This window comes from Chelonia mydas, chromosome 4 (assembly GCF_015237465.2).
Source record: "Chelonia mydas isolate rCheMyd1 chromosome 4, rCheMyd1.pri.v2, whole genome shotgun sequence".
Lineage (NCBI taxonomy): Eukaryota > Metazoa > Chordata > Testudines > Cheloniidae > Chelonia > Chelonia mydas.
In genome coordinates this window covers 9218153-9794868 of record NC_057852.1, presented here as the reverse complement: position 1 = coordinate 9794868, position 576716 = coordinate 9218153, and the positions used below count along the sequence as shown (strand labels likewise).

Below are 576716 nucleotides of genomic sequence, written 5' to 3'. Positions count from 1 at the left end.
TGCACTACAGATTTTATGGTTAGCGTTTGGTTCGATGAATTTTCTGAGGAACAGCCTGGGCCACCATTCCCTTCCATCTGAGTCTAGACCTTATTTTTATGATGTGGTCAGCTCCTAAGTGTATTTACATTCCAACATGTTCTAGAAAAACAATCAATTCCAATTAGATTACCCTGTATTAGGATGTAAAAGTTCCCAATCTCGTCATTTTGTGATTCGGTGCAGTGATGGGAACGCTGAGGGGGTGACATTAAAGAAAAATGACTTTGAGCTCTCCTAATCTATAGCGTAATGATCACATTACCACTAATAAGATTAATGCTCACTTTTAGATCTGTATCCATATAAACAGGTCCTTAAATTGTCCCAGCCACACACAAAGAATCCTCCAAGGCGAGGAGAAAGGTGGAATGCATCCTACAAAAATTCTATTACGATCTCCTGTACCTTTTAGGGTTTCTTTTTAAAAATGCTTTCATCTCCCCCCTGCAGAGTTTGCCAAAATAGCTGTGTAAATAGCATGCACCTCTAAAATTAGCTTCCGCCTCCGTGATTTATTCAGGGATAATGTAAGCCAGACACTGCCACAACTTGATCGCCTCAGAGGTACTAAATCGTGGCACGAGTGAAAAGTCTGGTCTGGGGCTGAAGGAAGGGACTAATTATAGGGAAAGCTGCTTGGTGAGGAAGGACGGTGCAGTGGTTAAGCCACTAACCTAGGACTGGGAGATTCAGCTTCAGCCTGCGTAACGTTGGCCAAGGCACTTAGGACCAGATTTTTTAAGCTAAATAGGTGCCTAAAGAAGCAGTCAGCCCCCTCCTTCCCCCCCCCCCCCCCGGGGAAATCAGAAAGTCAGCACCTTTGAGAGGAAGGACTAAAAGGCTGTGACACTCCAGACTGGGGAGAAACCCTGCAGGAACAGGGATAGGATGGAGAAGGTCTAGAGGCCTGCGAGGGACAGCCCGGACTAAAAGGGGGCCGAGACGGTTACAAGCTCTCCAGGCAACGAGGCCTGAGAGAAGACCTGAAGAAATCAGGCACGAGACTGAGAAACTCCCCAGGCCTGGGAGAGACCCTGCTCAAGCAGGGGACAGAGAACCCAGGAAGGTGATGGGACAGAGTGGGAAGCAGTCCAGGGAAATCGGCAGCAGCAGCTATTAAAGAAAGCCGCACATGGCGGCTACCTGCTGTTGGGTCCCTGGGTGGGGACCCGGAGTACTGGGCGGGCTGCTGGGGAAGAGGCCTAAGCCCCAAGAAGAGGATAAGAGTCCACACTGAAAGCCTGAGAAAGGGGCTAGAATTGAAATAGGCCCAGAGACGGGGCTGAAGACCCGGGCGAGGGCTGACCATTTGTTGGACTTTTTGTTCCCCCGAAAGGGGCTCATCCATTTTAGATTTTGTGAGACTCAGCGGGTGGGCTGAGCCACTGAAGTCCTGCCTGATGAGGGCAACAGCCGACAGGGGGCACCGCAGAGAGAGAGAGAGTGTGCAGGTTTGCACCCACCCAACAGGAGGCGCTCACGAGAGGTGAGTGCGCACCGTCACCCTGCATCTTTAGGTGCCTCAATATCTTTTAAAATCTGGCTCTTAGCCTCTCTGGGCCTCAGTTTTCCATCTGTACAATGGGGAAAATAGCACTGCCCTACCTCAGAGGAGTGTTGTGAGGATAAATACAATAAAGCCTGTGAGGTGTGCAGATCCTACAGCACTGGGGGCCATGCAAGTATGTTAGATCACTGTTCTGCAGAGAACATTCATGAGAAGAGCAAACTGGGCACACTGCGTTGTGAAAAGCTAGGGTGTTCTCCAGAGAGCGATACGAAGGTCCCCGGAGGCCTTGTCTGGCGCAACCAAGCTTTTCATTAACGGTGGCCTTTTGGAGGAGGGAGCAGGCCCATTGCTGCAGGGAGGCATGTAGTGATGCCATCGGCTTCCTGCCTCCCCTGTCAGGTGGCTGCTCTGCCCTTTAGCAGCACCACTCTGAGACTGAAAGACTGCAGTAAAGTGGCCATTTTTCTGGATTTCTCTGGAAATCTGTGTGTACAGACCTTGGCTTTATTCCCATCTCTACCACTGCAGAGTGACCATAGATAACTCACTTCCCCTCTGTGTCTCTCTCTCCCCTAGCTGTTGGGCTACAGGGGTGAAGTTTTATGGCTTGTGCTCTATAGGAGGCTAGGGCAGATGATTCAAATGGCCTCTTCTGCCCTGCAATGGGGTGTACAAATCCTTCACTGGAAAAGAAGGGGTTAAAGAGCGAGTTTGGGCTCACCTGCAAAGCATGTAGGGCTGGAGGAGGAGCATAAAAGAACAGAACAGCTCAGCCAGAGGTGGAGATAAATAGACCTTATGCTCTTAGCTCCTTAGAAGGAAGCACCGCTAGGGGTCCGGTTGCCCGGGACCTTTGGCTATTGGGACTCTACCAGACCTGTTGAAGGAAAAATGGACACTTAACAGTCCGAAAGTCTGAGATTAACCTTGGCCTCATTTTGTTTAATGTCTTCACTTTGCCCTTTGGGAGCAGGGGGCTGGTGGGAAGTAACTCAGGGAAGCAACACTTCTGGGGAGCAGACCTTTGTTGCCTCTCCCATGGCCCTTGATTGGAACCTGGTGGAGAGGACAAGCTGGGTTCCCTTACCCACAACGAAAGCTGTGAGCCTACCCTGGTACAAGAGAATCTGAATGGGGGAAAAGGCCCCCAAACCAAGGAAGTAGGAACCTTGAGACACAGACTCAGAGGGGGCTCGAAGACCCCTTGACTGATTCAGGCTATCCACTGCAGCAAACTTTGCATATCCCAAGAGAGGTAAGGCGCTACGTGACTCGCTTGTCAAGCCTCTAAAGCTAGCATTCTCCGCATGAGGCCCGAACCCGACAGCAGACGACCAACTCGGGGCAGACTCATCACAATGCTGCTTCCAGACTTCAGGGGGTGTGGCACACTGGTTGTGATTGGCCTACTACATGCCCTTAAAATCTAAGATTAAATATTCACAGTGCACCCCCGCAAACTCAACATTGCAGCTGGTGTTCTTGGCGGGATTCTCTGCTGGGAGCTCAGGAGATGAGTGGATATGTGGAATGAAATGCCTTCTTCTTTCCAGGTTAGAACTGAGAGATACTTCACTCCTTCTTCCCATATTGCACTGATTCTGTGGATTATCTGAAGACTTCTTTCTCCAGGGCTCTTAATTCAGCACCTACAAACTTTACATTCAAATACTACCCATGCTGGAGGTATGTTGCTAATTATTTAATTGTGAATCATTTAAAATATACATTGCTTACAGGTTCTGTTCAGTCCTCAGTCTGTGGCTGGTGTCTCTTCACCACTTTATCTAAGAGATGTTTTTAAATGTTCTAGCATGGGTTTTGGGGGGGGGGGGGGAGTTTGCTGTAATATTTACATTTTTTCTGCCCTTGAGCCACAGACAGAAAGAGATCCCTGCAGCTAAAAGTTTTTTCTTTTTTTTTTTTTTTTGTGGTGTCAGTTTTCTATAAATAGTACTCGAGTAACTTTTGGAGACTGCAATTTATATCTGTGTGTGTGTGCGCGCATCACACACAATCTGCTAATGAGGTCTCAATATGGATTGTGAATTTAAATAGCTGGAAGGTGTACACATTTTCAAATGTGGTTGATCTAAAAATTGTGCATGCAATATGGAGCCATTTGCTCTGACGTAAATTGGGTGTTAGTGTTTCCACACACGTATTCAACTATTCCTTTTCCATGTGTGCATTTGCACCGCAGCAAATATAAGTTACCTTGCATACCTCAGAATTGCTTTTTTGCATTAGCAGCAGAGCACACTCTGCTGAGACTGTTCCATGGTAGCGTTTACTCCACCAGAGTGTGTATTGTACTGGATTTAAGGGCACAATATGAGGGATGTTTATTTGTTGCTACAGAAGGAAAAGATGCGGAGTGTCTCTTTCATGGACTTTTTTGAGTCTACGCAGCAGTAAGCCTCTACCCAATGGGTAGCTCTACTGTGTGGAGACTGGCTTAGTTTTTTTAAACCATTTTGAAGTGCAAAGACAGTTCTGCAAGAAGCAGAGAAGTGGACAAGAGGGATGGGCCAACATAAGAGACATGAGCAGATCTGCAGGGAGAGGCAGAACTGTGAAGGGCCTTGAAGGTGAGCTCTGGAAGCTTGAACTTCACGCAGTGGAGAAGGGGGAGCCAGTGGAAAGGTTCAATGAAATGATGAGCAAGGAAGACTCCTTTAATTTTTGGAGCCCACACTCCCTTTACACCCTGACACAGACAACTGTCAAAATTGATTCCAAAGGCTAGGCTGGCTAGGGATTGCCTGGGAGTGCTACCAACGGTGTCATGCTAAATTTTATAGTGCCAGAGTCCTGTAGACATGCATCCAGCATGCACGCGCTCTTCCTCCCTCTCTGTTCTCTTCACCTACACGTACTGCACATACGCCCACCCTTCCGTCCTGCAGGGCAGAGTCGAGGCTGTTCTTTCTGTTGCTACCCACTGGGATGTGATGCATCACAGTGCTCTATCCTTCCAATCAGAAGCACTGCTCCAGGGCTGGAAAGTGGAAGTGGATGTTGCAAATTGCTCCTTGAGCTGTGAGGAGCGGCATGGCCGCACCCACGTCATCTAACCCTGACTCTACTCCACTGCTGGCCTGGCCCGGTGCCTGGGTACTGCTCCCCGCCACAGGCCAGGGCTACTGCAGCGAGATGGGAGGCAGTGGGGAAAGCAGGAGTGGCGGCACGACTGGGGAGGGGAGCAACAAGCGATGGCCTGGGGGAGCAGGGGAAGGATGATGGTGTGGGGGTGGGGCTCATGCTGGCACACTAAAAATAGCAGCGTGGATGTCATAGCACATGCTAGCCAGCCGAGTCCAAGCCTGTCCAATCCCCTGGGCCGGCTTGAGCCACTGCCCATGTTGCAACGTCCACACTATTAGTTTTAGCATGCTCCCTGGAGCTGAACTAGGGCGAGTCTGTCGACTGGTGCTGGGGATCACACCTTCCCGCTGCAGGGCGTAGACGTACCCTGAGCCTCAGCAAACAACAAGGCAGAGCTGCCCGAGCATAGCTCTCTGAAGGGCTAGAGCGTAGCTCAATCCCGGAATTTAGGCGCTTGAGTGGTGGTCCGGACGGCTCTGGCAACACTGGATGTGATTCCAATGAAGCCATGCTGTAAGGGACCCAGAGCGGTCCCAGAACCAAGGCAGAGGGCAAAGGCCTTTGCTATTCTGAGAGAAGCAAGGTGTCGTTAATACAGCTCCTTGGAATCCAATGGCAGCTGGGTGCCCAACTCCTTTCCGTGCCTTGAAAAAGCCGATAGGTCTTTATCCGTACGTAAGGCTGAAAGCAGTGCTCCACAGGCCACTTGCTGAGTGGCTAGGTGTGTCAGGAACAAACCTTGCGATGTAAAGTGTCTCATTTTGTGTAAGAGTTGGATTCATTCTGCCGTTCTGGTTTTGGAAGCAGCAGCATGGGGTTTGTGCAGGTCATTGGAGTTGAGCTTGGTCAATAATTTGGTAAATTATGTCTGTATATAGGGACACCTGCAACGACTAATGGATCAGGAACTTTAGGGGCATTTACAGCATGACTGAAGAGCCATAAAGATTGTCAGGAGAAGTGACAACAAATCCACAGCCTATATGTATGTTTGCACATATGGGGGACACTTCTCCCATTGCACCCCATCTCTGCAGTCCTGCTACAGAGCATAGGCACAGCTCCCATCTCGTGCTCCGGTGGCCACTAGTCCCATGAGGGAGGGCCAGCTACACCACAGCACCTTCTGCATCCAGGCAAAGGATGGCAGAGCTGTGACAAGAGCATGCCCACCCTGCTCCCCCCGCGCAGATCTTAAAACATGCAGAGGGAGATTTTCTCAAAAACACCTATGAGATTTAGGTACATAAGTCCCATTCAAAGTCCGTGGGATTTGTGCTCCTAAATCCTTCTGGGTGCTTTTAAAAATCTGAAACACCAGCAATGCACAAAGGATTCAGACTGTCATGAGGGCAGAGGGATGCATGGAGACTGATCAAGAAAGGCAGTTGATTGTTGCCATTGTTCCATACACGCGCAGAGCACTGACGGGCCCAATGCAACATCCAGTGAAGTCAAGGAAAGATTCCCTTTGACTTGAATGGACGTGGATCAGGCCCTAAAAGTGTAATAAAATGCTGAAGATGGATGTCATTGTGGGACCGGTGGGGGGTAGAATTTCTAAGGCAGCTAATAAAAAGCTCAGTTACGTGCTCGGTAGGGCACCAGAAGAAGGCCATCCTTGTGTCTGTGTCTTTAATTTCCCTCTGAGGACTCTCTGCTCAGCAGATCACCCATAAGCCTAAACTCTCATGTACTACTCCCTCTCTTCCAGCACAGGACTAAATAGGACTTCCCAGAATCAGACCGCTGCTTTCGTTCCTTTCTCTCACGTACAAAATTTAGGCTTAGCAAAGTCAATTTTTTTCTTCCTGGACTATTTCTCTTTTGAAAACATTCTGGGCTTTCTATGGAAAGTACGTTTCATCCTTCTGCTAAACCAATCAAAACCCTAGTATTCCACTGAGAAGCCTCCTCCCAGGTCAATACTGCTCCAAACAATGATTTGTATTGGTTAGTAAGAGTATTATAGAAGCGCCTAAAGGCCAGGGCCAAGTTCAGGGCCCCAGTTTTGCTGGCCACTGTCCGTACACACAGTACGAGAAAATTCTTGTCGTGAAGAGCTTACAATCTAAATAGAAAATGGGTATGAAAAAAGGGGAGTATTGTTGTCCCCTTTTTTCAAATGGGAAACTGAGGCACAAAGAAACTAAGGCCCAGGTCCTCCAGTGGGCGTTAGGCGTTCATGGGGATTCTGGGTCTAAGTGACTTGCCTCAGGTCAGACAGGAAGGCTGTGGCTAGAGCCAGGAAATGAATCAGATCTCAGAGTATCTTTCCCGTGCCTTGATCCATCCTTTTTCTCTGCATAGTACTGAGTGCGTGCCAGGCATTAGTTAAAAATGAAGACAGTGCCTTCACCAAAGAGTTTAGGATGAGGTTTTAAAAGAGACAATTGCAATGGGCTCTACGTGGGGCTCCACCAAAAAACCATTGACAGGCTGAAGCTGGTGCGGAGTGCTGCAGCTCGCTAATGGAGCCTGGAGGACACCGAATACTGAATCTAGTTCTGCGGTTCCCATTTTTAAAGGATGTTGAAGAACTAGAGGAAAGAGTCACAAATGATTTGATGGCTGGAGAAAATGCCTTACAGGGAGAGCCCTGAAGAGCTCAATCTGTTTAGCTTATCAAAAAGAGATTGAGAGGTGACTTGATTACAGTGTATAAGAACTGTCCTGGGGAGAAAGTAGCAGGGGACTAAAGGTCTCTTTAATCTAGCGGGGAAAGGCATAACAAGCCCCTGTGGCTGGATGCTGAAGCCAGACAAATTCAAATGAGAAATAAGGCAAACATTTTTAACAGCAAAGGTGATTAACCGTTGGTACTAACTAACAAGGAAAGTGGTAGATTCTCCATCTCTTTTTAGATCTTCAAATCAAGGCTGCTGATGAAAGAATATCTTCAAGAAAAGCCCCCAAACACAAGTTATTGGGCTGTAGCCATGTTGGTCCTAGTGTACGTCATGAATATAGGGGGAAGGGTAGCAACCTTTGTGTATGCTTGGCAGCTGTACTGGATTGCCTTACCTGTAAAGGGTTTTAAGCAGATCAAATAACCTAGTTGGCACCTGACCAGAAGGACCACTGAGAAAAGAAGATTCTTTCAAATCTGGGATGGGGGGAGGATTTGTTTGTTGTTCTGTGTGTTGTTCCCTCTCCGGACGGAGTGAGAAGCCAAGCAGGTACAATATTTCCTGAAAAATATACCTGGAACAATCCATATAAAACCACAGAAACTGTGCGTAGGGCAAGGAAATGCATTAGGTTACCTCTTGTTTTGGCTTGTGAATTTTCCTATGCTACAGAGGTAGTTTCATTCCTGTTTTTGTAAACTGTAAATCTGAGCGCAGAGGAGAAACCTCTGTGTTTTAAAATCATTTTATTATCCTGTAAAGTTACCTTCCATCCTGATTTTGCAGGGGTGATTCTTTTACTTTTTTCTTTATAAAGTTCTTCTTTTAAGAACCTGATTGATTTCAGTGTCCTGAAGACAAAGGGTCTGGTCTGTGCTCACATTGCTAAGGCAACTGGTTGGTACTTTATTCTCAAGCCTCACCAGGAAAGGGGGTGAAGGGGCTTGGGGGGATATTTTGGGGGATAGGGATTCCAAGTGACCCTTCCCTGAATATTTTGGGTAAATCACTTCATGGTGGCAGCTATATCAGTGCCTTAGAGAAGTTTTAACCTAAGCGGGTAAAATATACACTTGGGGGTCTTTCATGTGGGTCCCCACATCTGTACCCCAGAGTTCAAAGTGTGTGGGGGATCGCTGACAGCATATTAGAGAGATAAGGTGGGTGAGGTAAATCTTTTATTGGACCAACTTCTGCTGGTGAGAGAAACAAGCTTTTGGGCTTACACATAGCTCTCCTTCAGGTCTGGGAAGGGCACTCAGTGTGTCACAAGGTGGAACAGATTATTTAGCATAAGTAGTTAACATGTATTGTAAGAGACCATTCAAGTTGAAGTGGCCTGTGATATACAAGAGGCCAAACTAGATAATGTAACGATACCTTCTGGCCTTAAAATCTAGGGATCAGTGGGCATCCTAGGTCTCCTTGAGGTGTTGATTATGATCTATGATCTTCTCCTTGGGCTGCCACCTTGGTATGGTGGAAAAGCTTGTGTATACTTAAGATCCTAAGAATGATGCCATCAGGAATCCGGTACTTCCTGTAGGGTCATCCATGGTGGTAAGGTCGAAGGTGAAGTACCAGACAAAGCATGGCCCAACGCAACCCAGTATCAGACCTCAATAGCAGATGAAGCAGGATCACCTCTCAACGACTGAAGGTGGACGAAGGCTGCAACGGAGGAGAAACCCTCGGTCGTCTCGGACCTCCTTGCCACCGGACACCAAGATTTTTATGGCTGTTGGTGCGCAACGGCTCCCCAGCATTAAACTACTCACATGTGGGGCTTCTCTCACAGGAAGAACTTTTTACCCACCCCTACCCATAAAACTCTTGCGGCGATGGGTGAGTGGTGACGGGGACAGGTGAAGTGATCACCAGGAGTCTCTAGTCCCAGACCCACATGCAGGCGGTGACAGGAAGATGGTCATCGTGTGCCCCTAAACTGGGATGGGGAGCATTTTTGGCAGCAGCGGTCATGACTGAGCAGGCCTTTTTAGGAACCACTCTGCTCACCCCAGATGAGGAAGGGGCTAGAAAAGGTGTCTCAAATATAGACTATCCCACCATACTTGACTGGATAACCACATCCAGAGGGATCACTCCCAATGCAGCCGAAAACCAAAAATGTCTCTTGCAACATGGTATCTCCATACCCTATTAGACGACTCAAAAAGTGAAAGACCCAAAGGCAGAAGAGCAATTGTCGCCCGAGAACTCTCAAAGTACAATACTGACATCGCTAGTCTCAGCGAGACAAGACATGCCAATGAAGGCCACTTGAGGGAAGAAGGCAGTGATTACACTTTCTTCTATCGTGGCCTAACCCTGACTTCTAACACCACCTGCAACATCTGCCATCGAGCCTGCGGCTCAAGGTTCGGACTCTTCAGTCACCAAAGGACCCATAAAAAATAAAACCCATGAGAGAGATTGTCCTCGGTCTGGAGGGATTGCCGATGGTGATCTATGAATTCCTGGGGTTGGCCTATCCAAGGGATCACCTTGCTCCCTGTGCCGTACTGACCCAGCTGTGGTCAGCAGGGGAGATCATGCTGGATCCCACTCATTATTATACAAGAGGGTGTGGAGGCCACCTGGTAGGGTGTTCTCTGTTAGACTCAGACTCTGGCACTTGCTCCACCACCCCTTGGGCCAAAATAGCCTGAATACAGTGATCTTCCGAGCACACTGCCATAACATCTGTTCTGTAGAGAGCATCGAGGGTACGCGAACCACAACAACGACAGGGTTGAAAGGAGTCTCTGGAGGTGGCTGGCTGGCTGCGTTCCTACTGAAATGATTACTTCAGTGCTGCTGGGATTATACTGCATTAATAATGTAGAGGCACCTAGTGCATTGGATAGGTGTGTCTTTAAATCATTCCAAATCTAAATGTATAAGTAAACTTGGCTGGCCAAATGTAGGCCCTTTTGCAAATCCCAAGTCCTGTTGACTTCCATGAAAGCCGCCGCTGGGCACGCAATGGCTAAATTTAGCTTACCACTAAGATTCCAGCATTGGATGGCCACTCTTCCCACACCAGCTGAATAATAGCTATATTGAATAATAGTTATATGTGATTCAGTAATGCTGATTTTTTCCCTTTAAACTGATATGAATAGAAAGAGATTAACCACCCTGGAGCACAATTAATCTTGGCAGCCAAACATCTTGTCTTTCTTTTTTAAACTTCAGTTTATAAAGGCTTAAAATTGTGATGAACGGCTTCCAAACAATAACGCTAATTTATAGCTTGTCTGCATCTCTGCTTCTATTATACCACATAATGAGGACATCTTATTAAAGTGATTTAAGTAACATACCCAAATGCAATGTGGTGGTATGTAAGTGCCTTACGCGTTACCATATATTTCTCTCGCACACCACTCAACCTGATAGGGTGTCAGTTTAAAAAAAACAACAGGGTTTGCAGTGGTTTTTCATCTCTAATGTTTATACACTGCACATAGACAAATGGCACAATTCCACTAAAGATGGTTTTTAAATGATTCTAGTGGATGGAAAACATTGAGTGAAAGCCTTGTAAACAATTTAACTTCATCACGTTAACCTTTTGGAGTAGCAGGAAATCATCTGCATGTGCTTACAGTTAAGCATGTATTTAAGTGCTTTGCTGGATAAGGACAGACTGCTGAATCAAGGCTATAATGAATCTGTCTCTTTAAGGCGGCTACATTCCAGCTGTTCCAGCATTCCATTACCATATGGGTACTAGCTGCTGAGTTTCAATATTAGATCTCTCTCCAGTAATGTGTCACTGTTTCCTCAGTGGAATATGGGAATGTTCACCACTATCAGACGGACCTTCAGAGATACTTAGGTGCCTAGAGATGCAGATCAGTGCCTAGGCCCAGATCCTCAAAGGGAGTTAGGAACCTAAATAACTTTGAGGATCTTGGCCCCCATGGAATTTTAACCTGATTAGGTGCCTACCTCCCATTGAAACTCATGGGAACCAGTGCCTAACTCTTTGTAACTCCCACCAGGCACCTATCTGCATCTTTAAGTGCCTAAATACTTTTGAAAATCTGGCCCTAGATCTCTATCTTACTGGGTATCCATGAAGCTTTCGAATAGCAAACAGTAAGGGATAAATACTCAGCACATGCTACTCCCATTAATGATGACGATCTATCCAGACAAAATGCCTGACTGTGAATTAAGTACATCAGCTGAGGTTGTGAAACAGGCATTCAGGGGTGAAAGTAAGTTAGAGGACTTACCGGTACACCGGAGTCCCGAGCAGGGGGCGTGGCCCCAACCGGAAGAGGTGTGGCCTTAACTGGAAGAGGCAGGGCCTTAAATCCCCAGGCCCTTTAAATCTTGATTTAAAGGGCCAGGGCTCCAGCTGTGGTAGTGGTGGCTGGGAGCCTGGGGCCCTTTAAATCACCCCCGAGCTACCAGCTGCAGAGGCAGCTGGGAACCCTGGGCCTCAGGGGTGATTTAAAGGGCCCAGGGCTCCAGCTGCCGCTACCGCAGCAGAGCCCCGGGCCCTTTAAATCACCGAGGAGCCCTGGAGGCTCCCGGCTGCCACCACTACCCCGGGGCTCTGGGCTCTGGCAGAGCTTTAAAGGGCCTGGGGCTCCGCTGTGGTAGTGGCTGCCGGAGCCCCAGGCCCTCTAAATCCCCGCCTGAGCCCTGCTGCCCGAGCCCTGGGGTAGCGGCGGCGGGGATTTAAAGGGCCGGGGTGGTAGAGGGGGCTGGAGCTCGGGGGCCCTTTAAATCCCCGCCCGGGCTTCAGCAGCAGGGCTCAGGTGGAGATTTAAAGAGCCAGGGCAGTAGCAGCGGCTGGAGCTCCAGGGCCCTTTAGATCCCGCTGCAGCCCCACCGCTGCTACCCCAGGGCTTTAAATTGCCCTCTGGGAAAGCCGGTCCTGGTACGGCGCACTGGCTCTTACCGGTACGCCGTACCGGGGCGCACCAGCTTACTTTCACCTCTGCAGGGATTCCACAGTGTAAACCCATTTTAATAAAGCTAAACTTTCCTCTTTGATGCCTGCCAAAGTAAGATCAGCAATTGTGTGGTGCAATTTTTCCCACCATAAAAGGCCTAACTACAAATAGAGAATCCCCAAGCAATAAGCACAATTGCATGGGACCTCATAAACTCACTAACACTGCCATTGGGAGACAATGTGGTCTACTGGTTTAAGCACAGCCTTATGAGCCAGCTGACGTGAGTTCAAATCCTGACTCAGCCATGCACAGTCTAGTAGAAAGGGTGCTGAAGCTGGAACTGTAAGACATGGGCTCTAGCTCTGCTATTATCCTGCTGCAAGACCTTGGACAACTATCTTCACCTCCCACCCTTTGTCTGTCCAGTCTATTGAGACTGTAAGCTCTTTGGGGACTGTCTTACCATGTGGATGTACGGCACCATGGGGTGTTGATCTTGGCTGGGGTTTACAGGTGCTTCTGTAATAGCCTAGGATATGAGTGATCCAAGCCCCCTGTGGACTTCGATAGATGTCTTTCCATTTCTTACCACGGCTATGGATGAGGCCTTTCAGTGCTATGAAATAGGTGAGGGACATTCCGGGATCACTTCACCTAGCACTAGGGTGAAACATGACTGGTAGTAATTAGAGCTGTGCAAATAATTCACAACTGAGAATTTATTTGAACAATTTAGTCATTTCGCCACCTATTTGTGAATTGTCCAGAGTAAGAGTGATTTTTCTTATTTATACATTCAACATGACTCACTGATTAACCTCTGCAAATAATTCTTGGGCTGTAGTTTGGTTTTGATCAAAATCTGCTGCCAGTGCTGTATTTGATATTAAAAATGCAAGCAGTGCAATTGATTGCCAAAGTCATGGGGTACATCTTTGTTCCCTGTTTGGATTAGTGTCACTTTTGTAATCAGATTGATAGTGGGAATGCTCAGAGTAAGCAAATTTAACATGAAATTTCCCCATATATTCTCCAATGCAACCCCCTATTTCTGTGGCTGTTCCTCAGTTAATTTATCCTCTAAAGTTTTGTGGAATGTGAATATGAAGGGGGCGTGATACAATCCAAGCTCCTGTATTCACAAACTGGAACAGATATTTGAAAAACACTTTTTGTACTACATATTACAGAAGTCATAGCCAAGATCAGGGCCCTAAAGTATTAACCATTGCACAGCACATAGTAAGAGACAGTGCTGGGCCCAGATAGCTTACAATCTAAAAGGATGAAAGGTGGAGAAAATAAATATTATGAAACCCATTTTACAGAAGGAAAACTGAGGCACACAGATTAAGAGGTTTCAGAGTAGCAGCCGTGTTAGTCTGTATCCGCAAAAAGAAAAGGAGGACTTGTGGCACCTTAGAGACTTCATGCATCCGATGAAGTGGGCTGTAGCTCACGAAAGCTTACGCTCAAATAACTTTGTTAGTCTCTAAGGTGCCACAAGTCCTCCTGTTCTTTTTACAGATTAAGAAGTTTGCCCAACGAACTGAATCCAGATTTTCCGAGTTTAAGCCCAAGACCAGTGTCTTAACTTGAATGATTAATTAACTGGTAGCTGAAAGCCCATGCTGCCAGGGAGATGTGGCAGTTGCACCAAGGAATCCGCCAGCTGGGCAGTCTTCGTACAACCAATTAAAGTGGTGCATGTAAATCAGCTGCCAAGCAAGGGTTGTGACTGGTTACCTGACATCACAATAGCCTCGGACTCTAGGCGTGCAACAGATACATGCCTTACATATCTGTTCACCACACAGGTGTAATTCATGAAGTCAAAATGGCTGAAAACTTAAAAATTGGATGGCCACAGACCACGAAACCCAGAAATGATTCAACCTGGTAATACTCTAAACAAAGAGATCTGTCAACCATTCTTGTAGCTGTTTCCATCACTTCACACGGACTCAGACATTTTAGGCTACAGTGTGACAATCCTGGAATCTTATTCTGTAGATTTGTTTGCAGTATTTGTCAAGTAAAATACCAGTAAAATAGTAGGTTTCAGAGTAGCAGCCGTGTTCATCTGTATCCGCAAAAAGAACAGGAGGACTTGTGGCACCTTAGAGACGAACAAGTAAATTTGTTCGTCTCTAAGGTGCCACAAGTCCTCCTTTTCTTTTAGTAAACTAATAGTCCACATTCTCCGCCTCGAGAACTTTCTATCGCCTAAAGAAATGTGCTGCATTCTCAGTCGGTTGTTATCAGTGGCATTTGAGCTATTTAAACATGATGATTTTGCTTTCTCCATTCCTCATCTCTTTCAGCTTCAAACACAGAGGTGAAAGGCAGCGCTTCCTGTTTCTAAACTGGTGCCCAGAAACCACTGCAAAATATTTCTTTCCATTTGGTGAGCCATCTCGTGGGACTAATCTAAATGTTATGCCATTTAGTTATCCTAGAGATCAATGTTGTATTGAGAAACCAGTGAGGGATAGGAATAACCCTTCGGATGCAGTGAAGTGGGGACCTTCCTGGTTAAGAAGGCCTCCCGTTACCTAAGCTTCCAAGTGTATCTTTGGACCTTCGTTGAAGTCATGAGCCAGTTGTTGTAAAAGGCATGACTCCAGATCAAGCCCATGCACTGGACTAACTCTAGGCATAAGAGCTATTCATATTCTTTTGGAAGAGACATAATTGCCAGCAGAGAGAGAGAAAGACGTTGTACTGTGTTAATGGTCAGCTTGGCTGTTTTTGGTGAGAACATAAACCATTCATTGTAGAAAGGAAGAAATGAAGGTCAGACTAGATGATTATAATGGCCCTCTTCTGGCCTTAAAATCTATTTAAAAAAAATTCAAAACATATGATTCTGCTTATTTAAAGTTTTGCAAAAATATAGAGGCTGGCTAGTTTTTGTTGTGGGCGTGAGCCAGGTTTCCTTTTCAGAAGGAAAGGGTTATTCAGGATATTATATTTTGGTGTAATTTGCTAACAAAAAAATGGATACATATTTTTTCATTTATTCCATTAATACCAGAATCATAGAATCATAGAATATCAGGGTTGGAAGGGACCTCAGGAGGTCATCTAGTCCAACCCCCTACTCAAAGCAGGACCAATCACTGAGAAGGGGTCTGAAGAACCCTGCGAAAACAACAATAATTGAGCTATTATTTTGAAAATAGCTCCACATTCCAATTCCACTTGGACTTTTGACTTTAAAAGAAAAAAAAAAAGGAAGTCAGTTGCCAATAAGCCCAAGGAAACCATGAGACCCAGTTGTCGTGCTCTGTTAATATCAGGGTGCTGCTAACCAGCTGGCAGCTTTCAGCACTTTGGCTGTTTTATGAGCGTCATTCACAATGTAGTCCGACAAATGCCGTGCATGCTAGGTTGGGGGAAGTAAGTGATGTAATGGAATATAAAGCCGCATAGTCTCGACTTTAAACTTTTCCTCTTAGTATCTGGTATGCACTATGGCCCAGTGGTTAGGACAATAGCCTGGAATTCAGACCCAACGTCAAGTCCCTGCTTTGTCAGACTCCTGATGTCGACTTGGGTGTCAGGCTCAGATCCACAAAGGGATGTAGCGTTGTGCCTGCAAAAATCACAGGAACAACAGCGAGATCCAAGAAGCCTGAGTTAGGTGCCTTGGCTCTTGTACAATGGATGCAGAAAGATGGGCACCTTGCAATGGGATCCACAAAAGCCAGCATGCTTTTCAAGTCATTGGGCCAGAGAGAGAGAGTGGGAATAACCCTGTGGCCTGGTGGTTAGAGCACCCACCGGGGAGATGCAAGGTCCAGTGCCTCTGCGCCAGTGACTTTATTTCTGAAAAGCAGAAGAGCTTCAATAGGAGATAACGAGGGAGCTGTGCATCATGGTGTCCCATAGCCCAGGGGCTCTCTTCTGAGAGGATTTGAATGGGCGTCTCCCCTCTTTCTCCCCCTCTCTATGTCTCCCACTCCAAGATAAGCGAGGCACTCCAATACTGTGCTGATGGGGGTTGGAAAAATTTGTATCTAGCTAGATATGAATGGGAAGGTGACCCTGCTCTCATGTTTCTTGGAGTTCTGCTACTTGAGATGTGGAGAAAGGGTAGAGATGAAATTAACACTTAATTTCAAGTAACCAGGAAGCACCAAGCCCCCTTCTTTGTGCAAGAGCTATTGGGTGGGGATGAATGGAGGGGAAGGGCGAATGAGAAAAAGTCTCAGAAGCGAATGAGAATAATGCAGAAGTTACGGGGTGAGGTTCTGTCGCTTGTGTTTTGCAGGAGTCAGATCAGATTCGATCCCACCTCTTGGGGTCTCAGAACCCAGGCTCCAGCCTGAGCCCAAACGTCTACACTGCAATGTTACAGGCCCACAATCCGAGCCCCATGAGCCCAAATCAGCACACCCGGGCCAGCCGCGGCCATGCTGCGGGTCTTTTAACGCAGTCTAGATGTGCCCTTAGGGGTCTCTTCCGGCCTTAAATCTATGAATAATGGATACATGCATATAAGGAAAAGCTGTGCTGACAGTATTCAGTTTGGGGTCACAGGCTATCACCTTGATTTGCACCACGCTGCACGAGAAGTCAGAGTAAGACACTACTCAAGCTGAGCGAGTGTACGAGTGTCTGGCCATAACAGTATGGAATAAAGAATTTGTTCACCCTTACGGGGGGAGGGGAGTGGTCTATCCTACTTATTGCCCGTACCAGAAGTCTGTAAAAACTGTTCATAGTATCAAACAAAAAGGAAAGCAGTGGGAGAAAAACTCATGAAACAGATGAAGACTCTTCATTTGTTTAGAAAAAACGATCTGTCTGCTGTTCAGATGATATACTATGGACCAACTTCTGGCCTTATGCAACCAAGGCAACCATTGAAGTCTAAATTCAATGGACTTGCATGTCTTAAAATGAAGAGAACGTTTAGATTAACCCTGTGTGTGTAGATAAAATGAACTGGATTCTACATTCATTGAAAACACAGTCCAAGATTTTTTTTTAAAGATGGGGGTCTAAAGTCAGCCTGTTAAGACTATGCTGAGACACCTGAATAAGTGGCCTGACTTTCAAAAGTGTTAACTCTCACCGACTTGGGTAGGAGCTGCTGGGTTCTCAGCACTTTTGAAAATCACCCACTTAGTTTAGGTTTCAGAGTAGCAGCTGTGTTAGTCTGTATCCGCAAAAGGAACAGGAGGACTTGTGGCACCTTAGAGACTAACAAATTTATTTGAGCATAAGCTTTCGTGAGCTACAGCTCACTTCATCGGATGCATGCAGTGGAAAATACAGTGGGGAGATTTTATATACACAGAGAACATGAAACAATGGGTGTTACCATACACACTGTAACCAGAGTGATCACTTAAGGTGAGCTATTACCAGCAGGAGAGCGGGGGCGGGGGGTGGGGGGGGGACCTTTTGTAGTGATAATCAAGGTGGGCCATTTTCAGCAGTTGACAAGAATGTCTGAAGAACAGCCGGGGAGGGGAGGGGGGCGAATAAAATAGAGGAAATAGTTTTACTTTGTGTAATGACCCATCCACTCCCAGTCTCTCTTCAAGCCAAAGTTAATTGTATCCAGTTTGCAAATTGGAATTGGAATTAATTTGCAAACTGGACACCATTAACTTAGGCTTGAATAGAGACTGGGAGTGCAGTTTATTCCCCTGCCCATTCCTTACGTGATCACTCTGGTTACAGTGTGTATGGTAACACCCATTGTTTCATGTTCTCTGTGTATATAAAATCTCCCCACTGTATTTTCCACTGAATGCATCCGATGAAGTGAGTTGTAGCTCACGAAAGCTTATGCTCAAATAAATTTGTTAGTCTCTAAGGTGCCACAAGTCCTTCTTTTCCACTTAGTTTAGGCACCTGACTATTAGACTTAGGCAGGAAAAAAAAAATATCTGCCAAACAGTCCAATGAGAACACTTCCGTAGGAATTTTTCAGATTTTTTTTTTTAAAAGAAACTTTTTTGGCAAGTGGCAACCAAGAATTTTTTTAAGCCACAGCAGCTTAAGTTTTGGTTGCCAAAAGCTGAACCTTTTCCAGTTTTTCTACAGCAACAGATCTGGGGCTGGCGATGGGACTCATTTATCTCAAATGTCATTTTCTGTGAAAAAAAGTTTAAATGGGAAAATTTTAACCAGTTCTATAGTGAGCTTAGGAATCTATTTTTAGACACCTATTATTACAATACTGGCCATAGAAAACGGCCAGTCGCATCCAGGTGGGATTTTAAAAAGCACACAGCATTGGCCAAATTCTGCTCCCATTGAAATCAACAAGAGCTTTACCACTGATTTCACTGGGAGCTGATTTAGGCCAGTGTTGGACGCTTTTAAAATTCCCACCCCCATTAGGTACATAATTAGTAGCAGACTAGCCAAGGATGCAGTCTACATTTTTTTAAAAAGCAAGACAAAGGATAAAGAGCAATATTTCTTCACTACCACATTAACGCCAAGGATTCATTCCAGCCTCGGATTTCATAACAGGCCTATTAAATAGGAATGTGAACTGCTGTGTGAGCCGTTGCAGGATCTCATGAAATGTGTGAAGTGATCCCTTGCCTCCAGTGAACCACCGACCAACAGCAACGAAAACCAGGGAGAAGGAATACACAATAGCTGGGTTGAAGCCCTTGGCAAAAGATCTTTGATTGCCCGTTCTTTAGGCTTATTACGAAAGTATGTTCCTTGGTGAACATGCACTATTATCGCTGGGGCTATGCCAGCAATATACGGTCACTCTGACATTAGCTATGATGTGCTCTCCAGTCTTCCTGGAGAGCTACAGCACGTTGCATTGAAAAAAATGCTTGTTTGAGCAACTGAAAAAGCATTATCTGAGACATGAAAATCGCTGGCCCAGTCAAAAGACCTGGTGCGGTAAAACTAACATAACCTGATCTTCCTTGGCATTAAAAAAAAAATTATACTAATTTGTACCAACCAGTGGCTTGGTTTCCCTTCGCTACTCGCGAGCAATGCATCTGGGAAGTTATAAATGTCACATTGTCCATGGATTTAATTTTTCATGCAAGATCATGTTCTGTTCTCTGTTTATAGAGCACTAGCCATTCCAGAGTAAAGTGCTCCCGCCAAAAGCAGCATTTTTATCCCTATTTAATGATACAGGAGGGATTTACACTACTTCTGTGGGTGGACTGCACTTCACTGTTTAGAAGAAGTTGTGTGGGGGATTAAGCCATTACAGACCAAGAATGTTAATTAGTTACAAAGAAATAAAAGGAGAGGCTGAGATAGTGGTATGGTATAATTCTGCTATACATGCCCTGTCTCTGGGAGGGCTGGCCGGAAGACAAGAAATTGTCATGAAATGGAACGGAGGTTTCAGAATTTGTTTTTGTTCTGATGCAGAATGAAACTGATTTGCTGTACAAACGGCTGAGGGGCAGCCTGACCACCTCAGAATAGCACTGGCCTTAGAGAAATCCACCTTCAAGTCCCTGCTCTAAATCAGACCCTGAGTCTCCAGTGTTCTAGGCCAGCTGCCTAACCACTGGGGTACAGAGTCAGTCTTTATTTCATGATTTAGACAAAGTGGAACAGTGCTAGCAGGAGAAGGTGACTGTGTCATGTGATGACTAGGGCTCTGGCTTGGCATGTGGGAGACATCTGGTCAAGTCCCTAATCTGGAGCAGGGACTCGAACCTGCATTGCTATTGTCCTAACACTGTCTTATTGGCTAGTCTGGGTTGAGTGTCTGAAATTGAAACTTCATCGAAACTAGTACACTTCCACGAAATGGCATTTTCCCAAGGAAAACAGCTTTGTCTACAAGTTTTTGACGCACTCTACTCTCTCGGACCGATCGTGGCAGTTAGGCAGAGCCATGCCTGATGGGAGCTGTGCAGCAGAAGTAGAGCTGGTTGACATATTTTCATCACTTATATTTTAATAGAGATTTGTCACCAAAACAACTTTTGCTCCCCAAAACATTAATTTTAGTCAACATTTTCCAGTTTATGTTTCCCCCCCCCAGTTTTTTCAATGGAAAACCATTTTTTTCCAGCAAATATTTTCAGTTAAAATTCAAGTGTTTGTTTTCTAAAGCAAGTTGCTAGTAAAAGGTCTTGAATTTTTACTGAAACATTTCCCAGAATGGAACTTCTTAGCAAAAGCCAGCTTCTTAAAAGTGAAAGCAGGTTTTGGAAACCAAACACTTTGGGGTTTTTGTCCAAAAAACCCTGCATTTTTCGTCTGAATTCTTTTTAAAAATGACAGGTTTCAGAGTAGCAGCCGTGTTAGTCTGTATCCGCAAAAAGAACAGGAGTACTTGTGGCACCTTAGAGACTAACAAATTTATTTGAGCATAAGCTTTCGTGAGCTACAGCTCACTTCATCGGATGCATGCAGTGGAAAATACAGTGGGGAGATTTTATATACACAGAGAACATGAAACAATGGGTGTTACCATACAGACTGTAACAAGAGTGATCAGGTAAGGTGAGCTATTACCAGCAGGAGAGAAAAAAAACCTTCTTCTCATAACTAACATATTATAACATTCAAAAACCAGTCGGAGAACACTTCAATCTCTCTGGTCACTCGATTACAGACCTAAAAGTGGCAATTCTTCAACAAAAAAAACTTCAAAAACAGACTCCAACGAGAGACTGCTGAATTGGAATTAATTTGCAAACTGGACACCATTAACTTAGGCTTGAATAAAGACTGGGAGTGGATGGGTCATTACACAAAGTAAAACTATTTCCCCATGTTTATCCCCCCCACCACTGTTCCTCACATGTTCTTGTCAACTGCTAGAAATGACCCACCTTGATTATCACTACAAAAGGTTTTTTTTCTCTCCTGCTGGTAATAGCTCACCTTACCGGATCACTCTCGTTACAGTGTGTATGGTAACACCCATTGTTTCATGTTCTCTGTGTATATAACATCTCCCCACTGTATTTTCTACTGCATGCATCCGATGAAGTGAGCTGTAGCTCACGAAAGCTTATGCTCAAATAAATTTGTTAGTCTCTAAGGTGCCACAAGTACTCCTGTTCTTTGTAAAAAACGAAGTTTTCAAAATTCCCCATGTAAAATACATGCCACTTTTTGACCATCTCTTAGCAGGAGGCATTCTGCCTCGGACACAGAAAGTCTCCCACAGCTCACCAATCTGCAGGAGTCCTCTCAGCAATATACCCCTTTAAGCGATGCAGCACTCCACCCTGTTAGGTCTGCCAATCCAATTGGCTTCACCTATTCTCTTTCCTTCTCAGCCCCACCCTGGCCACTTTGGAGTGTCAATGGGGAAACCTTTTTGTGTTCCTTTAGTTTGTTTTGCCATAAAGATTTTCTACATAAAAACTTCCAGTGAGTTTCCACCTAGCTTTTACAGGTTCTGATTGCGTCAAAACCATCCTGAAAATGCAGCGTGGTCAATTCTTGCCATTTTATTGCAAGTCTTGAAATATTTCTTCGATTTTTTTTTTTGGTTAGTCTCAGATTCTGGCATGTAGTTATTAGCTGACACTCTCAGCTTTCGGTTAAAGCAAAGTTTCTACCCTCATTGTTGCAGAGAAAGTTTCAAAGCTGACCCTTCAACTCTGCAACACTAGAAGGCAACGGCAAAGAACCATATGTGTATTACTTTTATAAATCTCACAGATTTTAACCCGGTATCCTGCTTTTCATGGCGTCTCAAATCTCTATTCTGCAATTTTATAGCCCCAGAGGCCAAACCCTGTGAGCACAGGTGCTGGAACTAGGGGTATAGAGGGTGCTACCACACCCCCTGCCTTGAAGTGGTTTCTATTATACACAGGGTTTACAGTTTGGTTCCATGACTCTCAGCACCCCTATTACACAAATTGTTCCAGCATCCCTGCCTGTGAGCCCAAATCAGCTGACCTGGGCCAGCTGTGGTTCTTTTATCACAGTGTTGACTCACCTGTGTGACTGAAATCAGTCACCTAGTTGCTTGATCTGATTCCAGTCCAGCATAGCACTTAAGGCCTTTACTTAAGAGAAAGCACATGGGTAGCCTCCTTTCAGCCAATGGGAACACTCACATGCTTACGCGATGGTCGCCATCTTGGCCGACACCCAGGAATGAATTGTGGTTCTCCAGAGCTAAAAGCATGGAGCTGTTCTCGCCTGAGCTAAAGAGCAAGGCTTGCTAGCTGAGAGATGTCGCCCATTCGTGTCCTCTGTGGAGTGGGCACAGAGGGTGGCACGTTGTACACACTGACCAGTGGGTTACATTTACAGTTAAGAAAGTGCTTTGCAGGATATGGTGGGGGCTCTGGTCCACAAACACAATGCGAACGTTTTTACTGACAAGGAAAATGAAATAGTCAAACTTGGTCCAGGGCTCAACCATTTTTTGAACCTGTGTGTGAGGTGACTCGCGGCGTGCTTTGCAAAAGAGCATCTAGCCCCACTCCAATACAAAAGGTCATGAAACATGGGCTTAGTTCTGTTCTGAGAGGTACTGGCAATGAGGTGGTAGTGGTGGGGATTTTCCAAAGCACTCAGAGTTGGTCCAACGTGGCTCCCACTGAAATCAATGGTAAGGCTCCCACTGACTTCAATGGGAGCAGAGTTAGACCAATGCTGAGTGGTGCTGCAAATTCCCATTACATGTTCAAACCTCCCTGTGGCACTTCAGAAGACTCACTGCTTCTGGGCCCTGTTTCCAGCTACTGGATGCCCAACGCATGCTATTGCAGCTCTAGTAGAAAGGAATTCCACTCATAAAAGTAGCACAAAAGCAGAAGGTTTGGTTTCCGAGGGATCACAAGGTATCCCCAGGGCAGCCCCTGTCCTTCTCCACCCAAGGGTGATCTTCCAGTAATCTGGCCACCCCTAGAGAACAGAGTAAAGATCCACCCTTGAAATGCTAAAGGAGATTTGATGAAGCAAAGCCATGCTTGCTGTCTGTCCCACTGATTTGTATTCTGTAGGCAGCAGGAGGTTTTTTCCTTCAACCTTTCTAAAATAGCAAGTTATCTGACAAGATCTTTTATATCAGCTGTTGAATAGAGTTCTAAATACCAGCCTGAATTACAAACACAAACATTGCCCCTTCAGGAATAGTTGGTGTAGTTGTACTTCTTCATGATATACCTTCTGCACACATCTCTACCCTGTCTTATCTCTGGCCCTCATCTGTTTCTCATTTCATTCTCCTCCCCTCTGCTTCTCTAAGTGTTTCCGGGGGCGGGGGGGGGGGGGAGGAGGGGGTGGAAATGAACAGAGAGGTCATAACTGGAACAAAGTTTCACACACCAATGCATGCAGACTGGGGCACTTAGGCACCAATTCAGTGTCTGAGACTTCCAGGCTTCCTTTTGAATACACATGATTGTCACCTGTCACTGTCTCCACAGAGACTTCATTTCTGGGTGTAGGTGTGACACCTATATTGAGAAATAGCTTGCTGAGAGTTAGTTTTCTTGATAATTCTGTAATTCTGCAAACCTTGGGCAATTGCTTTAAATGATTCCTTTAGGGTTCCCAGTGCAATTTCATTCATGCTGTCTTTAAAGACTGACCACTCACAATCTTTGCTGGTGCTTGGTCACTGAGGACAAGGTTCACTGTCTTGTCAAGGATGGATAAGAATAATCAGTCCTCATGTAAAGCGACCCACTGCTTGTTGGGATGATGGCTATATTTCAGCCCAGCAGTGTTACACGGCACACTTCATTTCCCATGCCCTTAACTGCTAAATACTAAATGCTATTCACACTCAAATGTGTGTATATTGACCAATGTGAATCAAGGTGAGGAGAACCCCATTGAGACTCCCGCTTCATAGATTTAAGGCCTGAAGACCCATTATGATCATCTAGTAGTCTGACCTCCTGTATAAAGGAGGCCGTGGCCATGAAAAACGCATCACAGACCGTGAAATCTGGTCTTTTGTGTGCTTTTACCCTATACTATACAGATTTCATGGAGGAGGCCGCCATTTCTCAAATTGGGGGTCCTGACCCCAAAGGGAGTTGCAGGGAGGTCACAAGGTTATTGGGGGGGAGGGGGTTGTGGTATTGCCACCCTTACTTCTGTGCCCCACCAGCAGCAGCGCCGAAGGAAGGGTGGCGATACCATACCAGGCCATCCTAGCTTCTGCGCCACTGCTGGGGGCGGCTCTGCCTTCAGAGCTGGGCTCCTGGCCAGCGGCCGCCGCTCTCCAGCTGCCCAGCTCTGAAGGCCGCGCCGCCGCCAGCAGCCGCCCCCCCCCCACAATAACCGTGCGACCCTCCTCCCCCCCGACACGGCTCCTTTTTGGGTTAGGACCCCTCCAAGTACAACACCAGGAAATTTCAGATTTAAATAGCTGAAATCGTGAAATTTTAAAAAATCCTATGACTGTGAAATTGACCAAAATGGACCGTGAATTTGGTAGGGCCCTATGTATAACACAGGTCAGAGAAACTTGCCCACTGATTCCAGCAACAAGCCCACAACTTTGCGGGGAGCTAGAGCATCTCTGTTAGAAAAATATCGGGTCCAGTTCCACAGACTACCCGTGACGGAGACACCATCACATTCTGAGTTAAGTTGCCCCAAGGGTGAAGGGCTCTCACAGTTAGTGACTTTTTTTGTCCATCTTCAGCTTCCAACCCCAAGATCTCATTACAGAATCATAGAAATGTATGGCTGGAAGGGACCCCAGGAGCTCTTTGATGGGACCAAGTCCACCTAGACCATCCCTGACAGGTGTTTGTCTAACCTGTTCTTAAAAACCTCTAACGATGGGGATTCCACAATCTCCCTTGGAAGTCTATTACAGTATTTAACTATCCTTATAGTTAGTTTGTCCTAATATCTAACTTACATTTCCCTTACTGCTGATTGAGCCCATTACTGCTTGTCCTACCCTCAGTAGACATAGACAACAATCGATCGCTGTCCTCTTTATAACAGCCCTTAACATATTTGTAGATTGAAATCAGCTTGCCACTTGGTCTTCTTTTCTCAAGACTAACTATGCTTCTTTCTGCTAATTAAAAAGCCTTCTACTACCAGAAATCTCTTTCCCATGTAGATAATTGTAGATCATGATCATGTCAGCCTTCAACCTTTTCTTGAATAAACTGAATAGACTGAGCTTCCTAAATGTCTCATTATAAGGCACATTTTCCAGGCCTGGATTGATTGGTGTAGTTCTTTTCTGCACTATTTTCAATTTTTCAACATCCTTGCTTATGAAGAGAGTTAATATTTCAGTTATGGGGGCCAGGGAGGGGGCAGAAGTGAGGAGAAAACAGGACATATCTGGCCTTCAATGCAGCTTCAAAGCAGCAGGAAGAGAGGGCTGGTGGATCGTCTTTTGATCTCTGAACTCTTGGGTTGCTGTCCCGGGATGGGAGCTCTTCAGAGCAGCCAGCACCATTGGCCTTAAGCTTGTGCTTTGGGAATGACTTCTAAGGTCCCATTCCAAAGTTCACTGAAAGAGTCCCATTGACTTCAATGGTATCTGGGGATCAGGCCCTCCGCCTGTGGGACCCTTAAAACATGGAGCCCTGTGGGGTAGAAAATGCCACACAGCCCTGCTTCTCAGATATTATAGCATTCTTGCCTCAGCACTAGCATTCATGTCTGAGCAGTTCCCATTCTTACTTAGCCCTTTCATTGCTTGTCCATGGTGTGCTCAGTAATGACATGACTGATTTCCTACCCTCTGCAAAGTTACAATCAAAAAGCAGGTAGGCAAGGGCCATACTGAAGTGTGACTGTCCACAGCTCTTCTGGTGTTGAATTTACGATGTTTATAAATTAAGTAAATTTAATGCTGGAGGAAAGGCCTATTTATCTTCAGGCAGGGGAAAGCAGGCAGGGCTCCTGAAAGAGGCCCCACCCAGAAGTAACTGGTGCCATCCCTTAATTAGAGGGACCAAAATGGGTTAGACCAAACAAGTGAGGAGGCAAAAGAATGAAAGGGGCGACCGTGCAAAGTTAGGGGTGTGCCAGCCTGGAAACCTTGGAGACTAAGGAGTCTTCCAGCTGAGCACAGCAATGATGCAAACCCTGCCAACATGCCTCAGACTTGACCTTCAGAGGCTACTCCATTTCCATGCTGGTAGAGTCTTTGGCTTCCCTGCTGGCAGTGTCAACATGGGCAGTTCCTGTAGAGGAGAACCCCTGGTCACCAGAAACTGACATGAGTTTACCACCTCAGGGCACGTATCCAGACCACCAGTGAGGCTTGTGGTTACTACCAGGCTTGATGTTTGTGAAGCCTATTGCCAGTCCTCTGAGCCATCCTGTCCCTCTGAAGAAGCATTTGAGGGCCCTTATGGAACCACTTTCATCTACGCAATGTATACGACTCAAACTTGCCTAGCTCCTCAGAAGCCACATTGCACGGCAGCTCTTTTCCAGTGTTTTATTTGTGTATCCCAGCTAAATAACAAGATGTTTCCTTGGATGAGAAGAAATAATACATTGTCCTAACAATAAATATGGGTTGGTTACTTGAGTAGTAAATAGACTACAGGGAGGAAACAAGACAGATCAGCTCCATCTCAGCAAGCCCATGCTGGTAATTGGCAATCTCCATTGACTTCAGTGGAGCTATGCTGATTTACAGCAGCCAAGGACCCATGCTTGGAGCTATCGAGAGTCTCTTCTGATTGGCTGCTTATGTTTTGCATTAATCCCTGTACATTGTAACTGTTACACCGCGCCTGTGATAGGGAAGGGGGACAGGAGGTATGCAAGGAAGGGAATGTTGTAGTGTAGAAGAAGGGATCGGGGATGCAACAGGGAGCAAATTAAAGAGAAAGGAAGGGAAAAAAAAGAAAACCTGTAACTAACAACACTTGAGTCAAATTTCTCTTTGGTGACTTTATTTGTATTCTGCATGCTTTCCCCCTGTCTTCTGTCTGGCTTTGTGTATTTATACTGAAAGCTCTTTGGATCAAAGACCACCCTTGTAAAATTGTAGCATACTGCGATTACTCAGGAGGCTTTTGGCCACTTGACAAAGAGCAAATATGCATCATAATGATTGCATCCATCTACTACTCTAGTGACTTAAAAATAGAGCTGGGCAGGGAATAGTTTTCCCGGCCGAGAAAAATTGGAGACTTAAAAAAATCAGGACAAAATGTCTCTCAATTTTTTGCAGACCAAGAAAACCCTTCAATTCATATAAATGGAATCATTGCGTTCTGGTCATTTCAAAGCCTTTTGATTTTGACCTCTACATTTTTACTACAATTTAAGTTAAAGTTTGAAACAAAATTGTGTCAAACAACAACAAGAAGCAGCTTTTCATTTCAAGGATGTCAAAACAGGACATTTCAACAGTTTCAAAAGTTTTCTAAACAGGAAATTCATCAAATCTGATCCTTTTCTGCAAAAAAAATTTGGACTCAACAAATCAATCCCTTGGACAAACATTTTCTCAAAGTTCCCAACACCCTCCACTTAAGATACCCTAACACCATAACTGCAGGTTAAGGACTGCAAAAATAGAAGGCTGTAATTAGGCTTCTAAAGCCTTATTTAGATGTGTGAATTCAAGCCCAGATTTGAGGTCAATTGGACCTGCTGAATGATGAGTATGTTCTAAAATCAGGGCTGTTTTAAGTGTAGAGCTAGATGAAATTTTGGGGCAAATAATGCAGGTTCATTGACACAAACATTTCACTAATGAATGTAGATTTCACTGCATTGTTTTGATTGGGTGCAGGGGCAGTGCTGAGGAGGAGCCAGTGGTCATGGTAGATGTAAGTACCAGTGACATAGGGAAAGGTAAATGAAAAGTCCTGGAGGCCAAATTTAGACTGCCAGGTAAAAGATTAGAATCCAAGACCTCCATGGTAGCATTCTCTGAAAGGCTTCCAGTTCCACCCACAGGGCCAGTTGGACAACCAGAACTGCAGGGTCTCAATGCATGGATGAGACGATGGTGTTTGGAGGAAGGTTTGGGTTTTTTTTTAGGAACTGGGGAACCTTTTGGGAAAGGAAGAGACTCTACGGGAAGGATGGGCTCTACCTAAACCAAAACAGAACCAGATTGCTGGCACGTAAAATTAAAAGGGTCATAAAGGAGTTTTTAAACTAAGGACTGTGGGAAAGCTGATGGATGCAGAGGAGCAAGCAGCTTGGACAGAGACATGCCTAAGGAGAGATTCTATTAATGGGGATTCTCTATAGCCTAGTAAAGAGGAGAGGATAGAAGTTGAGAAAGTACCGGTAGGAGCTGAAGAGAAACAGTCAAATGGAAAAGTCCCATTCAAGGCCATCACCTGAAGGAAGACAAATAATATTGACCAATTTTATAACAGCTTGTATACAAATGCTAGGAGTCTAATTCCAAAGATGAGTGAACTTGAATGCCTGATATTATAAGACCATATTGATACAATAGGCATCACAGAAACTTGGATGAACAATGAGAATCAGTGAGACATGGTAATACCAGGGCATAATATATATACAAATGATTGTAGATTGCCCTTGTGTGGGAGTGGAACAGTATGTGAAAGAAAGCACAAAGTCAAATATATTAACAATCTTAAATGAATCAAACTATACCACAGAAATTCTATGGATAGAAATTCCATGCTTGAAAAATAAGAGTATAGCAATAGGGATATACTGCCAACCACCTGACCAGGATGGTGACTGCCATTATGAAATGCTTAGGGAGATCAGAGAGGCTACAAAAACAGAAATTAAATGTATACCCCAAATTACAGAAAAACATAAGAGGACCAATAAAATGTTGCCATGGCTAAACAGAGTAAAAGAGGTGATTAGAGGCAAAAAGGCATCCTTTACAAATTGGAAGTCAAATCCTACTGAGGAAAATATAAAGGATAAACTCTGGCAAGTCAAGTTTAGAAGTATAATTAGGCAGGCCAAAAAAGAATTTGAATAGCAAAAAAGACACAAATCTAACAGTAAAACAGTTTAAGTACATCAGAAACAGGAAGCCTGCCAAACAATCAGTGTGGCCACTGGATGATCGAGGTCCTAAAGAAGCACTCAAGGAAGACAAGGCTGTTGCAGAGAAGCTAAATTGATTCTTTGCATCAGTCTTCACTGAAGAGGATGTGAGGGAGATCTCCACACCTGAGCCATTTTTGGGTGACAAATCTGAGGAACTATCCCAGACTGAGGTGTCAATAGAGGTCATTTTAGAACAAAACAATAAATTAAACGGTAATAAGTCACCAGGACCAGATGTTATTCACTCAAGAGATCTGAAGGAACTCAAGTATGAAATTGAAGAACTACCATCTGTGGTATGTAACCTGTCACTTAAATCAGGCTCTGTACCCAATGACTGGCAGATAGCTAATGTAATGCCGATTTTTAAAAAAAGCTCCAGAGGTGATCCTGGCAATTATAGGCCAGGAAGCCTAACTTCAGTAGCAGGCAAATAGGTTGAAACTATAGTATAGAACAGAATTACCAGAAAACTAGATGAATACTATATGTTGGGGAAGAGTCAACAAGGCTTTTGTAAAGGGAAATCACATCTTTGGAATCTATTAGAATTCTTTTAGGGGATCAACAAACATATGGGCATGGTGATCCAGTGGATATAGTGTTCTTGTACTTTCAGAAAGCCTTTGACAAGGTTCCTCATCAAAGGCTCTTAAGCAAAGTAAGCAGTCATGGGATAAGAGGGAAGGTGCTCTCAGGGATCAGTAACTGGTTAAAAGCCAGGAAACAAAGGGTAGAAATAAATGGTCAGTTTTCACATGGAGAAAAGTTCACAGAAGGGTCCCCCAAGGATTTGCACTGGGACCAGTGCTGTTCAACATATTCATAAATGATCTGGAAAAGGGGATAAACAGTGAGGTGTCAAAGTTTGCAGAGTATACTAAAATACTCAAGGATAGCCAAATACAAAGCAGACTGCAAAGAGTTACAAAGGGACCTCACAGAACTGGGTGACAAAGTGGCAGATGAAACTCAAAGTTGATCAATGAAAAGCAATGCATATTGGAAAACATAGTCCCAACTATACATACAAAATGATGGGGGTCTAAATTAGCTATTACTACCCCCCTCTCCTGCCCCCAAAAAGGAAAACTTGGCATCATTGTGGATAGTTCTCTGAAAATATCTGCTCAATGTGCAGCAGCAGTCAAAAAACAAACAAACAAAAGCTAATGTTCGGAACCATTAGGAAAGGAATAGATAATAAGACAGAAAATATCATAATGTCACTATAGAAACCCCTGGTGTACCCACCCCTGGAATACTGCATTCATTTCTGGTTACCCCATCTGAAAAAAGAGTTATTAGAATTAGATATACAGAAAAGACAACAAAAATGATTCAGAGTATGGAACAGTTTTCATATGAGGAGAGATTAAAAAGACGGGACTTTTCAGCTTGGAAAAAAGATGACTAAAGGGAGATATGGTAGAGGTCTGTAAAACCATGAATGGTGTTGAGAAAGTGAATAAGGAAATGTTATTTTCTTCTTTACATAACACAAGAACCATGAGTCTCCCAGTTAAATTAACAGCCAGCGGGTTTAAAACAAACAAAAGAAAGTACTTCTTCACACAATGCACAGTCAACCTATGGCAACTCATTGCCAGGGGATGCTGTGAAGGCCAAAAGTATAACTGGGTTCAGAAAATAATGAGGTTCCTGGAGGACAGGTCCATTAATGGCGATTAGCCAAGATTGTCAGAGATGAAACTCCATGCTCCAGTTGTCCCTAAGCCTCTGATTGCCAGAAGCTGGCATGGTTGATAGGGGATGGGTCACTCAATGATTGCCTTTCTTGTTCATTCCCTCTGAAGCATCTAGCACTGGCCACTATTGGAAGACAGGATTCTGGGCTACATGGGTCATTGGTCTGACCCAGTATGGCCCTTCCTATGTTCTTAAAACAAAATTCAGAAAAAAACCCCCATAAATGGTTTGGTTTGATACTTTCTAAACATGGTATTTCAATTTCTTCAGTTTAAAATGACATTTAATTTCAAATTTTCATCTTAATAATGACATTGTACAAATTTAAAATGTTTTAATTGAGCAAAAAAAATTTTTCGTTTTTGATTTTTCAGAATTGCCAGTGAAGTGAAAAATTAGTTATTCACACAGCTCTATTTAGGAGCCTAAAGAAGGATTTAGGGCCCCAACTTTAGACTACTATTATGGACAATCTTGGCCTCGAAGGTCCCTTTGCAGGAATCCGTACCTTCAGCTCTGTAATTCTCTAAGCTCTTCCCTGATTAAAGGTCCTAGGAGACTTGCTACCACCCGAGGCCAGACCTCTACAGATTCTTTTGAAGAGGGAAAAAAATGAAATTCCAAAGATTTTTCTTCAACCCCTCCTTCCAGATTATATTTAAGTCAATCTCCATTACCCTCCTTTATTTGGCTGCCAGACAATCCAACTTTGTTTCTATATTCCGGGGGGAAGTGGGGTGGAATTTTGACATGTTCTCAACTCACTGTCTTGTAAAGTTCTCAGTGTTCAAGGACAGCTCTATTTAAAAAGAAAAAAGTGATGTAACTCACCCCGTCCCCATTCCCATTTCCAGTCTACACAGTGGACAGGTGCCTGCTACCACAGTTTAACATGAAAACAAAAAAGGAGCAGAAAAAAACAAAAAAAGTAAAGCCCACCTTGAAGAATTCATTGGCCAAATATCTAGCCTAAGACTGTTATCTTCCATCCCTTACAAGCTCATCCTGGCTTGAAATCAAGTTAACTGGTCTGCAAATCTAATTTGAACTCAAACACAACTCTAATTTATCATATTCCTTACTAAGGTCAGATCTCTTCTGTATTTTTTCCCCCAATGTTTTCCAGCACAGTAAGTATTGTAGCTGCACAGAAAAAAGAGATTTGTTTTTTTTTAGTTTATGGAAGACATCTTCATAAAGGCAAAATAACTGTGTGGTTGTGGGTATTATGAATTTGAGTCTTTGTACTGGCCATTGATATTTTCATCTGTTCTCACAAAAGTTGGCAAAACATTGTATTCCCAGTATGTCAGACATTGCTTGCATGATCTTGTTTTGAATGTTCTCAGATGACAAAACTCTGTTCAGTCCATGACAAGTTGCAGCAAACAAGAGAACTATAATTTAATATTTTAACACTTTCCTAAATCTTGAAGATACTTGGAACATTAGTTGGCGTATTTGGTGGGACCAGTGTGTTGATCAGTGCACTATTTCTGCAGTAGTCTGAATGATGTTTGTCTCATTGTGGCTGACAGCCAAAAAGCAAAGCAGGAGAGGACCCAGGACATATGCCTCAGATGCTGCAACCTGTGAAATCAATTTTAATGCATCATAAATAGCCCTATTGCTCTTAGCGTGCAGATGTTTTAGATCATGGGGCTCTGTCTCAGCCAATAGTTAGCTGCTCAGTACATTGTCTTAATGTTTTCAAAAGGCCTTAGAGGTTCATGGGATCCAGAATGTCTTTGGGGTACTTGTGCATTTGGATAGACATAGGGAATACGTGACGGAGTGGTGTGTTATATAAAGATTTTGTGTGGGATTTCCAAAAGTCTGAGTGAGTTGGGTGCCCTATTCCCATTGAATTTCAGTGGGATTTTGGTGCCTAACTCCACTACTCCCTTTGGAAATCCCAGCCTGTATTAACACTGGACAGTGCTGTGAGTTGCCTGAGGTGCGGTTCTGGTACCTGGTACTCACTCTTGAGTCACTTCATCCACTCATTGCACTGGTCTGGTGCCAGCTAGTGCCAGCTTCTTTGCTATTTGCCAGTATGCATAGCCATTCCTGGTACTCTTACTGAAGTCTGCTTTGCTGGCCTTGCACCAGAGATTTACCGAATATCAGGCTCTACTCCGATGACTAGGAAGCAGCATGCTTTGCAAAAGGCTTGTTCTGTTCCGTCTCCATTGCAAACACAGAAGGCTCCCTGATGGTGTGTTTGCAACTCAGTGGTCAGAAGATAACAGAAGGCCTAATGCTGACTCACTGAGCTGCTGCAGTACACTGAGAGTAGATTTAAGACTCTTGGGATAGAGAGGACAAAGGTGTGACACCCGGTAGCCATGTTCACCGCATTATATGGTTTTGATATATTTTGTACAAAGTATGCCGTGAGATGAAGGATCCAAGGCAGAAATTTGGGCAAGAACTGCACAAACAACAGTGGCAAAGCTAAAGCCAATTTGGAGGAATAAGAACATCTCCTTGGAATCCAAACACACTGCTGCACGCATTGGTCATCTCCATTTTTCCGTGTTCGTGTGAGACATGGATCTTTATGGCAGAACTTGAATGGAAAACACAGGTAGTAGAGATGAGATGCTTCCGTAAAATCCTGGCCACCTCCTACTTCGACCATGTCACTAATGAAGAGGTCCGCAACATCATCACCCAATGCGCTGGATCATATGAAGACCTCCTGATGACTGTGAAGAAGCGCAAGCTGAAGTGGTATGGCCATGTAACAAGATCATCTGGCCTATCCCAGATTATCCTCCAATGGACAGTACAGGGAAAGAGAAGAAGAGGTAGACAGAAGAAGAGAACATAAAAGAGTGGACAGGAATGGACTTCGCGGAGACTCAAGCACTGACACACAATCTTCAGGGGTGGAGACAATTAGTTGATTGCTCATCAGTGATGGTGCCCCAATGACCAATGCAGTTATGGGAGTGATGAGGATGATGATGATGCCATGAGATATCATTTAAAAACTTGTAATCTGCTGAACATCATTGTCCCATTAGATGTGTATAATGACACTGGGTAAAGCTATGAGATTTTACTGTATGATTGTTACTGAAATTGTGTAAGTCTGGGTGACACCCACAAACCAGATTCCAGACACAAAGAACACTGGCAAACCCAGACAGGTATCAACAAAAAGTCAAGTGGGGTATCACTTACTTAATCGGACATTTTCCAATTGGGGGGTTTGGGGGGGGTTATTAACAAGAAATTGACAATTCATCCGAAGAACAGTTTGGAGCTCATGTACACAATGGAACTGCCTGCCCCCATGATCCAGCAAGGATTTTTTCTAGCTCAAAGTATGAGTATAAGAAAGGGGGAGGGGTAAATGTCTCTAGACACATCTCTCTCTCCTCCTTTCATCTCTCTGCTCATGACAACAAGGACTCTAAAAGAACTCAACTAAGGAGGGAGTGGTCCCAGGATGGAATGGGACACAGCCCGTGAAATGTATTGCAGCTCTTGGTGAGACAAACCTTTTGCTTTTAAGCCTATTATCTTGGTCAAGTTAGGAATTAGCTTGCATTTTTACCTTTATTTCTTTTGTAACCAATTCTGACTTTTATGCTTTACCACGTATAAACACTAAAAATCTTTCTCTCTAGTTAAAGATGTGTTATTGTTTTATCTAAACCAGGGTGTTTTGATGTATTTGGGAAACCTCTACTTAGGTCAACAAGCCTGGTGCCTAATCATTACTCATTGTTGGAATGACAAACTATATATGAGCTGTCCAGTGGATTACTGAGCAGTACAAGAAGCACGTTTCTGGGGAGCAAAGCTGGGGTTGAGAGATAGGCAGGTGCCACCCTGTATCTATTCATGGATGGCTGGGCATGGCCTTCAAGTATTCCTGTAGGAGTGACTTTGCATGCTGGTGGCTGTGAATGAGCGGAGCCTGGAGGGGCTGCTATTCATCAGCCAAGCAGTGTAAAGCATTCCCGGATGGAGAGCTAAGGGGACACAGCAGTCCTGCTTGCACCCTGAAGTATGTCACAAAAGGAAATTGGCCCATGGAGTTCTGGGACACTTTTTGAAAGACTCCCAGAACCTGAGTCAAGCAGGGTTGTGTCTACATTGTAAAGCAATAGGGCTCACCCCTGAGTGAAGGATTGACCTGGGTTCCGAAGCTGCAGCCCCACAGGGTCCTGGGGCAGCACAATTTGTGTGTGGAAAGAGAGTTAGGCTTGAGCCTGAGCCCAGGCTTACATTGCAGCGTAGGCATACCTAGAGAGGCTAAGCAAATTGCTCAAGGTCATACAGGAAGTTTGTAGCAGAGCAGGGAGTTGAACCTGGGTCTTGAGTCCTAGGCTAGTACCCTAACCATTAAACAATCCTGCCTGACTAGTATTGACTACTGAAATAAATATAACCTCAGATCATTGTAAGGATGACAGCATTTTTCGATCAAAAGATGATGTCAGAAAAATAGACAAATAATTTGTCCTTCAATAGCTAAATTATGAATTGCTGATTGTTTCAGTGCTTAATATTTTTTAGTCAAAGCATTTCCCTTTGCCCAGTCTTTAAAATTTGGAACAAATGTGGAGAAATTGCATCTTGCAGTCCTATAACTAGGAGTTCCAAACTAGGGAAATGCAACCTAGATGGGTGCATAGCTGGTTGGAAAACCGTTTCCAGATAATAGTTATCAGTGGTTCAGTCATGCTGGAAGGGCATAATGAGTGGGATCCCGCAGGGATCAGTTCTGGGTCCAGTTCTGTTCAATATCTTCATCAATGATTTAGATAATGGCATAGAGAGCACACTTATAAAGTTTGCGGACGATACCAAACTGGGAGGGGTTGCAAGTGCTTTGGAGGATAGGATTAAAATTCAAAATGATCTGGACAAACTAGAGAAATGGTGTGAAATAAATAGGATGAAATTCAATAATGATAAATGCAAAGTGTTCCACTTAGGAAGTAACAATCAGTTGCAAACATACAAAATGGGAAGTGACTGCCGAGGAAGGAGGGCTGCAGAAAGGATCTTGGGGTCATAGCAGATCACAAGCTAAATATGAGTCAACAATGTAACACAGTTGCAAAAAAGTGAACATCATTCTGGGATGCACTAGCAGGAGTGTTGTGATCAAGACACAAGAAGTAATTCTTCTGCTCTACTCTGTGCTGAAGTACTGGAGTATTGTGTCCAGTTTGGGGCACCATATTTCAGGAAAGATGTGGACAAATTGGAGAAAATCCAGAGAAGAGCAACAAAAATGATTAAAGGCCTATAAAACAAACCTATGAGGGAAGATTGAAAAAATTGGGTTTGTTTAGTCTGGAAAAGAGAAGACAGAGAGGGGACATGGTAACAGTTTTCAAGTACATAAAAGGTTGTTACAAGGAGGAGGGAGAAAAATTGTTCTTCTTAACCTCTGAAGATAGGGCAAGAAGCAATGGGCTTAAATTGCAGCAAGGGAGGTTTAGGTTGGACATTAGGGAAAACTTCCTAACAGTTAGAGTGGTTAAGCACTGGAATAAATTGCCTAGAGAGGTTGTGGAATCTCCATCACGGGAGATTTTTAAGAGCAGGTTAGACAAACACCTGTCAGGAATGGTCTAGATGATACTTAGCCCTGCCATGAGTTCAGGAGACTGGACTAGATGACCTCTTGAGGTCCCTTCCGGTCCTATGATTCTATAATCAACTGCATTTCAGAGGGACAATAAGTAGGAAAGATAGGATGAGAGGCTGTTCTCCTGGTTTGTTGATCAGTGTGTCTTAGCTACTTATTGTATAGTTAAAATAATACTCTATTTTAAATATTTTCAGAATGAATAAAATGCCTGTTTCCAAGCAAATTGTACTGCAGAAGTAGATGATCCTGCAAAGATTAGGGAGAGAGCTGATGCTTAAATAGAAAAGTAATTTATCCCACTCAGTCCAGGCAGGGACCTCTTCCTTCAAAAGAAATGAGTGATTGCTCAGGGGACCACTACGAGGGTATCAGAATAAGTGATGTGAAACTGTAAATAATCTAGTCTCCCAAGCAGTGTGCAGTTCCAGCACAAGCCTCTGTTAGTGCAGCCGAGGGAGGAGTAACCCTTGTAGACTGCAGGGTGGAGAATTGGAAGAGTAAAGGGACCTTCTTATAGCACATCATAAAGTCTTGTTCCCACTCTGGCTGAGTCTCAGTATCCCTGCTTGCCGGCTCCCCTGTTTGCCCTCAGTGAGCGGTAGCGTGCGGCTGCCCCAGAAGCAGAGTAGTGAATGAAATGTGGCTTGGTGTCCGGGGGAGGGGAGAAGGGAAGTCAGTTACTTCACGGAGCAACTGGCCCCTTACTACATGCTCAAAACAGTTACGCTGGTGGGTGAGAGGGGTGAAGGCAGAGATGGAGCTCCTGCCACCATCTACGTGCCCACTTGCTCCCAGCAAGGAGAATCAGATGGGTACCCCTTGATCTTCACCTTACTGAGCAGAGGAGTGAGCTCTAAGACCCAGATTCAAAAGGGTAGTTAGGCTCCTACCGACCACTGATTTCAGTGGAAGTTAGAAGTTTAAATACCTTTGTGAATCTGGGCCCAACTGACTTCATGCAAAATCAGACTAGATATTTAGGTGTCTAACTTAAGGCTTCTGCTTTTGAAAATGTTGGCCTAAATGTGTTGCAATAAACTCTCTCCCTTCGATGCGGGGGTATGGGCAGGACTGACTGAAAACGCCAAGCCAACATTAGTCATCAATAAGCCCCTTTTATAAGAATTCCTTCTGGGAAGTTATTAAAGCCAGATGCCTAAAATTTCCTGAAAGAGACATTCTGCTCAAAAACAAACAAAACCTTAGCGGGTGTAGATCAGTGTAGCTTGGTGAACTTTAGAGGAGTGAGCCAGTATAGAGTAGCTGAAGATCTGGTCTCATATAACAAAGCTATATCCCAATAATATGAACGTTAATCCTACCTATGTCACTTATGTGGCCCGCATTCCTGTAGTGACACAGCACCTAACACTTAATGTATCCATACCCCCCCACCCCTCATGAGGTAGGGGGGTGTCACGGAGTGTGGGGGAGTCCAGGCCCTGCACCCCTCTTCCTGGGATTCACTGAGACTCTCAGCCAGCCAGTAAAACAGAAGGTTTATTGGACAACAGGAACACAGTCCAAAACAGAGCTTGTGGGTATACCCAGGACCCCTCAGTCAAGTCCTTCTGGGGGAGCAGGGAGCTTAGACCCCAGCCCTGGGGTTCCCTGTGTTCCTCCACCCAGCCCCCAAACTGAAAACAAAACCCACCCAGCAGGTTCCCTGCTGCAACCTCCGTCCACATTCCTGGCAGAGGTGTTACCTCCCCCTCTCCCTCCTGGCTCAGGTTACAGGCTCCCAGGTCTCCCATCCCCAGGGCACATTCCCAGGTCAACACTCCCCCCTCCCTGCGGCGTCACATCGTCACAGGGGGCGCTGTTATCCCCATTTTAAAGATGGGGAGCTGAGGCATAGAGACTAAATGACTTGCCCATGGTCACATAGGGAGTCTGGCGAAGCAGGAACTTGAATGCAGGTCTGAGTCCTAGACGAGTGCCCTAACCAGGGGGCAATCCTTCACCGCATAAGAAAAGAAGTTATTTTAGTTAGCCTGTCTGAGGAGGAGTGTAGGCTTAGCTCCCTTTGGGAGCTGGGGGGAAATGCACCAAGAAAGGCAACAAGACCCCTTTGGAACTTTGCATACAAGCTTGTTTAAAATGCCATGTTTCATATCGTTTTGGAACGCAGTTAAAAGGTCGACAAAAGACTGATGGATCATGTTGCATGCTTGTGCAGCCACCATGATCTGCATGCAGATCATGGGTTTTGACTGCAGATGTGAGAGTGCACCATTCCTAACAGATGTATAATCTGATTAAATATGCAAGGCAATGATATTGTCAAAACCCATTAATCACTCTTTCAGGATACATTAGTGTAGGCTTTACTGACAGCTGTGCTGATTATATTGGCCATGCAGGTACTGCTGCTCTTCAAAGTTACCAACCGGGTCTCAAAGAGAAAGATCTACAGTATGGAAAATGTACTTAAAATGCATGGTGCAGATATTTGTCAGAGAGCCTACATAGGACATACTTCTGCAGCGTTCACTGGGCCATCAGTCTGATTTTATTTTAACCCTCTACTTCATAGTCCTTTGTGTAGATATGTTGGAGCCAGTCCAAGTGTATGGGTTTGGAGATGATCCAAAAACACAGCTGCATAATACATTAGAATACAGTTCCATGAGTGACAGGTTTCAGAGTAGCAGCCATGTTGGTCTGTATTCGCAAAAAGAAAAGGAGAACTTGTGGCACCTTAGAAACTAACTAATAAATTTGTTAGTCTCTAAGGTGCCACAAGTACTCCTTTTCTAGTTCCATGAGTGACAACCGTAGGAACTCCCCAAAGAGCTGTAGCACTGCCCTTCTTTCACTGAATGAAAACCGGTATTTACCTGAGCCTGCGCACCTCCCATCTATTGAATGCAAGGGGAACTGAGGGTTCTGATCAGCACGTCACAGCATTAGGTCTTCAACACATGGGCCAAGAGTTTTAAGAAAAATACCTAAAAGGTTGGACTCCTGCAGTCATATATCTAAATAAGTATTGAGCCCTTTCAACAGTGTTGAGAATCCATTGGCATTTATGGAAGCTGATAGGTGCTCAGGATCTCTTGCGGGGGTGGGGAGGAGGGTGTGTCAGACCACTTAGATCTGACTGACTGCCAGAAGGGGAAGGTGGAGTGGATCTCTCCAAAGCTACCTTGTTCTGTACGCTCCCTCAGAAGCTCTGGTCCTGGCCACTGCTGGAGACAGGACACTGGGCTAGATGGATCATTGGTCTGATGCAGATGGAAGTTCTCATCTAGGGACCTAAATATGGGCTCCGGAAGAGCCTAGTTATAGGTACCCATTTTTGAAACTCTTTGGCCATAGCACAATTGAGGCAGGAATTTTCAAAAAAGTGTCCAAATGATTTAGGAGCACAAGTCCCACTGAAAGTCAGTGTTCTAGAAACTGAAATGTCACCCAACTCAGAGTTGGAGCTCTGGAGGGATCGTTGAGAGCTTGCAAAGATCTGCAGAACAACACAACACTGTCAGTAGTTGTTGATGGAGAAACAACTGTAAAGAGACATTGACGACAACAACAATACATTATTTCTAGACAATGTTATTTCCTATAGTTATAAGCAAGACCTATGAGACTAAATACGTATTTTTCCATTTTTTCCCCAATGTTGTCAATTTGTTGACACTATGCGTATCGTTACTTCCTATTTCTTCTCAGTGGCCACTTACTGTTGATAAGTTAGTTTCTCCTCTGATGAAAAGACTTCTAAATTAGAGTTGGGCAAAGTTTTTTCATCTGTAATTTCTTCAGCAAACCATGTTTCTTCTGAGACACCAAAATGTTTTGCACATTCAAAGGTTTCACTCAACTGTTGATTTTGAAAACAAAACACCAGTCTGAAGATGCAAATATTGTTTTGACATTTTCTTAAGTGAAATATTTTGATTTGTTTGATGTGACTTTTCAGTTTGAAATGTCCTTCAATTTATTAAAAACCAGAAGCGTTCCATGCTCTGTTAAAATGAATAATTCCAGATGGAATTAAACACTTCATTTGACCTGAAATATTTTTTCATCTTTTCAATTCACTGAAAATGTTAAAGAAATTATTTTCAGAAAACCCAGAACTGATTTCTGAAAATATGGGAATCACCAGTGAATCAAAAAAAATCCACTATTTGCTCATCTCTATTCTACTTATTAGATGATTAGAAAACCTTAATACCTAAGGGCATATCTACGCGTACTAGGGGTGACCAGACAGCAAATGTGAAAAATTGGGACAGGAGATGGGGGATAATAGGAGCCTATATAAGAGAAAGACCCCAAAATTGGGACTGTCCCTATAAAATCGGGACATCTGGTCACCCTAACGCGTACAGGGCTGCAGCGACACACCTGCAGTGCATCTGGTGAAGATGCTGTATGCCACCGGGAGAGAGCTCTCCCACCAACATAGCGCTCTCCCCACCGGCACTTATCTCGGTGTAATGTATGCTGCTCTGGGGGAGGTTTATTCACACCTCTGAGTGACATAGTTCTGCTGACATAGCCTTAGGCTAAGCAAAACACATCTTTTGTATCCTGGAACAAACATTTGGGAAGTTTTATTTTTACAAGTGTATTTGCTATCTGGAGTTAACAGGCAATCAGTTCATTCAAGGTAAAGTCGAGTGTAGACAAATCCTTACCATAGTACAGTGTTACTCCAAGTGTGGGAGGTGCCACCCTAGGAGGGCTTGACTACTCGATTGGCTTGCAGACAGACCAATTGCTCTTCAGAATCTCATAGAATATCAGGGTTGGAAGGGACCTCAGGAGGTCATCTAGTCCTGCTCAAGCCTCAGTTTTTGCCCCAGATCCCTAAATGGCCCCCTCAAGGACTGAACTCACAACCATGGGGTTTAGCAGGCCAATGCTCAAACCACTGAGCTATCCCTCCCCCTCAGCTTTCATTAAAGTCTCTAGGTCAGTGGATTTCAACCTATGGTCCACAGACCCCTGGGGGTCCACAGACTAGATCTAAGATTTCCAAGGGGGTCCACAACTCCATTTGAAAAAATTTTTAGGGATCCACAGGTGAAAAAAGATTGAAAACCACTGCTCCGGGTGCTAGGACTGCAAAGAAACATTCAGGTCACATTTTGAAGGTTAACTGATGCAGCGATGTCTGTGTTTGCAGAAAGCCTGAAACACAGAGGTGTGAGCTGCCCCACTTACACAATGGGTGCTAACTCAGTTGCCAGTGATACTTTGAATGTCAACATGGTTAGCTATTTCACCAACATGTGGAAGGAAGAGGAAGAATCCTATTATGAAGCTCTTCAGCAGCTTTTCCCAGAGGGGAGAAATAAAGGACTAAGGACCAGGTGGGGAGACATAGGAGCTGGAACAGGTGAGATGTGTAGGCCTTTAATGCCACATGGCAGGGATGCAGTTTCATTATGATGAAGGAGGGGCCTCACCTTTCAGGAGCGTGAGAAACCCTGCTGTTAATATCAGAGCATCCCTTCAGAGTGCTCAACCCTGCTGTTTCCACAACATCGAGGGTAAAATCCTGGCCCCGCTGAAGTCAGTGGGAGCTTTGCCATTGACTTCAGTGTGGCCAGGATTTCACCTCGACTGTATTACTCTGGCATCCTCTCCCAACAGCTAACGTAATGCCCACCCATCACTCCCAGGGAGGGCAGCAATAGCTTTTGAGATTTATAGGAGAATGTGTGTCAACCTAGACTCGATCTAGGCTCCTTTTGATTCCCACTAGCTGGACAGTAACTTGTGATCCTTGTGCACCATCCCCTCTGATTCTGTTCCACTCAGTTTAAACTACTGTTGTTCATGCATCAAATCCAGAAGAGAAGAGGATAGCAGGAAAAGGAATTAACAGGAGAAGGAAAAGGAATTGACAGGAGAAGGTATGAATGTGTAAATTAAAGTGTCCTCCCTAGCTGCTCATACACCCTCCCGCCGCTCCTTGGCATATAAATGACACAACATAGGCACCCTTACGTTGTGTACATACCTCTAAGAGTATGTCTACATTGCAATCAAAAAGGTGCGACTTGCAGCTCATGTAGACATACCTGAACTTGCTTTAGTCCAGCTAGCTCGGGTCCTCGAGCAATGAAGCTGCATGTGATGGGTATACAAACCCCACACTGGGTACCACAGGGTTAATGAGCTAATGTAGGCTTAGGTAGCACTGCCCCATCACACCTGTGAGAAGGCAGAATTGGAGGAAGGAGCTTAAAAGGGAGAAACTGGCTTAGTTGATGGCAGACCTTCAGTCGTCAGCTCCTGGAGAGAGGACCTGCTGAAGGGAGGAGCTCCTTGGACAACTGCTGCCCCGCAGCCCCTACCAGGAGGGAGAGAGGGCCAGTGCTGACTCGCCTTGAGAGGAGACTGTTCCTCCGGAGTTGTGAGCTCAGCTTATGGCCATAGCCTGATGCATGCCCCCTGAAGGAGGAGAGCCTTAACCCAGAGTGGGGATGATTCCTGGGTGTTACATTCTGTTCAGCCACCCTGACGGGGCAGCTGTCCTGTAGTAGGTAACTTCTGGGTACTCTTCTGGCTCTGTCAGTCTGTTTCTTCACTTCAGCAGGTGGGTATTGTAATTGTAAGAACACTTGATAGAGATCTTGTAGGTGTTTGTCTCTGTCTGAGGGGTTGGAGCAAATGTGGTTGTATCGTAGAGCTTGGCTGTAGTCAATGGATCGTGTGGTGTGATCTGGATGAAAGCTGGAGGCATGTAGGTAAGTATAGCCGTCAGTAGGTTTCTGGTATAAGGTAGTGTTTATGTGACCATCGCTTATTAGCACTGTAGTGCTAAACCATCTGCTTAAGAAACTCCCTGAAAAAGCACAAGAACAAATCCGCACAGACATACCCTAGAACCCCGACCAGAGGTATTCTATCGGCTACCCAAGATCTATAAATCTGGAAATCCTGGATGCCCCATCATCTCAGGCATTGGCACCTTGACAGCAGGATTGTCTGGCTATGTAGACTCCCTCCTCAGGCCCTACGTTACCAGCAGTCCCAGCAATCTTTGAGACACCACTGACTTCCTGAGGAATCTACAATCCATCAGTGATCTTCCTGAAAACACCATCCTGGCCACTATGGATGTAGAAGCCCTCTACACCAACATTCCACACAAAGATGGACTACAAGCTGTCAGGAACAGTATCCCCGATAATGTCACGGCAAACCTGGTGGCTGAACTTTGTGACTTTGTCCTCACCCATAACTATTTCACATTTGGGGACAATGTATACCTTCAAATCAGCGGCACTGCTATGGGTACCCGCATGGCCCCACAGTATGCCAACATTTTTACGGCTGACTTAGAACAACACTTCCTCAGCTCTCGTCCCCTAATGCCCCTGTCAAGATTCCTTCCCCACTCTGAATTCTAGGGTACAGATGTGGGGACCTGCATGAAAACCCCCTAAGCTTATTTTTACCAGCTTAGGTTAAAACTTCCCCAAGGTACAAACTATTTTACCTTTTGCCCTTGTACTTTATCACTGCCACCACCAAACGTCTAACAGATATATAACTGGGAAAGAGCCCGCTTGGAAACATCTTTCCCCCCAAAATCCTCCCAAACCCTACACCCCCTTTCCTGAGGAAGGTTTGATAAAAATCCTCACCAATTTGCATAGGGGAACACAGACCCAAACCCTTGGATCTTAAGAACAATGAAAAAGCAATCAGGTTCTTAAAAGAAGAATTTTAATAGAAGTAAAAGAATCACCTCTATAAAATCAGGATGGTAAATACCTTACAGGGTAATTAGATTCAAAACATAGAGAATCCCTCTAGACAAAACCTTAAGTTACAAAAAGACACAAAAACAGGAATCTACATTCCATTCAGCACAGCTTATTTTCTCAGCCATTTAAAGAAAACAGAATCTAACACATCTCTAGCTAGATTACTTACTAAGTTCTAAGACTCCATTACTGTTCTGTTCCCAGCAAAAGCATCACCCCGACAGAGAGAGCTTTTGCTTCTCCCCCCTCCAGCTTTTGAAAGTATCTTGTCTCCTCATTGGTCATTTTGGTCAGGTGCCAGTGAGGTTATCCTAGCTTCTTAACCCTTTACAGGTGAAAGGGTTTTTCCTCTAGCCAGGAGGGATTTTAAAGGTGTTTACCCTTCCCTTTATATTTATGACAGCCCCTACTCTACTTGCACTACGTTGATGACATCTTCATCATCTGGACCCATGGAAAAGAAGCCCTTGATGAATTCCACCATGATTTCAACAATTTCCATCCCACCATCAACCTCAGCCTGGACCAGTCGACACAAGAGATCCACTTCCTGGACACTGCAGTGCTAATAAGCGCTGGTCACATAAACACCACCCTATACTGGAAAGCTGCTGGCCGCTATACTTACCTACATGCCTCCAGCTTTCATCCAGACCACACCACACGATCCATTGTCTACAGCCAAGCTCTATGATAACAACCACATTTGCTCCAACCCCTCAGACAGAGACAAACACCTACAAGATCTCTATCAAGCGTTCTTACAACTACAGTACCCGCCTGCTGAAGTGAAGAAACAGATTGACAGAGCCAGAAGAGTACCCTGAAGTTACCTACTACAGGACAGGCCCAACAAAGAAAATAACAGAACGCCACTAGCCATCACCTTCAGCCCCCAACTAAAACCTCTCCAACGCATCATCAAGGATCTACAACCTATCGTGAAGGACGACCCATCGCTCTCACAGATCTTGGGAGACAGGCCAGTCTTTGCTTACAGACAGCCCCCCAACCTGAAGCAAATACTCACCAGCAACCACACACCACACAACAAAAACACTAACCCAGGAATCTATCCTTGCAACAAAGCACGTTGCCAACTGTGTCCACATATCTATTCAGGGGACACCATCATAGGACCTAATCACATCAGCCACACTATCAGAGGTTCGTTCACCTGCACATCTACCAATGTGATATATGCCATCATGTGCCAGCAATGCCCCTCTGCCATGTACATTGGCCAAACCGGACAGTCTCTACGTAAAAGAATAAATGGACACAAATCAGATGTTAAGAATTATAACATTCAAAAACCAGTCGGAGAACACTTCAATCTCTCTGGTCACTCGATTACAGACCTAAAAGTGGCAATTATTCAACAAAAAAACTTCAAAAACAGACTCCAACGAGAGACTGCTGAATTGGAATTAATTTGCAAACTGGACACCATTAACTTAGGCTTGAATAAAGTCTGGGAGCGGATGTGTCATTACACAAAGTAAAATTATTTCCTATGTTTATTCCCCCCCACACTGTTCCTTACATGTTCTTGTCAATTGCTGGAAATGGCCCACCTTGATTATCACCACAAAAGGTTTTTTTCTCTCCTGCTAGTAATAGCTCACCTTACCATACACACTGTAACGAGAGTGATCAGGTAACACCCATTGTTTCATGTTCTCTGTGTATATAAAATCTTCCCACTGTATTTTCCACTGCATGCATCCGATGAAGTGAGCTGTAGCTCACGAAAGCTTATGCTCAAATAAATTTGTTAGTCGCTAAGGTGCTACAAGTACTCCTTTCCTTTCCTTTTTTTAATAGTATTCTTAGCTAACTTCTGCCAAAGATCTCTCCTTTATGGTGCATTATTTACCAGGGTGTACTTCTCAATCTGCCCATAATTTCCTTGAGAGAATTTAGTTGCTTTCAACCATGTTATACAGCTTCCTGAACCTTAATTTACCTTGGCTCAAGTATAAGATGAATAGCTGCTCTCAGATCCAGTAGGAATAGCAACTGGAGGCATCCACGGGTAATGCTTCCAGCAGAGAAAGAGGGAAAGCTCCCGTTGATGGAGGCAGAAGGGAATGCCTGAAACTGTCAGCACATGCTTCAGAGTTGTGGAGAGTTTGAGGGTGATTAGGTGCAAGAGAGAGAAAACAATCGGAAAGGAAACATTCTTTCCTGTGAAGAGAGTGGAATGGGGGTGTGGGGGGGGCGGGGAAGGGGGAAGATTAGTTGCTGGTTAGCACAAAGAATGGCATATCTGATCTTTGAGGATACGGACATTGTATAGGTAAGGTATGCTGTAATGAATGGCAAACTGATACCAGACTCTGCTATTGCTGTGGTTAAGTGTTCACGGGAAACTAAAGTGCACTAGGAAAAGGATAAGAGTGTAGTATTTCTCCCACCCTTTGTCTTGGCTGCTTGGGGCCCTCTAGCTGCTACAATTCAAATAATAAATAACCAGAAGGGAGAAAAAAAAGTGTTTATTAAAAAAAAAAAGTCAGAGATATATGCATGTGCTAAAACAAGTGTGAAAAATACTAGAATGGCTTTTGGGTGAAGGGAAGGATGTGATAAGATGTTCAAGTGTATTCTAGAAAGTGTGCTGGAGAATTGGCTTTTATTATTGACACGGGTATGAGAGTTGTACAAAAAAGCAGCATCTGTATCTGCTAAAAGTTAGTATATATGAAGTCATGATATAGAGGCATAAGAATAATTTGTAGGCAGAATAAAGGTATTATGCAGGGCAAGTGGCTTCCTGGGTACAGCTCTTAACAAGAGGGGCTGAGAACGAAAGGGACACTCCATCACATAATACGTGGTGGTGGAGGACTGGCTATATGGAGATGATCTCGCGTAGCACAGAGGAGAGATTGTTCAGCGTGGAAAGCACCGATGGGTTGTCACCTCCATTTAAAGCCCTGTCCAGGCATGGAGATTTCTATGGGAATCTCAATAATAGGAAGATTGGAGTCCGGGGCATTAAACCCGCCTTTCTGAAAGAGTGAGCTAAACTGTGCTTTTTTCACACACTTGCTGATCTTTGCAGAGATCAGGTTTTTGTTCTGGGGGTGGGGGGGAGGGTTGTTGTTGAAAATCTGGCAGGTAAAATGACACCGCCACATAATGGGTGACCCCTTCCACATGCAGACCTATGCAATTACTGCACCACAATTCCCAAACCATGGGACAGTCCAATGGGGATGCTGCTAACAAACCTCCAATGGGATAAACCTTAACATCCATTTTGTGCTAAACTCGTTTGATTTTTAAGTTCCTGTTTCCCTATGTTGTTAGGAATATTTTTTGGACTGCAGTTGGAAAAAAAAAAATCACCATAGAAACCGCTCCACAACATACTGTAGCCTGAGGAATTTATGAAGTGCCCTTCCTAGTAAACTCTGCAAAGATGCTTTATAAAAACAAACTGAAATACAGATACAGCAAGCAGCATCCGGAACAAAATCATTGAACAATAGAGCAGGCTGAAGAAATGGGAACAAAACATTTTCCTTTGGAAAAAGAGGCTTTGTTGAACTTTTTGGGGGAAAGATCAATTTATGTGAATTTTACATTGGGGAAAATTGAAACAAATGATTTCATTTTGGCTTGGGCTATTAATCTGCCTGCATGAGCTGCCACAGTGCCTCATGGGAGTTGTAGTTTGGGTCCTTGTACTGCCATCCTACCACTGGGCTACATCTCCCATGATGCACAATCACAACCCTGTACATTGTGGAGGTGGGGGGAGAGAGAGAAACATGCTTTTCTGTGCTACTAATCATTTAGATTATTAAATCTGGGGTCCAAATTCTGCTTCTAATACTACTGATTTAAGTAAGTACTGAAGAGGATGATGCATCTGCTATCAAGAGGGAAAGTTCTCCAGAGTCCTGGGCTGCATTAAATTCCAGTTCAATAAAACATATCAACGCTGAATTCCATGAGAGAGATGCTGTTCACCAACAAAGTATTTAAAAAAAAAAAACAAAACCCCAACTACTTCTGATTGATTGAATACCTGTTTTTAGAACTTCCAAAAAATCAATACAAATACATCCCAAAAGCTAATGTTACTCAGTCTTGGGGCATTTATAATGGGTATTAATAAAGTCAGGTAGCTGCATTTTGAATTAACTAGAGACTGTAAACAGAGGTCTGCAAAAGACGTTTTCAAAAGGAATGGTAGTAATTTAGCTTGGAGCTGAGAATATAAGGTAGGTGCAGGTGTCAAAACATCTTATGGCAAAATAACAATCAAGCAATATTTCATATAGTGAAAAACTTTGCATTGATAGAAATCTGGAACTTCTGTGCCAGCTAGGAATTCAAATCAACATTGGTGGTGTAAAGCAGGATGGGGAGTGGTGCTATGAGCTTGTGTCAAGAGATTCAGATCAGCGAATTTGACAAGGTTGCTTTTACAGCTAGTAAGTGCTTTCACCTCAGCACACGGGATGGAAGCCAGATCATTATCATTGTGTGTAGACAAAGAACAAACAGGCAGAATGGGGTGACACCATGCTGGTGCTGACTTGGACAAAAGAAAATATGAGGCCAGATTTTCAAGAGCGCGCAGTACCCATGACTCGGGATAGATTTTCAGAAATTCTCACTTAGGCACTTAAATGATGTGGCCACATCTTCAGCCATGCTCAGCATGCCTTGGAGATGCTAAATACTTCACCTTTCTGAAAGTTTGGCCCCTTATATTTAGCCAATGCCCAGAAGAGGTTCTACTTCATGTGGAACGTAGGTGATGGTCTTCATTTCTTTCTGGTATCTAGATTCTGTTGTAAAACTACTGCTCTACTGTTTGGACTGACTGAGAACTGGTGTTTAGGGAAAATGTTTCTTCCGAGCTTAATAAAGCTGTTTTAAGTGGAAAACTTTTTACTTTGATGAAAAAAAGTGGCTTGGGGACTAAATGGAAGTTTCTATTTTTGTAGATTGTGGGGGGATGTTGTAGAGCAAAAAAACTTGACAAATTCAGTGAAAATGTTGACAAAAAACCCCAAGTGTTTCCTTTATTCTTCATGGGAAAAATATTTCTCAACCAGCTCTACATGACAGTAACTGGAAGTAAAATTTCCCCTTGTGTATTGGGCAGAACATGTGTTTGATTCGTGTTTTGAATGCACATGGCAATATATGAAACACTCATATGCAGTGTTGTAGCCATGTTGGTCCCTAGCTATTAGCCAGACAAGGTGGGTGAGGTAACATCTTTTATTGGACCAACTTCTGTTGAAAAGAGAAGCTTTTGCGCTTACACAGAGCTCTTGCAGAGGTCAGAGGTAGTAGGGAATCAGTAGAATAGCCTACTGGATAGAGCACTGCACTAAGACTCCGAAAACCTGCATTCTAGTCCCAGCATTGCAACTGGCTTTCTGGGTGACCTTGGGCAAATCATTTGCTTCTGTGCCTCAGTTTCCCCTTCTGTACAGCAGGGATAGTAATATTGACCTCATTTTGCAGAGCACTTTGAGAGCTAAAGATAAGACCTAGGTCTTACTACAAGCTCAAATACCTGCTGTGTCTCTCCATACTAAGGATTCACAGTGGGGCAGCAAAAGGATGGTGAACCCAGGGCACATCCCCCATGTAGACAAGGCGAATAGCTTGGAGCAAACAGAGCCCAGAGAAGATTGACACACAAGAGGAAAGTGTGGGCACCAAGTCACCAGAAAGTTTCCCCTCTAAGCACAACTATTATCAGCAGCTATTCAGAGCATTGGTCTTAAACTGGTTCCATGAGAAGTTTCCCGAAGGAGTGGATTTCCTAATGTACAGTATCACAATTAAATAGGATTTACTGTATTTTTTTACCATGATACCAAAAAACCAAAACAGTTTCCATGATGGGATATGGCAATGCAGTCAGTGCATGGAAAATATGAGATTGGGGCAGGCCTTATCGAAAGCCCATTGAAGTCAATGAAAAGATCCCCATTGACTTCAATAGACTTTGGATCAGGATCAGAGGGAAGAGGAGGAATCTTTACACCAAGTTTGCCTTCATGGCAGTGTCAAAAAATATTGACTTCTCAATGTAATTTGTACAGTCTGAGACTAGATTCAGGAGAGTAATGGGAAATTTATGCCATTCTCCAGGAAATAAATCACTTTACCTTTTTGTTATAATACAAAAGGAAATTTTATGTAACATACTTTGTTCTTACTGTATTGAAGCAGAGATGTTCTAGTCCTTTTCTAAAGAAGCTGCAGCAAAGAGTGGGTCAGCTCCAAGAGGACAAGTCATGCATTAAGTGATCCAAAGCCGATGAAGTGTTAAAGTTATGGAAAGTCCTTCAATCCAAACAGGCATTTCATTGTAATATATATATATATCTCCAAGTCAATTCAAGATATAAAGCCGTACAAACACTGCCAAATAGAACACCATGGTATTCATGGTAAATAGGCCCAATGGCCTGTGATGGGATGTAAGATGGGGTGGGATCTGAGTTACTACAGAGAATTCTTTTTTGGGTATCTGGCTGGTGAATCTTACCCACATGCTCAGGGTTCAACTGATCGCCATATTTGGGGGCGGGAAGGAAATTTTCCTCCAGGGCAGTTTGGAAGAGGCCCTGGGGGTTTTTCGCCTTCTTCTGCAGCACGGGTCACTTGCTGGAGGATTCTCTGCACCTTGAAGTCTTTAACCCATGATTTGAGGACTTCCATAGCTCAGACATAGGTGAGGGGTTTATCGCAGGAGTGGGCGGGTGAGATTCTGTGGCCTGCGTTGTGCAGGAGGTCAGACTAGATGATCATAATGGTCCCTTCTGACTTAATATCTATGAGTCTATGAAATAGACCACCACATTTTTCATGCTTTCAATAAGATTTCTGTACACTTTTTTTTAAATTGAAGTTCCAAGATTAAATATCACCAAATAATGAAATGGTTTGTTTAAGTAGCCTCATTTCATTCATCTCTAAGAGCAAGAGACCCAAAAAAACCAAGTAGCTACAGCTGAAAGTCAGTCTAAAATACTGAGGTACCTAAATATACTCATCAAGAAAGTTGGCTTTACTGTTAATTTTAATACTATATTTTGCCCATGGCATAAGAGATTTGCATTGGGGAAAAGAGTCAATTGCCTGGTTTCAGTCAAAAAGTTTGGTACCAGGGAGTTTGGAAAGTACTGTTCCTCATTCAGAGCCCTCTGAAGTGAATGGAAGCCTTTTCATTCGCATCAGAAATACCCATTGACTACATTAGCCTCTGGATCAGGCTCTGTCAAAGCCATTTATTCAAATGGATCTCTGAGTTTCTCATTCCTCTGAGAGTTCTAGTCGTATGTCAACTTCCCCTCTATCTGCAATTCTGCAGCAGATACTTACTGTATAGAAATCCAGGGAAACAAAACCACTCTGGAGAGCCAATGTTTCCTTCAGGCCTGTGTAAGATCAAGAAAAAACAGGTTCTCTCCCTCCCCATCCCAAAAATATTTCTTTATCTTTTCACAGTCTAATGGTGCTGAGATTATTATAGTACAAGAATGGAGGAGACATGACAGACTGAACTGAGGTAATGAGCCTTTTTCTTAGGCATCCTAAAGAGTTCAATATGTGGAGGGGAAGATGACCTGAAAGAGGATATAAAGAAAACTTTGATCCTCATTTCCCTTCTCCTCCAGATCTCCTTGGAGAGCTCCACATCCTATCAGCAGCTTTTGACTAGTTTCCCCCCCACAAAATTTTTTTTTTCTATGTAGAAGTGTGTTGTCCTTTAAGGCTTTATCTGGTTTGAGCCAACACACTCTCCTCCATTCCCCAATCTCAGCCGGACCATGGGAAAGGGCAACATCTGAATTAGAGACCGGAGGATCAAGGTGTGTCTCATCTGCTTAGGGAAGACACCACAAGCCATGCTTCCTCAGTGCCCCACACCAGCCAAGAGGGAAGATGGAACTCCACAGCGGAGCACCATGGGGGAAGTGGAGTAATTTCCCAACACTGCTGTCTGGAAACTCTCAGATAGTAACAAAGCCACTTGACAGCAGTGCCATCCCGCCCACAAGGTCTAAGCCCCACAGCATTTAAGTCAACCGATAGTTTAACAATATCAGTACAGATGCTCTGATCTATCTCTTGGAGGAGATCAACCAGTGCAACTGCAGTACCCAGGCTGACAAGGAATAAGGGAATCCAAGTCATATAGATACAGCACTGTATCATACATCATTAAAACAAAAAATAACAGGATGTAAGGGGGTTTTCACTCCCTGTGCCCCATGAAGTATTGCTTCCAGACACTGTGTCCCCTGGAAGCAGGGACAGGTGGTGTGGGGTAAGAAAGCCACGTATTCGGGCTGAGACACTCATGTTTATTAATTCAAAACATTATGGGAACCAAAAGCATGCATTGCCATCACAGCTATTGAAGAAGGAAACAGACGTACAGAAAAAGAAAGTGGCCAGTTACTGTTCATAGGTGGATCATGATGGATTTCTCCTGTGAAGCTCTATCCCCTCACATTAAGACATATATACACATCCAATTTATTAGTAGTCTTCCAATCACCATTAAGTTTCCTGAATATTATGCATCTTGTGCAATTCCTACAAAAGGCATGTGTGGGCTTCGGTTTACACAACTTCTGCTGTCCAAGTTATTTTCATATTCTCTCCTTTTCTCGTTGGTTTATTAGCAACAACACACTGATTGTGCATTCTTGGCCAAATCACTTTTGCCACATAGAGAAAAAAGAAGGAAAGTCCCTAGTTTCCCCTTTGCAACACATTGTGTATCTGTCGTCCTCCAATTGAAGCCCATCCTGTGGTCAAAACCTGCCCATTGTCTTATACAGCATCAACAACAAGCAAGTTTATTTAATGCAACACTACATATGTCAAAGCTGAAGCCAGTCAAGTCAGTGTCCTCTTAATCGGTCCACACATTTGTTCTGAATGGCCCATACTGACAGTTCCCAATAGTGGGGAGATATAGAAAGGTTGGCCTGGTACGTTGGGGCCAGCTGTGGCCCCTGCAAGGGGCAGGGCCTAGGGCGGAAGGGGCGGGGCCTAGGGGGGGTCAGAGCCAGCCCCTGCCCACCCTGTAAGGTAAGTGCCTCCCCCTTCTCCTCCTCCTTCCTCCCCTCCCCCACCGGGGTAGTAGCAGCAGCCCAGGGCTCTCCTGCTTCTACTGCCCCAGTCCTTTAATTAGCTGGCAGAGCCCTGGGGAAGCAGTGGGGCTCCAGCGGCTATTTAAAGGACCGGGGCGGCAGAGGCAGCTGGAGCCCCGGCCCTTTAGATAGCCCCTGGAGCCCCTGCTACCCCAGGGCTCTGAGGGCTATTTAAAGGGCCTGCGGCTCCCCTGCTTCTACCGCCCCGGTCCTTTAAATAGCCCCCGGAGCCCTGGAGTAGCGGCAGCGGGGCTCCGGCGGCTATTTAAAGGGCCGGGGCGGTAAAAGCAGGGGAGCCCTGGGCCCTTTAAATAGCTGGCGGAGCCCCGCAGCCACTACCCCAGGGCTCCAGCAGCGGGGCTCTGGAAGCAATTTAAAGGGCCTGGGGCTCCGGCCACTGCTCGGAGCTCCAGGTCCTTTAAATTGCCCCCTGGGGAAGCCGGGCTGCCCCAGTACGGTGCACTGGCTCTTGCCGGTACGCTGTACCGGGGCGTACCGGCTTACTTTCACCTCTGGGTCTCTCTCCCCCCGTCTTCTTTTCTCAAGACTAAAGAAGTCTAGGGGTTTGGTTTTTTTTAAACCTTTCCTCATAGGTCAAGTTTTCTAAAACATTATCATTTTTGTTGCTGTCCTCTAGAGAGGCTTACATTTGTCCCCTTCTTTCCTAAAGTGTATCACCCTGAACTGGACACAGTACTGCAGCTCAGGGCCCACCAGTGCCAAGTAGAGCAGGAAAATTACTCCCTGTGTCTTACATACAACCCTCCTGTTAATACAGCCCGGAATTATATTAGCTCTTTTTTTTTTTTTTTGCAACTGCATCACACTGATGACTCATTCAATTTGTGACCCCTTATAATCCATAGATCCCTTTCAGTAAGACTATCACCTAGCCAGTTACTCCCCATTTTGTAGTTCTGCATTTGATTTTTCCTTCTTAAATGAAGTACTTTGCACTTCTCCGTATTGAATTTCATCCTGCTGAATTCAGACCAGTTCTCTAATTTGCCAAGGAAGTTTCTAATTCTAATCCTGTCCTGCAAAGTGCTTGCAACCCCTCCTGGTTTGGCATCACCCCCTACAAAAGTTTTATAAGCATACTTTCTATTCCATTATTCAGTGTTATTAATGACAGTATTGACTAGTACTGGACCCAGGATTGAACCCTGTAGGGTCCTACTGGATACACACTGCCAAACTGGGAGGGAACTATTGGTAACCACGCCGAGTATGGTCTTGCAACCAGGTGTGCACTTGCCTTATAGTAGTTTAATCTAGACTGCATTTCCCTAGTTTGTGACAATGTCATATGGGCCTGTCAAAAACCTTACTTAAAAAGCTGTCTGTTTTCCCCTGTCCACTAGGCCAGTAATCCTGTCAAAGAGAGAAATTAGGATGATTTCACATGATTTGGCCTTGACAAATCTATGCTGGCTATTCGTTATAATCCTATTATCCTCTAGACGCTTACAAAATTGATTCTTGATACCTAGAAAGACACTAGAACAAGTTATTAAACTTAGGCTGACTGGTCTATATTTCCCCAGGTCCTCTTGCTACTTGTCTTTTAGAAAAGGGAAACAATGTTTCCCCTTCTCCGATCCTCACCAGTCCTCATGAGTTCTCAAAGCAATTGCTTCTGCAAAGTACCCTACGATGACTTTCCTCAGGTCCTGATGACTTGGATTCATCCAGCCCCATTTCAATATTCTTTCACCTGTTTTCCCTCTTTTGGAATGTGTTCTTTCCCGCTTGCAATCATGTTGAGTTGCTTGGCACCATGAACCTTTTCAGTGAAGGCAGAAGCACAATAAGCATTAACACACCTCCGTCTTCTTGATGTCATCACTTATTAGCTCTCCTTCCCTGCTAAGTAGGCAACCTGTATCTTCTCTGGATCCGAAGATGGATGGATCGGGGAAACAGTCAGGGGGATCTGCTACCCCAGACCAATGGCAAAAGTTCTCCCTCGAGCCTGGTGGTGGCTGCATCTCCCAGGGAGCTCAGAACAGCCGTACTGCTAGCCTTCAGGCAGAGGTGGGAATTCTGACCCTTCTCCCCACCCAGGCCCTGACTGGAACTCCGCAGCTGCTCCCATGCAGAGTTGTAGAATTTTAAGCCAGCTATTATACTGCTGTAGTTTGTCTGACTTGAAATTTTCATTTTAATGTCGCATTTAGGGGATTGTGAGAACCATAATGATAAGGCATTCAAGAGAAAATATTCCTCAGTTACCCCCTCCCTGTCAACATGAATTATAAACCCCACTTTATTAGTTTAGAATTCAAACTTCAGCACTTCGCCCAGAAGCGTCGCTAAGAGCTAAATATTCCACGCTCCATACTCGTGTCCCTTGTGATATAGTTAAAAATTACAGAAAAGCAGTGCAAGAGTTGGAACAAAATGCATGTCAAGCGTTGGCACTGGTGGGATACTGCTTCCTGGAATAGCATGGCAGAAGCAGAATTACTCACAAAGGATAACATGGTTTGAATTGTCACTGAGACGAAAGCCACTGAATTGCATAGCTTGGAGACAAGAAATCAGGCCCTGTGTGTGTGACTTTCAACGGCATCAGGTCCACACCTCCATAGAAGGAGCGTCATTTATAATTAGAAGCCAACTATCAAGCATGCCGACACAGAATCTTAGCGCTTCGGCAGCACTTAGTCAAAGATTGGAAAAAATGATCCGGTGATCCAGAGTGAATGCACTCCGCTGGTGTCAAGAGGCTAATTGTGTGCCTCAAGCACAGGCCTATCTTAGAACAGGAAGACCTTAATCTGCACTTGTGGGTGCTGTCAGCAATGGCACTTCAAGTATTTTGTGTTGCCTTATTTGCTACATATCCACCTGATTTCCCGGTTTCATGCCACTGCCCCCATCTCATCACCACATGAATTAGCTAGAGGACCTCTCTTAGCCCGCTTGAAATGGAAATTGCCGTTTGAAGGAGAAAATAGCTGCTCTGAATATCGGCAAGGAGTGGAGGGACTGATAGCGCCTGTATGTTTTCCTCCAGCATAAAGATTCGTATGTCAGAAGTTAGCTTTGTCTTATATTTATCATGGGCCACAGATGAGTCTTCCCATGAAAAGAGGGCATTAATATCCCCAGGGTTTTTTTATGCTTGCATTTAATTGTTTATGAACATACTACAGACACAAACTCTGAATCTCATTCAGGAGAAAGGTATTGCTGAAACAGAGCTGAAATCAACATTTTTTCACAGGATCCATGCCCCTAGATCAGTGTGACGGGGTGTGTTTAGATAAAAATGTAGTTTAGATTTATAGTGGCTGTATCAATGCTTCTTTGCTCCTACGAGCAATTGTTCTAAGAATGCATTAAGCCTAAGGCAGAATGCACAGCATACCTTGGGAGTGGTAAATTCAACACAAACTTGGAACAAGGGAGCTATTGAAAGAAGGAATATTACTGAAATGAGGACACGGCCGGTGAAAGAATTAGGAGTTTAATAGACCAGTCGGTAGGTCACAAATACAGAAAAGCCGTTCTCTTGCTTCTGATAGATGTGAGCCCCCTGAAAAGGTTAGTTTAGGAAAGACAGCTTCCAGTCACCACTAGAAAGAGTGCTTTGCCCTCATGATAGCAATATATTGGTCAAAATGTAGCCTTTGTTCTGAAATAAAGTTTTGTGGGTAGCTATGTTTTTTGGCTTGTCAACAAAAACTGGGAAAGGGCTGGAAACATTTCAGCTTTTGGAAACATCAAAGCCGTGTTTCTTTTGAAAATTTTCAAATAGAATGCTATTTTCTGACCACCAAATGCATTTGTTCTGAGGCTGCGGTGCTTCTGTGAGTAACTTGGATGTTCATTATACGGGGGCACTGTTAATACCGAGGGTGGATCACAGCTTAATGAAGAGGCTGTCCTATGGATGCATCCCATCCCATTTATTATTACCCGGGCCACTTCCCTTGTCATCCAGTCACACACAACTCTCCTGTGGGAACTGTTTTTTTCATTTATGCAATTGCTGTACCACAAAGGTCTGAATTTTTGCATGAGATAGGGGGTAACAGGGCTGTGATGTCTCAGGCATTTCCTTGCTTCTCACTGGATGACCAGTATGTCCATCAACCCAAGTGTTACTCCTTTGAATGTTAATATTGCATAACCCCGCCAGCTTCCTTTTCAGGTTAGGATTAGAAGAGAGAAGAAAGTTAACATTTCAGACAACAGAATCCTGAAGAGGAAAAAAGAGGATCAGAGAGGGAATTATGGGCATTGGGACATTGTCTGAGCTAAGGTCCTTGGAGGACCAGTGAAGAGAAAAGCAGAACGGTAGGAGAGTCTAGGCTAGAAAGTCTGTCAGCTAAGGGCCAATTTCATTTGCACCTGCAGTTGATGGGAGCAGCACAAGTGTTTGACCCTAATAATAATAAAGATGAAAAAGCTTCAAGGCAAAGAAATGAGACTAAACTGTATCTGAGGTGTCTACTGGAGGATTAAACACCCCCCACGTGTAGCACTTAAGGGCACTCCTCTTCTGGAAGAGTGGCATTACGGGAGCCTACTGTCTGAGTGACTCACTATCACGCCTGCTCACCTTACACACAAGATTCTGAGAGATTTGCATTACAGTAACAACTAAAAAGCCCCACCTGAGGTCAGGGCCCTATTGTGCTTGTGCCGTACAAATCCCTGCCCTGAGGAGCTAAATAGACAAGGCAGACAGAGTGTGGGATGGAAAAACAGAAGTGAAGTGACTTGCCACGGGCTGAACTGGGAATAGAACATGTCTCTCCAGAACCCTAATACAGTGGCCATGCCACTGGCATGCATTCCTCTCAAGCTACAGCCAAGGTCAATTCTTTTCTTCATGCCCCATCACAAGTAATGAAGTTTCAGGTCGGCCAATTTAATCCCTCAGTCACACACCTGAGCAATGCTATTGTCCTCATGGGGTTGCCCAGGGGTAGCTCATTGGAAGCTAGGAGCCTCTCTCATTGATGAAGCGTGTGACCACATCACTGCTTGCACTCCAGTAGTGGGGCAAGCCAACAAAGGTTTATCCTTGGCAGCCACCCCCCTTCAGGGGAGGCTATGGCCTGTGTGGCAGTCCCATTCAGACCATAAGCAGGTCCCGTGTGGAAGGCTAAAGCCCATATTGGGCTCACCTTCACTCAGGGGGATTTGGGGCTTTAGCTCTCTGGTGGAAGCCAGGTCCCAGCCAGCCCATCCTTCCGGAAGCTCGCGCTCTGCCTCCCAACTGAGCTAACTGTTTCAACTGCTCCCCTCCCCCAAAGCCTGACAGCTCTTGCAGGTGTAGCGGGGTGGGGTTGATTGTGTTCAGAGCAGCTTTTTAGCCCTTCCTGGACCAGGGTGAGGTTTCTACACCCCACCCCCCTCACAAAGCACAAGAATAGGACTTTGGCTTATTCCCAGCATTGCAGAGCAAACTCAGCTAGTGGGAGTCAAGGGCAGCAAGTCATGTGAGCAGCTAGAAAGGATTAGCTCTGTTGGGTAAGAAGCAGCCATTTGTGCAAAGACATTTGTCGGAGTAGAACCACGCTTCAAAGTTAATTGAAACAAGGGGGGGGGCTGATTTTCAATTGCCTTGTGCAGTCACCGACACCTGTGGACACTCACCCTCCAGGGCTTGCAATGAGCTCAAACTCATTTCACGTACACCTCTGAGAAGCCATCAGAAAGCAATGACTTTCCTCGCTGCTGATGTGACCTGGATTTGAACCAACCACCTTGACGCTCTTCACAGATTCCCAGGCACCAGAACAGATTCATATTCGGAGCAAGCGGAACAGCAGGCTCGGCAAAGCACTGTGAAACGGAAGGAGGAAAGAGTGAGGTCAGTAAGTATATTGCAGTAGAGTAGACAATTCAGTTTTGGTGGCTGAATCCAGGTGATCGGCAGTGTGCAGAGCCTCAGAGGGGAGAGGTTAGCAAGCAAAGAGAATGAATTGGAGAAGCTCTGAGAAACTTTTGGAAAATTCACAAATTGCAAAAATCCATTTCTTCATCCAGCTTCTTCCCCGTTCTGATTAGAACGGTTGTTTCTATTTGCTGGAGAGGGGAACCACACAGCAGACTGCCAGACACAGGGTTTTCCCCTCAAGTCCCCATCACCAATTGGAGGCGCTCCCCATCCAAGCCCAGGAGAGGGGGTGGATCGCCCAGCACATCCAATCTGAGGACAGAGGGTGTTCTAGCCTCTCACATGCCGGGCAAGTTTTAGATACTGATCCCATAGCTAAGGTTAAGATTTTGTACCGGATATTTTTAGTAAAAGTCACGGACAGGTCACGGGCCAAAAAAAAAGAAAAATTCACAGAAGCCGTGACCTTTACTAAAAATGTCCAGGACAAAATGGGGATTTGCAGGTCCCCACACTGCCTGAAGCGGGGCAGCTTCGCAGGGGATAGGAGCTGCCTGCAGCAACTGGGAGCTGCTGGGTACCCCTGCCACTTGACGCTCTGGGGGTCCCCGCACTGCCTGTGGGGGTCGGGAGCTCATGGCTTTCCATGGCAGCCAGGAGCTCAGGGTTAAAGCAGAGGCTGGAGTGGCAACCTCTAAAATGCTATTACCCAGAGCAACTTTGTGGGAAAGCACACAAAAAAATAAATCCTAAGGACAGACGTCAGGACAGGAGCATCTTTTTGTTGCATTTCTACAGCACTAGTCCCATTGTGCTGGGTGCGTCCAGGTCGTTCTCCAGTGTCCATCCTACTAGATATCACCAGACTGTGTCAAAGTATGTAAAAGTACTAGAACCAAAAGAACTGAAAATGCTTCTCCAGGAAGGTGTGTTTATCATCTAAAGCTCTGATTCGGGAAAGCACTTCAGCATATGTTTAGGTCTATCCCATATTCAGAAAAGCCCTTAAACACTGAGGCCCAGATCCTCAAAAAAGGTATTTTTTTGCTCCTAGCTTGGATGGATTTCAGTGCAAATTAGAAGCCTAATACCTTTGAGGATCTGGGCCTAAGCATGTGCTTAAAGTCAAGCACATGTTTAAACTCTTTCCCAAGTAGGAATGACTACTTAGACTGCAGCCTGAGAAAGAAAGAAAGACACAATAACTAGTTGCAGTGTTAGTCCTGCCCTGACTCCTTACACGACTCCCATCTCCATCAATATCTTTATGGTGGAGCCCATGCTCTTAAATTCCTTGGGCACTTCTAAAAACCTCCCCCTGAAAGCAATGGGGTCATTTTGCACATAGTTCAGACTAGGGAAACCATCTGCTGGAGGAATCTGGAAAGAGCCCTGGGACAGGGCAAAGTGAATCCTGCTTTTCTGTGATGAAGCAGCCAGATATCAGAAAAGTTTGTTTCACCTGGCTGGAACAACCAGGTCAACTCAGTCATGAGGCAGTAGATTAAATTCAGCTGAACTGGCAAATAGAGGGGCAAATAGGCTTTTCTCTAGACTTCAAACCATTGGCAAACAGCTCACAGCAGGCCTACAAAGAGGAAAGGTGTGAGAGCTGAAGCAGAATTTCTAACCTCTTAGGAGATATCACAGAGGATGTAAAAAGATATTTCATTACTACAATTTTTTTTCTCAGCTGTTATCCCATTTGGGGGATATTGCTTGAACGCCTATAGTCCCTCTGCGTTTGCCAATTCTGTTTATTAGCGCCCCATGTGTATTCAAAGATGTAAAATGTAGACGCTAAACTGTCCAGGTTTCAAATTGAATAGGGAGAATCCAACTGACCAAATATCCTGCATTTATCACCCCTTCAGAAATGGATTTTTCATCATGCAGATGGTAACATTTCTCTTTGGCGGCGGGGGGGGGGGGGGGGGTGCCAAAAGATAGAAGAGGAGAGGAGCCCAGTATGCCAGACTTATACTGTGCAAGGTGGCAAGATGTAATTTAGATAAGAACAGTTCATGGTCCAAAGCTGAATGTATTTTCCTACTAAACGTAGGAAGCTAATGCTAGTTATTCCTTTTCATACAGTATAAGTTATTACTTTATATAACTGGTGCATTTATTCTCACTGGAAAGTTTTTTTTCCCCAATCAGAGTTTCTGATTTAGTCCTGGTATTTAGATACTCCCCAGCTCTAATGAGTGTGCATTGATAAATACAGGCATAAATTTAACCATGAGTGACTCTGTAAGACACTAGACTCATCCAACTGAGGGGAGCAAATATGTTAAGGGCATATGGAATTTTTTAAAAAAGAAATTAGGGGCTTAAAATATCGTCATCTCAATAAAATGCAATTCTGTCATTTAGACACCTTCCCACTGAATTTACACATACAAAATGTACAAAAATAAGGAAGTTCCACTTTTTGGTATTAAACCAAAGCTCTTTCCCTTACTTGCTCAAACGGTTAGCACTTCATTTTACCTAGGGGTATGTGCATGCTTAGCAAGTGTATGTTCTTCACCAACATCTATTTTCAGTCAAGACTCTTGTATCTCTGATGTTACATGCAGTCCAGTAGATTGTTGTAAGCACCTCCAAATGTGATTCAGGATCAAATGGGTTCCTCTTATGGTTGAGGACATGGTTGGTAAGAGCTGTAACATGCTCTTCATCCCTCTACAGTGCAGAGGCAAGGATTTGTTTGTGGAGTTCATCTTCACTACTTTTTGTGAACCACTTCTCTCATAGCTTTTGCAAATTCATAGTATGAAGCTGTGTATTGTCATCTAACACTAATGCGGATCTATGCATAAGTGTCACTAAATCAGAAAGCTAGTTTTAGAATTTCAAGGGCTAGTACTGCATGCATAGAGAATAGAAATGAAAACCTTCTACCGGTAGACGGGACGCTACACTGTAAGCTTTTATACCTATAAATAGAGAAGTGTTGCATAGCCAGTAGATATAAAAGGTATGTGAATTCTGAATGTAGTACAATGGATAGATGTGCAATCTCTGGCTAACGGTGTACAACCTTCACTGAGAGACTGTCCCGGTCAGCTAATTTCAACTGAAAAATATAGGAAACTATCACTTGATACATTGCATATTCTTAATGGTTGAGGTGAAAAGATTTCATGTTCGTATATTGCGAAGTGCTCATATCTGCCATTTTTGCCACCCGCTAAACAGCTTCATCATTTCTAAAAATGATACTTGAGCATTCAAAAATATAAAAATAAAAAAAGAGGCAATAGAAATCTGTTAGCTTTGACCAATGAACACCACACTGAGGTGTTAAATTAACTTAAACAGTAAGAACTATGGTCAGTGATGTTGCAGTGTTTCTGGAACTGTAAAAAAAAAAAAAAAAAGAGACTCATTTTGGGTACCATTGATTCACCTCTCCTACAGGTTTATGGCACCATTTGACAGATCCACATCATTCCTCGTCTAAACATACATAAAATAAGGTTTCAAATGCTGTCTGACGTGGAGGCGGGTGTAGCGTAGCTACATTAAACTGCAAAGATGTGGCCCTTTTTGGAGAATTGCCACACACCTATAAGTGTTAGAGTAGCGACATGATGCAAGCACATTGAAGCAAACATGAAGCAAACATTGAAGCAAACTTCTGTCCGAAGTGCAGGACTCTGCACTTGTCCTTGTTGAACCTCAGATTTCTTTTGGCCCAAACCTCTAGTTTGTCTAGGGCCCTCTATATCCTATCCCTACCCTCCAGTGTATCTACCTCTCCTCCCAGTTTAGTGTCATCTGCAAACTTGCTGACGGTGCAATCCATGCCATTCTCCAGATTAAAGATATTGAACAAAACCGGCCCGAGGACCAACCCTTGGGGCACTCCACTTGATACCAGCTGCCAACTAGACATGGAGCCATTGATCACTACCCATTGAGCCCGACAATCTAGCCAGCTTTCTATCCACCTTATAGTCCATTCATCCAGCCCATAATTCTTTAACTTGCTGGCAAGAATACTGTGGGAGACCGTGTCAAAAGCTTTGCTAAAGTCAAGGAAGAACACGTCCACTGCTTTCCCTTCATCCACAGAACCAGTTATCCTGTCACAGAAGGCAATTAGATTAGTCAGGCATGACTTGCCCTTGATGAATCCATGCTGACTGTTCCTGATCACTTTCCTGTCCTCTAAGTGCTTCAGAATGGATTCCTTGAGGACCTGCTCCATGATTTTTCCAGGGACTGGCCTGTAGTTCCCAGGATCCTCCTTCTTCCCTTTAAGGATGGGCACTACATTAGCCTTTTTCCAGTCGTCCGGGACCTCCCCCAATCGCCATGAGTTTTCAAAGATAATGGTCAATGGCTCTGCAATCACATCCGCCAACTCCTTTAGCACTCTCGGATGCAGCTCATCCAGCCCCATGGACTTGTGCTCTTCCAGCTTTTCTAAATAGTCCCAAACCACTTCTTTCTCCACAGAGGGCTGATCACCTCCTCCCCATGCTGTGCTGCCCAGTGCAGTAGTCTGGGAGCTGACCTGGTTCGTTAAGACAGAGGCAAAAAAAAGCATTAAGTACATTAGCTTTTTCCACATCCTCTGTCACTAAGTTGCCTCCCTCACTTAGTAAGGGGCTTACACTTTCCTTGACTTTCTTCTTGATGCTAACATACCTGAAGAAACCCTTCTTGTTACTCTTAACATCTCTTGCTAGCTGCAACTCCAGGTGTTATTTGGCCTTCCTGATTTCACTCCTGCATGCCCGAGCAATATTTTTATACTCTTCCCTGGTCATTTGTCCAATCTTCCACTTCTTGTAAGCTTCTTTATTGTGTTTAAGATCAGCAAGGATTTCACTGTTAAGCCAAGCTGGTCACCTGCCATATTTACTATTCTTTCTACACATTGGGATGGTTTGTCCCTGTAACCTCAATAAGGATTCTTTAAAATGCAGCCATCTTCTGTGAAGTCATTTAAGGAGACTTATTTTCTTCCCATGGCTAGTGCTGATTTTTTAAAATCAAATACAGCCACTATCCCAACCTCTGTGAGAATGCATGAATAGCCAGACTATTCCTTAGACTAATCTTGACTTGGATGAATCGGATGAACCTCTCAGATCTCTTGGTGAGGAATAGGTGGTAGTATTTGGGTATAATGCCCCTCCCTCCCCCACACACTTTCAATAACCCATGAAGAGCATGTTACATGGGGATTTTCCATATGCTGAACACTTGTTGTTCCCATAATATAGTTATTTTGTAGGGATCTAAAGGCATTATATGTGATCAGAATTCTTGTACAGAGCCTCTGCATGCTTTATGCCATTGCAGTGCCTTAAAAAAAATGGCCCAGCCTAGCCCTTGATTTGAGGCTTTATTTTATGCACTATGTATTGTATTCTTGGTATCAATCACAGCATTGATGCTGGGAAAGTTAATTAAATTAAAAGGAAAGAAGACAGCAAATATTGCTCACTTAATCAAAAGACTGGGGAGAGTGCAGAAAACATTGTTAGAATACGAGATGTAGAGTGCAGATAACTTCATAAAATGTCTTTGGGATAGGCAGGGAAAATTGTTATATAGGACTTTTTACATCATTTATGACTTTGTGGAAGCACCAAAAATGCAAAATCAGGATCATGTATCATTTTGATGCTCTAGCACAATTGGGCCAAGTGACATCAGAAGTGAGCAAGTATGAAACATAGGCATTGGTGGAGGAAGGAGGAATTTTCCAGAGCACCTAAGGCCTTTAGTGCACCAGTCCCACTGACAGTCTGAGGGACTGGTGCTCCTGAATCCCCTGGGCATTATTGGAAGTCTCCCCTTTTGTGTGAAAATATTAGGCCTTCAATGGAGCTATGCCAATTTACACCAGCTAGGGATCTGGCCCATTGGATCTTAAGCTTGAAATATGATGCCCCTAAATGTCAGACTCAGTCATTTCTGCCAGCATTCTCCATTACTCATTCTGGGATTTAGATTTAACATGGGTGCAGCTAGGGTTCACAGTGTGCTCTGTTTCCTTGATTTGTTTTGCATTTAGTTACAGTAATGAGATTGTTCCATTGATTTTAGCAACCATTAAGTAATGATCAGTTTTTAGCATTGTATCGAATACGTACTATTGGTGGGATGGGTTGTCTCTTTGCGGAGTTAACAGAACATTGAATAAAGGATTAGTGGGGAAGTAGATTACATGGATCATGAATAACCCTTCGTCATCGGGGCAGCAGGCCAGAGCAACGGCAATTGAGAGACAAAGTCAACCTACCTGTGGTATTTCTCTATTACTATAGTATCTTGGTGTTGAAAATGCAGTTTTAAAAGGAAGACTGGGGGGGGGGGGGAGGGAATAAGGAGCCAAGAGGGTGGAACGCAGGATTTGGTAAGTGAGGAGACAGGGACTGAGACAAGTAGGATGAACTAGGACTGGGCTGGGGACAGGACAGAAGGGGTGAGGCTTAGGGAAGAACAGGAGCAAAAGGGTCTGTGCCCACTGAAATATACTCCCCTCCAGTGCCTGGAATGGAACTCAAGATTCCTATGTGACCCTCTTCATCGGCCAGCCAAGGTCTGTGAAACCCATGGGCAAAGCGTGCGTCTCATCCCTCTCCAGTGGCTGGTGCACATAGAGGACAAGAGCCTATCATTGTTGTCAGGGACTCCATTAACTCAAGTGGCAGGTAACCATTCTGTGGAGCTCAAGCTTCCAACTCTTCTGGTGAGCCCCACAGTGGGATGTGTTTTTTCAGTTTGCTTGTTTTAAAAAAGCTAGCAAATTATACATGGAACTACGCTGAAAGAACATGAAGGTTGCAAAGTCAGGCACTCAAGTTAAGGAGTGCCAGAATTAAGGCCACCCAGGCAATCTTAGTTCCACTCCCTTTTGGGTCTGCATTGTGATATGGTCTTTATTTGCATAATTACATATACAGCTCCCCCTGCCTCCAGTTACAGCAGGGAGTGCTCAGCATTTCTGCAAATCAGAGCCCATCTTACATCCCCACCCCCAAATCTTTGATGCCTTTAGACACTACTGCAAATGTAATTTCTATTCTTCAGGAAAGACACAAATGCAAGAAAATATTATGCTTTACTACACTTTTGAGAAAAAGTGTTATATTTACCTTATATGTAAAATTGCTAGCGGCTGCCACTCTACCAGCATAACAGAAATTTATCTGTGTCACAGCCACATTGTTTCTTTCTTGCATGTTACATATTTGCCATGCAGATTGGAGCCCAGAATCAAGTCCTTAAAATTTAGCTCTCTCCTTTTAATCCTGAGATCTGTAGGAATTGCATACACTATGCAGCAAGCCAGGATTCAGTCCCTTTGACTCTGCCTAAAGTAATTATTCTTACTTAGATGCAAAATCCACTGCTAAAGGAAAGAATGCCTGCAGGGATATATAGTAAAATGCACTACAGTTAGGGTACACCCTATCTGATCCCAATCTTGCCCGCTCAATGGGAGCCGAGTCAGAAACCAAGTGCCTGTCTCCTTACCTCTGGCCATGTGGTTGTGTGATGTATTTAGGAATTAAACAGGCACTGTTATAGCTATGCTGTAGTTTAGGTAAGGACCATTGTGCTTCCAAGCGGGCAAAGCTTCTTGTTTTTCAAGCCAATAAGCACCTTCTGAGTGCACTCATTGCCCACTGCATTGCCGGTCAATAACCCACAGTTTACACCATTATGTAATATCCAGAGACTATGGATTCTGCTGTTATGTCAATAATTCACAGATTAAGCATCCTACTCTTAATACACATCTTGACATGATCGTTTGAAGGAACCATTAGAGTTTATTGTGTCAGTATGATGAGATAACAGGTTGATCGGAGGTTTAACTCCGACATGTATTCCATGAGGTTGTGAAGCGCTCAGATATTATGGTGGTGGTGGGGGGGGGGGGGTCCACATAATCCCTGAATAGACAGAAGGAAGTGGTTAGAGTTTCAAGAGGTATCTGAACCCAGCGGCTGCTGTTAGTCTCAGGCCTGACTGTGGGGGTTGAGCACTTTTAAAAATCTGACCCCCTAGGATTTAAATCTTGGGGCATCTAGGACTACTATTCCCCCCCACCGGAAGGCAGTAACAGCAGCAGGGACTCTTCTAAAGCTGGAAGGAGTAGCGGCTAGTACAGGACAGCAAAGCCCAGACTCAAACAATAGCCAATACAAGGGGGCTAGCACATAACACTGCATAATGGTTGTTGATTGAAAGACATGATGCTAGAATAGGGTGACCAGACAGCAAGTGTGAAAAATTGGGATGGGGGAGGGGGTAATAGGAGCCTATATAAGAAAAAGCCCCAAATATCGGGACTGTCCCTATAAAATTGGGACATCTGGTCACCCTATGCTAGAAGTGCCCAGTCAGTTGCTCCTCCTGAGAGCATCGGCATTCGGACACAGCTCCCTGTTGGATGGTACAGTCCTGGCAGCTGCCCTCTAAACAGGACAGAGCCCACGCAGCCAGCAAGCAGTAAAATATACAACTGAGCAGGAAGAAGCTATTTTTATAGGGTCATTTTTCCACGGCAGAGCCAGTGAGGAGTGGCCACATCCTCTCTATCTGAAGAGACCATGGGTGAAATCCTGGTCCCATCAGAGCCAGTGACAAAACTCCCATTGACTTCTATGAGGCCAAGACTTCACCCCATAGGGGTCAGTATTGTTGCACAGTCCTGGTTTTCCATATGAGGAAGTGGGATCCCAGGAACTTTGGAGAACTCTTGGTGTTCTGGTTTTTAACTGAATCAATTCAAATAACTCAGTGTTATACACAGAACAAACAGACTGCAGTTATAATTGCAAGATGTAATGCTACATCCAGTAGAAGCTGCTGTGTGTTTACTAGCAACAAATTGTCCAGTGGCACAAGCATTCAATGTGATAAACAGTGTTTTGAGTAAGAAATTGGACACTCAGCTGTTTTGCTAGGAGGGAAAGTTAAGATTCTCAGGCAGTGTTTTATGATCACCTCATTCAGGACATAGAATATCAGGGTTGGAAGGGACCTCAGGAGGTCATCTAGTCCAACCCCCTACTCAAAGCAGGGCAGGCCCCAATTTTTGCCCCAGATCCCTAAATAGCCCCCTCAAGGGCTGAACTCACAACCCTGGGTTTAGCAGGCTAATGCTCAAACTACTGAGCTATCCCTTGCCCCCTAACATATACCTCTTTAGGTGGCTAAAGTGAGCATCCCAACTCACTGCTAAGCACTTACAGAGGCTGGAATTCAAAAAGAGTGAGGTGTTAACTCTCAGGGACAACGCCCAGCCCATGTCTCTGCCAGGGACAGGGGTCAGAAAGTGAAAACACTCCGCCAAAGCGGAAGCAGTGTTGGAACGTGGTCCTGGTCTGCCCAGCCACTCTTTTCATGCCAAGACCAAGGACAGTTCCTCTCACACCATGGCAAGGCTTACCCTGCAGATACTGGAGAGCTGACAACATTTGTTCTGCAGCTCCTTGCTCTCCCACCAATGCTGGAGGACACTAGCTTTGGGGTATAAGTGCACTTTCTATGCCTGAATCTGAGAACCCCTTAATATCTGCTTTTCTAAGAGAGGCGCACGGTGCTCCCCAGAGGGTTGGAGAGGGAACTAACAAGGAGACTGCTAACAGTGGGTGACATTCACAGCAGACATGATCTCTGGGCCATTCCCTACAGGCCCCTCCGATTTGCCAATGTTTCTGCAACCTACCCCTCTTTCTGGAAGTGTTAGGCCAGCACTACTGCAGGGCCAATGCATGGTCCTGTTTTAATATGTGCCCCCCACCTCAAAGGGTGAGATCATGGCACTTGGGCCACTGCCCCACTGAGGTATGGGGAGACAGAAGGTATTTGCCTTCAGTGGTTTCTCCAGGCCTCTGTGGCCCCAGCAACACAAGCCAACAATGGCCTTTCTGCTTCTAATGTCACTGTTCCCCTTGTTCAGTCTGTGTGAAGTAGTGTGAAGTGTGGGGTGACAGCACCACCATGAGCAGAGGTTGGTCCAGTTGGGATAGAAAAACCCTTAGACACCTCAGCATCCAGACTTAACCCACTACCCCATTACTTCACCTCCTGGCTGTCCCAGGCTCCCTGGGCATGGAGGTAAGTACCATGGAGAGCAATTGAGGGCTGGAACCAGAGGACTACCAAGGGCAAGGACAGTTGTGAAGAGCAAAACTACAATTTCCCCCTCCCCCAGAAGTAGCAGCGAGCCATGCAGCCCTTTAATAAAAAATAGGGCTCCAACAACTGTCACTTGAGCCCCTCAGAACTTGGCAGCTGTGTAAATAGCAAATACTACTTCCTTACTCCCAGCCTTTGTCTTAGATGGAGTGCTTCATCCACCATGCCTCTGCAGCACCCACCACAGCTGTGGTTGTGGCCAAGGGCCGCAACCATAACAGCTAACAAATGGAAGTCCACAGGAATTTGGACTGAGAAAGAATACAGGATTTGGCCCTGAATAGGCAATCAAATTAGAGGTCTTGTGTTTAAATTTTCTATGCTGAGATGAAACACGGTTGTACTATTTGATAAAATACTTGTAGAGGAAATCAGTGGCTCCCAGAACAGACACAAGATGAGCGATGCTGTAGGATTCCAGCCTGCCTACTACAGCTGTAGATCTAAAGCAAAGTTAATATATTGATTATTTTTCATTAGTGTAGCCATCTGCAGGCTGCTGCTTGAAATAAGCCTGTTGCTGGGATGATTATGGAAGGTAATTGCAGTCACACAGGCAAAGCATAACGGGCCAAGCTTTTCAGAAGTGATTTTGGTTATTTGGATTCCTAAACTGAGACTGTTTCAAGAGGCCTGACTTTCAGCACTTCTTGGAAAAAAAAAAAAAAAACAACAAACAACCCCAAACAAACAGCCCTTTATCTAATATGGACTCGGTTACAGTTCTATTACAACATTTGTGAGGTGGGGTTATGCGATTATCCCCATTTTAGAGAAGGGAAACTGAGGCACAGAGAGGCTAAATGACTTGTCCAAGGTCACACAGGAAGTCTGTGGCAGAGCAGAGACATGAGCCCAGGCCACCGGAGTCAGTGAAGTCTTCTAGTCCTTGGACAATCTTTCCTCCCTACCTGAAAGGCAGAGATTTTGGGTGTGTCAGTCTCAAGAATCTCAGCCAGAGCTTGAGTATTTGTCTTTCCAAATCCTTTAATAGGATCACAACCATAGGCGCTGACTCCGTGGGTGCTCCAGGGCTGGAGCACCCATGGGGAAAAAAATGGTGGGTGCTGAGCACCCACTGACAGCTCCCTTATCAGTTCCCCCCCCTCAGTGCCTCCTGCCAGGCCCCACTGATCAGCCCCTCCCCCACATGCCTCCTGCCTGCCGCAATCAGCTGTTTAGCCAAAGGCAGGAGGCTCTGGGGTGGTGGGGGAGAGGGAGCGAGGACACACCATACTCAGGGGAGGGTGTGGAACTGGGCAGGAAGAGGCGGGGCAGGGGTGGACCTTGGGCAGGCAAGGGGTGGATTGGGGTGGAGCCTGGGGCAGAGCTGGGGGTCGAGCACCCTAGCACCTTGGAAAGTCGGCGCCTGTGATCACAGCCACATTCAGGATATCCTATGTACCTTAGTCCTCTGCAAGGCTCAGAGTGCAAGTGTATTGTTATGTACAGGTTTGCCCTTTTGGGGTTTTACCTTGCAATCCTTCACTTCCAGTTCAGCCCATAACTCACGTTCAGCCACTCTCAAAGAAATGCCCCCAAGGTCCTGCTCACTTTGTGCCTAACTCTACATGGACACTGCACTAAGCGGTCAAAGGTTATATTCTCACCCCCCCCCCCCCCCCCCCCGCAGCTGTTTTATGTGGAGTAAAAAGGCCTGGGATGGAATAGGGAGAGTCTGAAAGCCCTGGACTGGGCCAGGAGAGGATGCACCCAGCTCAGGGACTGTGGAAGGACCCCACAGGACCCCAGGCCTAGAGGGCATGCTAGAGGTGGTCCTGCAGAGCACGCTGCTGGGCGTATTCCAGGCAGCAGTATTGCTCAGCAGCATCTAGGCACAGGCTGATGTAACTTAAGCCCCCTCAAGGACTGAACCTAAAAAGGTATCCGGACCTGCTTGCCCCAGCTGTCTTTTGTACAGGCTTTGATCCCTGTCCTCTAAGCACAGCCATGAACTGGGCCCTGCTGGGATTCTTCAACTCGCATTCCCCCCCACCAGGGCTGGGACTTGAGCTCAGGCTCCAAGCAGCTTGTTAGCTGCGAGGCATCACCAAGACTTAACCCACTCTGCACATTCCCCACAGAGTGCCGGAGATTCCACCAGTGGGCATTAGGCACCTACAGGATCAGGTTTTGAGAGAGTGTCCATTGCAGCTAAAGGGACTTAGAGGCTGTCCCAAAATAAATTGGTTAGTCTCTAAGGTGCCACAAGTCCTCCTTTTCTTTTTGTCCCAACATTGTGACACCTTTTCAGTGACTTTTGAGACCCACCAACCTCTTAACACTGACACACAGTTAAGGACCTACCCACCCCCTCATACGTTACATAATTTATGGACAGCCCTTTTGGTGCTGAAGTCTGCTGTTTGTGGCTCGAGCTCTGTGTCCCTGCAGGGAGAGATCTGTTTGCTGTACCAGTACTCAAACTACACAGAACGAGGAGGAATGGTCTCAAGTTGCAGTGGGGGAGGTTTAGGTTGGATGTTAGGGAAAAAAATTTCACTAGGAGGGTGGTGAAGCCCTGGAATGGGTTACCTAGGGAGGTGGTGGAATCTCCATCCTTAGAGGTTTTTAAGGCCTGGCTTGACAAAGCCCTGGCTGGGGTGATTTAGTGGGGGATTGGTCCTGCTTTGAGCAGGGGGTTGGACTAGTTGACCTCCTGAGGTCCCTTCCAACCCTGATATTCTATGTGTCTACCCTGGAGCAAAGGGAAGAGAGGCCTGTTCAGTGTCACAAGTACATGGGTAAAATCCCAGCCACATTGAAGTCAATAGCAAAACTCCCACTGACTTCAATAAGGGCAATATTTTATCCCTTTATTTCCTCCCAGGTTAGTCCCATTTAAAGAGAGGATTGGCAGGTAAGAGGTTTGTAGCACTCCTTCCTCCAGAGGGATGGGTAAGTAGCATGGATTTGGTTCTGTGCCAAGCATTTCTGGTCACCCTTAATATTAAGGTTCCATTCATATGGAGCCTATAAAGGGTTAATAAGTCAATAGATCTTAAGAGTTATTGAGGTCAACAGGTTGCTTTTAAACTATGGTTTATAGCCACCTATATCACCTTCTATAACAGCTACGACTCCTGTCCAACAGGCTTATACCATCTATTAATTAATCGATCTTTAACTATTCATGGTAAATAGGCCCAATGGCCTTTAATGGGGTGTTAGATGGCGTGGGATCCGAGTTACTACAGAGAATTCTTTCCTACGTATCTGGCTGGTGAATCTTGCCCACATGCTCAGGGTTTCAGCTGATTGCCATATTTGGGGTTGGGAAGGAATTTTCCTCCAGGGCAGTTTGGAAGAGGCCCTGGGGGTTTTTCGCCTTCCTCTGCAGCATGGGGCACAGGTCACTTGCTGGAGGATTCTCTGCACCTTGAAGTCTTTAAACCATGATTTGAGGACTTCAATAGCTCAGACATAGGTGAGAGGTTTATTGCAGGAGTGGGTGGGTAAGATTCCGTGGCCTGCATTGTACAGGAGGTCAGACGAGATGATCATCATGGTCCCTTCTGACCTTAATATCTATGAGTCTATCTATGATTCTATTAACCCTTTAAATGGTTAATATAAAAGTTTCATTTATAAAAGCATGATTGGGTTTCCCCTGAAGAAACCCACTGAATGCTTTAGGAGTGCCTTTGGCACATCATTAGAATTGTAGAAGTTAAATCAATAGTATTGTTCCTAGATTTCATGTAGTCTATGGGAAAATAGAAAAGACGGAGAATAATGTTCAGTGATTAACCCTAACTCCAAAACTCAGAATGAGATGGAAGATATTAACAGTTTCCATCACAGGAGAAAGTCTCTAATCTTTGAAAACTGGTTTTAGTTGGAACTACAGAAGAGAACTGATCTTACTCTAGTCTCATACCCGTATTGAAGAGGGGACTGAAATTAAGAGATCCTATTCTGAAAGATGACCGGGTTTTCCAAGTCCTTCCAGGTTAGTGCTTATGCTAGTTCTGTGTGTATTAGCTGGCTTTAGTTTTTACATGAAGAAAGAGTTTGGTAAGGTTTATACATCCTATTTTCAGGCTAGGGAAAGAAACAGCTATTTTATCCTAATGAAAAATTCTTGATACACTGAGGCTGGATGTAAAATGTGATTTTTTTTAAAAAAACTAACATCTGGGTGCTACCATAATGCTGAATGAAGATGCAGTCAAGGTTGCAGCCCCATTGATATAGGCCTGGTGCCACACCTAGTAAGAGATGGTCCCTGGTTCAAAGAAAGGATGGGAAAGGAAATAGGCATGGGGAAGTGGTTTGTCCCAGGTCACACAGTGACGTCTGTGGCAGAGCTAGGCACAGATCCTTAGACAGCTTGGTGTAAGTTGACTCCCGTGAAGTTATGACTATTTACAGGACTCAAGTTCTAGGGGAGTGTCCTATGAACTGAACCTACTGCCTCTCAGTTATATCTACCATGAAGGTCTCAGGCATGAGGAGACCTACCCGCCCTAGCTTTGATTGAGCTCTCCCACAAGGGCACGAGTGATGAGGTACATACTAGGGCAGCTATCCCCTCCCATGGCTCATGTTGCCATGGTTATATTCTAATTTTTAGCATGATCCTTTGACTCGAGTTAGCATGGGTATGTCTCCTTGAGCTAGGAATTCCTACACATGCAACGTAGACAACCATAGCTGGTTAACCGCTTCCTGCTCAGTAATTACTACTACCAGGGTAGACCAGTTGGATAGGAAAATAGCTTGATGAGCTGGCAAGAGATTTAGTTAGATTTTCACAGCTCCCAACTCATCCTCAGGGATTCTGCTCCTTTTATCTAGCTCTCTACCTTTCTGGCACTGAAAACAACTTCTTCTAGAAAGAGCAATGACGGTATCAAGACCATAAAGGGGCTCTTACCTGGCACCTGAGTCACTACCTCTTGGTGTAAAGTGAACACATCACATCTATTGGTCATACATTCAGGATCCTGATTCCATGCACAAACACAACTCATTTATCTTGCATAACAGTGCGGTGTGTTTTCCAGTTTGCCAACAGTCCCGCACATTTGGAGTTGTGGTACATAGTAATGTCTGCATTTTTATTGGCTAATTGTTACAGAGTGGCATCTGCCATCTCCTTCAGATATACTCACCACTGCTACAGCATCTGTTCCATCATTGTTCCTGATTCTGTATCTCACTCTGAACTAGCGAGGAACAGATCTGTTCTATTTTAAAAGAAAGATCTCAGTGTTTCAGAATGAGAGCTGTGTAATTAAGAGGCTCACAGCTTCTGCACACATTTATTTTAAGGCGAGGTCTTTAAAATGGGACTATTTTATAGAAGTCCAAGGATATAGATTTTTAGTGCCAGAAGAGACTACTCTAGCCAACAAGTTCTGTGTTACGTATGAGGTCAGACCTCACCCAATAACATCAAGCACATTGTGATGGGCTGGACCCCCTGGGATGTCACCTAATGTGCTGGGACACCACTGAGGCAGACTATTCTGCCAGCTTGGGCCCCCTTTTACCTGGCCTTGCAGGGCTAAGCTCCCCTGCCTTTTCCAGCCAAGCACACAGGCAGGGCCCCACCCAGCTGCACAGAGAGACACAGATCTGCTCTGGAAAGGCTCAGCTTAAGGGGCTTGCCACAGCACCCAGATGTCCATCCCCCACTTGGAGTACAAACCCAAAATTATATGAAATTCACCTCTTCCCTCCATGTGGAGGAGGGTGTACACAATTTCTTGCCCCCCAGTTAGAAATCACATCAGCTGGGTTATATTGTAAACCAGAAATAAAAACTAACTATACCAAGGTATTTTAAGCAGTTAAGGAGGTAGCAGACAGAACAAGAAAATAAAACAGAGCATGCAATCTAAGATTAATACACTAAAGAAACTGGTTACATGCAAGTTCTCACCCTAAATGTGGTTCTAATCTTCTTCACAGGCCAGACACCCTTCCAGCCTGGGTCCAGTTCTTTCCCCCAGTTCAGTCTTTGTTTCCACCAGTCACCTTGGGTTGAGTAGCAGGAGAATTCACAACCTGGGATTACCTCACTCCCCACCTTTAAATCGGATTTGCATAAGGCAGGAGTCCTTTGTTTCCTAGTTTGACCCTCCTTCCCTTACAATGGAAAGTTACAAGAAGTCCCAGGTAACATTTTAGTATCAGGTGACAAGACAACCTGACTGTAGGGCATCCACAGGAAGGCCAAGCTTTTCACAGTCTATTGTCCTTGCTGATGGGACATCTGCCCTGTCTGGCTTTTCCATTGTTGTACCTGAAGTGTTAGCAGTGGGAGTCACCCAAAGCAAGCATAGTTGAAATACAGCTACGTAGTCAATATTCCTAACTTTAGATACAGAAATGATACAGGCATACAAATAGGATAATCACATTCAGAAAATCATAACCTTTCCAATGATCTCACGAGCCCTCTTGTGTAAAGCATCTCAGTTATGTCATATTCATATCATAAGCATATTTTCATAAATATGGAATGACATGTCACACCCATCCCTATGGAAACCCAAAGGGGTCATGTTTCATAATGCATTTTTTAGACTCCATTCAGAGCAGAGCATCAAGTTTTAGTCATCCTATTTGAGGCAAGGCATTAAGATGAACAGTGTAAGGACACAGAAATGATAAACAGAATGGAGGGGATTATGAGAGGTCAATGGGAAACAAGTTTGTTTTGTTAACAGAGAAGACAATTAAGAGGCAACAAGACTGAAGTATGAGCTCAAAGTTATTGCAAAAATTAAGACTGACCTAGTGGAGTGGTGCATTTGTGCTGTGTCAGAAGGGACCCGACACATAGAATAGAGGCCTCAGTGAAGAACTGGGTCCCAGTGTGCTATGTGCTAAGACCATCCATGCCCTGAAGACTCAATAGACAGAAAAATTACTATCCCTAGTTTACACATGGAGAACTGAACCCCAAGAGATTGAGAAACCTGCTCAAGATCAGAGAGGGCACGCCTGTGGAAGAGTAAGGAACTGAATGTAGGTCACCCATTCACAGGCCAATGGAAGAGCAGAGTGAGGTCCAGGCAAAAAAATTTGGATAATTACATGGAATTTGCTACATTAAGGGCCACATTTTCCTCAGTGGAAGCCTGGCTGCTTTGTTTAGGTGCCTAATCTACTCTATATAGGTTTTTACCACACTCATCTGAGCACCTGCAGGAATGCAGTAAGCAATGTGACTAACATCCATCATGTTTGTTCTCTCATCCTCTCCCTGGGGGAGCAGTGTGCAGTGGAGTGTTTTGGAATATTTTTATAATACGTACATGTTGCTCCCTTTTCATGTAGGAGAAGGCAAGGCCAAAGAAATGCACCCTGCCCTTACGGCGGAAGGTGGGAAGGTTTGTGATAGTTCTTCATTCCGGTCATGGCCCAGCTTCCCAAAAACACTTTCTCCTGCCTAGATGTGAGTAGCTCTTTTGAAGAGCCCAATTCAGAGGTAATGGACAGCTTTTTGTGGGAGTAGCAATTCTATGGTGGCCCAAAGGGATATTTTGTTGCCTGTAGATTTCCCCCTCAAAATTAGCAATTGGGGGGGGGGGGGGGGCAGAGGTACTAGAGTATGTTTGCCAGCTTCTGGCAAACAAATGGCCTTTTAAATTTTTTTTTATTATATATGTCTTGAAAGAGGTTCAGAAGCTTGAAGAGTTAATAGTTTTAAATGTTAGATAGGCTAGAGATGTCATTTCCTGGAATCATTTGACAAGACAGCCTACCCCAACACCACTGTGGCTAAATGCAGGCCTGAAAGCAAAACTGCAGCAATGTCACTACCCTGACTGGATAGGTAAGTCCCACTGTGGATGCGGAAGTGTTGATCCTGAAGCCTAGTGATGGTAGTTTGTCACTGTTAACTATTTCACTGCTGGTTATTTGAGCAGAAACCACCAACAGACCCAAACCAATTCCTATATCTTTCCAGGCACCAAAAGCCCCATGCATCGACACACCTACCCCTTCCAGTTCTGCAATGCAGCTATGTAGAATCACTAAGATCTGTGACATGAAAGTTAAAAGTTTAAGGACAGCAGAAAATTGAGTTTCCTGTCTAAACACAAGGATGTAGAACAGATTGGGTTATTCTTCTGCATAGTTTAATAGTCTGTTTCAGTGAAATGCCACAGAATTTAGGTCAAGTTTGCTGTAGGCTATAAGGTCTTTTCTGGTAATGATGTGAAAAATATACAGTGTTTCTTTTCCCAGGAAAGGAATGGGTGGTTCACTTTCTGCATCCCCATGGAGGTCTCACAGCTTTACCCTTTCCCTTCCCAGTTACACCTGTGTTTTACCCACCATCTTTCTAGCTTCTTCTACTGTCTGTGCCCCCCCGTTCATGAGCACATTAAGCCTGTACTCCAGTTCCTGCCTGGTTCCCCATTCATCTGCTGCCCATTTAAACCTGTGACCTGTTGCATCCAAGTCCCAGCTACATTAAGGGCCAGCATCCTTTCAGTCCATGAACCACTCGGACAGTCGTGCTCTACACTTGTTAATGCAGATCACAAAGCTCAGGGTAGAGTGTGTGAAATCCTTTTCAGTCAAAAGGATCTGGCTATGGAACGAGTTTTCAGAGGTTAGAATACTCCAGAGTCTGACCATCTTCAGGAAACACCTAAACACTTTGGTAAAGCTTTTCTTGCATAGCCAGAATGACACCTGCAATACCACCCCACCTACTCCTGCACTTCAAAAAAACATAGAAAAAACCCATCCCCCAAGCAAGGTTTCTATAATTTCAGTTTATTATTTACCAAGGAATGTCGCTACATGGCAACAGTCACATGGTCATGAAAAGCTTCCATGGCACCACAAGATTGCCACTGATGGACAAACAGAATATTCCACCACGTCGTCTTAAACTGCTAGCTAGAGATTGATCTGGGTCGTGTTCAATCTGCAAGAAGGCTGTCACCCTTTGGGATTTGCCATGATGTTACATAAGAGGCCACTTATTCTACGTGTCCACACACTGAGTTATAGCAGTATAACTTTAGTGGTATAATTATGCTGGTATAGGAATGCTAGTTATTTCCCCACAAAGACAAGATCAAAGGCCTAGATTTTGAAACGGAGTTAGGTATTGCTCTGCCTAGCCCCAGCTTATTGCACAATAACTTCTCATGAAGCCCTCAAGTGTTTAAATAGAGAGACTCAGGTTTGAGAATTTCGGCTATTAACTGGATGACTCTGCTAAGATGATCTGCAACGAAATAGTAAACAATGACACAAATTGTCATTAGATTTCAGAATCACCACCCCGGCCTTGAAATTGAATGGAGGGATTCATACTTCCTATGCAGCTATTGTCTGAAGCTGTTTGCACATTCAAGATAACAATATGGCATTGGTTTACATCTGGCAAATCATCAGGGCTAAGTATTTAGGATGAAATCCTGGTCCCATTAAATAGCAATAGTCCCATTGCATCAGTGGAGCCAGGATTTCACCCTTTGTTTTAAATACCAAGCTTAGATATTATGGCAATATAGGAAAGGATGAACTCTGCAGCCAGTTTTCTAGCGGGGTGAATCCCATAGCATTTTAAGTGTCATACACTAACAGCTTGTGAATCCTTCATTTTGAATCTTTCACACATGTCCCAGATTTAAGTTCTTGGAAGGTTGCGTTAGCTACCTGTGCCACTGAGGGCTAAATTTAAAGTATTTTCTTTAGTTTTGTTAATTGATACAGTGATCTACATAGCACATCATGTATTTCTAATAATGGCTAACCTTTTCGAACAGTTAAAAAAAAACAACTTTAAAAAGGTTATTCCGTCAGGTTTTGGAACTGGCTAGAGTAGAATGATGTTGAGAAAAATACTTAGGGCATCTATTCAATATGTAAATGGACTAACTGTGTTGTTTGAAAAGACGGTTATTTTAAACAAGTTTCACACAGAAAGGATCTGTACAAGTCAGTGGACCCAAAATGGAGTTAAGATAAACATTTTAAAGGTCATTGCATCACTACCTCACTCTGGGCAGAATGTCTGATGTGACCTAGACCAGAGACCCATTACAGATATAGCCTAGAGCAGGATATTTTGTAATCTGATTGCCACTTCTTCCATTTATTGTGCTCGTTCCCCCATCTCCTTCACCTCTTGTTTGAGTGAAATTGTAATCACCCACTCTTCTGTTTAGCTGGGGGCAGAATTTTGAAAGGCAGGAAACAGGATCAGCCAGAGCTGAAAGGTGTCTGTGTTTGTATGGGAAGAAGAGATGTACAAAGAGGAGGAGCTGAAGGAGGGACGCAGCCAGAGACTGAAGTGACGTTTGGATGGCAAAGAAAAGCCAGACAGAAACTATAGGAAGGGAGTTCAACCATTTAGATCATCCAGATCATGTGCTTTACATTTCACTGTGATTTAGTGCACAAAGTAGTATTTCACTGATGTCAAATGGCCAGTGTTATTTCTCTAGTACCTGGGAAGTCCTATGCAGAGTCTGTATCAGAAGGGCAGGGGAGTTGGTGCTTTTTAATAACTTTGGCTATATCTACACTACAGGCACAGTTGTACTGCTCTCCCACTGGCATAATTAAGCCACCCTCAATGAGTGGCAGTGTCTCACCAACATAGGTCTGTCCACACCAGTGCTTCTGTTGGTGAAACTTATGTCCGTCGGGGACCCCCCCCACACACACACACCCCGACTGACAAAAGTTTTACCGACAAGAGTGCTAGTGTAGACATAGCCTTTGTTTCCCTTCCAAACTTTGTCTCCATCTTTGAAACCCCAGGTGGTTAATACCACTCAAGGGAAACAAAAAAAATAGACTAACTCCGCAGGGTTCTCATTTAATCATGGAATGCTTCTGTGCCAAGATTTACCCCTGGGCAGTTTGTCCCAGGACATTTGGCCCAGATGTTAGCTTGTTAAATAACCAAATGGCGGAGGGTGACAATGCGTAGAGAACCTAAATACTTCATTCCCAGAGCACTTTCTACATGAGTAGACATTGGAGTCACACAAGTTAAGCACGTCCTTAAGTGTTTGGAAGACTGGGCCTAGCTAATGGTGTAATTTGAGCACTGCAGAGGAAGGAGAAAAGTTAAACATGCAACTGTCTTCAAAATGCAGGAGCTGTCGATGGGATGGAAGTGACTCAAGAGCTATTGCAGTAACCCAGATGTCACTTCACAACAGCAAAGAAGAATGTGTGTTAGCAAATGCTTGGCAATTTCAGCTGCAAGTATTTGAGATATGAATGACTGAGTTACATGATTCAGTTAAGAAAGCACCGTAGGATGAATGACAGGCGAACATCAGACATGCCCCCCGAATGTGCTGGGAGAAATCACACTGGAGTGCGGTCCACCACACATAAGGCATAGAAACTGGTGGGCCCAGAGTAGCAGTTGGTGGTTCCTATAATAAAATAAGGCAGACAGACTGCTCTTCGCCTTATTGACCTCAGCAGGAGACGTTCAAAAGGGAGCATTGACAGCAGAGAGGTCATTGTGAAGTTATGATTGCATTGGCATCTTAAGAGGAAGTAAATGTAAGGAGTCAAGGACCAGAACTGACTGCTGACTCGCATCAGAAACTGCAACTTAAGTACACTAAAAGCTTGAGCTACCGTGTGGAAAGGGTTACTGGAAAGAGCAGAAAAAAAGATTGTCCAGTGATCCTGGCACTAGCCAACAGCTTGCGAGACCTGGTTCAATTTTCAGCTCTGCCACTGATTCCATGTACAACTTTGGGAAAGTCACTTAGTCTCCGCACCTGACTTCTCCATCTGTAAAATGGGAGATAATCGCACGTCCCTGCCTCACAGGGCTGCGAGGATAAATACACCGATCATCAGATACTAGAGACTGGGCCAGTGAGAAATCCAGATTAGCCTCATTACTACACATGGACACATTTAGCCTGCACACTGTCTGTCATGCTGCTCCTTATGCCTGAGGAGCTCCCCAAATTCACCTCATTGCCTTGCTTAAAACGCTCCTCTGCTAGGATGCCTACAAAAATCTTACCAATAATCAGGCAGCTGGTGTTCTGAGAGTGCTGCTTATCATACTGACAAGTGATGTCTCATTGTTGCTTTGTGCTCCCTACATAAGTTTGCTGATCCACCTGTTGTCGTCATCTAGTCTCTCAATCCAAGTACGAGAGTAATCTAGATTTTTTTAAAATGGAAGCGACTGTGTGCTGAACTCTTTGGGGTGGGGACTGTCATGTTTCTACAATGCCTAGCACTGTGAGGTCCTGGACTTGAAGTGCTACCATAATACAAACAGAATATTTGCAAATGTGAGAATGCTGCCAACACCAAGTTGCCGTAGGGAATAAACTATCACCAGGACCGATGAGGGTGACAACATGGTCCATAGCAAGAGGTGCCAGGCTGAAGAGTCACCCTACCTTCAAAGCATTCTCATTGAAACAGTTGTTTTCTACACAGTGGGCCAAGTTTCCAAGAGAGCTTGGCTCTCAGTGAAGATCCTAAATTACATGGTCATGTTTTCAAAGTGTTTCAGCACCCACCAACTCCTATTACAAATGCTAGCAGCTCATGTTCTCACAGGAATGCAACTATTTCCCACCTGTGCATTTCCCCTAGGTACCCTTGTTTCTGTTCACAAGCATTGTTTACTTGTATCCTCTGCAGTCTTTGCCATCCTGAGTATTAAATATGTTGTACTCAGAAATGATTGACAGGGGTGATCATTGCTATGCCTTGTCAGGCCAGAAGGGGGCAAAACTGCACTTGACAACTCCTTCCTCCTCAGTAGTTTTATGCTGGTGAAGATTTTCTCTAGCAGTTTGGGAGGATGAAGGTTTTAAGATCATTTCAGTTTCCATTGGCCTAAGTGGATTTCCATTCTTTCTGAAGCCAACTACCTACCAGAGATATTTGTGTTAAAACTAGAGATTGCATTTTTGGAAGCTGACTGGAAAGAGACATTACAAGAACAAATACAATCATGCCTTCAAATTATTGATATGTACTGTGCAAGTGTGATCAAGTACATCAGACCTCCTTTAGAAACAGCAGATGGAAGCGGGGATCAGACAAGGGTCTTCATTCAATTTTAATATGCACTTGGCTCCTGCCTAGAAGGTAATGACCGTTTTGGGGTGGTTGGGGCCCTTAAGGAGGAACAAGAAAAGTAGGGTAATTAATAAGCTAGAGAAGGCAGTTTCTTGGGGGTCCCTAGTTTGTGTAATATTGTGAAGGTTTAAGAAAAAGTTACAGATGGCAGGTTTGGAACTACTTATGTGATTCGTTTATGGCATGCTTACCTATGATACGGGAGTGGAAGATGGAAGCCTCCACAGGGCCCACTCTGTTAAGTGAGAATTCACAACGAATGCCATCAACTCGGCAACCAAACATCGCTCAGCGATCTCCTGGTCATCAGAGCAACTCAACAAATCCTGATGTTCCTCCTCTGGGCCATACAATGTGACTCCTGATGTAGGCATTTATCTCAATCAACTTCAGGTGAAATTGTGGTGGCTGCTTTATACCAGCCATATGAAAGAAGGGCCTCTCTCCCGTAAATGCAATGAGAACGTGACTTCAATGGGAATAATCTGGTTAAATTTAAGTATGTGCTTAATTATTTTGCTGCTCAGGACCTTAGTGGATGGGGGAGAGATGCTATGTCATTTAGATTTTAGTAAGGAATAATGGTAAAGGGCAATGCATCTAGTTGCAGAAGGCAGGTTACTGAAGGAATCTGCTGGGGCTAATCTTATTTAACATCCTAATCTATCATCCTCTGGATGGTGGAATAAACACACTAATGAAATTAACAGATGATACTGAAGAGTTAGGAGGAGTTGCTAATACCACCCAGGACAGAGAAATAAAACACAGGCAACTAGAGAAGAGATAGCATGTGCAGAGAAAAAGTATAATTCAGCTTGGAAAAAAAATCCAAGCATGCTAACATAGCTAAGAAAAATGAACTGAATCATCAACTCAATCAGAAGGAGACACTTGGTAAGTAGCAATACTGAAAGATCGATGAGGTTACAGAGAGCATGAGAGAGAAGAGTTGGCAGTGGCCCAGGGTGCAAAAAAAAGCCAATCCAATTTCAGGCCTCATAAACAAAGGTATTGTGACAGAGCTGGGATGGGTCTGAGGCAACAGTAGGTGGAAATTCCTGCTCCATTCTGGTCAATCGTTACCAGAAAGACATTGGCAAGCAGGCGGGAGCTTAGAGAACAGCAATAAATATAATCAAAGTCTGGAGGATTGACTTGTGAGAAAAGAGCTAAAGATACTTAATTTGGCTAAGCAGTGACTAAGTGAGGATGTGATACTCTGCAAATATTTCGGGGGGGCGTAAACACCAAGGAAGGAGAGGAATCTGTGTGTGTGATGTGCAGGACATATCTAGGAGTAATGGGAGGAAATTGAGAAAATAAAACAGGTGAATATCAGGAGATGTGCCATGACAGTGAGATGAATTAGATGCATCAGTAGCATCAAGGGGAATTTTATAGCTAATCCAGACAATACATTACAAAATATACTCCCTGGTTTGGCAGGGAGATGGAGTCCCTCCCTCACCCTGCTCCCCATCGGATTTCTCTGCCTTCTGTGATCCACAGTCTGTTGAATTCTTCTCTGCAGAGTTGTATGTTTCTTTTGAGATCCGTGTTCATTCCTCATGTCAGGCTTTGGGACACTGCTATGCCTCGGGCAAGGGCAGCACTAAGTCATAGCAGGCACCAATTGTTGCTGTCTCGATAAAGTAGCATCTAGAAGGTGGCCAGGACCAGAGACCCATTATGCTAAACATTGCCCAAGCACATAGTGAGAGAGTCCCTGCCCCAAAGAACTTACCATCTAAGGGCTGGTCAGTCTAGAGAGATCAACCTAGCTACATTCCTCTGGGTGTGAAAATCCACACCCCAGAGCAGTAGAGCTGTGCAGACTTAAGTCCCCAAACAGACAGTTCTAGGTCAATTAAAGACTTCTTCTGTCAACCTAGCTACTACCTCCCAGGGAACTGGATTACCGACACCAGTGGGAGAACCTGACCAACCTGATTGCCTTCTACGAGGAGATAACTGGCTCTGTGGATACGGGGAAAGTGGTAGACGTGATATATCTTGACTTTAGCAAAGCTTTTGATATGGTCTCCCACAGTATTCTTGCCATCAAGTTAAAAAAGTATGGATTGGATGAATGGACCATAAGGTGAATAGAAAGTTGGCTAGATTGTCAGGCTCAACGGGTAGCGATCAATGGCTCAATGTCAGATGGTATCAAGCGGAGTGTCCCTGGGGTCAGTCCTGGGGCCGGTTTTGTTCAACATCTTTATTAATGATCTGGATGATGGGATGGATTGCACCCTCAGCAAGTTCGCAGGTGACACTAAGCTGAGGGGAGTGGTAGATATGCTGGAGGGAAGGGATAGGGTCCAGAGTGACCAACACAAATTGGAGGATTGGGCCAAAAGAAATCTGATGAGGTTCAACAAGGACGAGTGCAGAGTCCTGCACTTAGGACAGAAGAATCCCATGGACTGCTACAGGCTGGGGACTGACTGGCTAAGCAGCAGTTCTGCAGAAAAGGACCTGGGGATTACAGTGGAGGAGAAGCTGGATGTGAGTCAGGAGTGTGCCCTTGTTGCCAAGAAGGCTAACGGCATATTGGGCTGCATTAGTAGGAGCATTGCCAGACGATCGAGGGAAGTGATTATTCCCCTCTATTTGGTACTGGTGAAGCCACATCTGGAGTATTGCATCTAGTTTTGCCCCCTCCCCCCCGCCGCCCAGAAAGGATGTGGACAAATTGGAGAGAATCCAGTGGAGAGCAACAAAAATGATTAGGGGGCTGGGGCACATAACTTACAAGGAGAGGCTGAAGGAACTGTGTTTGTTTAGTCTGCAGAAGAGTGAGGGGGGATTTGATAGCAGCCTTCAACTACCTGAAGGGGGGTTCCAAAGAGGATGGAGCTCGGCTGTTCTCAGTGGTACCGGATGACAGAACAAGGAGCAATGGTCTCAAGTTTCAGTGGGGGAGGTCTAGGTTGGATATTAGGAAACACTATTTTGCTAGGAGGGTGGTGAAGCACTGGAATGTGTTACCTAGGGCGGTGGTGGAATCTCCATCGTTGGAGGTTTTTAAGGCCCAGCTTGACAAAGCCATGGCTGGGATGATTTCACTGGGGTTGGTCCTGCTTTGAGCAGGAGATTGGACTAGATGACCTCCTGAGGTCTCTTCCAACCCTAATCTGTTATGATTCTTCTAACCCCCTGCCCCTGAAGCATTGGTAGTGTCTACACTTGAAATGCTATAGTGCTTCAAGTGTAGACAAGCCCTTAATTCACAAGGTGGACAGTGGGAGATGTAGCTAGCTTTACTGAGCAGATCAATGGCAAGTCTTTCAGTAGAACTGTCGGAGTCTCCTAAGTCCAAGTCTAGCACCCTTTCTACTAGGCCCCACTGCCTCTCAACTGAGCACTCTGTGCAATAAGGGTGTGACTCCTCAGACTTGTCACGGATGGGCTTTTTCTGAACACCATGCAGTGAGGGTCAGTGCCAGCCTGAGAGAGGTGACTGGAATCACTTTTCAAGTTTGGTCTGACGGAGTATGTCTGCACTGCAGTTAAAAACCCACAGCTGGCCTATGTCAGCAGGCACAGGCTCTTGGGGCTCAGGTGAAGGGGCTGTTTAATCGCATTGTTGATATTTGGGCTGACGTGGGAGCCCAGGCTCTAGGACCCTGTGAGGTGGGAAGAGTCCCAAAGCTCAGGCTGCAGCCTGAGCCCAAACATCTACACTGCAATTCAACAGCTGGCACGGGCCAGCCATAGCTCTTTAACTGCAATGGAGACATACCACAGTGAAAGAGCTGGTTTTGCTGTAGTTTGGCTAAGCCTGTTTATACTGTTCACTCACTTTCAAGTGTCATTTGGGATAAATACTTACAGCCAAGTTAAGGTAATTTAACAGGTATCTTTCTGAACACCTCTCTCAACTCCTATGTCTGGCAGCACAGATACCCTCTAGGAGCCTTTTTCTTAAACAGTATCTTATTAAATATAGCAGCCAGTACCTAGGTCACAAGCAGGCCTAACGAGAGTGTCTGATGAAGTGACAAATATACACAGTGATAGAATCTGGACCTTTGTTGCGGTTCTTAACTAGCTCACGAAATATACAAAAAAAAACCCCTCATCTGTTTCTCTTAGAAAATTAAGGTATCCCTAGTATATCAGCTGTAGTTTCTCCAATTTACAAATAAACCAGCCCACATAGACATCCAACCATCAAATATTAGACGAAAACTAAACTTTTTGTACCATCAATTTCTATGAAGGAGAATCACCTGTCCAACCACACCAGTTCCTGTCTCTCAGTAGATGGAAGCCTCAGACCAGCTGGACTGTTTTTCCACATAAGCTATCCTCTGTATCATGAGGGAATGGTAGCAAGGTGCTGCTTGACCAGGTTTTCTTTCTGGCTTCTCACACCTTTCTGGAGCTCTAAGGGATGACTCACTAGTGCCTCTTCAGAGACAGAGCAACCATGAAAGTGAATAACCTTAAAGGGCTACTGACCTACCTTCCCAGTCTAGGAAGGACTAACACCATTTCCAAAGTCTGGTCCAGCCCTTCCATGAGGACACAGTTCATTCTTCAAATCCCAGACTCACAAAGTAACGATATGCTATGCATCCGATGAAGTGAGCTGTAGCTCACGAAAGCTCATGCTCAAATAAACTGGTTAGTCTCTAAGGTGCCACAAGTACTCCTTTTCTTTTTACGAATACAGACTAACACGGCTGTTACTCTGAAACTAAAATAAAGCTTACCTGATCAAAGCAGAAACCCAGGAGCAAGTTCTGTCCTAGTGCAGAACAAGCTACAAAACCCTTCCTATGACTTTTCTTTCAAGCTGTGCTCTCTTCCCCCATTTATAGAATCCCCAGACCCTTTCCCAGCTGGGTCAGACAATCCCTTCCCGCTAGGACAAACCACCTGTTCAACAAAAGGCTCTATCTCCAAACAGGGCTGGCTTGGGGCTTAAAGGTACAGACCAGCACACTCTGTTACAACCCTTCATTGTACTGTCCTCAGTCTAGATCAATGTGATCCAGAGACTGGGGGGGAGAATTGTAATGTAAATACGTGGGTGAAATCCTGGCCCACATAGAAGTCAGTGACAAAACTCCCATTAACTTCACTAGGGCCAGCATTTCACCCATTGAAATCAACGGGTTTTGCATTATTGATTTAACTTGGAGTAGAGTTAGGCCAATGCTGAGAGCATGTGAAAATCCGACCCACAGTATACAGAGGGTGTGTGACATGCAGGCAGAATCATGTTAATAAAAGAACCATTTTTTTCCCCCTCTTACTTTTGTTTAGTGTCAGGCTAGTGTACCTACAAGGCTTACGGGGCTTTATTTTGTTATATTATTTTATTTATTAAACTTTTGTTGGTCTAATTGGGATATATAGTCAAACCTTTGATCTCTTTATGGGCTTTTTGCCAAAGCAAAGTACTGCCATAGGTGAGTAAACCTGGGGATCAATTGCTGATGCTCTGTTGCAGAAATGTAAAATGTTACACATGGGTAGGGGCCGGGGCTGTGTCATTAAGTGAATGAAAAAGTGGAAAAATAAATATTTGAATGAAACAAACAGTAGGAGCTGAAATCAAAGCTGTGCTCCTGGTGCCAATATCTTGGGAAGATTAAAAAACATAATCTGGGCATTCATCTTCAGTATCTTTGTCAAATTAGTAGCCACACCTCTTTTTCCCTATTAACCATTAAAATTGAAGGCAAAGGTAATGTGACGGGGTTGGGACTCACCACCGCAGCACTTCCTGCTGTTCACTCTGGGAATTAGCTCAGTTCATGCAGAGCGCCCTCTGCCAGTCGTGTCCCATCAGCCTCTCGCCCTAGATTGGCATCTCAACCCACATTGCTCCCAGCTCACGGAGTCCTCTTTGGGACACTGCCCTCCGGCAGTGCCCTCTACTCCGGTCTCACCCCCTTCCAGGGGTTTGGTGTTATCAGCAGTCCTTCTCTTCGCCCCAGCCACAATGGCCAACCTCACCCCACAGTCTAACCCCTTTTGGCAGGGGTCTGGTGCAGTCCGTGATGGCCACTCCTAACGGCCATGTGGAAGTGCAAGGGGGGGGACCCAGGCCCACCCTCTACTCTAGGTCCCGACCAAGGGACCCTTTGGCCGCAGCCTTCCTGCCTGCCCTCCTTCTCTCCGTTTGTCCATCTCTCTCCCTGGGCCATGTCCCCTTTGGCCCCTTTTTCTCAGGGCTCACAACACAGCAGGTACTGGGCAGGAGTTCCCTTCTACTCCCCCACACCTGCCCAGCACTGCTCTGTCCCTGGTACTAGTCTCCTCACACAGGAGACAGACCTTCACCCTCCTGGGCAGCCTTTATATAGGGCCTAGCCTAGCCCTGATTGGCTGGCTGTAATACTGGCCCTGTTTGGCTCTCTAACAGGCCCTCCCTGATTGGCTGCCGCCTTCCGCAGCCGCTCTGGCCTGTTGAAGCCCAATCTGGCATGGGGGTGGGGCACCGACCCACCACAGGTAAATATAGTGCAGGAAGTCAGATGAGACGATCACAATGGTCCCTTCTGGACTTATAATTCACAAAGCTTTATTAAATGCATCAGAATTAGACATAGTATCTGATGTTTATCATCATGACTGGGATGATTTTGGATATGACCAATGGGTAACAAATGTACCTTTGAAAATCAAACCCAGATCCTCCATGTAGTTATTTTGTATTTCAGGCTGTCAGAGGGAGGCCTGCCCCTTTAAGGGCCAGTCAGCCCACCTGTGCCATAATTAGCTGCATCTTAGTCAGAGGAGGCAGGAGACAGCTTGTGAGACACCTGGGCTGTGTGAAAGGGCTGAGAAGAGTAAATTTGAGGGGGGGGTACTAGGGTGGTGGTAGGGCCTGAGAGGATTATAGGAGATTATTCTAGAGCTACTGAGTGATTTAAATGAAGGCAAGAAGGGGTGGGGAAATGAGCCTGGGGGATTGGTTGAAAAGCCCAAACAGGATGCGAGAATCTCTTATTTGTGTGAATTTTTGTTACCCTAGAAGGGAAACTAGACTAGATGTGACTTCACAGTTTAGTCCTCGAGTTGACAGAAAGAGCAACTGTAGGGCCAAAGGTTTCAGAGTGGTAGCCGTGTTCGTCTGTATCAACGAGGAGTCCTTGTGGCACCTTAGGGACTTAACAAATTTATCTGGGCAAAAGCTTATGCTCAAATAAATTTGTTAGTCTCTAAGGTGCTACAAGTACTCCTTGTTATTTTTGTAGGGCCAAAGGTGCTCAACAAGGGGTGCTCGAGGCAAAGACCTGCCTGCAATGCCATGGCTTGAGGATAGGGTGGGGAGTGGAACTGCTTATACAGGCCCGCCTAAGCTTTTTGTCATAGCAACACTGACCAGGGTTTAATAACAGCGTCTCCTGGGCCTACCATCTCATCCCTTTGCAATTGTGTGCCTCTCCTTTCTTCTCACCTGTGTTCATATAACACCTCTGTAGCAAGGGCACTAATCAATTACATGCAAAAGGGATGTTAGGGAAGTATTTGATCCATCCTCTGTTGTCTTTAATGCAATTTGTTAGCTAATAATGGGGCCACGTAAGTTACCAACACTCCTGCTTTTACTGCAAGTCTTGTGATATTTCATGTTTCACGTAAAGCCCCAGATTGTGCAGACAAGTGATTGTGCGAGACAATTAGCCTTTTAATAGTTGCAGGTTTCTAGTCCTCACTGTTGTGGAAAAAAGCTTGAAAATGTGACCCGGGTGCACCTGAAAGGTTCAAAGGAAAAGAACCCCAAATGTATCATTTTAAAAGCATCATGTTACGCCAATCTTTTGACTGGGGGGACTAGTCTTGTGACTCTTGAGTGTCGTCGTCATATTGGGTTGGTAAAACTGCCATCTAGCTTGCTACAGCCCACCATCAAGTGCTCTGTGGACCATGAGTGTGTGCCATAGGCAATGTTTTGAGAACCACTGACGTATTTGACTTCAGTGATACCCTTTTATTTTAAACCCCTCACTGTTGCAGCCACCTCTGGTTCCAGTCACCACCAGTGCCAGCGTGAGCTTGGGAGATGAAGCTTCATGACATAGTGGAGGTGGGGGAAGGAAGGAGAAGAAATGTGAGAGGAGAACATGTTTCAGAGTAACAGCCGTTTCAGTCTGTATTCGCAAAAAGAAAAGGAGTACTTGTGGCACCTTAGAGACTAACCAATTTATTTGAGCATAAGATCTTCTGTATTTTCCACAGTATGCATCCGATGAAATGAGCTGTAGCTCACGAAAGCTTATGCTCAAATAAATTGGTTAGTCTCTAAGGTGCCACAAGTACTCCTTTTCTTTTAGAGGAGAACATGAGTCAGAGGGATAGAGTGAGGGGAGACTGATGGGCCAGAAAGCCCTGATGGCATTCTTTGTTACAGGAATTTCCAGTGGGGGAAAAGAGTGTGATATAAGCAGTTGGTCTGGTGCCAAAAGGGCCTGGCCAATTTGGCCAACTATATCCACTGAGTCAGGCTTTCTGGACTCCAGCAGAGCTCTTGTGAAATGCTGCAAGAAGTTAAAGTACGAACCCTTCCTTTTGAAAATCCATGGAGGGCAGTGGCAAATATCCTGCCGTGTGCAAAGCTGAATCTCCCTGGGGTGCAAGGAGCTCTGCTAGCAAAACGAGGCACACAGCTCCTTGCACTAGGTTTGCTGAACTTGTCTCAGTGGTTTTAAGTATTTTTTATTTCAACCGTACCTAGAGACTCCAGCTGAGAGTCCATTAGGTGCTGTCTGTAAGTACATGGTCCCTACCTAGAAAAGCTTCAATTTAAGGCAGAGAGGATGTGAGAAATAATGATTTATTATCCCCATTTTACAGGGGGAGGTTCCTTAATCTCCGGGGTCACAGAGGAAAAGCCAGTGATGGAACCCAGATCTCCTGAGTCCTAAGCTAGTTCCTTAACTTCAACACCATCCTCCCTCTTCACCTGTAGGCATCTGATGACTTCCATGTTATTACCCTTTGGCTACCAGTTTAAGAATTTGGGGGCTGAACCTGCAAATCCTTACTCAGCTGAGTCACCTGTACTTGAAGACAATGCCATTGCTGGCATGAGGAGGGAGAAGCCACTTGCCTAAAGGTTACTCTGAACACCCAGGGTGAAACCCCCCTCCCACTGGAGTCAGGGACCACACTCTTATTCACTTCCATAGGATCAGGCTTTTCGCCCATACTGTACACTTATTTCACGTAGACCAGCTAGCCAACTCTCTCCAGTCCTTTTGTGAAGGTGATTACTCCTGCCGTACCTTGGCATGACACAAACTAATAAGCTGAACACCGAATACAGTGACACGAACAAGCAATCGATAAAAGGTACTTTAAATACCAAATAGATCCACGCCAGCAAAGCCTATCCCCGACTCCCCACTTCTCAGAAATCCAGGCACACAGCCCGTGGGGGGCTCTACAGGGAGTCCCGTTCTCCCAGCTCAACAATCCCAGGGAGGGGAAAGGTGCAGGGTGAGGAGAGGGGGTCCCAGGCACTTGCCTCCTCCCTGCGGTGTGTGCGCGGAAGGGAGTTGCTTGGGAGGATGGGCTGTGGGCATCGGGCACCCTTCCAGCTCCAAGGCTCAGAGGCACAGAGCGGAGGCACGCGCTGTGTGGCGTCTTAGCCGGCCCCTCACTCTCCTTCCTGCGTCTCCCTGGCGCTCCGGGAGAGGGCCGAGCCCCAGTTCGCGGCTGGCGCTGCTAGGTGGCTGGCTGCTCCCAGCAGCCGGGCAGGGAAGCTCCGTGGCGCGGCTCATCCCCGCTCGCACGTAGAGCGGAGCGGGTCGGGCGAGGACGGGGGCGGATTCACACACACACACGCAGCAGCGGCAGTTTCAGGCGCTCCGTCCATCTAGGGCGCACATCTTCCATCTCCCTCCTCTTCCAGCGGCTGCTCTGGCGGTGCCTCCCCCTCGCCAAGCCTCCATCTCCGGCCGGGGCTGCCCCCCTCCTCCCCAGCGCGCGTTGCTGGGCTCCGGAGCGCCGCCCGAGGCGGGCAGAGCGCGGCTGCCCCAGCTCCGGAGCGGCGAGCGCGGAGAGCCCTGGCCCGCCAGCGCGCACCCATGCGCTAGGGGAGCGGAGCGCACAGCGGGGAGGCAGGCGACGGCACCGGCTGCGGAGGAGGATGCGGGGCTCGGGCGCCCGGGCAGGGGCAGCGGGGCTCGGCTGCAGCGGCGGCGGCTCCCCGGCTCCCCTCTGGACGTGTCTCCTGCTGTGCGGGGCGCTGCGGAGCCTGCTGGCCAGCCCCAGCAACGAAGGTGAGAGGCGCGGGGGGGACGGACCCTGCCCCGGGGCTGCTCGCCGCCGCGGGAGCCGGGGAGTGACTCGGGCTCTCTCGCGCTGGGTTGGTGGGAAGGGACTGGAGCATCCCGCCGGTGCCCGTGTCCGCGCCCTGCGCCTGGGGGAGCACCTGGTCCGCTCCCGGGGGGCAGGCGACTGCGCCCCCTTCGTGCTCTCCAGCCCCCTGGTCCCGCTGGCCAGCCCCCGTGCCCCTCACAGCCTCCTGGCCACGGCTCCCTACCCTGCCCCTCGCCGTCTCCGGGTCCCCTCCGCCCCGTGCCCACAACTCGCCCTGACCCTCCATTCCCCGGGTACCCCCAGAGCTCCCTTTCCCCAGCCCTCCACCGCCCCCCAGACACAGCGCCCTGCCGCGTGCCCACAACCCGCCCTGCCCCTCCGCTCCCCGGGTCCTCCCAGAGCTCCCCCCTACCGCCCCCCACATAGCGCCCTGCCCCGTGCCCACAACCCGCCCTGCCTCTCCGCTCCCCGGGTCCCCCCATAGCTCCCCCTACCTCCCCCCACATAGCGCCCTGCCCCGTGCCCACAACCCGCCCTGCCTCTCCACTCCCCGGGTCCCCCCATAGCTCCCCCTACCTCCCCCCACATAGCGCCCTGCCCCGTGCCCACAACCCGCCCTGCCTCTCCGCTCCCCGGGTCCCCCCATAGCTCCCCCTACCTCCCCCCACATAGCGCCCTGCCCCGTGCCCACAACCCGCCCTGCCCCTCCGCTCCCCGGGTCCCCCCATAGCTCCCCCCTACCTCCTCCCAGACACAGCGCCCTGCCCCGTGCCCACAACCCGCCCTGCCTCTCCGCTCCCCGGGTCCCCCCATAGCTCCCCCCTTCCGCCCCCCACATAGCGCCCTGCCCCGTGCCCACAACCCGCCCTGCCCCTCCGCTCCCCGGGTCCCCCCATAGCTCCCCCCTACCTCCTCCCAGACACAGCGCCCTGCCCCGTGCCCACAACCCGCCCTGCCTCTCCGCTCCCCGGGTCCCCCCATAGCTCCCCCCTTCCGCCCCCCACATAGCGCCCTGCCCCGTGCCCACAACCCGCCCTGCCTCTCCGCTCCCCGGGTCCTCCATAGCTCCCCCCTACCGCCCCCCACATAGCGCCCTGCCCCGTGCCCACAACCCGCCCTGCCTCTCCGCTCCCCGGGTCCTCCATAGCTCCCCCCCTACCGCCCCCCACATAGCGCCCTGCCCCGTGCCCACAACCCGCCCTGCCTCTCCGCTCCCCGGGTCCCCCCATAGCTCCCCCCTATCGCCCCCCACATAGCGCCCTGCCCAGTGCCCACAACCCGCCCTGCCTCTCCGCTCCCCGGATCCCCCATAGCTCCCCCCTGCCGCCCCCCACATAGTGCCCTGTCCCCTGCGCACAACCCGCCCTGCCCCTCCGCTCCCCGGGTCCCCCCATAGCTCCCTTCCCCAGCCCCCCTACCTTCCGCCCCCAGAGCCCTGCCCCGTGCCCACAACCCCCCCTGCCCCTCAGCTGCCCGGGTCCCCCCATAGCTCCCCTTCTCTAGCCTCCAAGACACACACAGCGCCCTGCCCCGTACCCATAACCTGCCCTGCCTCTCCGCTCCCCGGGTGCCCCCATAGCTCCCCCCTACCGCCCCCCACATAGCGCCCTGCCCCGTGCCCACAACCCGCCCTGCCTCTCCACTCCCCGGGTCCCCCCATAGCTCCCTTCCCCAGCCCCCCTACCGCCCCCCCCCAGCGCCCTGCTCCGTGCTCACAACCCCCCCTGCCCCTCCGCTCCCCGGGTCCCCCCATAGCTCCCCCTACCTCCCCCCACATAGCGCCCTGCCCCGTGCCCACAACCCGCCCTGCTCTCCGCTCCCCGGGTCCCCCCATAGCTCCCCCCTACCGCTGCTTCCCCCCCCCCCCCCACCCCCAGCGCCCTGCCCCGTGCCCACAACCCGCTCTGCCCCTCCTCTCCCCGGGTCCCCCCATAGCTCCCTTCCCCCAGCCCCCCTACCGCTCTGCCCCGTGCCCCCCAGCCCCGTGTCCTCCCCCCCCCGGCCCGCAGCTCCCCGAGGCTCGCTCCGCTCTTCCCGGCAGCAGGCTCCCGGGGCCGGCAGCCCCCTTCCCCGCTGAGCGGCTGCGGGCGGCGCGGCCGGCTGTGGCCGGGAGTCGCGGGGCGCCCCGCGGGGCTGCGGGGCTCTGGGCGGCTCAGGCAGGCGGCTAAACCCTGGCGCCCCTGTGCGCGGTGCGGCGTGTGCTGTGGGGCTGGGGGTGCAAGTCCGGGGTGGTGTGTCTGTGTCCCGCTGCGGTGGCGTGTGTGTTTGTGTTCCACGGCGTGTGTGGGGTTGTGTGTATGTTTTGTCTTTTGTGTGACGCTGTCTGGGTGTTTTGTGTTTGCTTGTGTGCGTACGTGTGTCGGGCTGCATGCTGTGCGTTGTGTATGTGTGTGTTTTGTGTTGCGCGGTGCCTGTGTTTGGGCTGGGCTGTGCTCTGTGTGTGTGCGTTGTGCTGTGTTAGGCTTGTGTGGTTGTACTGTATGTTTTGTGTCGTGGGGCTGGACTGGATTGTATGTTTCCAGCCAGACGCTTACAGTCTCTCTTTAGTGTCGCATCGAAATTACCCCAGCTCCAGAGCCCAGGAATTAGCCCCCGGAGTAAGGCTCTGAGACCCCAGCGCCTAAACAGAGCTGCCAGAGCAGTACAACAAAAATCCAAACCCAAATTAGAGCTAAACAGGCCCACGAGGAGAGAGGATGGGAGTAGGAAATACCTTTCCCCCCTAAAGATATTCATTTATTTCTGGCGCATTTCAAATGCTGTCCAAAGTTTATTTACTTTTTTTAAAAAGGTGCGTTGTGCAAGAAGGAAAAAAAAAAAAAACCCACCTCGGGGAAATGAGAATATAAGAATTGTTACCCCATAATACTGCAGCAAGCGGAATGGATACTTGTGCTGATTATTGCTGACAATTTAAAAGTTTCATCTGCTTGAAGTCAATATGTAAAGACATATGACATGGTTTTCCGATTGGCAGGGATGCTTTCCAGTTTTTCTTTAAACCTGTTTTTCGATTTTTGGTTTTTGTTTTTTTTTTAATCCGCAAGGTAGATCATATTGAGGTTTTTTGTTGTTTTTTGGATCCACATGCAGGTTGTAATACACAAACTTTCGGGCCAAGAAGCCTGCTTATAAACCAAGCTTATTACACACAGTGATTTATTAGTGAAATTCCTACAAGGGGGGAGGAGGGGAAAAGGCACAGCGAGGTTTCAGAGCTGTGGCCTGAGGTAAATAGCTTGTCATAATATATTTTAGAAAATGGGATTAATGCAAATCACAGAAAAATATACAGAGGAAGGGACAAATGCATTGTGGTGGCTGTGAAGTTATGGAGTGCTCAGGGCTAGAGAATGCATAGATTAGGGGAGGGTGAATGTTTCCTTAGATTTCTCTTCGACAAATCAATCATTATGGATCCAGTCTGCAAACATACCCATGCTTGTGAATAACTTCATTGGGACTACTCACTCCAGTAAAGTCAGTTGGATTGCTCTCAAGAGTAAGCTACTCACTGGGTGTTTATATGAACGGTTTCTAAGTTGGGAGTATGTTGTTTTGTTCTGGTTTATCATGATTTGCACTGATCTATTAATAAACAGAGAGACAGACACTTTGCACCTGCAATCTCTTACTCACACATGGTCCTTACGCATGTGCGTATGTCCCACTGGAGTCAAAGGGATGGCTGCAAGTGAGTAAAGGCCACTTGTGAACAAAAACTTGCAGGATCGGGCCTCTGTTGTATGATAGAATACTGGAATTTTTTAAAGGAAATTGCCTTGTTACATGGTTTAGTGAGATCTTTAGAGAAAGAAGAGATGGGGGAATATTGCAATAAGTATTGACAGCACATGGGTTGGCTTTATACTGTCTCACTCTCTTCCCCCTTTTATTCACAATCTTCAACTTTTATGCTTTTCATAAGCCCAGGGCAGGAAGTGAAGTCTAGAGGTGGACCTGAACTTATTCAGCAAACAGCCACTCTACCATTTGTAGATTTATTTGTAAACAAGCATTATCTGACAAGTGCTTTTCACAGCATGGCTTCTTGGCCAATTACTGCTGAACAGTTCTACTTTGAAAATGATTCACCCTGCAGTGAATCAAGGCTAATTCATTAGAGCCTCCGTTGCTAAAGTCCCTGTGCCATATGCTGTTGACACTTGTCAACAGTTTGGTTTTGAAAAGTTCAGTGTTGTTTCTCTCAGCATTCAAGGTGCATTCTGGGGGACAGAACCTCAGCTGGTGTGAATTGCCATCCCTAGCTCAGTTGACTTCAATCGAGATTTGAAAATTTACACTAGCTGAGAGATCATAGGTTTATTTGTAGCCAACTGTGGGGAGGAGGGGTTGGACTTCTTGAAGATGGGAGGATAAAAAAGTCAGTCAAGTTTTCCTTGTTTTGTTTTTTGTTTTGTTTCCTTTGTAATTTTGTTTCTGCTGTGCCTAAAAAAGAACTTGGTCAGCAAAGAATGTGTACCACTTGGCTGTGTTAGCGTAATCGCTTTTATTTTCCAGTAACAATTGTGAGAACTTTATTTCCACATATCTTATGAATCAAATGTTAGTACTGAGTTAATCTTAAACTGAACTTTTGTTTTAACTGCGGTGGTATTGCTAGGTAGGAGATGTGAAATCCATACCATGCACTGTGGATTGTGTTTAGGCATCACAATAGAGGTGGAAGGGTTTGTGAAAATTTTGTTTGAAATATAGGCCAATTAAAAAAAAATAATAATTAGGCTCCTAAATCCATATTTGAGCAAAATAGCTGAGCAGCCAACAACTTCCATTGTTTTCAACAGGAGCTGTCTGGGGGCTAAACACACTTTCTAATATGCCTAAATATGGGTTTAGGAGGATAAAAGTAGACACCTGATTTAAAAAATTTGGCCACAGTTTCTGTTATAAGGAGAGGTTTCAGAGTAGCAGCCGTGTTAGTCTGTATTCGCAAAAAGAAAAGGAGGACTTGTGGCACCTTTAGTCTCTTAGGTTAGTCTCTAAGGTGCCACAAGTACTCCTTTTCTTTTTGTTATAAGGAGAAAACCATTTTAGTAGCTGTCATCCTATATCTTAATCTATAACATGTAGTAAAGGAAGAGGGCTCAGTACAATGGCATCTATGAGTCATCGTGTAACTATTACTATTGAACTCCTTTGCAAATTTCACGAGTTAAAATCCTATTATTTGTATTTTTTCCCCTTCTAATAATATGCAATCAGAAATTCAACTCTATTGAGACTATTCAAAGGCCACTATTTCAAAAGCAGTCCTTTACATTAAATGCATTACCCGTGACATATCCTTAGAGAAATGACTTCCCCTGAGTTACAGTCATGCATGTTTTATTTTTATTGACTGAATGAATATACTGGGCTGGAGTTATTTTGCACAGCGAAGAATACTGATAGCAATTAATCAGAAATATGTTGCCTGAGGCTGTAAGACAACAATGTTAACACAGTAATTGCCTGAGTTATGTTTTTCTGGAAGCTGCTTGATGCCAGAGTTGCTACATGATTGAGATACCATGTTGAGAGGCACAGAATATGAACCCAAATAGATACAGCCCACACAGGAACATAATCTCCTCTTTTTTTCCCTTGGCAGTAACTTCTGAACCATTACGTGACGTTAGGGACTGCATTGTATTCGACTTTATTTTTTGCACATCCTTAATGGTAAAAGTGCCCACAATTTAAATTCTGTCATAAGCTTTAAGGTTTTTGGAAGTGACTTGGCTATTTTTTTTTTTTTTTTTTTTTTAAGGAATGGTTTGGTTCATGTTTTCTGTAAATCTGGATTGATTTTCAGCTCTCATTTGGAAGTAACCCAGATGACATTAAAGTGTTTTATGGGCAGATTTTCAAAAGACTTGTGTACATTTTCTGATTTTTTTTAATAATATATCACAGCTATCTTATTTGCATAATGACCACTAAAAATAAAGAATACATTAGAACTACTCAGCAGAAATAAGTGATGATCAGACAGTACTGTGACAACTGCTAAGTAGATTGTTAAATGAATGAAAAGAAAAAAACCCAAAACCATTTCTTTGAAATAATGACAATGTGGCTTAAACAGACAAAAGTAGAAAATTCAAGATTAAGGTCAACTCTTCATCCTTAACTTATCTCCGTCTGTTATTTCAGTAATTTTAGAACAGAGTAATAGGGTTAACTTGGAATTTCCAGGGATTTGTCCGTTTTACATAATTATAGTTTGGAGGATTTATCTGGCTGGATTTATTTAATTGATTCATTTATAGTTTAATTTTATTTATTTATTTATTTATTTATTTATAGGGACAGCGGGAGCAGGCAGAGTTAGATGAAGGTTATAAAATGCACATTGTTTACTCCAGAGACTGGAATGGTTCTAGCTGTTCTAAGGTCTTAATGGAGTATGTATTATCTGATAGTGGCAGAACTCCCACTGACCTGGCCCATTGGGTAAATATATATTTGGGTATGTTATCAAAACGTATATATTTAACCAGTTAGAACTGTCTTTTAATGAGCGTTGAAAAGCAACCGAAATCTGTATTATATACTTCCATTTGAAGCTATTCCAATCTATTTGGTAAAAAAATGGATGTAACCAGGTTTCTTAAAAAGGTATTACTTACATAACCAGTACAGTCTCCGCTTCATAAATCACATAGTCAGACAGCTCTTACATTATTTTAACAATGCTATAGACTGGGAAACTATGCAAGCTGGTGATATTTTAATGTGTGTTGTGTAAAAATAGATATCTAACTTTGGAGCCATTCCAGTCTATTAATAAAGTACATATTACCAGCTTTTAAAAGTTATATACTCTTCAGTGGATGGCATTGGAACCGGGTTTTTTTTATTTCTTTCCACAAGAAAAAAATTGGGCCCAATCCTGTGCATTGATTTACAAGAATAATCTTTGTTCATGCAAGTAATCCTGTCGATTTTAAATTGAGTTCAATGGGACCGCTGATTTGAGTAAGGAGTAGTCAGAGGAAAAAAGGTTTTCAGAATCAGGTCTTTAAACATCTCTGTCAGTTTTAGCTTTTTCTTTTCAAAATATTCAAAGCAATTATACCTTGTTCAGTAAGAATCAAATACCAGTTTCAGTTTTAAATCAAATCTTTTTTTGCTTTAAATATACAAAAAGCAATTGAAACATAGCTTTTAAGTATGACTTTCAAATGAGGCAACTTATGAATGATGTATTATGTATTTTTCAAAATACATAACAGTTGACCCCAAGATTGCATCTAAACCAAGTTACATCTTAAAGCATGTTATCACAATGACTATAAATATATGTAAATAGGCAAAGCATCTTATAATAGAAACATTGACAGACCTTCCTCCTATAGTATCATACATGTTGACACCATGATTTGATGTATAAAGCAGCTATTTGTGAATCAAGTTACAGTTGGATAAACTGACAGGTATTCCCAGTAGGAAACTGCAGAGTTAGTATGGTTGGCCCTCATCCCCTCTTATGTAACATTTAAAACCATAATATTGTATTCATCTGCATGCCTTCAATTTCCTTTGTGTGGTGCAAATAATAAAATTAAATTTTAGGTCAGCCAAGGAAGTGTTTCTGTAATTATATTTTGCATGGATTGCAAAATGCTTTTACAAATATTTTAATTCTCTGAAAAAAAGAACAACTTTCAAGAAGTGTTCAAGAAGATGCAAACAACCAGATCAGTTTATTTTATGCCATGAGCCATGTCATGTTAATTTTTATTGTGCAGCCAAATAAACTTGTGTAAGTAAAATCAAAAACCGGTGCCCAATGTTTGATATGATTCGTTCATATGATGTGTTTCTGTGACATTAGTTAATGAATTAAATCTTAGGGCCGCATTCTCCTCTTGCAGCAGTTTTCCACCAGTGTAACTCCAATGGCTTTAGACTGAAGGGACTCCACTGAAGCCCTAATCCTGCAACGTGGTTTGCTAGCACAGAGCCCCTGCACGTGAGTTGTTGGGAGTCTACAAAGGCACAGAAAGGGGTCTATGCTAGTGTACCACAATACAGAATTTGGACAGAAGTGACCTGAGAATCAGGCCCCTCAAAGTCAATATATGTGGTTTTTGAATTGAAGCTTGAAGAGTTTACTTCTTTTCTCAAAGTTCAAGACATTTGAGGCCTGATTCCCTTCTTTACACCAGGATAAATCCGTTAACCTCTGTGAGGATTTATTCCTGAATTAGACCATGTCTACATACAGACTTGCACCAATTTAATTAAACTGGTTTAATTAAATTGGTGTAACTTCTGTGTGGACAGTCTTTCTTTGATTTAAGAGTGGCTTAGTTTGGTTTAGCTTAAATTTGCTCCTGATTGATTTAAGCTAAACCAAACTAAGCCACTCTTAAACCTAAATAAGAGTGTCCACACGGATTTATGGAATCAGTTTACATTCCCACATCTAGCTTAATTGGTGCAACTCTCCACTATAGGAGGCCCTGATTCAGCAGTTCATCCCTGTACAGCAAAGCACGTAAGTACATGCTTAATGTTAAAGTTTGTACCTGCTTGAGTGCTTCACTGAATAGGGAGGGAGTTAAACGTGTGCTTAGGTGCTTTATTGAAATAAAGCCTCACTCTGCTGTGAGAGGAAAATCAGCCCTTCTTGCAATCGGGGTTCTTTTGTCCCTCGTTTACAAAACCTAAAATCAAATTTCCCTGCATAAGGCAAAGGAAAAACGAGTGTACGAACCCCAGGTAACGTTTCCTTAGGGTGTTGAGTCCTGAACGTTTTCTTAACCATACTACAGGGCTCTGTTTCAGGGCAAGAGTGCTGTTTAGAATTCCTTTTCAATCAATGCTTCACCTTTGTAACCCTTATCAGCAGGCTTGGAAGGATTTGATTTTTATTGGTAAGTGTCGATTTCACCACACCCACACAAACTGATGACTGAAATTTACAGACAGGCAAAGTAAGAAATATGCTGCTTGAGAACTTAGAGTTGGATGTGTGGATATTTACTCTGTATATTTTGATATGTAATGTTGACAATTTGTGTTTCAATGGTTATAAAGCTTTAACGTTTTGAATCTCAGCATCTACTGTCATTAAATAATTGTCTGACCCCAGTGTAAACATTTCCTGCCAGCGTGAAAATTTACATTGATAAAAATAGAGAAAAATGCTTACAAATAAATTATAAAATTAAATAAAATGTTATCCAGTGAAATTATATATAAAAATAAAATTCTGTCAAGCCTACTTATTGGGTAAACAAGGAATTCACAAACCTGACAATTTCCTGTGCTTACCCCAAATTCATTTTTTGAAATCATTTTTTAATCCGAGGCCGGCTATCTCATTAGCAATGTGTGCCTGATCCTGGTTTAGCGAGCGCCGGAGTTGACTCAGACACAGGAGAACTTGACCAGCAAGCCATTGTCTGGATTCAAATTGTTACTTTTTTTTCCTCCTCAAAAATGAAACATTCCGTTGTTATAATTAGCGTCATGCTACTTTCATTGCATTAGTTACGTCTGTTTTTCTTGTGAAACTGGATAAGCAATTTGACTGTCAACGTAAATGTAAGAGAAACATGCAAAAGTACCCGTCTAATTGAATTCAGCTAAAAACCTGGGAGAGGTTGAGGTGTTCTTCATTTGCTCATACCACTCTTGTCCTCATCCTTCCCTCTTGTTTGTGTGCCCAGCTGAACCATTGGATGGCAAGCTTTGCAGAAGAGAAAGCGCTTGGCTTTTCTGCAGCTTTCGCAAGCGGTTGTATTGGCAGACTTAAGGGCTGGCCCTTCAGTAGCTAAGATCTCTAGTTCTCCTGGTTGTTGGCTTTCTTTGACTAACTTTTGACTTAGCCATTTATTTTCTGTGCATGCGGGGCGAATGAAATAGTGAAATAATTGTGGGATGTAAGCCAGAAATTAGCAGCGCTATTTGTTTCTTAAACAAATCACAGCTGAGGGTAATCACTGATCTGAAGTAATTACATGACCCCCTTACTGCAGAATCTGAGCACCTTACAATCCTGTGGAATATTTACCCTCACCTCACCCCTCTGGGGTAGGGCAGGGCTGAGTTCCCCATTGTACAGATGAAGAACTGAGGGATAGAGAGAATAAGTGACTTGCCCCAGGTCACACATGGAGCTGGTAGCAGAGCGGGGAATTGAACCCAGGTCTCTTGAGTTGAAGGCTAGTCCCCTAAACACTAGACTTTCCTTCCTCACTGTAAGTCTAAACATTTAAATTCTCAAGGGACTAGAGAGCGGCACAAGCCACCCACCCTTAAAGCTAGTCTGGTGACGTCACTGGGTTTGATGTTCTGTGCTAATCTTTCCTGGGTTATGCGATAAGTTCAGAAACACAGCCAAGCTATGACAGCTTTGTACCTCTTGCTGCCACAAAGCGACGATACATTTGGTGCATCAGGGCAGTGGAGAATGTCCCTCTGTGTAGGGAATGCTCTAGTGGCCTCGGGGTGCTGTAGCCGCTACTTCTCCTGGCAGCTGGCACGGGGCTGTGGCCAGGCAAGAAGGGGTGTGGCTGAGACACTGTTGCATCTGTCTGATCCAGGGCTGCCAGAACATCCTCTTGGTGCCCCCAGCCTGCTCTAACTTCCACCAGGGACAGGACCGGGTCCCTGGTAGTCCCAGGATTGTGTGCGTCTGTGTAGGGGGAAAGGAGTGGGACACAAAAGAGTTTTAGAGCCACCTTTACCGCCTTCTCACTGGGCCTGTGCTAGGTCTGATAACCTGGCCTTTGCATTTTGTTTTTCCTTCAAAGAACTGAGTTGTTTCCTTTAACTGGGATGATGCTCTCAGTTGTTATTCCCACATCCAGTAGGCATCCACTTTATTATCCCAATCTGCATCAAGGCCCTCTGCAGCCATGCCGAGCCCCATAGAGCAGTCTAGACCCCACTCTCAGGTATGCCTACACTGCAATAAAAGCGCTGGGACTGGCCTGTGTCAACTGTTTCAGGCTGGGGCTTTGGGGCTATAAAATTGCAGCATAGACGTTCGGGCTCATGCTATTCCCCCAAGAAAAATTGTCTGAATGATATAATGTTCACTGGGATCAATTTTCTTCTATGTTGCACATGCAAAATGGGTAGAATTACTGGCTGTCTTCTACGTCGCTCTTCTTTACATGCCGTGAGTTGAACGGTCAAGCAACTTATGCTTCTATTATCATTCCTGGCTTTTCCTGTGTTATTTTTTATGTGTTTCCCTACTAATAGTGTATTTTCAGACGGCAATAGGAGAAAAATATTTTTGTTTTCCCACTGCGCACACACAGAAAGAGAGAGAGAGAGAGAAAGGTATAAGCTGTCAAACATTAGAAAAGCCAATAAATCATCCTAACCATTCTTTGCTCCCAAGAGCCATCCAAACATAATGTCAGTTACTCTTTTCTACTTGAATGAATTCAAAGGCAGCAAAATGGTCATTAGTGTGGATTGGAAGGCTCTGTTGGTGGTGGACAGGCTGGACAGCTGAAATCTTGTGAGTCTACTGAAAATGAGATCTGTCAGGGTAATTTGACAACTATAGTTATGTCTGTGCTGTGTCTCTTTATTTCTGTCCAGTTTAATAGTATGTGTAACATAATTTGATATTCACATTCTAGGGGGAAAAATGCCTGGAAAAGGATATTTGATAGGTGGACCTTTTAGGAGAAGTCTCTCCCCCACCCCCTGTTTGGGATCATAGGTATTTTAAAAGCAGAAATGGGATTTCTTTTTAGTCACTAAGGCCCCGATTCAGGAAAGCACCGAAGTACATGCTGAACTTTAATCATGCGGTTAAATTCCATCGACTTCACTGGGATTTAAGCACATGCTTATAGTCAATCTCCGAACAGGGATGCTCTGTTGATTCAGGGCCTCAAGTTTATATACAGCTCTCAGTTTGCCATGGAACTCTCAATGTTGCAAGTGGACAGACAGCACTAATGAAATTATTGGGTGAAATTCTATTATTTGTGTTCTGGTCATAGTCATAGCAATGTCAGGCTGGAGAGGACCTTGAGAAGCCGTCAAGTACCACCCTCTGTGCTGAGGCAGGACCAAGTAAACATAGACAACCTCTGACAGGCATTTGTCCAGCCTGTTCTTAAAAACTTCCAGTGATGAGGATTCCACAACCTACCTTGGATGCCTGTAACTATCCTTACCACTAGAAAGATTAAGTTTCTTTCTTCTTGTCCCACTTTCAGTAGACATGGAGAACAACTGATCACCATCCTCTTTTATAACAGCCCTTAATATATTTAAAGACTATTTTCAAGTCCCCCCTCAGTCGTCTTTTATCAAAACTAACCCTTCCTCATGGGTCAGGTTTTCTAAACCTGTTGTCACTTTTGTTACTCTCCTCTGGACACTCTCCAATTTGTCCATAACTTTCCTAAAGAGTGGTGCCCAGAACTGGACACAGTACTGCAGCTGAGGCCTAACCAGTGCTGAGTAGAGCAGGACAGTTACCTCCAGTCCTTTACATATGACACTCCTGGTAATGCACCCCAGAATATTCGCTGTTCTTTTGGAATGGTACCACATTGTTTATTTATATTCAATTTGTGATCCACCGTAAACCTCAGATCCTTTTCAGCAATACTACCAGCTAGCCAGTTGTTCCCAGTTTTCTAGTTATGCATTTAATTTTTCCTTTCTCGGTGAAGTAATTTGCATTTATTTGTATTGAATTTCATTTTGTTGAATTCAGATCAATTCTCCAATTTCTCAAGGTTGTTTTGAATTCTAGCCCTGTCTTCCAAGTTGCTTGCAATACCTCCCAGTTTGGTGTCATCTGCCGATTTTGTAAGCATACTGTTCACTCCATTATCCAAGTCATTAATTGAAGAGTAAGGGATCTAGGATTGACCCCTGCAGCACCCCATTAGATATGCTCTCCCAGTATGACAGCAAACAATTGATAACTACTTTTTGAGTCTGGTCTGTCAACCAGTTCTGCACCCACCTTATAGTAATTTCATCTGACCAAGTTTCCCTAGTTTGCTTATGACAATGGCACATGGGTCTATGTCAGAAGCTTTACTAATATCAAGATATAGCACATCTACTGCTTCTCCCCAATCCACTAGGCCAGTAACCCTGTCAAAGAAGGACATTAGGTTGATTTGCTATGATTTCTTGTTGATAAATCCATGCTGGCTATTCCTTACAACCCTATTATCTTCTAGATGCTCGCAAGCTGATTGTTTAATAATTTGTTTCAGTATCTTTCCAGGTATTGAAGTAAGATTGACTGGTCTATAATTCCTTGGGTGCTGGTACTGTGTTTGCTCTTCTCCAGTCCTCTGGCACCTCACCCGTTCTCCAGGAGTTCTCAAAGATAATTGTTAATGGTCCCGAGATTGCTTCAGCCAGTTCCTTAAGTGTCCTAGGGTGAATTTCATCAGGCCCTGCTGACTTGAATACATCCAACTTATCTAAATATTCTTTATGGTCCCTTCTGGCCTTAAAATCTATGATGCAGACTCCAGCATCTTGGGGCTTGCTATAAAGGAGATTATAGAAAACCTACAGCAGAAGTGAGTCATCATAATAAAATATCAATCTGTAGCTAATATCATTTTGTAGGTTCATTAAATTGTGTGTATTTTCTTCCTCTATTGGCCTATAAATAATAGGTGCTCTGCATAACTTATGTTTCTCTGGAGTTGGTCTCCACTAGCATATAAATTGATATTTCCCAGTTTTTGCATGGTCTTTTTTTGGTCTTAACTCAAGGCAAATAATAAAAAACATCTGCTCCATAATGGCTTTGATTTCTTTTGGGGGTTTAATCTTTCATTTGTTTTTGATTTCCTGGATTATTTTTGACTGTCGCTTACTTTTAGGAGCACTTTTAGATTTACAACTTTGTAGAACTATTTAGCACAACCGGGAAAACAGCAGGAAAATGAATAGCGGCGGTGGTGCAATAAAACTGACAGCGATTGGTGGGGAAGAAAAAGTTTTGACTGTGACGATGGAGGGGTCTTGCTGTTCAGAATGTCTTGTAGTGCTGTGAACTCCCATAAGAGGGAGGTGGGACTGTGGTGTAACTCTGGTTTCTTGCTATGCAGTGTATTATTTATCACATGCTTTGCCAATATCTTCCCCACCTTGCGCTCAGGGAGACTGGAGGAGAGAATGGAATACTTCTTACCGGCTGATTCACAGAGTGGCGTTGTCCCCATTGTTGCTGCAGGCTTCAGCGGCTGGAGGAATTGCACCTCCCTCAGAGCTATTGGGGGACAAAATGTTGGTTCCTGTAAAAAAAAAATTGGGGGACCCTGACAACTATTTCTATCATATCAAACTTGGGCTTGCACATCACCTTTTCAGTTGCTTGGAAACTCGGAGAATGATGGAAGCGTATAATCCCATTCAAACAAACTCCCCAGGAGGGTTCAAAGGAAAGTATTGTAACTCAGTACTTTCCTTTTTATTTTTTCCTCCATGTCCTCAGTCAGGGCTCGATCCTGCAAAGTGCTGAGCACTCTAGCCCCAGTCCAACAAAGCACTTAATTAACCACGTGCTTCATTTCACGCATGGGAATATTCCTGTTGCCTTCTGTGAGATTTCTCACATGCTTCAATGGAAGCATTTGCTTATGTGTTCTGCTGGATTTGAGTCAGAGTGCTCAGCACCATGCAAGACCCAGCCAGTCCTGGAGGAGGGGAAGCTAGATCAGAGTGCTTTCAAGGGAGGCTGAGAATCCTGGTGGGTGGAGCCCTCAAAATGTGGGGAGACTTAATACAGGGACAACAGAGAAGAAGCAGAATGGAAGAAAATAACTTCCTGAGGAGCGTCACACTGTTAAAGTTAGAGCCTTATTGTAGCTTGGCATGCTAGAGGAAAGAAAAAAAGGGGTGAGCTGACTGGAAGATTTCTTGACAAATTGCGGATTGATGGGTCTCATATCTTAGACAGGAGGTCAGTTAGAGAGGGGCTTGTATATGTCACCCACAAGCTCCTCCATCTCTCTAGTGAGCGCCCGTCACCGTGGTATCAGTGGTTGGTCTCACTTTGCCCGCAATGCATGTATTGATGTGAGCTGGTATGCCGCCCCACATCCCGTTTATCCGAAAATGCTCCTTCAAAATCCACTTTCTCTGACTGTCTCTACAATGCTGGCCCATGCTCCTCCACCAAAGTAATTAGACCATTAAAATATTAATTATACATTAAAAAGCAGAGCTTACACGGCGGGTGGGTAACCATTGATTTCAATGAGAGCAGAGTTAAGTCAAGGCTGAGCACTCTTCAAAATCCAGCCATATAAAACCATGACTGTATTTCTCATGACTGTATTTGGCATAATCCTCATCATCTTTCCCTAACACAGCCTTCTTGTCTCCTGTCCTAGCTCTCTGTAGTGTTGCAAACTCTTCAGGGTAGTGACTGTCTCGCCTTTTTGTCTGTAAATTGCCAATCACACTTTATGCCCCCTCATGAATAATAATTATTATGTTAGAATATCCATAACAGAGGGAGTGGCAGCAGGATCTGTGAGTGGTATTTTCAAAAGTGGCAGCATGGGGTAGAGGGTAAGATTGTGACTGTGTCACAGACTCACAGATCGTGCCCACTCTTGGCCCCATGCGGTCTGTGGGGGGGTGCCCCTTTCAGAGAGACAGCCCTTTTCCCCGGGGGTCCACTCTCTCTTGGGGTTAAGCCCCCCCACCTCCTGGAGCTGCCCCTCTCTGAGCCTTAGTGCACCTGTTTCTCGCCATGGGCTCCCTCAGGGAGTCCAGTCACTCTGGACCCCCAGGGCCTCCAAAGGGGATGATGCCACTCTGTTCTCTCGACTGGAGTGACTCTCAGCCTGCGTAAAACAGGAGGGTTTATTGAGCATTGAACACAGCACAGGAAACTCTCAGGGCCTTCCTCAGCACAGCCCATCCAAGTCTCTCCTGCATCCAGGTGGGCTCTGCCTGCTCCCTCTCTCCAGCACAGAGCCCCCTGCTTCCCAGCTGGGCAGCTGAGATCCCCAGCCCCAAGTCCTGCCTCTGTCTATTGTCTTCTTTCCAGGCAAACAGGGTCCTCTAGCTGGAACCGGTTTGTCAGGGCCCCAGGGGTCCTCGCAGCCCATTGTTTCCCCACCGGCCAGAACTGGCTGTGACTCCTGAGTTGGGCCTCCGAGTCACCAGGTCATTGGCTGCGGTTCCACGCTGGTCTTCTGGAACAACAAACTCCCTCTCCCATCACCTTGTTAAACCGGTAACCCCTAGGGAAGTTGAGTCCCACTCCCTCTGCATGCAAACCATAGGAAAACCAAGGGAAAAAAACCCCCATAAACAAGGAAACCAGGAATCTCCCCCACTTTGTCACAGACTGGGACTCAGGAGACTGGAATTCTATTCCCAGGTGTATCGTGGTCCTGCTGGGTGATTATTTCACTGCCCCATGTCTCAATTTCCCATTTGTGAAAAATGGGAATAATGATGGGTCTAAAATAGCTGTTCGCACTCAAGAAAGATCTTGCAGTCATCGTGGACAGTTCTCTGAAAACAGCTGCTCAGTGTGCAGCAGCCGTCAACAAAGCAAACAGAATGTTAGGAACCATTGGGAAAGAGATAGAAAGAAGACAGTAAATATCACAGTGCCACTACATAAATCCATGGTACGCCCACCCTTGAATACTCTGTTCAGTTTTGGTTGCCCCATCTCAAAAAAAGATATATTAGAATTGGGAAAAGTACAGCGGAGGGCAACAAAAATAATTTGAGGTATGGAACCTCTTCCAGATGAGGAGAGATTAAAAAGACTGACTGTTCACTTTAGAAAAGAGATGAGTAAAGGGGAGATATGATGAAGGTCAATAAAATCATGACTGGTGTGGAGAAAGTGAATAAGGAAGTGTTATTTACCCCTTCACGTAACACAAGAACCAGGTGTCACCCAATGAAATTAATAGGCTTAAAACAAACAAAAGAAAATACTTCTTCACACAATGCACAGTCAACCTGTGGAATTCATTGCCAGGGGATGTTGTGAAGGCCAAAAGTATAAGTGGCATCAAAGAAGAATTAGATAAGTTCCTGGAGGACAGGTCCATCAATAGCTATTACTCAAGATGGTCACGGGCACAACCCCATGCTCAGAGTGTCCCTAAAGCTCTGCCAGAAGCTGGGAATGGGTGACAGGGGATGGATCACTTGATAAATTGCCCTGTTCTGTTCATTCCCCCTGAAGCACCGGGCATTGACCACTGTTGGAAGACAGGATACTGGGCTAGATGGACCTTTGGTCTGACTCTGTATGGCCGTTCTTATGATACTGACCTCCTTTGCATAGAACTTTGAGATGTATTGATGAAAAGGACTGCAGAAGAGCTGGGTATTATTAGGTGCTCAGTTCTGGTCCAGTTCTGTTCCCCTGAAGTCAATGGTTAAACTCCTATTGCTGTCAATAGACTGTTGAAAAATCCCATCTTGTGTCTCTTGTGTCAGTGCTTACTTCCAGCAATGGTCTCTACATTGTCATATTGATGAGATTGGGAGAGGCCAGTCTATGTGGGGATTCAAGACTTTGGAGTAGAGCACCTGGTCCAGTCTCCGTCTATGGGATACAGTTTGTGTTCAGGGAAAATATTTGCATCACTTCTCATTTGGTCCAAACCGGATGACTCATCACGAGTAAATAGAGCCCATCTGAGAATGTGCAGTTTGAGCATATGCAAACCTCCCCCTGTGTGTTGTCCTAAAAAAATAACAGGCTCTGGTGTGAGTTTAGACTTAATCATCATTTATCCTACCCGGAAGGCATGAAAGCTAATGATTATATAGATCCTGTGCAGTTTGGTATGTTTCTTTCGATCGAGCATTAGAGATAATTAGGGCTTGCGGGAAGGGGTGCGCGTAGGGTGAAGATGAGAAGTTTTGCATTTATTTGCTCTTTCATGTTATCTATTTTTAAGTTGGTTGGCAAAAATGTCTGAGAGTAAGTGTGTATGCCTATGGGCTGTTGGGTTCTTGCTGCTTCTTTGAGACACTCAGCACATTCTTCTAGCTGATGCTGAGTAGCAGTGGTATGAATAAATCACTCCTATGTAAATGCTGTTAGGCTTATGGAGGAACCAGTACCTCTACACATCAGGCATTAGTGATGGTCGCAAGTGATTTCTGGGAGTTCTATCAGTAGGAAGAATTCCCCAAGTTGCACAAAATCTACAAGGCACAAACGTGGGCATCAGATTTCTGAGCACTGAATTAGAGTGTAGGACCCTCATTCAGGAAATCTTCCCTGCTAAGCACAGTAGTTGTGCCTAAAGTTAAGCATGTGCATATGATTAACCGTGGACTGAAATGCTTTTGACTTCAGCGGGAAAGTCAAACACATGACAAAGTGCTGTCCTGAACAGGGATGCATTTAAGTACATTTTAGGAGCATTCCTAAATGGGGGCCTAATTTGGGATCATTCCTCCCATGTGAACTCCTAAGTTTGATTTTAATTGTTTCTGATGAAAGCCTGGCTAAATGAGCATTGCTGGTTATTATGAATAATATGTGGGATGTTGCCAAATTGAGGCCTGGAGTGATGTGTGTAATGTGTTGGTTAAAAGGTGTGTTGCACTGATGATGATTGTAGGATGGAATGTCATACCTGCTCAGGTGTGTGTCATGAGACAAGCCCCAGGACTGCTGTATCTAAAGGAGAGTTCCCTTTAGTTAAAGCAGCAGGAGAATCTGGTTTTTTGGAGCAAAAGGATGAGCTCTCTATCCTGGCTTCTGACTATGAAACAGGGTAGTAAGAAGGTCTGATGCTTATATAGGTAGGAGGGAGCAAGCAAAACCAATTGAAAATGGACACAAGGCGAAAATAAGTGCATTTATTTCACATCTGCATGGAGTGGTTATAATCAGTGCTTACATAAGCCATTCTGTTTGCAGTATTTTTGCCTTTTCAGGCAATGTAGACTGATTATTAGTTAAAAATACACTGATTTACTTCAAAGAATATCACAGCATTTTGGAAGGTATACAGTGAAAGTGACGCCATAGGAATCAGTATTAGATAAGTAGCCCTCTTCATGCAGGGTTTGTCTGCCACACAATTTTTCTGCTAGTTTATACAAAACTCGGGCGGAAATCCTTACCCCCAGGCCGACTCTTTTATGCTGGGTAAAAGAGCCATAGCCCCATAAAGGAGCCCTAAAATCCTGGGTGTGGCCAGGGGATGATCCCCCACAGTGCTGGCACTGCAGAAGACTGCCCTAAGGCTGTGAGGACCCCATCACAAGCCTTGGTGTAGATAATGTGCTGGGGGCCACAGTGTGCACAGCTGCAGAGATCTGGGGCAGTTCCCGAAAGCAGAGTCTGGGATAATTTAGATAGGCCGGGAGCCTATCCATCCCCTGAAGCAGCCCAGAATCAGGAGGGCACAAAAAGGTAGCTGAAAGCCACCATACCCCCCAGTTGTGCATTCTGCACTGTGCCATAATTTCAGTGGAATCATGGGCCAAATTCTGGAGAGTTTGCTCATTTTTTACTTCAGTGGGAGTTGTACCTGAGGAAGGACTGAGTAGAGTTTTAAGATTTGGTTCCATTCATTTACCTCTCTTGAAGAAAGATTCACATTGCCTTCAGTGAGCTCTTGGTGTCATTCTGTATGGAAACTTCTTTTTTTATTGCAGTTGATAACTGCCTAGAAGGTTATTACTGCAGTTAGGTGTATCGCGTGCTTCTTAGAAATTGATGTTGGATTAAAAACACCTTTTCGTCCCATTTTTTTGATATTTAATTAATGTCTTACAAAGCAAACTGTGTGGTGTCAAACATTCCATCTAATTACACTCATTAGTGGCGTCGCCAGGACAAGTAAGTTTTAATTAAGTTGTACAATGTAAATCAATAGTCATTGTGCCTCCATTGCAATTTACAACAAGAATATACTGTTCTGCACAATTTAATTACAGCAATTGCGGTAGTGGGAATTATTGGTGACTCTGCCATTTTGTTTCAGCAATCCTCTTCGACAATTTGCAGCCATACAATTGGGAGAGTTACTTAAAATGTTCATATTTATGTATATTCTTCGTGTAAGCTGTCCTGGTGCTGCCCGTGAGAGCCAGCTGAGATCACTCAGTCAGGGTGAACTGCAAACAAAACGGGGCAGACAAACCCCAAACGCTGGTGGATTTTCCAATACTTAGATTTACCCAGCCAGCCCAAAACAGCTCCAGTATTACCTCCCTGGTTACTCAGAAGTCCAAACAATGCAGTTCCCTTAAAATGCCCAGCCTCAGGCCTCCCTCCAGACACACATGTCAGATATGACGATGATTACAGAAAATCTTATCATAGAAAAGAAAAGGTTCTTCCAACCCCAAAGGGTCAGCCACACACCCAGGTCCAATTATAATGTAGATCCGCTTATAGCCAATTCTTATTAACTAAACTAAAATGTATTAAAAAAGAAAAGAGAGAGATCAATATACATACAGACTTGAGTTCAGTTCTTGAGGTTCAGATACATAGCAGAGATGAGCTTGTGGTTGCCAAAAATGCTTTTAGAAATAGTCCATAGGTTATAGTCCAATGTCCATATTCAGGGTGACTCCAGTCAGTGACTGGGGATCTCAATCCTTATGGCTCAAGGTTTCCCCTTCTTGAAACCCAAAGCAGCTCTGAGATGAGGAAGGATTGTGTCCCAGGGTTTTTAAACATTTCCTGCAGCCTTTTGGCCTGAGAAAACAATAGGCTTGAGTTTCCTTCTTCCAAACATCGCGGCAATTAGCACAGGATAATTTATCCATTAAACAGTTCAGACACAGATTACCACAACTTTCAAAGAGACATATAGACAATAATACAATTTCCCTCAAGTGTCTTCCTAAATACTAATACTCCTTTTTTGATCTTTGAATTAAAGCTATAGCAACAGACAAGACTTGTTTGCTTACATCACAAGACCTGAGCAAACATCCACCCTTCTATCTCTAACAATGCAGGCTTGCATTTCAAAGCTCTATTCATTTACATATCTTCTTAACCAGTTTTTTAAAGTTCGGCCATGGGCCAGGTCAGTCTGTGAGTTAATTAACTCTTTCTGGCCCTGTCACCTTTCAGTGAGAAATTATATTACACTCATGACATCACATAAGCTTGCTGTGTATTAGAGCGCAGAAGCTGCGCCATTGTATAATAGTCCCTGGGTACTGGACTTTCTGTTCCAGGTATATCATGCTTCCACTGAAGTCAATGGGAGGATTTTTCCCATTGAATTCAGTGGCAGCAAAATCTGACTCTTACACAATAACATCCATAGCATTGGAGAATAATGGGGTTAAATCATGTGGTTGGTTAAACAGGCAGCCGAGGGGGGCTGGATCCTAAAGATATGTTTCTTGTGACTATACCCCAGCATCCTCCAGGAAGCCATTCCTGGTCTTATGGCACTCCAGACTGGCAGCATAGCAAAGTCCCAATTTTGCCTTTGTTTAACCGGAAGGAATAAACTTGGAAGCAGCCCAGCCACACAGCAGCTGAGCTGCTGAAAGGGGCTAGAGAATTCTTGCTACACTCTCATGGAAATGTATTCGCTTAGACACCATCTAGGTGCCTCCTCTTGTGAGAAGTCACCCAGCTACCATGGTGATGAGCATTGTATAAATGTCTAGATAAGCGGATAGTTTATAGGTCTTAACTGTGACTCCAGAGTTAAGGTTGGGGTAATTTTTTCACTTCAAGTAGGGGAATTTAAGCTTCTTGTTTAACAAAAGCCGTAGTGGGCCTCTCCCCAGTTTACAGCACATAATCTCTGAGCAAAGACTGAATTTGCTGAGGATTTGTTTCAGTTAAATCTGTAGTTTAGTCGTTTAAAAAAGTCTCCTCTGAGATTTTTTTAATTGCTTTTTATTTTAATCTCATCTTTTTTGCACCCTTCTAGTTAACAAATGGCTTGTTACTAAACCTTCAAGTTTCCCATAACTGTAAATCTCATTGACTGATCTGTGAATAATAGGCATATTTGAAAAAAAATTCTTAATGATAGGACGTAAACAATCGCAATTCCTGACAAGACAAGTACAACTAATCAGGTCATTTGCAAGTAGTGACATTGTGACATCAAAGGTACTCAGCCAATCATCAGTAGTCCTCTCGCGTTAATTTGCACACTGCAGTCCAATTGGCTGAATTGAGTATGGGGGGGCAGGGGCTGTACACATGCCAAGAGTTTTCATTGGTCCATTACTTGATTGTCTGTGTGCAGACAGAAAGCACAATGGATTGATGGGAGAGCTATGGAGATAATGTAGCATATTATGACATGCTTAATGTTACATACCCATCTTGTTAGTTCCCCTTCGGAGTGAATGTTTAGACTCCAAATAAGTGGCCTAATTTTCAAAGGGTGCTGAGAGCACAGCTGTTCCCATTGTCTGCAAGAGGTTCTTTGGAGTGCTCAGTACCTTTTGAAAATCAGCCTTGTTTATTTAAATGCCTACCCAATGACTTAGGGTCCTAATTTTAGGTACCCGGTTTTGGAAATTGCGGTCTGAGTTTATTTTTATAATCAGTGTGGTGGTCAGAAATTAAAGGCTGACTGAAAGAAGTGGCTTTGAGGAGGGATTTGAATGAGGAAAGTGAGGTCGTGTGGCATAAATATAAAATCTATTGTGAAAAGGACATCTGTTCCTGGAAGAGAAGTGATTCTCTCTTCCATTAAGAGAGAAGTTTCCTCTTTGTCTGCAACTTTGTATGACAAGTTTCAGTCCCGAGACCATTTGTATCCTGCAGTTTTACAGCTCTAAAAACAGAGCTAATAATGCAAAGCACAACAGACTCTTAACTACAGAGACAGCACCAAGAGCTGCTGCAATTTTTCTTAGCTTGGCTAAGTGTGTGAAGATTTATTTTTTAATTACACTCACTATTTGGACTACAGATTTTAGGTAATTCATGAAAAAATGTTATAAGCTTGGGAATAGTTTATTGCTGTTTAATGTAAATTGTTTTTTTAATTGCTTGTGTGGCTTGCCAGGGCAAAATTCAGTGAATTTAGCCACAGTCAAGCAGCCTGCAATTTACCCCGGAGATGTCCAGTCTTTAGTGAAGAAATAGGCTGGAACGGTTTCCGACAGCATTGTGTGAGGACTGATTCCTGCCCACCACCATTTCTACAAAATAATAAAGGGGCTCGCTCATTCATTTTTAAAGTGAGCTGCAACTTTATATAAACAGAATAACTTGTACTCTTTGTTCCATTTATAAATGACTGGTTGTTTTTTATTGGCATAATCCCATTTGGGCATCAAGGCTCCACCACGCTAGGGATTGTACACACGTCATCAAAAAGACTGACTTGTGCCCCAAAGAACTTAATCTGAAGCCCCAATCTTGCAAATAGTTACATGGACATGTCTGGGTTTGTACAGCGCCTAGCACAATAGGATCCTGGACCAGAGCTGGGACTCCCAGGTGCTATGGTAATACAAGTAATTGAACTGCTTACCTGAGTAACGTTAGGCATCTGTTTAAATGCCTGCAGGGTTCTATTCTTAACACTGCAATAACTTGTCTTGATTGTATCCTATTTTAACAGCAATCAGATTCCCTTTCTGTTAATTGCCAAGTGCCTTTACCAGGGCCAGCAAAGCCTCATGTATTTACTGATGCTTGTATCCATGCAGCCTCATTAAGGCTTTCTTCTTCTTGTTTCTTTTTAGTGAATTTACTGGACTCCCGCACAGTCATGGGGGATCTGGGATGGATAGCCTACCCGAAAAATGGGGTAAGTCTCATACATTTGCTTTCTCAAGCTGAGAGCAGCACTAATAGTTTCCATTTCGAAGGCAGAGTTCTGTGTTGAAAATTCCCCTGGGGGAATTGTTGGCAATAGAAGGGGAAAAAACCAAAACAAAACAACAAGCTGCGACTGGAAAAAATGGAGCTGGGGGGGGGGGTGAGGAATTGATTTATTTCTGCAGCATTGCCAGCCCCACGAGTTCAAATATCATGAGTCAGACTCCCCACCCCAAATCATGACATTTTAAAAAAGTGATAAACTCTGAGTTCTTTTTCCTTCTGTTTTTAGAGCCACGAGGATGTACTTGGGTCATGTTTACATGCTTTTCTCTGCAATTGTGGTGGGTCAGAAACTTACTCTTTGTTTTAAATGAAAACTGAGGGTCTCACATGACTCCAGGAGCTGGCACTTCAAAAAACCAAAGCGTTGGCAACACTGTAATGTCTTTATTTATATTTGGCCTAATTCTGCATCTTGTGAGTAGTGATAGTGAAAACAATGGGCTCACCCTTGAGAGTGAGGAATGAAAGTAAGGGCTTTTTTTGTGATTCTAAGAGACCCATCATCCCCGAGGGTTGTTCTTTGTTGTGGTTTTGGCTTGTATGGATGGGGTTGATACTGCGACTGCACAGAGAATTTTGATGAAACAATGGGGGCTTAATCCTGCAAGGGGCTGAGCGTTTCTGTGAGTTGCTGGGAATCCCCAGCTCCCACACCCGTCGCTGAGCGGGACTGATCAGAGCTCAGCATGCCGCAGGACCGGGTCTTGAGTCAGGAGAGGGTTCCAAAATACCATACCTGGAGTTGTAGACAGTCAGCAGCTGTAAATGACTGCAGTGCCATCTTGGAATCTAATTTTGATTGGCTACTGATTGTCATGCAAATGACAATAATTTATATATATATATGGAAACAGAGGCCTAATTTGGCTTGGTTGTATACCAGCAGTCACTGATAGCCAAAAGGCGACTGTAGTTGTCTTTGACTTCAGACATATAAGAGATTGTAGAGAACTGAGAGTTTCTCCTGAACTGCACTAGGGGCCAGATCCAATTCTGTCCATTGATGTTAATGGAAATTGGATCAGGCCGTAAAGGCAGAGTTGCCCTCTGAGATGCGCCTGGAGGAATTTGACTGTCCTACTGTGCTCTCCCTATGTGGGGATAATGACACTGACCTCCTTTGTGGATCACTTGGAGATAGACAGATGAAAAGCGCGATATTTGAGCTAGGTATTATTATTACATGGGTGGGCATCTTAATGATCCCATGCCGGCAAAACAGCATATCGAGTTAAGATCAGCTGTGAAGGTCCGAGGGGAGAGTATCCCCCTAACTAGAAGATTTTATAGGTACTGGATGAAATATTATTTTCTATAGTGGCAGCCCTTTCTAGTATTTTCCCCGCAGCATAAGAAAGCAGTATTGTATTGTCAGCAATGCTAAAACGCTGTTACAGACATGAGTGCAGAAATCATAGGAGCCTAAATGTCCCATAGAGTTGTATGTGCGTGTGCAGACAAGAGCAGGGAAGACACTAACTGCTCTAAGCATAGACCTCAACTTTCTTTTTCCATGACCCAGAGAAGCTTTATATATTTACAGATTTACTTTCCAACTACCACCCTGGGTTTAAAAACATAAGCTAGACCCATGAATACCAAATCAACTTGTAATTGAGTCAGGAGAGAAGGATTTGTTTCTTTAATTAACTTGCCCAAATCAATAAAAAGTGAAGCAGGCAGTCAGAATTGGTTTTTGAATTGCCAGAAGTCCCTAAATTTCCTTCGTTTTCATGGGGCTTCATAAAAATTCATGATGTCCAATTAGCCCAATTGTCTGTTTGGCCTAATATATTGGCAGTATTTTTCAAGTGGCGAGAAGTATCTTTCTGATCTACCCCCCCAACCCATTTATCACCTCTACAATCAGCAAAGCTCCAACCCTCTCGTTTATATAGTATTTCTTCTAAAGATCAGCCTGGTGTAAATATTTAAAATAACTCTCAGCTTGGCATACAGATTTAGAAGTGGGGAGCTTTAATTTTAAAATAAGATCCGAGAAAGGTGGGCTATTCTTTGGGAAGCCAGGTTTCCCAAGACAAAGGTAAATGACTGCAGTGTCATCTTGGAATCTAATTTTGATTGGCCACTGATTGTCATGCAAAGGTTCAGGGAATGGACACATACAAATCTCTGCAGGAAGCAAAGGAGAAACCTTCCCGCATGCAACACTTCCTGTCAGTGAAAACAATGTCTGGATATAGTATATGTACTGGAATAACCCCTTTGCATCATATTTATCCCCCTATCTAATACTATCCTTCAGTTTCTATTCACTTCAAGTATTTTATGGCTACATTTATTATACCACTGTTGCAGGGATACCACAGTTACTATTATGATAATATATCCTCTTTAAACTCCTGCTTTCAGTAACTCATGCAGTGTTGCCAATTCTCATGATTTCATCATGAGTCTCGTGAAATTTAGTATTTTGTTAAAGCTACAGCTGTTAGAATGAAGAGATTGCACGAGAATCTCATCTTTCCTAAAAAAGTAAGCTTCTAGTCCTCATGGTTGCATAGGAAAGCTTGGAAATGTTAAGTAAATGCACCCTAAAAGCCATTTCAGATACCAGAAGGCAAATAAAAATAGGACCCAAATGTACTGGTTTAGAAAAACCCCAAAACCTCATGGTATTTAAGCTGATTTCATGATTTTGGGGCTGAACGTGATTTTTATGAACACTTATGATTTTCTGGACAGCATTAGACTCAGATTGAAATTCTCAACACTTGTCTTCAGTACAAAGATGAATGATTTTAGGGTGGTTTAGCAAAATATTATGCAACCATTATTAAGTTATCCTGAGAACGACAAATGGTAAATTTTCATGTTTGAAATCAGTTGGGGTCCATGGGGTGGTCAGTATGGGCAATCATTTTGTCTACATCCTGTTACAGACTCTCCCAGGGTTACGCAAGACCCGACTTACGCAAATTCGCACTTACGGAAAAAGTTCCATAATCTAGAAGCAGAACGATTGCCTAAGTCAGGGGGTGTCTGTACTGCAAACGATGCTAACTTATTATTTATATTGTGGTAGCATCCTCAGTTTTGCTAAGCTGTTTCCAAATATACAGGAAGAAAATTCCTGCTTGGCCTTAATTCAGTCTGCTCCTGGTCTCATTGACACCAGTGAGATGCAGAGTAGCGACATTGGTGAAAACCACACCACCTGCATGCAGCTTGAGAAATGAAATCTATGAAGGTGGAGGGCCAATCCAATCCAACCTGGAGCCAGGGCTCAGGGCTGTGCATGCCCTTCCCACAGCTATGTCTCCAGGTACAAATTAGCCATTTTGGGCGTTTCTTAATTCGTTACAGTGGGTCAGACCCACAGCTGGTGTCAATCAGTGGAACTTCATTAAAGCTAAGCCAAATTACCCCAGCTCAGGTTCTGGCCCATTGACTTTGTGGTTCTTGGGGAAAGCACTGTAGGTTAGAGCTGTCTGTCCAGTGGCTCAGTCTATTTAGGTACTTACCTGTGGTAGCCAGACACAGAAGCCAAAAACTGGACTGTGTTGGTAAAACCTGGACGGGTAGCAACCCAATCTGGCCCACATCACTGGGGCACCTGGCAATCATGGATGGATTTTATTCTCTGAACACCCTGGAAGGTAAGGAAGTTTTATCTTCATTTTACAGATGGGAAACGAGGCCCAGAGTAGATTAAGGGACGTACCCAAGGCTACATAGACAGTCTGTGGCAGAGCTGGGAATTGGCCCCACATCTCCAGACTCATAATCCAGTGCCTATCTCCTGGACTGTCCTTCCTGCTATGTATGGTCCTATATTCTCCCCCTGGCTTTCCTGCTCTGCTCCTGGTTCCTGGTAGCATTGCTCTCCCTCTGTCCACTATCCCTGGAGCCCCCTCCCCGACAGAGCGCAGGGCCTGTGCGGAGCATTTCCCGTGCTTGTGTCTGTTAAAATCCTCACAAAGTTGCGGAGGGGTAAAGCACAGGAAGTACCATCTGCGACCTGCCATCTGCTGAACTCTGGATCCCAGGGGGCCATGTGCAGAGCATGGGTTAAAGTGCTGATGATGCCTCAGAGGCCCCTTTATGCAGCACCTGGGCAAGGTTTTTATCCTGTCATCACTAGTGGCAGAGGGGACGGTTTTGCCTCTCAGATATGCTGTAGATGTGGTTTCACTTCACTGAAGTCAATGGAATTACCCTAGATTCACCTGAGAGTAGAATTATGCACACAGTTGCGATCACGAGCTAAAAGACCTCCAGATAAACAAAAACACCTCAGCATCTGTGGGTGGGCTTTCTTGATTAAAAATGGGGCATGTCTAGCGTGCTTGCACTTTATACCCTTCCTGGCACATTTCCGAGGGTACTTTGTAGATTTCAATGAAGCGAGCCACATTAGATATTTATGCAGATGTGGCTGTGACAATGATTAAGCCTGACATGCGGTAACTGCACTTGCTTTTACTAAACAGTCCCTTTTATCACATATAAAACTCACAGAGATCGAAACAATGGGAAATGGTGTAAGAGAAATATTTATACCAGATCCAGACAGGATTTCTAAACTAAGCAGCCATATTTCCTCTTTTCTTTTTATTTCCTAGAGAGGGGCAGAAGCAGGGTAGGAGACACCCTGCACGGCTCCTAGGTCTGGGTACACTCCACCCAGAGACTCCCTGCAGACACATGTTTTACATCTTGTTTGATTTGGCCCTGCAGAAATGCATGTGCTTGCAATTACATCCGGCTAATTGCAACAATTGCCTTTGAAAATAAATACTCAGGTTGAGTTGGCTGTATTTGTTCAGCAATTAGGTCTGATATTTTTGTTTCGATAGTAACAATAAGTAGGGTGCATGTTTTTAGAACTTTCCCTCTTGTGGGTTTTTTTTAAACTTCCTTGCAAACACCTCTTAGGACTTTTTATTTTTTTTCCAAATTAGAGCATGACACACCTGCTGTACTTTTGTATAACCAGGCTTTTTTGTTCCCTGTTGATTTCTCTGAACTTCCTGTAGCATACAGCAGGAAACCCTCTATGGTCCTTTGAGACATGGCTGTTTGCTGGGGCTGGGGCTCACTGCACAGCTACACGTATTGGGTTTTTTTAAGCTCAGAGAGGAAAACAAACATACACTAAGGAACCTTGTCTTGTGGAGATGTTGAGGATACTGGTTTTGCTCATAATTGTATATTCATTGCAGCAGATACCAAAGAGTTGACTAATTAATTACATTTGTACCGAAAGAGAGAAAACAGTTGCCCCGCCGATGAAAGCAAATCAGGGCAAAAAGCATATGTCAGTGGGGAAATTCAGCAGAGTTGACCTTGCAGATGTCTGTTGTTTGGGTGGGGGGGAGTGCTTGGTTTTTGATGAGCAGTGTTTCTGGTTTGTTCTTCTGAGAGAGCTCCCCTTATGTGTGTGCCTTTTGAAGTTAAAAATAACTAAGGGTTAGATTAGTCAGCATGGTTCATGAATATATTATGCATCCGATGAAGTGAGCTGTAGCTCACGAAAGCTTATGCTCAAATAAATTTGTTAGTCTCTAAGGTGCCACAAGTCCTCCTGTTCTTTTTGCGAATATATTAGTGTTGCTCTCTCTCCTTCTGAGTGTAGCCTGAGATTTTGCTTTGAAATCCCTGCACTGTTGACTGATTTTGGGGTAGAAATAATAACAATAATAATAATTAATAATTTTTTTAAAAGGAGGGATGGAAGAACAAGGCGGATTTTGGCACCGTTGAGCCATGTCATGTAGCTTTGATTGTAACTGGCATATTTAGGGCACCACAGTTGGAAACCTGTGTTGTTTCCAGTGAATGCGGCTGTTCAGTTGTGAACAATGTTGAAGGCAGAGCAGAGAGAGACACTACAGGGATGAGGCTAGAATTCATACCAGCAGTGGGGAGCCTAATAAAGATGAAAATAATACTGAAATAGGTTAAAAATATACATTAGCAGTTCTCTGCCCTTAATTTGGCTGGGAATGCAAAAAGAATTACGCTACAAGGGGAACAAATATGACAAGTTGTACACATCTTTGGAGGAAAATTGAGGCAATCTGAAGCAACATTTTAATAATTTAAAAGGAATATTTTAAGGGACTATGTCAAGTTTAATAGGGACAAAATATGACCTACCACTTTCACAAGATTACATGTTGTATCCTTTGGGAACTATAGCCCTGATCTTTTACATACTTACTCGCTTAACTTTACACACTTGATTGGTTCCATTGACGTCAGCTGGGCTACACATATGTGGTAAGTTAGACTCGTATTTAAGTGTTTCCAGCATTGGGTCCTGGTGCCGTACTTAGAGATGGAAGAGATCGTATAGCCAACTTCTGTCATCCCATTCTCTTGCCTAAAGGCCATGGTCCCATGGTAGCATAATTTTCTTTTGGGCATCACCTTTTTTAAAGGACCAGTGTGCTTGGTCTACACAGGTCCAGCACTATCTTTTAGCAACAAAGTTTGCAATCTTGTATTGCATGATAATGATGACAAACATTAATCACATGTTTGTTAGGCGACACCATTGTAACCATTTAAATAAACTGCTGGGCCCATTGTGTGTGTGTGTGTGTGTGGTTTCTCTCTCTCTCTCTCTCTGTGTATATGTGTGTGTGTGTGTGCATGTGTATGTTTATAAGCTTTCTTTGGCAAGGTAACAAGCCTTGTGGATGGGGGGAAGCGGTAGATGTGGTATATCTTGACTTTAGTAAGGCTTTTGATACTGTCTCACATGACCGTCTCTTAAACAAACTAGGGAAATACAACCCGTTCCCAGAGAGTAGTTATCAGTGGTTCGCAGTCAAGCTGGAAGGGCATATTGAATGAGGTCCCTCAGGGATCAGTTCTGGGCCCGATTCTGTTCAATACCTTCATCAATGATTTAGATAATGGCATAGAGAGTACTCTTATAAAGTTTTCTGATGATACCGAGGATTGCAAGTGCATTGGAGAATAGGATTAAAATTCAAAATGATCTGGACAAACTGAAGAAATGGTCTGAAGTAAATAGGATGAAATTCAATAAAGAGAAATGCAAAGTACTCCACTAAGGAAGGAACGACTAGTTGCACACATACAAAATGGGAAATGGCTGCCTAGAAAGGAGTACTGTGGAAAGGGATCTTGTAACACTGTTGCAAAAAAGCAAACATCATTCTGGGATGTATTAGCAGGAGTGTTGTAAGCATGACACAAGAAATAATTCTTCCGTTCTACTCTGCATTGATACAGCCTCACCTGGAGTATTGTGTCCAGTTCTGGTCGCCACATTTCAGGAAGGATGGAACAAATTGGAGAAAGTCCAGAGAAGAGCAACAAATATGATTAAAGATCTAGCAAACACGACCTATGAGGAAAGATTGAAAAGAATTAGGTTTGTTTCATCTGGAGAAGAGAAGACTGAGAGGGGGCATGTATTCAAATACATAAAAGGTTGTTACAAGGAGGAGGGAGAAAAAATGTTCTTCTTAACTTCTGAGAATAGGACAAGAAGCAATGGGCTTAAATTGCAGCAAGGGAGGTTTAAGTTGAACATTAGGAAAAATGTCCTAACTGTCAGGATAGTTAAGCACTGGAATAAATTGCCTAGGGAGGTGGTGGAATCTCCATCATTGGAGATTTTTAAGAGCAGGTTGGACAAACACCTGTCAGGGGTGGTCTAGATAATATTTAGTCCTGCCATGAGTGCAGGGGACTGGACTAGATGGCCTCTCGAGGTCCCTTCCAGTCCTACGATTCTATGATATACCAGTGTACTTCAGAGTAACTGTGTGAAGTCTACAGCTGCAGAGGTGTAAGTGAGATCAGAATCAGTGTGTTGTTATAGGCTGAATCTTTGCCCCACCTAAATACACATGCCTTGTGTGAGATGTCCCCCCTCCAAACTTATTTATTCTGAGTTTGTTCAAAAAGCCACTTTCTCCTCATTAGAAATCCCTCCTCAAGACCCATTTCTTCTGTGATGCCTACAAGAAATTAGCCCACCTTAGACTTTTATTTAATTTCTATTCGCCATTGTTTAAAAAATAATCATTTCTACATCATGCTACAGAGCACTCCTCACTATGTAGCCTTATAATGTTATTGAAGACCTTCCTCGCTAGCCCCTTCTTTCCGTCTGGTTATCACAATTAATTGCATGCTGCCTGAAATTAGGCCCCGATCCTTCCCCATGCTTGGGGACCCCTGAAGCTGTGTGGCATCATTGACATCAGTGGGCTGTCACTCAAGCAGAACAGCTTGTAGGGTGATGCCTTAGGCCTTGGTCTTGCCAAGGCTTATGGGCGTGGACTGTGGTCCTGATCCAAAGCCCGTTGAAGTAACTGAAAAGGCTTCTGTGTTTTCAGTGGACATTGGATCTCGTCTGTGAATAGCTGAGTTCAATGGGACTGTTCACGGTGTGTAAAGTTAAGCAGATGTGTGAGTCCCTGTAGCTTTGGGCCTTAGTCTGTTGGCAGCTTGGGGCAAGGATCGTAACTTGTTAACTGTGTGTGAAGTGCTGAGCATGCTCTGAGGTGCCATAAAATAAATTACTATTAATAGTAATGTGAAAATAAATATTTTTCTTTTCTAGCCCTATATATTAATTTCTTGAGCCGATATCACAGAAGAACTTGATGCATCTCAGTAAGTGGAGTTGTCAGAATTAGGTTCCTCTGTATGGGCACATTGAATAAACAATCTCATATCATGCTGAAACACATTCCTTTTTCTCCAAAATCCAGGAATTAAAATTCAGGAATCAAAGGGCTTCAAATGACTTTCTCTTCGAAGAGCGTTGTGTTCTCTTTGTCTCATGTACAACTTCAGGCATTTTTGAATCTAATGTTTTTTAGTAATGACGTTCTACAAATATATATAGTTAGTGAGATCCTGAATCATATTAAATCTTGCTGGATTAAGCATCACATGAGAAAATGCAGGTCTTTAAAACCTGAATTAGCGTTTATAGCTTGTGTTGCTCAGTTTAAAGCATGTACCCATCTCTTCGATACCGGGCATTCCCCGTAACGTGTATATCACTTAACCACATAATCCGTTTATATGGCTAAGAAACGCATAGTCCTGGTCTTGCTCCATTAGCTTGCCTGTTATTTTACTTTGGATACCTGCACTGTGGCTAACAACTAATTCAAGATTGCAGTAACTTTTCTTTTTTTATAATGGAGGAAATCGGTGGTGTTTTGTTTTGTTTTGTTTTTGGTGACTAGCTCTGAAAGGCTCTGATCCAAAGCCCACTGAAGTCAATCAGAGTCCTTCCACTGACTTCACCGAGCTTTGGATCAAGACCAAAAACCAGCTGGGCTATTTTTTTGCTCACATTTAAAACCCTGACCACTGCAGGCAGGGATAAACCCTGTAAAGTTCAGTCTGGAAGGTCAAAGTTCTGGAATATTATAAACTTTTGAAAAAAGGTGTTAGAATAGAAACCATGAGAGGTGGGATTTTCTGAAGCTCTGATCATTAGCCTAACGCTGCTCCCCTTCAAGTCAGTGGGAGCTGGGGTGACCAGATAGCAAGTGTGAAAACTCGGGACGGGGTGGGGGGTAATAGGCACCTGTATAAGGCAAAGTCCCAAATATCGGGACTGTCCCTATAAAATCGGGACATCTGGTCACTCTGGTGGGAGCAGAGTTAGCTCAATGCTTCGTGTTTCTGAACCCCCTTTCCCACATGTAAGAGGAGTGAGCCCTTTGAGAGATGTCTTTGAATAACTGCAAATTCCAGCTATGTGAATGATCAGGCAGGGGATGTCCCTGTCATTAAGTATCTAAGTGTGCCTCTAATAAACTTCGTGCTTCAGCTTCATATTGCTTAGCAGAGCTGGTCACAGGATGGATTGATTTAAATCAGCGATTTAAGTAATGATTTTATTCACTAAGTGGAAATCCTTGATTTAAATCATTTATTTTAATCAACTTTTCTATTTGTACTTCAGTTATTTCCTAAAGAAAGATGGATTCTCATTGGTTGATATAACCATTAAAACTTGTTGATTTGCAACTAAATAGAAGCTTTAGACTAGATTTGATACATATTTTTGCTACGTATATACATTTATTTAAGCAATTATATACCTTAATAGTTTCATTTTCTTATTAATTGTACATTTTATTATGTTAGAAAGTAGTCAAAGCATTTCTTATTTACTAGATAACTTTTTGCTCATTTGCATCAAGATGCATTGGATGATAACTGGAATTTAATTAAAACAACCATAAACGTTTTGGATACATAAACTTCTCTTATCAAAACATGTTTCACATTTACAACTAAATTATAATAAGTTTAGGCCTTGCCATATTTTTTCACAAATTCAGATTTCATTTTAAACAGGTTCATTTTTAAAAAGAAAAACTTATTATAAACGTATTATAATTTCAAATAACGAAATTAAAATAACTCCAATTCAAATAAAAAACTGAAAACTGAAGGTTTTTGTTTCAAATGCTGAAATCCAACAATCTCTTGGGTTTGGGGTTTCTTTCAATGAAAACTCAAATAGCTTAGTTGAAAACACTTATTTCCCTCCCCAAAATTTTGTTTGCAACAAAACCTCATTTTTGTTTGAAAAAAAAAAACCCGATGGCTCAGCTCTGTTATCTAGTGTATGGCCTCCATCTTCCACTGGGACAAAAAGTTATATGAAGTGGTACAAGATTATTGTTTCTTATTACCATTCAAGGTATAGAAACAGTCTGACATGAAATACAAGTAACACAAGGGATAACAAATAGCCACTTTTGGTGGTCCTATGTGTTTGTTTATTTCAAAGCACCCACCAGGGCTATAGGCTCCCATCACTTCCAGTGCCACAAAGAAAATTGTTACGGCTACTAACTAGTATTTAGATGGATCCAAATTTGCACAGAGAGGTATGGCTGTAGCAACATCAGTGACACCACTGCTGTCAATCATCTCTGCTTGTACTGCTGTGCCATCCCATGCTGAGAGGCCCCTGTGATTTATTGTAAGCCTCCCATGGGCTGTATGGTGAGTATAAAAGCATTAAAGAGCACCATGGGGCTCAGGTTGCTGCTGCAGCTTGCTTTGCCCTGTCAGGTAACAGTGTGCTTTAAAAAAAAACTCCTGCTGCAGACCTGGAAGAGTTATAAGCATTTGCTGGAAGAGAGACTACAGACTTTCCTACGTATAATTAAGCTTGAAATTACTCTTCTATTGTTATTTAAAATAGAAATACATTTAAGTGAACATGTCCCCTGTGGCTGAGCTCAAGGTTAGATTCAGAAGTGAATGAGAGCTAGCGATATGAGAGAGCGTTCTTTTTTCAGTCTGGGTGAAGTTCATGGCTGCCTTTTTGCCAGTGTTACCCCAGTTACGTAGGAGCTATGGGGAAGTTTTGCTATAGCCTGATGCTGAATTTTGTGGGTACATGTACTGGCAGGTATTGGAAAAATGGAGTAAGCAAGCTGTGTCTCCTTTGTGTCTTTCCATGCCTATGGCAGAGCAAGGCAAGCCCGCGTAGGTACTGCTTTCGGACGTGTGCTTAGTATAAATAACTGCTTTCCTGCAGTCTCAAAGATGAGGCTTTCACAACCGAAATACTTTGGGACATGTTTATTTATTTTTTTAAAAAACGCTTGGGTAAGGGCCTGGTGTAAATAAATGGCAAGACTCCCATTTGCCTTGGAGGAGAGCAGGGTTGAGCCATTGGCTTGTAACAGAGGTCTTGAGCCGAAGCCCATCAGTACTGATGGTCTGTCTTCTGTTGCCATTAATGGGCCCCGGGTGAGCCCCTCAGTGCATTGCCATGTGGAATATCCAAGAGCTGGGGATGATGAGTGATACCCATTCCACAGAACAGGATCTCTGTTGGTACGATTTGTCACATGTGGCATGCTGGTCCGTATTGATACATGAATTAGTATAGTTGTGGCAGCTACTCCTGCCGTCCAGGGAGGGCAGCTGCTACCTAAGGATTCAAGCCCGCTCTCATGGTATGAATGAATGGCCGTTCTGCCTCAACCTTTGGATCAAGCCCCAAAAGTGAGGGCGTGAGAATGCGGGAGTAGGGAGGAAATACCGTCATGTCACCTGACTTGCCATAATCTAATTTTTCACTGCTTAAGGGTCCAATCCTTCAAATGCTTGAGCCTGTTGGTAGCATTACTCAAGTGAGTAGCACGAATGAACTCAATGGGACTGCTCACCTGGATACAGTTACTCGCGTGTGCGTCTGCAGGATCGGACCAAAAAGATAGTGAAATCCCTAAGCCTTACCTTTGTTGTCTGACTGTTAAGTGGGGCAATAGAGGGGTCTGGAGCTTTTGTTCTCCTGCAGATGGAACTGAGTTTCTTTGTTTAGTCTGTGTCTCATCCTCATGCTGTGAGCCAACTCTTCATTCTGTGATGGCAACTTCCTCCCACGCTGGGCCTGGTTCTCTCTCCTTTTCTGAAGCCCCTTGTGGTGTGTGCCTGCAGACAGCAGTTTGGGGTGCTAATTACATGACACTAACATGTCTACACTGCTGCTGCAGGTATAATTTCCAGCTCGAGGAGACATACATGCAAGAGCTCTGATCAAGCTAGCATGCGAAAAATAGCAGAGTAGCCACAGCATTGTGAGACCAGAGAGACGTGCTTGGGGCAGCTAGCTGCTTGCGACCTGCGGCTAGGCTGCTATTTTGGCCACACTTTCTCAATCAGAGCTAATGCGGATATGTCTCCTGCAACTAGAAATTACATTTCTAAGCTCCAGTGCAGACATGCCCCGACTCTGTTACATCCGGGTCGCTCCTGACTTCTCCTCGCCTGACGTGTGAACATCTCAAGATCATTCTGGAAGCAGGGCCATCAGTTCAGTAACTTGCTACCTTGCCAGGGGGCTAGCAGAATGGGCCCTGGAGACAGAGCACTTGGTCTGTTTGCTCCCATATGGAATTATTAGTCTCCACTTAATCACAGCAAAAATTCAGTCCTGGGTGTTTTGTTCAATATACACATTGTTGTTCAGTTTTATTTCATTAGCTTTATTTTCTTGAGGAGCGGAAACCATGCACACTTCAGGTTTCAAACCTCCAAGCTGTTTATGGTTGGCCAGCTGTCAAAGCTCATTGCAAGATGTATAATTTTAAGTGTTGTTATGAATTGTAGGGCGTGCACTGCCTATTCTAGCTGATTATAACATGCAAATGTATAATAACCCAGTAAATCATAGCCAGTGCTATGATTACAAATCATTACAATAACGCAAGATTAGTCAGTTTATGTCACAAATCCTTCTAGACTGTACAATTAAAGTCATAGCCACAAGTATAATCCGGTGAGATAAAGTCACTTCATTACCAAACCTTCTCCTGGTTTACTGTTTGCTTTATTCTGATGCCAGATTGAATAACTGAATGGGTCTGTGCAATTAACCTTAATGGTGGCAGATCTGCTTTTTGTCTCTCCACTAATTCTGGAGTGTATTTTACATCTTAAAAAATATGGATTATAGTTAAGATAATAATCAGGCAAAGCCCTGATGATTTCAATCCCGGCAGCAGGGAAAATCAATACAAATGATTTTTAAGGAAAGTATAAGGGAGCATAATTAGTCATTGGTGCCCATCAAAATAAATGTATTGTCAGGTGATTTTAAAAAAACGACTTGCAATTTTCTGTACATAATACTAATGTGGTAGGATGCGTGACTGGACAGCTCAATGCTTTCGTGAGAGAGGGGGAGGATGTATAATTCGGGCTCGGCAAACTACTCCAGATAAATCAGGACCAACCCTCTTCACTCCAGACTTCACCTGATCCCAAACTAAACCTTTTCAGGCTTGGAAATACTTGAGTAATCCCCATCCCCATGGCCTCCTTGTATTTTTCACTGTTGCATAACTCTGGACTTCCTAGTCCCATGTGAGAACAGAAGCCAGAGATCCAAAGCAGTGTGAGAAGAGTTATTCCCCTGTAAGGTCCAGCCCACGCTGGGTGATAATAGGGGTGTGAGTGCATCTCACAAACATCCAGAGTGGGATAATCCAAATTGCCTAGGGGATTTGAATAAAACAAGGTGGGTGAGGGAATATCTGTTGGTCAGAGAGACAAGCTCTCTTACACTGAGCTCTTCTTCAGGGCTGGGAAACGTATTCAGAGAATCACAGCTAAATACATATCCCGAGACCGACACAGCTACAACCATACTGCATACAATAGGGGACTTGGATGTCTAATTCCTGTTAACTTTAATGGGATTTGAGCAACCAAATCCATGAGGTAGGAAAGCTCACAGCTCCTAGTCTACAAGGCCATGTGACAATCTGCCAATAACAGCTCCTGGTGTTTCAGCCACCTTGGGACAAATATAAATCAAAGTTTCCACCTGCCAGACATATACATTTATTTAAGAATGTTTTGTTTACTCGGAACACAGGGAATAATTTCGTATTCTTTGGGAATGCTCGTATTTACTTGTGTTGATGTGACATTTTCAATTATTTTTAGAGAATGCTAGGACCCAGCTAAGTGTATGTGTTTTAAACCAGAGAAGGTATGCAGCTCTTAAAGAATTTGTTTATGATGCTGAATATATAAAGGCTGTAAAAGGCCAGCACTGTCCAGAGTACTGAAGAGAGACCAGGTTCTCCAGCGTCTGACAAGTATAAATGGCCCTAGCTGATGTTCAATTGACAGAGCAAAATACTCTTTGCATGACCTCAGCATTCACCCTGTTTTACTCTCAGCTAGACCAGTTCTAACAGCTGACTGGAACTCTGTACCCCAGCAGGAAACAATAACTGGCTCCAGAAAATCTGGAACGCACATGTTACAGAAAAACAGCCTTTTCTTAAGAGAAGAAACCTGCAGTGTTACCATGAGAATTGGCAACACTTTTTGGACTCTACTAAAAACGTCCAGCTTAAAAAATAAAAAAAAAACAAATTTGCTGGCCTTGGTTTTGCCAATGTAGAACTCTCTTTCTGTATCATGTAGTAGATTTTCTTTATACAGAGAGCAGTGAGAGTGATGGCCCTATGCCACACCCTCCTTTTGTCTTAAAGAGTAGACCAAGAATAAATTATAAGACACTTTCTGTTTACATATTGTTTGAAAACTTCACTGCTACCACATCCTTATGCTAGGCTGCTAATGGTGGGGGAACTGTTGTGTTTTATTGTTTTTATTTACTGTAGTACCTATGAGAGTTGAGTAGTGATCAGTATCCCAGCGTGTCAGGCGCAGTACAGACAGAACATCAGACAGCCCGCGCCCCAACAAGCTAACAATGTAAACAGACAAGACAGGAAAAGGAAGTGAGTGTGATTACACCTATTTTGTAGACGGGGAACTAAGACACGGCCATGGGAATTGACTTACCGAGATCACACAGGGAATCTGTGGCAAAGCCAGGAATTAAGCCTTAATCTTCTGAGACCTGGTTTCAGTCCCATAAACACAAGATTGTCCTCCCTACATTCTTCTCTCTGAGTTCTATTTTTAGTCTTTTGAAATTACTTTCTTGTTCTTTGCTTTTATCTGTTCTTCAAAACCAAAATCAACATTCCTACTAATAGAGAAAGAGTCTGATTCAGTCACTGCTGACACATTTCCTTCCACTGTAGCACTGTCCTCCCCTGCCAGGCATACATCTTTACATTTCTAAGCCCCTCACTATTTCGTTGCTCTAATTGTGTTTTTTTCCCCTTCGTTATGAATGAAATCAAGAAAAGTGTAATCAAAATAATAATAACAAAGAAGAAACTCAGCAACTCCACACTGTTTAAAATTGTTAATTAAAAATCATTGTTAATTAAAAATCAACGTTCTTGATGTGCTGTTTCGTTCTGAATTATAATTCTATGTTCCTACTTGAGTAAATCAGAAAAATAAAATAAAAATAATAGTTTGTTAGCAACAGCATGTGTCTGGTTTTTATTTCCATTTCAAAGTGAGGGCTGGGTTGAAGGTTGCTTCTTTCACAGATTCGTAGGTTTTAAGGCCGGAAGGCACTATTGTAATTATCCTCCCGCATTACACACTGAGTGGTTCTACGATAAAACCAGTCACTTCTGTTTGAGCTATAGTCATCATTTAGATATAATAATGACACGAAGGTCATGCTTTTCATCAGTAGATCTCAAAGTGCTTTACAAAGAAAGTTTAGTATCATTACCATTGGAAAGACATCCCATTTTGGTTTAAAGATCCCAGAGAATGGGGAATCCCTCACATCCCTAGGGATTCCAGAGTTTAACGACCCTCCACTGGAAGAAGTCTGCACCTTACTTCTAGTCTGAATATGTCTAGCTTCAGCTTCCAGCCGCTGGTTCTTATTATGCCTTTTCCCTGCTAGATGAAAGAGACCTCAACTGTCAGTATCCTCCTCCCCACGTAGATACTTGTAGACTATAATGAAGCTACCTCAGAACCCTCTCTTTGTTAAGCTAAGTAGAGGGAGCTTCTTTAGTTTCACGGCCAGTCAGGTTTTCCAAATCTTGAATCATTGCAGCTCTTTTCTGAACCCTTTTCAATTTTCAATATCCTTTTAGAAATACAGACACCTCAACTGGACACAGCGTTCCAGCGATCTTTGCAAAGGATTGCCTTTGCTCTCTTAGCCGCCACATCGTTCTCCAAGCTCATGTTGATTTGGTTCTTCCAATAATGTTAGAGAAACCAAAGGGGAGCTGTGGACACAAAAAAGGGAGCAGAACATTTCCATTGCAGTGGAAACCAGCTAGAAGGTTTAGGGTACTTCTGAAGTAACAAGGTAATAAATGAATGCATTGGAAAGAGAGGCATGCATATTGCTGTTGTGTAAGAAGATAGGGAGCCATTCACTACTTGGGCATGTAAGGGAAGAGAAACAACATCACGGGCCTATGGGTGAGTGTGGAGGAGAGAAGAGAACTGAGGGTATGTCTACATCGTTTTAAAAGAAACCATGGCAGCCAGTCTCAGAGCCTGGATCAACTGACTTGAGTTTGTGGGACTCATGCTATGGGGCTAAAAATAGCAGTGTAGACGTTCCTCCTTGGGCTGGAGCCCAGGCTCTGAAACCCGGCCAAGGGGGTGGGTCTCAGAGTCTGGGCTCCAGCCTGAGTGGGAACATCTAACACTGCTAGACCATAGCGTGAGCCCCAGTCACGTGACCTGGCTCTGCCAGTTGCTGCCATGTTTGTTTGGGGTTTTTTTGCAGTTTTGACGTACCCTGACATTGCTCACGGGGAGAACGGTGAAGGAGAAGAGCAACTGTGAGGGGAGACTACTCACGGTTCAGAAAAGCTGATCCACCCTCTGTACTGAGTGGTCAAACACAGAGGCACAGACTTCCCAAGTGGTGCAGCAAGGACTGGAATCCTTCTGTCCTGCGGGGAGCACCTCACCCCGCTCTCTCAGCCCAGGAACAGTGCTGTACTCTCCAGAGACAGCCACTGCCCTCCTTAGCTGGGAGAATGGAGCAGCCTGATGCGGTGAGAGGGGCAAATAATGGAGGGAAATGGATAGGTATCCTGGAGGGCCCTTCCTTGATGCTCACATCCGCCTAAAGCCCAGGAATGGCAATGTTCATTACTGGGCCAGCAACTGCTTTATAATAGATATAAAAGCATCATGTTTGTAAAGTCATTACAGACATGATGCTTTTTACTCCTGGGGGAATTCTGCGCCACCACGGGGGCACAGAATGCATACCTTCTGCAGATTTCTTGGCTCCCCCGCAGAAAAATGGGGGAGCAAAGAAATCTGTGGGGAACACATGCCCCTTCCCCAGAAGCCCGGGCGCGTGCGCTGGGAGCAGCCGCCAGCAGAGAGCAGATCACCGAAGGAGGGAGGCTGGGCGTGCCTGCGTCCGTGTGGAGACGGACATTAAGGGGGTGGGGCTGCGTGCGAATGTTGCTGCATCCGGTGGGGGCTTGGAGGCTTAGGGCTGTGTGAAGCAGGCTCTGTCCCTGAGGCAGAGCAGAAATGTAACAATTATGCAGGCAGGCTGCTGATGTTCCCATTGTTAGTTAATTGTTCCAATTCTTAGTCAACTAATGACAGGTTTCAGAGTAGCAGCCCTGTTAGTCTGTATTCGCAAAAAGAACAGGAGTACTTGTGGCACCTTAGAGACTAACAACTAAGGCTCCTTTACCTTGCCAGAGTGGGGTAAAGAAACCTTATTGTAAATGACAGTAACAGAATCCTCAGCTAGGAAGGTCTATGTACTTTCTCCCTTTTTTTCCTGTGCCAGGGAGGCAAAATGGGGTTATATTACAGTTTAGGGTCTATTTTACTCATCCATTTTAAAAAAATGCAGGACAATGATTAGCAAAGCTGTATAACTTTCACGTAGGAAAGTTTGAGCAATTTAAAGCGACATTCTACCTTATAGGACACCAAACACCAAAATAAAAGTAATGTAATTTCAGTGAAAATCCAGGATTATAACTGGAATACGGGGTATTGGTTACCAAGTATTTGTAACTTAACTTTCATGTGTTTAGGAAATGCTGAACAGTTATTATGATTTTTATTATGATTATTATGATTATGACTGTTTAAGGGCCTGATCCTGCAAAGGATTTGTATGGGAAAACAGTTATGCTCTCATGGAGTCCCATCTTTGTCTGTGGAACTCTGTGCAGGCATCTGTGTCCATCCATGCAGGTCTTGCAGGATTGAGACCTAAGAACCTGATCCAGAACTCATTGAAGTCAGTGGAAAGACTTCCATTGACGTCAACAGGCTTTGGATCAGGCCCTAAGTGAGCAAGCAGCTGAGGAAGGGTTTGAAGATTTGGGCTCACAGGGCTTGTGTACAGCTAAATAAAACCAACATGAGTGGACAACGCAGGTGGCTCAAATTAGCGCAAATGTCAAATTGTGAAGTTGGAGTGATTATCTTCAATGTACCGTCTGTATCATATCGTCCACCTAGCTGATGTGGGCTTGCAGATAGACAGCTTGGGAATAGATCTGGGAACATAATTACTGTAGAAAAGAATTAGCGACGAGATAACTACTGTTAGAATAAATCAATGGATTAATTACTGTCTACTTAAAATTGTGCAAAAGGTACCTATAGATGTATATACGTTCACACAGACACACGCTGCACCAAGGTCAAGTGACAGCTTTAAAAAGTGTGATGTGATAAACAGGCAATTTGAGGGGGAAAAACTAGACAGATGCAGCAACAGGGTTTTCTTTGTGTGGCTTTCTCCTGAGCAGTTTATTGTTTTATTTAGTATGAAATTTCTTCCACAGCTTAGCACTTTAAGTTCCCTTTGTGTTCAATAATTTATGGATGAGAGCACACATTATTAGAAAGCTTTATGTATTATACACTATGGAGGCAACTTTTCAACATCTGAATACCATGTCTTTAGTTCTCTAATCTAAATTTTCATTGGATATGTATTTTAGTAAGAAGAATGTCAATTAAATAACATAATCGGCAGTGCTGGTATTGCCTATTTTAATTAGTTCTTTCTACCAGAACGGCATTTTTTATATTTAAATTTTCCCCAGTATGTTTATACACCTCCTCTGATAACAAAGTAAACATTTCGGCATTTTACTGTGATCACTTTGGTGGAAAGATCTGAAGTTTGAACAGACATCAAAGATTGATTTCCTAGGGGTAAATATGCTGCTTAATAATAATAAACCCAACTTCTGACTTCATGTGTATTCAGCAAATTGGCAATCCATCTGTTCATTTCTGTAGTGAATCAGAAAAGAATATGGTCTGGTAAATGATACATTTCATTTTTATGCTGTAGTGCCTTTCCTACAACAGACTCCTGCAGATTTTAAAATCTTAATCTGAGATACAAACTAAAGATAGGGATCGCCTTACCCACCAATGAAATGCTGCCATATCGATGTTGAGATGATGCAACTGTAGCAAAGAGCTACACAAGATGGCTTAGATTCTGTACTGAGACCCTTTCTCCACGTACAGTTACAAAATCACATTGGAATTCTGCATGGCTGGGGTGGTCATGCTGGTGGATCCCAGCACAAGATCAAGCCCAGTATAGGAGAGGAAATGAAGAGTCCAGATGGAACTCCATCTGGAAGTGAAGTAGATGGAGGGATTAATTAAGCTGGAGCTCTGCCAGAGGTTAACACCCCTTCTTTTCTGAGTCTTGTGGCCAGTACTAGGAAGTTCTTAATTACCACATGTGGTCAGGAGCAAGGTATCACGTCTTCTCTGAAAGGTGGCACATTCTGCAGCCCGGTGCTTATTGCTATGCTGGCGAATTGGTTTAATATTGTTTCATGAGGACAAATTCTTTCTCGTGAATCACCAGCGCCATTCGCCTGCCACACCTATGTGCTTCTTGGATCCAACCACTGATCCAGACTAGCTTGTGAGATCTCCTCAGATCACAACACAAAGTGGCAGGGCTCTTAACCTCAAAAGGTTCAGATAGGCCTTGAGAAGATTCTCCCTTCACTGCTCAACCCAACCAGATTCTTCTTCTTTCCCCTTGACCCATCATCCCTTTTTTCTGCTGGCTGAACTCCTCCGCACTCCCAAAGAAACACCGACACTGAGCTCCTGCAGTTCTTTTTCTTAAACACCCACTTCCAAGCTGCTGCTCTAGTCACCGGCCCAGTGTCGGTCCAGGTGGAATGGAATCTTTGACCTATTTCATCCCTGGAGTTACCACAGCCCCCTGATATTCCTCGTCCAGTATGTTAGCCTCTTGATCGTGGTGCAGGCACCTACAGATGGCTCATTATTAGAGAGGAGAATATAGGGTTCTGTTATATCTTAGTCAACATTGACACTCTGGGTGCAGATACACTGCTGTAGTACCATAGAGTAGACACTTCCTATGGTGATGAAAGGGGCTTTTCTGTCTCTGCAGTTAATCCACCTCTCCAAGCAGAAGCATTCTTCTGTTGTCCTTTCCACATCTACACCAGGGGTTAGAGTGGCTTAACGATGATTCCTTGGTGGTGTGAATTGTCCACACTGCTGAGTGACATCACTAGGTCAATCCAAATTTGAAGTGTAAACTAGGCCTAAGGTTCTTCTCCATCATTATTTTGTTAGCCCAGCAGGAGAGTGGCCAGGTAGAGAGAGAATTGTCAGTGTGACTCAAATGCCACTGAAAATAAGAGTGTATAGTAATAAAAAACTGGAGTCTTTAATAAACTACTTTGGACACCACTCTGACAAGATCGGGGGGAGGAAGCAGAGAGGAGTGGTAAAAGAAACTGAAATACAAAAATGAATGAAGTTAAAATTGTCAGAAATTGGCAGCAGCAGGCATGTGTCGATTTAAAGGTAACAAACACATACGAGCATGATCATCCCTCCCTCTGATAATCATACCAGCTGGAGGTGTAGGGAAAAGGTTAGTATGTCAGGGTTTTCCCACAATTGTTTTGTAGGTGCGTGGGTTGTTTCCACTTCTCCTGTACACAACAAACAGAGAGCAGCCCTCTTCCATGCAAAAATTCACAGGCCCTTGGCAGGGAGCACACACACACACACACACAGACACACACACACTGTAAAAGGTTAAGAGAGCAGTGCTGTACGAGTGGAAGTGACTCATGTAACGTATGGCCTCTATTCATATGTTCCCATCTCCAAGAAACAAATGTGTAGGACTTTAGATAGCCATTTTAGATCAAATAAATAAAAGGATATACGATTAATAGATTTATGGTTTTTAAGGCCAGAAGAGGGACCATTATATTGTCTGGTCTGACCTCCTGTATACCAGAGAATTTCACCCAGTGATTTCTTCATGAAGTTCAGTATCTTGCAATTGGTTAGAGCATCTCTGTTGGAGACATCCAATCTTCATGTAAAGATTTCAAGTGGTAGAGAATGCATCACATCCCTAGGGAAGTTGTTCCAATGGTTAGTTACCCTCTCTAAAAATCTGCACCTTATTTCCTGTTTGAATTGGTCTTGCTTCAGCTTCTTGCCACTGGATCTCGTTATGTCTTTGTCCGCTAGATTAAAGAGCCACCTATTATCAGTAAGGTTATGACTCTGTCCCAGGTGTTTTTAGTAAAAGTCCAGGACAGGTCGCGAGCAGTAAACAAAAATTCCTGGAAACAAAAAACCTGTCCCCGATGTTTACTAAAAATACCTTGCGAGGAGGGCACGACTGTCAGAGCACTGCTGGGAGCCTGCAGTTGCTCCTGAAGCAGGGGCTGACCCAACCCTGGCCGCTGCTCCGCAGTTCTGGTGGCCCGGGGATCTCAGTTCTGGTGGCCTGGGACCACTGCTCCGGTGGCCCTGGGGCAGGCCACTCCTCTGGTGACTCTTCGGGACCCACTGCTCCTGCTCCAGCGGCAACCAGGGCTGACTGTCAGAAGCTGCTCCAGTCCTGCCGCTGCTCCTGCAGGAAGGGCTGACCACTGCTGCTCCAGCCCGAGGGGTGCTGACCCACCCCTAGCTGGTGCTCCAGTGGCCATGGGGCTGCTGCCCCAGAAGAAGTCCTGGAAGTCCCTGAAAGTCACAGAATCGTATCCTTAATTATCTTCTCCCCATGTAGGTACTTATAGACTGTGATCAAGTCACCCCTCAACCTACTCTTCGCTTAGCTAAATAGATTGAGCTTCTTTAGTATCTCCCTGCAAGCCAGGTTTCCCAGACCTTGAATCACTGTAGATCTTTTCTGAACCCTTTCTAAAATGTGGACACCTGACCTGGACTTAGCATTCCAGTAACAATGTTAGCAAAGGATTGTTCTTTTAGCCACTGCATCACACAGAGAGCTCATGTTCAGTTGGTTCTTTAAATAACATTTTAGACCGAAGCGGGTCAGAGGAGATTGTATTCAACTGCAGGTCAGGAAAAATAACTGTTATGATATAAAACATCTCATAAATACATGCTTACTCTGATGGGTTAGTGGATAAAGTGTCCATCATCAAATAAAATAGCCCAGTGTTTCTTCACATCCAGATTTAGAGAGACATTTAAGGCCAGATTCACAACTGCATCACTTCTTTTACACCAGTGTAACTCCACGGGTTTCAGTGGCATTAAACTGGTGCAGTGCAAGGGGGGAATTAGGCTTCAAATAATACAAAAGTAACTAGATTGTGGAATAACAGTAATACATACTCATATATAATTTATCACCTGCACTGGGTAAATACTTAACAGCAGTCATAACAAACTCATTCATTTTCAGATGTTATTCAGTACAGTGAATCAACTCTTTACTGAAAGAGAATGTACAATCACTGTGAGGCCTTTTATATCAGTTAAATAATATAAGATTACTGAGGATCTTTTAATTAAATAATTGCTCTTTGTTCTATCAAGATGGATTGCTTCATTATTGGAATCACAGGAAAGAACATGCAAAACCCATCTTGAACTATTCATGCTTTAGCTACATATGACCTTTGGGATGTGGTAATCTCCTCTGTCACACCTATGAAGTGAAGGCAATCCAGAAAGGAAGTGCAGAGTTAGCCATTAAAAATATAATACCCTGCACTAAGCTGATCAAAGAAAGCCACGTGGGACCAGATTCAAAGGTGGTGTGAACAAGTTACAGCTGCCTGACGGGTTTTGAGGCCAGCTTTTCCAAAGAGCTACGCACCCAACAGTTGCCATTGTTCTCAATAGCAGCTGCTGGGTGTGGAGCCCTTTTGAAAACATGCCCTCCTCATTTAGCTGCCTCAGTGGGAGCTGAGCTCTTCAGAAAATCCAGCCCTTGCTTTTCTTCTGACGTCCTCCGGTGGTAAAGATGTGGCACTCAGGACAGCTAGAAAGAGACGGAACTTCATTTCTGCGTCTGTACAGCACCTAGCACCTGATCCATGAGCAGGGCCCCTCGGCGCACGGTGGTAACACTAATACTAATTACTTCAACGTTTCTGTTTCTGCCCACAGTTGTGTGACATTGGCAAGTTACTAAAGGTCAAGATCCCTGTACCATTGCAAGGGTCATTCTCTACTGTCTGAGTAATTTTACAGGTGCACCCCTAAAGGGAGGCAGAGGGATACGCGAGAGCCCCCTTCCAAAACACCGATCGCCCTGGCAAGGGGAGTAGGAACAGGCACACATTTCAGTACCCGCTGGAGGTGGGCATGGTTCTGCCCTACTCCCAACACAGGGCTGTGTCGATGGGTATATCTATGCTGTGGTCACGGGGGTAATTGCAGCTCGAGCTGACATACCCGAGCTAGCTTTAAGGGTGCTGGCTTGGTGAGCTAGCAGTGTGAGCTTCAGCTGCCCAGGACCCTGGGTAGCTGGTTGTGAGGCTGGTCTGCACTGACGGTCACACTGCCACGGCTTTACTTTTCCAGGCCCCATCCAAACTGCAATCACACTCCATGATTGCACTATAGAGACATCCTCTATCAAGTAGCTACACCAGTGCAAACCCCTAGAGTCGGTGTATTACACTTGTGTAAAACGCTGCTTGCACTAGTGTGAATTACTGCCAGTAAATCAGTGGATTAAACCGCAGAGCCCATTTTTGCACTTGTGTCTACACTGGGGGGGGGCATCATGTATTGAGATTGCAAATTTCCCTTATCTATGCAGGCCCTTATTGGCACAATATAGCCCTGAATGTTTGCTGCCACGTGCATGCACAACACACAGGCACAGACCCACACAAGTGCGCATGTGCCCATGCACACGTACACAGCTGCGTACTGTCCTCTTCCTGCCGTCTGGGAATATCAGAGAAGTCATACTGTGGCTTGCTCTGGAGGCACCTGGTACTGGCTGCACACAATGCCGCCTTTCCAGGGCCTCTGCTTCTGCCGAATGTCGTTAATGCAGCTCACGGCGAGCGGACGAAGAGGACTTCACCGTTTATTAGGGGAGTATAATCATTTAAGCCTGAATAAGCTTCGAAGCCTAATGTGGCTGTTTGGCCAACAGAAATGAGATGTAAATTTGTGCTGAATAGCCACTGATTACAGGAAGATGATTAATGCAAGATTTGAAATTGATTTATGGGTGCAGTTGTTAAGGCCTAAGCCATGAATGTAATATTGTGTGTGTGAAAAGCTTCGGACAGATTAGAGAGCAGGGGTAAAATAGTACATTCTCTGCAAGGTCTGATACATTGTATAGGCTTGCTGTAATCTGGCCCTGCAGATTGTATGCTGTGACATTTGGTTTGGCCAGGGTATGTATAACTGTATCTGTCTTGCCTGCAACATAAGGAGAGCTACAAGGTTAATAATCTGTTTTATTTTCATTAAATGCACTCTTCGGTTAACTAATTTTTCTCACTGGAAACTTTAAAACCATTTTTTTTAATTTCACTCTCAGAAAATATGAGGTAGCTGGTGATAATTATTTAGAATTTGAGTTGATCTGATTAGTGATTTCACCACTTTGCAAGAGCTAAAGCATGGAGAAGTAAGGTTTGTTCTTGGGGGAAAAGTATCTTTCTCAACATAAGCTTTACAAAGACCCCCATAGAGTTAATATTAAAAAATTCAAATACAGATTTATTTACTCAAATGTCAGAATATATATTAGAAAAATAGATTTATTTGCTAAATGTCACTTTTTGTGCATTATGGACCAGATTTTCAAAAGTGCTCAACACCCACCAATCAGGAAGCAGATTTTTAAGAGCACAGCTCCCATGTAGGTATGTAAGTGAAATGGCTGATTTTCAAAATGCCCAGTATTCAGCAGCTTCCCTTATTTCCAGTAGGAGCTGATGGGTGCTGAGCACTTTTGAAAATCTGGCCATTTTAGATTTTCAGAGCCTAAGGGAGTTACATGCTTCAATCCCATTGAATTTTGATGAGCTTTTCAAAGACACAGCCGGGAGTTAGGTACCTATCCTGCTGAAATACTTTTCAAAATCCCACTAGGCACCTATTTGCATCTTTAGGGATATTTGAAAATCTGGCCCTGAGACCTTTTGAAAATCCAGGCACATGTATAGATGCCAAAAATGGGCACTGCTGTGTGGCTGAGCTCTTTTGAAAATCTGGTCCTAGAGTTTTTGTGTATTAATCTAACAGGTGTATGCAACACATTCACTATGTCATGTATTTAATTGTTCTGCAATGATCTTTATAATAAGCAAGGAAATGTAATGTGCTTGGACTGTCTTTCCGACTGTGTGTCTCGTGCTGATCACCATGGTATTTGAGCTCTGGTGCTGAATTGTTGTTAGGATCGTACCTTTAATCCAAAGAAGGTGCACATGGGTTTTCAAACCTTTTCTCTTTTTTTAAAGCTTGGGTTGACAATAATGTACTCAGCATGCTTTGTTCTTGGTCTAGGTCAGAGCCTTCTCTGATTAGAGATCCGGCACTTCTTCTGATTTGATTACAGTAACCTCCAGCCGGATTCACCTCCCATTTGGATTATGGTTCTGACAACCTTGATTGCACATATAAATAAGCAAAGTGTGAGAGCAAAGCTTTCGGTCTCAGGACTAAAGCACCAGAAGAAACCTTCCTGGAAAAACTGCATTGTTAACACCTGGGTGTAATGTTACTGAGCATGTATCTCCCAGATGTTATAGTTTAGGGTGAAGGTGCCTTAAAAAAACATTGAGGTTGCACACCTATCCTTTCTTATTGTGGGTTTTCTTTTGGCAAATTATTATAGTTTGTTATCTACATTGGACATATAGAATCTGCATGTATTTGCATTGCTTGTTATCTATTCCAGGGGTGGCCAAACCATGGCTCGTGAGCCACATTCGGCTCTTTTACAGTTAAAGCGCAGCTCGCAGGGCCCCCCGCACCTCCACTCCACCCCATTCTCCACCTACCAGACTGGGGCACGGGTAGCTCAGTGCTTCTGCCCTGCAGCACTGTGGTGGGGTAGGAGCTTCTGCCAGGTGTGGAGGGGGGTCTTGGGGCCTCAGCCCCGTGGGAGCTGCCTGCTGGGACTTGGGGCTTCAGCAGGAACAAGGCTGAAGCCCCGAGCCCCGGAAGGCATGCTCAACTCTCGAACTTCTGAAGATTATTGTATGCGGCTCAGAGGGGCAGTAAGTTTGGCCACCCCGATCTATTCAATGACACTAACTAGATTCAGTAGCTGTCAACATTTCTGCTCCATTCTACATGTCTTACTTTCACCCTCAGTAGTATTCACATGAGAAGAACCTCTGACTTCAATGGAAATACTTGCATGAGCAAGTGCTACTCACTGTGAATAGGTATTGCAAGATCATCGTGAGTCGGTAATCTCTGTGTGCCAGTTTTAGAGCCACATTAGTTAATCATGTCTTTGCTGGTCTTGTGGCTCTTGAGTTACTCAGTTGGCATCGCTACAGATACGTATGATTTGCTGTAACATTTTCCCTTGGTTCATGCGTTTGATCAGATTTTGTGACAGAAGGGTTGTAAGACAGTCCCCGAAATGGGAAACTTGGCAGCTACGGAGAGGAACAAAAGAATCAGAACTACTGGCTCCCTGCTCATCCCAACCAGCAACCAACAAGGCCAACGATGAAGAGAGAAAGGAAACATCTCTTGGAGAAGCCAGGAAGAGGGCAAGGAAGGAGAAGGAAAAGAAATCTCTCCTGCTCCCTTCCAGCAGTCAGAATGAGGGGAAGGACAAAGATTTTGGCCTGGATTCTTTACTGTTCCATTTCAGTGTGTAGTTGAGGAATGGAGGGGAGTGGGCACAAGGAAATAAATGTCCATAATTGCATTTAAAAAAAACATCCACCACAACCCAGTGTATTCGAAGAATATTTAGGTTATAAAATCAAGCACTCAGTGGCTAGATTTACAGTTGCCCGTGTAATCTTAATGCTTCCATCCTGTGGACTGAGTAACGTAGAGGCAGTGTTGCCAATTCTTGCAATTTTTTTGTGTGAATTTTGTGATGTTTTGTATTTTTTAAACTCCCAGCTCCTGGTGTCATGTGATTATGAGAAATTCCCATCTTACATTACAAAGAAGTAAGTGTCTAGTCCTCATGGTTGTGGAGAAAAGCTTTAAAAAATGTGACCCCAGTGCATCATAAAGACTCAAAAACCAGAAGGCAAAGAAAAAGAACCCCACATTTCAGGGTGTGTGTGCGGGAGGGACGTTAATCTCATGATTTTTAAGCTAAAGTCATGATTTTTGTGGGAACCTGATTCACAATACTTGAACATTTGGGGATGGCGATATTGTAAAGGTCTTGTGGAAAAATTAACAAGTGGCCATGTAATTAAAGACTGTGTAAAGCACGTGCCCAGAGAGGGGCGAGTTGGTTGGGTACCATCCAACCCACGTACAACGTGGTTCCATGTTGTAGTGGAAATGGGACATGAACCATTCCCCCAGCCTGTGCTAAATTTGGTTTGTCCAAAAGTTCAGCATCATGTAGGGACATAAAAGAAGGTCTCTAGTTAAAACCTGTCTTGATAAATCTCAGCGTGGAGTTGGGTAGCCTTTAACGTGGATTAAATCTTGTTTTCTCAGTCAGCTACTTTGACACCCTTATATTGCAGATGTCTTTTCAGATGCACTTATGTACAGTTAGAGCCCCTGAAAGCAGCCGCAGTGAGAATTTACTCGGGAACTTGAATATATTCCTCTCTTTATTTATTTAAGTCTGCTCTCCACCAGGCAAGCCTTTTCCCTTTGAAACCTAGCACACAAAAGATGGCAGGGAATATGTGAGCATTCGTTAGTTAATATAGATATCAGCTCTGAGGCTGACAAACTGAATCTGAGGGAATGGTGAAACCCAAGGCACTGTCATCTGGCAGTAGCGTTGGCTCTCTTTGTAGCTGCAACTTTGTCTTTCCTGTGGTGCAACTGCCTGCAGGATCCCGTGCCCAGCCTTTAAATCATGTTGTGTGCATCTCCTCGTCAGAACGTGCAAAAGAAATAGTGTGTTGGTGTTAGCCGTGACCTTTTTATCCACACTGGTCTAGAAGAAGCAGCTTGGGAGCAAAGGACAAGCGTACCACCAAGGTGGCTGCCGAAATGCCAGGCATGTCTGAAGGTGTCAGTCTTGGGGGAGTGTTGGTAATTGCTGAAGTGATTACACAAAAATAGGAATCTCCTGCTGAAAGAGCAGTGTTACTGAGAAATGTGGGGGATGGCAGTGGAAGGGTAATGAGAATTCTAAGCTGCAGGCTGTTTTCAGCATCCTTCTGAGTCCTGACTGAAATGCTAAACTCCTTCCCTGGGTGATTTTTGATATGCCATGAAATTATAAACGGAACACAAGTTTTATCAGGCACTTAGGATCGGTTCTTACTTACCAGATTTTTTAAAAAAAAACATTTTGGGGAAGATTAATCCATATTTAAATAAAAACCATGGTCTGAGCTTTTGCAATCTTTTTATTTAATTTAAATTGTATATATTGCAACTGTTTAATATTTTATAAAGTTGTTTGTTATGACTCTCAGTGTGCTGGATGTGAAAATATTACGTGACCCAATTCGAGTGGTATTTCAAGCTAGGTGTTTTGGATTCCAAATTCATTATCACCCCCCCTTCCCCCCACCCTTTTCAATTTAAAGATTTTGTGTCCGATTTCTTTCTTTAGGAAAAATAATCTTTTGGGGGCCTGATCCAAGCCACAGTGAAGTTAATGGAAAGCTTCCCATTGACTTCTGTGGGCTATGGATTAGGTCCTACCTTGTTTTGAGTACAGTATGTACTACCCATGCTTTGTTTCTTTGACTATAAACAGAGTGGCTCTAATGAAAGCCATCAGAGAAGTGCAACCAGGCAGAAAAGGGTTAGGAAAATAGCTCAATTTTTGATATTCTCTTCTTTTAAACTAGAGAACTTGAGGAGAACGAGCCAAACCACCATAAAATATTCTGCTGCTATTTGTCTTTACACACTTTTTTTTTTAATTAGGCCAAATTCTTACCTGAGTGAAGAAATTGATTAGATCCTTTCTTTACTGTATGCCTTTTGTGCATTATGTCCCTTTGCCGTAACTAAGTGTTGTCAGCAAGAAGAGACAAGAAAGTTAATTCCTGAGTTCTAAAGTTTTTTCCTTAATATCAGACCTTGGAAAAAGTGGTTGGAAGCTGTTTGACTTTAGGGTTGAAAGGATTTGATTTTTATCGGTAAACATTGATTTCACTTTGCACACACAAACCGATAATGATGGTGATCGAAATTTACAGTTAGGCAGTGCCAGAAACTCTTTATGTACTTCATATAAACTCCGTAGATATGTTTACATGTGGTTTTGACAAGTGGTGTTTTAATGGTTATAAAGCATTAACTTTGTGGATCTTAGTATCTATTGTCATTCCATATCATAATTTTTCTGCAGCTGTAAAAACTTAAATTGATGATAAAAAAAATCCCCAAATGCTTAATGTAATGTTGTACAGTAATGAAAATTTATACTGATAAATATCTTTAAAAGCTGACAAATAAACATTGATATTGTCCATCAAAATTATAGACATATTAAAAATATATAATTTTGCCATGCCTAAGGATCTTGTATAATTTCTGTAAAATCTTTTACAATTGCTCCTGTTCCCATTGTACTCAAGGGAATTTTGCCACTGGTTTGACGGCTTTTATATACAGGTCCAGGATCAACAAAAGCTCTGTAAGACCCTGTATAGCTTGTGTGTTGTAAAGGAACACATGGATATTGTAAAACATGATGGCACATATCATAGAATCATAGGACTGGAAGGGACCTCAAGAGGTCATCTAGTCTAGTCCCCTGCACTCATGGCAGAACTAAGTATTATCTAGAGTCTAGACCATCCCTGACAGGTGTTTGTCTAACCTGCTCTTAAAAATCTCTGATGATGGATATTCCATAACCTCCCCAGGCAATTTGTTCCAGTGCTTAACCACCCTGACAGTTAGGAAGTTTTTCTTAATGTCCAACCTAAACAGCCCTTGCTGCAATTTAAGCCCATTTCTTTTTCTCCTATCCTCAGAGGTTAAGAAAAACAAAATTTCCCCCTCTTCCTTGTAACTTTTATGTACTTGAAAACTGATCATGTCCTCTCTGTCTTCTCTTTTCCAGGCTAAACAAACCCATTTTTTTCAATCTTCTCTTACAGCTCATTTTTTCTAGACCTTTAATCATTTCTGTTGCTCTTCTCTGGACTTTTTCCAATTCGTCCACATCTTTCCTGAAATGTGGTGCCCAGAACTGGATGCAATATACTCCCCTTCCAGTGCAAAGTTGTGCAGGATTGACTGCAGGCTGCTGTAGATCTATATCTTTAAGGAAGCCACTAGTCCCCATGGCTAGTCCTGTTTAGCAGAACCCTTCCACAGAAGTTTAACTTTAAGCCAAGTAGTCCCATCGGCATAAATGGGAACTATGTGCTTAAAGCTAAGTACATGCCTACGTTGTTCTGAACTGGAACCCGTGACCAGTGAGCGAGTGGTAGCTCTGAAATGGAAGGGAGAGGTGGCCAACATGTTTTCATCTTGCCTGGGGATCTACATTGTTTATCCTGCAGATCTTTAAGCCAACTGCATCTGTGCTCCTTGCAATCCTGTGATTGGCCACCCATGTTTCATCCATCACCTCGGCAGTGCCTAGAAACCATATATGGGGCATTACTGCTATCCAGAGCGTTTGCCGGTTTAAGCAGCACACTTCCTTGGAGAGGGGAAATGGCTCCCAACCCCAGCATTCAAAAATGATGAGCCAGGCCCCCAAAATCATGAGATGTATAAGTAGGATAAATGTCAGGTTCTTTTTATTTGCCACCTCGTTTTTGAGCCTATTTTGAAGTTTTCCTCCAAAACCAGGAGGGATAGAATCTCTCTTTTTATTTTTTATTTTTTTGAAAGCTGAGATTCTCACATAAGCTTATGCTCAAATAAATTGGTTAGTCTCTAAGGTGCCACAAGTCCTCCTTTTCTTTTTGCGGATACAGACTAACACGGCTGCTACTCTGAAACCTGTCACATAATCACGTGACCGAGGAACTGGGGCTTTAAGAATAGCATTAACTCTCCTTAACCTCATGATAAAATGGCAAAACACGGCAGCACTGCGCATTGGTGTCTGCCTGACTAGCAGGGTGGCAAAGCAAGCTCAATGCGTCTATGCCTGTGCATTGCCGCAGTCAATGGGAGCACCCAGAAACAGTTGTGTTATCACTTCCACAGGGTTCTGCAGTGCGGGAGGCTATGTATTATTCTTTTTTTCAATAAAGATTTCCCCTCATCTAACCCCAGTGAGGTTGCACAGGGTATACACCGGAGGAGAATCTGCTTGGACAGATTTCCTGTTTTTTTAACTTTCTAATACGGTAGCTGGAGGCAAGTTTGCAGATGGCTGAAAAGGTACGTTTTTGCTTTTGATTCTGGAAGACTTGGTTAGTGCAAGTGACATTAGAGCTACGTGGCTGGTAGCAGGAATAGGTGGCACACCTGGTAGGGTAACCAAGGTCTAGGCCAATTTCAAATGAGTCTTGAGAGATAGAGCAATGTCAGACTAAGTTGTCTTACAGTGAAGTAACTGAGAACTAATGAAAGAATAATTCGGGGATACCTACACCTTATTTGGAAGACACCGCTTGCCATTTAGCAATAATTGCGACCCGTAGGATTGTCACGCGCCTTCCCTAGTGTGATGTTCTGGAAGTGATGTTCAGTGTCCTCGTAACAGTGTTCACAACTGTCCCAAATTGGAATAACTGCACAGAATAAAAATCCCGATCGCAAAGGCGGGGGGAAAGGAGCAGTTTGCCTGAGAAAAGTTCTGTGCTAGGAAGCAGTGCTTGTGTCTTGCCGGTGTTGAGCTGGAGGCTGTTGATCGGTAGCCAGCTCCTAAGGAAATGACAGAGCTTGCCCTACGTTATCTGCCTAAAAGCGCAGAAGTGTTGTGACGCACCAGGCTGTTCAGCTCCCTGTGGGGAGGGAATGGGTTTTCTGTTTGTTTTCAGTGCAGGAATTCACATGTACCCAAATTCTGCTCTCATTTGCATCAGTGCACTGTGATGCACTCTCTGAAGTCACTGTGGCTGCATTGCTATAACCCAGGGCAGAATTTGCCTCACTCTAGGGTGGGTGTGAACATGTGGGTTATCTCGGCGGCTTTCAAATGTTCAAAGCAAGGGATATGAACCTGGACTGGATCCTCCTTTGCAATGGAGAGAACCTCAGGAATGGCTAAGGGTGCAAGAGTTCCCGTGGAGCTTCCTTTGCCAGCAGCTGTTCCATCTTAGGCAGGAGAAGATGGGGTTGGGTGGGAGAGGTTAGATCCCAGGGATCTGTAGGAAAGGAGAGCGCCAAGCTGGCATGTGCAGAACTGGCCTCTCATTGTCATCTCTATACTCCTTATTCCCCTTTATGAGCTTGATGGATGCAATGCAGCATTAGCTGCAGAGAGTGGAACCACTCCCAACTTGATCATGACTCGGATATCCTCAGGGTCAGCAAGGGACAATGGGGAGAGGAATGTCTGGTGCCCTGCTCCAACCCACCCTGCATCCTAAGTCCCATGGGGCTCCAACCCCACAGATCTCTGGTGGAGGCGAGGCCCCTCACTTTCCATGGATGACCAAGATCTGCTGCAGGACTGCTGCTGGCACAGTTGACTGAGTATACAGTGCCGCATAAGGGAGCCTAGGAACATAGTAATTGCTTTACCAGATAAGAGCAGTGGTCCATGTAGGCCAATATCTGAGACTGATGGAAGTGGTCCAGCTGCAGCTGCTTGGTTATAATTTAACCGGGCACGCTCTGTTTGTTAGCCTTCCAAGCAGGCTGCAAGGCCCAGAGGGAGTTGGAGGTTGGTTTCAGGTAGGAATCTGATGGGTTATGTGGAATGCCTTTGGTTTCTATGGGGGGAGTATATGATTGGGAAAATACATAACTGGATGGCTGAGAATATTCTCCTGATAAATGTGAGGTTTTCTCATGGTGTGGGTTACAGTTTGGGAGGAAACTGTAGCTCTGGGTATGTACCAAACATGTGGAAAAAAATAATTTATTAGCCCTTTTCCTATTTAAGGCCGGCTGCACTCAGGGCCTGTAACTGAGGGCCAGAGGCATGGGGTGTGAGTGGAAGCAGACCCGTCCATGGAAACGGAATGCCCCGGCGGGGAGGGGACCATGCATCAGGGAAGGATGTGGGGGAGGGGAGAAGGACCAAGTGACAAAGTAATGTGTGCAAAGGAGTAGGGTGAGCGAGAGACGGATAGAATAGATGGGAGAGGGAGAGAAAAGGAAGTGGGAATAGAGACAATGTGATGAATTATTTTTCCAAATGGACTAAACCCTGGTCTCATAAGACTCAGTTTAAAATACATCAGTACTTTCCTAATGTTACGTTTCCATGTAAGCAAGTCACTGGGCGGCCACATGAATGTGGCATAATCACCACATGGGAACTCAGGTGGTCCATGAGGCAGCCCATGGGAGGGGAGGTGCCTACTGGGATGTGGTTCACACTCTGAAAAAGTTTGAGATCCCCTGTCCCATCTTACTGTCCTTGATCTTGTATGGCAGCCCTCCCCCGACAGCGGTAACATGTTTTCAGGTTCTTCTTTTAGCTTCTTACTTCTCACCGTCAAGCAATATGGAGTCTTGCCATGTGCCCCTTGACAGCTTTAAATGAAGGACCTAAGAGACCAGTGTCTAAGTTTCTCATGATACTTTTCTTCTTACAACTGAAATTTTGAACCCTTTTCTCACTCTGTAATTTTTTTTTTTTAAAAGTAGCAACCCATAGCCGTACATCATCAAGCGGTTACTCCTGAAACGGCACAGATTGAAAGAGGCATTGCCTGTTTCTGTACGTACTTTAAAATTAGCGTTTGAACATGCGGCTGAACTGTCATGAGCTCTTTGGCTTGTATTTTGACTTGGATCCATGGTATCTTTTGGCCTTTCCCTTGGCAGTCTGTGTGAACTGAATGCCCTCGTATTGATGGAGGAAAGGGCATCTCTAGCTTCTGTTAACTCATGAGCTGAAGCCTACTGAAAATCTCTCATTCAGAAACAGGTCTTCTATAAATGATTTACCATGAGGCCATTGCAATGTGTTTGTGTTGTTCTTCTTAAGGCTATTAAAGACTTAGAAGAAACATTTAGCACCAAATTAATGTTGCGTTTTTGTTTTACTCCTGCAGATAGCATTGATTTATATCTCAAAAGTGTGTACTGCGGAGAGGAATTAAAATGTGTAATGCAATTTTTCGGTTCTGCTGTACTTAATTTTTTCATGCAAATACGTTCAGCTAGATGTTGTCATATTAATGTGCCAGGCTTTCTTTTTCATGAACCATTATGGCACATATTTCATCAGCTAGGACTTCTAGTTTGTTTTTATTCCTGTGCTGTTTGAAGTGCTTTGTATAATGTCTAAAATATTAATCAAGAAAGTCAAGACCAGGCTGAAAAGATGGTGATTAGCCCCTGATGCTTTTTCAGGGATGGATGTAAGAACCAGAACGGTAACAGAATGATTACAGTCTCCAGAGTAACAACAACAACAACAAAAGTGGTTCACCTAATCAGAGGAGAAATAAAGGGTCCTCTCCTACCTGAAGATAGGAAGAAAGAAGATCAGATTAAATGGCAGGACAGAGCCTAGTGTGAAAGGTGGGAGGCCTTGATAAGATCTGGATGCTTTTCCCTTGTGAATGTACAGAGATAAGCAGCCTTAACTCATTAGCACCTCCTTTTCCTTTCCATCTCTGATGACAGCTCTATTTTTGATGGCAGGTGGGACTGATGCCACAGATTCTCATCTCAGCTACAGTGCTGTAAATTGGCATATCCTGACCGCAGTCAGTGGAGTTATGCTCCATTTACTTGCTGCAACTGAGATCCGAATCTGGCTCAATTAATCTATATCTGCGTGTATCTACTCTCTTATGTTTTTTTTTTTTAGCACTTGGAGGAAACAGGAAATATTGCTGGATTTAATTTTTATATCTAAACAAACGAGCCTTCTGTTTCTGTATATTCCCACAACCACAAATCCTAGATTTGCTTTTATGAAAATCAGCTTAATTTCACAGTGGTGGAGAGCCTGAGACTTGGGTGTTCTGAACACCCGTCTTGTGCAGATAGACAATAAGCAACATCATTCTGCAAATTTTCCACACTCCTTTAAGTAGAGCAATTGTTAGAAATTGTCAGATGGTATAATGGTCAACTGTAGCAAAGTGTAATTACTTGGAAATGGAGCAAATTATATGGAGGGTCAGCTGCTCTCTAAATATCATATTTGGGCCTCTACCATGCATCCACTGAAGTAAAATGCCTTGCTCTTCTATACCACTTTTCATCAGTAGTTTTCAAAGTTCACAAAGGAGGTCAGAACTAGTGCACCTTTGTGAAATGGGCATCTTGAGGCACAAAGAGGCTTATCCAGGGTCACTGGCAGAGCTGCGAATAGAACTTGGGTTTTCTAAGTCCCAGTCTAGGGTGATAGCCGCTAGGCCACACTGCCTCCCTAACTTCAATGAGCATTGTCTTCACAAAGTGTAAGGTCAGCCCTTTACAACTCTTGCTCCCGGTCAAGGGAACAGTAAAACTTCCACTGATTTCATTGGTGCAGGAGCTGACTCACCAGCACCGTGCATTCTCATACATTCTCGCATGGGCATGCACCCTTGATCAGACAATTCCCACATAGTAACTGTTCGTTGTCATTCACGGTCTTTTCTAACTCTGTATAAACTCAAAACCAGATTCAATGAAAGGGACATCATCAACTCGAAACTCGCACTTTTATCGGCTGCAGTGCCAAGTCACATCTGATTTACTAATGCCGAGAAAAGGTGGTGAAAAATCTCATTTTAATTATATGTCATGCATGTGTAAGGCTTTGTCAGATAGGGGCCTTATTTAGGGGGACTGCTTACAGAGTGAGGTGCCACTCACTGAGAGAAAAGGGGCGGACTCTGACCCTGTAAGTGTAGATTTGATTGTGTCGTGACAGCCACACCCTCACCAGGACAGGAGGCCCCAGTTTGCAGCTCCATGTGCCGAGGAGGGTGAAGCAAGCCCTTCATTCATGTTGCCAGCGTTCCAGCCTTTCCTCCCAGATCGGTTTTGACACACAGTGTAACCAGAAATAAATTGCCCTGATTCTAAGGGAGACTGTCAACCTGTAGGGAGGGGAGTGGGGCCAGGAGGTGAGGGGAAGGCTAGAGAGAACCGAACAAGAAGAGAAAATGCAGCGGGAGTGGGTATGTCTACAACTGCAGTTGGGAGGTGTGACTGCACATGGGCAGAGGCCACTCAGGTAAGTACCCAGGGCCCCAGGTGGCCAGTGCAGCCTCTCACGCAGCTGCGGCTTCGTTGCTGTTATTACCCAACCCAACTTTCCTCTAGCTGGATGAAAGCCGGCTCGGGTATAGCCACACCTGCTGCACTCGCCCACCGGACTGCCACGTAGGCACAGCCAGTGAGGGAGTGGTGGGAGGAGGGGACAAAAGGCTCTGCTTACTGTGGCTTTACGGCTTCTCCTTTCAGCAGCCCGGCAGCCCGTTGTGTTTTCCTGTCATTTATTTCCTTCTCTTTCACTTAAAATGTGTGTCAAAAATTTCATTAAAACAATTAGCCTGGTGATTCTAACTTGAGGGCGGTTTCTGTCACCTCTGCCCTGAGCTAATACCCTGATGCTGAAGGCTTCAGACAATATTTGTTAGAAACAGGCCTTTAGCCTTCGAGTGTATTCAGCCCACGATGTGGCTATTACTTTGTTACCAGGGTCTGCCTCATGTTCACATTATACTCTATGTACTTAGAGTTCTCGCAATGATGCATTGGCCAATATAATCAGAAGCAAACATCAAAACTGAACAACCCCAAGAGTAGATGAAAGAGATCTTAGGAATTAGATCCTTACAGGTGAACAGATCAAGAGTAGGAGAAATGAGCAACACTGAAAACCTGTTAGTTCTTCCAAGGCTGCTGTCTGCAACACTGTACCACTTAGTGGGGTGATTGGGTCTTTAAAAGTGACACTTCAGTTGTGAAAAGCAGAGAGAACTTGGATGCTAGCGGAAAGCAGACTTCAGCGCTGTGGGGTGTTATTCTAGGTGATATCTCTGTGATTCTTGCAGCTGTGCAGTTGACTAACATTCCTTCAAAGTGGTACATTTAAAAATAATTTGAAATCAGAAATGTTGCTAGACAATCCTCATCAATGGCTTGATTGTGACTATACCTGGTACCCTGCATAAGAAGCAATGTGTAGTGCACAATCCCTGGAGTAGTCCAGGGGTCACAATTCATCCAGTTTTGCTCTAGGGGAAGTAATCTGCTATGGATTTATATTGATAGCAGAGTACTTCTCTCTTTGCTCTGACTTGCCAAAGCTCCACATATTCCATGCCCCTCTCTGCCCATTCCCTGCCCACCTGTATGGAGGGGAAGAGAGGCCCTGAGGAATCTGCTTTTCCTCCTGTGCGCTGTTCAGTGATGCTGTGGAGTCATGCAGTGAATAAATGGGGGACCCTTATACAACTTCACTCCACTGCCTGGCTGCATAGACTAGGCCACAGTCTTGCCTTAAATAATGCCTCTCTTTTAATGCGATTGCTTAACAAACCAATAATTAACAAAAGCAACAATAAAAAAGAATTTTGGATCTGTTCTCACTTGTTTCCAAACAAAAGGGCTTACTCAGTGGCCTTTATATTCAGTAGGAATCTTTGCTCTTTCTTTGTGGGGCATTGGGTCAGGCCTAGGGTATGGAAATCACTGTCATTTTAACATTCTCATTTCTTCCAGCGGTGCAGCTCTCTTGCAAGAAAGTTAAGATTTTTAGGGATTTGTGGCTTGCTTGCTTTTTTTGTTCGTTTTTTTAAGTAATCCTCTCTCTTTTTGCACAGTGGGAAGAAATTGGTGAGGTGGATGAAAATTATGCACCAATACACACATATCAAGTGTGCAAAGTAATGGAACAGAATCAGAACAACTGGCTTCTGACTAGTTGGATCTCCAATGAAGGAGCCTCCCGGATCTTCATCGAACTCAAGTTCACTCTGAGGGACTGTAACAGTCTTCCAGGAGGACTCGGGACTTGCAAAGAGACTTTCAATGTGTATTACTTTGAATCAGATGATGAAGATGGGAGGAACGTCAAAGAAAACCAGTACGTCAAGATTGACACCATTGCCGCCGATGAGAGCTTCACTGAGCTCGACCTTGGAGACCGGGTCATGAAGCTGAACACTGAGGTCAGAGATGTTGGGCCTCTGACCAAAAAGGGATTTTACTTGGCTTTCCAGGATGTAGGTGCCTGCATCGCCCTGGTTTCCGTGCGGGTGTATTACAAAAAGTGCCCTTCCATTATCCGTAACCTGGCCCTCTTTCCTGACACCATCACTGGGGCAGATTCCTCCCAGCTGCTGGAAGTGTCAGGCTCGTGTGTGAACCACTCTGTGACCGATGAGCCTCCAAAGATGCATTGCAGTGCCGAAGGGGAATGGCTGGTGCCCATTGGAAAATGCATGTGTAAGGCAGGGTACGAGGAGAAGAACAGCACCTGTCACGGTAAGAATTTGCAAGGGAAATTGACGCTCTGGTTTTTCATTGCACACATCTTGGGTCATATTCGAGTACGCTCGTTCATGCTGCAGAGTACCATGTGTCATAGATAGTCTCACTGAAGTCAGTGGACCTGGTTCTCATTTACCAGAGCTCTGGAAAGAGGCTGTAATCAACTCCTCGTTAAAGGACTCTTTCCACTGCCAGAGTGCTGAGAGTGTTCAGAATCTGGCCCAGTGGCGGATTAATGATTTTGCCACCCCTAGGCCCAGAAATAATTGCTGCCCCCCGCCAGCTCACCTCTGCTCTGCTTCCGCCTCCTCCCCTGAGCGCGCCGCCGGGACCTGCTTCTCCTCGCTCCCTTCCGGTGCTTGTGCGTGAAACGGACTGGAGAAGGGGGGGAACGCGGCGCGCTCAGGAGAGGAGGCAGGGCCGGGGCGGGGATTTGGGGAAGGGGACCAATAGGGGCAGGGAGGGGGCGGGGAAGGGGTGGAGTTGGGGCGGGCCCAGGGGCGGATGGCGCGAACCGGCACCGGGGGAAGCAGCCTCTGGCTGCTATTATAAATTTGCCGCCCCTGCAAATTTGCTGCCCTAGGCCTAGGCCTTGTCAGCCTAGGCGTTAATACACTGCTGATCTGGCCCAGTGCTACTTCTTGTGGCGTAACATCCTATTCAGTGTGAATGAGGAATCAGAATCTGGCCCATTATAATGGTTATATATATTTTTTGAACTTGGGCGTTTTCGGATGATAAAATGTTTAAAGGTTTGTTTTCTCCCTTGTGGACTATTGCTTGGAAGCCTTACAGTTTGTTTTCAAAATCAAGACATAATTTATTATATGTAAATTAATAGAAATGTATCTCTCTCCTTTTAGTTCTCGGTAAAAAGCAAGAAAAGGGAAGTTTCATATCATGGGAATTGTCTGCTTTGTCTTGCAGTTGCTTTGCTACCGCGGTGCTCAGCTGTTCAAAGTTAAACTATTATCTTAGACTCTGATCTGGAAAAAACTTCCGCATGTGCAGAACTTTGCACTTGTGAGCAGCCCATTGAGCTCACTGCAAGCATAAATACATCGCAGGGTCAGGGCCTTAGCTAAGACATATATTTAATGGCAAGCAAGTACCCTAAAAGAGGACTTCTAAATAAATCCAGTATAAAACAATTTTGAATTTGCTGGAACATTGTTGTATTATAACACGCTTGTTTTTTAAAATTACACTTCAATTTTACGTGTATAATAGGTGGTTTATTAGAAAACTATTTGCTGATAACACAGACAAAAGGCCATTTCAAGGCAATTTGTGTTTACTAGTGGCTTTTTTGCATTTTTATTTGTAAATTGTAATTTGAATGCGCATATTCCCTTGTAACTTGAAGACATTTTCTCATGCTGGCTTGTGGGCCGCTGGCTGTATGTTGTTAATGGTTTGTTGGTGTGTAGGGTAGTCTCCCTTTGAGTGTACAGACCATGTTGAGTTCGCTTTCCTCCTGCCTGAAATAAGTGTGAGTTTGTGATGAGTAAGGAGAGCAGGACATGTGCCCATGGGGGGTTCTCGTTGGGTATGTCTCAAACTAGGGTCCTGATCATGTGATCACACAAAACTCCACTGAAGTCTTTGGGAGAAAACCAGAGATAGCCGTTGTCCCTTTTACAAGTCTCCTAGGAGGGAGGGAGTAGGGAAGCTGACTTTTTGGGGAGAGGTCTTTCGTTATAAAAACTCTGCTTTTACTAGGATGTTCCTCTCTCTGAACACACTGCAGATACTGACGGACCTAGCCTCCCTTGTTCCTCCCTTGCCCTGATAATGAATTCCCCACCTGTGGGGGAGGTGCGTCTGGCTTAGCATTTGACACAAGAGGAACCAAGCAGCACCAGCCAAAACGGAGGAAATCTTGATTGCTGCAGGCAAGGGAATGTAGCCAGACGTACTGGCAAGAACCTGCCTGCCTGCTAAACATAAATTGCCCCAAAACAGCAAATGTAAGGGGACTGTCCTTACTAACATTCAGGGGGGTGTTTTGGTTGGCTAGCTCCCAGTACCAAAAGGGGAAGGGTCAATGGGAAATCCGGACCCTGAGACCGGCAGTCCCCGGGGCAATGGGGAGAGGCCAATGCTCCAGGTCAGCCTGATTGACGGGGCGGGCAGCTAATCAGGGAGTCAGGAGGCCGGGGGGGCTCGTCCTCCGTGTGAGCTGGAATTGCCTGGGTCAGACAGTGGGGCTGAGCTAAGGAGAAAGCAGGGGCCCGAGCTGAGCTATGGAGCAGGGTCGTGCCAGATCCAGAGGGGCCAGAGACACAGCCCAGGGAGAGCAGATCCTGTGCTGGGCGCAGGGCTGCAGCCACAGAGCCAGAGGGGCCAGAGAAGCAGCCCAGGGGGCTGGAGGCAGAGCAGCAGCATTAGTGCTGAGGCAGAGTGGAGCCGGAGCTGGAGCAGTCTGGAGCCGGGTGTGGTGAGCAACGGGGGCCAGCTAAGGGGGGGCCCTGGGCAAAGGGCCTAGCGCAGAGAGACACTCCCAGCCGAGGGTCCTTGCAGGCCAGACTGGGAAGGGGATCTTAAACCGACGGGGGGCTGACGCTGGGAGGAAGGGTCCCACCGCCCAAAGCCCGGAGGTGTGTGGCCACCACCAGAGCAAGTGTCCAACCCGCAGCATCCCTGCAGCACAGCCAGGGCCGGAGAAGGAGGCCTGGGACTTACAAGGAACAGTCCGTGAACTGCCCGGACAGTCCAGAGACGCTGTTTGTGATGTTCCCTGCCACAGAGCGGGGTGATGTGTTTCCTTTCACCTTTCCCGTTTTTCCTTATTCTTTTTTAAATTAATTGTTGATTAAATAACTTGCATGTGCTTTAAATTGTATGTAACAATCAGTGGGTCAGGGAAGTGCCCAGTGCAGAGAGAGCACCCTGGAGTGGGGACACCCTAGCCCCTGTCCTAGGTGACCACAGCAGGGTTGGGGGTCGAGCCCCCCAGGAATCCTGGGCCCAGCCTTGTCGGGGTTACAAGGACTCTGCCAGACAGGAGAGTGGAAGGGGAGTCCTCGAGGGCAGGGAGGCCACTGGGTAAAGGAAGTGGGAGCGAGGACTCAGATCCTTTCGCTAGCCCACTTCACCGGGGTCGTGCAGAAGCCAGGAAAGTTCCCCACAATAGTGGGACCATTTCCCCGCTTACACAAGCATTGATTGGGCGCCACGTGATGGTAACCCAGAGCAGTTGGGCACTTCCGCTGGTTACCGAGCCACTGATTTCCCTCCCCTCCCGCACTCACTGCTCCGTTGGCTACCAGAGCTGCTGCTCTATTCTGCTTTGGCTTTAGTGGATCTTTCTGGGCTGCCGTCGTCAGCAGCTCCCATGAAGATTATCCAGACTAACAGCTACCGACTTTAAATAAACCACAAACTTGTCGCGGCCCTTGAAAAGCTGGCCACGGCCACAGAGAAGCTGTAGACCAGAGTAACCTCTTGTGTGGGTGCAGTACAACAGTGTTAGTATTATAGTGCCCCTTCCTGTAGGAGAATAGCTATGCCAGGATGAACACTTTTATGCCAGTGTAACTGGGTCACACTGAGGAGGTACTGCTTTCACTATACTGGTGTAATTAAGCAGTGCAGCTCTTGGGTGTAGTGCTAAATCCTTAATTTGCTTGCAAGTCAGAGGCATTTAGGATCCTTGGGCCCAGATCCTCAAAGGTATTTAGGTGCTCAACTCCTGTTGAAACCAAGGGGAGTTGGGTGTCTAAATATCTCTGAGGAGCTGGGCCCTAAGTACTTAAGAAAATTTCCCCCCTGAGCTTTAATTTTGGCTTGAGCCACGTAATGCGGATTATTTTGCAGCTATACTCGGCCCTGGAACAATACCCTGCTGTGTTTCTACCACAAAAGAACCTGAATTTGTTTATTGGCATTTCCCTTCCAAAGATAATGTTCACTGAGTCATAACATCTTGTCTGGACAATAGCAGACTACATTCTTTTATTAGAGATGATGCAAATGTCACTCACCCTCACAAACATAAGGGAACAATTGAAATCCCTTCTGTCTAAAAATCATTAATTGGCAATGATATCTTCAATTCATCATCTTGTCATCAGGATGCTTTATGAAGGAGGCACCGACAGCAGCAGCCGAGCAATTTGTATCACTTGGGACATTCAGGCGACAGATATGACATGGCTTAATCTCATTATATAGTTCAGTTGTTATTTCAAATAACATGGGCAGTCAAATTGTATTTATCTAACAAACAAAACTTCTTGTATTTTATACCTCTTTCTGCAACTCGGCCAATTTATCATCAACTGTCATGAGAGAACCTGTGATAAATTGTGACCATGTGGGAAAATGCTCGTGAAAAGCCCTGTGCACAAGGTTCATTATTCACGTGAATAAATTGCTGCACATGCTAATAATAAAAATTAAAGGTAGCACTCCCCATGTAGGTACATTTGTTTCCGCAGTATTGATTGGGCACAGTATCCTATTATTTTTGGCTCGGTTATATTTGCCCTGGTTCAATGGGTTCTTAAAAGCATCTCTGACAATATTCACTTGCCTGTCGTATCATGTTTCAGTTTTGGTTGGTGATATTTAGCCACTCTTGTGCAGGCCTCATCAGGGATTGCATTTCAGTTGGCAAACGCCCAGATCCTAAGCTGGTGTAAATTGATGGTAGCTCCACTGAAATCAATGAAGCTTTGCTGATTTACACCATCTTAGGATCTGGCCCAAATGACACTTTCTAATCTTTTTTTTTTCTTATCTGCTTCCTGCATCTGAATATCTGTATTTTTTACTGTGACTGCAATTTTGGATATATTTACTGCATGCATCTGGGCTCCCTATTGGGGAGTTACATAAGGAGCTGATATTCCTTGAAAAGTGATTATGTAAAAATGGCGCCTTCTGGTTCAGCAGATCTGTTCCCTGCGTGTATTGAGCTTTATTGTCCCTTTTTAGTAACAAGCAATATGGTTTTGCTACTTTTTACTGCTTTAAACACTGCAGGACCAACACAGCTAAAAGGGAGGAAGCTTCTTTCCTGTCTTCCTTGTATGCTGTCAGTAGAATTGTCTACCAAGTTCCAGTTATGCATCCTGCCAGTTAAACCTGTGTTATCCTACTGGCAACAATGGGGTTACACAACTGTAATTGAGGACATGGGCCCAAATCCTCAAAGGTAATCTTCCACTGGGGATTGAGTACCTAAATACTTTTGAAAATCTAGGCTTTAATCTGGGCTACAGAACCTTTTTTTCCTGGTACACATGAGGGGGAGAAAACCCAGCTTGACTTTCAGATCCCAGGGTAAAGTTGCGAGGCTGCTAGGTAGAAAAGACATATTTTTTTACCAGTAAACCCTGAGTAACCAGAATGGAAATGATTGGAATGCAGTGAACATAAGCCCTGCAATGCCATTTCTTTACCATCAGTTTTCAGAGTAGAGTCACAAATATTTGAGAATTGAAGAAGTGAAATGAATTAGAAACTGAACTACACCAAGAAATAATAATGAATTCAGAGGAACACAATGACCTCTTTTCCAGTTTCCAGTGTGTACTGCAGCTCTAAGTGGCATGAGACAGTGGTAAAAGTTGGAAGCCAATTTTAGCCAACTTGAAACAGGAATGCACTGTAATTATACAGGATCTTGCAAAATAATGGAAGAAAATTTAAGCCAAATCTTATTTAATGCCAGTCTTTACAAGGGAAGAACTTCTTTGGAAATGAGTTGGGGGACAATGTGTGTGTTTTCAAAAGGAATTGCCAACTGAGGAAATATTTTGTCGTTTAATTTTTTTACAACTAGGAATGTTTAAACAGCTTTATTTTCTTGAAATATGATCTAACCCAATTATTATTTCATTGTTTCTAAATCAACTTTCTGAAGTAATATTTTTTATCCAAATGTTTTCTTTGCTTACTGTTCATTATTTCTGTTGAAATTCATGCTAGTTATTGCCAAGCAAGAAGTGGATTCTTAGTCAGAAACAAAGTCCTCAGCAAAAAAATCCATGTTGACAAATTTCTGCTTTGGATTTAATTAAAAGTCATTGACAAAGGTATCCAAGTTCCCATAGTTCAAAAGTTTACCTGCTGAATCAACTCCCATGTGATTTTGTTGCTGGTTTACTCAGAGGCAAAGCAAAGTTACTAATCTTCAACAGACAGTGCTGCAATTGAGGAGCTGCTTGAAATGACTTCTGTGTGCCTTCCGTATTGAGTAGTGGAAAGACATACAGCCAGAGACTGGTTTCAGAGGGGTAGCCATGTTAGTCTGTATCCGCAAAAACAACAAGGAGTCCTTGTGGCACCTTAGAGATTAACAGATTTATTTGGGCATGAGCTTTCATGGGCTATAACCCACTTCATCAGATGCAGCCACAGACAGTGGCCTTTGCAGCTGTGTTAGAAGGGAATTGGTGCAAAGTGGCGTGGCTGCAGCAGTGGTATCAGAGGGTGCGTGCGGTGCCTGTGGAGGGCTGAGGCAGACAGCACGCATGCAGAGGCAAGTGTGTGCAGTGTGCGTGCTTCTCATTAGGGCTGAAGTTGGATTGCTAACGAGTATGACCCTCTACAGCTGGGTTCTCTTTGGGTGGTAGGCCACCCATGTTGAGCTCAGTGAGTGGAAACAGGATATTCTGGGTAAAATCCTTGCCCCAATAAAATCTGTGGGAATTTTGCCCCAGATCAGATTGGCAGAGATCCTGGGGAGTTTTGCCTTCCTCTGCAGCATGGGGCAGGGTCACCTACTGGTTTAAATTAGTGTAAATGGTGGAGTCTCTGTAACTTGAAGTCTTCAAATCATGTTTTGAGGACTTCAGTCACTCAGCCAGAGGTTAGGTGTCTATTATAGGAGTGGGTGGGTGAGGTTCTGTGGCCTGCGATGTGCAGGAGGTCAGACTAGATGATCATGATGGTCCCTTCTGACCTTACAGTCTATGAGACTTCAACGGGGCTAGGATTTTACCTTCTCGCCACCTCCAGTACAGGAGTGGATAGGGAAGGGAAAGCATTTCCTCTCTCTCCTCTCTTGCACCACCCTTATAGGAGCTGCTACGTTCTGACTTTAAAGTTTAAACTGTGGATCATTGTCAAAGCTAAAAACACTGACGAATGTGGGAGTATTCCCATTTGGGACAACTCACGTGAGAAAGGCAAGCAAGATTTCCCCCTTGAGGTATAATGGATAGCAAGCAAAGTCCAGTGGATTAAAAAAAAACATGTTTTAATTGTTCTACTGGGAGGTGATTGTATAGCAAGGAAAACAGTGATGGAAATACACAGTACATGGAAAATACTGAATTCGGAAAGAGTGCCAAGACTACAGGGAGTTCTGTGCTTATCATTCATACTTCTGGTGCATTTTTGTGATTAAAACAAAATTGGCGGGGAGTGCAGCATATTAGGTGTTCATATAATTATGAGCTGAAGAGCCTAGTTAATTTTAATTAGGCACACTACCAGCCAACATCAAAGTAGATGAGCTTTTGGCTGTGTTGTGTCTTTTCTTTTTTTTTAAACATGAAGAAAATGACATGAATGTTGCTTTTCAGCAAAGTGGCGGTTATCGCTGAAGTGGGAACGGTTTGTTCTGTAGAATTGTGTGCGTTCTGGGGTTGATATATTCAATAAAAGCCGTGGAGTGTTTTTCGGAAATTAAACTCGTATCACAGCAGGATTGATTAAAAATTGCTTCATTCTTTGTTTTATTTTGCACATGAATAGGGCTTAGTTATAGGAAACGTGATTGGAGTACACACACTATACCACAAATGTAGTTAGTAGGGTAATGACTCCTAATGACTTTGAAGATCTCTTTCTCATTCTGTAACAGCACACCCTAGCAGAGGAGATTTGGAACCATTACTTTGTCTCGCTTAACCTTATTGTTCCATGCAATCTGATTACTATGCAACCACCTCCTGGTAGGACAATTAGCCCCCTGCCCCCACCTTGTTGTTAGCCATTGGATTTCGATTGAACAATACGATTACAGTAGGTGAAGTGAAGGATCAAAATTTGCTCGGCAAGTTTGAATTGCAAATGTCATATTTACTTATTAACCAAAAGACAATTTACAGTCCTCAAATTGGGGCAGATTCCAGGTTATGTGTTTGTTTGTTCCCAGATAAACTGCTTATTTTTAGTTGAGTACAGATCTTCGAGAAGACTTGAATGAAGGCCTCCTTGTAGCAAAGCAAAATTCTTTAGAGCGTACTGTGGCATAGGGAGAGGCGATGTGGAAGACAATACGTGTCAGTCATGGTGCCTCCCAGTTCATATGGCTGTGATCTTCCTTGACTTTTCAGCTGCTTTGTCAGTTACAGTATTCAAGAACAATCTGACTCCACAAACTTTACATCAGGTATTAAAATCAGTGGTACTATTGTATGTTGTGTTGATCATAAAGCAGGTTTTCAGTTTTGTGCTTCTTATTATAGTAGCGCTTAGCAGAAGTTAATGACGTGTTGACATTTCAATTATAAAACTTCTTCTTTGCAGGGCTTTATATCTTGGCCATTTTAACGTGCATTGGGCCCACATTGGTGCTGGAATCCTGGCTCTGTTGAAGTCAATCAGAGTTTTGCCATCGACTTCACTGGGGGCAGGATTTTGCCCTGAGTGAGAAATTTTGCGGCTCGCATTTTATTTTGTTTTATTGCAGAAATATTGCTTTTAACAAGTTCCACTGTTTTTATAGGATGACCAAGTAATAGAGAAAACAGACTCCAACGAGAGACTGCTGAATTGGAATCAATTTGCAAATTGGATACAATTAACTTAGGCTTGAATAGAGACTGGGAATGGTTGATTCATTATAAAAAATAACCTATTTCCCCTTGTTTATTCCTTTCCCCCCCCACTGTTCCTCAGACGTTCTTGTTAAACCCTGGATTTGTGCTGGAAATGGCCCACCTTGATTATCATATACATTGTAAGGAGAGTGATCACTTTAGATAAGCTATTGCCAACAGGAGAGTGGGTTTTGTCTGGGGAGAGAAAACCTTTTGTAGTGATAAACACTCATCTTTTTCATGGTCTGTGTGTATAAAAACATCTTCTGTATTTTCCACAGTATGCATCCGATGAAGTGAGCTGTAGCTCACGAAAGCTTATGCTCAAATAAATTGGTTAGTCTCTAAGGTGCCACAAGTACTCCTTTTCTTTTTGCGAATACAGACTAACACGGCTGCTACTCTGAAACATGTAATAGAGACACTCTCAGCACACAATGGAACAAATTGTCTTCTGGTGTAAATAGGCATAATTCCAGCGACTTCACTAGAGTTTTGTCCTTTTTGATCATCAGAGAAGTTATCCCTACATAAACATGGGGGCAGTGCTAGACAATTCAGAGCTAAGGTTTCATTGAGAAACATTTTTACTCACTTTGGCACTGGAAAAATTGAAACACAATTCCCTTATAACCTTGGGCCCAGACCACATTTCTTTGGCTCCCTGTAATTAACGAAAACAGTCGCCACAAATTCTAAACATCATACCTCAGAACACGCTGATCATTTCAAACGTTAAAATTAAACGCAAGAAATGGCATTCCCCTTATTTATTATTATTGTTTTATTTGTATTGCAGTAACGCCTCTGAGCCCCAGTCCTGGGCCAGGACTTCATGGTTGTAGGTGCTATGCAAACACAAAACATATACCTAAAATGGAGTTAAAAAACGAAGTTGACACAACTGCCCAGATCCACAAGCTACTTCCCTTTTCCAATCCCCACCCCCCACCCCGGTCTGCCTCTATAGTCATTTATTCAGGAAAAAAAGAAATTTGAAGGGTTAGGACGTAAGGAGGCCACATCTAGCAGGAAGAAAGTACAGTAGTCAAGACAAGAAGACAATAGTGGGACAAGGTGGGTGAAGAAATATCTTTCATTGGACCAAATAATTGTGTACATAGAGAAGCAGGCACAATAGAATTACAGGTCATATATCAGAGCAGTTAGCAGGCAGATTTCTAGACCAGGGTAATACAGGAGAACATTAAGGGCTGGTAAAGCCAAAGCAAAGATGAGATGTATGTTGAATAGGTGCTAACTGTGGGCCTTGGTTGAAAATGATCTTTGAGCTGTTTAGTAGCATGTTGGCATTTTAGATTAGTGACATTTCAATTTAACTTGAGAAACAGTTAATACAGACTGTTAAAAAAACTTGCTAGTTAACATAAATCAAGGCAAATATACTCTGTATACCACGTGACTGCAATAGGGGGCATTTTCATAATAAGTGCCTAAGAAAGTAAAATGCCTTCAGTGCTGAAACTTGGACTGCAGTTAACCATATCAGAGAGTTTTTTAGCTTTTGAAAGTTTGACTGTTATTTTAATTTTTTTTTAAACTGCATAATCTGTGCTAAAGGGTACAGTCAAACAAAGTGTGACTGAAACACAAGAACTTTTAAAAATAGGAGCCTACAGCTGGGTTCTTAAATCTTTACATAGGGCTTGTCTACACTGCCACTTACAGCGCTGAAACTTTCCTTGCCCGGGGATGTGAAACAACACCACCCCTCCGGAGTGGTGCAAGTTTCAGCGCTGTAAAGTGGCAGGGCAGACAGTGCACCAACGCTGGGAGCTATTCCCCCCACGGGGGTGGTTTTTTTACAGCACTGGGACAGCTCTCTCCCAGCCCTGGAGCCGCGACTACACAGCCACGTTAAAGCGCTTTAACGTCAGCTGTGTAGACATATCCTTAGGTCTAAACTTGGTCTTCCAGGTGTGCCAAACACCCAGTAGCTCTCATTGAAGTCAATGGGAGCTGCTGGGAGCTCGGCACTTCTGAAAATCGAACCATTTATATGCCTGAAATCAGGCTCCTATTTTTGAAATTCTTACCCTAGATGTGCATATTCTAAGACTGCGTCTCATTTATATTGAAGCCCGTTTATAGCACCCTGGCAGTATTGCACGGCCAGAGCAATAGAAAGAGGCCTGAGGGTAACAGAGAGTTAAGTGGTCAGTGTATATATGCAAATATATATCCTAAATCAGAATCGGTTATATCTGCCCACAGGTGGTAAATGACCGATACAGACTGCATGAAATGGGGTGTCCATAGGAAGGCAATGATGAGTTTATTGTACTTGTGAATCAAGGTTACTGTTCACTGAGTGAAGGGCATGCCTGCCGTGTGGTCCTAGGGCCCCTTTGCTATAATGCTAATTCCACGAATGACATATTTGATGTATTACATGGGGTTGGAATGGTCTGTCATCCAGTCACAAGCAATAATGGAGATCACATCATCAAGTTCCAAAGCTGTCTGGAAGGGAAGCATTTTAATTACTGCAGAGGGAGTGGAAAAGCTGGTCCCTAGGACAGAGGCGGGGATGTGACAATTTGGCATTTGGTGAAAGTACCTTGCGGGTCGCAGCTTCCCAGCTGTGAGTGCCTTTGCAGATAGCCGATGGCCCAGATCGCATTAGAGGCATGACTATGGACTTCCTGATAACAGGAGCGCTGTGCCAAATCAATGATCTGTGTTAAAGGGATGCCAAGGAGCCTAGAGCATGGGGCAGAGGCCTTTGTTACATTAGTGGAAATCAGAATCAACCCGTCACATTAATTACTATGAGAAATCCATCCAGTGAGGTGGGAGAGAATTCAAGGTGATGAACGCAACTAAGGATGGGTGGGAATGTGATTATTAATTGTGAGGTCCTTGAACACTGTGACACTGTATCTCTGCATATGTTTGCCCATCGCAGAGCATGCTGTCCACACTGGATAAATAACAAATCAAGAGTAATACTATCTCAGCAAGAGGGAGCATTGCTACGCAACCATGATGAGCAGCAAGCATGTGTAAAAGTTACCAAGAAACTCATCAGTTACCATGACAGAAGTGAAATCAGATTAATTTCCAGTGTACCCTGATGTATATTCCAGGTCTCATGATTGTACATAGGTATATGAAAGTCTGGTGAATGTGTTTTTAATGCAGCACAAGGAGCTCTTTGGACAAAAGATATCTCCTTGAATTCTATGAAAATTGTTAAAATTTTGCTTTTCCCCCACAGACCATTCTATTTTATTTTGATCTGAGCATCGGTGCCATTTCTCTGCTGGAGGGGTGCTAGCAGGGGGCACACACAAGGAGGAATACCTGGGAAAGACTTCAGAGCTCAGCAGAGGAGGATGTGTGTGTAGTTACTGTAGAGACAGTCTCCTTTCCTCTCCCTTTCGGCTTATTCAGTTTCCTATGCGCTCCTTAGATAAAAGCTTTCTCTCTCTCTCTTTTTTTTTTATTTATTTTTTTTTTTTTGGTCTTTTCCTGCCCCTCACAAGGCTGGCCTTTATTATTTATTTATTTTTGTAAGACTTTTTAGAAGAGTTTTTACATTATTTTGTGCCCTCACAGTTCAAGCATGATTTAATATGTCAAAACTAGTTTGCTTAACTGGGCTTGATTGTTTTACACACTTCCACCAAAGCAGGGCGATCGGCTTCCCAGGCATACTCTGCTGCCCAGACAAATGAAGTGTCATGGCTGTTAGGGCTTGCTCTTGTATTGTGACAGCAGTAGCTTCCCTGACAAAGCTGGCAGCAGGGAATTTAAACAGTGGTAATACCAACAGACAGATCTGAGGTCAGTGTAGTGTGCCCCCCCCGACCCACCGTCAATCACCACCAGGTACACAGGCAAGCTTATGCTTGAGAGACTTAATCGATCATTCATGTGAAAAAGGAATTTAGGCCAGGAAGGAGAATTTTGATCGCACCAGAGAAAAAAGAGACTTGCCCATTGGTGGTTGCCCACATATAGCCCCGCAGGAATAACACCGGGAGTTTGTACCTCAGATGCATGCAGCGATAGGCACACCCCAACCCCTGACCCCTCCAAACGTCCCCCTGGAGCATCCGGCCCTTGTTCCACTGGACATTCACAGATTGGGTGCTTCCAAGGAAGTAATATACCCAGCTTGCCAGGAGCACCTCCGCTTAACACCCAGCACCGAGATATGTTTATAGTGAAAACGAGTATAACAAAGGAGAGAGAGACTCTGGTAATGGCAAGTGAAAATACTGGAAACAAATGGCTGTATATAAATAAATTCTAGATCCTAGACTTATTTAACAAGATACTCTTATGTCTGGTAGAGCAATGCTCACCCAAAGCCCTTGTAGTGCTTTACAGACAGACTGGCTTGGACCCCTTCATTCATGAGACAAACACATTGTCTGCTTGGCTCTTCGGTGAATGATCCCAGATGTCTGTTTGGACCCTTAGATAGATCAGATCAATCCATTGTCCTTTTTCATGGACAAGGCACCACCCTGCTGGTTGTTTTTTCCCTGTATAACCTTCTCTTGTAGATTTTGCACTTTCTTGATTAACGCTTGGCTCAGTGTGCAAATAGCGCATATTGCATTGTGAGGCACGCAGTTCATCGTATCCATATGACCAGACAGGGAGATTGGCAATTGTTACCTCAGCAGTGTTCCTTGGAGGCAGGGGGTATGTCATCTCCTGGTGTCCTGCCTTGGTTTCAAGACCTTAAGAACGTAATTTTCAGTATAGACACATAAATCCTTCAATATTAGTCATACACACATTTCACAATTATGGTGATGACCAGTGGACCTCAGGTCCTTGGTAAAATCTCACCTGTCCCCTTTGGTGAGCTATTATTCATACATCTGACCCAGGGGATCCCTGTAAAACCCTATGCAGCCCCTGTGCCCTCTGCCAGTTGTCACCAAGAGATCCCTGCATCACACTCTTCTATGTATGCAGGCATTTAGCATGTAGGCCACGTGCATTTTGTCATTCTGCTCCACAGATGTGGTATGAGAGGTATTTATTCACACTCTGCTCTTAAGCCTGAATACTAAGGGCCAAATCCTGGACCCTGTGCATATCCAGAGTAAGTGGACTAGATGTAGGAGTGCTCTGTAGGGGTTTGAGTCCTTCCCTAGGCTGTGGAGCAGCTGTCTACTCCCCCCTCCCACCCTTGGCATCTGCTTTTCTATTGCGCGCGCGCACACACACACACACACACACACACACACACACACACACACACACACACACACACACACACACACACACACACACACGTTTGTTGGGAGTGATTGGCATAGCTGCAGATCTACTGGCCACATCCCCCAGAATCCACCGCCATAGTGGTAAGGACAGAACACCTGTGTAACATTGCTCTACGACATGGATCTCTTGCACGGGGCTTCCTACTTCCTGCCCCTCGACTATGTAACAGAATCACAAAACTGGCCGGTCTTTCTATTTCTGTGAAGGTGGGCACTGGACAAAGGGATGAGTTTTGTTCCAAGGGCTGAGTTTTTAAAGCAGCCTCCTAAATTTGGATCATGAATATTATTCCATGTGTGTTTCAATGCTCAGAATTCCATATTTTTGGTACCTAAATGCATTTTTACATGTACAAATAGGCACTTATGCTTGTAATTAGCCATTATGCATAACTAGACATATATCTGCAGGAGGAAGAAAGTAGAAAGGAGCACAAGTCAAGTGTAAAAGTATAATTAGGCAGGCCGAAAAAGAATTTGCAGAGCAACTAGCAAAAGACACAGAAACTGAAAGCAATATTTTAAGTAGGTCAGAAGCTGCAAGCCTGCCAAACAATCAGTGGGGCCACTGGACGGTCAAGATGTAAAAGCAGCACTCAAGGAAGATGAGGCCATTGCAGAGAACTTAAATAAATCCTTTGCGTCAGTCTTCACTGCAGAGGATGTGAGGGAGATTCCCACAACTGAACCCCATTCTTTTTAGGTGACAAATCTGAGGTGCCAGTAGAGGAGGTTTTGGAACAAAGTCTTAAATTAAACAGTAATAAGTCACCAGGACCAGATGGTATTCACCCAAGAGTTATGAAGGCGCTCAAATATGAAATTGCAGAACTGCTAACTGTGGTGTGTATTCTATCACTTAAATCAGCCTCCATACCAGACGACTGGAGGATAGCTAGGTAATGCTGATATTTCAAAAAAGGGTCCAGAGGCGATCCTGGCAATTACACGCAGGTAAGCCGAACTTCAGTACTAGGCAAATTGGTTGAAACTATAGTAAAGGACAGAATTATTAGAGACACCGGTGAATACAACACGTTGGGGAAGAGTCAACACAGTCTTTGTAAGTTGAAATGCTTTGAGGGTGGCCAGGACGCGGGCAGTGTGAGTGCCACTGAAAATCAGCTCGCATGCCATAGGTTGCCTACCCCTGATCTAGTGTACTTGGACTTTCAGAAAGCCTTTTCAGAGAGCCTCACATATTTTGTCCCAGGGTTTCATACAGTTGTTTTGATCAGGCAGCTGCAAACATTCTGCCAGTCAGCTCAATGTAAAAGGAAAATGATGTCAGCGGAGGCAGGAGAAAGGCTCCCAGACAGTCCCTTTGTCACCACTGAAAGGACAGATTCTGCCCCCAGACCTGTGTGTGTGACTCCCACTGAAGCTGCATGGCTCCTGGAGTTTGGGTAGACCTGCCACCTCTGAGGGCAGAATCTGGTTCCGTAGCATTCATCGGATCGGAATTCAGCAAACAGTTGAAAATAAAGCAACAGCAATACTGTACGTTGAGGTACTTTGTGGGGTACTAATGGCAGCAGTAGGCTCGGTGCTGCATTTAAAGGATGTTCATGAGAGCAGCTTATGCTTCATCTAGTGGCCACCTCCGATGGCATAAGAGACAGCACGGTAGCATCTTGAGCCAAATCTTGGAAGCTGCCCCAGAGACTGAGAGATGGAGCTGTGGGGAAGGGGCCTTCACTCCTGGAGGATACAGTGGAGTCACTCCATAGCTATACCCAGCACAGCCAGGGCTCGCCCTCTTGGTGTGCGGTCCCCAAAATGTACCATCCCCAGGATCTGCGTTGGATCTACTCGTACAGCATAATAGCCTGGATTTAGTCTGTAATCACAGATGCTTAGACATGGACAGACCAGATCAAAGCAGAGGTCCACCTTGCCCAGTATCCTCTTTGACAGTGGCCAGATGCTTCCTGCAAAGGGTCCCCTTTTGAAAGATACAATCTGACCCCCAAGCAAATATTGGCATGCTTCTCGTTTGCTTAACTCTAAACTTGATTGACTCCAGACACATACACCGGACTCTGTAGAAATGTGGCTGGATTGAGTCAAATGTGCATCTTCTCTGCCTCTGTCTGTGTGTGCACATGACGGCATGTGAAAAGCAGGTCTGACAGTTTTGTTTGTCTCGTAGCTTATGAATTTTCCATATATACATACAGCAAACAATTTGTACAGAACATGTGAGAAATATACCAAAAAGTATGAGCTGCTGAGCAAATCTGCCTTGTTTAACAGACTCACTTTTTCCATATTCCACAGTGTGATTGCCAGATGCCACTGGGAAAAGTGTCGGGACACTTTCAAATTGGCCTTATTGTTCCATAATTTCTTACTGGAGTACAAGGTTAATTAGTACCATAGGCAATATGCATTATTCATCACAGTAATCAAGCTTTTATTCTGCTGGGCCTTTATCTGCAGCAAATGGTTTCACTTTCAATAACAAAACCTTGATATACTATTGTCATATTTAATCCTGCTGAATTGTATTTATGATATACAGTTCACATCGTGTGCTTCCTGTAGTCTGAAAACAGTGTTTCCGATATCAAAAAGGGGCTGTGGTTTTAGGTTAGAATACTGATTTATTTTTCTGGTTGGGGCAAATGCCTCCTAGAGCGTGTAAAATACAAGATTTCTTATTTAAATCAGTACAGCTCCACAGAAGTCAGTGGCTCAATGTCGATTTACACCAGTGGTGGATCTAGTGCTGTGTTTTCAGGAGCATCTTACTGCAGGTGTAAGCTGCAAAGTTCATGCTGTTACTGGTGCATGTTTGCTGCATATGGAATCCCAGCCTGCTTTAAAGCCTCCTTTTCTCTCCAGATGTGTGTGTGTGTATGTGTGTGTGCGCGTGTGCGTGTGTGTGTGAGAAAGGGGGTGGGGGTAAGGAGGATCACACTCACTTTCCCTCTCTTTAGGTAACATAAACATAATCTTAGTTCAGAGGTCTGGTAATTAGCATTCCCTGACACCAGTATAGCATTATGAGTCATCCAGCAGCAGGAGTTTTACTATATTGTGATTCATCTGATCCTTCCTTTCTCCAGAGGAATGGCACTTTACCTCTGTAGTATTCTGTGACCTTCACTGAACCGGTGTCCAAGAATCTGAATCATTTCCTGCCCCCGTAGGGTTCAGTGCTGCAAGATTTGGAGTGCCTGGAACTCCTGTTTGAGTCTGTGGCATCTGAGAGTGCTCCTTGCCGTGCAGAAACAGGTCCTGTGTTTCTAAGCTGCAGCCTGAAGCTCTCTCTCTACCATGAGGCTGGCCTGAAATTGGTTTTTTGTTTGATTTTGTTTTTTAAGGAAAAAACTTGGAAAGTCTTTTGGGAGATGTTTATTTTTCGAGTTATATTTCTGACATTTCCCTTTAAGTTGCTTTCCGGGGGAGACACGAACAGTGCTTTTCTGACTGAAACCTGCACATGGTAAACTATATACAATGTAGTTTATACACTCCCTGGCATTTCCATATGCAAGCAAGTGGCAGGAGGTTACTTCTTATGGGAACTATTATTATTATTATTATTTGTGTTGTGGTAGCACCTAGAGGCTCCAACTGAGATCAGGGCCTCATTGTGCTAGGTGCTGTACATCCAGATAGTGAGTGACCCTCCTTGTCCCAAAGAACTTACAGTCTAAACATACAAAGTTTGTAGGGGTAACTGAGGCATGGAGAGGGTATGTGAGGTGTCCCACATCAGGTCAGTGGAGGAGCTGGGAATAGAACCCAGGTCTCTTACGCGTATGATCTTCACTCCAAACAGAAAGAAGTGCTTCACTAGGCTCCTTTTCTGTTTTCAACAAGACTTTGGTTTTGCAGTCTTTTTGTATCATTTTGAATGCAAAACAGGCATATAGCAGACACTATTGCAAAGCGTTGCCATACCATCAGGGATTTGGGAAGACGTTTGCACTGACGTCTCTGGAAGTTTTGGCAAAGTAAGGACCACAGAATTTGACCGTATGTAGCCTATATTAACTAGCCCTCTTCTGCAAGTCTCTCTGAAATTATTATGGTGGAATTTTCAAGATTTCTGCATATTCAAAGCTGCAAGTAAATATTTTCCAGAAATCTTGACTCATTTCCCTACTGCCTGTCTTGTTTTGCATGTGTATTGTTTCCATTTGCTGAGTTTCCTTCTGATGGAAATTAAGCTCTCCTATGTAGTGAACCGACTGGGTTGGGGACTGGGACTGGGACTGGGAAGTTGCAGTTTTGGGATGTGTGTAAGGGAGGGTGGAATTTCAAACACACTGCCTAATCTAACACACAGCGTAACTTGGGTTTCCCATGTCAGACAATAATAAAAACGCACCGTGATGAAACCTAATATCATGACATGTTTGGAGGCCATCAGAGGATATGGGGATGTTGTCATAACCATACAGCTAAGGGTAGCCTAGAATTCCTCCTTACTTGTAAGGGGTTAAGAAGCTCAAATAACCTGGTTGGCACCTGACCAAAGGGACCAATGGGGAAAGAAGATACTTTCAAATCTGGGGGAGGGGGAGGCTTTGTTGGTGTGTTCTCTGGGGAAAGCAGAGAAGCATCAGGTCAAGAAAACAACTCCTCCTTCTCCTATAAACCATCCTATACAAGTCTCTGATATTACAAAAAGAGTAATTAAATAAGGCAAGGCGCGTTAGATTACCTTTTGTTTTCCACTTGTGAATATTCCCTTTGCTAGAGGGAGGTTTAGCCTGTTTTTTTTTGGTAACTTTAATGTTTTGCCTAGAGGGGAATCCTCTGTGCTTTGAATCTGATTACCCTGTCAAGTATTTACCATCCTGATTTTAGAGAGGTGATTCTTTTACCTTTTCTTTAAATAAAATCCTTCTTTTAAGAACCTGACTGATTTTTTCATTGTTCCAAGACCCAGGGGTTTGGGTCTTTGATCATTTTGTAACCAATTGGTTAGGATATTATTCTCAAGCCTCTCCAGGAAAGGGGGTCTAAGGGCTTGGGGGGATTGCTGGGGGGAAGAGGAACTCCCAAGTGGTCCTTTTCCCTGGTTCTTTGTTAAATCACTTGGTGGTGACAGCGTTACTTAAACCCAAGGTACAAGGGAGAATTTGTGCCTGGGGAGTTTTTAACCTAAGCTGGTAAGAATAAGCTTAGGGGGTCTTTCATGCAGGTCCCCACATCTGTACCCCAGAGTTCAGAGTGGGGAGGGAACCCTGACAGATGTATTCTCAGTGAGTGTGGGGATCAAGCAGAAAGAAAGGATATACTCATTATTTATTGAAGGGGATAGCTAGAATCATAACAACAACAATATATGTAGTCCCAGAAGTATACGTGGTGCGTTGCAGACTGATCAAAGACATGGGGCCAGATTCTGCCTGTAAATACCCAGTGAAGAATGCCCGTGGTGGAAGGGAACTCCCTGCCGGTATAAAGCCAACGAAGCCAGTGCCATGCCATCTATCTCTTTGTAATGGGTGGACCAGGAGAGGGAGAGGACTGCCAGAGATGGGGAAATGAGCATGACAGAGCTCTCTGTTACTCCACTGCTCCTTCCCTGCATAGGGTTGTTAGTGACCATGCACCGAGTGATGTAAATGAGAGCAGCCCCTAGGCTGCTGTAACTTATGCCGAGTCAATGTAGAATCAGAGACTTGTAATTAGCTCCCTGATGACCTGGCCCCCATCTGATGTGCCAAGCAGAATATTGAGAAGTACTGTACCTGATTCCTCCAGCAGTCCAGAAGTGAGTAAGGATATCAGACTCTGTGCTGATAGTTAAGATATAGGGGGCAGGGATCATCTTTTTCTTATATGTGTACCCCCCCGCCTCCTCTTCACTGGCCCAGTATGAGGTTGTTCAGGATAGGGGAAATCTGCCTTGTGACTTTCTACACAACTTTGTGAAACTGGGCCTGGGGCTCCTTTGTGTGCTCTGCGTTGTGTGTCAGTGTGTGTTCACCTCAGACCAGACCCACTCACACAAATCACCAGGAACAAGCATGTAAAATGACTAGCATGACAGGGCCTTGATCTCTGTTGGGAACTTCCAGGGGCTACCACAGAACAAACAATAAATAACAGTAGTGAAAAGCTAGGGGTTTAGTTCCAACAGTGATTCATAACCTTTAAAGTGAGAGCCATACAAAGACCCAACCCTTCAAAGATAATTTTCCAGGCAAACACACAGGTTTGTTGTGGATACAGTGCTCCCCGCTCCTGCTGCCACAGGCAAAAACATAGCAGCGCAGACTCTTCACTTGCAATTGCAAATTATAGCCCTTTTGCTTTTTAAGGGTGCCAAGATTTTAGGAAAAGAAACAAAGATGATTTTTTACATTTGCTGTTATGCACTCAGTTAAAAGAGGTAGTTTAGCTGTCTTTCAGCGGGCCCTGGTGATCCAGTCATACGTTAAATTGTGTTATGGAAGTAATTTAATCTGCTCCAATAAAGAGTAATGGTATACATTCAGGGTTTGCTTCAAAGTTGTTTAAAGGCAGTGGAATAATAAGTAAATTGTACCTAAATTATAACTGTGTAAATGATCAGAAGTGGAATGGGTTTGTCTTCAATGTCTCTAAGCACCTCATCAGTTACTTACGACGCTCAGTAAATGTGCGCTAACCTATTTCATACACTGCTTTGTCTTAAAGCAAGTGTTCTATTCGCTTTGTACATAGAGACGGTGCCATTCAAACTGATGGGCATAAGTAGCAAACTAAAGGTGTCATCTGTTTGCATCAGTCATTGGGTTGCAATATGAATTCCCAGTTCACTCTCTGCACTGGAGTTTATGTACATGTGACCAAGGGGATGTGCTGTTGCTTATTCTCTGAATGGATTCACTTTTAGTAATAAAACTGATGGATCTGTGGCAGGTTGATCCCAGGGGGAAACGTCTCCCTTCCCAGGCTCCAATGCCATAAAAAATAATGATAATTTACTATGTTATAGTACTCAAAAGTGTACTCATAAACATGTAAGCAGGCAGATCCTTGTCTCAAGAGCTTACAGCCTGAATAAACAGAGACGGGTCAGAGCACACACCAGCCAAAAGATTGACGTGATGTTTTGGCAGGCATCTTGTGGACTCCACAATTTTTGTAGCTTTATTCCTTAAGCCTATTGCATAGATTGAGCCAGAAATGAAGGTTGATCATTAATGGCAGGATTTCCAAAATCACCAGGTGCTCAACTCCCGTTGACTTGCAATGAACCAATGAAAATCCCTATCCTTAAACATACCAAATTTTCATACCTGGGTGCAAAAAATAAATGTCTAAAATCCATATTTGGGCACTGAAATACAAGCTTTTATGAGTTTATAAGTCTAGCTTTGGACACCTAGCCTGGAAAATTTTGGTCTGTAAGAATAATGTCAGGGCAGTGACAAAATGTATTTACGAGAGGGATGATTTTACTGTTCCAAAGACCTACCCCTGCTCCTCCTGAAGTTCATGGGAATTTTACTATTGACGTTGAGGGTAGTAGGATCAAGCCCTTACCCTTATCTTGTCACACAGTTGTTATTATTTTTGATTACTTTGATTACTTTGGAGACTGGGAAGGGAGACTTTCCCCTCTTGGATAGATCAGCTTGCCAGAGATCCATCATTTTCATTGCTAAAAGAGAATCCATTTAAGAGAAAAATAAGCAACAGTATATCCCCATGTCACACAGTTCCCTTTTTAGGATGGATTAATTAGACTTGTTCTTATATGATTAGATAGCCCTTTTCATCAGTTGATCTCCATTACTGTACAAAGGAGGTCAGTATCATAGAATCATAGAGATGTCAGGCTGGAAGGGACCTCGAGAGGTTCTCAAGACCAACCCCCTGGGCGAAGACAGGACTAAGTCAACCTAGACCATCCCTGACAGTTGTTTGGTCAACCTGTTCTTCAAAACCTCCCATGATAGGGATTCCGCAGTCTGGAAAACTTTCCCAGACCTGAAGAACAGCTCTGTGTAAACTCGAAAGCTTGTCTCTCTCACCAACAGAAGTTAGTCCATAAAAGATATTACCTCCCCCACCTTGTTTCTCTAATATCCTGGGACCAACACAGCTACAACGACACTGCATATATCAGGTGTTCCCTCCGTTATCTTTTCTCAGGGCTAAATGTGCCCTGCTCCTTCAGCCTTTCCTCATAGGATAGGTTCTCTACATCTTTTATTATTTTTGTTGCTGAGGCTTCAGCAGTGCTGAGCAGAACGGGACAGTCACCTCCCATGCCCTACATACAGGGCTCCTGTTAATACACCCCAGAATGATTTTAGCCTTTTTCACCACTGCATTACACCATTGACTCATATTCAATCTGTGGTCCTTTTCAACAGTATGTTATCCTGATTGTACACATGGGGACATTGAGGCACAGAGAGGGGAAGTGATTTGCCCCTGGTCACTTTGCAGGTCAATGGGAGAACCAGGAATAGACCGCAAGTCTCTCAAGTCCCAGTTTGGTGCTGTATCCACTGGGCCATAACTGCCTCATATATATGATTGCTCTCTATAAATATATCAGAGGGATAAATACCGGAGAGGGAGAGGCGGTATTTAAGCTCAGTACCAATGTGGACACAAGAACAAATGGATATAAACTGGTCATCGGGAAGTTTAGACTTGAAGTTAGACGAAGGTTTCTAACCATCAGAGGAGTGAAGTTTTGGAATAGCCTTCCAAGTGAAGCAGTGGGGGCAAAAGACCTATCTGGCTTCAAGATTAAACTCAATAAGTTTATGGAGGAGATGGTATGATGGGATAACATGATTTTGGCAATTAATTGATCTTTAACTATTCATGGTAAATAGGCCCAATGGCCTGTAATGGGATGTTAGATGGGTTGGGATCTGAGTTACTACAGAGAATTCTTTCGTGGGTATCTGGCTGATGAATCTTGCCCATATGCTCAGGGTTTCAGCTGATCGCCATATTTGGGGTCAGGAAGGGATTTTCCTCCAGGGCAGATTGGCAGAGGCCCTGGGGGGTTTTCGCCTTCCTCTGTGGCATAAGGCATGGGTCACTTGCTGGAGGATTCTCTGCACCTTGAAGTCTTTAAACCATGATTTGAGGACTTCAGTAGCTCAGACGTAGGTGAGAGGTTTATCGCAGGAGTGGGCGGGTGAGATTCTGTGGCCTGCATTGTGCAGGAGGGCAGACTAGATGATCATAATGGTCCCTTCTGACCTTAATATCTATGAATAACACGTGCACACTGGCTATTGTTCTAGCCTCCATGTTCGGGAGTCTACTGGGATGGATCTGCGTATTTGCTCTTCTTAAGTGATTCATTATCCTAAGGTGTAGTTGATTACAATAAGAATAGAAATAATGTAATGTATAGGTGCCTCTCAGCAAATACATATTTTTTATACATAATTGGTGTGTGAATTTAAGGAGGTGGATTTTCAAAGGTACAAATAGTAGTTGGACACCTGACTGTCTTTTGTGCCATTGAAAATCCCTCACTTAATGCTCACGAAAGATGCTGAATTATCAGCCGTGGAGACCAAAGTCCTTTGTTTATCCACAGAACAGGCAGCTGAGCACTTTCCTTGCACTGTCCTATCACAGCACCTCCCTCCTGACCGCCTCTGGGGATGAGACAGCCGTTCAGTGTCTGTGCCCATTAAATCCTCAGTCTCTCAGCTGAATGTGTATGCAAATGGGGTGGTGGGTTTGGCCAGGTGGGCGTCTGTCTACTGGAAGTTGGACTGGGGTCATGTTGTGAGAATAAGCAGAGGCGCATAACGGCTTGGCAATGCCTGCATTTTCTAACATCGTATTTGTAACTGTTTAAGGAAAAAGACTCAATGGCCAGCGTGTCTGATATCATACAAGTCTGAGTACACAGTTCTTCCCTCTGGTCACACAGTGAAATTCTGTGTGACGTTTCTTCTCTACTCCCTACATACACAGAACTCTCGTTAGTGCCAGTGTGGGTTTCTGCACTCATTGGCAAGATAGAATAGCCTTGAAAATATCACCTGGATACACACAGGGACTTAAGTGTTGCAGTGCTCAGCATGATGCAACCCCCAAACCAACACGCCCGCCCTCTCCCCCGTGACCCGCCTGGGCTGTTTGGTGTGAAGTCAGGCATGCTCAGAGCAAACGTACTGAATCAGACGACATGGGTGGTGCGATGCTTATCTCCCCCTGGGTTGTGGGTTGCAGACTGGAGCTCAGAGGTGTGATGGGCGTCCGGGCGGCTGCCTGAGGCACTAGTGCACATGCTCAGAGGCAGAAATGTCGGCATCTAGTGATTTTCTGCAGCAGAAATGTAGGCACTGAGTTAGTTGAACTTACTGTGTGAGTTGGGCCCCTATGGGGTTAGATGGTAACTGAGGGGGGAATCTCAGTAGTGCCTAAATCTGGAACTTAGTGACCTAAGTCCCTTAGTGGATCTGGTCTTTGCCCTTATCTGTCTTTGGTTGGTTTTTCAAATCAGTCATTTTACTCACTGAAAATATTTATGTAATAAAATGGGCTCTTTGCCTCTATGCTCATTCCTTTTGAGGGGGGAGGGATAGCTCAGTGGTTTGAGCATTTGGCCTGCTAAACCCAGGGTTGTGAGTTCAATCCTTGAGGGGGCCATTTAGGGATCTGGGGCAAAACTTGGGGATTGGTCCTGCTTTGAGCAGGGGGTTGGACTAGATGACCTCCTGAGGTCCCTTCCAACCCTGATATTCTGTGATTCTGCTTGATCATGTACAAGGGTAACTAACCTTGCTATGTGCAGCGTATGATCCAGCAAAGAAGACATCAGCAGGGACAATCAAAGTGCCTTCTGCTGTTAAATATTTTACATAATTAGTGACACAGTATGAGCACTGTCAATCTAGAGACAAACAGGAAGTTGTTTGTTTTCAAATTGACCTGCTTTGTGTTTGTCTTCTAAGCCTTTCCAAGTAGTGGGATTCCTCATTTGTTCCCTTGTGATAAGATAATATTCTTATGAACTTCTTAGGACTGACACAGCTATTTGGTTCAGCTACGGTTCAGTTTAGATATGTGCTTAAATATTTTGCTGAATTGGGGCCTTTTGGGAACTGGGAGAAGTCTTGAGCTGAAGGTTGTGAGGGAGAACAGAAGAAATTATTGTGACAATGACAAAGAAATAAATGAGTGAAATTCTGTAGCGTGGAACTGAATGCGTAGAGTGAAATCCTGGCCCTACTGAAGTCAGTGGGAGTTCTGCCATTGCCTTCAATATGGCCAGGATTTCCTGGGTAATTCTTTCATTGAATTTTGTATGGCATGAGGCTGCAGTCCAAGGGACATTTTCTACTGGGTTAGCAAAGCAAGAGGCAGAAGAGTAACCTAGATTTATCACATAGGTATCTCATTTGTAATGTCCTGAGATGTTTGAGAAATACAGTGTATTCAATGTCCTATGTAAATTCCACTGCGAAGGGAGTACACAGTGGTACCGAGTTACAGACTCCATCCTCCACCTTTGAGAAAGGATTGTTAGGCTTTCTCTTCTGTGCTGAGTTCTTAAAAACTAGAAAGGATTATTTGAAACCTGTTTTTCTGTTTTGTTGAACCACCGGTGCTCCATGCTCCAATGTTTGGTTTAAAATAATGTGTTACTGTGGATAAATATGCTATCTATTTAATTCCATCTGATGAAAGAAAAAGAAAGAAATTGGATCAGTCCTTTACAAAACAATAGGCCTCAATCTTTATATCCTGTAGTAAAATGGCTAGACCTTCCCTTTAAAGTTGGGGGGGTGGGGAAGCAGTTAGTACCTTCATGCAAAATGGACAATCTACTGTTTAAACAAAACCTCTCAGACTTACAGCTTGTACAGTCAAAAGATGAAAGAGTTAAGACGTAGCATGACTGTAGTCTGGGTAGAAGCAGTGCAGAAAAGCTGGACGTGCACAAGTCCATGGGGCCGGACGAGTTGCATCCGAGAGTGCTGAAGGAATTGGCGGCTGTGATTGCAGAGCCCTTGGCCATTATCTTTGAAAACTCGTGGCAAACGGGGGAAGTCCCGGATGACTGGAAAAAGGCTAATGTAGTGCCAATCTTTAAAAAAGGGAAGAAGGAGGATCCTGGGAACTACAGGCCAGTCAGCCTCACCTCAGTCCCTGGAAAAATCATGGAGCAGGTCCTCAAAGAATCAATCCTGAAGCACTTACATGAGAGGAAAGTGATCAGGAACAGTCAGCATGGATTCACCAAGGGAAGGTCATGCCTGAGTAATCTAATCGCCTTTTATGATGAGATTACTGGTTCTGTGGATGAAGGGAAAGCAGTGGATGTATTGTTTCTTGACTTTAGCAAAGCTTTTGACACGGTCTCCCACAGTATTCTTGTCAGCAAGTTAAGGAAGTATGGGCTGGATGAATGCACTATAAGGTGGGTAGAAAGCTGGCTAGATTGTCGGGCTCAACGGGTAGAGATCAATGGCTCCATGTCTAGTTGGCAGCCGGTGTCAAGTGGAGTGCCCCAGGGGTCGGTCCTGGGGCCGGTTTTGTTCAATATCTTCATAAATGATCTGGAGGATGGTGTGGATTGCACTCTCAGCAAATTTGCGGATGATACTAAACTGGGAGGAGTGGTAGATACGCTGGAGGGGAGGGATAGGATACAGAAGGACCTAGACAAATTGGAGGATTGGGCCAAAAGAAATCTGATGAGGTTCAATAAGGATAAGTGCAGGGTCCTGCACTTAGGATGGAAGAATCCAATGCACCGCTACAGACTAGGGACCGAATGGCTAGGCAGCAGTTCTGCGGAAAAGGACCTAGGGGTGACAGTGGACGAGAAGCTGGGGATATGAGTTAACAGTGTGCCCTTGTTGCCAAGAAGGCCAATGGCATTTTGGGATGTATAAGTAGGGGCATAGCGAGCAGATCGAGGGACGTGATCGTTCCCCTCTATTCGACACCGGTGAGGCCTCATCTGGAGTACTGTGTCCAGTTTTGGGCCCCACACTACAAGAAGGATGTGGATAAATTGGAGAGAGTCCAGCGAAGGGCAACAAAAATGATTAGGGGTCTGGAACACATGACTTATGAGGAGAGGCTGAGGGAGCTGGGATTGTTTAGTCTGCAGAAGAGAAGAATGAGGGGGGATTTGATAGCTGCTTTCAACTACCTGAAAGGGGGTTCCAAAGAGGATGGCTCTAGACTGTTCTCAATGGTAGCAGATGACAGAACGAGGAGTAATGGTCTCAAGTTTCAATGGGGGAGGTTTAGATTGGATATTAGGAAAAACTTTTTCACTAGGAGGGTGGTGAAACACTGGAATGCGTTACCTAGGGAGGTGGTAGAATCTCCTTCCTTAGAGGTTTTTAAGGTCAGGCTTGACAAAGCCCTGGCTGGGATGATTTAACTGGGACTTGGTCCTGCTTCGAGCAGGGCGTTGGACTAGATGACCTTCTGGGGTCCCTTCCAACCCTGATATTCTATGATTCTATGATTCTATGTCATGAGCTGTCAGTGTTTTGTAGTGTTATGCTACCCAGGAACTTCATTTTGGGAGACAAGAGAATACTAATCAGAAGATGTAGGTAAACATTCACGTCTGCTGGTGGGTTTCTTTAATTTATCAGGCTTCCTGGTGCTGAAACGATCAACAAAATGATCTTCAGTGATTTAATTATGCTCTGACAGAGTTGTGCTTTTTTAAAAACTACAGATTGAATTTATTAGCCATACATGTTGTTAATTTGTTGAAATAAAAATATTGTCACCTTCAATTTGTTTCTTTCTATCCTTTTCTCTTTCTGTTCCTCTTTCATACTAGCCCCCTAGCTTTGGAATAGTCTCCTTCTTCTGCATCAAACAACCACCTCCTTTCCATTCAAATCCCACCTCAAAGTGCCTTCTTTCTGCTAAACCTCTCTGTGATATTACTCCTGGGGGAATTCTGCATCATTGCACGCATGCAGAATTCATGTCCCCCACAGATTTCTTCGATTTCCTGCAGGAAAATGACTTTCTGATGCGGAAGGGTGCCCAAGGGTCAGGGGAAGTGGCTGGAGATGATCCGTCTGGTGCTGGGTCAGACCCACCCTCTGTCTGCCTAACCCCTGTGCATCCGGATCCTGCCCACCAGGCCTCACCCTCCTGCAGCCAGAACCCCCCACTGATAACTAGCCAGCTTGCCAAACCAGACTTTCTAGAAATGACGGTTCATATACTTTGCGGCTGGCACCTTTATAAAAACAAAACACAAACACAATCAATCAAAACAACCATGCACTGATGTATGAAATCAGTTCTTTTGTCTCATTGGCAGAAGAGAGTCACTCTAGAACAAATATGCAAAACTCCTTTTCTATCCTGATCATAATAAAAGTTGTATAAGAGCTAGGGACTATAAACGGTTTTCTTAATCTCTTGGCAAGTTTGTGGAAAGCGAAAGAGAGATTATCTTGTTTGTTAACAGGGCTAAAGAAAACCCACTTGGGAGATTATTTTATCCATTATGGCTGCTTTTCTGCTTAGAAATAAAAGTCTAGCAGAAATAACCAAATGTGCCTGGTACAACGAAAACAAGAGTCATGATACTGGTTTGAATAATACAGTACTGTGAGATTTTGTTGGAGGTGAAATACAATACAGCATGGACAAATCAAGATTGATTTATGAATGCTGAAAACAAGAAGGGAGGCATGGTGAGATGTATAATTGTATAAGAATATTTTTAGTTCATCTTATCAGAAGGCTTCCCTAGATCAGAATCTTGCCTGATCCATTTCTAAAGAGAGTGCTTGTCTCTCTCTTTGTTTTCATGGGAAGTAATGAACTGAACACAAGCTGATTTGTTTCAAGAAGGCTTCTATGCAGTTAACTAGGGACATAAAGAATTTATGCCGAAAATATGTTATGAGCCAGAATTGTATAAAACTCACACTTTTCCTATTAACCCATCCCTCAACTTCAGCTTTTCTCCGGTGCAGTGCATGGGGGAGGGAGGAGAAAGAAGTTTACATCTGTCAAAGGTATATTAGGTATATTAGGAGGAAAATAATAGTCTGTTTGAAAAGCTATTTATTAAAAAGAATGTTATTAGGTGTTGAGTCAGTAAGGCAGTGGTTCATTACCCATCTTGGTATAAGGGAGATAAGAGTGGCAAAATACAGAGAGCATCTAGGGTGTGGGTTGAGTAGTACTAAGGAGAAAGAGGTTTAATTTTTTTGTTAATACAGACAAACCCCAGGAAGAGGATGAGCTTTTGACTTTGTTCATTGGCTGGACTTTGTTTTAGAGCAGGTTGGGAAAGGCACCTCAACAAAATGATGTACACCCTTCTCCCCTATCTTGTCTTGTCTTCTAGAGCTTGTCTTCTAGAAAATGAACTCTGAGACTGAGTGGTTCAGGTGATTGGTGATGTGAAAGTGAGATTTTCCATTCTGGACCGATGAGTTCAATTTATCTCAAGCCAGCAGTGATTAGAAGTTGTTACCATTTGGTGGACTATGTGGAATTATTTTTGTGTGTGAATGGGGTTTCTTAGTTCATTTCCTACTTGACAGATGTCAACATCACAATATTGTCAACCCCAAATGTGCACAAATCATGAGTCAGGCCCTCCAAAATCATGACTGGCTTAAAAATCTCAAAGTTTTAAAAACTAATAAATGTTATATTCTCTTTATTTGCCTTCTGATTTTTGGGCCTTTAAGGCATCACATTTTCAAGTTTTTCTCTGAAACCAGGAGGGCTAGAAACTTATTTTTGTTTTTAAATGAAAGCTGAGAGTCTCTATAATCACATAGTTCCAGGAGCTTGGGCATTCGGAAACACCCCAAATAAGGCAAGACTTGGGAGAATGGGAAACAGTGATAACATTTACCCTCACAGCACCAATTGTTTAACGACAAGTTATGGGCCTTGATGTGAGAATTATTGGTATAAATTCTCTGGCCTGTTTTATGCAGGAGGTCAGACAAGATGACCATAATGGTCCCTTATGGCCTTAAAATCTATAAATAACTGGTATCCTTGATGTCACTCAGAAGACAGGCTATGGAACGGAATGAGCCTGAAGACTAAACTAACTTCCCACTTCTAGAAGTGGTGCCCGGAAGAGTGTTTAGATAGGAGGGCAGGGTTTGGAAATCTGCACTGCCATTACCTATGCTATATATATTCTCCTTGGACAGTGGACTTCAATCTCCAAGGCTGCAGCACTAAATAAATAAGTAAAAATAAGATCTTACCCAGGCTCTGGTAAATTATTTAAGAGCAATACACTGTGCATATTCTTGTTTTGTTAGAGATGCTTAAGATGAAACATTGTACGATGTTACACACAAGCTACTCGTTAAGCTGTGCTTCACAGATGACATACCTACTAACACATTAGTGGGTGTTTGTGTGTAAACAAATCCATAAAGTTCCCAAGACTCAGTGATTATTTTGCCAGGGAAGGGTGACTTATTAAAATAGCAGACCTTCTTTCACAAAGCCAGTCCACAAGTCCTGAAGGAGAAACCAAAGAAAAGGGGAAGCCGGGCACAGAAATAGGTTGCGCTGCAAATGCAGAATTACAAAGGAATTGGGTTACTGTTGGCAAGTGTGTATGGATCTCATAGCACTTTAGATCTAGGCTATGTTTGTGAATTTAATTGATAGCATTAAGTGTCCAAATCACTTAGGCACATACTTAACGCCAGTATGTGAGCAGTGCCATTGACTTCAGTGGAAGTATACATGCTTAATGTTAAACATAGGCTTAAGTGCTTTGCTAAATCAGAGCCTATGTGTGGATGTTAGCCCCTTCACTGTGATTCTCAGGAAGATCCTCATTTGAAAATTTTTTGCAGGGCTTCCCAGTAGCTATTTGCGACTCCGGATTGGCCATTTCAGGGATATTTGCATTGTCACAAGGAAATTCTTGCCCTGAGATGAAGCAGAATTGTCACCTCATAAATGGTTTAGATAATCCAGGGTTTATTAGTCCATTGCATGTGTGGTACTTTGGATTTGCCCGTGTGATCCTATCTCCTTTTGGAGTCTGATTTCAATGAGGATAAGAGCCTGCTTTTTCCTGACAGCAGTAGAGTGGCTCCTTGAACTTGGGTGGTAATGGCTAGGACTTCTGCAGCTGAAGGTCCCAGATCAGATCTCAGTTTACGACTATGGTTTGTGCATGTACATAGCCACAGTTCATTTTACGAGCATTGCTGAGAATAGCTTTCTGAATGTCTGAATGGGATCTTCTACTCAGTCCGATTTGAGTGCTGCTGATGAAATTATGGATCCCCTGGATCGGCATCTGGCATATTCAGTGGGTATTGGTTGGGGGTGGGATGTGTGTGTATCAAACACAAATTCTTCAGCTGGTACTCCCTGTTGTTGAAAGAAACAAAGCTACAGCCTACATGTAGTAGGTGGCTGAATGTTTCATTACGAGGGGGAATGATGAGGGCGTGCCAAATATAATAATCCGGTGTGGCCATTATAATACACGCTTAGAAGAGGACCTTTGTGTGTTCTTTGCAGCAAACTGTGTAGAGGAAGGGTTATGGAAGAAAAAGATCCTACTGATTTTACTAGCGTTATCAACTCTAGCAATGTTATTGTGAATTTTGCAATATTTTGTGGCGGTTTTTTTTAGCCCCAGCTCCTGGAGTCATGTTATTATGTAAGAGTTTCAGTTTTGTTTAAAAAAATTGGTTCTTCTTCGGGTGACTGTCCACACAGATTCCATTCTCTGTGCATATATGCCCCATGTGCATGAGATCGGACTCTTTTACATAGCAGTGTCCGTTGTGGCCTCACCTGCTCGCCACCATGCAGGAAGCCATGTGTCTGTGGGATTAGTGTATCTGTTATCAGGTCACACCGGTGGCCTTTCATTTTTCTGGCCTGCAGAATACCCTGACAGACATAGTCAAGTTAGGTGAGTTCAAAGCTGACTGCGAAGAGTTACAAGGGATCTCATGAAACTGGGTAACTGGGCAACAAAATGGCAGATAAATTCAGTGTTGATAATGCGAAGTAATACACATTGGAAAACATAATTGCAACTAGATCTACAAAACGATGGGGTCTAAATTAGCTGTTACCACTCAAGAAAGAGATCTTGGAGTCATTGTGGATCGTTCGAACAATGTTAGGAATGAGTTAGGAAAGGGATAGATGATCAATAAATGCCATAATGCCACTATATAAATCTGTGGTACGCCCACTCCTTGGATACTACGTGCAGTTCTGGTAGACCCATCTCAAAAATATATATTAGATTTGGAAAAAGTACGGAGAAGGGCAACACAAATGATTAAGGGTATGGAACAGCTTTCCTATGGGGAGAGATTAAAAAGGCTGGCGCTGTTCAGTTTAGAAAAGAGATGACTAACTGGAGGATATGATAGAGGTCTATAAAATCATGACTGGTGTGGAGAAAGTGAATCAGAAAATGTTATTTACTCCTTCACATAACACAAGAACTAGGGGCCACCAAATGAAATTAATAGGCAGCAGGTTCAAAGCAAACAAAAATAAGTGTTTCTTCACACAGCACATAGCAAACCTATGGAACTCCTCGTCAGGGGATGTTGTGCAAGCTAAAAGTATAACTGTTCAAAAAAGAATTAGACAAGTTCATGGAGGATAGGCCCATCAATGGCTATTAGCCGAGATGCTCAGGGAGGCAACCCCATGCTCTGGGTGTCCCTAAACCTCTAACTGCCAGAAGTTGGGAATGGAAAATGGGATGGATCACTTGATAATTGCCCTGTTCTGTACATCCCCTTTGAAGTATCTGGTGCTGGCCATCGGAAGACAGAATATTGGGCTAGATGGACCAATGGTCTGACCCCTTATGGCTATTTTTATGTTCTTACATCTTCAGCAGAGATTTATCCAAAATCATGACTTGGTCCATCCAGATCCCAGTTTTCCACAGCATCTTTTGCAGATGGGGGTTCCCATGCGTAACACGCGTTTGTGACATGTCACAACAACAAATGTTCCAGAGGAGGCATGAGTGCAGGATTCTTCTCAGATGCACCTGGATAAGCCTCCTTGCACCTGACAGCCTGGATGATGGATACAGAGAGAAGCCGTTCTGTAGCAGTTCAGGACTTCCTGATACAGAACAGAAACCTTTGACTAGGCTGGTGTACCAGGCCAAATGAAAAAGGTTTTCTGTCTGGGCAGTTCAGTGACACCTCTAATTTCCACAATACTGTCCTATACTTCCCCTGAAACAAAAGGGCTTGTTCCTCAGCTCCATACAACTGTTCCTCAGGTGGCCTCTACTAATCATCCTCCCATCTAAGGCCATACTATTTCCTTGCATGTGACAGTGGTGGAGTTTCTAAAAAAGCTCACCCATGTTTTCTCACTGGTCAGGGAACCCCCTCCTTCATGGGATCTTCACCAGGTTTTGCCTGAACTGATGGGTTCCCCATTCAAGTCAGTGGCTACCTGTGTTCTTTACCAGCTGCCTATGGAAGTGGCCTTTCTGGTAGCGATCACATCAGGAAGGAGAATAGGGGAGATCCAGGCCCTCATAATGGGCTTCTCTACATGGTGTTTCATGAAAACAAAGTCACCCTTAGCGGTCACCTGAAGTTTCTGCCCTAGGTAACTACTGACTGCCACATCCATCAGTCTATTCACCTCCTGGTTATCTTCCCTAAGCCATACTCTACCCTGAGTGAAGTGAAACTCCACAGGCTGGATGTTAGAGAACCTTGTCTTTTTATTTATAGCTAGGACCACGCCTTTCAGGTGCACGCCTAGACTCTGTGCTGTTTGCTGAGAGAGTTAAGGGACAATCCATATCAGAGGCTGTACAAATGGGCCTAAGGCTGTGTTAAGGCTTGTTATGATTTGGCTAAGAAGGATCTGTCCCAGGACAGATTAGGGCTCATTCCACTAGGGCTCAAACAGCGTGTCTCTGTAGCATCCTCATATCAGAGAGATGCAGGGCAGCATATCAAGACATTTACCACTCACTGTTTCTTGCTTCAAGCATCCAGGTCAGATGCTAGCTTTGCTAGGGTGATCCTGCAATCTCTATTCAAGTTAGACTCCTTTTGCCTCCCTCTAGGTGAATGGGCAATTGCTTGTGAGTTCCCAAGAGTGGAATCTGTGGGGGCAATCACTCGAAGACAAGAGAATGGTTACTTGCCCTACAAAAATTGTCGTTCTTTGAGATGTGTTGTCCACACATTCCACAACCTTCTCTGCCTTCCCTCTAGTCAAAGTCCTGTTCTTGTGGGATACTTATTGACGAAGGAACTGAGTGCAGGTTGAGTGCACCCCACCATTTATGCCTGTGGCTACAGGAAGTGAGCGGGTGGCCATGGTGCAGGTCCCACTGCTATTCATAAGAATCTAATCTTGCATATTTTGGGGGGCATGAGCACGAAGAACGGAATCCATGTGGACACCACATCTCAAAGGACCACGGTTACTGTAGCGTAAGTAACCTTTCTTTCCTAGTTCTCATAGTTGTGGAGGAAAGCTTGAAAATGTGACCTCTAATTGCTCAAATATTAGAAGGCTAATAAAGAGACCTCCCCAAATCTATTGTTTATTAAAACTGATTTTTAAGCCAATATCATTAATTTTGAGGACCTGACTCATGATTTTCCAATGATTGTGATGGCAATACTGTATTACTAAAACTTTGTTTCTTGAGAGAGCCAGCTGCACTTGGTTAGCTCCGTGCAACCATATGAAAAAGTACATAGTGAGAATAGTTATTTTCTGTTTCCGAAGGGCTTGTCTGCATGGGGACACTCACAAAATTTCCCCTGAATTAACTTTCACAATTGATTAGTCAAACCACATTAAACCTCTGTGTGGATACTCTTAGTCAGAATTAAAGCAGCCTTATTTTAGTTTAATTTAATTATGTTTAAATAAACTAAACTAAATTTAAGGTGAAAAGTGGTTATGGGAGTGCTATTTAATCCTTCACATAACACAAGAATCAGAAGTAACCCAATGAAATAAATGGGCAGATGGTTTAAAACAAACAAAAGGAAGTACTTCTTAACACAACACACAGTCAACCTGTAGAACTGGTTATCAGGGGATGTTGTGAAGGCCAAAAGTATAACAGGTTCAAAAAACAATTAGATAAGTTCAGGGAGGATAGGTGCATCAATGGCTATTAGCCAAGCTGATCAGGGATGCAACCCCATGCTCCGGATGTCCTTACACCTCTGACAGAAGATGGGACTGGACACAGGGGATGGATTGCTTGATAATTGCCCTGTTCTGTTCATTCCTGGTGAAGCATCTTACATTGGCAACTGCTGGAAGACAGGATACTGGGCTACATCGACCATTGTTCTGACCCAGTATGGTCATTATTATGTTCTAAGGCCACTTGAATTCTGAATAAGAGCATCCACAAGGGTTTAATGCAGTTGATCAAATCCACTTTAGCTTCACACTTTTAGTTAATTTGGATTAACTTTCCTGAGTGTCCCCATGTAGACAAACCTTAAGAGCGTACTGCAAGCAGTGGAGAATGAAAACTATTAAAAAGCACCTTAATATGTCGAATGAGCCAATTTATTACCTGGGTTAGTCTTTGTGTGTAGAATGATTCACAGTAATTAGTCCTGCTATCAGTTGCAATGGAGTTTGTTCAAGCTATGCGGTAGCAAACAATGCTTCTGCAACTGACAAGACTGGGCACTGCTAACTGGCAGATGTTCCTAGCCACTTCGGTGGCACAGGGCTCCCTACACCCTTCACTGCTGTGAATTAAATTGGAGTAGCACTGCACGATCTATCAAAATTTCAGTGAAAAAAGAAGAGCTGATAATTGTGTTAAATTGATTCTGCAAACATTAAGAAATGCACAAATGTCATTTTCCACATTTTTCCTGTGACTGATGCTTCTGTAACACAGCCTTCTGGACAACTGGGATTCCTGCAGGAAGATTTACTGAAATCCTACGAAATGCTACCTGATGCATTGTAGCTGGAGATGCGGCACGTTTTGTGGAACCTATGATACATCTAAGTAAATCTGCCTGAGAGTATTATATGTTTAACAGTTTAATACACATCGAAGTCTAATGCATTTAGACTGTTGGTATATTGTGACATGTCTGCTTTTTGTCTGCTTGGCGTGAATAGAATGGCCAAACAGATTGTTTTGGATGCTGTGCTGTCATGAGAAAGAGTTGCAGGGCTTGAATGACGACATTGAGCTCTTTTAATAGGTGTTGAAGAGGACACACAGGTCTTTCTATAATGGAAGAGAACCCTTTGAAACATTTTTTTTCCCAGGATAAAGCTAGAAAGGTTTTTAAAGACGCCCCAGGTAAATATAAAAAGTACAGTAAAAGTCAGTGCGCTAGATTCCATTTCAGTTTCATCAGTGGAAATCAGCAGTAACCTCATTAAAGCCAGTGGAGTCACTCTAAATTTACCGTGGTGTAACCGAATTATACAACTAATCTTGAGCACTTTTTGATTTAGTTTGGGAGAGAAAGGAAATATTCCAACTGAAATTGTAAAACTCTAGAAAAATAACACAATTCTCAAAATAAAACCAGCAGCAACTTTGTTTTTCCCTTTATAAAAAGGATCGCATGTAATCAATGTGTTCTTCACATCAAATGTCATCCTCTCACTCTCTGGAACTATAGTATAACAATGCTAAACTGTTCATACGAATAATAATTAATGTGCCAAATTGTACACCAAGATCCGGCCACAGAGAGTGCACTATATATAGATCTCCCCCTCCCACAACGCTTTGGCAGTGTTTCCCTTTCCGGCTGACCCCCTCCCGGGTTTTATTTTGGCACTGATGTTTGGGCCCATTTAATCTAGAAAGGCTAGTCTTCACTGAGGACAACACAACATTATTATTAGTGTCAGTGTTATAATTAGTATTTAACAATAAACATTTATATGGAGACATCCAGGAAGTTTTTGGAAAGTGTAGGGGACAATTTCCTGGTGCACGTGCTGGAGGAACCAACTCGGGACAGAGCTCTTCTTGACCTGCTGCTCACAAACTGGGAAGAATTAGTAGGGGAAGCAAAAGTGGATGGGAACCACTGTCCCTGTAGAAGAAGGTCAGCTCCCAGACTACTGCACTGGGCAGCACAGCATGGGGAGGAGGTGATCAGCCCTCTGTGGAGAAAGAAGTGGTTCGGGACTATTTAGAAAAGCTGGACGAGCTCAAGTCCATTGGGCCGGATGCGCTGCATCCGAGAGTGCTAAAAGAGTTGGCGGATATGATTGCAGAGCCATTGGCCGTTATCTTTGAAAACTCATGGCGATTGGGGAAGGTCCCGGACGACTGGAAAAAGGCTAATGTAGTGCTCATCTTTCAAAAAGGGAAGAAGGAGGATCCTGGGAACTACAGGCCAGTCAGCTTCACCTCAGTCCCTGGAAAAATCATGGAGCATGTCCTCAAGGAATCAATTCTGAAGCACTTAGAGGAGAGGAAAGTGATCAGGAACAGTCAGCATGGATTCACCAAGGGCAAGTCATGCCTGACTAATCTAATTGCCTTCTATGATGAGATAACTGGCTCTGTGGATGAGGGGAAAGCAGTGGCCTTTTTTCCCCTGACTTTAGCAAAGCTTTTGACACAGTCTCCCACAGTATTCCTGCCAGCAAGTTACAGAAGTATGGGCTGGATGAATGGACAAGAAGGTGGATAGAAAGCTGGCTAGATCGTTGGGCTCAGCGGGTAGTGATCAATGGCTCCATGTCTAGTTGGCAGCTGGTATCAAGTGGAGTGCCCCAAGAGTTGGTCCTGGGGCCGGTTTTGTTCAATATCTTCATTACTGATCTGGAGGATGGTGTGGATTGCACCCTTAGCAAGTTTGCAGATGACACTAAACTGGGAGGAGAGGTAGATACGCTGGAGAATAGGGATAGGATACAGAGGGCCCTAGACAAATTAGAGGACTGGGCCAAAAGAAATCTGATGAGGTTCAACGAGGACAAGTGCAGAGTCCTGCACTTAGGATGGAAGAATCCAATGCACCGCTACAGACTAGGGACTGAATGGCTAGGCAGCAGTTCTGCAGAAAAGGATCTAGGGGTTACAGTGGATGAGAAGCTGGGGATATGAGTTAACAGTGTGCCCTTGTTGCCAAGAAGGCCAATGGCATTTTGGGATGTATAAGTAGGGGCATTGCCCGCAGATGGAGGGACGTGATCGTTCCCCTCTATTCGACATTGGTGAGGCCTCATCTGGAGTACTGTGTCCAGTTTTGGGCCCCACACTACAAGAAGGATGTGGAAAAATTGGAGAGAGTCCAGCGGAGGGCAACAAAAATGATTAGGGGACTGGAACACATGACTAATGAGGAGAGGCTGAGGGAACTGGGATTGTTTAGTCTGTGGAAGAGAAGAATGAGGGGGGATTTGATAGCTGCTTTCAACTACGTGAAAGGGGGTTCCAAAGAGGATGGATCTAGACTGTTCTCAGTGGTAGAAGATGACAGAACGAGGAGTAATGGTCTCAAGTTGCAATGGGGGAGGTTTAGATTGGTATTAGAAAAAACATTTTCTCTAGGAGGGTGGTGAAACACTGGAATGCGTTACCTAGGGAGGTGGTGGAATCTCCTTCCTTAGATATTTTTAAGGTCAGGCTTGACAAAGCCCTGGCTGGGATGATTTAGTTGGGGATTGGTCCTGCTTTGAGCAGGGGGTTGGACTAGATGACCTCCTGAGGTTCCTTCCAACCCTGATATTCTATGATTCTATGATTCTATAAATTCACATAAGGATTTACAGAGATTTTTAAAAAAAATAAATAAGTTCCTTGCCAAAAAAGTCTTCAACTTCAATAGCAAACATAGGAAATGGAGGTATCCTAGCAAGGAAGGGGACCAGGGAGGAGATGAAATGTAACGGTAATGCAAGTCATTGTGAATGGAGTTTATACATTCTGGTATTTTGGGGCCTGATGCAGGAATCACTGGGTGAAACTATGGCCTGAATGGAGCAGGAGGTCAGAGTTAAATGGGTGTAGTCGACCTCTCTGGTCTTAAAATCTGTGAATCCATGAACATTTTTAAACAGAGACAGAAGTAGGGTGGAAGGGGCAGGCCAACTGGAGCAGGAATGGGAACGTGAGGTGTAAAGCCAGGGGAGAAATGGGTTTTGAGGAGGGAGTTAGAAGAGTGGGGATCGTCTCAGAGGACTTGATCCAAAGCCCAGAGAACTCAGTCAAAACGCTTCCATGGCATCAGTGATGTTTGGAGCTGGCCTTGGATGGGAATAGAGGACAGAATGAAAAAGCGTGAAGGTGACTGTGTGAGGAGGCGGAGGTAAAAGTCTCCTGGCATTGTGTTAAGGCCTTATGGGGTGTGTGTGGATGTGCATGGCCCCAGTGGGAGCACCAGGAAGCCCAGACTGGATTCATTGTGTGCTTCTCTCAGGGTATGTCTACACTACAGGAGTTTTTCTGTGTGCCTAGGAATACCAGCTCCCCAAGTGACGGCAGCTACATCGATGGACACATTCTTCCATCAACATAGCTGGGTCTACAATGGGGGTGAAGTTGACATCGCTATATAAGTCAGGAGTATATAACTTATATAAATTTATATAAAATTTTTCAGTGGAGACCATATCTCAATGGTCATCTCCACAGGCCAGTGCAAAGTCCTGTCTCCTCCTGGCCCCTGTCAGCATGGCTAGCACTGCCAATGACCATTGCACAGCTGTGGCCATCTCCTGCAGTTGGTGCTAAGTAGAGGAGTGCGTGGTCTAGCCCAGAGCGTGAGCACAGTAGGGCAAGGAGGAACTCTATTAACAAAAATCCTGATGCCTCTATGTAGCAGTAATACAGAAGCTCCCCGACTTATGCAAGCATTCCGTTCCGGAACACCTTTGCATAAGTCGAAATTTGTGAAAGTCGGAAACGTATCTCTGGCCATTATGCAAAAAAAACCCCCAAAACCCAATAACCTCCTATTTCTAGCTTACGGAAGTTTTTCCATAAGCTTGGATTTGTGTAAGTCGGGTTTGCGTAACCCGGGGAGCTTCTGTATTTTTGGGCTCTGTGCGTCTGTGAATGTATCTGTCCAGAATGTATCCTTTGACTAAAGAGCACTTTATGAAGAGGATTTCTGAAAACAAAGAGAACCCACCTTTTATGAGTGAAGTAAGAGGACTCCACCTTGCCCATTAAAACATGCATTGCATTATCTCCTGTTACCTGCATCTCTGGCTTCTCTTTACTGCATTGGTACATTTTAAATTAAAATACAACAACAGACATTAATACAGCTCTGCAAAATTGTCATGACAGTTTACTAGCAAAATCTACTCATGTATTCTTATAATTATAGTGCTGATCATAGTGACAAAAACTAATCTTGTTTTCGGCTGTGTAAAATAATATGCTTGCCCTATATGAGTGGGAAAGTAATATTTTACAAGGCTACATCAGTGCAGTGTTAGGGTTTTGAATGTCAAGTCTGAGAAGTCAGAAAATGAAAAAGTGGAGGTTGAACAAATAACCTTAACTCTACCCCCTTCTGCATAGGTATTTTAATACAGTCTTTAATTACATGGTCATACACTAAATTTTTACATAGTACAGCCTAGTGTCTTACTATTTTTTTTCCACATCCTTACATAGGGAAGGTCATAGTTAAGGTTCCAGAAACAACCTTAACTTTGATCCTGTCTCCATGTTCACCATGTGCTCATCTTGTGGTGCAATATCTGAATCGTATCATGAGACTAAAAATGCTTGTGATATTCTAATCAATGTATACTTTAGAAGGTGGCGGAAGTCTGTGTTTTTTGGCTAATAGTGGAATGGGGACTGTGAGACAGACAGACAGATCTTGGCCACCACTGTGACTGCTTTGTGATGCTCTGTCTGCATAAAGAATCTACAAAGTCGACTTAGGCAACTCTCCATAGATCCCCATCCCAAAGGGAATCCCTGGAGAGCTAGGAGCTGCTTTTGCTTCTTGCCTTATCCATTCTTTCATTGATTCATGGATTCTAAGGCCAGAAGGAGTTATTGGGATCATCTCGTCTGATCTCCTGTATAGCACAGGCCAGAGAATTGCCCCAAAATAATTCCTAGAGAAGATCTTTCAAAAAACCGTCCAATCTTGATTTAAAAATTGCCAGTGATGGAGACACCATTTGGGTAAATTGTTCCAATGGTTAATTATTTTCACTGTTAAAAATGTACATCTTATTTCCACTTTGAATTTGTGCAGCTTCAAATTCCAGCCATTTGATCATGTTGTTCTACCTTTCTCTGCTAAATTAAAGAGACCATTATTAAATATTTGTTCCCTGTGTAGACTCTTAGAGACTGTAATCAAGTCACCCCTTAACTATCTCTTTGTTAAAACAAATAGATTGAGCACGTTGAACCTATCACTGTCAGGCTTTCTAATCTTTTACTCATTCTCTGAACCCGCTCCAATTTGACAACACCCTTCTTGAATTGTGGGCACCAGAACTGGATGCAGTGCGCCAGCAGTGGTCCCACCTGTGCCAACTACAGAAGTAAAATAATCTCTCTACTCCTACTCAAGATTCCCCTGTTGATACATTCCAGAATTGCATTAGCACTTTTTACTGCAGCATTACATTGGGAACTCATGTTTTGCTGATTATCCACCACCGGCTCCAACATTCCCCCATCCTGTAAATATGGCCTGTGTTCTTTGTTCCTTCTTCAGACCCTGCACCAAGTGGAGTTCAGGATCCATCCATCCCAGTGCTGCAGAAGGGTTGTGTACGGCAAGATAGGGGAGATGACATTGGTCTTTCCTGAATTCAGTGGGTGGTTGATCTAGAAGAGATCCGTGTTCATTTGCTAGCCTGCATGTGATGGGAGGCAGTGATATGGAGTTATGTAACTATAGCATGATGATTGATGGTGTTTTCAGTCTGAACTGGAGCCAAAATCAAATAACTCTAGTACTAAGATAATCCCCCTGACTACATTGAATGTGCTTACAGTATGGTAATTGAGTGGGTTTTGCTCTATATTGGAAATTGGTGGCGGGAGGGGGGAAGGAAATGGGTCCCTAACTTGAGAACGCTTAAAAGAAACGTGATTTTCAGAAAGTGCGGAGCAGCCATCCTCTTAAAATCAGGCCTCTTTCAAGCTGGGCACCTGAAAATGCAGCCAATCACTAGTTACCTCTGAAAATCTTGCCCTTCGTTTTTTGAAAGTTCCTTCTAATAAAAGGCTTATAAACCACTACATTTCCCCTGTATTCTCCTCTGGCTACAGCCAACCCGTGCAGAATTGCAGGCAGAAAGCATTCTTTTTCTCCCTGCCCTCTCGGGTGGAAGTTGGCAGAGGAGTGGGTGCCCAAATTAGGGCCCAGATTTTCTAAAGTGCTCAGTGCCCAGTATCTCTGCCCATTGAGAATGAAATTTCATTTCGGGGCCTGAGAGCCGGGGGCCTTTTGAAGATCCAGCCAGTTATTTAGGTGCCTAAACAGAAAATGTTGAGTGCGGAGCGGTTTTGATCCCCTGAATCTAGGTGTATACTGTAACTGTAAAGTACTGTACTTCCATATCAAGGCCCTCTGTCCTTGTGTGTTTCTCCATTGATCTCTGTAGCCGTTGTACGTATGGCTCAAAGGCAAAACATATTCCTTTTTAAGGCCTAAGCATGCCCTCAGATGTGTAGAAGACTCCAGTTGAATTCAGTACAAGCGTGCCTGCTCATCCTGTTTATAAAGGGGTATTTAAAGTCGCTTGTTTCCTGTCAAGGTGCAGCAAATGAAGTCGGGTTAGAAAAGTGAGGACGAAGGGGAGTGGAAAGAAAATGCTTTCTATTCCGGCCATTAAATATGCAGTGTTTCCACACTGCTGAGATCGAAATGGTATTTGAAGAACTAAAAGCTAATTATAGCAGGTGCAAACATTCTCCTCTCTCCCTATCGCTATTATGAGCTATTGATGAAATTGCCAAAATAGTCAGAAGGGATCTTGGTGCAAAGATCAAGGGCAAGAGTTTCAAATGTAGGGGCCCCACATCCATACTGAGGGTCCTCCATAAGTGGCCCAATTTTCAGAAGTGCTGAGCATCCTGCAGCAGCTCCTGGTGAAGTCAGCAGAGGCTGCAGGGTGCTCAGCATTTCTGAAAATCAGGTTACTTACCTGGGTGCTCATATGAGAGTGCAGCAGATTGGCTATAGGCACCGAAGGTGGGATTTTGAAAAGAGCCTAAGGGAGTTAGGTCCCAGTTCCCATTGAAAAACCTAGCCCTAGTTTTTAAATTCCCAAATTTTAAGCCCACATTCCCTAATTGAAAGTAAGAGGGAGTTTTAGGAAGACAGAAAACATTTCATTAGTGAGGCAGAACATGTCCAGTATTTATTAACAGCTGGCCTTCCCTCCCAATACAGTTAAGAAGTCAAATGAAATTTAGAATGAACATTTTTAGGTCTGGAAGTATATTTTGGGTATAAAACAAGACATTATGTGACTCCTGAAGGAGGAGGCATTGCAACAAACCATGAAGGTATATATGTAAACCTATAGTATAGTATAGCATGGAGGCCATGTGGACAAGTGGATAAGGCCCTGGACTGGGATGCAGGAGATTAGAATAATAGAATATCAGGGTTGGAAGGGAACTCAGGGCATCTAGTCCAAACCCCTGCTCAAAGCAGGACCAATCCCCAAATAAATCATCCCAGACAGGGCTTTGTCAAGCCTGACCTTAACAACCTCTAAGGAAGGAGATTCCACCACCTCCCTAGGTAACGCATTCCAGTGCTTCACCACCCTCCTAGTGAAAAAGTTTTTCCTAATATCCAACCTATACCTCCCCCCACTGCAACTTGAGACCATTACTCCTTGTTCTGTCATCTGGTACCCCTGAGAACAGTCTAGATCCATCCTCTTTGGAACCCCCCTTTCAGGTAGTTGAAAGCAGCTATCAAATCCCCCCTCATTCTTCTCTTCTGCAGACTAAATAACCCCAGTTCCCTCAGCCTCTCCTCATAAGTCATGTGCTCCAGCCCCCTAATCATTTTCGTTGCCCTCCACTGGACTCCCTCCAATTTTTCCACATCCTTCTTGTAGTGTGGGGCCCAAAACTGGACTGCCACTGACTTACTATGTGACCTTGGTCAAGTCACTTCCTCCATGCTTTTGTTTCCCTTCTCACCCTTTGTTCATCATGTGTATGTAAAATGTAAGCTCTCGGGGCAGGAGCTTGTGTATGCACAGTCATAGTGGAGTGAGTTCCCAACCTCAGTTGTGGCCTATAAGCACTCCTGTAATGCCCAGAACACTGATAATGGGCATTGGCTTTTCTCCCTTGTGCCCATTCTTCCTGATCAATGTTGATCATTAATCTAGAGGCCAAGTGCGCTTTTGCTGCCATCTGGGCATTCACAACTGTAAAAGATATCAGCAGTACAAAAGAAACCTGTCAACGGTTAGGAAATTGGTTTGTAATTAGTATTTTGTTGCTGTAAGGTCTGGAATTTGCTGAAGCTGCTGGGAGATACACACATGCATACATGGACGCCCGCAGACCGGGGATGCTGCACAGACGGCTCAGATGGCTGCTATTTATTGCAAACGAACAGCCTGTGAAATCACTGTGAAAACAATGCATTGTTGGGGGACCACAGAAGGACCTCAGGGCTGCTGTAAGGACAAGACATCATGGATGCTCCGTTTGAAAGAAATGATTTGCTGCTGAAGAGCAGCAGGCTCATTTGTGGCGTGTGCCCTCCAAGCTACCCAAACAGAAAATCCATTGTGGTCTTTGCCTGTGGTACAGCTGCACAGAGCTGACAAGTTAAGTGTTGCCCGCCGAGTTTTTACAATAGGACTTTCAAATGCTTCCAGGCAATGTAGAGTCGGTGAATTGATGATAATAATGTCCATAATCACCGCATTATGTAACGGTGCATTGCCACCGGTGTATACCCTGATCCTACATTTTGCTGTATTCCTGGACCAGAGGCGGGGAGGGGTTGACCTTTTCTAGGTGGATTGGCTGATTCTAGAGCAATAGTGAGAATTTTGCCAGGGTGAAAAAATAACAAATGCATTCTGGGGGTATATCACAGCTACAATAGAAATAATGTTTTAAGTGTTTTTATGGCTGCGTCTTCCTTGTGTTAATCCCATCAAATGGGGTCCACTGTATAAGTTCTCTCTCTCCAGTGAGTGGGGAGGGTTTCAGGGCCCGGGTCCCAGCCTGAACCCGCATGCTCACACTGCTATTTTTAGCCCCGCAGCGTAAGCCCTGCAAGACCTCGTCAGTTGACCCGGGCTCTGAGTCTCATTGGTGGTTGGTTTTTTTTGCTGTGTAGATGTACCCTGTCACCCCTCATGCTAACCTTTTCCTTTATGACCTCCCACCACTTCGTCTTGTGTTGGCCTCTCTGTCTTTTCCCTTCAGCTATGAGCCAGTGGACTCATAGCTGTCAGGACTGTGCTTTACATGACCAGATCTCTGAGCCTGCACTCACTCATTTTTCTGTTCATGGGTTTTACTTGGAGCATGTCTCTAACATACACTTTCCTTGCGTGGTCTCTTGTGCTGACACCACTCATCCATCTCAGCAGTCGCACTTCTGTGGAGCAGATCATTGATTTCCGGGGGAGCTGGCACCTTTGAGGATCTGAGCACTGAGTTCCTGAGTCACTTTTCCTAATGGGATCCTTAGTCACCTAGGCATTAATGAAAATTATATCCCAAGCATTTGATTGGCCATTGTGGTCTGAATGCTTTGCACTGCTCCCGTGTAGCACAAGCAGACAGAATCTACTGGTGGATCTGGCTCCCAAAGTTTCTTACCCATCATTACTCTTTTTTACTCTGAACCTTAACTCCAGCTTAGTATTATATTTTATCTGGGAATTTTTCAATGCCTAAAATAGAAGAGATACTGGTCTGAGACTAAATAAAAATGTGGATTGTGATAGTTTGTTGCACCTATGGGTGGGTGTAATATGATCTTTAACATCAGGTCAGCTACGGCTAAGAAATATACTACCTCAACTTTTTACTCTGGTAATCCTTTTGGGGACAATAGTGCTTTGTATTCTAATATTACTCATGACAGTGTAAGTGTGACCTGTCCTTGTGAGGCACAAAAAATAATGGGGGGGGGGGTGAGGGAAGGATCCTGTATCTGTAACAAATGGTGGTGACATATATATAGACACCATGGTCATCAGTGGGGATATATCTCAGAACCTTGAGCACCAGGACTTTGCCACATGGATTGAGTAGCTATAAGGATGTCACAAACTTTTATAGTCAGTAGGGCCATCGATCCATTATCCTGTGCATTAAGCAAGAGTACATTGAGAACAGAACATCAGAACACAGCCCTCAAGGTTTAGGCTAACAAGCCAACCAACAGCAGCAGAAAACCCCAACAACAACCCACCACTACCAACGACACCACCATGCTAGAGCCTGCCCCAATGCTCTAGTGAAGGATTAACAATGTATTTGTCTAGGAGGAGATTTTTTCGAAAGCATCTCCAGGATTTAGGAGCACAAGTGCCATTGAGATTACACGGACACTTTAGAAAATCTTCCCCTTAACTTTATAAGGTCTCCGGGACAGAGACGACTTTGCTTTTCCCTTCTGTGTTGTGTACAGTTGTGATCACACCAGCACCTAACAATTATTATTATCAATTCAGGGAGACCTCAGAAACCAGCTTCTGTATCTTTGTGGGGGGTGCGACGTGGTGTGAGCAGAATGAATAGAACCTTTAGTTTCAGAGTGGTAGCCGGGTTAGTCTGTATCAGCAAAAAGAACGAGGAGTACTTGTGGCACCTTAGAGACTAACAAATGTATTAGGGCAAAAGCTTTCGTGGGCTAAACCCCACTTCATTGGATATATGCAGTGGAAAACACAGTAGGAAGATATATATATATATATATATATATATATATATATATGTGTGTGTGTGTGTATATATATATATATATATACAGAGAACATGAAGAAATGGGGGTTGCCATACCAACTTTAATGAGACTCATCAGTTAAGGTGGGCTATTATCAGCAGGAGAAAAAAAACTTTTGGAGTGATAATCAGGATGGCCCATTTCAAACAGTTGACAAGAAGGTGTGAGTAACAGTAGGATAAAAATTAGCATGGGGAAATAGTTTTTAGTTTGTGTAATGACCCATCCGCTCCCAGTCTTTATTCAAGCATCATTTAATGGTGTCCAGTTTGCAAATTAATTCCAGTTCTGAAGTTTCTCATTCGAGTCTGTTTTTGAAGTTTTTTTGTTGCAGGATTGCGAATTTTAGGTCTGTAATTGAGTGTCCAGGGAGCTTGAAGTGTTCTCTGACTGGTTTTTGAATGTTATAATTTTTGACGTCTGATTTGTGTCCACTTATTCTTTTGCATAGAGACTGTCCGGTTTGGTGAATGTACATGGCAGAGGGGCATTAGTGTAAGTCAGGCTTTTCTGTATCTGCCTACCTGCTTATATGGCCTCTCTGACTGCAGCATCTGAGTGTCTTATGTACAAGACTTTTCACTTGCCGGTTTTCTCCTACCAGTCCTGCGTATCACGTCAAGTGATTAAAAAGATTCTGTACTATAAAGCTCGAAGACTTGTGAATTAATATCCTGTTGAATGAAAATGCAGTCCTATGGATCTTTCTCATTTCCTTCCAGCTGTAATGCCTCGGATAGACTTTATACAATTTCATTTTATTTTATTACCTTACTCTTTTTCTATTATTTTTGTTCATAATGAAAATATAGCATACGCAGAGCAAATCGTGATCAAATATATGTCTTACGATAGAGAACTTTTTAACATGAAAAAGGAAATGTCAAGCTATTAATATTAAATTACATGGTGGGGAAGGGAAAGGTTTTTTTTTAAATCATTCTTAATATAAATGTAGGAAATGGACAAGGCTGGGGAAGCTTTCTGATTGGCTGATGGAGGTTTCAGCTCATATCGTCCTGCGACAACATCTGCACCGCTAGGAATTAGCTTTACCCACATTTATCACCACTGTAAAAGTAAATTATCCTGTTTTGTAAGTGGAGTAACACATGGCAGGTCTTGTGATTGTTGAGTCAAGTGCTTGACGAATTTGGCCTTTGGCCTCCTATCTCAACACAAATCCAGGGAGCGAGGTTTTCTCTCAGCAACTGCACAAACTGCTGTATCTCATCCCTTACTCATCAATAATCTCCTAACTGGGATATGGGCTCTACAGAGTTGCATAACACAGCATCAGTTGTTGTTTGGTCTTTAAAGGCGTGCAGGCATCACGTGATCTAATAGTGGAAAGCCATGTTGTGTCACAGTTTGAGTTCCACATTGGATTTTTTTTCCTAATCTGAGCACAACATGCCCATTTCCTGAAGAGCAAAGTTAAAATTTAATTTTTGCAACAGTATTGTTGCTGTCTCATGGCCAGATTGTGTCCAATTTTGAGTGGGTTTGTAGAGAGTCACAGGGAATCTCCCTTCACTCTGCCCTCAAGGCAGAATCTAGGCACATTCCCATTGGGAATTGGTAGGCACTGTGTTCTGTGAATGCCACAGCTCGTGTTAGCCATCCAAAAGGGGATGGAGAGGGACTATGGCTTTTATCCCTTAGCACTGGGCAAAAGAGCTAGCTAAGCACAGGGAAGCATACTCTGCACCTGATGCAAAGAGAGCAGAGCAGCTACTGTGTGTGTCCTTCAGCATCCTGTCCAATGCAAGAGCCAGAACCCGTCCCTTAGGATATAGCAATTCACAATCAGGCCGGAGAGAGAGAGCAGGGGACCGTCTTTTAGTTCTTTGTTTACCCAGCCCATAGCACAACGGGGTCCTGGTCCCGGAGCAGGTCCCTACGTGCTCTAGTGACACTGATGAAAAAAACAGTGAAATGTCAAAGTGAAGATCTTCACAAACACCCACTGAATCAACCCTCTGCTGCAAAGAGATGGATTTCCAGAGGCTTGTTTGTACATTTGTATTTTGTGTTAACTAGAAGCCAGCTCTCTGTGCCATGAGTCTGAAATACTGGGACCATTCAATGTTTCCATGAAACTTGTCTTAATCAAGATACAATGCAGAAAAATAAAGAAGGATCTGAATATTAAGATGGGGTATTTGGGACTTTTGTCCTGAAATCAGGAGTGGTTTTGTGGAGGTGGAGGGGCGGGTGACCATCTGAGGCTGTGACTGGGGATACATTGACTCTACTTATTTCACATCTTGTTGTAGAAAACATGGTGAAGCTGCAGGCACTGTTAACTTTCAAGTTGCTCAGCATGGGAAGGAAATGGATAGCCTTTCCACCACTCTATAGCGTAGGCTGCTGGGTAGAAGAGCAAGGAATTCTTTTTTTCCAAAGGCCTTTACAGCACTTGATCTACAACCCAATGAATGGCATTGTTAATAATCTTCAGAGCTGCATGCAGCTGAGCCATCGTTAACATCAATCTGGGAATCGGTGTTTTTGCAGTAATCTTTTGTCTTGGTTTGCATAAGGTACTTTTCATTTGGATGATCAGTACTGTATGACTGTGGGAGTCTGAATGAATTCCTTGGCTAGTGTCCTGTGGTGGTGCGGGCAGGAACAAGGAATGTACAGAGGCGGGTCTGGTGGTTTCAAGAAGGAAAGGTGTTTGTTAGCAATCCCTTATGGCCACGATACAGCAGAGTCAGCACTAACTTGTTCACTTCTGATCAGCACCATTAGTAGCCATGTCGCTTGACCCTGTGGGGATGGGAGGAGGCATGCAGGGATGGCGGGGGGGTGTGGGCATGGAGCAGCTGCCTTTTTCCTTGCCATGCTCCTTTGAGGATGTCAAAGTAGGGGGATAATCCTTCCTCAAGGACTCAGATTAACGCCTGACCCTGCACCCCACTGTGGAGAGGAAAGTTTTGCAGGTGTGGGCAAAGGAGCCAGTTAAATCACATGTCCTTATGGTTCTGGTGCTTGGGTGTGGGAATTGCAGAACAGTGTAAAAGGGGCACATGGGACCTCTGCGAACCAAGAGGTTAGGAGCAGCATTCCCAGTAGATCCACTGAATCAACCTATTCAGAGGTCCACATCCCTTTCTGGCCTCCCGAGTGCCTGAGGGAAGATGCTGTGGAGTAAGCTCTGATCTCTCTTCCATGGCTGTGTATGTCAGCAGTGATCCACAGAAGTCAGTGGAGTTAGAGCAGTATTGTACCGGGATAAGTGGGAAGGCCTTGTGTGAGGTGAACTTCATGGAATTTCCTGGTCACTCCACTCCCATCCAGGGGGTTTTGTCTTGAGGAGATATGATCCGCCTTTTTGAGGAGAATCTCTGGCTACTCTAGACACAATAGGTTGTCAGTGGAAGATGGTGACTTTATCAGATGACAGTAATACACACCCTTCAAGAGTTCTTAGGGTGTGATCCAAAGCCCACTGAAGTCAATGGGAGCCTTTCCACTGACATCAAGCTGATGCTGGATCAGACCCTTAAAGATTTGATTTTTCACTCCTGTTGAGCTCAGAATTAAACAACTTGTGTGTTTCTTCTTCTTCTTCTTACTTGAATGTGACAAGGTATTATGATTAAACTCCTGCAGGATTTCCGCTTTTAAAATTATTCTGTCTCTTAGGCGCAACTGTTCAAAGTAACGCTTTTTTGGCTGCTGACACCTTAAAATTGGCTAAATTACATTAAGGTATTATTGCAGAAGGGGGGAAATCAGCTCTGGGCCAACAGCTTGTATGTCAAGTCTTGAGTAAAAACAGTTCTGGAAAATATGGCTAATTATGGGAAGGTCTGTTGACCCTGCCCGTTAGCAGGTTGCTAATGGGCACAGAGCCAGTAGGAAATTTCTTTGTTGGGCAGCAAGCTTTTAAAATCTCTGCGGTATGTCGTATTCTGTGTTGCTCATGCTCTTCTTTTTACCAATGTGTTTTTCTCTCCTGAACTTGGTTGGTTTAATTTAAACAGCTCTAATGTACACACTTTACTGAAGCTCTTGAAGTCATTAAGTTGAGTGATCTATGCACAGTGTAGTACCAGCGGAGGATCTGACTGACATCCAGAGGGGTGTTTTTCACAGGCTCCTGTCTCCGCTTTAGTGCTTTACTAGTTTATTTCATTAGCTTGGCACTCCTAGTTGAAATATAAAAGTGCATGCTAAAAAATCGATTACTGTCAATTTCCAGTGCATTCCAATTACACTACCTCTTACATGCCTGGGGATAATTGCTAGTCACTGAAAAGTTAGTAGGATGCCTTGGGCAATCAGATACACTTCACCTTTTGACTCCTTTTCCCATTTATATGGGGTCAGAGGTGCCCATGGTTCTTTGCCATTCCATAACACAGATTCATAGGTCTTGGAGTTCTAGTCCTTTTCTCTTCAAACTTCTCCTGACAGAGTCTTCCCATCATATCCTTGGTCTTCCACATCCTTTCTGGCTGTCCTCTTCCTCCCATGCTTTCTTTGCTGGTTGTGCTTCTTTCTTATCCCATGTCCAGCCCACCTCAAACATGCACTCTCCAGGCTATCTAACACTGAGAGTGCCAAGTGTTATTCCCCTTAATAAGTCTTAATTTCTACCTTCCACTTGCCTGCTGTTCTCAGTATATTATTTTCTACTACCAGTGTCTTCTTTTCTTCAATTTCCATATGACCCACTATTTCCAAACCACAGAGCAGGCAGGGACAAACACATGCAGCATAGGGCATCCAGATAGTCAAAGTGAAGATCTGAGGCTCCTGCCCAGTGGGAGGTGGTGGCAGTGGACAATTTTGGTGGGGTGCCGGAGAGGTGTGTTACAGAAGGGCTTTGGAATGCAGCTGGATAGAGTGAGAGAAGAGTGCCCTTTGCACACCCTTCCATCCTCAGCCAAGCACTCCCTCTTCCCTCTCTTCTCCCATCATCCCTATTCCCTCCCCTCTTTCAGAATAAAAACAAGGAAGGCACACCATTTTCTCTGATTCCAGCTGGGTAAATCCTGTTCTTAAACAGCTCTTAAAGCAACCTCTTGGGCTTTGTTTGGAGAGCTGATCCATGACGCAATTGCACAAGTGATGCCATAACATTTTCTTCAAAGATATATTGGACATTCGAGAAGGAGAGTGTGTGGATATTTCCAGCTGGAGATCCTGCCTTCCTCATCCTTCACTTACTACCTACATGCATGGGCTGTTCTCAGCCTTTGCTCATACTCATCTGTTTCTAGGTAAGTCCTTCACCCTGATATTGCACAATGAACAGTCATTTACAGTAAGCCTTGCCTGGGGCACAATGAGGGTCAAATATATGAACAACCCCCCCAAGAGGTACCAATAAAACAGGGCACCTGTGTTGCCGAGAATGGATGTACTTTCGTCTTGACTGGGGCCTTTGCATCCAGAGATTTGGCTCTAGGAACATGGGTAGGGAGAAGAATTGAAGCTCTGTAGCTTACTTTTGGACTCTCTTGGCCTACTTTGACCTCCCAGTTTACAATATTTTCAAATGGTTGAGATGGTCTCGTTTTGTTTTGGTGCAGTCAGCATTAGATATAACAACCACCAGAAGCATTATTTCAAAAATCTTAGTGTTGGGCACTGTTGATTACCTGCTATTTTGATGTCTATGTAATTCCTGAGTAAATGCTACCAGCATAATAACCAGCATAGATCTCATGAAATCAATGGTCCAGGTTCTGTGGTATCATGAATCAGTGTAGCTCAATCAATGGGCCCATATCCTCAGCAGAAGTAATTCATTGTAGCTGAGTCAATTGTTGCTTTATGCCATCTGAGAATCTGGCTTATTATTATGATTGCAGAATATTAATCATAACATTTAAAAGCAGATTGGACAAACACCTGTCAGGGCTGGTCTAGGTTTACTTCGTTTTATCTCAGTGCAGGGGGCTGGAGTAGATGGCCTCTCAAGGTCCCCTCCAATTTTACATTTTTATGATTCAATAATAATTAATAACTTTATACAGTAGTCTGGATAGACATTGGAAATTCACTCTTTTGAGGTTTGCCCATCGGGTGTTATAAATAATATACAGTTTGGAAACTTTTCTGTTTTTTAACAAACGATTTCAGCAGTGCATACTGCCCTGACATTCTTGGAACATAACGAACTGTATACAGATTATCACAAGTTAAAAGTGAAACAGTCATTTAAACAAGTATAAAAATAATTGCTCTTTAAAGTATTACTTAGATGTCTCTTTTCTGGGCTTAGTTAAAAATGCAAAAAAACACTGCAGTACTTTTATCTTTTGCTAAGTGCAATAGAAAATAGCCAACAATACACAGGGAGAAAAGCTCTTCCATTTTAGCATTGTTTTAAAGAAACAAAACTAATGTCCTGCGCTGACACTGAGAGACACACTAACCATTTACATCTATTTTTGTCTCTCCGTGCAAATTAATTACTAATTGTCATTTATGTGATGTGTTGAAATTAGTTCTTTCTTGCTCGTCATTGCCTTAGACGTCTTGCCTCCCACTTCTTAAGGAGGTCAGGGCTTCGGCCGCCTTTTGAATCCCAAATGAGGTTTGTCAGTCAAGCGTAGCAAAATCTAATCTCTTCCAGAGAAAAAGAAGAAAACAGACCAGAAAATGATCTGATTTTCCAATTTCATGGCCAAGGTTACCCTGGGAAGTGCCGAAAGTGGCATTTAGAGCCCGTAACTAAGGTGGCATGCCAAACTAAGCACTAATAACGGTGCAGCCGTGTGGAAAGATACCGCTTTAACCATTTTACAGTTGCTAAGTGTGAAAATTGTAGTGTGGGCAAGCTGCTGAAATCTGCGGCAATTGGTTCAAAGAGCTGGAACTGATGCTCGACGAGAAAACATTCTCGGGCTCTGTAACTCTTAACCACTGATGAAGCCGGCGTCTGCTTTCGCTGTTCAAACATAAAGCTGAACAGCTTCATTAAAGATAGAGCTCTTTTTGGTGGGAATAAAAAACAAGCCACTGCTGCCCTGCAAGACTCCCCCTAGGTTTTATTTTGATCAGTTTAGCATATGTTAGCACATGTTAGCAAAACACACCCTAACATTGGACCTGATGGACGGGCGTTGTTGATGTGATGCTGGCTTTTCGTACAGCTCTAACACTGGGGGAGAAATAAGTGATTGACGGTGGTTTAGTAATGATACAGTTCCCTTCATAATGAGGAAAAACTAGGAAAATACTTGAGAGTCCTGTACCAGATGAAGAGATACTATGGTGATTAAAAATGTTTTTATAGATCAGCGGAAGGGCCCGCAGGTTCCCAAACAGCCCCCACAACCTGGCCACCACTGGGCAGCTCACCCAGAACTCCTAGAAGAGAAGGGGTAGCAGAACTCTGGCCCCTACCGGAGGTACCATCCACGAGGATCTTGATTGGAAGGATGATGACCAGCCCCAGTGAGTGGCCACACCAGACTGTTTAAGCCAGAAGGAGGCACAGGAAGGTGTCAGAGCAACTGGGAGACTTCCTGCTGTAGCAGATCTGACTCTTGCTGATTCCTGGTTTCTGATTCTGGGTCTTACCGAGGCTTGGTTCCTGGACTCTGATTCTGGCTCTTGCTGTCTTGGACTCTGGCTCTGACCACGAGGGCTGAGCGCCCCTGCGCCGACCACTAGGTCAGACTGTCCACGTACCGGTCCTGACAATCAGTGATTTTCCAGCCTTGTCATGTTGTGGGCTACTCCTTAAGGGAGAGGATTTCTCTCAAAAGCTGCTTTCCCCTTCCACTCAACATCCCTGCACCATACAGGCCCTGATCCTGCAAAGGCTTATGCCTGTGTTTAACATTACACATGGCAAATAGTCCCACTGAAGTGCATATAGTTAAGCGTGTGCATAAGGCTCTGCAGGAAGGAGGGCTTAAAGCACTTGATCACATGACAAAAGCAGTATTAAGGACAGTATTGAAAAACAAGCCAGAGATGAGCGTGTAATTTCTCTCGGCTGCTTTGCGCTAGAGCTGGTGTAAGATTTTTTTTTAAAATTCTGTTTCATTTATTCAATGAATATTATTGTCTTTTGTCAAATAAATTGATGTCTCGTATCCGACCACGTATGGAGCCAGTCGAACCCCACCACAAAGATTAATCAAATAACTTGTTCAATAACCTCCCCATCCCAAAGGGCCAGGTCATCTCCTCCTGTGTTAAAGCCCAGCACAGGGGCTTTTGGTAGGAGGCAATCTCCTTACGCAGATCCCCTTCCTCCCACATTGTTCCATCAATGGGCTGGAGTTTGCTCCGTCCCACAGAAAATACACCGGGCCCATCCCGAAGCCCTGCAGTTGCCACATGATGCCTGGGTCATCTGCTCAGAGGCCCTGTGCCTGCAGAACACCTCAGGCACCCAGTCAGCCCCTGTCCCTGCATGGCCCCATTGAAGCCTGGCATACAGGCCTCCATCATGACTGAAGCAGCATTGCAGAACTCCTGCAAGTTCTGGAGAGACAGGTTTGAGTACTGCTGCCTCAAACTGCAATGGACATATTTTGACTTCAGATGACATGTCCCTGTGCATCTCAGCTGATGCCCCAGGAGAATGCATTTCGTTTCATACTGCTGCTGTTGTAGGTGGTTGATGGGCCAGAGGCAGGGCTCACTGGATACAATTCTGTGGCATGCATTCTGTTGGAGTTCAGCCTAGATGATCATGAGAACCCCTACTGGCTTGAGGAGGGAAAAGAGCTATTGAATCTTGAAAAGCAATGTTGGCGCAAGAACAAATGGAGATAAACTGGCCATGAATAAATGTAGGCTGGCAATTAGAAGTAGGAAGGAGGATTTGAAACAACCTCCCAATAGGAGTACTGGGGACAAACAACCTCACTAGCTTTAAGACGGATTTTGTTTCTGTGTGGGATTATATGATGGGGCTGCCTGCGATAGCAGGGCACTGGAGTCCATGATCCAGGAGGTCCTGCCTAGTGCTATATTCCTTACAGCCTATGCACATATGAAACCTTTGGGCATAAGGCACCATAGGTCTGATCCAAGACCCACTGAAGTCAAGGGTAGTGGCTGCATTTTTTCCAGCAGTTTTTGAAAATCAGATCATTTAAGTGCCTAAGTATGGACTTAAGAGCCTAACTTTACGTACCTATTTTTGAAAATCTTGTCCTGGGTCAATTTGTATTGCTGTGTTTCTTGGTAAATTAGTACTGCAGGTCACGGGTACTGATGAGCCCTAACTGTATTTGAACATTTGTTTCTAACCTCTGGTTTAAAGGAGGGTACTGTGTACCAAGCTCAGCTAGGGAACTCTCAAGAGTTAGTATAATTTTTTTGTTGAGATTTCTATTTATGGATTTTTAATGCATTTCTGCCATCGCATCTTTTCTCCTAACGGCTCAGAGTCTTGCCTTTTAAATGTGAAGATCCGAATGTAATAACTTTAGAGGACAAAATGCTGAGTTGCCAGCAAAGCAATAAATCACATTTGCACAAATTCCTTGCATAGAAATAATCACATGCAATGTCCATGTGTCACGTTTGCAGAAAGAGAAATGTACTGTGTCACCTTCCTTACTGTTGATTTTAACAGAAGAATGAAAACTGGTGTACTCTCACAGAGTCACATGCTCTCCTGTCTCAAGGGAAATCAAAATAGATCTCCCATCATATTGCAACACATGCCAGAGCATCCACCACAAAGCCTGAGTAGAGTCTGGAGCAGGAGGGCAGGTGATGTCCATTTTTGTAGCAGCTGCATCCTTCTGTTCCAGTTGTGAATGGTACTCATACAATTGTGAATGCGATCTTTGTAAACGATCTGACTTAAAATTTGAAAACAGCTGTCCCCCAGAGCAGATGTGCCACCCATTCCCACAAAACAGGTCCAAGGTCTGCGGAAATCTGGGAAGAGTCAAGTCAAAGCCAAAGTACTATGCATGCTGCCCTAGAGGAGCAGCACTGGCCACTTCTGAAGACCTCTAGACAACATTTTTTGCCTTCCTTTGCAGCATGGGTCACTTGCAGGTTTAAATAGTGTAAAAGGTGGATTCTCTGTAACTTGGGGTCTTCAACTCATGTTTTGAGGACTTCAGTAACTTAGCCAGAGGTTGGGCGTCTATTACAGGAGTGAGTGGCTGAGGTTCTGTGGCCTGCAATGTGCAGGAGGTCAGACTAGATGATCATGATCCTTTCTGATCTTAAAGTCTATGGCAATATCAGGATGTCTGCAAAGGCCCATGGGCTGCTTTTGGATTTTGTCTTCCATCACAAGGGGTTTGGAAAGGTTTGCTGCATAAAGAATCATAGAATATCAGGGTTGGAAGGGACCTCAGGAGGTCATCTAGTCCAACCCACTGCTCAAAGCAGGACCAATCCCCAATTTTTGCCCCAGATCCCTAAATGGCCCCCTCAAGGATTGAACTCACAACCCTGGGTTTAGCAGGCCAATGCTCAAACCACTGAACTATCCCTCCCCCCCTAAAAGCTTCTGCACCCGAACAGGGACTTGAACCCTGGACCCTCAGATTAAAAGTCTGATGCTCTGCTGACTGAGCTATCCGGGCACTCTTCCATTCACCATGAGCTCTGTTATTTGTAATGAAGCTTCTACAGGCAGTTTCTAAGACCTAGTCCAAAGTCTGCTGTTGTCAACCGAAAGACTATCACTAGTTCAGTGGGCTTAGTATCAGAGTCATAAGGTTTAGCATGGGTGTTTCTAGCCATGTCCATTGTCAGCTACTGCAAACATTTTTCTCATGTCTAGATAGCGTGATATGTATTAGCTGGCACAGCTCTGTTTTTCTGTCTAGCTTCTTCAAACTACCTGATTTACTTAGTTGATGTCGTTGTGCATTGAATGGGCCATGAGAATCAATCAGGACATGATTTTGACATCCTCACCAATGGACTGTGGCATTCTTACAAGAGGAGCAGGCCAATGACAAGGAGGAGACTTTTCCCTGCATTTGAATATCTTGTGTCCGTCCTTTGAAAAACCCCTGGGGAGGGTGAAACTGAAGTTCAGAAGGGGGTTCAGTGAGTTTCCCGAGGGTGAAGAGGACACAGATTCCACGAGCCAGCTGAACCCCATGGGAAAAGATGCCTCTTGCAGAGAGCCATGGCTCTGCGTGTTCTTCAGAACCCCTCCTCCTGGCAGTTCCCTTGCAAGCCGTGGGGCCGTTGCCTGACCACAGTGTACCTGCACCCTCCATGGGGAGAGGATCAGATGGGACAGAAGTCAATGTTGCTTTGATGAGCGTTCACTGAAGCTGATAATTCTGGTGGAGGCCTCATTGCATTCAGACAGGAGCAAGCAACACAGAGCAGCTGTTCTCCAAATCCGTCTTCCTTCATGCCCAGTGGTAATTGTATCTGTTCTTGGCATGGATTCGATGCCCCACCATGGAATCAGCAGTGTAACTCTTTAAATGACACCCCCGCTCAGGGGTCTCACAGCGCTTGTTCTCCCAGGGTGGAACGTGCTGTGTGTACTTGGGAATATGTTGAGTTTAGCTGTTTGTCCATATTTTATAATGCTCTGGTGGTCAACGCATCTTGTTTTGAAATGCCCAGAATCTTTGCCATCATGAGTCCCAGCTCTAGCAGGGCTAACTCAGCCCTTCATCATTCGGACATAAGTTGATTGGGATCCATGCACTTGATTCTGTGTGTGGAGCCTTCCAATGACAGCTTTACAGAATGAGCTCCTTCCTGTTTGTTCTGGGTAGATGAGAAGGAGGAGATTTTTCAAAAGCTCTCAGCGCTGGCCTCGCACTGCCCCCATTGAAGTCAATTTGCCACTTTTGTCTTTGCAGAGCATCACATCCAGGATACAGTGGAGCATTTTAGGAAAGCACTGGCTTGCTTCGTGCCCTAGGGGAAAAAATCCCCTGCCCTCTGCTGTTGTGTATTCACTGTGCTGGCACTGCTTTGGCTGCTCCCTGCCTTCTGCCCTGGGAAGGTCTGCATGTCAGTAGTGTGTACAGTGTATGCTCTGTAAAATGCTCAGTGAGTCTTGGGGATGACAAATATTCTACACAAGTAAAATGTTACTAGGGCCAGATCCTCAGCGGGTGTAAATCCTTGTGGCTTCACTGAAGTCGGTGGAGCTCAGCTGATTTAGGCTGAGGCACTGATCCTTAGTTCTAATTTTAACATGTGCTAACTGGAATTAAATGCAGGCTGTCAAATGAACCTTTCTGGCAACTTTTTGGGATAAGAGAGAGAGGGATGTTCCATCTCTAATGCCATGACCAGCTCCTCAAATTCTATTTTCTAGAACCTTTCTGAGTTCTATAGTATTCTGTGGAACACAGTCTGGGAAAAGAAATATAAATGTAAGGTGCTGTGTTTTGTTTGGCTGCCTTGCTGTCTCTTTCACAGTGCAGGGAATGAGCAGGTGTAGCCCTAGGTGAAGAGAAGTTGAAGACCAGTATGTGGCTTTTGTACCATGGCTTTTGTACATGTTTGCTGTGTTTTAATTGTGAGTGCAGCATTGGTGGTGCTGGGGAAATCACATCAGCAGCAATGTGATATACACTGTATGCAGAGTTAGATCAGCTGAATGATGTTCTCTTTCCGTCCGGAAATCGCCAGTTCCATGCTCTAAAAATAGTACTCTAGAGCTTTAGATTGTGAAACCTTTTCTTGAGCAGCCACCCCAGAAAAGAGCAAAAATAAATAAGGTGGGATGAAATTGTACGAATCGCTGGGGATACTTTACTTGGCCATATGTTTACAATGTGGGGAAAGTTGCCAAGGGCCATTCTTATTGCAGGTTTCTCTGTGTTATTAGTCTGCAATATTATAATTAATACCATTTCATTTGTATTACCTTAGCACCTATGAGCCCCAGTCATGGGCCAGGGGCCCATTGTGCTAGGGACTGTACAAACAGAGAACAAAGAGACAGGCCCTACCCCAAATAGCTTACAATCTAAATAAGCTTGTTTGTTTAAAAAAATCCTTCTGACACTACAGCTTGCTGAGATTGTCAAAGTAAAATATCACTAAGCGTTGACTTGGTTTTACATTTTCAAAAGTTCATAAGTGTTGTTTAGGGCCTAAATCCCAAGGATTTAGGGACTTAAACTCCTAAGTGAGTTAGGTGCTTTTGAAAATGTTGCCCTAGGTTGGCACAATATTAGAGTAACTCTCTGCAGGGTCAAAAAAAGGCAGTGACAATGTGTTAATAGTACTGATTTTGCAGGGACATATTCACTATTAAAACCCTTCACCCTGCAAAATTTGTATTTGCAGATAAATTAATGAAGGCCTTCTGAAGCCCAGAGGAGAGACCCACCTATCTTGCAGCACTGATCTGGTCCTAGCATGACCCTGATGGACATAGATACAGACTTCAGGAAAGAAGGCGTTTGTCATAGTCTCTTTGTCTGGGTTGACTTCGTGTAACTGTGATCATGCAATGAGCACAGGACACATGAGTAACAACAGCCCTTTAAAAAATATTCGCAAATAATGAGGCGTTAGCTCCTAAACCACCTAGAGAAGCAGCATCTGTTCATTAAGCCTCGTGCACTTGAATTCAATACAACAGCATAAAAAGACAGGGCAAGTACTAATTAAGAAGCCCATTAATAATAAAATTTGACTCCTCTATAGAAATGAAATTGATCCATACTGCAAATAAAGTCTGTTTATTTTTCAGAACAAATTGAGTTCCTCTGAACTTTGGCAGGTTTCAGAGTAGCAGCCGTGTTAGTCTGTATTCACAAAAAGAAAAGGAGGACTTGTGGCACCTTAGAGACTAACAAATTTATTTGAGCATAAGCTTTCATGAGCTACATGAAACCGATGAAGTGAGCTGTAGCTCACCAAAGCTTATGCTCAAATAAATTTGTTAGTCTCTAAGGTGCCACAAGTACTCCTTTTCTTTTTGTAGGTGCTGTATTGACACCTTAGCTTAATTTCAGACGTGCTCACTAAGGTATTGTATGTACTCTCCTGGAGATTTTATCCAGTCAGCAATTAACCTTGTGTTCTGAACAGGGCCGGATTTACACTTTATGCGCCCGTAGGCACAACTTCTTCAGCCCCCCCCGCCTATAGCTGACCTTCATGTTGCACACAGCTTTAGAGCGGTAAGATGCTCCTAGAATGCAGGTGCCCCTACTGTGCCTAACTGGAAATCCGGCCTCGGTTCTGAACCCACTTTGTGAGAGTCCCTTCCCTGGGTAAGAGAGTTCCTGGTTACCAGGAACATTGGACATTTGATTTTGTATTTCTGGACATTTTTCAAACTGATGGAGCACCTCTGGCAGGGAATAAAAAAAGGTTTGATCAGTCTGGGAAAAATATATAAAAATGAAGCCATCTGATATTTAATACATGACACACTTGAATGACCTCTCACTGCTAGGGGATGAGATGAGGGTTAGAATGTATGTATGTGGATGATATAAATAAATACCTCTCATCAAAATGACAGAGCAGCACCATCTGGTTAATACTCTACGTTAGGGAAGGACGGATTTCAGTACTGTGGCATTTTATCCTACTTATTTTACATTTTTCCTTGACGGTGATTGTTAAGTTTCAGGCTTCAAGCATCCCATTGCTCCTTGACATTGTTTCTAAGGGTTTTTAAGGGTTTCTCCTGGTATCTTTTTTGTTAAACTCCGCATGATCGTGGTGTCTTGAAATAAGGGTATGACGAGTGCCTCCATTGGCTACCTTCTGCCCCTTTGCACATTTCTTCATAACCATTTGGCTAGAATCACCCATGGAATAAGCATGATAGGGGTGAATTTAGTCCATTGACTTCAGTGTGAATTCACAAGAGTAACTATTGGCTCGATGTATTACAGTCTGGTGTTCAGGCATTCTAAGATCATTTGTATAACTTCATAATTGCTTGTTAAAGAAAGGTTAACAACAGCTTTCAATTCCGGCACTATCTGAATTTAGTATGTCATTATATTGCTGTACCGTTATTGTTTGACTTTGTTCTGTGTCCTGGGCACAGACATTTCTCTTTCAGACTTCTGACCAAGAGCCAAAGAAGAAGCTGCCCTCAGTTAATCTAAACTAGGTTTTGCACTAAGGTCACTGCATGATGGCACAGGATTTTTGGAGGTTAATGTTGTGAGGATATGAAAAAAGTTCATGCATCATCAGTAACACTCATAGCATGTATGTTGTTACTACAGCAAGTCAGAGAATGAATGAAAGAAACAGACTTATTACATTTCTTTGGTAAAAATTTACCAAAACCCCATTGTATTTTGATAAATGTTTTTGGTGTTTTCACAGGTTGGAAATTTTCAATCAAAATTAACATTTAGGGGAAAAATGTTCATTTAGGAAAAAAAAAATGATGGAAAGTTTTCAGCCAACTGTAGTTATTGCTGAGTCTTGGTGTTTTGATAGAAGGAGATCCAAATAGCCCCTGACCCAAAAGAGACAACAGTTCCACCACCATCAGCAGCTGATGGTTCCTCTTCCTTGTTCCTCGTCTGACATGTAGCATTTCCCATAATTGACTAACATTTGGGGTCACTTTCCTCTTGCAGTGAGGGTATCTCTCTGCTGAGCGGATCCTTATTTCTGTTTGACTTTTCCTGAGTTGCCTCTCCTAGTTTCACCAAGGATAAGATGACAAGGTGAAAGGTGTAGACTCCCACTGCAACCAAATAGAGTGCACCCAACATCATCTTGACAAAAAAGGAATTACAGAGCTGCTGTTATTTTGCTGTTACAGGGAGAAATTTATGTTGGAGATGTTGTGGGTAATGGTTTTCTTGCCTTTCAAGATCTAAAGACCATGAACTAAAATGTAGAGATGACACTTTCTAATGATGATGTAACCGTCATGAGGCATAGATGTGAGAGAAATGTTCTCCCTATCCAGAGACAGTTCAGTTCCTATGGCGACAGGTGAAATCACATCAAATTGCTCACCCAGTACACCAGCACTGAAGGAGGCAGAGAGAAAATTCAAATTCTCTTTCTGTATGCCTCATGCAAATATGTAGTTTCCTCCTATCAGCACAAGGGCACATTACACAGATTGCAGGAGATACTCAGGACTTTTCAGCCCTCACTGCAACAGAATTGCTGATTAGTTCCTTTTCTGTAAGCTCAGATTCAATGTTTCCATCCCTGACAATGCCCACCAGTTGCATCATCTATCCAGAGATAATCTGTTGATGTGAACTGATCATTCAGTCAATTCACATCAGGGTGGCTTGTCCCTAAAATCCCCCCATGTCACTATGGTAAATAGATTACTGGGAGCCCCAGGCTGGAATATAGATGGAAAATGTGGAGGTTCTAGTTTGTTTTCAGATATAGGCACGTCTGCTTGTTCTTGAGTGCTAGACGTGTGTGTCTCACAGTTTCAGTATGCCCAGAAGAGCAGTCCAAAACTGAGGTCTCGAGGTGTTTTGCTGTCTGTGCATCTTACCCAAAGCTCATTCCCCCTCCCCCACCACTCGTGTTCTACTTTGATTAGAGCAGTCCCTCCAGTTCCCAGCCCCAAGAGGATTCAAGGTAACTATTCTTTTTAGGTGAACAGAAGACCCTCTCATGGCTACATGAAAGAGCTGTACCACTGTAAAGACAAAAGACATTCCAAAATGGATTCTAATTGGCCTTTTGTTTTGGCCAGTAGCCAGTGGGTGTCCCTGGTGTCTCTAGACCTGCAGGGCATGTCTCTTATGGGATAATGCACTGACCGCAAAATGAATTCTGGTTGCTGCTTAATCTTTGCTTCTTTCTTAATCTTTCTTTTCTTAATGTGGCCATCTCCATTCTTCTCCTTGTGTCACGCACTCAATACCTGCAAAATGAATGGAGTAAAAGGGTTTCTCATCTCCTTTGTAACAGCAGGTTCACCTCTGGCTCATTATATGATAATTTGCTGGTACTGCATCAAATATATGCTCATGGCAACATACAGAAAGTGCTACAATGGCTATTTACTGCACTGCATATCCCGATCGTAGAGGCTTGCACATTGGATTTTAGTAAGTTTATTTGCTTAAAGAACATCAGGCAAATTTAACTATAAGCAAACTACCGAACGAAGGGACCTTTATCTGCAAGGGGGTCCTCCAGCTTAAGTCCTCCAGCTGCAGGGCTCACAGTTGTTATAGGAGGTCAGGGACATGTTTGGCATTTGCCACCCATGCACACAAAACTTCCACTGAGGGAGGGCTTCAGTATGTTTTTTTTTCTCTTTTGAAGACCTTGTTAGAGACCGTGATTGTCTTGCCACCCAGTAACAGTCCAATAACGAGAAGCTTTTGATGGCTGTCATTCTGTGAGAGAAGTGAATGAAGTTAGATGACAGTGATAAATTGCTTGCCATGTTAGCTGTGGAAAGGGTTAGGACAGGGCAATTGTTTGCCTGAAGCAGTGTGGAGCAGGTGCACATCCACCTTCACGCAGTAATAGGAAGTGTATTATCTTGCTCTTAATCCGTGCGTCTGGGTGGGAGAGCGCGAGCGAGGTGCCAAATATTGCTGGCCAATTCTCATGTAATGGGAAACCTTGGAAGGTGCCATGTTTGTAACATGCAGCAGTATGTTAATTTCTCCAGGAAACCGTGTAGGGCCAGATTCCCAGAATGATGGAAGTCAGCGTCAAAGCAACAGAATTGTGTTTATTTGCCACAGCTGAGTGCCTGGCTCTACATTTCTTTTCCTCTAAACCCAATGTCTCCCCTCAATCCCTTCCCCCTTCCCCTGGTTCTTGCACATGCATACACACACACACACACACACACATACACAGACACACTCTTCCCCTCCCATCTTGCTCTAGCGTTTCCTCATAGTTCTCATGCTCTTTCTGTTCCCTACTCCCACTCTAGTCCTGTCTTTTTTATATTGATAATTTATTCATTTTTTCAGCTACAATAAATATAGCCTAATATAAGATTCACCGTAATACAGAAATTAAGTAGACTAAAGGAAGGGGGAGGGGAAGCGACATATCTACCCTCAGTATCTGTATTACTCATGGACCTCTAAAAAGTCAGCCCTAATTGCTTTGAATTTTTTGATTTGTCCCTTTCCGAAAAATGCCGATCATTCTTAGCTGTGAGGTCAGCCATACCACTGAGCCAGGCATCAATATTTGGTAGGGATAGACTTTTCCAGGATTTTTGCAGGATGAATTTTTTAGTGATCAACGCTGCACATTGGAACCAAGCTGCCTTGCTACTAGGTAACCTCCAGGTGTTAGGAATATGTCCAAGAACAAAACTTAAGAGGGAGGGCTCCAACTTAGCATCCAGTATCAGATTGGTCCTTTGACCCACCTCATTCCAGAAATTCTCGATACAGGGGCACTCCCAAAATAGCTAATGTTTCCAACAGTGGTCAGCATTTATGAGGCCCATTACCATTAGCCTGTGTGGGGACCAGTATATTTGAAAAAGCGTCTTTTGGTGAATTAGTCATAGTCTCGGGACTATAGTTGCTTTTTTAATATTAGATTCAATTGTAATTCCGTTGGGTCAGAGACAGTTGTGTATTCAAATCTGTATTCCAAACGACTCTCAAATTGTCAATCTTTTGGCAGAGTTAGTTGGGCCAGAAAATGGTAAAAGGCTACTGCTGGCCAAGTAAATCCAGGAAGTTTCCTCCAAAATAATAAAAGTTCTGGAGGTTCTGGAACTCGCAGTGCCTCTGGTCCAAATACATTTGTAAGTAAATGCTTCAATTGGAGATATTTCCATGCTCCGGAACCAAATTCTTGCTGAAGATCTACAAATGGTTTATCATTGTCAATTAGCTGCATCCAATCCCTCCAAGTCAAGGGTTTGCTACCAATTTTAAGGAAAGGATTGCTCCATTGAACCACCTCGACATGGGTGAATGGATGGAAATAGAACTTTTTAGATAAGTTTGACCAAGCTTGCCTCACAGTTGTTATTGTGGGAACTCTGGAGCCATTATATCTGTAATAATTTGATCCTACAATGCCTGAAAGTGGGAGAGGGTTTACCAGTTCTCATTCAATCTGAACCCAGGTGGGGTCTGCGTGATCATATCTAACAGTCACAAAGATGCTTGGCTTAACAAAAAGGAGATATGATAACTTCACGTTGGAAAATGAAATCCCTCTAGAGCTAGGGGGAGCTTTAATTTGTTCAGAGATCTTACCTGCGCCCCAAAGGAACATTCTAAAAATATTTTTGAATTTCTTAAAATAATTTTGAGGAATAGAAACAGGGAGATAGATGCCTCAGGACATACAGTAGAACCTCAGAGTTATGAACACCAGTGTTACGAACTGACCTGTCAACCACACACCTCATTTGGAACCAGAAGTACACAATCAAGGCAGCAGCAGACACACACACACACAAAGCAAATACAGTACAGTACTGTGTTAGTGGTTAGGTGGTCTGTAGTAGACCCCTATCATGACATCAGCCTTGTTTTTCACCCCTTTTATCCTTACCCAGAGACTTGCAACAGGTCTGTCTCCTATTTTCATCTCAATCTCAGTGCAAGTGTATACATCTCTGATTTACAAGCCAACACCTGCTCCCTTTTCCCCCTGCCTGTCCTTCCTGACCAAGCTGTACCCTTCTATACCAATATTCTAGTCATGTGCATTATCCCACCAAGTCTCTGTGATGCCAACTATGTCATTGGAATAACTACATCGTTCTAGTTCTTCCTGTTTATTCCCCGTACTTCTTGCATTGGTATTCAGACATCTAAGATACTGGTTTGATTCCCCCTATGTTCCCTCTTGTCTCTCTTCTGTCCCTGCTATAATTCTTCCCCCAGATTCTGACCCTTCACCCAGGTCTCCATGTTTTGGGCTCACCTGTGGGCTTTTGTCTCCTGCCCCCATCAAACCTAGTTTAAAGCCAACCACACTAGGTTAGCAGTCTGTATCCAAAGATGCTCTCCATTTTCCTCGTTAGGTGGATCCCATCTCCACTTAGCATTCCTTCCCAGAACTGCATAATCCAAAGTCTTTCCCAGGTTTAGGAATAACTGAAGTTACAGCTTCCCTTAGAGTAGGCTCATTGTTGGCCTCATTGAACATATTCGATAATCTAGGTGTTAAAATTCCAGAGAACTGTTTATAAAATTCAGTTGGGAACGCATCTGCATGAGGAGTGTTTCTGACCTTTTTGTCTTTTACAGCCTGAGTCAGTTCTGCAATTTCTAGAAGGGCACCTAAAAGTTCCTTCTGAGAGTTAGAGATCCATGGCAGAGACAATCCACTAAAAAGGTTACCTAGGGCATCTTTATGGATGGCCTCTTTAGCTAAATATCATTTTGAATAAAACTGCTGAAATTATTTATTAATATCTGACTGTGCTGTGTATAATTTATCGCTACTGTCATGAATGGCAGCAGTCTTCTTTCTGTTAGCATTTGGCTTAAGCCTGTATGCCAACTGCTTGGCTCTCTCGCCAGATCCCCAGTAGTTTTGCTTCAAACAGAATAAAGCAAACTCAGCCTTTTGGGAAAGAAGCTTGTTGATTTAATAAGTTAGACTGATGAGGGTTATGAGTTTCTCTGGGGAGGGGGTAGAAGCATAGTTTACGTTGAAGGTCTTACTTTCCTTTGCAAGGATATCAATTCTCTGTTCTCTCCATTTCTTTTTTAAAGTTGGAATAAGAGATAATATGGCCTATGACGAAGGCTTTAAAGCTTCCCAAAGTGTGGCAGCTGATGAAACAGTGGGAGCATTTATTTTGTTTATTTTTAAATCTAACTCCTGCAGGACAGAGTTAACAAATGATGTCTCAAACTGCAGAGAAGTATTTAATCTCCACATTTTAGTTGGGGTGCGTACCCTGGGGACTTACATGCCGTATGTATAAGAGCCTGGTCAGATGTAGCACCAGTACCAATGCCTCAATCAGTGACAGAACTGATCAAGTCTTAAGACATTAAGAAATAGTCCCATCTTGAATATGTTGAAAGAGTTGCAGGAGAACAAAACCAAACCAAATCTATAGTCTCTGACCATAGGATCACCTGATTTCCACACACTTTATAAGCCTAAATCAGCCATGTATGTTTGAAGTACTCGATGAGTATTGGTATTTCTTTGTAGAGATGGAGAAGATTGATCAAGGACTGGGTCTAGAGTTTTGTTAATGTCTCCAGCTAACGGCTGCTACTCTGAAACCAATAATTAAGATGGTGGTTCATGTCATTATGATCATTCTGATTTGGTCCCCAGAGATTGGCAACGGTGATTATAAAATTGCCAGTTTCAGCCTGGAGTTCAATAAATCTGCCCTCATTTTCAGACCTTGTGCTCAATATATGAATAATCAGGCTATTATGTAGTAGTCTAGCAATGCCCCTTGCTTTAGACTTAAAGCAACTGGAAACTGGGAGCCCTACCCCATCTCTATTCCAGCTTTAAGTTCTGTCAGACGCGTCTCCCGTAGCATGGTGATGTCAGCATTCTCTCTTTTAAGCACTGGGTACATATTTTTTCCTTTTAATAGCTTTAATAAAACCCTTTTATATTCCAGGAAACACACTGAATTACCTGAGCCATCATTTTAAAAAATATACACTCTATAATAGAAGGTTGCTTTGTCAATAAATGAGAAATGGCAAATTTTCCTGAGCGGCATACGGTCCTTGCATATCTAAGCAGCACAAGTTATATAGTCCAGGGTAGGGTGTTGCTTGCTGATACATACTCTACCCAGTGAGAAGGAAATTCCCAGCGTAGGCAGGCAATGGGAGGGGGGCAGAAAGTGAAGAAACCAAAAGTGAAAAGATAGTGGAGAGAGCAATACCCATTAGTATCATCCAATCAGAAAGAAGAATCTGTTTAAATAGTTCAACCCTGTCCCCCACATTTGACACACGAAGCGGGGCGGGGCGGGGGAATCAGGTGAAACTTGATCCTTATAGTCCCTGGGGCCCCAAACATTTCAACTATAGTTATTCATCTAATACCAATAGACCTCGAGACATTAGTCCATAATGACACACCGTCTAATAAAGCAAGGACTGAAAACATAATTACTAATCAAATGATTGATTTTACATTGATGCTCCTTTCCCATGAGTTAAGGCCATAGGAAGTAATTGATAACCCCTTAACCCTTCAACGCCAATGGGTGGGTGGGGGGTGGGAGAAGAAAAGGAACTAACACATCAGTGTGAACTAGTACCCATCAACTTGTTTGAGGAGCCATATCAGCTCTCCGAAAGCAGTACATAAATTCCGTATGGGTGAATCCTTCCATCGATGTCTCCTCTTGCGAAGGAGGAGTTTGCAGATTTTGGAAGTATATTTCTGCCTCCTGAGAGGAACTGAATGAAACTATGTTCTCACCATTCTTAATAGGGAGTGTTTCCATGTATTTAATAAAATACTTCCAAGTCCATCTTCCTGGCCAATTATTTTGCTTGATTAAATGTTGCCCTCATTGCAACCAGATCACTGGCATGAGCTTGAAAGAGCAGAGTTTTAATTGCTAGCTATCCCCATAACAGCTCCTTTTATTTCCTCTGGATTTCTGCAGTATAAGCTCCTTGAGGGTAAACTTTGGGATCTTCACAAGCAATGCTCTAGGCTGACCTCCTGGAGCTGGCTTGGGGCAAGGACCCATATGCCCACTCTGTATCCAAACAAAGATCTACTAGCAGATCCAACAACTTAGCAGTTTAGAGACAAATTCAGACTGTTTACTTTTCTCTGTTCCCACAGGGACACCCACAACCCTAATGTTACATCTTTGTGAGCAGCTTTCTATATCATTTAGTGGGATCTTAATAGTCTTGATATCATTACAGTTCTTCATAACTTGTAATTTGTTCTCTCTGAGATCGTCTTCCACTTCAGAAAGTGTGTGTTCTGCTTCACTCACCCGTCTGGATAATGCTTGTAGGGCGCTCTGAATCCCAGTCACGGTGGTTTGTAGGGTGGAAACTGTAGACTTCATTTCAGCAATATCTGCAGCCGCCTGCTGCAGTTCAGCCATCAGCTGCATTCCAGCAGACCCGGCCGCCATTTTGTTTGTGGAAGCGGGGAAGCAGATCTCCTCTGGTTCTGTGGTGATTTCAGATTTGGAGAGGAAGATGCAGAGCGAGAGGGCATCTTGGGGGCTCAGTACTCGGGCACAGTAGTTCTCGAGGTTGGCTGGTGGGATGATGTTTGGGGATTGCTCCATCCATCTTCGTTGCAGCGCCCTCTGGTGTCGTCCTGTTCTCGTCCTTCTGCTCTCTCTACTTGCCTTGCCTCTGGGGCGACACCCAAGCTGCCTTTTGCTGTATGCTGCCAAACAAGAGATGCTGATGACTGAGGGGAGAGAATCTGTGATAGGAAGAAGCAGAAGAAGGGTAGAGAACAGAGAGCGGTCCACTCTACAGCTCCCCACAGAGAGATCAGAAAGATGGTGCAATGTTCTGGAGGAGTATGGTATTCCTGGGTAGGGGCGAAGCATACCATGGGCTACAGCTTTAAGAGGTGCAATATTCTGTGGAGTATGGTATTCTTTGGTTTGGGCGGGGCATATCCCATGCTCTGGAATTTTAGGACTTTGACCCATGAAAATATCCTGACATTCCCATTGTGATCGCTCTTTGTGTTAGAAGGCTGGGCTGAATGCATATTGCGTATCATCACAGAATCATGCCAGATATGCAAAACCAAACTTGTTTAACAGAATCTGTTTCTTGTAACCCCGTCGCCTTTACATTTGTCTCTTTCTCTGCTTTCTTCGCTAGCCAATGTGCCGTCACTCCCTTTGATCTTGTAATTGTAACATGTAACCAAGTGACGGGGTTTGAGCTGCATCCATCTACCAACCAAAGACGACGGAGTTAAACATTTTCCCAGTTCCAATCAGCATTTGAAATTTGGAGAATGCTAATGTTTCTTTGTTTTCTGTTCCGTTTTCAACAGAAAGTTAGTGGGCCAAGTACAGTTCTAATACAAGTGTTAGAAAATAGACATCACGTTGAAGCAACGTTCCCTGCCCTCACCCTGACTAGTTAGGAGTGTGTTTTCAGTACAAGGCCTCGCTGTTTAGCTACTTGGTCCAGTGGTTAGGACACTGGCTTAGGGTGTAGCAAACCAAGGTTCAAGTCCCTGCTCTGTCATAGACTTTCCTGTGTGTCCTTGGGCAAGTCATTTAAGGCATGTCTACGCTGCAAGGAAAAACCCATGGCACCGAGTCTCAGAGCCTGGCTCAACTGACTTGGGCTTGTAGGGGTTGGGCTGCAGAGCTAATAATAGCCATGTAGATGTTTTCACTTGGCCTGGAGCCTGGGTTCCAAGACCCTCACCAGGTTTCTGAGCCTGGCTGCAGGCCAAGCTGGAACATCTCCACTGCTATTTTTAGTCCCCCAGGCCCAAGTTAATTGAGCCAGGCTCTGCCATTTGCTGCTGCAGCTTTGTCTTTGCAGTGTTGATATACTTGGTCTCTCTGTGCCTCAGTTCCCCATCTGTAAAATGGGGATGATAATGCATCCCTACCTCACAGGGGCATTGTGAGGATACGTACATTAAAAGATAGTGAAGTGCCTTGAGATCTACTGATAAAAAGTGCGATATAAGAAATAGGCATTGCAGTGATTATTAACTAATGTTGGTTACAAAGCTAAGGCCCCACAAGCTGGGCTATACATTTAAGCCAAGATTTTCAAAGCCAGGAGCCTAAAGTTAGGTTCCTAAATCCACCCTAAGGCACCTGTGTGAAAATCCTGGTCCCACTGAAGTCAATGGCAAAATTTCCAGAGGGCTAGGATTTCACCACTCACTTTTAAAAGTCTTGGCTCCTGGCAGCTCGTATAGAAGTCAGTGGGGGCTGTTGGGTGTTCAGCACTTTTGAAAATCAGGTTACATGTTAAGGGATGGGCTTTTAAAAAGTGTCTCACATTACTTGGGAGCACAGATCCCATTGAAAATCAGTTGGATATATGCTCCTGAGTCACTTAGGACCACCTTTTAAAAGGTATTTAGGTGCCTAACTCCCATTGATTTCAGTGGGAGTTAGACACCAAAATAATTTTAAAAATACCTTTAAAAATACCTTTAAAAATCTGGCTCTTTTCTCACACTCTGTTACTTGCATACTGCCGTAAATATGATGATTTAATTTGGTGCACTTCTGTTATTAGCTAGCTAGCGTTTTCGTTTGACTCTAAAATAAAACCAGCTCAGGTAACAATTCAGAAGCATTCCATTTTGACTAAAAAGAATAATCTTTAGGAACAGATGCTGAGGCTGGTTAGGGAACTAAAGAAATACCTGCTCAGGTGATGTTCTTTACTACATTTGAATTTGTTACATGGGATGAAAAATATATCCCTTTATAAATGATTCCCTTTGTAAATGTCACTTTGGCCATGATGGAGGGTTTTAGGTTTATCATATACTTGGAAATCAGGCATAAGCCTGGGACAAAATTATGCACTGATCGATCCTGTGCCCGACTGCTGGAATTTCGCTATGCCTATATTTCATGAAGACGTGATAGCACCATCTACCTGTATTCCTACAACAGCAGTAAATGTTAGCATGGCAATGAAGTGATCTATATAATCATTCCTACACGTTTACTCTTTAAGGAATATTAATTGTTTCTAAAGTAAAACAAAATAATAGTGGCAGGCGAACAATTCGTCTAAGCAAGGCAGGTTTGTATCATCCGGACAAAGTCTAACACCAGGGGATTGAGCCAGCTACACACAAACCCACAACATTGTGGAGAGGTTGTGCCATGATATCAGGACGTTGTTACTGCAATGTCAGCTGCAAAGAGGGGTAAATAGACTTACCTGTTCTAGGAACATGGTGAGGATGTGTATTTGTAAAGGCTGGTGATGAGAGGTGCTATGAAAAGGCAAGTATATGCTTTGGAACTCCCTGGCCCCTGGGAATGAAGTAGGTCCAGTGCCCCTGTACCAGAACAGGTGCTCCCAGGTTAGCCAGCTCAGAGGGTGTAACCCTGGGGCTGTAAAGGATCAGGGCACCAGGGCCCTAGAGAGAGGACAGAAGAGAGCAGGGTCAGAGGGAGACCCAGCGAGTGGGAGAGACCTGGTGAGCTGGGTAGCCTGGGTCAGTCAGGGAAGAGCAGGAGCTGAGAGCTGCCAAAGCTTGGAGACTATATGGTTCCTGGGAGAGGGCTGAAGGTAGGAGAGCAACAAGATGGGGTTTCTGGCTGCGGTCCCCAAGCTGGAGAGCCAGGGCTGAAGGCCAGGGCGCAGCAGAGGGAGTTGCCTGCTGGCTCTGGGCCAGAGAGGCCTGAAGGCAGGGGAGCTCTAGAGGGGCTTTACCCAATGGTGGCTCCTTCCTGAAGAGCAGGAGCCTGAGGAACAATGAGAGGGCCAGGAGGAGTGAGGGATGCTTTCCTGGTGAGGGTGGTCTCTCAGAAGAGAGGTTGTGGAGGTTCCCGTGCGAAGATCGAGGCTCCTCTTCAGCTGGAAGGGCTGGGGTGGCTATCCTGGCAGAGGGACAGAAAAGTACTGGCAGGGAGCCTGGGTATGGCCGAAGGCGCCAGTGTGGGTATGTGGGACACTGAGGGACAAGATCTCTTGAGTTTTAATGACTGCTTGCACTAGGTGTGGGAAATGGATTATGCTGGGGATTAAATGAACTGTGTTTTTGAATAAACTAGCCCCAGGAAGGGTATTATTCAAGCAGGGGGAGCCTGGTGCGGAGTCCTTGGGGTACTTGAAAGGGGAAACCGAGGCATATGCACCTATCATGCTATGGTCTGCAGCTGGAGAGTGGTCCAATCAGGACTGCCCTCTGAAGCTGCCCCAGAGAAGCACATGTCTGCAAGCTTATTCCTACAGTGTAGGTAGCAGAAAAGAGTTGAATCCTCAAGGAGCAGTCAGCCCTCAAAAGCCCTGCCCTGTGGGAGCCAACTCTGACTGCTTCCTTATGCAGTTGACGATCACTATTGTTAATTATTTGTGTTAGGGTGGCACCTAGATATCACAGCTGAGAGAGGGCCCCATTGTACCAGCCACTGTAAGGACACATAGTGAGAGCCTGTCCCAGCACTAAAGAGCTTAGAAGCTATACAGACATGCTAGACGAAGGGTGGGAGGGAAAGTGACTTGCCCAGAGTCACACAACAGGTCAGCAGCTGATGCAGGAATAGAACCCATTGGTCCTTCTCAAGTGACCATGCTGCCTGGCTTGGCCACCTCCCTTCACCCCAGTCCTGGAGGAACGTCAGGAACACTGCAGTGCGATCACTGCTACAGTCAAAGCTGAGGCCTAGGCCAGATTTTCCAAAGAGTTCAGCAACCAACAGCTCCTATTTCAATTTTACCACCTCAGTAAGTGCTCAATGGACACTTGTAGAGCACTGAGGCCTTCTGAAAATCTGGCCGGTTTATTTTGGCTTCTAAATGGGAGCTGAGCTGTTTTGAAAATCTGGCCCCAACTTTGTGTGCGGAATACGCTGGACAATCTGGTCCCTAAATAATATCCTGTGCAGCTCGAGGTGCCGTGGCAAGATCCTGACTCTGAACCGATGTCTATTTTGGTTCGCACATCCCAGTGGTGCGTAATCTGGGAGCCTGGGCTTGTCTCAGACCTTTCGTGAGCATCACATGGACTCTGTCTTTCTCTTGATTTAAAAACCATCAAATTGAGGATTTGACAGGGGATGGAAGGCAGTGGATGTGATGGAAACAAGCCAATATTTAGGATCTGAAATATTAAATCAGGGGCTGAATGAGAGACTAATAAAGTACAATGTTGATAATTGAAGGTGATCCATAAAGTATGTAATATAGACAGTTTTTGCATAAAACATGGAATATGCTATCTATGGACTTGATCCCACAGACAGCTGGAAATGACTGTACTCACAGGATTACTCCCATTAACACTTCTTGCACTTGTGTTTGTAGCATTGGGTCCTGTAAGACCTGAATGTTTCCTTTGGATTTTACTGTATCTTTTGTGACCATATCTTAAAAATATGCTACTGCTGTAGTAACATTTTAAACAGTCAATACATGTTAATAAATGCTTTGGCATCTGAATGATTGCCTCATATTAAAATTACTATTGCTTAGAACAACTGTTATCAAGAACTACAGATAGGATGCAGGGCTGGTAATGTAAAATCTCTCAACACACACAGACCAATAGCACTTCCTGTGCAGGAACACGCAAAATTAAACAATCATTTTCCCCAATAGACCTTTCTGGTGTCTAGTTTGTTACCTCAAGTGTCTCACAGAATAATAAAGAAAACAATACAATTTTCCTCCACAATCTCATTGACGATTTCTTAGAGTTCAAACTTTGTATTAATAAGTAAACAATGTTTTCATCCTCTAGATTGCCTTATGCTACACAGGCAAAATAAAATGACCAGGGAGAGCAGTTCTAATACATGCTTACTGTTTAAAAAATAAACCCCAAACAAATACTGCCAACTAAACAAAGAAGAGTAGAAGGCAGTTACTGGATATATATGTGTTGTGTTTTGAGGAGTACATTATTGCTGATTCAATGAAATAAGAAAATTGTTTAGGCCTGCCGGAATGAACATTACTTTATCTAATCAACTTTTTCTAAATTGGTCTTAATGTACTTCTATAAATACATGATTTCCAAACTCCAGGTTGCGTGGGCAATGTCACTATTACTCTTTCTGTCTTGGTGCCAAAAAGGTGCCCTTCTAGTTTATCAGGCTTGCAAAGGGTTTATGTTCTTTAAAGAAATTAATATATTCATCCCTCTCAATATGAAGGTGGAATTTATTATTCATGATCAACAACATAGTTGTTTGGTGTTCTAACTGGGGTGTTGAAGTACTGCCCCAGGAAGTCAGTTTAGAGTTGCCCCATTGACCCAATGAAGTCCTTATGTCTTCTTCAGGGGCTAAGCTAATTAGCTGCTCACTCTCACATCCCTACTGTGGTCCTTTATTCCCCATTCTGGATCACTGCGGATCACAACACCCTGTGCTAGGGTCCTGCTGGTCTGGGTTTTAAGTACTGAGAGAACTCTAGAGTATTACAGGGCTCTTCAGAATCCTTGATCTCTTGCAAAGGGAAGATCTGAAGATGGAATGACCAGCAGGTTTCAGGGCCTTCCTCTACCTCATTTTCAAACAAAAAGTGTAAGGATCTGTGGGGAGAAGAGAGTTTGGGGTGGGGGGAGGGGTTGGAGAGGAAGGCTCATGTCATTTGTGGGAAGGATCACACAAAAGGTTAGGATAGCTTAGATCGGGATCATACAGGGCCAGCTCATTGTGACATGGAGAGAGAGACGTGTTTGCAGGATTCCATTTTGTGCTCCAAAATCTGAGCTTCCATTTAAAAGAAATATGAGTATCTAGCCTTTATAGATGCAACAGTAACCTCCAAAACATTAACAAAGGGCAAACCAAGGTGCTGATTTCTGCCCAAGTCTACAGACACTGTGACACATTATCTATGAGCGGTGCAAACTGTCCAGCTTACTAAAAGGGCTTGTTAATAACTCTGATCCTTTCAATGCCAGCCTCGTTAGCTATTTTATTGCTGATCCAAGGGCCGGAGAAAGGAAAGAGGCATAGTCATAATGAGAAGATCTAAAAAGTCTGTTTCAAGTTGAGCCTAGTGTTACAAGTTTCCAGGGGGAGGAGCCTGGATTGATGGCTGGATAGTCCCTCTCCCTGATTGGTAGTTTAAATAATTTTTGGCTAAACATGTGCATGTGGCTGTAAACCACGCCCTGGTTCTCATGGGTGACTTTAATTTTCCTGATATTTGCTGGGAGAGCAATACAGCGGTGCATAGACAATCCAGGAAGTTTTTGGAAAGCGTAGGGGACAATTTCCTGGTGCAAGTGCTAGAAGAGCCAACTAGGGGGGGAGCTTTTCTTGACCTGCTGCTCACAAACAGGGAAGAATTAGTGGGGGAAGCAAAAGTGGACGGGAATCTGGGAGGCAGTGACCATGAGTTGGTTGAGTTCAGGATCCTGACGCAGGGAAGAAAGGTAAGCAGCAGGATACGGACCCTGGACTTCAGGAAAGCAGACTTCGACTCCCTCAGGGAGCGGATGGGTAGGATCCCCTGGGTGACTAACATAAAGGGGAAAGGAGTCCAGGAGAGCTGGCTGTATTTCAAGGAATCCCTGTTGAGGTTACAGGGACAAACCATCCCGATGAGTCGAAAGAATAGTAAATATGGCAGGCGACCAGCTTGGCTTAACGGTGAAATCCTAGCGGATCTTAAACATAAAAAAGAAGCTTACAAGAAGTGGAAGGTTGGACATATGACCAGGGAAGAGTATAAAAATATTGCTCGGGCATGTAGGAATGAAATCAGGAGGGTCAAATCGCACCTGGAGCTGCAGCTAGCAAGAGATGTCAAGAGTAACAAGAAGGGTTTCTTCAGGTATGTTGGCAACAAGAAGAAAGCCAAGGAAAGTGTGGGCCCCTTACTGAATGAGGGAGGCAACCTAGTGACAGAGGATGTGGAAAAAGCTAATGTGCTCAATGCTTTTTTTGCCTGTGTCTTCACTAACAAGGACAGCTCCCAGACTGCTGTGCTGGGCATCACAACATGGGGAGTAGATGGCCAGCCCTCTGTGGAGAAAGAGGTGGTTAGGGACTATTTAGAAAAGCTGGACGTGCACAAGTCTATGGGGCCGGACGAGTTGCATCCGAGAGTGCTAAAGACATTGGCGGATGTGATTGCAGAACAATTGGCCATTATCTTTGAAAACTCGTGGCGAACGGGGGAAGTCCCAGATGACTGGAAAAAGGCTAATGTAGTGCCAATCTTTAAAAAAGGGAAGGAGGATCCTGGGAACTACAGGCCAGTCAGCCTCACCTCAGTCCCCGGAAAAATCATGGAGCAGGTCCTCAAAGAATCAATCCTGAAGCACTTACACGAGAGGAAAGTGATCAGGAACAGTCAGCATGGATTCACCAAGGGTAGGTCATGCCTGACTAATCTAATAGCCTTCTATGATGAGATTACTGATTCTGTGGATGAAGGGAAAGCAGTGGATGTATTGTTTCTTGACTTTAGCAAAGCTTTTGACACGGTCTCCCACAGTATTCTTGTCAGCAAGTTAAAGAAGTATGGGCTGGATGAATGCACTATCAGGTGGGTAGAAAGTTGGCTAGATTGTCGGGCTCAACGGGTAGTGATCAATGGCTCCATGTCTAGTTGGCAGCCGGTATCAAGTGGAGTGCCCCAGGGGTCGGTCCTGGGGCCGGTTTTGTTCAATATCTTCATAAATGATCTGGAGGATGGTGTGGATTGCACTCTCAGCAAATTTGCAGGTGATACTAAACTGTGAGGAGTGGTAGATACGCTGGAGGGCAGGGATAGGATACAGAGGGACCTAGACAAATTGGAGGATTGGGCCAAAAGAAACCTGATGCGGTTCAACAAGGATAAGTGCAAGGTCCTGCACTTAGGACGGAAGAACCCAATGCACAGCTACAGACTAGGGACCGAATGGCTAGGCAGCAGTTCTGCGGAAAAGGACCTAGGGGTTACAGTGGACGAGAAGCTGGATATGAGTCAGCAGTGTGCCCTTGTTGCCAAGAAGGCCAATGGCATTTTGGGATGTATAAGTAGGGGCATAGCGAGCAGATCGAGGGACGTGATCGTTCCCCTCTATTCGACATTGGTGAGGCCTCATCTGGAGTACTGTGTCCAGTTTTGGGCCCCACACTACAAGAAGGACGTGGATAAATTGGAGAGAGTCCAGCGAAGGGCAACAAAAATGATTAGGGGTCTGGAACACATGACTTATGAGGAGAGGCTGAGGGAACTGGGATTGTTTAGTCTGCGGAAGAGAAGAATGAGGGGGGATTTGATAGCTGCTTTCAACTACCTGAGAGGTGGTTCCAGAGAGGATGGTTCTAGACTATTCTCAGTGGTAGAAGAGGACAGGACAAGGAGTAATGGTCTCAAGTTGCAATGGGGGCGGTTTAGGTTGGATATTAGGAAAAACTTTTTCACTAAGAGGGTGGTGAAACACTGGAATGCGTTACCTAGGGAGGTGGTAGAATCTCCTTCCTTGGAAGTTTTTAAGGTCAGGCTTGACAAAGCCTTGGCTGGGATGATTTGATTGGGGATTGGTTCTGCTTTGAGCAGGGGGTTGGACTAGATGACCTCCTGAGGTCCCTTCCAACCCTGATATTCTATGATTCTATGATTCTATGATGTTGGAGGTTTGTCTGAACCAGCCCTCAATGCCGGCTCTTTTGAGCCTTGTCAGTGACGAGCATGAGACCAGGAAAACCCTCCAAACGGTCTGTATTATGGATTAAGCCATTAATAAACTCAGGATTCCCCCCCCCCAGTCATTATTATGTTGTGTTTTGGGGCAAAGAGCTGAAGGTGTTTGTATGTGGACCATGAAAACTCAAAGTAACATTACAGGGTTGTGATGCAACATGTGAAAAAAAACAAGAAGACCCCCCAAAAAAAAAATCCAACTTGTCAGTTTTGCCTTTGAATAACTATTTAGTTGTACCTCAGAATTGGCAGGATCCTCTGTACTTGGCACAGGAAAGTCCTGTGGTATACTGCAAACATCAAAGTAATGCGATTTCGTTTTCTCAGGCAACTGACAAGTTTTTAAGCATGACTACTGCATGGGAATCTAAACTTGCATCCGATGAAGTGAGCTGTAGCTCACGAAAGCTTATGCTCAAATAAATTGGTTAGTCTCTAAGGTGCCACAAGTACTCCTTTTCTTTTTGCGAATACAGACTAACACGGCTGTTTCTCTGTAAACTGCGGAAGAAATTTAATCCAGATATTGTGTAACAGCATGGGCTGATGCGTGGATGTATTACGGAACAGCAAAACAAATGAACAGCAGAATTATTTTAGTTTCTGTTTAGTTAAAAAAGAGGTACTCATGTAGTTTACAGATTTTAATTTTTCATACTTATTCCAGTTAATCAAATACACTGTTGACACAGAACCATGGTATGGTACAAAACTTTGAGTCTCTGTGATTGTTTTTAAATCTCTGTTTGCAAGATAGGGTTCTTTTTAGCTGATAGACATGTCCATTTTTTCCTGGAATCATATTTCTTTGTAAAATGTGCCATTGCTACAATGCTGTGGTTTTAGGATACCTTTGTCGATTTACTATCTTACAAACAGGTTCAAACAGAAGACATGCTGTTTAGAGTACTGTCAGTGGGTTGAGATTATCTCTTTAAAAATGTGGTTTTATGAAAAGAGTCCCTTTTTTTAAACAAATCACTGGAATTTTCCACTAACCTTTTTGATAACATTTGTGATTAAAAAAAAATTACGCTTTTTAAAAGTATTTCAGACCCTGTGAAAGGGAAATAACCAATTCACGCCTCCCTCCAAGCTCTATTTGGGGGCCATATTTTCAAGAGTTTTGCCATAACCACAAAGGCTAGAAACTTTTTTTTAACATAAAAGAACGCAAGCTGAGCATCTCATGTAATCACGTGACTCCAGGAGCTGGGGCTTTAAGAAAAACACTGAATGACCACAAGACTGATGATAAGATTGCCAGAGTCATCAACAGTCACATCATTCGTATTATATGAAAAGGGAAACAATTAAAGCCCAATGAGAGGTTAAAAGAAGGCAAAAGTATAGTTTTCTTCCCTGGTAAAGGTGTGAAAGTTCTTTGTGGCTTCATCTCTGACCTTCTGATGATATCAATATGGAGACATGGATAAGATGAGTTCTGTTTTATAGAAATTATATTACTGTGTGAGAATATGTCCTGTGAGGAAAAGAAGGAATGTGATGGGAGATGTGGGGCTAGATACCAAATCTATTGTGCTTCATTCACACAGTTGACAATGTTTTGCATACTAACATATATTTTTAAGAAGGGCAGGCATGGAATTAGGTTCACAGCTAGTGCTCAGACAGGGTGCTAATCTTCATGGCCAGATCAGGACCTCCGAGAGGAATCTGATCTTGTATTCCTTGTTCTCGCCAAACTCCAAGGATGCATAAAGAAATGTGTGCAGTGGGCAAAGATTAAAATCCAGGTAAAAAGAACAAAACAGTCACAACCTATTTGTACGCACAATATCCATTCCACTCAGGCAATTTGAGACAAGTGAAGCACAAAACTAAGCAAAATTAAATCTATTATAATGTTATAAATTACAGCAGGTAGGCCTGCGACTGTCCATTTTAGCTGTTAAAACACCCGTGGGGTTGGGGATTAGAAGCAGGAGAGGTATTTATGAGGCTCAGGAGGCGAGAGCTCATGGGCTCATGCTGATATGTAGGGAAATAGTCACTATAACATTTTGGATTTTGGAGAAGAGCCAGCTGGAGATAATCTGACAACAAATAGACCATATTGGATTCCTGTAAGAAGATTTGAGAAGTTAAATGTATAGTATCCCTTAAAGGCTAAAACATCATAATTTCTAACCTTTTAAGCAACAACCTCATTGAACAGAACTGATAGATCGCAATCTAGTGATTGATTGATTTGACATGTTTAAAAATTGAGAAGTAGCTTCTCTGTATTTGCTGTCCTTAGAATGACATACCAAGGCAAGAGTAAGCCACATGTGGGTTTCAGAGACCATGATGCCATATTTTGTTTTTAAGAGCTGTCAGTTGAACCCTGTCCCAGAGACTGGTAGATAATTTGCTCAACCTGAAAATGATAAACCTACAGGCATGTGAAAGCCATTCCTTTTTCTACAATTGAAATGGAAAGAAGAGAGGATATGTCATGACTAGAATTCATGAGCAACTTTCCCATAATCAGTCACTTAGAATAAATTGCTTGAATGCAGGAGTTGCATTTATTTGTTTGATGTAATTATTTTTTTTAAAAAGCAAGATGAAACAGGTGTTTGAAATATATGTAGGTACTCATGCATGATGATACAAAATAGTATGTATATATGTTAGTTGTTTTTATGAATATTGGCTAATTGTAATTGTGTTTAGGGTGATTTAGCTAGTAAAATAATTCAGTACGCTCTGTGAACATGTATTACAACACACTGTGGAGGAGGAGCCTAGAGATTTCTTACAGGCCATAAGGATTATGGACCGGATCCCGAGCTGGCGTAAAAGTGTTGTTCTATTGACATCAGTGGGCTGGATCCCCAGATGGTGCAAATCAGCGTAGCTGGAGCAATGCCAGTTTACACCAGCTGAGGATGTGGCCCCAGTTGTCAGTGGGCTCAGTCCTGTATGATATTTTGGGCTCGCTGAAGTGGAGGTGAAAACACTCTGCACTGTGAAGGTGAGCTCGGCAGCTCACAGCACTGATCTTCTCTGGGCAGGATCAAGCGCTTGAGAGGACATGTAAATAAAAGCTTGAGAGGACATGTAAATAAAACTCCCCACTACAAACCTTTGGAGAGGTTTCTGTGGGAAGTGGGTGTCTAGGAAGTGCCCGGTTTGCTTGTAATTGGTGATTGGAATTTGCAATGATGCATATTCAGCTCTTCCAATACCCAGCCAAGTTTTTTGAAAACAGTGCAGTCGTTTCAGGAATGCGACTAATATACCAGCATTTTGAATAGTTACGTAGGACCGCATGGTTTCAGTAACTGTCCATAAGGTTTTGTGGTTTTTTAGGCTGTTGTTTCTTAACATTCTTCCTTGTCAGAGAAAGCCGGTACCCGGAGGCAGCGTTGCTCAAAGCGAAAGTCCCAATAGTTCAGTGAGGATCCCATTAGCTTCCTTTGATTCAATATTTGGGGCTAGCTTGTGCCTCTAAGCACAGCCCTGAGGAAGGGGTGGTCGCCCCAGGGGCTGCTGTAACGCAGAGACGCTCCTTTGGGCCACAGTCCATCTGCTGCTTTCTCCTTGGTGCTACAGCTCCTGCAAAAGCTCAGCTGTGCTGACCAGTGAGCGGGTAGCTGGAACAAAGGCTCCACCTACTGCTTGCCTGCCCCTCACCCACCTTCTCCGGGGAGTGAAAGAGCTGGCGAAGAGCCCCACGTAGTCCTTTTGTATCCAGACCCGAGCTCTGAGTGTGTGTGTGTGTGTGGGGGGGTTCTTACTCCTTTTTATCACCCCAAGCAAGCCCTTGGAGACCAGAGTGTAATCTTCACCTAGAGTCCCAGTGGAGGGTCAGGATCCCGTTGTGTTAGGGGCAGTACAAACACAGAACAAAGAGATGGTCTCTCCCTGCCTTTGTGTAAATCATGATTTCACGGACTGCATGGAAATCACAAAATTAGTCCAATACTGTGATTCTTCCCCCCAGCCCCCGCCAGTGGGGAGGCAGGAGTAAGAATTGGGCTAATTCAGCTGCTAAATCACAATATGGGGCTAATTTGGCTAGTCACAATGTGTGGTGTCGGCCATCTGGTCCAGCCCCGTCCGGGGAGCAGGGATTGGGGCCTGGCTCACTCCCCTGCTACATTCTGCCTGGGCCTTGGGGGTGGCACTGACAAAATATAGTGATTTGGAGCTGAGATCCTGCCCCGGCAGGGAGATCATGGTGTGTGGGGGGAGGAATAGATCCTGGGCTCAACTGGATGCCCTCGTCAGGGCAGGGCCCCCACATACGCCTGCTTGAGCTCCAAGCAAGGGATCCCAGTCTCAGCTCCTTGCCAGCCAGTGCTGCACCATGTCTCTCGGCTCTGCCAGGGGCTGCTGTGGGACACCCTGGGCTGGGCCTGGGTTTCTAATTGCCATGCGCCCCCATCTCCCCACCGGCCGGAACGGAAGCAGCAGCAGCCTGGGCTGGAGCTGGGCCAGACAGTCCATGCATGTGGTGAGACACACCCACCTCCCCGGCCTGCTGCCCCATCCGACACCCTGCTCCCCAGAATGGGACTAGCTCAGAGGTGGGCAAACTACGGCCTGCAGGCCACATCCAGCCTGCGGGACCGTCCTGCCCGGCCCTTGAGCTCCTGGCCGGGGAGGCTAGCCCCCAGCCCCTCCCATGCTGTCCCCCGTCCTGCGTAGTTACGCCGTGGCGCGGGTAGCGTGGCTGGCTCTGGCTGGGCGGTGGGGCTGTGAGCTCCTGCTGCTCTGAGCTGCATGGTAAGGGGGTAGGGGGTTGGATAATGGGTAGGGTGTTCTGGGGGGGCAGTTAGGGGACAGGGGGTGGTTGGATGGGGCAGAGATTCGGGGGGGGGGGCGGTCAGGAGCAGGGGAGGTTGGATAGGCATGGGAGTCCTGGGGGGCCTGTCAGGGGGCAGGGGTGTGGATGGGGGTGAGGGGGCAGTCGGGACAAGGAGCAGGGGGGTAGGAGAGGGGGTGGCATCCCGGAGGGGCGGTTTGGGGCGTCCGGTCCCAGGAGGGGGTGGGTCAGGGGACAAGGAGTGGGGGGGGTTGGATGGGTCAGGAGTTCTGAGGGGGGCGGGAAGTGGGAGGGGGCGGATAGGGAGTGGGGGCCAGGCTGTTTGGGGAGACACAGCCTTCTCTATCCAGCCCTCCATACAGTTTCGCACCCCGATGTGGCCCTCGGGCCAAAAAGGGATCTGGCCTGGCTTGCAGAGACATACGGCCATTTGGAACATTAGGCCCTTTTTGATTACAGCACTCTAGCAGTATGAGACTTTGCAAGGCAACTCACCGAATATTTCAAACGCTGTGCATACATCTCGCTGCTAGGAAGCTGACACTGTGTAGCTGTGCCTCTGTGCTTATTGGCAGGGATTATTAATTTCTTTTGGATACAAAACTAAAATTAGTGTCCCTTGGCTTTTTCCTAACTGGAAATTGCTTTTTAAATATGTAAGAATCAGAAATCATTTCCCTGATACCTGGGTGCTTTACTGAGTCTATCATTCAAATGATCGTTTATCATTAGGCACAGTGGGTAGGAGGTTAATTGTAATTGCACGGTCACCTGGACTATTGTGTGATTGAAGCAGAGTCTCTCTGCTGTGTCAGATCCGACAGTATATTATTTCAAAGCGTTAGTGCCAGGATGCTCTTTAAATCTGCCATGGAACTGAGGAAGAAGTAATTTAAGTGTTTGATTTAGTGCTCCCTTCTTGCTGTCTGCTTCAGGCCACTTTACTAGCAGTAGCAGAATGTGAACTGAATTAAAATACAGACACTTCGGAAAAGAAGCAGAAATCATAAGCCACAAATGGGAACTTAGAAGCCTTCAGCTTTGTAACTCAATACGATGCATCTTTGTTGGTAAGTCTATTGGTAAATCATTAATTATTCTAAACTGTTCATTTCCCCTCAAGGAAATCCAGAATGTAACATTAAAGGCTAGTTATAATGAATGAAAGCTTTAAACAGATTCCCGACAGGTTTTATTAAGCTGCAGAGAAAAGCCGAGGTTCTTTTCCAGCATGAATAAGAGGGATAGAGAGGGACAGAGGGGTCAGTGATTTACCTACAGCCCTGGATTTTATCTGGTTTTGAGAGGTAATAGTAAACACTTTAAGTCTTCAGAGGTAATGAGTTTCCTACTTCTGGAAGAACTAGTTAGAGAGAGAAGTCCTGATTTTGAATGGCCTTAAGGCCTCTTTGCACGACTCTGGCAACGTAAAGGTAAATTATATAGGCCAGAGTAGTGTGAAGAGGTCTTAGTGTAAATGTGAATCACGCCCAATGTTTCTCTCCCTTTGTCTCTGCCTTCTCTTTTCTGAGGTAGTGGCTCATTCTGGAAGCTGCATGGTTCTTGGAAATGGGTTTTAGATGTTCAGCTGTGGTTCAGTCCTCATCTTGGCTTGCCAGAGATTATTTCAAATAACAAGACTTAAAACTCCAAACTCAGGCGTCTCTCTGCATCCCATGGAGCATACCATTCTTTGTCAGGTGAGTCTCTGGTGTCAATTAAACTGAGATCAAGCTTGTTGATGACACCAAAATTGGAGGAGTAACAAACACACAGGAAGATAGAATCTGCCTGGTTCTATCGGGGGGGTTCTGAGACTCGTCTTCTGTGGGATGTCCACATCCAGGTTGGGATTCTGTTGCTACTACAGTAGAAACCCTATTTTACTAACTAATTGGAAATTGAGGAGTTCATAAAATGGAAAACTTCATAAAATTGAACATCTCAAAATTACAGTAGATGAAGAGCATAAATTGCAGCGCGGCGCACTTTGTTGCTTTCTTCTTGTCTTTCAACTCTTGGCAAAGCAATTTCCAATGCACAGAAGGCATCAAAATGTGAAAGGCTGTCAACTTGTTCTTCATCGAAATCACTTTCTTTATGTGATTTTTTCCCCTCCCGCCCAGTCAGGAAAAATGGTTCGTACCACTGGTCATTCGTAAGATTGGTATTCATAAAATCAAGGTTCTACTGTATTTGCTTTATGACCTTTTAGATCAGTACATGGAGCACATTGCTCCATCTTTCTGTGATAGGGCCAGACTCTCATACCTTTACTCGGGTTGAATACTACCCTTTAATTCCATGGTTGGTGCCATTCATGTTAACACGGAATAAGGTGCTATGCAGTGTGGGAAAGGGGATCAGAATCTAGCTCGGAGGGTCTTCATTTCTGTGTTGGCTGCTGCTTATCAGTTATCCTGGTAAGAGTATCTTCCCCCTGACATGGCTTTGTATTTAATCAATTAAATTAGATTAGACTGTATTAGACTGTACAATTTAGACTGTATTTGCATCCAAAACCACCAGTTTCGGGACAGACTACCCCCAGGGGTAGAACATAAAGACATGAGAATGGCCAGACTGGGTCAGACCAAAGGTCCATGTAGCTCTGTATCCTGTCTTCCAACAGTGGCCAATGCCAGGTGTCCCAGAGGGAATGAACAGAACTGGAAATCATCAAGTGATCCATCTCCTATCGCCCATTCCCAGCTTCTGGCAAACAGAGGCTAGGGACACCATCCCTGCCTACCCTGGCTAATAGATTGTGATATGGACTACATGTTCATGCCAAAAGGGAGGAAGACCTCCCCTTATGCTCCTGTATGGGCAGCTGGGGTGCACAGGAACGAGGAGGTGGTAGTGTGAATGGGTGAAGAGTAGCCAAATGGGTGTGATGGGGAGAGGAGTATTGTATTAGCAGCGACAATGCTACAAAGTCTTCTGGGGCTACCTTTGGTGTTGTGTAGTTGACTCACTTCCCCTTGATCAGGGCTGTGCCTAAAGTCACAAAGTAGCCGTGAGAGATGTGTTTGTGACCAAGGTTCATTGGTGCTCAGACTACAAACGTCTTCGCTTGTAGCATGGAGCTATCTAGAGAAGCCACATTTCCTTATTGCAACCAGAGAAGATGCTGCTCCTGCCCCTCACTGTATCTCAGATATGTTCAGTGGATCTCCTTGGAAGGGTTTCACCCTCAGGTGTTTGCTCATCAGCACAGGAATGCTTTTGCAAAACTTCATTGGAAGGCATGCCCCTCTTTTACCCAGCTCCTGCCATGATCATTTGGCTTTCACATTATTGTTACTCTCAATCAACCCCAAAATTCCCAAGAAGCTGTAATGCAAAATTAGTAATGCTGAATTATCCTGGGGGGGTCTTAGTTTTGACTCCTTGGTAAAGGCTGCGGCTTGATTAAAATACCTCTGTTTAACACCTTTGTGACAGAATGTAGTCTCTAAATTTAACGTGAATTATGAGTTTGCGATGCTGGTCCAACTTCAGGACCTTTTCCTTCTGAAAGTATTCTTGCTGAAATTTCAGGAGAAGAGAATTCTTCAGACTGTCAAAATCATAGAAGTGTAGGGCTGGAAGGGACCTTGAGAGGTCATGAAGTCCAGTCCTCTGTGCTGAGGCAGGACCAAGACAACCTAGACAATTCCTGTCAGGTGTTTGTCCAACCTGTTCTTAAAAACCTCCAGTGACTGGGATTCTACAGCCTCCCTTGGAAGCCTGTTCCCTAAAAAAAAGAAGGTAAATCACTAACCTCCCATTATTGTCAGTTACTTAAACACAAGTTTATGTTCTGTTTCATCTCTTCTGCTGCTGAGCTTTGTATTTTACTCCATCTTCCTGGAGGGGAAGCTCTGCATGGTTTTAAGCCATGGTTTCTACAGAGAGGCTCCGTTTGTCATTCCTGCTTCTGCTGGTAAATCCCTCTGCCATCATTTTAATAATTTTCATAGATCCCTGTAGCCCATCTAGCTGGTTGTGAATTAAATCCAGGTTCTTTGAGAGAGAGTTTTGAAGAGCTCAATACCCAGGGCACTCACTTGCATCACTCCTGGGAGAGGAGACTCCGCCATCCTTCCCTTCACTTATCTGAGGCCGTACAAAGTATTCTTTTGAAGGTAGAATCTTGCCTTTGGGCATCTTACATGTATGGATCTCCGTATCTTATTCTTCAGGAGTAAGAGAGAGCTTAAAAAAACCCAGCCATCTCCCTCCCCCCCTCCCCCCCGCAAAAAAAAAAAGTTAAAAAATTTATGCAGGTGAATGTATAGCGAACATTTTTCTGCCTGTTCCACCCACTCTTTATATGGTTCTTGGTCACTTTCCTTTAGGGAGATATTGATTAAAATTTGCAATTCAGGCTGCATTTCAAGCTGTTCTCTTTGTAAGTCATTTAGTATGTGAAGAGCATCTATTTTTGCACTGCACTGCAGCTTTCCCAGATACCTGGTCTTTCTCTCCCCCTTCTCTTTAAATGGACATCTTGTCAAATAGTGTTTGCACAGGCTGACAGGAATAGAGGTCTTGGAGAGAAAGCCAGATCCCTGCGCATACACTCTAACAAACAGAATCAAAATGTCAGACACAAGTGAAACGTATCGCTGCGCTCTCCTGTCAGACTTCGCTAAAATCACCCAGATAAAATGACAATGGAACACCTGCCTGATGTTAACCTATTTTTATCAGAGATTGTTTCACATATTTATAGTAAATTAGAAGCAACTGGCTATCAGAGAGAAAGCTTTCAATTATTAATTTTTTTATGCTGGAATGAAATGCCCACACTTCATCATACAGTAAAAAGTCCAGGGCAGGGAAGTCATTTCCAAATAACAGAGCAATTAATAAAGAAAGAAAAAATAATTTCACAGTCCATTGTTAAATTAGCAGTTCTTCAGAGTGTCTATAATTCCTGGCAGAATTAGTATGCACTTTGAAGCCTTGGGCAGCAGTACGTGTATATATTTCATTTGCTGTATCAGCCTCAAGACTGAAATGTAGGGAAAGAAAAGATCTTGAAATAGCAAAGGAAATAAACCAATTCTTATACATCTGTCATTCAACTGCTACCTAGTTTACAAATTATCAATGAAAATATAAACATTGGCTTTAGATTACAGCTGGGATTCTTTAAAGCTGAAGAAGTGGAGACAGTTGTTGGAAAATGACAAGTATTAAGTAATGCAGGGAAAAAATAGGGCAGCCAGCAATGACAACATAAATTTGTGAACAGGGGAGAAAGTGTACGATAAAAGTGCAGTATATTCTCACCATGCTGAAGGGAAATATTTTACAGAAGCATTTTGTAAATTGAATCCATCTACATAATGTAGCAACAAATTTAATTGCCACTATTTTTGTTTTTAAAGTTGGCGGGATGACAGGAGAATTTGTATTCAAAATAATAAATCCTATGTTTTTTTACCACTTATCTGTGTGCTTTTTTAAAAAGTTATGAAGAACTGAGTTAAGTTGCATGGTCTTAAACATTCCTAGTCAACATTTCAGTCATCTCTCTCTCTCTCTATATATATATATATTTAAAAACAAAAACACCTACATATTTTAGTCATTTGTAAATGTCAAAGAAGCAAATGGATGCAGACTGTGATTAAAGCCCAGGTCTGGGAATCCAGTAAGCTGGTTCTGCTGCAGGCTTGCTATGAGATGAGTGGGACAGAAGGGGGAATAGCAAGGATACAGTAACATGCGAAAGGAGATGAAGAGGGATTGATTCACAGGGGGAAGAGGGAAAAGGAAAAACAGATGCAGGGGAAAGAGACAGGCAGGCATAGGAGCAGGTAGAAAGTTTGGATCCTTCCTATCTTGTGTCCTCTCTTCAGATCCTTGGCACAGTCCCAATCCTTCGTCTTGCTTGAGCACAAGGACCATGCAGGACTAGAGCTACTAGTATTCAGAGGTGCTGAAACCCTGAGGCACAAGAACCCCGTGGGACTAGCCTAGCATCACTAGTGTGGAGAATGCAGAGATGCAAGTAGAGTGGCACAAAGGCTGCACCAATGGGCAGAGTGCAGGTGAGTTAGTCAAATATGCCTCGTAAATGCAATAGATTCCATTGCTCATTCATGTATGTCACGGATATCAAAATCATGTCTGTGGCACGTGTGTGTCTGGGTATGCATGCAGCTTTAAAACCCAGCACTAAGGAACCATAGTGTTGCTTCTGCACCTTCTGTGGCTTTTTATGACATACATTCTACAACATGAGAAATAATTACAAACACCAAAGAAACACATTTCATGAGATTTCTAGAAAACAATACTGCCCATTTCAGTCACTCAAAAATCATGAGGTTGACTCAAAAAAAAAAATCACAAGATTTCGAAGAAAATAAGCAAAGAACCCAACATGTGACTTGTTTTCTGTTATTTGAGCCTTTAGAGTTTGTTTTATCAAGTGCTTCCATAAAACCAGGATGGCTAGAAAGTTACTTTTTTTAAAAAAAAAAGAAAGCTGAGCTCCTCCCAGAAGTTATAGGACTCCAGGGGCTAGAGCTTTAAGAAAAACACACCAGGTACCCATGGGAGTTGTGATCAGATCATGACCATTGGCAACACTGGAGAACATTCATGCATGGGACAGAATTCCCAATGGCGATTTTTTATGTGGGGGAGGAGAAATGCTGGTCGCTGTCCTTTCAAGAGGTTCCCAGAGGTCATTGCTTGCCTCTCTCACCTGGAGTAGTATGCCATTCCCTACTGTTATTCTGACAATTCTACTTTGATGGATTTATGGGCATACTTTGCCTTCAACTTTGTCACAGACCTCTGATTTACTTCAGTGAGTAGTATTCCACACATGCAACAAAGGAAGAAGATGGTCTTTGATTACCAGTGCCTGACTCGGCACATAGATGTTTTGTTTGAAACAGGGAGTCCCTTGCTGTGTAACATGAAGTAATTAATAAGGGGAAGCATTTGTAAGTTAATATAAGGAAGAAGAAAGGAGTGGTAATATTAATAAGATGTTCTGTGTTTCCAACATAAATATGTGCTTGATGACAGTGGTTATTTTTCTGGGTGTAGCTGGGGAACCAATTAAATTTAAGATGAGCAATAGTAATCCCTCCTAATAGTTTGGGAATGAGACTTTCATAAATCAAGCGTTGACAGCTCTAAATCTGACGAACTGCCAGAACCAACAGAACAGCTGCTGCTGAATGTGCTGCAGGCGAGTGCTTGATGATGTGTTGAAGTCTGGCAATGGGAAATGGGTTTGTCAAGGAGGGAAGGATAGTCAGGTTATGTGTATAGGGAAAGAAAAGGAACCTTTGCTTTGCTTCTCTTCTCCTCCAACATTTTGGAACAGCTGCACCTGCTCAGAGACCAATTCCAGAGCAGAGCGAAGTGTATAGCAGGTGAATTCTAATCAACCTTGGACATAGGCAGTAGGAGAACAGTCGCAAACATGACAGCATCTTCAGTGTTTCCATTCCAAATAATACCCACCAGAGTGCCAATCAGAATCTAAAGGCAAAATTCTCTGTGCGGGACTTGTCCCTCGTGTGCCCTGAGGTCTGAGATGCTTGTGACTGAGTACTTGGTATTCCTCATTAACACATAAGCAGGGCCATCAGCCCCAGCCACTCAGAAGTCATGAGCCAGCGCCCTCTAAAATCCGGAGATTGTCTTTAAAATCATGAGTGATTTTTAAAAAGTAAATAATGGGGCTCTTTTTATTGGCCGCCTTGTTTTTGAGTCTTTAGGGTTCATATAGCTAAGCTTTCCCCACCACCATCAGAGCTAGAAACGTTTTTAAAGTGAAAGCTGAGAGTCTCACATAATCACATGACTCCAGGAGATGGGGCTTTGAGAAAAACCCCAAACATTGTGAGACTGTCAGTAACATTGTGAATGTTGCAACACTGCATAATTCCATGTGTTCAGAACTCCATTCATTTTGCGTAGTTCATAAAGGGGGTTTATTTGGTACAGCTCTTTGGGAAGAAAGCTGGGGGGTTCTAGTATTCACTTAATTGTAATGGAATAGGTTAATCAACTTTCCTATATTCTGATACCATGTTAGTTTAACAGAAGGCCCATGAGGGCTGGCAGGAGGGAAAGAGAGGGACTCATCGCTGTTTTTTAAAATATGTGCGTATGCGCGCGGATACACTATCGCTCCTTAGATTGTAGACGTGGTTGCATCCATTAGTGTAAGTGAGTCAATCTGGTTTCCCCCGTCAAGTGTCCTGGGGCACTCGTACTTGCACTCAGGGAGGATCCCCCTCTGTACATTCTTTAATTTGTTTCACCTCACTGAACTGAGTGCAGTTGCATGGGCTGTAAATCAGGGCAGAATCTGGCCCAGTGGGAGTTGCATCAATGGAAGTGAGGGCAGAACTGGACCCAGTTTGTCGTGATATCATGCAAAAGACGCAGGATTTGGGGGGAAAGGAGCATATTCAAAGGGGAGAGCCACACAGTAGATTTGAGTGTTGCTTTAGCGTGACAAGAAGAAAAGGAGTACTTGTGGCACCTTAGAGAATAACCAATTTATTTGAGCATAAGCTTTCGTGAGCTACAGCTCACTTCATCGGATGCAGTCAGTGCCCAGCCTCTCTGATGGGAATGTCACCTGCAGCCGAACTACTGGGGAGCTTCGTTCTCCGGTGGTGTTTCTGGGGTTTAGTAAAATAAGGTCCGGATTTGCAAATGCTTCTGCACTTCACTCTCATGAGTAGCCCACCTGACTTCAGGTTGATTCCTTTGTGTGTGTTTGCACTGAGGGCCCAGAGATTGTGGACTGTACAAGGTGTGTCTGAATCGTCCTCAGAGGGAATTTGAATACAGGTGTTCTGCAGGATGCATATTAATCTATTCCATTTGATTAAACTGATTTAAAATTAAATTACAGCTATTGAGCCAGTTCTACTGAGACAGATGATTGTAAGTCTAAAAACAAAAAGCAAGTGAGATTTAGGTTGGATATTAGGAAACAAACTTTCTAACTGATATGTCTCCTGTTACAGTGTGCTTACCTAGGGAGGTTGTGGAATTCCCATCACTGGAGGTTTTCAGACCAGATTGGACGAATGTCTGTCAGAGATGGCCTAGGTTTACTTAATCCAGCATGATGTGGACTAGATGACCTCTCAAGGTTTCTTCTGGCCCTACATTTGTATGATTCTGTGAAAACAAATCCGTGTGTGTGTGTGTTTAAATCAAGCTTTTAAAAATAATTATTTTTTGATGCCCTAGCCCTCCTTCAGAATGGCTAGTGAAGCTCATTTTGGACCCAGATGCCAAATGACATCAGTGGAGGAGATGCCGATTTAAACTAGCTGAGGATGAGGCCCAAAGGGGTTTAAAGTACAATAATCCGTATTTCTTTATCCCCGAAGGACACTTGTCACTAGAAGTACTCCAGGGCTGGCATGCCCACATCTCCAGTGAATGAAGTCGTACAACATAAGATCATCCAGACTGTGGCATCTCAAGAATATTTAGTTGCTGCTTAAAGGCAACACATGTACAGTGTATTAGTTTAGGCGGAAGCCCTGAAATGCCAGTCGAGCAAACATCCATGACATAAATCATCAACATAAATCCTCCCAAATGTCATATTTCTTAACCACAATTGGCTGCAATTTTCTAAACCACAGGATAATTAGAGAATCTTTCCGTCTTTGCTGGCCAGGATCCAAATCTTTATGGCAGGGTGCATCAGAGAGCTGGATCTTTTTTGCAGTATTGTGCCAGCAAACACCTGGCTTTGGGAAAGTTAGTTCATTTTCCAGTGGATTTTACCAGTTGATTGTTTTTACATGTGTAACCCTTCTGCCCATCAGAGTTGGCAGCAACAAGGGCCGGGTTCAATATCTAGGGGATCCATTCCAATAACACAATGCAAACCGGCTTGAGCCCTCACCCAGTGACCTGGGACAAATATATACCACCCCTGCTGGGCGCCTCCAAGAGGCAATACTTCCCCTCTCACAAGCACCTAGTCTGAGTGTAGCAAAAAGCCTTTTAATAACAGAGAGAAACAATGTGGCATTATGTTGGGGAAACACCACCAACAGGATTCATAACACAACCCATGAGCAAAAACCCACCCCAAGCAAATTGGGGCATGTCCTTTCCCTTTGGTTCTTGAGTCCAGCAACCCCAAATCACCCAAAGTCCCAAAAGTCCAATGACCCAAAAGTCTCTGTCCCTGGTCAGGGCAGCCCCAGAGATCGAAAGTTTATCTGCAGAGCTTTACCTCCCAACCTGGGTGGGGGGGTGGGGAAGAGAGAGGTAAGGGGCACCTTACATGATCTGAAGCTGACTGCCCCACAGCTCCACAGGCCTTCGCTCCGCTCCGCTCAGCTAGCCGCCCCACAAAGTGCTTCGCTCGGCTCCGCTCTACGGCCCACAAGCAGCTCCCCCGTCCCACAAACTGCTCCACCAGCCAGTCCACGAACTGCTCTGCGTCCCACAAGCAGCTCCCGCCGTCCTATGAACTGCTCCACCAGCCTGTCCACAAGGCACTCCAGCCGTCCCGCAAACTGCTCCACAATATATCTTCAGGCTTCCCCACTACTTAACACAATGCTCAGTGATTTCAGCTCTTAGTCAGTTCAGTTCTTTGGTGAATTCAGCTTGTAGTAGGGGAGCCGCAGTGCTGGTGCACCACTAGCCCAAAGTGAGCTCAGCAGCCTGTAACTAGAGTCCTAATAGAATCAAAATTAGCTTTGATATTCCGCAGTGGAGAGAGGAGGAAGTGCAATTAGCATGTAAGGCCCTCACCAAGGGGCCTATGCCACCAAGTATTAATACTTGTCCCCAGCCTCTCTCCCTCCACAGAGTTTTGGAACCCATGACCCTTGCCTAGCGAGTGCTACTTAGTTGATGGTGAGTCCTTCCTTCATAACAAAAGGCCAAGTACAGTTCCAAGCACAGTTCCCATAATCAGGGTAATAACAATTTATTCTTCCTGCCCCAATAACAGAGACACTGGGGATCCCACAGCAGCCAAAGTGACCATTTGGGCAGCTATGGCCTCATTCTAGGCGGGGTGGGCGTGCCTATGCAAATGAGATCGGCCCTTGAAGTTCTTTTCCACAACTTGCTACACCTCACCACCAAGCAATCATGCAAAAACTTGCCACACCTCACCATTCAAGCAATCATGCCTGAAGTTCCCTATATGTTAGCACAGACATCCGTGTCTCTATTCATGTGTAAGCAGTGTCCTTCCTAGAGCTCATCCTGACACTGCTTACACATGAATAGAGACACGGATGTCTGTGCTAACATATAGGGAACTTCAGGCATGATTGCTTGATCCTACTCCCATTAAATTCAGTGAGAGTTGGGACACTGATTTTAATGGGAGTAGAATTGAACCTTTTGGGCTGAATCCTGCTATTCCTATTTAGTTACTATTCAGGCAAAACTCCCACTGAACTCAAGGACTGAAGCAAGGACTGAAGCATTTGGCCTGTTGCTGTTCCTCTTACTTAGCACATAGATTCATAGATTCCCAGGCCGGAAAGGACCATTGTGACCACAGAATTACCCCCAAATAATTCGTACAGCATATCTTTTAGAAAAACATGCAGTCTTGGTTTAAAAATTGTCAGTAATGATGCTGACCTGAAATTTTAAGTCAAAATTATGTAGTAAAGGGAGAATAAAGTAAAACAATAACACCAGAGTATTTGTAGATGCAAATAAATAAATAAATAAATAGGACTACAATCTTGTGGCTGATTTTACTCACACACACATCAGGAAATGTAAAGTTATGCTTTCTGGCACATGTTCCCATGTCATATATTAAGCCATGTTCTGCTCTTAGTTACACCAGCGTATATCCTGTATAACATGAAATGAATGAAATTATTCCAGTTCACTCCTATGAAAGTGAGTGCAAAATTTGGCTAATATTACCTTGTAATAAGTTGTTGGGAATTCTCATGAGTGTCATTACATTTCATGTTTGTTTTTTAAAGGTCCAGCTCCTGGAAGCATGTGATTATATGAAAATCTCAACTTTCTTTTAAAAAATGGTTATGCACAAAAACTTAAAAATGTGACCCAGGTGCATCCTAAAGGCTCAAAAGTCAGAACGCAAATGAAAGAATCCTGCGCTGCTTATTTTTCTTTTTAAAATCTAACTCTCTATAAAAATATCTTACAGCTATATAATGCCTTACTATCAGGACTCCATGTATTCTGCAGCTGTGAAATTCACCCCATGCAGCAGAAATGATCTACAAAATCTCAGCTTTCATTAAATATATGTTTCTAGCCTGCCTGCCTGAATCTGCAGAGAGCCCGTAATAATTGCTCTAAGAGGTGTAAACTGTCTGTTTAATCTCGATGAGGACTCCGTGTAGTCTGTGGCTGCAGAACGTTGCTTTTTTTTCCAACATGCCACAGAATTCAGCATTTTTGCTATGGAATTTGCCCTTTTGCTGCAGCCAAGCACCAGGCATTCTGGGTTCTGTCTCCCTGCCCTGCTGGGACCTGCCTCTTGCTCCCCAGCTTTCCCCACAAGGAGGAGTTGATTGGATTACAGCACATGCTCCCTGCGTTGTTCAATGAAACCAGGCAGCAGGGGGGCTGGGGAGCCAGAGCTGGAGTCCGCCTTGCAGTTGGGGAATGGGGATAGCCAAAAATGTCGGCTGCTGAGCGGGACTGCATGGAAAATGGGGGAGCAGCTGAAGCCTGTAGGAGCTGGGGAGATGAGGCCAGCTAGAGGCTCCCCTTTCTCCGGATGTTTCTGAGCTGGCTCAATGGAACAGTGTAGGAGCTGGACTGTTAATACAGCAGAGCCAAAAGAAACTTCTCAGAGATCCTCAGCTGAAAATAGTCACTGACAAATTGTAGATGAATGAGTACCTGCCGCCAGGGTGGGGGGGATGGGATGATGGAAACGAAGCCTCAGCAATAGCATACATGAAAGCTGATGTGGGACTTATACGCTCATAGATTCCCAGGCCAGATGGGACCACTGTGATCATCTCATCTGAGCTCCTGAATAACAGACCAGAGAACTTCCCCGGGATAAATCCTGTTTGAGCTAGAGCAGATCTTTTAGGGAAAGATCCCATTTGATTTAAACATTTCTAGGGACGGAGACTCCACCACTGCCCTTGGTTAGTTGTTCCAATGGTTAAATACCCTCCCTGTTAAAAATGCCTTATTTTCCGTCTGAATTTGTCTGGCTCTGGACAGTTTAGAGGCTGATACCCTGGCATTTGGTCTCATGGTGCCACGGAGAACATGGGGATCTGGTGACTGTTTGATCGGGGGGTGGTTTGGAGGGGGCGGAGGGTACTCATCCCTCAGTGATGAAGCGGGGGAGAGGTTACAGACTGGCAGAGTCCCTGTTTGATCATTGTAACACAGCTGGGTGGTTTTGGTTGTAATACTAATTACACGGGAGACCCTTGTGTAGGTGTCTTCTTACCGAAATGAAAATAAATAAGTATATGCAATGGGATCAAGCGATAAAAGTTATGGCTCCCACAGCATCTAACACCTTTCTATGTTTAGTATCTCAGCCCATTCATGGAGATCGCAGCTTCCGCTCTTCAAGAAAAAAAAAAAAAGAGAAACCCAACGTGCCGTGGATTGAAACAAGCTTTTGCTTTTCTGAGGCTGTGTACTCCAGTGTGCATGATTAAAATTTCCTGGAGGGTACCACCGTGCTTGGATGGGCACCGTCTAATGCTGTCTGAAAGGGAGTGGGCTCCCAGAGGGTAGGGAATTTGAATTCAGTGTGCAAACAAACAACAGGACTGCCCCATGGCACTCACCCCACGTGGCAACCGTGGCCCACCTGCCCGAAGCCCAGCCTCCATCGCTCACCCTTGGCTGACTGGCAGGCAGAGGCTGTGCTTGAGCCATCTGGCAGGTGTGGTGGGCCTCGCCTCTCTCACTGCCGCTTCTCCCCTCACACGCAGCTGGGAAGGGGCAGTGGGGATGTGGCATCCAGAGGGAGGGGTCTCAGCAAGGTGAGGGGCCCTGCCTCCTTCCCTTCCCCCCCAACCAGCTGCACTAGGTTTTCCAAGGCCACCAGAGCCACCCCCAGCACCCACATTTACCCCAGCACCTAGGCAGCCACCCCAACAGTACTCAGCACCCACCCCAGCCCCCAGTCAGCCACCCAGCCCCCACAGTATGCCACCCACCACAGAGCCCACAGCCTATCATAATTAATAACAGCAATAACACCTCTTAATTAGTGGTTTTCATCAGCAGATCTCCAAGCACGTTACAAAGGAGGTCAGAATCACTATCCCCGTTTTAAAGATGGGGAAACTGAGGCACATGGAGGGGACGCAACTTGCCCAAAGTCACCCAGCAGACCAGTAGCAGAGCCAGAAATAAAGCCCAGCTCTCCTGAGTCCCAGTTAGGTGCTCTCTCCACTAGACCACTCTGCCTTCCTATGTGTTGTATCCCAGATCTTTTTATGGATTGCAGACATAGCTCATTTGGGGATCTGGTGACATGTTCAGAACAATGCCTGTCATGAAGTGTTGATGGGGTTTTATTCTGTTTAGAAGACACTCATTAGTTCATTAATAGTTCTTAATTCTTGGTTTCCCAGATGGTGCACACCTGTCATAAATTGTTGGCTGACAGTTTAGTGATTCACCTGGTGAAGAAGTGATATTTCAGGGGGAGGAAGTGGAAGTGCTAACTTATTTATACTGTAGTTTTCAAGGTTGCTTTCTTATTCAGAAGCGGGAGATGATTTCAATACACAATGCAGAATGACCTTTAAACCTGGATTGAAGAGAGGTTGGACAGATTAGCATAAAAATACATGATATTCACTAAGAACATGCCCTCCGTAAAAGGATGTTCCCATTTTGGATGCACTTACCTTCAAGGTGCAAATCAGTCAGAGGACCCATTTATTCAACAACTACCTAAAAGGCCTGTTCAACAGCTTTTGAGCCTCAGCAAAGGTGCTTGAGCTGCCGGAGAATTCTGGGAAGACTCAGGGCATCAGAGAAACTGACAGCTTTGCATTATAGGGTTTTATTAGTGGATATTTATTTAATTCCCTTTAGATCCCTAAGGTAAGCTGAGAGAGAGAGAGACACACACTAGCACAGATAGCTGAACCAAAAAGGAGACATTATCAGGGAATTCTATATGTTTCCTGTGGCAGTATAGTCTTGGCAGCAGTTTGAGTTACCCTGCAGCTCAAGGACAGTTGTTAGGAAGTACAAGATTAATTCTTAACAACCTGCTTGAAAAAATCCTGCAGGAACGGACTTGATTTTCCTGTGGAGTCCTTTTGCACTATTTAAAAAGGCTTAGAGATCATCTGTTTTATATTTTTGGTTAGAAGACAACCACGGCAATCTGCTTCATCTGTTTTTTTTAAGAAAAAATAATGTCATTATCACAAATCAAGGTTCAGAGCAGCTCGGTTGCTTAAATTGATTCCATACTTTATAGGTTGTTCAAAAACAAAGGCCTAGGCAGGGTTTTTTTGGAGTTCGTGATATAGTGGTTTAAGTGCTTGAAGGCACAGTAGCTCTGGAGATTCAGAATTGGATCTGATTTATTTGTAACTTTTTTACCTAATCTCAAAGCATACTCCCTCTGCTCGAGCAATGTGCTAATGAAGGCAGAGTTGATTAGCAGCTGTTTTCTTACTGCTGAATATAGGCAGCTGAATATAGACAACAGACTCTTTACCTGTGCTTAGGCCTAGCTCCTATTTCTTTGTGGGGCTTAAGGTCATATCCTGTAAGTGGAGGATGTATCGAGTCCAGACAAGCTGGAGTACTTTTGGTAAGAATCATAGATATGTAGGACTGAAAAGGTCATCAAGTCCAGCCTGCTGCGCTGAGGCAGGACCAAATAAACCTAGACCATCCCTAACAGGTGTTTGTCCAACCTGTTCTTAGAAACCTCCAATGGTGGGGATACCACAGCCTCCCTAGGTAACCTGTTCCAGTGCTTCCCACCCTGTGAATTAGCCAGCTTCTCCTAAATCAAACCTAAATCTCCCTGGCTGCAAACAGTTAACTCGTGCTACTGTATTTTGTTTGACTCAACGCTGACATTTAACAGTGAGCCAGTTTGCTGTGGAATGACGGGAGAAGGCTTGTGCCGGTTGCCTTTGCCGTAGGAGAGAGGTGGCGTGGAGCTGCATCATCCCTCCAGAGCACGGGAAGGCGTTGTGCCTCAGAAAGGTTGCACCTAGGAAAGCTCTTCGCACCCCAGGGAGAGCGTGCCTTCTGCACCAGCCTCTAGGAGGGGCTTGCTTGCTTTTTTCTTGGCTGCAGCCAGGTCTGCTTGGTGGTGAGGAAGGAAATGTCTCCCCTCTTCTTTTTCCCTTTTGTGCGCCCAAGGGTGGGCATTGGCTAGGAGCACTGCTGGGAGCACAGAGACTCCTGCTGTACCCAGAGCACAAGGGAGAGAAGGCTCTGTCCGTCTTCTCTTCTAAGTACCCAGGCACGTCTTTCTTTTTTTGCACTAAGCCAGTGGTTCTCAGACTAGGGCCGCCGCTTGTTCAGGGAAAGCCCCTGGTGGGCCGGGCCGGTCTGTTCACCTGCCGCTTCCTGCAGCCCCCATTGGCCTGGAGCGGCGAACCACGGCCAGTGGGAGCCGCGATCGGCCGAACCTGTGGACGCGGCAGGTAAACAAACCGGCCCGGCCCGTCAGGGGCTTTCCCAGAACAAGTGGCGGCCCTAGTTTGAGAACCACTGCACTAAGCGCTCCCACTCACTTCACTGGACCTCGGCTGAGGCCCTGTGGTGGGGCAGATCCCTCCTTGCACTCAAGAAGGGGTTAAGGAGCTCCTCTGGGTACAATCAACCTCAACCCAGCACATGTGTGAGGCTTGTCAAGCCTGGAGAAGGGCAGGTCCTTAAAAGGGGCGCCAGAGAGAGAGAGAGCCTATTGCAGGCCCCTATAAAACATAGAATGGTTGTAGAGGATAAAGGCTCCAAAAAACCTCTGCACAGGGAAAATTCCCAGGTTGCCAGATCAGCCAGCTTCGTGGCCCTTTTGAGCTAGCGGAGTAGCAGAAAGGGATTGTGAGAATTGGGCCCAGGTTGTTTATGATTTCAGTCATGTAATGTTAAGAAAATCCAAGCATCATTCAGCCTCAGTTCAGTAGTTACATGCGTTTGGTATTTGTCTGGTTTGCTTTGCTTCTGTCTTTGGTGTTTGCTACTGTGTTTTGCAGCCTTCGGTACTTACATTGCACAGAAAGTTCAGCCGTGAAACCCTCCCAATGCCTTTCCCCGCCACCCCTGATTTCAGAGACAATTTCCAGCCATGTCTCAGGATCTTGTCTGCTACTTGCAAAGCTTCACTTCCTAATCCAGCTGCCAGTTTGAGGAATCAATGCACAATATTCCCGATCCAATAGGCTCTTCCTGCTGTCCCTCTTCACATTGACCTCCGGTGCTAATCCAGCACTGAATCACATACAGACTAAGCTATAGAGAGCTATTATTAGTCCATGCAGAAGACTTTCCTTTTTTGCCTAAAACTGAAAAATGACAAACTTTGACTTGCTATTAATGGATGTTCTGCTGACAGAAACAAATCCTTGTTTGTGTCTGACTCCACCATATTGGCCTTGGACTCTGGCATATTCGCTGTGTTTAAAAAGTCCTTTTTCTTTAGCAATCATTTGTATTTAAAGAATATTTTCGCACATTGGTGGCTGGTTAACCAGCGAAGTGGGCAGCAATTCTAATTTTAGGAACAAAGAGGTAGGTGTCATTGACAGCTCCAAACTTTATTTGAATTCTTTTAGCTGTCTTGTAGCAAATGAGAGGGAATCCTAGAGCTTATCTCTACTGGTTTTTCTCCTCTCTTGAAATGAGAGGGGCTGCCATGAAAACGAATCTGTATGTCAGCCTGGAGATAACTACCCTTTCAAAAGCTGTTGAATAAGAAATAGTAAGATAAAGTAAAGAGGAATAAGGTAAGATTTTATTAGAAATTAAACCCCAGAGACCTGGGTAATTTTAAGTAAAGTCATCTATACTGCATAAAGTGCTTTTAAGAGGGAATGGCAGCAGAGAACCTATCAAATAACAGACCAGATTCCAAGGTATGTTTAAATACCCATGGGGAGGTTGTGGTAGAGGCCCCCTCTGTGCCCAATCCCTTGAGAAGATGAGTTGTTCCAGCTGCAGCTGTGGCGGTTTGCCTGTTTAGCTCAGGCAACTCGTGCTTTAGCTCCAGAGGTTCCAGGCTCAGTGCCCAGCATGTTGGCCATGATGGCGGCCTTCACGCTTAGTGTTCAGTAATTTATGAATGTTGTTGCATTTATTAATTATGGCTGGGATCTACGTGAGTTAGCTGCCAAACTTCCATTGAAATTCAGTGGGGGGTAGATGCCCAACTCCTTTAGACTCCTTTAAAAATCGCACCCAATGCCTGGATTAAAGAAAACCTGTTCTAGTTAGTTGTGTGGGTGTCTTGTTGTGGTTCCAGTAGGAACAGTCTTTACTTTGCTCATGTTTGGAAGGGAAAAGCTCACATGGTGAGAAGGGCTGGCCTCTGTGGGCCAAATGCTCCTTTACAGCCATGAGAAGTGTGTGTTGTTGGGAGAAGAAGTGGCCTCCTTCCCTCAAAGTTGAGGCAGAACATTCCACTGGGGTTCTGGGCCTTGGTGTCTGTAGCTGGGGAGGTGTGTAACCGGAGTGGCGCTGAGATCACACACACACTGCTTTTCCTCTAGCCACAAGCACTGGTGGCTTCTCTGTAAGACAGCATTTTTGCTTTGCAGCATGCAGCACATCACGTGCAGCTTATTTTAAGTATCCCTTAGAAGACAGTACTTCTCTCCTGGCCATTTTTGCACTGTTCATCCTGGCCCGTGAGTCACTGAGTCCTCAGGACAAGCCCATCTTGGTCATTCCCTATAGCTCTCCTTTCCCATCTCTGTGGCGAATTCCCTCTTTGAACTGGAACACATTACACCCCAACTAGGTGGCTCAGACTCTATTCTGTTGTGAGGCTTTACATGGGCTGAGCTTCATCCTAGGTGTGATGCCCACAATTGTTGCAGTCATGTATGTTCTTCTAATACAGCCCAGACTTCTGCAAAGCCTGTGGACCTATCCTAGTCCATGTGTTTTAGCTCAACCATCAGAACTCAGGCAGGCAGTTCAGTCGGCACATTGCCTGGGATACGTGCGCTTTAAATGACATCCATTGTTCCTTTTCCCCAAAGGGTGGAACTTGTGTAAGACTTGTGCGGACTGTGACATGTTTATAAAGAAAAGGGTTTTAATTAAAACTCCAGTTTCTGAGCTTCCCATTGGTAGCTGCCATCATGCTGAAAGTGGCATAATCAGAATCAAGTGGGAGCTCAGACAGCAGACTAGTGTGCGTTCTGTTACGGTGCTCAGACTGTCCTGTGGGTTCTTCTGACTTGGGCCCCAATTCAGAAACGTGCTTAAAGAAGTGCCTGACTTTAAGCATGTGATTAGTCCCATTGGAGTCCATGGGGTATTTGTAAGCACCTCACTGAATCCAGACTTTGGACCAGAAATTAAGTGGATGGAAACTGGCTTATTGTCCTCAATACCGATTACCGCCGCTGTCACAAACGACATTGCTTGTTAACGAGATGGCCATAAGTAGGTGATTCAGGAATGGCAATCAGATAAGTGGAGGTAGTGTCTTAGAAGGGCATAGCAAGCTCCCATGTGCTGTGCGATGAGTGAGGGAAACTATGGCAAGGTACAACAAGAAAACCTCCGCAACAAACGTCCCTCTTTATGGCGTGATGTCATTGTTCAGCCCCTGACATGGTGTAACGCACAAATTCCCTGATTCATCTATGCAGTGATATGGTGGGACAGTCAAGGGTAAAAATACTTGCATCATAAAATGCCCCTAGATGCATAGGCACAAAAAAGCAATGCATGTTGTCATAAATGTAAAGGGAAGAAGGGTAACCACCTTTCTGTGTACAGTGCTATAAAATCCCTCCTGGCCAGAGGCAAAACCCTTTCACCTTTAACCCTTTAAGAAGCTAAGATAACCTCGCTGGCACCTGACCAAAATGACGAATGAGGAGACAAGATACTTTCAAAGCTGAAGGGTGGGAGGGAACAAAGGGTCTGTCTGTCTGTGTGATGCTTTTGCTGGGAACAGACAGGAATGCAGCTCAGAACTCCTGTAAAAAGTTAGTAAGTAATCTAGCTAGAAATGCGTTAGATTTCTTTTGATTAATGGCTGGTAAAATAGCTGTGCTGAATGGAATGTATATTCCTGTTTTTGTGTCTTTTTGTAACTGAAGGTTTTGCCTAGAGGGATTCTCTGTGTTTTGAATCTGATCACCCTGTAAGATATTTACCATCCTGATTTTACAGAGGTGATGATTCTTTTACCTTTTCTTTAATTAAAATTCTTCTTTTAAGAACCTGATTGATTATTCATTGTTCTTAAGATCCAAGGGTTTGGGTCTGTGTTCACCTATGCAAATTGGTGAGGATTTTTATCAAGCTTTCCCCAGGAAAGGGGGTTTAGGGCTTGGGGGGATATTTCGGGGGAAGATGTCTCCAAGTGGGCTCTTTCCCTGGTCTTTGTTTAAAACTCGTGGTGGTGGCAGCATACGGTTCAAGGACAAGGCAAAATTTGTACGTTGGGGAAGTTTTTAACCTAAGCTGGTAAGAATAAACTTAGGGGGTCTTTCATGCAGGTCCCCACATCTGTACCCTAGAGTTCAGAGTGGGGAAGGAACCTTGACACATGTTAAGGTTGCCAAGTGCAGCATTAACTTACAACAGGCACTTTGTTCCACAGAAGGGTGTCATACAGCCTGAGTGGACATTCCGGTTGCTGTGAAAAAGGATACAACTTTTATTTTCATTTAATGTCTGTTATTAAAATATTATGTGGATATCCTGGGATGCAAGCATCAGGGCATGTTTGTTAGCATTGTGTTTGTTCATGAAAACAAAACATTCAATTCAAGCCGAGCTATATATCACACTGTCATCGGCAAATGGTGCCTTGTTGAAAATCTATCAAAGAAAGCTGACTTATCTTGCATGTGCTGCTTTACAGCAAATAGGACCGCAGTAAACTCTTGTGCCATAATGATTTTCTGTCTTTCTTGATGAGACATAATGAGATAAATTCAAGACCTTTTTGAAGGCTAATTACATATTGTAACTCTAGACATCAGTTGTCCTTGTTAGATGATGTGCATTTTTTGCTTTCATTTCATCTTCTCTGTTGTCTGCGTATGCATGTGAATTTGGCTTAACTTTGAAGTATAAATTGGGATTAGGGTGTATTTTTTTCCCCCAAATCTCTGCAGATATTCTATTGTAACACAATGCATCATTAGAGATAAGGCAAAACTTAGAGGTAGATATGAATTAAATAAAAGGCCTGAATTTCAGGCATGGAGCGGGGGATGGTGCCATAAACCATGCCAGTTCTTGAGTAGTTTATGAACAACCCTCCAGAATAAATTCAAATCTGAGCGTGCTGTCGGGCGATGCATTTTTGTTATTTATAGGGATAGTTATGGCCAGATTTTCAAAAGTTCTCAGCACCCACAACTGGGGGCAGATTTTAAATGCAATTTAGCCCCAGCTTATTTAGGTGCCTGAGTGGAAATAGCTTGGTGCTGAGCTCTTTTGGATATTGGGCCCTTACATTTTCATTTTAAATTTAAAGGTGTAGCCAATGATTTTAGTTTATTGTTCATTTATTGTGTGATGTTTTAACTAACTAACATGTTATGTCATATATAATCACTGTATGCTAAATAGAGTTAAATTATAGGATTATAAAAGTGCAAGATTGATCAGTATGTAGAGGGAATAATCATGTATTAGGTATCTAAGAAAGTAGGGCTGAAACGCAAGACCTGTAGGCTGAGGCTTGTAAGATTTTAGCTTAGCCATACGTAAGCCATAGAGTTAAGGAACGCTGACATAAGTAAGTGACCAAAGAATAACTCGATGCCCTAAGATTACAGGAAAAGATGAACTAATGGGTGATATTGCAAAAAATTAACAGTAAAAGTAATATTTTACTTACAAGATACCTGGTAATCACATTTTTCTAACACATGCCCTAACCACAGAGTGCGCTATGTGCAGAAATGCTAATGACGTATAGTCAGAATCACATTATAAAAAAGGGGGTGCCTAGACTAGGAAAATTGAGCTCCCTATGGGAAACTCCAGCAGGAACCATCCCTCTACTGATGATCAATCCGTGAGAGACCCATCAGACCCTAACACTATTGTTAAGGATGTGAGTAGCGCTATATTTCTAACTTGTGCATAGGTCTGTATAGAATTTCTATATGCTTGGGTAATCATAACTTTAATTGTAACTTTAATAAAACTTGTAGAACAGACTAGACCTTGGACTTGTGAATGTCTGTGTGGTCGCTACCCTTGGTCCTTATGTGTCCCTAAAGACTCTACATCTAAAACAAGTAGCAGAGGTGACTTTCACTCTCTTAAGCTTGAAACTATAGCCACCAAAGTCGAACCCGTGACGGTGTAATACCACGTTACAAAATTCACATTAAATACAATAGAAAGCTACAAAGGTTACCCGTTAGCCTTTTTGAAAAGCTAAAATTTCTTGTCAATATCATGGACCAAGTATAATGACTGCCCTTAAACACTTTCCCGTTGTCTTAAATATATAACATTACCTAAATGTATGCACCAATCCCTTTTCGAAGTGTAAAGAAGGTTAAGAACTACTGCCGCTGCTAAGGTGACCATGTCTAAGGTCACTGTTTGATGGTTGGTCTCTCTCTTGTCTTGTCCACCTTGTAATCATTGTACTCACTCTGTCTCCTCCTCTCCAGAAGCAAGAACTGTCAATCACTCATGGTGTATAGACCATGGAGGGTTTCTATGCACTCTTGACACACTGCCATGTTTCTTGTTTGTTTCTGAATTGCAGCCACATTCGCAGGAGCTGTTGTTTTAATCTAGAGTGCCTTTCCCTATCGGGGGGCGGAGGGAGAACTGAAATCAGAGTAGCTTTTGCATCACCCTGTTGTCATAATAACTTCTTAAGGTGTCGTGCTACAGTGTCCAATCAGAAGAAGCAATATACAGGAGGTGTGATGAGAGAATGAAATCTTTCATATGTGCAGAGACTAGAAATTGGCTAACTGCATAATTTACCCTGACCCATTTAAAAAAAAAAATCCACACTTCATCCAACATGATGGCAAAATTTTGATCTCAGATCCATGCAGTAGATCTTAAAAACTGATTCTGTAGTTGTACATCATGTTGTTGTGGTGGTAGTGAAGATTTTAATAGTTGCCAATACTCTGGATATCAGCTCATTTTCTTCGCACAATATTTGCTATGCAAGAACTTTGAATGGCAGATTGAAAGTCTTTTTAATTTCCATGTACCTTCTGTAAGTATGTCGGAGTGCCTGTGTATCATTAGTAACAGGATGGTCATAATTATTTTACAGTGATTCTCAAGGAATCAGAAAAGTAACAGCATTTTGGAGCTGGCAAACTGGATGTGTGTGTCTATTTTCGATTTCAGAAATGGCAGGAAATCAACTTCCCAAGAGGATCTATCTGAACTTTAATTTTCCTTGTACTGGTGATTGTAGATCCAGCAATTAAAGAGCTAGTTTGTTTTCTTTTAAAGGCCAGAGACACGTGCAAAACCGTACATACATTTATCATGGTTGAGTGTGAAAATGAGGTGAATGAGTGCAGAAAAATGATCTGATTTTTCCAAAGGGCTCAGCACCAATAGCTCCAAGTTACACTTATGTGGACTGGCCAGATTTCTAAAAAAGGCGGAGGACCCAGCCTTTCCCACTGAGCTCAATAGGCACTGCTGTAAACTGAGCTCTTTCGAAAATCTAGCCCTTAATCGCCAAGGATCTGATCCTGCAAGTCGAGGATGCTCAGCACCTTGCAGGAAGAGCAACCAATGAACTTTGAGCCTGTGCTGACAGTTCCTTGAAATCAGACACAATTAATGTATGCACTTCAAAGTACCAAAGGGAGGAAAAGAATCCCCCAACCCAACCTCGTCCGGTATATGGGAAAAAAGAGAACAAAAATAATAGCTTTCAGTCTGTAAGGCCCATCATACAGATACATTACAGCTAGAGGGAATGTATTATACAGTGGGCATGTCTGGTTCAGGGGGTACCCACAGATAGCTGTCTTATAGGGAGCAGTTCAAAATTCTTCACAGGTTTTCTGGAAGAAACCCTAGGGAAATAGTCTTATTAGAATGTCTTAAAGCTGTCTGTACAGATATCACCTCCTCTCCAGGACGGCATGGTTATTTTATTTGCTGAGACATTGATTTCTGGGCATGGGACATCTTAAACGAAAACCACAAAACATATTTTACCGCTCTCCTAAGCTGTGTCTAAGAGTGAGTGAGAAAGCAATACTTTGATGTTTTCCAAACCAGAGATAGAAGCCAGAAGATCTGTTACGTCTGATACATTCAGCAAGGAAAATAAATATCTGACAAAGGCAGCTGCAAGAGAAATCAATGGCCAAAATGGTCTCATTCTCTTCTGCACAAATATTTTAAACATGTACCACATATTAGCATGAAAATCTCCCATCTCCCTCTTGTGTGTTTTAAATAATTCACGAGCAAATAGCTCATGATTGTTTGTTGTTGTCTCTTTCACTAAGGCTATGTCTACACTGCAGCGGGGGTAATTTCCAGCTAGAGGAGCCATACGGGCACTAGTTCTGCTCAAGCTGACATGCTAAAAATAGCAGCGTGGCCAAGGCAGTGTGGGCCGTGGCTCGGGCTACCTGCCCAAGTTCAGTCCCATCTGCAGCCACGGTGACATTGCTGTTTTTAGCATGCTGGCTTGAGCAGAGCTACTCATGAACGTCTATCTGAGCCGGGAATCCCACCTCCCCGCTGCAGTGAAGAGGTCCTCTAAAGAGCTGTGTTAAAAAGAAATGGGACGGGATGAATATTTGCTGGAAGAATTTAGTCTCCGGTTCCTCTCTTACAGTCTGCAGACCTGGATTCTTCAAGGCCTCTCCCCAGAGCCCATCCTGCAGTAAGTGTCCCCCTCACAGCTACACACGCGAGGAAGCATCCACCTCCTGTCTGTGTGAAGAACACTATTTCAGAAGGGAGTCGGACCCACCTACAATGGCCTGTACAAGTAAGCACGCACTGTGTATCTTTTAATCCGTTTGCGCTGTTACGCACAGAGAATGGGCACAATGACAAAAAAGAAGGTGTTTTTACAGGCTTTGGGCCTGATCCTGACCTGGCTTGTGCTAGTTTTACACTGCTGTAATCCACTGGCTTCATCTAAATTACTCCTGATTTACACCACTGTACTTGAGAGTTGAGCATGTGGAACTGGATGTGCAGCGTCTAGAATTGCACGCTGCTGGTGTGCGTCTGTGTGTGTGTTGTAAAATATAAAAGGAGGACTTGTGGCACTTTCAAGACTAACAAATTTATTTGGGCATAAGCTTTTGTGAGCTACAGCTCACTTCATTGGATGCATGCAGTGGAAAATACAGTGGGGAGATTTTATATAGACAGAGAACATGAAACAATGGGTGTTACCATACACACTGTAACGAGAGTGATCAGGTAAGGTGAGCTATTACCAGCAGGAGAGAAAAAAACCCTTTTGTGGTGATAATCCAGGTGGGCCATTTCCAGCAGTTGACAAGAACGTGTGAGGAACAGTTGGAGTGGGGCGGGGGGAATAAACATGGGGACATAGTTTTACTTTGTGTAATGACACATCCACTCCCAGTCTTTATTCAAGCCTAATTTAATGGTGTCCAATGTGCAAATTAATTCCAATTCAGCAGTCTCTCGTTGGAGTCTGTTTCTGAAGTTTTTTTTGTTGAAGAATTGTGACTTTTAGGTCTGTAATCGAGTGACCAGAGAGATTGAAGAGTTCTCCGACTGGTTTTTGAATGGTATCATTCTTCACGTCTGATTTGTGTCCATTTATTCTTTTACATAGGAACTGTCCGGTTTGGCCAATGTACATGGCAGAGGGGCATTGCTGACACATGATGGCATATATCACATTGGTAGATGTGCAGGTGAACAAGCCTCTGATAATGTGGCTGATGTGATTAGGCCCTATGATGGTGTGCCCTGAATAGATATGTGGACACAGTTGGCAACGGGCTTTGTTGCTAGGATAGGTTCCTGGGTTAGTGTTTTTGTTGTGTGGTGTGTGGTTGCTGGTGAGTATTTGCTTCAGGTTGGGGGGCTGTCTGTAAGCAAGGACTGGCCTGTCTCCCAAGATCTGTAGAGTGATGGTTTGTCCTTCAGGATAGGTTGTAGATCCTTGATGTTGCGCTGGAGAGGTTTTAGTTGGGGGCTGAAAGTGACAGCTAGTGGCGTTCTGTTATTTTCTTTGTTGGGCCTGTCCTGTAGTAGGTAACTTCTGGGTACTCTTCTGGCTCTGTCAATCTGTTTCTTCACTTCAGCAGGTGGGTATTGTAGTTGTGAGAATGCTTGATAGAGATCTTGTAGGTGTTTGTCTCTGTCTGAGGGGTTGGAGCAAATGCGGTTGTATCATAGAGCTTGTACGTAGAGCGGTTGTATCGTAGAGTTTCCGTTATAGGGTGGTGTTTATGTGACCATTGCTTATTAGCACTGTAGTGTCCAGGAAGTGGTCATCATCTGGACCCATGGAAGAGAAGCCCTTGAGGAATTCCACCATGATTTCAACAATTTTCATCCCACCACCAACCTCAGCCTGGACCAATCCACACAAGAGAGCCACTTCCTGGACACTATAGTGCTAATAAGTGATGGTCACATAAACACCACCCTATACCGGAAACCTACTGACTGCTATACTTACCTACATGCCTCCAGCTTTCATCCAGACCACACCACACAATCCATTGTCTACAGCCAAGCTCTACGATACAACCGCATTTGCTCCAACCCCTCAGACAGAGACAAACACCTACAAAATCTCTATCAAGCGTTCTTACAAGTACAGTACCTACCTGCTGAAGTGAAGAAACAGATTGACAGAGCCAGAAGAGTACCCAGAAGTTACCTACTGCAGGACAGGCCCAACAAGAAAAATAACAGAACGCCACTAACCGTCACCTTCAGCCCCCAACTAAAACCTCTCCAGCGCATCATCAAGGATCTACAACCTATCCTGAAGGACGACCCATCACTCTCACAGATCTTGGGAGACAGGCCAGTCCTTGCTTACAGACAGCCCCCCAACCTGAAGCAAATACTCACCAACAGCCACACACCACACAACAGAACCACTAACCCAGGAACCTGTCCTTGCAACAAAGCCCATTGCCAACTGTGTCCACATATCTATTCAGGGGACACCATCACCGGGCCTAATCACATCAGCCACATTATCAGAGACTCGTTCACCTGCACATCTACCAATGTGAGATATGCCATCATGTGTCAGCAATGCCCCTCTGCCATGTACATTGGCCAAACCGGACAGTCTCTACGTAAAAGAATAAATGGACACAAATCAGACATGAAGAATTATAACATTCAAAAACCAGTCGGAGAACACTTCAATCTCTCTGGTCACTCGATTACAGACCTAAAAGTCACAATTCTTCAACAAAAAAACTTCAAAAACAGACTCCAACGAGAGACTGCTGAATTGGAATTAATTTGCACACTGGACACCATTAAATTAGGTTTGAATAAAAACTGGGAGTGGATGTGTCATTACACAAAGTAAAACTATTTCCCCATGTTTATTCTCCCCCCCCCCCGCCCCAAACTGTTCCTCACACGTTCTTGTCAACTGCTGGAAATGGCCCACCTTGATTATCGCTACAAAAGGTTCCCCCCCAGCTTCCTGCTGGTAATAGCTCACCTTACCTGATCACTCTTGTTACAGTGTGTGTGGTAACACCCATTGTTTCATGTTCTCTGTCTATATAAAATCTCCCCACTGTATTTTCCACTGCATGCATCCAATGAAGTGAGCTGTAGCTCACGAAAGCTTATGCTCAAATAAATTTGTTAGTCTCTAAGGTGCCACAAGTACTCCTTTTTGCGGATACAGACTAACACGGTTGCCACTCTGAAACTTGTAAAATATAGTTTTTTAGCTATACATCTAGATAGACACAATATATATGAGTGCCACTTAGTGTCACAAGTTATTCTGTGTCCCAATAGTCAGCTTGGGCAACCAGGGAAATAATGAGATGTCTAGCACTCCTAGGTACTTCAGGATAGTGATGTGGGCGGGAGCTACTGACTGTCCAGAGCTACCACAAAGAAAAAAACCATATGTCCATGATGGTCACTGGATGGGGGCTGGGGGGGGCAAATATTATTGGGAGAGAAATAACAATCAGGTTGGTATGTTGTGAGCTGGAGACAGAGGAGAGGGAGAGGGCAAATAATAGTTTTAAATCGCTCTTTTCCCCACAAAGTATGAAGCTACCCTTTCATCTGCAGCTTGTAGACCTGTTGCTGCATCTTGTCCACTTCCTCTTTTAAATACTTAGACCCTGGTCCTACAAAGACTTACACTTACACACATGCATAAGCTCACACTGTCAGAAGTCCCACTGAAGTCAGCTTACCACAGTGGATATGGTTAGGAATGTGCATATATCTTTGCAGGATCAGGGTCTTCACTGGGAACTGTGCAAATTCCAGATAGGATTTTATAGTAAAACGGGAGTTGAAAGGAACTGAAAAAGTAACTGAGCTTCTATGGATGGGAACAGGCAGAAGTGACCCTCAGAGAAGGAAGACAGAAAATAAAGAAAGCTGGGATAAGGTAAAGAAGGAGCTTCTCCTCTCCTTCTACTAGGGACTGTTTTCAGTTGTAGAAGGCCAGATGTCATGATGTCCCTAAAACAGCTGTGCACCAATCAACATCCTACTGATACATACCGTATCATCGTGGTTATTTGACTAGCACCCTCGCTGCAGAAAGCAGGATAGGGCAGCAGTACCTAGTGCAGGTTCTAAGCTAACCTGGACTAATTGACAGAAGCTCCTCGGGAGAGAGGTACTAGGGGCTGTGGGGAGAAGGGGGAATAAGTAAGGGCCCAGGGTGGGGTCACAAAGAGTGACAGCTTCCCACCTGCTCCTCCCAATGAACCCTGCTGCCCTTTCTGGCTACTTCCAATTTGCCCTCCGTTTTGGCCCCGATCCTGTCAGCTGTTGCATGCCGATGAGCCGCTTTGCCTCCAGGGGGCTCCAGGCACTGAAAGGGATGGCTCACGCAGAACAGCCCGAGGATCAGGGCCTAACCTGGGAGCACTGAACGTCTCTCCATTTGGTTTTCACAGTGGAAGGTGACTTGAAACGTGCTGCTCTCTTGAAAGGGCAGTGCGACTCCAGGGAGGGAAGGGGGAGCCTCACACAGTTTGTGATCGGCAATGCTGCGTAAAGGTCATAGACAGGTGGAAGAAGAGTCCAGCTAGTGAAGTCCTGGTGTTGTCGGGAGGGGAGGAAAATTATCTTTTAAAATAAAGACATTCCAAACATAGATAAAAAGTTAGTTATACACGTAGGCCAGTTTGCAAAGGGGCTTCAGGCATATTAGCTGCCCAGCCTCCACTGCAATTCAGTGGCTGGTGAATGGCTAATTCCCTTGGGTGTCTGTGACAATCCCAGCTGTATAGTGGAATAGTACATATGTTAAATAGGTCCCATTCTGCTAGCAGAATAAGGCATTCCAGGATGTTCATTAATAGGGTTTTGGGGTATTTCTTGGGCAGATGAAAGTTACAACATCTGCAACAACCCCCCTACCAAAACACACCAACTTGTGGCTCACTGCTCTGTGTTACCGTAGTGTGAGGACATAGATACAAAGAGCCATGCCTTAAACAGCAGTGAGAGAACTCTGGCACCTGGAAGTTCCCACCTTTTTATTAAGTTCCCTGCTGCAACACATCCTGGTCCTCTCTGGTGAAACTCAATGACCGCTCCACAGTTGCATACAGGGAAAAAAATCCTGCATCATCATTGATTGACAAGAGTCATTTGTTAGAGCCACTAAGTTTCTGTTATTTACTTCTTCAGAAGTTAACAGAATCATCAAAATGTAGGGCTGGAAGAGATCTCGAGAGGTCATCTAGTCCAGCGCTCTGCACTAAGAAATTTCATATACTTGAAATCTAGTAAAAGGGTGTCTTAAAATTAGTTTAAGTATTACATTGCCAAGTCCCCCTGCCAATATTTATGGTTTAATAATTATGTTTTCCTGACTTTTTTCAAAATGCTTGTCAGTTCCATGTTGCTATGTGAAAGACCCACACAAACAGGGGAAACTGATTAACTCACCATAAAAGTGAAACAGAAACTGACCGTATAGGAAGGGCTGTCAAATGCTCAAAAGAACAAGAAAAAAAAGATTGAGAAAGATGTTTTGTTCTTTAATTTCTTTACGTTCTCGTTTCTTAGAACTGGAATTGGTAACAGTAGGTAATATTTTTTTTAAATGTGATTTTAAAATTGATGATGCCCTGTTACATTTTGGAGCAATTTTCTCAGTCAGACTCCGTATCTTTTTCTAAGATAATTTTGTGAAAATTATTATTCACTTCCCAGAAGATAAATAGCTTTTAAAAATAAAATGATAGTTTTCTTTCCTCTTTGGGACATCGAATTTAAAAGGAAATAATTTTTTTAAAAAAATGGATACACTTTTGAAATTTATGGCCAGAGTGGAGAAGTTTTCAAACGGTATAAAATGTAATATACAACAGAAGTTTCTGATGAGAACATTACAGATAATATTTTGCCCTCAGGAAAAAAAATCTCAATTCCCTTTAATGTGAGTTGTGCATAAGTATCAGAGGACAATATTTAAAAAACACACACATTGATTTAATATTTCAGATTTATTGTCCATGAAGGAAAATATGGACTTTGTCTTCTGCCAGTTACCTTCTGAGTCAGTAAATCATGATCTGGGGTGGGTAAATCAGTATCTGCTTAATATACAAATTAGCTATCTTTTTATTATGATTATTTCAGTAAACTAACTTCTTTGTCCTTGACAAAGAGAGGTCAAAAATAAAAATGTACCTTCTGAGCAGATATCAGGTTCCCTGATCCTTGGAAAATAAAATAGCAGTTTGTTCTCACCACTGTGACTTTTTTCAAAGTTTTAGTGGAGCACAGTTTCAAAATTCTTCAAATAGTACTTGTTAGGTTTCTCCAAACTACTAAAGACCATTCATGGAGCCCCTTTGAGAATGCTAATTTTATGGGTTATGGAGTGCCACTGACTTCAAAGCATTGCTATTGAAATTGAAGGTTTTAAGCCTTCGAGAAGAGCAGCTGACTCTTCTGTACAGAGCGAGTAAAAACCTCTGGCAACTTTAGTAAAGTAATAATTTATCTACTGTTAAAGACACATTGTCCAATGAGTGTTTCTTGTGCTTGACTTCCCCCTCCCCCACCCCACACTCCCCCTTAGTTTACTAGTATCTGTAAAGAGTGCATCACATAGTGGAAAGAAAAACTGGTCAGTTTAACTGGTCAAAAGTACTTGTGTGCAATGCATATAACTCAGCACAACTCCAGGCCTGCATTTCTTTAGCTTCCGTTGTATCGATATGACAGGGCTGAAAGTTATTCTAACTATTCATGTGCTATGGTGCCATTGGCTAAATTGGGCTGGATGCCTGTAGGGTGGTTTGTGAGAGTGTGGAATCCGTAAAGATTCTCGGATACTTTTTGGGGAGCCCTCACTGCCAGTTCCCACAGTTTGTGTGAGTTCCTTCTTTGCCTCGGTTTAATTTTTGTTTTCCAGTTTGAATAATTTGCAGTAGTTGTCATTAGAACGTCTGTCGTTCATATGCATGAAAAGCTCCCTTTGGCTACAGTTGGAGTTGCACATATGCTTCAATTCGTTCCTTACGCTTCTGTCCTGCAAAGGCTTGAGCATATTTTAAGCATGCCATTGACTTAAATGGGACCACGCACGTGCTTAAAGCTATGTGTGCATCCATGGTTCATGATTCAGTTCTTACTGGCCTCTTCAACTCCACCTCTTTGGACTCTGAGAGCAGACACCCAAAGACAAATTTTTATCAATGGCTCCCACAGTTGCATGCACAAATAGGTGCTTAGATGCTCAACCACCTGCCTGTGTGTGCAGTTAAGGCAGTTAGTTTTAAAAATGTGATTTTAATATATTTAATATAAAGAATTTAATATATAACTCCGAATAAAGCTGAGTTGCACTTTCCTAAGCCATTCTAGTTCATTCTTTTTGTTTTAATTTTACATCCAGGGTTGATTTTTTTTCCCCTGTGACGGCAGGTTTCTCTTAGGATTGGCTAAAACGTCGTCTCCTAGGAGAATCAGAGCAGCGTCAGTTGACATGGCGCACATGCTGCAAATTGCTACAAGGTTTCACAATGAGTTTTATCAATTTTACAGGTATAAAAAAGAAAATAGGAAAAAGTAGCTAGGGAAAAAGTTTAAGGTTTAAAAAATAATTGCAATTTCACAAAATTGCCTATTTTAAGTATTTCAATAGGTTAATTACAGCCATATGACTAGAATCACACAGAACCAGGAAATGCAGTTAAATAAATGTGCAGGCACTTTCTGGGGAGGGGAGGAAGCACATTGGAGCTGGCTTTCAAGGAGGTATTCATGGATTTTAGCACCTACAGGAATTCTGCAGCCAGTTTCCATTCAGACTGAATTGGAGTTAGGTGCCTAACTCCCGTAGACTTTAGAAAATCCCAGTAACACCATGACTCAAAACCAGCAAAACTCTTTAATAAGTGTCCCTTTCTTCCTCCTGCATCACAATGCAGTCAAGGTACAAAGTGCAGATCCGTTGTTAGGATCACCAGCATGTTGTATACTACTGCCATCCTTCTGTACAAAATTATCCTTTCACATCACATCAGAAGAGAATTTTGTCCTCAGTCTCCAAGGCGAATTTATACAAAAATATTTCCTAAAACACAGTTTGGCTGTTTTTTTCCTCCAAAATCATTATCCGTTGACAACTCAGATTGATGAATAGGATCTGAAAAAGAAAATATGATCTTGCGATTGTTATAATCTGGCCAGAAAGGGGCTCTTTTTCCTGAGACTCACGTGTTGCCCTTAGCCCATGTGTGACAATCCCATTGACTTCACTGGGAGTTCCCAGTGAAGTGAGTGTACCCAAGATTTTCATAAGTAACTAGGGATTTGGGTTTCAGAGTAGCCTCAATTTTCAGATGTCCCACTTGAGCCCCCTGAAAGGGGTCTGATTTTCAGAGGTCACATGCCCAGCGCTTTCTACCGATCAGCACCTCTGAGGGTGTCTCAAGCCGGACACCCCAAAATGGAGGCATCCAGAGTCATTAGTCACTTTTGAAAATCTTGGCTTGAATGTCTAATTTGGCCCATGGCAAAGAAGTACCATTCTTATGGGAGCTGCGGAAAAGCTGCATCAGCACCTTTTAACCCTTGAACACCCTTACCCGGGCTGGGCAGACATCCTAAGTGTGGATACTCGGCAAAATAAGAAACTGGAGAGTAGCCATTCAAACATCTTAACATGACATGCTTTGAAGAGGCGGAGAAAAAGGCTGCAGTTTAGTACGTGGATGCAGTAATATCACTTATAATCTGTGGAGGATATTTCTTCGGTATGTGTTGCTCTTCAGGATCTGGCGTTAAAGCTGCAAAGGGTATGTCTACACTGCAGCTGGACGTGTTCTTCACAGCTCGGCTTGACGTACATGTGCTGGCTTTGGTTGAGCTAGTGCACCAAAATCAGCCATGTGGACATGGAGGCGCGGACAGCGGAATGGACTAGCCGCCCAAGTACAAGCCTGTCCGCGGTCTGCATTCAGGCAGCTAGTCTGAGCCACTTCCCGTACTGTCGCCACCACACTGCTATATTTAGCACGCTCATCAAGCAGAGCTAGCATGTCTGTCTCTCCCGAGCTGGGAATTACAGCTCCCAGCTGCCGTGCAGATGTATCTTTAGGGTGAAACCTTGATCCCACTGAAATCAATGGCAAAACCCTCATTGACTTCAGTGGGGCCAGGATTTCAGCCTTAATGCCTGCTCCCTTGCGCTCTTGGCTGGCCGGGGCTAGCCGCACATCCGAGGGAACACACTTGGTAGGATACTCCTCCCTGTCTTCCTGGATCAGATAGGTGGGTGGGTCCCAACACGCACACTTTGAAGCGAGGAGGGAGAGCTAAGAGTGACCCCCCATTGCCCTGCCAGTCCTTCAGCTGCTGCGGTGCACTGGCTCTGTGCGCTCCATGGTAGGTGAGCAGTGCAGCCCCTCTTTTCAGCCTAGAGAGTAGCACAGAGCAGGATGGACGCGAATGCTATTTTCACCCTGTGTTTTTCTCACTTTACTTTACAAACCAGGACCCCCCTCAGCTCCTCGGAATGCCATCTCAAATGTTAACGAGACTAGTGTCTTCCTGGAATGGATTCCCCCGGCTGACACTGGTGGAAGGAAAGATGTGTCTTATTATATTGCATGCAAGAAGTGCAGCTCCCACTCGGGGCTGTGTGAGGCGTGTGGCAGTCATGTCAGGTACCTCCCCCAGCAAATCGGCCTGAAAAACACCTCTGTCATGATGGTGGACCTGCTTGCTCATACAAACTATACCTTTGAAATTGAGGCAGTGAACGGAGTGTCCGACCAGAGCCCTGCAGCACGGCAATATGTGTCTGTAAATGTAACCACAAATCAGGCAGGTAAGTGGAACTTCAAAAGGGGCTAAGGTTCTGGGGTGGGAGGCCCTGGCCATTCTGTGGGGTAGAACTCCCATTGAAATAAGTGGAAGTAGCAAGACTGGGCCTTGAATCCTTTCCTATGCAGGCGGTTGTTGTCCCCCCTCTGACCCCCATTTCACAGTATAATTACTGCAGCCTTGGAACAGCAGGAATGTTCCCTCTCAGCAGGGTGCATTTTGGTCGGTTTTTTGTTTTTAATTAAACATGCAGAATCTTTCATAGCTTAACGTTTCCATGTCTTCCCGCACTAAAACAAGAGCAACATAGTTGTCTCTCTTATTGGCAGAAGGACATCCTAGCGAGATCCTTTAGATTTCAGGTGTCGTGCAGTTTAAATGGCCTGACTGGTTTAGCAAATGGCTAATTGATCTTGGAGTGGCAGCTGGAGTGGAAATGAAAAGAGAGGCTGTCCCAGTGTCCCTTTAGCGTCGCAGTGAAAAAATGAACGGATTCGGGATGGGGAGGTGTTGCTGGCTCAGCTCAGGGATGTCATTGCTCATTGTCTCATTTCAGTTTTGCATCGTGCAAATGAAGATAGTGGGGAATTTTTCCCCCTTACCCTGGACTAGGCTCTCAGCAGAGGCAGGGTGCAGAGGGAACAAGGAGCCTGACCCACCTTGCACAGCCCATGTAAAGCCCAAGCCGATTTACACAGTTTGCACTCAGGGAGCACAGACACGCCCAGGGGACAAGGCAGCGGGAGCCATGGTCCTGCCCTCTACACGGGATGCAGCACTATGTGTACCCTTCTCTGCCTCTCACACGCGCTGGTAGGCACTGTTCTCAGAGCCCTCAAAGGCCCTATCGTGTTCTGCCTCTCTTAACTCTCCCTCCGTTAATGGTGCTGTATTGCAAATGGCCTTCCTTATTGGAGGGCTGAGCGTGGAACCCATGCTGTCGGCTTCCTGCACCTCCCAGGAACATGAGGTGCTCCTTCCTGCAAAGGCTTAGGACCCTGCTCCTCAAGCACAGCTGGCTAGTGGCATTTGGGAGCATGGGCCCATCTTTAAGATCTAAACTCAGAGCTCTCGCAAATACAGTGCACTGCTCTGCTGCCGGGTTCCCAAGCCAGCCTTTCCTGCTCCTTCTAAAGGAAATGCTCTTAACGGAGAAATCTGGCACAAGCTACCGAGCGACAAACAGATTTCAGAGTCCTGGCTGCAAAACAGAAGGATGCTAGGCTGAGCAGGACTGAATTTCATTCGAACAGCACAGGTACATGTTAGTAGGTTCAGCAGCCACCCGAGAGGGCATTGATGTGTTGTAACGAATCAAGTCCGTGCCCCGGTAATTAATTTGGATTGCTGATGTGTCAGGCAAACCATACGAATGTATCTCGAGGAGAGGAAATAAAAGCACTATTGGGTTACTGCTCAGTGCTGATTGACGTGGCAGGAAGCCTTCAAGAGTAGCACTGGCAGATGTCAGCCTGACACCTGCAAAACCACCTGTTTAATTCAAATAAACAAGTGTCATGGCCCTTAATGAAGTTTACCATTGTCCCCATCATGAAGGCTGCTGCCAGCAGTTCTCTTCTTGGACAAAACAGGTTATTGGGTTGATGTTAGCATTTCATAAACAGCAGTGGATATTTCCCTGATGTGCTGAGCTAAAGGCACATAAAGCTCAATAAAGTAACGGTAGGTGAGAAGATCAGATATGTACGATCACCACTTTCTGTAAGGAAACACTTCCACCTTGTGAGTTATGCCCAAATCTCCCAATAGTTGTATTAGGATTTATATGCATAGCTGACTCTCTGTGCACTGAGATAAGAACGTACCCACTGTACAGTTATTACCAGATCTTTTGTGGGGAAAACTTACCCTGTGGGTTTTGGATGATAAGTGCAGCTCATGTCAAAAAATAATGGACGTTATAGCCCTGATTCACCAGTGTGATATTCTGGACTTACGCCAACATAACTGCATTGCAATCAGTGGAATCACACTGTAGTAGAACTGGAGTAACACAATGGTGAATTGGGCCCAATGTGTTTATTTCATTGCGCAGACTTGAAGCGACATCTTTATGCTTCCTCTGTTTGATTCAGTATGTCATGTTTGCACAATCCATTACGCATCCAGATAGACATCCTACAGCCCTGTCCAAATTGAATAATAGAGCCAGGAGAATGCACTATTTATGGTTCAATCTTCACTCCTTATTCAGAAGATGAGCAAGGTCTATTTGCATGAGCTAAAAGTTGCTGGATCTATATATCAGACATTCCCCTGAAAGAGCTTGGAAGTTTAGGTTGCTCCTTGCTGCTTTAGATACCACTAGATGACAAAGGTTAGAGGATCCTTTGCACTGGGAGTTAGAGCTAGAGGGGGAGATTTTACAAGTGGGAATTACTCACCTTAAGGTGGCATGATTGGGCTCCTCATCACAATGGACACAGTCAGAGATCAAGGGCCTAATTCTCCATTCCATGACACCCATTGCATGCCAGTATGGAACTATGCTTGCATAAAACTTGTGGAGTGGGTTAGAGAATCAGACTCCTACCGGGTTGGCATAAGGACTGAACTGGAGGAGAAAAGAACCGTTGCTATAAGAAATACTGGCCCATGGAAATTAAAAATGGCATGTCATGTTGATAGATACTTACTAAGCAGCATCGCAGATGGAATGCCTGGTTTTTTTCTTTGTCAATCCCAAGACCTTGCTAATTTCAGAACTTTGAAAAATGCACAAACAGCAGGATATTGGCCACACCAGATGTTTTTTATATATGAAACCTTTGGCAACAATCAGTGTATCTGGTTTTGGGTTCCTGTAGGGATTGTTTCCTGAAAAATGTGTTTGTTTCTTAAGTAATTTCTCTCTCTCTCTCTTTTCTTTTCCTTTTTTTTTTTTAAACCGGCACCAGTAGCCAGTCTAGCATTTTCAGACTGATGTAATTTTCCTTTCTGACTGCAAGACATGTGTGAACCGTCTCAATTCAAAATTAGATTTGATAGTACAGCAAGAAAAATAGCTAGTTCTGTGTGCAAGATGAAAAAAATATTACAGTAAGCTGGAAGATGAAATTGATTAGCTAACTGTGGCTGATCAGCGTATGGAATCCAATAATGATTTTCTGCTGAAGAAGTTGAGTGATTAAATGATTAATTTATGACTGTCTATCAGTATTAAAAACACTGTCACAAACACAATGTCATTGGACTCTCTAGGAGGAGGATAATGAAGGATCTTGCTTTCATTAAACTGTTTATAAGAACTGCTGTACTGGGTCAGCCCACTGGTCCATCTAGCCCACTGTTCTGTCTCTGACAGTGGCCAGTACCAGAGCTTCAAGGGGAGTGTACAGAGCAGGGCCGTTGGAGTGATCAGAGGTTTAGGGTCACCCAGAGCATGAGGTTGCATCTCTGATCATCTTAGCTAATAGTAATTGATGGAGCTATTCTGCATAAACTTATCTAGTTCTTTTTTGAACCCTGTTATATTTTTGGCCATCATAACATCCAATGGCAGTAAGTTTCCCAGGTTAATTGTGCGTGGGGTGAAGAAGTACTTCCTCTTGTTTGTATTAAACCTGTTGCCTATTAAGGGTGGGAAAGGATAAATAACACTTCTCCATTCACTCTTTCCACACCCTTCATAATTTTATAGACCTCTATCATATCCCTCCTTTAGCATCTCTTTTCTAAGCTGAACAGTTCTAATCTTTTTAGTCTCTCCTCATATGGAAGCCATTCCATGCCCTTGATCATCTTTGTTGCCTTTCTTTGAACCTTTTCCAGTTCTCCTATATCCTTTTTGAGAGGGGGTGACAAGAACTGGAGACAGTATTCAAGGTGTGAGTGTACGATGGATTTATATAGTGGCATTATGATATTTTCTGACTTATTTTCTATCCCTTTCCTAATAGTTCTTAACATTCGGTTCGCCTTTTTGCCTGCTGCTCTGCATTCAGCTGAAGTTTTCAGAGAACTACCCATAATGACTCCAAGATCTCTTTATTGAGTGGTAACGGCTAATTTAAAATCCACCATTATATATGTGTAGTTGGACTTATTTTTTCCAGTGTGCATCACTTTGCACTTATCAGCATTGAATTTCACCCGCCATTTTATTACTCAAGCACCCAGTTTTGTGAGATCCTCCTATAACTCCTCACAGTCAGCTTTGGACTTGACTATATTGACTAATTTTGCATCATCTGCACACTTTGCCACCTCACTGTTCACTCCCTTTTCCAGATCACTCATGAATACGTTGAACAGCATCGGTTCAAGATATTAAAAAATAGGAGCCTAAAATTAGGTTCCTAAATCCCTTTTTAGAGTCCTGTTACAAAGCCTGGTTTTCCAAAGTGCTGAGCACCCACTGACTCCCTATTCCCTGCTCCTGGGGCAGGCAGCAGAGGAAGAAGGAATGTCGGGGGAAGGAGGTGGCAGAGGACACTAACCCTTCAAAGGGAACACGCAGGGTCCGAGGGGTGGAGGAGAATAATCTTTAAAAAGCAAACTGCGCCCAAAGTTAGTATTGAAACACCTTAGACCCAGACTTTTCATTGCCCTACTTCATCCTGTCTATGCCTTCTAGAGTGGATGAGATCAGGTCCTTCAGCAGGGGTTGGCACCACCATATTGCGCGACGGACACTTGATAAAATGACCGTACTTAGTGATGGACATTGTGGGAGGGGGGTTTGTCGTTCAATTTTTTGAAAAATTGCCACGGACCTTAAAATTTTTACCACGGACACTCGTGTCCATGTACGGACACGTTGTTGACCCCCTGTCCTTCAAAGAACAGTCTTGTTCACTGCATAGCTCAGATCTATTCCTTGGATGAAGCAGGGGTCCAGGGTGGGGCTGGGGAGGAAACTACTTGTGGTCATGTGGTTAAAGGTGGTGTCATAACGCATTTGCCCAAGCGTCTGATTTAAGGTTGCATGGACATATTATGCATCATGTATCTAGGTCAGGCAGGAGTTGTGCAGAAAAGATCTACAATCTACTTTGAGTATTCAGTGTTTTTAGTGAGAACCAAACTAGTATGGAGCCTGTGTGTTTTTACTCATGTTGTGGGATTTTCTGTTGGGAGGGGTGTGTCAGCATGGCTTGCCCATAGGGGCTGGAGCTAGCTAACCCTGATTACAGAATGAGCTATATCTGGGAGAGATCAGGGGGATTGTCCCATAAAGAGCAGCAGAAGGCTATGATTGGGGGAAGAGGGGGGCTCAGGAAATGGTGGAGAGGCTAAAGAGTGTGAAAGGTTCCTGCAGGGAAGACCCTGAGACCAAGGGAGCTGTGACACCGAAGAGCTTCTGTGAGTGAAGGCTTCTGCTAGAGACCCCGCCTGAAAGAAGGCTTTGGGCTTGGAAGTCAGAACCAAACTGTGGAGGAAGCTTCAGCCAGGTAGAGCCTGGGAGTCCTGGGCCTTGCTCCTGCTGGAGACCCAAGGATTTGGGGCCTGGAAACCAGAGGGGCTGAGGAAGGCGGAGCTCCAGCCAGGTAAAGCCGGAAAGACTTTGAGCTGGGACCTAGCTCTGGGAAAAGGGCTGGGGGCTCCTTATCTGAAGCGGGAGAGTGACTGAGCTGGGGTTGGGGCTGGAGGGTCAGTACATAAAGACTCAATAAATGGGACCCCAGGAGGGGAATGTGGTGGTTACCTGTGGACTGTGAGGTATTCAGGGGCCCTGGGAGGAAATGGTAGCAGGCACTGGAGAGGCACCACTCGCCATGACATGGTGCTTGGGAGGTGGCTGGCCCTGTTCCAGAGGGATATTTAAAGATAGGAACATTGCAACTAGAAAAACTAACCTGACTGGACTGGTGTATGAGAATCCCTTTGCAACAATTCAGAGAAATCAGAACCTTTTAACTCACTTTGAACCGGACTGTCCTTGCTCGCCCTGATTGTTTACTATGGCAATCGGACAGTTGCTACAATGCTCTAAAAGCCGAAATGTGCCTGACGAGCACTGCCCTGCAGAGGGACACCACCCCAGTGAGCGTTTGGGGTTTGTTTGTGCCTCAGGGATGATGTGTGGTCTTCCCCCAAACTCCCTGTCGCACAGGCTGCAGGCTGCCCGTCACCAGCTTGCTCGCTGGGCAGGTTGGGAAGGGAGTGGGGCCACAGTCTGCTTTTCCTTTCCCCACTGAGGTGTCTGACACCCCCCCCTTAGAGGAACAGCACCTGTGCTCCCCTGAGCTGTTGTGGCTGCTTGTTATACAAGCTGCACAAGATGAGAAGTTTCCTTGTTCTCCTGGCAGGTCCACGAAAGGGCCAGCCACCATGCAGTGCTAAGGCCCTGAGTGTATCCTACACACCCCCAGATGTGCAGGAGAGTATTTGTCTCTTGGGCTCTTGGGCAGGCCGGGCCAACTCAGATAGAATTCCTCTGGATGGCTCTGGGGAGTCGCTTGCCCTAGAGAGGTTGCCCTGCCATACTTTCCACAGGCTGCTTCTCACTCATATTCCCGTCCCATCCTCTCTTCATTTCTGCCTTCCCCTCTTTCAGCCTGGAAGCAGTGATTCCGCTCCCAGTGAGGCTCTGGGTCCAAGAGCAGGAGGATAGTTTTTGCGCCCTCTCTCCACCAATGCACCAACTCCGGGCTGGCCAAAGTTTGTTCTACAGCGGGCATAGCTGTAAAAGCTGTACCCAGCATGATCTCCCTGTCCACAGATGCTGTGCAGCTACCTGCCCCTCAGTCAGCCAGGGCACCGGAAGGGGCGCTGCACTTGATTATAGGGTACAACTTACGGAAGAATTCAGAGCAAATTACTATTTGCGGAATTTAGCCTCTTCCTTATTCACCAGTGGTCTGTGGGCAGCTTATGATTGTCTCATGAATATTCATTCTGTGAAATGCTTTGGCAAATTGTCCCCACGGTGCATTCCTGGCCTGTAGATGGACCACGAGCAGTTAGTTACCAGTCTTCTATGTATCGCAAAAAGAACAGGAGTACTTGTGGCACCTTAGAGACTAACCAATTTATTTGAGCATAAGCTTTCATGAGCTATAGCTCACTTCATCACTACAGCCTGCAGCTGTAACTCATGAAAGCTTATGCTCAAATAAATTGGTTAGTCTCTAAGGTGCCACAAATACTCCTGTTCTTTTTGCGAATACAGACTAACACTGCTGCTATTCTGAAACTCTTCTATATATAAAATTCAGCTGTGCTGGGGCCTGACCCTGTAAGCTGTTACTCAACCGAGCAGCCCCACTGAAATCAGTTTAACTAATGGTGGGAGTAAGGACTCTGATGAATAAGGTCTGGGAATATTAGGTCCTTTTTGAGTGATGACTGGTCAACTAGGTTATACTGTCTTTGTTCCCTGATGGAACACATATAACTCACGGCATCAGATTTCAGTGTGAATACTCATGTTTGCAAGTTCAAAATTCGCTTTCCAAAAATAGTCTGTGTTGATCCCTGCTTTGGTGCACATTCCTGCCAGGAAACTGGCTTGCTAGAATATTCACAGAACGCAAACCTGAAAAGGGGTTGTGAGCACTGCTGTAATTAATTCATTTTGCTGCCCAAGCAAATATTGGGTGAAATTATTTTGAGTTCTTCACCAAGCTTTATGACTAAATAGCACAGTAACTATTAATCCTGATATCTCAGTCTCCCGAGGTCTTCTGCCTCCTCTGATCTTTGCACAAACAGAGCTATTGCCCTGAATTCTTATTCAGAGACCTATCATTTGGGATATGTATGATCAGGACTCCAGGCAGCTCACAGGATTTGACATACGTACCGGGTGAAAAGCATGCCCACTGTACGTATGTGCATACACATATTGACAGGGATCAACTAAAATGGCTTAAAATCATGCTTGCATTGATCACAGGTGGATTGTTACAAATTTCTAAGCTGTTTTTGTTGTCATGAAAAGTCCTTGTTTTGTGTGGGAAGTTTTAATACCAGTACAATCAGTTTATCCACTGGTAATGACCACTATTCAAGATGTTACTGACCGAAAAAAGGAAAAATGGGAAAATTCCTGCTTGTGTTGGTGGCAGCTTAGATTGACCTGTGACATCTGATTTTAATTGTTGTTCTGATTGTCCACTGTGTAACAATCCTACTTCAGACTGATTAGTTTGCTAACATAAAGTATAAGGCATACAGGATGGAATGTCTTTTTGGTCAGAACATGGAAAAGGTCAGAATCGTCATGGAAGACTAGAAATCCTATGCTCCCCATGTTTCAGCCTTATTTGTTTTTGATTTCCCTTATGTGTAAGAAAGAAATAGAGAGCTTATTTACTCTTCATGTCTAGAAAGCCGGAGGATTTAACACATATTGAAAACTGCTGCTTAGTTACCTATTCAAACAATGAATTGTGTTGGGCTAATGGGTATGACTCAAATGAAAGGTTCTATCTATCTGGCATGGCATTGTAGTTGTTATCACTTCCCAATTAAAGTAAATGAATGTTTTCTGCTTTTTTTTTTTAAGTGTTATCCAGAGTTAAGTGATAAATATCTTTGAAGATGGAGAAATTCTCATTATTATATAAATTAATCCTACAGTTTACCCCCCCGCCCCACTCTTATCTGTGACACTGGCTGTATGTCTCCATGGTTTTTAACCTTTTGGAGACTGCATTGTAAATACTGTACGTCTTCTATCGATACTATGGGAAGGTGCAGGGCATTATAAAGGAGGAATGCCTGTCTGTATAAATATTCTCTATAGCTTCCATAAAACACAGAATCTAAGCACTTTCAGGTAAAGTAGATTTGCTTGGTGAGATCTCTAGTGGGCTTCATGGAGTCTTCTGATCGTCTCCTTTCCCTGGCAGAAGAAAATTCTTCTTAGAAATGTGCCAGCTTGTCATGGTCACACTGTAGTGGATCAGGATTTAACCACAACCAGCTGGATGCAATGTTAACATAACTGGCTCTCCTCATAGACTCATAGATATTAACGTCAGAAGGGATCATTATGGTCATCTAGTCTGACCTCCTGCACAATGCATGCCACCGAGTCTCACCTGCAATAAACCTTTCACCTATGTCTGAGCTATTGAAGTCCTCAAATCATGTTTTAAAGACTTCAAGGTGCAGAGAATCCTCCAGCAAGTGACCCATGCCCCACACTGCAGAGGAAGGCGAAAAACCCCCAGGGCCTCTTCCAGTCTGCCCTGGAGGAAAATTCCTTCCCAACCCCAAATACGGCGATCAGCTGAACCCTGAGCATGTGGGCAAGATTCACCTGCAAGGTCATGGCAGACATCAAGAAATGACTTTTCAAAGTCATGTTGTAACATGACGTGGCTTTGCAGTGACAAGAGATGCTGAAAGGGTTAAATGTACTTTATTGATATTAATGGCTACATTCCTCCACCATTGTTAATGACAGGCAGTGGGCATGCCGGTTTGAACACTTGCAAAGCACATTCTGGAATTCGGTCAGCTGTTCCAAAGCCCATGCTAGTCTTGAGCTTTACAGCACCAAGCTGCACTTGAGGTCAGGCTAATCACAAGTACTTCCTTATGGGGGGAAAATGCATATGGGTGGTGGATTGGTAGGTCCCCACCAGCCTCCTGCTGCAGAAGTGGATGCCGCTCTGAATCCAACTGTTCAGCCTTCATCACTTAGCGTTTTCAGAGCTGTTTTTTCAAGAAAAAGATCTGGATGCTTTTTGTACTTAACAAAAGCAGAGTTTCTCTTTTATGTTTCTAGTAACCCCATATCAGAGGGGCCTGAGACCGTGGGCTTCTTGGCACCCCAGTACTGGCTCTGGCTGCTTAAAGGAGGAGAACAGGGTCACCCCAAGATACAGGAGAATCTGATTTTCTGTGATTTGTTTCTGCCCCTTCAAAGCCAGGATAGTGACGAAAGTGGTGTCCTAGCAGATATGGATGAAAGCCAAGTAGCCACATTAGCTGAGGGATCCGGCAGCTGCCACAACCAATCTGGAAGCCTGGTCAGGTCACTGCTGAGCACTGTGTCTCTCTGTGTCTGCAAAAATATGAGATGTACTATCAACTGGGCTGCTGGCAAGAGTCCTGATCCTCGATCCCAACTCCAACAGACTGGGCAACGTGGCTGGAGAAAGAGGGAGTTGCAGCATGTTTATCCTTAGTTGTTAGGATGTTCTTGGCTCTGAAAACCAACCCAGCACAGGTTGGCAAGGGGGCATCTACAATGTACATCTTGTTATAATCTTATGTCAAAACCTGTGTGTGCTTGGAGTGGGTAGACACCATGTGAGGGCTGCAGCCCTGTGAAAATTATACTACACGGGGAAACATGTTTGAAACGGTGATGAAGGCAGTAGGGGAGAGGCATAGCTCAGTGGTTTGAGCATTGGCCTGCTAAACCCAGGGTTGTGAGTTCAATCCTTGAGGGGGCCATTTAGGGATCTGGGGCAAAAATTGGGGATTGGTCCTGCTTTGAGCAGGGGGTTGGACTAGATGACCTCCTGAAGTCCCTTCCAACCCTGATATTCTATGATCTGTGTCTGTGTGCACACATATGTCTAGTGTGTATGTTTTCTGACTCTGCCACTGAAAAGCATCTAGGCAAAGTCCAGAAAAATTCAAGGATTGTTTTGGTTTGCCTTTTTTTTTTTTGCTCGCCCTGCATACCTGAGTGTCTTCATTCAGCATAGCAGGGAATTTCAAACAGGGAATCTTCTCTAAGTACAGCATACCGCATAAACACTCTACCCAAAGGTCTCAGACAAGAAACAAGACCTGGACTTGCGCCTTGCTGTGTTTTTAAATGCAACCACTCTTGCTCATTTCACCCACCACCAGAAAGTGGCAGTTGTTTCACCAGTGCTAGAATTGGTGGGAAAATGATCTGTCCCCAGTAAAAGGGATGATATTCCCTTCCATTTTCACATCATTTTTGTTTTCATTTTCCCCACTTTCCTTTCATTTTAATAATGAGGCACAGTTATGTGGCATAAACATCTCTAAGCCAACAGTGCTTTACACTCTTTAAAACAAAAGATGTTGAAGAAGGACTTTTCATCCAAATGAAAGCATGCATTTATATTTATGCAGAAACATGTGATGGTTCCCATCGTCTCAGCTGCTGGGTGTCTATCACTACAAAGAGCTGGGACTGAGTCTTATTTACACTAAAGTTCCTTCTCCAGTTCCAGAGTGGGGTAAAAGAGCTTTTCTGGAAATGAGAAACAGCCCCAGCTGTTACATTCAGCGACAGTTTACCTTCTAGCTTTGGCTGCACACTGGATGCAAATTGGTCAGAATTTAGGTGTAAGTAGCACTTCCTTGGTTTGTGACTCTTCATTTTACCAGCTTATTGCTCCCTCCCCCCCCCCCCCCCCCCGTGACACTGAAGAATTGCTATTCTTTCTCTTTAATTGTCTTAGCTATATGAACAGATTATTTATTTAAAAGTAGACTAATGGAGGAAGATAAAATAATTTACACAAAGGTCCTTAAGGATGGAGCTCAGTTGTTGTGTTTTTCCAGCAATAATTTTGTTTTTCTTTTCCAGTGAGAATGATATGGTAATTTACTCTTCGGATGGGATTTTTGGAAGCACTCAGCATTGGCTTAATTGTTCCCATGGAGGTCAGTGGGAGTTTTCCCATTAACTTTAGTGAGAACAGTTACGGCAGCACTGAGTGCTTTTGAAAATAGCCTCCTGTCATCTTTACACTTTGCTTGTGTCTAGATCCAAGCCTCACTGAAGATAATGGAAAGATTCTCATTGATGTCAGTGTTCTTAGGATCAAGCCCTAGTCCTTGTATTTTAAGGGGACGGGGAGGGGTGAGAGGGCAGAAAGATATTTTGATTTATAGGTTGAATTGTGCATGTTGATGTTTAACCTCAATGAAGACAGTTTAAAAATAGACATAAACACATAGAGTCACATATTATTAAGCTGCATACACAAACACATGAACAACAAAAATAGAAAAATACATATTTTATATGTATATGTATATTACATATGAGGTAAAATCCTGACTCCACTGAAGTCAATGGCAAAACTCCCATTGACTTCAATGGGGCCAGGATTTCACCTGTGATTTTTATGAAGGCTTATCATATATAATCAGAGGAATGGAGAAATGGAGGTACCGATTGTGTAAAACAAAGCCTAAAATCTAGCGACACACAAACTGTTATATGGGATCACTTGCAATGACTGTATCCATTCTGCACATAAAATCTTCATCACCAGCCATCCTATTCCTAAGTCGCATGTTTATCCCAGCCCAGATGGCTGGATGTCTGCTACCAAATGAATTATGGATCAGTTGAATATTTTATAGTTTTATTTATAACTCCCTTGTGGGTAATTGTTGCTTTCCCTTAGTTTGTTATCAGGCTTTCTATAATACTCAGAATGGTAGAAACATGTAATGCATTTTAACAGTAAAAGAATTCCTTGGAATGGTGGAACTTTCTCTCTGATCAGAATATTATCATCAGTTTAGATCATTTTTATTCTTACAGTAGGTGATTCTATGCACTCATTGATATACGAACACATTAAAGGATAACATAGAAATGTTGCATATATCTGCAGAAAGACCATTTAATTATGACATGAAATTAAAATGTCTTATTTATATCTATAAATAAACACAGCATGTAACAAACAAAAAAAGACATCAAAGTTCCCATCCTTACAATTAGATGCTAGTGATTAGATTCAATGTATGACTTAAATCCTGTGTTGTGTGATATTATATGAATTTTATTCCCTCTGTCCTGCTAGTTGCTAGTTATATCACACGTTCTGTGAAGGAAGGGGCCTGACCTAAAGCCAAGTGAAGTCAATGACTTCCATTGACTTTTGGGTAAGGCCCTAAATGAAGAGACCCTAATCCTGCAACTTGTTGCACGTGTGCGGACTCCTGTTCCAACATGCTACCCCAGTGAAGTTAGTGAGGCTCTGCCCAGGCCTTAAAACTCTTCTTTTTACCAGCTTATTGCTCCATTCCTCTAACAACCACTCTCTCGCTTTCCCATAGTGCTGTATCGATCTCTGTTGCTGTGTCTTGTTTGAGCCTGGAATCAATCAGGGCACCACAGAAATTAGTAGAGTGGTGGGTGGAAGTGGCAGGTCCAAGAGCAGACTGCAGTTGACTTAGGAAAAATAGAAACGTGCCATGTAACTTTGTGTACCACGTCCGTGAAAAGTACATCCAAAGCCTGATACGTGTGGTATAGCTGTAGCTGCTGTGATTGCTTGTGGAATAGGAGACTAATCACAGCTCCAGTGTCTGTGTGCAGCCTGTGTGAACTCTGTCTCCCTCTGCCGATGATGCTGCTCACAATTTAGCAAACAGAGTATGGTCCTGATTCTGTAAGGTATCTATCTAAGCACAAGTGTAAACTTTCAGCACTTGAGTAACATTGACTTCAGTGCACTACTGACAGGTTTAAAATTATGGATGTGCTTTAGTATCTTGTTGAATCAGGGACTAAATCTCCTGGTCATTATCTACCATTTACTTTTTTCCACCGTGCTACACTTAGTTACTAAGAGTATTTTAGAGTGTTAGAAAAATGATATTGGATGATCCTTTATTTTCCTCCCAACTCTGACATTCCCTTTCTTGGGGAGTCACTTTTCAGCTCGACTGTAAAGGTTTAAAGATGCCTATTCCACAGAAGTACATTGATACTACAGTATACTAAAACCAACCAAACAACAAAACAGAAAAGCAAACCTTTTGAAATACTGTTTGGGCCATTGTTATTTATCTATGAGTTTCCAGCAAAGGGTCAGTTCAGTGGATAACCAGGTGCCAGTTAGTATTTTATTTGAACATGCTGCCCCCCATCTGTTCAACTGGAAGGCCTGAAACAAATAATTTCAAAGTTTGGACAAATGGGAAAGAGTCAGGAAACAAACAAGTATATTTCATTCACAGCTGCATTTCCACAGAGCAGGATTGAGTACTATGTCTAGATCAGCTATGTCTACACCTGTACGCCTGAGAGCAGTGGGAATGCTAATGTGTGTAGCTAAGCAAGAACGTAAGTGCTTTACTGGATCAGGTCAGCGCATGCAACATCTTGCACATTTGAGCCAAATTTTACAGTTGGCTTTAAACAGGGGTACAAGAAGAAGGGTTAAGACAGCCACCTGCTTCCCTTATAGATACACTTGTGTCCTTCCAGAGAGGCAAGACAGCCTGGCTGTGGGAATTACAGAAGGGCTCAGCATTAGCCTCACCCTAGCTTCTGTGGAAGCAATGGTAAAATTCCTGTTGACTTCAATGGGAGCAGAAATCCCATGGCAACCACCAGATTTTCAAAGGTGCCTGCCCACAACTGGGGCCAGATTTTCAGAAGAGCGCAGCACCCAAACAGTGTACCAGTGAGAGCTTCTGGGTGCTGAGACATTTTGAAAATCTGGTCCCAGTTTTGATGCTGAACAGTTGAAAATTTGGCCCTGACCTGTGTGGTGGAGTGGAGTGCAGGCTGCCTGCTCTCCCAGGCAGTTATACACCACAGAAGTATGTACACGTTAGCATGGTTTTGGTTTGCTTTCCTCTGTGCTGCGTAATGCAGAGCCCTGCGTCAGAGAGAACCGAAGCTGCCACTGTGACGCTTCTTGGCTCACCCAGGGCTATGAGTCACCTTGTTGTCACCTCCCTGCAGCGTGATGGGGTCTTGCTCTTGTCAGCTGAGTGTTCGTTCCCTCTCACCACCTGCCTGTCAGCTGCTCAAGCCGCTCTCCTCTGGGCTATACCAGCCCTGCCTCTTGACAATAGATGTGCCCGAGTCCCCACGTCCTTTCAGAGTGTTCCCCTGGATACCCACATCCTCCCTTCCCAAGGGAGCAACGTCCTCAGTTTAACCGTAGCCCCCCGCTCCTTCGTCACACATAGCACTTGAGTTCAAATATAAGAAAACAAAAGACAGTCTGTTTGAGGAAAGAACAATGATTCAAATAGAAACAGGTGAGTGATGGAAACAAATGGTTACATCCAAAACAAAATCATAAACCACAATCTAGGCCCTGCCCTTTCTTAGCTAAGGAAGTAGATTAATATCCAAAAGTTCAGTCTTTTGCAGCGTTTTCTAGCCCCAAGGAGCCAGGGCCCAGTCTTTCCTGGATCCTCCCTGCTCACTAAGGTATCTCCTCAGTAGATGGATGCACAGTGTCTTTTCCCACCCTGTGCCATACTGAATTAGTCTTTTGTCTCATTTCACTGATGGCAATCCCCTCGCTGTCCTGTCATTCCTCTTCACTTCCAAGGGGTTTCGGCGCTCTCAGTTTTATTGACAGTTTTCCACTGACTTCTGTGAGTTGGTGCAAAGGTGGACATGATGTGCTAGCCAGGGAGGGGTGACAACTCCCTCACACTTGAAAGGGGCATCGCTGAGTGATATGATTCGCTAGTGACTCACTTTCACTCCAAGAGCAGAAGGGCATAATTTTCAATATAGTTACTCTATTCCTTCAAAAAGAAAAGGAGGACTTGTGGCACCTTAGAGACTAACCAATTTATTTGAGCATGAGCTTTCGTGAGCTACAGTTCACTTCATCGATGCATCCCATGCATCGATGCATCACTCGATGAAGTGAGCTGTAGCTCACAAAAGCTTAAGCTCAAATAAATTGGTTAGTGTCTAAGACAAGTACTCCTGTTCTTTTTGCGAATACAGACTAACACGGCTGCTACTCTGAAACCTGTCATTATTCCTTCAGTGTTTCCTGCACACACATCTGACAATGATTATGAGTACTGAAAAGTTACATGCTTTCATCAGAGACCTCTCATGCTGCCCTTTCTGAATAAATACCATAAGTGGTGTATTAGGTGTAGGGAATTTGTTATGTCTGAGCTAGGAGTTGCGGGTAAAGAACAGTGAACCCTTTGCCAGTTGGCACCAGTGGCTCTTGCCACAGCCTCAAAAGGAAAATCACATGATTTAGGTGGTTAATACCCTGAAGCTGCAATGAAGGGCACTGGCAATGAAGCTGAAGTCCTCCTCCTCTATAGACACTTGTACCCTTAACAGGAATTTCTTTTCTTGATGTGCCAGGTTGGTATTGGCATTGCTAAGACAGTCAACTTCGCTGTCACTGCCTTCAAGGGAATTTGCATAGCAATTACTCATCTTGCCAGTTAAATATTTGGAAGAATATTCTTGCAAACACTATTGGAATTACATCTCCACTCAGTCAAGCTCATGACTCATTCCAGGAGGTGATAGCAGGGCGACTGCTCTATTCGGTATTCCTGAAAGCGATGAAAGGAGAGAATGTTGAAATAACGTAAAAGAAAGGATCTGGGCTTCCCCTGCCCCTTTGGGTCTCTGTGGCTTTTCAGGGCGCTACGTGAAACTTGTTAATAGTTCACATCTTTCCAACTGTTTTAAACCACGGATAGAAATTTGTGATCGGCTGAGTGGATTATTAATTGCACTGACACCACAGTCATTTTTCATACTGTTAGTTTGAGTTGTTACCGTGGCCACTTCTGCGCTTCCAGCCTCTCTCTCTGTCATGTCCAGGACTATATATTTTCCAAAAATATGCTCCTGCCTTGCGTATTCCAAACATGCCGCTGTGTGTTTGGTTCAGTTCGAGTGTACTTGTGAATGCTTGTAAGGGGTAGCATTTAAGGTCCAGATTTTTGAAGGTATTTAGGCATTGCTGCCCCAACATTGCAATGCCTGATATAGGAGCCTAAATCTCATTTTCAAATGGGGTTTAGGTACTTAGGAGCCAAAATCCCATTGGCAGTTGATGGGATGTAGGCTCCTACATGCATAAATCTTTTTGAAAATGTGAATTGGGCTCCTAAATTAGTGAGGTGTTGCAATGCCAAGCACAGCAATGCCCAAACACTGTCAAAAATCTGGGCCTAAGAGCATAAAACCAGAGAGCAAAACCAGATGCGCAGGCATGGCATCCCAGCCTTCTGATTAAGCAGGCAGGGGCATTGCCAGCATTGAGACCCAAACTCTACTCCGAAACTCCGGTGACATATGCAGCCTCCTCCATAGCACCTCTACTAAAAAAAACCCCACATCACGTAGCCACTGAAGATGTAAATTATAGATCATACAGAAAATGGTGAATCAGGCTGAAAACAGAGCAGACACCATGTTACATATTCCAGCTGTGTGGCATTCACCAAATGTAGGAGTGGTCTCGAGCCACAGCGCAGGGCTGCCCCAGTTACACTACATGGGGAATGGCAGATTCAGAACAGGTGTGTAGGGGCATTTGCAGAGCTCAGCATGTAGGAGGACCTGGGAGAAGGCACGTGGATGGTCACTATCATGGATCCAGGGCCTGGCTTTCCCGGTGAAATTTTCTAACCAGTTTTCAAAGTAGTTCAGGTAAGCTGATTTCAAAGCAGGTTACAGCCACAGCTCAGATCTGGTTTAATGCAGCCGGAGCTGTTTTTACTGAACTGGTTTCAAGGCCACCACAAAGGTAAACATAAAAATGGTATTCTACTAAAAACACAGTCTAGTGGATCAGGCACTGGACTTGGATTCAAGACACCTGGATTCTATTCCCAGCTCTGCTCCTGCTCTGCTGTGTGATCTTAAGCAAGTCACTTCACTTCTCTGTGCCTTGATTTTTCTGTCTGCCTTGTCTGTTCATACTGTAAGCTCTCCAGCTAGGGCTTTCTCTTACTATGGATTTGAACAGTCCCATGCACAAAGGGTCCTCTTGCTGCTACTATAATACAGTTTGTCATGATAGTTTCATTTATCGTATTTGTTGGACTAAAGTAATGTAAATAGATTGTGGAAAAATATTTTACAGGGAACGTTTGTACAGTAGCTCTCTGCAAACTTTTTATTTATGTTTTTTGCGACAGTCACAGCTCCCTACCAGCTCTCTTAACCCTCCCTTTTAAGGCATTGGAATGACAAGAAAGTATTTATTATAAGTAAAGTCTCTGTCCTTGTAACCAGAGTGGAGCGTACTGAATTTCATATGTTTGGTTGATGAACTCTGTCTTGTCTGCAAAAAACAGATCCATTACCTGTTAGAACTGTGTCCATTCCAAGGGCTTGCAAACTCCAGCGCTTTGATGATAAAGTGTAACTACAATCCCAACCATATGATCTCCTATCCAAAGAGAGAGCGTTTTGCTACTGTGTCAATAAATACATTCATTTTATTCAGCCTTTGGCAGTTACAGTCTTTAGAACATCCTGGCAACAGTTCATTGATGAGGGGCCAAAAACAGCACTTAACAAAATCAAAAGATAGCCGTAATGAAGTGCTGAAGACTCTGGCGCTGTTTGCTCTGGAGAGCTTTCCAAAGATTTCAGTTGCTTCTGGTATTTTTTAACTTTTGAACCCTGATAATGGTCTCCGAGACGGTCTGCACTAGGAGAAAGGAGAGGAAGGCTGGTCCAGGGGTTAGAGTGCTCACCTGGAACTTGGGTGACCTAGGATAAATTCATGTAATGGTTGTGAGCTGCTCAGATACGATGGTAATAGGGCCACATACCTTCCATGGGAAGCCTTTTCTACAGTGCACTGATTTCACTCGAGCACTGCTCCCTTTAGCTTTCTTAAAAGGTGAGAGTGAGAGTGACATGACTGGCGACTGTGGTATCATTACCACCAGAAATCATCCCGTGCTTCATAGGCCAGAGTGTGGGTAGCTAAGGTCCTGGCTCCATTGTAGTCTGTCAGTGTGGCATTAAAACTGCAGCGTCAGCATTACTGCCCACACCATTTATTTTGGACTGGACTGTGATTGGGCTGAACAACTATGCAGGGCAGAACGGGAGAGGAAAAACTCCCCTCCTCTCCTTGGATGGGATGCCCAGAGCTGGCACTGTGCACTGATGACGGAGAAGGTTCTGTATTCCCCACCCATCATGCACCAGCTAGTTCAGCTGAGCTGGCACATTGCAGGGTGCCATAACTTGTTGCCGGTCTGTACCAGCAGCAGATTACAATCCCAAAGACTCAAAGAGCAAGACAGGGGGAATGACATCATGACATCTCTGAAGGGAGTCACCAAGTCACAGTGGTCCCCTATAGTTGCCAACTTTCTAATCGCACAAAACTGAACACTCTAGCCCTGCCCCTTCCCTGAGGGAGTTGGGGCTTGGGGCTGGGGCATGGGCTTACCTTGGGCAGCTCCCGGTCAGCGGTGCAGTGTGTGTGTGTGTCGGGGGGGGGGGCTAAGGCACACGTCCTGCCTGTCCTGGCTCTGCGCTGCACCCCGGAAGCGGCCAGCAGGTCCAGCTCCCAGGCAGAGGCATGGCAGGCAGCTCTGCATGCTGCTCTCACCCGCAGGCACTGCCCTCGCAACTCCTATTGACCACAGTTCGTGGCCACTGGGAGTGCAGAGCTGGTGCTTGGGGTGGGGGCAGCCCACAGAGCCCTGTACCCCACCACACACACACACCCCGCCTAGGAGCTGGACCTGCTGGCCGCTTCTGGGGTGCAGCGCGGGGCCAGGACAGGTAGAGATTAGCCTGCCTTATCACTGCAGCACCACCAACTAGACTTTTAATGGCCCGGTCAGTGGAGCTTACCGGAGCTGCCCATGTCCATTTTCGACTGGGCCTTCCCGTCGAAAAACTGGACACGTGATCACCCTATCCCCTGGGGCTATTCCTGGGACGCTGCAGCTCATACAGGGCTGTGCCCGAGGGCACAATGTAGCCATTCATATGAAGGGGTTTTATCACTTGTCTTTATGAGAGCGAGAGAGAGTTAAGCACCCTAAAGTTCATTCCACACCCTGTGGCATCTAAAGGATTGTGAATCTCAGGATGTGCCTCAGTCAAACTTTTCTATTGCTGCCATTTGGCCTAGTCAGGAGCACTTGCCTCACAAAGAGAAGCAGGTACTTCTCACAGACCAAAGCCTGGAGGCCAGCTAGTCTGTTTACTAGGCCTCCTTTCAGTCCCTGGGCACCCCTCCACACCCTCGAGGGCCCATCAAAGTCTTTGAAGTACCGTTAGAGGGTCTTTGGTATGGGGTTGAGTTTCATTGTTCAGGTCTCAGTCATTTACACTGAATGGAAAAGAATTTTTCTCACGTGCACGAATAAGCTCTCTTAAAGGCAGGTAAAGTTGCTCTTATTTCAATACAAGACGGAAGGCGGAAAGAAGCAAAAATGAAACCTGGCAGCTACGATATCGAACTCTACCCAGAACCACACTGACTTTATTTGAGTGCTGAGTTTTGTTCAGTGGTTAGAAAATGAATAAATCAGATGAAAGAAATGAGTAGATTGTGGGAAGAAGTGTAAGGGGGAGGAAGGGGTGACTTTAATTTTGTTGAAGACAGAAAGACAGATTAATTTCTCAATCCTGAACCATGTGCGAATAGATATTTTAGTTCATATTCCATCAAGGTTTGATGAGATCTGCTTGAAGATTTTAATAGTTAGTTGGCGGGGGGAAAGGTGCACTTGCTGGCAATATTTATGAGATCTTTAATTACATTTCACAGGCTGAGTTCCAATTATAAAAAAAATAAAAAAAGATGCACTGCGTGTGTTAAAAGCATAGTGATAAATCTGGGGCTAAGGAGTATGGTAAACAATCTTGCTGCTCATAATGGCATCATTTGCACACTTCTATTTTTAGGTGTTTATTTTCTTTCACCCTCCTCAAGAGCAAGTTGCTCATCAAGGGGTCAGATGCAAGCTTTCTTTATTCATTTTAAAAGAGTCAGGGAAAGATCATTTGCAATCACGGCACTACAATGTTCCTACTTTCTGCCATATCGTTGTAAAATAGCAGTCCAGAAAAGGTAGACACAGACATCACAACATCTGTCTCCCCACTTGCACAGGTGATGTCAATATATTCTCATTATTGGGGTATTTGGTATTCATTAGCACAGTTTTAACACTATGGTTTCCCTATCCTGGACATTGGTTACCTCATTATAGTCTCAGGCAGGAGGTTTCTTACCCATATGGTATGAGAGCTTATTATTTGAATGTCAGGAAGCAACTTTGGGATGGGAGTTTAAAAAAGCATTCAGGGTTTGCGTAACTTTGCTCCCATTGGAATCAAAGTGAGTTTTATTGCTGGCATCAGTGCCGAGTAGTGTTAGGGTAACATCAATTTCTTCTTTTGAAAAATCTACCTTTTGCTTCCTTTCCTGTAGAACTCAGAGACTGACACAAGCTTCGTTATTGCATTTATAATGTACAGTGGCTGCCATTAAAATCTCCATAACTGAGGTGTATAAGTGATTCACTCTGCCTCATTACTTTGGTATTCTGTATATTAGTAATATCCGGCTCATATGTAACACTTCTCAATTCTGTAGACCGCACGGTGCTTTCCAAAGGAGGTCAGTGACATTACCTCCATTTTACAGATGGGGAAACTGAGGCATATATCAGGGATATCACTTGCCCATCATCACTCAGCAGACCAGTGGCAGAACCGGGGTCTCCAGACGCCCAGTCCACTGCTAGGGAATAACCCAAATACTGCAATATCCTTAATAAGAGTAAAGGTAAAACTGGAAACCATTGAATGACACACACTGAAACACTAGCTGTGGGGTAATAGGAATTAGCTATTGAGGTAAAGCAATGTTACTTCTCTTTTAGATAACATCACTCCTTTCAGTAGTTGGGGATCTGGAGGATGTGGTACACTCTAGCATTAATTAAGAGAAGGGGTAGCAGCTTAATTTAATGGCAGTTCAACAGTTGGGGGTGAAATCCTGGCCCCATTGAAATCAATGGGAATTTTTCTATTAACTTCAGTGGAGCCAGGAACTCACCTCTGAAACTTAAGTGAATCTAAGCAGCAACTCCCTTTCCTTTGCTACAGTCAAACCCACCATCTTTGTTTATTGAAAAGAATGTCCATAGTAAGGGAAGATGGAGTATAACTGCCAGATTCTCATCTGGCAATCACTATCATGGAATCATCGTAATGCTATTAACGAAAGAGGCCGAGCTGTGTGTAGGAAGTGTATATTGATCATGGAACCTGGCACTGTAGGTTGTTAAAAACCCATCCCTTTTTGCTGCATGTTGCACATAGATTACTCTAGTTTAGAATATGTATAAATCTGTCAGAATGGTGTTCCTTTCATCGGGGCAGATGTCTGGACAAGCGATAGGAGAGGGTTCACACAGGCAATAAACATCTCCTCTAGCACGGATGAATTTGAAGGCTGCTGGCTCACAAGCTATGGTGTTTATGCAGTTCAGTGGCTTCCCCTCGTTTTGCTGCAGTATTCACTACTGTATGTTTTATAATCAGAAAAATTCAGTCAGGGTTCGGGGGTGGGGGGAGGGAAAGCCAAGTTCACTTTCATTTGAGCTCAGTTGTGCATGATATTCCCACACACCATAATCAGTGGATAGAAATATCGACCGCTGGGCAGGATTTGTGTGTAAGAAACGCACCTATCAAATCATTCAGATCACACAAGAAAGGCATAAAACACCACAGGGTACACATGAAAGGAGAGGATTGAAGATAGGGATTATCTAAATTTTATTGTCAGTGCATCAATCCATGAGTGAAGGAAGCTTATTAGAGAGATAGGCAAGGCTGGAAACTGTGAGCTAGGAGTAAGAGAGGAGCAACTGGACAGTGGCGAGGAATTTCCTATAAAAGAATCTCATCAGTAATTCAGCAGCAGTGAGAGTCTTATTTTTTTTAGAAAGTCTGTTTAATTAATATCTCCGAGAGCTATGGGTTTAGCTCGAGGATGGGAAGGTGACGACAATTGTAACATCCTGTGGTGATAACCTGTGCCTGCCCATGCACATCTGATTCTTTACATCCATAGATTGTGAAGTGCTTTGCAAGGGAAGCAAGTGCTATCATCCACATTTTCTATATGGAGAAACTGAGGCACAGAGCAGTGAAGTGACTTGCCTAAGGCCATTCAACAAAGCAGTGGCAGAGCAGGGAAGAGACCCGAGGTCTACTGACTCCCAGTTTAGTGCTGTACCCACAGGAACCAAAATGCCTATAGAACTAAGTTTCCACATATAGTTACCCCAGTTTCTTTGTCTCCCCACATCTTCCATAACCCATCATGCGCCTGCTGCACCTTGGAAATACCTACCCAACTGCTGGTGGTTTGTTTACATACTTGCACATGTGCACTCACACAGACTCCTGAATATTCTGAAAACAGGCGTTTAATGTGTGGCCACGTCTTCCTACCTCATCAAGGTGAAGAGATGGTCTATGCCTTATTCTGATTGTCCAAGTCTTTCAGGGTTCAGTTCAGAAAGGGAAAGAAAACTACTTGTACACTAATTGAGTCCAGGGAAATTGGTTTTGATGGTCTTTTGTGGACATTTTGTTCATTGTTTAGGCTGATTTACTACCCAGAGGTATATATTACACTACACTTTTTCAAAATGGACGAAATTCTTCTCTCAGTTACATGGTGGCTTCTCCTGCTGAATTTAGTAAGAGTTGCCTCCCATGCAAGAGAGAGGAGGATACAGCCTACTGTCTAAAGTTGATTTAAAATCATTCCTGACATTTTCTCAATGCCAGCATGGCTGTTTGCTCGCATTCCAGTGGTCCTGGAATTTTTTCTTCCATAGTCTTCTTTATTGCTTCTCGTGGACTTTCAGAAACTGCCCCAGCCTGGTTTACCAAAGTATGTTGCTTTTGATTTTCACTCCTTTTTTTAATTTCAATTCCTGTCGTCAGGCTGCTTTTTGCCACAATTCCATGAGAATCCATTTGCATTGTTTTGTTACTTGGATACAGAGAGTGTATTGGCACCTCATCTTGCGGCGAGGGAGAGCAGTGAACTCGGGATACTCAGTCCCTGAAATACTTTTAGTCCCTTTAGCTTAATACAGTAACTATCCTTGGTCTAGTTAGTGAACAGTCAGGTCCAAAGAATTAAAACAGAGAGACAACTATATACCCGTGAGAGAGTCACATTCATTGAATCCTAGAATGTCAGGGTTGGAAGGGACCTCAGGAGGTCATCTAGTCCAACCCCCTGCTCAAAGTAGGACCAATCCCCAATTTTTTGCCCCAGTTCCCTAAATAGCCCCCTCAAGGATTGAACTCACAACCCGAGGTTTAGCAGGCCAATGCTCAAACGACCGAGCTCTCCCTCCCCCCAAGAAAACAATAGGAAAGATATGAAGTGCCACCATCATTTTAAATGCTGCACCCAGACATTAAAAGCCCTGTTCCCAATTCACATGAAAGACACCACCACCTTTTCAGTAGTTCCAGCAGTTTTAAAATGAAAGCAGCACCCAAATGGTGCCACTCGGAAACTCTGCTTTATGGTCCAAATTTACATAGGAGCAGCCATTGGGGAAAAATGCAGCGATTGTAATAGCACTTTCCTTGAAATATACTGCAAGATGTGCCATCTAGTTAGGAGGTGGAGATGTTTTGACAGGATAAATCGGTACTTGAAGTTCGTGACAGATCAATAAACAAGAAGCTTGATAAGCACTAATGGCCTCAGTAATTTTAAATTCTTGCTTGGAGTACAGTAAGCATGGTGCTCCAAATGAAATAATATACAGCTTGGAAAACAATTGTTCGGTAGCTTGTAGGACTGAGTGGAATTTGTTTTGTGCTTGGCTGAGTACTACGCTGAGCTGGAGTCTGAGAGAGGAGGAAAAATATGTATTCAGTGGATCTCACATTTCTTTAACATGTTAATCACCGATAGAAAAGATCCTTGTGAAAAGGATGCACTGTTAGGATGCAGTTTTCAATGCTGCTGAACTAAGAACTACTTAATGTGCTTTTCTTTTGTATAAATGGGTCGGGGGAACTCATCAGTGGGAGCAGAAACTGGATTGCTAAAAGGTGGTAACCTGTGTTTGTTTTTGGCATAGATTAGGAACCGTCAATTGTCACTGTCAGCAGGCAGATATGTGAATATATCCCAGTATCTACAGTTACTGTTGTTTAATCACCCTAGCTGATGAATTGTATTCATTAATCACATTTTTTTAATGCCAGTTAGTGTCAGCATCTCACATTTATACAGGGCAAATTTAGGGGGAAAAGATTAATTCTGATAGAGAAAATCCTGTAGAATTTACTACTGGTGGAACCCATGGAGTTCTATAGAAACTTGAAAGGTTTGTATGAGCAGGTGGCATTCTAGCCATGTTCCAAATAAAGTGTATGTGAGCTGTATAACGTCAGAATGGGCCCTTTACTTGGGTCTGGCTTTTTTGGTAGCTCAGATAATGTTAATATTGCAATTGAAATACAAACCCAGCCAGTCATCTGTCCCCAGCTTTGCAATCCCTGACAGATCTTTACAATCACAGTCCGCCCTGGAGGAGCCACCCAGCATCAAACCTTCTTCCCCCCCACCCAACAAAGCTAAGTTGCCTTGACCAACTAGTAGTTTGAAGTAGCAAAATTCACTCAAACTTTATCGCACCCATATTCTCAACGCTCCACAAAGGCATATCCCACAGGGTGAAATCCTGGCCCCGGTGAAGTCAGGGGGGTTTCACCCATGGTCTTTCCAGTGTGGGCATTTGGGCTATGTTTGAACTAGAGAGAGTGCAAGGACCCAGAGCCAAGAGACCCTTGTGGAGAACATCCTGCCAGCAGCTACCTCTCTTCTACCCTAAAGAAGCTCCAGCATGAGGACCTCAGTTGACCACAGCCACGATAGAATGGTATAGGGGTGTCCCAGGCCTCTGAGAGCTTTGTTGGTCAGAACCAACACCTTAAACTCCAACTGGAGACCAGTAAGCCACCAGAACCAATCAAGGAGCAGACCATTGGTTCCCATGAGATAGTTTGCTTAGTAAAGCAGCTGTTCAGTTTCCAGGTGGGTTTGAGGCGAAGCCCCATGTAGATGCAGCACAATAGTGCTCTCATCATGAACTAACAGACCCGTGGATGACAGTAGCAAGGCCTGCATCCAAGGGGAAAGATTGCAACCTCCTGCCCAGGTGGGGATGGGAACATGTAGGCCACTTTAGAATGGTAGCATGGTGGCCCCAAGTTTTCTGTTATTGCAACAGAGGGAGCCACCTCCCAGCAGAAATGATTGAAGAGATTTCTTGTGATTCTTATTAATTATTGCTTGCAGTGCCTAGAGAGGCCCAAAGCAAAATTGAGGTCCCCTGGTGCCAGGCACTGCACAAACTCCTAGTTAGAGAGTTCCTGCCCCTAGTTAGATAGATAACAGTCTAAATAGGCAAGACAGACAAAGGAAGCATAGCAGAAAGGGGACTAAGTGACTTGCACAACGTCACACTGGAAGTCTCTGGCAGAGCCAGGAAATGAACTGCCACTTCCTGAGTCTGTCTTTTTTCCCAGTGCTTTAACCTTAATACCATCCTTCTTTGATGATGGGGCATCTTCAAGATTCAGGTATGACAGATAAGCTCTTCTTCTTCCACCTGACTCTAACGTAAAGCCTGGTCAACATGGTGAAATGTACTTCTTCCCACCTCCTTGCTTTCAGAAGCCACTTCATTTTTATCCCATCCCTTATGCTGTGCAACCACCATAATAATTACATATGTAGTCTGGTCTGAGGGACATACAGCCCTCTCCAGGGCCTGCTGAGTGCTGCTGAGACTCTGGATTGAGCACTCTTCTCTGGAGAAGAAATGGATAACATCTGCAGTGTGAGGAAGTGCCACAACAGCCCGGGGAGCAAGGGATCTTGAGGGAACTCAAAACTAGACTCATACAGGGTCTAGTCTTACATCATTCAAACCAATGGCAGTTTTACCGTTGATGTCAGTGAGAGAAGGATTGGGACCATAATGAAACATACTGCCATTCATCTAGCAGGCCTGCTGCAATGTCGTTCTTAATCCATACCCCAGACGTTGAAAAGATTAATCTCGACTCCAGATATATGAAATCAAAGTTGCAGAAACTCTTCCTGGCAATTCTGGTTGTCCATTGTTGCTTGAGCACCTGTATTGTATTTTGACCTGCACTTAATTTGCTAATGAGTTACATTTTAACAGCTGGTATTAAAACGTATGCTTGCAAGGGCCACAAGGTACTATGGGAATTGAAAGTCGTTATTGAAAAGCTAAATAATGAATATCCTGTAGGTGGTCTGTCTTATAGAATATCAGGTTTCAAAGGGACCTCAGGAGTCATCTACGCTAACCCTCTCCTCAAAGCAGGACCAATCCCCAATTTTTGTCCTGGATCCCTAAACGGCCCCCTTGAGGGTTGAACTCACAATGCTGGGGTTAGCAGATCAATGCTCAAACCACTGAGCTATCCCTCCTCCCCTCATGCACACATCTTCTCTCCCAGTGCTCTACAGTTCTCTCCCAGCACTCTGCCATGACTACTCAAGCAGTGCAGTGCTTTCACGTTACCCGTGTAGACTAGCCCTATGTCCGGAAGTTGTTCCTCAGACTGAAATGTAAAGACTTTACATGGCTGTCTGAGATTCAGCCAGAGTGTTGAGTAATTTGGTTTTAATGTTAGAATTCACCAACTAGAGTGGTTGGTATCGCACCAAAAGCGGCAGGCTTGGCACTGAAGGAAACTTCCCACACCGTTTAAAAATGGCCCACAAACTTGGCATATTTATTGGGGTTACCATTTAATAACAGCTGAGAGAACAATGCCATGGGTCTTGCTGAAGGAAGGTGTTTGTCTAGAGAGGAAGAATAATATATTTTGTGCGTTTCATTTGTGGGTTTAAGATGTTTTTGTAATAGACCCCGGTTTTTAGAAGCAAGTTTTTGTTTAAATGCAAATGAGATAATTCAGCTACTAAGGATAGATAAGTAATGAGAGGTAGAAGAGGTATTCTTTGGGCGGAAAGATACCTTGATTAGAATCTTTGATAGTATAGGTCTCCGTGCTGCAAGATAATGAGCACTCTGGCCATGATCCAGGAAAGCTCTTAAGCACATTGACTTCAACAGTACTATTCACAGGCTTAAAGTTCAGCACATGCTTAAGCCTGGGCCTAGAGTGCTCTGAAGTTTTACCACAAAACCACTAATGGAATCTAGACCATTTAAGGAAATCACAGGCATTTGCAGGTGTGAAGAAATCAAACTCTGGTTTTAACTATCAAGTGTTCCCCATCTTTTAAAGGAGTTTAACAGCCTGGTTTCCTGAGGTGCTGAGAGTCTGAAACTCCCGTCTAAGGTTATGTCTGCATTTGAGCGGTGAGGTGCAATTCCCAGCTTGCATAGATGGACTGGTACTAGCTCTAAAAAGAGCACTGTCCATGGTGGCACGGGTGGCATCTGAGACTTGCTGCCCAAAGACGTACCCTGGAAGTCGAGCGGGATTGTTCTTGGGGCAGCCAGCCATGGTGCTGTGGCCACCCTCCTATTTTTAGGTGCTAGCTTGAACAGAACTAGTGCCGATACATCACGTCTCCCAGCTCAGATGTAGACAGACCCAAAGCCAGCTGGAGTTGCTGATGCTGAGCAGCTCACAGAATCAGACCACTTATTTAAGTGGCTAATCATGGGTCTAGGTGCCTAATTGCAGACATCCCGGCTGGAAAGCTTTGGCCTAAAGTTATCATTTTACTGTGATACTGGCCCCTCCAGAGTCAATACCTCAAAGGTATCTGGTTTGATATTTGGCCTAGGAAGTAGGCGTGACAGAATTTGATTATTATTATTTTATAATTTTGACAGATAATATTGACGTTTATTTTTAAGCATTTTTTTCAACTTTTCTCCATTTAACTTTTGACGGTTGCGGGAAATTATGGGGGGTTGTCAGACTATAGGAGGGTCAGGCAATAACTCATGGCAGAAGATGTTGAATTTTTACAAGTTAAAGTTTTGTAACTGTTAAAACACAAATGATCAACCACACATATCAAAACCAATATACAAAATAAATACCTTTCCTTCAAACTTTAAGTTCTCAAGCAGAATTTTCTTACTTTGCCTTTCTGTCAGTTTCAATTATTATTGATGGAAATATTTTTTCATTCCTTTGTGTGTGGTGAAATCGACATTTACTGACATTTACTGACAAAAATCTAATCCTTCCAAACCTGGTACTAAGGCAGTAAAATATACCAACCTGTGTTGACTGAATACAGTGGGACAAATCTCGGAGGCTTACTGTGGTTTAAATGTAGTCCTAGCCAAAAGGAGCAGACCTTCCCATGCAAGGGGAGGGGTAACATTCTCAAAGGTGGCTAGGTGACTTAGGAGCTGAAGTCTCACTGAAAGTCAAAGCAGCTTTTGGAAATGGGACTTTGGCTCCTAAGTCACTTAGGGCCTTCTGAGAATGTTACCTGACATGCAGAGTTCCCTTTGCATGCTCCTCTTCTGTTCCTGCACAAGCAGTGAAGAGCCTGCAAGACAACCTGGGCAGAGCTCCTCCCATGTCTTCAGGGTGGCAGGAGGGACTGAGCAGAGGGCAGCAGCTGGTGCTGAATTGTTATGGGAGCTGGCCACTGAAGAGTGGCATGGCAGGAGGATGGGCCAGTGATCTTGGGGAGTGAAAGCCGGGGCCTGAGCAGGCCACGTGGGAAGAGGCCAGCATGGAGTGATGACCTCAGCGGGTGATAGGAGCAGGCAGGAGGTAGGGGGAGGAGAGGAGATTGGTGCCAACCAGTTCAGCTGTCGACCTGAATGCTGCTGATGTGGTAGGGAGAGAGTTGGGGGAAAGGGTCACAGGAGGGGGGGATGAGAGGTCAGAGGTACAGAGGCCAATGCAGGCAGCTGCTTCTAGTCAGAAATGGTGTTGTGGTAGGAGGCCTGCCATACCGTGTGGGCCATGGCAGATCCACTTGTGGCTGATTCATCTTAAAGCAGCATGCCCCACAGGAGATCAGAGTATTACAGTATCTGGGAACGGAAAACAGCCCCACCCACAGCCTTGCCCCAGGACCTCCTCCACATGTGGGTCTTGGGGCACCATCCGGCCGAATGGTACCAGTAAAATGACTCAGGTGTACAAATGGTCATAGTATTGGGCCTTAAGATTTCAGAAAAATATTATACAAAATTGTACTGAATTATCTGAGAAATGCTTTGAGAGCATTCCTTAATTTGTGGCATTCCTGGCTTTACATGCCCTTAAAATTCTGGTAACTCATGCTTTTAATATAATATTGACCATATTTGTTCAGCGTATGTATAATAGCTCCAGTATATAATAGCTCCAGGTAAGGCCTGGGAGAGCTGTGTGTGTAGCCAGCATGTTGGGACTGTTTGCATGAATCCACTGTGGAAATCATCAGTGAAGCCCTCCAGGTAAATCGTAGTAATGGTCTATGTGAGCCATTTCTCTTGGCTGCTGGAGCGCTGGAGAGTGTCTCATTTCCAATCACATTTGGAAGCATGGAAGTACTCAGTGTCATTGGGAATCAGCACCTGGCCCAGTTTCTGTCCAGAGTATGCAGTAAGAATAGATTTCAATGATGTCATTACTAATTCATTAGCCTGTGATATCCAGAGTTAGACACAAAACTCTGAAGCACCTGGCACCGGCCACTGTCGGAAGACAGGATACTGGGCTAGATGGACCATCAGTCTGACCCAGTATGGCTGTTCTTATGTTCTTATGTTAACTCCTGCTCTTGCTGTTATTGTTATTTATTACTGGGATGGTTGGAGCAATGTTGCCAACGCTCACGATTTTATCATGAGTCTCATGATATCTGGTGTTTTTCTTAAAGCCCCAGCACTTGGAGTCATGTGATTGTGAAAACTTCAGCTTTCATTGCTTTTAAAATGTATATTTCTTGCCACCGTGGTTGCAGAATAGAGTTTGAAAACGTGAACCCTAAAGGCTCAGTAACCAGAAGTTAATTTACAGGAACCCAGAATGTGTCATGAGTAAGCCAGTGTTAGGATTTTTGAGAGCCTTACTCAGGATTTTTCAATGACTGGGGCTAGCAAGGCTATAGTAGTAAGGAGTTAAGATTGTTGCCCAGTGTGCTAGGCACAGTACACACACACACACACACACACACACACACATACACACAATGAAAAGATGGCTCTTGCCCAAATGAACTTATAATTTAGGGCCCAGATCCTACAAAGATTTATGCATATGCCTAACTTTATGCATTGTGAACAATCCCATGTCGGGTCATTACGCAGTGCCCAATGCATGTGCCTAAATCCTTGCAGGTTTGAGGCCGAAGTGTATTATTTATAAGTACTTATTAGAAGTAAGTTAAAAAAACGAAGCATTGTCTTGTGAATTTGGAAGCAAGTATGCAGCCAGCCAAGCCAATAGGCCAGTGTGGGGGTTGAGGTGAAGCTATTGCCTCGCCTAACGTTCTCCTCTCCCTATCCCATTGCGGTGCTGTGCAGCGGTTGGCAGTATTTCATGAGCCATGCAATGTGGGGAGCATCTTACTGCTTCCCCAATGCCCATAAACCTCATGTAAGAACTAGGCAGGACCTAGGCCTTCTCCTGCTAAGCTCACTCCTTTAGGGACTCTATGTTGTATTGCTTTGCCATTACTCTTTTACCCGGTGCTGCCTCTGTCTGTCGGCTGTATCCATGTCTCTTGCCATGTGTTTACTGTAAAGGCCAGGATTGTCCTTTCATTTTTTGTGTGTGCACAGCTCCTAGCACAATAGGTATGTCTACACAGCCTCCAACAGTGAGCCTCCCAGGGAGAGGGGTAGGATGCCTGGTGCTGCGGGCTGTGCAGACATACCCGTAGAGCTGCAATCCCTGATGGGTCTCTAGGCACTATCACCACTTAAATAATAATACCATCCTGTGGTTGAACTAGTGCATCAATTTGTGGCCCCATGTTTAAAATTCAGCTTGAACGATGATTTGAATTAAAAAATGTTAGCCAGAGAGAACACATGGACAAAACAGACAGGCTGCAGCCACAGCTCTTCCATATACTGCTTCCCTTCACTCTGATTGTTTAAGGAGAAGCTGTGTGAAATCCTGGCTCCTTTGAAGCCAGTGGCAAAACTCCTGAGGACTTCCAACGGAGCTGGGATTGCACCGGCTATCTTTTAAGATCTGAGGCCTGATCTACACTAGGGGAGGGAATCGATCTAAGATACGCAACTTCAGTTACGAGAATAGCATAGCTGAAGTCGACGTATCTTAGACTGACTTAGAATTACTTCGCGTCCTCATGGCGCGGGATCGATGGCCGCCGCTCTCCTGTCGACTCCGCTTCCGCCTCTCGCCCTGATGGAGTTCCGGAGTCGATGGCAGAGCAATCGGGGATCGATTTATCGTGTCTACACTAGACACGATAAATCGATCCCCGATAGATCGATCACTACCCGCTGATCCGGTGGGTAGTGCAGACATGGCCTAAGTGTCTAGCACTGCTTTAATTCAGATTAGGTCTGTACTTTGATTAGGAGAAAGACAGTGAACTTAAACATTTCAAAGCTATACTTTTTCTAATATCTTAAAAAGAAAAGGAGTACTTGTGGCACCTTAGAGACTAACCAATTTATTGAGCATAAGCTTTCGTGAGTGAGGATGAAGTGAGCTGTAGCTCACGAAAACTTATGCTCAAATAAATCGGTTAGTCTCTAAGGTGCCACAAGTCCTCCTTTTCTTTTTGCGAATACAGACTAACACGGCTGCTACTCTGAAATATAATATCTTAATAATACATACATCAGCAAGTGATGGAAAATCTCAATAAAATGAACATATTTAATGGATGTATTTTTATAACACAAATTAAGGTATTAATGATTTGAGTAGTAATTTTGTACATGCATTAATATGGCTCCCATGTTATTTTGTTTTAGTTTTGCTTTGATAACTAAATATGACCAAACTATTTTATTAAATGGGTAGGGCCCTACCAAATTCATGGTCTATTTTGGTCAATTTCATGGTCATAGAATTTTAAAAATTCGTAAATTTCAGGATTTTGGCTATTTGAATCTGAAATTTCATGGTGTTGTAATTGTAGGGCTCCTGACCCAAAAAGGAGGTGAGCGGGGGGGGGGGGCAGGGGGTCCCAAGATTATTGTATGGGGGTTGCAGGACTGCTGCACATTCTTCTGCGCTGCTGTGGGCGGCGGCCCTGCCTTCAGAGCTGAGCAGCTGGAGAGCGGCAGCTGCTGGCCGGGAGCCCAGCTCTGAGCCGCCGTCAGCAGCAGCGCAGAAGTAAGGATGACATCGTATGGTATTGCCACCCTTCCTTCTGCACTCCTGCCTGCAGGCTGGGCCCTCAGTCAGCAGCCACCACTGTCCGGTCACCGAGCTCTGAAGGCAGCAGCGCAGAAGTAAGGATGGCATATACGGTATCGCCACCCTTACTTCTGCGCTGCTGCTGGCCGGGCGCTGACTTCAGAGCTGGGCGCCTGGCCAACAGCCGCCGCTCTCCATCCACGCAGCTCTGAAGTCAGTGCAGAAGTAAGGGTGGCAATACCACTACCCCCCTAAAATAACCTTGTGACCCCCCCTGCAACTCCCTTTGGGGTCAGGACCCCCAATTTGAGCAGTGCTGGTCTCTCCCATGAAATCTGTATAGTATAGGGCAAAAGCACACAAAAGACCAGATTTCACAGTGGGAGACCAGATTTCATGGTCCGTGATGCGTTTTTCATGAATTTGGTAGCGCCCTATAAATGGGTCTGCAGCAAAAGGCAATTAGATCTTTGTAGATGATTTGGTTCTAGTTTGGTGGTAATCCTACAGTAGAAAATAGCTGGTTTCTATGAAATTATGTGTAGCAAAATATTTATTTTTTTATTTTATTTTAAACGTAGAGCTCAATTGTTCCAGATGGTCATTCCATGCAATCTCATTGGAGTCAGTGGGTTGCGTGGAGTGAAAGTCAGCACAGAATTAGAGGGTGTCTTTACAATGGAGGCATGGTCTTGTTAAAGCACTAGACTGATGTACGTGAGATCTGGCTTCAATTCCTAGCTCAACCACAGGGTTTCTGGGTGACCTACGTCTCTTACGGACAGCTCTTCAGAAGCGCTCAGGGCTGTTGAGAGCATTTGGAGCTGCTGAGAGCTGAGCTTTTTTTGGAAAATCTAGCTCTGAATCTCTCTCTTTGTCAAGAATTATAACATTCATAAACCAGTTGGAGAATACTTCAATTTCTCTGGTCACTCGATTACAGACCTAAAAGTCACAATATTACAACAAAAAGACTTCAAAAACAGACTCCAACGAGAGACTGCTGAATTGGAATTAATTTGCAAACTGGATACAATTAACTTAGGAGTGGATGGGTCATTACACAAAGTAAAACTATTTCCCCATGTTTATCCCCCTCCCCCGCCCCCACTGTTCCTCAGACCTTCTTGTCAAATGCTGGAAATGGCCCACCTTGATTGTCACTACAAAAGGTTTCCTTCCCCCTCCCCGCTCTTCTGCTGGTAATAGCTCATCTTAAGTGATCACTCTCCTTACAGTGTGTATGATAACACCCATTGTTTCATGTTCTCTGTGTATATAAATCTCCCCCCTGTATTTTCCACTGAATGCATCCGATGAAGTGAGCTGTAGCTCACGAAAGCTTATGCTCAGATAAATTTGTTAGTCTCTAAGGTGCCACAAGTACTCCTTTTCTCTTTGTCCTGGTTTCCCATTCCAAGAGAAGACATGGTGGCACAGGCCAGCTGCCCCAGTACAATCCTGCCAGGTATCAGGCCGCTATCCCATGCCATGGTCCATGCTGCTGCATCTTCACTGCCATTATTACAAGTGCTAGCTAGATTAAAGCTGACATACACCTCCATTTGCAATGGAGACATACCCTCAGACTGCAAACTCTTCAGGCAGGGAATGTCTCTTCTTATACATCTGCCCAGCACCTAACACAGTGAGGTCCCAATCTCGACTGGCCCTGAAAGTGCTGCTTTTGTAATATAATAAGAAGAAAAATTAGTCCCATGCTGTCAAATGACTTTGTAAACTGTTATAATTTGAATGAGAGAGTGAATCTTTAATTTTGACTTAAAAAGCCCAAACCTGATCTGTAGGGGATTTGCTGTCACTTAAAAACAAAAGGATGTTGGTGTTCGTAACAGAGTCCTGTCATAGAATCATAGACTATCAGGGTTGGAAGGGACCTCAGGAGGTCATCTTGTCCAACCCCCTGCTCAAAGCAGGACCATTCCCCGACTAAATCATCCCAGCCAGGGCTTTGTCAAGCCTGACCTTAAAAACCTCTAAGGAAGGAGATTCCACCACCTCCCTAGGTAACACTTTCCAGTGCTTCACCACCCTCCTAGTGAAAAATTTTTTCTTAACATCCGACCTAAACCTCCCCCACTGCAACTTGAGACTGTTACTCCTTGTTCTGTCATCTGGTACCATCTGTCATCTGAGAACAGTCTAGTCCTGTGGTCCCAAACTTGTTCTTCCGCTTGTGCAGGGAAAGCCCCTGCCAGGCTGGGCCGGTTTGTTTACCTGCCGCATCCACAGGTTTGGCCACTTGCAGCTCCCAGTGGCCGCGGTTCGCTGCTCCAGGCCGGTGGGAGCTGCTGGAAGTGGCAGCCAGTTCGTCCCTCAGCCCGCGCCGCTTCCAGCAGCTCCGATTGGCCTGGAGCAGCGAACCGCAGCCACTGGGAGCCGCGATCGGCCGAACCTGTGGACACGGCAGGTAAACAAATTGGCCCTGCCCGGCAGGGGCTTTCCCTGCACAAGCGGCAGAACAATTTTGGGAACCACTGGACTAGATTCATCCTCTTTGGAACCCCCTTTCAGGTAGTTGAAAGCAGCTATCAAATCCCCCCTCATTCTTCTCTTCTGCAGACTAAACAATCCTATAAGTCATGTGCTTCAGCCCCCTAATCATTTTTGTTGCCCTCCGCTGGACTCTTTCCAATTTTTCCACATCCTTCTTGTAGTGTGGGGCCCAAAACTGGACACAGTACTCCAGATGAGGCCTCACCAATGTCGAATAGAGGGGAACGATCACGTCCCTCCATCTGCTGGCAATGCCCCTGCTTATACACCCCAAAATGCCGTTAGCCTTCTTGGCAACAAGAGCACACTGTTGACTCATATCCAGCTTCTCATCCACTGTAACCCCTAGGTCCTTTTCTCCAGAACTGCTGCCTAGCCTGTCTGTCGACGTTAACCCATGTAGCTTTTACCAGCCATTTCTGGGATAGCATAGGGGAAGTAAAGTGGTGTGACCTCATGAAAGATAACAGGGATCTCCAACGAAAGAGAGAAGAACCAAACCCCATTTCTCTGTCTCCGTGTGCAATGTGCTTGGATTGATTGATTGATTCAAAAGTCCCATGCTGTCCAGAGGAGCAGATTCCTCTGCGCCCCGTGATCTGAGTTGGCTCCCGCTTCATCTTGCTGTCTGCTTCACGGAGTGTGATGAGCCATTCCTGGGACTGAGCTGGTGAGTGTTCTGAGCCTAATGAGTCATCCCTGCAAGTCCAATGATGCCAACAATGGCCCAGCCAATCCACAACCAAGGTCCTGACCAGGTGCCCCCAAGGCAGGTATACAGGTTCCTAACAGAAGCAGCCTCTCCAGTCTGCTCAGTGATGCTACCTTGTGGGGAGAATTCCCAGCTGCCTGGTGGTTGTGCCAGACTCCTCCAGCCTCTGCTTGTTCCTGCTCCAGACTCAGCCAGCATCCCCATTCTGGCTAACAGCCTGACATGGAGCTGGTTTTAATTGTTAAAGCTCAGAAGAATTGGGGTGGTCACTACTTGAGAGAGAGAGAGAGCCATTCTCCTCAGGAGGGACTACAACAGCTAAGATTAATTGGGCTGCTTTCCTTAGTGATGCCCAGGACTACTAAGATGGGAAGCCCATCTTCAGTGAGGAACTGGCAACTCCCATTGGTTTGACAAAACCTGATTCTGTTGAATTTCAGGGCCTTCTACAAGGGCCTTCTCTGTTTTCTGAGGCTTTCAGAGCTGGCATGGGGGAGGGAAGCTGGAGGTCAGTTTGAGGCCTGGCATTTATTATGAACTCTGGCAGGTAGAAGTTCTAAGGAAATGCCATCGTTTTACAGAGGGCACGTTCATGTTTTAATGTAAAAAGGTGAAGTTTTGCCCCTGTGTAGATAGCTAGTACAAACATCTTAGTCATTCAAGGAGCCCCTTTGACATAGGATGACTCAAATGTTACAGGAGTAGGATCCTATTTTGCATAATGTACAGAATTAAATCATGTGTGGTAATAGTCACCCCCTTATAATGGGCCAGGGCAGGATCTCAAAATAGAGTTGCAGTGGCACCGAAATGGTGTATAGACCAGGTGACTTTCACCTCAAGGACTAGATTCTCAAAAGTGCTTTAAGGCAACAGCTGATTGAGATGCTGGTGGATTCAGAACTCTTTTAAAAGCATGACCCCGGGTGCCTGAGGTAAAAGGATGGGTGTATTATCTAGCAATCCAAAGAGAGAAGACAATAAAGTCACTAACATTTTCCCCACTGTCCTTTTTAACTTCATATTTCTGTTTTTCTAAACCATTATCATTAAAAACAAATAAATCCACTGCTGTTGGAAGCTTACTGTAATTTCCCATTACCTGGGAACGTCGTTTCATTCAAATTGAGCAACACTCATGTAGCTTCCAAATTCGGCAATAACTAAAGACCTTAAGGAAAAAATCCAATAATGTCATTAATTAGAAACAGAATGAAAAATTGCAATAAACTAGGCTTTTGAAGTGTGGCCGGTGTTAACTAGGAAACAAGTAACGTTAATTTACCTGTAGACTCTGCATTCCTTTTCTCTAGTTACAGCCAGATTCCTGTGCTACCCTGTGTTAATGGTACTGTGGTTTTTTGGGTTCTGTGATGACAGTTGATGGATTTGATCTAATCTTAAGCATGAATCTGACTTCTGTGTCATTTGCTGTGATTTCAGACTGCAAGGCAACATTGGCACAAGACCTAGGAAAGAATGCCAAGGGGTTTAGGAGGTTGAAATTTGAGACCCTATCGTGTTTACACATACAGAAATGTAATTGGATTCAGTAAGTTGCCGGCCGATATAAAACACTACTAAAATAGGCTGAGGTCCGTAGCATAGCTGCACATAGGGTACAGACCACTCTGGCTTTCAATACTAAGCCAGCAAGAGCATAATCTTTTCCTTTGCTGATACTTTAATCTTCTTTTAAAAGGAAATTGAAGCCCAAGTAGTTGGAGAGCTGACAACAAGGAGAAGTGGGGCCAGCTCCTCAGCTGGTGTAAATTGGCATGCATCTATTGACTTGAGAGGGGCACGATTGTTTTCTCCAAGTGACAACCTGGCCCCATGGAGATCAGGGGTGGATTGAGGGTCTTGGCTTGGGGAAAATAGCTTGCTTAGTGCAATGAGAATGAGCCGAACTTGTATTTTTCTCCCAGCCTTCCCTACTGGTTAACCTAAAGCTGCACCAGATGTGGGCTTGGGGTTGAGATGAAGGAACATTAGCTGCTGTCTGTGCCAAAGTGAAATACACAAAGGCTAAATTAATTGGGCCAGGGATAGCATTATCTAGAATATGAGTTGTAGAGTCTGGATTAATTATTTTATCTTGATGCAGTGGTCATTTACCTGATAACATTAGTTTGTTTTAAAATACAATTAAGATTTTATTCCCATAAACTTTGTTGTACATTAGATGTTACTAAGGCTCAGTGCAGTACTTCTTGGATACTGTGTTTGGTGCCTCGCTGGCTAATTCAGTGCTAATGTCATTATAAAAGGTTGCAGAGGAAAAATGTTCTAAAAGGTCTTTTTCTGATGAAATCCTGTTCTGTAGTTATTCAGATGTGAATAATGATGGGTAATTGGCAGTGACTTTTATTTATTTAGTCTGGCCACTTAAAGCTATTAAGAAAATGTTACAAACAGCATAAAAAGTAAGACCAATTTTCTGAGATGTTACTTGGTTTATGATTAATTTTAGTGTCAGGAAAGCAAAATGTACATTAGCAATTTCACACCTTGTTTCATTTTCTGTTTGTCTTCATCACGTGCATGATTGTTTTGGTGAACAGTGAACGTAAATGCAGATGATGTAATATCCCACTTTCATTTTGAGAATTTTGTTTGAAGTTAGCGTGAACGTGCAGATTCGCTTGTAAACAGCATCAAAAGGATGTATTATTTACATCCACTCCATTGACATCAAGGCAAAGATTTAAATAATAATTTCCTTCCTACCAATTCACCCCTTTGTGCAACATTTATTATAGTTTCTACACATCCTGAATTTTATACTCTAAATGGAACTTTTCAATGGATGGGCTCCCTTTTATTAAAAGGATATTCCCTTGTAGAACCAGTGACCTTTAAAAAGCAAGTTTCAATGTAATCTTTTTATTTTCCTGAGATCATATAGCACAGTATCCAGTTGCAGGCTTTTAAGATGGAATGATTGCAGACTTTGTCTGGCGGCTCAGATTGAAATTACATTTTGTTTGATAAAGAAAACTCTAAAATACTTAATACTTTCCTTCTTCAGTTCAGAACATTGTAACTTCAATGTGTTGAGGATGCAGAGTAGCTACGGTATCATTCCAGCACCACTGGGATTGATTAAATATACTTAATTGGTCTTTATCTCATGATTACACTTTAACAATTCTTAGGAAGAAGATCCAAAATGGATACAGTTACTGCCTCTCTAATTTACTTTGGGAGTTCACTTACCCATTTTCTTATCTTGCTTCTCTTTCCCGGTAGAGTACAGCATTCTGCTTGGCTGCAGCCAAACATGTGGGATTCTTATGCAGCCAGAAATTAAAGTTTGTAAGCTAACAAAGAAAAGACAAATTGCAAAGTCAGAGCTATGTCGGAAGGCCAATATGGCATTAGAAGTAAGACACTCAAAAAAGTCAAAGTCTGCCCTGAGCCAGGTGGTTCAGCAGGCTGAATCAGTTAGGCATGTCAGTTTCCGCAGCCAATGGTACACAAGAAAGTGATGTGGCTAGCATCAAGGACTACCTCTGTCTTCCCTAACCCCAAAGCCTGGGCCCTACCTTGAAGCTGGACTTTCAGTGTGAGTTTAAGCAAGACTCAAACTCATGCCCTTACGGATTGCAGTTGAGCACATTATCCACTGGGCCACTTAAGATGCTCCTGAAGTTTAATCCTGGCACTTCCACTAGATTGCATGGCCTTGGGCAAGATGCTTCTACTCCACCTTTTTCATATCTATAAAATGGAGCTAACCATACTCCTCCGTCCTAGCACCATGCCGTGGCATGGTGAGGATTAGTGTTTGCACAGTAATCTGAACATGTGTATTACTATATCCAGGCTCTGTTTATTTTTCTCTATCATTGGAGCAGGGATGGTACATTTTCTATTACACATGTTCTCAGAAAGGAGATTGGGGTACTGGATTTCTGTGTTATAGAAGGTGTACTGGACTGCCTTTAAGATCTTAGAGGGAGATTTCCCAAAATGTTGATGGGATTGAAGAGCACAAGCTCCATTGTTTTAATGGGACTTGCACTCCTAAATCTCTTTGACAAATTAGAAAATCTCCCACATAGAAAATGAAAGGTCCTTTATCTGGTAAAGCATTCTTGGTACTAAGTCGCTTCTACTGAGGCCTTGTCTTCTGGGGGAAGGCTTGAGATGCACGGACCCAGAAAGGAAGAGCTGAAATTCAGCCGAGCTGCAGAACATGTACTGTAAAGCTTATGGTCTGATGTTTCCTTGATTCGTTAGGGTTAGGGTACAAACTCGAGAAATAATCTTAGATTTCTCTCTCTTCTACTTTTAAACATATGTTCCACAGCCTGCCTTTTTGTGAAGGTAACTTTGAAAGTGCAAAGCTGCGTAAAGGAACATAAACCCTTCGCAAAGGTTGCAGTCTCTTAAAGATCACATTGGCTACTCCTGATGCCCTTTGAGACTCTGCACACACAGCCCTAGATCCCCAGATCTGGGCAGAGGCCAAGAGAGGAAAAGTAAAGAACGAGTTATGTTTTGGCCTAGTTGTTTCCAAACACACCATTTCCCAAAGGGAGGTGTTGATTTTATGACATGTGACCAGCTCCTCAATGGCTGAGGAGACAGCCTGGCCTCCTTAAGCTATCAATTTCCTGTGGATCATGAGAGGAGCTTACTCTGAGTAACTTCTTCCTATTGTGTGAGAATTCACCACTTCCCCCTCTCTATTGGCTAATATTTCCCCCTAACACACACACACACACACACAACTCACATATCATATACACACATGTCTGACATGTCACACCTCTGTCATACACATGTTGAGGGAGGCGGGAGATCAGTACAAACGGAGATTCCTGTGTGATGATATAAATCCATCAGAAGACTGGCACTAGCCATAATGTGGCTGCATAAGAGATTATGGGGGAGGATTCTTTTCCCCCCTCCCCCTCCATGCCTTGAGCATTTGTGTTGGGGCTGTCCAGATCAGAGCTCCAGGTGCTAGGGGCTGGGCAGGGGCTGCATGCCAGATGGTCTGTCCAGGAAGCAAGTGGATAGAGAGTAGACAAAACCATGGCATCTCCCTCCTCTCTCCCCTTTCCATGCCTGGCTGGTTGCACAAAGACAGGGAGTAGCCTGCACCCTGAAAACAGCTGTAGTAAATTACTTCCCTCCTGTTCCCCGTGCAGCCTGGGTCCTCTGGGAGGTATTGTGCTTCTCGGAGTTCTAGCTCCTGAGGTGCTTTGGTGGGTAATACACAAGCTAACCCCTAAGTGTGAGAGCCAGTGTAGGCCCCACTTGCACAAGCAGAAGAGTCCTGTTGACCTCAAGGGAGGCACTCTCATGTGTCAGAGGTGGGGGGTCTCATCACTTGAATTTTTAAATCAAGATGGGATGTCTTTCTAAACATGTGCTCTAGCTCAATCATCAGATATGGGCTTGATGTAAATGGTGACATTCTATGCCTTGGTTATGCAGGAGGTCAGATTGAATGATGATAGCGGTCCTTTCTGGTCTCAGGATCGATTAAACTGTTTACAGGTTAAAGGCCTTTCACACCTCTCTGGCTTGTACCCCCTCAGCAGTTCAATTCCAGGCACCCTGGAGTGTGTAGATAGAAGGCTGCTGTGACTGTGAACCTGAGGCCTGCTCTTCAGAAAAGACCATGTGGGGGAGAGTAGTACTCTACAGTGTCCTCAGAAAGCCAAAGTGGTGAGAGATTAGCAAACAGCAGGTGAATATGTTTACCTGGAAGATGTTCAGATTTAGGGTCCTGATTTTCCAACACAAGCTTGCCAACGGTGTCCAATCCAGGAATAAACATTTGGAAAATGTCCCGTATTCGTTCTGGCTGAAGCTCGGAGTTGGCAAAATGAGTTTGTTTGTTGTCTTCGTTATTTAACTGGGATTTTTTTTTTGGTAGCATGTTAATTAGTTCCTCTTGCATACAAAAAGTAATATTTTTATGGATCAGTGAAATTTTGGAAGGTAAAATATGTTTGAATTGAGGATTATCATTTTTACACCAAATGCAAAATGCTATTTATTTGATGGGCGGCGGAGAGAGGTACAGAGCTGAACGGAGAAGATACACAATCTCAGCTAGAAAAGAAAGGATGGTATGGTGGGAAGGATGCCAGCTTTAGGTGAAGCGGGGCGGAAAGGTTCAATTCCCTGCCCTGCCTTAGGCAAGTCACATAGTCTTTGCGTATGTTATGCCCTGATGGGTGAAATTGGATAAGTGTCGTCCTCCTACTTCACGAGGGTGTTGTGAGGATAAACGCATTGTCGTGTGAGGTGCTCAAATACTGTGGTAATGGAGTTCATAGAGGTACCTACAAAAACAGGCGTGTGTTGCCCTGATGCTCTCATATCTCCTTGTTGTCATTTTTAGACCTGTGGGTTTTGCTATTGATTTAAAAAACACTGGCATTATTTAGCTTGTGCATCATCATTCTCTGTCTGGCTCCCTTCCGGATTTCTGTGAGTGATCCCTGGAGACCATTACAGCCCCAGTCAGCCCTGCGCAGACGCACCAAGGACTCAGGAGAGCAATAAAAGCACAACGTTTTATTTTCTGTAGGACATTCCGCGATGGAGCTGGTAGCGGTTGTAAAAAGCATAACTTTAACAGTTGTTTAGGTCTCTGAGTTGAAAGTGAGCCATCAAATATATTTGCAATGCATGTGTGCGCTGTAAAGATAGCAAATAGCCTGGGAAGGCTGATTGTAAAATTATATAGTTCCTTTAATTCTGCAGGCTCCCAAAGGCCAGTAGAAAGTTCAATAGACAAACCTGATGCTGGGCTTGCTGCCTAGTGGTCACCATTAAAATCGTTACAATTTCCATTTGCAAGGAATTAAGGATGCCACTGTGGCATCTCAGGTATCATCTCAGCAATGTTAATTAGAAAAACAAGGAACGGGTAAAGATTACGGCAGCCATTGTATTCAGTACTGAAGTTTAGCTGCCCCTGGAGCGACAGATGGAGCTATTTTCATCAGTGCGCAGTAGTGCCTGTCCTAGCACAGGTTTCAGAGTAGCAGCCGTGTTAGTCTGTATTCGCAAAAAAAAAAGGAGGACTTGTGGCACCTTAGAGACTAACCAATTTATTTGAGCATAAGCTTTCGTGAGCTACAGCTCACTTCATTGGATGCATACTGTGGAAAGTATAGAAGATCTTTTTATACACACAAAGCATGAAAAAATGGGTGTTTACCACTACAAAAGATTTTCTCTCCCCCCACCCCACTCTCCTGCTGGTAATAGCTTATCTAAAGTGATCATAGAATCATAGAATATCAGGGTTGGAAGGGACCCCAGAAGGTCATCTAGTCCAACCCCCTGCTCGAAGCAGGACCAAGTCCCAGTTAAATCATCCCAGCCAGGGCTTTGTCAAGCCTGATCTTAAAAACCTCTAAGGAAGGAGATTCTACCACCTCCCTAGGTAACGCATTCCAGTGTTTCACCACCCTCCTAGTGAAAAAGTTTTTCCTAATATCCAATCTAAACCTCCCCCATTGCAACTTGAGACCATTACTCCTCGTTCTGTCATCTGCTACCATTGAGAACAGTCTAGAGCCATCCTCTTTGGAACCCCCTTTCAGGTAGTTGAAAGCAGCTATCAAATCCCGCCTCATTCTTCTCTTCTGCAGACTAAACAATCCCAGCTCCCTCAGCCTCTCCTCATAAGTCATGTGCTCTAGACCCCTAATCATTTTTGTTGCCCTTCGCTGGACTCTCTCCAATTTATCCACATCCTTCTTGTAGTGTGGGGCCCAAAACTGGACACAGTACTCCAGATGAGGCCTCACCAGTGTCGAATAGAGGGGAACGATCACGTCCCTCGATCTGCTCGCTATGCCCCTACTTATACATCCCAAAATGCCATTGGCCTTCTTGGCAACAAGGGCACACTGCTGACTCATATCCAGCTTCTCGTCCACTGTCACCCCTAGGTCCTTTTCCGCAGAACTGCTGCCTAGCTATTCGGTCCCTAGTCTGTAGCGGTGCATTGGATTCTTCCATCCTAAGTGCATTCATCACTCTCCTTACAATGTGTATGATAATCAGGTTGGGCCATTTCCAGCACAAATCCAGGTTTTCTTCCCCCCCCCCCCACAACCCCACTCTCCTGTTGGTAGATAAGCATGGGGAGTAGGTGGCCAGCCCTCTGTGGAGAAAGAAGTGGTTAGGGACTATTTAGAAAAGTTGGACGTGCACAAGTCCATGGGGCCGGATGTGTTGCATCCGAGGGTGCTAAAGGAGTTGGCAGATGTGATTGCAGAGCCATTGGCCATTATCTTTGAAAACTCATGGCGATCGGGGGAAGTCCCGGACGACTGGAAAAAGGCTAATGTAGTGCCCATCTTTAAAAAAGGGAAGAAGGAGGATCCTGGGAACTACAGGCCAGTCAGCCTCACCTCAGTCCCCGGAAAAATCATGGAGCAGGTCCTCAAGGAATCAATCCTGAAGCACTTACACGAGAGGAAAGTGATCAGGAACAGTCAGCATAGATTCACCAAGGGAAGGTCATGCCTGACTAATCTAATCGCCTTCTATGATGAGATTACTGGTTCTGTGGATGAAGGGAAAGCAGTGGATGTGTTGTTTATTGACTTTAGCAAAGCTTTTGACATGGTCTCCCACAGTATTCTTGTCCGCAAGTTAAAGAAGTATGGGCTGGATGAATGCACTATAGGGTGGGTAGAAAGTTGGCTAGGTTGTCGGGCTCAACGGGTAGTGATCAATGGCTCCATAGCTAGATGGCAGCCGGTATCAAGTGGAGTGCCCCAAGGGTCGGTCCTGGGGCCGGTTTTGTTCAATATCTTCATAAATGATCTGGAGGATGGTGTGGATTGCATTCTCAGCAAATTTGCGGATGATACTAAACTAGGAGGAGTGGTAGATATGGTGGCAGGTAGGGATAGGATACAGAGGGACCTAGACAAATTGGAGTATTGGGCCAAAAGAAATCTGATGAGGTTCAACAAGGATAAGTGCAGGGTCCTGCACTTAGGACGGAAGAATCCCATGCACCGCTACAGACTAGGGACCGAATGCCTAGGCAGCAGTTCTGCGGAAAAGGACCTAGGGGTGACAGTGGAAGAGAAGCTGGATATGAGTCAACAGTGTGCCCTTGTTGCCAAGAAGGCCAATGGCATTTTGGGATGTATAAGTAGGGGCATAACGAGCAGATGGAGGGACGTGATCGTTCCCCTCTATTCGACATTGGTGAGGCCTCATCTGGAGTACTGTGTCCAGTTTTGGGCCCCACACTACAAGAAGGATGTGGAAAAATTGGAGAGAGTCCAGCGAAGGGCAACAAAAATGATTAGGGGTCTGGAACACATGACTTATGAGGAGAGGCTGAGGGAACTGGGATTGTTTAGTCTGCAGAAGAGAAGAATGACGGGGGATTTGATAGCTGCTTTCAACTACCCGAGAAGTGGTTCCAAAGAGGATGGTTCTAGACTATTCTCAGTGGTAGAAGATGACAGGACAAGGAGTAATGGTCTCAAGTTGCAGTGGGGGAGGTTTAGGTTGGATATTAAGAAAAACTTTTTCGCTAGGAGGGTGGTGAAACACTGGAATCCGTTACCTAGGGAGGTGGTAGAATCTCCTTCCTTAGAAGTTTTTAAGGTCAGGCTTGACAAAGCCCTGGCTGGGATGATTTAGTTGGGGATTGGTCCTGCTTTGAGCAGGGGGTTGGACTAGATGACCTCCTGAGGTCCCTTCCAACCCTGATATTCTATGATTCTATGATTCTCTCAGTAATCACACTGCAGTAAAGCAGACTCGGATAGAGTGGAGACGGGCGTGTTATAAAGTTTGAGGTTAGCTGGGTACAACACGTGGATCAGCAGACAGATTGATAGAGGTATTCCCTGGCTTGAAATAACACCAATCATTTTGAAAAATAAGGCATCATCGCACCAGGTTGATTTTCCTTCCACATGTGGAGTTGAAATTTAAACGCCAAACAAACGCTGATTTTTAAAGTACTTCAGTGGCCTCCATGGGTGTAAAATGTCCTTGAATCGTTATCTACACTGAACAACACGGCCAACCCCTACCTGCCCCCAGCACCTGCTGCCCCCAGTCCTGATCCCCGCCCTGGTGGGGAGCTCTGGCACAAGTATTGTGCCCACATTGAGCTTGCCCTACTGCAAATTCTCTCTCTCCTCCCCTAGCCCTGCCATCTGCCTGGTCACGCAGCAGTATTCCTCCACTCTCATAGACTCCTGGGCTCACACTCCTAATCCCTGGTGTGTCACTTCTCACTCCCTCTGCGCACCCGCCTCCCCACTCCGGATCTTGCCAATTGCTAGAGCTGGTTAGATAATGGGATGGATTTTCTTTGCAAACATTTTGTGAAAAGAATGACCTCCCTTTTTCTTTTCCTTCGGAAAACACTGAATTTTGACAATCTCTCCTGCTCTGCCTTACCCAGCCTCTTAGCTTGTCAGACCGTCTCACTCTCTTCCTCCTAATGCTTCCAATTGACTCTCCTTCACCTTCCCATCTGATCTGCCACAGCCTTCTTCCTTCCCTTCCTCTAAAGGCTGTAGGTCTTGCGCTGCTCCTCTCCCTGGCATCGCTGACACAGACAAGCATTGCAGACTGACACAGAGACACATCACTTCCCCAGTTCAGGCAACCGAGCAGCTCTGAGATCCTCTTCTGAACGTTTCAGTCCGTTGTAAAGTGAATACCTTTGCTGTGACAGGAAGCTTGCAGTATGTAGCCTCAATGCCACCAGGAGCAGGCTGCGGGTTTGCGGGGGGGACTGCTGCTGTAGCTTACAGCTTAGCATTGTGCTGCAGAGGGGTGCTGGAACAAATTGCATAGTGGGGGTGCTGAGATTCATTGAACCAAACTGTAGATAGTGGAAGCCACTTCAAGACAGGGGGTGCAGCAGCACCCTTAGTTCCAGCACCTATGGTGCTGCGTTGGAGTCTTCTTATATTGGTGGGTTTGGTCCAGATCTTCAGCTGTTGAAAATCAATGTAACTCCATTTGCTTCAACAGAGCTGTGTCAAATCATGCCAGGTGAGGATGTGACTTTTATTTTAAAAGGGTTCCCTGCCCGTGTTTAATTTGATCTCCTCCTGTGCGTTTTGTCAGAAAATATTTATTTAAAGCTTTATGCAAATTACTGCATAACAATTCTTTGGAAACATCACTAAGTTTTTGTAACAGCAGCTGGACTGAGACCACAGTCTTGAGGGGAGGGGTAGCTCAGTGGTTTGAGCATTGGCCTGCTAAACCCAGGGTTGTGAGTTCAATCCTTGAGGGGGCCATTTAGGGATCTGGGGCAAACATTGGGGACTGGTCCTGCTTTGAGCAGGGGGTGGGACTAGATGACCTCCTGAGGTCCCTTCCAACTCAGATATTCTATGATTCACAGTTCAGAAATCATCAATGGGATCAGAGCTTCACCTAGTGAAAATCACAGAGCTCCATTGACCCCAAAGTGCCAGATCCCGAGCTGATATGAATCCACATTGAAGTTAATGTACACTATACTGATTTACATTAGTGGACTATACATAGTAGTATATGCAATGTTGAATTTAAATTAGGAAACAAGATACTGTCCTACTAACTATCATTTTGTTTTGTTTTTCTCTTGTCTTGCAGCACCTTCTCCAATCAGTATTGTGAAAAAAGGAAAGATAGCTAAAAATAGCATCTCCCTTTCCTGGCAGGAGCCCGATCGACCCAATGGCATCATCCTGGAATATGAAATCAAATATTTTGAAAAGGTGTGACTGACTGATTGCAAAGCATCCTAAGTACCTTCTCTTTGCTGTCCTTCTCTTTTAGTTATAATTATCCTACACGTGGAAGGGAATGAAGCAATTTTATGTGTAAATCAATGTCAGATTGATTCTGCAGTAAATGATTAGGAAGACTTGAAATGTGTGTGTTGTTTTCCATTAGTGTGCTACTTCTGTTGAACAAATACATTAAAACTGCGTGTCAGTTTCATCTCCAGTCTTATCACATTAAATTAAAGTATACTAATTTGTTATGAGTCAAAGGAGCTTGGGAACTAGCATCCGTCTTCTCACTCAGAGCATCGGGCAATCCCCAGTCTTTTAATTTTACACTTCAGCTTTGGTTTTAGGGATCAGCTGGCATTTATTCCAGTGTTCGTCGAAACGTCTGCCAGGGCATGTCAGTGTTCTCATTGTATCTCTGCAATAGGTGGTGGTTGTTACGATTTATTTGCATTATGGTAGCACCTAGGAGTTCCAGTCGTGGCCCAGGACCCCATTGTGGTAAACATGGTACAAAGTCAGAACAGAAAGACAGCCCCTACCCCCAGGGACTTCATAGACTATCAGGATTGGAAGGGATTTCAGGAGGTTATCTCGTCCAACCTCCAATTTTTGCCCAAGATCCCTAAATGGCCCCCTCAAGGATTGAACTCACAACCCTGGGTTCAGCAGGCCAATGCTCAAACCACTGAGCTATGGTTTCAATCCATTGACCTCTTGGTTATGGGCCCAGCACAATTCTGCTGCGCCACTCTGCTGGCTCTTCAAAAAAATAAAATAAGACCTTTGGAAGTTTAACAGAGTGAGACACTGGCTCTCTATAGCCTGGCCTGATAGAGACCAGGGACTTGAACCTGGGTTTCCTACATCCTAAACACCACTTCCAGTGTAGGAGGCCACATCCTGAAGCCCTAGGCAGTCTTCCCTCAGCAGAGTTCTTACTGAAGTCCATAGGAGGTTTGTCAGAGTAAGGACATAGGATTGACCTTGGGCAAGTTCCTTCCCCTCTCTCTTCCTCTATCTTGTTGGTTGAGAGAGTGAGCTCTTTGGGGCAGGGACTGTCTCTTGTGTGTGTGTACACAGGGCCTGGCACAATGGAGCCCTGATGTGGTTGGGAACATCTAGGCACTACGGTTATATACAAAATACTTTAAAATGGCGAGTGTCATTGCACCATGTCCCCATCCTTGGGGCAAAGTGGAGCTGCCGTGCTCCAAGGGGAGCACCAAGGAGCTTCCAGTCTCAGAGAGGCAGGATGTCTGCTGATAGAAGCAGCATCCCCACAACCTTGTCTTTCATGGGGTGCAACCTACTACCCTATGCAAGCAGGCCAGCTCAGCTTTCCAACAGAGGGAGTGACCTGGAGCACAGGGCCTTCAAATCTTGACTGGGCCTGAGCAGCACAAGGTGGGGAAGGTTAATTTGTGCTCTGCGCCCACATAAAGGCCACCCAGAATCTGGTCCTGAGCAGGGACATTGGTACCTGCCTGGCCCAAGACATTTGGGGACAAGTTGTGCCCCCGGAAATGCATGCAGTTCCCATTGACTTCAGTTGGGATTGCTTCCCTGGATCCGAGGGCAGAATTTTAGGCCTAGGTCTTCAAAATAAACAATGGCTTAAAGGTGCTAAGAATCAGGACAACTTTCCATGTCATTCAGGACAGGCACATTAGTTTGGGTAAAGTTGACAACCCCTTTCCAGAAAGTTTGGGATGTTTGTTTTCTTTTGGTACTTCTCTTGTTCCAGTGCCTCTGGGCCCTGATAAACCCACTGAGCAAGGCCTTTTTGGTGCTTCTTACCTGGCTGGAACAGGATATATCTTACATCTCCCAAGGATGCTGGGTTTGATGTAACTCCTAGCCCAGTTTTCTAAACACAAAGAATTTGGATAAACTTCAAATGAGCATCTGAACTTATCAGTGTTGAGCCAAATTGGACATTTGGTTCTTTTGATGTTAGCTCTTCACTGCTCACAATACATACATAACACCTTGTGCCCCACGCAGAGTGCCAGTACCAGCCACCCCAAAATGCCATTCATCCAGAACAGCTGGCTTTAGGAAGGATGAAAATATTGTAGGTTCACAGGGCTCAATCCTCAGCTGTGCGAAGTTTACACTCAATGCAGCTCAGGAGTTCTGGCAGGAAAAGAGGGTGGATCTGAGTTTCGGCTGGGGGGAAAAAAAAGAGTCTGGGGCACTGCAAGTGCTAACAGAAACTTGCTTCCAAGAGGAATCCCCCACTGGTTCAGAGGAAGAGGCTTTTTCATCTCGTGATATGGTAGCCTAGGAGGGAGGGAAGTAGCCAGTAATGCTGACAAGCGAATAAGGATGGGTAGGAGCAGATGGGGAGGGGAAGGAGAGGTTTGGAAGGGCACAACCAAGTCCCGATGCCTGAGACAAGGTCATGGAAACCTGTTCATCCATCAGCCAGCCAGCCAGTAGATTTTGGCTCCCAGAAATGTTGACCAGAGAATAGGGTAACAGTGTGGCCTCATGGACCAAGCACTGGATTGGGACTCAGGAGGTCTGAGTTTTGTTTCTGGCTCTGCCACTGGTCTGCTGGGTGACCTTGGTCAAATCACTTCCCCTCTCTGTGCTTCAGTTTCCCCATTTGTAAAATGGGGATAGTAGTACTACCCTCCTTTGTAAAACACTTTGAGATCTACTGGTGAAAAGTGCTATAAAATAGGTATTATTACCATATATTTCATCATCCCACTCACCTGGCTTGACCAATCCAATTACATTTGACCATGAAATGAATAAAATGTTTAACAGATTACTAATATGTGTACATATTTGATTAGTTCATAAGTGTCAAACCTCTTTAACACAATGTTGCTTATTCTTTACTTTTTTAAAAATTAAGACATTACAATACACATTATAACAAATACACTTGTGTGAATAGTGTGTGCAAGTTATGCACCTAAGCCAAGATTTTCAAAAGTGACTAGTGATTTTGGGTGCTTTGATTTTTGGATGCACAACCTGGGACACCTTAAAAGGGTCCGGTTTTCAAAATATGCTGTGCACCCAGACTCTGAAAATCAGGACCTTTAAAAGTGTCTCAAGTTAAGAATCCAAAAAATGAAGCACTCAAAATCACTAGTTACTTTTGTAAATCTTGACCATGCTATATAGTAATTTTCAAGGCTGTGTGAGGTTTACAATTCCTAGAAACAACAACAGAAGTTAATCATATAAAATATAATCCTATGAATTGCTGAATGTCCTCAATTCCCAGTGAAGTCAACAAGTGCTGAGGGTGCATGGCTACCGAGCTGGTTGGAAAATGAGAGAGGGGGGTTTCCCATGGAAAATTCCAACCATTTGGTGAAATAATCTAAAAAAAAAAAAATGTTCTGATTCTGAAATACCCTTTTTGTGGGAGTTTTAGTTCAGGTTCCTCACTCTCCCATTCTCTTCTATAGGCCAGGCTCCTTGGTCAGAATACATTCCCCATGATGCACAGCAATCTCCCCTCCGACACATCAAGGGGAGCCCCTGGTCATGGTGAATCATGGGAGATAAAGTCTGGCTGGGGAGCTCGGCCCATTGAGAAGAAGAGGGGACAAGAGGAAACCAAACTACAACTCCCATGTGGCACCAGGGTAAATAGGCAAATAAAATGTTTCAGTTTGCATCTGAAAAAATGTTTTGGGGCATTTGTTGTTGTTGTTTTTATGAAAAATCAAAACTTTCTACAGAAAGCACTTTTCACCATAAAAATAACTTTAGTTGAAAACCCAGTTTTCTGTTGAAAAAAAAAAATTAACAGAAAAATTTAGATCAGTCCTAGTCCGCTCCTTCCAGGATTGGGTCCTTATTCCCTTGGAAAAGACATGATTCATTTTAGAGCCCTATATGCAAAAGGTATGCCCAGTGCTCAATTTGGATGGTTAGTGAAATAGAACGTAAGAATGTATCACTCAAGAGAAGTCATGTAATTGTGATTATATTTCTCAAATTGCGTAAATTACATTTGATGACTGCAAAAAGGCCTTTAACTGATTGTTCTCCAGCAAACCAGCTGTGCTGCCATTGTCCACAGACTCAGTGCAGTGTGAGGCCATAGCTATACAGTCAGCTGCACAACTGGTCCCCCCTCACTCCCTCCCACGGTAGATATCCCTAGAACATTCAGCAGCAATCAGTCCAGTAGCAGTGAAATATGCCAAAGCTTCTTAAACATATAGGCACAACAGCACACAGCAACAATGTAGTTAGAGTGCTTAGAACATAGTTTTCCCCCAGAAAAGCCCTTGCTGATACTGTTGCCTGCTGCCTCTCTGAAATTCCTTTAACAGAGCTTCAGGTGAACAGATTTTTTGCTCCATTTTTGCAAAAAGACTCAAGTCAGTTGTTCCCATAAAAGGAGGGAACCTTTTTTTATTCTGAAAGGCACCCGGGAGCTAATACACTGCGTTGAAAATAAGTAGGTTAGTTCACAACTGCAATGTAGTTGATGTGCCAAAATGCACATACGCCAAAAGTCATGGTTTCAGTATAAAATAACCCCATTCTTTTATTATCTCCACCCCATCCCCCAATAAACCTCTCAGGGACAGATTTTCTAAAGCTTTCAACATACACAAGTGGGGTCACATTTTCGCTCAGTACCCAGTGCTTCTCAGTGGGAGCTTCTGGGTGCTGAAACCTTTTGAAAAGCTGACTCTCCGTTTAATTTGGCCATACGTGCCAGCCCAGGTTTGTCCCTTTGTCCTGGATTACTTCATAAGGCATGCAATGGGCAGTCGGAACATGGGGCTGGATTGTACTGTAGGGTATAGCTCTCTCCAGGGCAGAGTGGGGCTGGCACATGCTATGGAAAACTCTGGGGAGGGATTGTGTCTCAGCTTTGCAGGGCTGCCAGGGGGTGTGCAGTGCATTTCAGCATGGGACCCAATACCACTGCTACAGTGAGTCCAAGTAACGCTGACATTGCAGCGAGAAAAGACTTTTGGTTGATCAGTTTCTTTTGATTTAGGCATAGTTCCAGGAAAGATTTGCTCTGAAGAATTACTCACCTTCTTATTCTCCATATTCAGTAGATGGAGTGCTTTAAGATTTGTGTGCACATTTGAAGTGTCCCTATTATTTTTTAAGTGTTGATTGAAATTGAACCTTCCTCGGCATTGGAAATGTAGCTATTTCAAAACTTTAATGCTGTGATGAGATATGAAGCAAGGAACTAGAATCTGTCTTTGCTTGAAATAAACAACCATTAATTCTTTTGTTACATTGCTTACAAACGTTACGCTGCAGTACATTTTGCACTTGCCTTTGACTAGATTGGGGTAGATTATCTCTGATGTTTTAGCCTACTATCATTACTATTAATGATGAGCCAATAATTAACAATGAAAAATGTATGATTATTTTTTCTTTTGTTGTGTTTGCAAATTGTCTTTAAATAGATCACAACATTTTTATTCAAATTATTCTCAAATGTCTTCATTAAATAGTTCTTAGTCTGCAACTTGTTCATAAGTAGCTGTTGCAACCATTTGTAATTTACACAGTCTTAATCACTTACATAAGTCATGTGGTATTTTTTCTGTTATCTGATTGGGGCACTGATTCCACAACATACTTAAGCATGTGCTTAGCTTTCCGCATGTGTGTAGTCCCATTGACTTCAAAGGGAGTATGGAGAAGCTTAAAGTTAGGTATGTGTCTAAATGCCTTGCTAAACTGGAGGCTAGGTGTTTCATGTAACTAAACAATATAAATGTAAATTATAAAACTGAATATATAGTTTGAATTTTGCTTTTGGCTAATATTGAAGATTGGTATTTTCAATAATAAAGCTCCTGCACTCAAAAGTTTGCAGAAAGCAAACATTAATTAGTTGTGAATGTAATTGGATTGAAATGCAAGTCAGAATTTGAACTAATATTAACATCCCATTTTCCCTACCATTCATTCCGCTAATTACTATGTCATCCTTAGCACTTCTCGTTTGTCATTAACTTAATTTGCATTCTCTTGCTATACAGCCCTGTACAAAATAATAAATTAAGAAAGCACGTCCCCATGTTATAAGAATGATTTGTCTTAAGAGTCTGAGAAAATTAAGGCTTGAATCACATTCCTTTAAGAGAAATCACTTCTTAAAAGCAAACAAGAACAGCTTTTCCCATTTTTTGTCCAACCCAGACCCATTAGTTGGGCAGGCAAATTTTCCATGCTTTAATTAAAAAATGGAGTACCCTAAATTTGGAGTTTTCTGGTGCTCACTCGGCTGCTTGATCCACAGCTCATTAAAGTCAGCTGGGCTGGTGGCCTGTCTCCCTCAGCCCAGGAAGGACTAATACCATGTCCAAAGTCTGCCCAGCCCTTCTTTCAGGGCACTGTTGGCTTCTTTGAACATAAGACTCAGAAGGTAGTACCAAACACAGCTGTTTCCCGAACAGGCTGCAGGGATCTAGAAGCCATTCCTTAGACATGCCCTACTCCCTCTCTTAGGCCCAGCCTCAGGAGTGCACCTCTTCTTCACACAACTCCCTCATACTTGCTGGCATTTAGACTCACTTGATCAGTCACAGGTAAGGCTCGGACCAGCTCCCCTTAAAGGTCTGCCATCCTGTGACAGACGCCCATTGACGTCAAAAGACTTTGGATCAGACCTTAAAAGATCTGCCTTGAAATCATGTGTTTACCTTAAAATACCATTATGGAGATCTGAAGGGAGATAGTGATTAAAAAACAAAACTGTTTTCAACGTTGTTGCCCTTAATTTACATGATCGGATGCTGATTGTTTAGTAAGTAAATATTTCTAGCAGCAGTTACCAAAAAATTGAGTCTGATGTTAAATCAAAGATGACCACAAACTGCTCATTTACACTAAAGACTTATTTACATGCAGAATTATTTCAGCAAATTTATTTAAAAGGTCCTCACCATACACAAAAAAGTGTGTGTGTAGTTATATCCGTATATAATATGTGTGTGTGTAGATATCTATATCTGTTTGTGTATATTGGATTTTTAGTATTTTTGATTAGTATTTCTAACCAAGCATAAAATCTAGATAATAGCACTGATTTTCGTTTTCACTAAGGCCACTGTCAAGGGACACTGTGTCATATAAAGTGGCTCACTTTAAGGCATCTTTATATTGCCAGAAAGATGTAAAGTGGCCTTAGTGTGAATCAGGGACTGATTTTTCCATCTCCCTACACTTTGGCCCTGGTTCTTATTTACACTGTTCTGGCAGTATAAATATAACCTATGCTCACTTTGCAATCCCTTGGCACAGCCAGAGCAGTGTAAAGTGGCTTGAGTGGAAATGAGGATCAGGCCCTTCATGTCGTGGTTGACGCTTGTGCAACGTGGATTTAAAATGCTATGTCTTGAGTCATTGGGGTTTGACCAGAAAAAAAGACTTCTGTGTCATTAAAAATTGTGAGGTTTTGATTTTTGGTTAAATTCTTCATCAGAATGAAAATTTGATCTTGTGATTTTTTGCGGGGGGGCGGGGGGAGTGAAAACACTTACTAGAGAGAGAGAGTCACCCCATTGGTTAGGGCACTTCCCTGGGACATAGAAGACCCAGATTCAAGTCCCTGCTGTATATAGAAAGTGTCAGTCTCTTTGTCCCACTGGAGGTCTTCCACTTTTGGATAAATAATTAAATATTCATTCAACTTCTGGAACTTGTTGCTAAGGGATGTTGTGAAGGCCAAAACTATAACAGGGTTCAAAAAAGAACTAGATAAGTCCATGGAGGATAGGTCCATCAATGGCTATTAGCCAGGATGGACAGGGATGCAACACCATGCTCTGAATGTCCCTAGCCTCTGAGCGCCAGGAGCTGGGACTTGATGTCAGGGGAGGAATCACTGGATAATTGCCCTTTTCTGTTCATTCCCTCTGAAGCACCTGGCATTGGCCACTGTCAGAAGACAGGACACTGGGCTAGTGGGACCATTCGTCTGACCCAGTTTAGCCATTCTTTTGTTCTTATTGCGCCAGAGTGGGTACCCTAACCACTGGGCCATTGGCCATTCTGTGGGATGGACGTCTCTCGTGTTCTCTGGCCAAAATCAGAAATTCCATCCTGGACCAGAGAAGGATTTGGTTTCAACAAATCAGCATTATCCAATTTAAAAAACCCACCATTTTATGGAAAAATTCCTGACCTGTTATATTTTACATCCACTTCAGTCTAGAGTAAATGACTATATAAAGTGAGGGGCAATAGAGAATTGGACCCCATGTCTTTGCAGTATGTAGGCTTCATATAGATTTTTGTGGCGCAGAGAGTCTCATTAATACATGTTCAATCATTCTTTCTAAATATGTTGGTATAGTCATTATTAGTACTATTGCCACTGTGTTAATTAGCATTTTGTATTTTGCTAGTGTTTTTGTTTACATGCTTGAACTTTGCATTTTTTGGGGGGGGGGAAGGATCAAGAGACCAGCTACACCATCATCAAATCGAAAGAGACGAAGATCACAGCGGATGGCTTGAAACCAGCGTCGACATATATCTTCCAAATCCGAGCGCGCACAGCAGCAGGGTATGGTGGCTTCAGTCGAAGATTCGAGTTTGAAACCAGCCCAGTGTGTAAGTCATTTTAATTACTGTCAGCTCATGTCTCCGAAATGGTTACCAGAAAAGAGTTAGTGGATCAATATCTTTGCAAGGGACTCTGTCAGTCTCTCTGTCATCCTCTTTCTCTCTTTGACCTGATCCATTTAGTGAAGAAGTATCAGTCATGTCATTACAGTGGGTTGGACAGGTGAACATATGTTGGTACCTGTTTCCTCATTTCATTTAGTCTGGAGGGAGATGAAAAATCAGGAAGTCTTTAAACTTAGGGAAATTTACGAAGCTTGCTGGTCGGAAAATTTCTATCTTCTGCTGTCTCCCTTGCACTGAAATGTTGCCATTTACTCATTACTGTCTCTTTGGGGTTTTACTGCATTCTTCTTCCCCTAATCAGGAATTCCCTGTGGAACCCTTGAAAGTTAGTGCCAGGGCTGAAGGGAGGCTGGCATACATTTCACCAGGCCCTTGTACAGTTGTACTCCTCTTAATGTGGTCTGTGGGGGATTCTGCGACATCTTTTAAATATCTTCTGAGTGTGTTGCTAGAAAAAGTTTCTAATAGAAAAACCTCCCAATGTCACTTTTGGTGCATCAATAAGAGAAAGAGCTTTGACATCAAAGAGATCACTGGAACATTAGAACCTTTCTGCAGCAAGCACTATAGTTAAGGTTGCAAAAACAGTTTCCAGCCCCATCCCAGTGCTTCTAATTTTCCCAAAATGTCACGTTTGGATCTGAAAGTTAGCGGAGGGGGGGGTTGGTTAGGAGAGGAGAAATCCTTTCACATGGTTTTGAGTTTACTGAAAGTGAAAAGATGCAGTTTACCACTTACAACAACAACAACATAGAATCATAGAATATCAGGGTTGGAAGGGACCTCAGGAGGTCATCTAGTCCAACCCCCTGCTCAAAGCAGGACCAATCCCCAATTTTTGCCCCAGATCCCTAAATGGCCCCCTCAGGGATTGAACTCACAACCCTAAGTTTAGCAGGCCAATGCTCAAACCACTGAGCTATCAAGCAAAACTTTTTTTTTTTTTTGAAAGGGCTATAACAAAAGGTCTGAAATGTGAGCCTTGACCTGGGACAGGGAAAAGTTTTCCTGGAAGACTATAAAAAATATTTCTGAAGATCTAAAGTTTGAGCATTTGAAGATTATGTCCTGACCGTGAATGACAGCTAATTTCCTTGGGCTATTTCCTGCCCTCTTGTACAGCCCTATTGACTTCAGTGGCGTTTTGTTCTGTCTTTGTACAGCACCTAGCCCAATAGGGTCCTGGTCCATGACTGAGGTTCCCAGGTGGTATCGAAATTCTCAAAATAATAATAGTACAGATATAATAGCGGGCAAAATTTGACCTATTAAGGACTCACTCCTATATACACTTTACACACACACTTAACTTTTTGCTTAACTTCAATGGAGCACCACATGTGCTCAAGGGGACGCACTTGCGTGTCTGCAGGATTGAGACCTAAATCTGTTGGTGCGTATTTAGAGATGCCATTGTGTAAATTCATAGCCAGTTAAATAGACTAATTTAAAGCCATGAAATACCCTTTACCCCCATTCCCCACCCACAAACACACAGCTCATAGTTGAAAATATGCCCTGCTGCCTGGCTCGATGTAATGGTGCAGGAAGCATACCCTGTAGCCCCGTTAGCTCCCTCTTCTAGCTGGAGAGTAAGAGGCAAATGCAGCCAGGTGCAAGTTGGGCAAGGACATAGAAAACAAAGTGCTTGGCATGTGACTCCAGCAAAATGGCAAATTCTCTGAGGAAATGCTTGCTTCTGTGGCACAGTGGACAGATGCTAAATTCCACAGGGGCAAAGTCATCGAGCGACTGATTCAGGCTGCCTGCATGCTCAGGTGGATGACAGTGCATCCGTTTGCACCCAGTTCACGTTTTCAAGCAACCATAAGGGCTGAAAACATTGTTTTTAAATAGAAGCTCAGGTTCCAGAGCATAATTCTGTGGCAGGGTGAATTCCGTGGAATTGCGGAGTGTGTGGGCCCTGATTATATTTAAAGGATCGGTTTTAAGCTGTTTGCCATGTAGACAAAGGCCTAAGCACTTTAATTTAGTGCACAGCTAGCCAGGGGTGGGTTTTTTTCCACCCCGACTGAGAAAAGTGTTACTGACAAAAGTGCAGTGTCTACATAGCCTAAATTGCTGTGTAGAAATACTTCTATAGACTATGATGGAGAAATACTTTTTGTCCCTTGCTTACCTATTCTTTGCAGTGGTGTCAGTGATAATTTTCACTGTCATAAAATATGTACTCTGTGTACCTAGTTCAGTTTGTACAAGTGACATTTATTAATCTTGTGTACTATTTATATGCAAGAGAGGTTTCATGATTATAATATTCTGTTCATTTTATGGTGAATAGCAAGTCATGCTGTATGTTTTCCTTATAAATTTACAGTCATCAGCTGTTTAATTACTGCTTCCTTGGTTCATTTAAAAGTCATCATCAGTTCTTTAAAAAAGATACAATGTTGTCATTTCAATGAGAGTTACCTTTCACATCCCAGCTCTGGAGTCAGTGGCAAAGCTAACATAGTGCAAACAGCATAGTGATGCAAACATTAATGCAATAAGACTTTGCTATTTAATGTATTTCTTATTGCATTAACCACTATAATCATCTCCTATAAGTAGAAACCAAACCATATTATGCTGGCAAATAATTCTGTATTATGATAGGCAAGGTCTGGATGCAGTAGAAAAGTTTCTAATTTAGAGGAGTTCAGTAATAATGTTTCAGAATATTAATAAGTAATATAGTGGCACTTATTGCACAATTGGTCCCTTGCCACCATGACCTAATATCACAAGCCAAAATAATAATAGTTTTGAACGACTTATCATGTAAATCTTGGAAATGCACATGGCAGCTCTCAAAACAATCATAATATTATTTTACAGGGCATTACATCATAATGTTTCAAAGTACTTTACAACCATTAATTAATTAATTGATTTGTGCAAACCCTTCTGTTTGAATATTCCCATTTTGCAGCCTAGAGAAACTGAGGCACAAAGATTAAGGGTCTGATACAAAACTCACTCAAGTCAATGGAATGACTCCAATTCAGCATTGCATCCCTATGCAGCAAAGCACGTCAGCATTGACTTACATGGGACTTAAGCGCATGCTTAACAGCTCTGCAGGAGACGGATGGGTTTTAGGCATGTGCTTAAATGTTTTTCTCAACTGCAGCCCCATTGACCTAAGTGGGCTTTGGAAAAAGCCCTGTGACCCGGGTCCTCAAAGACATTTAGGTCCCTAACTCCCATTGAAATCAGTGGGAGTTAGACACCTACATTCTTTGGAGGACTTGGGCCTAAATGGCTTCCACGTGGTCACACAGGAAGTGTGTGGTACAGCCAGGAATACAATGCAGATTGACAACTCCCAGGCCTGTGTTTTAATCTTGGTCATGCCGTGCAGGACGCAGAGCTCTAGCCGATGCTATATACTTTCTACCGACATGTAAAAGGGAAGCCGTGCTCTTGCTCTGACTGGGGCACATGGGGGGAAGTGCATTGGCAGGCCCTATATTCCACACAATCTTAGCCGCTCTCACACTGAGTTTCTAGTGTCCATCCATCCATAGCACGCAGGAGCACTGGGAGAGACGAGCTGCTACCAACCTGCAGTGTGCATCACATGCTAAAGAGGCTTGATTTGTGTGGGAAAGGAGTACGGCTGGCTGGTTAGAGCACGCCAACAGAAGCTGCCAGCTGTAGTACCGAGCAGTGTGTTCCAGCTGAACGGAGCAGCAACGAATGTCCCACCTGGGGAACGTTAGCCAGCAGTGTGGAATCCTGCCATCTGCCAACAGGGCTCCTTGGAACACACAACATCTGGCAGCTTCTCTGCTTCCCCTCCCGCTGCAACCCTTCGTTTTTACGGACATGATTCTGCCATCGCCATGTAGAGTGCTTCCTGTCAACCTGTCACTCTAGTGACTCTGCTATGCGCCAGTCAAGGGTCTGCGGGATTGGGCCCCACACTGGTCAGTGCAATAAACTCAGCGTGGTTATTTGCAGCTTCTAAGCCAAACGTTGTCAACTTGCAGATATTAGAGACAGTGCAAGAGAGCAGTGGGGCAAGTCCTGGTCTGGATTAATTTTAAACGAGGGTTCTACGCTCAAATCTACTGGTGCTAACTGTCTTGTCTCTCCAGCAGCCTGACTCACTACTACCCAGCTGCTCTCCTTCTCCCTCAGACACCTAGCTCTCCCACCCTCCACTGCGGTTTACCTCTGCCTCTCCCCCACCACGCTGGTCCCCTTCTCTCTGCTACTCATCCCCTTCCTGGCATTTTAGCTCTCCCCTGCTGCCTGGGAGCCCACAACACCTCCCAGCAAGCCTGACCTTATTTCTCCATCCCCTGAACATTATAAAGGCACCAGGGAAAGGAGCTGGCATTCTCTAGATGGTGGTGTAGGTTTTGAGTAGTTAGACAATAAAGATTTAATGTTGTGGCCCAATCATTATGAAATCATTGACTGTACTTTAGCTGGGCCCCACTGTATGTAATGAATTGCCAATCAGAGAGTTACCATATAAAGTGCTACTTGGAAACCCATTGTAAAATCAATGTTTAATACATTATGGGTTTTTTAACATTTAATATTGGGCCATATTCAATTATTTTATAGCTTCCATAAAATTAAGGACTCACTTCTCCTTCCATCTATTAGCTTGACTGTGCAATCAATTTCTGCTGATCCTTTGGGGGGAAAGTGCTAATGTATGGGAAAACCTTCCCCCAGGTCATACCCTGCCTGTGGTTGTAATGAAGCCCATCACCCAAAATAACTGTGGGTCTGACCATACCTCCCCTGAACAGCCATGTCCTGAGGAGACCTCTACATGCCAATATCCTGCGGCCTTGAAATTAAGGGGCATAGTTACCTCTGCTTCAGCGCTTCCCTTCTCCAAGGCACAGCGGGAAGAACTTCTAAGACCCAGTTTGCAGTATTGCCAACCCCACGAGTTCCCAAAAATTATGTGATTGTCTTAAAATTAGACTTGGAAGGTTTAGATTTTTATTGGTAAACATTGATCTCATCAACACAAACGGACACAGCATGTTTCCATCTATGACAAATGAAATCGGAGTCAGGAAAATGCTGCCAGAGAACTTATTAGAATTTGATGTAAGGATGTTTACTTTGTATATTTTGACATATGCTATTGAGAATTTGTGTTTAACGGTTATCAAGCTTTAACTTTTTGAATCTTGGTGTCTACTCTCATGAAATAATGATTGTTTCACACCCCTACCCTCACTGCTTGACCACCCCCATGATTTCCCACAACTGGATAAAAATGTAAAAAAAATTCTCGAACATTTATATTATCCATCAACAGTATGTATAGAAAGCAAATTCTGCCAAGCCCAGTTTTTAAAAATAGCAAATTTTTAAAAATAGCAAATTTGGGCTTATTTTTCTTTGCTTTCTGGTATTGCAGCCCTTGTAGTTCACATTTTCAAGCTTTCCTCTGCAACCGTGAGGGCTAGGAAAGCCAACTTTTCAGCAGTTACCACAGAGATTCTACAGATATCTTCTCTCGCAAGGAGATAGAAGCACTGTGCTAATCTCAAAGAACAGTGCATGTTAAATGCTGTCCATTTTTGATTTTTTTTTAATAGTGACCATTGTCTGTAACATTTATACTAAACTCTGTCTGGGACAGCCTACTGTGGTGCCGTGATTCTGATTATCTATTGCAACCATGACATTTTAGCGAAAATGTAAATATGGTTCAGATAACATTTATCTCTAGTTAAGAAGATGATTAATGTTTTCTAGGCAAGCAGTTCACTAGGAAGTTCATATGATTTAAGGCCAAAATGAGACAGCTTGAATTAATTTTCAGATGCTTACATTTAACCTCAAGTATGAGACTAGCTACTGGTTGAACACTGACACTGTGTTTCTAAAGAGTAGACCTTTTTTTTGGTTATCAATTATAGAAGTGCTGACAGGCCGCAGCCAAGACCAGGGTCTGATGGTGCTAGATTCTATACAAACACATAGGGAGACAGTTCCCGCACCAAAGAGTCGACAATTTAAACAGACAAGGCAGAGATTAAGTGCTATTATAATCTCCATTTTACGGACAGGCACAGACATATTAAGTCTGTTATTAAAGGTCTAACAGGAAGCCGCTGGTAGAGCCAGGTATTGAATGGAGGTCTCCTGAGTCCTGTGTCTTAATCACGCAACAATTCTTCCTCTCAAGCAATCCACAGAGGGGGATTTTTGAAAGGACACAATCTGGAAGCAATTCTGCTTTCCTTACAGTAAACAGACACCAACCAAAATATTAGTCTTTAGCACGACTTTATTCCAAAGAGCACCAGCTGGTCTTACACTGGAGGTGTTACAAAGAGTTAAGTCGTGAGCCTCAGAAGACTCCTGAGGCTGAGGTAATTTTACTCAGTCTTGTCATGGGCATTATATCTGCCTTTTATTTAAGAGATCTTTGTTATGCCGCATCTTCCAGCTAATAGGAATTCAATCCGTGAACTTTGTGTTTAAATATTTTTTTAAAAATAAGAACTTTCTTTGGTGTCCGTCTCCTCCCTGACTGACTTCTATTGCTGCATAACCAGGAAAATAGATTCCAGTTTACCATTTGGAAAGGTAAATTCTGTGACATTTTGATTAGGATGGTAAATTAAAGTTTCCAAAAACTGAACCCTTCCCCGCCCCCTCCATTTTTCTTTCAAAAAAGAACAGATGAGGAAAAACAAACCAACCAACCTGTGAAAGAATTAATGAATTGGTGAAACTGCAATATCTCTGGCAGCCTTGAAATAAAGACTCTTGTGAGTGCTGGCTATAATTTTAACCTTAATCTCCATTTTCTGTTTCTCATCTCAGCAGTAGCTGCATCCAGTGATCAGAGCCAGATTCCTATAATTGCTGTGTCAGTAACAGTGGGAGTTATCCTGTTGGCGGTTGTTATTGGTTTCCTTCTCAGTGGAAGGTAAGAGAAACAGCGTGCATTTATACTTTTTCAACATATATACAGAACTTTGTCCTGACTGATTGAGAAGCACATTTTGGTGGAGGCCAGAAAATGACCGAATGCTGTCATGTAACAGAGTGCAGTACGTGGACATCTTGATTTTATGAATCTAATGAAATCAGAAACCCACATTTTCTGTTCATATATGTAGTTCACTTCCCAGTGATTTTCATCTCTACAAAGATCAATGGTCCCCAGACTTTGGGACACAGAGAAACCTTGGGGGAAGAAGGGGGTAGGGGCAGGGAAGGAGCACCACCCAGACCCACTCTGCCCCCAGTCACAGCTCCACTCCACCCGCTGGTCCATCCCCCGCCCAGCTCCAGGCCCACTGCAATTCTGCTCCGCCCCCAGCTCCGCCCCACCCTCATTCCCTCTAGCCCCAGCTCCCCCCACATCCCCACTTCAGCCCCTAGCTCTCCCTTCAGCCCAAACTCCTTTGCTGAGTAAGCCTTGGTTGTGAAGTAATGGAGAGGGGGGCATGGACAGATTCCATGACTGGTAAAGCGGGAGCACGACAGGAAAAGTTTGGGCACCACCGATACGGATGGACCCTGTTTCATTATTAGGTTTCCTTCGCACAAGACTGTTTTCTCATTTGTTTAAAAATAAGCAGAATTTGTGTGGTACAGAAGGTCCCCTGATGCACTCTGGAATCCAGTATCTTTATACAGAGTCACTCTCATTAGACTTGCTAACAAAGGGTCAAACCCAGATGTTCTTACTCAGCTTACACTCATATTTTGCAAATTGGCCTTTCTCAGGAAAACTCCCTGGGTGGTGGTATAAAACATGAGTAGAGACAAGAAGTGAAATCCTGGCTCAGCGGCAAAGTTGCCACTGACTTCAGTAGGGTCTGGATTTCACCCAAGGTGTTCAGGATTTGAGCCATAAAAAATTAAATATACGCTGAATATGAGTAAATTCAGTAGTTAGCTACCCTCTGATGGAGGGCCATCCTTAGGGCCTGAGTCACCGAGGTTTTTCAGCATGCGCCTAATTTGAACCAAGGGAGTAGTCCATTGACTTCAATTGACTTCAGCAGGACTATTCATGTGATTAAATGTAGGCAGATGCTGGAGTACCTGGCTGGATTGGAGCCATACAGTTCTTGACAACTCCAGCTGAAGTCAACAGAAGTTTTCGATGCAAAATGAACAGCAGGATTGGAAAAATCTATGATTTCTGTCTATATCCATTTTTATTGTGGCACTAATTTTTCATAGATGCCAATATACAGGATATGAAACATTTGTTCATATACTACATATTCCCAATAGAGAATGAAATATCTTTTTAATGAACTCCTATCAAAGCACAATGCAATTTATTTTTTATGGCAACTGTTAAACCAGTCCAGCGTCCTTCATACAAACTAACAGAAAACACTGTGCCAACATCTGTACATTTCACTGTCTCCCCCTATTCCCCCCCACCACCCAAAGGGAAGTAGATTTTTTTCCCCTTGATCTCTACAATTGCAGCAATGTTGTGTGCCTGGTATACTGTATATACCGCACCACAGTATAATGGTGACCGATTGTAGGAAGAATAGCTGTGAGATGGCGACAGAGTAACTGAAAAATTACTGGCTGGATCAGGATATTATTACACAAAGGAGACAGGCTTCTTTTAACTCAAAGCAGTCTGTGCCAAGGCCAGCCAGCCTGAGCAGTATGATTGCAGGCCGAGGGCAGCTCTAAAGTCATGCTGGTTTGTTCCCTATCCACAGAGGTAAGCGTGGCATGCATGGGCATCTCTCCTAAAGGGCAGACTCATGGACACCCTCAAAGCTTCCATTTAATTTAGTTCAGGGGACTTGCTCAGCTAACTGCTGCCAATGGATTCTGGGATAGCTGCAAGGAAATTTGGTTTGCTAGGTAGTAGATGCAAATTCAGCACCCAGATCATAGAATCATAGAATCATAGAATATCAGGGTTGGAAGGGACCCCAGAAGGTCATCTAGTCCAACCCCCTGCTCAAAGCAGGACCAAGTCCCAGTTAAATCATCCCAGCCAGGGCTTTGTCAAGCCTGACCTTAAAAACCTGTAAGGAAGGAGATTCTACCACCTCCCTAGGTAACGCATTCCAGTGTTTCACCACCCTCTTAGTGAAAAAGTTTTTCCTAATATCCAATCTAAACCTCCCCCATTGCAACTTGAGACCATTACTCCTCGTTCTGTCATCTGCTACCATTGAGAACAGTCTAGAGCCATCCTCTTTGGAACCCCCTTTCAGGTAGTTGAAAGCAGCTATCAAATCCCCCCTCATTCTTCTCTTCTGCAGACTAAACAATCCCAGCTCCCTCAGCCTCTCCTCATAAGTCATGTGCTCTAGACCCCTAATCATTTTTGTTGCCCTTCGCTGGACTCTTTCCAATTTATCCACATCCTTCTTGTAGTGTGGGGCCCAAAACTGGACACAGTACTCCAGATGAGGCCTCACCAGTGTCGAATAGAGGGGAACGATCACGTCCCTCGATCTGCTCGCTATGCCCCTACTTATACATCCCAAAATGCCATTGGCCTTCTTGGCAACAAGGGCACACTGCTGACTCATATCCAGCTTCTCGTCCACTGTCACCCCTAGGTCCTTTTCCGCAGAACTGCTGCCTAGCCATTCGGTCCCTAGTCTGTAGCGGTGCATTGGGTTCTTCCGTCCTAAGTGCAGGACCCTGCACTTATCCTTATTGAACCTCATCAGATTTCTTTTGGCCCAATCCTCCAATTTGTCTAGGTCCTTCTGTATCCTATCCCTCCCCTCCAGCGTATCTACCACTCCTCCCAGTTTAGTATCATCCGCAAATTTGCTGAGAGTGCAATCCACACCATCCTCCAGATCATTTATGAAGATATTGAACAAAACCGGCCCCAGGACCGACCCCTGGGGCACTCCACTTGACACCGGCTGCCAACTAGACATGGAGCCATTGATCACTACCCGTTGAGCCCGACAATCTAGCCAGCTTTCTACCCACCTTATAGTGCATTCATCCAGCCCATACTTCCTTAACTTGCTGACAAGAATGCTGTGGGAGACCGTGTCAAAAGCTTTGCTAAAGTCAAGAAACAATACGTCCACTGCTTTCCCTTCATCCACAGAACCAGTAATCTCATCATAAAAGGCGATTAGATTAGTCAGGCATGACCTTCCCTTGGTGAATCCATGCTGACTGTTCCTGATCACTTTCCTCTCCTCTAAGTGCTTCAGGATTGATTCTTTGAGGACCTGCTCCATGATTTTTCCAGGGACTGAGGTGAGGCTGACTGGCCTGTAGTTCCCAGGATCCTCCTTCTTCCCTTTTTTAAAGATGGGCACTACATTAGCCTTTTTCCAGTCATCCGGGACTTCCCCCGTTCGCCACGAGTTTTCAAAGATAATGGCCAAGGGCTCTGCAATCACAGCCGCCAATTCCTTCAGCACTCTCGGATGCAATTCGTCCGGCCCCATGGACTTGTGCACGTCCAGCTTTTCTAAATAGTCCCTAACCCCCTCTATCTCTACAGATCAAGGGAGACCATTCAGTTCCTCAGCTGTGACTGGTGCAGAAGCCTTAAGCAGCTTTGTAACTGTCACGAATTCCCATCCATCATTAGCAAAATAGCTTCGGAATTGCAGGGCTTTTTTAGAAGTTTCTTTTCCTTGCAAATTGTAAGCCTGACTGGTATTTTGAGTGTCTCTTGACAACAGAAAAATAAAACAAAAACACAGAAACCCTAAAGCTGGCGGCCAGTTTTGAAATTAAACAAAGTAAATTAAAAAAAAAGACACCGCTGAAGCAGAAATGCCACAAAATATTTCAGTCGTGCTGTTCTGTCTCGGAGATGATTTCAAGACAATTCCTGGAGTGACTATCATGCTGTGACATTACCAGGATGATAAATGTATGCCAAGTCATGGTGTAATCCCTTTTAGAATCGGTTAACCAGTTTCTGGATCTGAAAGATGCTCCGTCTGTTGAGCATTTACACATTCCAGTGCCTGGCACCAAAGGTCATACATTTCCTTTTCAAATGCTTTCCCGTTCATTATTTCTAGCAAGACAGACAGTTTGAACGCTAGGATCTGATTCAGCTGGACTAAGCCACGACACAAGGCTGAGGTTAGTCTCTTGCTGCTTCAGGCGAACATGGGAAAGATCAACCCACAGCAGCACCAACATTGGAAAAACCCTTTAGGTCGGGGGCTAAAAGCAGCAGAGCAGCCGGAGGGTAGGACAGCTGATGCAGCTGAGCTCCTTGCCTCAGGCTCTGCTATTTCCAATTCATAGTGTTGTCTGGGCTCCCTATCTGTGGCTGTGCAGCCCATGAGAATCACAGTAGACTGGGCTCCCCACGCAGCTGCCAGATGGAGAGTGTTTGTGTCTGGCTTTCAATCAGCCAGGTTAAATCATGAGTGTAAAAGAGCATGTTGGGATATTTGGGGAGGGGAGGGCTGGGGGGAAGGGGGGACAACACCTCCCTCAATTGCTAGGCTGGGAAGGGAGATCTGACTTGAGCATTTCGGGAGAGGGGTCTCAACAAATATCTACTCCCTCAACTGGTACTAGGTGAGGAAGGACAGAGGGTCCATAGGAAATCGCTTCCACAGCTGGAGCAGCCTCTGGAAATTTTGAAGGGCTGTAGAGTCTCTTTTCTTCTGAGTCCCTTAGGGTAGATATGTCCACACCTCCTTTCATTGGCCTTCCAGTGTCTCTGCAGTTCCTCTTGTCTTTCCAGTGAATGTAAATAACAGCTTGGCTCTTCCCATTGGCAGCCAGCCCTGAACCAAAGGTCAGCTGAACCGTTAGTCACTGTGGCATTTCCGCAGGCCAGCATCCATCTGTAGAAACACAGTTTGTTCCTGAAGCGGGAGGTTCCTGGGAATTTGAAACGGTGTGTGCTTTACCCGAAACAATTAAGCTGCATTGCAGACCTGCTCCACTTGCTCAAGGAAACTCTTTGCAACTAATCTGCCCTCTGAACAAGGTCATAGAGTTGCTGAGCAAAATGTCTGATAATTATTTTAATGAACTGCTCTTTTATTTTGATAAAGTGACGTAGCATAATTTATTAGCAATTGCATAACAATCCGACCTGAAAATTAGAAGGGAAGCTCATTAAATTAAACCTTTGTTGTTAATGAGTTAGAAAGAGGGCTGTCTTAGAAAAACCACTGTGAAGCCAGGCATAAGCACTGATTTACACAATATCTAGTTGCTATCCTTATGGGTTTCTTATGGTTACCTGCTCTCCTCAAAAACCTGAGCCATTTTACAATTACCAGTCGTGCTAAATTTTGCTGTCCAAGCAGTGTTTAAATGGCTACTGCATGCATTCTCATTACTGACTGAAATATATGAATTACAAAATAAAAACAACCTCCTCCCTCCCCCCAAACAACCCCCTCTCTCCCCCCAAACAATCAACAATCCCTTTTGGAATTTCCATGTCTCAGGATCCTTTCAAGATTCATGCAGAGCTGCTCACCATGTGTCATTGCCAACCAGGGTGAAGAAGTTACTGAAAACATTGTCTCCCCCCGCCATGGTCTCCTGCAGTACTGTGGTACCAGCCCTTGCCGTCAAGTAATCCCAGGTAGCGTGGCACACTACCCGGGATTATTGACAACAAGGGCTGGTACCACAGCACAAGTGCACCATGGCTGAGGCCAGCTCTTCAAATGCTAAGGCTCCAAGGGTCCTAATACCTGGTGGGTTCCAATACATGTCAGCTGACTTCAAGACTAGGGTCTCCCAGGGCCCCAGACACCCTGGCTGGTCCTATTCCCAGCCCAACTCATTACAACGGGACCTTCCCTTGCTGGCCCCCATCACCCGCCTGAGCAGGAGACAAAGATCGGCAGCAGATTGTCCCTGAGCAGACCCACCGTGCTGCCCTGTGCTACCCCTTTGCTACTCCACTAGTTCATTATGTCTGTTTCCCCACTGGTGCCAAGTGGCAGCAGGAGGGGCAGAAGCCTATCCTTCCACAGCTCTGGGGCCCTCTGCCCTTTTCTGCCCCCCTCACCCTCTCTGATCCCGCCCCCTTCCTTTGGTCATTCAGCCACAGCTGCTACCACCACCTCCTCTCAGTTGCTCCAGGTTGGGCTCAGATCCACCCAGAGAAGCAATGAAAGTAGGATGAGACAGCTTGATGTTTTGCTATCCCTTTGCCCCAGAGACCCCGCTAGCCCAGAGGAAGATCTATAAGAGAATCACAGGAGCCTTGCTGGGTGCATGACATGCCAGCCGTGCTGCAGGAATGCGTTATGACGTAGCCAAATGCAAAAGCATCACGAGAGACAAATGGTACTTTGGTAATTCTGTGGTTCTTTACAGAGCCAAAGACACATAGCATAGACTCAAAGTAATACAATTTTGAGCCTGTTATATATCTCTGGCCCTTAAGGAATTACAGAGCTGCCAAAATAGGCCTCTCACTTGACTAGCATGTGTATGTGTGTGTAGATATAAATAAGTGTATGTAATAATTTATAGCACATGATACTACAAGGCTTGATTCTTATTTACATTAAGGCTCCTTTGTAACACTTTATGAATCTTAAGGTGGGTGTAAAGAGGCATTTGCAAAAATGTTTATAGCGTTATAGCATGAACAAAGGGATGGGATTTTATTGAGTTCAGTGGAAGCAGAGTTAGAACAACACTGAGCGTGTTTGAAAATCCCACTCAAAATAGCTAAAGTGTGGGCTGTAGATGTATCATGTGTGCACCACTGATTATTGACCTTTTCATCTAAAGAGAGCTGCCAAAGAAGCCAAGAGAGTCTGTTATGGACCTTTGGAAAGATACATTTGAAACAATCAAAACTGCCCCTTGCCCTCAGTTGTCCATATATAGAAATTCTCCTTTGGCAAGGAATCAGCCTTCAAAAGGCAAAGCAAAGGCAATTTTGCCACTTGGGTATTGGCAATTGTTGGCTTCTGCAGCTTATCCAACCTTGACCTCAGTTGATTTAGCCTTTTAAATATTAGCCCTCGCAGCTGCAGAGGGCTAGTTTCTGGTCACAAATATACACCTCTTTAAACGACGACTTTTGCAGTGTGGAGAGGTTTGGGGTGAGTAAGTTGTGTACAGGAGGTGCTGAGCCAAGATTTGCAACCTTCTATGATGTGGAAGATCACAACAGATGAGTTTTTCCACTAAGAAAACTACTTTTACAGTATGTGCCGGAGTTTTAAAATAGTTCACTTTACTTGATATTTCTGTAGGAAACATGGGAGACAGTTTGTAGATAATGCTTTTCAGAAGTAGTGACAGATTTTCATGGAATGAGTCATGACTTGTGGTGGCATTTTAAAGGACATATTTATCTGTATATTTCCGCCCGCTTTCCTGTAGGACATCACCTCCAAAGATTTATAGCCGTTTCCTAGTACAGTGCGTTACACCTCACCCCCAAGCTACACTTGATAACAAGAAGGATTTTGTGGGAATAGGCCCCCACTTTTGTCAAGAGTCTCAGCCAATAACAGGGAAATCCTGCTTTCATTTAAGTCAATGGAAGCTGATCCAAGAGCTACAGCATCCTGCCCTACACCTTTAAAAAGCAAGGTCATCACCCCAATGGCCACTCAGCTCTTTGGCAATGCCTTCTCACTCAGAGTGAATTTGGCTACTATCAGTAGAATGAACTTTGATCAGCCGCCCTACTAAAGAAGAGTTCTGGTCACTCTCCCAACTCTTCTGGATGAGATAACGCCTCTCCAAATTCGAGATACCTGGTCTTGCCAGCCTGCAGGTCACGATCATTGTCTCGACTGTACCTTCCAAGAATGGTCTCTCCCTAGAACTAACCTTTCTGGCACCTTGTTGATCAACTTACCCGGTTCTGCCACCCCAACAACCAAAACAAAAACAACCACCCTGCCTTAGAAATACCTCAAGGCTGTGCACAGATGTGCAACGCCCCAAAAGACAGGCAGAAGCTACCTGCTTTCAGGGATTAACTGCCACCTTCTGCCTATTTGCCCTTTTACAGGCCATTGCTCCCAGCTAGGGAAATGGGATATTTAGAGGGTCAGCCAATCCAAGTACTCTTCACTCTGCTCATGTTGCCTGGCTTGGACAGTGAGCTGAGTGCTCCCCACTTGGGCCAGGGCCATTATTAAGCAATAAGACCCAGAGGCCGACCCCTAGAGAGAGTAGTGATTTTAAGGACGTCATTTTGGCAGCAGACAGGGAACTGAACAGGTCTGAGGACCGTGAAGAATGGCTAACAGTTGGCACACATTTAGCAAGTCCAAACCTTGTCGCATATTCATTCAAAGTTCCTAATAAGAGGTTGGGAGGGAAGGATATGGCAAACCATGGTTAGGAGTTGTCACCCATCATGAGGTACATCATGCAGAACTCTTCACTGAAATCAACACGGAAGTTCTGCTTAACAGTTGATGTCACCATATAGTCCTGTGTTAGCTGAGGGGATGCAGTGAATACTGTGATATTCATGCAATAAAGATTTAGGGTAGGAGTGTAAAAAATGTTTTGCGTTAGTCTAACTCTGCTCCCACCGAAGTTAGTGGAGATTCCATTCACCTCGGAGGGAGCAGTGTTAGGCCATTGGTTCACACTGTTGAACATCCCACCCTTAATACTTTGTAGAGTTCACAACGTCTCTTCTTGGCTATAGAATGGATAAAGCATAGGGGACGGAAGAGAACATGGCCATTTATCTCTCAGCGCTTCAAATACTCCAAATATGTTGTTGGGTGCTCTTTGAGAAGATGGAAGATAAACTCCACTGGATATACACCAGGGGTATAGAATTTGGCCTATTGTCTAGGGGAAAAAATATTTGGGGCTTATTTGGATCTCATAGACTTTAAGGCCTTAGGAGACCATTGTGATCATATATTCTGACCTCCTGCACATTGGAAGCCATAGTACGTCACCCACCCACTCCTGTAATAGACCCATAACCTAGGCATAAGATGACATTTTGTTTTCTGTAAGCACATGTTTCCAAGTGGTCTTTTCAAATACAATGCCTTTCCTATAAAGTTGTTCTCTCTCTCTCTCTCTCTGACTGCATACACGTCATCTGCTCAATCTTTTGTTCTTATCAGTTACTGTAAAAAAACCTTGGTGACATGTCTGAACATGTAAACTGGGTAAGCCCTAGCAGGTAGTGCTAAAAGGATCATATATTCCCATAGTAGGAAAGTTAGAAGGATAGCAATACAACTGAGTATTGAAACAAGACAAGCTGGACATATTTTCCCAACAGCTTGCAATATGTAATGTTGTTCCTTTCATGTTTGAGAGAAGTGTATCATCTCAGTGGGAGATAGGTTAGCATGTTGGCCTTCTGCTATACAGATATATGAAATAATCACCCCTCATCTTAGGGCTGGCTACAATATTAGAAAAAAGTCTTCCATTAACATTAGATTCTTGTCTTCTCCAGTTGTAGGCTTCGGAAGAATAGCTTGTTAAAACTAAGAACAGTGCTTTTGATTCTCATGATCAATTCCTTAACTTATAACTCTGAGGGACCTGAACTGTGTACAGCAGACACTCATAGTTGCATCTGTGCTCACCACAAATATTCAAGGTGCAAAACAAACAGGCTTTGTGTTATCTGTCACTTTGCAGGACTCTAGCTGCATTGATTAATAGCTATAACACTCTGGTTGGTAGACGCAATACATGTGCTCATTAATGAAGTAGGCGGACTCACTGGTGCACCTGACACAGAAGTATTCCTTGAGCAATTTTCTTCATTTGGTGCCTAGACAATGCAATTGTTTGTAATATATTGATATGCTGTATGTTGGTAGCACAGCATTTGCTTTTCTGAAACTTGAGGTTCATAACTTTCGCCATCTAATGCACGTAAGAGCTGCTGCTCAACTTAGCCAAGATGGAAGGGATGCTTATTGCCTGGGGGAAGCATCTAGCAACATTAATGGTGGTCTCTGTGTGTGTATGTCCTGCTCCCACCAAAAAGATTCACAGGGCTCTCCCTAGCACATCCATTGTTGCTCCTGGGTTTCCAGACAGCATCAGTGGCAAATACTGCCTTTTACCCTCTGCCTCTAGAGAGGAGGTAATGGCCATTCCTCCAAAGTGGGAGCTTTGGATCATCCACACCTGTGTTACCATCAAGTGGGCCTTACCTCAGCTTCCCCACTTAAGAAAACGTCGCTCTGCACTTGTTTTCCTCAATAACTCTCCCACCTTTTGGAGTCCAGCTTATTAATATCACTTGATCGATCGGTCCATCAGCCCTCACAGCGAGAATGCTGATCAGAACACGTCATTCGTGTTGTTCTAGCCAGTCCTTCAGCCAGACTCTCCGTGGCACCGGACACCTGATCGGCACCATATGGTGCACCATAGCCCAGAACCCCTGAGCAATCTGCCAGCCTCAGCCTTCCATGTTGCTGGGATTACAGGTGCCACTGCGCCTGGTCCTTATTAATATCACATTAAAAAAAACACCCCAGGAACTTCAAACTGACTTTCCTAGCTGGCTCACCACCCTGTCCCCACCAGGGCTTTCTGGCAGTAAGCGCCCCCGCACTCCGACCTTGTAGCTGGCTTCTGCTCTCTGCAGATCTGCACTCCCCAAGGCCCCTGCTTGGAAGCAAAGGGGCGTCTTGCTGTATGGTGTACTCACTGTCACCAGGGGGCCGACACTGTACCCTATCTCCAAGCATGTGATGCCACATCCAGTCCAAGTCAAGGTTTATTCTTTTATAACAGACAAGCAGAAGGCAGTCTTAACTCAATACCTGGCCCCCAGGCTTCGAGTCCACCCCACTCAGGGGTCTCTGGCTCTCCACTCCTGGCAGCTTCCTTGACGACTCCAGCTCTGCTCCCCTCTTGGAGCCACAGGGTTCCTTCCTTGAGCCCCTGGGCCCCCTTGCTCTAGGGACCCACCACAGGAGTTAGCTCTACTCCAGTGTGGTGTCTGCTGACCAGGGCTTAGCCTGTCTTGTTCTTTCTTCCTCAGCTGCCTATTAGCAGCCCTTTATAGGCCCAGGTGTAGCCCCACACTCTTTAATTAGCTGGATTATGCTCACCTCCTCTAGTCCATGGGCGCTGGGCTCAATCTGTTCACAGAGACCAGCAATCCTGTGACATCCACTCAGCCCTTTCCCTCCCTGAGTCTCTTTCTGAATGTTTCTGATGGACCGTGGCTGCCCTTATCTCTCCCAGCAGGCTTGGTTCTTCATTAGATGCTTCCTCTGTGACCCTTGTTTCCAGTCCTTCCATCTGGAGAGGTTGGCAGAGCCCTGTTAAAGGGCCAGCTCAGCCTGTGATGTCAGGCTAGTGTGCTGTAATATGCTCTGCTAAGACAGCCTCTGAAGTCTGGTGAGAAGATCCAGCTAATGGAGAAGACAGCTGCTCTACTATCTGGCTTTCAAGTGCCTCACCACCAAGATGATAGGTACTATAGTAAACATCAGCAATCACGAAACCTGCTTTTGCGTTAACTGCCCTAGTGGAAGCATCTGTGCTCTTTGCCGTCATGAAATTTTGATGTCCAGGACCAAGGGATTAATTCTGTTCTCCCATGAATCAATTTAATTTACATGTAAAACAGATATGGGTGTTCTGCAGGGTATACGTACCATTCTGAGCTGTTGGATTCTCCTATTTTTTTTTAATTGTGTGCAGCACAGATCTAGAAAAAAAAACTGGTTTCAGAGTAGCAGCCGTGTTAGTCTGTATTCCCAAAAAGAAAAAGAGGACTTGTGGCACCTTAGAGACTAGCCAATTTATTTGAGCATAAGCTTTCGTGAGCATCCAATGAAGTGAGCTGTAGCTCACGAAAGCTCATGCTCAAATAAATTGGTTAGTCTCTAAGGTGCCACAAATACTCCTTTTCTTTTTTTGAAAAAAATAACTGTTTAACTTGCCTGTAAATTACAGATTTTAGGTCTATAAAACATTGAGGCACAAATTCTACCTTCACTGACACCTGAGCAACGCCACTGAAATGGGGGGGGGGCAATTTTTCCCAAGAACTCAGGGAGTTACAAGTATTCAGTGTCTGCAGTTGGGGCGATATTTTCAGAAGAGCTCAGGGCCAGATTTTCATAAAAATTGAGCACCTAGCATGCTTGGTTCTTTTGAGAATCTAGGCAGTTTTTTGATGTCTAAAGGTGTGTCTACACCGCAGTGAGACATCCCCTTGTGCCAGCTGACTCGGGATATGGGCTTGTGCTAAGGGGCTCTTTAATTTTAGTGTAGATGTTCAGGTTCAGGGTGCGGCGCAAGCTCTGGGACCCTCCCATTTTGCAGAGTCCTGTAGCCCAGACTTCAGCACTAGCCCAAACGTCTATATTACAACTAAACAGCCTTTAGCTCGAGCCCCAGGAGCCAGAGTGAGTTGTCATGGGCCAGCCGCCAGTTTTTAATTGCAGTGTAGACGTGCCCTAAGAGGGAACTGAACTGATTTGAAAATCTGATCCTGATTCCGGCCAGAGTGACACTATTGTAGAATGATAGTTTTCATTCCTTTGTAGAAGGTGGAATAAGTGTGTGTGTGTGTGTGTGTGAGTGAGAGAGAGACAGAGACAGAGTCATTCAGTTATTACAACCTGGAGTGGGCTACATAGGTCTTATCTAGCCTAGCTTACTCCAAATGTTCAAAAATTGTGAGTCATGACCTAAAAATCATTTAAATATTGGGTTCTTCTTATTAGTTTCTGGTTTTTGAACCCTTAGTGTTTGCATTTTCAAGGTTGTGTCAATAGCCATGACAGGTAGAAATTTATTATTTTAATGAAAAGCTGAGATTCTCACATAATCACCTGACTCCAGGAGCTGGGGATTTAAGAAAAACACCAAATATTGTGAGCGTCATACTAAATTACAAGAGTTGGCAACACTGTATGAAAGTTGTTTTACTGGTAGAAAATTTATAAGAAGTTCTATTAGACTTTACTTTAAAAATCTGGAGAGGGAATAATTTTTTTTAAAATGAAGTGCACATTATGATAATTTTGCTAGAAATATTGGGCATAGCTCTGCTAAAGAAAATGGAACTATACTGACTTACCCCAGCGAACCTCGGACCCATTGTTTATTTCTCCTGCACTGTATTCTTTTCTGCGATACACAACTTTAATATTATGTGAAGTTTGGCAACAAAGGGCATCTTCTGTGCTAGTGAGAGAGTTACATCCTGCTTCTCATAATAGACTGATGCCAGGTGAACCGTTTAGCCTGGAATAATTCCTCACCAATCTTCTTCAAATGAGCTGTGGCTTCACACAGTGTCCTTTGAATACACATTCTGAGCAAATCACTAAGGAGAAGGGATACCCCAGAATATTCACTCATGCAAATAGAGCCCCAATCCTGCAAATACTTCCTGCATGTATATAACTTTGCTCACATGAATAGTCCCATGGAGGTCAATGGGAGTACATAAAGTTATGCATTTGTGTACGGGCTTGTCAACACGGTATGTAAGTGAGCACCAGCTGGGGTATTAATTCTAGTGTGCACCAGCATGCTGTACACTAACTGGCCCATGTGGACCCTGCTGGCATGCACTAACAGTTCCCTAGTGCACATTATTGGAGTCCTGTTTTCAAACAGTACTACAGTACCTCAGTGTGCACCAGGGAAGTTTTAGTGTGTGCCTCCAGGATCTGCACGAACAGCTAGTGCACTGCATGCTGGGACAGACTAGAAGTCTGACCCCCGCTGGGGTGCACAAATGCTCCTTGTACACAGTTCCTAAGTGTCTGCAAAACAAGGACCCAAGTTCATACCCCTTTGAACACGATATTAACAGATAACTGCACGATCAGACTGAACACATTGTTGTGTGATAAAATCACGCAAGCACCTGCATCCCAGGCCCCCATTTAACTTTAAGCACATGGGTAGCCCCACTTAGTCCAGTGGCAGTATTTACATCAGTCAAATAAAGTCCATGCTTAAATGCTTCAAAGGATCAGGGCCCGTACAATATCTCAAGGAAACTATCCCTATTGCATAGCTCTTGCAATGAAAATCTTGAAGCCCACTTGTTCAGGGTCCAAATGCATACAGTGCATATGCAAGTGTTGCAAGTATATTTGCACATTACCAGGGCAGTGGGATTTATGCCTTATCCTGGGCCTTTTTGTTTGCTTTTCAGTTGCTGCGATCATGGCTGTGGGTGGGCTTCTTCCCTGCGTGCTGTTGCGTATCCAAGCCTAATATGGTCAGTGTTCCCACCTGCTCTATTTGATGTCCTACCTCAATGTTTTCTGTGCTTAGCCTGGCTTTATCTTCCTTTCTTGTATTGGCCTGGATTCGCTTTCTCATCTGTGCTCAGCACCCAGCTTGTCTGTCTCAACAACAGGAAATAGCCTCATCTGAAGCATAATAATACGTCTCCAGAAAGAACGGGGTCCCCATGGAGAATCTGACCTATTATTCCATGATGGATTGACCCAGACAGCATATCAAAAATGTCATGTGTCATCCTAAAACCAAAGAACCTATGACTCATGTGCTGGATACTTCCTGCTTATCATCACTAAGGGGTTAGTTTCCAAAAGACAGGGGTAAAGGTTGCAGCGTTTCCTGGCATGTAGCATGCATGACAGTGAAGTGAAGTGTGTGTTGTTTTCCGCGGTGCCATGTCACTGCTAGCAATGATCCGTTGTACTGAGGGCTGGTAGCCTGTCCCACAAGCTGCCCGATCCCTTACCAAGTTGCATAAGCAATGTCCATTCCGATGTGGTCTCTCACACTGCTGACTGATAAAATGAGCGGTGCTTTCACTATGTTTGGATTAGATTTGGATCGTTCGAGAAGCAAAAACTATTTTGTATTTTAGAAAAGGAGGACTTGTGGCACCTTAGAGACTAACCAATTTATTTGAGCATAAGCTTTCGTGAGCTACAGCTCACTTCATCGGATGCATCTCATGAAAGCTTATGCTCAAATAAATTGGTTAGTCTCTAAGGTGCCACAAGTACTCCTTTTCTTTTTGCGAATACAGACTAACACGGCTGTTACTCTGAAACCTTTGTATTTTAGGTTTCTGAATCAGCTGATGGGGGTGCAGGCAGACAGCTCCCAATTGGCTAAGCCTGGACAGCAACTCATAAAATCACACTCAAGAAGTGTCCATCTGAGTTCATAGGATATAAATAACTGAAGCAGAGAGCTAAGACTTCCCACTTTTGCTCATGCCAGGCCTTGCTGTGAAAACACAATGGAAATGCACATAGCTGTCCTGGGGAGCATCGAGATTCTGCAGAGCTACAGTTTAGTCATTGTGTAGTCTTCTGGGTGAGACATAAGATTTGCCAGAGTGGATCAGACACATGGTCCATCTAGCCCAGTATTCTGTCTCTGACCATGGCCACCCCAGATGCTTCAGGGGAAGGTGTAAGAACCCTACAGTAGCATTTATGGGCTAACATTCCTCCAAGAAAGTTTCCATCTGACCTCAGTTGGCTCATGCCCTGTGACAGGAGGGTTTATAGCCCTTCCAAAACTCCTGGATTTTGGTGGGTTCTTTTAATATTTTCCTTAAACACAAATTATTCCAGTTTGTGGCAATACAAATATTCATATCTGAGAAAAGGATCAGGTCTATTGAGTTTACACGGGTACAAGAAACAGAAAACACCTGTGAAGTGTTTTGTTGCCGATTCTCATGAATTTATTGCCAGTCTATCTATGTTGGATGTTTTTCTTAAGGCCCCAGCTCCTGGAGTCATGTGATTACGTGAGGTTTCAGAGTAGCAGCCGTGTTAGTCTGTATCCGCAAAAAGAAAAGGAGGACTTGTGGCACCTTAGAGACTAACCAATTTATTTGAGCATAAGCTTTCGTGAGCTACAGCTCACTTCATCGGATGCAGTAAGCTGCAGCTCATGAAAGCTTATGCTCAAATAAATTGGTTAGTCTCTAAGGTGCCACAAGTCCTCCTTTTCTTTTTGTGATTATGTGAGACTCTTAGCTTTCCTAGCCCTCTTGGTTGCAGTGCAAAGCTTGAAAACATGAGTCTGACAGGCTCAAAAACCAAAAGGGAAATAAAAAGAACCCCAGTTGTATTATTTTTTTAACACATCATAATTTTTGATGAAGCCTTATGATTCTTGAATGCTTGGCAATGAAATACTGGACTCAGCAGCTCAGTCTGAAGTGTTTGGCTGCCACATGTCCTGTGGGTATGTTTAGTTACTGTTTGAACTAGTCCGTTTTGCCATGATGATGTCAAAAGAAAGATTCCAATAGGTTGATGGCCCATCTGTACCAGGTACTGCAGAAATGCAGGCATTATTACTTTATGCTTTGAGCCCTGATTTCCTCAATGAGGCGTAAAATGAAGGGTTGCCAGTGACTGGAAGCTCTGGACATGCCTATTCAGAAGGGTAGAAGGTGCTCAAGAGCCCAGGAAATCAGAATGATCGTGCCCATTTTATTTACCAAAATATATGGGAGGGAGGAAGAAAAGAAAGAAGGGCACGAGATATAGAGGAGAGACTGGCTCAGATGGAAAGTGCTATCTCTAAATCATCCCTAAGTTTACTACTGCACTGTAGGCAGAATAATGTAGCAGCAAAGGGGACAATGGGAGAAGTGGCTTCCAGGCACAGATACTATCAACGGTGCTAAAGGAAGGCAGGGCAGCCTCTTTAAAGAGATTGACAAGAGATCACTTCAGAGTCCGTTTCCTGCCAAGGAGGGGAGGGAAACGGTCTCTTGTTTAAATTATTTTTAGTTGTTCTTGCGGAAGGCAAAGAGCCATCCAAAGCAATGAGAGGGAAAGAATAAAAGCTAAAAATACATCTGCTGTATTTTCAAAACTTCCTTTGTAAGACTTCCCAGTCAATCTGAGGTCAAATACAGAATAGTACGGCACAGAGTGGGCCAATGCAGGTGGGAAAATTGCTGAGAAAGCCCGTGAGTCTGCAGCTGTTCGCAGCAGAGCACAGCACAGACACCCTTTCAGGTATGGTTATTGAAATTTACAAACTGCACCAGGTTGGCGTAGTGAAAACCTGGAGAAATTTGCCCTCTGCTTCAGACAGCCACCACTTTCAGGGAAAGCCGTGTATTTGCTCTGTGAATGAGTTGAGCCACACATCAAACTGTGCCGTTTCTTAGCCCCACAGTCTAGCCACCCTCAAGAACTGAGAAAAAACGAATGTCCTTTTCTGATGCCGCTATCCAGGTGGGAGCACTTCTAGAGCAGTATGCAGGGGGGGTTTCAGAGGACATGTAATGGGCCAGATTCTCAGCTGGCGTGAACGACATCACGTGACACCAGCTGGGAATCTAACCCAGCGGAACAAAAATGACTTCTTGTGGGTGCTCCTCCCAAGGGATGGGGTGAATGCAAGATGGAAAGGAGGAAGGTGGATGGGAAGATGGAGAGCACCTTTCAGTCGGAGGAGCATGCATTTTAGACAAGGATGAATAATAATAATAATAAGAGGGTCCTCTGTGTTTTTAAGGTAATAACTACATCAGGGGCTTCTAAACACCAGGGAGTTTTGCCATTGACCTCAGTGGAGCAAAGATTTTCTCTGGCCTTTCAATCTCTGGGTGTGTTTAGCCCAGCATAAAGTTATTGTCACATAAGCAGGGAAACCCCTCCACTGATCATCTCCATGTACAACCAGAGCTGCCAAGCTGAAGCCAAGTGATTAAAACCAGGCAGAGAAAGCCCTGACTGTTGTGTCAGTGGGTGTGGAATGCATTCGTGCCATGGAACATATACGGCTGGGTTTGTTGCTTAACACCTTATATAAAGATTTTTAATTGAGCGTTACCCCAGTATACACAATAATTCCTTGGTCCTTAATAAAAACCCACTTATAAAATGACAACTCAACATTGCGTAGGCCCTAATCCTACAAAGACTTATGCATTAAGGTCAATGGGACTACTGACAAGGTGAAATTCTAGCCCCGTCCAAGTCAGTGGGAGATGCCATTGACTGCAAGTCAGTGCCTAAAGTTAAGCATGCACATAAGTCTTTGCAAGATCAAGGCCATATATTGTATGCTCTTTGGGACAGGAACTGTCTTTTTATTATAGGTGCCTAGTACCTTCCACAACAGGGTCCCGATCCCTAACTGTCACCTTTAGGCGCTACCACAGTACAAATATTAACTAACAATAATCTGCTCTACAGAGAAAAATACCCCGGACCCTCGCTAGAACGCAGGATTTGGGATCCATGCACAGTACTGCATTAACACGGGGACCACGTTTTAGTGGGGACCGCGTTAAAATGAATTCCAAGTAAAGTATTAAATTTGGGATTCATGGCCGCGACTGGGTTATATGCGAATTTGTGCTATATAGACGTGTGTTCTAGCGAGGGTCCGGTGTCCTTGAAAGATGGTGCAGTCTGAAATAATCTCAACTTTTAAAAGAAAGTGACGCCGTGAATGTTCAAATTGGAGCTAATGTTGCTGTGACCAGGATTCAGTGTCACCCCAAATTCCACTCACAGATCCCCTGCTTGCTGGGGAGAGATGCTTTGGGGGCATTCCTTAGAGGCATAGCACCCACTCTTGTGAACTCCAGGGCCTTCTCCCCCTTCTTCTTGCTCCTTTTCCCCATTTCCATGGTGGGTATGGGCAGCTGCATGAACCCCATGGTGTTTTACACTCCCCTGACTCAGTCTTACAAAACCCTGGAGACAGAGGAACTCGGCACAGGGTGGTTAAGGCTCAGAAAAGCATTTAACCTGAGACATGGGAGTAGTCACATCCCTCTTCTGCCAAATACATAGGCATGGGCTGAAGTGCTTTGCTGAACAGGGATAGCTTTACGTGTGCAAGGACTTTGCTGAACCAGGGCCCACAGCACCCGATCCAGCCCACTGGGAGTCTGTCCATTGACTCCATTATAGGTTGGATTGTGGCCATTGTGGTAGGACCAAGATGACAACAAAAGACTTCCTTCTCCCACACCCATGCTTTGTCACTAGGTGCCTCTCTGGGTGGCTGCAGACCTATGTGGTATCACATAACCAACAACACATGACAAGGTGAAGGTGTGCATGAACCTAAAGGGCAAGGTCAGGGGCCAAGTGTCCCCTTCATCCAAGAAGGACAGGTATTATTCACCTGACATCTCATAAGAACGGCCATACTGGGTCAGACCAAAGGTCCATCTAGCCCAGTATCCTCTCTTCCAACAGTGGCCAATACCAGGTGCCCCAGAGGGAATGAACAGAACAGGTAATCATCAAATGATCCATCCCCTGTTGCCCATTCCCAGCTTCTGGCAAACAGAGGCTAGGGACACCATCCCTGTCCATCCTGGCTAATAGCCATTGATGGACCTAACCTCCAGGAACTTATCTAGTTCTTTTTTTATCCCTGTTATAGACGTGGCCTTCACAACATCCTCTGGCAAGGAGTTCCACAGGTTCACTGGGTGTTGTGTAAAAAAATACTTCTTTTTGTTGGTTTTGAACCTGCTGCCTATTAATTTCATTTGGTAACCCCTAGTTCTTGTGTTATGAGAAGGAGTAAATAACACCTCCTTATTTACTTTCTCCCCACCAATCATGATTTTTTAGACCTCAGTCATATCCCCACATAGTTATTTTTTTTCCAAGCTGAAAAGTCCCAATCTTATTAATCTTCCCTCATATGGCAGCCGTTCCATACTTCTAATCCTTTGTATTGCCCTTTTCTGAACCTTTTCCAACTCCAATATATCTTTTTTGAGATGGGGTGACCTCATCTGCATGCAGTATTCAAGATGTGGGTGGACCATGAATTTATATTATGATATTTTCTGTCTTATTATCTATCCCTTTCTTAATGATTCCCAACATTCTGTTCACTTTTTTGACTGCTGCTGCACATTGAGTGAATGTTTTCAGAGAACTATCCTCAATGACCCCAAGATCTCTTTCTTGAGTGGTAGCAGCTAATTTAGACCCAATCATTTGATATGCATAGTTGGGATTATGTTTTCCAACATGCATTACTTTGCATTTATCAACATTGAATTTCATCTGCCATTTTGTTGCCCAGTCACCTAGTTTTGAGAGATCCTTTTGTAGCTCTTCGCAGTCTGTCTAGGACTTAACTATCTTGAGTAGTTTTGTATCATCTGCAAATTTTGCCACCTCGCTGTTTACCCCTTTTCCAGATTGTTTATGAATATGTTAACTAGGACTGGTCCCAGTACAGACCCCTGGGAGACACCACTATTTACCTCTCTCCATTCTGAAAATTGATCATTTATTCCTAACCTTTGTTTCCTATCTTTTAACCAGTTACCAATCCATGAGAGAATCTTCCCTCTGATCCCATGACAGCTTACTTTGCTTAAGAGCCTTTGGTGAGGGACCTTGTCAAAGGCTTTCTGAAAATCTAAGTACACTATATCCAGTGGATCCCCCTTGTCCACATGCTTGTTGACCCCCTCAAAGAATTCTAGTAGACTAGTGAGGCATGTTTTCCCTTTACAAAAACTATGTTGACTCTTCCCCAATAAATTATGTTCATCTATGTGTCAGACAATTTTGTTCTTTACTATAGTTTCAACCAATTTGCCTGATACTGAAGTCAGGCTTACTGGCCTGTAATTTCCGGGATCACCTCTGGAACTCTTTTTAAAAATTGGCAACACATTAGCTATCCTCCAGTCATTTGGTACAAAAGTCGATTTAAATTATAAGTTACAAACTACAGTTAGTAGTCCTGCAATTTCACATTTGAGTTCCTTGAGAACTTTTGTGTGAATACCATCTGGTCCTGGTGACTTATTACTGTTTATCAGTTTGTTCCAAAAGTGCCTCTAAAGACACCTCAATCTGGGACAGTTCCTCAGATCTGTCACCTAAAAAGAATGGCTCAGGTTTGGGAATCTCCCTCACATCCTCAACCATGAAGACCGATGCTAGAATTCATTTATTTTCTCCGCAATGGCCTTATCATCCTTGAGTGCTCCTTGAGCATCTCGATTGTCCAGTGGCCCCACTGGTTGTTTAGCAGGCTTCCTGCTTCAGATGTACTTAAAAATTTTTTGCTATTACTTTTTGACTCGTTGGCTAGCTGTTCTTCAAATTCTTTTTTGGCCTGCTTAATTATATTTTTACATTTCATTTGCCAGAGTTCATGCTTCCTTCTATTTTCCTCACTAGGATTTAATTTCCACTTTTTAAAGGATGCCTTTTTGCTTCTTCTACCTTGTTGTTTAGCCACATGGCACTTTTTTAGTTCTCTTACTATGTTTTTTAATTTGGGGTATATATTTAAGTTGGACCTATATTATAGTGTCTTTAAATAGTTTCCATGCAGCTTGCAGGGATTTCACTTTTGGCGCTGTACCTTTTAATTTCTGTTTAACTAACCACCTTATTTCTGTGTAGTTCCCCTTTCTGAAATTAAATGCTACAGTGTTGGGCTGCTGTGGTGTTTCCCCCACCACAGGGATGTTACATTTAATTATATTATGGTCACTATTACCAAGCGGTCCAGCTATATTCACCTCTTGGACCAGATCCTGTTCTCCACTGAGGACTAAATCAAGAATTGCCTCTCCTCTTGTGGGTTCCAGGACTAGCTGCTCCAAGGAGTAGTCATTTAAGGTGTCAAGAAACTTTATCTCTGCATCCCGTCCTGAGGTGACATGTTCCCCATCAATATGGGGATAGTTGAAATCCCCCATTATTATTGAGGTTTTTTTATTTTAATAGCCCCTCTAATCTCCCTGAGTATTTCACAGTCACTTTCACCATCCTGGTCACGTGGTAGGTAGTATATCCCTACCGCTATAGTCTTATTATTCTATGGAATTACTATCCATAGAGATTCTATGGTACAGTTTGGTTCATTTAAGATTTTTACTTCATTTGATCTATGCTTTCTTTCACATATAGTGGCTATCCCCCACCAGTATGACCTGTTCTGTCCTTCCGATATATTTGGTACCATGGTGTTACTATGTCCCATTGATTATCCTCATTCCACCAGGTTTTTGTGATGTCTATTATATCAATATCCTCATTTAATACAAGGCACTCTAGATCACCCATCTTATTATTTAGACTTCTATCATTGGTATATAAGCACTTAAAAACCTTGTCACTTTTTAGCTGTCTGCCATTACATGAGGTAATTGAATGGGACTTTTTTTTTTCATTTGACTGTTTCTCATCAGATCCTACCTGTATCTTATCATCTTCCATCCTCTCCTCCTTACTGGGACATAAAGAATTTTCATTAATAGAGCCTCCCTAAAGGGATGTCTCTGTCCGAACCACTTGCTCCTCTGCACCTATCGGTTTTCCCCCAGCCCTTAGCTTAACATTAAAAAGGTCGTAGAGCAGTTTTTTAAGTGCCAGCAATCTGGTTCCATTTTGGTTTAGGTGGAACCCATCCTTCCTGTATATGCTCCCAAAAGTTTCCCCAGTTCCTAATAAATCTAAACCCCCTCCTCCCTACACCATCGTCTCATCCACGCATTGAAACCCCACAGTGCTGCCTGTCTAACTGATCCTGCCTGTGGAACTGGAAGCTTTTAGAGAGTGCAACCATGGAGGTCCTGGACTTCAATTTCTTGCCTAAATTTGTCCTCCAGGACCTCTCTCCTATCCTTCCCTATATTATTGGTACCTACATGTACCACGACCACCGGCTCCTCCCCAGCACTACACATAAGTCTATCTAGATATCTTGAGAGATCTGCAACCTTCGCACCAGGCAGGCAAGTCACCATGCAGTTCTCCCGGTCATCGCAAACCCAGTTATCTATGTTTCTAATCATCAAATCCCTCATAACTGTTATCTGTCTTTTCCTAATAACTGGAGTTCCCTCTCCCGGAGAGAATACCATGACATCATCTGGAAGAAGGGTCCCAACTATGGAATAATTTCCCTCTGCTCCAGTTGGATGTTCTTTTTCCTGAGACTTTCATCCTCCTCAACAGCATAGAGTCTGTCAGACTAGGGGTGGGACCTTTCTAGTGTGTCCCGAAAAGTCTCATCTATGTACCTCTCTGTCTCCCTCAGCTCCTCCAAAGCCTGTACACGGTCTCTGAGGGCCAGGTGCTCCTTGCACCAAATGCACACATATGCCACCTGCCCATAGGGCAGGTAATCATGCATGCTGCATTGGGTACAATAAACTGGATAGCCCCTCCTCTGTTGGTGCATTATCTGTTTACTCCTGCAGCTTGTTCCTTTGTTTTGTTTTTATCAGGGGGTGTTTGGCTTTAAATTTAAAGAATGTTAAGTGTATCTATCCCCGCCCCCTGCCTCTAAACTCTCTTGCGAAACACCCCTGTTACCCGCTTCTGTTTGCTAGTTCCTCTGGTCACTTAGGAGTGGGCTTTTTAAAGCTCTGGTCTTCCTGAGTAGCCCTAGGGTTGATGGGTGCTAAAGGGCTTAGGGATCAAAGCCTCATTAAGAAGCTCTCAGCCTTGCCTAGCAGGCCGCTAGGCTCAGCACACAGAGAGTCGGCACACGGTCCCCCAACGAACAGACCACACAGTATATTTCAGTCAAGCAGCAAGTATACCATAAACACAGACACTACAGACGACAAACAAGTTATCCCAATGAGAGAGATAATCTCTCTGTCTTTGCTCTTGTGAAGTGACTTACATTATGCTAGGTAACGTTCAGTGGTTCAGTCCCACCTTTTCCCAATCATATTCTTCATCTTTCTTCCATTCCACTTTATGTTATAAACCCATATAAGGATCATTTTACAACCTCACTTTTATAATCTGCCCAATAAATATTTTACGAGCTGCTTGCCAGTGTAGAAGTAGGTTTTATATCAGACACGATGCCATAAGAATATTTAAAATCTAAATGTCTTTTTTTCACCTCTTATACTTTTATTAAAAAACACTGCAAGCTATGATTGAGGTCTTACTCTTCCGTGTGATGGGACCTACCGACATAATATTGCAGGGGGGATGTTGCTTTCAAGATACTGAAACAGATCGAGATCCTCAGCAGATGTAAATCAGTGGAGATCCAGGAGCTTTACAGATTTACTGAGTGTCTTGTCCAATTTCTTCAGATCAGTGGGAGAGGAAAGGGGTAACAATGTCTTTATATCTTCACAATATGTGATATAGAAAAGATGTACACAATCTATATTATCTACAGCCGCCATCAAATTACACTGATGAAAGTCCATCAGGCATCTTTGCTTTGCATCTTTTACAATCAATATTAAACATAAATGCACATGTGAAAATCAAATTATACAACAACGTGGTACCATTCCCGTCAGCCCCCCCCCACCCCCCGCCATGTCTTTTAAAAACAGAATATTTGGATACTTTTACTTGTCAATAACAACACATATGTGGGAGAAGATAAATATTGAAAGGCATGCCATGACTGATTATCCTGAAATCACATATTTTTGGATGGAATAGATCAAATGTAGTTTCAATACAAAGGTGGGGAGAAATAAAGAAAGAACACGATGCCTCTTTCTTGTAAAAAAAAAAAAAAACTGTTAAAATTCCAGAAGAGAAGAAGTACAATTTAAGCCAAGAATGGGGGTTTTATTGCTTATTTATCGGACTGGTTAAGACTGCGTATTGGTGACAGATACAGAAGATAACATGTAATGGTCAGGTTTCCTACAACGGGTTGTTAGCAATGCTGAATCATTACTTGAGACCCGGTCATACACCAGCTTCAGTTTTACTTGGTGCCTTTTGTTGAGGCTTGTTTTAATGGTGCTTTCAGGGGTTTCAGAGCCTGTTTTATATGTTCACGTGACATGCTGCTGCATATGTTATAGAACGCCAGAGATGGCCACAACCGAAAATAACTCTCTGAATATCACCCTAGCTAAGTGAAACGTTAGCCACTTTGCACCAATGTATTCTTAGATCACTCTGTGTGAGGGATTAAAGGTTTTATTTCCAATTTTATAGGAGGCATCTCCATACAATTACATTTTCAGGAGAACCGTTTAATGAGAAAGGTAATATTAGGAAAGAGTACTTACAGATGAAGGATTCAGATGAGAGATTTGAGTCTGACAGAGAAACGAGCATGTTTGCTTTTAAAAGGTAAACAGGAGAAGGGTTTACACATGCTTTTCCTGGAAACAAAGCTAGTTGGAAAACAGCCCTTTTTTTGAATGGACAATTGGGGTTTTGATTAACTAAAAATTTCATGAAAATTGCCTGCTTTCCTTGAAATTTTTTTTATCCAAAAACTGAAATCCACAGAACTGAAAAGATTTTATTAGAAAATAAAAAAAATACTTCATTTTGGGGCAATTTTCAGGTGAAAATATTAAACTTTTTGCGCTACCAATATTTCATTTTTTGGTAGTTTCCATCTGAAAATATTTTGGTTTGCCAACACGCAACCAAAACTCAGTTTGGGGGTGTTTCAAGTTTTGACAAGGAATTTAAATTTTCTGTGGGGAAAATACGCAACATTTTCCAGTCAGCTCTGTTCTGGATCTGGTGAACCCAAAACTCCCACTGAAGTATGGCGTTCACCCACTGGGTGGAGTTTGGGGCATGCAAGAAATGCAGGATTTGATTAACTTTCTTATGAAATGGAAGGCTTGTCTACACTAGAAAACTGAACAATTGCTGGTTGAATAGGTGGACAACCACCACTGTAAACCCAAAAGCAAGATTTGCCTTGCGGTTTTGAGCTAAGGACCATTTCAGTTTTGCCTCACGTCCACACTACTCGTGTACTACACCGCGACTGCCTCACATCTCGTGGCACGGTAGCCCTAAGCAGATGATTCTAGGAAATTTCAAAGGGCCTTTTAGGATACTTTGGGGAGCCCAAGGGAACTGCTGGAGACTAAGTCAAACTCCCATAATTCCCTAGCAGAAGCTCAACTAAGCCAGCTAGCCAGAGAATACCCGATGGTGCCATGTGGCTTATGATTGGATGTTAAAATAAACAACTGACAATATGTGGATCTTTAGGAAAATACAAATTGTTAATTTTGATTCGCCTATAAAAGAGGACAAATAAGTTTAGGGTGAGTGTATATTTTAATGAGGCTGGTGCAGCATGCCCAGTGCTTTCCAAAACGACGTCAGCATGTTGTTTACCAGTAGATAGACTGCAGACTTGGGTCTAGGCCTCTCCCTACTGCATACAGCCTAAGGCAGGTTATAAAGACCCACCAACCATCAGGAAAGTGCCTCAGCCCATATCCATTATCAGCAGACCCAGGAGGGAATGCAGAGGCTTCTGGCCCTATCAGAGAGACTAGTCACTTCTGCCCTGGACATACGTAGCCAGGGCTGCCCCAAAACCACCCTACCCCATACACTTCCTAGTGCAAGGTTATAAAGGCCCTTGCCACTGGTACGTGCCTCATGCTGCAACCGCCAGCAGCAGAGCCAAGGCACCAGGAAAAGCAGCTCCCTGCTGCCCAGGACTCCACATCACAGTGACTTCCACCTGGCTACCAAATTACCCTCGGATTTCAGTGCTAGCTGCTCTCTGCTGGTGACAGTTCCCTGACCGTTGCCATGGTGGTGCTCTGCTCTGTGGGCTTCGTTGCTTACTGGAGACTCCACCTGTCACCTGCCAGCCCCACCATCCTCAGCTCACTCCAACCATAGTCTCTCAACATCCCTTTCCCCCAATCCTCTCTATCATTTTCTCTTCTCTGCCTCCCTTTTGTTTCCATGAGCTCCACAGCCTCCTTCCTTCCTTCCCCTGCCTCCCAACCTCCCGGGGGTAACGTGCTTTCCCACTAGCCTCCTTACAATGCTCTTAGGCCCTGATGTGGCCATTGGATCTGTGGGTTGGACCCTTGCAGCCATGTAGATTGACTTTCGTGAGACACCACATGGAGAGCACAGCTGCTGTTTTGCTTGGAGTGCTGGTTTCTTGGCTTGTTCATCTCGCTGTGGGTCTCACTAGACTGACAGCTGCCTCCATGTTTCATGTGTCATGTGCTGGAGGATATCAGGACTCCATGTTTCTAAAGCTAAACTGTTGGTTTATTAAGAACCGTTTACAGAGGTTGTCAAGGCTCAGAACATGGACGGTCTGACCTAGAGGTCAGAGCCTAAAGTAGAGTCAGGGTCATGGTCAGGAGTCATGCCATAGGCCACAGCTAGAGGTAGAGACAGGAGCCATGCCTGAGGGTTAAACTGGAGCCAGAAGTCACGCCAAGGGTCAACGCCAGAGTCAGCAACTGGAGAGCAAGGAAACAGGAGTGAGAACCAGGCAAGCAGGCAGGAACTTGGTCTCAGCAGGCTGGTCGTCATCAGCAGACAAAGCTAGCAACTAGTTGCTCAGACAAGGGGTGGGAAAGGAACAGGAAGCTTTATAGCTGGTGGTGTCCAATCAGCAATCCACTGCTAGTCACCTGACCCTGCTGAGTCAGAGGGTGGAGCCTCTGGAAGTTGGGGTGCTAGCTGCGGTTCCCTCATCAAACCTTGCAGTATGGTGGTACAGAGGGTAAGGCTTTTCTTGGCTCCTACATGGGTTTGAGACCCAGAGGTGCTACGACTGCATGCTAGCCATGTACAGGTAGCCTGCCTTCCTCCTGCAGCCTGTACTCCACCTTACAGGCAGATTTTTATAGGGAGGATCCCACCCACATGGATAAGATCCTTGGTTCATAGGTGAAGAGTTTGAAAAATTCGGGTACCAGCTAGATATTGTATGTTCAGAATACATATTTGCCCTGATCCTGTCATCCACCATGCGCCCTTGTGCCCATGTCGCGCTCCATTGATTCCATCTTCATAACGGCAGCGGCTTAGGTATCCACGTAATCCCAGAGCGCCAGCTCCAGCGAGAGGGAGGGGGAGCCGCACAAGCAAGTGGTGGTCATGCCGAGGCAGAAGCAGCCAAACACTAATCTCAGGATTCGTGCAGGTCAGGTGACTAACACACCAAGAAGGGAAAGCGTGTGTGATGGTGCCCGTGCATAAAGGCTGGAGCTGCCCAGAAAACACACTTAAGTTCTGGGAATGCATGAACAATCTGTGAAGGTGGCGAGGGTCCGCTGGACAAGTCCCATTCACTTTATGCTCCCTCCTTTTGGCCTATCTGTAAGATGGAGATAACAGCAGCTGGTCTCCCTTATAAAGAGTCTGAGATCTAAAAGTGCTGTATAAATGCTAACCATGATTGTTGTGTTTTATCACATTCCTGCCAATTGTCTTTCCTGTTCCTCCTTATCCCTTTCTTTTTAATAATAGCAAAAATTAACAATATTTTCAGGTGGGATTTTTAAAAAACCCCAAAGGATTTAGGGGCACATTTCCAATTGAAAGTCAGCGGGCCTTGTAGATGGAGGCACTGTGGCCTAGTGGCTAGTGCACAGCGTTGGGACTCAGGAGAATAACATTCTATTCCTGGCTCTGCCATTAGCCTGCTGGGTGACCCTGGGCAAATCATTACACTACTCCGTGCCCCAGTTTCCCCATCTGTGAAATGGGGATAGTGATGCTGCTCTCCTTTGTAAAGCATTTTGAGATCTACTGCGGCTAAGCGCAAGGGAGTGTCCCTCTGACAAATTCAAAAAACCTCCTTCTCAATAAATAAAAGACAAAGGGGAATATTTTGATAACATAACACTGGCATACCATTTCTGCAGATAGACTTAGGTATGTTGGCTCCCTGTGAATCTGTTCTGGGTTCTTGTGCTTCATGTGAGTGACTTAATGAAATGGTTTCGGATATCTGATTGATCGAAGCTTATTCTGTTCCAGGCGATGTGGATACAGCAAAGCTAAACAAGATCCAGAAGAAGAAAAGATGCACTTTCATAATGGCCACAGTAAGTGAAGACTTAAAATACATATATGCATTTGTGACTCAGCTCCTATTTCTGGCTTTGCATGGTACTAAGAATAATGAATAACAATCGAGATTTCTTCAGCAAATGGTCAGTTGGTATCCAGTAGAATCAGTTGATTCTGTTATGCAATAAGGCCCCGATCCTGCAAAGACTTAAGAACATGGCTAACTTTATGCATAAAATAGTCCCGATTGACTTCAGTGGGAGTACTCGTGTGTGTAAACTTAAGCATATGCATAAATCTTTGCAGGATTGAGGCCCAAAGGAGTGATTTAATTATAACTTCCCTTTTTAGTCAGTAATATTTCAACAATTTTATTGCTTTCCTCAGTCCTCTACTACATGACACACACAATTTTTAATCTTGCTTGGTTAATCCATTGACGCCCGGCACTTTTGTAGTTTGGAGGAATGAGCACCAGGTTTGGAACCTGAAGGTTTTTCTCTTTGCCAACAATGTGGACATAGCCCACCTCAGCTCTCTGGCCCAGTTTCCCAGCTGTATAATACTTCTCCTTCTGCACTAGGGTGTTGTGAGAATTAATTAGTTAACAATTGTAGGTAGACTTGAACATGTGAAGTACTACTGTAGCCCTTCTATAAATCTAGGGTCAGACTTTACAAAACTTTTGTGAAGTGCTGTGGGATCTATAGATGAAAAGAGGGAGGTGTTACTTATCTAAAGCATTTTTACCTTGTCCGCACTAGAGTATATTCAAATCTCTATCACTGCTATTTAACACAGGCAGCAGGAAGCCAATCAATTCAAGGACTGCACTGTGAACCTCTTACTCAAACTGATGAGTAGTTACTCTGCCAGTAGCTTCAATGCTTCTCAAATAATAATAACAACAATTCTTGTGAAAGTACCTTCCCACTCCTCAGTCCCATGGAAAAAGCCTATTATTGATTTTCTTTATTATTATTATTATTACATAGGAGTGCAACCCTGAAGGTGTGTTGTATTGCAAACATGTGATCTGGGCAGTTTCTAATTCATGATAACACTATTTGAACTAATTTAGTTGATTAGGTAATAGGTGTAAATCATTGCAGCTCCACAGGCTGAGGGTGATGGTTTCTTTGGGCCAGATTTTCAAACGGACTCAGCAACTCCTGTTGTTCTCAATTAGAGAGGAGATTTTCAAAGATTAGGAGCACAAATCACTCAGGGGAAGAAGTCTCCCCCCCATGTGTCTAAATGGGAACTGAGCTCTTTTGAAAATCTGATCCTTCATATTTCTTCCCTTCTGGCCTTTCACATTCAGTCCACCTTTCGCCTGGCTGGGTTGTCCACCTAGGCTGTCTTCTCACTATGGTCCTTATTCCATAGCATTGAGCACCTCACAGAGTTTTAATGTCATAACATACCTGTGAGGTGGGGCAGTATTTTCAAGTTTTATACATGGGGATCTGAGAATAAGATCCAGTTTTGTAAAGGTAATTAAGCATTGCTGTGCTCAACATTGCAATGCCTAATGGATTTAGAAACCTACATCTCATTTTTCAAAAGTGATTTAAGCACTTAGGAGTCTAAATGCCATAGACTGTCAGTGGGATATTGGCTCCTGAAGGTCTAAACCCCTTTTGAAAATGAGAGTTAGGCTCCTAAATCAGTTAGATTTTGCAACACGGAGCACAGCAGGGCCTAAAACCTTCAAAAATCTGTTACATGCAGTGTTACTGTAGCCGGGTTGGTCCCAGGATATTAGCAAGACAAGGAGGGTGAGATAATATCTTTTATTGGACCAACTTCTGTTGGTGAGAGAGACAAGCTTTCGAGCTCACACAGAGCTCTCCTTCAGGGGTGAAAGAAGACCCGAAGAGCTCTGTAAACTTGAAAGCTTGTCTCTCTCACCAACAGAAGTTGGTCCAATAAAAGACATTACCTCACCCACCTTGTCTCTTTAAAAATCTGTCCCTAAATGATTGGCCCGAGTCACACAGGGGGTCTGTGGCGGTGCAAGGGACTGAACCCAGATCTACTAACTCAATTCTAACACTCTAGCCACTGTCTCCAGCCAGCACTTATATAGCCTATAAGTCTGTATATCATTTTAGCTGAACAACACCCCATGGTTTTGAATGTAATAAGGAAAGTTATGTGTGTACCATATTCTTCTTAAATAATGCAATGTAACATTTTTCCGGTAATGCTTACCTGCCTTGCATTTCAAGATACAAAGTATTAAAAAAGTGTTCAGGTATTGATTTTTGCATGAAAATCGGTTTTCTTCGACAGTGTTCTCCAGTGTGAGTAAAGTCAGCACAAGAGACAAACTTAGTGTTATCCTCAACCATCTCTACTTGTGCCATTTACATTTTAATTTATGTTTACAGTTAAATTGCCAGGAGTAAGGACTTATATTGACCCACATACCTATGAAGACCCCAATCAAGCCGTCCATGAATTTGCCAAGGAAATTGAAGCTTCATGCATAACAATTGAAAGAGTTATCGGAGCTGGTATGGAGCTATGTTTAATGACCATCTTCTAACTGCCATTAACATCCTGGAGGAGCTTATCGCATTGCTGTTCAAAATCACAGAACAGGCCGGTCAAATATTTGTATTGTGTGTGCCCATTGTGAGTGGTTACCTTAGTATACTGTACGTGTGAGACCACTACTGGAATACCATGTCCAGTTCTGTGGTCCATGCTTTAAAAAGGTTGTTGAAAAATGGGAACGGGTTCAGAGAAGAACTCTGAGAATGAATTGTGGTGTAGGAAACACACCTTCCAATGTTGTCTGCCGCATTGCTATAGGCATATTGATCCCAGGATATGAGAGAGACAAGACAGGTGAGGTGGTTTTGGGTTTTTTTCCTATCATTTTTTATGTGAGTTCATCTGAGAGCATAGTGATAGAAAAGACAAAGATGCCCTATCACCCGCGGGCAAACACTTTTCACAAAGCTCCATATCTTATATTTCAGTACACATCTTCAAAGGAAACCTGCACAACATCTCAAAAAGACAGTCCTGGGAACTTAATTTCATAACTCTGCTAGACACCAAAGACCACGAACTTAACAAGGACACTGGTTTTATGTCTCTTGACCACAATTTTTAGCACACCAGACTGCCCGCTACCCTTAACTGCCCACTTCAAACCTTTTATATATAACAATCTAACCCTCAATTGTCCACTTCCTTTCAGGTGACCACCTACAGCATGTTACCCCTTATGCTTAACAATCTATTCCACGTTGTATTTAGCTCAGACATTCTGATTTCCTTCCCCAGACCTGAAGATCTCAGTGTAGCACTAAAGCTGTACTTTCCACCAAGAGAAGTTGGTCCATTAAAAGATAGTACCTGACTTCAACTGCCTTGTCACACACCTTATAATGAAGACTAAAGGAGCTCTGTCTATTTAACTTACCAGAGACAGGGTTCAGAGGTGACTTGATCATGGTCTATAATTACCTACATAGGAAGATCATAGAATCATAGGACTGGAAGGGACTTTGAGAGGTCATCTAGTCCAGGCCCCTGCATTCCTGGCAGGACTAAGTATTATCTAGACCATCCCTGACAGGTGTTTGTCTAACCTGCTCTTAAAAATCTTCAGTGATGGAGATTCCACAACCTCCCTAGGCAATTTATTCCAGTGATGTCTGATACTAGAGGGTTCTTTAACAGACAAAGGGATAACCTGATCCGATGGCTGGAAGTTGAAGTTAGGAAAATTCAATCTGGAAATAAGGCAGCTTTTAAAGTGTGCGGGTCATTAACCATTGAAACAACTTACCTAGGAGTACGGTCGATTCTCCATCACTTGGAGTCTGTGAAATGAGGTTGGGTGTCTAAAGAAATACTCTTGTTCAGCCACAAGATTCTGGCCTCTATAACAATCTCTAGTGCATGAAATTCTATGGCTTGTGTTACACAGGAGGTCAGACTAGATAATTGTAGTCGTCCCTTGTAAGTTATCCTTGTTTATCATTAACCGTCATTTATTGTTACTAATATACTGAAATGTCCATCAGTGTGCAAGGTGTTTTTCAGACATACAGTAATTATTTACTTTGTTCTCTTCAGGTGAATTTGGGGAAGTTTGTAGTGGGCGTCTGAAACTGCCTGGAAAACGCGAGTTTCCAGTGGCCATAAAAACCCTCAAAGTGGGCTACACTGAAAAACAAAGACGAGATTTCCTGGGGGAAGCAAGCATCATGGGACAGTTTGACCATCCCAACATCATTCACTTGGAAGGTGTTGTCACAAAAAGTACGTACCCACTGCTGTAAACTTCCGCTCATTGATGAAGCAGATAGGTCAATATTAGCTATAATCCCCGGGAGTCAGGAGAACTTGTTCAACTTTAAAATAAAGGTCGCTAAACTTGTCATCTCTCACAAAAACGGCCAGGAAGGAACATTGTAGTTACTAAAACTACAAACTAAAAAATTCACAGGTACTGTACACACACGATGAAAGGTACTCCCTATCCTGAAGAGTTTACAAGCTATTTAGAGAAGACAAAAGCATAAGGAGGTGAAGTGACTTGCCCAAGGTCATCCAGCCAGTTAGTGACCAGAGCTGGGAAAAGAACCCAGGTCTTCTAAGTTGTAGTATTACAATAAAGTTATCACGATTGGATTGGCCGGGTTACCCAGAACATGAAGGGATGGTGCCATGCTCCGCCTTTCCCTTCCTTCCTCCCACTCTGTTGTGATGCAGTTAAATAATGCAGCAAGTTCCCAGCCTGCAATGCTGTGAGTAAACTTATTTTTGTAGCACTGCATGGCCCCTTTACTGGGGATAAAAGATGCAAGTCGGAGCTCTGGTGGCAGGGGAGTGGGGCAGAAGCACATCTGAACAGGGTAGGACTATGAATAACCTATACTAATGGCCTGTCTACATTATAATCAGAACCGTAGCACTGGAGCTGGGGCAGCATGAGCAGCAGTACAGGCTGGTCACTCCAATACATACCCAGGGTCCCAGGTGGGCTTGTACAATCTGTGCTACGACCTGGCTTCAGTGCTGTTGTTACTCAAGCTAGCTACACAGGTACTGCACTTCAGCCACTGAGTCTCTTGGGCTTCTGGTCTGTTGTGAACTGACTCCACTTGTATTAAGGCCTTAGCGAAGGTCCTTTCTGGATTTGTCTTGTCCTTGCCACTATTCCTGCAACTATTCAGGAGAGAGTGGAATATTTTACAGGCATAGTTTTTGATTCAGTGCCCTTGGCTCACCTGTAATCAAACTTCAAACTAAAAGAACTAGAGTTGCCCTGCCTTAGGTTAACAGTCTGTTTCTTTAAGAAGAGGGAAGGATCCTGAAAGAAGTAGCTCTGAATAACCTAATGAAATTCTGGATCAGCTGTTGCGTTCTACATTCCAAGTCCCCTTTCCCTTGGTAACTTCATACTCACTGTTGGTGTAAGCCTGTTTGTTCACTGCAGTTGAAATTTAATATATATAGTCTCTTCGGGTCCCAAACCCCAACATTTTCAAGGGCTGGAGGAAAAATAATTAAATTTAAATTCAAAATCAAAATGTAATCTAAATTTAAGTAATGTAAAATCGTTTTTACCTTCACTTTCAATAGTCCATCCAAACTTGTAGCCACTGAGCCCTTTCTTGGGTCAGATCTTTATCAGGCTAAAACTCCATTTTTAAAGAAAACCAAATCTCTAAATATAAACAACAAACACCAACAAAGTCCTGGATTATTTACCTAATTAGCACACAGTCAACTGAAAAATAGAGTGAATTCTGGATAATAAATATGGGGAGAGTTTTCAGACATGCCTAAGGGATTTAGGAGCCCGAGCCTTATTGGAAGTCAGTGAGAGGTTTGTGGCCCTGAATCCCATAGGTGCCTAGCTAAATCAATGGAGTGACATTTTACCCTGTGGAAATGCAAGGGAAGCAGGAGGAATGGTTCGGGTGTTAGCCTGGGACTGGGAGGACCTGCATTCCATTCTGTGTTCCATCAAGGCTTTCTGTGTGACCTTGCATAAGTCACTTCGTTTCTCTGAGCCTCCGTTTCTCATCAGTAAAAATTCTCTGAAGGATGTTACATTAGTTCAGAGACTTGGGTTCAATTTCCTACTTTGCCACAGGCTTCTCATTTCGTCTCTCGGTGCCACAAACAGACATGTCTGCTTCACAAAGCTGATCAGGTCCAGAGCTACATTCATGCCCCTTTTCACTGATCTACCAGTCTATGCTTGACGTCTGTGTAAATGACATTCACGCCCACTTCAAGTCCCCTTCCTACTGCCCAAACGGAGCCGTAGTGCAAATAAGAATCAGGCCAGTTGATCAGGAAAGCCAACACTTGTTGAATCTCACTCTGTTTGTAACTTTAGTTTCATGCTGGCTGGTATGATGCTAATTTATTCTTCAGTTTCTCTCAATTTGCAGCAGACTGATAATGAAACATAAGTGCTAGGAAGTCTTCTGATTGAGACTGAAGTTGGGAGCGTGAAGCAGTACTCCTAAGGGTGGTGTCAGATTGAGCTGCCATCCTTCCTCTAACACGGCTTGTTAATGTAAGGGATAAGGGACCCAACTTTACAGTCCCTTGCAATCTGTCCTTAAACGGGGCACACCATAAATGCAGTGATGTCTGCAGAGATTTTATGACCGATGACTGACAAGCCTGTCTTTTACCTTCAATTACTCATTTATGATGCACAGAGACATCTTGGTATAATGCACGCACACACGGGCTTTGGGGAGTTTCAAGGGCTCTTTTTATTTAAAAGACTGGCTTTTTCACATTAAAAACCAACAACCTTTCAAAGAATAGCAGAATGGGAATATACCAAGCCCTGAGCAACCCTTAACTTTTCTGGAAGAAAGAAACCCCAGGCCTGGTCCCGCAAGGTGCTGAGTACTTCCTCTATAGGGGCTGTGCTCTGCCAGCTCTTCCTTGTATGGGAGGAAAGGGCAATCTACACTCTTCTGGGCAAAAAAAGCTGCCCCACTCCTACAGAAGAAGTAGGAGAGCAGTGCAGAAATCCAGTTAAGTTTCTTACAGCTGTTTCCAGCAGATGCTGCTATGTCACCCGTGGTACTGATTTAAAGGAGAACAGGCTCAGATCTACACAGGGACTTATGCATTGTAGAACTTCCCTCATAACCCTTAGCCCAGTGGCTAGGGTACATGCCTGGGATGTAGTGGACCCATTTCAATTCCCCACTCTGCCTGATGAGGAGAAGGGACTTGCACAGACATGCCCGCTCTCTGAGGTGAGTGCTCTGCCTATGGGATATTATGATATGGGACTCCCTCAATCTCTCTTGTTCAAGCTGTCCCACTTTAATGAAATAATAATTGGGCCAGAGGACAATTGAGTACTCACTGAGAGGTAATCATTTATCGTTCTACTTCAGGGAAGGCAGACCTGCCAGGTCAGAGTTTCTCCCCACAAACAGTCTTAGGGCTTTGTAGAGAACTTTGACTTGGGGAAGCCGAACGGGGCCGGTGAATAGGGAGGCACAGAGCTCTGTTCCAAGTTCCATCACAAACTTCCTATGTGATGTTGGGCAAGTCACTTCCCCTATCGATACCTCAGATTCCCCCTCTTGCACATGGAGATTACAATACACGCCCTCCTTCCTGAAGCACCTAAGATTGACAGAGGACAAACACCAAATGTGGTTATAATGGCAATAGCGACATCACTGTTGAGGGAGCGGCGGTGGCAAAGGGTTGATGGTTCAGGTACTAAAATGCTATTAAAAGAGCTGAGTTCTGATCCAAATTTTGCCACTGATCATCCAGTGACCACACCTCTGTTTCCACTCCTGTCCTTATTTGTTTAGATTATAAGATCTTTTGTGGCAGAGACTATGTTTGTACGGGGCCCTGATCTCATGTAGATCTCTGAGCTGCCACAGTAATATGAATAATAATACAGCTGCCAAGTCTTTAACTCGTACAAGGGGGTAACTCCAATGCTCATTAAGAAATTAAAGAAATGCAAACCCACAATGCTCCAGGGTTGTATCTGCACGGCACTCAGTGTTTTGATTGATGAATACACAATTATGTTTATTTACATAGATTATTAAACATAAATTAGTCAAACAATTAACATGACAGGAATGTACAAAGATTAAGATCAACTTAAACAGCAAAATAGGAAATTATTTTAAGAGCAGTTACCTTTATAATCATGTTATGACATGCAGCAGCTTTAGCTGATCATTTCTACGCGAGTCATTGTAATGCAGTTTAGAAATAATTGATGGTTTCTCTTTTGTCTGTGCTTCATGCTAGTTAATGGAAATTGATTTAAATAAAAAATAATGTACATGTTTTTTATAAGATTTCATTGAATTTACAAGGCCTGGAGCAAGCCACACTAATTATTGCTATGTCGTTGTGGCAAGCTAGCGAGAAATTAGATATAAAAACTGAGCAAAAACTATATATAATTACCATTAAAATGACTCGGGCATGAAAATTAATCAAATGGAGTTGGAAAAACATTCTTATTCCTACCAACTGTTGGAGGCCAGTCTTTTTTGAACTTTTGTTTGGATCACCTTTTTTCTTACTCCCTGAATTAGGCCATCTTTTCAGTATACACATCTGGAGAAAATCCTTCCTTTTTCTGTTACCGTATTCAGTAGAGAGTATACTTAATATCCACAGCCAAATTCTGGCTCTAATTGCAACTCCAGCAGGGTTCCTGGGTGTAATTGGGAGCACTTCTTTTTGAACATAGAACCTGGTGTACTGAGTCAGCTTGTCCATCCTCTAGTCTAATGCACATGGTCCATCTACTTCAGTATTTTGTCTTTAACGGTGGGCAGCACCTGGTACTTCAGGGGAAGGTGCAAAAAACAAACAAGCAAACAAAAAACCCTTAGCAGGCAGTTCTGATGATCTGCCTCCACTAGTTAGGGATTGGTTTAAACCCTAAAGCGTAGGGTCTTCACTTCCAAAGTAAATTTTTTAAAATGTGGTTGCTATTTTAACTCTGGATATTGTTGTTATCCACAGCGGTGTCTAATCCTTCTTTGAATCCTAAGTTCCTGGCATCAAAAACATCCTGTGGCAATGAATTCCATAGGCTAAAAATTAAAAAAAAATACTATCTGAAAACAAAGAGCAACGAGCATTCCACATACTCACCAGTCATGTTTTTCCCACTGATTATTGCCTTCACCCAGCGCACTGTTCCACCTGGGCAAAAGGGCTGGACCATAGCACTCAGCTCTCTGAACTCACAACACTCATGATGAAGCACAAATCATCGGGCCAAGTTTGTCCCACCAGCATCACTGGAATTATACCTGGAATGAATATCGCCCGTTTGTACAAGAGGTCACGTCGTTTAGACCCCATGTAGTACATTTTCGCATCGGTGTGTGTGATGACATTCCTTCGCACAGCCCTGTTTTGGAGCTTGAAGAGGGTTTGGGGGTTGTGATTGGAAGTTCTACTTCCTCCCTTTTGTGCCAGTTTTGGTAGGTCTTTGCACAGGTTCTTCATTACCTCATACAGTTCAACATCCGCAAGAGTGGCCACTCTGCTTCCTTCTCCTCCTCCCTCTACTTAGCTCCCCACAATGGTTGGGAAGCTTCATCTGGTGCAATGGAACCTGGGTTCCTTTGGGCACAGCATGTTTCATGGGCTTTCAGCTCACCCAAGGAGAAAAGACAAAGTTGGTGGTTAAGGCCCTGGGCTGGACACATGATCTGGTTCTATTTCTGGCCCTTCTCCTGAATCCCTGTACGGCCGTATCACCTGACCTCCCTGTGACTCAGTTCCCATCTCTAATATGAGGATAACAATATTTCCTTTACCCCACCCATTGCAAGTCTTGCCTATTTAGATTGGAAGCTCTTTGGGGCAGGGACTGTCTCTCGTGTATCTGTACACGTTTGTGGCTGACAGATGGGTTCAACATGGCTGTGTGTGCACATTGCGAACCAGACTGGACAAACTCTGGGGGTTTTCTTTTAGATGAATTGCAGCTAATAAACTTGCGATCTTCCTTTTTTCAGGTAAGCCAGTAATGATAGTGACAGAGTACATGGAGAATGGCTCTCTTGACACATTTTTAAAGGTAAGATTCAAAATACTCAGATGGTTTTTCTTGGAGGACAGTGGGGTCTCCTGTAAAGGTCATTCCCCCGGGAAATACTGTGAAGTGCTGGTGGAGTTACAGCTCCCCAAGTCCTAGCTCCATCTACCACAATACAAATATATAAAATAATAAATAATATACAAAGCATTCTTTTCCTTTCTGTGAGGAGCGCTGCATCAAAAAGCACTGGTTTTCATGCCTTCCTTTACACAACTGCAGTTTGGCATCAAATCTCCAAATGACCCTGCGGAGTAAAGATTTACATGTGTTTTGATGGCACTTTGTCAGTAGTGAGGTTTAGATCACATGGGCAGGACACACGGGGGGGGGGGGTGTTGCATGTGACCAGTGTTGTTTACAACCTTGACTCAGAGGGATAGTTATCCGTGGGGTTTTTACATATGTAACCCTTCTGCCAGGCGAAGCCAGCAGCAAGCAAGGCCGGTTCAATATCTAGGGGCTCCTTTTCAACCATACAACACAGAACCGGCTCGAGCCCCCACCGAGTGACCTGGGAAAATTACACAGCACCCCTGAGTGCCTCTGAGAGGCAATACTTCCCCACTCGCAAGCACAGAATCTATGTGTAGAAAAGAAGCTTTCAGTGAAAGGAGAGAAGTCACCCAACATTAATTAGGGAAAATGCCACAAGCAGAATTCATAAACATATAACTGTGCGCAGGACACCCGCCCCAGAGTGCCTGGGGCAATGCCTTCCGCCTCATGTTCTTGAGTTCTACAACCAAAAGTCCCTTTACTGTGCCCGCCTCTGCTCCCTCACCAGACCCCACTCACAGTGGTTGTCCTTGGTCAGTGAGGACCCAGGGTTCAGAGGTGCATCTGTGTGAGTTCACCTCCCACCCGGGGAAGAGGGCACCTTGCTTGCTCTGCCATCTGAGCACTTGCTCTGCCCGGCTGCCCTGTCAGCCACTCATTCCGCGGGCAACCCTGCCAGCTGCTCATTCCACTGGCCACCTTGGCAGCCACTCACTCCACTGGCCACCATGCCAGCGACTGGCCACCATGCTCGCCGCTCTCGTGGGCTGCTCCTGCCGGCCGCTCCTGCTGCCCGCCCTTCAGTCAGGCAAATTCTGTTGCTACCTGCCTCTCTACTGTGACCTCTGCAGGTTAGTCTCTTAGGACATGTCTTCATTAACAACGGTAAAGTGCTGGCCGTGGCAGTGCTTTAACGTGGCTTGTGTAGTCACGGCGCAGCACTGGGAGAGAGCTCTCCCAGCGCTATAAAAAACCACCTCCACGAGGGACGTAGCTACCAGCGCTGGGAGTGAGACTCCCGGCGCTCGTGCACTGTCTACACTGGCACGTTACAGCGCCGAAACTTGCAGCGCTCAGGGGGGTGTTTTTTCACACCCCTCAGCGAGACAGTTGCAGCGCTGTAAAGTGCCAGTGTAGACAAGCCCTTCATGATTTTCAGCTCTTAGCATGCTGGGCAGACACACAGTCCTACCACAACTGATTTCAGCTCTGATTGAGCATTTAAAATAACAAATTGCTCCTAATGAAGCCTATTTAGCCCTTTCTTTGAACAGTGGGGAGGAACAGGTTAACCGCTTAGTGAGAGTCCACATCTCCTGGCTGGGACACCTGTCCCCATCCCACTTACTTTCACAGGGGTTTGGCATTTGAGCCCCTGGCTTAACGAGGTCTTTTCAGCTAAGGGTAGTCCCCTCATTTGGGACAGGCTAAGCACAGTTCTGCTCCCCTTTATTCATACAGTAATGACAGCACCATTGATAACAGCATTTCCTTACCCCTGCATTCAGTAGTAAAGTGATTTGTAACCCAACACCAGCCAAAGTTGATTACTTTGAGCACCACAGCTGTCTGCTGGATATCTGAGCAGAGTAGGTGTGTTCATGTAAATACAGTTGCTCCTGAAGTCTCTCCCCCTCCTAGCGAGCTGTCAGGGGAGAATTCATTCTGACCCTGCTTACGTCTACATACATATGTGTGTACGCTATAAGTGGTTCATTAGGTAATTCCCTAATCATGAGTTAACAGATCTGTTGTCTCAGCTTAGTCTCTAGAGAACACTGTTCCAAACAATGACACCTTCAGGAGCCTCTGGGCCAGAGCATCATGGTCATTAATTATGAATTCCCCTATTTGCCTTTGCATGAGCCTTGCCCCTGACCCTGTTATTTGTGCATGTGTGTAACTCAGGGTGCGGAGAACGCTGCACACTGTGATTGAAATCCCCCCTTATCTTTGCAGAAGAACGACGGGCAGTTCACTGTCATTCAGCTGGTTGGGATGCTGAGGGGCATCGCATCAGGGATGAAGTACCTATCAGACATGGGTTATGTACATAGAGACCTTGCTGCCAGAAACATCCTCATCAACAGCAATTTAGTGTGCAAAGTGTCTGACTTTGGGCTGTCCAGAGTCCTAGAAGATGACCCTGAAGCAGCATACACAACAAGGGTAGGTTCTGGGGACACTGGACCATTGAATTAAAGGAAATGATGGAGACGGCCAAGTGGCACTTTCAAAAGTGCTCACACTCACAGTTGGAGCCAGATTTTGAAAAGGGCTAAGTGTCTATCAGTTGTCATTTCGCTTAGGTGCCTACATTGGCCCTGAGCGCTTTTGAAATCTGGCAGTATATGTAGGGGCCTAAGCAGGAGCTGTTGGGTGCCGAGCTCTTTTGAAAATGGGGCTCTACGTTGTCAAAAAAACAAAGCTGCACACAGAAGAGGGTGGATGTGGAGAGAATCTGTCTGACAGCTCAATCCTGGGCAGACTTCAGTTGACTTATTCTGTTTTGTAACAGAAAATGCACCCAGTAGCTGGAGGTGGCATAACTTTGCATCGGAGTGAGAAATGAGGTAATGCAGCTGAGATTTTTTTTCAAAATAGAAGTCTAACACTAGGCTCTTAAATCCCTGTTTTGGCAACTAAGTTAACTGCCTGATTTTCAAAAGTACCCAGCACCCCGGTTGTTCCTGTGGTCTTCAGGGTGGACTGCTGGGTGGTCAACACTTGTGAAATATCAGGCTGCTTATTGAGATACCTAAATATGGACTTAGAAGCCTAAAATTAAGCTCCTTTTTGGCCCTTGCCTGTTGAATATAGTTGGAATATAGTCTGACCTGAAAAGGGAAGTGATACAGAGCCAAAAGGGAGTGAAAAAGGGTGTGAACGAAGCCCATCCATATTGCTCCTTTCTCCAGAGTAAAAATCCAAGTTGGGATTCTGTGGTTAAAACATGGGCAGGTCCTAGGCGCAGGAGGCAGGTGGCCAATCCATGTGATTGACAGGCTAAGAGTGCTGCATATCCCACGTTTCGAGGGGTCCAGAGTAGAATTGCTCATTGAGACAGAACTTGTTAGAGGCAGGCAGCTCGAACCCAGGCAACAAAAATCAAGGGCAGACCCTTGCAGACCACCAAAAGAAATCCCACAGAGAGTCATGCAAACAGGCTAGGGCCTCCATAAGCTCTGATACAGGGAGACCTATTTATCATATCTATCATAATATATTAATATGCACAGTCAGTATTGAAAATGTACCGGAAACATTGTGAGAATGAGACCTTTTGTAATAGTGATAGCTGGATGAAATCCTCTTATCATAGGTTCAGTTCATATTTATCAACATATCCGTGTACTTTTTTTTACACATGTGATTAAAGAATCATTTTGTAAGGAACACACATTCACCATCTGTGCTCAGAACCCTCCAGTAACTCAGAGCCACCACCTTATCTGGAGATTTCACCCTGGAAAAATGTTTCAGGAGTTGGCAACTGGAGTCTACCTGTACATTGGAGGATCAGAACCTATTGAGGCATATAAGGGTTTCTTTATTTGGCCAGATCTTCATCTGGGATAAACAGATATGATATGCTGAGTGCTGCTCGCTAAGAATCTGGCCCCCACTGGCTTACGGTTTGAACCAATAATGCTTCACTGAAGAAAACTTGTGAGAATAAGGTTTTCTGAAAATATACCCCAAATTTTACTGTTTTTGCAGAGGTAAAAATTGTTTGGAGGGATTCCCTGAATATCCCCCAGCCTTGCAGGTAGCTCATTCCTGGGAGCAAGGGCCTTCAAAGGGGGGCATATTTTGATAGAATTCAAGGAAAACAATTCTTTAAACCCTGACTAAAATCCTCTTTTTTATCCTGGAAATTTTAGGGATGATTTATATTATTATGATTAAAGTATTATAATTTGCATAAAGTTAAACATCAAAAAATTAGAGAGCAGGGAGAAAACCCTAAATCTGAAATCCCTAGATATATGCAGGGAGATGTTACTTATGCAAGAAATATTACAAAAAATCAATAACAATCAAAGAGAGAAGGAATCGTTGTTGTTTTTGTCACTCATCTGGTCTCCCCATCTCTTGTGTAGGCCTCTGTCCTGCAATCAAGTTTGCATAGGCTGACCTTGCATTCATGTGGAACCTTGTCGATTTCAGTGGCCCACCTACCCAGATCTAACTTCAGGATTGGGGTCAAAGATCTGTAGAATAAAATCCAGCCTCCTGCCCTGTAATTTGCATGAGGTTCACATTACGCCAGAGTCACCTAGAGCTTTTAAGGTGTTTGTTCCTTCCCCATTTGCTGTCAGAGACTCTTGAAAGTTCACTGTATTGATTGCTTGAATGCTTGGCTTTTCCCCCTACCAACCAGCGCAACATAAGGGAGACGTGGATGCTAAACGTGTTCCAGCATTGAAATGGAATTTAAACAACAACTCGTCAGGTCAGCCAGTTTGTAGTCAGCTACAAATGCTTATGGGCTGAGATAATATAGAGAGGGCCCTCATGCTGCCAAACAGATTTACTTTAAAATTCTACATCTCTTTCCAGCATCATTCAGGAACAGGAAAAATCTCCCTTGATGCTCTAAGAAATGTTTTTCTCTCCCCACCCGTTCTTTTGTTTTTTGTTTTTCACACCAGGGAGGGAAAATCCCGATCAGATGGACAGCCCCAGAAGCCATCGCCTTCCGCAAATTCACCTCGGCCAGCGACGTCTGGAGCTATGGGATAGTGATGTGGGAAGTAGTGTCTTATGGAGAGAGACCCTACTGGGAGATGACCAATCAAGATGTAAGTACTTGCCAAAGCCACTGTATGACAAGTCCCTTGCTATCCGAGACAGAACTGGCACAGTGCTTTCAGTCTGAAAGTGACAGCTGCTTTTAAAAAGCCCAGTGAAAGGATTTTCTTTGCCCCTGAAATTTCTTTTATTGAATGCCCTTTTATGCAGCAGCTCAAAACAAGCTTTGCACAAAGAGAAGTAAGTCTGCATGGAGTAAAGACTGTCTCCCTTGACAGATTACTGTAATGCCACTGTTGTGGTTATTATCAGAGTCCATCAGTATTATGTTTAAAGATGAAGGTCTGCCAAAGGATGCATATTGATAAATGACATAATTTCAGCTACACTTACAAACTCATCCAGTCAACCGTAGCTAAAGCCCTTTGCTTTCCATTTTTATTTCATTTAAAATTTACTGGGAATTTATCAGTGTTTATTATAAAAATTAAAAAATGAGTAAAAATCAGTACAAAAAACTAACTTCACAGTTTTCTGGGTAAATACTTGAGGTTAATATTGGGGACAGGAGGAGAGGAAAAAAGCAACAAATAGATAAAAGTAAGAGTATTTGAAATAAAAGCAGTGTAAGCTGTGGTTTATTTCATGAACTGTACATATAGATATGCATATGTATCTTCTACTACCTTGCCTTACTTTGGCAGCCAGCTCACATTGACACTTGGACTAATTTATTAGTAACATAAACACATTTACCTAATGTCATGTATCGGATTTTCTTAACATAATCCATATTTCCATATACTTGAATGGTCCAAAATTTGCGTGAAAAATCAGTAAAAACTTGCTATCTCTTGTAAGACCTGGGGAATTTTCAGTAAAAACTGAAAACAAAGTTACCTAAGTATAGCTTAATTTTCGAGATCCATCTATATTAGTAAGTACTCGCTTCCTTGAGGGAAAGGGAGGTGATGCGGTGTAATGGATAGGGCTCTTAACCTAGATTCTCTTCCTGCCTTTGCCATTGACCGTGAGCATGACACTTCATCTCTCTTTCCCCTTCGACTCTTTGTCTTGTCTGCTTTGAAGAGCTTGCAGTCTAAATAAGGATGGTCTCTTATCATATGTAGGTACAGTGCCTAGTAGAGTGGGGCCAAACACTCTTTGCTAGGGCTATACATGCTATTTAGATTGCAAGCTCTTTGGAGCAGGCCCTGTCTGTGTGTTCAGTTTGTACAGCGCCTAGCACAATAGAGTACTGGTCCATGGCTGGATTCCTAGGCACTAGGGTAATACAAATAAATAATAATAATGGAACAGAGGCTTGGGCCCATCAGGTGCTGAGCATCCACCAAGAATGCTCAGTATCCTGCAAGGTTGTGCTTTAAATCAATGTACCATCAGACTGGCATATTTTAGTCACTGCAGAACATATGCGAGCTGTAGCACCATAAATGTATTCCTGTGGTGAGAGAGATGAATAAAACTAAAGCAAACAAAATGTTTCAGTTAAATGCTGCAAACTCAAGTCCTCTCGTTTTCAGCAAGTTCAAAGAAAAACCCAGAGATATCAATCCAAGGGACCAATCCAACTCTTGTTTAAGTCAAGGAAACTTGAATGAAGGGGAGTTGCATCAGGTCCAAGGGGGTTACCTTGTTTCTCTTTTACCACAATAGTTTGCCTGTGTAATACAGCTTTTTTTTATTCTAAAGTAACTCAAACCACTCTGCAAACTTGGGGCCAGAGTCAGGACCCCTGCCTCCGTCAGGGTGAAGAGAGCCAGAACAAGGCCTGCCTGTCACATCAGTCCCACTGTGAGCGTGTGTATGTATTTCTCTGGCAGCTGGAAGCATGTGTGCTGTCGTGTCAATAAGAACAGCGGGCTTCCACAGGCTGGTCAAAACACAAGGTGCTACCAGGGACTAAGAAGTTTTAAGCAAAATTTGTCCTTTCACCCCATTGGTGCTGGGGTTCGAGCCAGCCCCTCCACCCCTGGAGTGAAGGGTATTCCCTCCCCACCTTCGGGTGGCACAGCTGAAGTGCTGATGAACCCTGTCCCTCCCTGTATCCCAGGTTCCAGTTCCAGCCCCAGCCTCTATACCAGGGATCGGCAACCTTTGGCCCGCGGCCCGCCAGGGTAAGCCCCCTGGCAGGCTGGGACAGTTTGTTTACCTGCTGCGTCCGCCAGTTTGGCCGATCGCAGCTCCCACTGGCCGCGGTTCGCTGCTCCAGGCCAATGGGGGCTGCGGCAAGCGGCGCAAGCCGAGGGACATACTGGCCACCGCTTCCCGCAGCCCCCATTGGCCTAGGACAGCGAACCTGCGGCTGCAGCAGGTAAAGAAACCGTCCCGGCCCGCCAGGGGGCTTAACCTGGCAGGCCGCATGCCAAAGATTGCCGATCCCTCTTCTATACTTACCACCCTGGCTTTCCCACAGAACATTTTTCCCAGCTCCCTTTCAGCTGGGATCCCAGCAACAGGACTTCTCTTGTCCTGCTTGCCTTCACACTCAGCAGCCCACAGACAACAGCAGCAGCTGCTCCCCTCAGCACACAGAGGACTGTATGTAGCCTGCGGCTCCCAAAAGCCCTTGCTTGCTCTCCGCCAGATGCCTTAACTTAGTCAGGTGCTCTCCCTCAGGACTACAAAGCACCCTGAATGCCTGGCCTTAAAGGAGCTCATACCTCACCACAGTAATTCAGGCCAGGTTATACCCTGAAGGGGCCTGCACACCCTGGGTTTTGATTGTGCATTGACTCCATTGAGGCATCTGGCTGGGAGTGAGCAGGGGCTTCTGGGAGAAGCATGAAGATCTCTGTTCTGTGGGGAGCAGCTGCGGTCGGGGGCCTCCTCTGCGTGGGAATGCATTCAGCGTGCAGATCAGACAGTGGGTGAGGTCCCCAGGTGATGCAAATCAGCCTAGCTTTATTGACTTCCTGGGTGCTATGCTGCTATAACACCCCGGAGTTGATCCAGTCCACAGTGAATGGCGGGGGGCAGGGTGGTATTCAGTGAAGATTAAAAAATAATGTAATAAAATATAGTCCTGTGCAATTAATCAATGTGATGGATAGAGAGAATATAAATTTAATTTTCATTGGGGAAATAAATGATTTTATATTGTGAAGTGTCAGCAGCAATTCTGCTGTGTGCTGCTGTCCTCTTCGGCCTCAGTAAGTTGTTGAAGAATAAGTTGGTGCATCCTGCCTCACTCTCTGCACACGCTCCAGACCGCACATTGAACCAAGCCGGGGTTCTGCGTAAGTAAGAGCATGCGGCCAAGCGATTAATGACTGTAGGGTAAGGCATAGGCACTAAGGGGCCTTTCATGTGCTTCACTTAAGCTTCCGTTCTCAAAGGGGCTCAGAACCCCCAAGCGGAGACAGATTTCCACAGGGGCCCAGCTCCCATTTAGGTGTGTAGCTAAAGGGGGGGGGGGGGACGGTTTTTCAAGATGGTTCCACACCCGTCATTATCCTTCAGGGGAGCTGCTTTGGAAAATTTGGCCACGTTACTTAGGTGCCTAACTGAGAGCTGAGCTTTTGTTAAAATCTGGCCCGACGTGACTCTCACTATGGGCAAGACTGAGTAATGACTGGTCACTAGAATACCAGACCATTTCTCATAATTCTGCTGGTGGGCTGCTTTCTTAGGGTTTGAGATTGTCTCACGAGTTAGATGTTTGGCTTTTTTCTGACACGTGATTTTCAGTCAATAGCAAATTCCCATTTCCTTGCATAGAGAGCGGAACGAATAGGGTTCAAAGCTGCCTGCACCGCATTAATTTTAATGGGACTGTATTACTTTTAAGGCCAGTATTGTAAGAAACGCTGGGTCCCATCCTCCCTCCACGCCAGGATAATCGCTGTAGGGGAGAGAGAAGTCCGGGAAACATAATTCATAGAGTTCCTTTTGAATTCTGCCCTGGTCTGAATCCTATAGCCCAGGAAGAAGCTGCACTCCATTCATCCACAGATCCTCCAAGATACACATGGGTCCCAGGGGCCTGCAGGAGGCATTCATTCCAATTCCCCTTGCCTACTCTTTGCTGCCCGGTTCCTACATATCCCTGCACAGTACCGAATGCAAGAGTGAGGCATAAAAGGCAGTCCTAAAGGGGGCTTCACAACGTGGAAGAAAAATACAGCTCCTCTGGCTCTAGGAACTTTGTGAGACAGGTTGGGAAGACTCTAGCAGAGACAAGCAGGCATTTTATCACTGCCCCTTTCTACCGGCTCCACCTCTGCAGAGAGACTTCTGGGATGAAGGGTGCATGTCAGATGGGCAAAACTCCCCTTCTCCATGGCAGCAACCTCCCCCCAGCACAGAGAGGGGAGCAGGAGACCCGATGTTTAAAAGAAAATGGTCTTGTCCATTTGGCGTTAGCAGTTACCTTGACTGTAAAAGTTCCTTTGGAGACTCCTGCTTCTCCCTTATTTTATCTAGTGCCTCTTTCGCCATAAGCAACTGTGTGATCACCTGCTGCACAGAACAATCTTATCTGTCCTCCCTGCTCAGCTGTAACATTCAAGCAAAGAATCACAGTATCTTACCACCACAAATAGCAAAAAGAGCAGAGAAAACATTCAAGTAGGCAGACAGTTGTGTGCTATTTTGCTGACTCAGAGCAACTATGACCCTCAGTCTCTCTATCTCAGTTGCTACCTTACTTAAAAGAGGTTTACTATGAAGAACATAAGAACGGACATAATGGGTCAGACCAAAGGTCCATCTAGCCCAATATCCTGTCTTCCAACAGTGGCCAATGCCAGGTGCCCCAGAGGGAATGAACAGAACAGTAATCATCAAGTGATCCATTCCCTGTCGTTCATTCCCAGCTTCTGGCAAACAGAGGTTAGGGCCACCATCCCTGCCCATCCTGGCTAATAGCCATTGATGGACCTATCCTCCATGAACATATCTAGTTCTTTTTTGAACCCTGTTATAGTGTTGGCTGTGGGGCTGGAGCACCCACGGGGAAAAATTAGTGGGTGCTCTGCACCGACCGACAGCCAAGCTCCCCTCCCCACCTCCTCCTCTGCCTCCTCCTCTGAGCGTGCCACATCCTCGCTCCTCCGCCTACTTCCCAGCGCTGCCCGCCCGGCCGCCGCCAAACAGCTGTTTGGCCACTCCGGGAGGGGAGGGGAGGAGTTGGAACATGGCGCGCTCAGGGGAAGAGGTGGGGTTGGGACAGGGATTTGGGGAAGGAGTCGGAATAGGGTCAGGGAGGGGCAGAGTTGGGGCGGGGAATTTGGGGAAGGGGTTGGAATGGGGGCAGGGCAGGGGTGGGACGGGATGGGACCTCATGGAAGGGGTGGAGTTGGGGCAGGAGCAGAGGAGGATTGAGCACCCACCGGCGGGAGCAGAAGTCGGCCCCTGTGGTTCCATAGGTTTTCTGTGCTCTGTATGAAAAATACTTTGTTTTGTTTGTTTTAAACCTGCTGTGTATTAATTTGGTGACCCCTAGTTCTTGTGTTATGAGAAGGAGTAAATAACACATCCTTATTTACTTTCTCCACATGAGTCATGATTTTATAGACCTCTATCATATCCCCTCTTAGTTGTCTCTTAAGATGCTACATACACCTACCAGGGGATTATCCCAATCTAATACAGAAACTTTCAGCCATGCCCAATGCAGAGAATGCAGAAATTTGGTCCCAAGTTTGTCTCTTCTGCCATTGCAGTAAGCAGATCTAACTGGCTTTAATACAAATGCACTGGGATGACACAGATGTTAGGTAAATGCCAAGGTATGAACTAGGATTCAATATGGAGTCAGCAAGATAACACTCCACCGCCAGAGGAATCCCTCTTGTGGATAGTGAGCATTTCAGACATGGACATTTTCTAGAACCCTTTATTAAAAAAAAGAGAAAATTAATTTAGCTACATCCTTCTGGACATTGAATGAATTTCACAAATGCATCTTGGAAAAGATGTGCGTGAGTCTGGGTCTTCAAAACATTCAGATTAGAGAATTAATAAGAGATTTAGCTCTTGAAATTAGCATTGGTTCCTGTCCAAGCTTTGCTTAGATTACCTCTGCGCCTATATTGCATATACTTGGCAACTGAATGGATCATAGTAAGCAAACAAATTTAACTCAAGGGTGTTTCCCACTGTGGTATGTGACTATTCCCAGAGTGTTTTCTGCCTTCTCTCTTCCATATACTCAACTCCCACCGCTGATGGCCAAAAAGTCAGAGATCGCTGACATTGATGGTAGATGTTATGTGGTAAACCATGGTGCTCTGATTGCATGGATTTCAACTCGTGAAAGCGTTCCCATCATTCTTACTCGGTGTATGACTTATAATTACAGACAGTTAAAACACATTGTTCGAAAATATAGCCAGCGGTTAGCAAAATTGTTCTCCTAATTGTAATTCAGTTTGTTTTTTTCCATGTTCACAGCAATATAGACAGACTCAATATGGACAGTCACTGTTATTCAGAAGGCTACAAATCAAGTGTTTAAATCAAAATTGGATGTCTTTCTAAAAACAATGCTCTAGGTCAACCACAAGATGTGGACTTGATGCACAAATTGTTGGGTGGAATTCTCTGGCCTGTGCTATGCAGGTTGTCAGACTAAATGAGTGTAGTGGTTGCTTCTGGTTTAAAATTAGTGAAACCATTGGGTTAGATATATTACCTGCGTTTACTAGCACAAGCCAGACCACTTCATTCTCCACCAGGCAGCCCTGAGCCAGCTGGCATTGCTCCGTTAATGGACAGCAATGATTACAGGGTGGCTTAGGGCCCTCAAGTCTTCTCCCAGCCCAAATGTTTGGCCCATCAAATCTTCTAAGGGTGAATGTGTTAGTGAACAAAATGGTGTCATGCCACCATACTGTGGTTGCTTCCAGGGCCTTGCTAGCTGCTGCTGCTTCTTTCTCACACTGGATTCCTGAGAACATCTGCACATGAAAAAGACATGCCGCAGCATCTTGGCATCTTGCAGTGTTTTGATACCACTTACATGGTATTGCCAGAATGGACAACGTCCTTTAAATTGCGTTTGCTTTATTGATGTTAGTGCCAGGAATATAAAATGTACCTAGCCTCACTGCAGATGTGGTTCAGAGGTATTCTGTACTGGTTCCAGCTTGTCCGCTACACATCTTGCTGCCATGTTCTTTCTGGTGTATCTTGGAGGAGGAGCCCTCTGTGTTATAAATACACATGCAGGTACAGTACTTAGGCACCACATGATCCTTTGCCCATGCCACATGGGATGATTTTATTCAACGGTTGCAAATTTGGTCTCAAGGAGAGACTAGAAACATGACACAAAAAGCAGAGAATCTGGATAACAGAAGTAGGTCGGGCCTATTTATTGTGCTGTGAACAAAACCATCGTCATAGAACAAGACCACTCGTTAATTCTGGCCTAAATTGGATAGAAGAACCATGGGCTTTCTCCAATGGCTATTAGGTCTTCCCATTGAGATCAGAGGGCTTTGGATGTGGCTTCATTTGGGCTCAAAAGGTCTACTTGACGTAGACACTAGGGCTGGATTTTCAGAAGTGCTCCGTACCCAGCAGCACCCAATGAAAATACAGTGCAATTTCAATGAAAATGAAAAACCATGTAATTTTGTTCACTAGGGCATGTGTTCTTAGAAGACTTGATAGCCCCAAATTTGGGGCTGGTAGAAGCTTTGATGGCCTCATTCCCCTCCTGGGTCAGTGCTGTTAATGAAAGGGGTGATTCCAATTGGTGCAGGACTAGGACTGGCTGGAATACAAGAATTCCATTTCCTGAAACAATCTGAGGTTTCAGATTTGTTTCTGTTCTGATGTGGACCAAATCCAAGACATTTCAAAAATGTTCATGAAATAACAAGAGAGAGAGTCCCAGAATCCCAGTGGTTAGAGCAGGGGTCTCAAACGTGCGATGCGGCCCACGGAGTTATTTCCTGCAGCCTGCCATAGGTGTCAACTCCACCAGCAACCAAGCTCCCCTCCTCCCCCCAGGCATGCCAAGTTACCGCTCCTCCACCTACCTCCCAGCTGTTTGCTGGTGCTTAGGACTTTCCAGGAGGGAGGGGGGAGGAGCGGCGATGCAGTACGCTCAGGGGAGGAGGCAGAGAATAGGTGGGGCCAGGAATTTGGGGAAGGGGTTGGAATAGGGACAGGGAGGGGGCAGAGACTTTGGGAAGGGGCAGGGCAGGGGCGGGAAGAGGCAGGGCAGGAGCGGAGCCTCATGGAAGGGTTGGAGTAGGGGCGGGGCTGGGGGGGTTAACCAAAATAATTCTAAAAGTAAATGTGCGTTTTGTCATTTGAGTGAGGTGCATTACTGAATGTTTATATTTTATTAAACCCCTCTTCGCATTACAGTTTTTAAAAAGTTAATACGTTGACTTTTAATAGCATACTATATTACTCTTCATTTTTTTCATTTTTGACTATACTTTTGTTTTGTTGTACGAAAAGGTGTCAGTGATGCGGCCCTCGGGCCAATGTACTAGTCCTCAGGTGGCCCTCGTGGTGATCCCTGGCTTAGAGCAACTGGAGCGTGGGAGAGCTATGTTCAAGGCCCTGGTCTGGATTAACAAGAGCAGGGACTTGTAGCTGGATCTCTAACATCTAAGCTATTCTGAAAGTCTTTTCCCTTCTCTCTCTGGTTTTACCAGAAATTCCATGCTGGACATGAGAAACCTTCCTGACAAAACTCATGTTGAAATTGATACGTTTCTGCAAAAAGTTTTGGTCTCGACAGCATTTTCCCATGAAAAATCATTTAGTCAAAAAGTTACCAACCAGCTCTAGACAGGACTCCGTGGTGGAGGGTGATGTGAGATGACTTGTATCAGTAAACTCAGGTAGTATATCTGCCCTGCATTTGGTAACCTTCTTAATAATAATGATTGCCTGTAGTGAGTCTGCTTGACTGCCTTTACCATGGATGAACACAATCTGGATTAAGATTACAAGAACAATTTTGCTAACTACTGACTGTATTTGAAAACAATGGTGTTAGATGGCTGTAATTCTAAGTCATGCAGGGGCATTAAAATGACAGAGATTCATTTGCAAGGTATTCTTTGAAATCCACGCCATCAGAGCACCATGGTTTATCACGTAATATTCACCATCAGTGGCAGCAACCTCCAACTGGATTGAGTCAGCAGGACTAGGAGCACAGAGTATGCAGCAAGGGGTGTTAAGACTATCTCGGAATAGTCACATACCGTATGTGCCTAAATAAAAGATGAACTCTTCTGAAAATCCAGTGATTGATTTAGGTACCTAATTAGGAGCTGCTGGGTCTGACCTCTTTTAAAAATCTACCTTACATATTTCAATTAACAAATGCCCCAAAATGATGAAAATTAATTATTTTGTAATCAAAATAGATTATTTTCTGTCTTCAATTAAAAAAAAAAGAAAAGGTCTCTCCTGCAGTCAGTGTGTGTTGTTATCATGTCTTTTCACTCGAAAGGAAACAAGAAAGCACATGTTTGTAACTGTTATTTTAGATACAGAGCCATGTTATGAAAATATCATTTCTTTCTACCTTTGCATTTAAAAATCAATGGATTTTAATCCTACTCTGCTTTTATTGGCCATGTCCCACCATGCAGGCATTTTCATTTCCTGGTAGAAATTTGTACACAATAACAAATGACTAGACCCCAACATTGTTGAATGATGTATGAGATGGCCATGCTGTCTCAGCCTTGAATCCATCCATCATTTAGCATTCAAAGTCTGGTTTGAAATAAAGGTGGACTTTTATTGTTGCAAAACAAATGTGTGGTCCAGCGCATGCCTTGAAATTAAAAATATATATATGTTCTTTTCCGAGAAATTGCTAAAAAGAGCATATGCTGCGGTTCTCAGAATTCAAGGACAGATAAACATGAAGTATTACAGATTCTCAACTGGTGTAAACTGGGGTAGGTCCATTGACTTTGACAATGCTTTTGCCTGACTTCACTGGAATTCTGGCAATGTACACCAGCTGAATCTCAGGCCTATAGACAAACAGAGCTATGGCAATTTATGCTAGCGGAGGATCTGGCCCATTGACTTCAGTGATTCTATGGCAGTTTACACCAGCTGAGGATCTTCATCAAATTTCTTTCAGTTAATGGAAATTATTTTTTCAACCCCTCCTTTCCTGATTATTAAAGATACCGGGGACAGTGACATGTTTGACAGAGATATGCGGTGCGTTTCAGGAAGAAACGATGGATGAATTGATGGGCATGAAGCGTTTTAGTTCAAACGATTTGCAGTTGGCACAAGAAAACCACCCGCCCTCTTGTTTTGTCTCCCCTAGGTGATAAAAGCTGTGGAGGAGGGCTATCGTTTGCCAAGTCCCATGGACTGCCCGGCTGCTCTTTACCAGCTAATGCTCGACTGCTGGCAGAAAGATCGGAACAGCAGGCCCAAGTTTGACGAAATTGTCAGCATGTTGGACAAGCTCATCCGTAACCCGAGCAGCTTGAAGACACTGGTTAATGCGTCGAACAGGTATAAATCCAGGCCAGTTCCATTTCTCCATGCATGATTCATGTCATAATACCCTGATATTGAAATAGCTCTCACTCTCTGATCTGTGCAGACCCTGGAGGATGTACCACAAGCTTCATTGTGTCCAGAATAGTTTTCCCAAATCATCTCTTTCTGTTTAAATTGGCAGATACATGAGCAATTCAGTCACGTTATAAATGCATCCATACTGAAATGATCATGACCTGTCTTGGAGAAGCTTGAGTTGCAGCTATGTTTATAGCTACGCAATGGAGTTACTTGTGATTTACACCCAGGGAAAGGGAGAGCAGGATTTGGCCTGCAAAGTATATAAGAAACATCACTCAAATGATCTCTCTGTTGACTTTATCCTGGTAATATGAATAGGAAAGAAATCCTTTAGGGCAAATTCTGGGGACTAGTAAAACCAGATGCATTCCTACTCTGATATAACCTACCACAATCATTCGGAAGTCCATTAGTGTTTTCCTCCATTTCTAACAGATTTTCTAACATTAACAAATCCATGTGGTTTCCAAAAAAAAGTGCACAATTTTCTAAAATACATTAATAGCCAGTATGCAATATATTAGTATGAAACATGATAAGTGCAAGCCTACAATTAAGGCTGACATGGTCGGAAATAGAAGTATAAATATTTTGGTAAATTCCTGCCAGCCAGTCATCTCAGATAACAACTTTACCACCATGGCAGAAGCCTGGGAAGAATAACTTTTTATTATGGGTGCATAATATTTTTCCTCTGCAGCCTTATATTACTTCTTAATTATACTGCTACACTGATTTACACCAGCTGAGGATTTGGCCCTGGCTTTATAGGAGTTGAATTTTCCTCAGGGGGAGGAAATTATACAAGTATTTGTATTGACGAGACTAACTTTAGCAACAGTCTAGAAATGAGCAACATGTTGGGAATGGTTCAGTTGGCAGTGGAGCCCAGCTCCTAACAGTTAGACACAGAACTCCGGGAGTTAGGTTTCTAAATACGTTTGAGCATATGGACCTATGAGGCAACATTTGTTTATTGGGGTACTGTAGTGAAGCGATGACCCACTGGTGCAGCGCCTCCTGCTGGAGGACTCAGGAATTAGCTCTTCCAGCCCAGAGTGCCCTCTGCAGGCCAGTGTCTCACCTGCAGCTGGCCCCCACGTCCCTCCCAGACCCTGGTGCCCCTTTACCTTGGGGTGCTGCCCCCTGGCAGTGCCCCCACACTCTGGGTCTCACCACCCAGGGGGACCCCAACCCTCTATTCCCACCTTGCCTCAGTGGCTACTGCCAGTCACCATCTAGCCCCCACTCTGGGGCAGACTGCAGTCTGTAATGGCCACTTACCATTAGCAAGGGGGTCAGACCAACTGCCTCTGCCTATTCCCAGGCTGCCCCTCTGCAGCCCCAGTACCTTTGTAGTCCTTCACCAAGGCCTGCAGGCTGGAGGTTTACCAGGCTGGAGCTCCCCAGCTCCCTTGCCCTTCCCCAACACTGCTCTACTTCAGGTACCTTCCTCTCAGACAGCTATCCCTTCCCTCCCTAGGGCTAGAGTGAGACTTCTCTTGCTTCTGGCCCACAGCCCTCTTAAAAGGGCCAGTTGGGCCCTGATTGAAAAGGCCACAGCTGTGGTCAGCTACTCACTCAGCTTCCCCAGCTGTTCTCACACTTCTTCCCCCAGCCGCAGCCCTCTCCAGAGCTGCTTTTACTATTGGCTCCGCAGGGCAGCCCTCTCCCAGGGTTGTTTTAACCCCTTCAGGGCGAGAGCGGGGTGACCACCCCACCTCCGGTACATGCCATTTTGAAATACAAAGTAGGCATGATTCTTCAGGCTACTTTCCATGCATCATTAACTTTCCGAGGAAGCCATTGAAGAATGAATCTTATTAGCAATCAGTTGTAATGTCATTCCTAGCACATCTGCATAAAAAAGGTTTATGGTAGCATAAAATGTGGAACACTTCTCTTTCATTTTCAGTTTGGAATAATCATCTGGGGGCATGTTGTGTAGTGGTTCATGCACTGTCCTATCAGAGTGTACTAAAGAAAGTAAAAATTGTTAGTAAACCATTTCTTTTAGGTGCTAAGCACTTTGCTGATATGTTCATGCATTTACAGTTTCAAGCAATTCCTAATGTCTACTAATGTGAGTATTGCCAAAGAGAATGGCATATCCATAACAGAACATTACTGAATCAACCCTTAGTTAAATTCAATTCAGAATTAAAGGATGTTTTCAAACATAACATATTCTGTATTAAAAATTTCCCATTAATACAAATACCAGAGGACACAGTGACATTACAATGTGTGCACAGCAGTAGATACCTCATGGCATTAGTACTGAGAATCCAGTTTTTTGTTCTGATTAGTAAGGAAGCCTGAATCCCTTCTGTATTTAAAATCTTATGTGAAAGCATTATGCTATTGTTACTGGCAATATTTACATTTTATTGGACCCTTCAGTATAGCCATTAAATAAACAAATAGTACTAATGTGATCATAAAATATATGAAGATTCCTGAAGTGCTAAATAATATAATATCCTGGATGTTCTTCCAGTCAGGTATACCTGAATTAAATGTACATATTCAGGGCTCAACCGTGCAAATGTTTATACCTGTGGATAGCATTCCACACAGATGTATTATTATTAGGTAGTGTGACTTAGTGGATAGATCACTAACCTGCACTTAAAAAGCATGGGTTCCATCCCCAGCTCATCTGCATGACTTTGGGCAAGTCCCTTCACCCCTCTGTGCCTCAGTTTCCCCATCTGTAAAATGGGAATAATGATACTGGCCTCCTTTGGAAAGCACTTTGAGATCTACTGTTGAAAAGTGCTGTATAAGAGCTAGGGATTATCATTTATATTGCAGTAGTACCTAGCGGCCACCCAAGAACGGGACCCCACTGTGACAGGCACAGTACAAATAGTCTGTTCACTTCAGTGGAACAAATCCCATGACCTAAGCTACTTGAATCATAGGCCAAGATTTTTTTTTTTAAATGGGTGCCTAAAGCCAACCTCCTGAGTCCATTTAATCAATTGCTGAAATCACTGGGAGCTGCTGGGTGCTGAGCCCGTTTTGAGAATCTTATCCAAGTTTGCAGGATCAGGCATTTAAATTCTAATCACAGACCAGTGTGTTTTCCTCAGTACTGGGGAATATGATTTGTCTTTGTCTCCCTTCTCCAGACGTGCTTAGAAATAGATTTTGGCTTTCAGGCTCTGGACGCTTTGATTTAGGAGAAGGAAAACAGAGTGGTAGAAACAAAACAGGTCCTGAAGGTATGCAGTCTCTGGCAGTTTACTGCTTGGAGCGGGGGCCACATAGAAAGGCAGCCTCCTCACAAATGAGCAGCACTACGGAAGTGTGCTAAAAGCACTGTTCTGCTGAGGCCTTCTCCTTTGTGCTCTTGAAAGCAGAAGAATGGTGCAAAGAGTAATGCTGCAGTGAATAATGCACACAGATAAAGAGGCAGGTTGTGATTTGTGCAAATTCTTGCTTATCTGGTCCTTTGTGGTACTTTCATCTTTTCTTTTTGCTGGTAAAATAGTTTAAAGGGCAGGATTTTCAAAAGGTGTCAGCGTTGGCCTAACTGCTCACACCAAAGTCAATGGTCAAACTTCCATGGACGGGAGTAGTTAGACCCTTTTGAAAATCCTACCCTTGGTATTTAAAGGCCCAATTCTGCCACCCTTACTCATATTGAGCAATACTTACTCCCATGTGTAAGTAAGCAGACTAATGCAACTGATTCCATGAGTAACTACCTCTCGATGTAATTAAGGGCATGGGTGTCAGGTTTATCTAGGCAAATATAATAAAAGGCTCACCTGTAATATAAACAAATCGTAAGTGAATGATTGGTGTTGGGTACACCTTCCAACTGATCTTTTTTGTTTGTTTTAGAGTGTCAAATTTATTAGTGGAGCATAGCCCCCTGGGAAGTGGCGCCTACAGATCAGTAGGTGAATGGCTGGAAGCCATCAAAATGGGACGGTACACAGAGATCTTCATGGAAAATGGATACAGTTCAATGGAGGCCGTGGCTCAGGTGACCTTGGAGTGAGTAGTTTTCTGATCATTTTCACCTGCTTTGTTGGAGTTGTGGAGAAGACACATTGATTTAAATGTAGTCGAGAGATCTGGGGGAGGGGAAAGAAGAAGGGAAGCAATTAACTGGTTTGCCCAGTCAGCAGTTGCCAAGGAAGCCTCATCTTTTATAGCCTCTGTCGATGATAACAAATGCATGAGAGGGTTGAACTTACGGTCACTGTGCTTGCTGTCAATACCTTGGCTCCTTTACTGAAATAAATTTACACTTGAGTTTGAATAACTGACAAACCATTCTCGGGCATAATAGCAACGGGATTATTATGGGTTGTTTTTTTAAAGAGAGTTCTCTTGCTGGCACGGTTTTATACAAGGAAATACAGCGGGGCCAGAATGTCCTCTCACTGACCGGGCTTTCACACTGGGGTGACTGGCTTCCGTGGAGTTACTCCTCACTTACACCTCTGAGAGTGGGGAGTCAGGCGCAGGAAGTGATGTCATCGTATGTGATTTTTTTTTTTACCTGGAAAAGATAAACATAAATGTAGGTATAGTTGAGATGGCTGATTTGGCAACAGTGACAAACGGAGACACATCAGTCAAATCTAGACCTGTGTAATAAATACCCACAGCTGGATTCTGAGTTCTGAATCCTGGCAGTGTAAAGAGGTCTTAAACTGGCCATAAATTACATGTAAACTGTCAGAGGCCTTAGTGTAAATAGGAATCAGGCCCAAAGTGTGCATGAAAAACATCCAGTCCAAAACAAAGCTGTCAGTAGGAGAATTGGGATCATTTTGATCATTAATTGTACTTCTGTATCGTATATAATGTCGCAAGGACAACTCAGATCCTACACTAGAGCCCAGCCCGAAGCTTAACTCCCGCAGGAGGTGTCAGAGTTCTGCAACTCAGAGGAAGCCATCTCCACCATGCAGAAGTAGGCCCTGGGTGAACAGGTTTGGGGACCCTTTATGTGTACATATGCATACTTCTGAAATCAGCCACAGCACTAAAGTCACGTAGTAAATGCCTTAGGGCCATGGCTGAACTGTGTGCTATTTTTTTTAATGGCGTGTACTGTTTGTGTAACGATGTCTATGCCTTATTCCTGCCACTTATTCAAACTGAGCATAGAGAGTGGTTTCCAGTGGGATTAAACTGAAGTCAGGTTATCACAGATGTTGAATTAGAATGTAAAGGAATATGACCCCTCCTGATCCAGGGGTGCGCGCGTGCACACACACACTCACTCTCTCTCTCTCTCTCTCTCTCTGCTGGCAATATGCCGATTGCATCAATTTAAAATAAAATAAAAACCCTACTCTCCCAGAACCTTAATGTTTTTCCTGCCCTGCAGCAGGGGAGTTGTTTTGTCACAGGACCTCAGTTTTACTCAGTGGAATTCACCCCGCGGGGTAGAAAATCCCCCCCACCCCCCCAATGTAGGTGGGATTTTAAGCCTCCATGAGAGTTAAAATAACATTAAAGAGCAGAGGTCAAAACGTAGCAGCATCTGTCCTCTCATTCAGGCCCTACTTGTCATGTCCACAGTTGTAACATTCCTCACTTATTATCCCTGCAATCTGAAACCCCAGTCCTGCAAGCATGCTCCTCCTTAACTTTGTGCACTGTGAGGTGACATCATCTTATGTATTTGCTTAATTGTATTTCTGTAGCACCCTAGGGACCTCAGTCCAGGATCAGGGGCAGGGAGTGGGACTAGATGATTTCCTGAGGTCCCTTCCAGCCTGACATTTCTGTGATGATTTCGTTGTGCCCAGCACTACACAGACATAGATCAAAGACCACAGTTCCTGCCTCAGAGAGCTCACAATCTACATGGCAGAGGGGACATGCCAAGAGCACCAGACAGAAACAGCGTGGGGGAAGGATTACTGGAGTTGAGCAGAAAAGTGGAAGCTGCTAGGATTATTCCCAGCGCCTAAAGTTAAGCACATACCTAAGACTTCCAGGTGGGGAGGTTTCCCCACTCACTGAACCCACAATCCTGGCTCTCACTGTCCCTGCATTCCGCCACTCCCCATGTTAAGTTCATCCATATTTCCTCAAAATTGTGTCGTGTGAAATGGATGTAAAACCACATCCCACACTAGTTTGTATTTGCACCTAATCAGGGTTTGATTCATCAGAAATATTTGATCACTGCTAAATGATTACGTGGTTATGACCCACCCCAACGTCTATTAAAATGAGAGGGGAGGTAGTTCTCCGCCCAATGGCAATTATTTGTAAATATAAAATCAACAAAGTAAATGAAGCCGGCCTATTTATTTATGTATTTATTTATTTTTTTGATGAGCAGTGAGTCCACTCTATGTCTCTGTCCTCCCCAAGTTCTCTGTGCTGTTTCCCCATGTCTTTTTCTCTTCTCCATGCTGCATGTATGCTGCCAGCTTCTAAGACTGGATTTTGCATCCTTGAAGCCAAAGGGAGTTTTGCCAAAGACGTCACTGAGTGCAGGATCCGCCCCTAGAGCTGATCAGAAGACATATTTCATTGTACATGAAATATGTCAAAGAAAGAGTTCTTTTAAAATTGTTTTGTGGATTTTTTCATCCAAAGCCTGCGACGTTTTCACTCGGGTGGAAATTTCCTCACAAAAATCCCATTGTGCCAAAATGTCATTATTTTCATGGAGAAAAGTTTCAGCAGAACATTTTCACCCTGCTCCACCATTTGCCATCACAGGGTCACCACCTCCTGCATGCTTTCCTCTCTACCCTTTGCTGCAGGTGGTGTTTTCCTGCTTATCCGTTCTTTCTCTTTGTGATTGCTGTCTCTCCTTTGATTTGATCCCTTTTCCTCTCTTCTATTTCCTTTTACCTCTGCTCCGTTGTCCTTTTCCTCCCTTCCTCTTTCACTTCTTTCCCTCTGAGTGTGTTCCCTTCCTTTGCTTCCGTTCTTGTTCGCCACTTACCCCTTCTTCCACTTTTCCTTTCCCCTCCTTCCTGCTTCTGTTTCCTCCTTGTCTCTCTCGACCAATCTCTTGCCTCTTCCCCAGCCTTTCCTCCTCCTGGTTCAGCTCCTCCATTCCTTGCCTCTGCCCTGCTCCACTTCACTGCTGCTGCAAGCAGAGGTGCCAGGAATTCGCAAGATCGATGGAGCGCTGTTGCTTCAATGGATCTCGCAGACACCTTGTTAAATTCATTAGCTGTTCTGCCAGTGCAAGTAGCATAGCAGCGCGGGGCACAGAAGTAGAGGTTAGAAGAAGGTGCCAGGGCATCAGACAGATGCAAACCAGCCCTGTCCGACCCCTGAGTAAAGAGCATCTGATGCTTCATGGATAACTCTGGAAAATGTTCCATTGTGGGCCGCAGCCTTTATCTCTTATATTCCTGTGTTTCTCTCTCTTCTCATTCCTGAAAACGTTTATGTGAAAACAGGCCCTGTGGGTGAAATTCTCTTCTGCACCAGGATTTGCATGGAAGCTGGGGGAAACAATTGTGGCTCCCTGATACACTGACCTGATCTGCCCTGGGAAGTCCCTCACTGAGTTTATAGCAATCTGGGAAATGCTCTAAACTCTGCCCACTGGTAACAGTCTCCTAGGCCCCCGTACCAACACTGTGTTGGGATGGGACAGTGGCAGGGTATGTTGTCCCTTTACTAGCACTGCCACAATGGGTTACTGCTCAGCTGGCAAATCCAGCTGCCTTGAAACCCCTTCACAGCCCCAGAGCAGTGCAAAGGGCCTGGAACCCCTGAGAGTATCGCGGATTTTTTAATTCTGTTTTCCTGTGTTTGACTTTTTAAACTGAAAGGAAAGATCCATGTTATAGTCTGAAGTCGTGTTTTTGTAAATATCAACTATTCGGCCATTCTTCCAAAATGTAATGATATATTTCAAACTATATCCACACTGCTCCTCCATATATTCTTTAAAGGCCCAGTGGTACAGCCCTTAAACCAGAGGTTTTCAAACTGGGGTTCGTGACCCTTCAGGGGGTCACAAGGTTATTACATGGGAGGGTCTTGAGCTGTCAGCCTCTACCCCAAACACCGCTTCACCTCCAGTATTTATAATAGTGTTAAATATTTTTTAAGTGTTTTTAATTTATAAGGGGGGGTCGCACTCAGAGACTTGCTGTGGGAAAGGGGTCATCAGTACAAAAGTGTGAGAACCACTGCCTTAAACAAAACAATAAGCCCTTTCTCATGCATGTAATTCCAATGAAGTCAATGAGACTATGTGCCTGATCGATTGCTAACCAATGTGAACAAGGCTTACACAACTGAGCCCTAAGAAATATCCATATAATGTACTCTTCATTAAAATCAAAATGGGGAGTGTTCTTTAAAATTGAGTGGCATACTATTACTATGCTATAGTGTAGTATGGGCTATATATTTCCATGAATCACATCATCAGTTGGTATAAATCGGTAAAGGTCTGACTTCAGTGTAACTACACCAGTTTATGCCTGCTGAGGATCTGGCCCTATCAATGTATTTTTGTGAGCAAATAAAATGCAGGGAATCTCCCACAGGTCAGGCTGGGTTCTGAGACAGCTTCTGCTATTGTACAATCTCACTTTACAGTTTGAACACAAGCTACCTGGGTTTGGTCAGATAATCTGCACTCAAGTCAAGAGTGTTCTTGAGAAAATTATAACAGGCTAATTGGAAACAAAAACAAAAACAAAGCAAAACTCTCTGATATTCTTTATATATGTTAAAAACACAAATGGCCAGATCCTCAGCTGATGTAAATTAGCAAATCTCCATTGACTTCAGTAGTCCAAAATGAAAATTATCAAAGACCGAGGCTAGATCCTCGGCTGGTGTAAACCAGCATTACTCCTTTGAAGTCAAGAAAGCTAGGCTGAATGACACCAGCTGAGGATCTGAGCCACTGTTTCTCAAATAAGGAAAGAAATGTTTTTCTGGCTACTAATGTGGATCCATCCTATAATTCTATAGCTTCTTTAATTGCTATTAGGAAAAAATTAACTTGGGAACACAGCATTCTTTACTGGTTAAAAAGGTTATTTATTTTTTTCGTAAAAGGGGATAACGAAATATTTTGTACAGTGCAAATAAGAATTCAGGTTAAATGTTTCATGTCATTGTCAATATAGACAACTGTTCAATATATTCCAGAGCTGGGACTTGGGGGGATCAGGTGAAAACAAGAACATTTGAAAGTCATTTTCATTTCCCAAATTGCACCAGTAAAACATCCTTTAAAATATATGAGGTCTTCTCTAAACACTAGGTAAGACTGTAGATGCAAAATTCAACCTGTATGGAGACAGAGGTGGAGGTTAGATAGAAAGAGGCGAGCTGGACCATCCTGGCCCAATAATACAGAATAATATCATTAAAGTGAAATAAAGAGAACTGTTCTACTTTCCACTGAAAAAAATATAAAGCCCCCTCAAAGACTACAGCCAAAATTTTTGAAAGTGACTAGTGAGTTTGGGTGCCCAACTAGTCATCTTAAAAGGGCCTGATTTTCAGAGAGCAGCTGCTCAGAGCTTTCTGAAAACAAGGCCTCATTAAGACATCTCAAGTTGGACACCCCAAAATGGAGGCCCCTGAAATCACTGGTTACTTTTGAAAATCCTGTTCTGTCCTCTCACCAATCAAATAAAAATCCCAACTACCACCAATAGGAGGTTCAAATGAATGCATGTGTCCCAGAAATCACTCCCTGGTAGCAACAAATAGAAAATTAAAAACCAAAGGGTTAATGTGAATATCGCCCCAAGTCCTGAGCTCTGCCTGCTTAAGCAAAGACCTGAAAATGAATGTGTTCAAAGAGTGATGTCTACATTTAGTTCTAATTCTTGCAAAGGGATGAATCACCTTGTGAAAGGTGGAGCCTCACCCACCAGCCCCTGTTTCCGAATGGATATCAGACTTGAAGGAAACTGTGCGGATTGGAGAAGGCCTGCTCTTTAAACTTGTGGACCAGCTAGTGACTTTGAGTGTGTCTGGAGCTCTTTCATTACACAACAAGAATAACCTGACCACGACAACACTCAAGAATAGATAGACATGACTTGACTCTCAATCTGGCACTTGATCGGACCTATTACTAACGAAATGTGGACTACTATCCCGTACCTTTTGAAAAACCTGTATTTACTGAATCTCAGGACACCTGGAGGGTTGTTATTAAGTGAACATCTATGAATATTTGTAATGATATGTGTTGTGTTGCTTTGCATTGTAATTTTTCTTATAAAATAAAATAAAATAAATTATTTATTAATTTTTTAAAAAAAATAATTTGAATGATGACAATTCAAGGATTCACCTGCTCCTGCTACTTATTCTTACCCTAAAACCCCAGTCCTCAGTTTGTGACATCACAATTATTTCCAGAGGAACCAGCTCTGACCTTGTGATGATGCAGGGAGGGAATAATGAACAAGAGCAGACGAACTCTTAAAAAACAAAGATGCTTATTTCATGCACAAGTCTCTAGTAAGTGGGTGCCTAATTCCCTTCGTATCCTCTGAAAATCCCAGCCTAAGGAACCAATTCATCCATTCTCACTCAAGTTGAGTGGTACCTGGAGCAGTCCCATTGATTTCCATAGGACTAAGGTACCACACAGCCTGAGTAAGAGTGGCAGAATCTGGCCCTGAAATGGGAAATGGAAAACAGCTGATCTATGCGGCCAGGTTGTGAGATGCTGAACATTTCTGGAAATCTGCCTGCTTTACTTAGTTGCTTAAATGGAAGCTCTGTTCTTTTAACCTGAATTTGAAAATGTGGTCCGTAGTGTTTAAGCAGAACTGTCTCTAAATAAAGTGTTTTAAAGATTTTTCTTGCCCAATCTTTAAGGATAAGAATTCAGTTAATGGAAGTATAAGCTATAGCACAGTTAAAGAGACCACCATATTGTCCCGAACTATGTTTGGAGCTGGGCTTTCAGGACAGTGCCTATTTCTGCAGCACATGCCATCTGTGGTGCTGTAAGGAGTGAGTTCCATGGAAAGAGCTAAGGACAAAACAGCAATTTTCGCTCTGATTTCCTTGGCTTTGGTCTGTTGAAGTCAGGTCATTAACACGGCTGTAGTACACAGCTTTGAACTCATGTTTATTTTCATTTTCAACTATAGGCCAAAGAAAGGAAATGAAGAAGGAGAGAACTCTTAACAGTGTAGACATAGCAGCTACACTGATACTCCGGAGCACCTATTTTAAGAAGTGGGGGCTCAATGCTTTTGCACTTGCACAGATGCACCCGCAATCCGCAGGATCCTGTGTGCCATTCCTGCACACAAGGTGAATAACTAGACTTGCAAATAGTTAGGCAACCAGTAAATCTTTTACACATGCAATTGCCTGATGCCTGTGCCCAGTGGTGGGCGCCTGGGTGAGTAGGGAAGAAGGTGAGGTGCCTTTTAAAGATTTGGGGTAATATTTTCAAAAATGCCTCAGTCCCATTTTCAAAAGCAACTTAGACCCTTAGGAACTCGGAAGGGCCTAACTCATCTGTGAAAATGGGACTTTTAGGGCATGTCTACACTGCAATAAAAAACCTGTAGCACCGTGTCTCAGAGCCCAGGTCAATTGACTCAGACTCATGGGGCTTGGGCTGCAGGGCTAAAAATGCAATCTAGATGTTCACACTCAGGCTGGAGCCCAGGCTCAGACCCTGCCCCCTCACAAGGTTTCAGATCCCGGACTTCAGCCTGATACTGAACATCTACACTGCAATTTTTAGCCCCCAAGTCAGCTGACCCAGGCCAGACTCAGCTGTGCCACATGTCTTGTATCACACTGTAGAGATACCTCTAGGCTTCTTAGCTACGCCACTGTAGCACTTGAGTGTAGACAAAACCTATGCTAATGGGAGGTGTTCTCCCATTGGCATAGGTAATCCACCTTCCCAAGAGGCAATAGCTAAGTCAATGGAAGAATTCTTCTGTCAACCTAGGGTTGTCTACACTGGAGGTTAGGTCGATATAGATACGTCTCACATGGGTGTGGATTTTTCACATTCCTGAGAGAGGTAACTATGGTGATGTAAATTCCTAATGTAGACGAACCCTTAGGTGCTTTTGAGAATGTCACCACTTGCTTGTAATGTACAAGGCAACATTAAATAAGGCACAGATGTTCTTCTTTGAGGGATGGTCTCTATTGTATTGCACTGAGGATTTACGCATTTGCACCATGCGTCTGGAGCCGGAGAATTTGAAAGTAGTTGTGTCTGTTGGTCCACACACGAGCCCTTGCTTCACGTCATTGTTTTGTCCGAGGTAATAAAGGGCGGGAAGTACAGACTGCGTCTCCAAATCCTTCTCACCGATGCATGGTCCAAGTCGGAGCTGCTAGTGTCCTCTTGTCTCTGACAAACCCAGTTTATAGTTAGTTTTCTTGTTTTTGCTGTTTTTAAAATAGTTTAGTTTTTAGTAGTAGTTTTAATAGAAGGGAGGCCTTTGGGGAATCTGTTTACCGGTTCCCCCTGGGGTTGGAGTTTCTTTTCTCCCCCCACAATTCCTTTCTGGTGCAAGCAGCAATGGAATGGCGCAGACAGCAACATCCGCACTCCACTCCATCAGATAAGGAGGGCAAACGCTTAGACTTTCTGGGACTAAAGGTCTTCCCTCTAGCCTTCAATTTTGATTTTCAAACTACAAGGCCTTGCTGGCCAAATATGACTTCCTCAGCTACAGAAAGTTGGAGGACTTTACTGAAAGCTGCCTCAGCAAGATCAAATGTGTTTCCAATCTATCATGGAGGAGGGCAAACTGGTGGCAAACTGCTGCAGTCGGTGCACTCTATGGTCATGGGCATTGTCATGCAGAGGGAATCTTGGCTGCACTCATCCCATTTTCCTAGAGAGTTGCAAACTACCATTGAGAATTTCCCTTCCAATAAGTCGCACCTGTTTAATCTGAAGACCCATGATTCGCTCCACTCCCTCAAGGATTTCAGAGCCACACTTAGATTGCTGAGTATCCATACACCTGCACCCAAGCAGAAATTCTGCCACATGCCACCTACTCAGTGGTTCAGGACTCCCCAGTTCTTCTACCAAAGGCCATACGCATCTACTCTTAAGAGCCGAAAGACCCAATGATTCTGCCTTCTGGGCTCCCCTTCCCAGTCTTCATCATCTCATATTAAATCCTCTCAGAAACGATACTTCTGAAAGCTGCTAAAAAGCCATCAACCACCATGCAAAAAACACTGCCATGCAACAAACGCATCCCCATTTGAGGATCATCTAGCACTCTTTTTACCAGCTTCAAGGGCAATAACAATGGACAAGTGGGTCCTTGATGTCATCCACTATGGCTAAACAATCAAGTTCACCATACTACATCCACATCTCCTACCCCAATCCCTTTTCAAGGACCACTCTCATGACAACATCTTTGCTCTACAAGTAGATTCCTTACTACAAAGAGGAGCGATAGAGTGTGTTCCTCCAGCTATCAGGGCACAGGGTTCTATTCGACTTACTTCCTGGTACCCAAGAAGAAGGGCAGGTGGAGACCAATCCTGGATCTCCATCACCTCAACCACTTCATGCACAAGCCCAAGTTTCATATAGTCACTCTAAAGGCCATCATACCATCACTAGAAAAAAGGCATATGGTTTATGACTCTCGATATGTGGGCCACCTGTTTTCACATAGACATACATCCAACCCACAAAAGATTCCTGAGGTTCATGGTGGGTCCTTAGGTTTTTCAGTACAGGGTCCGTTTGGACCATTACTGCTCACTGAGTCTTCACCAAAGTTTTCTCTGTAGTGGCAGTCCATCTCAGGCACTCCAGGATACTTATTTCCCCTATCTCGACGACTGGCTACTAGCAGCGTGATCCAGACGAAACTCAAATCTGGACCTCCATGTTGCTCAGATTTCTTTCCTTCCTGGGAGTCAAATGTTGAAAAATCAACTTTGATTCCCAAACAGTCCCTAGACTTCATAGGGGCCTCCATCAATTCAGTCACAGTCTGAGCTTACCTTTCAAGGAACAGATTCCAGACTCTGCAGGAACTCGTTGACCAGGTAGTCAACTGTCTGTCCCAGTCAGGACTTGCTAATCCCTCCTTGACCTCATAGCAGCCTGCACGTACATCACTGCCTTCACTCACTTCCAACTTCACTGCCTACAGATGTGGCTCGAGCGTGTTTACTCACCCACACGATGTGCCATAGGCTTTATGCTGTCAGTCACTCCATGAGGTGCTCTCTTCCCTCCAGTAGTGAACCCCAGCAGGTCTGTACAGGGATTCCCTTCCTCCCATCCTCCCTGGACAGGATGATCCTCATGGATTCACCCCTCAAAGGATGGGGAGCTCACATCCCCATGTGATGCAAGGGACATGGAGCCCTCGGGATTCCAGGATGCGCATCAACATTCTGAAACCTTGGGTGGTCTGAGCGTGTCAAGCATTTCTCCCATCCATTTGCTCCTATCATGTTTTTAGGAAGTTGGACAACAACAACACCATTTATTACATCAACAAACAAGTGGGCACGATGTTGACTACTCTACGTGTGGAAGCAGTCAATCTCTGGGATTGGTGCATTGCCCATAAGATCCTGTTGTCAGCAACCTGTTTTTCAGGGACTCAGAATGTGATTGCAGTCTCTCTCAGCAGAAGATTTTTCGCCAATCAGGAGCTTCATGACTCCATGCTAAATGACCTCTTCAGCTAATGGGGGTCTCCGACCAGAGATCTCTTTGCCTCCCATGTCAACAACAAATGCAGTACATACTGCTAAAGGCAGGGTATCCATTCTCAAGATGATGCCCTCTTCTTCCATTGGTTGGACCAGATCAACTACACCTTCCTACCTCTTCCACTCCCCCCACAAGTCCTCCACAAGAACAGGTGGGAGAGGGCCACAGTTATTCTGATCATACCATTCTGGCCACGCCAGTTTTGGTTTCCCAACCTTCTCCACATGTCAGCCCATCCCTCACTACCCCTACCCGCTTTCCAGGAGCTGCTTATGCAACAGAATGGCAGGATCAGACATCCCAATCCACAGATGCTTCACATCAGAGCTTGGTATTTGGGGGCATCTTCTCTGGAATGGGAGTATTCATCGGCAGTGCAAGACATCCTTTCAAGCAGCAGGAAAGAGACAAGTCAAGAATCCCTGTTGGGCCAAGTGGAAACACTTCACTTCCTGGGCCCAGCAGAAAGGGATTTCCCCTGAGGAAGTGGACATTCCTCTTCTTTTGAACTACCTCCTGTCCTAGAAGACATCAGGGCTCTCCTTCAATTCTCTCAAGCTCCACATAGCAGCCATCAGTGCCTTCCACTCTCCCATGGAAGGACACTCCATATTTACACATCTGTTGACTACCATGTTTTGGAAAGGACTCCTTGGGACTTTCTCACCCATACCACCTATCGCTCCCCAGTGGGACCTCAACCTCGTTCTATCAGCATTAATGAAACTGCCCTTCAAGCCTCTGGCTTCATGCTCAATGTACCTCCTTTCCATGAAAGTCACCTTCCTACTGGCTATTACTTTGGCAAGAAGGGTAGGTGAACTTGGAGCCATGATGGCAGATCCCCCTTTCACCATGTTTCATAAGGACAAAGTGTCCCTGTGCCTACACCCCAAGTTTCTACCAAAGGTCATATCCTGGTTTCATGTCAACCAATCCATACACTTATCTGCTTTCTTTCCAAAGTATCATGCCTCAGCAGAGGAGGAACGCCTCTGTCTACAGGGCCTTGGCCTCCTACCTGGTGAGGACGAGACCAATCAGGAAGTCCCTTGGACTACTGATCACTATTGCTGAGAGGATTAAGAGGCAGGAAATCGCTACACAGAGGATTTCCAAATGGATTTTGGAGTGTATTACACTCTACTTGTTGTCGGGACTGCATCCACCCCTTGGAGTGAGAGCAGAATTCTGCAACAGATGCCTCATTTGGTCTGGCTGTCCTCCATTCAACTGTGTCATCCTCTTCCTCACACTTTTCTCTGAATTAGGTACTGCTTGTCAGTCACCTCAGTGGAATACAATAGGGACCATCATTCGAAGAAGAAGAAGAGGAAGTTACTTTCCTGTAACTGGAGGTTCTTCCAAGATGTGTGGTCCCTATCTGTGGTCCCACCCCCGCTTCCCCTCTGCTGCAGATCTGTTCGATTTGCGTTGGAGAAGGAACCGGAGACGCGGTCAGTCCACCCTGCCCTTTATCGCCTCAGAGGGAACCATGAGGTGAAGAAAGAGTGAGTACGGGGACCAAAGGACACGACTACTTTCAAATTCTCTGGCTCTGGATGCATGACGCACATGCGTAAACCCTCCGTGGAATACAGATAGGGACCACACATCCCTCCAGTTACAAGTAAGTAACCCTTCTCTTCCCCTGTTATGCCTTATTGCTGCCCTTCTTTATAACCTTTCAGATAGCTAGCACCCACTGGGGCACTAGGAAGGAAAACTTCAGTGGAGCTATGGTGCTTTGTAAAGATGAGCATGGACTGCTTTCCCCAGAGGGCTTGTGGCCACACCCTGTGCAGAAGGAGGAGCACCATGACATCTCTCCCCTGCGCAGGCACCACCCACAGTCATGTCCAATGGCTTCATATATCGAAGGATCAGGACCCTTCACTCCAATATTTGATTTATACAGTGGATCCCCTGGTGACAGCTTATACACCGAAACTGGAAACTTCTGTATTTTTCCCAATCTCTCTCTCTCTCTTTTTTTAATCAAGAGGTATATTGGGTTATGGAGCATATGTTATGGCAAGGGAAAAGAGCAGGATAGTAAGTATCAAAAATTCTGGACTGGCTGTGGGAAGAGGAAGCCAACTCCTACTCTAGTTTATGAGGGAGTTTTAATATTGGATTAATAGAATTGCATATGGAATGCAAACACCCCCTCGTGTTTCAGGCTGGCTGGTCTGCATTGCATGGCTAGAGCAGAGCGATCCCATCAGAGAAACACTGAAAGTATTAAATATTTGGGGCCAGGTTTTTAGAAAAGCTCAGCTCCCATTTTAGGTACTTTAACTGAAGGGTCTGGATTTTCAAATGCGCTTGGCACCCAACAGTTCCCACTGGAAAAAAATGTGGGAACGGTCTTGAGCCTTTTTAAAAATCTGACCCTGCTGCCCTATTTTTCGTGTACTTTACCAGCTGTGCGCATTGCAAATATTGCAATGGCATTCCCACCTGTTCCTTCACTGTTAAGATTGCTGTGTCGCTTGCTGAACCGTTTTCACAATTCGGTAGAGGCCGAAATGAAAGGTCTGTCTCAGAAAAAGTTAGACGCTTTTGCAGCCATTAAAATTCCTTGGTTTCAAATAACGAGCATGCGGTTGTGGTTCCCTGACCTCTGTCGCACGCAGGTTGTGACTTCCTTAACGCATCTCATGCACCAGCTGAAAGGGGGCAGCGTAACGAAACAAAGCAGGCTTGTTCCAACTCAAAAGGCTGAAACTGTGTCAGTCTGTGGAGGACAGATCTAGCTTTCCCTTGGACAGGACTACTTGTTACAATGCTCATGTCGGCCCTGTTCGTTTTGTATACAAAACAGTTTTTGAGAAACAGTCTGATTATTGAACACAGAATCCCTAGGGTCAGATTTTCAAAATAACTCAGCTCCCATTTAGGCACCTGAAGGAAGCAGCCAGATTTTGGGACCTGCTGGGTGCCGAGCAATTTGGAGAAACTGCCCCTACAGTGATCAGTATTCTTCTCGAGGGGAGGGATTTTCAGAGTTCCTGAGCACAAGTCCCGATGATTTTCAGTGCTCCTAAATTACTTGGGCACTTTTGAAAATCCCAGCCAGTGTGCTCATGAACTCCCATTGGCATCAATTGGAGTTATGTACATACAGGTAAAAGGAGATTAGAACCCTTATATTGTAAAAATTGCTATATTAATTACTCCAGACCTGATTTAGAAGGCACTTCACAGGTGGAATTCTAGAGTTCCTCATAGGAAGGCTTCAGGACGGGCCCTCATCCCTTCATAATCATTGATAAGTATTCTAACAATCATGTCATCTTATGTCAGAAACATAAATACACATGACTGGATCCTTCCCTCCCAAAACATTAGCATAAATAATAGCCCTAAAGCCATATTATGGCGTAATTTTTACAGCAAAATTCCCCATTCAAATTGTTCTCCTTAAAAAAAATATGAAGTCCTAATAGGCTCTTTAATATTTAATTCACTTTTAGGTAAAAGAGCACTTTCTTCTGCTTAACGCTGGCACCTACTGGTGGAGACAAGCAACAAAATCTTTATACATACTATAGAATTTCCCAAGAATCGAGCATGGTTCATTCAACAGCCTCCAACCCAATACACTGCCAACAGCTTATATTGAGTCTTTTAGTTTGTATCCGCATAACCCATTAAGATAATTACAATGAGCCCCAAAAGTCTGTCATCCAGACTGGGAGGTGTTTCTCAAAGACTGGGAAGTCTGAACTGGACGTCCATAGTGTGCTGAATTGCTCCTGTGGTATAAATGAGCCCACTTGGGGTTTGGCTAATACACGTATCAAGCAAAACATCTTGGTTAAGAGGCTGATTTTCATACGAGTGTAGCCCCCAGCGCTCTCACTGCAACCAAACATTTCTGGATGTGTTTGATAAAAGGAATAAAAGTTTGGCTCTCCAACGTGATGTGAAAATTAAAGCCAAAGGCTATGCCATCATTTTGATATATTCACTTTAATCTGCTCAGAACATCAGCTGAAGGAAATAGTTTCGCCTGGTGCAGCGTTCAAGTCAGATGTTTCACATTTACACAGTTAGCTCCAACATTTTCAAAATGAGGAGACGAAAGTTTGGCTCCTAGCTCCTGATTTAAGCTCTGGCCTGCTCTATGTCCTTGGCAAATTACTTCACTTCTCAGGGCCTGAGATTTCCCCATCTGTTTAAAAAAAAAAAAAAGGGATAATGATACCGCCTTTGTAAAGCAGTCTGAGATCCATGTACGGTAAGCGTGAGGTGTTGGTATCACTATCCATTTACAGCACCTAGAAGTTGTTAAATACTGAGATCTGCCCACAGTAATCTAGAGAACCTACATGTGCTTTCTCCACACAGGGATTTGAGGCGGCTTGGAGTGACACTTGTTGGTCACCAGAAGAAGATAATGAGCAGCCTTCAAGAGATGAAGGTCCAGTTGATGAATGGGATGGTGCCGTTGTAACTTGGTTTTAAAGTCACTTTCTCAAGTGATCGACCCTGCACTTTGTAAACTAGCCCTGAGATTTATTATAACAAAAAGAACAAAAAAAGGGAAAGTTGGTTATTTCTATAACTGAAGGACATTGGCCTCTGCCACATAATTTATAATCAGTGTTTGACTAAAAAATTTCCTTTCCTTCCTATTTGTGTCTTCATATTCATGAAGTAAATGTAACATGCATGGAAATGGATCTACTGTACATGAGGTTAACCATTTTCTTATGCTTCAGCAACAACAACAACAAGAAAAAGCCTTCCCACCACACTTTGTCTGTACATGGAATATATAGAGAGCACCTTTATATACTGAATTATGGCAGCACACGTTAATACTTCCAAGGACTTAACTTGAATGGAAAAGTTTTGTAGCCATTCATGGGCTAACAAAAGCTGCAGTTTCCTGAAGTTTACTTCAAGTCTTAATTGTCTACAGAAGTGTATTGAAGAGCAATATGATTAGATTATTTCTTGATAGATATTTTGTTTTGTAAATTTAAAAAATGCTGTTACACAGCGTTAAGTTATAGAGACTAGTGTAGAAACATGTTGCTTGTCCAGTGGCAAATACAATACAGGGTGTATATTTCCCCCCTCTGTGTTATAAAGTTCCTTTTAATTTGCTCTTCTGTGAGATGAATACATGATTAATATGTATATACTGTACAGTTTGCTACACATCCAGGTACAAGAATTTTTGGTTAGACTTGGTTTTGGTTGTTTTGTGCTACCACTTTGCTTGTATTTTTGCTGCTGTTTGGTCAAACAACATATACAAACAAAGCTTTCAGGAGTTTTACTTACATATGTGAGGTAACAAGAGTGCATTTCAATAAAAGCTGTTTCTCCCTCTGTTTCTATCTGAGCTCTGGATATTACGGGGCAGATTTCAAAAGCATAAATGGGAGTTAGCCATCCAACTCACATTGGCTTTCAGTGGCAGTTGGGTACCTAACTTCTTCTGGACATTTGAAAGTCTCCCCCTAAAATATCCAGCATGGCTCAGCACCCCTGTGTACTGTGACCAGTCTGCTGCAAATAGATTTAATCTCAGGGACCCATGTGCTTCCAAGCCAGCTGGGTCTGGGTAGAGACTAGTCACTGTTTTTAGCTCTGGATCTATAGGGCACACTCCCAGGCTCAGACCTCCTGTTTTGAGCCCTAATTGGCTTGTCAGTCCACCACCCTAGACAATAAAACCAGTGCCTCTGACCTCCCGAGCCACTCAGTTGCTTACACACGCTAGCCCAGAGCTCCACTGAGGCTGTGGGCTCTCTGGGGTACGAGGTTAACTCCTTACATGACAACATGCCAGGGAAGCAGGGAGCGCAGGCTTAGGCAAGGAATCTCTTCACCACAGACACTTTACTCTTCAAATGTGTGGTCTGTTTGTGTTTCAGGCTGGACAAAGTCCCTCCTGCCCTCTTTTTCCACCAAGCCTTCAGTTCTGTGATGATGGCCAGCCCCCCAACTCAGAGCAGCACCCCTTCTTAAGTGCAGTCTCTGTCTCCTTCACCCAGGTGCTCCTCTGGAAAGCTTATCCCTTCCCTCCTTCAGGCCCCAGTGTAGAAAAACCATCGTTCAATTGAGTCAGCAGTTGGGAGACAATCAAAGTGGATGGCCCTAGACTGCCATATTGATGCTTTCTCCTGATGTCCCTTCAATGAGATGTCAAGCAGCTTTCCTAGGTAGGGTGTCTATCTGCAACACAATTCAATAAGCTTACCTTGATTAACGTTAGGCTTGTGTTCGGCACATCATACAAAATGGAGTTCCTAACACAAGATGGAGGTTACAATTTGATTCTTTGCAGGATATGAGAGAGCCAAGGGGGGTGAGGTAATCTATTAATGGACCAACTTCAATTTGTGGAAGAGACCAGCTTTCGAGCTACATAAAGCCAGACCTGAAGAAGAGCTCTGGGTAACTCAATAGCATGTCTCTCTCACCAACAGAAGTTGGTCCATTAAAAAGATATTACCTCACCCTCCTTGTTACAGTTTGATACAGACACTCTGTCACAAAGCACACAGGAGCAGAAGGAGAAATGTGCTGAATTTGATAAATGCGGTGGAATCCTATAGTAGAGATTTAATTTGTTTGAACAACAACATTGCTCTAGCCAGAATTTGACTGTAACCAGTTTCAGTTTGCACATAGTAAAGCACGGGTGCTGGGATTTTCAAAGGAACCTATGGGAATTAGGCACCCAGCTCCCATTGAATTCCATCTTGAAACAATGAGGGACTTTGATTGTATTTTCTGTATAGATGGAATTCTCCAATTGTCCATAATAGGCCCCATAGTTCGTTTTAAGAAAAAAGTCTCTGTTAAAGATAGGGATTGAAAGACTTGCTCAAATGATGGCAAATATTTTTCATTATTCTAGGGAATATTAGTTGTTTATGTGGGTTGGATAGCATCTTGCAGCATTCTTTCTTGAAGATGGTATCAACATATTCTGTTTTCCTTTCTCTTCTTCACCTCTGGAATAAAAGAGCATCTAATCTGTTGCTTAAATTATTCATTCCTCTCACTCAGAAGCAAGTATCTGAATACCACTTTAGTTGTTCTTAAACATCTTTTTATACTTCCTCAAACCCCAAATACAAATAGCAGCTTCTAATAAAACAAAATCTCTCACAAAGAAAGATGGGGCTTGTGCTCCTAAATCCCTTTGGTGCATCTGCAAGTTTCCTGCAAAGATGTTTAAAAAACCTAAAAACCCATCTTCCTTCTAGAACTGTTAGTTACTTCTCAGTGAGATATGGTACCTTTCCAATTGGTGACAGGTCCAGGGGTGAACAGGTGTAGGAAGAAGTCAGATGTATCTGGAAAGGGAGTAAAGAAATGCCTTCTTCCTACATCTGTTCACCCCTGGACCTGCCACCAATTGGAAAGGTACCAAATTCATCTGCAAATGTGAGAAATGGAAAAAAGAGACAACTTATACCAGAAGGGAGAGGTTTGACAAATCTTGATTGTGTGATTTCTTATCTTATCGTTTTATTTTTGTCAGCCACTGGGCCACAAAGAAAAAAAAAACCCAAATCAAGACATAACAATTGCCGCACAAAAGAAGATTTGTCAAATAATAACATTATTAGAGCTGTCAGGGGAACCGTTGTGGGATTCTCTGCCTGCACTGCTTTGTAAAATAATCCGTAGGAAGACAGACACAACAACTTATTTCTTCTGGAGGAATTCTTCAGTTGCCACTTGCATCAATCAGCTGTACTTGGAGAGATTTTTATTAGCAACTTCCAGCTCTTTTCCTCTCCCTTTTCTGCCTGTTCTCTTCTGTCACTGGTTAACTGATGGAGTGAAGTAGCACTCTGTGAAAAATGCAAGGAGGAGTTTGGTTTTGTTCTTTTTTTGTGGGCTTTTAAAATAAAGTTCCCTTGGCCATTTGTGTTTTTCAAATGCATATACAGTGTGTTGGGGATTTACTACATGAAGGTGAGAATTACCTTCTCAGAACAAAAAGAAAAGGAGTACTTGTGGCACCTTAGAGACTAACCAATTTATTTGAGCATAAGCTTTCGTGAGCTACAGCTCACTTCATCGGAAAGCTTATGCTCAAATAAATTGGTTAGTCTCTAAGGTGCCACAAGTACTCCTTTTCTTTTTGCGAATACAGACTAACACGGCTGTTACTCTGAAACTTCTCAGAAAAGTGTAGTCAGTTGACATTTGCTGGACCAGCTTTCAGAATATCTTTATGGTTAACTAGTAGAAAAGGGAATGCCCGTAACCAGATTGCATTTGTAAATAATTTGGGCACTTTTTCTTAATTATTTAAATACCTATACAAACCTTTTTAGATTTAATGCAAGCACGTACGTTGCTACAAATCTGTTTATAATAGACTCTGTATATGAGTGGAAAAAAAACCATGACCAAGATTTTCGAAAACGGGGGGCCTAAATCAGTGCCCTGATTTTCCAAAGTGCAGCCAAGATTCCTGTTGTAGCCAGAGAGGGAGCTGCTGGGTGCTCAGCATATTGGAAAATCAAGCCGTTCATTTAGTTACCTAAATATGGATTTTGGATCCAATCCTTAGGCACCCAGTTTTTAAGCTGGAATTTTCAAAAGAGGCTATGGGACTTAGGTCCAGATCCCCAATGGTATTTAGGCTCCTAACTCCCATTTGATTTCAATGGGAGTTAGGCATCTAAATATCTTTGAGGATCTGGGCCTACGCACCTAACTCCCTTAGGGCCCTCTGACAATTGCAGTCTAAAATCTTAGTCAATGTATCTTTATTTTACCTTAGCAGAGTTGGGATATCATTCAAAGCACAAGAAGAGAAATTTTCTTTTGGAAGGTATTTTTCGTTATTATCCAAGAAAGGGTAGCAAGTAAAAATATGTAGGTTAAAATCAGGTATTAGAAATGGACTATTGTATATATTGTCATGCAGTAGAATTGGGTCACAATGTTTTTCTGGTTTTGTTCTGTCTAAGCACAGAGGGGGAAAAAAGCGAAGTACTATAGTTAGCTATCCTTACTAGTGGTCTACCAGAAATTAAAACCTGAAAGAAAAATGCAAATGTTACCTACATTAAGATGGTGAAGTTTGATAATCAGAAGTAAATTGTTAGGTGTACGTAGAGTATATACCTAGGGTAAGTCAAAGAGGTTTGCTCTTCCAACTCAGTAGCCCAGATGGTTACATAGATTACTTTTTTTCAGTCCATTTTGCTGCTAATTGTAAGGGAATATTTCAAGGGGAACGGGAGCTAAGAACGTTCTTTTTCATCTCTGAAGGAGGAAGTCTTTCGAAGCGCAGTTCTTGTTTAGAGTGACCTCCGTTTATTCTGTGGAGAAGTTATCTTATCATAAAAAAAAGAAGACTGATGAAAAAAAGTCCGCTGTAAACTTTATTTATTCCTTCTATATGTTAACAAAAATATGATGACGGTGCAAAAGCTGTGTCTATTCGGTGTTGAATATAAACATGTAGAAGTCCCAGTGGTCAAGATATTGTGACTCCTAAGACTGCTGCAGTTTTGAAACTAGTCATTAAGAAGTGTGTGAAATACATTGACAGCAGTCTGAGAGTAAGGTGTAGTTTCGAGTCCTTTATTATTAAGTCTTTCTAAACCCCTTAGTGCAGGTGGGTTGGGACTCGGAGCGCCTCTATTAAACAATGCCCCAATTTGCATTAGGTTTGATTCCCTGCATTGGAGTTTTAACTCATAGAAGGCTTAGCATTGCTGTATTTATTTCCTTTTATTTTCATTTTTCCTTTGATGCTTTATGTGCATTTTGTTTGTGTACATGTTTTTGTAGTGTAAGATATAAAATTTTATATTTTTTCATAAAAATAAAAATCTTTGAATAACAGTGACATCCTGATGTGGATCACGCTCACGCTGTTGGTACTTTGTACATAATCCCAACTCATCATTCAAAGTGATGGGGTCTAAATTAGCTGTTACCACTCAAGAAAGAGATTTTGGAGTCATTGTGGATAGTTCTCTGAAATCATCTGCAGTGGCAGTCAAAAAAGCTACCAGAATGTTAGGAACCATTAGGAAAGGGATCCATAATAAGACAGTAAATATCATAATGCCACTATATAAATACATGATATGCCCACCCCTTGAATACTGTGTGCTGTTCTTTAGAACGCGTTGCCAGGGGATGTTGTGAAGGCCAAAAGTATAACTGGGTTCAAAAAAGAATTAAATGAGTTCACGGAGTACAGGTCCATCAATGGCTATTAGCCAAGATGGTCAGGGATATAACCCCATGCTCTGGGTGTCCCTAGCCTCCAAGTGCCAGAAGCTGGGAGTGGACAACAGGGGATGGATCACTCTATAACTGCCCTGTTCTGTTCATTTCCTCTGAAACACCTGGTGTTGGTGACTGTCAGAAGACAAGATATTGGGCTAGGTGGACCATTGAGCTGATCCAATATGGCCATACCTATGTTCTTTTGTTTCTACTCATAAATTCCGATGAGTCCCACAAAACACTAGACTCACCTCTCGCTGACTTGCTTACAGTGTTGTGAATTTATGATATTTATCCCAAGTCTCCTGATAGTTGTTTTTCTCAAAGCTTCAGCTCCTGGAGTCCTGTGATTCCCTGAGAATCTCAGACTTCATTTAAAAGAAAAATAAATCTCTAGCCTTTATGGTTACTGAGAAAAGTCTGAACAGATGAACCCTAGAGGCTCAGAAACCACTAAGCAAATATAAAGAACCACACATTTATTGTTTTCTTTTAAAAAAATCTCATGATTTTCAAGACAATCTCCTTATTTTAAGAGGTACCTGCCTCTTAATTTTTGTAATGTTTTCCTTTAGCAATACTGTGCTGTGTATCTGTCTAGCTATTTATAACACTCCCACCGATCGTATCTTAATTCTCAGTAATTCTGTCTGGAATTTGAACCCACTTCCATTTTAGTCAGCATACTTGATAGTCAAATAAGACCTGAGCCAAAGCCCATAGATGTCAATGGGAGTCTTCAATGAACTCTGAATAGGGCCAATAGCCCTTTTTAGGACACAGCTCGATTAAGCTACTCCAGGAAAAGCATGTAGCATGCATGTGAATTCCTGCCACCCTTCAGGCAGCAAGGGGGCTCCTTTCCCCCCACCTGCAGCTCCAATCATGCAAGGTGATATGAAGTTCACACCACACCCACACCCTACTCAGTCGGCAAGGCTACCAGAAGAGACGGCATGGCATGCAACCATCAGCTACTTTTGAATCAGTAAAACCGAAATGCTATGGAGATAGGCAGCATGTTGTTTTTTCAGGGTAAACCATTGTGGTTGCTGTTGAACACAGGAGAATCAGAGCAATTCTTAGTTTGTGGTACTTAAAGGGCTGGAGACCGTCTGTGTATCATCACTAGCTTGGGACCCAGGTTCAGCTCCTTGCTCTGCTGCACGCTTCCTGTGTGCCTGTGGTCAAGTGATAACAATGGAAGGAGCCTAAATACTTTTGTGGATCTGGGCTGTACCATCTGTGCCTCAACTTCCTGGAGGTAACAGCACTTCCCTTCCTCACACGGGTGTTGGGAGGATAGATACACTAAAGACTGTGAAAGGGGCCAGGTGAGTACCACAGGTATCTAGAGAGAGAGAGATGGGGACTTCCTGGTGGAGAGAGATGCTTTGGCAATGCAAGGAAAAGCAGAAAGCCTCCAGCTAAACACCCTGAAAAGCGAGGGTGCAATCACCATATAGGCTAATGTCACACTATGGCCTGGAAGGGGGAATGCCTTACAAATCTCCTGTGCTCTGAGGGGAGTCACCCCTAGATCCACAGCGTATTGCACCATTGGTGCCTGCATTCTGCTCCTGTGCCCAGCCTTGCAGAGGGTCCTGGCAGCCTACGAATGGATACCGCTGCAGCCAGCCCATGGGGGAGAGAAGAGAGAATCAGTTCCCACGTGCCTGGCAACGGACCCCCAAGCAGCACTGGCTTATGGGTTTGTATCCAATGTGGTTATTCGATTGCAAGAGTAACACACACTGTTGTGTGTGTGGCTGTGTGTGTGAGAACAGCGGCTCGCACAATACTGTGGGTGGGTGTTTGTATAAGAGAGAATGTTGCCTCATACCAGTGTGTGTGTGTGAGAGAGAGAGAGAGAGAGAACAGCAGCTCACACAGTACAGCATGTGTGTATGTGTAGTTGTGAGTGAGAACAGTGGCTCACGAAATTCTGGGGGTGGCTGTCGGTGAATGAGAGCAACAGACGACAGCCAGGATTCACAAGGCGTGGGACAAAACTAAACAGAGATTCCGCCCACCCCAGTTCTGGTGCCCAGCCCCCACCTCTTTCCTAGTCCTTACTTTTCACTTCCCTTGACTCCAGCTTGTTTGTTTAACAGAGACATTTCTTCCCCAGAGTTGGAACCAGTAAAATCATCACAACTGATAAAAAAAAAGAAAAGAAAGAAGTCATGTCAAATTTCAAAGTCATTTTTGTTGTGTCGGTTTTGAAAATGATTATTTTTGTGGGCTTTCTTTTTCAATTTTCTGTGATCAATACAATCTACTGAAAACATACTTTTGCCTCTCCGGATCTCCCCTTTTTTTGCTTTGTTTTGCCACTCTGTAACTTTTGATTGGCTAACTTAGTCACACGGTGAGAGAGATTTTAATTTTTTTTCCAAATCACTGTACATTTCCCATTGTTTCTGAAGTCAACTGTGTCCGTCTCTCCGCTCAGACGTGCAGCAGAAAGACAGTGAGACTCCCTGTCAGAGAAAGCTCATGCCAAATAATCACACAGAGATGAATAAAATGAGGCTCCCTCCCCCTGGGAGCCAGCTCTCTGCTTTGGACAGAGAAACACAGGCATTGCCAGACTGGATCAGGCCGATGGTCCATCTAGCCCAGTATCCTGCCTCCGAGCGCGTTCGGAGCCAGATGCTTCAAAGGAAGGTGAAACAATTCCCAGGCAGGTGGATGTGGGATCTGCCCCCCTCCCTCACATACACACCATTAGCCTAAATGCACCATTGCAGCAGGGCAATATTATTGTTCAGTGCTCCCTCTGCTCTTCCCCAAATGACTGCATTGGCCTCTCTGCTGGTTTTAACATCACCCGTTGCCAGAAGGAAGCCAAATCAGGCTGGGTTTGTGCTCCAGGCTTTAGGGCTCCCACCAGCCAAGCCAGGAGAACCGCATTGAACCTAACTAGAGACATCTGTGTATTTCCCCAGCTTTTTGCGTTCTGTCCCCTCTCCCTTGCTGAGGCAGAGCACGTGAGAATGACTTTCTCCCACACCTGTCTCCCCTCCCCATCGGGACACGCATTCGATAGGGGAAGCTTTCCCCCCCGCTGTTTAAAACCTTCATCTGGTCAGTGTCAATGGCCAAAGCCTCAAAAGCCAAGTTGTTGTCACTAAATCAAAACTGATGCACTTGAAACCTGCTAGGGCTGCGGTGGGCGGCTTAGGGATTCTGGATGACACTGGGCACTCTGCATGTCTGTTGCAGGCTGCAAACTCCATTTTGCTTGTAAGGCAGGTCTTACTAATCTTCTTAATCTTTCTATTCTTGCCTCCCCTTTGGACTAAAATGCCAAGGTGGTAGAGGGCTAACAACAGCAGGCCCTTAAATTTGGATGACCATTCTTGGACAAAGAAATAGCTACCACCCAGCCCAGACCAGTTGTTTAAGTCTGAACTCCAGGGGGTGGCAACTTAGCAGCAGTCACCTGGCAAAGGTTATAAAAGCAGATCTAGCAGCCCCCCCCCCTTTAAAAGAGATCAGAAAGACGGAGTTCTGCAGAAGAAGTCACAGCAGGAGGAGAGGAAGGATCCTCCATTCCTGAGAGGATGCTGCCCAAAGAATGGTGAGGAAACTGAGGCAGAGAAACACAGGTAGGTGTTTCATTGTTTTGCCGGGATCTGTGCTTTTTGCGCGCTGAGTGAATCGTAGCTGTTTAGAAATCTTTGCAAAGTCTGTGAGCCCACTGACCTCACCTCCCCCTAAAGAGTTAAACTGTAAACCCAGGGTGCCCCCAAGGTTGGAGCTCTGGGGAAGTGTGTATTTAAGTTTGTGGGGTAGAGGGGAGTCAATACTCGTTCTGGGGCTTAGGGCATCTGGGCTGTTTGCTCCCTTTTCTGTGAGAGGCTAACAAAATGGGGGCCTCCGCCCAGGAAATGGGGGCAGTAATAACAACACTTACCTGCCTCACCGCTATGTTGTGAGCTTCATTTCAGGCGCTGGTTCATGGCTGTAATGTGCTTGGGGGCCCTTGCCTGCAAGATGCTCTCTGAGGCCTGGATCCTTCATCTTTAAAGTTGACGTGGGGGGGTCCCTATTGTTTTGAATCAGAGCAGGATCAGGCTCCAATTGCACAGTATCTGAAGTGCTCTCCTCCCTGCTCTTGGCTTGCTGAGCAAACAGCAGTGTCAGGGAGGAAGACTTTTCCTGTAACTGAGGAAAATAACTTGGAAGGAATTTTCTGACAGGAATTTCTCCACACTGCTCTGCATAACTCCTCAGTCCTCCCATACTACATAATGGTTTTTACTGAAATGGAAGCAAGTTGAGAAGAAAGGTGAATTTAACAGGGCTACAGAGGTTTTTGTCCCACCACTTCCCTCCCGGTACACTCCTGCACTATGGATCTGAAACAGCCTGGGGCTGAAGGCTAGAGGCCAGATTTTCAAAAGTGCTCAGCGCCCCTTAGCTCCCGCTGTCCTCGCGGACGCTGCTCCTTTTCGAAAATTGGGCCACTTCATTTCGAGCGAGTTACAAAAGCACTCAGGGCCATATTTTCAAGTGCTCAGCACCTACAGCTGGGGGCAGATATTTCACAGGAAAAGAGCTCCCATTTAGGCTCTGAAATCAAGGACTGATTTTTCTAAAGAGCTCAGTGCCCGTTCTGTTGATCCCTTTGAAAGATGGCCTGCATGGGGATGTAAGCCAGTTGTACGGTACATGCTCTGGGCCCTGGGTTTAATTCGTGGCGTCTTTAGTTTTGAGAAAGCAGCATAGTCTAGTGGGTAGGGCACTGGACTGGGCCTCAGTTTCTCTTCCCTCCTACGCCTGTTGGATGTGCTGTAGCACAAACAGGAGTTAATTCAGGGAAGTCCTATGGCCTGTGTTGTACAGGAGGTCAGACTAGGTGATCACAGTGGGCACCTCCTGGCCGTATGATTTATGAAAATTCAGCTGCTTTCTTTGGTGCCTAGACTTTCTCATTAGGTATCCATATATCTAGATGATACTTATAGAATGCAACCTTTTAAAAAAAATTACAGGTCTGTATGTATAATGAATGCCATGAAGATTAAATAGGGGAGGTGAACCTTGGATAAGATGAGAGACGAAGAAAGGAGAAAATAGTTTGCAGAAGGTTGCAGGTTTTTTCTTTTCACGTTACACAGCAACAGCAATCTCATGTGAGTACCCACTGAGAGGGGAAAGAGAGAATTAACAACCGGCGGCAGAAATCAGACATTGTAAAGATAAACTGAAAGATTTAGGGGACGGTTGATTGAGGTTAAGGCACTAGACTGGACTCAGGGCACTGGGCTTCAATTCCCCACATTGCCACACATTTCCTGCGTGAAGCTGCTCAGGTCTGGTTTTTCAAATGTGTTTATGGCCAGATTTGAAAGTGCTCAGCCCCCCCTCTTGAGCTGCGTGGATATAATTGTGGCCTCAAAGTCAGTGGGCCAGAATTTCACCCTCTGGTGCTGTTCTCTGTTTTACAAATGGGAATAAGGATGTTTCCTTTCCCCAGCATTCTCTGTCTTGTCTGTACCGACTGTAAACTCTTGGGGCAGGGTCTGTCTCTTTTGTCCTAGGGCACCTGACACAATGGGGCACTCATCTCCATCAAGGCCTCTCACTGCTACCATAATATAGATTGATTGAAATTGCAGATCTCCGAGTCGAGAGCAAATGAGTAGATCTCGGAGGAGAATTTGTCCCCAGATCTTTCAGACGAACAAATCCTTTATCTGTGGGGAACAAGTCTGGCGCTGCTGTCCTAAGCAATGGTACAACACAATGGCCAGGAAATAATTCTCTTGAATTCACTAGAAACCTTGCTGGAATCTAGGTCTGGATCCAGGTTGACTAAGGGTTGACAGTCCCCCTTTATTATTATTATTCAGCTCATGTTGGCCTGCATCTGGGAGATGTGCATAAGATCAGGAGGCCTTTAACCATCGCTCCCTCATGGCAAATGACATTAAACAAGGAGATCCAGTTGTCTTAGTCTCATTGAGAAATGTGCTTCCTTCTCACCTGTCAGCAAGCTATCATCACCCTTTTTTGGTGTTCATTAAAACCAGAATCTTTTTACCTTCCAAGAAGGGGAGTGTGACTGACTTTATTATCATAGGCCTATAAGGATCAAGTTTGCCACTTGACAGCTTCTTCCTTTAGTTTGTGTCGATTCTAACCACTCATGGAAGTGACCTAAATGTCATTGTGCTCCTTGCACCTTTGCTCCATGCACAGAATCGGTGGATGTTGTTCCCTACATCTTTACACCTGCTTTCCACTGGTGTAACCCCCTTGATTTTAGTGGAATTGGTTGTCTGTAGTTTTCTTTTAATAAACAACTCGAGTGAAATCTTAGCCCCACTGACGTTGATGTCAAAACCCTGTTGACTTCAGTAGGGTTAGGATTTTACCCTTCTCATTTTAGTTGAGCTATTCCATGTATTGCACATTGACTACCTTACTTTGCATGAAGTTGCATTGATTTCTGTGGGACCACTCTCCAAGTAAGGTCGTATTTAACAGGGGTAAGGATGCCAGAATCTGGCCAATAGTGTATACAGACAGATTTTCAGAGAATTCAGCTCCCAGTTAAGCAGCTGACCTTCATGGGAGCTGCTGAGCATTCAGCCCTGCTGCCAATCTGGCCCTGGGCAGAGAATTTTAAAAATAACACGTAGACCATTGAGCAGCACTTGATGTGGATCTACGGTGCTTGGCAAACAAGGAACTAAATTAGATACATTAGCTAGAGAAATAATTTCACAAGTGACAAGTGGACCAATAGCTATTGACTATCCTGATTGGGTTTTGCAGGAAAATGCTTGGTAAAAGTAATGGGTACATTTCTAAACTCATTTGGGGCTTTGTGTGTTCTTCATTGGGAGTGATTGGAACTGCAGGAAGTAGGAACATAAAGCGCTGTGCCAGGGAAGCCGGCTTTCTTCTTTGCAGCAGCCTGATGCAAAGACACTCCACAAAATTGTTACAAGCCTTTTCTAATAGCGATAAAAAAGGAAACTCTACCAGAATTACCAGCCTCTGGAGGGTGCTTCCAAACATGATGTATTGCCAGTCTCTGTGTTAAGAATAATAATAAAAAAAAAAAAACACCCCTAGATATTATAAAAGCTGCTCTGATCCACTTGCTGGCATGCAGGAATAGAATAAGCATTAAAACGGAATTATAATGGCTTTTTAAAACTCCCCTCATTTTCCTTTTTCATTATTTTTAATATCCCATTAAGGGGGAAATTTAGGTTTGAGAGGGGAAAGTAAAGAAGCTGAAAACTTCTATTCCGATGCTGGCAGGTAGATGCAATCCTTCACCATGCATAGGGCAAAGGACTTCTTTCAGGGCCGGATTCTGACACACTCATTCACGTTGAATATCCCGGGAGTGGTTCCTTGGAAGGCAGTGGGAATGTTTGGAGTAAGGTGCTGTCCAGTGGGAGCAACTGGCCCTCTGTCTCTCCCATTCTGCAGGTGTCTCTTTTTGGTCTTTCTCTGCTTTGGGTTGATGGCTTACATAGTCATGTCCTGGATGAGCACAATAAGCCACAGGGTAGATGATATAGTTGGAAGACTGTGTGGCCTAATGGATAGGGTATTGGTGTGGGAGCCAGCAGAGCTGGGTTCTACTCCCGGCCTTATATGTGACCTTGGGCAGTCCACTCCACCTTTCTGTGCCTCTGTTTACCCTCCCCCCATCTGAGAATGAGGCCTGGACTCTCTGTATGTGTATGTACAGCCTGGTCGTGGCTGTGATCTTGGTCTGGCCTCTAACTGCTGCTGTGAATCAAAGGAGGACTCCGGCATCCCAGGGGGTCAGTCCAGTACCTTTCCTGAGCTCTAAACCCACTGTCGATTGTGAAGACTGTCGCGTCTCCATCACCTTGCCTTGCCTATCACTCTGAGGAGATGTTATCTTTACGGCTGACTGACAGCTTTGCGTTTCCGCCTGGGTTGAATATGCCACTATGTCGCCTGCTCCGATGATTAGCTCCCTGTGCGGCTTGACCCCTGTTTAAACACTCGGCTCCGCTTAGATGGCAGGGAGGTGCTCGGGCAGTTCTGCGTGGTGCTCCCAGGGCTCCCATTCTCTGCGTAGTGTGTTTCACTGCCTTGTGCAGGCAAGAGTGAAGGCTGTAGTTACTTAGGACTAGATTGGGACTCGGATTACAGGAAGGAAGGAAGGAGAACACCCCAGCCTTACACCCTACATGGGCTTCTGGGATTGCAGTCTGGCCATGCAGGAGTCAGCAGACGCTGCACCCTGGAGGAACCGTGGGTGGGGAGTGGTAGGGAATAAGCAGAGCCCCACTACTCACCTGCCATTTGGCCAGGAGTTAATTACTACTTCTGTCTTAGAAACAAGGAGAGAGGTGGAATTGTGACTTGCGGGGGTCTGAATCACAGTGCCTCTTGGGGAAGGGCAGTCCATGCCTCCTGTGCCTAAAGGTGTGGTCTAGCCCCGCAGGAAGCAGTCAGTAAAGCAGACCTGAAGAGCTCCGCATGGAGAAGGCCCCCTCTGCCCATGTGGCACCGCTCAGAGAGGCCGCTGCTCCTCACAGTCCTGGATAGTGCTGTTGCTTTATTCAGAGCAGGATGGGGGGTTTTTGGTACAAGTTTCCTCCATTGAGCTCTGCTCCTGTTAATATTGACTGAAAACCAATTTGCCCCCAATTGCGCGAATGTGAATCAATACAGCTGTTGACTTAGGTGAGTGGTACAGGATCTAATAAAAAGCGCACTCATGGCATTTCCCAGACCTGTCACCCAAGTCATTAGCAGGCTGTAAAAGAGTCTATGGAAATTCCTATTCCCGCCTTTATTTATTCTTAAAGACTTCCAGGGGGCTCATTTCCAGTGCCTTCAAAGCTGGCAGCTAGTGCAAATACAGAGGCGAAATCCCTCAGCAGAGTCTTTTGTTTGTTGCCTGATAAATTGGGGGGGTGAGAGGGAGAAAGCTTGGCATTTTTATGATTGCAAATTCAGGGAAACACATTTCAGGTGGTGGGGTTTTTAAATGCTAAATTGTTTACTTTATCTTGAAAAGCAGCATTAATTGAAACAGGCAGGCGGGTCCCACAAGACAAGGTTATCTTTATTTCAGGAATCATCATTCTGAGGTAAAGAAAAGCCTTTTTCTCATTTGCTCTAGCTGGTAATGTGAAGCTTTTGAATGAGAATTAACCCTATGAAGCAGCCAAGCCCTTTGTATCAACTCACGCAGCCGAATAAAAGTCTAGACGGCTCAATGGCAAACGGAGACGTATCTGTGTCCCCATGGTTTTCTATCAGGATTAGTAAAACTATAAGAAACTTACACACAAAGCATTCTCCCATCTTGACTGCATTTTAATGAGCCGCTTATGCTAAGCAAGCCCTTGCCATTGTCCTGTTGTTACAGGGGGCAATCAGGAAGCGCACGGCTACTAAACTGATAAACAGGTGAATCCACTGTGAACCTAGAGCAATTTCCATGTCTTCATGTGGAATGTTTTGCATATCAATATACATAGGAGCCCTGAGATATTCCTATTGACGTGATGAGACAGATCAAAGGGAGAAAGGAGTTGGGGATTTTGAAAGAAAGCTCTGAGATTCCATGAAAGTTGGGCCATGTGGGCTGGGGGATGGAATGGGGATGGAACTAGGAACTCTTAAGTATTTCAAGCTGAGGGGCGTGTAACAATATCTTCAATGAGACAGGAGTCGGAAAGGACAGTGTATTTATTGATGTGAAGAAAGCATATGGCTTGGTTCCATGGGAGCTGATGTTTGGAGTACTGAGGTGGTAGGAGTGGGACTTCTAGAAGTGCGAGGGATAGACGAGTCAAGAGGTAAGGTGGCAACAATATCTGGAGTTCCGTGGAGGTTTGAAGTGATGGTGGCATTGACACAAGGCAGTGTGCTGAGTCCACTTCTTGTCATCCTAGTTATAGAGTGAATTAGTAGGAGAATCAAGCAAAGCAAGTATGGGAGGAAGCGGACAGCAAGAAAGGACATGGAAGACTGAGGATATGATGGAAATCATCTGCCAAGAGAAGTTTTAGGAGAAAAGAACTTGAACTCCAAGACCTATGAATGGGTGCCATGGACAGGAAGGAGTGGCAAAGGATCATGGGTGTGATGATGGCAGACCAGGTGCCAGCTCATGCCAAAGTCACCATGTCTCAATTGAACACTGATAGAAATTTAGCTGGAATCAGTCTGACTCTCCTGTTAATACTGTTAAAATAGGCATTAGACTTATAAGAATGTGTTTAGTGTTTTGACTTTATTGTATGCTTGTGAGTTGCTGCCTGCATTAATCTCACTTGTAACATCTGCATCCCATATTGTGAGGTAATATTTGAGTGGTTGTAATGTGAGCCTCCAATCGTCAGACAGGAGAGAAACATTAAAAAGTGTGAAGTTCAGATCATCAATAGAAGGTGTTACATCCTTCCCAACAGGAAGGGTCCATTGACACAAGACAGACTATTGCAGGATGTTAAAGAGGAAAAAAGACTTCGTTGTTCTGCCCTCACCCCCTTGGTCCCCAAAGATGAGTCATGAAAGTGGATTCCTCCCCACCAGCAAGTTTGCAGCTCAGAGCTCATGGCAGGAGGGGGATAACCCCCCTCCCCGCAAGTTTCCTTTTCCTATTTAATAAATCTTTATATAGTTTCTTATAGGATTGACTCCAGGTGTTGTTGTTTTGGGTGTGAAATCTAAGGTGCAATTGACCTGGGGTAAGTGACTGGTCCTTTGGGACAGGGACTAACCAGAATATTACCATAATCCTTGGTATAAGGGGCCATCTGTCACAAACGGACACTCACCTGGGGTAGCGAGACAGAGAGGAGTACCCAGGGGGACTGTCTGTGTCTCCATGATCAGGCTGCTGCAGGGCCTGAGGAGATGACACTTGAAGACCGGTTGGCTGTGAGTCTTGTCCTTAGATTTCACCAATCACCGCAGCCAGCATAACAGTGGGCTTCTCCGACCCCTTGTATATGGGGAAAAGAGTCAAGAAATGAAAAGTCTAACATAGGTCTCAGGTAACATCTTTTTAATGATCCAACCCTGCTCCCCCCATCAGCTCTGGAACAAGCGAGAGAGAGAGACACCTCCTAACGAATCTGTCCCATGCTTTGTATGAGGACAGGGACGCTTCCGAACAGGACATAGAGTTTGAGCCTGCACCCCAAAAGTCAGCAGCACTTGTGCTTCTGACGTCCGTGAGGAGCAGGCCGAATAGGATGTGTTCAATAAACCTGCTAGACCCGGGACCTCAAAGGATCCCGTGGGAGTTAAAGGATGCTCAATAAGCACCTGAGGGTCTGGACCCTAATTCATGACTCTGATTTTTCAAAGGAGCTTAAGACTTAGGCACCTAGATCCCATTGGTTTTCCACAGGAATTGGGTGCCTAACTCCTTCAGCTCCTTTGACAATCACCCCCCACATTCATGTAGAAGAATTGATACTGACCTCTCTCATGCTGGTGTAAATCAGGAATAACTCCACTGAAGCCAGTGGAGTAACACCAGTTTAAAAACAAACAAACAAACAAAAAAACCCGGTGTGAGCTGAGAATCACGTGCACCATTTTTGTCACTGCAGAATCTAACTCAGACTTCTATGACTGTGGCACGTAACTGATTCGGGGTGAATTTGACCCAATACATTCATTCAGAACACCTGGACAACTGAGCCACTCCATACCTGAATCTGACCTGGTGTATTAATGTCGTGACGAGCGAATCAGTTCTTCCGTGCTGCAATGAAACCATGCTCACCAACCTCCTCCCTGTGGCACTTCAGAACCCCTTTAGATGTAGTCAACTCTGACACCCTGCTTTTAAATCTGTGAGGGAGACTTTTACCACGTTCTTTTACTGGCGTGGTTGGAAAAAGCTTCAGTTTCCAGGAGGCGCTTTACAGCCCAGCAGAATAAACGAGAACCATTTCTGTGCCTCTGCAACATTGGAGTGGAAAATAATTTAACCACCCCTAATGCTGCTCCTCACTGCTCCCCCCTCACCCTCCCCCGAACCCTTGAAGTTTCTCTAATTAGGATACACATGCTTCCAAGTGTGCATTTTTAATAACACATCAAGTGCCAAAGGTCAGGCCTTATTTGCATGAAAATAAGAAGCAAGAAGGAAAGGCGCAATCAGATGTAAATATCAAAGGGGAAATGTTAATAAGAGTGGCCCCCACCAGCAAAAGGGTTTACCCTGGTCCATTGAAAGCTGTTGATTATTCATTTTGTACACTTGTAAGCAAATTCAAATCACAGCTGAAAGTGAAATGCTTTCAGAAGCCTGAAACAGAAGGAAGCAACTGCCCTCAGAGTTTAATGAAAGCCTTGACAAAGATTACATGCGTAGTTACTTAGTTACTGAAATCAGGGATGCCGCTGGGGTTTAGATCCTGTGTTCAAGAACTCCTCAGTGCTCTTGAATTTCATATTGAGAACAATCCTGCTACGGAGAGGAGAAAAAATCCCAGTGCACATCGCGTGGCATCATTCACACGTGGGAGCCGCACAGCGGATGAGGGCACCGAGGGTAATTAGAGATTCAGTGTTTTGTTGTTTTTGTTTTAATTTTGTACATTTTTTTGCGTTCAAGGTTTAAAGAGCCGAAGGAACACAATCTCAGGTCACTACTATTTACCTCTTTGATTGCAAATTAAAATAGCAGCTGTTATTGACAGCAGTTCTGCCCTGGTGAGAACACCTTAATTTAATTCTGTACTGAGCATTATTGGAACACATACCAGACAACTGTATTTATACCCAGCTACCGGGTATGTGTGTGTGAATCTGCAATGTAATGGAGAGCGATGGGTAAGTTTAAAAAAATAAAATACAAAACCAACCAATATTTCGGGGGGCATGCTATTGAGTCCTCTACACCTCCCCCAATAAACTTTCTTGATGACATAGGCCCAGATCCTCAAAGGCATTTAGGTGTCTAACTCATTGATTTCAATACTTAAATATCTTATTGTATCTGGGACCTTTGGGCCTAATCTAATGCCAATTGACTTCAAGCTCAGCGTCTCAGCAGGTGGAAACGGTCCTAGCGCCATTGAAGTCAATGGAGTGAGAACCATTTCCACCAGCTGAGGATCTGCCCTGAGAAGTGTCGCCTGATCTGTTGCAAAGACCATGGTAACTGCTGTGTGCTGTTCTTGTGGGAAAGGGAGTTGCATGATGCTGATGAGTGCCAAGAAAACAAGGCCAGCCCTTCCCTCCATGTGGCGACACTCACCAAGTGAGTGTCCCAGTACAAAGAAGAGTCTTTGAAATTGCAAATTAATGAAGCTCTTAATTTTCAACCACCCACCTAGGTATTGCAGTATTTGAAATGCCTGAGGGAGTTGGATTGATAGATCTGATCCAAGCTCCCAATCAGAAAGGATGGAAGTGGGAGATGAAATGAAGACCATCATTTGACCTTGTCTTCGGTTCAATAGATGCCTTTTCCTTTTTGAAACCGTTAATTGCAACAGAAAATGAATAAATTCATTCCTAATACCACTTTTCCACATACGCTGTTTAGGTCTTCCTACAGGAAAGCATCCCTATTCAAGCAAATATTTAAGCACATGCTTAACTTGTAGCAGTTGCCTACGTGCCATTGACTTCAATGGGATTTAAGCACACTTGTAAGTATTTCTTTGACTCAGGATAACATTTAATCAAATTACAAGTGAGTAAAATGCCATTTCAAGAGACAGACAGACCAGAGGCATGAATTTCTAGCCTACTGGTTGAATGCAAAATTACCATAGGAGAAAGTCCAATACACTGTTTACCCATGTCTGCCTTGGCTAACTTTGCACTCAACTCCTAATTCTGTTATGGGGGAAAAAGGTCAAGTTGTACATTTTGCCCACCAGCCATAACCTCCACCCCTCTCCCACAGACAAAACAATCTCAAATATAATTATCTCTTGCAGATTCAGCAGAATCACTAACCATTAGCTCTGTGGTATAATGAAAGCATTTGAGAAATCCCTGTTCAGAAGCGTATGAGCTATGTGAAGCTGTATAAAACTAAGGGACCAAGGAGATGGCATGATAATAAATATAGGTTTCAGAGTAACAGCTGTGTTAGTCTGTATTCACAAAAAGAAAAGGAGTACTTGTGGCACCTTAGAGACTAACCAATTTATTTGAGCATAAGCTTTTGTGAGCTTTATTGCATCATTTATTGTGAGCATCCGATGAAGTGAGCTGTAGCTCACGAAAGCTTATGCTCAAATAAATTGGTTAGTCTCTAAGGTGCCACAAGTCCTCCTTTTCTTTTATATAGAGCATCAAAAACAAGCTGTCAGCTGTAGAGCTTGACTACATCTCTGATTTTTGGAAGCACGTGAAGACCATGCTAGATTTAATCACACCTATAATTCACAGTGAAAGTCAAGTGGTTTAAGGAAGATACATTGAACAACCCTGTCTCTCGTCATTATGGGATTACAGAGCCCATATGGCATATAGTAGCTAAAGTGATGCTGGTTGTGAGTGTATAGCCTGTATCCTTCCAATAGTGTAGAGGGTTCCTGATGCTTTCTGAATAAATGTCATCAACATATTTTAATTCAAGTGACCTCCAGCTGTGAAAATGGTCCCATGGGGCAGAAAAGACAAATTAACACCAGTTTGTGTCTAGGTTTCCTAATTAACTGATCTATATTGATGCAGGAGAGAAGAGTAAATTGCAGCAGTTCCTTGCTCACTTCCTTTTGGGTTCTGATTAGTCAAGGGGACTTGAATTTTCATCTTCAGCTTTGTTACAAGCACCAGAGTTGCCATCAGAATTAAACTGGAAATCTTGTGCAAGGGGCATCTGATGGAATCTCTGGCTAAAAACAAGTGGGCTAATTGCATGTGAATTATAGATGGAGATTAGAGGTGCATGTTTGGTGGGATGGGGAGGGGCTGAGAATAAGTGATAGACCACTATTCCAATCAAAGGAGAAACCAATGTCCCACCATAAGAAACATTTGAAAAAGTCCTGGGGGATCAGCTGGATTTAAATTTCTCACAGCAAAACCACCGGCAAGTTCTAGGATAATGTTGTGGCTGTCTATACAGTCCGTTGTCAGGAACCCAGCTAATTGTTATGGTAAATGGAGGAGAGCTCTCCTAATGACAAAATAAAACCACCCCCAATGAGGGGCAGTAGCTTCATCAGCAGGAGAGTGTCTCCCACTGATGAAGCAGTGTCCACACCGGCACTTTTCATTGTCAAAACTTTTGTCGTTCAGGATGTGTGGGGTGGTTGGGGTTTTTTTTGTTTTCATACCCCTGAGCGACAAAAGTTTTAACCACAAAAGAGCAGTGTAGACACAGCCTTAGATTAAATCTCAGGACAAACTTCCTAACTTAGAACAGCAGCACAATGGAACAGACAACAGACTGCCTAGGGAGGTTGTGGTCGGAAGCTGGAGGTTTTCAAAAGGAGGCTTGATAGCCATCTTCGATGGTTTAGGCACAACAAATCCTGCATCTTGGCAGGGGTTAGACTAGATGACCCTTGCAGTTCCTTCTAACCCTATGGTTCTATGATTCTATGAATAAGGCTTTCCTTTTAACAACATCCCTTGTTCCATTCATTTTGGCTGGAGAGATTATTTAGAGGGACTCCCCCTCCCCCGAATTTGACAGTCTTTTAGGGGGTATTAAAGATGGTAATAACTGTCCTTTGTGGACAAAAGAGAGGAAGTTAGTTGAGATGGCCTTGGGCTGCCATTGTTGAAGTCCAATCCCGTTTCCTAGAAGACCCAACAAGACGGACACATTCAAAAGGAAGAGAAAAAAGCACAGGAAAGAAAGAAAATGCAGCTTCTTTCTGTGGTGTTGTGTCTCGATTGCAGCCTACCTGCTGGAAAAACAAAAGCATGGCACATGGTCTTATTAGCCCCTCTGGAAAACGTGTACCAGCATTGCACTGACTTAGTATTGCTTTTAGCTCCTTCATTCTAGTCAGAGGCTTACAGCAGTGTTGCTAAATACACAGTCTTGGCCACACTGTTACTAGACAGAAGGAAAAAGGTGAGGGATCGGAAAGAGAAGAAATAAGGTGGGGAAGGAAAGGAACAGAACTGCGGGAGACAATGACTCACATTTCACTTGGTCATTGGGATTCAGCTGAAAGTAGTAATGTCATCTGAGTGCCCCTCTCTCTCTCTGTCCTGGTCTGCTTAGAACATCTCTCAGGATTAGGGTCATGAAGGTCCAACGGTGTAACTGTAGATCTGGGATCCCAGGAGACAGTGGGAGAGGCAACCATAATGGTGAAGCTTACTCCTTTCTGTTTTCCCAGCCATCAGCTAGCCACCATCCACAGCTGTCTGTATTTGCCCCACAAAATGCCCTTTAAGAACCCCCTAAGAGAGTGGTAGGTGGAATAGCCCATCCCCTCATATGGTTCACCAGTTACACGTAATTGCTGACACACCAATTTTGGTGCATTGACTTCTGGTTGCATACTTCTCGTTTAGCAGGCGTGATCTGAACACAGTCCTTGAGTTATAGCAGGAGTCCTTTCTGTTTAGACTAGTTTAGTTCTTTTGTCTCCCTTTTCCCATCAACATTCATTGTTCTAGGTTATTGTGACACCTGTCTACTTCCTGCAGTTAGGCCCGGTTGGTCTACGCAAATTGTGAACCTAACACATTAGGTCACTGCATTACCCATGACACCCCTTCCCCCACATGCCTCTCCCCCCCCATGAGATGCCCAGTTACTAGAAGTCCCCACATATGAAGTCTCAGCCCCCCCGAGTAGTCTGAGGTGACAATTATAGATACTTTCCCTTCGGCCTATGCTTGCAGGTGCACAGGGCTCTGCGAGCACACACTCACATCCCATCTGTGTCACCAATGGCCTGCTGTCCTCCCTACATGTTCTCACCTTCAGTTATCATCTCCAGGCTCAAGTCTATTGAGCTTCTTGAGGTTAGTTATTGTTACATGTAGAGGAGGCTTTTCGCAGGTGGAGGGGATATTGGGTAGGAGGACCCACATCTTAATTCATCTAGGGGCCTGTGAAAGGCAGAACAGGACAGAACTGTCTACCTTAATGGGTCTGGACATACGACCCCCAAGACCCTGACAGAGATAATTAATTTCATATTTCCTAGGGCCAGATTGTGGAACCCTTAATTCCCCCTGCAGAGCACTTACTCCCTGGAACAGTCCTGACGATTTCAGTGAGATTACTCAGGTGAGTAACTGCTCCCTGGGGCATATAATTGATTCAAAATATGCCCCCAAATTAGCTGGAGTAAACAAGAACCAGATTAGAAGATGTGTCTGAGTGGGAGCCGGCCAAACAAGAAACTATGGCACCAATGCAATGGTAGCTGTTTCTCGCCTCTTCTATTGAACCCCTATTGTCCAATTCATTTTCCCATGACACTCAATTAAGAAATAATTGAGAGTAAGAAATGAATTTTGCCGTTGGATAATGATTACATTTATACAGTGTCCTCTTTTGGGCAGTGCAGGGTCAAGTGGGAATGGAGTAGTTATTTATCTGCCAGGGATTAGCATGACTTGCCAGCCTCAATTATAAATTACAATGCACATGTTGCTGAACTCTTGGTGCTCTGCACGAGTTTCATGCTAATCCTGTTCTGTAACTGGCAGCGCTGAGAGCAAGAACCGAACTTGCAAATGCAGGTGGTGGGAGTTTGACCCAAAGCTAAGCCACCAAGGGCAGAGGAGTGGATGGAATAAATACAGCCATCTCACAGTGAACCTAAACGGTAATGAAACTGGATGGTGCTCTGTTAATTCTGGGCCAGATTTTGGCTTTGCCACAAGCCCTGTCTATGGGGCAGGGTGTAGCAGTGCTGGGCTGGAAGAAGACCCTGGGTCAATCAAAATTTGCCTCCTAGTTTCCCCTTGCTCTGCGGGGAATGTACCCGGCACTCACCCATATATATTTCCCTGCATGATAGCACAGCTGTGTTAGTCAGTGCATTGTGGGTAGGAGGAGAGTTGAGTTCCCCCCACCTGAGCAGGAGGGGAAGTGGTAGCTCTGCAGATACAGCTTCCCCACGGTGCTGCTAACCAGGATACGTATTACGTATGCATAGAGGGCACTGTAGTTTTATGGAGGGGAATGCACTCGCCAGGAGGTGCTGCTGTTCGTACCTGTGAGCTGCTGTCTAGGGAGGAAGGGATTTCCTCCTTGCTGCCAGGCAGTGGTCTGTAGTTTTGCTGTTCCTGATGAAACAAAGGAAGAGTTCACTGTTGCCGCTGACTGTGGGTGATTGCAAGTTCCTCACCACACAAATACAATACCTATTTTTTTCTGGCAATGAGGACGGGATCCTGTTGAAGATTAAAAAGAAGCAGTGGGATTCTGGAACCAGCCCAGTAGAAAAACATGATCTCAAGAACGACCAGAAAGCATTCGAGTTTGAAGATACCATCTTGGAATCTGAACCAGAGTTGTTCGCCAGTAACTTGAAATGGCCATCCTGGGACACACTGAGGACTTTGATGTAAGTCAACTTGAACCAGGGGATTCTTATTCAGAAAGATTTTTCTTACTATCTTGAATCCAATAAAACTGATGACTGAACAATAACAGGCAATTGTCTTGGCAGTCTGTGGGGCCAAGAGATTTGATGTTATACGATCATTCGTTGTGTCTGCTTTGCACAAGGCCAATATATACAATGAAACTGTAGCTTTGCTTAAGGCACATTTCTCACCTATGCCAGCTGTCATTGTTCGGAGACTTCAGTTTCATAAACGAAATCAGGGCATTGCCGCCTATATTCTCAAGCTGTGTTGAATCACCTAACATAGTAACTTTTGTAATATTCTTGACATACTGTGAGATCGCCTTGTCTATGGATTTCAGAACAAAGTGCTTCAATGCCGTCTCTTTGCTGAGCCAAATTTGACATTCACCATCATTTAGGAAAAGGCCTTGGCCACCGAAACAGCGTCACTGAACATTAAGGAAATTTGTGTGGAAAGGAAATTCAGTAATTGACAAAAGAAAGGTCACATGGAGTGACTCTGCCGATCGAAGGTCAACAGCATGAAGCAAAAGGACCATGAGAAGCATTCTCTTCCTCAAGCATCAAACAAACTTGACACTTCCTTCAACAATGGTGTAAAGAAGCTTTACCACATTCAGAATGTCCACAAGAAGGAATCTTGAGGTTCTGAAATGTTCACAGCAGTGCTCATCAATGGCCATGAATGAGATATAGAAGTTGATTCTGGTTCTTGAGTGCCAATTATCAATGAAGACACATTCAGACTTTTTTTTTCCACATTGTCCTACCAAGTTGTCAAGTCTGGCCTTTAAGACTACAATGGACAAAATGTCAACCTCGTTGGAAGCTGTGATGTGAATGTTTCTTACGGCTCTTTCTGTGGAAGATTTACTTTTGTGGCAATGAGAGGCAATGTAAAAGTCTTTCTTAGGTAGAAAGAAATTGGTTCACACAATTGGGAATCTATGTCCAAGGCATCCATAACATCAACAAAGAGTAACTAATAAAAATAATTGACAAATACCCTCAAGTGTTTTCTGAAGAATTGGAAGCTTATAAGGGACCACCTGTATCTTACCATCTTGATTCAACAGTTGTGTCAATCCACATGAAGGTCAGGAATGTACCATTTGCCCTGTGTCTGAAGACTGACACAGAGCTAGAGGGTATTGTTGCACAGAAAATCCTTGAGCCAGTTGTACATACAAAATGGGATATCCCAACCATACCTGTACTCAAGCCAAATGGTGATGTGTGAATCTGGAGAGATTATAAGTGCACTGGAACAAGGCACTGAAACATGTCCGCTGTTAACCAAATGCTTACTGTTCTTGCTGGAGGAAAAGTCATTGCAAAATTCGACCTTGTCCAAGTGTATCAACAACTGATTGTTGATGTAGATGTTCAGATGATTATTACTCATTAAGGAGCATTTCTAGTCAAGCGTCTCCAGTTTAGAATTTCCATTGCACCAGGAATGTTACAATGCTTCATGGAAACACAACTTTCCAGAATTCCAGGCTCTGTACCATATTTTGATGACGTCCTGATTATGGGATCAATTGAGGATGAACTTGCCAAGCAAGTTCAAGAAGTCTTGTGCAGATTCGAGAAGTCAGACATTCAAGTCAAGAAGGAAAAATGTGAAATTGGAGTTACAAGTGTCACCTTCTTGGGCCGTCACATCAATGCATCTGGTATCCACCCAACACAAAACAAGTTATGCGCAATCCATGATGCCCTGACCCAAAATCCAAACATGAACTTCAAGTGTTCCTTGGGTTGGTCAACTTCTACCAGTTTTCTTCCAAAAAGGGCAACAGTCACTGAACTTCTTTGTCTTCTTGACAAAGGAGTTCCATGAAAATGGACTTGCCAGCATGCAGAAGCTTTTGAGAATGTCAAGGAGTTACTAATGCCTGACTCCGTCCTCATCCGCTACAATGAACAGAGGCCATTGATAATTACCTGTCATGCATCACCTTATGGTGACAGACTTGTTCTCAGCCATCCCTGAGGTACCTCGTGCCTACTATTCAAGAACCTTAACATCAACAGAGAGAAACTATGCACAAATTGATAAAGACGCACTCCCTATCATTGCTGCAGTCAAGAAATTCTACAATTGCATCTATGGCTCTGCATTTGAGATTCAAACTGACCACAAACCACTTCTAAGAATTCTCTCCCATAACAAGCTAACACCTCTGGTCATGTCACCGTGAGTGCACCAATGGATTGTCATGCTAAGTGCTTACGACTACACACGTGTCTACCCACAAGGAATTTTCATCCTCAATGCCAATACACTGAGCCAAATGCTGCTACAGATGCTGGCTTGTGCCGTTACTCCTTCAAATGAAGTTTTGATGTTGGAATTGTTCCCTGATCTGCATCTTAAGGCCGACCAGGTCACAAAAATGGCTGCCAAGGATCTGATACTGGCATATGTTCTCAACTGGGAGAGGATGTGTGTGGAGAGGATGGCCACCTGGGAAGCTGCCTATGGAGGTCACACAATTTTTAAAATGTCAACATGAGCTTTCCACCCATACAGGATGCCTCTGACAGCAACATTTTAGCACTATAGTTTGATGTAGGGAAATGTACTCACCAGGGGCGCTGTTGTTAGTACCCGTGAGTTGTCTAGAGCGGAAGGAATTTGCTCAGGATTCAGTTCTGCTTCCTCCTTCCTACAAGTTTTGCTGTAGTTTTTGCTATTCCTGTCAAACCAAAATGAAAGAGTTCATTGTTGCCACTGACCGTGAGTGATTACATGAGTTCCTCACCACACAAATACAATACAGGTAGTTTCAGAGTAACAGTCGTGTTAGTCTGTATTCGCAAAAAGAAAAGGAGTACTTGTGGCACCTTAGAGACTAACCAATTTATTTGAGCATAAGCTTTCGTGAGCTACAGCTCACTTCATCAGATGCAGTGAGCTGTAGCTCACAAAAGCTTATGCTCAAATAAATTGGTTAGTCTCTAAGGTGCCACAAGTACTCCTTTTCTTTTTGCGAATACAGGTAGTGAATAAGGACGAATTAGACAGGTGAGAGTCTGACTTTTATTCTTTAATATACATCTGCTCCAACCCTTTATGGGACCAGAAACAGAAATATCAAACTACTGCAAGAAAGGCAGTTCTCCTAGGGCTGCATTGTATGCCATGCAGGGGCAGAAGGGCATGCAACCACCTTACCCCCTTTGCAGGGGTGCTTTAGGGACTGCTGGTCCCTGTCCTCCTCGTGTCCCCTAGGATGTGCTAGTTAGCCAAAAGGGGGCAAGAAAGAGGCAGGGCCATCGTCCCACCCTGACACCCTCTCCTCACCAGCCTGCAGTATATGGCCACGGTGTTACAGGGAGCATTATACGGCAGACGTATGGCTGGCACAAAATTCCCACTCTGCCGCAAGAAAGTCCCAGCAAATTTATCTGGTCTCCATTACTCTAGTATCTCAGCACCTCACAGTCTTAAATGTATTTGCCCTCGAAACATCCCTTTTGGTAGGGAAGTGCAGTTATCCCCATTTCACGGGTGGAGAACTGAGGCCCAGAGACAATAAGGCCAAACTTTTAAGGGTAGTTAGAGGTTCCCCTTCCTACTTTGAACTTGTCAGTGGCCCCTAAACCGTGGACTGGGCCAGCTAAAGAAGCAGATAAGCACCTATGTACCTTTAAGGATCTGGGCCTCAGTGACTTGCCCATGGAGTCGGGGGCAGAACTTGAACTTGGGTCTCTGGGGCTAGTGCCTTAACCGCTGGGCTGTGCTTCCACTCCAAACTGGGCAGCACAGAGAGCGTTCTAAAACCTGTGCCCCCAGCATGAGCGAGGAGAGACAGACAGACCGACCCTTCTACTCCATTGTCCCAAATACAAGGGCGGGCAGGGGGAAATATTTCCTTACACGATCAGGAGCCACGAATACCTTCTCACTGGGAAATGGCCGGCAAACCTGGACTTGGGAGAAAGGAGGATGACTGTGTTATGTGGTAACCTGCGACTGGCTGAGGTATGGACAATAATGACGAATTAACCTCTGGGATCAGACCCCAAATGCTGTGCACGGCCTCTGCTGGGTAGCAGAGATTGCAGCCGGGCAGCTCAAGGATCTGCCTTTTCTTTGCCCTTTGACGATGCGTGGAGAGCTTATCATGCCAATAGCATCTTATTGCCTTGGCCCACACTGGGATGGTGCTGGGCTGAGACTGTCTCACCCATGCTCCTTCTGGTGCCTGCACGCCACCCAGTGAATGCCACTTCCTCCACCTCAGCACACCTTCTCTGGCTAGAAGCAGGAAAAGGCAATAATCTCATGTGAACAATTGTCCTTCTGAGAACTCCAGCCGGATTTTGCAGATCCAAGAAGCGCGGATCCCGCAGCTACAGCTCAGTTAAGCATCAGCCCTGGAAATTCTGGGTGCTTTGTGAAAGCAATCCGCCCCGTCTGATTTTCAGCAAGCAGTTGAGCATTTCTCTAGCGTCTGAAGGAAGCTTATTCGGACCATGGCTAATGAAAAAGATGCTTGCTTAGTGGCTAGAGCACTGGCCTGGGACTTCAGGAACCCTGGCTCTGCCATTGACCTGCTGAGTAATCTTGGGCAAATCACTTCCCCGATCTGTGCCTCAGTTTCCCCATCTGTAAAATGGGGATAATGACACTAACTTCCTTTGTAGAGCACTTTAAGAGCCACTGATAAGTGCTGTATGTGAGCTAGGTGGTGTTATACTCACCTGCTCTTTCAAAATCTGTTGTCAGAGCTAACTATTGGTTTGTTTTGATCACAAGATTCAGCTTTCTTGGAAGCTGTCGACTGACCTATATCTTTTGTTGTAGAGGACTTATTTCCTCAAGGATTATTGTTTAACTATAGAAAAAGCCAGTCTTCCATGATGTAGAGGAACTTTTCTGAGCTTGGCACACTTGACCAAACCAAAAGAAAAAAGCTGATTCTAAGCAGTAGCTATGTAAGTGTGTGCACGGGGGGGAGGAGGAGGAGACAGAGTCCGATTCCTCTGTGGCGTAAACTTGTGTAGTTCTATCAGAACCAGGAGATTTACACCAGCTGAGCATTTGGTCCATCGCAGTGATTCTCATGAGAGAGGACAAAAGGAAAAGCTTACGTTATAGGTTGTGTGGCAGCCCACAAACTGTTAATATAATAATCAGGCAGCGTGCAGGTGGGAAATATCTCTTTAATAACTGTGTGACCGCTCTCCTGACCTAAAATAATGCAGAGTCCAGGGGAGAGGTATTTGTGTCTGCTAGTCAGTTCTGTGATGCATCTGTTGGGTGGGTGGGTGGGAAGAAGAATTAGAAAACACATGAGATGGAATGCCCAGACATATTCTTCTTGAGCTACCAACAAAAGACATATTTATTACAAGAAAATTGAAATCCCATTGATTTGTCTTTTGATCCAATACATTTCAAGCTTGACATTTAAACATGAAACTCTGTACTCCAAAATTTAATCATTTTACTCCCAGAAAAATACATCTGAGAGCAGTGAAATAGTGGGTGATGTAACAATTCCCCCGCCCGATCTCCGTCCAGTCACCCATTGTAAGATGGCAGCAGACCTGCCTCTAGCTCTGCTCTGGCCATCTGGGCAGCACTAGGGCAAGTGATGGTTCTCGTTTAATTCAGAGGCATTTAGTTCGAGCTGTGTCTTAATACCCCAGGGAGAACCCAGGGTTCTGATACTCTCAGTGGGGCCTCCTCCATCTCCAGGGCATAATCTGCCATCCCCTTAAGGAGGGTGCCCTCTCATTAAGGGCCTGGTTGCAGCCACACAAGAGAGTGAGAGTGATGCTAACCTCCGTCTATTCAAAAATCATGTCAGGCCCCAAACCAGCATGAGAGTGACTTAAAAATCCAGGACTATTTTACAAAACAATGCATGTCGCCATGACATAATGTGAACAAGTAACGGTTAAACCCAGCTTTGTAACTGTCCCAGGACAGACTCAGTGCTAGGGCACCACCTCCCGGCTGTTCTAGGGATTATCTCTGCCTGGTCTGATGCCCCATTCCATCTCTCGTCCATGTGCCCTGCACCTCCCCTCTCTCTTTAACTCAGTTGCTCCCTCTTTGTGGCTTGGCCCTCATGACAGGTCACTGTGCATTTTCCCTCTCTTGGGGTATCAAAGTCCCACACAATGAACCATCCCTGGCAATCTTCAGATCACTGTCCTGACTGTGTTATTTCCCCAGTGACAGGAAGGGGAACCTGGGCCTGCCCTCCCCTCTGGATTCTAACACAGGGACCCTCTATCCAGCAACCACGCTCTGCTTCCTCCCAGACCCTTCTGCTATTTCCCTTTACTCGTTCCTACATCCCTTCTCTTTCCCGGTGCTCTGTCCCGCCCATGGGGTCCAACTCCGGTGTCCAGTTCCGAGGGAGTAGTTGCAGCTGCTTCTCTGCAGCCCTTTTCTGCTGCCAACTTCCTGGCTTTATACTAGAACTGCCTATTCCTTCTGAGCTGGGCTCCATCATCAGTCAGGGGTCACTTAGGCCACACCTGAGAGGAATTAGGTTTGCTATCTGCTTACGTGGCCCCTTCTCAGCCTCATTTAACCCTTTCCAGGCTAGTATGGGGTGAACACCCCATCACACAGCCACAAACTGCTCTGCTCCAGCTGAGATGTACAAAACCCAACCTCCCCCCCGCCCCCAGCAATACTTTTGCCATAAAAATCAATCCGCTAGACACACAATCAGATCAGGTGCTTGAATTTTGGCCTGTTTAGTGACTCATAGAATCATAGAATATCAGGGCTGGAAGGGACCTCAGGAGGTCATCTAGTCCAACCCCCTGCTCAAAGCAGGACCAATCCCCAACTAAATCATCCCAGCCAGGGCTTTGTCAAGCCTGACTTTAAAAACCTCTAAGGAAGGAGATTCCACCACCTCCCTAGGTAACCCATTCCAGTGCTTCACCACCCTCCTAGTGAAAATTTTTTTCCTAATATCCAACCTAAACCTCCCCCACTGCAACTTGAGATCATCATTCCTTGTCCTGTCATCTGCTACCACCGAGAACAGTCTAGATCCATCCTCTTTGGAACCCCCCTTTCAGCTAGTTGAAAGCAGCTATCAAATCCCCCCTCATTCTTCTCTTCCACAGACTAAATAATCCCAGTCCCCTCATGGTTCAGGGATTGTGTTTTTATGCTATCCTAGGTACTTTACTGCGCCTCTTTACTTGCTAATGTCTTTTTTCCCCCCTGCATCTCTATTTATCATGCTAACAGGAAAGCAAAACTGGTTTGCTCTAAGTATAAATCTAGTTCCTGCCCTTGCCAACATGCAGCAGGTAGAAAACTGGCATGAAAATGGGATTGTAATTGGTTGTGGTGTGTAATGATTCTGCTTGCTTATTATAAGTTCCTCCTTCTGGTGCACAGAACTAATCTACACTCAGGTATTTTTGATGTGTCATCTTATCGTGGCTCTCAAGAAGTAACAGCACTTTAGGAAGGGCATTTGTATTTCACTGAACAAGTTAGCGGGACCCTAGAAGAGTGAGGGGCATGTGTAATTAATGATTATTATTTATTTGTTTAGAGCACCAGGTTTACTCAGTGCTGTACAAGACACCGAAAAAGATAATCCTGTATTCAAGGAATTTATAGTGTAAGGGCCAGATTCTGGTACCGTCAGTCACTGAGAGGGCATTCAGCATTGATGAGGCCTCATCTGGGGTACTGTGTCCAGTTCTGGGCCCCACACTACAAGAAGGATGTGGAAAAATTGGAAAGAGTCCAGTGGAGGGCAACAAAAATGATTAGGGGGCTGGAGCACGTGATTTATGAGGAAAGACTGAGGGAACTGGGATTGTTTAGTTTGCAGAAGAGAAGAATGAGGGGGGATTTGATAGCTGCTTTCAACTACCTGAAAGGGGGTTCCAAAGAGGATGGATCTAGACTGTTTTCAGTGGTAGCAGATGACAGAACGAGGAGTAATGGTCTCAAGTTGCAGTGGGGGAAGTTTAGGTTGGATATTAGGAAAAACTTTTTCACTAGGAGGGTGGTGAAGCACTGGAATGTGTTACCTAGGGAGGTGGTGGAATCTCCTTCCTTAGAGGTTTTTAAGGTCAGGCTTGACAAAGCCCTGGCTGGGATGATTTAGTTGGGGATTGGTCCTGCTCTGAGGAGGGGGTTGGACTAGGTGACCTCCTGAGGTCACTTCCAACCCTGATAGTCTATGATTCTATGATTTTGAGCAGCATCGTACTCCACAAATTATCCCCACCAACTTCAGTTTGTGGAGTCAGGTAGTCCTTGTGAAGAGTGAATGTAAAGTGTTGCAGAGAGGAAGCCATTTGCAGTGTGCAACCATAAATGCCATTCATCCTACAAAACCCAGGGATTATGCTACATATTCTTGAATACCATCTACTGCCACTTTGGGCAAAATTGTCAAAAACGCTTCAGTGATTTACAAGCCTAACGTTAATATTTCCCAAAGCATTTCAGTGATGTAGGTGCCTAAATCCCATTGATTGTTTTAAGTGAGACTTAGGCTCCTAAGTCTTTTACACTCTTTTGAAAATGTTACACCTTCTCTATTAACTAGTTACATACATACAAATGTAGAACAGTCCTGTAACACTACTCAGCATGGCTAAGGGCACCAGAATCGGGCCCTAAACAACAGACACAGATGCATTGGTACAGCCAGAAGAATATGGTTTTGCACTATTTAGGCAGATTCCATTTCAGGCCTCTAGTTTTGTGCTAAATGTAAGTTGTAGGACAGCATCAATTTAATATCTGTCCCTTCCCACCCAAACGCCAATGTTTAATTTCCCGGAGGCAAAATTTCCTTTGGTTTTTAAATCTTTTGTTGTAAAAAGCCAGCCTTTGATATGAGTTTAAGCTGGGATTTTCAAAGGAGCCTAAGAGAGTTAGGTGCCTAACTCCAATTGAAAGGCAAGGGAAATTGGGCATTCAATTCCCTTGGGCTTCTTTGAAAATCCCAGCATAGTTGTTGTTGTAAGGTGCCAGAATCACAGCCCAAGAGACTGAATGCCTCTTCATTCAGTGATCACATCTATCTGAAAGGGCTACCAACATCTCTGCTTTATTCAATGCCCAGTGCCAGCTGGCTGTGCAAAACAACGAGAACGTCACATCACCCCGCCCCGTTCAGACTGTCTGGGAAGCTCAGCCTTAAAAGGCACAGTCACCATACTGTAGCTAATTCCTCCCTCAAGAGGCACATCCATGCAGGGGAGGAAAAGCATACCCCTTACACAAGCTTTGGTCCCAGCCACATGGGAGTAAGCAAGGCTATGTGGCTGCTTACTGCCTTCATGGAGCTGATAGAAGGGAGAGGAGCGGAGAAGTCTTACGTCACTACCATGCCGAGTCACTGAACTAACTAGGCCAGTGCAGGAGGGTAGGTATTTACGGCTGGTGCATCAGCAATGAGGCCATTGTTGCTGTTACGCAGTGCAAATGGCTTCCTAAGCCCTGCTCTTAACATTAAAATCAATGGTCATTTGGATGCCTAAACGCCTTTGTGAATTGCACCTCTAAGTGACTTAGGCGCTTTTGAAAATGGGACTTAGGTGCCTACGTTCTGTAGGCGCTCTGGGAAATTTGGCTTGACCTTAAAACCCAGCCATAACTCCCTCTGCAAGCGTAGGGTGGACCTGCTGAACAAGTGCCACCCAATGCTTGCAAGCCTTTGCGGCCCTGCATTAGTACGCTGGGAGTCAGTCTGCTGCAGAGTGCCTTGGTAAAGACCGACTTTACCCTGGCGTCACTTCGCTGATGTCAGTGGAGTTGTTCCTGGCTCATGCTGGGGGAAGGGAGACCAGGGAAGAGAAAAAAATCCTTTGGCTAACTAGTGGAAAGAGTCATACCTTGTGGCTATGAAATTATCAGAAATCTGCCATCCCAGCTATGAAATCCCTCTTCTTTATAAGTGGAAACCCCCAGGCAGGAGGACTTTAACTAATAGTGTTGCAGTAGGGAAATGAGCGAACATCTACTGCAAACTGAGTTACCTGCACTGCCATGAAATTCCTACCACCCAACTATGTTTACTATTGTCTTGACCTCAAACTGTATTTTTTTTAAAAAAAGAAAAGGTGTACTTGTGGCACCTTAGAGACTAACCAATTTATTTGAGCATAAGCTAGTCTCTAAGGTGCCACAAGTACTCCTTTTCTTTTTGCGAATACAGACTAACACGGCTGTTACTCTGAAACCTGTATTTTTTTTAAATCTACTTCCCCCCACCCCTTCACATATATCTGGGTAGGGGGTTTTTTCCCTAAGAAAACATTATAAATATATATTATTTCTTTGAATTTTATTTAAAAAAATCAAAGGGCCAGATTTTTATAATTGCTCTGAATCCAGAATTGGAGCTGGGTTTTCAAAAGAGAGAGGCTGCCAGTGAAGGAGTGTACTACCCCTTTAAGAGACAGCCAGATCCCAACCAACACTGCCTGGGTGCAATGAAGGAGGATTCCTGCCCCACCCTGCGGCTGGCCTATTTAAACAGGAACAGGCAGAAGAAGGGGAGAAGGGATTAGAAGCTATTCAGGTAGTGAGCTCTCTCTAACCTGACCAGGTGCAGGGGCTTTGTTTTTGGCCTGAGTTCGGGCCCTCTGAACGGTTATTGCAATGCTCCTGCCATGAAGCTGTGCCAGAGACAGATTTATTTTGCTTAGTTTGTTTGGTTTCTCGTTGTCCTGGTCTGTGAAAGTGAATGTATTGCTGCCCAAGTAGGGAAGGTGAGGTGGGGCTCACTGCAGTGCCACACCTGCCCACTAGGAGGCACGTCACGATGGCTCCCACTGGGTACGTCTACACTGCATGCTGAACCCAAGCTCCCCTACCATAGACACCCAAATCAGTTTGACTTGGGACAGCAAGCACGCAAGACCTGGATCTGAGGGCCCTGCTGTCGGGGGGTGAGTCAGGGTCTGAGCCAGGTCCAATCCTGTCATTTTGCAGGGTGGATGCTGGTCATGCTGCAGACCTGAGCCAGAAGGTCTCACAGGGCATCATGCATTAGTATGCTTGTGAGACCCAGCTTGAGTAAGTGTAAACCAATGTTTACAATGCACTGTGCATGCTCAAGTGCGTAGAAACAGAGTCTAAAGTCTGGGTCCCACAGACCCATGCTGTGCGTGCCGTGTAGACCGTCATACCCACTGTTATAGTCTTAGTTGTACTTTCCCATTGCTCTGGGATTGTAACAAATTTGCTCCAAGCCTGTACTCTCATTGGCTCTTAAAGTGGAGCCCTCGCTCCACCCTCTCCCTACCCTTCCCCACTTGCTGTTCAGAGGTGGGGACTACCAGGGACATAATGCCCACTTATTCTTACTCTACCTTGGCTATGGAGTGTTCTTACTTACTCCCCATTAGGTTTCTGTACGTATGAACAGTCCAAGGGACAGCCGAGACCTTAGCCTGCCTGTGGTTTATTTTGGACAGCTTCCAGTTAGGTAACAGTCCTTTATGCAGCTCATATTTCCTCTTCTTCTCCTCCTCTCAGAACAGGCTTTGGAAATCAGATGATTTCTTTGTTGCTCCCTGAAGTGAAGAACAGGAAAGATAATTAGCATTCAGGTGCTGTTGTTAGCATAATTAGAGGGCCAAAAGGGTGACAATGATAGCTGCAAAGCCAGGTCCTAGGTCATAAATGTAATGGAGAAATAAATTAGGCCAGCATAATGCATTCAGATCCAGAACTCAGACACAGCTGGTATTGCGGGGGGAGGCTTTCTCCTGCTAGTTTATCATTCACACTTCAGTGATCTTTATGGAAATGCCCAATAAGTTGGGCAGAGTACAAATAGGCCCACTGAGGTAGTGTTAATACCCATTCTTATCAAATAGAATCACCATGGAACTAATCTTCTGCAATTTATTTCAGGGAGTTGACATTTTATGCGCACATTAAGGCTTCCTGGAAAAGATCCATTGGTCTGGAAAGAGGCACAGCTGATTTCAGTCAGGTTTTGGCTTGGCATTTATTAAGCTAAATCCGTGGACCTCTCTAAGTACCAAATGGACCTCTCCCTCTTCAAATAGAGCCAGGTGGAGGGTGAGGGGGGAGAGGAGGAGGAGGAGAGAGGGCAAACAAAGAAGTAATGTTGTGCTGAGGGGAAAAAAGAAGACAATACACACCAGGCAGCAGTGCATCCAGCTGTTGTGTCTAGTATGCCTTTGATTTGCCCACAGACTCGGTGTGAAGTGGCAATACACCAAATATGATATGAAAAGACCATTCTGTGAATAGGAAACTCTCAGGAGGTAAATGTCTGGACACTTGTAATATGCTGGAGACCTGCCTACCATGAACGTGGGATGGTCTCGGTTCTCAGACCAACTGCGCTTAAATTGAAGCTACAGAGTGTCCAGCAGGTTTGTAAGACTTCTAGCCTCCCTTTGCCAGAGGCTAGGACTGGACGACAGGGGATGGATCATTTCATGATTGCCCTGTTCTATTCATTCCCTCTGAAGCACCTGGCATTGGCCATTGTCAGAAGACAGGATACTGGGTTAGCCCAGTATGGCCATTCTTACGTCTTAGGTTTAGTGGAGATGAAAAGTTTCTCCCACCCCACCCCCAGTGTGTGACATTAGAGATATAAGGGGCCAGGTCCTCTGCTAATGTAAATCAAGCCAATGCAGCGAGGCTGGCTTACAGAAGCGGAGGATCTGGTGCACAGTTTGTATATCCTTTTCACTCAAGATAAATGGGCCCGATAGAGCTCTGCTGACACCGGTAACAAAACTTCCATTGATTTCAGGCGAACAAGGAGTGAGCTTTTTCATTAGTGGGAAGGGTACATAAATTGTGTGGAGGGGAATTTATTTATTAAATTGTGTGTATTTGGTGAGGGATCTCTAAGCAATAACATACCCTGAACTTCACAATGACTGGTTTTTATCTCTGCTATTGCAATCCTGTTGCCCAGCAATGAGTGGTTCAGAACGGTCCTGAATGCCAACTAAGTCCCAAACCAAAAATCCAACCTGCTGGGCTTTCTTCTCATTGCTCCTGAACATAAGAGTTAGCAGGTTTTTCTGTTGCGCCCTGTATTGGGATAATAAGATTTCCATATCCTTTTCCAAAAGGGATCTGCTTTTGCGGGTTCCATTCTGTTGTCTCCCAGACTAGGCCAGATTGATTGAAGGGATGGAATCAGAAAAGAAGCTTCCTGACACGTTTCGTTAATTACGGCACAAGCGGACGACAGGAAATGTGTCTTTGATGATGGTGAGAAAAAAAGCATGCACTGTATAATCAGCCATTTTAATGTTTTAATCACTGCAGATCTGTCTGCATGCAGAAAGTGAGCAATGCCAGACATCTCCAAAAAACACCCCAGGTCTTTAGAACACATTCCCATTGAGCCACAGCTTGTGTGTGGGAGTGTCACTGAGTGATATCATGATTTCCAAATGAACTATAAGGAAATCTATTGAAACAATATTGAATCATACACAGTTTTATTCACCAGCTGTCCCAACCCCTGGCTACCTTATCTCCAGAGTCCTACAACCATGTGTTTGCTAAAAGATTAACAGCTCTTCGGGACTAATAGATGTTTTATCTCTGTTTGGCAAAAGCTTTGTTAAACAGCCAAATATGTGAATCTTAGGAAGTTCAATCATTTTTCTCAGGCTTGTTTGCCCACTTCGTTTCTAGCTGAATCATTGCACTCTGTCTGGTACCTATTTCATGCGTGATCTGTACTGTCAGTTGTCAGGGACTGATGCATGGTGCTGGGCAAAAGAAATGTGTGTACACCTGTACTTCTTACTTATCTCAAAGAGTTACAGGTTGTTCTTTACTTGGCCGGATCTCCACTACAGCTCAGCAATCACCAGCCCTGATTTCAGCAGTTACTTAAAGAAGTATCTGGATTTTCAGAAAACCTCAGTGCTTGTTTAAACTTCTAAAGGATACAGCCAGATTTTTCAAAAAGAGTTCAGCACCCAGAAGCTCCCATTGTTCTTAAAGGGAAGTGATGGAAATTTGGCCTTAGGTGTGTATTTAATAATACTAAATAATAATAATAATTAATAATAATCCATGTTCTGGTAGGGTCTAGAGACCTCCACTGAGATGAGTCCATAGTGCTATGTATTGTACAAAGCTGTAGTAAGAAACAGTTCCTGTCGCAGAAGCACACCATCTAAACAGACAAAATGTGGTAGAAAGGAAGCATTACTATTCCTATTTGACAGCGAGGAAGATGAGGCACAGGGAGATTGCAGCTTGGCCAAAGTCACATAGGGAGCCTGGCAGGGTCAGGAATTGAACCTAGGCCTCCTGAATTTCAATCCCATGCCTTGATCACATTCTCTTCACACAAGCCATAACTACAATAGGCACAGTAAATACAGCCCATCCTCTAACCAGTCCAGTGGATCAACCTGTTTTACCCTTCGTCCTTGCTGTGTGACCAAGATTCCGTCCATCATCCATTGTATGTGTATTACGTTGTAGTCATTAGTGGGCAAAATGCAGAGCATTCATTTATACGCACACACGCAGGACAGCTTGCATACCTGGTGTCTCAAAGCACGTTTCAAGGAGATGAGTGAAATACTAGGAATGTGGCAGATCATCCACTAGCACTTCACAACAGTTCCTACATTCCCATGGACTACAGAAATCTTCTCACTGAGAGAAGATGTTGATCGTCACACTTAGGGTATATCTGTACTTGGAGACGGGAGTGTGATTCCCAGCTAGAGTAGATGTAGTCGGGTCATCAGACTTTTACCTTGCACATGGACTGTCACCAGGGGGAGGCAGAAGGGATCTGGGTTTAACAGCTCATCTGAAGGTAATTTCCGACAAACTCATTAGTGACGCAAATGTTTAGGTCAAGATTAAAAAAAAATGACTAGAGGATACCTCAGTTTTGTGGATCTCTCTGTTTTTGGACTTGATTTTCAGAATGTGGTTGCACAGGACTTTCTATAAATCAGCCCCCTTCCAGGGGTTTGAAGTTGCACATCCCAGAAATTGAGGAACCAAACTTCACGAGTCACTTACGAAAATCTCCGCTTTAAGATTTTGAAAATACACTTCTGGGCCAAATCCTCAGTTGATGCAGATCCATCTCTCTACACTAAAAACAGAAGCTATGCTGAGTGAGGCCAGATCCTCAGCTGGTGTATGGTCTCTATAGGACAAATCTCTCTTTGTGAAGGTGTAATATACCAGGAGCAATTAGGCAATAGTATTCAATAACCCTAATAGGGACAAAATGAATAGGCTGCTCTTTGTGCATTAATTACTACACAGCCTGCTAGCCCCAGGAAAATGATTGAACGCAAAAGCTGTGATGAATATATTCCAAATGGGTTTCACTTGACGAGGTATCTGCTTCATGAGTGAAAATCCTTTGGCTGGGAAGATCAAATGCCCATACAAAAGCCACTCTTCAGCTTCAAGCAATTTGTGGAAGGCAACTTGAAGGGTGGTTCAGTCCCTACTCGCACTTTGAACATGAAATAGGCAGGGTGGAGTTTTCAAAAGCACTGCAGCCTTGGCCTAACTCGGCTCCCACTGAAACCAATGGGAGTTTTGCTGTTCGCTTCAATGGGAGCCAAGTTAGATCAGCACAGAGTGCTGTTGAAAACCTGCCTTTAGGCCCCTGGTGGAAGGATGCAAGGAGCCGTCCCAGGGGCTAGACACAACAGCCACGTCTCAAGTGCTCCTGGGGAGCATGGCATCCAGGTGAGGATGGGGAGTGAGTGGGACCTTGTCCTGTGCACTTGGGGATGAGCTAGCTAGGCATGCCTTGGGGAACAGGCTGCAGCATCTAAAGGGATCATCTCTGCTGCAACCTCTGCTGGGTCAGTGGGAGCTGTTGGGTGCCCAGCACTTTGGAAAATCAGGCCACTTATTTGGGTGCCAAAGGCTGGGATTCCCAAAGGAACAAAGGGAGTTAGGCACTCAGCTGCCTTTGGCTTTCGTGGGTTTAGCAGTCCAGCTCTGGGAGCCCTCTTTGAAAATGCTGGCCTTTGCCTATGAAGAATTAGGCTGTGGTTGACAAAGGAGATGAAGGGAGTTAGAGACACAGATACCACTGAAATGCCTTTAGGCTCCTTTGAAAATCCTAGCCTGGGTTTCCTGCTGGCCGCAGAGAGATTGGGCTCTCTGTAGTGTTGAACAGTGGCACTAATTTTAGAATCCCATAGAAAAAAAATCCTACTGCCTTTTGAATAAGCAGTGTTGGTATTGTGAACTCCTGCAATTTTTATCAGAGTCTTGTAATATCTGGTGTCTTTCTTAAAGCCCCAGCTCCTGGAGTCAGGTGAATTATTCATTTCCTCCAGACATTTGCTAAGATGGTCGTCGTTGTTGCTGCAGAGTCGTTAATGATGTTTAGAGACTAACAAATTTATTAGAGCATAAGCTTTTGTGAGCTACAGCTCACTTCATCGGATGCATACAGTGGAAAATATAGTGGGGAAATTTTATATACACAGAGAACATGAAACAATGGGTGTTACCATCCTACTGTCCTTGTAAACTGCTGGAAATGGCCCACCTTGATTATTACTACAAAAGGTTCCCCACCATCACCCCCAGCTCTCCTGCTGGTAATAGCTCATCTTACCTGATCACTCTCGTTACAGTGTGTATGGTAACACCCATTGTTTCATGTTCTCTGTGTATATAAATCTCCCCACTCTATTTTCCACTGAATGCATCTGATGAAGTGAGCTGTTGCTCACGAAAGCGTATGCTCTAATAAATTGTTAGTCTCTAAGGTGCCACAAGTCCTCCTTTTCTTTTTATGGATACAGACTAACACGGCTGCTACTCTGACACCTGTTAATGCTGTTCGCACAGCTGTTCTTGGAGCTCCAGTGTTAGCCGGACCAGCAGAGAATGCAGCACGTTGATTCAGCAGGCCTCAAAATGTTGTTCATAAACAGAGACCACAGGCTTGCTTCAGTAGCAAAGGCGCTTGCCCAGGCTTATTGTCGACAAAGCACGGTCCTATTCCCCCATAGGAGCTGCAGAAGTGCTAAGACACATATGCCTGTGACGAGGTACCAGCTCGATCAACGTAACACAGTGGTGTCCCCTAGGCCAGTACAAAGATGCCCCTCCTCCGACTTCTCCTTTTATACATTGATACAAACAAGTTACGCGTTACACTCCAGATGTTGTTAGTTACCACCCTTATACCTTGTACCTGCTAGTTCGAACAAAACATCCTTACCCGTTATCTTGTCATCCTCGCCTAGTGTTATGAGGGGTCAGTGTGTTCCTGTACCATCTCCTGGGAATTTGTTTACATAGTTACTGAAGAATTCTGGGTGTTCTTGTACCATTCTCTCCGGCCAGGAATGTGCTTACTCGATTGACTAATACCTAGTGTGTCACTGTTCTGCCAAGGCCAGGCCTACTTTGGTTCAGCCTCTCAGCTATGCCTGGGGCTCTAACAAGGTCTACATTCATTACTATAGTATCCTAGTACTTCACAAGCGTTAATGAAATTATTTTCACAACACCCCTGTGCTAGGAGGCAGTGTTGTTATCTTCACTGTACACCTGGAGAACTGAGGCACAGAGACGTTGAAGTCAAAAGAATCCAGTCACTTTGGGTACCCAATCTGAAATGCATATGATCTAATTTTTCAGAGTGTATGGCATTATAAAGCGCTTTATTATTCATCTCCACAAGTCTCGACTAGCCATGTGTGAACTGTGATTTGCCAGCGGTTTAGGACTTGGCAAAAGTTGAGAACAAAAGACACATCCTGAGTACCAGGGTGACCTCCTGCCAAATTTCAAACCCTTATTCCAAACTATGGAGGCACTATATATCTGTTGTCATGTGTATACATACTCTGTGTGTGTGTGTGTGTGTGTGCGTAAATTATAAGTGGAGCTGGTAGTGATGCCTATCGCCCTGTGCTTTTGATCACAAGACCTTGTTTTCAGTTATTTATAACTGGCCAAACTTTAACTATTCAGGCTGAAATTTTCCATGACTTTGCCATGTGTCTGTCACAGACTCATAATACATACAAATAAAGGGGCCAAATTAAGGTTGCATGAGCAACATTCATTCTACAATTTCCCCTTTGATTGACTTTGCAACCTTACAATTTATATATATATATATATATATATATATATATATATATATATATATACAGAAATTCAAACGTGTTAGACCATATTGACCCTCAATGTATGTCATCAGCAGGATTGAAACCTATAGGTCCACTGCACAGACCTCTACCACTTGAGCTAATAGAGTAACTTGTAGCAGTAGTAGGCTGTTATCCTTTATGAGGACCAGCCACTGAGGTGGTGGTGGTGGTGGTGGGAATGAGACACACTGTCAGGAGTGAGGCCCTAGCTGTGCTTGTTCAGTACTTCTGAGGCCCTATCAATCCACCTAGGCTGCCTGACGAACCTCCTTATCTGACTGGCTGAGGAAGCCAGCAGGCTGCTTCTTAAACCTAACAGTAGCTCGTTGACTGCTCAACGCCCGCACCCACAAACTCTCTGCCTCTCCGTGCTCGTCTCTCCAAGCAGCTCCTCCACAGCCCCAGCGCAGATCCTGACCAGCACCCAGCCTTGTTCCCATTCTGTCCCAGCCTTGCTCCTGCCTTCCCTGACTCCTGGTAATCTGGTTCTGACCTTCGGCTCTGAGACAGACAGACTCTGTCTCAGCACCTGGTTCTGGAATTTGGACTCCAACCTCTAGGCCCAGCTCCTGCTCCTGCCACTTGGCCTGACCACCTACATCCCAGTTCTCTGACACAGACTTGGTCAGTGGCCTTTCAGTTATTTGTTGCCAGCAGAACAATGTAGATGCTCAAGATGCCAAGATTCAATTCCAGGTTCTAGACCTTTCCGTCCCATGCCCTCAACCTCTCTCTTTCCCCCTCTGCTCCTATCTACCCCATCCTGGCTCCTGTCCTCCTTCATCCTCCATCTTGCTTACTAAATGAGGCAGGAGTTCAGAGGAAAAAAATAGTATTCAGTTATGTAATTAATGACTATGTCACAATGGGCACTCACAAGCTGGCCCTATGAAGGTTGCACACGTAACCATTTCCTAACTTTGGAGCACTCGACAGTGTAAGTTTACGGTTCTTGTACTGTAGGTTTTTTGGCTGTGATGCTAAATCGATTCTGGAAGTTAGGCGTGGGGTGGAACAGAATGTGTTCTTACAAAGCAGAAAGCAGCGAAGAGATGGGAGAGCACGCAGGACATGTGACTAACACAACGAGTGAATGTGTTTATGAGGAGATTCTTCCAATTCTCCACTTCCAGAGAGAACGCTGCGTGGGGGCTGTGGTGTGCTCATTATACCGGTGGTAGGAAGATGCTGGCTGATGCGTATAATTAAAAAAGGCTATGCTCGCTGTACAGAAACCAGCTCTAACACGGAACCCTATTGGCAGAAACTACTGATTTCTACCCTGTCCTAAATGCCTTTTCCCACCACTGTAAGAACAACTTCCGTAATGTGCTGTAAATGCTCATTTGGAACCCACGGTGACAGGTGAAATAAAACAAAATGCACAGAGTCGGCAGGAAACACTGGAAAATTAGAGACTTCTCTGGGGACTGTGACAGTTTCCCTGAGCGCAAAGCAATGAGTGTCATGTGAAAAGGTGTAATCATCTGCGTGTCTGAATCACTTGTCATTTCCCCCGACGTTCCCTATTAGCAGAACTTTCATTCCTCCCTTGACAAAGCCACAGTGGGACAAGTCAAGTCTCGATCACTTTGTTTCGCTCTCAAGTTTTTTTAAAAACAAAAACAAAACAACAAAAATTGTGACACTTTGCAGGAAACATCTGCATTAAAGGAGTTTGAATCTCTTTGCGTTCAGACTTCAAAAAGAAATCCCTCTAACTCTGGTCCGTTAAGAAACTAGTGTGTGTGTGTGTGTGTGTGTGTGTGTGTAACCCCGAGGTAAACAGGGGATCTGTCCAGTGTCTGCGTCTTCTTGGTTCTTAACCAAAGGGGCATTTTGTGTAATCTATATAACTATTTACTAATTGTTTCGACATCCCAGATTAGCAAAGAGGAAATATATGGAGGAAGATTAAATAACCTGACTGAGGCTCTAGAAGGATTGGTGACAGAGCCAGGGTGACAATGCAGGAGTCCCTGGATCTCAGTCATGTGCTTTGTCTGCTGCATGATTTTGATTCTCAGCCACTTAAACTGTAAGGATGGGGATTTCAAAAGTCACTAAGGGAGTTAGGTGCCCAGCTCCGAGTGAAGCATAGTGAGAAGTGGGTGTCTAACTCCACTGGGTGTTCTAGAAAATCCCCTTTCCATCTTATTGGGTGAAGGCAACCAATTGGGAGGAGAACAGGCTAGCTTCAGGCCGAGTGACACGGCCCCTACAACTGTGACTTAATCTAGGGATCGCTCCGAAATCTCTGTGATGCAGGGATTCATAGGTTCACCTGTCCTATAGGATGACCAGGAATAACTCACAGGGTGAGTGAGCGCCCTCTGCAGCCCCTTTATGCCAGGTAAAAGGGCCAGCACAGTGCAGAGGGGCCCAAAAAACCTTGCATCTAGCCGGGACTCTTCCCCTGGCCAGATGCAAGGTTTTTTGGGCCCCTCTGGAAGACAACTATCAGGCTGCCCTCAGAGGACCCCGGTGTAGGGGGTGTGCACGAGGTGGGGCTACCTGGTGGGAGGAGTTTGTTGGCAGTGGGGCTGCAGCATCCTGTGCTACAGAGACCCCAGGCAGCTGTGTGGCCTACCAGGCAGTCTAGGGAGGCTGCCCTAAATTAGACAAGCCCCCAGGGCTGTCCTGGTTATGCAGGGGGCCTCTCCACTCCCAGAGTACACAAAGATGCCTGTGAATTAGGGGTGTAGCACAGAATCTCACGTATGATCTTTCGGAAAATGCTGGCAAACTTTCAGCAGTGGTTTCCTTTTTTAAGGCTGATTGCCCCAGAAGAAGGGCTAGAAATTTGCTTTAAGAAAAGGGAAGAACTCGGATGACCTTTACATGTATAGCGCTCTCAGGGAGGCTTATGCCATGAGTATTGCAGGGCCTCAATGGCTGGCTGTGTCTGTCACTGTACGGCTCATTACCAATGGATTCCAGTCCTGTAGAAGGAGGTAGCAGGAGAATATTTAGTGTGTTCCTCATCCTTAGCACATAACCATGACAAATATATTCCCAGTAGTGATTTGTGAAACCTTGGATTGAAGCTGGAGTTTTCAGAGCAGACAAAGGGAGTTAGGTGCCCAATGATTTTCAAGGGGATTTGGCTGTCTCACCCCTCTCCCCCACTGAGGTGTCTTTGAAATTCTCAGCCACTACGTACAATGGGCACATTTATGAAGAGCCATGCTCTGATACAGGCTCTGCTCCTGGGATAGCGTGACTGCATGCTACCCCCTTATCTAGGCTGGATTGCACGGGGCCAATTGAGCTGTAAGGGTGAGACTCTCAAAGGTATTTAGATGCCTAACTCCTACTGATTTCGGTAGGAGTTAGGTGCTTAAATACCTTTGTGAATCCTCCCCTAATGGAATAGCCTGGGTAAATTCCTGGTGAATTAAGAATCAGATCAAAAGGAAAGAAGGAAGGAGAATATAAAAGTTAAAAATCCAATTGCAGAAAAATCCCCCAATATATTTCCCTAGCTACATCTCCATCACTGGAGGACAACTTTTATAAGCCCTAAAATAGTATCATAAGGGTTTCTGAGAGATGAGGAAGTCTTTTTCCCCCAGATGTAAAAGGTCACATTCTCAGGTGGTGTAAATCAGCATAGCTTCATTGAAGTTGGTTGGCCAGTTCCTCAGCTGGTGTAAATTGCACACGGCTCCAGTGAACCCAGTAGGCCAGACCCTCAGGTGCTGTAAAACGAGCAGGGTTCTACTCCTAGACCCCACGTCGGTGGCATTATTGCTGAGTCTTTGTAGACCTGCCTGGGATGAAATGACCAATTTGTCAAACTCTCCCCTGGCTGAAATCTCGCCATCCATCAAAAATGGCCTCGTGCTGGGGTCTAGTCTCCACAGGCTTGGATGCAATTGTTTTGCCAGTGGATCTCCCATCTCTGTAACAGCCAAGCGAACGAGGAGTTGGTGTCCTAAAGGAAAGAGGCATTTGCTCAGTAGCTACGTTTCGAGCCGAACAGCTACAGACGGTTTGTTTTTATGCTGCATAAACATGCCACTGATTAGTTTTCTGGTTTATTTGAGCCTCAGAACTGGGAGCTGAATTGCGAGTGGCTTTGTGGCTAACCTGGACCCATGTGGATTGGGAAATCATGGCTGATTTGATTTTAGTCCCATTTAAAGCTGACCCTTGGTGGAGATCTAACTCTAAAATGCCTATTCTGTGGTTGGTCTGATGCCTGGGGACCAAGACTGACTGAGGCTGGCTGGCGCGGATGACAGGGATGGAGGAATACTGAGACCATATAAAAGTCTGGGGAAAGCATTGGCCACCGCCCAGTTATGTGACCTTGAAATCGGATGTAGCCAGCTGGCCAGTGTATGGGATCGGATGGAGAGAGTCATATCATTAAGGAGAAAAACACAGACAAGCCTGGTATTATTGGCTACCAATGCAAACAGCAGGCTGTCTGCATCGAAAGTGCAAACTGTTCGACCTTTCCACTGATGAAATAACATGACTGTAGGCAGACGACCAAATGGGGACACAGATCTTCTAGTAAATAGCATCATTTTCAGCCAGACCCTCTGAACAATAACATTATTGCACTTAACAAATGGGAACACTCTGAGCATCAGGGGCCTGATCCTCAGTGGGTGACTTCAGCAGAACGACACTGATTTACACCAGCTGAGGATCTGGCCTTTAAAACGGTGCTTCTGCTACCACAGCAAAAGACACTGTGAACGTGACGGGTGAGCGAGATCCAGTCGGTGCTCAAAATACATGTTCCTACCTTCAGGAAACGGGGGAGACAAAGGAGAAGGGCTGCGTGACTCAGCCATCGGGTTGTACATAGCTTTCTTGCTGCTGTGTCCCATCAGCCTCTGGCTAATCACAGAGCAAGTCAGGAAGTGGTGTATTCTTGACCCTGGTGAAAATTTTCAACAAAAAAGTTTTACATTGAATATTTAGAGATCAAAAAGGATATTTTTTTCCACAAAAATTGTGTTTTCAACAAAACCTCATTTTTGTTAACCAATACATTTTCCTGGACAAGATTCTGAACAGCTCTAGTTCCTAGTCCTGGGCAGACCTTGGAAGGTTTCATTCGATAATGGAGGGGTGGCGATGCCTGCTGGTGCTCCATGAAGGGGATGATTTGCTGTACCAGGCTGTTCTGTCTCCCTAGGCCCCACCATGCCAGCACACAACAGCCAAGGGCCTCCGCAGCTAATTCCCAACCAGGGTTTGGAGGTAGCTGAGGAAGGTGCCATCAGCTGGGAGCAGAGCCTAGTGGAAATGTGATTGGCATTCCAGATCAGACCAGCGGTTCATTTAGCTCAGCATCCTGTTTCTGGTAGCAACCAATACCAGATGCTTCACAGGAAGATGCAAGAAACCCTGGAGTACACGATCATGGAATAACCTGATCATAGGAGAAGTTTCTTCCCAACTCCTGTTGGCTTATGCCCTGAAACATGGTGGTTTATATCCAATCTAAATTTATTTTTAATCCTGTTTAACGCAACTGTGAAAGTTCCCATTATCCATGTAACAGGATCTCCCCAAATCCAGTGTCAGATCCTGTCTGTTTCCTCACTACTTCTTCCTCGTGGGGTTAATAATCTGCAGCTGACCTGTACCAGCAGTAAATTCTGACAACGCCTCCATGGCAGCTCAGCTGTGGTGGCCAGTGAGTCATGGCAAAGAAAAGACTGCGTACTGCCTGCCCCTCTCCGCTCTCCTGCCTCTGGGAGGTAGTAACCAGGAATGCAGCACCTGCTTACTCCACCTTGCACGTGAGTCAATAGGGAGTGCTGGCTTCCTTGTGCAGATCTGCAATCCAAGCCCAGCCTATACAGAAACTTGAAGGGACTTGGGCCCAGATCCCCAAAGGTATTTAGGTACCTAACTCCAGTGGAAATCAATGGGATTTAGGTGCCTAAATATGTTTGAGGATCTGGGCCTTGTTAACTAGCCCTTCAAGACTTTGATCTACCTAGATCTGTACAGCTGCAGAGCCCGGACGTGTGGTCAGAGGAAGAGGGAGCATGTCCCTTTATGACAGGTCCCCAAACAGGTAAATTAGAATGAAAAGAAATAACTCATGGGCTACTCTGGATGGCTTTAGTTTGTTCATTGGAGCATGACGGGTAAAATAAATCACCTGAAAAGGAACCTAATTCCACGAAAACCTGGGGGCATCAGTGTTTATTTCCTGATGCAGTGACACTATCAATCAACCGCAACAGAGCTGATATTTAAAAGACAAGGCAGTAAATATTATATATTGAAATGTTATTTTTATGGGGCTGTGTTTGTTCACTTTTACATTCAGAGGGAATGTTTACTGTATGCCACTAAAATGTCTTCATTGCATGCGAGAGAGAAAATTGACAGTGCAGAGAAAGGCTGTAAAAGTATAGAACAGAAATGAGATGCTTTATCAAATCAAAGTTAAGGCTCTAAAAGTGTGATCTCGTTCATCCATAAATGATGGAGTACAATGTTATCTTTATATGCCAGGCATTCAAGGGAGTTCTTTCCCTCCCCATCAGATAACAGGACAAAACAAGCATCTAGGGCATTGCATCAGGATGTATGTACTCTGATAGGACAATATCAGTGTCTCCCTGTCTGGAGGCGCTCACGACCATCAGTGCCTACCTCAGGGCAGACTGTCAAAACCTGGGCAGATATCACCACGCTGGTGGTATATTCCATAATTAGATTTTGCCAAGCCAGTAACAAATGTGAACTCTTGGATCACTATAACTGTCTTACCATGGAGTCACAGACTGTCCCCTTCGACTCTTTAGTCTATCTTGCCATCCAGGCAAACTGGACTTAGTGATAAATGGTCACTTAAACCAAAGATCACACCACATTCAGGTTGCTTCCAGTCGCAAGAGACCAGTCACTGACCCCAGATCAATTGGTACCCTAGATCTTACACCAAAGACAAAGCCTGTAGTCAGTCCTATAATAAACTATATAACGGGCTGTTAACTAGGAAGAGAAATAAGAAAGTTATTTACAGGCTAAAGCAAGCGAACAGATACACACACAAATGAATGTAATGTAAATCCTAAGAGTGACAGAGTTGTAGTGATCTTGTCAAATCAAGACAGAGGTAGCCAGGAGGTAGCCTCTGGGGGATCTCAGGCTTCAATTTGGGGTCTCTGGTCCTGTGAGAGTTCAAACAGGAAAGTGGATGGAAAATTTTCCTGGTTTTGTTTTGTTTCCTTCATTTATTTTCAAGTCCATAGGAGGAGCTTCCCTGCACGTAGCATTTCCAAAGTGTGATAGGGCCGTTAACCAATCTTTTGTTATTGCACTGTTCCTTGGTGCCCCATCTGCTTTTTATGGTTCTTCTGAATGGGGGAAGGAGGGGGAGGAAACACTCTTCCCATCTGGGTTCACAAGTTTAGAGCAAACATTTTCAAAGTTACAGAGCAAACCTTCCATATTTCCTTTTAGCATGGAATACAGACATGACAAATAAGAGGAATGCATGGAGCAACTTATAAATGTTCTATAGAGTTTAAACACCATATATATTTTCTTATAAGACTAATACCTATTTTGAGCAACACTAACACATAAGTGAACTGGTCTGGTCTCCAGCTATGAGTTTTGTTAGGGAGCTTATTCCTTCACCCACTTACTTCCCTGGTCCTTCTCGCATGAACAGAGAGCAACAATACCCGAAGTCCAAAAGGTGCAAACAATTCGATGTTTATTGGGGTGAACTTCCAGCAAGCATGATTCCAGTTTCCTTCCTTAGTGTCCCCCTTCCCAGCTCTGACACCACAGAGCCTTACCTGTGTCCTTGTTCCCATTCCCCCCCTTAGCAAAACAGGATTCCAATTTCCCCACCCCCATTCCCTGTTCCCATTTCCCCCCCTCCTTACTTCCTGATTGACTGCAGACTATATAGTAAAACTTGAGTTCTGCTTAGCTATACCTTATCCGATCATTTTCCTGAAATTTAACTAACCAATCCTAACATATTGTAACATGATTATGTAACCAATTATATCCCACCACCTTAATTAGTTTACACCCAGCAAAATTAATTATACAGCAGACAGGAACAATCACAGAACCAGACAGAGATTATTCAGACAAACAACAGCAAAGTGGGAACTATAATGACAAAACAATACAGAAGTGAGGATTTCACATCCCAGCTATTGATAAGTGAGTTCTTGCCAGACAGGATGCTATCAAACTAAGTTTCCTTTTACATCTTCTAGGCACTTCCCTTTCTCTGGAGGTGATAGGCACTATCAGGACAGGACTGTATTCCTAACAGCCCAATAGCACCTGATTTCAATGTGACTAGTTTGGAATGTGAGGAGGTGACCGGTCGCTTCCCAGCTTATGGCTGCCTCTGTTGCTTAGCCAAAGGCATTGGCCTAAGAACAGGGCCTCAGACTGTCACAGTAAGAGAAGGCCATTACACCGGCAGACAGGGATTTTGATTCTTTCTTTTATACCTCTATAACTAGCCAAGTGATAAGAATACACCTAAATTCTTAGAGTATAGGGCTTTACAGACAGGCCTGAATATCTATATCCTAACAAGTTTGTCAGTTCTTAGCTAATGCCTGCAACCTTGGCAGGAGCTGGCATCTGGCCTGCCAGCATCAGTCAGAATGCTTATTAAACTAAGCCTGCTCTTTGACAGATCCAGGTGAGTAATGCATCACCGTGGCACCTTTTGCTCTAAAGAAGGATGGCTGTTAAAACATGGGTCGTGTGATGGTGTTCTGATGATGGAGTTTGTGTAATACATCAGCATCAGGTCTTGGTGTATGACTCAAAAGTCAGTGCCCTGTCCTGGGAGACTAGAATGTACAGGACAGAAGTGGATTTCAATTCACCATGCACGGATGGAAGTGATTAGAGAAACCACAGTGTCCCACATGCTGTTCTGTTATTTTAAACAAATAGGGCAATGATAGGTCTGGTCTTTTTTTGTCTTTTTTTTTCCATGGCATGTTTTATAGCATTGAAGAGTGGCAATGTCATAGAAAAGGGATTCTTTGCCATAATATAGGGACTAAATCTGACATCACCGGGGTTTTTTGAGGCTAAGCGAGAGCAGAATTTTTATCTCTTTGTGACTCAGATACTCCTCAGAGTTCATTAAATCCCACTTTCCTCAGGAAGTTGAAAGGAGGCAAGTAAACATGGACAATACAACACCTCTATTTACCAATCTGCGTACTCCATTTTAGTAAGTGACTCCAGGATTCCGGTGTGGACAGCTCATTAACAATCCTTTTTCGCACACTTGGAATTCTGGCACTAGAGGTGGGAATGATGGTGTGACACTGGTGAAAAGGAGAATCTGGAAAAGGCCAGCTAGTAAGAGCATCCTGTTCTCTGAATTAATAAGCGGAATGCAAGTTTCTCCTGATGGCCTAGATGGTTAAGTGTGCTGGGTGACTGATGCACCATGATCTCCATGGGATAGCCCAGGAATTTGTCTCTTAGCTCACAGGGGTGTGGGGAGAATAAAACCATTAAAGATTGTGAAGTGCTTTGAGATCCACTGATGAAAAGTGCTGTACAAGAGTTGTGTTTTTTTATTATTGCATACAGCTCGCTCTTATTGACCTAAGGTATTATTGTTCCTCAGTCATCTCTCACCTTTCTGTCCCTGTTTGCTACTGCATTACTCTAGTTTGTGGTCTCTAGTGAAATTGATAGGGTTACATCTGTGTAAAATGAAAGTATCTCAGTGGTGAATCAGGCACATAATTGCTCTGTTACTCTTAATATTCTTCTGTATTTGTTTGACATTTATATTGCAGAAGCACCTACGAGCCTCAGGCAGATAGAGGAAGTGCTGTACATGTACCTACATAGGAAAGATATTCTGCCCTGAAGAGCTTACATTCTAAACCCCAGCCCTGAAATTTACAATGTTTGGGTGCAAGGGACTGCTGGTGCTTTGTAAATTGCAGGGTCAATGCCTATAAGACATGATGTAACAAGTGAATGAGACACACCCACTTGGTTAAGTGCCCGCTTGTACGTTCATATCCCTGTGGCTTTACGTTTATCCCCAGACTGTAGACCTCCATTCTTCTTTCAGCTCCTTGTTCTCTCATCACAATGTGGGTGAACTCATCGCTATCAAAGTGTTTAATGCTATGACCGAATCATCTATCAGTCAGAACCTAGGAGTAGATAAGGATGACTGGCCAGACCGAGGATGAGCCCCTTTGACTTTCCCTGACTGGACTCTGGAGGAACAAACTATAATTACAGAATAGATTAAATAACCCTTTAAAAGCTATATAAAGTATAATGGGAGAGCTCAGTGCCAACGATTGCTTAATATGCAGGCCTGGCTGAAGAGGGGTTTCAGCAAAACGTGGCCCCAGCCATTCTCTGATTTCAATAACACCATTCACCAGTTTCACCTGTATGGGATTTGGGGGCCCATTGGAAAGCAAAAGCTAAATACATTTTAGTTATCCCCACAAACTATCATCAGAATTAAATGTGAGAGAGTTGCAAGTGTTTGGTTTTTTTAATGGAAAAAAACCAGCCCCTACCTCACTGAACTGCCAAGCATTGTTACACTTCAAACAAGGGCAAGAGACGTAGAAAGGAATCTGGGCTTTCGGTAACAGGCAGATACTTGATATGCCATGATGAGTGGATGCTTTCTCAGTGCTGAGAGCCCATGAAAAGATCCATTTCTCCAGCAATGTGAATTGGAGCAGATTCCTGTTCTGTGAATTTGCCTAAGTACGGAATAAACATTGATTTTTTTTTGTTTAAATTTTCCTTGCTTTCCTTTATAAGGAGTGGCAGACAATTTCACAGCTGGCAGTTAATGTACATAATGACCATCTTGTCAAGGGATGAAAGCATGACGTTGTATTGATATGCAAAATGATAATGCTTAGTTTATTTTTGTTTAAAATGTTGTGTTCCGTCCTAAAACCAGGGAAATTCAGACTTATCAACTCTTTTTTCCTATACTTAGTATTGTAGAGGTCTTAAAACATGACGTGAGTTTTACACACCACCATAAGCCACCACAACCTAAGGGAGGACTTTCAGATATTACCTTAGGCTTAAGTGGTAGTGCTAGACCCTAGAATCCTGGCATTATTTAACCAGCACTCTGTGGGTATGTCTACACTGTAACTAAGCCCCAGTCTCTGGGACCTGGACTTGTGGACTTGGTGTTTCCAAGCCTGCGGTTGAGCGTCCACACTGCATTCTAAACCTGGGTTTTCAACTGCTGGACCCTGGTCTCACCGCCATGCTAACATGTCTAGGCTGTGCTAAACAGACGTTCTGATTTGAGTCTGCAGCTTGACCTGTGTCCACACTGCAAAATGACAGGGCTTGGACCCAAGTCGCAGCAGGACTTGGGCTCCCACCCACCCCCGAGCAGGGTCTTAGGAGCCGAGTCCTGAGTGCTTGGTGACTGGAGTCTAACTGATTTGTGTGTGGACAGAAGGGAGTGGTGGGCTCAGACCTGAGTCAGAGCCTGACCTTAGTGTGCAGTGTAGACATACCATGGGGGAGGGGGAGAAGGTGGCGGAGGGAATGTCCTTAGTACTATTCTCATATCACTAGTAAGAAACAAAAATTTTTCATGAATATGTAACAGGTTTGACCCCATTACATACTGCGGCAATGTCACGCTGTAGTACAGGGATCGGCAACCTTTGGCACGCAGCCCATCAGGGAAATCAGCTGGCAGGTCAGGACAGTTTGTTTACCTGCAGTGTCGGCCGATCACAGCTCCCACTGGCCGCGGTTCGCTGTTCCAGGCCAATGGGGGTTGCGGGAAGCGGCGGCCAGCACATCCGTCAGCCCGTGCCATTTCCCGCAGCCCCCATTGGCCTGGAACAGCAAACCATGGCCAGTGGGAGCTGCGATCGGCCGAACCTGTGGACGCTGCAGGTAAACAAACCGCCCTGGCCCGCCAGCGGATTTCCCTGACGGGCCGTGTGCCAAAGGTTGCCGATCCCTGCTGGAGTATATTGTATTTAGTAGGTATGGGTGAGTCTGGGTTGGGCTGCTGTCCATGACATCCAGTGAGCTTGAACCCAATCTCCTTTGTTAGCTCTCAGCAGAGCTAGTCAAAATATTTCCTTCAAAACGTTATTCCGATAAAAATAAATAACGTGTTCATCAAAATGGAAACTTTGGTGGGAAATGTCCAGTGTTGATGAAAATTTCTGTGGTTTCACCAAAACTACAAAAACCCCAACACTGAAAATTTTGCTACTCATGATACAAGTTTACTCATGCAGTGGAGGAAGGAAACTTTTTATCTCCTCATAGTCCTAAGTGTGGCAGCATAGCCAGGGCCAGAGTCCAGCTTTAAATGACTATTATGTATATTTTTAAAATGTGCACGTAGGACACCCAGACATAGCAGTAGAAGTAGAGCTGATGAAAAATCATCCTATATCCTGAGAAATCATTTTTCCATGAGGTGTCTCTTTTGACTCCTCAGTGTCACAAAGCAGCAATATTCATCTCCAGCAGATTTGTAAGGTTGTCAAGTTTCACTGTCTCTTGGGCTGCTTTTGTCTCAAAGGCCTAGGGAATTTTTTCTTGCTCAGTTTGGAGTTTTATGAGGTTTTAAGTTTAGAAGAAACCACCTCCTCCTGCAATACCAGAATGCATATCAACAGAGAAAAGAGACAATAGATTCCATAAAGAACTAATGATTAGATTGCCACAATCTTTAGAAACTTAAAAACATAAAACAAACGCATATTGATTACAATATGCAGGACAGAGAGTTGCATAGGAGTAGATGCGAATTAAACATTGTTTTTCTATCATAAGCTGTTATAGTCAGTTCTGAGCCTTCTGGTAAAATCTTTTCCAGCAAAGATGTTTTGATTGCTTTTTCGAAGTGAACACCCCCTCCTCTCCCCCCGGGGTACAGGAACAGGCCAGCAATACCCGAGAATAACAGCGTAGAAAGAAAATTCTAATCACTGGAGAGGCTGAAGTCAGCCAATAAATTTCAATCTGTGGAAGCTTTTTTCTGAGGGATAAAAGGTGGTTTTCTAGTCTGAGAAACACAGTTCCCGCAAAGAGAAATACTCCAGAAAATGCCATAAGGCTGAAAGTTCTAACTTCTAATTTGAAACACATACACTGTTGCTCTGTGTAGTTCTACCTGGAGGGACAACAAAGGGAGGATGGAATTGGAAGAGGGGAAACTTGGCAGAAGAACATGAAAGGTCTTCCGGCCTCCCACTGGAGAGATGGAAACTGGAGCAAGCTCAGAGCAAATCCAGCTTATCTTGAATTAAACTGGTATTCTCAAGTGAAAACCAGAGATGTTTATAAGAGTTTCAAGGAGGATGATTAGAAATCTGTAGTCATTTAAATCACCCTTTCCCTATGTCAGACTCAGTTTCCCATATTTCCCCTCTTCTCTCACAAGTTCAGGAGAGATTCCTTCTCAATGAAGCCAAGAAGACAAAGTTCCAAACCCACGAAGCATCTCCTCTCCCTCCTCATCAGTGGTAGCCTCTTTGGTCTCATATGGTTTCGAATGAGACTCTAAGAAGCATCTATATTCTCTTTCAGATGTCCATGCTTAAATAAGGCAGAAAATGGTAACGTAAGCACAGCCAAACTGAAACATGAGGGCTTTGAGGATCACTCAAAATGTTTCATTACAATGAAATCAAAACATTTTAAATCTGAATTTGGCCTTCTTTAAAGGTTTTGAAAAAAAAAGGTTTTAGGTCTTTGATACTAAAAAACAAAAACAAAAAACCACCCACTGAATTTCATTTGGAAAAAAGAAAAGGAGTACTTGTGGCACCTTAGAGACTAACCAATTTATTTGAGCATAAGCTGCAGCTCACGAAAGCTCACGAAAGCTACGTCCTCCTTTCCTTTTTGCGAATACAGACTAACACGGCTGTTACTCTGAAACCTGTCATTTGGAAAAGTTGGTTCAAGAAGAAACATTGAAGCGTTCCCTTTTGAAAATGTTGAAATGGGACGCTTCTCCATCAAACCCCTTTGTTTCAGGTTTCTTCCAAAATGAAATTTAGCTGAAATTGACAATTTCTGTGAAGGTTTTGATTTTTAAGGAATCTTTTCATTAAAAAACAAAATGTTTTGATAAAAATAGCCAATCATTTCTACATATATACAATGCATGTGTATATATACACACATATATATTTCTTCATACTATGATAGAAACTATATCCCTCATACTCTATTAAGAAGAATATCACTAAAGCCTGGATATGCAGGAGAAAAGCATAAATCTGAATGGTAGGTGAAGAAGCTAAGCTATTTAGCAAAATTTGATATTGACCCAGACGAGGTAATTGGCTCCTAAGCTAAGTATCCTGAAATGCTTCTTTAATGAGGATATTTTTCATATCTGCAAATTGTTTGAAGCAAGTTGCAAGACCGAGGATTCTAGGCAGCCACCCGAGAGCTTCCGTGGTATAAAAGTTACCAGACATACCAAAACATAAAAGCACAGATGCTTTTGAAATACTGCCCATGTGTCGGCTTCTTTTAGGATTTACACTGCCATTTTCCCTTTTAAGTGAGGATATACGATATGATAATGGGGGGAAGATCGGGTTGACCATAGCATGGGAAGCATTTTTACCAGTGATTATGAGCTGTGGCACTCCATAGCAAAGGTTTCTCCCACAATGACTTGGGGGGGAGAGAACTTGCGTAAAATCAAAGTATAAAAGGTAATTCCTGAGGATGCTTTCCAATTGAGGGATCCTTCTTGGGAGGAGTTATTGAGAGATCCAGATTGTTAAAAAAAAATCTGGGGGAAAAACCATGCTGGTCCTCTTCTCCCACAGGGGCTGTTAGGAAGAAGGAATGGAACGGCTAGATCTGCAAGTTTAAAAGGTAAAACTTAAACAAAACAGATGCTGGCTACAGATGGCTGCTGACCCGGAGCCAGGTAAGTGCAGTGTATTTTTCTTTAACGTCTGACTGAAATTCAAATATCTCAAGTATTTTTTAATGGTGCCTTTTTATTTAATTTCCCACCCTGCAAACTGTAGTGAGCTTAATACTGTTAGGGTACCAGAGTGCTGGACTGTAATCCTCTCATTGACACCAGTTCAGCCAAGCATTTAAGCATGTGCTTAACTTGAGAGCAGGCTTAAGTCCATCCCTATTAAGAGAAAAGCTACTGCTAACATAGTTGATATTATGGTAGCTCCTTGTGCTAGGTGCTGTAATGGCAGAGAAGAAGAGAGCAGATTGCTGCCCCAAACACTAATGAGACTTAAGCATGTAATGAAATACTTGGCTGAATTGATGCCTCTATCAATTGAACAAGAAGAAGAGCAGACTTCTCTGCACAGCAGGGAATCTACCCCATATTATGTCCAATGGCCTGGCCAATTGTGTGGGGGAGAAGGTAGTCTCTTCACAGAGTGACTGGGTTGCTCTGGGAAGCACTGTGACACACAGGAGGTCAGACTAGAGGATGTGGTGGTCGCTTCTGGCCTTAAACTCTATGAATTTGAGGCAGGATGACACCTGCTGATCCCCATGGGGTGACAAGCCCCCGACCACCCTGGGAGATGGGCTGTGCCTTTCAGGCACAGCCTAGCCTGAGGCAATCAAGGGGCTCAGTTCTTCCCTGTGTGTGAACTGCACTCAGCACATGGGGCGATGGGGAGTGGATTACGCGGACCAGCCCAGCCCCAGCTCCAGTCAGACAAACTAAGGGCTGATATACCTTACAACATTGCAGAATGAATATGGCGGCACTCTGCTCCTCCATCTCCTTGGTCCATCTGTCTCACCTGGCAAATCCCTTATGTTGGGGCTGATGTGGCTGGCACAGGAGTCACTGGTTTCCCCACTCTTCTGCTCTTTTCATGCCCCTTAGCAGACTTGCTCTCAAACCCCAAAAGCCAGTGTGTTTGGGGTGACTGTGCCAATCTCTCATGTATGAATTTCCTCATTTGCATCCGAGTGCCAGCATTGACATGAATTAAAGCTGCTCTCCAGACATTCCTTCAGAGCAGAAAGTTGCCTGAATGTCCCTGCTTGAATTGAATCAGGGGTTGGACTGAGCGAACAGTATTTCCCACTGTGACGTTACCGGATTAAAATATGACGAGGTAGATCATTGTTGCTATCACTGTTATATAATTGCAACAAATCTTGTATAAAGTATGTCAAATAAGGTGTCTGTAGAAAGGTTATGATTTTCTGAATAGGATTATGCTATTTGTATGCCTGTATCATTTTTGTATTTGAAGTTATGAGTATTGGCTCTGTACCTGTATTTCAAATGTTTGCTCCTGTGAAAACACCAACAAGGTGTTTAGCCAGCACATTGTGAAGGAACTATTCAAATTAAATGGCCCATCAAAGAACACTTAACTCACTTAATGAACTTTCCTGTGAATGTTCCATCTGGAGTATAGGTAATGGCTTCTGCTATGACTAAGCGAAATCATGCGTGGACCTGTGACTTGCCCACGTGACTCCAAACACCATCTTGTACCTGTAATTTTCCACAGTGAGAACAACAGGACTCCCTTCACTTGACAGAAGCTATAAAAGGCCCTGGAAACATTTTCATTTTGCCTCTTTCCTGCTCAGACCTCTGGACTATGAACTTATTCTAATGGGAGCATTGTAGCCAAGAGACTGAGGACCTTCCAATGATTCGGAAGCAACTAGAGACTTACCAGGCCAGCAGTTTATTCCATCACTGCTACAAGCCTGAACCAAGAACTTTGCAATTATTGTATGTATTTGATTCCTTTAACCAATTTTAACACACACCTTTCTTTCTTTCATTTTATAAACCTTTACATTTTAAATACTAAAGGATTGGCAACAGTGTGATTTTTGGGTAAGATCTGAGTTGTATATTATCCTGGGTATGTGGCTGGTCCTTTCGGATCAGAAGACCCTTTTGTTTGATGAAACTGGTTTTAAAGAACCACTCATCTTTAAGTCTAGTGTTTTTTGGTGGTGATTACGAGGACTGGAATGCCTAAGGAGACTTGTAGTGGGGCAGCTGCCCCACTCCAGTAAGCAGGGGTTAAAAGCAGCCCTGGAGAGGGCTGCGGCTGGGAAAAGCTAAGTTTATTGGGGAAACAGCCACAGCTGTGACCAGCTCAATTAGGGCCCAGCTGGCCCTGGTAAGGAGGCTGTGGGCCAGAAGCTGGAGAAGTCTCACTCTAGTCCTGGAGTGGGAAGGGCTAGCTGCCTGAGACGAAGGTACCGGAACTGGAGCAGTGCTGGAGAATAGGGCAAGGGAGCTGGGGAGCTCTAGCCTGGTAAAATCCCAGGCTGCAGGCCTTGTTGAACACCTACAGAGGTACTGGGGGTTGCAGAGGTGCAGCCTGGGGATAGGCAGAAGCAGAGGCAGCTGGTCCAACCTCCTTGCCAATGATAAGTGGCCATTACGGACTCTGTAGTTTGCCCCAGTGAGTGGGGCTAGTAGCCACTGAGGCAAGATGGGTTTAGAGGGTTGGGGGTTCCCCTGGGAGGGGAGACCCAAAGCGTGGGGGTACTGCAGGGGCAGAACCCCAGGAAAAGGGGCACCGGCGTCCAAGAGGGACATGGGACCAGGGGCAGGCAAGACACTGGCCTGCAGAGGGCGCGTCGTATGCTGGAAAAGAGCTAATTCACAAATGACCAGCAGGAGGCGCCGTGCCGGTGAGATGTCGCCTCGCTACAAGACGACTTTTCTGAGTTCTTGTTAGCCAGTGGGGTGAAACAAAAGTTTACTTTTGTTGCTGGTTTGGTATATCTTATGGGAGAATAACCACCAATTTTGGGGTATCTGCCCTATTTCTCAGCAGTTTGTCCTGAAATTGGTATTCTCAGTTATGAGCCGCGAAGGCACAGTGACACTCGCCAGTTCTCATTACAACAAAGTTATTGCCGTGTCTTGTCTTGTTCCATTGCTGGCAAATTCTGTAGTACTTGTTATAGGCGCGATCATATGTGGGTTAGATGAATGCTAAGGAGACAGGGTTGGGCAAATCCCCAAAGGTCTGGAGGCTTGATTTGGATGAACTGATATTTTGACTTGCAGTTTTTCAAAGCTGCCACGGGGGTTTGGATGCCCAATTCCCATTAAAATTAATCCAGCCAAATCTCTTATACAGCTTTAAAATGATCAGCCTGAACATTGGTCTGAAGTGTCTCTGAACCTCTTGGGTCTGCAAAATGGGACTGAAGATGCTTTCCTAGGGTATTTCTATTTCTCCAGAATTACTGTCAGAAACCGCCTCTCGTGCAGAATTCAATTATATTTGTTCCCAGTTCTGGCTTAAATCACTAAGTGCAGAAGTGAAAAGCAATGCAACAAAATTAGAGTTAACTCTGTGTGTGTGTGTGTTTTAAAAAAAAAAAAAAAAAACGTGCTGTGGAAAAAGGGTTTTTTTTTTTTTCCAGCCTTAGATAAGAGTTGGGGAAATGCCTTCAGAAGTCTAGTCCTCCCCCCTGCACTGCCCTATTTTGGAGGTCTGCAACTAGAGACCCAAACCAAGACTGAGGAACCGTTCTTCTGGGCAGTGTAGATACACTTAGAGAGTATCCCTGTCCCAAACAGTTTACAATCTCAGCAGACAGCGAAGGAAGAAATGAAGTAATTTTATTCACATTTTAAAATGAGAAACTGAGCCACAGAGAAATAACGCTTAGCTTTTTCCATACTACTCAGCACATGGCAGCTCCCACTGAGAACAATGGAATCTTCTGCATGTGATAGCTTGTAATTTTAAACAGTTTTCAATACATCTTTTAAAGTTTTATAAGGGGTTTCCTGGTCCTGCTTGCAGGCTGCGGGTCTCTGTAAGACAGTGTGCAATCTGGATCTTGTGCAGTCAGAAGGCAAAAAATACAGCCTGGAGCAAGGCAGGATGAATTGTGCCTTTGCTTTAGGGAGCAGCCTGTTTTGTCTCTCTCTGTTTTCAGTTTCTGTATGTGTAGGGTTCTGGATTCTAAGAAATTAAGTAGTGTTACGTCGCAACCTTCCATCAAGAGTATTTTATGTTTTTTAATCAAACTTCCCTCTGTGCTTGTTCTAAACAGAACACTGAACTCTTGAAAATGTGGCTTTGCCCAAGGTCATGAAGAGAGTCTGGCAGAGTAAGGAATTAAACTCAGTTCACCTGAGTCCAGTGTCTTAACCACAAACCTGGGTTGAATGCATAAGCCTGTTTCCCCATCCTTTTGTATTTCTCAGAGTTTAGATGTAATTATTGAGTTTGATACAGCTAAGAACCCTTAGAAGAAGGTAACTGATTAAAGAGAAAGGCAGAAGAATTCTGAGTCTTTATCCAAGGAAGATAAAAGGTTGTGAGATTTTTTTTTCTTTCCTTCCTGGCATCTCAGGATAAATGTTGGCTTCATGGCAATAAGGCAGCAGAGGTCTGTTAAGAGACTCCGGGATTTAGGCTGGTGGTTTGTTTTTTTTTATGTTTAGCCTCACAGCTGGTGTAGGTGCATTTCCAGCCATAATAAGTAATAACGTTCCCAGTGGAAACATTCGACTGCGGTAAAACAGACTGAAATCTATTATACATGGGAATGCAATGTCAATGTTTACAGAGGGAGGTCAAATAACAGAACTCTGTTCCGTAAATGTCAGGACTGGATGAGGAGACAGCATCCACAGCATTTGCATTGGTATCAGAGAGATAGCTGCAAAGTTCATAAATATTAAAGATGTTTTTCAATTTCCATTCTCCCCCCAGCCTGCCCCCCCCCCCCAAATAATTTCTCATTTCATTTGACAAGAACTACTGCAATCCAATCTGTTTCTATAGCTTTTCTCCTCCTTTGACGATGCTGTGGAGTGTGGAACAATGTTTTATAGCTATTCAGAACACCGTTTGGATTCTTTAGTTAACTTCTTTATGCAAAGCTAGCTAATGAGAGCAGGATGGTGCTGATGATTGATTATCATATTTGTTATGTTAGTCTCTAGGGACCAAAGAAGAATGGGACCCCCTGGTGCTAGGCACTGTACAAATAGTTGTAAACTGTCCAGCCCCTCAGAGCTTAGTCAATATAGGCAAGACAGACATGGATGAGAATGTTAAGAGGTGACTTGCTTATGGTCGCTAAGTACCTTCATGGACAACAAATATTTAACAGGCTCTTCAGTCTAGTAGAGAACGGTATAACATGATCCAATGGCTGGAAGTTGAAGCTAGACAAATTCAGACTGTAAATAAGGTGAAAATTTTTGAGAGAGTAATTAACCATTAGATCAATTTACTGGGGGCATGGTGGATTCTCCACTGACCATTTTTAAATCAAGGTTGGATGTTTTTTGTAAATATCTGCTCTAGGAATTATTTTGGGGCAGCTCTCTGGACTGTGTTGTACAGGAGGTCAGATCAGATGACCACAATGGTCCCTTCTAGCTTTGATATTTATGAAGCTCTATCTAAAGGGATGTTTATATGTATGGAGAAGAAGCAGGATACGGACAGTGGAAATGGAGACAATCACAAAATGGTGTCAAATTATCTGATACTGGACAACTGCAAGGTCTTTACCTATGATGCAATTTTAGGTCTGATAGTTTGGTGAGTGTTATTTGCTCTCAGTGTCATAGACAATGAATTGGCTTGTTGCTTGCACTGTCAAAGATGGGGGATCTTTTCTTTTTTGGCTAGAGAAGATGGGATGGTCCCATGCTTAAGTCATTGTACTAGGATTCCTTGCTAACTCTAGGAAGCCCTTTGTATCTTTCTCTAACAGGGGCTCTTGCAAAGCAACCTAGGCAAGAGGTTGTATGAAGGAATAGAAAGTGACTCTGAACAAACCATGCAGGGCCAGATTTTCAAAAGGGCTCACCACCCAATGTAATTTGGTACCTTAATGGGAGCTGAGCTTTTCTGAAAATTTGGCCCATTCTCACATTATGTGGGATCTATCTCAAAAGTGGAAGAATCTAATAATATACCCAGTTCATAGGTAGTAGTTTTCCTCACTAGATTTCAGAGCAATTTACAAATCAGGTCAGTGTCATTATCCCCATTTTACAGCTGGGGAAACTGAGGCACAGAAATGTGCCCAAGGTCACCTAGCAGGCTAGTAGCAGAGCTGGGAATAGAAGTCAGGTCCCTGAATTCTAGTTCTGTGCTCTATCCATTAAAAAGATAGACAAGGCAAGGCAAAATATTGCCTGGGCATGCAGGAGTGAAATCAGGAAGGCCAAATCACACCTGGAGTTGCAGCTAGCAAGGGATGTTAAGAGTAACAAGAAGGGTTTCTTCAGGTATGTTAGCAACAAGAAGAAAGTCAAAGAAAGTGTGGGCCCCTTATTGAATGCAGGAGGCAACCTAGTGACAGAGGATGTGGAAAAAGCTAATGTACTCAATGCTTTTTTTGCCTCTGTCTTCACGAACAAGGTCAGCTCCCAGACTACTGCACTGGGCAGCACAGCATGGGGCAGAGGTGACCAGCCCTCTGTGGAGAAAGAAGTGGTTTGGGACCATTTAGAAAAGCTGGACGAGCACAAGTCCATGGGGCCGGATGCACTGCATCAGAGAGTGCTAAAGGAGTTGGCGGATAACTGGTTCTGTGGATGAAGGGAAAGCAGTGGACGTGTTGTTCCTTGACTTTAGCAAAGCCTTTGACACGGTCTCCCACAGTATTCTTGCCAGCAAGTTAAAGAAGTATGGGCTGGATGAATGGACTGTAAGGTGGATAGAAAGTTGGCTAGATTGTCGGGCTCAAGGGATAGTGATCAATGCCTCCATGTCTAGTTGGCAGCCGGTATCAAGTGGAGTGCCCAAAGGGTCAGTCCTGGGGCCGGTTTTGTTCAGTATCTTCATAAATGATCTGGGGGATTGTGTGGATTGCACCCTCAGCAAGTTTGCAGATGACACTAAACTGGGAGGAGAGGTAGATACGCTGAAGAGTAGGGATAGGATACAGAGAGACCTAGACAAATTAGAGGATTGGGCCAAAAGAAATCTGAGGTTCAACAAGGACAAGTGCAGAGTCCTGCACTTAGGACGGAAGAATCCCATGCACCGCTACAGATTGGGGACCGAATGGCTAGGCAGCAGCTCTGCAGAAAAGGACCTAGGGGTTACAGTGGACGAGAAGCTGGATATGAGTCAACAGCGTGCCCTTGTTGCCAAGAAGGCCAATGGAATTTTGGGCTGTATAAATAGGGGCATTGCCAGCAGATGGAGGGACATGATCGTTCCCCTCTATTCGACACTGGTGAGGCCTCATCTGGAGTACTGTGTCCAGTTTATGGCCCCACACTACAAGAAGGATGTCGAAAAATTGGAGAGAGTCCAGCGGAGGGCAACAAAAATGATTAGGGGACTGGAACACATGACTTATGAGGAGAGGCTGAGGGAACTGGGATTGTTTAGTCTGCGGAAGAGAAGAATGAGGGGGGATTTGATAGCTGCTTTCAACTACGTGAAAGGGGGTTCCAAAGAGGATGGATCTGGACTGTTCTCAGTGGTAGCAGATGACAGAATAAGGAGTAATGGTCTCAAGTTGCAGTGGGGGAGGTTTAGGTTGGATATCAGGAAAAACTTTTTCACTAGGAGGGTGGTGAAGCACTGGAATGTGTTACCTAGGGAGGTGGTGGAATCTCCTTCCTTAGAGGTTTTTAAGGTCAGGCCTGACAAAGCCCTGGCAAGGATGATTTAGTTGGGGATTGGTCCTGCTTTGAGCAGGGGGTTGGACTAGATGACCTCCTGAGGTCCCTTCCAACCCTGATATTCTATGATTCTAAGGCACGAGGCAGATGCTAGAAACAGGGAAGCATGAGCAGAGGAAATGACATCTCCAAGCATGAAGGGGTGTGGGGAGGAGGCAGAAATTCACAAGAATAAGTTAAACCCACATGAGCATAGCCCTCAAAGATCACAGAACCAGAGTGTTTGCATACAGTTATAGCCCCCACTTAAGGACTGAGTGTGAAATCCTGGCCCCATTGAAATTTATGGGAGTTCTACATAGGAGACCTTCATTCTGGCACTTCCCCACACAGCCTGTGGCCACCCAGAGCTGCAACTGCAGAGAAAGGCTTAGTCAGCCTGGGGTGGAGCATGCCCAGTGTGCTGGAATCTTTGGGGAACTTCGCTGCAAAGTGCTAGAAAGTTTCTCATGAGCCTGTGTGAACTGCAATTTTTTTGTCAAGGGCTTAAACTTGGCCACATTTTAGATGCATTTTCACAGGAACAGCAAAAGGCCCACCCTGCCACAGAAGCTGCCTCTATGCCAAATTTCAAGTCCCTTCTCTAAAGCAGGGGGATGCTAGAGCTTCTCAAAGAAAAGGTCCCCGTAATATTTTAACAGGGGCAAAACAGCCATATTGTTCCCTAGCTTCATTCTTGGAAATGGCTGAACTGTTTTTTGGTTGAAACTTTAAAAAAACAAAAAATCCCCCGAAAGCAGATACCCAACATCAAAAATTTCCACCCCAACGGTAAATGAAGGGGCCACTATTCTCCCTCAGCTGTTACTGTCCCATCAATGCATTCCACTTAGTACACAGGAAAAGCTATTGGACCCAGTTAGGTGTTTTTTTTGTTTTTTTTTTTTAAATGTGGATTGTGCTGGTTAATAAAACATGAAGGTCACAAAGTGGTGCATGCAAAAAACAGGACATTACGGTTATGGCCGCTTGTCCTCCTGGGTGCATGCATTATAGGATATTTAACTGTGTAACCACATACAACTGTCCTGCAGGCCCCTGCCTTATTGCTTAAGCTGGATGGTACTCAGTGAATTAAACAGCTGCTCAAAACTTGATTAATCACTGCTCAGTGTTCTAACAGTTATTTATATTACAATAGTTCTTAGAGCCCTCTCAACCAAAATCAAAGTCCCTGTGTGCTAGGCACTGTACAAAGGGAAGAATATAGTAAGAAACAGAGAAGGCATCTTCCAGAAGAGTTTCAGTCTAAAGCGACAAGGACAGAAAACGGAAGTACAAGCAAGGTGAAAGGTAGAATAATGGTTGGAACCTAGGTGTCTGGGCTCCTAGTCCAGTGTCTTATCTGTTGGACAATGGTGCTATTGTGAGTGGGTGCTCTTCCTCCTTATTCCCTGTGCACCATTCATCTTCTATCCTGAATGAGAGGTGTGGTCATTTATACCAAAGTGTGTGTGAGTGATATACACAGAAAGTTACAGGCTCTAATTTTGTTCGGCACCTCTGCTACATTCATCCAGCTCCTCCATTCCTCACTTGAGCACAATTCCCACTGAGTGGAATAATCTGGAATTCTAATAAGGCTGTTCTAATACAATAACTAATGAGCGAGTACAAATTTGCTCACCTGTTTTACAGCACCCTGTGCAAATTAAATGCCAACAAATAATCTTTTACAAATCCAAAGTAAAGGTGAGCAGCCATTTCCTGGTCCTCACGTTCCTTTGGCACCCATCCTATTAGGAGTTGGATTTAGAGGTTGCCCTTGAGAGTTGTCTGTGCTTGTGACAAGCCAGATCCAGACATCCCCGGGGAGAAGAGCAGGTCTGAACCTCAGAGAATAAGCAGTCAAAGCCACTGATTATATACAAGATTAATACACAATGTGTTGATTTAAGGTCTTTTTATAAAAACTTGTAATGTTCTAAACCTAATAATCATAATGAGCTACAGGCTATGGTTATGAATTTACATATTTGTGTATGTAGAGAACTGTGCTAACAAAACTTCCGCTCTACCTCACACCTGGCCAGTGAATGATCAGACAGGGAGAGGCACCTCCCAAGCCCCGTGTTTACACACAACAAGACTCCAGTAACGATCCATTGTATAACCCAGCAAGGGTGCATTAAAGTTAATGGAAAGACACTGAGACAACTGGGGTTTCTCCTCTTTGAATATCGATTTAGTGACTGAGGAGAACGACAGGAAACTGAAAACCACTCCTCAAATGGAAGGGACTTGAAGTGAAAGGCACCCAGAAACCGATGGGCAGCCTTTATGCAGGTAGCTGTCTGTGAAACACTGGACAAGCCCTTCCCCCAAGCCAGGGGTATGGTGGGAAACTGCTCAAAGGCTATAATAACAGGTATTAGAAAAGGGATTTTATCTCCTACAGCATGTAAAGGCTGAGGTAGTGCCGTCCTGGTTTTGGTGTAACGTGTCTGTCTGCGCTGCCATACTAGTTCACTTGTGGATCACTGGTTTTTCTATTAAATAGCCTTTTAATTTTTACCCAAGTAGGTCTCTGTGAAAATTGTGTGGCATGTGTGTGCCAAAGGGAGCTGATATCTGAGGGGCTGGTTTCGCACCTTCCGGGCTGACAAACCAGAGGGGAACTGTCTGAGTGTCTGGTAATTAAGAACTCCGGGAGGACTGATTTGGGGAGACTCAAGACTGGAAGGGCTCTTGGTGTCATCCTGCAAGGAGGAACTAGGTTGGTGGAGGCCAGGGTGAGACCTTGTGCTTGTGGGCAAGGTACTGGTGCCAGGGAGCTGATCCATAGCAGGCATTAAGGCACCCCAAGGTTACAGGGCAGGTAGTGACAGAACCCCTTTCTGCTCTGGGTGATCCCCCAAAACATCACAGTGCTCTAGTGGCTAGGGCCCAGATCCTCAAAGGGATTTAGGTGCCTAACTCCCAATGGCCTAGGGCACTGGACTACGGGACTACAAAGGATTGGCCAGACTACAAAGGACTACAAAGGATTGACCAGAGTTCTATTCTTTGCTGTGAATTTAGGCAAGGTTACTTCTCATCGTTGTTTTCCTTCTCACCCTCACCTTTCCCGCAAACAGTTTCGGTTTCGACAAATCAACATTTTTCTGACAAAAAACCCACTGTTCTTTGGAAAATTCCCAACCAGCTGTAGATAGGAGCCTCTTGTTGACACGTTGGCAGCTTGTCAACGCTGTGTCTGACTCCTGAACATCCTAGACTCGGGGGGGGGGGGGGGGGGGGGGGGGGGGGGGGGCTGGCATTTTTTTGCCTCTGTAAGCATTGAAATATGCCATTGCATAGTTACAAAGAAGTAGGAGCTAGCTTTTAACTGAAAGCAGCAGTGCGATTGTGACTCTGGGGCTTGCTGAACGAGGTAGGCCTCTGTGATGAAGCTCACAACTATGCCTCCTCCAGCTCTCATTGAAGCTTTTCTGTTGACTTCCATGGGAGCTGGATCAGGTCCATGATCCCCAGTGCTGCTGCTCACTTAAATGTCATGAGGCAGAGACCTGACTCCTCTAGACGCTGCCAGCCCATCGCTAAAAATCCTGCCAGCTGATCTGTAATAACAGTGCCGGGATGAAACATGCTAACCTCCTCTTAATGAGGAACAAAGGTGCAACACAAATAGCCGGGGGCCTCTCATAGAGATGTTGATGGGAAACCGAAAAGCTGTTGTATAATAATTAGATTCAGTCTTTTCCCCCCAGTGCATGAAAAGTCACAGCTAACGTCTTCCCTCAGTATATGTTGACAACTACCACTGCCTCCCTGTGCAGAGCTGCCCTTAGACAGCACAATCAGCATATAGTATGATAAATATTTCAGCAGTCTCTTAAAGTGCAGCTTTAATATGCAAAGTGGCTCTGCGCCGTCTTACACAACACATCTACTCCTGGTGAGCGTTAAGAGCCTTATCTGCTGCCGTGAGTACAAAAATACATGTGTTCTGCAGAGCCAACACAACAGACAGCAAGAGAGGGCTGGCTTCTGTTCTTGTGCATCATCAGCCAAGTTGGGTACTAAGTTCCCCTGGGTTTCCGTGATGCAAATTTACTAAAGGGGATGGGTGGCCACAGCAGATTGAAATGAGCGTGGAGGAAGTCACCACTCAGTTTTTGCTGGGTGCCATTATGGATCTCAACATTCTGAGGTGATGTGATGCAGCGAGAAGAGGGAAAGGGCTGCGAGAAGAAACATTCAGGAGGTAATGTCCCCAAGCAGTAGGTCAAGAGCCAGCCAAGCAAGTGTGTGTGTGTGTGTGTGTGTGCGTGCACCCATGCATGCCTGCACAAAAATAAACTGCACACAGGCAAGGCTGCTTCCCATCCCATTTCCCAGCGAGGTCATCAGTTAGACTTGGCCATGGTGGAGACTCAATACTCATCAATAAAATGCAAACAAGGGTTCTTTTCCCACATGTTCCTGCATTTAGAGGATTCGAAGGCATTACCCGTGAGGCTCCATGTAATGCATTATCCAATGCATTTCCATTGCCAGTGAGGTCCTATGCAACTTCTATGCATTCTTTCTCTGTCTTTCTCTCCAGAAGGAAGAGGCAATAAAAGGCTTCTCTCACACTGTGGAGTTGAGGGGGTGGAAGAACTGATCTTCCTTTAGGGAAGAGGAGATATTTAGAAGCCACCTATTCTTCCCTGTCAGGTGCTGCTGTTGAGAGGGAAAGGCTGAGCAGTACCATAAACCCTTCAGCCAGGCACTGGCTTTTTCAGTTGCTCTTCCTTCAGGTTCTTCTGTTTGGTGAATTCTCAGCCAGGGAGGAGGGGGAGATGTGTGGGGAGAGGGAGAAGGGGAGGGAGCTGGACCTCTCAAGGGCAGTGAGAAAGGGCTTGATCCAAACCCAGTTCATCTCAATGAGAGCCTTTCCAAGGGCTCCAATGGGGTCAGAGCCAAGAAGAGGAGGGGGAGCTCTCTAACCAGCTCTCCTAAGCAATGGCTTCATCTAGAGGAAACCGGGCACCAGCATCCTGTAGAAGGCAGTGGCGCATAGAAACTCAAGCCAGTCTGACGCTGGGGATGCCCTTACAGTGCTGAAGATAATGGGTCATGTCCAGAAGCCGCAGCGCCTGATCCTCACTCACACTAAGACCCCTTTACATTTACACCCACGTTAGAGCCTTCTTGAAATGGGAATTCAAGCCATTAAATACTTTGAGTTGCCCACTGTATAACTTGTTGTCCATTGACCACTTTCCTATGGTTCCTGGAGCTGGAGTCTGTGCTGGAGGAGACCCACTGCAGGTAGGAAGGATGGGCTAATGGGTAGGACACTCGCTTGCAATCCAAGAGACCAGCCATGGACTAACTTCGGCAAGTCTCTGCCCTGTGCCTCAGTTTCCCATGTGTAAAATGGGGTAGTATTTCCCTGAGGTGTTGTGTGTGAAGATAAAACCCATTAACAACCATGAAGTGCTTAAACACTGCAGCGATGAGGGCCATGGACGTAAATAATCAGCAGAAACTCTTCCATCTATCGTGTCTATTTTTGCTGGAAGCTCTCCAGTGCAGGAACTATTGTATGCTACTCGGTGGCTGTATGGTCACCAGCACAACTGAGCCATGTTCTTGGTTGGTCTCTAGACAATACTGTATTACGAATTATTAACAATCCCAGCTCTGAGATTAGCCCCGTTTCTGAGCCATGTCTCTGCTCAGCATGTCCATTGTCCTTTGGTCTCCCTGGGGCTGAATGTCACAGGCATTAATTTAAGTTCTACTGGAAGCTGTTTTAGGACAATATGTGGGAAGCTACTTTTGAAACACAGTCTGGCTATTTCTCTTCATAAACCAGTGACAATGAGAACAGCCTCTGCCCTTACTGCCTTGTATTGGGAAGAGGAGTCTTGAGAAAGCCACAGAAAAAGAAAATGTCAGTGTGCCCTAGCAAGAAGCTGTCAGAGTCCTGCCTCTCCCCCTTCAGAACAAAAGAAAGCAACCCCCTGTACAGCTGGAGAGCTTTAATGGGTGTAGTTCTTATGATCTTTATTACAGTAGCTCTTGCAGGTCCCAGCTGAGATCGGGGCCTCATTGCGCCAGGTGCTGTGTACACACATAGTAAGAGAGAGTCTCTGCTCCAAAACATTACAACCTGACTCAGGACCCCAAGGTTCAATGCCCTGCTCCGCCACAACAGCATGTGTATCCTTGGGCAAATCACCTAGCCTCTCTGTGCCTCAGCTTCCTAGGTATAAAATGGGGATAATTGCACTGCCCTACCACACAGGAATGCTGTGACAATAAATGCATTAATTATTGTGAGAAGAACAGGAGGACTTGTGGCACCTTGGAGACTAACAAATTTATTAGAGCATAAGCGTTCGTGAGCTACAGCTCACTTCATCGGCTGCATAGAATGGAACATACAGTAAGATAGATATATATACATACAGAGAAGGTGGAAGTTGCCACACAAACTGTGAGAGGCTAATTAGTTAAGATGAGCTATTATCAGCAGGAGAAAAAAAATTTTTGTAGTGATAATAAATTGGTTAGTCTCTAAGGTGCCACAAGTACTCCTGTTCTTTTTGTGGACACAGACTAACACGGCTGCTACTGTGAAACCTGCAATTATTGTGAGCCACTCAGGGTCTATGGGGGGTGGTGGATATAGGTAAAAGGGTGGGCGAGAAAACCTGTCTATTCAAACTCCGTGTTATTTGCCCAGCTGCCGTTGAAAAACAACCGAGTATTGCAATCTGTGGTTCCCAGTGTAGGAAACAGGGTCTTGTTCGGTGTTCCCTCTAAGGTGTGCGGCTGCGCAAAAGTCCCTCAAGGGCCACACGCCTGATTATTACAGCCTTGCTGGGCCGGTGGCCAAGGGCAGCCCGCCAAAGAGGGCGCCATGTGCAAGGTTTGCCTGAGTCCCACCTGACCTGTCGAGAGCCAGTTGGGCTGACGGAGGTGGCAGCCAGGCTGGCGAGCGGCAGCATCTGGAGAGGGCAGAGGGACCCGAGCTCTAGGGGGGCAGTTGGATGACCATCTGAGTCAGGTGACTTCTCAGGAGTAGGGGTGTCCCTCCTCCCTTCTGCTCCACTGCGGGGTGCAGCAGCTGCTGCTCCTGTCTGAACACCCCCCGCCCACCGCATTCCTCCCCCAGAGCCACCCATGGCCACGCTGCTCTGGACTGGGAGGTCCTCCTGTCTGCTGTGCAGGGAAGGGAGGGGAAGAGGGAGGGAAAGGCTGATGTCAGGGGTGCCCCCCCCCCTCATGTAGCCAGTCTCCACTGAGATCCCACTCTGTCTCCTCACCCCAGCTACGTGAGCTGCTTCCTCTCTGGGGCCGGAGCTGCCGGCTGCTGCTTGTGTCTGAGCAAGCCTTCAGGCTCCTGGCCCCTGCGTGCTTTCTTAGAGAGAGCACACTCATATACTCACTCAGGCACGCACACACTGCCTTCAACACACTACACACTGTCTCTCATACACACACACACACGCTGTCACACACTCCTCCTCTCTCCCACACACGGTCTCCCTTACACCGTCCCCCCAACACACACAACACCAAGGCTCCCTGCATCCAGGTCACTTTCCACACCTGGACTGTGCTGTGGGGTGAGCATCGGCACTTGTTAATTATCCCTTATTTTAATATTCTTTCTTTTTCTTCCATACCTATGGTACCTTTTAAAAAAATATATTATATCTAGGTTTTTGCTTTTTAGTGGTGGCGCACATACGCACATTACCTCAATACTGGTGCACATGACAAAATTCATTCCGCACGGGGATGGAAAAAATGAGAGGGAAGGCGGAGAGGGAAAAAGGACCTGTATCTGAAGCCGATGGACTGTGAAGAGTTAACAAACTAAAGCCACACAGCCTTCCATGAGCAGTGGGGCCGAGCTCCTACAGATGCCCAATATGCCACCGTTGGGCAGGAGACCTATTTGGCCATGGCTTTCTTGTAAACGTGAAAGAAAGCCATACCCACCGTTAACTTCCGAAAGCAATAATCCTCCAGCATAGGAAACATACCAACTTGGCTACTTCTCAGCCTGCTCCGTTCCATAAGTACCCAGCTGTTTAGCAGCTTGGATTCAGAGTGTGGATACCCAGCATCGCTTCTGCCAGGAACAGCTGTCCGAAGTGCTGGCTGATTGCTGATTCTGTTCCATGACCTAGCAAAGGACTCAGCCAATGTTTAATTACATCCGTGTGAAGGCTGGGCCTTCTTTCACATTTCAATATGGCCTACTGGGTCAGGATTCCCTTTGCAAGTGGATAATGCTGGAGACGACGAAAACGCAGGCTGGATGCTGGCGACGCTGCCATTTTAACACGGAGTACACTCGGGGGAATTTAATCATAGAATATCAGGGTTGGAAGGGACCTCAGGAGGTCATCTAGTCCAACCCCCTGCTCAAAGCAGGACCAATCCCCAATTTTTGCCCCAGATCCCAAATGGCCCCCTCAAGGATTGAACTCAAATTTGAGGCAAGATGGAGAGGTACCATACTGAGGATTTCGATTGCACTGAAGTGGTGGTTGGAGCATCCTCCTATTTAAGCCTCCATAGCACTTACATAGTTCACAGAGCTTTTGCACTGAATGTTGCTTTCCTTTGCTCAGAAACTAGCCGCTCAGGAAGAAGCAGAGGGGAAAAGAGGGGCGGGGGAGGGACATTAACTTACAATGAAATGGAGTGATTAATTAGATGTAGTGCTGGACCAGAAATAACATGTGGCAGTAAATGAGACGAACCACAAATTGATAAAGACAAAGCTATGCTTCCTTAATAAAGAAGCCAATAACCTCATAATACTAAGCACTGCTGCAACAGCATATGATGATAAATTCCTGAGCGGATAAGAATATGGTGAGCCATTGTTCATCAATCTGGAGCTCGCTGGATATTCATATTTCAGTGTGAGGCAGCAGGAATGGAGAAGGGTCTGATTTTTCTGGGTTAAGCAGATTCCAGTGTCCTAATTCATACTGAGTAATGGTTTACTCTGTGAGTAGTTCTGTTGATTTCAGCGTGACTTGTCATGGAGCAAGACCTCATTCCAGAAAAACACTTACGCACCTCTGTAATTTTAAGGACTACTAGTGCTTAAAAGTGCACAGACATGTAAACGCCTTGCTGGAGCAAGGTCCCTGGCACTGCTCAGCATAAATTAGGGTGGCAAAATCTGTTCCATAGTCACCGTTTCAGGAGGAGACTGGACGATTCAAAGCCATTGGAACAGATTCCCGACGGATGTGGTAAATTCCCATCACTCGGAGTGTCTGTATCAAAAGTGGATGTCTTCCGGAAAGGTAGGCTCTGGTTCAACCACAAGTTATTGGGCTAGATGGAGGCCCCATTGTGTGAAATGCTATAGCCCGTGTCAGTGATCAAAATGGTCCTTTCTGGCTTTAATCTCTGGGTGAAATCCTGACCCCTGTGAGATCAATGGGCATTTAGTCATTGACTTCAATGTGGATGGGATTTCAAAAACCCTTTGAAACTTCACCTGCAAACAATCACTCAGATTTGCACCTGCAGTTGAATTGTGAGCGCAAAAATGCGGCTGCCAATTTTGCAGGTGCACATTGCATTCTCAAAACCTGGCCATTATCCTGAACATATTTCGACTGCCTATTAAGTGACAGGTCCAGTGATACATTTGAAGCTTGCCTATGTTTAAAGGATATTTTATCAGCTGTACTTCCCCAGCTGCAATTCAGACTTGTTGTTTATTGCAACTGGTAACTCTGTATTCTCAAGAACATCATTTTGATGTTTTCTGTTTCCCTATAGAGTCAGGTTTATTGCATTGGGGGGGAGGGGGGGGAAACACCACCAAAGGTATTTCACAAATGTTTCTTTGCCGGCTACTTCTCCTGCAATAGCTTTATTAATAAAAACGCATTTGGCAAAAATCTTTGATGGTTGACATTTATGAGAAAATGTATCTCTAAAAGTCACGCAATACGGCATTTTTTGAGAACAAATGGATTTTTTTTTTTGCATGATGGTTTAGTTCTTTGGTTTGGCTGTAGCATTAGGCAACATTACTTGATTTGATATTAATAAAGATTAGTAAAATAACAATAAATATATCCCTACCACCTGAGAAAACGAATTAGCTTGTATAACCCTAATTTGTGTGCAAATTGATTTAGTATGGCCAAAGGGAACCGTAAAGCTGATTAATCTGAAAAGGGTGTCATATATTCTGTTAGAAACCACTATTTCCTTCACAATAGCCCCATATTAGGGACTATCACTGCTTTACTCTCTATTCTGATGTTATTGTTCTTGGACAAATGTGGCTCTACATGGCAGAAAAATCATAGTTTGCTGTTGTTTTTCCGAGCTGATATACTTAAGAAAAAACGGTTAAACACTGCAAGCTATTCAATGTGGGTCAAATTCATCCCTGGTAAAGCTCTATTGATTTCATTTACACCAGTGATGTGTTTAGCCCTACATGGGCTTATCTTTGAAGGTTCTGACTTTATACTGGGTTCACATCAGTTAGAGATGGAAGTGAACCACTACGTTATCTAGTTTTTCCCATGGGAACAAGTTCAGGATTGTCCCCACAGTATATTTGCTAGTATTTTGTTCATACTAGTTTCAAGGGCCTTAAAGCAATGGGGCTTTCATGACTTCCCTTGGAACATTATTCCACAGCCACATGGAGTTTACTGTTACGAAGGTTTTTTTTCAGTCTAATTCCTGGATTATTATAATTATTTAGATTACAGTAGCACCTAAAGGCACCAGATGAGATTGGGGACACATTGAGCTAGCTTCTGTATGCCCCAGCTCCTGGAGTCATGTGATTATGGGAAACTCTCAGGTTTTTTTTATTTATTTTTCATTTTATTTTTTAAGTAAGCTTCTAGCCCTTGTGGTTTCAGAGAAAAACTTGAAAACATGAGCCAAATGGAACCTAAAAGCTCAGAAACGAAAAGGCAAGGAAAAGAGTGATAAATTTTTAAGCCAATATGATGATATTTTTGAGGCCTATTTATGATTTTTGAATGCTTTGGTTTGGCAAGACTGGTACATCACCTAGTCAGAGACAGGCCCTGCCTCAAAGACGAGGGAGCCAGTGGGAGCCGCGACTGGCCGAACCTGTGGACGCAGCAGGTAAACAAACTGGCCCGGCGCACCAGGGGCTTTCCCTGAACAAGCGGTGGACCACAGTTCAGAACCACTACCCTAGGAAGTCTGTGGCCAAGTAAACCAAAGTAAACCATGATCTTATGAGTCCAAAGTCAGTGCTTTATTCACCAGACCACCATCCTTCTTGTCAGAACTTCCAGTTGTCTCTTCTTGTGCCCTGTTAAGCAAACCATTCCTCTCTTAGTGGTTTATTTCATACAGATATCAAAATGTGTAGCCACTGCTGCAGTTGTGGGGTGAGTGGAGGTACACAGCTCTAGGGTCCGTGGGGTTTGCGGCAGTTTTGTAGAAGGCTTCTTGCAAAGAATGTCCAGACAGGCCACCTGAGCAGTGCCCAAGTGCATTATGGGACAGCGGAAGGAATACAATGTACACCATTGGGGTGATTATGCCAACACATGTCAGCTTACACTAGAATCTCGAGGCGAGTCTAACCCAAATGGTGGGGTGAATGCCTGTGCACAGAGGAGAGTGATTTTGTGGGTGGCGGCAGTATTGCCAAACCCAAACATTCAAAAACCACAAGTCAGGCCATGAAAAATCATGTGATTAGTTTAAAAAATGAGGGGTTTTTGTTTTTAAAAACGGATATAGGTTGGGCTCTTTTTATTTGCCCTCTGGGTTTTGAGTCTTTAGGGCTCATGTTTTTTAGTTTTTCTCCTCAACCACGAGAGCTAGAAATGTACTTTTAAAAAACCAAGAGTCTCTCACATTCACATGACTCCAGGATCTGGGGCTTTAAGAAAAACACCAACTTGTGCGAGACTTACCATTAAATTGCAAGAGTTAGCAGCACTGTGTTAGGGTTGCAAAAACAGGAGACCTATTCATGCACAGATGACTTTTGCCCATGGTTTCATTTATTTCTTAGTTTCACTGAAACATTTCTCTTCCCTTTTCAGGCGGTATTTCCATAGAGCTGTTGTATGGCTTGTGGCTCCAGTACCTTTCCTCTAGATCCTCCTCTCGCTATTGCTCAGGCTGATGCACGTTCCCTCGGTCCCATTCCCATCTCATCCTTTCTCCCTGTGTGAATCCCTGGATCTCTAGAGAATCCTCTGGGAGTCTAACGGAAGGAAGTATGTTGCTGGTGCTAGTGGAAACATGTAATTATTGTTTTATGCTTCACCACTGAGTTCTGTGGGCCAATACAGCAGTGTTTTGTTTGTGATGTTTTTAAAGGGAAAATTTAGCCCAAATCTGTTCCTTTTATTAGACATGTCATGCAATGCTTACATCTTTTAGACAGACCATGATTTCCCATCAAGCCAGCAATCATGCAAGCCTCTATTATGTCTGCACACAGAATTGGTACTTTGAAGCAACACAAATGATTAAGTAATTCGGAACTGATTAAGTAACATCTCTCCTATTGGGTGTACTGCAGAGCAGTTGGATTTTTCTAAGCCCTGGTCTACACTAGGACTTTAGGTCGAATTTAGCAGCATTAAATCGATGTAAGCCCGTACCTGTCCACACGATGAAGCCATTTATTTCGACTTAAAGGGCTCTTAAAATCGATTTCCTTACTCCACCCCTGACAAGTGGATTAGCGCTTAAATCGGCCTTGCTGGGTCGAATTTGGGGTACTGTGGACACAATTCGACAGTATTGGCCTCCGGGAGCTATCCCAGAGTGCTCCATTTTGACCGCTCTGGACAGCACTCTCAACTCAGATGCACTGGCCAGGTAGACAGGAAAAGAACCGCGAACTTTTGAATCTCATTTCCTGTTTGGCCAGCGTGGCAAGCTGCAGGTGACCATGCAGAGCTCATCAGCAGAGGTGACCATGATGGAGTCTCAGAATCGCAAAAGAGCTCCAGCATGGACCGAACGGGAGGTACGGGATCTGATCGCTGTATGGGGAGAGGAATCCGTGCTATCAGAACTCCGTTCCAGTTTTCGAAATGCCAGAACCTTTGTCAAAATCTCCCAGGGCATGAAGGACAGAGGCCATAACAGGGACCCGAAGCAGTGCCGCGTGAAACTGAAGGAGCTGAGGCAAGCCTACCAGAAAACCAGAGAGGCGAACGGCCGCTCCGGGTCAGAGCCCCAAACATGCCGCTTCTATGATGAGCTGCATGCCATTTTAGGGGGTTCAGCCACCACTACCCCAGCCGTGTTGTTTGACTCCTTCAATGGAGATGGAAGGAATACGGAAGCAGGTTTTGGGGACGAAGAAGATGATGATGAGGAGGAGGTTGTAGATAGCTCACAGCAAGCAAGCGGAGAAACCGGTTTTCCCGACAGCCAGGAACTGTTTCTCACCCTGGACCTGGAGCCAGTACCCCCCGAACCCACCCAAGGCTGCCTCCTGGACCCAGCAGGTGGAGAAGGGACCTCCGGTGAGTGTACCTTTTAAAATACTATACATAGTGTAAAAGCAAGCATGTGAAAGGATTACTTTGCCCTGGCATTCGCGGCTCTCCTGGATATACTCCCAAAGCCTTTGCAAAAGGTTTCTGGGGAGGGCAGACTTATTGCGTCCTTCATGGTAGGACACTTTACCACTCCAGGCCAGTAACATGTACTCGGGAATCATTGTACAACAAAGCATTGCAGTGTATGTTTGCTGGCGTTCAAGCAACATCTGTTCTTTATCTCTCTGTGTTATCCTCAGGAGAGTGAGATATAATCCATGGTCACCTGGTTGAAATAGGGTGCTTTTCTTCAGGGGACACTCAGAGGAGCCCATTCCTGCTGGGCTGTTTGCCTGCGGCTGAACAGAAATGTTCCCTGCTGTTAGCCACAGGGAGGGGGGAGGGTGGAGGGGGTAGCCACGCGGTGGGGGGAGGCAAAATGCGACCTTGTAACGAAAGCACATGTGCTATGTATGTAATGTTAACAGCAAGGTTTACCCTGAAATAGTGTAGACAGTGTTTTATAAAATGTGTCTTTTTAAATACCGCTGTCCCTTTTTTTTTCTCTCCACCAGCTGCATGTGTTTCAACGATCACAGGATCTTCTCCTTCCCAGAGGCTAGTGAAGATTAGAAAGAAAAAAAAACGCACTCGAGATGAAATGTTCTCCGAGCTGATGCTGTCCTCCCACACTGACAGAGCACAGACGAATGCGTGGAGGCAAATAATGTCAGACTGCAGGAAAGCACAAAATGACCGGGAGGAGAGGTGGTGGGCTGAAGAGAGTAAGTGGCGGGCTGAAGAGAGGGCTGAAGCTCGAATGTGGCGGCAGCGTGATAAGAGGAGGCAGGATTCAATGCTGAGGCTGCTGGAGGACCAAACCAGTATGCTCCAGTGTATGGTTGAGCTGCAGCAAAGGCAGCTGGAGAACAGACTGCCACTACAGCCCCTGTGTAACCAACCGCCCTCCTCCCCAAGTTCCATAACCTCCACACCCAGATGCCCAAGAACGCGGTGGGGGGGCCTCCGGCCAACCAGCCACTCCACCACAGAGGATTGCCCAAAAAAAAGAAGGCTGTCATTCAATAAATTTTAAAGTTGTAAACTTTTAAAGTGCTGTGTGGCATTTTCCTTCCCTCCTCCACCACCCCTCCTGGGCTACCTTGGTAGTCATCCCCCTGTTTGTGTGATGAATGAATGAAGAATGCATGAATGTGAAGCAACAATGACTTTATTGCCTCTGCAAGCGGTGATCGAAGGGAGGAGGGGAGGGTGGTTAGCTTACAGGGAAGTAGAGTGAACCAAGGGGCGGGGGGTTTCATCAAGGAGAAACAAACAGAACTTTCACACCGTAGCCTGGCCAGTCACGAAACTGGTTTTCAAAGCCTCTCTGATGCGTACCGCGCCCTCCTGTGCTCTTCTAACCGCCCTGGTGTCTGGCTGCACGTAACCAGCAGCCAGGCGATTTGCCTCAACCTCCCACCCCGCCATAAACGTCTCCCCCTTACTCTCACAGATATTGTGGAGCACACAGCAAGCAGTAATAACAGTGGGAATATTGGTTTCGCTGAGGTCTAAGCGAGTCAGTAAACTGCGCCAGCGCGCCTTTAAACGTCCAAATGCACATTCTACCACCATTCTGCACTTGCTCAGCCTGTAGTTGAACAGCTCCTGACTACTGTCCAGGCTGCCTGTGTATGGCTTCATGAGCCATGGCATTATGGGGTAGGCTGGGTCCCCAAGGATACATATAGGCATTTCAACATCCCCAACAGTTATTTTCTGGTCTGGGAATAAAGTCCCTTCTTCCAGCTTTTGAAACAGACCAGAGTTCCTGAAGATGCGAGCGTCATGTACCTTTCCCGGCCATCCCACGTTGATGTTGGTGAAACGTCCCTTGTGATCCACCAGAGCTTGCAGCACTATTGAAAAGTACCCCTTGCGGTTTATGTACTCGCCGGCTTGGTGCTCCGGTGCCAAGATAGGGATATGGGTTCCGTCTATGGCCCCACCACAGTTAGGGAATCCCATTGCAGCAAAGCCATCCACTATGACCTGCACATTTCCCAGGGTCACTACCCTTGATATCAGCAGATCTTTGATTGCGTGGGCTACTTGCATCACAGCAGCCCCAACAGTAGATTTGCCCACTCCAAATTGATTCCCAACTGACCGGTAGCTGTCTGGCGTTGCAAGCTTCCACAGGGCTATCGCCACTCGCTTCTCAACTGTGAGGGCTGCTCTCATCTTGGTATTCATGCGCTTCAGGGCAGGGGAAAGCAAGTCACAGAGTTCCATGAAAGTGCCCTTACGCATGCGAAAGTTTCGCAGCCACTGGGAATCGTCCCAGACCTGCAACACTATGCGGTCCCACCAGTCTGTGCTTGTTTCCCGAGCCCAGAATCGGCCTTCCACAGCATGAACCTGCCCCATTAGCACCATGATGCATGCATTGTCAGGGCCCATGCTTTCAGAGAAATCTGTGTCCATGTCCTGATCACTCACGTGACCGTGCTGACGTCGCCTCCTCGCCCGGTAGCGCTTTGCCAGGTTCTGGTGCTGCATATACTGCTGGATAATGCGTGTGGTGTTTAATGTGCTCCTAATTGCCAAAGTGAGCTGAGCGGACTCCATGCTTGCCTTGGTATGGCGTCCGCACAGAAAAAAGGCGCGGAATGATTGTCTGCCGTTGCTCTGACGGAGGGAGGGGCGACTGACGACACGGCTTACAGGGTTGGCTTCAGGGAGCTAAAATCCACAAAGGGGGTGGCTTTAAATCAAGGAGTAGTTCAGGCAGGAGTTCATGGAGGGTTCCAATAAGAAATGGTGCACCTAAGTTACTCTTCTTATTGGAACAAGGAGGTTAGCGTGGCCTCTGATTGATACATGGCTAGATTTAGCTCGCTGCACCTTCTCTGTGAGTGACTGCAGTGTGACCTAGAGGAATGAGTCCCCTAGACAGGGGAAGAGGCAAATGAGTACAAAACAAATCTGGTCTATTTCTTGTTTCGATCCACTCCATCTATCTTTTACATCTTTGGCTGGCAGCAGACGGTGCAGAAGGACTGCATGCCATCCACATCTCATGGCTGCTCGGCAGAAGATGGTACAGTACGACTGCTAGCCATCCTCATCTCTTGCCTGCCCGGCAGAAGATGGTACAGTACGATTGCTAGCAATCCGTATTGCCTGCCTGATCACCATAAGACGGTTCAATAGGACTGACTGCAGGACTAAAGAGAATGACCTGGTCAAGTCACCAAAAATTTAGTCCCTGCGCCCATGTCTGCCCAGGCGCTCCCAGCCGACGTGGCCAGGAGCACCTCGGACACGACGAGGACGGGTAACAGTCATACTGCACCGTCTGCTGCCAGAAGGCAATGGGTTGCTGCTACTGTGTAGCAATGCCGTACCACGTCTTCCAGCACCCAGGAGACATACGGTGACGGTTACCTGAGCGGGCTCCATGCTTGCGGTGGTATGGCGTCCGCACAGGTAACTCAGGAAAAAAGGCGCGAAACGATTGTCTGCCCTTGCCTTCACGGAGGGAGGGAGGGAATGGGGGCCGGACAATATGTACCCAGAACCACCCGCGACAATGTTTTAGCCCAATCAGAGTGCTCCATTGTGACTGCTCTGGACAGCACTCTCAACTCAGATGCACGATTGTTTGCCGTTGCTCTGATGCAGGGAGGGGTTACAGGGTTGACTTCATGGAGGGTTCCAATAAGAAATGGTGCACCTAAGTTATTGTTCTTATTGGAACAAGGAGGTTAGCCTGGCCTCTGATTGATACATGGCTAGATTTAGCTCGCTGCACCTTCTCTGTGAGTGACTGCAGTGTGACCTAGAGGAATGAGTCCCATAGACAGGGGAAGAGGCAAATGAGTACAAAACAAATCCGGTTTATTTCTTGTTTTGATCCACTCCATCTATCTTTTACATCTTTGGCTGGCAGCAGACAGTGCAGAAGGACATATTGCCTACCTGTTCACCATAAGATGGTTCAATAGGACTGACTGCCGGACTTAAGAGAATGACCTGGTCAAGTCACCAAAAATTTAGTTCCTGAGCCCATGTCTGCCCAGGCGCTCCCAGCCGACGTGGCCAGAAGCACCTCGGACATGACGAGAACGGCTACCAGTCGTACTGTACCGTCTGCTGCCAGAAGGCAAGGGGTTGCTGCTACTGTGTAGCAATGCCATACCGCGTCTGCCAGCACCCAGGAGACATACGGTGACGGTTACCTGAGCGGGCTCCATGCTTGCAGTGGTATGGCGTCCGCACAGGTAACTCAGGAAAAAAGGCGCGAAACGATTGTCTGCCCTTGCTTTCACGGAGGGAGGGAGGGAAGGGGGGACTGACGATATGTACCCAGAACCACCCGCGACAATGTTTCAGCCCCATCAGGCATTGGGATCTCAACCCAGAATTCCAATGGGCAGCGGAGACTGCGGGAACTGTGGGATAGCTACCCACAGTGCAATGCTCCGGAAGTCGACTCTAGCCTCGGTACTGTGGAAGCACTCCGCCGAGTTAATGCACTTAATGCACTTCTGTGGGGACACACACACTCGAATATATAAAACCGATTTCTAAAAAAACGGCTTCTATAAATTCGACCTTATTCCGTAGTGTAGACATACCCTAAGTAGGGCAATTCTGATGGAAGTTTTGTGACTCCACATCATGGGGTTAAAAATCTAGGTAGAGCCAGATTGACCCAGTTGTGGGTGCTGAACTTTTTTGACAGATTTCCCCAAGCGTCCAACATCCCCACCAGATCCAAACACTTCAGTACTCCTGTTGGAAAATCCAGATCCAGAAATAAATTTTGCAAGTGAGCCTCTGTCCCTATTTGAAATGCTTCTGTAAGAATCCCTCACACACAGCTGCCAGAACCCATCACGTAGGGTGAATTTTATTGACAGAACCCATAATTAATGTAATAGGAGGAAAGTCTGAGCCTGATGGACTACAGATAGTACCTCATTCTCTTTAACAGTCTATTACGTGGCTTACATTTCCTATGCTTCTCCATCCAACCTCCCCCCACCCCCCAAAAAACAACAACTAAAAAGAGAATATAATGCACAAAAAGCAAAATAATGGCCAGTTAAGTTAAAAACAAACACAATAAATGAGTCTGTAGTTGGGTCACAAGTGTATCTCTGAGGAAAAAAAGTCAAAAGCTATTGGCATCTCCTGCTGTTGCTGCAAAAACCCAATTCTCACTTGCCTTTACAGCGAAGGGAAAGGAAAGAACTAAACGTACTGAACTGAACACACTCAGAGTATTAATTGACTTGTGGAAATTAGAAGGATGGAAAATGGTGGGGGGAGGGGTTAGCTTACAGTATGTTCTCAACCCCTCTTTTACTATCATGCATTGAACACTTGGACAGAAACTGAGTGCTGACAGGAGTAATATAAAACTCACCACCAGGCATGATGGGCCAGACTTTGAAAAATATTTATACTTTTGGCTTTCCAAACATCCCATGGCAATGAGTTCTACAGGCAAATTGCGCGTTGTATGGAAAAGTAATTCCTCTTGTTTGTATTAAACCTGCTGTGTATTAATTTCATTGGGTGACGGCAGGCTTTTGTATTGTGGGAAAAGGTAAACAACACTTCTCTATTCATTTTTTCCATACAAGTCATGATTTTATAGACCTCTCTCACCCCCTGCTCCTAATCATCTCTTTTCTAAGCTAGCAGCAGTAATCTTTTTAGTCTCTCCTTGTATGGAAGCTGTTCCATACCCTGGTTCATCTTTGTTGCCCTTCTCTGAACCTTTTCCAGTTCCCCTATATCCTTTTTGAGATGGAGTGACCAAAACTGGATACAATATTTAAGGTGTGAGTGCACCATGGATTTATATAATGACATTTTGATATTTTCTGTCTTATTTTGTACCCCTGTCCTCATAGTTCCTAGCAGTCGGTTAGCCTTTTTGACTGCTGCTGCACATTGAGCTATGTTTTTCAGAGAACTATCCACAGTGACCCCAAGATCTCTTTCTTGAGTGGTAACAGCTCATTTAGAACCCACAATTTTTTCCAGTGTGCATGATTTTGCACTTATCGCTATTGAATTTCATCTGCCATTTACTTATCCAGTCTCAGAGTTTTGTGAGATGCCTTTGTAACTCTTCACAGTCACCGTTGCATTTACCTATCTAGAATAATTTTGTATCATCTGCAAACTTTGCCGCTTCACTGTTCGCTCCCTTTTCCAGATCATGAACACGTTGAACAGCACCAGTCCCAGTACAGATCCTTGGGGGACACTGGTATTTCCTCTCTCCAGGCTGAAAACAGACCATTTCGTCCTACCCTTTGTTTCCTACCTTTTAAAAAGTTACTGATCCATGAGAGGAACCTCCTTCTTATCCATGATGAAGGCTAAGATTTAGTCATGGGTATTTTTAGTAAAAGTCATGCACAGGTTACGGGCAATAAACAAAAAGTCACAGCCCGTGACCTGTGCATGAGTTTTACTAAAAATACCTGTGATTAAATCTTGGGCAAGGGTGGTGGGAGGTGGGACATGGGGCTGCTGCTGGTGGAGGGGTGCCTGGGACCAGTGGCACCAGCTGCCAGGGACCATGGAACACGGCTGCTCCTGCCGGCTGCCTGGGGACCACTGCCAGGGCCAGTGGACTGCAGCTTCTCTGGTTGGCTGCCTGGGAACTGCTGCTGGGGCCAGCCGCCCAGAGACCGCTGCCTGGGGCCGTGGACCGCGACTGCTCCGGACGGCTGCCCAGGGACCATAGACTGTGACTGCTCCAGCCACCCTGGGACTGCTGCCGGAGGCCACAGGAGCAGCGGCTGCTATGGCTGTCCCCGGGGCCGCTCCAGCAGCGGCTGGTATGGCTGTTCTGGGATTCACTTGAACAGCTGGTTTGGCAGCCCTGGGAACAGCCACACTGGTCCCTGCAGAAGTCAGGGAAGTTGTGGAAAGTCACGGAATCCGTGAGTTCTGCGACCTCTGTGACAGACTCGGAGCCCTACCCGTGATTACTTAATTTCCTGAAGAGCCTTTGGTGAGGGACCTTGTCAAAGTTTTTCTGAAAATCCAAGTACGCTATATTGACTGGATCACTCTTGTTCACGTCTGTCGACACACTCAGAAAATTCTGATAGATTTGGTGACACCACCTGGTCCTCTTCTATTGACACAGCACCTCACAATAGGGAGAGTGTTCCTAGTCCTACTCGTGGCATAGATATTGACTGTTTTATCAGCAGGGCTCAACTGCTCTTGGGGCAGTTTCTCTAGAGGCCTCAGCTTTTCCGAATTGGTTCCCCTCTATTTATCTCCAGTGAGCCCAATCCATGACCTTGACCTAAAATGAGTCAATCAGCCTGTAAATTCCAGGGCTTGCAGTCTTCATTTGTCTCCTTGTCAGTTTCTTACAGGCAGCCCGGTGTGGGGGCTCTTGCCCCTCCGCTGTCGCAGATCTTTCTGCCTCCTGGTCTCTCTGTTCTCCTGCCTTGATAGCTGGACTTGTTTTCCTTATTGGGCACAGTGGTGGCTGCATGCTTCTGCCATTGGCAGTTCTGGCAGCTGGGCTGGGGTGGGCTCAGCCTGCCTGACTGTAAGCGGGAAAGACCCTCCTCTCCCTTCTGCCTGTGCTCAGTATGGGGTTGGTCATCCCCAGTCCAGTATTCCTTACTGGGCCTGTCCAGCCTTTAAGGTATGTCTACACTGCAACTGGGAGCGAACCTCCCACCGCCGAAAGACCGACTAGTGCCAGCTCGATTTGAGCTAGGGCACTACAAATAGCAGTGTGGGTGTTTGCGGCCCTGGTGAAGACTCAGGCTGGTCATCCGAACTCGGACCCAAGTGATCGGGGGCGGGGGCTGGGAGAAGACGTGCCAAACCCATGGAAAAAACACAGAAATTGGGCTTGTTTTTGGCTTAATTGGCTTGTGAGTTGCTTGTTGGCTAGTTTTTTGGCTTATAGCTTGTTGCTTCTTTTTTTTTTGATTGCCTCCCAGCAAGCAGGGGAGAGAGTCTGGGGTGTACAACGGGCCCACCACAGTCCCAGACTGCATGTCAGGGGAACCTGGTCACACAGAGTGTGGGGGCTCTTAGGGATTGGCTTGCTTTGGCCTTGTTTTGAAATGGGATTTGCTTGATTTTTGGCTCACTGTGGAAGTCGGGGTGCTTATTTACCGTGTGAATGTTGGCAACTGTGGCTGGGAGCCTAAGCTGCCACCCAAGCCACAGTATCCACATTGCTATTTTTAGCGTGCTAGTGTGAGTCTGTCTACCCGGGCGAGGAGGGTCACTCTCAGCTGAAGTGTAGACATACCTTTAGGGTCTTTCTTCACTAGAAAACAAGGTGTGTCCTTTACTCCAGTTAGCTAATTGGAGGTAAAACCCTAGGTAGTGTGTAGTTTGCATATGAACTAGAAGTCAACTTAAAGCTATCGACCTCAGCCTGCTAACTTGTATGAAAACGACATCGGCCTTGTCTTCAAGAGGATTTTATCCCATGTTAGCTAACTTGAGTTAAGAATATGCCTTTTTTCCTGGGGAGTCTAGGCCCAGATTTTGTCTAGGCTAGGATTTAAAGGTGGCTTGTTAGATGGTATTATCTGTTTTGAGCTAATGAACTCCTAATAAATCTCTAGTTAAGACACAGCAACTGTACTTTAGCATGTGCTAATAGCTGCCCCTAGTTTAGTTCCTGCTAAAGTCCAATCGCTTTTACTAGAGTTTTAGAGGGGGTTGGTTAGATCCGGTTGGATAATGTCACACCTTTAACTCCTACGATAGGGAAGACCTACGATCAAGGGCTATCATTAACAAGAGAGTGTTATTAGTGAACAAAAAGCCAGTGTCCAGGTCAGAAAGTGAGGCAGAATAAACACATGTGCTGTCATTTATCTCCTTAGCCGTGAGGCACAGAGGAAGAATTTCTTTACATGGCAGGAAGTGCTGTTATGTAAGCAACACTGGCAAGACTGACCCACGTTTCCTATAGCCCGTGCCCTGCCCTTGAGTCTGCAGAGGTCATCTCCTCTCTGTGCAGGACTCTTCTTTTTCCATTAACTCTTAAAATATTCTCCGGGGGTAGGATGGGCGTCCCACACCCCACTAACACAGAGAGTACAGTGTGCTATAAATCATCACTGTGTTATGCAAAGCACTTTCCTTAATTTCATTTTCTTTGTGTTGGGAGGTGGAGGGTGGGGGCATTCTGTGATTAGATTAGCTGCCTTCTTCCTTTTTATGCTATGCTAAAGTTTGGAGCACAGGGTTTAGTCAGCTTTGTTTGGAAAATAAATTCAAAAAGTTTGGCTTTTCAAGTGAGCTTGCCTTTCCTGAACTGAACAAGCCTGACTCACTGGAATTATAGCAACTGCCAGTCCCTTCCATCACAGCTGACTTAGCTGAGGAGCGACCCAAGGAAATGAATCATTTCCCTGAAAAGCTTTCTTCTTCGCTGTGGTCGGGTATCTTCCTTCCCGCAGCTCATGCAGTCGCTCCAGTCCCTGAGCTGTGCGTGCTCTCTTCTGGACACTCCAAGAAATGCCATTTTGCTAAAAAGCACAATATTTCATTCTCTAACTTTTAGTTAGAAGCAAGAATAATAATTGAGAGCCTGAGCATGACACGCAATAGGAAAAAGAACACGTTATTTTTAAGGACAGTAGTCTCTTAATAGTTATAAAAATGCTGTTCAGATTGTAAATATTTTTTTAACCTCTACCAAACGGTGTAAGAAAAACACACAAACACCTTAAACTGGATGTTTAGCTGGTGTAGATGAATTGGTGTCTATGGTGATTTGGACCAGCTGGTGATCTGGCCCATTGACTTGAATGAAGCTATGCTGACGTACAGAAAGGATCCGGCCCACATGCTAATATAATCCGTTAGATTGTCATTGAAAGCACAGTCATGTGGGGGAACAATAATCAGTAGGATATAGCACACTAAAATACTCTGAAGTTGATCATACCACCAGGGTATGCTCTGCTGAAGATTTCTGGCTGTTGGGGGTGAGTTCACCCACCTGTATACCCTGCCCATCCTGGAACCCTGTAAAGCACCTGGGGCCCATGTTATAAGGATGCAGGGTTGCGTGTGTTATGGATACTGTCCCCCACCCACAGCAGCCAGCAGGAAGTCCATGGGAAAGGGGAGACTGCTCCAGACTCAGTGGTACTCACACATACCATGGCGATGGGAGCAGTATAAGAATCTAAATGGAACAGAGTAAAGAACTGGATCTGTGCTGTGAAACCCCTTCCTAAAGGGCCCAGAGGCAGCTGCTGTTGGGCAGTTCCTGGCAGGGAATCCCCAAGGGAGCCAGGTTGGACAGTGCTGCCAGGAGCTGTAATGGTGAGATTGGGGGCTGGGTTTTCAAAGCTGCCTAAGGGAATTAGGTGCCTAAGGTCAATGGGGTTTGGGTGCCCACCTCCCTTAGGCTCCTTTGAAAATCCCAGTCTGGAGCTCTGTATAGAGAACCCTGGCCTCTGGCTGCTTCTCCGAGATCTGTGGGCTCATGTTGAATGAATAATCTGCTGCTCATTCCACAGGGCTGGGGTTTAACTGTGTCCGCCCCCCAGCACAAAGATCTGTCACAGAGTATTGCTCCTCCCAGTCCCTTCCTGCAGTTTCAGTCCAAACCCTTCCCAGAGTCAGCTGCATCCCTAGTTCCATCCTTACCTGTGCCCCTTCCCCCTCATCCACTTTTTCTCTCCTATTCTCCTAGCTGGCCCTAATACCAACACATCTTTTCTCAAATTCTATCTCCACACCCACATTCCAGCTCCATCCTCAATACCATTTCTGTCCCTGGATTCACCTACACCCCACAACCTTCTTTGCTCGGGGCTGGGGTGTAGGTGAATCCCCTTACTGCATCCCCTTTTGCACAGTGGCTTGTGTGTTTGGCCAGGGGCTCAGGTCAGAGTGGGTGGACCCGGGGTCCTCACAGTCCCTGCCCCTTTCCACCCCGCCTCAGCCTCTTGCTCACTACAGGGGGAGTATCAGAGAAGCAGCCCGCCTGGTTAAAAAAAACACATCATTTTAAAAAATGGATTTGCAAGAGATACCAACATTTTTATTCAACCTTTGACAGCTTCTAATGTTTTTAATTGATGACGGTTTTCATTTTGGCGCCCCCCCCCCTCCGTTTTCTCTCTGTATTTTGAAACAGGGGTGGGGGGGGGGAGAGAGAGAGAGAAATAACGACAAACTATCAATGATCATTTCAGTTTGAAAAGAGACGGAAATGCTTCATTGGGAGATCGGAGAATCCCACCACCGATTCTGAACGGAATGAATCTCTTTTTTGTTTCGAGTTTTGTAGCAAATCATTCTCGTTGCTTTGAGCAGCCCGCGTGAGAGAGCCGCCCCAGCTGTCCTCTCTTGGGCTGGAGTCACACTCTGATCAGGGCTAAATAGGGGAATTACTCTGCCTTGCTACTCGATGCTGCTGACTCAGAGCTTTGGCAATCTCGCCCTACGGACATGTCTACACGGGGCTCTGACCCAGGGTTTATCCTTAACCCCTCTACCATCCACTCAGAAAGCCCTGTGGCCTGGATTTGGTGTGCTTTAAGCTCAGGCTAGCCTGGGTAAAGGTTAGAACTAGATGTCCAATTTAACTCAGGCTGGAAGTCAACCATTTTGCAGTGAGGACGCAGCTACATCATTTGAGGGCTGATAGTCCTCCAGTGCCTTTCCACAGTTCCTTCCAAAGGACAGTCAAGTTCTCCCACAACTGGCTGGGAAAGCATCCTAGAGCATGGCAGCCCAAAGAGCCATGGGTATGCCCCCAGATGCACGCAGGGGAGTGCAGAAATGGGGACGATGCAGCAATAGGAGGACGTGGCCATGCTCACACCTGGGCGAGGCTAACCCAGGTACTCAGACCTACCTGGCAATCGCTCGAGTTAACTCTGCAATGCAGACGTAGCCTAAGAGTAAAATCCTGGCTGAGGGGCACAGATCTGTTTGTGTGCATATTGTAGGTTTGAAAATAGGGCTTCTCACCTCCAAACTCTGCTATGTCTCCAGTTCAGCAGGGAACAATGGTGCTGGAGAGGAAGGAACATAATGACCAATTCACTGCCAGTTTGGCAGGGCCCTGCAGACCATGCATAGGAACAGGTGGAGTTTCCCCTCTAAGGGTGTGGCACAAACCTTGGCTCTTGCTGCTTCCGCTGAATTTATATTCTGCAATTTAATCAAACTGAAACATATTTCCAGTTGAGCACGTCCAGCGCAGTGTCAAAACTCCATGTCTTTGCCAATGCTGTTCTCTTTCAATGGGAATTTTTGTATCAGAATCCAGTCCCGGGAGATGGACCTTCTGGCCAATGCAGGGAGAGAGATAAGCAACAAACAGGTATGAACACTGGTAATGTGAGGTAAAACTTCACACATATGTAACACTGACAGACCCCGGTTGTCGTTGGGGGGCGGGATTGAACCTGGGGCTTCTGGAGTTTAGTGCATGAGCCTCTACCGCATGAGCTAAAAGCCAACTGGCTCTTAGCAAAGGCCGTAAAGCAAACTCATTAGAATCATAGACTCATAGAATATCAGGGTTGGAAGGGACCTCAGGAGGTCATCTAGTCCAACCCCCTGCTCAAAGCAGGACCAATCCCCAAATAAATCATCCCAGCCAGGGCTTTGTCAAGCCTGACCTTAAAAACTTCAAAGGAAGGAGATTCCACCACCTCCCTAGGTAACGCATCCCAGTGCTTCACCTCCCTCCCAGTGAAAGCAGCTGTCGTCAACAGTAATGCTCAGACACATAATAGTGATAGAACTAGATGGGAGAAAGTAAATAGGAATTGTCTACTTTTCATATTGATTGAGCTTTCTGGGTTATAATATCACTTGATGAACAAAGTCCTGAATGTAATTTTTCATTTTTTAAAATAGTGCAAAACAGCATTTTGTCCCCCTTGGAGTAACTTATTTTTTCTTAGAACCAAAATATTAGAACCTCATCCTGAAAACTGTTCTGCAAAGAACTTCATAGATTAATTTAACCACATTGGCTTTCATGGGGCTTCATGCAGAGAGTCAACATGCATGGAGCTCATTGCCGGACTGTATGACAGAGAAGTCACAGAATCCTACTTCTTGGCCTTTGAGGTTTTCTCAGCATTGTATTCCTCTTGGCAGCTGTGGTTGGCACAAATTTATAGTGGCTTGCCCCCAATTAATTTTACTTTGGGTTTGGAGTCCAAATGATGCAAACGTTCCACTAATGGGCCCAGACTTTATTGCACCGAGATCCAGCTCACTCACAAGGTGTGTGAGCCTTAGGTTATGGCTACCCTGTGTGGGAACACACACAACCCGCAGAGCCGCGAGTCTCAGAGCCTGGATCAGCTGACTCAGCCTTGTGCTACTCATCCCCTCGCTGGGTTTCGTAGCCTGGGCTCTGAGACCTGCCCACCTTGCTGGGTTTTCGCCTCGAAAAGTAAGCCCCTTTATTATCGCTCCTGCACAGAGCGGCTCAATAATTTTTGGTCAAAACATTTTTTTTTTTTTGGCAAGTCCTTTTGCCCAGACTGAAATTTCTGGGAGATTTTCGGTTTGGTTGAAATTTTCCTTTTTTTTTTTTTCTTTTTTTTGAGTGAAGAAAAAACAAAATGAAATGGAAAGCCAATATTTTTTCAGTAAACATTTTGATTTTCATTAAAAAAGAAAAGGTTTGGAAAACCTAAACTGTCACCAAAACAACGAGTTTCTGTTCTTTTGAGAGAGATTTGCAGGATCGTTTTTTTCTACCTTTTAAAACAATGATTGTGAGAGATAATTGCCTTCCCTCCCAGCACTGCTTCTCGACCTGAGTGAGTAAAAACTCTGCTTTTGCAATATGCTGACGCCTCCAACTCTTTCACTACAAATAACAGACCTGATCCTCTTTGCACACAGTGTGACTTTTTTTATTCCAACGGAGTCAACCTGATTTATACGGGGGTGAGAGAGAACAGAATCAAGGCCAAAGTTAATTGGGTTTAGCCTCTATTTCTGCTCTGAGAGTAGAATGAGATTTCTTCCTGTTCATTATTTAAATTCATTCAGCAGCTGTTTCTCTTGGTTTTTGTTTAACTCTCGGAGATGATGGCAAATGGTTCACGGCATGCACTGAATGTTTCATATTTATCTAGGATAATAAGGGATGGCTTACAATATTTAAGTTTTGCTGGATGGTTGTGTATGATCATTTATGCAACACACTATTGTTTCTATTGTGTATCTAAATAGAAAGGACAATAGGTGGGACAGGAAATGACATCAACCAGCAGGTCAGAGATAGATCTGGGAATACAACCCACCTCACCACAATCCCAGTTCAGTGACCTATCTACTGAACCCACCCCCAGTCACCCATTCTAAAAACAGGAATAACAATACTTCCTTTATCTGTCTTGTGTATTCAGACTGTGAGCTCTTCCGGGCAGGGCTCTCTTGTGTGTGTACAGCACCCAGAATAATGGGGCCCTCGTCTCAGCTCAATACATATAACTGCAATACATATAACAATGCCAGACAGAGATCAAGTGATTTGCCCTGGGCAGCACAGGAAGTCTGTGGCAGAGTTGGGACTTAAATCTAGATGTTATGAGTCCCAGATCAAGGTCAAAACCACAAGATCATTCGTCATCGGAGACCCCTGTCAATGGTTTCTCAATGCTTCTTCATTTCATCCCATTTTCCATGAATCACAGCAGGGATTCATCTTTAAACAGCATATAACATCTCTGACATTACCCTGTTCCTAGCCTCCCGCTGGATGACAGAGCCTCCAGGCGCCTCTTCTTGAGAGCTGGAAGCACTCAGTGGAATGAACGCAGAAGGTCAGTTAAAAAGACCAAGATCTTAATCTGTGTTTTTTAAAAATATGCAACATGCATTTTGCAAAGTAATGCACATTGCGAAGGTCACGCAACTCCTATCCCTCTGAGGCCTATTGGTCAACGATTCCTACTAAGGGTTGGGGAGGAAGCATGTGCTGTTTTAGTGAAGAACAGCAGCTCTTTCGATCAACCTCATTTCCATGACTCAGCTCTGATTCGGAGGTTTCGCTTTTTCTCCCTGTTGCAGAACCTAAGATGTTACGATTACGGTCGAACATAAAAAAGCGAAATGTGCGCGCCATCGACCCATGGTAGTAAGCATCCAAGCTGGCAGAACTTCAGGGGGGGAAGTGGATCCATTTGAAAGGGGAATGGATTGTGCCATGACAACTGTCAGCTAGAGTTTTCACAGCAATATCATTGTAATAGTTTCCTTTTTTGTCAGGAATTGCTAGTAATTGGCGGAGATGGCAGTAATAGAATGTGAACTAAGAGAGGAGGACCCTGCCATTAATTTGGATAATTGTCACATTTTTTTAAAAAACTGCAATCCAAAGGGTTTAAGGAAATCAAGGAAATTATACGTTGTTATTCTGCCTCTTGGAACATTTTAGGTTCATCCCTTAATTTTCAACTGGGGAAACCCGCCCCCCCCAAGAGCCACTGGTTTAATCTCCAAACGCTCTGTCAGCTGAGCTTTGAAGAGCAACAGAAAGAATTATTAGCACCTGCAATTCTGCCTTCAAAAACCTGGCTGGAGTTACAAGGGGGTTGATGTCCCACAAACACAATACCCTACCTGGAGGGCCCAACTGAACTTGTAAGATTATTACAATATGGACTCGTCACCTAACAACTGCTTTAAAATGTCAAGCAAAGCCACATCCTCAGCTGATGTAAATCACCGCAGCATCATGGACTTTGGTGGAGCCCTGCTGATTTACGTCATCTAGTGATCTGGCCCCCGAAAATGCCACACTGCTTAAATTCAGGATTTCCTGATAGAATGGGCCAGGAGACTCAATTTTCCTAGTATCTCTGTGTTCGCATAAATCCAAGTTGTATCTGACATGATTCTCAGGGCTATACTGTTTGTATCAGCTGAGAATCTGGCCCATCAAATTCAACTCATCCTTCACAGCAAGACAGAAAAGTATGTGGAGTTTTATCTAAAGCCCTTTCATTGATAAAGAAGCACAAAGTCCACAAATCAGTGATTTAGCTACTGATAACACAGTGGCCAATGGAACACCAGTAGAATGGGTTTTATCAGAATAGGGATGGCATATTGCCAAGGGCACTGCTTTTGAAGTCATCTGTGAGATCTTTCACTTCCATCTGGGTACGTGCCTGGATGGAGGGCAGAGAACTTGATTTAGGCCTCAGTTCAGGAAAGCACTTAAGCGCATGCTTAACTTTAAGCATGTACTTAAACCCCATTGTTTTTTGTGCCTTGTTGCATAGGGTTGCTCTCCTGAATTGGGGCCTAAATGTCTCTTATTAACAATAGAACACATTAAAACACACACACACAAAATCCCTATTTCAAGTGACTTTGAAGACTAGGAAGACTGGACTTGGTCTGTACACACCATTTACGATTATTTGATGTGTAACTATCAAAAATTCCACACCCCTCATGCATATTTGTTATTGAATCCAAATTCAAGATAGAAAAATTGTAGATCTTAAGATCCGAATGGACCAAGCTGACTCAAAATCCATGAGCTTTGGTTACCTTCAGATTAATGAGAAGTGATGGACAGGGAAAATATCCTCATTTTGTGACCTGAGGTTTCACCTGGTGGAGATTAACTCAGCAGTATCAAAAAGTACATCTGGCGGATAAATCTGGTGCAGAGAAAACTAATTTCCATTCCCAGGAAAAGGCATCTAAAATCAATTAATATTTGATTTTGAGACGGTGATGGGTTAATTGAATTCTAAAAATACGTATCCCTGAGGATTGTCCATTTTCTATTGAAGTTTTCTTTACTTCTCCCACCACCACAGCAAGGAAATATTTTCCATAAGCTTTCATCTCATTTTCTCAAAACATCTTCCGCTCTCCCCCACCCCGCACCAGAAACCCCTCTGCTAACAATTAATTAAATGTAGTGTTAACATGGATGGATAGTCGTGACTAATCAAAGCCCAATTACAGCCGCAGAACTTGTTTTAGAAGGAAAATAAAACAAATATAGGGGGCTGTTGTTGCTTGAATAATTTTCAGGGTGATTTCTGACATTTTCTCTGTAGCATGTATGTTTCTCGTGGTGGGTTTCCGTGCTTCTTAAACTATATTTACGTTACATTCTGGTCTTCTTGAATTTTAGTCCTCAGTGCACCTCTAATTTCAGTCACAAGCCTAAGAATGTACCCAGATCCTGTTAATTGTGCCTCATCTTTATCTAAACAACAAGACACATAATAGTAAAATATATAATAGCACCTGGAGACTCCAGTCAGGATTGTGTAAGGCACTGTTCAAACCTATATGAAATGGTCCCTTCCTCCAAGTTCTTACTGTGTAAATAGACAAGGCAGAGAAAGAGTGGGATGGGAAGTGAAACAATATACAAGTAAGGATGATAGCTGGCAAATGTCATGTTAGTTTAATGTTTTGTTTTGTGGCAGGGCAAGTCATTTTTCTTTGGCATGTTTTATACAGACACAAAGAGGGCCAGCTATTCAACAGTGGCCAGCATCCACCCACGCCTGGGGTTCTCAGTGGGAAGTGTGAGGTGTGGAGTACTTTGGAAGATCTGGCCAGTTCATTTAGGTGTCTAAATAGCAGCTGAGCCCTCTTGAAAATCAGGCCATGAACCTATAGTGGGCAAGAATGGGGTGAGGAGCGAAGCGTTATGAGGGGAAATACAAAGAAGGGGAACTCTATTTGGAAGCCATATCTAATGTGAACCCCACCCTAGATAGGTGGGGTTGGTCCCATGGATTCTGATCTAACTCCCTTCCTTGAATCTTGTGGGTGGGGCATTGCAGATTTAAAGTTGCAGTTCAGAGATGACCCTGATGATAATGCTCCAACTTTCCAGGCCATAAAAGATCCCTCCAATTGGCTATTCTGGGGTGGGTCTCTCCCTCTTCTTTTGACCAGAAATTCCATCCTGGACCCCAGAAACCTTTCCTCTCAAACCCAATACACTTCCACAAAATTTTGGCTTTGTAGAAAAATTCCCGACAAGCCCTGCATGGAAGTGATAGGTAGACTAAGCTCTGCTTATTAATAACACCACGAAATGCGTAGAGCAATGCATGACACATGTGGCATGACAGGCTTCACGGTATCTCCTCTCCCAATCCAGAAAGGAAGGTGCCTCTGGAAACTCATTTCTCAACTGCTCCCCCTTTTGGCAAAGTGGTACAATTGCTGTCTTCTGTTTTCAATACCAGAGCCTTTGAGGGTGTGCACTCTCAGTCTGATAAGCTGCATTATTTCCCTGTTGGCTGAGGGATGCATAGAGGGCAATATAGAAGCAAATGTTTCCTACTGGACAAAGTCGGGCTGGACAGCTGCACGAGAGTGGTGGAAGGCAGGGATATTAGCCCTAGAATGCTGAAGGCCCCTTTCCCTATATGCTGAGAAAGGGTTACCTCAGGCCAGCTAGGGATACCTCCTCCCAGCTATGGGAGGAGAGGTAAATACGCTGGAGGGTAGGGATAAGATACAGAGGGACCTAGACAATTGGAGGATTGGGCCAAAAGAAATCTGATGAGGTTCAACAAGGACAAGTGCAGAGTCCTGCACTTAGGATGGAAGAATCCCATGCACCGCTACAGACTAGGGACCGAATGGCTCGGCAGCAGTTCTGCAGAAAAGGACCTAGGGGTGACAGTGGACGAGAAGCTGGATATGAGTCAACAGTGTGCCCTTGTTGCCAAGAAGGCCAATGGCATTTTGGGCTATATAAGTAGGGGCATTGCCAGCAGATCGAGGGACGTGATCGTTCCCCTCTATACGACACTGGTGAGGCCTCATCTGGAATACTGTGTCCAGTTTTGGGCCCCACACTACAAGAAGGATGTGGAAAAATTGGAAAGAGTCCAGCGGAGGGCAACAAAAATGATTAGGGGACTGGAACACATGAGTTATGAGGAGAAGCTGAGGGAACTGGGGATGTTTAGTCTACGGAAGAGAAGAATGAGGGGGGATTTGATAGCTGCTTTCAACTACCTGAAAGGGGGTTCCAAAGAGGATGGATCTAGACTGTTCTCAGGGGTACCAGATGACAGAACGAGGAGTAATGGTCTCAAGTTGCAGTGGGGGAGATTTAGGTTGGATATTAGGAAAAACTTTTTCACTAGGAGGGTGGTGAAACACTGGAATGCGTTACCTAGGGAGGTGGTGGAATCTCCTTCCTTAGAAGTTTTTTAGGTCAGGCTTGACAAAGCCCTGGCTGGGATGATTTAATTGGGGATTGGTCCTGCTTTGAGCAGGGGGTTGGACTAGATGACCTCCTGAGGTCACTTCCAACCCTGATAGTCTATGAGTCTATGACACTGAGTCCAAGTAAGGGCTCCATGAGACCTTTAAAAACCCCTCCTCTGGTGAGAGAGAAGGAGGAGAGACAAGTTGTTGCAAGACTAGCAGCAGCAGCGAGATTGGCTTCTCCAGAGCAAGAGGCTGTCCTCCTCCCTACAGGGGAAACAACCAAACTGAAAGCCTGTTTGGGGGAAGGACTGTCACCACCCCTCCCCCACACCCCAAGAGGGGGCAGGGAAAGGTGTCCCCCTTTATTTTGTGTTCGTGAATTTGTTTCTTTTGTTTGGTGGTAGATCACTTCTTGGGCCTGCCCTAGGCCTATCTTAAAAATACTGATAAACACAGAGTGGGGCTGACTAACCCTAGGCCGCACCACCGCCAGAGGAGGAAGTGCTAAGCCCGGCGACACAGAGGAGGTGCCTTGTCACAGTATGTGCTTACCTATTATGAAGTATGCATGGCAAATGCCCCTTCACGTCTCATCTGTGCTGTTAGCTGGTGAGCTGATGTTGGTATGACGCACATTACACAGAGGTAGACACTAACACAATTATGCATCATACACTAAGTGTATAATGATATCAAATGGCTTCTTTCGTGTGGAGATTCACTTTTAGTAATTTGGAAAGAACCGTAAATTCATTATGGCCTTAAAAAATATCCAGAGCAGCATTGCGCACTCTGTTCATCGGAGCATCTGTTAGAGATATTTGACTAAGCCAGGATTGCCACCCATCCTGAAAATTGCAGGACAGTTCCAATATTGAAATTCAAGATTGGCATCCAGCGGTCCAAGTTTGGTCAGGCTAGATGTAGAGGCCAAACTCATTTTGCCTGAGAGCCAGAGAGTTAAAAATGAATAAAGCCATCAGAGTACATCTGTTGGTTTCTGATTGATGAAGCAGATATCTAATGGGCGTCAAAAGGAAACTGTTTTGTGCTAAATATATTGCATGGAGATTTTTGTGGGGGAAAGTTTTTTGTTTAAAACAAATAAATAAATACCTCCCTCCCCAACAAATGATTTACCAGCACAATAAATGATCAAAAGAATTAGTTCAGATTGTATTTCAGACTGTCTAAAACAGACACTTGGGAAGGTCTAGGCTGTCTTGGACTTTCAGATCTGGGGAAAATATTTGCTGTAGCCAAATGACCCATAGTTCATTTACCAAAAGGTGGTAATAGTTCTAAAAGTGGCATAGATAGATATGGTAGAGATGTTTTGTACAAGAAGTTTTTTCCACCATAAACATGGCCTTTTTTTTTTTTTTTTTAGAAAACAGGAATTTTTGTGAAAAATTATCCAGATTGTTGACATTCTCTGGTGTTTGCAAACGTTTCTGCAATCTTTTTGAGATCCTGTGAGAAATTATCAAACATTTTTGTTTAACGAAAGTGTGTTTTGGTAAATGAAAATGTTTGAGGATATCACCAATTTTGATAAACATTTTGCTTTAAAAATAAAGAAAGAATGTTGAAAAAAATCTCTAGCAAAAAACCAGCAAATGGGTCCACTTTGAACCATGAGCAATAGAAGTAGTTTCAAAATTTCCCATGTAGCTGGTTAAAAGGTAGAAAAACAATTCTGGCAGTGAGATCTAACTGTAATCTCCTACTGTAACTCATAAGCAATTCCAATTAAGTCAATGCAGTTACATTAATCAACCCTGTTGTAAATGAGAAGGATTTGCTTTGGTGTGGAAGGTGTTCAGATACTGCCATGATAGTCTCTAGCTCTCTCTTGGTCTAATCTATCTTGGTTAGACTCAAGAGTTGGTAGTTGGCTCATCTGTTATATCTCCTAGTCAATGCAGGGTTCTTTCCTAAAGTACACTTTCTAGACAATGCTTATTCCACAACCTTCCCAAGGAAACTATTTTGTGGCCTCATTTGTCCTTTTCTTCCTTTCTTCTTTTTTTTAGCGTTAAGTGTACCCCTGTGTATCACACTAAATAATTCCTCTTACATCATACCTAGGGAGCCATCTAGGCACTTCATTTTACTATCCTTAGTGTATGCCATGCGGTGTCTTTTTTGGAAGAGTTCAGCAGAAACTCAAGCATTTGTAAGATTTGTTTCTGATTGTTCACTTCAGTGCGGTCCTCTTCTGCTCCCGCTGATGACAATGGGAGTTTTGCCATGCCAGGATGCTTTAGCATATGCAGACGTTAATAGCTTCACTTAACATCCAGGGAATCTTTCAAAATGCTTTCAGAGACATAGTAATGATTCTCTTTTGCTGGATAGCACATTTCCTAATGCAGGGATGTATTACCATCTTGATATTTCTGCATAAATTCCATCAGTTTCAGTGGGACACTTCCACTTGCCCTGTGGAGAATGGAGACAAATCTTGTCCTGAAATGCTGTTCGATTCTGAACAGTCCAAATTCCGGTGTAATTACTAGAATTGCACAAAACATGTCACAGCACAGGGAAATCACTGGAAGCTCAGGTTGCTAAGCCAATATTTTGGACTGGGATTTCAGTGGGGGTCTGAGCACCTAAGTCCCATAGACCCCTTTGTAAATCTCAGCGTTGATGTGTTTTTATGGCTGCCAGGCAAAATACTAACCTAAATCTAGGGAACACTTAGCAGTCTGGGCCACAGTCCAGATGAAATAAGAGGTTTGCTCAGGGGCCTTTTAAAACATGATTACTTGTTTAAAGAAAGTTTATTCTGGCTGTGGCTGCTGGGTATTGAATTTAGGCATATTACAGCTTTGTTCTGAGTAAGCCACTAGCTAATAGGATAATATGGAATATTTCACTAGACAATCTGGGAGGCAGTCATCCAGAAACACAAGGCAGAGTCCTGGGATGTTTGCTAGAAAAGTGGTTTGAAACTTTGTAATTAGTCAGGCTATTTACCTGTGAAAATAACACTAACATCCCGAAATTACTCTCATGAGTAATACCTCACTCTTAGATAGCAGTTTTCATCAGTACATCACAGTGCTTTACCGAAGAGGTCAGTATCCTTCCCCCTGCTAAACAATGAAAGTAGATCAGGTCTCGGCTCCTTACCATGACACCAAAGTTGGACGCAACTGGTTCTTTTTAAATACTGAAGGCCTGATTTCCTGAAGCTCTCAGCACTCACAGTTCAGACCAGATATGTGAAAGAGCTCTGACCCAGATCCTCAAAGGTATTTAGGTGCCTAGCTCTGGGCCTCAGCTCCTAATCAGGCACCTAAGTCAAATGGCCAAACTATCCAAAGATCTTTTTGAAAATTTGGCCTCTTAGGTGTCTAAAATGGGTGTTACTGGGTACGGAGCTCTTCGAGTGTTTCCAGCGCTCTTGATTTTATTGCAAGTCTTATGATATTTGGTGTTTCTCTTAAAGGCCCAGCTCCTAGAATCAGGTGATTATGTGAGCATCTCAGCTTTCATTTAACAATAATAATGTTCTAGCCCTCCTGGCTGTGGGGAGAAGCTTGAAAAATTGACGCCTCAAGACTCAAATGCTAGACAGCAAATAAAAAGAAGCCAGTATTGATTATTTTTAAATCACATAATTTTCAAGTTGACTTTATGGACCTGACTAGTGATTTTTTTTTTTGAGTGCTTAGTTTTGGCAATGTATTATTATTTTTTTAAAATCTGGCCCTGTCTAACCATATGGCTAATTGGGTGGCAACTGCATTTATGCAAACAGGAAGGATGGTTTTGTGGATAAGGCACTGGCTGGAACTCAGGGGACAGGAGTTTAATTCCTGACTCTGCCACAGACTGCCTGTGTGACCTCGGGCAAATCATTTAATACCTTTGTGTCTCAGTCCCTCGTCTGTAAAATGGGGTCAACAGCACTTTCATTCTCCCAACCTTTGTCTGTTGCATATGTTCCGCTTGTAAATTCTTCTAGATGAGAACTGTCTCTTGCTACATGTATATACAGCACTTAGCACAACTGGGTCCCAATCTCAGCTGGGGCCTGTACACACTGCCGTAATAAAGAGATAACAGTCAAAAAATTATCTAAGATTCATCATTTTTCTGGGGATCACTGTTTGAGTGATTCCAAGTCATCCCATTCCAGAGTACGGAGTCATGTACAAATCACATTTACTTCAACTATTTATTCTACCCTCTTGCACATGGGAGAGAAGATCTTCGGTTACAATACCAGCATTTTATAATCCCTCTGTATGTAACAGGGTGACTTGCCCTGACTACAGGATGAGCCCCCTCTCCCCCTTCCAATATAAAAGGAGCGGGAAGTTGCAGTAAAAGGGGGAAGGCCCAGGACACTGCCCTTATATCTGTAGCTACTTTAGGGAGAAAGGTTTCAGAGTAGCAGCTGTGTTAGTCTGTATCCACTAGATAGAACAGGAGGACTTGTGGCACCTTAGAGACTAACAAATTTATTAGCACATAAGCTTTTGTGGGCTAAAGCCCACTTCATCAGATGTATAGAATGGAACATATAGTAAGAAGATATACAGAGCAGGTGGAAGTTGCCATACAAACTGTAAGAGGCTAATTAATTAAGATGAGCTATTATCAGCAGGAGAAAAAAAGTTTGTATTTTTACACATATTGAATCTATTTCCCTAAGTTAAGTGTCCTCACACCTTCTTGTCAACTGTCTAAATGGGCCATCTTGATTATCACTACAAAATTACCTGTCCCACCAATGTTTATTGCCAAGCAGGCTTGTATGGGACTCAGTTTGACTCCTTTCTATGCTGATCAACATGGAGACAGCAGTAGAAGGGGAACAACACAAAGAGCTCTTCGTTCATGGCCCGCAGCTCTCCAAGCCCCTACTGGCCTATGGCTCAGTCCTTGCTTTATAGCAGCTGGAGAAATGGGATGAAAGAGCCACCCCTTTTCCGATGCGCTTTTTTTTTTTTTTTTTTTGGTGTGTCAGGTAAGTAAAGTCTGTTCCATTAGCTATAAATGATGCAACAGGCAGGCACACTGGTAGGTAAGAGATCTGCAATGAGCACGATGAGAAGGTCAGTATTGTATTGACCGCAAGCGGCCTCGGTCTCAGCTTGCATTGCTGAGCCCTGGTGTCATGCTAAATTAGGTCTCTCATGAAACCATGACCCTCTTTCTCCAGTTCCACCAGCTATACTATTTCCCACACTTCTCAAGGCTGAATTTTTTCACCTTCCCCGTCCCCTCCATGATATGTCATTAGCATTTCCTGTAGCTACTGATCGGCAGCTAATTGAAACGGATCCTTCTTGACTTTTTTTTTTCCCAGGGAATTTTCATTCCATTAGCTCTCTGGATCTGCATGAATGTAAGTAAATTATGTCTAGCAATATAATTAGAATCTTTATAGATTAGTATACCTGATTACTTCTGCTTGGCAGTTTCTATTACCCCATCCCAGATCAACAGCAGTTTCTGAAATGTCACAGTATCCAGTTCCCAATCACTGCTTTAAAGGAGAACATAGAGGATATGCTTTCCACAGTACCAGGCACTTACATTTAGAAGTGCTTTGGGGAAGGCACAACTATTCACTTCTACTTTTAGTATGCGTGCTCACTTCTTACAGAAGTTTACAAATTTAGGTAACTAAATGAAACATGAACTCTTTTGAAAATCTGTTTTTGCAAAATCACTTGATATATTATTTAGCCGGGTCTAACCATGTTTAGAGCCTGGTAGAAGACTCACTTTATTGTTTTTATTTAACAGTGTGTAGCAAACAGGTACACAATTAAAATGCAAAACTAAAAAAAATAAAAAGTGGCTTTTTTTAAGGGTACTGAGCCTCACAGCTCTCATTAAAGTCAAGTAGCTATTTATTGAAGTGCCTAATATGGAGTTAGTAGCCTATGTTTTGAATATTCGGTCACATAATTAGAAAATGAAATGTTGAGTGTACACAGTTTTCGTATGACTTTTTGGATACGTTTGCAGACAAGTTTTAGCAGGAGATTGTAGAAAAATATGCTGCACTTGTATTTGAGAACTAGTCTCTGATCATGGAGTTGAAGATCATACTATAATGCACAGATGCAAGGGACAGAGTTAAGGTTATGAGAATGCAGCTTTAAAGCCGGGCCAAATTCTCACATCCTTAGTGGAACAATGGGATCTAAAACTGACCCCCTGATTATTTTAGGAGCCTGGTGCCTCACAGTTAGCTAGTCTGGATGGTAACATTGCCTTAATTGGTGACTTCTTCAATCTTCTATGATTGGTTGCATTCATACACATTCATACACATGAACAGCCTTTACTATAAGGTGTTGGATGGGGGCGGAATTTGGGACTTGAGAGCTTGAAATACAAAGGAATTTAACCCTTTCTCTTGAGTGCTGTTTTACACTGAAAGAAGAACAAAGTTGCTTTTGTCATTTTGCCTTATTCATTTGCTAGGCTCTCCTCATGCCAGCACTATGACATTTCCAGTCTGTATATATCAAGCATGTAGTTTGCAGTCTCCGGAGCTGTATGCAGCATGTCTCTGCAACTACGGGTCACGTTTCTTGTAGGTCAGCTTTGAGATAATATCTGGCACCCTTTGGCTCTCATTGTTTTCCTGGGTGAGGGATGTTTTTCATTCTGGCTGCTGTAAGGGTCCCTGCTGACTCTAACCAGATACTAATTGACATTTCTGATGCATTTCAGAAGAGAGAGACAGTACAAAAGGTTGATGTAACTCATAACCATTTTGAACAACATGCTATATGGTATTTCAGAATCCTTTCTGAAACCTGCGTTTCATTGGGAAGTGAGATAATAGACGTGACCAAAACAGCCTCTGAGGGTCTCAGGTAGTGTAAACTGGCATAACTTCATTGAAGTCAATAGAATTATGGCGATTTACACCAGCTGATTTATTGTGATTTACACCTGGCCTTGACTATCTGCCTCTATGTATTTATATTCCCCTCTGTCATCAGTGGATTTTTATCTTCTTTTCATGAATTGCAGGAGTGTTGTCTTATCCCCTTTTCACAGCTGGGGAACTGAAGTACAGAGCCGAAGTGACTTGACCAAGGTCACAGACTGAGCCTGTGGCAGAACTGATAATTGAACCCCCAGTTTTCTGAGTCCCAGTCCAACACCTTAACCACAAGACCATTGTTTCTTGTCTATGTGCTCTCTCTTGAGCCTTATTTAGTCAAGTGTTATTTATGCCATAGTATTGTTAATCCTTTTAACAGTCCAAGTAAAATGAAGGCTGTCAGTGAATCTCCATTGTTCACGGGCATGAGACAGGAATCTATTTGATCATTGCTTTTAGTGATCTCCTTAACTAAAGGCAGTAGATTAGTTAATTTAGTAGTCCTAATATTCCCTTGTTAGGCTGTCACAGTGAGTTCATATACGTAAGATTCGCTGATGCCTCATGGAAAATCTTAAAATATTTTTAAGAGCAGATCCTGCAGTCCTGTGAAACCAAAACTCCCAGTGGGAGATTATCCTGTATCACCTCTGAAGGCAGCGTTTTCGAGTCCCTTCTGGTTGTGCCTCATATATGTTCTCTGTATTACGTCTAGGGATTCTTGTGTGAAAACATGATCTTTATGACAGATCTTCAGCTGGTGTAATTGATTGCAATGGAGCTATGCTGAGCTACACCAGTGTAGCATCCAGCCCATACTCCCATACCAAAGTGTCTGAGCTCCAGCCATGGACCAGCACCCAGTTTTGCGAGGTTCTGCAAAAACACAGAACAAAAAGATAGTCCCTGCCCCAAGAAGCATGTGGCTGATTGACCAGTTCCTTAGCTAGTAATTCAGCAGTGTCCCACTGACGCCTGTTTCCACCAGCTGAGCATCTGGCCCTGGGTTTGGGATATAAACAAAGTTGCCTGCAAATCGATTCAGAATATTGATTAATGTTTACAGTGGGAAAGCAGCCTTTAAAGGGTCACGTCAAAGCTGGCAAACCTACAGTTTGGCGTGTGCGTGCGTGTGCGTGTGTGTGTGTGTGTGTGATCCCTCTGTCATGCACATCCCATTCCTCCGTGCTGAGGACTGCACCTGTTTCCCTTCAGTGTAGGCAGGCGGGACAATACCGACACATGCCCACTTGAACCCCTGTGATCGCACCCTGACCTCGTAGCCTGGATCTGTTGCTGTTTCCAAAAGGAGAAAGGGAGTAGCAGAGTATCTGGTATTTTCCTAAGGTTGCAGCTCTCCTACTAGTGGATGGATCAGAACTAAGTTTAAACAGGGTACTGGACCAGGTCCTCAGCTGTTGGAAATGGGTGAAGCTCCATTAATTTAAATGGAGCTTTCCCATCTGTCTTGGATGGTTTAGACACAACAAGCCCTGCATCTTGGCTGGGGGTTAGACTTGATGACCCTCGTGGTCCCTTTTAACCCTGTGACTCTATGATTTACATCAGCTGAGGTTCTGGCCTGTTAGATCTATTGGGAAGTGAAAGAAAAATTATAAACACAAATGAACAATAGTTTAATGAGTGGTTCTTTAAAACTTTCCCAGACAAATCCCAAACTATATCTCCATTCCCACCAGAAAGTCAGGGTGTGATGCTGATTCTCACCAGCTGAGAAAGTGGTACTGAGGATGATATGGTCTCTATTGCCTATAGTGTCAACTGGGCATCTCAGTAACATCTGAGCAACTTTTCCTTCCATCCACTCATACCTGACAGCCTGAACGAAAGGGTGACCTTCAAGATACTTTATATCTTGCTTCTGAAGCACATGAAAGATCTGCTGTGCCTGCTAATCCTCGGGCCGTTCTGAACCCAGCAATAAATAGAAAGGGCTCTGCTTCTTTAACTGAAGTTATTTACTACTGGCAGTAAGGGCCACAATGATACTCAGTTTTTCAAGATGATCTTCCCAAATGTGTACTTCTCCTGTGGGAATGAAAAGCCTTAATCTGTCTTTGGACGTTTGCTGCAAAGTCCGCACAGCCCCCAAATGCCCATGTGCATCTGAGCACAATGTGTGTCCCTCTGTATAATTGTCAGTATTCAGGGGTGTGCGTGTGTGTTTTTTTCTCTCCCTGCCTTTCTCTTCTATGTAGCTTGTGCTCTTCTGTAATCTTGTTGCTAGCTTAGCACTGGGTTTCTGCTTAGATATATTCCTTGTACCTCTTCTACAAAGATTCACACTTTCTTGACTTGAAAAAAATAAGTCTTTCAACCACTTTGCTTTGTTATGGAAATTCTATTTACCTGGCATTTTCTCAGTCAAAAGTAATACACCTCTCTCTCCTCCTTTCAAATTGCAGCTCTCTTCAACTCTCTCTGTCTCCAGAGAGCTCGTCTCTATATTCATGTGACTCTCCCTCTGAGGAGAGCATAAGAGTTGCTATGAAGAAGTTCTCACTCTGCAAAAGTAAGTCTGTTTGGTTTGCCCTTTGTCTCTATTCTGCCAGTTTTTCTGCTCAGGAAATCCCATGATTAACAAAAATGCAAATTTAGAGCAAGATCCTGCTGTCCTCATGCTGAGTAATTCCAAACTCTACAGGTGGACTCATAAGAACGGCTCCTCAACTCTTATAAACACAGTGACACTGGGGAGTCTGTTCTGTTCCATTGAAATCAATAGGGCTATCAAGAAAGACACCACACAGAGTGGGTGGCAGAATCTGGCCACAGTCGCTGTAAATGGGAAAGATTTTTTTCCCCTTGGCAACATTTTGGAGTCATAAGCAAAGACTGACACTGGTCTAACTTGGAATCCGAAACTTTTTTTTAATTTTGTTTTTGACTTCACCTCCTAGCCCAAACGTAGACGGCCTTACTAGACTAGATGCCAGCAGTAGGCCTTTAAAGGGTTGGCTTTAGCCAACTTGCTACATTCCCCATGGATAAAATCCACTCCAGGACTGTCTTGGGCTTTTTGCTTGCAGAGGAGTTGAGTTAAATTAAACTTCGTTTTGGATGAGGATTTCCATGGTCTTCTGGATTCCATGAGAATGACCACCTAAGGTTCTGACCTTTGCCCTCTGTTTTGTAGTCAACTCAAGCCACATTTAGCCAAAGTCTTGCATTAGAGGAGATTTGGGGTGCCCATATGACATGCCCCAGAAATTTATAATGAGTGCTTGGTCACCAAACACAACTAAGTGCCTAGGATAACATGCCCTTAAAACGTTTCCAGATAATGAGAGCAAGAATGGGGGTGGCCAGTCAGTAAGCGTGATATAATTGATACCCTGGTGTCAAATTAAAGATACCTGATGTCACTTATTGACTGGCTTTCCCAATCCTTGAAGGCGGAGAGAATTAGCTGATACAGTGAGGAAAGAAAAGGTAAGATTTATTCTCTATGGCTCATTTGAAATGAAGACCCAAGATTTAGTCTCTTAATGATATTCCACCATGAGCTCAACAAGTTTGTGACTTCTTTGAAGTATCCACTTTCAGCATCATTAATTACATAAAAGTTCATCAAGCTGTATTTCAGTAATATTTTCTCAGCTTGTCAGAAATATGTGAGGGGTGTGTGTGTGTGAGGGTTGGGTGTGTGTGTATGTGTGCAAACATCAGACTTCTAAAGCTCAGTAAATAGCCCAAAGGGAACAGGAAACTGTCTTAGCAAAGCACCCAGTGATTCCCCTCTGCAAAGTTGTTGTAGTGGCCAGGCAAGGTACTAACAAACTTCAACAGGACTTTATTTTTTAAAGTGGAAACCTCTTTTCCAAGCTGCTGCTGCACCCTCAGTAGCTCTCCCTCAGCCTCTTCAACTCCTCCCCCCTTCTTCCTGTTTCCTGTCCTTTCAGACTCCCAGCAGCCAGCGCTCCCAATTCTAATAATTACAAGCAACATCTAAACACCACAAAGGTGACTTTCCAGCTGGTGGAGATGCAGTGTAGCATTCTTCCTTTCCTTGAGATATAGCTCTATGCCACAGTGGTCTGGGTCACGTATTGGAGGCAAGGTGTCTGGGATACTGTTTCACTGCCAAACCTAAACTTAGGCACTGAAATCAAGTGCCTGATTCTCAGAGCACCTTGAACTCCCACTAAAGTCAAGGGGACTTGTGGGAGCTCAGAAACTCTGAATATTAGTGTATCCAACTTTAGGCACCTGAGTTTGAGGATGTTGGCCACTAACTTTGGCTGAGGACCTGGTCCAAAGCCCAATGGAAATCTTTCTGTTGCTTTTGATGGGCTTTATCAATCTCCACACAACTCTTAGAAAAAAACAGTGGTTAATTTCTGTGCAACCTTCTTGTTTGGGTAAACAAATATAATTTCCCTAGGCTCTTTAGGGATCAGTCACATCTTCCACACCGTGGTGCAGGTTAATAAGGCCAGCCACCTTTAGCCCTCACTCAGGCCAGTAAATGTCACTTATCAAAGGTTAAGGTACATTTTCCAAGGCAGCTGATGACCCCATTCTAAACACTGTTAATCCATTTTTCTCTGAAATTATAAATGGCATTTTACAAACCAGCTTAAGGTGCACTCAGGAGCAGAGATGCTCTTACTGGTGATGACCATCCTGTACTCCATCACTAAGTGGTCAGCTCATCTACCTTAACCTTTGTGCAACTGATTGACTGATGCTGGCATGTATAATAAGGCATTGCAAAGGCAACCCCCCCGCCAACCGAAATATAATAGGGGGTGGGAGGGAGGCTGGCAGGAGCATATCCAGAGCCTCATTGCAATCTGCCAATTGCCAGGTAATTGGACGGTGTCTGGGGATCATTACCAGATGGTGTAAGTTAAAGTAGCCTCTTGGCTGCTGTAACCTGTGCTGGGACTCCAGCTGCTTAGGACAAGAAGCTGGGATGTGCAGCAGGCTCCCTAATGGCCTACCCAGTTCAGCCCTGGATGGAGCAGATCTTTACACATAATCAAATTAGAGACTAGATTCCCTTGATTGCTATATATCCTGAACCGCAGCAGGTGACCCTTTTATGGGAATGCATTTAACTGTGTTTGTAATCGTAAGAGTCCCCATTAGTATTACATACACTGGGTGCCATTAAGAACTGGACACTTCCTTTTTTCAGCTGCATTTCCCCCTTTTTAAAGAGAGGGAATTCTGCAGTTGCTGCATAAAGGCAAGTCGTGCCCACAGCAGTATCAATCATCTGTGCATGTCAAAGGCTCTGACCGGGGTGCAGGCTCTGGGGTGGGGCAGCGGATGAGGAGTTTGGGGTTCAGGAGGCTGGGATCGAGGGATTTGGAGGGAAGGATGGGGATCAGGGCTGGGGCAGGGGTTTGGGGTGTGGGGGGGTGAGGGCTCCGGCTGGGAGTGCGGGCTCTGGGTGGGGCTGGGAATGAGAGGTTTGGGCTGCAGGAGGGGCTCTGGGCTGGGACTGAGGGGTTGGAGGGCGGGAGGGGGATCAGGGCTGGGGCAGAGGTTGAGGCAAGGGGAGAGGCTCAGGGGTGCAGGCTCTGGGCAGCGCTTACCTAAAGTGGCTCCCGTGCCCTCTCCGGCTCCTAAGCAGAGGTATGGCCAGACTGCTCTGCATGCTGCCCCTTCCGCAGGCACAGCCCCTGCAGCTCCCATTGGCTGTGGTTCCTGGCTGATGGGAGCTGTGGGGGCGGTGCTTCGGGCAGGGGAAGCATTCAGCGTAATGCCCCCTGGCTGCTCCTATGCATAGGAGCCAGAGCAGGGCCATGCGGCTGCTTCCAGGAGTCGCGTGGAGCAGCCACTGACCCTGCTCCTCGGCTGAAGCGCTGGAGTGGGTCAAGCCCCAGACCCGGCTCCCTAGCGGGAGCTCAAGGACCAAATGAAAACGGCCCAGCCCTGCCTTAGATCTTGAGCTCTTTGAGGCAGAGACTTTGGCCCTGTACAAACAAAAGATGACATGATTCTGACTGAGCCTTCTGCATGGTACTTCATAATTCAAAAGAATTAATTATTTTGCCTTGGGTAAGTCACTTTGCCTCTCTGTCCTTCTGTTTCCTGTCCTCCACTTTGTCTTGTCTATTTGGATGGTAAGTTTTTCTGACAGAAATTGACTCTTGCTTCCTGTGTATACAACACCCAGCACAATGGGGCACCAAGCTCTCTTGCGACTTCTACAAATAACAGATCATAATTGACAAGGATGCACGCAGTTTGTGGAACAGATTAATTTCTAAACAATTAATGTTTTCCACAGAATATCCTAGTTTTCTTCATGTGTATCCACTGATTAATATGCACCGTTAAATTATACCATCTCTTCATTCCCCCATTCCCCATGCAGTCACCCTGATGCAGCCTGAACATAACTTGCATTGTCCTTTGTTTCATCATTTTCCTATTAACATCTGTCTTATGACAGCCAGCCTCAGGCTGGAACCAAATGCCCTCCATCTTTTTTTTTTTTTTTTACTGTTCTCCTGAGATGGGCTGCCTTGAGCCCATGCTTTCTAGGACCTCAAGGCCTGGGTCACCTTCAAATACTGAAAAAATAAACAGTTTCACATCCCATCTGCCCCATTAAGATAAATTTGTAGATCTAAGTCCAGTCCTTCCAGTTGTTTGCAGGAAAATTACTCTGGAGCTGCGGATCTAGCAGCAGGTGCCTCTACTGATTGAGCTAAAAGACCACCTCTATCAGCAAGAAGAGTCCTAAAACTCCATCCATGGTCCAGCCACCAGAGGGAGACAGAGACAGAGATAGGTCCTTCTAGACCACTTAATTCATAAATGATGAAGTTATCCTATTTCACTCTACCTTTCAGCAGAGATTGGGGTCAGAGAGAGGGGTGTATCCTGGGAGACCTACAGCTTTAGGACTATTCACTGTTAAGGACCAGATCCTGATCCCCTTACTCATGAAGCACTTTGCCGCACAGGTAAGCCTATTGAAGTCAATGGGACCAGTCATGGAGAGAAGTGATACTAAATATAAGTAAGGGTGGGAAGATCTGGCCCTAAATTATTTCTGTGTCCAGTGCTCGGTGAGCTAGACTGCGGGTGCCTGCTATGCAGGTGTCCCCTGCTCAGGGACTAACTAGGAGCTGGTTACAACCGTGCTTGTACTCACCTGAGCACAGAGACTTTACACGATGAGCACCTGATTGCCACTCCAAAGGGGACAGAGTGGAATGGCTGGAGGGAGCTGCCCTCACAAGCCTGCACCACTCACTGGAGGCGGTTAGCCAGGTTGCATGGGTATAGCGTGGGTATAAGGGTATAGCAGCAGCATTGCTCTCTGAGTAACAGGTTGCTCCAGGGGTGTAGAATTCCTCCTTCTGGAGCAGAGCAGTGATATATCGGTCCCAACGTGGGCCAGTAACAGCCATTATTATTAGCCCTCTAAAGGCAGTAGCCAAGATTCAGGCCCTACGTCTAGGTTCTGTAGACAAGGTATGAAACTCTTCCTGACACAATGACTTGCAGACAAAACAAACGAAGAACAGGAGGGGAAACTGAGGCACATAAAAGTGAAGTGATTCACCAAGGGTCAAACAGCAAGTCAGACCTAGGAGTAGAACAACGTCTGAACAGCCATATTAGGTCCAATGGTCCATCTAGCCCAGTATCCTGTCTTCCAACAGAGGTCAGTGCCTGATTCTTCAGAGGGAATGAACAGAACAGGGCAACTGTGTGATCCTTCCCCTGTTGTCCACTCCCTACTTCTGGCAGTCAGAGACCTAGGAACACCCAGAGCATGGGGTTGTGTCCCTGACCATCTTGGCTAATAGCCATTGATGGAGCTATCTGCCATGAATTTACCTAGTTCTTTTTTGAACCCACTCATACTTCTGGCCTTCACAACATCCCTTGGCAACGAGTTCCACAGCTCGACTGTGCGTTGGTGAAGAAGTACTTTCTTCTGTTTGTTTTAAACCTGCTGACTATTAATTTCATCGGGTGACCCTCTGGTTCTTGTGTTTTGTGAAGTGGTAATAACACTTCCTAATTCACTTTCTCCACACCATGATTTTACAGACCTCCATCCATTCTCCTCCCACTTAATTGTCTCTTTGCTAAGCTGACACCCAGTCCTTTTAACCTCTCTTATGGAAACTATTCCATAACCCTAATTATTTTTTCAGATGCATCTGAAAAAATAAATCTGTTAGTCTTTAAGGTGCCACCAGACTCCTTGTTGTTTTTGTGGATACAGACTAACACGGCTACCCCCGATACCTAATTATTTTTGTTGCCCTTCTCTGTACTTTTTCCAATTCTGCTATCTCTTTTGAGATGGGGTGACCAGGATTATATGCATTATTCAAGATGTGGGTGCACCATGGATTTACATTATGGCATTATGACTGTCATATATATAAAGGGAAGGGTAACAACCTTCCTGTATACAGTACTATAAAATCCCTCCTGGCCAGAGGCACAAAATCCTTTTACCTGTAAAGGGTTAAGAAGCTCAGGTAACCTGGCTGGCACCTGACCGAAAGGACCAATAAGGGGACAAGATATTTTCAAATCTGGGGAGGGGGGAAAGGTTTTGTCTGTCTGTTCTGTGTGCTTGCCGGAGAGAGATCAAGAAAGCAAGCAATCCAACTCCATTCAAATTAGTACTAGCAAGGAAATGCGTTAGTTTACTTTTGTTTTGGCTTATGATTTTCTCTGTGCTGAGAGGAAGGTGTATTCCTGGTTTTCTTTTTGTAACTTTAAAGTTTTTTGCCGAGAGGGAAATCCTCTGTGTTTTAAATCTGATTGCCCTGTGAGATTAGCTTGCCTTCTAATTTTACAGAGGTGCTTCTTTTACCATTTTTCTTTGTAATAAAGTTCTGTTTCTTTCAAGAGTCTGACTGATTTCTCTATTGTCCTAAGACCCAGGGGTTTGGGTCTGTGATCACTTTGTAACCAATTGGTTAGGATATTATTCTCAAGCCTCCCCAGAAAAGGGGGTGTAGGGGCTTGGGGGGATATTTTGGGGGAATAGGAACTCCAAGTGGTCCTTTCTCTGATACTTTGTTAAATCACTTGGTGGTGGCAGCGTACCCTCCAAGGGCAAAGAGTTTGTGCCTTGGGGAAGTTTTACCCTAAGCTAGTAGAAATAAGCTTAGGGGGTCTTTCATGCGGGTCCCCACATCTGTACCCCAGAGTTCAGAGTGGGGAGGGAACGCTGACAATGACATTTTCTGACTTATCTATCCTTTTGCCAATGGTTCCTAACATTCTGTTTGCTTTTTTGACTGCTGCTGCACGTTAAGCAAATATTTTCAGAGAACTATCCACAATGACTCTAAGATCTTTCCTGAGTGGTAACAGCTAATTTAGACCCCATCATTTTGAATGTACAGTTGGGATTATGTTTTCCAATGTGCATTACTTTGCATTTATCAACATTGAATTTCATCTGCCATTTTGTTGCTCAGTCATCCAGTTTTGTGAGATCCCTTTTAACTCTTCACAGTCGGCTTTGAACTTAACTATCTTGAGTAATTTAGTATTTGCAAACTTTGCTACCTCACTGTTTACCCCTTTTTCCAGATCATTTATAAATGTGCTGAATTACCTCTCTCCAGTGTGAAAACTGACCATTTATTCCTACCATTTGTTGCCTGTCCTCTAGCCAGTTACTGATCTATGAGAGGAAACTTCCCTCTTATCCCATGACTGCTTACTTTGCTTAAGAGCCTTTGGTGAGGGACCTTGTCAAAAGCTTTCTGAAAGTCCAAGAACACTATATCCACTGGATCACCTTCATCAATGTTTATTCCCCCCCTCAAAGAATTCGAATGGATTGGTGAGGCATGATTTCCCTATCCAAAAGCTGTTGACTGTTCTCTAACATATTGTGTTCATCTGTGTGTCTGATAATTCTGTTCTTTAGTATAAATTCCATCCTATTTGCCTGGTACTCAAGTTAGGCTTACAGGCTTGTAATTTCCAGGTTCACCTCTGGGGCCTTTAAAAAAACAATTGGTTTTACATTGGCTATCCTCCAGTCATCTGCTAGAGAAGATGATTTAAGCAATAGGTTACATTCCATAGTTAGTGCTGCAATTTCATATCTGAGTTCCTTCAGAAGCCTTGGGTGAATACCATTTGCCCTGATGACCTGTTTAATTTATCAGTTTGTTTCAAAACTACCTCTACTGACACCTCAAGCTGGGACAGTTCCTCAGATTTCTCACCTAAAAAGAATGGCTGAGGTGTGGGGATCTCGCTGACTTCCTCTGCAGTGAAGACCAATGCAAAGAATTAATTTAGCTTCTCTGCAATAGCCTTTTCTTCCCTGAGTGCTCCTGTGGCACCTTGATCATCCATGGCCCCCACTGATTGTTTGTTTGGCAGCCTTCCTGCTGCTGATGTACTTACAATAATTAACCTTTTTTTTTTGTCTTTTGCTAGTTGCGCTTCAAATTTTTTCCTTGACCTGCAAAATTATACTTTTACATTTGAACCTCGGGCTCCTAGATCTCATTCCAAGCTCTCAAAGACATGCTGGAGCTCTTTATGTTGTATTTATTTATAATTTGCACATAGGGCTTACGTTTAGATGAACCTGGTTCTCTTCCTGACTGGGGAACTAGTGCATCAATGTGATCAGTGAATATGTTCAAGGAAGCTTAAATCAATTCAATTCCCCTGGGTTTAATAATAATAAAAAGTACATAGCATTTCTCCCGTGGTTACTTTGATATATGAATTTACAAAACCACAGACAAAGAGGAAAATAACTCAAATTGCAGGTATCGTGCTTTGGAATCATCTTCCCTCAGCAAGAAGTTCATTAACCTCCTGATCTAGCTGCCTCGTTGAATCACAGATCTATAAAGGAGCACTTTTTATGTAGCGCTGTTCAAAGGCAGTGAGGGGCATCCATCACTCAGTGTAATAAGCTATGGATGGTGTTTAGTGGCTCGTAATCTTCTTTTGAATCTGGTAATTATGTGCTTCTATCTAGAGCTGCATGCACAGCAGTCCTGGTGGAAGCTGGTTTGTTCTTTTCACCCCCTTTGATTGTGCCTCATCTTGGCTTAGCAACAAGGATGTTTGGATGCCGCCTGATCCTAATTATTTTAGTTGACCCCGATGCCAACCTCAAAATTGGCAACAGAAGTCTTTAGAAAAACAGATCTGAAAGAAGAAGGGGCAAGGGGCAAGTGAAAGCACTCCTTGGTTAACCCCTGTTGTTCAGCGAAAATTATGTTCTTTCTGACTGTCCTCTGTCCGAGAGACCAAGAAATTTTCCAAGGACAAAGAGGAGTAAGAGTTTAAGGCCAGAAAGGACCGTCAGATCAGTTAGTCTGACTTCTGTATATCGCTGTAATGTCTGGGATGTAGGCAGCTGGGCCAGTATTGTCTGCTGGGTGGGGTTCAAAGGAAGGAGTAGAGTCTAGTTACCAAGCCAAGTCAGGAAATGAGTACCAAGGTAAAGCCAGGCCAGAGTTAGAGTCAGGAGCAAGACAGGGCAAAAGATGAGGTTGAAACAGTAGCAAGCCAGAGACTGCATTATTGCTCATGAGGCTCCTTGGGGCAACTTCCTAGTTTATGTAGTTGGTGTGCTCCAGTCAGGTGGCCACAGGATTCTGTTGCTCTGGCCTCTTTAGGTGGTACTTCCCACAGTGCCTAACTCTCCAGTAGTTGTTGGATGCTGCTCCACTTGGCTCCCCAATGGGGAACGTGGAGGCGTCGGTCTCCACAACCTCACAACCCCAGGTTCTAGACCCACGGATCCTGACAGTCACAAGCCACCAACACCACCAAGCAGGCACACACTAAACTCAACAACCAGCATGGCAGCTTATGAAGAAACAAAAACGCATTGGGACAGAGACTTTCCAAAAGGCTCTGCGCTGGAGCGGGGGGTTGAGGGGGGTGTCAGTTGGTGTGGGTGGGTGTTCTCTCCGTGTGCCACCCCGGTTCTGAGCAGAAGCTGGCCCAGCAGACCTCGATAGCACTATCCAGAAAGACCACAAATTCAGTTCAACGGTGAAGGCACTCGGCCAGGTTTATTGCCAACGAAGCACAGTATTAGTGCCGGATAGTCTCTACAGGAACACTCACACATGTATGGCCATGAGAATGGACCCAACTCAGTCAGCAGCAGGATTTTCTGCTGCCCCATAGGCTGGACAAAGGTGGCCCTCCTACCATGGTGCAAGTAGGGTGGTCCGGTATGCCGTACCAGTAAGATATTTATAGCCGGTACTCCGTACCAGTAAGATGTTTATAGCCGGGGTGCCGTACCGGTACCATTAAGAAATGAATTCTACTCACAGCACTGCCCTCCTATGACTTCTCTTTTACACATTGATACAAACAAGTTGTGTATTACTCTCCTGACATAGTTCATTACTGACCCTACACCCTGTACCTGCTGGTTTGAACAAAACATCTTCATCCATCACCCTGTCCTGTCCTGCCGTCCTTGTCTTACTCGGGCTCGGTGTGTTCCTGTACCACCTCCCAGGATTGTGTTTATGCCATAACTCTATGTTGGGATGTACCCGTACTAGCTTTCTGGAATGTGTTTATCTGAATATCCAGTACCTAGTATTTCTTAGGAGTGCCTGCGTTTTAGCAATGCTCACCGTGGCTTTGCCACGTTTATGTCCCAGACAGTGAACTTGTAAGCAAGCATCTGCTTGCGACAGGGTCTGACTTTTGTTCATAGCCTGGTGTCTGCTGACTTTGATTCAGACCTTAGGCCTTGAACTAGCCCATGGGCTCCAGTCTCTCTATTTCTACTGCGGGTGGAGATAGGTAATTCCAACAGTTCCCAATCTGGTTTTATTCCGATTGGGAAGGTAAATCAAAATGTTAATGTTCTCCATGAAAGGAAATGGAGGCCTGGCTCTGGGGCAACTCTGCTGGGCTTCCCTTGGCCACACATGCTGGAATCCCCAGGTGCCAGGGAGCTGTGTGGGTTCCATCGGCTCTTCACTGAAATCTAACAGTCTCAGTGGGATGTCTGCCAATTCATCAACCTCAAAAATTGTGACGGGGGAAAAATGTTAGAAAAGATGCCAGCTATCAGCTCTACTCAGCACCTAGAACTAGGGCCGGATATTCAACTCTGCTCTCTTCAGGCATTTAAATGAGGTAGGCAGATTTTTCCAAAGATCTCAGCACCAGCAGCTCCCATTGTTCTGCTACTGTTTATTCCCCACCTCAAGTTAAAATACTCAGACAGTAAAAATGGAGGAAGATCTTTTGCTAGTGCAAACTGTCATAGCTCCACTCAGTCAATGGGCCAGATCTTCAGCTGCTGGAAATTAATGTAGTTCCAATGAAATAAGTGAAGCTATGCATCTGAGGATCTGTCCCATGATGGACTCTTGTCTCTCAACGCTTTGTTTTGTAGGGTTGCTTTTTACAACTTTGCCTCACAGAATGAGACCTAGTGCAAAGGAAACACATTTTGTGGTAGTAGTGGCTACGCCTTTAAGGGCTGAGCTTCCCAGCCAGAGAGTCTGGAAGGGGCACTGTGATGCTGTTGGAACCAGACACTGAATAAAGCAGAGCTCTTGCAAACACCAAAAGCACCAAGTGTTCACTAAATATCACGCATTTCTCCAGAACTGGATGATAAGTCTACTGCACTTGATCATATATAACACCAGTTGATGAAACACTCGTGTGAGAGCATGGACTAACTTGTAAAGTTGTGTTTTGTTTTGTTTTTAAAAGCTGAAAATGGCTGAGAACTTAAGAATTGGAAGCTACAAGTCTGCCAGTCCCAGTGATGATTGAACCTGATGATCTTCTGAACAAAAAGAGCTCTCAAAAATGCTTGTAGCTTTTTCCATCGCTTCACATCGACACAACAGACATTCTAGGCATCAGAATGACACACACATTGACAATCCTAGAATCTTATAGATATAATCAGAGCCACCGAATACAGTACAAAGTTAATAGAGTTCGCAGCCGTACAGAATATAAGCTGGCAAGGCATACAAGGCATAACACGAATGATTGCAGCACTTCATGTACTTAAGACTCTTAAAACGTATTGTGGGTGGGGGAAAAGTATATTTGTAGTTCATCCCCCTGTTGATTTTTATTTTATTTATTTTTTTGCCCATACAATGTTTCTGCAGTGCTCTGCTTTATTACAGGTTTAGCATGGACTGCGCATTTAACTAGATTATACCCACGATTGTCCAAATATTAATGAAACGACTCTGCATGTATACATGAATTTAAACAGCAATAATATATCTGAAAAAGAGATACCTAGACATCCAGAAGCGTGACAGCTATGCTAAATACATCTGAGAGCTCCTGGAATTCATCCAGACCTGGGAGCAGCACAGAAGGATATCGATAAAGATCTTGAAGATTGTCAAGGGGTTAACATGAAGACTCATTAACAATGTCTCATTGGGTTGAAATTGTGCATTTAGCATTTATCAGTAACGCAGAGAATCCTCGTTCCCATTCTAAAGGCAAAACATCAATAAGGCGGAGAAAGATTCTGAATTCAGCTCAAACTTCCAATAAATGAGCCCTCGTCATTTCCTGAAAATCAGGGAGATGAAGTGATAAGTGTTGGCAGCCTGATTCCTTTGATAATTATTTTTTCCCTTTTGGCTTAATAAAACAGCATCTCATTCTGTGAGTGTTTTGAAATATTTTTGTTGTGGCCAAACATGACATGTTTCAGGACTTGCAAAGAGGCTTTTCTCCTCCCCCTACCTGGGTCATTGTGAGAGTGACAGAGAATTAAAGGACTGTACCCCTGGAAGAGGGAATCACTGAATGACCGCGCCAGAGGGCTGAGTCACGAACAAGATGCTGTGGCTCCTGCGATGAGGAAGGAGCAGCAGACCTGAGAGAGAGAGAGGGTGTAATAGTGTGCAACTCCGGGAAGGGGTGTTGGCCTCGAGCTAATGCCCAGAGTGACCAGGAGGAGGCGCCAGACAACTGGTGAGTAGCACCCTGTCAGAGGAACATTGCAAAAAGCATATTATGGTTATAACTAAAAATAATATTTAGAAAGCTGGGTGATGTTTTTTTCAGATTAACTTTCTTTTTGCCCAAACATGCAGATTTGGGTTGACCAAAACATTTGGTGAATTTGTATCAAATTCACCAGACTGATTTGGTTGAGAGTACGGTTGCCAACATTCTAATCCCCGAAAATCAAACACCCCTCTCCCGCCTCTTCCTCCGGGACCCTGCCCTTACCCCGCCTCTTCCTCCCCTGCCCCACCTCGCCCCATGCTCACTCCCCCATCCCCCAGGACTCACCTGCTGCCTGCAGAGCTGGAAGGAGCTGACACCTGCACAATTGGGGCACAGTGGGGTATGGCTGGGGTCAGTCCCCACAGTGAGGGGGCTGGAGGTGGCAAAATTGGGGCACAGCAGAGCAGGGGGGGCGGTCCTTGGAGCGAGGGGCTGGGGTGGAGAAACTGGGGGTGGGGAGACACTGAAATCAATGCAACTCCAATTTACCCCAGCTGAGGAGCTGGTCCTTCATTTTTTTTAATGGTTCTGGAATATCTGATGGTGGCTTACAGGAAAAAATATCAACTCACATGGCTTCTGCAAGCCAGCCCAATGTGCCCCTGACTGCCTTTAGTTTACACAAGCAGCAGTAAGTGTGGGCATGTCGCTGATCTTTATCTGGAGTATGTGAACCCTGCAAGCCTGCAAAATTGGCCTGGATATGTTGTTTTCACAAAAAAGGTCTGCTACTTCCTTCTTCCAGCCAGACTACCACTTCTCACAGTATTTCAGCACTTCTACTTCAGGGTGGGAACAGAAGTGGTGAGATGCAAATTACTACAATCTTTCAAAGCTAACCAAACTATTGGGATTCTCAACACTAGCTGAAATCAGCTTTGGTTCCAGTGTTGAGAGTAAGGCTTATGATACTGCTTAATTGGCGTGACTTGTCCATAGGGGAGCATAGGAAGGAAAACACTTAAAATAGTAACTTCTGAGTGGCCGAGGGTTTCAGAACTTTCACATTGCAGTTTGAGCAGCTTAGAGACATTGGGCCAGATCCTCGCTGGTGTAAGCTGGTGGAGCCCCACAGACTTCTATTTTTACCAGCTGGCGGTGTTACAGTCATTCAGTGCAGTGCCTGGGTCCTGGACTACCAAAGTATGATACATTGAGAAGGTGGAAAGAACTTCGTATATTTAAAATGCCGTGTCTGATGATCTACACTTATATCTGTAGGGTGAGATTGTGCCTCCCTTCCTAAGATTAGTGCTTTATTCCTTGAGCGGTCTTGTTGATTCCAGCAGGGATACGCACACATGAAGATGCAATGCAACATGAGTAATTGGACAATAAAAGGGCAGATGAATACAATGTTGATAAGTACAAAGTAATGCTCACAGGGAAGAAATTAACCCCAGCTATATATGCAAAACGATGGGGTCTAAATTAGCAGCTACCACTCAAAAAGATGTTGGCATCATCTCTGAAAACATCTGTTCAATGTGCAATGGCAGTCATAAAAGCTAACAATGTTCAGAAGCATTAGGGAAGGAATAGATAATAAGACAGAAAATATCATAAGGCCACTGTATCCATCCATGATACGCCCACACCTGGAATACTGTATGCACATCTGGTCACCCCATCTCAAAGATATATTAGAATTGTAATAGGTGCAGAGAAAGGCAGCAAAAGCGCTCAAGGGCCCGGGACCACTTCCATATAAGGAGAGATTTAAAAGACTTGGACTGTTCAATTTAGAAAAGAGATGACTAAGGGGGTATATGATAGAGGTCTAAAATCATCAATAGTGCGGAGAAAGCGACCAGGGAAATATTTACCACTTCACACAACAGAAGAACCAGGGGTCACCCACTTAAATGAATAGGCAGCAGGCTTAAACCAAATATAAGGAAGTACTTCATCACACAACACACAGTCAACCTGTGGAACTCATTGCCAGGGGATGTTGTGAAGACCAAAAGTATAACTGGATTCAAAAAAGAACTGGGTAAGTTGATGGATCTGTCCTCCATGAATTGCTATTAGCCAAAGATGGTCAGGGATTCAGCCCCATGCTCTGAGTTGGCTAACCCTCTGAGTGCTAGAAGCTGTCTGGGTTTAATAATAAAACCCAGTCATGGCAGGATTGCCCTTCTTTGCTGCAGCTGGGATTAGACAGGGGATGGGTCACTTGATGATTGTTCTGTTCATGCCCTCTGAAGCATTTGGCACCAGCCACTGTCAGAAGACAGGACACTAGGCTAGATGGACGATTGGCCTGGCCCAGTATGGCCATTCCTATGTTCTTATAGTTGCATGAATGAATTGTGTTTTAACAGTGATGTGCAGCAGAAGTCCAATGTGACTCTTAACGAAGCAAGTCTAATGCCCTAGTTCTGCTGTATGAGGCTGCAATTCAGCTGCAGAGGAGGCAAAACAACTGAGTTCTAGTGATGGGCCAGTATAATTAGCTACCTCTCCCCCGCTTTTTGCCTTTCACTTACTTGGAGCAGCAAGGGACCTGTGCTGGAGAGCCAGGAGCATTATTCCACTGAGACACAGAATCTTTTCTTTTGGCATTTTGGCTGTTTTTTTAAGCGCACTTCAGACCGATCAGTGTCAGAGTTGAAGCCAGCAGTGTGGGAAAAGCTTTTCCCAGAACACTAGCAGGAATGTCAGTAGCTGTCCTGAGTTACCTGTATGGAGCCCAGTTCTGAAAATTACTTCAGGCACGTGTTCGACTTTAAGTACGTGATGAGGAACATACACATGTCCCTTAAATGATGTACATCTTTAAGTACCTTGGTGAATTGGGCTCAGGTCTTTGAGGCAGGGACTGTAGCTTCCCATGAGAGCAACTAAAATAAATATTTTTTTTCAGCAAAAATGTTTTGGTTTTTAGGCAAAAAATTCAAACTTTCTTTGGTTTTGAAATACATTTTGATAAAAATGATTGGCTTTTGAAAATCAAAACCCTGTCTTTTTCTAACAGCCATACATTTTTAACAGCAATAACAAAACAATAGGTTTTGTTTGTTTGTTTTTCATTGAAAACCCAGACAATTTCAAACAATCTGAAGATTTTCATGATTTTTTTTTTTTTTTTTACAATTTGGTCCAAAAGCCATTTTTCATCCAGACAAACACTTTAATCAGCTCTGCTTTGGATGCAACTGAAATATAAAATAATCCTGAAAACATTTCATTTGTGGCCATCATACTAAGGCAGGATGTGATTGCTTGCATGAGATACATGTGTATTTGAGCTTTTAGTGGGGAGATGTTGTATAGCCACATAATAAATTCTGAATGCCTGAATCATAGTTACCCTGGGTGCCCTGAGCGGCTGATATTTCATGGCCAGCTATTGCAAAGTCTGGATTTCAGACAAAGATTGGAAACATTTTGTTTATACTGTATTTACATGTCCTTCCTCTGCATCAAGTCATGCTTGCTAAAGCCATTGGACGCTCTGTATTCCTGATTCAAAGCCCTTTTGCTTTTTTTTTTTTTTTTTGAGCCAGATGCTCACTCTTCTTTCACATGGATCAGTGCCTTATTCCACGAGTAGTCCCACTCATTTCAGTGGGGTAGATTGTACCTTGGGTTTGCCATATGGCTTCCTCCACACCCTTTGCACACGTACCAAACCCTGGCTCAGGCAAGACCTACTTAGATCTTGGGTTGAGCTCTTCTCCCACAGAGTGCAGCTCCTAATCTCTGCATACTTCCCCCTATGAGGAAGTAGGTGGAGAGGGGTAGGGATAGGGTGGAGCCAAGCCTCTGTCACCCTCTGTTGCTAGTCGTGGTGGCTGGCCAGGCACATTGGGGAAGTAAGCTCTGTTCTTTCAACGGCTGTAGTAACTCAGTTGCTTCCCATCTCCTCCTGGAGCAAGAGAGAGGTGGCAGCGCTTGCTGGGCAAATTCCATCTCATGAGCAGGCCAGGGAAGGGGCAATTAGATTTTGATCTTTCCACTGAAAAGAAATTATTTTAGCAATATTTAGAAAGCTCACGGTATGTATTGTTCATTTTTTCTTGTGCTTCTCAGCCAATACATGAGGCTACCTTTTGAATTTTAAAGTAATATCAATTATCTTTTATTGAAATAACATTTTTCTACTCTGGGTAATGCCTCTGAGGTAGAACTGGGTGATTTTTTTTTTTTTTTTGGCAAATAGTGAATTCACGAAAAATGTGCATTTTGGGGGGACACCAAAACTATTTGAAAATTAAGTGAAATTTGGTGAATAGTTTCAGTTGATTTAAAAAAAGTGAAAACAAATTTTGAAAATCTCAAAATGGCTCAGTTAGAAAAAAATTCTAAAAATGCAGCTGAAAATCTAAAAAATCTCAGTGAAAAATGTCACTTCAATAACTGTTCAAAAAAAATTTTTTTTTTTACCTGAATGGGAGTTTGGCTTTTGCTTAATTTGGGAATTTGAGAAAGGGAAGTTAGGGTTAAATTAGTTCCAGTACTGAAAGCCATTAAAGAAGACTTGGAAGGACAGCCAGGACTCCATCTTACATCTCTGTAGTATGTTATGCTGTCATTGCTCATGCCATTACTAAAGTTATCGGACATTTTTCAAAAGCTAGTCTTGGACGTCACTCAACAAATAAGGAAAGAGCATTTTAAGAAAGCCTGTCTAATTTCAGAGCCTTATTGTGCTAGTCACTGTATAGACACATAGTAAGAGATAGTTCCTGCCCCAAAGAGCTAAAAATCTTGGAATGGGATTTTCAAAAGTGATGAAGGGAGTCAGGTACTGTTAATGGGATGCTTTTTATACATTTACACACATTTCCTTTCTCTAGTCCTGGATTTCTTGAGCCCCAAATTCAGAGTTCTATGCCACTTTCCCTGCTCTGAAACATACGTGGCCAAGACTCACTAATACAAATCTGATTGATCTCTAAGCAATCTGCTCCTCTGTAGAGGACTGTGAAAAAGAGAACCACTCAGCTATATTTTCCTGTGACATTTAATTACAGGATGGGGATTCATTTTGCAGAACATCTGTAAGATTACTTTGCATGTTGGGTGGGGGGTAGGGGGAAACAAAAACCCTCCAGCTTTTAAATAGGACGTAGGCCTCTCTGAGGGAACAACATATAGGACCATCCTCCCTTGTTGAGAAAGACCTCAGTGTCCTTGTGTTACTATCCATGAAGTAATAGTCAAAATCAATCAAGTCACCTTCAGGTGGTGAATTGGCCAGTCAACAAGCAGAACGGCACCAATAATGCATGTGATCATGAATGTTGGTTCAGAACTTAAACATAATCCAGGTCCCAAATCAATCCTGTTAGAGATAATGGATATTTATATTAAAAAAAATCATAGGAAGGTGGCAATAACTGGGATGTCTCCATTATTGGTCTCCTCCCATGGCCAGAAGGACAGCGCTTCAATATATTCGCACCGACACATTAAGCTACTGCAGCTCAGGTCCCTGGGCTCAGTAGCTAAGCTTGGTCGCCGTCTCTAGACTTATTTCTAAGATGGACTCTCAACTTCAGACTGATGTATTAACTTGACAGCATTATTCTCCACTCCCACGGCCAGTGACTGATGTCCTTGGGAGAATATATGATCTGCACAATCAATTGTGTAGGCCAACAGCTGCAGGACACAGCCGGTAATAACCCAGGAAGACAGAATCTAAGGCAAGGAGCAATGGAATGGAAGGAGAAAGGGCATGTATAATGCACCTGTCTGCAATGAACAACAGTTTAAAGGTTCTTCCAACAGGCACCCTCCTTAGGAGGAACACAATGCAGACCGACAGAGAATCAGACACCTTCAGTTCCCAAAACAGCATGGTCAAGATAACTCGAGCAAGAGAACACCTGTGAAAAACAATGAGACGGTTGCACATTGTAGATGTACACTAATAAGTTTAATCATGGAAACAGATGGACTGCCATGTACTCAATGTGTAATTTTGCAGCTGGTCCATAGCCTCATCCTGCCTCTCCTAAACGAAAAAGTTGCTTCTGATCTTGTAGATTTTACCTGACATGATATGTTTAGAAAGAAAAGCTCATTAAGAAGTGGATCGATGCTAGAGCAGGCACTTAACTGTACAGCATGCCTTAATAAAATGATCATAATACATCATTTATAATCAGCCTGTAAAGTAATTGCCAGTCAAGGTACCTAATTAAAGTGATACGATCTAAGCATGGTGGGACAGATTTTTTCCAAAAGTACTCAGCATCCAGTAGCTTCATTTGAGATGCACAGGAGCTTCTCTGTGTGCTAAGCACATCTGAAGATCTGCCCACTTCATTTAGGTGCCTAGGTGGAAGCTGCTCCATACCGAATATTCAGCCCTGTTGTTTCTAATGGAGGAGAGCAGAAAACAAAGCAAAATATTTTCATTGGCTCCAAGAAATCAGTGAGGCAGATTTTCTTTCCCATAATCGTACCTTATAATACGTTCCTGGGCAAGCAGACTCACTGATTTCACTGAAGCTACTTACAGAGTGTGCTCAGCCTGGGTAAGGGTTCTAGAATAAGGCCAAATAAACACAGGAGCCAAATGTCTGCACTAGTATACAAGGTGAAATCAGCAACATTGTGCAATGAAGTAAGTTGGTGAACACCGCATCTGAAGTCAGTGGGGTTGCATGGTTTGCTAACGGGTAGAATGTAGTCCACAGAGTAATACCAAGGGTGGCTTGTTTGATTCTGAAAATGCAGATTCTGGAGTAGTTTGGACGAGCAACTTGGGAAGGTGGGAACGCATTGGAAAGCAAGCTGTGTTTTGGGGGGGATAACTGTGAGGTGTCTAATGTTCAGAGCTACTTTCTGTTTTGTGTTTTCCTCTTTCCTCTGGGCTAAGTTCTGCCATTAGGGTTTTAACTACCTTTGTACCCTTGTCCCCCAAGTGGTGCTGGGGGGGAAGAAGAGCTGGTTCCCAAGATCTCATCCTAGAGATTGAAAATTCTCCCAGGAAACTCCTTTTATTGAAGCTTTCAACCCTTTTGTCTAGCTATCTGTCTCCTCATTTTTGGATCCCAGAGTCCCTTGAGTGATAGGTAGTTTGCACTTTTCAGTCTTGATTAAGACTATTTTCTAAGGCTGAATAAGAATAATGAACTTCATTCAATGGAGTACTGAACTGTAGTTTTCCAGTGAAAACTCTCTTTAAGCCCTTAAAAGACCTAGGTCTAATTCCCTACTTGTTTATGCCGCTTCTACTCTGGTGCCTGTCCAGTGAAATCAGTGGATAATATTAGACTGGCTCCTCAGCTGGTGTCAGTCGATATAGCTCCACTCAATACAGCTACGTCAGTTTACACCTGCTGAGAATCTGGCCCACTGAGTTCTTCATAGGTTTCCTGCAGCATCATCTTTTATCCTGAGGCCTTCAAAACATGGAGAGATTTTGTCTCGCAAAAGTTTATTTCCCGTCACAATTTTCTAAATAATCATCTGCAGTTTTCAGCCACAAATATATATTGTAGGCTTATCTAGAGCTACTAATGTGTTTATACCAGGGAATATATCCAGTGGTAGGTAAGAGTGACTCACAATTACTTTTCTTCTCCCTTTTCAAATGGGAGGCATGCTGTTCCCTGAAGTCCCGTCTTCTTCCGCAGGCATCCAGCAGGTATGGGGAATATAAAATAAATGTGTTTCTTCCAGGGGGTATTCTAAATAGTCTTCATTAATATTCTCTGAGAAGTACCACTCTCCCATTCCCTTTCCTTGACCATCAAAATGGCGGTCCAGTGAAAACAAGTAATTATGGAATTTTTTTTACACGAAATGGATTTATTCTGTTACTCTTACCTATGCATTTTTACGCATCTAATGACTTGCTTTTTTTTCCCCCAAACATATCATTATTTGCTTGATCACAACTGCTATTTCTTGGGGACTGCTATGAAGAAACATACTACTGGGCCACATAAGCCAGATGCTGTCCTATCCAAGCCCCAGTAACACTTACGTGCATGAGAGCTCCTGAGCACTCTGGGATTTTTCAGTGGATCCTAGGGGAGTTAAGCACCCAACACCCATGGAAATCCCAAACTGGCCTATGCCCCATTGAAAAGCTACTGTTCCTATAAAAGGCTTAACAATGAGGCCTCTGTGGCTTCTGGCCTCACAGAGTGAACTGTAGGTGGAAAACGAAGGACCTGACCTTGGGTCTTGCAACTACACACACACAGCTTAACACAAACTCCTAAATTCTTGGGAGACACTCTCATCAGATAACCTGGGATACACTCTCATGCTCTTCACTTGCCAGACGCCTCATCTTCTTGACCTGATGCTGCTGGCGTGTTGCTGATGCTGAGGCTTTTCATAGCAAGAGAAACAGGAAATAGACCCATTCCTACCAAGTTGCCAAGTGCTTCACTGGCTTATTCTGAGTGACTCTATGGGAACGTTTTCACTGATTTCTGAAGCGGATTGAATTATTCACTGTGAATCACATATTGGGTGAATTGGGCATTATTTTCAAACAAGTAATGAATGGCCTTTGGTGCTCGCCCCTAAACAGGATGAAAGATTTCAAGCACTGTGTATATAGCATTTTTAATATTAATGATTTATCAATCCATTCCTCCTTCTTGGTACAATTTTTGATCTGGAATGGTTGGATCGTTTCCCCTTTCTGTCAGCTCCGATGCTCTTTTCTTGCACCCTTGTGAAGTTCAGGCTGGCCAGCATTCTCCTTCAGAATTTACTTTTCAGCTTCCGTCTCCAACTTGCCTTCAGAACGTACAGCTCGTCATCGAGCTGATCATCAACACCGCATGTGTGACATTCCCCTCTGGTGTTGTCTGGACTGGTGATGCTAGATCATTCCAATCCTTGACCCTGGGAGCCAGCCTTGCCCTGCTCTGCTGCGAGGACCCCCACTCCTGGACTGTTCACGCACAGCCTCTGGCATGTAAGCTGCTCCTTGGATTGTGCCACTGAATGACACTAGCCAATATCTCCAGTCCCAGACACAATCCTAGGAACCTCCGTCTTGCAGTGTCCAAGACGCTGCAAGCTTATATGAGTGTATCAATTTAACAAAGAAATTGATGTATATCAGGCTTGTTATCCCCAGGGGAGTCTTTGACACACTTCAAACGCACGGCTTCACGTATACTAAAAAAACAAATTTATGAACTATAAAGATAGATTTTAAGTGATTATAAGTCAAAACATAAGTCAGATTTGGTTAAATGAAATAAAAGCAAAACACATTCTAAGCTGATCTTAACACTTTCAATGTCCTTACAAACTTGGTTGCTTCTCACCACAGGCTGGCTGGTTGCTCTTCAGCCAGGCTCTCCCCTCTGATCAGTGCTTCAGTCGCTTGGTGTGGTGTCTGTAGATGTAGGTGGGAGAGAGTGAGAGCATGGTAAATGTCTCTCCCTTTTATTGTGTCCTTTCTTCCCTCTTTGCTTTGTCCCCCTGCCCTTCAGAGTCAGGTGAGCATTACCTCATCATAGTTCCAAACTGGCCAAAGGAAAGGGGGGTGACTCCCTCTAGAGTCTAATGGATTCTTTTGTTGCTGCCTAGGCCAGCGTCCTTTGTTCCTGTGAGGCTGGGCTGGGTTTGTCCCATACCTGCCCTGATGAGGTGTGAACTGCCTCTCTGTTCTTGGAGAGTTTTTGCCTGGGCTTGCTTTAAGCCATGAGGATACATTTTCAGCCTCATAACTATATACATGAAATTATAACCTGTAACATTACTATAACAATTACTATAACATCACTATAACAACCAGGCTCAGGGCATCATGAGCCTTCCGAAGGCACCCAACATGACAAACTTTGCATTAGATACCACTCAATCATATTATAAGGATGGACATGGGCGTGCTGGGTGTTCCGCCGAGGTACAGAACATCACAGCATGTCATGCAAATGACTGGAAAAAATTATATGAAACAGACTAGAAATAAGAGGTCAGATCCTCAGCTGGTTTAAATAGGTCTGGCTTCATTAAAGTCAATGGAGCTATGCTTATTTCATCTGCCTGATGTTGTAGCCTAGTACATCATGTTCATAAGTAGCTTGGGGGTCCCAAGCAAAGGACCAGAATCTTTTGCCATTTACTCATGCTAAGTAGCACCTTGCTCCACTGAAGTCAATGGCACTATCTGAGAAGTAAGGCACTGCTTGTCTTGAGGGTAAGGCTACCAGAATCTGGCCCAAAATGGGTTTCATGGTCCCAAATGATGGCGAGCGGATTGATTTCCCCAAAGAGAAACATGACACCGTACATATTTTCTTAGCTTGGGTGTGTTTTGCACAGAGGCTAACTTTCTTTCGGTAGTACCCCAGTTGTCTCCAGACTCCAGAGAGGGTGATTCCCACAGACAAGGTTTGAAATTGAGACGATCCATGATACAGGAAGGCGGCACTGACAGATTTCTGTGTTCTGTACTTGGCTGGGGAATTGGTGACTTTGATTTCTAGGGGCTGACATGATAACCACAAACTTTTCTAATATACAGTCAAGGGGGGACGATGATTGAGGGGCCGTAGTCACATATGGAACTTATTCCCCTTGGAGAATTACGCTCCTAGTTGCTAAACATTTTCCTGATTGCTCATCCTCTGTTGGCCTAGTAATAGAAAAATAAAATAGAACTTAACACTGCCACCCTTGACAACAAAGGACGACTAGATTGATTGGATGCATCTAATGCATTACAAACATAAAAGAAATGGCTATAGTAACCGAGTGCAGAATTGACACGAAGTTAGAATTCATGGCGGGGGAAACCATGTCCTCTATTGTCATGCAAATCAGGACTAATAGAATGAAATTTTCCTAACAGCATGTTGTCTCTTCCTACTACATCTGGCAAAATTTGTCCTTTTTAAAAAATGTCATTGTCCTCCTGTATTTATGTATGTGTGGATGCCTGATGAACTTGTAAAGAGACATGATGGGCCATTTCACTTTTCCCTAGGGTAACTCTGTTGGCTACGATGGAGATGTTCCTGGTCTGCATGGAGGTGAGCTCAGGATCAGGCCCATGCAGAACCACGCTATGAAGATTTGGACATCTGCAAATAGAAGGTCGCAGAGTGGAGGGCTGGTTGTGGATTTCAAGTGCTGGACTGGAACGCTGGAGATCTGGGTTACTTTTTTGGCTTTGTCACAGATTCCTTGTATGACCATGGTCAGTCACTTAATCCCTCTGAGTCTCAGTTCCCCTATCTATAAAATGGGGACATTAATGCTCACTTTGTCCACTTCAGGTGCGATTGTGGTTTTGTGCCTGTGCAAAGGAGTGCAGGGTGCCCCCTCATTCCCCGGTGAATGCTACCTGTGTCCCAGGTTACAGTGAAGATGGAAAGCAGCTTCTATAGGGATGCTACTCTGCTTCCTTCACAGGTTGGCAGATAGAGAGTGGGCAGGGGTAGGGCCCCGGTGAAGCCTTAAGTTCAGCAGCCAGTGCAACTGAATTTTCATGTAGGAGGAAATAATCTATGCCTAATATAGGGCAGGCACAGGTAACTTCCCTCCTTTGAATGGTTCAGTGCTCAGTCTACTGCTGGGGTAGAATGATTGGGCACTGCCGCTCTCTCAGGGCTTGTGGTATCTTGACAATCAGACCCTTGGATTGTAAACCCTTTAAGGCAGGGACTGTCTTTTACTCTGACCCTGCACGGTGCCTAGGACACCGGGCCCCTGATCTCAGCTGGGAACTCGAGATGAACTGTAATGCAATTAACAATAAAGAACAATAGAATTAATAACTTGGCAAGTTTCAGAGTAGCAGCCGTGTTAGTCTGTATTCACAAAAGAAAAGGCACCTTAGAGACTAACAAATTTATTTGAGCATAAGCTTTCGTGAGCTACAGCTCATTGGGCGTTTGACCTTCTGCCTTTGTTGTGAGGCAAGGCCTCAGTCTCAGTTGTTATCAGAAGTGCAGCCCTCAGAAAGGGACGTTTCTAGAAATTAAATCTCCATACCAACCACTCAAACTAAACTGGAACTTTTCGCAAAGTTCAATTTTTTGTTGGGTTGCCTTTGTCGTGTGTGTGTGGTTTTTTGTTTTTTTTTTTTATAAAGGATTTTCTGCACTTTCTGATTTTAGCTTGGAATTACCAGGGATCTTGCAAGAGCCATAACTGGTGAGATTTCCAGCTCAGTTTCGCCAATCAAAGGCAGCTCCCTCTGGGTTTTTTTCCCTTTATCAGTATAATGGAATGTTATATTACCCCACCAGCCCTGCTGATTATCATACTTTGCTGATGTGGATTTCCCAAAGAAAAGATTAAGATCTGACAATGTACTCCCTCACTAACCTCAAAGCAACAAGGTCTATTTTCTAACTTACTATGATATTATAGTGGGCTACATTCCCAAGTGGATCAGTTACTGTTCTGAAATGTGGTGCCCGAGAGATTGTGAACTCAATAAAGAAAATAAAGTGGAAGGAATGAAATGTAAAGTGCTCTATTAGGTTTATTCCAGAACATAGATCAGAGTTATTGTCCAGAAAGAGCAGAATGGAATCTGATTATATTTCACTATTATGTCTTTATATTGTCCCTTTGTTACAGCTTAGAATTTTTAATGAAACCCCCTCCAACAGAAGGCAACAGTGAAAGCTCATCTATCTATCTCTATTTTATCCAAACCACAAGATGAATGGGGAAGTGATGGGAACTTGACACCATTTGCACTACACTTCCTCATCCCACTTCTTATAGATCATCCTCATACCCTCATTGTAATTCGCTTAGATACAGTGACATCTCTCAAATGCAATACCAAGCTTAATGGGGGGCATAAGAGTAAGTGAAGAGAATTGATGTTTTTGACATGAGATGCTCAAATTTTCATGCATTTTCTGGCATATAAAAAAAACACACTGAAAATTTCTCTTGCTTAACAATGATGGTGGTTTCTCTGGAGACAGAAGAGAAGAAGCAATCTTCTGGCTGGTATTTCCAATGGGTCGAAGCACAAAGAAGCTTAAAAAGCCATTAGACTAGGAAAGTGATAAGTTTTGTTTACTTCCGAGTCATGTAGGCAGATTTCCAGAAACAGGAGTCTAAAGTTAGGTCCACATTTAGTCACCTAAATAAATAACCTGACTTCAAACATGTTGAGCAACCCGTAGGATCCACTGAGGTCAATGGGAACTCAACCTCTTTGCTAATGAGGTTGCTTATTTAGAAGCCTAAATAAGGATTATTGGGCAGAATTTTCAAAGCCACCTGGTAGATTTGATCAATTTCTATTCATTTATGTTCAATGTATTTATATTCAATATATGCATTCAAATCCCAGTGGTGCCTTGCAAATCTCAGCCCAGGATCCCAAATAAGGATTTAGGGCCAAGATGTTGAAAATACTCAGCACCCAAAAAATCCTCTTTAGGTACCAGAAATCTCTCGAGCTGGTCAAAATTCAGCTTTTCCATCCAGTGAGAAATTCTGAGACTTCAAAAACAACAAGGAGTCTGGTGGCATCTGAAAGACTAACAGATTTATTTGGGCATAAGCTTTGGTGGGTAAGACACCACTTCTTCAGATGCATGGAGTAAAAATTACAGATGCAGGCATTATATACTGACACAAGAAGGGAGGGGAGTTACCTCACAAGTGGAGAACCAGTGTTGACCGGGCCAATTCGAGCAGGGAGGATGCCGTCCACTCCCAATAATAGATGAGGAGGTGTCAATTCCAGGAGAGGCAAAGCTGCTTTTGTAATGAGCCAGCCACTCCCAGTCTGTATTCAAGCCCAAATTAATGGTGTTAAATTTGCAAATGAATTTTAGTTCTGCTGTTTCTCTCTGAAGTCTGTTTCTGAAGGTTTTTTTTGCTCAAGTGTAGCTACTTTTAAATCTGTTATAGAATATCCAGGAAGATTGAAGTATTCTCCTACTGGCTTCCTGATGTCTGATTTGTGTCCATTTATTCTTTTACATAGGGACTGTCTGGTTTGGCCAATGTACATGGCAGAGGGGCATTGCTGGCACATGATGGCATTAGTAGACATGCAGGTGAATGAGCCCCTGATGGTGTGGCTGATGTGGTTGGGTCCTCTGATGGTGTCGCTAGAGTAGATATGGGAACGGAGTAGGCAATGAGGTTTGCTACAGGGATTGGTTCCTGGGTTAGTGTTTCTGTGGTGTGGTGTGTAGTTTGCTGATGAGTATTTGCTTCAGCAGCCAATGGGAAGTGCTTCAGGGTGTCTGGAGGTCCTAGCTAGACAGCTAGTCTGGCTAGACTTTGATACCCTGGAAGGGGAGACTCTATGGTGACTTAGCTGGAGGGCTGAGTTGTGAGGAGCAAACACTGTGAATTGTGGGAAAAGAGACCACTGCAGCCATGGAGTGACCATTGCTAGGGGGTGTTGTATGGGAAATAAGCCGCTAGCCACACCTGGTCAGGAGGAGGCGCTCTTGGGGTAAGTAGACCCTGACTCAGTTATAATAGCATAGCTCCATTAACTTCTGTCTGGGATTTACCACTCCAAAAGTCTGGCAAGTTGTGTTTACATAGGCTATGTTTGGTTTGATTAATTCTCCTTCCCCCTTCTTGAAATATTCTTAGGGATGTTTCAGGGGACACAGAGGGTGTGACTCTCCTGTCACTCACACTGTTTTTACAGCAGTACACCTCAGCTGGTTTCTGTGAAGTCACTGATGATTTGTCCTCATGGATGTAACAAAGAAGTCAGGGTGTGTGACTCAGTGCTTGGCATCTTTGTGTGTGCCCATGGTTACTTGTGCAGAATGAGTGTAAAATGCTACCAAATCCATGTCTTCCACTCCACGGTTCTGTGCTCCTACTGCTTGTTCCTCACCTGAGCTGGTCATTGTGTCCCAGCAGAGTAATATGTACAGGTATGTTTGTATCAGAGACCCGATCAGGGCCCCATTGTGCTAGACCAAAGAGACAATCGCTGTCCTGAAGAGCTTACAATCCAAATATAGCGTGCAAGATAACCAGTGGCTATAGCAAAGGAGAGCACCAGGTGACCATGAGGCAATAGTGAAAAGCATTGGTCCCAGCACTCCATCAATTTTGATGTCATCCTAACAAGACTGTGGGACAGATACCCTGGTACTCTGGTCCAGGTCTCCAGCAATGCAAAAAACCCTGGCTCATGAGCTGGGTTTGTCTGCTTTGTGCCCCTGGAGCGATGCTAAGCAGGCTGTGCTTGTCTCGGGATCTAGCCCTGTGACAGCAGGTCAGGTGGGGAGTAAGCAGCAAAAGCTGATGATCCTTAAGAAAGGCGGGTGTGATTCAGCATGAGGTTAGAGTAACGCTGGAATAATGCGGAGGTGAATCATGGGGCAGATTCTTGGAGCAGGAGCGGGGCTGTGATGGGTCAGTCAGCTGCATGATGCTATCTGTGGTTCCCTGATTGGATGGCTTGAATTCTCACAAAGAGGAGTGAAATCCAAGTGATTTCAAGGTGGCTATAGGAACATCCCAGATGAGAACTTTTGCCCCAGTGCATATCAGCATGGGTGTTTGTGAGACTTTCACTGACTCTGAACATTCCTATGGCAGAAAAATTAATTACACACGTTTGTTGGAAGCCACCTTGACTTTCTGTGCCTCCATTTCCTGACTGCAGATCCGGGATAACAGCACTTTTTCTCTGTCTTGTCTATTTAGATTGTAAGCTCTTCAGGGCAGAGACTTTCTCTTACTATGCACAGTTGGGTCCTGGTCTCATCTGGGGCTTCTGAGCACTTCCGTAATACCCATAACTGATGGTACTAGAAATGGTTAAAGCCTTTCTTCTCTCTCTATTTTAAGCTGTTGCAAAATGTGGCCAGTGAACTTAGAGAGGTATGTATGTGTGTATATCTATCTATCTATCTACCTTAAAGGAACAAAGACACATACTTGATGAGCATGAAGAAGACCCGCATAAAGCAGAGACGGGCAAACTTTCTGGCCTGAGGGCCGCATCGGGTTTTGGAAACTGTATGAAGGGCCAGTTAGGGGAGGCTGTGCCTTCCCAAACAGCCAGGTGTGGCCCGGCCCCTGCCCCAGTTCTTGCCCCCTGACAGACCCCTCCCCAGGACTCCTGCCCTATCCAACCATCCCTTCTCCCTGACTGCCCCCGGGACTCCTGCCCCATCCAACCCCCCCCCTCCTTCCTGACTGCCCCCCCCTGGGACCCCTGCCCCATCCAACCACCCCTTCTCCCTGTCCCCGGAACACCTGCCCCTGACTGCTCCCCGCCGCCCCATCCAACCCCCCCTCTCCTTCCTGACTACCCCCCTGGGACCCCTGCCCCATCCAACCACCCTTCCTCTCTGACCGCTCCCGGAACCCCTGCCCCCCTGCCACTCCATCCAACCCCCACTCCTTCCTGACTGCCCCCCCGGGACCTCTGCCCCCATTCAACCCACCTGTTCTCCACCCTCTGACCATCCCAACCCCTATCCACACCCCTGAACTCCCCTGATCTCTATCCAAGCCCCCCGTTCCCTGCCCCCTTACCGTGCTGCCTGGAGCACCGGTGACTGGGGGGCGGCTGCACCAGGACAGCCAGCCACGCCATCGCACAGCACAGAGCCCCGGGTCAGGCTGGGATCTGCAGCTGCGCTGCCCCCAGGAGCTCGCCGCCCCCCCGGCCCAGAGCATGGCGCCGGCGGTGCAGTGAGCTGAGGCTGCGGGGGAGGGGCAGTAGCGGGGGAGGGGCCGGGGGCGAGCCTCCCGGGCCAGGAGCTGAGGGGCTGGGCAGGAGGGTCCCGCGGGCTGGATGTGACCCGCGGGCCGTAGTTTGCCCACCTCTGGCATAAAGGAACACATTTTAATACATAAGTTTGAAATAATACAAAAAATCCTTAGCAATGATTAACGGCTCAAATGTGAGTTATCAGCTGCATTTCATCAAGCAGGGTAACATATTTGGATTACTCTACAGCAGGCAAAATTTATATTCTAGGTTTTGATTAACATGGTCGGGGAGGGAAGAAAAACATCCTCCAAAAGATTAAGATAAATCCTTTCCAGCATCTCTCAGATGTATCTCTGTTGCTGAGGAATCTCTCCTTTTAAGAAACATCCCTCTATAATATTTGTCTTTGTTATCAAGTGGCAGTTATAGAAAGTTGGCGACCTTAACTGTTTGTTAGGATTCAGAGTAGCAGCCATGTTAGTCTGTATTCGCGAAAAGAACAGGAGGACTTGTGGCACCTTAGAAACTAACCAATTTATTTGAGCATACGCTTTTGTGAGCTACAGCTCACTTCATCGGATGCACTTAGTGGAAAAGTAGCTCACGAAAGCTTATGCTCAAATACATTGGTTAGTCTCTAAGGTGCCACAAGTACTCCTTTTCTTTTTGTTTGTTAGGAGAAGCTGGTATTGGTAATAAATGAAAAGAGCAGAACGTCTGCTTATGTCATTTTATTATTACATTTATTTTGGCCAATAAAGAGGTGGGTTTTCCCACTGTCCAATAACAGGATGACAAAATGTTGTCTGTACTTGTATTGCCTAGCCATGCTTCATGTTTAAAATTTTCTTCTTTCACCTTGGCCAATCTGACACTGACAAATGATTCATATTGCAGGAAATACCCTCAACCGGGAGGTGAAGCTATCACACTTTGTGTACATAGTGTCCTACATAGGTGATGGTAATGACCGTAATATATCAACAGCAAGTGCTGCTGCAGAAAATGGGGTGATCCCAAATCCCAGGGACAAAGGGTATTTATTTTGTGCTGTTTTGATAGGAGCTGCTCCAAGCGTTTTTCTAATGGGCCTAATGAGTCTCTGAAGGTCTCGCTTCTTGTCTTATTTCTTACAGGGGCTAAAAATAGAAGTTTAGTATTTGAGGAGTTACAGAGCTAGATAAATAGATTTCTTGTGCAGTCAATAAACCACTTATTTCCCCCTGAATGGCCTATATACTCTCACCTAAAATTGTGTTGTATATTTATCCTGATAGTCTTTTAAGCAATGGAGTGAATGTTACACATGTTGCAGCAATTCCTAAGCTGTGTTTGCCTCTTCCTTGGTTGGGAAGGTCCCTGCAACACATCTGTACCACACCATAAGTGCTCACTTTGTTCCTGATCTCCAGGATCCATGACAATGAGCTTCAAGAACTGACCCTCTTGCTTCACTGGTCCCAGTGGAAGGACACCACTCCTGAAAGGCTGGGGAAGAATCCCGCTTTGTTTGAAAGAAACTTACTTTAATTTTCTCATCTCTTGACATGAGAGACTCGCAAGGACAGTGTAGCCAACTCTGTGTGGATGCTGCTGTTAAATAACTTCTGGTAATGTTGCCAGTGCAGCCCAGGAGGACTAGACAGCCATTTCCCTGGCTAGTGTATGCTATTGTGCCCTCCTAGTGGGACAGTCTGAAGCGGAGGTTCTCAACCTAGGGAGTGTCAGGGGGTCCTAATCAGTCTGTTCTTGATTGCTAAGTGGGATGTGAGTACAAAGGGTACCGGGGGGGGGGGGTGTCTTGGTGTGGGTGGGTGGGGGGGGAAGGCTGTAGCGTAGAAGATTGAGAATCACTGACGTAGACAATTCATAGTGTATGTGTGTGCAGATTGCCTCCTCCCATAGAGCAGCCTGCAGGCTGCTCTAACTTATGCAAAGGTTCGCAATGCGCAGCCATCCCAGGATCAGGGCAGCGTGCAAAGGTGACTTCAGACTAGTTTTGCATTCCTTCCCCTGAATCATATTGTGTTGTCCTCGCCCACAGCCAGTGATCTAGGCCACCATGTGCAAATAATGTACCTGCCTCAATTTCAATGCATAAATATGCAAGTTCAGTAAAAGAATACATAAAATCCTGTGAACATGTGAGATACCTGTGTCAGAAACTCTGTAGGGCCAGATCTTTAGCTGGTGTAAATCAGCATAAGACCACTGACTTCAATTCAATTGAGGATTACACCAGCTGCAGATCTGGCCCAGAGATGCTAAAGGTTGGCTATGAATGCTAAATGTTACTAGACGTATATTTCCAATGCATTGCACAATTTATTTTTTGCTGGCTGACTCTGAAGCAATGGGAACGTAGCAGCCACGAAGCAGCGCAATGCTTTGACTAGCAGTCCCAGCAGTTTGGACACAGAACCAGAGTTTTGACCACCGTGTTCTATTTAGGATAACAATTCTAGGGACCTCCTGAAACTTCGCTGCAGTGTTGTATTTTCAGGTTGATGTCTGAGTTGTATGTGGCCTTGTACTCCCCTCAAAGCCCAAAGTGGGCCAGTTGCAGAACTGGGTTTTTGCCTAATGTCTGGTTCCCCTCCCTGGTTGAATAACTAAGCGGCTCCCTTCTGCACGTGCAAAAGAAGTGAGAGTCCCTTCTACAGAGATGATCAACACAAGACCTATGGAGCACTTAGGCCCTACTTAAGCCTTAGGGACAAAATCTTTCTTTCTTCTCTCTTCAGATACCATTTAGATCCCCTCCTGTCTCCCGTTGTTCTGTGGCCTGACCCGTCTCCCCTGCGCTACGCTGGCATCAGCCATCTTGTCCTTGCAACTTTAAAAATGAGCCCACCCCCTGCAGCTAGAGACTAGTAGCATTATTCTATGGGTTTTTTCTCAAGGCAAATGGTCTGATGCTTTTTTAGTGTGGAAAAACATTAACAACGTTTCAACGCCAGCTGCCTTCTGTTAACCAGACAACTGTGCATGCAGGGTGAAGGGGAACCCGCGTGGGAAGAAAACAGATTTCAATGTCAAGATTGAGTGGGGTTATTAATATAAACGGTGCAGATAAACTACAATGATCGTTTTAAATTATGAAAAAATACCTCAACAGTGTCCTTTTTGTATTGCTTACTCACCACTGGAGAATTTAAAGGACAAAATCGTCATGCAGATCCAGCAGCATTCTTAGAATTTCTCTCCCGCCTTCCCCCGGGCCTTCTTAAAAAATGCCCTCTTTCTGACGTGGCAATCTATAACAAACTGCTGCAGTTCTGTCCTTCAGTAATGCACCGCATCTGTCTGACTACTGCCTTTGAAAGTAAAGTGTCTTGTTCCTGCTCCCACTGAGATCAGCAGGAGTCTTGTCATTGATTTCAGTGGCAATAATAAATTATTATTTATGGTCAGGCCCGCTATGGCATAGTCATCTGATGGGCACAACATGAATTGAACAAAGCATAGAAGAAATAGGATAGGGAGAGACATGGAGAGAGACAGGACCTTCCTGTGCTTGATCTAGACTTCATTCATTATGGTTCTGATGTAACTCTTAAAGGAAAAGATTTCATTGAAACTAGAGGCTCCCTGCTTTGTGAAGAATAGGGCCCCCATGACATGCAGGATGCTTTCCAGATACACAAGAAGGGAAGGGAGCCTGCTTCAAAGAGTTCACTAGCTGTAGAGAAGCAGGGAGAGCTCAGCAGGGGAAGGGAGACAACAGGCAATTTACAGGCAAGCCAAGGAGGCTGACGGTAAATAAGCATGCATGGGTCTTTAGGAGGAGAACGGTCTTGTGGATGGGCTCAGAACCAAACCATGCAAGTAGGCTTGGAAGGATTAGATTTTGTTTGGTCAGTGTCGATAAACATTGATTTCACACAAACTGATGAACAAATATTTCCATTGATGATGATCAAAATTTCCAGATAGGCAAAGCAAAAACAAACCACAAAAGCTGCTTGAAAACGTATTAGTTTGAATGAAGGCTGTTTACTCTGTGTACTTTGACAACTAGTTTTAGTGGCTATCAAGCTTTCACTTTTTGAATCCCAACATCTAATTGTCTGACTCCCCCCCCTCAACCCCCAATAGTGACCTGTGACTGTGAAAATTTAACTTGATTTTAAAAACATAGAAAAATGCTTAAAAATAAACATTGGTATTATCCTTTGGAATTATACAAAATCAGAGTCTTCCCAGCCTCTGCAAAAGCGCCGTGTGGAAGAAGGTAGTAGGAATCCAATCAGTAGGAATAAAGAGCGGAAGGAAAGGAATTGTTCGGCCCCAAGAAAGGTGGAACTAAGAGCGATGGCATGAAAGTTAGCCAAGGGCAGTTTAAACTGAACATTAGTTTCCTGTCAGTGGAAGGTGATGCACTAGGGAATCATCTCCCTAGGCGAGTAATGGAAGCCTCATTGCGTGAGGCTCAGGTAGTTAAGCATTGCTCTGCACTCCATCACAAGGCCGAGGGGCCAGATTTCTGATATATTTTGTTGCCTAGCTTGCATTAAAATCAATGAGAACTAGGTGTTTCAGTACCTTTGAAAATCTTGGCCCTGCATTCTGCTGCATCTTACGTCTCATTTTCCAAAATAGTTTAGGTTCCGGAGTGCCTGAGTCCTTTAAAACTGGACAAAGAACAGGCCGTGGAGGGCATTAGCAAGGGGCGTACTTGCCAACTGCATAGACCTATAACATCTTCACTTTGTATGATTCGGGGATGGTGAGTGTCCACACCTAAGGTTGTGCGAAAAGGTGCTCTGGAGCTAATACACCTGGTCAAAATTAGGCTCTCAAAGGAGCAGATATTGTTAAACCAAAGTGGAGGCGGAGATGCACCCATCCGTGTAAAATACCCCCCATACGCCTGGGACTCCTTAAAAAGAAATGGGGAGGGAAGAGGTGTCGCAAAACCCAATCTCAATAAACAAAACAAGTGGTGGAAATGCAGCCAGTTCAGAGTTACTGTTACACTTAAACCCAGGCTTATGCAAGTAGGGAAATGCACAGTTAAGGCGCCTCTACAAACTTAACTCTTTCTCTTCTGCCTTAATCATAATGAAAAGAACCATGTTCTCTTGTCTCCTTTGCGCTGTTCTATTGCGAGTCTCCGTAAACACCCCGCTGGCAAGTCCCCCTTGCTGGGGGAATGGCCTAAGGGTAGTTCTAGAGATGGGATGGGGTGGGACCAGAGAACCTTGTGCCCTTGCAAGCGCGGGCTGGAAGAACAGTCCCTGGGAGTAACCGACACATGGTTGGTTACAGGATTGGGATTTTCCCTCTGCCCCTGTGGTGAACATGAGAGAATCTAACCCATGGGTTAGAAAGAATTTAATCTCATCAGTGACCTCAGACACCAGAATGCCTTGGTCATATTCATACAATGGTTTTGCAAACTCCAGCCATCCCTGTGGTCATATGCAGATCACAGGAAGAGATGTGACATGACAGTCTTTGGTAGGAGAAAATGGAGTCCATGAAAACAGCAAGTGAGTTCCCATTGGCAGATCATGTGCCAGCGCAGGGTCCTTTTGCTCTGTGCCCACATTAGGTCCTAGACTACAATTTTGGAAGGCATGTGGTTCAGGTCTTATGTGTCATCCTCATCTTTGATAGTTCACCTTTGCCTTATGTGGGAGTCTGACATCTCCTCTGAAACATCTGGTTCTGAGCACTGTTGGAGACAGGATATGGGGCTGGATTGACCATGGGTTTGGCACAGTAGGTCAGTTCCTGTGAGTCTGTTGCAGGATTGGTGCCTTTGACTAGCTCCATTTCAACTGTCTTTTTTACTTAGATCTCCAGAAAATGCTGTTATAGGTTGTTTTCTTCGGTAGCCAGATTAATTTCTTTTATTGGTCTTGAACAGAGAACTGGATTTACATTTTTAAAGGTATGGGATTTTGTCCCTACCTTGGAAGCAGCACCCAAGTGCTTAGAATTGCATTTATTTCACCAGCCTAAATAACACTAGAAAACAGGAAGAAAATGAACAGAAGAGACCGCAATTCTGATTTCTATGCTGGCAACTGGAAATGGTTATCAAAAGGGATCTGTTTCAACTGTGTGACATTCTGAATGCCAATAAGGAAGCCATGTGCATGATTTGCTAAATAGGTTCATTTTGTGATGGGATACTGTAATATTCTGTTACATCAAACAAGTCTACAGGTTCTTTCATTCATTCATTGTTCCAATATCATCTGTTGTTTTCTTGGCATGAAACACAAGAAAAAACATCACATTTGGTTTCCATATTTGCTCCATGGTTTGGAATTAAATATGCAGGTGTCACAGATTCACACGTTAGGAGCTACAGCCCCAGCTTTGGAACAGTCTCCAGGAGAAACCTCTTCAGTGTGCCAGATCCCCAAGGGGTGTCTCACTTTGTCCATGGTAAGTCAGGTGGCTTTACTGCTTCCTTAGACTGGACCTCTGGGCCTGCCGCACTCCTGCTTCACACCATTAGCTCCATTAAGTGAGTCCAACTGAGACAGACCCCCCTGATGGAGACTTGTATACTCGTCAGGGATTAATGCACCTTGCCAAGCATTTGCAGTGACACTCATGCAGCATTGTCAAAGCAGTAGGGTGTATTAGTCAACTGGAACACAGGATAGGAAGTCCTTAGGTTAGTATAGAGCAGCATTTCTCAAATTGGGGTCTGTGGGCCTCTGGGGGTCCATGAGGGTACTTTGGGGGTCCACGGGCCCCACTGCTCAGCTGCTTCCCCTCCTTCCTTTAACTCCTCTCCCTCCCTCCCAAGGCCTCCTGCATGCTGGGGAACAGCTGTTCAGCGGCATGCAGGAGGTGCTGGGAGGGAGGGGGAGAAATTGGGATGGGGTGCGCTTGGGGGAGAGGGAGGAAAGTGGCGGGGAAGAGGAGGGGGCAGGGATGGAGCAGGGGCGGGAAAAGATGGGGCCAGGGTAGGGCCTTGGGGGAAGGGGTGGAGTGGGGGCAGGGAATGGGGCTGAATGCGGGGCTCGGAGATCTGCAGAAAATTTTAAATCAAAATGGGGGATCTCGGTTTGCTAAAGTTTGAGAACCACTGGCATAGAGGAATGAAGGTTAAAGCATAGTCCATTCTGAGTAGCCCAGTGCGCAGCCAAACTGTAATGAACCCTTGGTTCAAGGTCTCTTTGATCTCCTTTGTCAAACTCCAGGTGAGACCCCCAATTGACTCCAGCAGCCAGCACTTACCCCCCACCTTGAACCTCTCCAACCCTTTGTTCCCAAGCTGGGGAAATGCAGCTCAGACCCGATGCTGAGAGGCAGGGAAGTCTATAGGTCTCTGGGTCCTTGGATCCTAGTTATCAATGTCCTGGTGATTGAATTTTCCATTGTCTTCTCAGATGCTCCAGTGACAGGGGGATTAAGACCCAGACAGCTCGGCAACACCCACACCTGCATCTCTCTGCCTGCCCTGAGAGAAGACAGCCCTTTTCCACCCCATAGGTAACAACGCAACACTCAGGGGAAACTGAGGCACACAGAGGTTTCCTAGAAATATTACAAAGCATTCCCACTTCATCACAGCAGGTATTTTTTAAGAGCTGATACCGATGAAAGAGTTGGTCACAAATATGCATGACTTGTACCTCTGATGTATAAATATCCTCTTATATTTATAATACAATGGGCCAGGTTCACCGCTCTGTTACCTTACACTTTTCTCACTAGTATAAGTCCACTGAGTTTGCTGCAGTGATGCTGGAGTAAAACTGGAATGACACGGTGGTGAGTCACATCCATATGTGGGCAAGCTACAGGACAAGACGCTGGAGTTTTTAATAAGAATCACGATGCTTTCCTGGGGGAATGTGAAATTACGTGGGTATTTGGTAGATTATTTCTGTGGCTGAGGCACTGGAATGGGAGTCAGAAGCCCTGGGTTCTAGGCCTGCTCACTACCACTGACATGTTGGGTGACCTCGGATAAGTCACTTTTCCTCTCTGAGCCTGTCTCCCCTCCCACACTTTGTCTCTCTTGCCTCTTTAAACTGGAAGCTTCTCAAGGCAGGGTCTGTCTCTTACTAGGGTTATATACAATGCCTGGTGCAATGGGGCCCTGGACTTGGTCTGGGGCCTCTATGTACTACTGCAGTACAGATAATTTGAGTCAGTATCACAGTTCAGTCCCTCCACACTGGCTCATCAGCACTTGTCAGTGCACTGAGGGAGGTACGGAGCCAAGACCCTGCCCGATCCCAGTCCCTGCCCACTCCCTACCTGCCCTGCATCCAACCCCCTGTGTGGATGCGGCTGGGGGCCGTAGACTAAGGGGGAGCCAGTGTGGAGGCATAGACCACTTTGTGATTGAGCCTGTCGTGAGTTGTTTGGCTGCATGTGTTCTCTCTGTGTGCTCTACTGCCTCTGGCCAGATCGCCTGCACAGCAGGGTCCGATCAAACTGTCCAACAAATCCACAGACTCGGTTTTCAGTGAAGGAACTTGGTCAGGTTTATTGCCGACGAAGCACGGTGCTAGTGGTTCCAGGTACACGAACACATCTATGCTCATGACAGTGGATCGGCTCAGTTACTGGCAGGACTTTCCATTGTCCCCTCGGCCCCCCCCTTAGAGATACCTCTTTGTACCCCAACACAAACAAGTTCCGTATTACCCCTTTGACATGGTTAGGTGCCACCCTCTGACGTGGCTAGCTACCATCCATCACCTTGTACCTGTTGGTTGGATCAAAACACCTCCATCCATCATACTGTCATCCTGACCTTTTCTTTAAGATGGGTCAGCGCGTCCCTCTTGTCTAGGGGGAGCGTACTTGTACCATTCTTGGTGTTGGGGTGCTTTGGTACTGCCCTTCTGGAATGTGTTTGTGGGAGTGCTCGGTACCGAGCGATGCTTAGGAATGTGTGATTCTGCAATATCGGCCCTGTTCTTGCCAGATTCTGTGAGCTTGCAAGCAGGCAGAGTTTGACTTCTGCTCACTTTGCTTTATATCAGCAAAGCAGGGCCACTACTTTAGTTCGGGCCTCACACCGGGCTTCTGATACAAAATGTCTCTGGCTCTCTTTCTACTACAGAGCCTATTGTGAAGGCTTCGTCCCAATGGAAAATGTAAAAGCTTTAACCCTCAGCATTGGGCATCATTTTGCAGCACATCCTGCTGGGCTAGACCTTCCTCTGAGCCCCATGAAATCCTGCCAGTGAAAATATACCAGGTAACGGGCAATGGTTCCAGTAGCGATCCCTTCAGTTATGAATGTGAACAACAAGGCATGGAGTGGAAGTAGCCACAATGAATGCAGCCTTGATGCCACTGCTCTCCAGCCACATTCATGTGGAGGGAACAGACCCCTCAAGCAACTCGTTTCATTGCTATTTTATGCTGGGGTTTTTGTTCTCTCCTCAACAGGCCTTTCGGGTGGTTTTGGAACAGGGCAAGTGCACAGCTGGAATAATAACTCCCACAAAACTATCAGAGTGAGAGTCTGAATTTCTGACATCGGAATTCCTCTCAGCAGCAGCAAAGGCTGCTTCTATTCACTGTCAGATATGTACTTTCTATATGGATTGTTCCAATCCTGGCATTGTACTGTAAGCCAAGCTCTCGCTGCAGGGTGATGTTGACTCGGGGAAGTTACCTGATGAGCAAAACCAGGCTGTTTATACTTATGGGATTCAGGTTTGATGTGGAGAAGGGAGCTGGAGTGTGTACCCCACATAGGCTTTGAGAGGCCAAGGCTACCTGGAAGGTGAGCCAGGCTAAATTAAAGAGGAGTCCTAGCTGGGAGAGGATCTGGGTGGCGAGTATACACTGAGGAAGTTTGGAGTGGAAAGGAGGTATAGAAACTCTGCAGTTACCCTCTGGGTGCTTGAGAGCAGAGGCACAGGTAAGCTCAGGAAGGAAGCCTGGGGGGAGAGTTGGTCCTGAGATCCCTGACATAGGGGAGTTTAGGAAGAGGCCAGGAGTGACAGAAGCAGTCCCAAGGGTGGAGTAGGCTCTGGTGGTGAGCCCTGATGAAAGGGTGGGATTGGCATGTCCAGGGAGGTGTTTAACTGAGGAACAGTGTAAGGAAAACATAAGAGGTATGACATGTCGTGCCTGGGCAGGCTGGAAGCTGAATTAAGTTGTATTTGTGGTTTGAGATTTATTGGGGCAGTCCAGGGGGCAGAGCCCTGAGAAGCTGTGGGTAAAAGGCTATGGTGGGAGGTCGCAGTGGCAGGTTTGAACAGACCTTGCTTGTGTACCACAGGGCCCATGTGCTGGAACTCAGTGTCAAGGGAGAGCCTGGGTTCCCCTGCCAGCCACTGGGGAAGCTGATCTGAAGCCCTCTGATATAAGGGGTTAAGGACATTGGAAAGCCCTGAGCCTGGAAGGTGCAAGGACACTGGTGCACACAGTTGGGGCTGAAGACCTGATGTAAGGACCTTGGACTTTGTTACCCTGGAAGGGGTGGGACTAAAATGTGATCTGGACAAAGAGCCAAGTTGAGAAATGTGGCAGACTGCTGCCAGGGGGGAGGGATAACTCAGCAGTTTGAGCATTGGCCTGCTAAACCCAGGGTTGTGAGCTCAATCCTTGAGAGGGGCATTTAGGGATCTGGGGCAAAAATTGGGGATTAGTCCTGCTTTGAGCAGAGGGTTGGATTAGATGGCCCCCTGAGGTCCCTTCCAACCCTGATTTTCTATAAAAGCCAGGCTGTGATTTAGCCTGACACACCCACACAGGGGAGGAAAAACCTTCTTTTTCATGCCTGTTCTTTGGAGCCCAGAAGATGACTAAACAACTGTGGGCTAGCTGGCCATAGGTGACGGATGTAGGGTGTTCAGGAATTAATATTGTTCTGCATCCCAGAATGTGTGTGATTTACTGGAATGCTAAGATGGTGCATTAGCCATCAGAGTTTCAGACAATTTCAACACATTTATCCACAGGTAAGTATGGTCATGAGGACAGTGACTGAGAGCCACTAAGTCTGAATGGGTCTGACTGAGAAAAATGGAGCAACCATCCTCAGGACATTCGCCTCGATGGCTTGGCTGTCCGACTGGGAAAACCAGTCTGAGGCAGCAAGAAGAATTCCCACCAAAGCCCTGTAACAAAGACCAATGGGTAATATGGTAACTGGGCCCAGACAGCAGCAAGTGGAGCCTTTCAAAACCCCCAGCTTCCCTAAGAGTCTGTGGGAGACAAAGTGAGACCAGGCTGGGTCCCAAGAGCTCCTAGGTATGCAAGAAGAATGTAACACTGTTGTTGCTGTGTTGGTCCTAGGATACAAGACACACAGGGTGGGGGAAGTAATATCTTTTACTGGATCAACTTCTGTGGGTGGAAGAGACAAGCTTTCGAGCTGTTCTTCAGGTCTGTGTAGCTCAAAAGTTTGTCCCTTCCACCCACAGAATTTGCTTCAATAAACGATGTCACCTCACTGACCTTGTCTCTGAAGAATGTAAATCCATTCTATTTGTGACATTACCCCAGGTGCAGTCTGGCCTGTTGAACAGCAGTTGACAGTCTTCTAACACCTGGCTGGGGGCTGGTCTGTCCTTTGTTTCTGAGAAACTGTTTGGGCCTGCCTTTCTTAAACTTGGAGTTTAAGTTTACTACTTACACTACTACTACTGTGTAGCACTACTTACAGCAGTGGTACACAGTAGAATCTTATAACTTCACATACAATATCAATTCATATATCTTGCCAGGACAATAATGTTCAGCAGCTTATGGTGTTACAATGGATAACTCAGAAGGCATATTTTGTACAAAATTTATCATAGTCTTGTAAAACTGGTGAACATAATAGTATAGACCATCATATTATGCCTGTAACTTAAGAGAAAAGCCAGTGTAATTTAGCCTGTAGTGAAGTGTGGGATCAGATGAGGCTAAATAGGTGTGTTGGTTCTGGGTTTTTTTTTTTTTTTCAAAATATTTTTGTTAGAGCTTTGATAAATAAAAATACTTTATTTAAAAGAAGTGGCTCCTCACTATCTCATTGAGCAGGCTCCTGAAGGAAAGAAAGGCAGGTGCCAGAACCTAGTTGGGTGATAGGTAGTTGACATAGGTAACCAGATCCCTGGATAAGAAAGAAGAATCACCAGTTTCCACTCTGAGGCAGGCCCAGGACTTGGCTGAATGCTCTGAGAGAGACCAGAAAGAGGGCTAAGATGCAGCCAGGCTAAACTGTGACATCATGTTTAGGTGGAAAAAGCAGCCTGAAGTTAGGGTTGCCAACCCTCCAGGATTGTCTGGGAGTCTCCAGGAATTAAAGATTAATCTTTAATTAAAGATTGTCATGTGATGAAAGGTCCAGGAATACATCCAACCAAAACTGGCAACCCGAGCTGAACTAGACACTAAAAACCAGATTTTCAAGTGCTGAGCACCCACAACAGGGGCTAAGTTTTCAGAAGACTTGACGCTATGGGTACCTAAATACAGGTCTGATTTTCCAGAATGCTCAGCGGCCATCCTGCAGAGCTCTTCTGCAAAAGCTAGCCCGTTTGGGTCGGATTTTCAAAAGAGTTCATCATGTTGGGTCACAATGGCTGAGCCGGTTTGAAAATTAGACTCTTATTTGGGTGCCCAGATGGAAGCTGAGCTCTTCTGAAAATCTGGCCTCTTGTGCTTTTGATTGGTACGCCCTTCCTCCTACCAATTATCTTCCCAAACCAGAGCTCTTAATAGGTTTCTGATTTCTTCCCCCACCCCCAAAATATAACCCTATTATTCAATAAAAGAGTGAGGCTCTTAATTCTACAAATGGAAGAAATAATAGAGAGCTACTCACTAAGCTGCTGATGGTCTCATTTTATTGTTTTACCAATTAACTAAGCCGGCGAGCCTTTCAAGTATGAGCCGTGATAACCTCTGTTTGACACAGTGCTGTCAGGCACCATCATTTCCAATGAAAAGTGACAGTCCTAAGATTAAACTATTATTTCCTTAAAAAGACAGGAAGCCACATTTACTTATAATTAGTAAGCAGACTTTGACGGGCCAGACATTTGTAGCACAATTTCAAATTACCACAAAAAGTAGACTTATTAACTGCAGATTAATATTTATGAATTGGACGAGTGGCTAAATTTGACTTCCTTTAGTGAAGGAAATTTCATAAAGGAATAGTTGTAGTCTTTCATAGAAGATTATTTAAAACAAAACTTCTGGCTCCTTGTACTTATTTTGTTTGATGCATTTATATGTTCTGTTTATCCAGAGAGAGACAAGGTGGATGAGGTAATCTTTTATTGGACCAGTTTCTGTTGGCAAGAGAGACAAGCTTTCAAGCTACACAGAGCTCTTCTTCAGGTCTGGGAAAGGTGCCAGTAAAAGATATTACCTCACCCACCTTATCTCTGTAATATCCTGGGACCAACACGACTACACCAACACTACAATCAACATGGTTGTCCAGAGGCAGGGAACAACTGTGTACATTAATTGGAATAATTTACAGGTACAATTTCAAAAGCATTCAGCTCCCACTAAGAACCATGGTTAGGATGCTTAGCTTATGTCAGTTATCCAAGTGGGAGCTCAGATCTTGGGAAAATCTGGTCCCAGTGCTGGGTGTCATGTGATTTTGAGAATCTCTGTGTGAGAACAGGGTGGGTAGCAGGGAGGAGGGATGGTCCCGGGGTTAAAATACTTAACATGGGAGAGCTTGGTTCAAGTCCCTGGATTCCTGTGTGACCTCAGAAAAGTCTCGGATGACTAGAGCTACAGAGGGACTAAGGTGCTTAAATTCAACTTTTAGATTCTGCTGAGATCCTCAAAACCTCCCCTGCTTCTCTGAATTCCTAAATGCCCAAATTCCCTTGGCACTTACATTTCTGTTGGTAGGCATGTGCAAAACCACCTACATGCTGAGCTGTGTGGTACCCACATTTGCACCTAAGCTCCTGTGGGATTCACAATGTAGGTGTTGCCCCACCTATCTCTCATCCTGCCCATTACAGTGTCCGCCACAGAAGGCAGAGAGTGGTGAGCAGTGTGCACTCCTCTGCAATGTGGGAGAGAGAGACTTCTTGGAGCAGGGATATGATCCTGACTCTCTCTCTCATCCCAGGTGAGTGCCCCAGCCAGGGCATTCGCTCTCTGGCCCAACAAATGTTTTTATTTATTCCACAGATGCGAGTGAGAGAGACCCACGTCACAATAGCCGGTAGTTTGGCTCCTAACTACTTCTGGGGGGTGGGCAGTAGGCCCAGCTTTCTCAGCATCTCCTGCCAGCTAGTTTAGATGGTTTCCTGCTCAGCTAGCTGGCTTCTGAGTGTCTCAATAATTTTTAGGTGCCAACTCTTCCCATGCACTGCACGGGAAGCGTCGGCACCTAACTCAGGCTGGGAATGAGGGCACCTAAGAATCAGGTGTTGCAATGCCTAATCCCCCTTTGGGGACTTGCCCAGGTCGGAGGCAGAGCTGGAACCAGCTCCCAGATCACCAGAGTGCTCTAGCCACACTTTTCCAAAGAAAATGTGTTACAAAGACTTGCACGGTGTCGTGATTATAATATATTCAAGAGTTTCCTTCTTCAGCCACTGCAATGAGGCTCCGTTTGAGAATAAATGGGAAACGCATCTTCTCTAACCCAATCGTACCATGGTAGTGTTACACCGGGTGCTATGCCTGTAAAGCTCTTGGCTAGCCATCCTAATTCCTGAAACAGCGCCAAGGACAGGGGGTCAGCAAGGTGCAGTTATCCATTTTAAATTACAGAGATTGAATCCAGGAACGAAGAATGTTTGCAGACGCATGCTTCAAAGGAGCACGGGTGGCAATAATTAATTCTTAATTTCATCCCTTCAGCAATGTGACCTGGCTGAAGAGAAATCCTCTAAAAGAGAGAAAAAACATTAGATATTCTTTTAAAGTGCCTCTTACAAGATAAACTGTAACTGGAGAAAGGCATAATAACTGTGTTTATTCTGATAACCTTTAGATTCATCACTCTGGCTCTTATATTTAATTTAGCCCCTTTTGAAGTCAGTGCTAAAGGGGGAAGGGCAGCCAGGTTTATGCAGAATTCCCTGAGGGAACACATGGATTTAGCAGTCGAAGGCAAACAAAACTATGTGACTATTACAGAAAGATCTTTGGTCAGATGCCAGGCTGGTGTCAATCCACATGCACCCTGTGACTTCAATCACACTAGGAAGGTCTGAGGACCTGGCTCTTGATTTATTTGTTGACTTTCAATGGGAAGTAGGTTCATAAATCACATAGGTACTTTTGAAAAAAATGTACCCATTGACCTTAGTGTAAATAATCTTCATGCCCCAGCACTCAACTTACGCTGACTTTGGACCTGCTATGTTTGTTTTTGGGAATAGCCACCTGGCATTTTCTAGTTTCAGCCTCTCGATCATGGAAGGTATATATAAATTTGGCTGTAGAGAGGCAAGAGGAGCCAGGGATGCTACATTAGGGGCATTGGCTCATAGCAGAACTTGCTGAGCATGTAGTCCTGAAAATTAAAAGCAAAAGTGTAATTTGTATTGCTTAAACTGGAAGCTCTTTGAGGCAGGGTCCATCTTTTTTGGGTGTGTGTCTAGAATACCTTGCACAATAGGACCCCCAATCTCTGACTGGAGCCTCTCAGTGCTATCACAGTACAACTAATAAGAATAAACAAAGGGGTTTAAATGCAGTGAGCCAGTGACCAGTGTAAATATGATCCCACTTAGTCCGTTGTGTAAAACAGGTGTCCTGGGGTCAGCTTTTTAAAGGCATTTAGGTGCAAAAAGATGCTCATGGCAGCCTAGTGGGATTTTCCAAAGGGCCTAGACACCTATCTGCATCTTTAGGTGCCTAACGAGCTTTAAAAATCTGGCCCGTGGTGTCTTGAAATCAGGGGCCAGATTCTTTCTTGTACCAACATCTGCTCAGTGAAGGTTGAGGATGAGCATCAGGGTGCTGTAATCGATTCTGCAATTCCAGCCCTAGCCCAAGTGTAGGTTAGACACTCTCTCTGAGGGACCCTAAACCCATCAGTTAAAAATTGCCCAAGTGTTGACTTCAACAGGATGTTCAATAGCTAACTGTGAAGCAGGTGTGCCAGCGTTTGCAGGATTGGGGCCGTACTACACTAGATTCTCCAGAGATGCGTCTGAGGTTGTACAGAAGAAGATCTGATGTTTATTTTTTGAGAAATATCAGATGAACATGTAATTTAGGAGACTCTGCCATAGGGCAGAGTTAAACTGGTATTTTCAGGGATGAATTAAGGCAATCCACTAACATAGGCACATCCTACACTGTGAATCCACACCAGATTTCAGAACCCAAATGAATGGGGCAGTTCGCAGCCCATGGAGCTATCGTTTCAGGCTCCCTGCATACTCAGGCAGGTCCCTGTTAAACTTAGTTTACATTTTCAAGCTTGTGTTTGTATCCATGTGGGTGTGATGGGGGTATGACTCAACCCTGCGGTGCCTCCTGCTGGCTGTCCTGGGAATTAGCTCTGGTTCACCGGTGTGCCTTCATCTAGTGGCATCTCGCCACCATCTCATCAGGACCCGTGCCACTCTCAGGACTGTGGTGTCCTCTTCTGGACACAGCCCTCTGTCTGTGCCCTACTTGGTTCTCTCTCCTTCCCTTCCAGGGTGGCGGGGGGGGGGAGGGGCACGGAGGCAGGCAGCTGTCCTCTGCCCAGCCACTTGCCTCAGTGGCAGGCTGTAGTCCAGGATCTAGTCACTTGCATCAGTGGCAATGGGAGGGGGTGGGGGTAGTCACACGTTGCAGCGCCGCCAACCCCTGCCGTCTGTTTCCCTGAGCCACTTCCCTGCAGCCCTAGCACCTTTCTCTGCCCTTGTATCAAGGCCTCCACCTGGCAGCGGTTGGCCAGGAGCTCACTCATGCTCCCCTGACCCACCCAGCACTGCTCTATGGTGCTGTGTCTTCTCCCTCCTTCAGGGCAGCCAGTCCTCCCTCCTTGATCTCCAGGGAGTGACTGAAGCTGCTCTGGTCAGCAACCCTTCTTATATGGCCCAGCCTGGCCCTGATTGGCTGTCTCTCTAAACCTTCTCCTGATGGGCTGTCTCTTCAAGCCCTTTCCTAATTCTTGTCTCCTGCGCAGCTTTCCTGGGGCTGCTTTAACCCCTCTTCTGCCAGTGGGGGGGGGGAGGGGGGCAGACACCCCACCACAGTGGGCTACAGACTTTTTTTTTTTTTAAATGAAAGCCGAGATTCCAATCTCAACGCCTGACTCCAGGAGCTGGGCTGTAAGCATGGGGCTATCTTGTTTTATGACTTAATTCAGCCTTCAGCGTTTGTACCCATGTCAAAGAGTTTAAAATCCCAGGAGTATGAAGCTTGGTTGACTCACCAATAATTGGCAATAGCACATATAAATTCAATAGTCTGGATCTATTTGATTAGAATCCATTGCCACTCCCTTTCCCGTACACTTTAGAGGCTGTGAAGGAGAAAGTTTCTTTGCTGCAAACCTTAGAAACTAAAAGTGCATCTTATTACGACAGTTCTATACCAAAAAATAGATATCTCTAGGCTTGGTAGAATTCAGTTTGTATTTTTTAAAAATTTTGATAAATTGTTTTAAAGCATTTTTTCTATTTGTTTCAATTTAAATTTTCAAAGTTCTGGGAAACGGTTAAACAATGATTTAATGATGGCCATGGAGATTCAAAAAAAGTTAAAGCTTTATAAGCATTAAAACACAAATTGTCAAAATATACAAGGTAAGTACCCTTAAACTCAGTTCTCAAGTAGCACTTTACTTGCTTTGCCTACCTGTAAATTTCAATTAGGGATGGAAATATTTCTGTTAGTGGCGTGGGAATGATGAAATCAACCCTTACCAGCATTTTCTGATAAAAATCAAATCCTTTCAACCCTAGATGTATCTGCCCAGTATACAGTTAGTATAAGTGCCATATAACGGTATATAAAGAATCGAGAACATTGTCCATACATTTGCAGGTTCGATAAAGTTGTTGTTCTTTGCAAAGGCCTCCCTGACTGCAGATCTTAGCACCTTACAAAGTGCACAATAGAACTACTCCAAAATGTTTGAAACTCACAATTGACACAATGGACTCAAAATTTGGAATTCAATGAAAATCAGGTGGAAACTTTCCACACACTCTTTTTTGTGCAGACATTTTTTAGCCCAGCTCTATAGTTGGTCAATTTTTTTCTTCAAAACACTGATGAATTTTTATTGTCGAAATTTTGGATTTGGTGGGAGGAAAATGTCAGCATTTATTACCAAAACTTCATGCCATTTTTCAACCAGCTGTAGTGCACAGGAATCTTTTCCCTTCATTCTTTAGCAGCTAGAAGGGGTCGGGTATGGAGGGGAAGGATCTTGAAGAGCTGTTGTTTAAGACATTGATGCACATTTCAAGTTTCAGTTTCTTCTCTCTCTCTGCTTTTTTTTCCTCCAGTACACAGAGATGGCAGTTATGCCCAGCATGCCAATCCTTAGCTGTATGCTTTAAAAGATTAATGGAAAAGAAAACCCATGCAAAATCTTTCTACTCATGCACACGCTTTGATTTTTTGAAAGCTCATAATTCCCTCATGTTACCAATTTGCATCAGAATACTCTATGGAATTTCTCCTCATTTAGGACTATTTTGATACCAAATTCCATCTCTTTATGCTGGTTTGGTTTTGCCCTGTACAAAAAGGTCAGAAGGTTGTGGGGTTGTTTTTGTTTGTTTGTTTTAATAATAGGGAGAATGTATCTGTTTCACTCTCCTTTTGCTCAAAGCTGTCTGAACAGGCTTTTGTGAAACTTTCAAAGAAAATTCACCTTTTGGAGAGGTATGGGGGACACAAGCCTGGAAAATTTCATCAAGTTTAGGACATGTGCGTAGGTTAAAATCCTGCATAGTCTTATATATGTGCTTAACTCTATACACTGTGCATAGTCCCATTAAAAGCAAACGTGGCATTTCTCAAAGGTTAATGTGCATATGCAAAAGATTTTGCATGCATTTTTTCACTAACCTTGAAAGCAGTGAGTCAACTCACAATGCACCAAGTTAAACATATGCATAAATCTTTGCAGGATTAGGGTGTTTAGACGATAAAATCTTTTGGGCAAGAACTGACGTGTGTGTAAGGTGCCTAGCACAAATGGACTCTAATCCCTGATCAGCACCTGTAGGTGCTACCACAATACAAATAATAGTAAGAATAATATGTGACCGACAGCAGATGAGACAGAGTAATATCACATGGCCAACCTTAACTAAAGTGGAGTTTCTGCTCCTGATATAATAACCCCTGTCAACGTTCCTCCCCCACTCTGAACTCTAGGGTACAGATGTGCGGACCCACATGAAAGATTCCCTAAGATTATTTCTACCAGCTTAGGTTAAAACTTCCCCAAGGTACAAAGCCTTTGCCCTTGGATTAGGTAAAACACTGCCACCACCAAGTGTTTTAGACAAAGAACAGGGAAAGGACCACTTGGAGTTCCTATTTCCCCAAAATATTCCCCCAAGCCCTACACCCCCTTTCCTGGGGAAGGCTTGAGAATAATATCCTCACCAATTGGTACAGGTGAACACAGACCCAAACCCTTGGATCTTAAGAGCAATGAAAAATCAATCAGGTTCTTAAAAGAAGAATTTTATTTAAAGAAAAGGTAAAAGAAACACCTCTGTAAAATCAGGATGGTAAATACTTTACAAGGTAATCAGACTCAAAACATAAAGAATCCCTCTAGGCAAAACCTTAAGTTACAAAAAAGACACAAAAACAGGAATACACATTCCCTCCAGCACAGCGAATTTACAAGCCAAAACAAAGAAAAAACTAATGCATTTTCTAGCTAGATTACTTACTAACTTTACAGGAGCTGGAGAGCTTGCATCCTTGATCTGTTCCCGGCAAAGGTATCACACAGACAGACAGACAAAAGCCTTCCCCCCTCCAGATTTGAAAGTATCTTGTCCCCTCATTGGTCATTTTGGGTCAGGTGCCAGCGAGGTTACTTTAGCTTCTTAACCCTTTTACAGGTGAAAGTATTTTGCCTCTGGCCAGGAGGGATTTTATAGCACTGTATACAGAAAGGTGGTTACCCTTCCCTTTATATTTATGACATGCCCCCAGAAAGGTAGCTTCTTAGTGCTATATTTGGAGAAGTAGTTCAAATCTCTGCACTCAGTAGTGGCTAGGAAGCAAATGCCTCCCGCCCATGAACTCCTGAATGCTCCTTTCATTAGGGATCCCTGAGTTGTCTGGCTCCATCTTTAATTAATTAAACGTGGAAGCCATTTTGTCCATGATTGTGCCAGCATCAGAACACCTGTGGGCTGAGTCACTGCAAACAGCAGTTCAGTCCTATCTCTCTCTCTCCCCCCTGCCCCTTCTCTTGGGTAACTCAGGTTGCTAATTAGCTGCAACGTTTCTGACAACAGAACAGAACTCACAGGACTCCTTTGCAAGTGGCTGTTTTCTCAGGGCTAGTTTATTTAGTGGGCTTTCCAAGAAAGTGGTGCTTTTGACTGACTCCACACGGCCATGCTGTCTGTCAGCTTGCACTGGCTATGCTTTGTAACTCCACGTGATGTTTTAAAAGTGGGCATTAACGGAGCACATTGCTGATAAGTGTTAGACATGGTGTTTGATATCGGAAATATTTTGCTGCCAATTAGGGAAGTTCGTAAATATCCTGGTAGTTAGTGAAGATCCTCAGGGGGAATAAACTGGCATAGTGCCATTGAAGTCAACAGATCCATGTGGATTTAGAGCAGCCAAGGATCTGGCCCATTGATTTAAATGGAACTATGGCAGGTCTGGGTGGGCAAGAAGCAGTGTGCATAGGTCTGGTGCTTAATCTGGATGATACTAAATCCCTGGTTATTACCATCAAGCAGACTCCAGGTCCAAGTTTACAAGCAGCGCACTGTTAACCTGTCTAGATGGGACATCCAGCAGGTGGAAATGATCAAATACTTGGGAAGCATCATAGACAGCACTGGACATCTACATAGCAGCAACTGTGAGGATGTCATGACATCAAGCTTCCTACGAAGCTGTGGCTTGATAAAACTATAGTGATACCAATTCTATTGTATGGCACTGAGACATGGGGGCTGAGGAAGGCTGAAGAACAGCAGACTGACATTTTTGATTCTCATTGTTCTTATCAGCTGATCCTTGTTAACGGGCAGGACAAGATCAGCAATGAGGATATTTGTAGCAGACTCCAGCAACCAACTCCAACAGCCCTGGCTTGCTTTCAGCATCTTTCTTGTTAGGGACATATCGGGAGGGAAGACCAATGAGTTACAAAGGGTGTTTACCAAGAAAGGCTGCTATGTGGCCAGTGATCACATGATTATGAAGGGCTTCAGTGATGCAATAAGATTGTCAGTGAAGAACGCAAGGTGCTTTTGATGGATGCTCAGTTTAAGGACCCAGATAGAGATCATTCTGGGTGTCACTCAATGGTGAGAGGTTTTTCGCAGGAGTGGGTGGGTGAGATTCTGTGGCCTGCGTTGTGCAGGAGGTCGGACTAGATGATCATAATGGTCCCTTCTGACTTTAGTATCTATGAGTCTATGAATGTGCAAGGCGGCTATGTCCCACTATGATTTGCTACAATGATGATGATTTATACCAGCTTAGGATCTGGCCTCCTGTATGTATTGACACTAGTAAGCAATTCGTCCTCTCCCTACTTTTAGAAGATTTCACATTTTACTAGAGTGTTTAGCACTCCAGTAACAGGTTTCATAGAGGAGGTCAGACTAGATGGTTACAGTGGTTCCTTCTGGCCTTAGAATCTATAATAGGATTTTTTTTGCTCCCATTGAAGTCAATGGGAAAACTTACCTTGACTTTATGGGAGCAAGAGCTGGCCTAACAAATGTAAAATTGCCTATTAACGTAACACATGCTGGGCCAGAGTCTGAGCTGGCACATAGTGATATAGCTCCATTGAAGCCAATTGAAGTGGATGTGACAAAAGGAGAAGCAATTAATAACGGGTATTATTATTATTTGTGTGTGCGTGTACAACTCTCACTGATCTCTATAGGATCTGGGGCCTGCTCAGTGCCTGAAAATCAGGTCGTGTATTTGGAGTGGGATTTTCAAAAGTGCCTAACTAACTTAGGAGCACAGGTCCCATTGGCTATCAAAGGGATTTATGTGGCTCAATAATGTTGGTGCTTTTGAAAAATCTCACCCTTAGATACCTAAATATGGATTTAAGTGTTCAACTTTATGCTCTCAAGTTGGAAAATACTGGGCTATTGGTGACATTTTCAGAAGCGCCAAAATGACCTAGTAGCCTAAGTTCTATTTTCAAAAGGGGCTTTAAGCATTTACTAACCCAATTCCCATTGAAGGTGACTGGGACTTAGGATCCCAAGTGCCTAAATCACTTTTTAAAAATGTTACAAATTCTTTATTCATAAATCTATCTTCAGCCAAGGGCCTGAGACAAATTTTGGTTGATATCAGAAACATTGTTAGAAAGAGGGCAAAAACGCAACCATGTTATAGTCACTGTGTAAAAACAAGCTTAAACTACTGTAACTTAAATCAGAGGTTCTCAGCTAGGGTACATGTACCCCTGGGGGTACGCAGAGGTCTTCCAGGGTGTACATCAACTTATCTACATATTTGCCTAGTTTTACAACAGGCTACATAAAAAGCACTATCAAAGTCAGTACAAACTAAAATTTCATACAGACAATGACCTGTTTGTACTGCTCTATATACGATACACTGAAATGTAAAGAACAATGTTTATATTCCAATTGATTTATTTTACAATTATATGGTAAAACTGAGAAAGTCAGCATTAGCACGCTGTGGCACTTTTGTATTTTTATGTCTGATTTTGTAAGCAAGTAGTTCTTAACTAAGGTGAAACTTGGGGGTAGGCAAGACAAATCAGAGTCCTGAAGGGGGTACAGTAGTCGGGAAAGGTTGAGAGCCACTGACTTAAATATTGATGAACACAGATTTTAAGTATAGACTGAGGGGAAACAATAATATGTGACTATGGTGACCAATCACATAGCGTAAGAACATAAGAACCGCCACACTGGGTCAGACCAGAGGTCCATCAAGCCCAGTATCCTGTCCTCTGACAGTGGCCAATGGCAGGTGCCCCAAAGAGAATGAACAGACAGGCTATCATAAAGTGATCCATGCCCTGTCACCCAAAGTAGCATCTATTCAAACGAATAGTCAGAGCAAATACTTCCTGAGCTGTGGTTAGGCTGAAATATGGTTGCCTAAAACACTCGCTAAATAATTTAGAATAACAGAAAATAATAAAATAAGTCTGTTTGTAAAGAGTGTGGAATAAAGGTATAGCTGGATAGGAGAAGAAAGGGCTAAAAGAGATAAATTGTTCATTACAAACAGCTCACCCATTATTGCTGTTAGTGTGATACTGATACAGCAGGGCCCTGTTGCACTAGACAGCATACAGAGGTAAAAGAGGGGAAACAGAAGGGCAGAGAGCCTAAGTGAGTTGCCCATGGTCACCCAGGATGTTAATGGCAGAACTAGGAATAGAATACAGGTCTCCTGAGTTACAGTTCAGAGTCTTAGTCACTTCCTCTCAAACCTAGCTTTCTTTAAAAAAAAAACCCTAAAAAATATGCAGTGTGAAGAGTTTGCCAATTACTCTGTTGGGATGACGAGGACAATTCCATTCTGCAGAACCATGCTCTTCTAAAACTCAAAAGACTGATTAGAACAAAAGTTCCTGTAGCTTATTTTTGTGATGCCATTTGTTATCTTGCGCTGTTTGACACAGTGTAGTATATTGTGCCTATAAATCAGCTGCAGCAAATTATTTAATGATGCATTAACTGTAGAATTCCACATATATTACAGTTCTTTAGCCAATGCTGAATGGTTTTTCAATAGCTTAATCCATCCCAAAAGTAGTGAAGCAGGCATATTCATCCATCATGCTAGTGCACATCGTTTTCTCGTTTGCGCTTTTTATTTTATTAAAGCCCTCGATCTACAGGCACAGCACTAAATAACTATCCCAAGAACCATTTCACCTCACAGCATTCCTACCCCTTTCCTCATCTTTGCCTTACAGGGGTTTCTCTCTTGCCTTTTCACTCTTTTCTGATAGATCTAGAGGACGGTGTGTATAGTTTACAACATTTAAGCCAATTCGGTGTTCAGTTGTGCAGTTGGTTTGTAACCGACAGCTGGGTTCTGCTCTCATGGAGATATGGTCTTCTAGTTAAGATACAGGACTCAGCATCAGAATATCTGGGTTCGATGCCCATCTCTGCTTCTGGTGACCTGGGGCAAGTTGAAGAGCTTCTCTAGGTTCCATATGTAAAATGAGGACAATAATACTTCCTTCATCTTGTCTATTGAGATTGTAAGCTCTGGGGGGCAGGGACTGTCTCTTATTACGTGTATATCCATCACAGCTGCTAGGTGCTAATGGAATATAAATAACACGATCAGGCCCATAATACGCCATATTGTGAGGGCTACCTTTTCGAATCTGAGGCCTGCCTGAGAAGTAGTCCCAGCTCTGTGTTGTTGGGTTTTTTTCTTGTAGCATCCTGACTTTTTTTTAATACTATTCATATCAAGGCTGCAGGTAGCAACAAAACTGTCCTAGGGCTGCTCTGTGTAATATCAATATTACTCTTAGTGTTCAGAAACTTTACTGAATTTTAAAACAGTATCTGAGTAGCTCAGGATGAGCTCAAAAATACAATAGATAATATGCTTAGAATAAGGGAGGAGGAAAAAGACACATTGTGGCATAGGATTATGAAAATCCATTATTTTGTTTTCCAAAGCATTTTTCACCAGCCAAGATAGGTTCACTAGGTGTCCAGTGCTGGACCACCAAATGTCATCCTCTTTAAACTGAATTCTAAATGTCATAAAGGTGAGTTAAAATATTTCTCACAGTTCATCATAACCTCCTTGAAATGTGACCCTTTCTCCCAGGAATGCCATCTTCTCAGCCTTAGTGCTCATGCGCTAAGCAGGTAACATGGCTGTACTGGAACTGTGTGAGGGCTGTCCAGATTAAAGAACCCAGAGTGTCTCCGTGTTGAAGAAACAATCTTCACACCTTGAATGCAGCCTCCTCTTTCCCCAGGAAACTTTATGGGGAGTGTTGTTTCCACTATGCTATGAACATTCCCTGCTTTCTGTAGCACAAGATTGCACTCTCTGAGACACTGCTCTTTTTTAAAATCTCCCATCTGTAACGCTAAGGACAGCTTTGTCCCAGATCCATTCATTGACTATGGGGCCAGATGCACTGCAACTAACTGTTACTCTTGGCTCAGTAAGACACTGTTCCAGAGTGTCTCCCTTTCTTAGTTTATGAGCCCAGAAATTGTAAACTTTTCAAAAGTGCCTAAGTGACTTAGGTCCACCGAAAGTTAATGAAACATAGACTTTAAGTACCAGATCACTTTTTTGAAAAAGAGATTTAGGTGTTTTTCAAAATGTTACCCTGGAATTCTCCTCCGCCCCTGGCCACTGCTTCCCACGGAGAATAAAGGGAATGGGTGCATGTGCTGAGCATTTTTGAAAATCTGGTTTTGTAGGTCTCAAAGAACCCAACCAATGTTTTCAAACTTGGACCCTAAAATTATGCTTCTAAATCTCTATTTAGGCACCTAAGTAGGTGGCTGAGCACACATCCATTCTCCGTTGGCTTTCACAGAATTAAGCGCCTGTAGGATCAACCCTTGATGTTCCTGGTTGAGTTTTACCAACAGAAATTTAATTTTAAATAGCTGATCAAACTTCAGGGAAAATGCTGTCTGCCCAAGGACATAGCCAAGCTGATGGGGAGGAGCAACAAGTGAGAAAGAAGGCATGATGATGGGCACATTATAAATGCAGGTAATTGCTAGAAACTTTAGCTAGATAGATGGGAAATTAAATCTCAGATGGAAAATATTGTAAAAGAGAGGGACCTCAATGAAACTGTATAAAATATGAAATTTTGAAAATGTTTTTGTACCTTCTGTATATTTAAAATGAACAGTGCTTAAAATTTAATATGCAGAAAAGAGTGTTGATTAAAATGCAGATTTGTTCACTTTCTAAAAAAATACATCATTTTTTAAAAATGGGTGAAACACTCAAAGATAATTTTGTAAAAAGATCTTCTGTTAAAAGCCCGATTTAACAATGCATCTGTTATGGAAGGATCTTCTAGAATTGAACAGAAAAGGACAGTATTTTTAGAGATTGCTTTTTAAAAAAACAACTCAGAGCCAGAATCTCATAACTATACTTGTGTTGACAAGTAATTGATTTCAATGGGAGGTAGGTGCCTAAATACCTTTGAGGATCTGGCCCTTACTCTATGGACTGTCCCACTTAAGTCCCACCTACAGGTCCCAGTTGTGATTACAGCCACATAGTGCTAAGTTCTGTAGGAAGTTGTAGACCTTGTCTAAATACAAATGTTGATATCCTTTACTGATACAGGTATGGCTCAAGAGGCACAAACCCCCCTAGTGTGTGGACACAATTACATTGGTATAAAGGTGCTTCTATTGGTATAGTTTATTCCCCGGTGGGAAATGAGATAAGCTATAGTGAGTGGTGTAAGCCAACTTTATATTGGTATAACTGTGTCCATGCTAGGAATTGTTATAAGTATTATAAAAAATCATATTCAATTATAATGGTTACAGTGATAGAAAAGCTATGTGTAGACCAGGCCCTACTAAGAGATTGTCCTGGCCTTGAAGTCCTTATCATCTAAATAGACGAGAGACAACAGACAAGAAGGGAAATAGGTGCACATGGGGTGAAATGATTTGCAGATTGGTGGAAGATCCAGGAGGAGAATCCAGTCAAACTTTTCCCCTGCTCAGTACCCTGTCCCCTGGGCCAAGCTACAGATCCAATATGGCTTTTAGAATCATGTGTATATAGAAACCTATTTGTCTGATCCCTATGAAATTCTATAGTACTGTGCCATAAGGGATTATTGAGATGTTTCATGCCATGTCTAATGCTTCAGGTACTGCACTATCACGCAGCTCTGCATCTCACTACACCCCTGAAGGTGCACGTTAATCATCAGTATCTGGTATTCAGAATCTTCTCTCCATGCTCTTTCAAAGCACCTTCAGTTCCACACAACTGCCATTTAAAGCAGCTTCTATCCCAGAAAACAGTGTGGGGAATAAAATCTACCATAGGCAATGATGGATCTCTGCCCCAATATTTGTCATAACCAGCACAGAGAGGATAACTCACCTGTGGCTATTCCACTTGGCAGCTGTCCCTCCTCTCTCCTGGCTCGTGACAATAAATGTTGGAGTGGCAGAATCTAGCCATCAGGTGGTCTTTCCGCACAGTGGGCAATGCTAGCATTTTATCGCACCGTGTTACTATCAAAATACATATCTCCTTCGAACTGGTTTCTCTTTCACTGCTAATCTCCCAAACTCATTTTGTTTCACATTTTCTCTTGCTTTTATTTATTATTGAACCTGACCTCCTAGTGCAATGCTGAGGCTAAAATGGCTAATGCGATCCTTGGATGTATAAACAGGGGAATAACGAGTAGGGAGTAGAAAGGTTATTTTACCTCTGTATTTGGCCTTTGTGGAATACAGAGTCTAAATCTGGTGTCCACAGTTTAAGAAGGATGTTGATGAATTGGAGAGGATTCAGAGAAGAGCCATGAGAATGCTTAAAAGTATTGGAAAACATGGACTGATAGTGAGAGACTCAGGTAGCTCAATCTGTTTATTTTAGCAAAGCGAAGGTTAAGGTATGACTAGATCACAGTTTGTAATTATCTACATTTGATAATAGGCTCTTCAGTTTAGCCGACAATGGTCTCACGTGATTCAATGGCTGGAAGTTGAAGCTAGACAAGTCAGAATGGAAGTAAAACTTACATTTTTAATGATGAAAGTAATTAATCATGGGAAAAACTTACCAGGGGCTGTAGCGCATTCTCCATCCCTGGTAATTTTTAAATCAAGATGGGACATTTTTCTGAAAGATCTGCTCTAGTTCACACAGGAATTATTTTGGGGAAATCCTATGGCCTGCGTTATGCAGCAGGTCAGACGAGATCACAGTGGTCCTTTCTGATTTATAATCTCTAAATTGACATTTATCATGTTTTCTGATTTAGGAAAAAGTAGCGTTCATCTCTACAGCAATCGTCACATCTCTACAGCAATCGTCACAGGCCTGCAGTGTCTCATTAGGCCGGGGCTCCGGAGCATCAATTTGACAAATTGCATTACTCTAGGGAGTCAATGTGGTCCAGAGGATAGATAAATGGACCAAGATTCAGGAGGGCGAGATCACATTCTCTACCGCTGACCAGCTGCATGATTTTTGGGGAAGCCACTTCATCGCTTCTGTTTCTCCCCCACCACCACCCTTTCCCTGCCTGATCTGTTTTGGATTGTAAGGTCTTTGGGGACAGGACTGTCTTTTACCACATGTTTGTACAGATCCAAACAGAATGGGGCCTCAGTAACTACAGTGTGGATTCCTGTAACTCCCTTTCTTCAACATCCTCTTCCTTTTCTGGTAATCTCAAATCTCCTGTTCAATCTATTTGGAAGTTATAATCCATCCCATCACTTTTCCAGTGCAATCCTGTCACTCATTCAGTGTGTCCAGCCTCACTGCTCTGCTGTGACAGTATCATCAATTTAAATGCTATTTGTATAATTCACAGTGACCTAGTCCCTTTGGACCCAGACCGTGTCAGTTGTCTCTGTGAAAGTGAATCAGTTCAGGCTTAAAATTAACAGTTCTCAGTACAGTTTGGATGCAGAGTGACTTGG

At 44.3% G+C, this 576716-nt stretch overlaps 1 protein-coding gene, 1 long non-coding RNA gene and 1 other non-coding gene across 16 annotated transcripts; 1 reads left to right on the top strand and 2 right to left on the bottom strand.

The window, feature by feature from the left end:
* Nucleotides 1-91985: 91985 nt before the first annotated feature.
* On the top strand, nt 91986-470267 carry EPHA5 (EPH receptor A5). 14 transcript variants are annotated; one of them, XM_037896579.2, is made up of 18 exons: nt 91987-92743; nt 116454-116518; nt 155274-155937; nt 264782-264937; nt 274136-274471; nt 322341-322465; nt 330907-331066; nt 337964-338069; nt 352221-352286; nt 366751-366818; nt 369180-369305; nt 370885-371070; nt 376818-376879; nt 379136-379345; nt 381832-381981; nt 392226-392419; nt 396344-396488; nt 411531-417008. In XM_037896579.2, the coding sequence occupies exons 1-18, from the start codon at nt 92611-92613 to the stop codon at nt 411645-411647; spliced, it is 3069 nt and encodes a 1022-aa protein (XP_037752507.1). In that variant the 5' UTR covers nt 91987-92610; the 3' UTR covers nt 411648-417008. The 14 variants fall into 14 exon arrangements, with proteins under 14 accessions (XP_037752516.1, XP_037752515.1, XP_037752507.1 ...); XM_043545438.1 differs by lacking the exon at nt 411531-417008 and adding an exon at nt 468919-470267 and having other exon boundaries at nt 91988-92743; nt 396344-396499; XM_037896585.2 differs by lacking the exon at nt 411531-417008 and adding an exon at nt 402309-402734 and having other exon boundaries at nt 91988-92743.
* On the bottom strand, nt 213320-213392 carry TRNAK-UUU. Its single transcript has one exon. It is a non-coding gene; the product is annotated as a tRNA-Lys (tRNA).
* A 41976-nt stretch (nt 470268-512243) lies between the features above and the next one.
* LOC122465491 lies at nt 512244-533145 on the bottom strand. The gene is made up of 3 exons (XR_006290392.1): nt 533037-533145; nt 523812-523822; nt 512244-512255 (listed from the first exon to the last, which is right to left on the bottom strand). It is a non-coding gene; the product is annotated as an uncharacterized LOC122465491 (long non-coding RNA).
* Between the last annotated feature and the right edge of the window lie 43571 nt (nt 533146-576716).

Bases quoted from the DNA above. Each gene is read 5' to 3' on its own strand.
- EPHA5 (XM_037896579.2), top strand. From the start codon at position 92,611: ATGCGGGGCTCGGGCGCCCGGGCAGGGGCAGCGGGGCTCGGCTGCAGC. The intron at 274,472-322,340 runs GTAAGTGGAACT...CTTGTCTTGCAG, and splicing joins TGTAACCACAAATCAGGCAG to CACCTTCTCCAATCAGTATT. The intron at 392,420-396,343 runs GTATAAATCCAG...TGTTTGTTTTAG, and splicing joins CTGGTTAATGCGTCGAACAG to AGTGTCAAATTTATTAGTGG.